Source organism: Mustela lutreola, chromosome 10 (genome assembly GCF_030435805.1).
Source record: "Mustela lutreola isolate mMusLut2 chromosome 10, mMusLut2.pri, whole genome shotgun sequence".
Classification (NCBI taxonomy): domain Eukaryota; kingdom Metazoa; phylum Chordata; class Mammalia; order Carnivora; family Mustelidae; genus Mustela; species Mustela lutreola.
In genome coordinates, this window is record NC_081299.1 from 50,164,086 (window position 1) to 50,740,801 (window position 576,716).

The 576,716-nt window shown below is 41.5% G+C and overlaps 3 protein-coding genes, 1 long non-coding RNA gene and 1 pseudogene across 16 annotated transcripts; 3 read left to right on the forward strand and 2 right to left on the reverse strand.

Annotated features, from left to right (window-relative positions):
* Nucleotides 1-1,160: 1,160 nt before the first annotated feature.
* PATJ (PATJ crumbs cell polarity complex component) lies at nucleotides 1,161-378,606 on the forward strand. 10 transcript variants are annotated; one of them, XM_059135619.1, is made up of 46 exons: nucleotides 1,161-1,312; nucleotides 14,688-14,744; nucleotides 14,847-15,013; nucleotides 16,033-16,227; nucleotides 17,529-17,668; nucleotides 23,342-23,531; nucleotides 26,432-26,560; nucleotides 38,027-38,245; nucleotides 41,154-41,253; nucleotides 44,472-44,563; nucleotides 45,846-45,996; nucleotides 50,438-50,584; nucleotides 55,414-55,490; nucleotides 57,953-58,009; nucleotides 65,486-65,542; nucleotides 68,961-69,095; nucleotides 75,241-75,402; nucleotides 79,232-79,363; nucleotides 101,365-101,574; nucleotides 107,753-107,872; nucleotides 109,796-110,191; nucleotides 122,145-122,268; nucleotides 127,592-127,766; nucleotides 147,848-147,919; nucleotides 149,678-149,855; nucleotides 155,524-155,634; nucleotides 159,638-159,715; nucleotides 171,782-171,881; nucleotides 223,594-223,790; nucleotides 246,360-246,451; nucleotides 266,121-266,193; nucleotides 280,528-280,620; nucleotides 298,415-298,471; nucleotides 303,404-303,518; nucleotides 307,238-307,371; nucleotides 328,363-328,446; nucleotides 334,686-334,879; nucleotides 337,297-337,444; nucleotides 338,563-338,649; nucleotides 342,487-342,601; nucleotides 343,332-343,369; nucleotides 347,515-347,637; nucleotides 348,372-348,476; nucleotides 362,559-362,665; nucleotides 365,923-366,046; nucleotides 369,414-371,864. In XM_059135619.1, exons 2-46 carry the CDS (start codon nucleotides 14,723-14,725, stop codon nucleotides 369,558-369,560), a joined length of 5,769 nt encoding a protein of 1,922 aa, XP_058991602.1. In that variant the 5' UTR covers nucleotides 1,161-1,312; nucleotides 14,688-14,722; the 3' UTR covers nucleotides 369,561-371,864. The 10 variants fall into 10 exon arrangements, with proteins under 10 accessions (XP_058991602.1, XP_058991607.1, XP_058991610.1 ...); XM_059135624.1 differs by lacking the exons at nucleotides 365,923-366,046; nucleotides 369,414-371,864 and adding an exon at nucleotides 377,605-378,606; XM_059135627.1 differs by lacking the exon at nucleotides 365,923-366,046.
* LOC131809079 (uncharacterized) lies at nucleotides 100,257-125,517 on the reverse strand. Its single transcript, XR_009345050.1, has 4 exons — nucleotides 125,386-125,517; nucleotides 109,569-109,757; nucleotides 104,182-104,271; nucleotides 100,257-100,537 (listed from the first exon to the last, which is right to left on the reverse strand). It is a non-coding gene; the product is annotated as an uncharacterized LOC131809079 (long non-coding RNA).
* A 15,324-nt stretch (nucleotides 378,607-393,930) lies between the features above and the next one.
* On the forward strand, nucleotides 393,931-409,081 carry L1TD1 (LINE1 type transposase domain containing 1). The gene is made up of 3 exons (XM_059135629.1): nucleotides 393,931-394,105; nucleotides 403,511-404,571; nucleotides 407,025-409,081. Exons 2-3 carry the CDS (start codon nucleotides 403,612-403,614, stop codon nucleotides 408,642-408,644), a joined length of 2,580 nt encoding a protein of 859 aa, XP_058991612.1. The 5' UTR covers nucleotides 393,931-394,105; nucleotides 403,511-403,611; the 3' UTR covers nucleotides 408,645-409,081.
* Nucleotides 409,082-427,645: 18,564 nt separating this feature from the next.
* LOC131810178 (serine/threonine-protein phosphatase 2A catalytic subunit beta isoform-like) lies at nucleotides 427,646-429,374 on the forward strand (annotated as a pseudogene).
* Nucleotides 429,375-442,117: 12,743 nt separating this feature from the next.
* Nucleotides 442,118-509,985, reverse strand: KANK4 (KN motif and ankyrin repeat domains 4). 4 transcript variants are annotated; one of them, XM_059136479.1, is made up of 11 exons: nucleotides 509,701-509,985; nucleotides 476,176-476,233; nucleotides 474,058-474,145; nucleotides 466,044-467,981; nucleotides 464,704-464,815; nucleotides 461,712-461,930; nucleotides 460,112-460,199; nucleotides 457,316-457,535; nucleotides 453,831-453,973; nucleotides 448,976-449,176; nucleotides 442,118-444,011 (listed from the first exon to the last, which is right to left on the reverse strand). In XM_059136479.1, the coding sequence occupies exons 3-11, from the start codon at nucleotides 474,071-474,073 to the stop codon at nucleotides 443,907-443,909; spliced, it is 3,042 nt and encodes a 1,013-aa protein (XP_058992462.1). In that variant the 5' UTR covers nucleotides 474,074-474,145; nucleotides 476,176-476,233; nucleotides 509,701-509,985; the 3' UTR covers nucleotides 442,118-443,906. The 4 variants fall into 4 exon arrangements, with proteins under 4 accessions (XP_058992462.1, XP_058992460.1, XP_058992459.1 ...); XM_059136477.1 differs by lacking the exon at nucleotides 509,701-509,985 and adding an exon at nucleotides 479,476-479,585; XM_059136476.1 differs by lacking the exon at nucleotides 476,176-476,233.
* Between the last annotated feature and the right edge of the window lie 66,731 nt (nucleotides 509,986-576,716).

Here is a 576,716-nt window from a genome sequence, read left to right on the forward strand (position 1 = left end):
GGTACGGAAAATGAGGTAGGAAAGATGTTAGGGTTCCAAGCCCACGGTAAGAAAGATTTCTTGAGATGTATTTGGTGCAAAAAGGTGGTTTTATTAAAGCATGGTGACGGGACCTTTGAGCAAAAAAATCTTCCCTGGGGTTATGAGGAGTGGCTGGCCTCATTATACACATTCAAGTTGGGAGGGAGTGAGAGATAGCTTAAGCCTCCAGGGTCTGGAGGGAACTAGCTACTGTTAGGAAAGGTCATTTACTGTACTTTAGTAAACCCTCTGTCAGGGGTCATAGGCTTGGAGGATGATTGCCAATGTGTATCTTGCTGGGCAGACATAAAGGAAGATTCCAAAGGAAAAAAAATTTTAAAGATTATGTTTATTTATTTGACAGAGAGAGCTAGAGAGGGAACACAAGCAGGGGGAGTGGGAGAAGAAGCACACTTCCCCTGGAGCAGGGAGCCTGATGCGGGGCTGGATCCCAGGACCTTGGGATTATGACCTGAGCCACCCAGGCACCCCAGAAATTTTTCTGTTAAAGTAGACTTACAGGATTGTAGGGGCCAGCTAAGATTGCTGCTTGCCCTTAGGAGAGTATTAATATCCAGGCATCTGAGTTCCTAGAGGAAAGCCACTGCCTGTTTCAAGGACTTGTCAGTGGGCTATAGGTGGCAGGAAAATTTAATATTTCTCCTCTGCCCTTATTTCCCGCATCAGTGTATATAAGCGAATGCCCTGCATATTGCCGACAAATATTGCCAGATTCCTTTATTTCCCCCAACTAAATTTCCCCAGCTATACTTCTTACGAGTTTTATGTTGGGTTAGCAGAAAGGAAAGGCACAATGGGGACTAATTAGATCTGATCATGTTTTCATCAACATCCTTTCATTAGCTTGCCTTTGAGACTCCCTCTCTGCCCAGCCCTCTTAATAACACCTGTCCGGCAGGACCTCCCCACCCCTTTAGCACGGGCTGCCCCCACCACCAGGCGTTACAACCGCCACTGGGCCCCTAGACTCCACCTTTTCCAGGCTCTTTAACCCTCCCGCGCCCAGACGAATTTCACCTGCCGAAAAAAGGAAACTCCGCCGCCCCCGCACTCCTCCTCCCCAGAGTCGGCCTCCCGCGGCCCAGGCTCCCCCCGCCCCCTCACCCGCGCCACCCCGGCGCCCCGCCCCAGGCGGGGAGGGTCGGTGCTAGGGAAGGGCCTGCCAGGTGAGGCGCGGTTACCCTGCCCCGTTCACTTCCGCCCAGGTGAGGGAGGGCCGGCGTCGTGCCCGCCCGCCCGCTCGCTCGCTCCCGACCCTCCGTCGGACCAGGTAAAGCGGGGGGTCCCAGCTACGCGGGCGCTCGCAGGGCGGCGTGGTAGTCCCTGCGTCCCGAGATCGGCGGGGGGCAGCTCTCCTTCCTGCGTGGGAGCCCGCCTCCCCTGCCGCTGGCGCACTCTGCGCCCGCCCTCCGGGAGGAGGTGGACACGGGAGAGCCAGGGCGCTGCTGGGCGCCCCTCCAGGCCCACAGTGGGCACGGGGCGCAGTCCTTCTGCGTCCGGCCTGGGTGACTCCACCGTGCCCCTCCCCCAACCCCCGCCCCCCACCCAGCTGCGTGCTGAGCTCGCCGCGGGCCGCCCGCCGCGGAGCCGCCCAGCCTCGCCAGGCCCTGCCGGCCCTCAAATCTCGGCCCACTTCTGTTCTGGGGTTGGCAGGGATCAAATTTTGCACCCGGATCGGTGCCTGCGCTTGGCCCCAGAGCTGGGCAGAGTCTTTTCCTCCACTGGTGACGGTGAGAGGAGTGAACAGGTGGTGGCCTGCCGCGGGGGCCCGGAGGAGGAGGGGGTTCCCAGATCTTATCTGAGAGGACCGCCTAGCTCCGGCCCCACCCGGGTGGTCACGTAGCCCAGTTCCCAGGCCCGCGGTCAGGCTTGGGCTCTGCTAGCCTCACTTTTCAGACGGGGGAAGATCAGACGGAAAGTACTGTGGCCTCCGGGTTGTGGGGACATTGCTGGATTCCTGCTTTCAGTCAAGCTGAGGAAAACATTTTCAAATCCTCCCCCTCCCCTCACCCCGAGAGCCCCGACCCTCGTGGCCCACCTAGGAGGTGTGCCAAATTAATCTCCCCCAGGAGTGTTCATTTGGCACTTTGTCATATGTCCAGATGGCTCGTATCGTTTTGGATTCAAATTAGTTGTTTACTGGTTTTGACTCTGCGATTGAGAGCGTTCGCCTTTCAGGGCCCTATTTCTCTAAGTTGCTCAGGTGTGTTTAGAGTCTGGCCATTGATAGGTGCGCCACAAACAAGTGTTTCTTAATGAAGTAGCCTCTGGAGACCTAGAAGAAAAAGAAATCTCAGTATCAACTATGGTTGATACCGCATTCTAGAGTGTCTAAGCTCCTATAGACTGCCAATTCGTTTGTACACATCTTTTTTTAGAAAAAAAGCTAGTGGGTGTAAAAACTCAAATTGCTTCAGTGTGCAATATCAGGAAAAAGGGAGGATTGTGACTTTGAACTAAAATGAACTTGATGTTTCTAGGCCCCTACGGCGTATATAAGGATTATTAAAAATTTAAAATAATTAAAAAGGTAATAAATATCAGCGCTGGAAGGTACTTTATAAGACAGAATTTGTAAACTCTGGTCTGGAGAGATTTGCTAATCGAGATCCTGTTAACAGTCACATGAGATGTGCTTGGCATTAGAATAATAGTTGTGTGTAAATGGAAAAGAAATTATATTAAGCTCTTATCTGTGTTTAGAGGCCTTAGTATGTATATTTATTTTATTATTTTTAAAGTAAACTCTACCCCCAAGATAGGGACTCAAACTCCCCTCCCAGAGAAATCAGGTGTTACTGTGCTCTACCCGCTGAGCCAAACAAGGCACTTTTGAAGGCCTTAGTAAGTTTAAGTACTGTATTAATATTAAACTATAAAGCTAACCTATATTCACTGGAGAAAACTGGAGAAAGTAGACAAACCCACCTACCTCTGAAAGTAACCACTAATAAAATTCTGGTATATTGTCTTTCGGTTAGTATTCTTAAAAAGGGAAAGCTGTGTATTTTCCCATGGTGAATTCACTACTAGAACTTTGTGATTCGTAGAGATTCAACATTCAGTCATCCTTATAATTGCATTTTTACTTAAAAACATTTTGTAATGATCCTTAAGCTAAACAGCCAAGTAGTTTGAGTTTACGTGCTTTGTTTAACAAAAATACATTAGGTTGGGGAGACCAAAATGGGGTTTAATTTGTAAAGATTTTGCTCACCTGGGTAGAAAATTTTTGAGAGTACTAGTCCACCTTTATATTCGTGATTGCTTGACCATTGCTGTGGTTTTTTTCATACTCAGATGTTTTGCGCAGATTTGGATGCCTTTTTTAAAAACCCTCATTTGAAGTTCTGATGCAGGGACGCCTGGGTGGCTCAGTGGGTTAAGCCGCTGCCTTCGGCTCAGGTCATGATCTCAGGGTCCTGGGATCGAGTCCCGCATCGGGCTCTCTGCTCAGCAGGGAGCCTGCTTCCCTCTCTCTCTCTGCCTGCCTCTCCATCTACTTGTGATTTCTCTCTGTCAAATAAATAAATAAAACCTTTAAAAAAAAAAAAAAAAAATGAAGTTCTGATGCAAATAGAAATCTAGAGCCTGTCAATACCCTTATTTCAGTCATGGGCTAGATCTCTGCTGAAGATGAAGAGGCCACTTAACGTTTTGCGTTTGTACAACTGTGCGGCCTGTGGAGCCCGGAGACGGGTATTGGATCCACTTACCATAGGACTTGGCGAGTCACTTAACCCTGCTCCTCTGTTTTCCCATCTGTAAATGATCTACTTCTCTGAAATTCGGGGAGGTTGAAATTAAATCCTCGTTAAGAATGTGTCTTATAAACTGTGAGTCATGATTCTCCTGCTCTTTGCTCCTCCACTGTGATAACTTCTGTTAAAATTATGGAGTTGAGCTATTTTTATTGGGAAGAACCAAAGTTTTGTGAGTTATTTTGATAAGAGGCATTGAAACTATGTTAACTGGTAATCCAAAAGTCTTTGCTAAAAACACTGTACAGGGATCTTTCTGGCAAACCATGGGTTAATACTGTGCTGTCAGATTGGTTAACTCTTTGCACATGTGACTGTCCGACACTTCATGTAGGGCAGATTGGGCTGGACACATGCTGCAAATGTAAAAGACACATCAGATTTTGAAGATTTAGTGTAAAGCAAAAAGTAAAATACCTCATTTTTAAAAAATTATATACATCTTGAAATGATTGTATATATTGGGTGAAGTAAAATACATGACTAAAGTTAACTTTCCCTATTGCTATTAGCTTTTTTCATGCAGCTACTAGAAAAATTGGAGTTACTTCTGTGGCTCACATTTTTCTGTTGAACAGCACTGGGTTAGGATTCAGTATGAGAATTTTTATCCTTGAGAGGGCTTAGTGGACTGAAGCACTTAAATTCCTACTTAGAAACAGGTTTTTCGGGCGCCTGGGTGGCTCAGTGGGTTAAGCCGCTGCCTTCGGCTCAGGTCATGATCTCAGAGTCCTGGGATCGAGTCCCGCATCAGGCTCTCTGCTCAGCGGAGAGCCTGCTTCCCTCTCTCTCTCTCTGCCTGCCTCTCCATCTACTTGTGATTTCTCTCTGTCAAATAAATAAATAAAATCTTTAAAAAAAAAAAAAAAAAAAAAAAAAGAAACAGGTTTTTCAAATTCCCAGGTTATCAGCCTTCCTACTCTCCCTTCCCCCCCATATTTGTTGCATTACTGAACATTTTTGTTGTTCAGTCTTCTGAGAAATAATCATTATGGAGTACATACCAAAATCTCAGGTAAAAAAAAATTTTTTTTTTAAATTTATTTGACAGAGAACACAAGTAGGCAGAAAGGCTGGCAGAAAAAGAGGAAGGAAAGCAGGCTTCCCGCTGAGCAGAGAGCCGGCTGTGGGGCTCGATCCCAGGACCCTGGGATCATGACCTGAGCCGAAAGCAGAGTTTTAACCCACTGAGACACCCAGGAACCCCCCAAAAATTATTAGTTTTTTGAAGCTCCTGAAGTACCTTAAATACTTTTGATTGAAAGGAGAGGTGATGGTGGTTGTTTATTGACAGAGAGAGATACCAAGAGACAGGGAACACAAGCAGGGGGAGTGGGAGAGGGAGAAGCAGGCTTCCCACCAAGCACGCAGCCTGATGCGATTTGGAGCTCAACTCCAGGACCCTGGGATCCTGACCTAATGGAAGGGAGATCCCCAGTGGAGCCACCCAGGCACCCCAGAAGAGGTTGTTAACAATAGTAGCTACTCTGTATTGAAGGTACACTGTGTGCCAGAATACATGTTTTCCAATACCTTATTTCGTCCTTTCAATGGTAAATATGTAATAATTTTCATTTACTCTATTTTACAAATGAGAAATCTGAGGTAAAGGGAAATTTAAACAATTGGTGCAAGAACACAGAGCTGGTCCCAGCTGTAGATCCCAGGTCTCCAGGATTTCAAAGTTCCTAGGCTATAGAATCTTCCTTGTTTTATGAATTGCTGATTGAATCAACTGGAAAACAGTAGATTAATGAAGTAGGTATTACGTTCTAATCCTGTTTTTGTGTTTGTGACCAATAGGAAACAATCTAAATGCTTATTCGCAGGAGGTTGGGGGAGAAAATCATGGATTCCTACAGTGGAATGTAGTTGTTGCAGTGAATGAAGAGAAGCTGCATATATCCTATATTCTCATGACTAATCATAAAACTTTAAGGATAAGGTAAAACAAATTGCTGAAGGATAAATATACAGTATGATCACTTATAGTTTAAAAACATGTTGAACAACAATATTATAAACAAAGGTAGTGTGTATTTTAAAGATTTTCAGATTTGGATTATCTGTATATTGATAACATGGATTTATAGAGCTGCCTTCAGATTAAAAGAAGTTCCTAAGGGGCACCTGGTTGCCTCAGTTGGAGGAGCATGTGACTCTTGATCTTGGAGTTGTGAGTTCAAGCCTCATGTTAGGTGTAGAGATTGAGTAAATAAACTTACAAAGAAAAAAAAAGTAAACTCTCTGTGAGATGAGCATTCTCTCATGTTGGTCTTACTCTTAAAAACAGAACCAAAAGTCCTGCCCTTTGTTTTGGTGCTCTGCACATCTTGCCTGGTTAGTAGGTATCTGTCAGGGGCAGACCTGTTTTCATTTAGTTTTAACCCCTAATGGATGGGGGTGACTTTGACAATAGGGGTTGGGTAAGGCTCCTGCTTGAAACGGGCAGTCAGTCCTCTTGGAGTTACTTTCTGGAGTTCTAATGAAGCTCTAGGACAAGAGTGTGGTAGGAGAGGGAGGTGAATTAAGTGGATATTGAGGGTTAGGTTGACAAACACTCTCTCGCTGTTGAAAATGTGAAATAGCCGGCTCTCATTTTTAAAGTCATTAACAGTTGACTTTTCCTCCTTCCAAGGTGAAATTTCCTCCTTGTTTTTTTGAAATTGTAGCAAGTTCCCTGCATCTGCAAAATGGGGGTGATAATACTACCTTGTTGAGATAAATGAGATGTTTTACAGAATGTCCTTGCATTTGGTGCGTAGTGGACACCAAAAGGTGAATTATGTGATTTAGTAACAGATTAAATGGTCTGGGGGAGAAGGTCAGGAGGAAGGAGAGAAGGTGAACATTGATGGGAAGCCTAGTTTGGTGTATTTCACGATTTGCTAGGATTGTTTTTGAATACCAGAAGCATGGCAAAAATGCCATCACCATATTTCTGAAGAGAAGGGCATACAGCCTACCTTGTGGGGAGCATTGAACAGAATATTTGAGGTAGAAACTACTCATTTATGAATGCCTGGGCCCTTTCAGTGAGGGACTGGCTACACAGAGATCCCTAAGTGTGAAAATTGCCCAGATTTTTGTTTTTGTTTTTGTTTTTTTTCGTCCATAATTAGAGAAAACTGCCGCCAACAGAAATACAAAAGCATACCACGAAACAGTGTTCTCACTCAGTGGCCAAGGCACAGGCAGAATATTGATATGCATTGATTAACTTTGAATAGTTCAGTAAGGATTAGTATTTAGCCAACTGAATTATTCTGAAGAACTGACTCAATTTTCCGTTCTTTTTTAAAATTTTTTTAAAAAAGATTTTATTTATTTATTTGACAGAGATTACAAGTAGGCAGAGAGGCAGGCAGAATGAGAGGAGGAAGCCTGCCCCCTGCTAAGCTGGATCCCAGGGCTCTGAGATCATGACCTGAGCCGAAGACAGAGGCTTTAACCCACTGAGCCACCCAGGCACCCTAATTTTCAATTCTGATTCTGAGTTTAACACAGTATCTTTCATCTTCAATTTCAACATGTCCTGAATATCTAGCATTAAGTGCACTTAATTAAGCATTGGTTATGGCTTAAGCATATGGTTCCCAAAATGTCAGGGTTGTTCTGGAATTTATATATGTTCCCAGAATTCCAGGAATGTAGTGGTTTGGCAGCAGCCAAAAATATATTATCTTTTGTATCTAAGGGATTACAAAAGGCCTTGTCGTTTGATAAGGACACAAGACTGTGACAACTGTCTTGAATCTCTATTAGCATGGTGGCAGATGTGTTTACTTTGGCTAGGAGAGTTTGTTTCCCATTTAATTGCTACCTCACAAATGCTGAGCTTTGGGGACAAAGGCGTGATAATTAGATACTACCTGAGCTTTGCACTTCAAAGGAAGCAATAGAAACTGTAAGGTGTTGGGCATCTGTGTGGCTCAGTCTGTTAAGTGTCTGCCTTCAGCTCAGGTCATGATCCCAGAGTCCTGGGATTGAATCCCGCATTGGGCTTCCTGCTCTGCAGGGAGTCTGCTTCTCCCTCTTCCCTTACCTCTCCTTCTGCCCCCCACCCTCTTGCTGGAGCTAACTCTCTCTTGCAAAAATAAATAAAATCTCTTTTAATAAAAACAAAAACAAAAGCTTTTTAAGTTGTTTGTGGACTTATATTTTTGAATAACTTCTGAAATCCTGACTTCATTTATAGTTAATAGCTTTCATATTGTTCAAACTCCCTCATTCCCTCTGGATCTGGGGAATTCCCAGTGAGGAGTTTGTGATCTTCCAATTCATATCTGCAGTTAGAGGCTGAATACCTGTACTTTGCCAAACTGATTGCCAGTGATCTTTTTATCCCAAATTTTCAAGATAGGAGTATAAGGTGTCTTATAAGGTCTCTATTCTGTGAGCTATTGGGAATCTGAAAAGTATGTTTTTCAGGGTTTTAGTTCACTTAAATTCTTGAACAGAGGAGGTTAATAAATCTATTCAGTAAGTTTCCTCCACCTAGAAATTTAAATCAAATTAAATTTCTATCTCTGCATCAGCTTTTTTTTTTTTTCCGTATATTCCATTAATTGGTAATGGCTAAAGGCCTGGGTATAAAGAAAAGCCACAATATTATTATAATTTCCTTCAGTCAAATCCTACAGTGAACCAGGCATGAAAAATTCATAGCTCAGACTCTCCTGATCAATGATGGAGTAGAAGCCACTGAGCATAATAACTACGCCTTCTCTGGAGGCTGTAGCACTGGGAGGACAGCGGCACACGGTGGCATTTTAATATCACCTATGACCGATTCTAGGTGGCCCATCTCTGACAAGTTAGACTCCGCTTTACCATGTTTAAACAAACTTGAGATTCCTTGCTGTAAGCTCTGTTTGTCAGTCTAGACAAATAGTTCAAGGTGGTTTGATTGAAGATTTTTAGCCTGTGTGCTGCTTACTGGTTGTTGAGCTGTAGAATTACTATATTTCTCCCTTCTGTCCTCATATTTTTAAGGCTTTAGTCCTCTTCCCTAGATATTACCTAACACCATGGACTGCAGTAATTTTCCATGCCTGCATGGTGGACAGGGTTTAGCCTTTATTAAGTATGAGTCAGAAGGTTAAATTGCCACCCAGTTTCTTCTCTTAAACCTTACTGAGGGATACTGTACCACTGTGGTTTCCAAAATATACAGAAGGATCCATTGGGATGGTAGGAAGAGGACATAAAACCTTACTTTTTAGTGTTTCTATCTTATTGTCATGACATTTAAAATTTTATGTATAGTTTAAAACATATGACATGTAAATAGTTATATATATATATATAATTATATATATATATATAATATATATATATAATTATAAAAAATAAGGTGAATGGTCACCATATTCTCACTGATGGGAAGGTGTATTTAAAAATGTTTGAAGGCCGCTAATCTATCCTATTACCAGAATTACCTTTTTAAATAGAAATCTGGACTCAGTACCTCCCAACTTAAAAGCCTTTAATTACTTCCTATTGCTTACAGGATAAAGACCAGTCTACTTCGCATTATTTACAAGGACCCTCTCAAAGTCTGTTTAAGTCTGTGCTTCTTAAGCTGTCAGTGATAAGAGATCAGGGTTCCCCTGCACCCACAGTCTTCCAAGAACTGATACTTTTGTAATCAGTTATCAGAAAAAGGAATTGTTAGAAAAATGAAATTTAAAAAAGAAAAAGTAAGTCAAAGTTTTATTACTAAATTGGATAGATCAACATTACACTGCCACATTATGTGGTTTCTAAATGCTTATTCCCAATTTTGGGACTTCTCTCTTTGTGAGCCAAGCATCAATTTGCCGTCTACACTTGCAGAAAAACAAACGAACAAAACAAAAAAAAACCCCCACACAAACACAAAAACAACCCTGGGTGGTTTTTTTTTTTTTTTTTGGTCCTATTTTTAGATACCTAGGTCATTTAAAACTAATTAATAGTCTCATAGAAATTCATGAGCTTTTACACCTGTATATAGTAGTTCTCAGAATGTGGTCTCTGGGCTAGCAGTGTCAGGATCACATGGGAACTTGTTAGAAATGCAGATTCTCTGGTTCACTTCAGACCTGCAGAATCAAAAACTCCGGCGGGGGAGGGGGGTGGGTGGGCGGCGCCTGGGTGGCTCAGTGGGTTAGGGCCTCTGCCTTCTGCTCAGGTCATGGTCTCCGGGTCCTGGGATTGAGCCCCTTATCCCATCGGGCTCTCTTCTCAGCAGGGAGCCTGCTTCCCCCTTCTCTCTGTCTATCTCTCTGCCTGCTTGTGATCTCTCTCTGTCAAATAAAAAACAAAAACAAACAAAAAACTCCAGGGGTGGGCCCTGGCAACTTGTGTTTGCATAAGCCTTCCTGGTAATTCTTATGCATGCTAAAATTTGAGAACCACTTACCCAGGGTAGCCCTACATGTCATTCAAACTGTGACACTTAAAATTTTTTTTTAAATTTTGAAGACAAACAATTAAAGACTCTTAATCTCACAAAACAAACTGAGGTTGCTGAGGGGAGAGGGGTTGTGGAGAGGGTGGCTGGGTGATGGACACTGGGGAAGTTACCTGCTATGGTGAGTGCTGTAAGTGTGTAAGCCTGATGATTCACAGACCTGTACCCCTGGGGCAAATAATACATTCTATGTTAATAAAAATAATTAATAAAAAAATAAAAAAAATTTATAACTGGGAGTTTGTACCTGTTAATCAGCTTTATCTGTTTCAACCATCCCTCTACCCACCTCCTTTCTAGCAACCATCAGTTCTCTGTATTTAAGAGGGATTTTCTTTTGATTACTCATTGTTTTGTGTTTTAGATTCTACAAACGAGTGAAATCATATGGTATTTGTCTTTGTTTTGTTTCACTTAGCATGATACCCTGTAGGTCCATCCATGTTGTTGCAGATGGCAAGGTCTCATTCTTTTTTTATGGCTGAATAATACCTGTTACATATATATGCCACTTCTTTTCTGTCCATTCATAACTGCAGCAGTTTTGGGAGTGAAATGGAACAGCATCCATAATGGTGCTGGGTAATCTGAGGTGGTTGTAGGCAAATGAGGGCAAATGACCACTCCTTTTACACCACATTCTTTCTCTTTTGCGAGAGAAGTTTCTGATGTGTTCTCTTGCCAGTGTTCCAAACATCCCCACGCAAATTTAGTCCATCTCCCTTTGTGATTTCACTTAGCCCATGGCCCACACTACTGCAATTGATGGTTATGCCTTAGAATATAATTATCCTATTGTGTTGTTATTATCTTTGTATCTGCTTGCTCTCTCATTAGACCTTCTCAGCCATTATCTTTTTGCCTATTTTAGTTTTTAAGTTACGAAATAAGACATGCTTTTTTTTTTTTTTTAAAGATTTTATTTATTTATTTATTTGACAGTTGGCGATCATAAGTAGGCAGGGAAGCAGACAGAGAGAGAGAGAGAGGAAGGAGGAAGCAGGCTCCCTGCTGAGCAGAAAGCCACATGTGGGGCTCTATCCCAGGACCCTGGGATGGTGACCTGAGCCAAAGGCAGAGGCTTTAACCCGCTGAGCCACACAGGTGCCCCAAGACATGCTTTTAAAATAAAATTCAAACAGCACTGAAATCTGTAAAGTTAATTTTTTTAAATCTCCTATCTCCATTTCTACTTTCTAGAATTTTTTTAAATTAAAATTTTATTTATTTATTTTAGAGAGAGAGAGAGTGCACAACAGGGGGTAGAGTCAGAGTAAGAAGCAGACTCCTCACTGAGCAGGGAGCCCAATTCAAGACTCAATCCCAGGACCTCAGGATCATGACCTGAGCCGAAGGCAGTCGCTTAAACAACTGAGCCACCCAGGCGCCCTACTTTCCAGAAGTTAATTACTGTGAAATTATCTTTCTCAATCTAGAAACCTACACACATACATATCTTTTTCTTATAAAAAGCAAATAATGCTCATACCCTGAAACTTGCTCTTTTCCCTATTCAGTTGTGCCTGTTAGATAATGTCCTTGTGTTAACATAGAGGATTGAATTGTCAAAGCATTCTCATGTGAATGAGATCAAACCTCACCGAATGAGCACCAAACCATACTCCTGATTCAGTGGTTACAGGCAGGAGGTAGGGACAGACATTCCTTGCTAGAGGAGTACCCAGCCGAAAAATGGCACTTTTCTTCTTAGGACATTATCGACACACTTAAAATACCTAGTTATGTGTAGGTTGAATTAAATCATTTATAAATATATTTCTGATAGACTTTAACCACAATTTTTAATTTGCTTACAGGAGTAAAATTCAACCTTAGGACACATTTTTTTTTTTTTTAAGATTTTATTTATTTTGACAGAGAGAGATCACAAGTAGGCAGAGAGGCAGGCAGAGAGAGAGAGAGGAGGAAGCAGGCTCCCTGCTGAGCAGAGAGCCCGATGTGGGACTCGATCCCAGGAACCTGAGATCATGACCCGAGCCAAAGGCAGCGGCTTAACCCACTGAGCCACCCAGGCACCCCTTAGGACACATTTTTGTTTTGGGTTACTAGATAGGTTCTCAACAATATATACAGAAATGTTTTTCTCAAAGGAAACCTTTGGTGTTTGGGGAATCCTGAGTTTTATACTCCATTAGTTACACAAATAGAAAATGTCTATGTATCTTCTAGCCATGACCCTTAAATCCATTCATTCTCAGATTATTTACAAAAAGCAATTAAGACATTTCCTGACATTTAAAAATGAGGGGCTATCAAAAACCTTTAGGGTGTTTGCAAGGGGTTCTGATTATCAAGCTGGGAATCCTTCCCTAAAGGAGAGAGCCACAGGTTTACCGTTAGCTGATTCCCTCCCCTTCTCATTTCAGTGGATTCAGACCTACTTTATTAGAATGCCTGATTGCTTTTGCCAGATTAATTTTTCCTGGAGTTTTGTTCATAACAATAAAGTAAATATCCTTGTACAATACATCTGTATGCCCTTTTACAAGTATTTCTTTTAGGGAGACCCTCAGAAGTAGCTCTTCTGGGTAAAAGAGAATGCAAATTTAATGTATCGATAGCTATTGCTAAAGTTGCTCTCCTAAAAGAGATTGTGCAAATTTATATTCCCACTTGTTTTTTCATGGCCTCTAGAATACATGCTATTATTAATTTAAAAAAATTGCCAGTCTGAGAGTAAAAAAATTATATCTCCTATTTTTCGCTTGCATTCTTTCTTTCAGAGAGGTTGATCTATTAATGACCACAGACAGAGCTGCTCTTGTCAATCCTCTAGGACCTTAGGCTACTACTATAGAAAAGGATAGTGCCATTGTAACCATCTTTTGTTACTGTTACCTGTCAATGGGTAGTGGTAAAGTTTGCACAGTTGAGATGCTGAGCTCATCAGTAGCGGTTTTGTCTATTCAGCAGTTCAGTGAACATTTAGATGGAATACATGGACCTTTTATCAATGCAGATGGCATCCCTTACTGGATATATATATATTTTTTTAAGATTTTATTTATTTATTTGACAGACAGAGATCACAAGTAGGCAGAGAGGCAGGCAGAGAGAGAGGAAGGGAAGCAGGCTCCCCGCTAAGCAGAGAGCCCGACGCGGGGCTCGATCCCAGGACCCCGAGACCATGACCCGAGCCAAAGGCAGAGGCTTTAACCCACTGAGCCACCCAGGCGCCCCGTCCCTTACTGGATTTTAATACCCTTTCCTACTTAGTGACCTTGAACTAGAAGATGAAGACCTCATTCAGCAACTGTATGCAGAGTTGATGTAAGAGAATTTTCACCGTATAGTACTCCTGTTTCTTTGATGGTTCACTACAATCTGGAGTACCATTAGTATAAATGACTACTGTGAAAGTGCCGGTTTGGTCTTCGCAGAGGATTTGCTGGAATTTTGAGTTGTGATCACATTACATTTTAGGTTAGTTTGAACAAATTACTGGAATTAAAAATACAGATAATGGCAATATGTTGGGTGATTACCTTTTGGAGACTCAGATGACTACTAGGAATCTGGGACTGTGTGTGCTGCTTAGGGTTTTTTTTTCCCCCCCCTAATCTCTAAAATCTTCACCTCTTAATGTAGATGTTCTTTTCCAGCCCAGGATCCTTTTTTTTTTTTTTTTTTTTTTTAAACAAAATGAACTTTAAGTATAATTTGTAATTTGTATACAAAAAATACTGATTTAAAATATGTAAGTCAATGTATTTGGACAAATGTATACATCTGTGTAAACAAAAAGTACCCCATTTGAAACTTAGAACATTTCCATGACCCCAAAAAACTCCTTCAGATCCTTTCCCAGTCAGCTCCTTTCTACCCTGCTGAGGTAAACTAATCTATAACTATAGACTGAACTTCATGTGGATGGAATCATACAGTTTGTAACCGTTTTTTATTTAGTTTCTTTCCCTCAACATAGTATTTTTGAGATCGATCCATGTTGTGTATATTTGTAGTTGTTTTTTGCTTTCATTCCCAAGAATTCTGTTTACATTCTATAAATAAAAATGCTACCAATATTCATGTATAGGTTTTTTGTGAGTTTGTATTTTTATTTTTCCTTGTAAGGATTTAGGAGTGGAAGTGCTGAGTCATAAGGTAAGTGTATTTTTAACTTTGTAAGAAACTACCAGACAACTTTTTAAAGCGCATGTGCCATTTTGCGTTTCTGCTAGTGATGTCGAGAGTTCCAGTTGCTTCATGTTTTCGTCAACACTCAGCAAATCGTGTGTTTATCTTTCTAGTTTGAGGAAACCTAGTGGGTTACTCAAGTTTTAATTTGAATTTGAGTGAAGTCTTTTGATGAAGCATGTTCTTGAGATTTTCTATAATTTTTTTACAGAACTATAGATGAGTAGACACTAATGGAAAATCTTTTGTGTTTTAAAATTTTTCTTTAGGTTTCTTTAAAAGGGATTGAAGACAATCATTCAAAATGCCTGAAAATCCCGCTCCAGGTATACTAGATAATGTACTTCTATCAGTAAATTTATTACTGATTCAGAAGTGGAAGGTACAGTGGGATTAACTTGTGCTCTGATTATCCTTCTTCAAACAAGATAAATTGCAGGTCCTACAAGTTCTTGATCGCCTAAAAATGAAACTGCAGGAGAAGGGAGATACATCACAAAATGAGAAGCTCTCTCTGTTTTATGAGACACTAAAGAGCCCTCTCTTCAATCAGATACTCACACTTCAGCAGTCCATCAGGCAACTGAAAGGGCAAGTAAGTTACTCATCAGGGTTTTACATGTTAGTATATTCAAACCAGCAAAGAAACATGGAAGGAGACAGAGACAGACAAACTCTCTCTAAGTGCACTTAACTCAGCAAGAAGACTGTACTGGGATTTGTGAACTGTAGGTAGCACTGGCATGGATAGTTTAGGAATATTTATGGGGGTTTCCTGGCTGGCCCACTTTGTAGAGCATGTGACCGTTTATGTTAGGGTCTTGAGTTCAAGCCCCATGTTGGGCATAAAGCTTACTTAAAATGTTTATGATAAATGTTGTGTTTTGTTTTGGAATATAAGTTGTACTTATTTATTTATTTATTTATTTATTTTTAAAGATTTTATTTTATTATTTGACAGACAGAGATCACAAGTAGGCAGAGAGGAAGGCAGAGAGAGAGAGAGAGGGAAGCAGGCTTCCTGCGGAGCAGAGAGCCCGATGCGGGGCTCGATCCCAGGACCCTGAGATCATGACCCAAGCCGAAGGCAGCAGCCCAAACCACTGAGCCACCCAGGCGCCCCAAGTTGTACTTATTTAAATAGGCGGGGCTCAATCCCCTGACCTGGATCGTGACCTGAGTCGAAGGCAGACACTTAACACTGAGCCACTCAGACACCCCAAGATTTATTTATTTTAGAGAGAGAGAGCACATTAGCTGGGAGAGGTCAGAGGGAGAAGGAGAGGAGAGGGAGAGAGTCTCAAGCAGACTCTGTGATCTCACAACTCTGAGATTTTGACCTTAGCCAAAACCAAAAGTCAGACACTCCATGGCCTGAGCCCCAGGAAGCAATACATTTTAATCTAGTAAATATTTTGTGTAATACTAAATGAAAACTATTTGTAGCCTAACACACACATAGATTCACATATCTGTGTCTTATTTTTCTCATGTCTAAATATTTAATTTGCAAATTATACATGTAATGGGTACAACAGAATATTTATTAAGTAAAAATAATTTATTTTCTATAGGTTTCTGCTAATGATTCTCTTTTGTTTTTCTCTTCAACAGCTCAGCCACATACCCTCAGATTGTTCAGCCAACTTTGATTTTTCTAGGAAAGGTTTATTAGTGTTTACACATGGTGCCATTCCTAATGGGAATGCCCAAAGACCCTCTAATAACTCGACTGTCTCTGGGTTATTTCCTTGGACTCCTAAGTCGGCAAATGAAGACTTTAAGTCAGTCATTCAACAGATGGCTCAGGTAAAGTTTTATCTTGTCATGGGACTATTTAGCTGTATTTCTTCTGTTACAAATTAAGAAAGAAAACAGTACTCCCTCTTTAAAAAGAAGAATACTCTATTTTTGCCTTAAAATTTGCTACTCTGTGTGGTTTGCTCACATATTTATTTTGTTAGGAGAGATTGCTACTATTTCTAACTGTGTATTAGAAATTTATTGGCTTAAAATTACTCAAGGAAAATATCTGTATGTGGTAAGGAGTTTTTAGATAATTACTCCAATTTGACACATTTCTGGACTTGAAAAGAAAGATTATGATTACAGGAAAATTGATGTCTATAAGAAGTGATAGAATTTCCTTTGAAACTGTTTTTAATTTTTTATCAAAACAGAATTAATGGGAGTTAGAGTTAATATGATTTGGGAAATCTCAGGAAACGTTTGAGAGAGTAATCTAATCCAGTTTTATCCCTAATACCTATTAAAAATTAAATAGACAGTTGAATTTTTGGATGTGTTAGTTTTGTCTTTGTTCAGCTCATCTTCTAATAGGTGTCTTTAAAAAATGAAAGTTGAGTTTTAAGATCAAAAAGAATCTCTTTAAGGTATAATATTTAAATAATCTATACTAATTCCTTTTTTGACTTTATAAGTCTATCCTCTTAATTTGACTAATAATTATTTTTATGTGATGCTTTTGTTATGTGATTATATTTATGAAGCTCTCATGTCATAAATGCAGTTATTTTAAAGCAATCAAATATTTGTTCATTACACATACAGCCCATTTGAATGGAGGCCTTTCCGTAAACCTAATAAAATGGAATATTAATTCATCACAATAAAATTAAAAACAGGATCCTAACAAATGCAGCTGGTTCTAACTTAGGCTGAACACTAGCGTATTTTTGATATCTATTTTGCTTTCTTCATTTAAAAATGTTTTTTTCACGAAGAGAATTTAGAGAATGCAGTGTAAAAAGTAATTTAGAACTTACTTTGGAAAAAGTTGTTTTTCTCAGGAGTTTTCACCCAGTTTGGGCTTCATCTCATAATGTGAATGAAGTGTGAAAATTTCTCTCTGATTCTCTGAGGTTGCAGAACACTGCACACTCCCTCTTACGTCCTACTGAAAATAATCAAGTGAGAGGATTTCCAGAAATAATTTATTGCTGAAATGCTAAGTTTTTTGGACAGAGATGACTTAGGAGAAGCTGTTTTTTGTGTTGCTCACAAAAATAGCAATTTCAGTTCTTTGGAAAGGGTACGGTTAGGTAGATCTGCTTCATAGACTTTTTTTTTTTTTTTAAATCCCCCTTTAGGGCCGGCAAATTGAATATATCGATATAGAGCGGCCTTCATCTGGAGGCCTTGGATTCAGTGTGGTGGCCCTGAGAAGTCACAGTCTGGGACAAGTTGATGTCTTTGTGAAGGAAGTACAGCCGGGGAGTGTAGTAGACAGGTAAGGGGGATGTTTCCTTTTGCATTTTGCTAATCTTTTCTTTGACAGTTCTGAAAACACTATTCTGAAGAGAGTAAGAAACTAGTAATAAAAGCAGTTAACCGTAGCAGCTAACATGTTCCCTTTCCACATGCATTTGTCAGGCCTTGAGCAGATATTTCCACATGTACTTGTGGCGGCCATCTAGCTAGTAGTGCCATTACCCTGTTCTGAAGGTGAGAAGGCTAAGTTCAGAGAGGTCCAGTGCTTTTCCTGTAGTCACAGAGCTACTGATGATGGAACTGTGAGCCATGATACGATTCCAGGACAGTCTGACGGCCAAGCTAGTGTGCTTTCCGTTCTGCCATACCCTCCCACAGTCGGACGTGGTATCTTAGCTACGTCTGATCAGTAACATAGAAATACTGAAATTCACATTCTGCATACTGTGTGGCTTATTAAACTTAAAATTATAACAACTATTTCGGTGCTCATATCATACTGTTCTGTACTTCTCTTGTCAGTTAAAAGCCTCCTCAAATCTGTGTGATCCCCCCTATTGCACTGAGCCATTGTTTTTGCATTTTAAGGGGTATGTTCAAGCCTTATATTCTTTCTCTATCTGATTTCAGGTCTTTTGTTTATTATTCATTTAACAGGCACACTTCATTACGTGGCTGCTGTCTATTAAAATAATAGCAACAGTAGTGGTTCTATTATTAAAAAAAACCTCTCAGCCCATAATAGATACTTGAATTCACATTCTCCATTCATAGGGGATCAGTTCTAGGCTCTGCACCTGAAAATTCAGAAATAATGGGTTTCCATGACTTTTGCAACTTTTATTCTGCCATTTCATGCAGCATTTCTTCAAGTATGTTCTGAGGAATCTTAACAGTGGTCAGATGTATTTATGAAATTCTGTTCCTGGAGATTGGGTATACATAGTTAGGATAGCCATATGGTTTATTGTCCATGTTGGGACTGGGGGGTTTCTGTTAATGACCCTGAGATAGCAAGTATAGAGTAGGGCTATTCTGGCAAACGTAAACAACCTAGGTGAGTCCAAACTTAGGGTCACTTACCTTTAGTTTATTTGAGACTGTTCTGTCCCTTGACAAAAAGCCTATTTAACTTCTATTGGCCCAACTTTCCTTCCTCTTTTTTTTAACTTAAAAATTATTATTGGTATAGAGTTCACATACCATAAATGTCAGCATTTTGAAGTGTACAATTCAGTAGTTTTTAGTATATCTTCAATGTTGTGCAATCTTGTTGTGGTCAGTCCTTATGTCTGAGGTATTCTGTACTAAGTCTGTAGTTACAGATTGAGGTGAGCATTTTCCAAAAGAGAAGTTTGATATGTTAGTGTGTAAAGAGCCTTGGCCAAGGCTAAGCAGTCAGGTGGATTCCCAGAGACAGCAGTGCTTAGAGGGAAACTTGAGACAATGGAGTCTGCAAAGAGCAGAAGGTGTCAGGAATAAAGAGACTGTCTTAAGCAGTAGTCTTAATGGGAGAAGGAACACAGCTCCTATTCTTGGAGTGAGGCTGATACTTACCTGCTATGGGAGCTTAGTGCAAGAGAGTACGAGAAAGAACTGGAAACAGGTGGGTTCGGTCATACTTGACCTTCCAGATCATGTTAAATGGTTTTCTTGATCAGTTCTTCTTTTCTCCTGAGGACTTTCCACATAGAACTGTGTTATTTTAGGAGCTTACCTAAGACCCTTTGGCTCTCAGAGTAATAGAATCCATTATTTTCGAAAGTTGCAATAGACAAGTTGTCTCCCCTTAAATGAAAATTCAATATATATAAATTTTCAACATATATATATATATATATATATATATGAATTCAATATATATAAATAGCATGTGGGAGTTAAATTATAAAAGTAGCAGTAAAACTAATTCTGTTCAACTTAAGAATGCATCAAAATCATATTTTGCAGGAGATCTCTCTTCTCTACAATTTGTTTATCTGGGGTTGAGGTTATATTCCCTGAGCAGATACTAACTGGAAGGAAATGCAGTGTCCTGGTAGTCTATTGGGTAAAGCAGGGGAGGTAGATTAAAATAGATTGATTTTCAGAAAATAGAAGATTTGAACGTGAGTAAATTAAGAACTTACACAAAATGAGTTACATCAGGGTTGAAAAGAGCCAAGAACATCTCATTCATTTGGGATTAATTAAGAAGTTTTCCTTAATGAACAAGCTGTGAATAGGAATTTAGGTAAAGAAGTCAGAGAAAGAAGGACATTGGAGGTGGAAAAAGAAAGTAATTTCTAGTATCGTCTGTAGTGGTTACATTTAAAAAGAAATGTAGGACTCAGGAAAGGTTCACGAGCAACATTCTCAATTTACAAAATATATACCTCAAAATTATAAAAGTAATACATACATATAATAGAAAATTACAAAATATAGAAATATAATAAGCGAACTCTAGGACTTTGACTACCCTAAGATAACTAGGAAATACTTTAGAATGTTTTCTTTTTATAAAAACAAGGTCATGGAGCATATATAGTTTTCTATCCTTAGCTCAACATAATAAGTCTTTCCTAATATTAAAAAAAGGATGTATAAGCAAATTTTTATTTTTTATTTTTTCTAAAGAGAAAGCACAAGAGCAATTGAGGGGAGAAAGAAAATCCCAAACAGGCTTCATGCCCATTGCAAGCCCATTGTGGGACTCCAGTCCTACGACCCTGAGATCATGATTTGAGCTGAAATCAAGTGTCAGCCACTCAACTGACTGAGCCACCAGGTACCCCAGGATGTATAAGCAACATTTTTTTTTCAAGATTTTATTAATTTATTTGTCAGAGAGTGAACTTGCGTATGTGCACATGAGTAGGCGGAGAAGAGGGAGAAACAGGCTCCCTGCTGAGCTAGGAGCCAGATGTGGGACTCAATCCCAGGACCCTGGGATCATGATCTGAGTGGAAGGCAGATGCTACACCAACTGAGCTACCCAGGCGTCCCTAAGCAGCATTTTAATGATACCTGATTTAGTGGAGAGACACCAATGATTTTGACGTTAAAAAATAGATGTTTTCACATCTACATTGTTAGTTTCAAAAGAGAATCTAAAACATGAGTGTCTATCCTCAGAAAACTTCCAAGTTAGTAGGATTTAACTAGCTCTGTCCACGGCATACTTAGTATGAATGAATATTCAGTGAGTGGTAAATGAGTGGGTCAGATCCCCGTGATAATGAGGTAAGTGATAGGGAGGGTGGAAGAGAGATTGACACTCAGCTGGATCGCAGTAGGTAGATTGATTTGGCTAAGCAGAATCAAAGGGCATCAGAGATGGAGGAAACAGTCTACACAAGAGAGGGAAAAGGCAGACATGTTTGAGTGGGAAAGAGTAGATCAGAATAGTTGGAAAAAGGGTTTATGTGCAGAGGAAGCCCAGTTGGAAGGAGTCCTTGGGGACCACATGCACAGGCCTTTGAATACCAAACAAGTTTATCCTGTGTCCTTGAGCTCAGAAGTTAACCAAATTCTGGGGCCACCCGGCTGGCTCAGTCCGTAGAGCATGCAACTCTTGATCCGGGGCCTGTAAGTTTGAGCTCCATGTTGGGTGTAGATTACTTAGTAAATTTCAAAGATTTTTTATTTATTTGACAGACAGAAATCTCAAGTAGGCAGGGAGGCAGGCAGAAAGAGAGGGGGAGGCAGGCTCCCTGCCGAGCAGAGAGTCCGATGCGGGGCTCGATCCCAGGACCCTGGGATAGTGACCTGAGCCAAAGGCAGAGGCTTTAACCCACTGAGCCACCCGGGCGCCCCTACTTAGTAAATTTTAAAGTAAAGGCTTTAAAAATAATTTTAAAAAGTTGCCAGAGGCACCTGGGTGACTCAGTTGGTGAAGCATCAGCCTCTTGATTTTGGCTCAAGTCAGGATCTCAGGTTCATGGAATTGAGCCTCGCGTCAGCCTCCATGCTCAGCAGGGCATCTGCCAGAGATCTCCCTCTCCCTCTGTCTTTCCCCCAGTTCTTACTCTGTCTCTTAAATAAATAAATCTTAAAAAAAAAAAAGTTACCAAATTCTGATCTATAAAGTTTTGCTGAATCTGCTGTGACCTCAGAAAGATAGGGGCAATATAATGGAGTTTTCATGATTCCGAATTTATGAATTAGATTAATGAATTAGATAAACCCCTTCTCAGGGGGATTTTGTATTTTGAAGGTTAATAGTGTTCATTTATGAAACTGTAATGACAAGAATTTGTTCTCTTTCCTTTGGCTCTCTCCTTATTGGTCAGTAATCTCAGATAATCATTATATATATTCAAGTTGGGTGATACCAGCATAAAGCGAACCTAGCAAAATAAACCTTGAGAAGTTTTGAAAGTTTGGTTTTAAGCATTAGATAAGGATCTGCCTTAGATGGAGATAATGAAGTCAAATACATAAACCAGAGTAAATCCTAAAGTGAAAGAGTATGGTTCAGAGTCCGCTGACTAAGATAAGATGCTATACTTGTCCAGGCTTTAATTTCTTGCCTGTAAAATATAAGTGCTTTTTAAAAAGGATTTTACTTGAGAGAGAGAGGGAAAGAGTGTGGGCCGGAGCAGGGGGAGGGGCAAGCAGACTCCATGCTGAGTGCGGAGCCCGACATAGGGCTTAACATGCTGGGCTCCATCTCAGAACCCTGAAACCATGACCTGAGCAGAAATCAAGAGTTGGATGCTTAACTGACTGAGTCCCCCAGGTTCTCCTGTAACTAAGTAAGAGACGGTTGTGAGGATTAAATGAGATAATGCCTGTAAAGCATCTAGCACAGTTTGTGGCTCCTAACAAGTGCTCAGAAAATAGTAACTATAATAGTGTTTTTTCTCCCCTTAAGGTTTTACTAATTTCTTTTAAAAACAGTTATTATTGGGGTGCCTGGATGGCTCAGTTGGTTAAGCGACTGCCTTCGGCTCAGGTCATGATCCTGGAGTCCCGAGATTGAGTCCCGCCTCGGGCTTCCAGCTCCGTGGGGAGTCTGCTTCTCCCTCTGACCCTCTCCCATCTCATGCTCTCTCTCGCTCTTTCAAATAAATAAATAAAATCTGAAAAAAAAAAACCAGTTATTCTTATTATTTTTTTTTACTTTGGTTAGCAGTTGGGCATTTGGGGACTGGGTCAGAGAAAAGGGCTTAAATATAGATTTAGAAGTAACATCTGTTGATTTTCAAGGAGAGTTTGGCCTGACAGTTGACAAATGTCGGAGAAGCACAGGTTGATGGAGACAGGATGACTCTCCTGGAGAGACGGTTATCAGTGAATTTGAGGATACAGTTGTCCTGGTGTGGTATATGCTGAAGTCAGGTTGGAAGGGGTACAGTAGTATAGGGTTTATGCACTAATGGGGGCAGTGTTCTTATTCGCAAAACCTTAGCTGTGGGGCCCCACACATTGCTTTTGGTTATTTTTGTAGCCGAATAGTTTTGTGTGTATGTATACACACACATGGGCATATGTGCATGCACACATTTACGGGTGCACTACTTAATCGGTTAATTAGCTAATAAGTGCTTTGATGAGAAGCACTCTGAAGAGCTCTGTTATGTAATTATTTGAATAACTGTCCTAAGTGAAGTAGTGCCATAAGAAATAAACGGCTTCGCTTGAATAATAGATTTTTTTTAAAGATGCTATTATATCATTTATAACAGAATTTTCTTATTCTATCAAGGGATCAAAGATTAAGGGAAAATGACCAGATATTGGCTATTAATGACACACCACTGGATCAGAACATTTCCCATCAGCAAGCAATTGCGTTATTACAACAAACCACTGGATCTCTGCGTCTGGTTGTGGCCAGGGAACTGGCCCACACAAAAACGTCTGCCAGCCTAACTGATCCTACGCTGCCTGAAACAGTGAGTTGCAAATTTGGAAAAATAACTTAATTTTGAGTTAATGCTACTGATCTTAAGAAGTGTAAAGACATTTAGAAGGTGTTATTTTACTTGTCATACTTTAGGAAAGATGATCACATCTCTAAATACAACATTAGCATAATAAACAAGATATTTCACAGAAGATTCTGTTTTTTCAGTGTCCTGTGGTTTCCTTATTTATTATTTAATGTAGAAGGTGAATTGTAATTATGCATAACTTATTTGGTGATGGAAAGAGTCTTATGTTCCTTGGAGATGTAGGCAGTTCCTTAATTAAGCTGAGAGTTTTTATTGGAGATTTACTGTTGAGTATCTTCAGTAAGATTTAGTTATTTTATTTATTTCAAAAACATTATTTTTGTGAATGATACTGGGTGTTTATGACTAGGTTGTTGACACTGTAAAATTATAGAAGTTTTCCTTTTCATGTAAATGTGTATACTGAGCAATTTAAAAGAATAAAAGCTTATGTCTCTTTTGGGAATCTTTCAACTTGGTTTATAACGTTTTACAGATTTTGGCCTCCATCTTCAGAATGCAAGCTAATAAATCTTATTTTCTTATAACACTAAGTGCTGGCTGATTAATTTTCATTCATTGGGGTGAAAGAAACAATGGACCGTCTGGATATAGTACAAGGTCACAACACAAATTAACGTATAGACATTTTCCCTGTTGTAATCAGTGATATTTATACAGCACAATTTACATAATAAATACAATGAACAAAGTGGGAAAGTGCTTTGCATAGTGGTTAAGAACAGGGGCTCTGGAGCCAGGCTAAGGTGGGGTCAAGTCCAGTTCTTCCACTTCCTAGCTGTGTCCTATCAGGAAGTTTCCTTGACTGCTCCGCTCCTCACTTTCTTCTGCTTGTCCTTGAAACTCATAACCGCATGTGCGGTTTCAAATGCGGATTAAATGAGAATGCACGTGAAGAGCTAAGCACAGTCCCTGTACAGAATATACACTCTATGAATATTAGCTGTGATCCTTAATTCAGGCATATTTTAACAAAACTTGTTACTTCCCAGATACTAGATATTGTTTCAGACCTGGATTTATTACGTATTCTAATATCCCTGGTTATTTTAACCTTGCAACTTAGTATATTTTAACCTTCCAACTCAGTATAATAGTAAAACCGGTAAATATACCCTGTTGAGCTTGAGATGAGAATTTTATTCTCCAATTTAATGTACATTTCTTTTCTTTCTTTCTTTTTTATTTTTTTTTTATTTACTTTTTTTTTTTTTTTAAGATTTTATTTATTTATTTGACAGAGAGAGATCACAAGCAGACAGAGAGGCAGGCAGAGAGAGAGAGGAGGAAGCAGGCTCCCCGCTGAGCAGAGAGCCCGATGCGGGCCTTGATCCCAGGACCCTGAGATCATGACCTGAGCCGAAGGCAGCGGCTTAACCCACTGAGCCACCCAGGCGCCCCATTCTTTCTTTCTTTTTTAAAAAGATTTGTTTATTTTGGAGAGAGAGTGGGTGGGGAGGAGGGCCGGAGGGAGAGCGAGAGAATCTTAAGCAGAGTCCCTGCTAGGCACGGAGCCAGAAGCTTGATCTCACCATCCTGAGATTATGACCTGAGCTGAAACTAGAGTTGAATGCTTAACCAACTGAGCCATCCAGGTGCCCCTATTGCACATTCCTGATGGAAACCTACTAGTTAGAAGGAAAAGGCTTAACGTCTCTCAGTCTGATTGATGTAGTCCTATTGCTCATGTCTTCAGTGGGGCCTGCCTTTCCTCTCCCATATAAGAGCCTGCTTAATTAGTCTCTTTACCTCATGTCCTCAGCATTTCATCCTTCATATTGCTGCCACAATAATCTTCCTAAACCACTGCTTTGTTCCTGTCCTTCCTTCCTTTTTTCTTTTCCTTAAAGATTTTGTCAGAGAGAGAGCGTGAGCACAAGCAGGGGGGGGAGTGGCAGGCAGAGGGAGAAGCAGACTGTCTGCTGAGCAGGGATCCCGATGAGATCCTGATGAGGGGCTCGATCCAGGACCCTGGGATCATGACCTGAGCCGAAGGCAGACCCTTAACCGACTGAGCCACCCAGGCATCCCTATCCTTCCTTTTTAAAACCTTCAGTTATTCCTTTGCTTATCCAGTTAAGTAAATTCAATCTTTTTTTTTTTTTTTTAAGATTTTATTTATTTAACAGAGCCAGCAAGAGGGAACACAAGCAGGGGAGTGGGGGAGGGGGAAGCAGGCTTCCCACTGAGCAGGGAGCATGACATGGGGCTTGATCCCAGGATCCTGGCACCACAACCCAAGCCTAAGGCAGACACCCAATGACTGAGCCACCCAGGTGCCCCTAAATCCAATCTTTTGACCATGCCTTGACCCATTCTGTTCTTTGGTTTTCCCTTTTGCTTGGATATGTGTTTTTATTTTTTTCTCTCTATAGTGCAATTAACACGTGACTTTTTCCTCAAAGCTTTCCATAACTCTTCATTGGATTTGACTTCTTATTTCTACCCCCCACCCATCCTTTATAATATTTTGAGATTCTCTTTCAATTCAGGTAAACACATACTTATTTGTTCCTGGGAATTGTGCTAGATACTAGGTACAGACTGGAGAATGAGGCAGCAAGTCTCTATCCTCTTTGAGCTATATGTTTTATGATTCAGTATTCTTGTCTCATTTTAATTATTTGTGTTTTAGATTATCTTTCTACTGGGTTATATGATTCTCAAGGGTGGGGGCCATCTAATCATCTTTATATATATCCTAGCCTCTAGAAAGTTGCCCTGATTACTTGTAGGCATGTTCAATTTGTGGTATATCTTTTACTTTAGTAATTATTGTATTGGAAAGCTAAGTATCTGTTTCACTAACATTTTGGCTTTTATTTCCCATTGATTTGTAGGTACATTGGGGGCATATTGAAGATGTTGAGCTCATTAATGATGGCTCTGGATTAGGTTTTGGAATAGTCGGAGGAAAATCAAGTGGTGTGGTTGTGAGGACGATCGTTCCTGGAGGATTAGCAGACCGAGTAAGTTGACTTGTTTGTTCTCATTTTGGTGTCATACAGTTTAAATTGTGTGGGTTGAAATGTAATTTCATAACATGAATTATTAGGATATAGGATTCCATAACTAGAATTTATGTGTTGCTAAAAATATTTTTTATTCCCATGAATGTTAACATATACTCACTTGGCTTTATTAGAAACATTTCCTAAGTCAAGTTTTTTTTTCTTGGCTTGTGGTTGACAGTCTTCTTGATTCCATCAGAGGACAATATTTTTTGTTGAAGAGATGTTAATAGATACTGTATTTTGAATATCTGTATTCTCTCCCAGTGTATCTTTGAAGCACGTAAATGCTAAACTTACAAGGTACAGTGATTATAAACATTTGCCCCAATATTGTATGTGTTAAATTTCACTGGAATTACAGTTTTCTGGCATTATAAGTCAAATGACTACAGTTTAGTATTTAGCAGTGTTTAAACTGAAAGTGGGCCTTTTTTTTTTTTTTTTTTTTTTTTTTGTTAAACCAGGCTCTGTGCCTAACATGGGGCTTGAATTTGCAGTCCTGAGATCAAGAGTCACATGCTGCACATGAGCCAGCCAGATGCCCCTTAAAGCAGGCCATTTTAAAACTTATGAACTATTTCTGCTTAGTTTTACATTGAAGAAAATATTAAACTTTGAATTTAGTTTTTAGAAAAGTAGTCCAGAAATTTAGTTATGATGCCACTTAATAGTGAGGCCATAGTTTTGTGAACTGTCCTTGATAACCAGAATAGTATGTAAATTTCACTAATTGATGTTTAGTTACCTACAGATATATCCCTTCTGATAAGCATAAGGAAAAATGGACTTGCAAATGTAGCTTTGAGGTAAATTCCTCAGCTCCCCATTTCTATTTAAGGTTTCATCTTACACAAACTGTGGAGCTGCTAATATTTTTGTTTTCAGCCTCCACTTGTATTTAGAGAAGCTGCTTTCAGAGTTTGCTTTGTGGGGCTCCCTGAAATTCTTGCAGGGACCTGTGGGATTAAGACAAGGAAATGGCAGCAAACCAGGCTGGTGGTCATTGTGTTCTTCTCCACCACATGGTTGCAACAAAAGAGTAGTCTTTTTTTTTTTTTTTTTTTTTTGTCATAGGGAAGCGAGAGCAAGCACAGGCAGACAGAGAGGCAGGCAGAGGCAGAGGGAGAAGCAGGCTCCCTGCTGAGCAAGGAGCCCGATGTGGGACTTGATCCCAGGACGCTGGGATCATGACCTGAGCCGAAGGCAGCCGCCCAACCAACTGAGCCACCCAGGCGTCCCAACAAAAGAGTAGTCTTAAGAAAGTGCAGCAAAGGGACGCCTGGGTGGCTCAGTTGGTTAAGCAGCTGCCTTCGGCTCAGGTCATGATCCCAGCGTCCTGGGATCAAGTCCCACATCGGGCTCCTTGCTCAGCAGGGAGCCTGCCTCTCCCTCTGCCTCTGCCTGCCATTCTGTCTGCCTGTGCTTGCTCTCTACCCCTCTCTCTCTCTGATAAATAAATAAAATCTTAAAAAAAAAAAGAAAGTGCAGCAAAAAAATGATTATTTCTGGCAAATTTTGACCTTTCAGTGCATGTCTTTTTTTTTTTTCTTTTTAAAGATTTTATTTATTTATTTGACAGAGAGAGATCACAAGTACACGGAGAGGCAGGCAGAGAGAGAGAGAGAGAGAGAGAGGGAGAGAAGCAGGCTCCCTGCTGAGCAGAGAGCCCAATGCAGGACTCGATCCCAGGACCCCGAGATCATGACCTGAGCCGAAGGCAGCGGCTTAACCCGCTGAGCCACCCAGGTGCCCCAGTGCATGTCTTTTTAATATTGAGTGACAGAATGGGACATATACTGTGTAGCACTTCTGCCACATCCTGAGTTACGACGGTTGGTTTGAGAAATATAACTGTGAGAGGAACTAGCCACTTTTTTATATGGAAAACATGAAAAAAAATTTAAAATATTTAGCTCTCATTCAAAAAAGTTTTTTTGAAATATGACATATAATGTTACATGAGTTTTAGCTGTACAACACGATTTGATGTTTTATCCTGTGAAATGACCACCACAGTAGTCTGGTTAACATCCACCACCACACATAGTTACATTTTTTTTCTTGTGATGAGAACTTTTAAGATCTACTGCCTTAGCAACTTTCATATATACAATGGAGTATTGTTAACTATAGTCACCACACTGTACATTATATCCCAATGACTTATTTATTTTATGACTGGAAGTTTGTACCTTTTGACCATTTTCACACATTTTGCCTACCTGCTATCTCCCCGCCCCCAACTTCTGGCAACCACCAGTCTGGAATAGCATTTTTATTTTTGAAAGAGTAATTGACAGAAAAATTATGTTTATTCAGACTTGGATGCTTGGCAGACATTTCTTTGAAAATGAATGAAGCAAGCCTGCCACTTCAAGGAAAACAGCTGACAGCATTTGTGGGTGATGATAAAATTTGAACTTTCAAGCAAAAATTAGAATTCTGGAAAAGTTGTGTTTTATCATGAGTTTGACATTTTCCAATATTTAAAGACTTTTCTGATTAGATTATTGCTGATATTAGTAATGATTTTTATAATATTATATAATGAAATATGTCAATATTTGGAAGATCTGCGTGAGTCTGTGGATCAATATTTCCTGAAGATCAGTGTGTGGTATGACATTATATAGGTAAACGGTCCATTCAGGATTCAAGATTGATCAATAGATGTTAATGAGATAGTATTTGAAAGTTTGTTGATGAAGTTACAGATTCCACATTGCAACGGATCTTTAAGAAACCACAAATTGTCAAGTTTTGATGTGTTATCAGAGAAGAATAGACTTGAAGGGCTGTTAAAATACTCCTCCATTTTCCAACTATGTATCTAATTGAGGCCAGATTTTCTTTATATACTTCAGCCAAAACAACATATTACAGCGTACTGAATGCTAAAGCAGATGTGCAAAGCCAGTTGTCTTCTTTTAAGCCAGCTAGTGAAGGGATTTCCAAAAATATTTTAAAATACCACTCTTCTCACCATTTTGTTTTAGAAAATATAGCTTTTATTTTCAAAATAAAAAGTGTATGTATCAACATATAGAAATATATATTAGTATAGTATATGTATTGAATATTTTAAAAATTTCCCCCCCCCTTTTTTTTTTAAGATTTTATTTATTGATTTGAGAGGGAGAGAGACAGAGCACAAGCAGGGGGAGAGGCAGAGGGAGATGGAGAAGCAGCCTCCCCACTGAGCAGGGAGCCTGATGTGGGGCTCGATCCCAGGACCAAGAGATCATGACCTGAGCTGGAGGCAGATGCCCAACCGTCTGAGCCACCCAGGGGCCCCTGTGCTATTTTCTAATTTAGTAGATAACAACAGAGAGAACCACATAAGCAAAAGCTCTTTGAGATTCCCAGTAATTTTTGAGATAAAATTGATATACAATATACTGCACATAGGTAAAGTATACAGTTTAATAAATTTGACATATGTTCACTGGCAAGTTGAAATATAGAGGGCAGGCTAGCAGGGTAGAAACTCAGGCAAGAGTTAATACTGCAGTCTGGACTTCACAATTTGTAGGGCTGGTTGGCACGATTTCTTGGGAAACTCAGGTGGGATTTCTGTTACCGTCTTAAGACAGAATTCCTTTCTCTCAAGGAAATCTCAGTTTTTGCTCTTCAAGCCTACAATTGATTTGATGGAGCCCCTCCCACTTCACCCCTGTTATCAAGGGTAATGTTCTTAAAATCAAGCAGTTGTAGATGTTAATCATATATACCTCCAAAATACCTTCACAGTAACAGCTAGACTAGTGTTTGACCAAAAAACTGGGTACCATTGCCTAGCCAAGGTAGTACATAAGCTTTCACCCTTACACCATCTGTCTCCTCAGTGAAGAAAATGAACATATCCAACACCCACGAAAGCCCATTTCTCTGTCCTCAATAATTAAGAATGTGAAGTGTTTCTGAGACCAAAAAGGCTGAGAATTGTCATTTTATGGATCTTTAAAACACAACTTGTGACAGAAAATATATTCTTAAGGGTTTTTGGAAATTTTTTGTAACCTGAAAAAGAATGAGATATTCTGGAGTATTTTGATCTTTTTTCTTTTTTCTTTCTTTTTTTTTTTTTTTAAAGATTTTATTTATTTATTTGACAGAGAGAGATCACAAGCAGGCAGAGAGGCAGGCAGAGAGAGAGGAGGAAGCAGGCTCCCTGCTGAGCAGAGAGCCCGATGCGGGGCTCGATCCCAGGACCCTGGGATCATGACCTGAGCCGAAGGCAGAGGCTTTAACCCACTGAGCCACCCAGGCGCCCCTTGATCTTTTTTCTCATATTCCCTCCCCTCCCCCTTAGCAATTTTTATCGGCTTGTTTGCTGGAGTAGCATTTTTCAAGATGCAAAGTGGAGTAGTTACTGTGAAAAACAAAGGGTCAGATAAATTTAGAAAACAGCAAGTTAAACAAAATCAAATAGACTTTTTTTACTGTAAGAATTTTCTGAGCTTTTAATATCCTAATGTGCATTAAGAATTGTCACAAGGAGAATACGATGTGCAGTTTCCCAATTAATCCCTTTGAGACACTGTTGGGAAAGGCCCAGGTCTGATTTTCAGCCCTTACTGGAAGGGCTTGTCACTATTTCAGGTCATCAAGGAGGGGGTTAGAGTATGCCCATCAGTCATGATGCAGAAGCAAATGTTTATACCAGACATTGTTATCTGCCTAATATACATTATTCTTATGTAATCCTGAAGACAGTCGTAAATTTTATTTTCAAATTATAGATATGGAAACTGTAAAGAAATTGCCCAAGGCTACTCAACTAGGAAATGACAAAGTCAAGATTGAGTCCACATCTGTTTAACTCTTAAGTGTGTCTTTTATGGCTTAAATCTATTTATCTGAAGTTCATCTTAATGATTTTCTTTTCCAGATGTAATTTTTGTCCAGGATTGGTCTAAGCTTATCTAAATAGCCAGCTCTAGAAACAACAGAATTATTGACATTTTCCTGTAAGGGACTATAGTGAGGCCTAAACATAGGAGAGGGAGCCATCCCCTCTCTCTTCTCATCTCAGCTAATGGAATTTAAGATCTCTTGAACTGACTCTGTGCATTGTTTCTAAGCCTTTGTAAGTTGTTGCTCATGTAGACTGGTCATAGCTTTAAAAGAATGAAAGGGAATTATTGCTTTTAATTAAAATGTACTCATGTTTTGAATATTAATGCTCACTGTTGACTGTGGCAATCTTTATGGTAAGGGACTATAGATAAGTCTTAAGTCATTAGTGTAGATGTGATCAAGATTGATCATTAAGTGATACCTATGTTCAGCTAATGGGGTTAATCAATCTTACTTTCTTCAAAGAATATAAAATGAGATAGTAGAAAGTTGGAGAAGGGAGTCAGTATTTCTTACTTAGAGGAGTTTCATGAAATAACCCATTATATTTCCTTTTGTGTTTACAGCATATATATATATATATATATAGATAGATAGATAGATATAGTTATAAGATGGGTACAGTTGAGTGAGTGAGCCCAGGAACACCTAACTGAGGTCATTACAGCCTAAATGGGTGTCAAATGGATATATTTGATGATTTGCTATAAGCAAAGCATTAGGCTTAAGACTTTGTAATAGTTTTGAGTTTAATGCTCACAAATCAGTGAGAGAGGGATTTACTCTCATTTTGTTTAAGCGGGATTGGAGATTCAGGGAGAATAAATAACTGATGTTTGACTATAACAGTTTGATCAAAGTAGCCAGGATTTGAACTTGGGTGTGTCTGACCCCAAAGCCCGTACTTGTCCTTCTGCTGTCTACTGCCTTTAATGTTATAAAGTAAATGAAATTGAAAAATATTGATTCATAGGAGCTTTTTAAGGAACACTTGTTGAGATTTAGTTACAATGACCAATGAGTAAACGCAATCAGGGCCAATTCCATGGATAGAAAAATTACATGGTATCATGAAAGGGGAGCTGAAGGACTTAGAGTCTATCTTTTAAGTCTTTTTTTTTTTTTTTTTTTAAGATTTTATTTATTTATTTGACAGAGAAATTGAGAGCACAAGCAGGGAAGCAGCTGAGGGAAAGCTCCCTCAGCAGGGAGCCCAATGTGGGACTCAACCCCAGGACCCTGGGATCATGACCTGAGCCAAAGGCTGATGCCTAACCATCTGAGCCACCCAGGTGCCCCTATATTTTAAATCTATAACCTGTTATATATAATCATCAGTCTTAAAATCTGTAAGCCTATGTATACCTGTAAGCTCAGTCTCCAAAATTCATAGTACCTGAAACATACATCTTTTGAGAATTCTGTTCAGCTATGGCAAAAATTTCAAAAATGTGTCCCCCGCCAGGGAGGAGGCTCCCTCCAGCCCTGTACCTGACCTGTCCCATCGCCTGATGCCCGAGCTGACCGTGGCCATTGCCAGGGGGGCCTGTGGGTGTCCATGTGGCTGGGCCGGGTCAGGCCGGACCTGGAAAACTTTTCAATAGAAGTTTTTCGTTTTGTTTTGTTTTTAATTGAAAATGGATAGTGTAAGGGACACCTGTGTGGCTCAGTCGTTAAGCATCTGCCTTGGGCTCAGGTCATGATCCCGGGGTCCTGGGATCGAGCCCCGCATTGGGCTCTCTGCTCAGCAAGAAGCCTGCTTCTCCCTCTCCTACTACCCCCACTAGTGTTAGCTCTCCCTGTGTCTCTCTGTCAAATAAATAAATAAAATCTTTTAAAAAAGCTAAAAAAAAATGGGTAGTGTAAAACTTCATTTGACAGAAGTATCTTTCTTGTGGTCTGGAGAAATTCTAGGGGAATCAGGTACATGGAGTGAACCCTTTTTTCCCTGTAAGGTAGCCATAACAACGCAATCTATTCAAAAGTTGTCATGAATTATGACTTTTTGGTATTAGGCAATTATATTATGAGTCATGATAACAATCTAGTAGTCTTTCATACTGAGAAGGAATGTAACCAAGCAGACTGGAGGGGCGTGTGTACTATGAGGAATTTTCAGTCTAGAATAGGCAAGGCCCAGCTTGAGGCCACCGAATAGTTGATTATTCCCAAGAAATTTTGCTTTGAGTGAGTCTATAAACGTCTTTTCCTTATCCTTAAAAACCAGTTGATGAGGGCTTTGGAAATTTGAGGAGGGTGGGATAGATGTTTTTAGATGTAGTATCTTTAATTCTTTGAGGGAGTGTTTATTTTATAAATTTGCTGTTTTCTGCCTATGTTATGTTGCCTTTTGATTAAAGACCAATGATAGCACTGGCCTGGAGTCAAAACTAATTAATGATTTTATTTTCTGTGTTTTAGTTTTCCAAGAGACACATTTGATTTATTTTATAGCTCAAACGTAAGTTTCTTTAGGTTTTCTAATAGTTTAGTATGTATGTATGTATTTATTTATTTATTTATTTTAAGATTTTATTTATTTGTCAGAGCGAGCGAGAGCGAGCACAGGCAGACAGAGTGGAAGGCAGAGTCAGAGGGAGAAGCAGGCTCCCTGCGGAGCAAGTAGCCCGATGTGGGACTCGATCCCAGGACGCTGGGATCATGACCTGAGCCGAAGGCAGCTGCTTAACCAACTGAGCCACCCAGGCGTCCCTAGTATTTATTTATTTATTAAAATGTCTTAAAAAATTTTTTTTGTTTCTTGTTTTTTTTTAAGTAGACTCCATGCCCGAAGGGGTGGAAGTCATGACCGTTACATCAAGAGTCTCATGCTCTGCTCACTGAGCCAGCTAGGTGCCCCTCAAATATTTTTTTTTTTAAGATTTTATTTATTTATTTGACAGAGATCACAAGTAGGCAGAGAGGCAGGCAGAGAGAGAGAGGGGGAGGCAGGCTCCCCGCTGAGCAGAGAGCCCGATGTGGGGCTCGATTCCAGGACCCTGGGATCATGACCTGAGCTGAAGGCAGAGGCTTGAACCCACTGAGCCACCCAGGTGCCCATCAAATATTTTTTTGATCTGAAATTATCATCCAACTGCCTATCAGAGAATTTAAAATGCAAACTAATATATTTTTTAGCCTGTACCTGCTAACTTGGATTAAAGTATTTTATCTTTTTTTTTTAAAGGTGTCTAAATGATACTTTTAGTCTTTTGAGTATAATGAGGCGTACCCTATTACATCAGCTGTTTTAATTTATGTGCCTTCCGTACTATCTTAGGCTATATGCATAATTTTTCTCTTTTGAAAAAAACCTTTGGGTTGATAAACTTTATATTTGAATGTTTGATTAGCACACTATGTCTTTGAATCTTAGCCTAGCTATTTATTGGCTATCATTGATTTATGATTTCCCTTAAGAATAAAAAGAACTCTATGCCTTTTAAATTCCTTGCACGGTAGACAGGTTATGGAAGGAGAATGTTGATCAAAAAATATTCAGTAAAATGCAGTGTTTGGGGCTGCTGGACTTAAGGTAGCTGTCATTTTGGTGTCTTCCCTATCAATCTGACTAATGACTGTGTTTGTACTTATGAATTCCTTAGAACACCTGTTTTTCTGGAAGAAGAAAATGTTTGACTTTCAGTGACAGATGCAAATTATCTACATCATTTTAAATTAAATTGAGGTAAAAGAGGAAAAAAATAGTGCCTAGGAAGTGACTAAATATGTACTTACAGTGACAGGCCTTTCTTTGGCCAAGCCAAATTCACTTATTTGACATATTCTTTATTCTTTGGTCAGGCCAAGGACGGTTTGATTTACAGAGACAGCTTTACCCCTGTTTTTCATCATGCCCCCTGACTTTCTTTTTCTTCTTCTACTACTACTACTACTTCTTCTTCTTCTTTTTTAAAGATTTTATTTATTTATTTGACAGAGACACTGCAAGAGAGGGTACATAAGCATGGAGAGTGGGAAAGGGAGAAGCAGTCTTCCCGCTCAGCGGGAAGCCCGATGCAGGACTCGATCCCAGGACCCTGGCGTCATGACCTGAGCGGAAGGCAGCTGCTTAACCAGCTGAGCCACCCAGGCACCCCAATCCCCGACTTTCTCTTGAGTAGTTACTTGTTTTATTTCAGGTTGTTGCATTGATACAGTATCGGATTACCAGTGCTTAAAAGTAGAAACCACCAATTCTTACTTCCTCTTTGTATCTGTCTTTTTTCTGAGTCTTTGCAGATGTTTCTGAATTGAATTGCATTTTCTGGTTTCCTCCTCTTCTCTTCCAGTTGCTTCTAGGGCCTTCTGCAGACTTCACAAGAAAGCCCATGGCTTTTTACTCAGTATTTGGATCTTGTACCTTACTTCATGCCTAGTCCTGCAAAATTGGAGAAAAGGAAAGACGGAAAATAGACTTTTTAGTCTTTCTTTTTTTAAGATTTTATTTATTTATTTGACAGAGATCACAAGTAGGCAGAGAGGCAGGCAGAGAGAGGAAGGAAGCAGGCTCCCTGCTGAGCAGAGAGCCCCGATGTGGATGTGGGGCTTAATCCCAGGACCCTGGAATCATGACCTGAGCTGAAGGCAGAGGCTTTAACCTGTTGAGTCACCGAAGCACCCCTAGACTTTTTAAAAAGTCTTAAGGCTTTTTATTTATTTTTATTTTTTGTTTTTTACTGGGTTGAACTTTGGTTCGCTTCTTAGCTTTGTGACCTTGGTCAGGTCAGTCAACCTTTCTGAATCCCATTTACTCATTTTAAAGTTGTCCCTCTCTAAGTGAGATGATTTGTGAAAAGTGACTTTTGACCTGTAGAGTGCTAGGCAGGTGTAATCTTTTGTAGCCAGCTATGTTTACATCTTGGTAACTCTAATATAGTAAAGGTAAGTAAAGAGAATTCAGAATTTCTGATGAAACAAAATGCTGATGGATCTGCTATTTCAAGAATTTGACAAATGGATGTAGAACGGAAATGTTAAAACATTTTGACCTGATGTACTTTTTGATAAATTGCTTTAAAATTTTTTTGGGTATGAAATATATACCTTTAAAAGTGCATATAAAAGAGTATGTGTAATGGCTGTGCAGATTTTTAAATAATGACAGTAACCACCACTGTGTGTATCACTTAGTTTAAGAAATAAAACATTTTAAATAATAATAATAATAGCCAGGTACATATCCTTAGCTTAAGAAATGGAACATGATGTATCGTTTCTCTGAATTCTCCCAGAATCCTGACTTCAAATATGTTATATATGCTAATGACTCCTAAATTTAAATACGTGGTCTGGACCTCCCTCCTGAACTCCAGATCTGTATATCCAGCTGCGTAGTTGACTTCTCCACTTGCATGTCTAATAGGATCTCCGACTGGATATCTCTAAAACTAGATTCCTGATTTCTACTCCACCCATCCATTCCTCAGCAGTGCTCTTTCTCTCAATCAATAAGCAGCTCTGTCTCTCCAGTTGCTTGGGGTAAAAATTTGGGAGTTTTTTCCTGTCACACCTCGTGTAGAAGCTGTTAGTGGAGCCTGTTGAGAGGTCACTGAGATGTATTCTCTAGAGTCTCCTTCTCAGCACACCAACTGCTAACCCAGTTCAAGGGTTATTGCTATCTCTTTCTGGATTGTTGGTTTAGCCTCCTTACTGGTATCTCTGCTTCTGTTGCTTCCCGTCTTGTAGACTGTTTTCAGCACAGAAGCTTGAGGGATCTTGGTAAAAGCATGTCAGATAATGTCCCTTCTCTGTTCAGAACGCTTCATGACTTCCCTTTCCCCCAGCTCAGAGCAAATGCTCTGTACTGCTGAGCTCCAGCTAATGCTCCCATCTCCTCCTGATTACTCTCTTTGCTCATCCTTTCCAGCCACACTGACATCTTGCTGATCCTTAAAAGAGCCACTGAGTTTGTTGGCCTTGAGAGTTCCTAGCTTGATGCCAGAGGCCTCGGATCCAACCTCCTTCCCTTCGTGAGGCCCAGGGTTTTCTGATCTCTTCCTTACCTTTGTGGTCATGAATACCCTGGGTCTAGGCCATTAGGCATGAAATGATGCCCTCAAGCCAGTGGCCATATTAGAATTCTGGTTACTCTTCTTCTTCTTCTTCTTTTTTTTTTTTTTTTTTAAAGATTTTATTTATTTATTTGTAAGAGAGAGAGAGAGTGAGAGCGAGCACAGGCAGACAGAGTGGAAGGCAGAGTCAGAGGGAGAAGCAGGCTCCCTGCGGAGCAAGTAGCCCAATGTGGGACTCGATCCCAGGACGCTGGGATCATGACCTGAGCCGAAGGCAGCTGCTTAACCAACTGAGCCACCCAGGCGTCCCACTCTTCTTCTTTTGAACACATCCTCCACCCCATCTTTTTTTTTTGTTCCCAAAGATTTCTTTTTCCCTGTTGCCAGTTCATCATTCATTAAAACTGTTATATTGTTTGTAGCATATTATAGATGGCTTCTCTATCAGCCGTTCTATCAGAACTGAAAGTCCGAGGAATTGGTTATTAGCCAGTGAAGTTAGATCATTGATTTCTTGGAATAATTTTGTTTTGTTCTTCAACTAAAGGATGGAAGACTCCAGACAGGGGACCACATCTTGAAGATCGGTGGCACAGATGTGCAGGGAATGACCAGCGAGCAAGTTGCGCAAGTGCTAAGGAACTGTGGAAACTCAGTCCGCATGCTTGTTGCAAGAGCACCTGTGGGTGCAGTTTCCGAAACCCCTCCTACCCCTGCAGCCTTACCTGTTGCCCTGCCTGCTGTAGCTCACAAGAGCCCTAGGGCTGTGAGTATGCGAACCATTCTTTCTCCTTTCGAGCTGGGTATGAGACTCTGCAAGATTAGAAGTGCCTTCGACTCAGTGTCATGTGGGTGGGAGTAGTGCCTCAGTGCTCACCGGGGAAGCAGAGGAGAACCCAGTTGAGAGACATCACACAAGTTTGATTTTGTTTTTTGCTGTTTCTCAGCGTTAAGTCATCCAAACTCCCTGAAATTCAGCTACTCATTTGTAAATTAGAAAATATTAATATTTGCCATTCCTTTTTTTTTAAGAAAGCCTTTTAAAAAAATTTATTTACTTAAAAGATTTTATTTATTTATTTGACACAGAGAGATCACAAGTAGGCAAAGAGGCAGGCAGAGAGAGGAGGAAGCAGGCTCCCCGCCTAGCAGATAGCCCCATGTGGGGCTCCATCTCAGGACCCTGAGGTCATGACCTGAGCAGAAGGCAGAGGCTTAACCCACTAAGCCACCCAGGTGCCCCTTATTTATTTATTTTAAAGTAAGCTCTACTCCCAATGTGGGGCTTCAACTCATGACCCCAAGATCAAGAGTTGCATGCTCTACCGACCAAGCCATCTAGGCACCCCAATACTTGCCATTTCTATTTCATGAGAGTGGTGAGGAGACATCCACATATTGGAGGGAAACTCAATACTGGTCAGTGTATGAACTAGATACGAACAGAATGAACAAAGGGAATATTTATTATCATCATTATCATCATAATATAATAATAATAATAATATAACAATAATCAAAATTGTTGAAAAATCAAAAAAATCAAAAAATTTTTTGAAAAATAAAAAATCAAAATCAAAACAAAAATAAAATATTAGTATTATCAAACACCTAGAATTGTCTAGGTCATCTGAAATCCTCATAGGAATTCTGCAAGATAGGCCTATCCTTTCATCAAGATAAGATCATATTAAATGAAGGAACTCAAGTCCACATTATTCGTTTAAAAGTCCTAGAATGAGGGGCACCTGGTGGTTCAGTCAGTTAGGCATCTGACTCTTGATCTCAGTCAGCTCAGGTGCTGATCTCAAAAAATAAAAGAAGTCAGTTGCTAAGCTGGGATTTGAATTCAGATATTTTTGGTTCATTCCAAGATCTTTCCAGTAATTTCACAGGCTCTGAATCAAGGGTTAATAAAGTAAAAGGAAATAAATAGTTTTTAAAAGGAGAGACCGGGGGAAGAAGAAAGGAGAAGGGACTTTGGTGGGAAGAGATGGGAGACCATTGTTCATGTGGATTTGAGGGGCTCATCTAAAAGGTTGTTTGTGTCTCCCTTTTTGGAACCTTGTGAATGGAAATTTTCTGTCAGAGGTCTTAACATCATTTCTGCTTTCCTCTCCAAACTGGTTACAGCCACTTTCTTCCCCTCCATTACTCTAGCTCTCCAGAGTCTTCAGTTCAGTAGTGTGGACCAGTGTAACTGTATGATAAATAAGAATTTGATGCAATCAGATACTTCCTTTCTAATGTTAGTGTTTTTTTTTTTTTAAAGATTTTATTTATTTATTTGACAGAGAGAAATCACAAGTAGATGGAGAGGCAGGCAGAGAGAGAGAGAGGGAAGCAGGCTCCCTGCTGAGCAGAGAGCCTGATGCGGGACTTGATCCCAGGACCCTGAGATCATGACCTGAGCCGAAGGCAGCGGCTTAACCCACTGAGCCACCCAGGCGCCCCAAATGTTAGTGTTTTGAATGGAATCATGTTTTTAGACACTTTATTCTTTTAAAGAAGTATTTTAAATTAGAAGGCAAGTAATGAAATTAAATTTTAGTTTGGTATTTTTTGTTCCCAGTAATTATTATTCATAGTAATTCTTACCATCTGTTTCTAAATTTTCCTTACTTTTTTTTTTTTTTAAAGTAAAAATTTATCCTGAGTTTTTTCTAAGTGGCTGTATTAGTTTTCTTTTTTCTTTTTTTTTTTTTTTTTTAAAGATTTTATTTATTTATTTGACAGACAGAGATCACAAGCAGGCAGAGAGGCAGGCAGAGAGAGAGGAGGAAGCAGGCTCCCTGCTGAGCAGAGAGCCCGATGCGGGACTCGATCCCAGGACCCTGAGATCATGACCTGAGCCGAAGGCAGTGGCTTAACCCACTGAGCCACCCAGGCGCCCCAATTTTCTATTGTTGTCTAACAAATAATCACAAGAGGCACCTGGGTGGCTCAGTTGGTTAAACGTTTGACTCTTGATTTTGGCTCAGGTCATGGTCTCAGGGTCATGGATCAAGCCCTATGTCTCATGCATTCTCTCTCTCTGTCTCTGTCTCTCTCTCAAAAAAAAAAAAAAAAAAAAAAATCACAAACTTCGTGGCTTAAAAGAGCAGGCTTTGTTAGTTTGCACTTGTGTAGGTGGAAAGTCTGGGTGGGCTTGGGTGGGCTCTTTGCTTAGATTCCTGTATGGCCAAAATTAAGGGCTGGCTGGACTCTTACCTGGATGCTCTGGGGACAGTCCATTTCTAAGCTTATTTGAGTTGTTGGCCTAATACTGTTCCTTGTAGTTGTAGGACTGAAGTCTCTTTCCTTTGCTGACTGTCAGCTAAGGCTCTCTCTCAGTTCCTCCAGGTCCCCAGTCCCCCAGGTCTCATGAGACTCCCTCATCTTCAACCCACAGGTCCAGCCTTTATGTTTCATTTTCATTCCTTTCTCTGCTATCAGCCAGAAAACTCTGCTTTTGAAAGGCCCCCGATCAGATTAGATGCACCTGGATAATCTCCCTTTTGCCATATCCTGGGCCATAATCACAAAAATAGCACTCGGAATCAAAAGTCCTGGGGACTATCTTAAGATTCTGCCACAAGTTCTAAAAAAAATACTTGACAAACCACGCACAAATTGACTACACACAATTATAGAACTAAATATTATATACACTTACAATTGTTTTTTCCTTTTAGGACAGTTCTCTTTTTGAAACATATGATGTTGAACTCATGAAAAAAGATGGACAGAGTCTTGGGATTAGAATTGTTGGCTATATTGGAGCTGCTCATACAGGTAAATGAATCATTTCTATTTTATATTTGGAAATAATTGTAAAGGATGTTAAGGTTTCTAGGTAGTAAAATTAAATACCTGCAAATTTTAATTTCAATACTGAACAATAAAACCATGTATCTATAGTGGCACCCAGTTACTTTTCCGTGATTAAAGAATTAGTGTTTTTTTTTTTTTTTTTTAAAGATTTTATTTATTTATTTGACAGTAGATGGAGAGGTAGGCAGAGAGAGAGAGAGAGAGAGGGAAGCAGGCTCCTTTCTGAGCAGAGAGCCCGATGCGGGACTCGATCCCAGGACCCTGAGATCATGACCTGAGCCGAAGGCAGCAGCTTAACCCACTGAGCCACCCAGGCGCCCCTAAAGAATTAGTTTTATCTCAGGAGTTTTATAGCTGACTTGATTGTCATTAACAAAAGGATTTAATTAGCCAACTCAATGTGTAATATTTGAATTGTGTCTTCTCTTTATCTAAGATAGATATACTTTAAATATTGTGACTGTTACATATTATGCCATTTTAGATGTGATAATATAAAAGGATTACTGTATATATATATTTTTTTAAGATTTTATTATTTGACAGAGAGAGAGACAGCGAGAGAGGGAACACAAGCAGGGGGAGGGGGAGAAGGAGAAGCAGGTTTCCCACTGAGCAGGGAGCCCGATGCAGGGCTCGATCCCAGGACCCTGGGATCATGACCTGAGCCGAAGGCCGACACTTGACCACTGAGCCACCCAGGCGCCCGTGCTGTATATATTTCTTATCATGAATGTTAAAAAGTATTATTATAATTATTAAAAAAAAATAAATTCTTTAATTAGAATTATTTTCCTGTCGTATAAAGGGATTCTACTGTGAGAATACATACATGGCCCAAGTATCTCTGAATAACACTCTCTTAACTACTACATGCAAAGCTTTGGTAACTTCTATTGTTAAGAGTTACTCTATTATGGGGCGCCTGGGTGGCTCAGTGGGTTAAGCCTCTGCCTTCGGCTCAGGTCATGATGCCAGGGTCCTGGGATCGAGCCCCACATTGGGCTCTCTGCTAGGCAGGGAGCCTGCTTCCTCCTCTCTGCCTGCCTCTCTGCGTACTTGTGATCTCTCTCCCTCTGTCAAATAAATAAATAAAATCTTTAAAAAAAAAAAAAAGTTACTCTATTATTTTAAGACAATAATTAGAGTAAGGAAAAATAAACCTTTTGGATAAATACTTGCTAGTAACATGAATTCAGAGTTATGAAATGTTCTGGTTTTTAAAAATAATAAGATTAGGGGCGCCTGGGTGGCTCAGTGGCTTAAGCCTCTGCCTTCAGCTCAAGTCATGATCTCAGGGTCCTGTGATCGAGCCCCACATCAGGCTTTCTGCTCTGCAGGGAGCCTGCTTCCCCTTCTCTCTCTGCCTGCCTCTCTGCCTACTTGTGATCTCTCTGTCAAATAAATAAATAAAATCTTAAAAAAAAAAAGTAGCAAGATTAGAAAGTTAATTTTTTTTAAAAAATTATTATTTTGCATACTTACAGCAGGTGGAAAGATTAAGAGTGCTAATGTATTCAAAGTCCTGAATGAAATTCATGTCAGACCACCTTGTGCTATTTTAGCCTAATGAAATAACTGTTTTCAGACCTTTAGATTTTTCTAAGTGCCACCTTTATTAGGTTCAGAATTTAAATGAATTCCAAAAGAGCTAAGTATGGATTGTAAAATAATGTTGAGAAAAAAAGCTGTATTGAATAGCTCTTAATATGCTGTCAGGTTAGAGAAATGATGGCTTAGTCCCTAAACTTATGGCTTATGAACCTTTATTATAGTAAGTTTTTTGAGTGTCCTTATAAACCTAACAATATAATATATATACCAAGTAAAATGAAGGTAAATAACTGATAGAAAATTGAGAAAATCTGATATTTATGTTATTGAATAAGTCATCTTACTTATTTACTCTCAAAAGAAGTTTGGGGGACTTTGGGAGAGGGAGGCAATGGTAAATCCAAAAACTAGAACAGTTAAAAATTCAGTTTGCTATTTGACATGCAGACTTTCAGAGTAATTTTTGCCTTGTTCTATTTATTGGATTTTTGAGGGGGTTACTTTGCTTGATTCAGAAAGGGATAGAAAAACAAATATAAGAAAAGACTAGTCAGAGGAAGAAATATGTAAATAACATAATGGTTTAAGGATAAGTGAAATATGTGTCTTATCAGAGCTATACGCAAACTATCATCATATGGCAGGTGAAAGATTAAATTTGACAGAAAGAAATAAAGAATTCACAAAGAAGCATTTGCTAGGCATGAAAAAGGATTTTGGTAGAAAGGATGAGTTTCATAGGAAGAAAAAATGAATTAAGAAAAGGGATAACATCACGACAATACTTAATGTTTTGGTGAAATATTGAGAGTCTTGTGTCTGTGAACTTTTGCCTTGGAGGGATGGCAATTGGAAGATAAGTAAAGTTTTCTGCAGATTATGGAGGTCCTTGAATATGACTGTGAAATTCACATTTTATTATGTAGGCAATAGGAATTCATTGATGTTTAGTTTTCTTCTGTGGACAGTATTTTAAGTTCATTTGAAATAAAAGAATAAAACAATAAAATCATCCAGAGTTACGGTTTTTCATTTTCCAGTTTCTCTTCTAGTCTTTGCCCATAGGCCTATATACTTTTTATGTAGTTTTAATTTTTATTTATCCATTTGTTTGTATTTAAATATTTTATAATGTGAAGATTATTTAATGTTGCTGAAATTCTTTCTTTTCTTTTTTAAACACTGTGTGTACTTTTCTGGGAAAGTCTGGGAAGCTAACATGAGCAGCAAACTAAATGTAGGCAGGGAATACCAGGTAAGAGACTCTTTTCTTAGTGCTGGTGAAAAGTGGTAAGTCTCCAAGGCAGCAGGAAGAAAGGGGACAGCCCAAGAGGATGAGACCGCCTGGGCTCTCTGAATTCCAGCTTACAGTAGAGTGCATTTCATCAAGCTTCCATTACTGATTATTTTTCCAGAAATAGTGATCAGTCACATCATTTCAAATTCGGGTCATTTGTGATGGTGACAGTTTGAAATAATCCATCAATTTCTCTGCTTGTGTTCAAAATAGTGTTTATCAAGCCTCACATCAGCCCTTGTAGCTAATTAACCTCTTGATATGAATTTGGCAATCAAGGTCTAATTAGAGCTTTCTTCCTTTTTCCATATGTTTTTGTGCATCTCAGGGGAGGCTTCCGGGATTTATGTGAAAAGTATAATACCTGGCAGTGCTGCTTACCACAACGGCCAAATTCAAGTGAATGACAAAATAGTTGCTGTAAGTACCTGCCCTTTGTTTTAGCATTGAATCAAGTTGGGGGGAAAGAAGTTATCTTTTTTTTTTTTTTTTTTAAGATTTTATTTATTTATTTATCAGAGAGAGAGAGCGAGCGAGCGCGCGCACAAGCAGACAGAATGGCAGGCAGAGGCAGAGAGAAAAGCAGGCTCCCCACTGAGCAGGGAGCCTGATGAAGGACTCTGATCCCAGGACCCTGGGATCATGACCCAGGCCAAAGGCAGCGGCCCAACCGACTGAGCCATCCAGGCATCCCAAAAAGAAGTTATCTTGATAGTAGTGTGTATGAGAGGAGAATGGCTTCATATAATCTCATAATTTTTTTTTTCAAATGGTGCAGCCATCTTTTAAAAAAAATTATTTATTTATTTTTAGGTTTTCATTTATTTATTTGACAGAGAGATCACAAGTAGGCAGTAAGGCAGGGAGAGGAAGAGGGGGAAGCAGGCTCCCTGCTGAGCAGAGAGCCCAATGTAGGGCTCAATCCTGGGACCCTGAGATCGTGGCTTGAGCCGAAGGCAGAGACTTAACCTACTCAGCCACCCAGGTATCCCTGATCTCATAATGTTTTAAAAAATTAAGTTCAGTGAAATCTCATTGATTTGGTTCGTAAGGTCCTAAATTTGTTTTTTTGTTTGCTTTTGTTTTTTACCGTGGGTGAAGAAAGGAGTCACTAATCATATTGGTGTGTGTGTGTGTGGGGGGAGACAAACAAACACACACACACACACACACACACACACACACCCCAAGGTGTTCTAGCAGTCTCCTAAAAAAGACTTTCAGGCACCTCTGTATACTCAGTCATTTTATATACATTTTAGTAGGCTATTAACCAGTTCTTTTAATCTCTTCATGAAAGTAATTTTTCTACTAACAGTAAGTAATTTTAAGTACATACAGATTTGAGGTATTTTATATATTGGAGAATTTTGTAATTTCCTTTTGTCCATTCAGGCTGGTCTTTCTCCATTTAGTAGAAATTGGTTAAATTTTAAAGTTTATTTGAATAATATTTTTGAAACATAAACACACAACTACATAGACACATTTAATTTTGTGGTTTACATGGAAACAAATGTTTGTTGCTGTCATTTGATCTTTGTCCTTCAGATCCATCTAAGGAGGCTTCTTTCATCACTCTTGGCTTAGGAAATATCTTGGGGTTTGCAGGGGATAGAGGCCCAGTTTTATTCTGCCTCACCAGAATTGAAAACAGCGGCTAACTTGAAACCTCTGTGTAATGTGTCTCTTAATGTTTTAGGTGGATGGTGTGGATATTCAGGGTTTTGCCAACCAGGATGTTGTTGAAGTATTACGGAATGCAGGCCAAGTGGTACATCTAACCCTAGTTCGAAGGGTTCAAAGGGAGGCGTCTTCATCTGCTTCTCCTCTTGAATGGCCTTCAGACCCAGGTAGCTTATGCCACTGTCCCTCTTCCCACCACCAAGTCTGGACTTGGAGGAATAGTTTACTTATGGAAGTTGTTCTGTGAGTCTGGGAAGGAATAACTGCCCATCTTTTGTAATGCAGTGATGGAGAAATGAATCAGCTCATTTGTGCACTGAAGAAGAGTTTTCCTTTGCTTATTATGAGGTGCCTGTCCAAATGTTAGAACACGAACCCTGACATGCATTAAGCTCTGTGAGCTGTTCTAAATGGAGATGGAAATCATTTTTCCAAAAAGCTTCTAAATTTCATTTATTATATTTGAATAATAAAGCTTTGGCACCTTTTGTTCTAGGGACTCTCATTTGTCTAATGCTTTGACATTTTGCACACTTCAGATTTCAAATGACTTCTAACAATATATTTGATTCTAATGTCTCCTGATTTACTCTTTGAAATACAGAGGGGGAAAATAAAACCTGGGTTTCTGTTAAGGACATTTTTATTTGTGAAATATTTGTTATTTTGATTAAGGAATAGCAAGTTTCCAGTATAGAACAAATATATAATTGTATGCATGCCAGTTTTTTAAATTACCAAGTTATTAATAATGTATAGATCAAAAAAATTTGGCAATCCTAAAACAAATTCAGTTTAAAATGAATGACTAGTTACAGAACTAGTGAATAAGAAATCATTCCATTAGAATTTGTCAGAAGAGGAATACATCCCCCCCCCTGTCTCTTTTGAAGATATAATAAGCCTGGAAGCCTTGCTTTCAACCTGTATTGATTTATTTAAATTGGAACTTTTTAAGTTTTATGTGATAGTGGAAATTTTGCTGCTGAAAGACAAATGCCCTGTCAATTGCGTCGTATATATGAAATTAAAAATTGCCTAAATAGTACAAATTGTACAAATGCTATATTGACCTTAAAAGGTTTACATAAATATTTATATCAACGTAATGGTTTTTAATAGCTCTGATAGAGCCCTTGGCTTCAGTCTACTGTATCAAATAAAGTATGTCATCTATGAGTTAGCAATTCTTTCCTGTGCATGCCTCCATTTTAAATTTATGTTGGGATAATTTTTGACTCTAAATTTGCACGTCTTCCTTCCGTGGTTGAGAGGTCCTTCCGTGGACTTTACTAGCACCCTTGGAAGAGTGTTCTACTGTAGCATTTATCACACCTTGTAGCAATCACCTGCTTTAGGTGCAGCCACTGTACTGTAGGCGAATGGTGGTGCCTGGGTTCCCTGCCCCACATAACAACATTTTTGCCCGTCTTCCAGAGCCAGCATTTGTCTGTTTTACGGAAGCAAACCGCACTTCTAGCTCTTGCACAATACCTTCCTCTACCATTCTAAAGTCTTTTTCTCCTCTACACTCCTACTGTTCTTATGTCTTGTATATCTTATTTGTGTACCAGTTTGTATACTACTTGTGGCATACAGTTATATCCTGTACTGCTCTGTTCTGTAAACTCTGGTATGTCACTATTTTTCCCAGGGACACTAGCAGCTTCTGGGCACATTACTTTGGCTAGAGCTAGACTGTGCTTTTTCTGTGTGTCAATGGATTAATGATCTAAGAAATTTTAGGTTTGGTTAAAAATGTCATGTTAAGATCATAGGAACTTAAAAAGGTTTTTTTTTTTTTTTTTTTACAGTATTTATTTATTTTTAAAGATTTATGTATTTGAGAGAAATTGTGTGGCGGAGCCCAAGCACCTAGTTGGGGGGAAGGGGAGGAGCAGAGAGAGAGAGAGAGGGAGAGAGGCAGATGCCCTGTTGAATGGGGAACTTGATCCCAGGACTCCAAGATCACAACTCCAGTGGAAATCAAAAGTTGGTCACTTACCTGGCTGGGCCACCCAAGTGTCCCAAGATCATAACTTTTAACTGGTTATATTTTTCAGCCTTTTATAGTTGACCCTTGAATAGCACAGGTTTGAACTGTGTAGGTCCACTCATACGTGGATTTTTGTCAAATACAGTACTGCACTGTATTTTCTGTAAATGTATTTTCTTTTCTTTTTTTAAAGATTTTATTTATTTATTTGACAGAGAGAGATCACAATTAGGCAGAGGCAGGCAGAGAGAGAGAGAGGAGGAAGCAGGCTCCCTGCTGAGCAGAGAGCCCCATGTGGGACTCGATCCCAGGACCCTGAGGTCATGACCTGAGCCGAAGGCAGCGGCTTAACCCACTGAGCCACCCAGGCGCCCCTGTAAATGTATTTTCTTATGATTTTCTTAATAACATTTTCTTTTCTCTAGCTTTATTGTAAAAATACAGTATATAATACACATAATATAGAAATTATGTTAATTTACTACATAATCAGTAAGGCTTCTAGTCCACAGTACCCGATTAGTAGTTATATTTGGGGGGATTCAGAAGTTCTATGTGGGTTTTCAGTTGCATGGGGAGGGGAAGTACCCCTAGTCCCCCGATTGTTCATGGGTCAACGGTATTGTAAAAATTTTTAAGCATACAGAAAAATCGAAAAATAATAGATACAAACCCACCATTTATTTATTTATTTATTAGATTTTATTTATTTATTTGAGAGAGAGACAGTGAGAGAAAGTATGAATGAGGAGAAGGTCAGAGGGAGAAGCAGACTCCCCCATGGAACTGGGAGCCTGATGCGAAACTTGATCCCAGGACTCCGGGATCATGACCTGAGCCGAAGGCAGTCAGTCGTCCAACCAGCTGAGCCACCCAGGCGTCCCAAACCCACCATTTAGATTCAGCTGTTAATGTTTTGCCATATTTGTTTCATCTATTTCTCTTTTTCCTTAATCATTTAAGAGTGAGTAGTGGACATCATGGCACTTTAGTCCTACATACTTAAATCTGTAGTTTCTAACAATGAAAATATTATAATAATAATATCATTATCATACCAAAACAATTAATAGTAATTCCCTAATGTCAGATACTTAACACATTGCCCCCAAATGTCTTTTGCAGCTTCTTTTCCTACTTCCCCTCTCTGAAGGAATAACCTCACAAAAACCAAGATTCAGTCACACATTGGACTTGTTACCTGCATTAATCTAGAAGAATTCCCCACCCCTGCCTCTGTGGCACAGACTTTTGTAAAGGGATTTGTTCATTAGTCACTAGAATACTATATACTGAATTTAATTGTCCTTGTGGTGTAATTCAGCTTGTTCCTCTACCCACTACATGTCCTGTGAGAAGCTAGACATAAAGCCTTAGATTCAGTTTAAATATTTTTGGTAGGAATAATTTGTACATCATGGGTGGTCATTTAAAAATGACCTAAGGGATGCCTGGGTGGCTCAGTTGGTTAAGCAGCTGCCTTCGGCTCAGGTCATGATCCCAGCGTCCTGGGATCGAGTCCCACATCGGGCTCCTTGCTCAGCAGGGAGCCTGCTTCTCCCTATGCCTCTGCCTGCCATTCTGTCTGCCTGTGCTCGCTCTCTCCCCCCCCCTCTCTCTCTGATAAATAAATAAAATCTTTTTTTTTTTTTAAAGATTTTATTTATTTATTTGAGAGAGAGACAGTGAGAGAGAACATGAGCGAGGAGAAGGTCAGAGGGAGAAGCAGACTCCCCATGGAGCTGGGAGCCCGATGCGGGACTCGATCCCAGGACTCCGGGATCATGACCTGAGCCGAAGGCAGTCGTCCAACCAACTGAGCCACCCAGGTGTCCCAATAAATAAAATCTTAAAAAAAAAAATGACCTAAAATGGGGAGCCTGGGTGGCTCAGTTGGTTAAGTGTCTACCTTCAGCTCAGGTCGTGATCCTGGGGTCGTGGGATCAAGTCCTGCATCCGGCTCCCAACTCAGCAGAGAGCCTGTTTCTCCCTCTCTCGCTTTCCCTGCTTGTGTTCCCTCTCTTGCTGTCACCCTCTCTCTCTGTCAAATAAATAAATAAAAATCTTTTTTAAAAAATTGGAAAAAATAAAAATGACCTAAAATGACTCTTGTTCAACCTTTCTTGTGTTTAAGAGATATGTAATGACTTGCATGCTTGAGATTGAAAGCTTTACTTAGCTCAATTTAGCTAAGGGAGGAACTGCAAACAGGAGAATTCTCTCCAGTTCCCTTCCAATTCATAAAGTAACCTATGTAGAGTTACTATTATTTTTTTTAACTGATCATGATGTTGTGCCAAAGCCTAGGAGAGCCCAGAGCATGGAATGGGCTTATTTTGCCTCTCTTGCTCCTTACCAACCACAACCACAAGAGTGTAAGACCTCAGTGTTCTTTTTCTTTTCCAAGGCTTTGTGGAAAAGTATTTACTTTTGCTTTGTCAACAACTAGATCTTACCTTCCCATTGCCTGGTTCTTTATCCTTTTCAATAAAGGAATCATATATGTAATTTACCTAAGATGTTTGTAATGAGGTTGTGAACAGGACTGGAATAACCTCACTTAAATACACTCTTCAGCTGCTAGTAATTCAAGTTAGCAATTCTTATTTTAGGAACTGCTGTAGAGCCATCGGAAACACCAGCCCGCTACCTAACTGGAGCAGTGGAAACGGAAACTGATCTGGATGGTGGGGATGAGGAAACTGAAGAAAGAATGGATAATCTGAAAAATGACAACAAGCAAGGCGTAGAAAAATTAGGTAGGCACAGAGCATTCAATTCCAAACAAAGTGACTTGACTTTCTCATCTGTTAACCGTTTTCTCTCTTTATAGTTAATTTAATGTGAGAAATTTTAGAAGCATTTTAAAATATGAAATAGGATATTCTTTTTTTTTTTTTTTTTTAAGATTTATTTATTTGAATAAGAGAGCGCATGGGCAGGGGTAGGGGCAGGGGGAAAGGAAGAAGCAGATTCCCCACTGAGCAGGGAGCAGACATGGGGCTCATCCCAGGATCAGGCAGATGCTTAACTGACTGAGCCACCTGAGTGTCCCCAAAATAAGATATTCTTTTTTTTTTTTTTTTTTTTTTTAAAGATATTACTTATTTGACACAAGCACAGGGAGCATGAGGCAGAGGGAAAAGGAGGTTCCCCCACTGAGCAAGTGGAACTTGGAACTTGATCCCAGAACCCTGAGATCATGACCCAAACCGAAGGCAGAGGCTTTAACCCACTAAGCCACCCAGGCACCCCAAAATAGGATATATATTGTTTAAATATATATTTTTAAAGATTTTATTTATTTGACAAACAGAGATCACAAGGAGGCAGAGAGGCAGGCAGAGAGTGAGAGAAGGAAGCAGGCTCCCCACTGAGCAGAGAGGCCGATGTGGGGCTTGATCCAAGGACTCTGGGACCGTGACCTGAGCCGAGGGCAGAGGATTTAATCTACTGAGCCACCCAGGTGCCCCAATATAGGATATTCTTTTTTTTTTTTTTTTTTGTAAAGATTTTATTTATTTATTTGACAGAGACAGATCACAAGTAGGCAGAGAGGTAGGCAGAGAGAGAGAGAGGAGGAAGCAGGCTCCCTGCTGAGCAGAGAGCCCCATGCGGGACTCGATCCCAGGACCCTGAGATCATGACCTGAGCCGAAGGCAGCGGCTTAACCCACTGAGCCACTTAGGTGCCCCCCAATATAGGATATTCTTAATATCAACATCTTAACACTTGTGGCGGTTGGGGACTAAGCATGTTATTGCTTAATCTTTGTTTAATTAATTTTGCATGCATTTTTATTATTATGTTTAACTATTTTTTAAATCTTGTCACCACTTTTAATTAGTGCATATGTGAACATGTATTATCATTGACATAGCTATAGATAGCTAGCTATCTGTATACATATAGCAGTATTTCCTTTTACAATAATAATTTATAACATATACATATTTACATGTTTTATCAAATTGTCAGGTTCCTGTATACTTATATTTTAATCTTCTTTTTAATTTATGTGCAGCTTTGTTCACTTTGTACTTTGATACTTGGCTACATAGTTGACTCTGTTCTGGAAACATTTGGAATAGCAGTCTCACCCAATTCTCTGCAAGAGGTGCTCTGGAAAGCCTTGACAGTTAAATGAAATGGGATACTTAACATCATCCTCTTCCAGGGAAGTTTTGGCTTTGATTGTCTTGTCTCAAGAAAGGATGACCTGAAGGGAGGAGTAACCCCTCACTCAAGTTAAAAAATTTCCTATAATTTGGAAATTTACCTTATTCTTTTTGACCCAAGTGGATTGTGGTTAGATCCTTGCTTTTTAAATTCAAGTGACCCCAGATACATTTTTATGGAACTGTTGTGTGAAAATAAAGTAGATTCTGAAGTTAGAAATATTTTCAGACACTTTATCTGCTCTTTTTGGATCAATCTCATTGCATTTTTTTCTTCATGAATATGTATAATTTCATCTTGACAGTAAGACCAAGGTCGTTGAACTGCTAAGAAATTAGCTGTCTTTTTTGCTATAGGGGCAGAAAAACTTTCCCTTCTTCCCCTCTAGGTTCTTTGGTCTAATAATTAAATTGATATAAAACCGATTAATGGGAGAAAACAAATTTCCTAAGTATGGAAGCCCCATAAAAATAGGAGATCCAAGGGGTGTCTGGGTGGCTCAGTGGGTTAATCCTCTGCCTTTGGCTCAGTCATGATCTCAGGGTCCTGGGATTGAGCCCCGCATGGGGCTCTCTGCTCAGTGGGGAGCCTGCTTCCTCTCTCTCTCCCTGCCTCTCTGCCTACTTGTGATCTTTCTCTGTCAAATAAATAAAAATTAAAAAAAAAATAGGAGATCCAAGAGTAAGTTGGGCAGTTGAGCCTCATATGCCATTCTAAATTAAGGAATGGCATGGAGGCCTGGGGCTTCAAAGATGAGGAGGGTAATTCACAGCATGGTAAGAAAAGCAAATGTTTGGTAATTAAAAGTTTGCTCTGCCATGCCAATAGGTCTTTCAGTTTAAAAAGTTCTCTCTGGTAATAGTTCTTTCTGGTATAGGCCTCCTATCTAAATTCTTCTGGATAGTTAGGGGAGGTCTCGATTGCCTTTAGTTCAAAATATTCTACATGCTAATATGGCATATTTTGGGGTGGCATATTCTGCTCCCCTTCATTGCCATTTGAATAATTGTTTCAGATCATCATACTATTCATTTTAAGTCACTTTGCGTAGCTCAGGATTTATTAGACTGTGAAAACAGTCTTTTCCTCTGGTACTTAACTTTGTGCTATGCTTTAAAACTCATGACTATCTGTCACGAGTATCCATTGTACAAATGAAAGATGAAGTAGTTAAGTGAACTGTAGGTGAGATACTATTGTTTTATACACGTGTATGAAATGTCATCTTTAAATATCATGTTTTTAAGCTTACAATTCAACCAAATTAGCTTACCAGATTGCTAATTGCAAATTAGCTTACCAGATAAGAAACTGCTGCATGGGAGAAATTTAACAAAGATGGTAGAACTCATAACGTAATTTTTCTCTTTTTTTAAATTAACATTTAATGTATTATTTGCTTTGGGAGTACAGGTCTGTGAATCATCAGTCTTACACAATTCACAGCACTTACCATAACACATACCCTCCCCAGTGTCCATCACCTAGCCACCCTACCCCCCCCACACTCCCCCAGCAATCCTTAGTTTGTTTCCTGAGATTAAGAGAATCTTATGAAGGCACCTGGGTGGCTCAGTGGGTTAAGCCTCTGCCTTTGGCTCAGGTCATGACCTCAGGGTCCTGGAATCGAGCCCTGAAATCGGGCTCTTTGCTCAGTGGGGAGCCTGCTTTCCCTTCTCCCTCTGCCTGCCTCTCTGCCTACTTGTGACCTCTCTCTCTGTCAAATAAATAAATGAAATCTTAAAAAAAAAATAGTCTTTTATGATTTGTCCCCTTCCCTGGTCCCATCTTGTTTCATTTTTTTCCCCTTCCTGCCCCCCACAACCCCCTGCCCTGCCTCTCAAATTCATCATATCAGAGAGATCATATGATAATTGTCTTTCTCTGACAATACCCTCCAGTTCCATCCACGTTCTCATAATGTAATTTCTTCCGGAAATTGTGCCTATCGTTGACAATAATAGGTAGGCACAAAGTTACAGAGTCCACATAAGTGATATTTTGCTTTTAATAAGATCTTTGATTAGTTATCCCCTACATGTAAACTAGCATATCCGTTGATATAGTTATTTCATGGATATTCTTTTACGAATATCCTTGTTTTTGCATGGATAATATCTAGTGAGTTAAGCTCTTTGGTGTTTATTAGTCTTAGTCTCTGAATTCTGAGGTTAGCCTTTACTTGATGATTTGCATTATGTAATTAAGCATTATATGCATCCAAGATGAGCTGTCCATGCTGCGGACTGAAAGAGCTGATGTTGCAATTTATGTTTGATTTTAGACAGATGGTTATGTCAGCTGGAGTAAGTGTTCTGTGACTTGTTTAATCTTGTGACAAAATTAAAAGAGTTTTTCTTTAACTTACAGAAAAAAAGGTGAAGGTTTGTTTATTTTCTGCTACTGCTATGGATATAAGTTGAAATTGTATTTTAGTACTTCATCTTTTGCCCATTACGCGTTATTCAGACTAGCAACTGTATCCTGAGCTTCTGGCTAAGACCATGAAGGAGGATAGGCAGAGCACTTAAAATCTGTCTTAGTTCTGCAATGTTATCTTACGTATGCAAAAGCAATATTATACTCAAGAGTCACGAAGGAATAGCCAAGTAACTACATGAGACCAAAGTACACAGAGTTTCTAGTATGTTAAAGCTCTTGTATCTCCCTGGTTGAATTAAACCAGACATGGTTTTGTATCCACCCAGATAAGAAGTCTGATTGGATTGTGTTCAGATGCCTAGTTGATGGTAAAGATGTCTTGATAAGTTTTTACTTTTTCTGGGGGTGAGTGGAAGGTATTACTTTGAAGTGATTAACATTTAAATTAAATCCTTGTTTGTCTTAACATATTGTAAAGCAAAGCCAGATGTATTTTACTTGTAAACTTCAGGATGTTTACATATAAAGTGGGTATATTTCAAATTTCATTTCTTTCTTTTTTTTTTTTTTTTAAAGATTTTATTTATTTATTTGAGAGAGAAACAGTGAGAGAGAGCATGAGCGAGGAGAAGGTCAGAGGGAGAAGCAGACTCCCCATGGAGCTGGGAGCCTGATGCGGGACTCGACCCCGGGACTCTGGGATCATGACCTGAGCCGAAGGCAGTCGTCCAACCAACTGAGCCACCCAGGCGTCCCTCAAATTTCATTTCTAACTCATCAGTTCGTCTTCCATTTGAAATCGTCCTTAACGAAAACCCCTTCATAATTTGGTCACAACTAGCCTTAACATTTTACATTAGTCTTATAAGTCACCTCTGATTTACTTTACCTGGTAGACCCAAGTTAATGCATTTTCCTTTATATTCATTTCCTTTTTACTTACTGGAACTGTGCTGTTATTGAGGAATTTAGTAGTTAAGTTTGGCTCATAGTAGCTTCATTTTTTTTTTTTTTCTTTAAACTCCAGAAAAGGTTCCTGACTCTCCAGAAAATGAGCTGAAATCTAGATGGGAAAACCTGTTGGGCCCGGATTATGAAGTAATGGTATGTTAAAATATTGTAATAAAAAGCATTCATGTTTCATTGCATGTCAAGCTCCTAACATTGCAGTTTAAAGAAGTGGGAGAGCCCAAGGTTAGCCAGTTTGCCTTTATTTTAATTCCTGCCTTTCTTCCCTTAGGGGATCAATTGATTTTTTTCCCCCCTCTTTAAACATTTTAAGCTGTAAGAACAATTAAGGACTGCACACAAGTTTTAGTTATAATTAGCAGACACTCGGTTCATGTTGAAAACATTTAAGTCAACAGTAGGCAGAAGAATTTTAGAAGACTTGCCTTTAAATTTATAACCTATATCAGCTGCTTAAAATTGCTGGCATTTTTATGATTGCTTTTATGATCTGTTTGTTTTATTGTACACTGAAAGGGCTGTGGATATTAGTCCTATGTTTCACGAAGAATCTTACAGTTTTATGAGAAAAATGAAAGAATGATTATCAAATGTATTAGGGAGAACAGGAAGTAATTTAGGTTAGGTATAAGTTTATAGCACCAGTGGTCCATTAGACTTCCTTTCACCTGTTACTAGATTCATCGAGTAAGGGATTGATTACACTCCCCACATGAATCCATGTGAAAGCAGAAAGCTGTGCTTGGAAAAGCATCTACAGTGTTCACTAAATGCATTAGTAATAAAAATTCTATTAAATTTCTATTGTCATTCATGTTGTCTCCCATATGTTTATCATTAGTGCTTGTTGGCTGGTTGGAGATTTTTTTTTCCCCCTTTTCTTGGTTCAGAACATGCAACCACTATGTATTGTCAGGAAATTTCCAGCATCATTAAGATGCGTTAAAACATTCCATACTCTATTCTTGCTAATTTCATACTTGCTTTTGGTCCTCATGAACTGCTGCTTCTTTACCTCATAGATTTTATTTATTTATTTATTTTTAAAAGATTTTTTATTTATTTATGTGACAGAGATCACAAGTAGGCAGAGAGGCAGGCAGAGAGAGTGCGAGGAGGAAGCAGGCTCCCCGCTGAGCAGAGAGCCCGATGTGGGACTCGATCCCAGGACTCTGAGATCATGACCTGAGCTGAAGGCTGCGGCTTAACCCACTGAGCCACCCAGGCGCCCTACCTCATAGATTTTAAATGCTGTTTTGTCATTAGGCTGTCACCTTAGCAAATAACTTTTTCTACTATTCGTAGTGGTTTGATATATAAAGCAGTTTGGTGTCCCAGTATATATATCCATGGGACAGTTTTGTGATGGGCTCTTTTTAGTTAAAATTTTATCCTCATAACTACTCCAAATTTCATTTATCACACGTGAGGGCATAACATAATGGCGAGAAAGGAGAGACAGAATTTGAAGTTGGGAATTTTTTTTTTTTTTAAGATTTTATTTCTTTGTCAGAGAGCGAGCACAGGCAGACAGAGTGGCAGAGGGAGCTATAGAACAAGGAGCCTCTGCAGATTGTAGCAGGCTCCCTACAGAACAAGGAGCCCGATGTGGGACTCGATCCCAGGACGCTGGGATCATGACCTGAGCTGAAGGCAGCTGCTTAATGAACTGAGCCACCCAGGCGTCCCTGAGGTTGGGAATTTAAAGTGACAACTTATTCATTAAGGGTTCTTCCTGTCTTGAGGGATGAGGAACACAAAGGAGAAACCAGGCAAGATAAATAAATGCATGCACGCCCTCGTGTACTCTGATGTTTCTGATTCCATTTTTCTTCTAGAATCTATTTATATGAAATGCAGTACTTCTAGAAGCTTTAGTTGGATCATTGTTTAACTTATCCCCTCCTTCCAGATACACCCTACTTTATTAATAACTTACAGATGCACATCATCAGTAAAGTATTTTGCTTGCTAGGAATTCACTTCTGTGGATCTCTACCACTGAGGCTTAGAACAATAGTTTTAGGCCAGGATTAAGAGCTTTAAGTATATTCTGTGAGCTGCTCACCAGGCCAGGTCTTTCTGTTTGTGTCCTTGCCAGCTATGTCTCCCAGGGAAATGATGGAGTTTGCTGTGGAAAGTCAGATGCTTCAGTTTTTCCAAACTCATCTCACTTTACTGACCTTGCAAACTTCATTTTAAGGCCTGAATTTAAAAGTGAAAATGATTATGCTTTTGGCTTTGCTAAAAGAATAAAATTTTTATGGACTCCTTACAACAGAGGATTATATTAAAACTTTAAGGGTCATGGATTTTTAAAAATAGCGTATGTGTTTTGCCCATTCCCTTCTGGTTCAACCAAGTAATTTAGGGGGAAAAGATTGCTCTAGAAAACGGTAACAACAAAAAAATTTTCTTTGACATTTTGCATTATGTGTTATACTTCCTGATTTCAGAAATATCAGAAAAAGATGAGAATGCAGATCAGATGGTGTTATCAATATATAGGGTTTACAGATCTTTTTTCAGAAAACCTAAGAAATGAGGTTATGCTTTTACAAATATTAGAGTTTTTTTTTTTTTCCTTGTAAATTTAGGTTGCTACTTTGGATACACAGATTGCAGATGATGCTGAATTACAGAAATATTCAAAGGTAAGTGTTATTTTTTAAAAAATGTTACCAGTTTTCTGTTGTTTGAAGAACTTTCTCTAAGTTCTCATCAAAGAAACCAAGTTTGTGCTGTGACCAGAAGTTTCCAGAATTTAGTCTTAGATGTTTCCTGAAATGTGGCAGGTTCTCACTGTTATGAAAGGTGATGGTTAGATATGCCTGGAAAGAACATGGGGTGCCACATTCAGAAGCCAAAACCCCAGTTTTGATGGCTTTGCCCACCTTGCAGGTGGTACACAGAGTAACATTTTCCAGAATGTGTTAGCCCTGCAGACATTATCAGTAGGACTTTTAAAATGTTTCCTAAAAATCAAGACCACAAACACAGACCTTACAAAATCTTGGTCCAGATGTCTAAAGACAGAAAAGTGCATTTTAAGTGGTATTTTTTCTTGAACTTAGAAACTTTTTTTTTTTTTTTTTTTTTTTTTAAGATTTTATTTATTTATTTGACAGAGAGAGATCACAAGTAGGCAGAGAGGCAGGCAGAGAGAAAGGAGGAAGCAGGCTCCCTGCCGAGCAGAGAGCCCGACGCGGGACTCGATCTCAGGACCCTGAGATCATGACCCGAGCTGAAGGCAGCGGCCTAACCCACTGAGCCACCCAGGCGCCCTTGAACTTAGAAACTTTTGTAGAGAGAGCTTTATTTCTAATGGCAGAATGCCAGGAGGTGGCGGTAACAGTTTCCCCCAGCATTTTTAGGTTTTTTCTCACTATAAATTAATTTTATAGTTCCTCCTCTGGATAATCAAAAAGCAGGGCAGTTGAAGGTCAGAGAAGGCTTCTTGTTGGCTTACTCAACCAATGATGAGAAAGTAAAGGTGTTCTCATTAGAATAGTTTCAGGATTTATACTGTAATCCCAAATGGGTTGATGAGCTAAGTCCAGCTTAAACTCTCCTGTCACATGCACTCTTCGAGAGGAGTTCTCTGTGTCCCATGTAGGTTTTGTAAGAAGTTATGTCTTGAGGTATTTCTGCCATTTCTTTATTTGTGTTGAATATTTCTCTTCCATAATTTTATATTATATGGGCAGTCATTTTATAGGTTTGAATTTTTAAGGCTGAGACTGTAGTGTTTCTTTCCACCTGTGCTACCCTGCATTTGGAGTCACTACCTGGCTGTACCTATGGGACCAGCCGACCAAGCTTTTCTCCGAATGGGCCATATAAAAGCATCATGGCATAATTTATGGTTAATTTTAAATTATTTACAAGTCATAACTTACAATTAATTTTAAGTTATTTACAAGTCATTAGAGCAGTCACTGATTACTAATTCCATCTAACTATGCTGGGAGGGATTTAAGAGGATAGTAACAAATATGAAAACGTCACCAAAGTTCAGTTGTTATTAACCACTGTAGTGCAGTTTACTGATTAAATGGACTTCGGGGTCAAACTGCCTGAGTTCAGATTCTGCCTTATCCATTCACTCGCTTGCAGAATTATCTAAACTGTTTCGGTTTTGTTGTCTGTTAAAGGGAGATATTAATAGGATACTACCTAGCTTATTGGTTTTATAGGGATTAAATACACTGAGCCTAGAAGAATTGCAGGTGCCTACTAGTATGTCCTATTATTTTTATCATTCATAAAAATCAGTGATGCTGTCCCCTAAAACTGTTCTTTCATATACACTAAACTCTTAGATAATAGATGTTTTGTATTTATCTGTCTTGCAGTTTAGTAAATTTACTGTGCCTAATCTGCTGCTAAAGCCCATCTATTGAGTTCTTAATTTTAATTTTTGTTGTAGTGTTCTGTTCTAGAATTTCTGTTTTATTCCTTTTTAGGTTATGTTCTTTGGTGGAATTTATAATTTAAAAAATTTGTATTTGCCATCTTTTCCTGTATTTCTTGAACATATTAGTCATAGCTTAGAAGGACGTTAAGCAGTTAATTTCAGTATCTGGATCAACTTTATATGTGTTTCTATTATTCGGTACTTTCTTTTGTTATTTGGTTGTCTCTTTCTTCATACCATAATGTAATTGACTGCCCGACCTTATGTAGGGCAACTTACAAAGGCTTCAGGTGATGTTATCTTTGTCCTCCAGGGACTCATTCTTTTTTCTGATAAGGAGATTGTGTGTGTGTGTGTGTGAGAGAGAGAGAGAGAGAGAGAGAGAGAGAAAGGGAGAGAGAGATGGGGGTGGAGGGGTGGGAATGGGTGATTATCTCTGAGATGAGACAGAGGTACAGTTCTGGTAAGGTTTAGACTCTTTCTGGTTTGCCTTTGCTCCTAACACCTAGCCTCTCAGGTGTTCCACATGAGTCAGGAATGTATACTGGTCCCCTCTTCTTGGTGGGATCTGAACGCCAGTTCTGTTTCCTCAGTACTTTTGGGGCTGCTGAAGTCTTTGCTTTTCAGAGTTTTTCTGATTGGCTTTTAGCCTCCTTGCCCAAATAGCTTTAGAACTCAAGAGACCTTCTTGGGGGCGCCTGGGTGGCTCAGTGGGTTAGGCCGCTGCCTTCGGCTCGGGTCATGATCTCAGGGTCCTGGGATCGAGTCCCGCATGGGGCTCTCTGCTCAGCAGGGAGCCTGCTTCCTCCTCTCTCTCTCTCTGCCTGCCTCTCCAACTACTTGTGATTTCTCTCTGTCAAATAAATAAATAAAATCTTTAAAAAAAAAAAAAAAAAAAAAAAGACCTTCTTGGGGGGAACATACCAGACTCAGCTTGTCATGCATTTCAGCTTTAGTTGTCTGTCCTCCCACGTTCCAACCCAGTGAGACCCTGTATCATCATATTCTGTAATAAGTAAAAAAAATAATAATCACACTTTGTGCATCTTAAGGAATGGCATTGTCTTTTTCTAGACAGATGTTCTGTCTCACCTTCATTTCCTAGTTCCTTATCACCAGTCTTACTAATTTCATTTCTTTACTGATCAACTTTTATGCAATATATTATATATATGTATACATACATATATATGTATATATACATACATATATAATATACATATATACATACATATATAATATGTATATTATGTACATATGTATATATGTATACACACATATATATAATATATACAAACATAAACGTGTATGTACTTAGTAACTCTGGTAACAACACATGGAAAGGCTTTGAACTGTACAGACTTTCAGAACTACCTCATAGAAACTCATCTGTGCACTCAACTGTACATTCATGCATTCATTACTCATTTTTTAAATACTTTTACATACTTTGTCTCAGGTCCTTTACTGGGTGCTGGGGTTTCAGAGGAGAGCAGAGGAAAAAAAGAAAAATCTCTGTCTTGTAGAACTTGTATTTTCATAAGGGGAGATAAAAAAAAAAATAAGTGGGATACATTGTCATGCAGAATTTAAGGCAGGGCAGATAAAGAATTCAGGAAAGAGAGTGGATTTGTAATTTTAGATAGGTTGACCATGGAAAACCTTATTAAAAAAGTGACAACTGAGGAAGCATTTTAAGGAGTGAAATAAGCAACCTAAATTTTCTTCTACAGAATATGAACAATAATACTTATGTTTGAAGATTAAGTACAAATATATATAATGTATGCTTTAATTAATATAGCTCCATGCTAATACGTAAGAATTGTTCAGTAAATGGTGATTTTGTTGCCCAGTTGTGTGCTTCATTTTTAGTCTCTAAACTTTTAAAGTCTCCTTTAAGAAAAAACTATTTTTTTCAAATTTTTGTTTAAATTCTAGGTAACATATAGTGTAATATTGGTCTCAGGCATAGAATTTAGTGACTCATCACTTGCCTGTAATGCCCTGTGCTCATCATAAGTGCCCACCGTAATATCGATCACCCAGCTAGCATAATCCCCCACCCACCCTTCTTCCATCAACCTTCAGTTTGTTCTCTGTAGTTAAGGGTCTCTTATGGTTTCTTCCTTCCTTCTCTTTTCCCCCCTTTACCATATGTTCATCTGTTTTGTTTCTTAAATTCCACATATGAGTGAAATCATATGGTTTGTCTTTTCTGACTTACTTTGCTTAGGATAAGCTGCTTCCACATTGTTGCAAATGGCAACATTTTATTCTTTTCAGTGGCTGAATAATCCAGAGTGTGTGTGTGTGTGTGTGTGTGCACGCGCGCGCGCGCACGCACGCACGCACTCACGTGCTGTGATGGATATTCAAGCTTTTCCCGTACTTTGGCTATTGTTGATAATGTTGCTTTAAACATCAGGGTGCATGTGCCCCTTTGAATCAGTATTTTTGCATGGATACATTACTAGTAGTTCAATTGCTGGATTGTAGGGTAAGCTCTATTCACTTTTTGAGGAAACTCAAAAACTCAGTATGTAAATGAGCCTGTATCCTAGCAGAACTTCACAGACGACAATACTGAAGTTTGTGCAGGTGCAGTGGCTCACCTCAAATTATACAGCTAGATAGCCGCAGGGGCAGGTTGCAGAACATGTTTACTCATCTCTGAAGTATTTATTGAAGTCCTGCTCTGTGCCAGACTCTGCTGCCAGTGGTGGGCAGCAACATGGAAGAGGTCTTTGCTCTCACAGAGCCTACACTCTGGGCTTGGGTAAGGGCATGATAGTAAACAAGTGAAAAATAATTTGATAAAATAGTTATAGATTCTTAGTTGTAGATCATTAGTGATGCAAAAGTTTTAACAGGATGGTGACAGCAGAACGGGAGGAGGGAGCATTTTGGAGAGAGCCAGAGAAAACCTTTCTGAGCTCAGGCTTGAAAGATAAGGAAATGGAGAGCTGGGAGACTGGTGAGTGGCAGGCATAAAAGCTCTGTGAGAAGACAGGGCCAGCTTGTAGGGAGAGTGGAGGTTGTTTGATATAGTGTTAGGGTCCAACTAAGTGAAGACTAGAATGTTAAATAGGCTGGCGAGGAAGACCTGGAGCTGTAGGGCTTCCAGATCTGTGGTGGTAAGCCTGGGCTTCACTTGCCATGCCAGTAACACCAGTGGTAGGTTTAAGCAGAGCAGTGGCAAGATCTGAGGTCATGCTGTAGGTTTTTCTTTGGTCTCAGCAGGTTTCTGATGAGGAAAGCCATGTTTCATGGCCAGAGCTGCTGTTCCTAAGGGTCTAGCTGTCTTTGGAAGGTCCCTCCAGTTTACTACCCCATTGCCACTACTCTGGAATGGATGATGATACAAGAAGCACCTTCATATATTACTGGCCAGTGTTCATAGATGAGGCTTTCTTGTGAGGTGGACAGAGTTGTGGGGAAGGAGGGAGGCGAAAGCAATTTGCAGTGGCTTGAGCATTAGCTGCAGTGCTTCTAGGAAGCCGTTAATCATGACAGCAGAACGGTTTTCCCGCATCTGGGGAGACTTGCACATTTAGGGATGGCTTTCTTGGCAACTGTTTACTATTAAGATAATCACAGCACTGCGAGGGAGAAACATTAGGCTCATTCCAGTGACCTTTCTGCTGGCCATCAGTTGTGATTCGGAGTGAGTGTTAGGAAGGTCCCCGCCGTGGGAAACGAAATATTACACATCCTGTTCTCTGGTTTTGACAAGACAGGCTGACAAATTTCATTTTATTTCCTTCCTGAATTATATTCTCTGAACCAAAGGACTTTCAAACGTGTGTTTCCCCCTCACTCAATGAGAGCAAATCTAACTTTTAAGGCAGTGGAATGTACCCGACCCTAGAGTGGCTGCAGGTGTTACACTCGGTTACTAGGATGGGTTCTTGGTCTCAAATACAGTGTCTCCTTTAATTGTCTCAGTGAGCCTATTGGTCAGCAGCTGTTTTCTTCTTTCCAGTCGTGGTATGTGGAAACTGAGCATCAGGCAGGTAAAGTGTCTTGTTCAAGATCAGATGCAGCAAGTAAAGTGGCAAAATGAGGAAACCCATCAAAGTTGTCTGGCTTCTACACCTATGCCATTCTTTTTTCTTCTGAATAAGTAACATGGACAAGATCTAAAATTAAAAAGTTATGGAAGTACATCCTGTAAAAAATAAGTTTCTCTTCCATCCCAGTTCCCTTATTCTCCTCCCCAGAGACAACTACTGCTGATAAATTCTTGGGTGTGTGATTTTACACTTTGCTGGTCTCTTGTTGAGTGGAGAGCAAAAGGCACAGAATCAAGTCACTGTAGTAACTGAGGAGCGTAGTTAGGGTACATGGCCTGTCAGAAACAGGAGCTTTTTCAAAATACACAGGTCTTTGGGTGCCTGAGTGGCTCAGTCAGCTAAGTGGCTGCCCTTACCTCGGGTCATGATCCCATGGTCCTGGGATGGGGCTCATCAGGCTTTCCTGCTCAGCGGGGAGTCTGCTCCTCCCCCTCCCTCTAGCCCTCACTCCTGCCCTTTTTCTTATTTGCTTACTCTCTAATGAATACATAATTTTTCTTCCCTAATGAATACATTAATTTTTTTTTAAATACACGTCTTATTTCGTTCTTCCGGGCAATATTCTAATTCTGTACTTTGTGGTGAGGTTCCTATAGGAAATTGTGATTCTTCCTTTGCCTCACTCCACTGAGAACTCTACTGTTCAAATATAACCAAAAGGCCTTATATTTGCTCAAGGAAGGAGGTGGTACTTCCTCAAGGAAGGTAAAGGAGGTTTCTTGGGAGGATGGCATTTGAAGTGTACCCTGAAGAATGGGTTCAGGGAAATAACTGGATATTCCAGGTGGAGGAAGTACCAAGAACAAAGGTAGAACAAGAGTCGTAAGTGCAGAGTGTTAGATCAAGTGTCAAAAGTTCAAATACCATGTGGACTAGGCAGGTAACATCAATGATATTTAAAATGATAATGCTAAACAACAACAAAAAAAAGATAAATGCCAGTTGACTCTTGACCTTGGTTTTAGGCCACTAAAAAGAACTTTCATTGTATTTCTGTACAAAAGGGCATACAATGTGTGTTTTTTGAATATTCAGAATTAAAATTTTATATGGGCAAGAAGCTTTTGCTGTTTCACTTTGGTTTGTTTTTTAAAGATTTTATTTATTTGACAGAGATCACAAGTAGGTAGAGAGGCAGGCAGAGAGAGAGGAGGGGAAGCAGGCTCCCTGCTGAGTAGAGAGCCCGATGTGGGGCTTGATCCCAGGACCCTGGGATCATGACCTGAGCCACAGGCAGAGGCTTTAACCCACTGAGCCACCCAGGCGCCCCTGTGTTCACTTTTTAAAAGTTGTAGCTAAATTCTTGGAAAGTTTGTAGTAATTCTTTCCCTCTAACTTTTACACAGAAATGGCATTTAACATCTTCAGTCTCTGTGTGTGTGTGTGTTTGTGTGTGTGTTATAAGAACTAATCATGGGGTTCTTTCTGTCCTATTTTGAGGTTAGCTTTTTTGGAAGCATCCTCCCCCATCCTACTGACATATCTATTCCTCTCCAGAAGGGTTTTTTCCCCGGAAGCAACATCATTTATATTCTCACTTGCACATTCTGGTATCTTGTTTTAGGATCCTAAAAGTAGAGCTTTTAGCAAAATGAATGAACTGCGGTTTGCTTCGTGACAGGTCTCTCCACTTGCAGGTTGAAGGGCTCTGGCTTGCTTGGTCTCATTTGATCTTCATCATTTTAGCACTGACAGTAAGTCGCACAATGGTCATACTTCTCCTTAGATATATTTCCTTGTATCTTTTACTTGTCACATCGGGATCATGAAAACCCTGCTGCTCATTAACTTTGTCAATTTAAATAGGACCCCTTGCAAAGCACATTGAATAAGCATCAGTAAAGCATAACATGGAATGTGTGTGAAGGCATCAATCACCTGTCTGTTGCACCCACTCCTGTCATTTTAGTACTTTCTGCTCTCTAAGAACTCAGAAAACGGAAGGGGTGGACAACTGAAAGAGACAGATGAAACGGTTGATTTGTTGAGTTGCTAAATGCAGCTGGGACAGGTAATTAAACAGTCCTGCTCCCGCAGAGGAGCCTGCAGCAATGTAACATGAAGTCTCGAAAACCAGCTGTACTCCGATTTGGATACAGAACTAATATTAGGTAGGCTTCTCGCAGATTGACAGATTTCGTAAACATCGTTTCTGGCTTATTTGTTCAGAGTGATTAAAGATGGAGCATGTGTGTCTTGTTCATGGTTTAAGTTTCTGGGGAACATGTGCTGTTTATAGATATCTGGGAGCATCGCCTACGAGGATACAGGCCTGTATCTGGAAGGCAAAGGATTCCATGGGTGATCTTCTCCTGCTCCTCTCTGCTCCTCTTCTCTGCTCCAGCCCATTCCTCCTGTTGCTTGGATATGGTGGAGAATGGAGTCAGCTACATAAATAGGTCAGGATTAGGAAGAGGGGGCTGAATGGGGAAATCGAATCAGTTCCCTCCTTAATCCTTTTATTTTTTATGGGGGCATATTTCTATGTAAGTAGCAATAGTCTGTATGTACAGCAGTGTCCTTGTTTTAATTTTGGCACCTCTATGCAGAAATTGCTACCGCCATATTATTGGTTGCTCGAATAAAAATTTAGCAATTACCTTTCTCATTGACATTCTACAAGCAGCCCCCTCGCAGGCTTTTTGTAGGGCTGATATGGTCTTACTTTCAGTTTTACCACAAATGTCCCCATCTCTGGAAAATCTACCCTGCCCAACTTTTCAAAATGACCTTCACCAGTCATGTGTGGTATCTTGGCCCAGATTCATTCCTGCATAGCAGCTAGTAATAATTACAACTAATAATTGTTTGGTTTTCACTTGTTTGTTGGTGAATTTTTTTGGTTGTTCTTAAAGATTGATTGATTGATTTGAGACAAAGATTGAAAGAGTGTGAGCTGGGGAAGAGGCAGAGGGAGAGAATCTCAGACTCCCTGCAGAGCAGAGAGTCATCTCAAACATGACCCTGAGATCTTGACTCGAGCTGAAATCAAGAGTCAGATGCTGGTGGCTCAGTGACAGATTTTGAATACTTTTGACATTTACTTTTAATATCATTTAATTGTAGTTGTACAGCATTTAATTTTTAGTGATGGCTACATTTAACAGCAAACTTGCAGAATTCCTGAAGATTGAGCAGTCTGTTCTTGCAAGCAGTCTTCATACCACTGGAGATGACCTACGGGTGGACTCCCTGACCACTGACCACTGCCCCAGTGTTTGCCTCATAAACAGAGGAAGGGAGAGAGTCGGCAAACATGGGTGGGTTAGTCCTTATTACAGAAACATTTCTCTGAGAGTTGTTATTTAACCTTTTACTACTGAAGAAAGACTAAAAAAGAAAAAAACAAAAACCCCCCCACCACCAACATTAATAATAAGGGAACTGATATCTTCTGGTTTGATATGCATGGTTGGGTACAGTGACTCAGAAAGAGGATAGGGGACCGCAGTGATAAAGAAATCACAGAGAGGGAACAAGAGTAAAAACAATGTTAACCTTCCATTTAGAGCGCTAGAACATCTTATTGCCAGACGTGGTGGTGGAATCTGAAGAGGTTGGTGGTCAAGAGCACTTAACTTTCAGAAAGTTAGCCCAGAGCCAGAAATCCCTCATGCCTGTTTTAAGTCATTGAGGTCTTGGTGTGCTAGACTGCTTATCCTTCCCATTTGTCTGTATGTATACGGTGGGAAGGAAATGAGCCCTAGATGGTGCCTAAAGCCTGTAGAACTCTGGGGACTCAGAGCAGATGACTAAGGGGAGGTGACAAGCTCAGAGATAAAGGGTCACAGGGAATAGGAAATATGAAGGAAAGAACTATATTGTGCATACATTGCCATGCTGTATAGGGTTTTCTCTTTATTTAATATATAGTTAGAGGTGGACCTGGTATTTTATTTTATTTATTTTTTTGAAGATTTTATTTATTTGACACAGAGAGAGATCACAAGTAGACAGAGAGGCAGGCAGGGGGGGGGGGAGGCAGGCTCCCTGCTGAGCAGAGAGCTTGATGCAGGGCTCGATCCCCGGACCCTGAGATCATGACCTGAGCCGAAGGCAGAGACTTAACCCACTGAGCCACCCAGGCGCCCCAAGGGTCTGGTATTTTAGATAAATAAATTATAGATATAGGACATATAAATCATAATTAGTAAGTACCATTTACCATATTTGAGTTTATATAGCCACAATGATAAATCATGAGCTCCATCTTTAAAAGTCAAGGGAGTAGAGTTTGGTGAGTGCATTTGTCCTTTACAGCCAACAACACCAAGTCTCATCTCTTTATTTTGATATGGGCTAGAGTTTCTTAACCCTTGACTTATAGCTGAGCCCATAGGAATCCTTCTAAGCCACCAACATCAATCCTAGGATGGAATAATGATTGCCTTCCTTATTACATAGCCACCCTCCCCCACCTGGAAATTGTTCTCACTTAAGTTGGTGAGATAGAAAAGGAGTTCTTGAGTGAGGGATCATTCTCACAGCTTAGTTAAAAAAAACTGTTTAGTGAGTCCATGTTTAGTGCCTGGTACTATTGTAGGGTCTGAAGTTACAGAGAGAAGATAGAGACTTTGCATTTAAGCAGGGGGAACAATCAAGAAAATAGAAATTCTAGGCACAGTAGGTTATGAGCTGTGATGGAGATCTATACATGGTGGCCTTGGACCCCAAACAGAGGGACATTAACTCAGATATCAGGAAGGACTTCCTGGAAGTAACATTGCCTCGGTATTAAGTGAGTGGAAATTAGGTAATAAAGAGGAACTCGAATGTTCTGGGAGATGGATAGCCCTGCAGAAAAATAAAACCCGGAATCCATACTGGGAACTATAAGAAGTTTGGAATACTTGATGCTTAGAATCGAGGCAGGACTTTGTACATCTGTGTGTCCATCCCTAAGGAATCTGAAAGGAAAAGAGGAGTGAGAGCAAGAAGACAAATTATTCATATTTTATTGGTGGCTAGTTTCCCCATTTTTGCCCTCTATTGGGATCTTGATGATCTGACTTAAGAGGTGGGGTTTTCATGTCAAAATAATACTTGATGGAGGATTAACAGTTGGATATGTCCTTGTCAGATTTGATATTGTTGCTTTGTGTTTTGCTATAGCTGCTGCCCATTCACACTCTGAGGCTTGGCATGGAAGTAGATTCCTTTGATGGGCACCATTACATCTCTTCAGTTGCTCCAGGTGGTCCTGTTGATACACTGAACCTCCTGCAGCCAGAGGATGAACTTCTTGAGGTAAAATTTGTGAGAGATAAAAAAAAAAAAAAAACACAGGACAGGAATTTCTGAGTTGTAGGAAAATGTATTTTTACCAGAAATTCACTGAATTACATTACCGCCAATGTAATGTGAACTACTTATATTGAAAAATACTTAGCGACTATCTTTTCAAGTGTATAACATAGTATTGTTAATGATAGTCCCCTACCCCTTGTTTGCAACATGTAGTCACATGGATCTACTTTAAGAGTAGATCTTAAATGTTCTTACCATACACATACACACACACACACACACACACATACACACCACACAAAATGGTAACCATGTAGGGCAATGCCTGTGTTAACTAACTTCATTGTGAGAATATTTCACAGTATAGATGTAGTTCAAATCATCACATTATATACCTTAAACTTACACAATGTTGTGTGTCAATTTTATCTCAATAAAACTGGAGAAAATGAAATAAAATGAAGGTAGAGAAGAATACAGCCTATGTAATGATAAAAGAAAATAGATAATGGGTTTGAGTTCATTTTTCCTATCTTTTGGGACTCCTGAGGCTTTATTTTGCTTGCTTATTTAAGTGATTGAGAAAGGAGCTAATGTCCTGTTATAGTTTGATAACATAATTAGGATTTTTTTAAGCAAAATTCTTTTTTAAGAGATGAATCCCTACCCCTTGTTTGCAACATGTAGTCACATTCACCTACAGGTTTTATGGTTATTTCTAATAAGAATTAGGCTAGCTGGGTGACCTCAGGCTTATGTATTATTGACTGGTATTCAGATTGTCTCCTTGGGACTCACATCCCAACATGGCAGCCTCTGTGGGCTCACTCAAGCTCCCCAGCCTGTCTTCAGCTAGAACAATTCTAGAGCACTTCTGCTTTGACATGACCTTCTTGAGATATTTTGTTAGAATGGACAGTCCCAGAGCTAACATAAACAAACACACAAACAACAATGAAGCTGCTAATTTTACAGACAGGAAAATAAGGTGCTGATTTTTCCCCAACGTTATATACTCCTAGCATGATGACTTTAGTTCATGTTTTCTACTTCCCGCTTTACTGTTTTTCCCAAATACACTACTTCCGAAGCCCCTCAAAAAAATAAATGTGGAGAATGGTCATACTTAAAGAAGGCTATGTAAAAGAGGGTTCTGCTACGAGTTAGGAACCACAAGAAGCTCTAACTTGGGTTTAATAGACTCAACCTCATAGCCTTAGCCAAGGTTTGACTCCCATGGGCCTTGACTGTAGAGATGTCTTTCTAAAATTGATGTTTACTCAAAGTGAAATGACGAGGATAGCAAATAGGGTTGTTGTTGGGTGCAGCTGCATTTTTGAGCAGTGTCTGGCCACCTAGAGAACTATGTTGAAAATTCTAGGCTGACTTTTGAGGTCAGAGGGAAAGCTGCTATGACTGGTTGTTAAATTTTATCATAAGCATAAGAGGGCAAAATGTGGGAGTCCCGTTTTAATCTCTAGTAAGTGGCTTATTTTTAGAAGTGCTCAAGGAATCCTACTGGGATTCTTATTGTGGAATAATACCTTTAGGTTTTACTACATGACTTAGGCTTTTCTTTTGTTTTGGTTTTTGTTTATTATTTTGGTTTTGGTACTGAGATCATATCTTTCTCTTTCGATTGTCAGGGCATATTTGTAGCTTTATGGATATTACAGATAATAATCTGTAGATTGGAGACCATTTCTATAATGTGTAGTTTTTAGGTATTGAGAAAGGAGATATTTTTGTTTGGAGAGAAGTGGAATTAGTAAAAACCAGTTTGATTCTCTCTTTTTTGTGTGTGAAAAATATACATAGATGGTACTGTGTACCTGAAACTGACATGGTCTATCCACTACCATTTTTTGTTGTTGTTAACTTTAGATATTTTTTTTTTTTTTTTTTTTTTGGACAAGACAGAGATCCCAAGTAGGCTGAGAGGCAGGCAGAGAGAGAGGGAAGGAAGCAGGCTTCCCGCTGAGCAGAGAGCCCAATTTGGGGCTCGATCCCAGGACCCTGGGATCATGACCTAAGCCAAAGGCAGAGGTTTTAACCCACTGAGCCACTCAAGGGCCCCTATCCACTACAATTTTTAAAAATTTTAATTTCAGCATAGTTAACATATGGTGTTCTGTTAACTACAATTAAAAAATAATAAAATACTTTTTCTCCAAGAAAAAATAAGCATACATAACATAGAATTACCATCTTAACCGTTTTTATTGTACGATCAGTGGCATGAAGGATGATTCAGCGACTAGTATGTGGCAAATATAGAGGAAGTGTGCATGACCCTGGCTATCAGCTGAGTCCTCTGTTCTTCAGCCAAGACTAGGATCCTGTGGGCCTTCTATCTTGTAAGAGAACGTGGTATAATAAGTAGTGTACTCTAATTCTTAAGTATAGATTTCTGGTGGAAACACTGGAGATAGGGAGCGAAGCAAAGGCTTGAAGTCAGAAGAGCTGCCTCTGTCTTTGAATTTGCCACAGCTTCACAGTGTGTCCTCTGACACGTCACTCAGCTGTTGTGAGAGTTGTTTTTTCATCAGTAGAGGCCTGCCTCACTATGTTTTTGTGACCATCTAGTAGAATATCATCAACGTAAACTTTATTTTATCTTTAAGATTTTATTTATCTATTTGAGAGAGCGAGTGTGTAAGCTGAGGGGTGAGAGTGTGTAAGCAGAGAGAAGCAGAGGGGGGAGGGGGAAAGACTCTCCTGCAGATTCCATGCTGAGCATGGGGCCTGACCTAGGGCCCGATTTCACGACCCTGAGATCACGACCCGAGCCGATACCGAGAGTGCTTAATGACTGAGTCATCCAGGTGTCCCTTAAACTTTATTTTAACAGAGTGTTTTATTAGTTTCAGACATACAATAATAGTGATTCAGCAATTCATACATCACCCTGTGCTCATCACAAGTGCCCTCCGTAATCCCCTTTACCTATTTCACCCATCCTCCCACCCACCTCCCCTCCAGTAACCCTCAGTCCTCTGTAATTAAGGGTCTCTTTCTTGATTTATCTCTTTTTTCCCCTTTCCTTGTTCATTTTGTTTCTTTAATTCCACAAGCAAAAATTGTATGGTATTGTCTTTCTCTGACTTATTTTGCTTGACATTATACTCGCTAGCTGCATCCATGTCATTGCAAATGGTTTGGTTCCATTCTTTTTTATGGCTGAATAATACTCCTGTGTGTGTGTGTGTGTGCGCGCGCGCGTGCATGTGTACCGCATCTTCTTTATGCATTCCATTCATCAGTCGATGGACCCTTGGGCTGCTTCCATAATTTGACTGTTGAAAATAATGCTGCTATAAACACTGAGATACATCTATCTCTTTAAATTAGTGTTTTTGTATTTTTTGGGTAAATACCCAGGACTGTGATTATTGGATTGTAGGGTAGTTCTATTTTTAACTTTTTTTTTTTTTTAAGATTTTATTTATTTATTTGACAGACAGCGATCACAAGTAGGCAGAGAGGCAGGCAGAGAGAGAGGGAGAGGCAGGTTCCCTGCTGAGCAGAGAGTCCGATGCGGGGCTTGATCCCAGGACCCTGGGATCATGACCTGAGCCAAAGGCAGAGGCTTTAACCCACTGAGCCACCCAGGTGCCCCTATTTTTAAGTTTTTGATGAACCTCCATACTGTTTTCCAGAGTGGCTGCACTCCTCCATGTAAACTTTAAAGCGTTATTTCACTGTGCGATCTTGGCAGTATTATTACTGTAAAAAGGCATAAACAGTCTAAGGAGGATTGAATGAGGTAATGTGGTGGGACAGTACTTGTACAGTGTTATGTACTCTGCAAATGTGTATGTGTGTGTGCTTTCTAATCACAAAGTCTGAATAATTGAGACTTGATAGCTCTTAAGAGGGTCTCCAGTTGGAGGGCCTAAGAAATACTGTGAACTCTAAAATAAAAATTGGCTTATTCTGAATAGTCAAATATAGAAATAGAAAAATCTCTCTAAAGTTAGCCAAATAAACTCCTGAACCTAAAGAGTGTGTGTGTGTGTGTGTGTGTGTGTGTGTGTGTATACTCCTTAGAACTTAAAACCAGAAGCACAAATACGCTCTGGCGTTAGAACATTGTGCCAAGTCTCAGCCCAGAGCAGCTATTTACAGCAGCCATAAATCCTCTTAGATAGGAGTTGGTAATGGGAAACATGACCAATCCCTTTAACAGTAGAGAGCAGTGAGGAGGACTACCAGGCACTGCTATAATAATTGGAGACAATTCAAATGAATAAATAATGAGCTAAATAAATATTTAAATGTACTCCAAGATAAAAACCTGAAAAGTGATTTTCTAATTTGTTGAAGTACTGTGAAACACAAACTAAGACTTGCATATGGGGTAGAATTCTTGGCTTTGGTTATATCTGCTTGCTTGCTTCTCGGTATGGGGTACTGTGCATGTGGGTGATTTGAGAACTTGCTCTGTCTGTGGCACCCATTGGCACTGGGGACATGATGTGGCCAGTGAAGGTTGACTTTCAGTTCTTCCAAAGGAAAAACATTTATCAGCTGCTAAACTTGCAGTCCCCCAGATCCCTTTCATCCGTCAGAAAGTCTTGGGAGACGATCCTGACTTTTCCACTAGGACCAGCTCTCTGAAGCACATATGGATCTCTTTACTCGGTGGTGATACCTCTGTAAATAATTCAGAGGCAGAGAGATGGTGTCTGGCCTAACGGCTAAGTGCTTGGATTTGTGGGCCCAAGAGTGGCTCCCAGGGATCATTGACTTTGGGCTCAGGTTGCTGCCTCTGAGATGCTTGCAAAACCCACAATGCTGTATTCTCTGAGGACATATTTTGTGCACAGGTTTCTCCCAGGAAAGTCAGCCCCACCAATGATCTGGATATTAGCATGACACCTGTCAGAAATTGATGCCAGCCCAGAAATACCTTTACAACTAATAATGCCACTGAACGCTCCCAGGAAGGTAGGAGTCGGGTGGGAAAAGACTGGTTCATGCCTGGATTATGTTCATGCCTCAGCTTTTGGGGAGTTGCAGGCAGATCAGTTTTTAGTGGTGTTGAGTCAGAACTGAGAGAGCTTCTGGAGCTTAAGTCACATAGATAAAAAATTAGAATAGGTTAATCTTTCTAAATCATCTTTGGTGCAAAAATACTATTCCTGTGCACTAAAACATAAAACTTAGATAATTTCACGGTGATAAGCACTAAGCATTAGGAGTAGTTAGTTAGTTATCATTAGTAGTTAGTTATCATTTGGAACACACGTCTAACGGTTTGAAAACTGACACACCTCCGATAGTTGACCTATAGTTGACGGCTGTGTGAGCAGAACATGTAAGAATAGAATGGATTTACATATATTTATTTTCGATAGATACTTTTTCTAGGATGGTCTTAAGCATCAGAGAGGGAGAAAAACCATGAGAGACTCTCAACTCTAGGAAACAAACTGAGGGATGCTGGAGGGGAGGTGGGTGGGGGGATGGGATAGCTAGGTGCCTGGCATTAAGGAGGGCATGTGATGTGATGAGCACTGGGTGTTACATGTGACTGATGAGTTATTGAACACTATATCTGAAACCAATGATGTGCTCTATGTTGGCTAATTGAATGTAGATTTAAAAAAAAGTTTATAGCATATGAAAGAAAATTGTGAAAAGTGATGCTAAATTTTGACAGTTGAGTATCCTAGATTTTGTTACCTACACATTGTAAATTGAGTGGTTTTTAATTACAGCCTTAAAATTAGTGTTGATATTTATAGTGATATTTTTATAAAATGAAAAAGTAAAAGGAGGTGGTCCTAGGAAGGCTAGCAATGATATTTAGTGTATTTAAGGAGAGATGTGTAGAAGTAGATGAGAGAATTCAAGAGTTGGAGGGTAGAAAAGAGAAATCATGGAGGTGTGAGAAATTAGATCACTTGTAATCTGCACACATCTTAAACTTTCTTCACTAAATTCAATAAAGGTTTAGCCTAAATTTTTATACATTTGATTTCTAGTCTTTTTAGTTACTACTAAAATAATGTGGTTATGTTTGGACCCTTTGTTTGTGGGGAAAATAAAATGTTTTTATTTGGGTAGATACATGTGAGCATGGGACTTTGGTTTTTTCCTCCAGGGCTGCTCAATTCTGACTTCTCCCTTGTCTTTCTAGGTCAATGGTGTGCAACTGTATGGGAAGTCTCGCCGAGAAGCAGTGTCTTTTCTCAAAGAGGTGCCTCCTCCCTTTACCTTGGTTTGCTGTCGACGACTGTTTGATGATGAAGCTTCTGTGGATGAACCAAGGACCACTGAAGCCCCTCTTCCCAAGATGGAGGTACTAACGGAATATTCTGTGGTTCCCACAGGAACGAGATTCTTCAAGAATGCCCTGATGAGTGTGTTTGGATATGAAAGGAGGGGAGAATTTTCTATCTTTTGACTATAATAGCACTCAAAGGCAATAATACCTAGCTTTACAAACCATTTTCATTTCACATCATAAAACTTTCATTCTTCTTCTTCTTCTACTTGAAATGTTGGTGACATTAATGTGCATGCATTAGTATTTTAGAAAACCTTTTTTTAGTAATTTCCTGGGCTCATTACTTTAGGCTCCCAGTTCAGCTCAGTTCATCTTAAGTTTAAGATGTTGGTGAGTGTTGAATATCTAATGGACTTCCCTTTTTCAGAGCCTTAGAAATATGAAGATCTATGACCAATTTCGAAGTGAGTAAAAATTGCTGTAAAAGCCTTCAGAAGGTCAGAGAATAAAATAACATTTTCTGTGCTCTTGGTACACTTCTTTTTTTTTTTTAAAGAATATTGTGATTATGTAAACAGTTTTAACCACGTGCTTTGCCATCTTATGCCAATTGAACCTCATCTTTTATGCCGCTTCCCTACCCTACCCTATGCCACCTTTCCAGCCCCTTACGGATTATAATTCCTTAATACCAGTTCAGTTTATTTATTTATTTATTTTTAAGATTTTATTTATTTGACAGAGTACAAGCAGGGGAAGCAGCAGAAGAAAAAGGGAGAAGCAGACTCCCCACTAAGCAAGGATTCCCAATCTGGGGCTCAATCCCAGGACTCTGGGATCATGACCTGAGTTGAAGGCAGACCCATAACCAACTGAGCCACCCAGGCACCCCATTAACACCAGTTTAGATGCACAGAGCCTTCCGTTTCCTTGCCTGTAGTCTGAGTTTCAAGATAATTGTGCCTCTACCACTTAATGATTGCGAACTTGACTTCCTGTTCATAGTCTTTCTTTCTTTTTTTTTTTTTTTTTAAGATTTTATTTATTTGACAGAGAGAGATCACAAGTAGGCAGGGAGGCAGGCACAGAGAAGGGGAAGAAGGCTCCCCACTGAGCAGGGAGCCCAATGCAGGGCTCGATCCCAGGATCCTGAGATCATGACCTGAGCTGAAGGCAGAGGCTTAACCCAATGAGCCACCCAGACTCCATATTCTTTCTTTGAAAATTGGGGATACTTTTAGTCCTTCCTGCCCTCCTCAGTTTGTACAAGAAGGATATGAAGTAATACGTGCCCAACTGTTAGTGCAGTGCCTTGCCCATGAGAAATACTCAGGAGAGGTCTCCTATAGCTCTTGACTTTCCAGTCCAGCTGTCTTTGTTTCTTGATCTCCTGAAGTATATAAGAGACTAGCCCTGACTCAGGGTCACAGATACTTTATGTGTATTAAGCTTGCTTTTGCAAGAAAACTCACCCCTGTGAGCAGAGTCATATCTTAAAATTATTTTGTCTCTCAGAGTGTTTCTATTCTATACTGGGTGTATAGGAATTGTTTAGTCCTTTATTATTGAGAATCTTTTTTTTTTTTCTTAATGTTTATCTTTGGTAAAACATTTCAAGGAAGGATCTTGAAAATCACTTGTGTGATTCTTAGTACCTTTACTAAAATTCAGTGTGGATGAGGGCTTACCTCTAAAGATTGATAAAAATACCTTTAATCTAATCTTACAGGGTGTGTAAATCACCCAGCTTGCTGACTCAATGCTCCCATCAGTCATCCTTTACTACAATGGGTAAACAACAGCTTTGAATTATTCTAAATGTCAACCTTGCTGTCCATTAGTTGATTGCTTTCCATTTTGTAAATACAGGAGTTATGCACAATTGATTGTATCAAAGTGATATATCTTAGGTTGGAGTATAATATATATATATCTTGTATGCCTTGAAATTTCTATAAACTTAGGTTTTATAAGTATGTGTAGTTTCTCAAAATCCTGGCTTTCTTTTGTGTCTTTCTCCCCACCCCCCCCGATTTATCCCCGTTTCATCTTAGGTTCTTAAACCTTATCTGGTTAGGCAGCTCAGCCAAAATTCTAATGCTTATTACTCAGTGAGGGTATTAAATGCCCCAGTAAAACATCAATCATATTGTATTAGCTATAGGAACTTTACTTTTTATTGGAAGGTATAGTGTTTTCTTTATGAATATCATTTCCTCACATCAGGCTGATATATACAAAGGTTATTGATCCAGAACATCCCCCTAATTTCAAGTTTTGTAATTCAAAAACCCAGAAATTGTTACCATCTTTAGACTCAATCCACCCTGGATTGAGTATTGACATTCCATGTCCTGTGGGGACAGTTTTGAGATCTGGACCAACCCTAATTTTAAAAATGTTTTTGTACTTGCTGTGGTGCTTTACTCTTCCATATTAGAAGGGTCCCTCCTTTTGATTTCATTAAATGGATTTTCTTATGCAAGTCACTCAAAATTAAGTTCCTAGGAATGATGCACTTTGATTTTATTTACTGAGAGCACCCAGACTTTTAAGAAGGCTACTTGTAAAAATTATTATTTAGCCTGTAATTTTATTTTAAAAGTTCTAAGTGGTGCGCCTGGGTGGCTCTGTCGGGTAAACATCTGCCTTTGGCTCAGGTCATGATCTCAGGGTCCTGTGATCGGGTCCCATGTTTGGCTCCCTGCTTGGTGGTATGTCTGCTTCTCCCTCTGCCTCTGCACCTCCCCCTGCTTGTGTTTTCTCTCTCGTTCCTGCTCTCTCTCAAACAAATAAGATCTTTACAGAAAAAAAATTCCCAAGGGATATGCAGTCAAAGGTGGATGATTTGTTAATGTTTTGGAAAAATATGTATCAAGCGCTGACTCTGAGCCAGGATCTATTGTGGACTGAGTGGATAGCTATTGGTAAACCCCATGGTAGCCCACACAGGGTTTCCATTCTAGCCTGTCATTTTGTTAGTTGCTAGGGTTGCAAAGAAAATGAAGATAATTTTTGTGCTTCAAACAGAAGTTCACAGTATTTTGAGGACAATAAATCATATGAGCACACAATATAGTGCTGTAAGTAGTGCTAAAAACTGAAGGTTGAAGCAGCTCTTCTGTGTAGGCGACTCATTGACTCACTGTCATTTAGCTTCCTAGAATTCCCCATAGCAGTGACTCTCCCTGAAAGGAGCGTGGAGCCTAGAATGGGAGTTTGGACGTATGAAGTCAAGGAAAATAACCAAGGACTATTGAATAGTTTTGCTGACTTACCTCCTCCAAGATGAGATTTTCATTATTTCAACTTGGTGATTTTTTTTTTTTTAAACCAGTTTTTAGACTTAGACGATTCCCAAGGACTTAGATTTTTTCCACTTTATTTTTCTAGTGAAGTTTTTCTTGAAAACCTCTAGGAGCCAACAGAAGTGGTTTCTTTTGTGTCTTGTCCTATCCTCTCTCTGTTGCCACCTTTCTGTCTTTCACTGTAATTATAAATTCAGGTGTTGCTACTTAAATATCTTATAAGCTTTGACTTTGTATGATTTTTTTTCATTTTTTTTTCTTAAATTGCGTATTTTTCCTTTTATGCTTCTAATGGGACTTATTGAAGTATAAGAGGTCAGTGTTAATATTTTGAACGGAACAAGTACTTTACATTTTAAAAAATCCAACATTGTATGAACAGACTGCATTTTGAAGTACTTGAATTTTCATGAAGGTCTTATACTAGAGTGTGTGTGCCCCAGTGCATGCCCTTATGAAAAGATTAATAAGATAAAGTATGCATGCCAACGAATTCCCAGTTGGAGAAGAAGCTGTGAGATTCCTGAGATGTTAATTCTTTCCAGAATTGAAAGGATAATGTTTTAAAGCATTTATCTTCTTTGGTGTTTCAGGCTGACCACAGTGTAGAAGTCGGTACTGAAGAAGATGATGATGGGGAATTAGCACTATGGTCTCCTGAAGTCAAGATTGTTGAACTAGTAAAAGATCATAAAGGCTTGGGATTCAGCATCCTGGATTACCAGGTATAAGAGTCTATATTGAGTTTTTGGAGAGATTTGTTTTAAAGGTATGTGAAGTAGTAATTATTTAAGGCACCCACTAGGGAAAATAAAATGATTTGATATCTAATTCTACCACCCAGAGACAGGTGTTATAACTACATTGTTACCTTTGCATTTGGTAGCTTTCCTAGTGAATAAAGTGGGGGGTGCTACAGTAATTGAACAGGGAGGGAAGCAATAGTTTTATGACCATGGACGCTTTTAGGGACTGAAGTTTGAAGAGTTTTTTTCTTTTATATGGAGGGATTGTTTCTCCCGTTTTTATTGAGATATATTTCGCATATCATAAAATTCGTAAAATTCATGCATGTCAAACATGCTTTTTGGTTGTTTTTAGTATATTTGGAGTTGTGCAACCATCACCAAAGTCTAATTTTAGAACCCTTTCGTTACCCCAGAAAGAAACCCATCCACATTAGAGTTGTTCCCAACTCTTACTCTTCTCTCTCCCCTTCACACGAAGGTTTTTATTGTTTTGCTCATTGGTTGATCTCAATGAGCTTGATGAAGTAGAAATGTTCTTTATGAAATTATATATTTATATTTAACACAGACCATATACTATTTATGTATTTATGTGTACACCAATTACAGCTAATGTCACTAATGCATTTGGGGGGTTGTGTGTGAAAGATCACAATAGGACATCTGTATGTTGTATCAGTTTACTGGTTTACAGTATTTTTAGACCTTCTGATTATCATGGGGAATTTAAAACTGTTGGCAAAAAACCTCTTCACTTTGAAGATGCATATTTTAATACTTAGTGCTGCCTAAACACATTGTGGTTTAATAAAGCAAAATGTACTCTATCAAAGCACATAAAATGCCAAGTATTATAAAAATCAATTTTTTAATATAATAAGGCATTCGGGAACAGATTAAAAGAAAAATACTTTGAGCATTATGTAAGAACATTAAATTCCATATTTAGGTAGTATGATTTAAGATTACTGAAATAGATTGTTCATTTTTGCTGGCATATTTCTGTGCCAGATAACTCTGTGTTATTAGAACTTTTCTTTGGAAATATTACTGAATTATGATTTGCTGATTGTAAATATTGCATATTTGGGGATATACTTTTATCAAGAAGTACCAATCCTGTAAGATTCTAGAAGTTTCCGTATTGATTAATACAAGGGCATATAGGGGGATGGGGTAACTGGGTGATGGACATTAAGGAGGTCATATGATGTAATGAGCACTGGGTATTATATAAGACTAATGAATCACTGAGATCTACTACTGAAACTATTTTAAAAAATTAAAAATTAATAAAAAACTATTAAAAAATATAAGGGGATATAAAACAATTTTTAGGTACAATCTCAATTTTTCTTCCCCAATGTACCCGTATTATCTACCACATGATAAATGATAAATAAGTATTTGCAGAATGATTGAATAAAGTTTAGGTCAGCTAAAATTAACTGGAAGTGAATGAACGCATTCAATGAGGTTTTTTGTTTTTTTTTTTAACTATTTTGATTATAGGATTTAGTTTAGAAAACGCTTTTCATATGAAGTATTAGATATTCAGCTGCATTTTCATTATGGTTGGAATCTATCTATATATGCATTCTTATATAATATAATGGTTGCTCTTACCCTCTTAAATGACATTATGTGCAAGTTTTATATTTTGAATATTTCCCATGTTAAAGCAGTGAAGTGCTTTAGAAATAAAAACAAAAACAAACTTCAGTAAAGGAGAGAAAGAAAAAGTTGAGAGTTCTTAAGAGTTTAAATTAACCTCTAGTTAACAGAAGAATTCTTTTGTCAGTTCTGAGCTTTATACTTAAAAAATAAAACACAACAACATAGTTCCAAATATAGAAAAATTTTTTCTTCATTATACTCCTATAGGTATGCCTTGAGGCATACTTTGGTTTTTTAAAATTTTATTTTTTTATAAAATTCTAGGTTCTCCCCCCTACTCTTTATCTTCCTCATAATGATCATTACATAGACTGTTTCTGCACAAATTATATAAAGTAATTTTGCTGTAAAAGAAGTAATTTTGCCTTTGTGCTTCTCAGAGGACTGATAGAAAAATATTTCATTTCTGAATTGCTACTTTGATTCATATTAAAGCATTCAATTTATTTACTTCTGTAGCTAAACCTTGGAAGAAGAAACATTCAATCTTAAACTGAATTTTTTTCTTTAGTCGGTCTTAAATACATTTACTTATAATTGTATTCACATTTTCGCCATTCGTCAGTGGCATATAGAACTGTTGAACACTGTGACATTTAGATGACACATAAACATAATTTAAAATTTGGTTTTGGGCAAGTTAATTAATTGGTTATATTGTCCCTTGTTGTAATTAGGTAATAAATTCTAAAGTTCAAAATTTTTTCTTTTGCAAGGGCAGGTGAAGGTTTAGCAAAAGTCGTGAAAGGCCATGTTCCTGGCTATTACTGTATTTGATGCATCCTGTATGAATTTATTAGGTAGCTGAAGAGGGCCAATGCAGATCCACCCACATCCCCTATCTCCCCCTTAGCATATTTAGAGTAAGAATACTCTAGAAACATTTTGGCCACCGGGAGAAAGTTTTAGGAGAGTGGGAGAGCTTCCAGGTTGTAAAGGGCTGCATTAGCAGTATTGAAGAGACTGAAAATTTACTTAGCTATATTAATTTCTCACTAACTCATTTTTCTCTAGATTAGTAAGAACTTTCTCAAGAACCTGACAAAATTACATACAGCATCTGTTTCATTGGTGCTTATGCAATTTCTTCATCTATAAAATGGGGATAATGTCTAGCTCAAAGGATTGTTGTGGATTAACTCAATTAATGTGTAAAGAAATGGGAAATTTTAACATTACTATGGGTGTGTGAATATTGATAATCATCCAGTTTAGAAAATAAACTACAGAAGTCTGGATATTGTCCTTGAAGGTATAGCCATACTGCAATATATTTGAACCCTATGAATTCTCAGCTATCTGGTTAGATTTGGAAAATTAGTAAGCAGATACTTTTGTTTAGTGAAATCTAAATTTAATTATAAAATTACATTCTAAAATGGAGCCAACTCCTGATAAACCATAGGTGAATTTTGCAGTTTTGGATTATGGGCCGGCAGTTTGCTTTTCACATAAATTGAACTGAACCTTAGGGAAAGATAAGTGAGCAGATAAAGGATCTTGAATTGGCCATGGAACTGTGGAGTGACTGGACAGGCAAAAGTCTGAAAATTCAAAGAGCAAAGAGCAAACTGAAAATTCATTTTCATGAAAGGAATTTAAAATAGATTGGGGCAAAGGAAAAGGAGAAAGCAGCAGGGAATCATATTTACTATAACCTAGTAAACTATGGTTTGTGCAGTTTTTGTGTTACAATAAATATGATTCAGGTTGTAAGCTACCTCATTAGATTTTAGGATAAGGTGATCATAACATTATTGGCTCTCATTTGAATGAAGATAGAATATTTTTTAATCACAAATATTTCTAGCTACTGCTCCATGTAGTGGCTCGTTAATATCCTGCCCTATATGTGTGCTGTATTGGAAGGCTCGTTGGGGGCACCTGGGTAGCTCAGTGGGTTAAAACCTCTGCCTTCAGCTCAGGTCATGATCCTAGGGTCCTGTGATTGAGCACCACATCGGGCTCTCTGCTCAGGGTGGAGCCTGCTTCCCCCAACCCTTCTCTGGCCTGCCTCTCTGTCTACTTATGATCTCTGTCTGTCAAATAAATAAATAAATCTTTAAAAAAAAAAATAGAAGGCTCGTTGGTCACTATAATGTCATACCTTACAGGACAGTGTCATGGAAAACAGCGATGTACATAATTTATCAAGAACATGATTATTATGGCTTAACTATGTAATCTGTTTCTAAGCAATACAAGACTTCAGAAATTTGGTTATGACTTTTTATAGTATAATTTCTTGCCAATTTCTAAATGTGGTTTTCATATTGTGCTTTAGTTCTTGTTGTCTTGATTATGTGTAATGTCTTTATTCCATGGAATATTACTAATACTAATCCTAATATTAACACTAAAACTTACAAATTCAATACTAATAGCATAATAACATTTATTGAGTGTTTACAGTTTGCTGGCCACTGTTCTGATTGTTTTATGTATCCTTCACAAGAAGCCTGTGGAGCAGGTACTATTATTATTATCCTCATTTTTGAGGTGAGGAACATGAAGCACAGAGATGTTATGTAACTAGTCCTAGTTCACACAGCTAGTATCTGGCAGAACTACAATTTGAACTCAAGCAGTCAGCTCCCAGAATCTGTGCTTTTAACTACCACATTATGTTGCTCCTTTCCTCATGAGTGCATTTTATTACAGAAGATTTTTGTACTAAATTTATTACAGCAGATCTTCCTGTTTTTCCAGCTTGTAAAAAAAATTCCGTATCTTAAGCACAAGCTGCTAGTTTTCTCATTTTTAATGCATATGTGAAAGTTTAGTAAATATTAAAAATTAACATAGTGTGTTCAGATGCATTGTGTAAGAGCTAGTGTTTATTTATTGCTTCAAATGAAAATAATTACAAATTTAAGAATCCTAAATTAATGCAACTAATTTGTTGTGGGCTAGTGTTCAATAATGAAGCAATTATTAGGTAGTGTGAGTCTTTGATTTTTAATTTCAACCAAAAAGCTTGAAATAAATTTAGAGTTGTCTGGATTTCACCTTGGGTTGACCTTATATATTAAACATGGCGAGTGGATATTTCCTGGTGTTTTGATTTATGTTGAACTTTGAATAACCCCTCGTGATTATAATTCACTGGAAATGTTTGACATTAGCCAATTTTTGAACATTAGCCATGATATTGCCATTCTTAATACTTTTGAATTTTAGTGATTTAGAAGGTAAAATTTATTAACCAATAATTCTCTTCCCTCCAACATCCACATTCTCATTTCTCCCCTCCTGATATAGACAGACTCAATTTTTGCCGAAGCAGATATTTTTAAAAGACTTTGAGTTTATCTCTGACACCAAGATAGATAAAAATTAGAAAGCATTATAGTGTAGCCATTGAGACGTGATTCATACATAAATACTGTTAGTAATATTTTTAAAAAATTGTTTGAAAGACCAAAGACGAACGATGATTCACTAAGAACAATAGTGAAAATATTCCTCCCCATTAAAAAAAACAAAACAAAACAGCAATTTATTTTTCTTGTAGCTTTTCAGAATGGTTTGATAACTATCCAGCTGAACTCCTGGGACCTGATGATATTTAGGTCTCCTACTCCTCTGCCATCTTGCTCCACAATTTATTTTTCTTAACAGAAGAAATGGGTTATAAAGCCCAAATAGTATGATATAAAAGATTGTAGTATTGCTAATTCTTGGATATGGTATGCCTTACTATTTCTGAGAAAAACTTAGTGTGCGGTTTTTGCTGGACTCCTTCCTAATTCCATTAGATAAATTCTTTAAAAACATCTAAAAAGTTGTATGAATAGATTGTATAGATTTTATATATGTGGATTTTTTTTTTTAAGATTTTATTTTTTATTTGACAGACAGAGGTCACAAGTAGGCAGAGAGGCAGACAGAGAGAGAGGGGGAGTCAGGCTCCCTGCCAAGCAGAGAACCCGATGCAGGGCTCGATCCCAGGACCTGGGATCATGACCCGATCCAAAGGCAGAGGCTTTAACCCACTGAGCCACCCAGGCGCCCCTGTATATGTGGATTTAAATTGACTTTTTTCTTATCATATGTGCAGAAGAATGACTTTCTCTGCTCATTAGAAATTTATGTATATATGTCTTTTCTTTTCCTAAGGTTTTATTTTTAAGTGATCTCTACTTCCAGCGTGGAGCTAGAACTCACTAACCCTGAGCACAACATGTTCCACTGACTGAGCCATAGAAGCACTCCTACAAATAAATGTTTGTAAAATACGTAATAAAGGGGCACCTGGGTGGTTCAGTTGGTTAAGTGTCCAACTCTTGATTTTGCCTCAAGTCATGATCTTGAGATTGAGCCCACGTTGGGTTCTGCACTGGGTGTGGAGCCTGCTTGAGATTCTCTCCCTCTTTCCTTCTCTAAAAAAGAGAAAAAAATAAAAATAAATCTAAAATAAGTAATACATACATATGCATAAAAATTCAAAGGTACATAAATTTATCCTGTGAAAAGTAAATCTACCTCTAACATAGTCCTTCACTAATCCTAGAAAAAAACTCCTGTTTTTTCTTTTTGTATGTCCTTTCAGGTATTATTCATGCACAGTTACAAAAGTAATATGTTTTGTTGCTTCATGGTTTTTAAAAAATTTTTTACACATAAATGGATTATCATTATCATACATACTTAAACACCTTACTTTTATCTCAATTATATGTTCTTTAATTTTGGTATTTATAGACCTATTCTATTCTTTTTAATAGTAATTCTTTTTAATAACTGCATAGTATATTATTGTTGATGTATGATAATTTATTTGACCAATCTCCTGTACCCAGTTAGTGGGTATTTCAAATGAAGCTATATTGGAGATCTTTGTCCTACTCTTTTTTAAAAAGGTGGAAATAATCCTTGTGATGAGTTCCTAGAATTGCTTACCACGTGTCTTTTAAATTTTGGTACATTTTTACCAGTTTGCTTAAGTATAACATTTGTGAGACTCGTGTATTTAAAATTGATGCCTTCTCACGTAGTGTCATTTCTTTAATTAGATAATTCTCTTGGAAAACATTGTGTAAGCAGGTACCTAATTCATGAACTTGCTAATGGTTTTCCATAATATGGACAGATTAAGTGATAGCAGTATATAACTATCCCTTTGTTTCAGCTTTATATTGGCAGTGATTAATTTATGGATCTTTGTAACTAAGAGGGCATAAATGGTTTATATTCAGATAATGCTATTAGTCCCCAAAACTCTATTCCTATTTCTTCTGCCAGTTTTAATCTTGGTTATCAGAAAATTGAGTTTATAAATGGAAGAAGTTGAGGGTTTTAATTTTTGCTAGTTTTGAGGGATGCTACTGCCAGTACACAGTGTTTACTAACTTGTGGAAGCCCAATATCGTTATGCTCCTGTTAGCTGATTCATTCATAGAATCTAAGATAGAGAGATAGATAGATATTGACATAATTTTAGCATATAGTAGTAATATTAGAATGTCAAATACAAACCTATACTACTTCCAGAATCTAAGACACGGAGGACAGTCCCGTGTTGTGGGTTCTATATGTACATTTTCATGCTCATTAACATGGACACCAGTATCTGGGCTGGTTTTTCATTTTGTTGTTGTTTTTGTCTTCCCGACCCCAGAAGATTTTACTTATTTATTTGTTAGAGAGAGAGAGAGAGCACAAGCAGGGGGAGCAGTAGAGGGAGAGGGAGAACAGGCTCCCCACTGAGCAGGCATCCCGATGCAGGGCTCTATCCTAGGACCATGGAATCATGACCTGAGCTGAAGGCAGACGATTAACCCACTGAGCCACCCAGGCATCTTCCCCTTTTTTAAAAGGAGTCCTTTGGGTTCATTTCACCCATGTAGGATTAATACAGTAAGAGTAAGAAAAATGGTGTCAATCTCTACTAATGGCAGTGTCCATTTTCTTGCAAATATATAGCTTGCTGTTGAACAAACCACACATCTGCAATTAAAGGTCACCTTAGCTTAGTGGAACTTGGGACTGGTAAAGGCTATTCAGTACCAATCTCTGATTCCTATCTACATTTATTTTTATTAACATCAAAGTACTGTAAGCTTCAGTGCCAACTGGGGTGAAGATTTCTTTTCACAGAGGATTTGCTTCCTTTACCTCTATGGGAAAGTTCTGTATCCTTTAAATCATTTTAAGCTGCTTCATTTGAAAAATAATTCTTAGTAGTATGTTCGTAGAGTGGATTGATTGTGGCTTGTGGGGGAATTCTCTTATGGCTTAAAGATTGCTTTTCAAGCCTACGAAGTGGGTGGATGAAGGGAGCCCACTCCTGGTGTGTGGAGTTTGTAGTGTGCTCAGGATGATGACTGACTTCCAAAAACCACAGTTCAGCAAGACTAAAGGCATCAGGAGACCAGAAGCCACTTAATAAGAGATCAAAGAGGCTGTGTGTATATCAGCTTGAAATCCAGATAGTACAGATCAAAAGCTTGCCTTAGCGAGGCAGCTGTAGGGGGATGAAGTTAGCAGGAGGCCCCAAAGATCTTAAGTCAGGCCTGATGTTGAACTTTGCGGGAATTTCATGGCTCTTCTGGAATACGAATTTGGCGGGAAAACAAAACAAAACAAAACAAAAAAACCCACAAAAAAATTAAAAACAAACCCCATTGTTTCTAATGGAGAGAGAGAGAATAGAAAGCAGGCAGCAAATGCTTATCAGCGGGTTGGTGCTTTCTCATAAGGTGACTCCCCTTTTAACAAATATTTCTTAAGGACTGTTTCTGCTCAGGAGGGGTAGATCCTGAAAATGGTGTGTCTGTTTTATTACCTTTCATGAGTATTTCACTGCAAATATTAGTGTTTATGAAACAGCCACAGAGAACTGAAATAGAGGCTTAAAGACGCTCAGATTTACTGCAAAACCTGGCAATTACATCTCTCTTGTGAAATGCTGAACATATTCCAGGAAGTTAGCGGATATCAGTCTAGCTCTGTATCTGTCTCCCATGTAATAAAAAACAGAAAAATAACTGTAAAAAAAAAAACGTTGGTCTAAAGAAGAAACTCATTCTCTAGAGCTGTTTCATCACCAGGCTTCCCCTACCTCTCTGGGTGTGAGTTTGTTTTGGAAGTCCTCCCTTGATTCTGGTGTCACCATCGAAAACCATGCTGGTGGATGACAGTCACAGCTCTCCCTGCAGTAGGGCAGAAAGACTGAATCAGAAACGCCAGCAGGTCCTGAGAACCTGTTTTCCCAAGGCTGTTATTTGTACTGCTCTGCCCTGTTTGTGGGTGTCATTTGGAGCCAGGCAGTGATCCAAAGAGGCCGTGTGCTCTTCCCAGCGAGGGCCAGAAAGTGGTGCTGCCTCCTTCTGGTACCGGAGGCCCAATTTGTTAATGACGCATGAAAGGGGATTTATTGTCTGATTTTTATATACCATTTTCTAGGGCTCCGGTTTCCCTTTCAGCTGTTCTTTTGTATATTTTTTTCAGTCAGATAGGACATTCACCCATACAGCACTGTGAGCATATAGGACGGTTAACAGCACTAACTTACGAGTCAGAGAGGAGTAGGATTTTCATTCTGGCTGTGCCTCCCTACTAGGACTTTTGAAAGGCTTGCTAGTCTTTCTTCTTCTCCATTTACTAAAATAATCATGTCTGAGATAGAAATAATAATTGCCTTATAAAGTTATAAAGACTAAATAAAAGATATATATAAATGCCCACACTTTCTTAGGCATAAAACAATGTTAACTGTTACTGAAAAATGATGATTCATTGATTCTAAAAAATAGAATCTGAGTGCACAGTGGCTATACCTGTACTTATTCTCTCCTTCCAAAAAAGCTACTGGTCCTTTAATATGAACTAATATGGTCTATATACAGATGAAAAGAGACATTAAAGATCTTTGACAAATGTATATTGAGCATTGTCTATGTCAGGCACTGTTCTAGTCATGGAGACTATGATAGTGAAGAAAATAAATCATAGACTCCATGTCCTCGTGGAGTTTAAATACATTTGGGAGTAGGGAGTCAGTGGATGAATAAACATATGTTAAACACACTAAAGGAAACAGACTTGAGAACAACTCTGTATGATACATTATGGTTTTAGCAGTGCTGGAGGTGAGACTAAACCTCTGTGATGGTTGCTTTTTAGGATTCAAAGGGGTCTCACAGGGAACTGAGGTATGCCTTGTAGAAAAACAGGTAGTGGACATGCCAGGCACAGGAATGTCCTGAAATTGATTACTTGGTCCTTATTTCAAGTCGTAATCGTCGTCATCTTTTTTTTCCATTGGCTGTTAATTGTATCTCTATCTAAGCTTTTGAGTTTTACTCCTTTTAATGAAAAATCCTTTGATAAACTTTGTGTTCTCCTATTTTATTTGGAAAACAGGGCTACCATTTCACATGATAATAACAGCCCATAATTATGGGTTATGTACTGCTTATTCGAGTCAGGAATTACTTACAGCTTTGATATATACATAAGCTGATTTGATCATCCCACAACCCCATGAGGTAGCTCCTATAATCATCTTCATTTTATGGCTGAGGAAACTTGATGACAGGAGGTTAAGAATTTCCTCAAGATCACCCAATTAGTCAGGAGTGGAGCTGGGCTTCTAAGTCTATGCTCCAGTGGTGTGAAAATACAGTCTTCAGACCAGAAATTTTCTCTGATTCTTCATAACTGTGGCTTAACACAATGATAAATGATAAAAAATTTCCCATTGTCTTTCCAGAGAAGAATACTTATTACAATTCAAGAAGATTTACTGGAGATCATTTCTGAATCTTGTGGTTCCTTGAGTTTAGTCCTCCAAAGCTCTTTAGAGACCTGTCCACTTTCTTCACTGCCAGAGTGTACAAATGACACGTTCTGTCCTAGATTTCCCGGCAGGATTCCATGGCCTTTCTCCTGTACAGTTTCAGAGTTGGTAAAGTTTTATTCTGCATGTTATATGCTATATTCTATAGAGTATTGGTTGTCCATTCAAGGAGAAATCACAGAATTTTTCTACAGAGTGCAGGGCATGCCATGTCCTTGATACAGCTGTGTATGTCAGAAAACCTCCCAGCCCAGAGAGGGCTCCTGTCTTTCAGTGTCTGCTCCAAGGGAGAAAGAGGGCTGAGGATGCCATGCTGCTCTGAACTTCTCTTCCGATGCAGAAGTCTTTGTATCTGGAGAGTTACAGGGTCAGCTCTTCATTTTCACATGTTACCACGTAAGCATAAGCTCACCAATGGTTTAATAGTTGATAGCACTGTTGTGTGTGTGTGTCTTTTTAAAGATTTTATTTATTTGTTTATTTATTATTTATTTGACAGAGAGAGAGATCACAAGTAAGCGGAGAGGCCGGCAGAGAGGGAGGGGGGAGGCAGGCTCCCCGCTGAGCAGAGAGCCCGATGTGGGGCTCAATCTCAGGACCCTGAGATCATGACTCAAGCTGAAGGCAGTGGCTTAACCCACTGAGCCACCCAAGTGCCCCGATAGCACTGTTGGTTTAAATCACATACACTCAGCTGAGTTTAAAACACAGTAAACTCAGTGGTAACTGTTAACTCCTCAGTCCCATATTTCCTGCTGATTTCTTCTCCCTCATCATATTCAGAGTGAGAACCATAGAACAGTAAGAATACTTACGAAGTAACCATTTCGGACTTAGAAAGCACTTTTCATGACCTGTGTCATTTAATGCTTCGTATGATTCTGTGAAACCTATACTATTGTTCTTACTTCACCAATGAGAAACCCAAGTCTCAGTATTTTATAAGTGCTTAGGCTGAGAATGATTTGTTTGGAAAATGAAAATAAATTCCAAAACTAACATTAGATAAGTTTTTTCAAGTTTTATGTGTCTGTACTTTCCTACATCATAATAACTTTCTCTACATCATAACTTTCAACTAAAATAGTTTTCTTCTCCCCCCAGAAGATATTATGATATTTATTATTTATAAATTCATTTTTCTACTTAAAATTTTTTTTGTGTAAAATACATATAAAATTGACCATCTTAACCATTTTTTAAGTGTGAAGTTCCATAGTGTGAAGTATATCCGTATTTCACGTAATGTAGTTTTGATAGAGGGTGTGACTGGAGTACTGTTGTCTGCTTAGTAGACATTTCAGCCAGATGTTGGGACCTGTAGGTAAAGAATTGTGTGGTATGTTTGTATTATTTCCATTAAAACCAGAAAACGTCTTGGGCTAAGAGTGAATGGGAAACAATTACAGCATGACAAAATAATTTTCAAGAGATAAAACATTCAAGCAACAGATCTAATATCCAAGGAAAATCTCTAGTGAGACTAGAAAGGAATAAAACAAAAAATTAGTCTTTAAGAAGTGATTTCCACGGGACTCCTGTTTGAACCATTTAAATTACTGTGATGCTTAAAATAGACTTTTAAAGTACCAAGCTATGCAGAGTAAAATTATGTGTGGCTGATGTATTTTTTTTTCCCTTTTACAATATATTTTGATTTTTTAGCAAGTTTCTCTGTCCACTTCTCTTCCATTGCACTTTTAATTGCCTTATGTGTTGTGCTTACTGTGCTGCTCAGGGACTGTTTAGTTCTATGCATGATGCATGGAAAAATCTATTCTTAATGCCTAATAGTATTTAGGAAGTAATAAGACACAAGGAGCCAGGAACCATATCAGTTTAATCTATCTTGAGTGCACTGAATGTATTTTGTAGGTACTTTGAACATGATGGTGTTGCGGTAATTGGTATGATTAGTATAATACTTGGCTGTATTATAAAATAGTTAAAAATGGGATTGGATTCTGATAAGGTAGTTTGCTCATTATTCATGAAATCATTTATTTATTGCCTTGCATTCACTATAAATACATTTATTTCTCTTTCCTAAAAGTAAATACTTAGCTTGTTGGTCAAATCAGAAGCTCTTTTAGTATAATTAATTACATTCCACTATCTTAAACCAGAACTATTCTAGTGATTTTAATTCAACTAATAGTCCCTGACATGTCTTTTGATGCAATCTAAAAATGGCAAAGGAAGAAAAAGTTGTTTTAAGATTCATTGTATTAAAAAAAAAATGTTATAAATACTTTATGTTCTGTTTCGATGGTAGAATACCCAGGAAGTTAGATCTTATGTAGTCATTGCCTTTTTATGAGTTCTTAAAAGACATCACTAACTAAAATTATACCATATTTGTGACCATAGTGTGCATCTTTTTTCATTACCAGTGCTGTGTTTTGAATTAACTTCCATCATTCCCTACTTTTTATAGTGGTTTTCTGAATGTTTTGGTAGAAATTAATGACAAATTTGACTCAACATACTCTGTCAAATTTAGTTACAGGATTTTGGAGCTGGGGAAGCAGATTCTAACTGTCATGTATCCAGTGTTCTCCTTTTACAAGTGAAGAAACTGACTTAGAGAAGTGAACTTGTGAAATTATACACTGCCAGGCTGGCACCAAGCTAGGACTCAGAACTTGTCCCCTGACATCTAATCCACACCCATCCTACCAGTAGTGGTTTGAATAGCAGTCTTCCTTGTCTTTCTCTCCTATGTATATTTTCTCCTTAAAAAAAAAAAACCTTTGGATTCTGTTTCCTCATTGATGTTGTTCACTATGGAATTTTTAATTCATGCCAACTGTACATCAGAGCTTCTACAGATCACTGTTTTTTCTTTTAAGTTTTGTATGTGTTTGTGTTTGTGTGTGTGTGTGTGTGCATGAACTTCACCTTTGTACCAGTTCTTTCCTCTCCCTACCTCCAGGATGAAAGAGTTGGTCGTCTCCCCTTTAAGGAGATTTTTTTTTTCCAGTATTCTCCATCTTAGTAATTTCCTTGAGATCTTATCTTGAAATTTCCACTTAGTTAATTTATTTAGATTTTAACATAATACTTTTCAGTTCAAATAATAATGGTCACATGTAAGAGTATACTCCTGAAGAAACAAAGATTTGCCACTTTTTGCTTTCTCTTAGTTAGCAATTGTTGAGTTGGAATAATTCTCTTATCAAATATTCCATAGATATCTACCTCATGTTATCCAGAAATTAATGTAGATCCTTTAAAATTATCTTTAAAATACTTCCTCACACCTATGAATATGTATTTGTGGAGTTAGGCTCAGTACCTCCTTTTGTGATAATGTACACCACAACATTGAATTCATTGGTTAGGAGATCTCTTCATTTGTAGAGCACTTTTTATTTCATAATTGTTTGAAGTTGTTTTCCCAGACATTTTTGGGAATCATTTCATTTTGGTGAAGGAATCCAGTCATAGAAAAGAGCAATTATTTTGGTGTGATGACCTAAACAGCAGCACAGAACTTTCAGAACTAATTTGAGTAATTAAACATAGAATGAAGACTGTGTGATTTAATTGTATTTCCTCTCATGAGTTTACTATACCAACTTTATGTTTTAATATACTCAATTGACAGTAAATGTCAAAATTATCAAAGGTAAAGTAATTTATATATATTTCTTAAATTATTGATATGTTGTTGGCATATGTTATGTTTCAGATGTGCAACATAGTGATTGGATGATTCTAAATGTTCTCAGTGCTCACCATGATGTGTAGTTACCATCTGTCTCCATACAACATTATTACAGTATTATTATTATTATTATTATTATTATTATGCCCTGCTTTTCATTTCCTTGACTTATTTATTTTGTAACTGGAAGTTTGTACCTCTTAATCCCCTTCACCTGTTTCACTGATTTTTCTTACTTCCCCTCTGACAACCACCAATTCTCTGTACTTGAGAGACTGTTTAATTTGTTTTTTGTATTATACATATGTCAGTGAAATCATATGGTATTTGTCTTTCTGTGTCTCATTTATTTCAGTCAGTTGTAATACCCTGTAGGTTCATTCATGTTGTTGCAAAATGGCAAGATTTCATTCCTTTTTTGTGGCTGAGTAATATTCCTGTGTTTGTGCGTGCGTGTGTATGTGTGTGACATTTCTTTATCCATTTATCTCTTGATGGACAGGAGATGCGTTGCTTTTGTGTCTTGGCCATTGTAAATCCCAGCAGTAGGATTACTGGGTCATAGGGTTTGTTTGTTTGTTTGTTTGTTTGTTTGTTTGTTTCAGTTTTCTTTAGGATACTTTTATTTTTCATTTTTTGAGGAACCTCCATACTATTTTCCATAGTAGTTGTACCAATTTACATTTGCACCAATAGTGTCTGAGGATTCCCTTTTCTCTACATCCTTGCCAACACTTGTCATTTCTTGTCTTTTTGATACTGGCCATTCTTTCTAGTGTATGATACGTCATTGTGGTTTTGATTTGCATTGCCCTGATGATGAGCAATGTTGAGCATCTTTTCCTATGTCTCTTGGCCACCTGTATATGTTCTTTGGGAGAATATCTGTTCAGGTCCTCTATCCATTTTTAAAAATTTAATTAGGGTGGAAAGGGCAGAGGGAGAGGAAGAGAGGAAATTTTAAGCAGGCTCCACACCCAGCATGGAGCCCCATGGGAGGCTTGATCTCATGACCCTGAGATCATGACCTGAACTAAAATCTAGTTGGGCATTTAACCAACTGAGCCACTCACGCAGCTTTTAATCAGATTGTTAAAACTTTATCCAGTTTTTAATCAGATTGTTTTTTGGTGTTGAGTTGTAGAAGTTCTTTATATATTCTGGCTATTAACCCTTTATCAGATATATCATTTGCAAACACCTCCCATTCACTAGGTTGCCTTTTTGTTTTGTCGATGGTTTTCTTTGCTGTGCTAAAGTTTTCATTCTGGTATAGTCCCAGTAGTTTATTTTTGCATTTGTTTCCCTTGCCTGAGGAGACATATCCATAAATATGTTGGTTAGGCTGATGTCTAAGAGATTACTGCCTGTGTTTTAGGAGTTTTATGGTTTCAGTTCTCACATTTAGGCCTTTAATCCCTTTTGAATTAATTTTGTGTGTGGTGTAAGGAAACGGTCCAGATTCACACAGCATGTAGCTGTCCAGTTTCCCCAACACCATTTATTGAAAAGACTGTCTTTTCCCTATTGTATATTCGTGCTTCTTTTGTCAATTGGCCATGTAGGCATGGGTTTATTTCTGGATTCTCTATCCTGTTCCATCGATCTGTTAGACACAAGTTTTTATCTGAAATAAAATATGGTCTATCTTTTTCCCATTCTGCCATAAAGACTCCTATTTCCTTAATGCTTTTAAAAGTTAGGATTTTATAGTACAGAATTTAAAACAAAACCCAGACATTGTTCTTTGAGTGCATGGAGTTAAGTCATTGTTTATATCTTGACTTCTGTTTTTCTGCATTGGAATAATACTGCATAGCATATAAATGTTGAATGTCAGAACAGTCCTTGGTATATGTCTCACGTTCCTCTTTTAAAAATAGCTCTTACAGATGTCCTGCCAATTTTATTAAATGTGACCACTATTCTTGTTCATTTCTTCTGTCTCCTCTTTATGTAACATTGCATTTCCACTGAGCTTGCTATATTTGCTTCCATGGATTTGTGGTTTTACCTATGGAGCAGCTTCATGACCAGAGCTCCCCATGCCTTTAGGTTGATATATCTTTCACAGAGCTCACATTTCAGCTGAACCACCATTCTGCCCCCAGTGATGTCCCTGCATCTTGCCTTAGTTTATGTGAACTCTGAGCTCTTTGACCTGTGGGAATGTACACAGATATTCATGTACTACATTTTATAGACACTACAGAGACTTTGGAAATTATGCACATCTGTTTAGGCATAATTACTGTCACGAGTTTTTAACTGTTCATGTAAAGGTGTTACAGGTTAGACTAGCTCACCAAATGAATGGATTCTCAAGAACACATATATAGATTAAAATTTGGCAAACAAAGGGATGTTTGATTTGTACATACAGCATGCTACACATTCTGTGCTAACTTCATCAGCTAGTAACCAGTGTGATAAGTAAGGGATAAGTAAGGGACTCAGTTTGCATACTTTGGCAAGGCAATAAATATATCTTCTGTCAGTTTGCCTGCTTTCGATATTAATTCATTTGGCAAATACCTGAAGATAGAGAAACTGCATCACTTAAAGGCTAAGAACATAAACTCTGGAACTTAACCAACTGGTTTAAATTCTGGCTCTGCCATTTATCAGCTGTGTGCCTTGGTTAATTTTCCTCATCTTAAAAGTGGGGATAATAACAGTACCTTCATGGTGGTTTGAAGGTTAAATGAATTCTAATAAGTAAGATTTCTAGAACATTCCTGGCACGGCAAGAACTCAGTAAGTCATGTTGTTCTTATTCATCTATGATGGGATTTGTCCTTTGCCTTTGATGTACTTAACAGTCTAGTGAAGAGAGAGAAACCAAATAGTTTCAGTCATTCAATATTTCAACTACTATTGAGTACCTTCCATATGGCTGTCACTACAGTTAGGTCCTGGAAGTAAAGCAGCAAATAAGCAAACATACCATTGCTCTCGTGAAGCTTATTTTTAGTAGGAAAGACAGTTGAAGTAATTTCTGTAAAATGTCAAAAGTGTTATAGTAGAGAAAATGCAAGGTGCGGTGGATACATGTAGGAGGAGGACCTAACTTATTCTGGAGGTACAGGACAGTAAGGAAAACTATATTAGGACAAAGGCTCTGTGGAAGTCCTCTTTTGGATTTAGGGGTATCACAGAGTAGAAAGTTACTGAGTCAGCTTTGGGGAGTCAGGGAAGGCTTCTAGGGACGGCTTCTCCATCCAATGGGAACACATTGGATCTGACTCTGGTGGCAGAGATGGAGAGAAGTGGCATTGGGACAGGGAAAAAGTATTCCTGGTAGGTGGAATGGTTTGTAGGATGTCAGGAAGCACATCAAAGCATTTCACAGTCCTTGGATTTCAGTAGTTCTGCATTGTTGGGGCAATGTGTGGGGCAAACAGGGGTGGGCAGTGGTACATAAGGGGAGAGCAAGAGGAGTTTAGACTCAGATCTGAGGGAATTGCTCTACCAAGCAGTTAAGACTTGATCCTGAAGGCAGTTGGGTGTTGCTGAAGTGTTAAAAAGAGAAAAAAGTTGTAATTGCATTTTTATTTTTTAAAATTTTTATTAATTTTGTTATTTTTATTTTTTTAAAGATTAATTTATTTGAGAGAGTGAGAAAGGGAGAGTGTGAGAGGGGGAGGGGCAGAGGGAGAAGGAGAAAGAATCCCAAGTAGACTTTTTGCTGAGCATGGAGTGTCAGGATCCTGGGACCCAGAGATCATGACCTGAGCCGAAATCAAGAGTCATCCATTTAACTGACTGAGCGACCCAGGTGCCCAATTTTTATTTTTATTTTTTTAGAGAGAGAGCAGTGTGTGAGTAGAGGTTGTGTGGGAGTGGGCATTGGGAGAGGAAGAGAGAGAGAATCTTAAGAAGGCTCCACACCCAGTGCAGAGCCTCATGCAAGGCTCGATCTCACGACCCCGAGATCATGACCCGAGCCAAAATCAAGAGTAGACGCTTAACTGACTGAGCCACTCAGGAGCCCCACATTTTTATTTTTGAAGATTATTCCTTTATCTCTGTGGAAAATAGACTGAAGAGGGCAAGAGCAGAGATGGGGAGATTAGCAGTTGCCTAGGCAAGAAATAATGAGAAGCTAAACCAAGGTAGTGGCAGTGGAAATGGAGAGAAAGGGTCAGTTGGAAAAGATGGAAGACCAAACTGACATGCTTCAGCTAGCAGCTCAGTGGAGGGGTGAGGGGAGAGGAATTAACTGAATGCTTTACCATATACCACTCGCTTATGGGAGGAGAGGACTCTGTCAACTTGGATTTTCCCTACATGGAAACATCTTATGTTTATAATATCAAACATGAATGCAAACCTCATAAATTCTTACATGCACTTTTCTTCAAGCAGGTACAGTGATTGTATTCACTTGTGAGACAGAGCAGTTAATTGGGTTTTCAGGATTTCATAGCTGAGTAGTGAGAAGAATTCAAGTCAGACCTCCTGTCTTCTGGTCTGGTGTCTGAGGGAGGTTAGCAGTTCTTAATTGATTGTTCAGTAATATTTTTAAGAGCTGTAGGGAGCAACTTTCATAAACGGTTGAGTTGAGGCAAACATAGGGCATGCTGTTATAATGTGAATAATAATATAAGCCTTTTGAATAAGCAAGAAAAAATCTTTAAGAAGAGAATGGCTAGCATAGTGAAAGATGCTGTTTCTTGTGTTCTGTGATTAGTCTTTAGTGCCCTCTGTTGACTGCTTAGTCTAAAACAATGTTGAATCTGGAATACAATGTTCCTTGCAGTGTTATTTACCAAAATAGTAAGAATTAGAGGTATTAAAATTGTGATAAAAGGTGATAAAAACTAATGGGGACTTAAAAAAAATCTGCATGGGGTCTCGCAGTTGGGTAGAGGTCTTAAGAAATATCGTCATAACATTTTGTTTGCTACAACATGTATATGCTATTGTGGGTTACATTTTCAGAAAACAGACCTTCCTGATGATGAAGAGCCTAAATCAGGCTGGGTTTTCAGCATTTTTTAATGCAGCAAAGCCTCAAGAATAGCAGTCAGATGGGTGGCTAGGTGATGGACGTTGGGGAGGATATGTGCTATGGTGAGCGCTGTGAATTGTATAAGACTGATGAATCACAGACCTGTACCCCTAAAACAAATAATACATTTTATGATAATAAAAAAATAAAAAGGCAAATAAGCAAAAATAATAATAATTTTAAAAAACTAAAAAAATAAAGTAGGGTTGTGCCTTAAAAAAAAAATAAAAAGAATAGCTGTCATCCCAGTAGGCAGTAGCTGTTCTTTTTCCATAGGGCAGCTACTAAATATGATGAAGATGAAAGGAAATGACTGTTCCTCATTAAAGCAACTTCATTCAGCTACCTAAGAAATCACACCATCAGAAAAGTCATCACAGAAAATGAAATAGTGATTATACATAATGGAGCATCTTCAGAAGTGGATGGTTTGTCCTTTTTTTTTTTTTTTTTTTTTTTTTTTTGGACAAAGGAGCGACCCTTGAGTTCTCTCCTCTAGGAAAAGGAAAAAGGGTGGTAGATTAGACTTAGTGTTGAGAATAACTAGAGGTCTAAGCCTGAATAAATTTTAGTAAGCAAGCACACCTGGTATAGTTTAAGGTCCAAAAGAAGACTGTACTTTGTATAAATGAATGCTTACCGTGACTTTTTTGTAATAAGGGAAATCTATTAATCGTTCCATTTCTGTTATTGCCCGGTTAATCTTTCTTTGAAGTGTTTCTAATTATCATTTCAGCTGGTTGCATTTTGAAAACCTATTCATCTAGTTGGGGTAAAAGTAGTGCTTTTTGATTTGGTGTTCCATGAAACTGCAGAGATTGCTTGTACCAAGCTGGTGAAATCATTTATTTGCTTTTGGTATATTTTACTGTTGCAATTTTCTCTGGGAAAGTTTAGTAATTATTAATATGAAGTAATGCTGGTTGCTTTCTGTGCATTTCATGAGGGGAATATGCTATTATGTAGTTTCTCTTCCCCCCTAATAAAAAAGCCTTTCATCACAAACTGACATCCTAAATGAAGGACATAATTGTACAGCTTATTTATTAGTGTGTCAAACTTAAAATGTAATGGTTTCATATTTCAGAATGAAAAGTGTGTTGTGATTCATGGTTGCCGGTGACAAAATAGACAGCTCTTTTATATCTGCGCTGATTGCCTGCTGATATACCACTGTACTTTTTTTTGTTGTTGTTCTTTTCTTTTCTCTTCCTATGCAATAGCTCCCTCTACTTGAAAGTATTGGTGTAATTATAGTTCAACACTGTATACTTTGTTACTGAGTACTCCTGACTATTTTTACTTTCCATCCTCTTCCTGAATATGAGGTGTTATACATCAGAGCATGTTAGAGATATACCAAGAATCTCTTGACCTTGGAGCAGAGAAGCAAGGTTAAGGAGAGTAAGATAAATTATGTTTGAAGGCATTTTTCAAGGAATTAGCTGTGTCGCTTTTTTTGATTTATATATATTTGGTTAAAATTCCATATAGTACTTGAAAATGAACCTTGATATCTAAAACACAGAGGTCTATGAAAAGTGGATCAGAAAACTTCAAAAGAACCATCAGCCACTTCAAACTGACAGCCTGGAACTTGGCAGATTCTCACTTTGTTAATTACAAAGTCTTCTGATTCTAACATAAAACATGGCCGTTAGTCTCTCATTTGTCAGGAAGAGTTCAACAGTAGTAGAATCTTGTGTTACTACACCTTGCCTTTATGGAACAGTATGTATGTAATGAAACAGTAGGAACAAAATAAAAACAAGTATTTCACCTGAGGTCTGATTATTTTTTTTTCTCTCATTAAGTTTGAGATTTAGTAGTTGTACCATTATTTTAATGTGGAACAAGTAGCAGAGCATGGTAGTTAAGAGAAGGTCTTGGGAACCAGCCTGGTTGGATCTGAATCCTAACTCTGCCACTTACCAGATGGGTAATCTTGGCAAGTTTCCTTAGCTTTCTGAGCCTCAGTTCCCTCATCTGTAGAAACATAGACAAGTGTTAGAGTAAAGCACTTAAAATAGAGCCTGACACATAGTACTATATATCAGTGTCCAACAAAATAAAAAATAATGGACTATAAATTCTTATTAATCAAATGCATTTATTGAATGTCAACATTATCTTTCAGGCTGCTAAATAAAAAGAAAAATGGGGCCTTTCCAGTGGATCAGAATTATTTTCACATTGGTTTTGTTCATAAAGTGATGCTTATTTTCTTGTATCAGAATAGTTCTCACCAAGGGGTCCCTATACCATGTTACAACTTATATGTTATAAATTGTAGCTGTGTTATTTTTAAGCTCCTTTTTTCATACAGTGGAATATTCCATGGATTCCATATCTTTTTTGAACTTCATTGATTTAGCATGAGGGTTTTATACTGGTGGAATACATAAAACTTGAAGTTTCATTTACCATAGTTCCTTCTCTTAGAGCCTACTTACTACCCAAGAGCAGACTTGTCTTTGGCCTATAATATGACTATGCGTGAGGATGTCAGAGTCTTGTTCAACTGTCATCAGGCTTCTTGTGGCTCAATAAAATACCAGTCACCGAAAGTTCAAAAAAGAAATTTGTAGGTATTGATCCCTCAGACACATAGCTGAAATTATTAAGATGATGTTTCTACCTTAATATAAAATGATATTTGTGTGGATGTATAGAGTGATACTGTAATAGATTCTTGACCTCTTTGGAGGAATATCCCCAGAATACTGGGTACTTACTGTAAATAGTGAAATCAGATTCATGAGTCTATGCATTTTCAGAAACTGACTTCTCTTTCTTCTTGGCTTGATCCTCAGGACCCTTTAGATCCCACAAGATCAGTGATTGTGATCCGTTCCCTGGTGGCAGATGGTGTTGCAGAAAGAGGGGGAGAGCTATTACCTGGGGACCGCCTGGTCTCAGTTAATGAATGCTGTTTGGAAAACACCACACTTGCCGAAGCTGTGGATGTGTTGAAAGCTGTGCCGCCAGGCATTGTACGCCTCGGCATCTGTAAGCCCTTGGTGGTAAGTGTTCAATGTTGTTAATGTAGGACGTGATAATAGTGTAATACTTAAGAACATGGATTTTGGAGACAAATAAACCTGGTTTCGAATCCCTCTTCCACAGCTTATTCTCTCTGTGTCCTAAGAGAAGTTTCTTAGGTCCTTGACTTAAAAAGTTAGAAACGTAATATCTGTCTCATATGATTTTGGGGACTAAAGATTAAGTGCGTGCACGTTGTTATATAAATAGTAGCTACTAATGTTGCTAGTCCTTTAGCTTTTACTACTATCTTTATCTTCATAATATTAGCAAAGATCTGCACGTTCTCATCATATTCCTTATGATGTAAATTTCAAAAGTCTGTGCATTTTAACTTTCACTTGGAAATGATGTTGAGACGGCATGATACGTTAAAATGCAGTTAACTATATTGTTTTAACCGTAGCAATGGGATTTGAATATGCTCTTCTGCCCATCAAAGTGCTTTAATAATCCCTAGCAACTAGAACTCCATGTGGTCAGGTCATCTTGAAGTTCTCTTATTGCTTATCCTTATGTACCAGGTCAGATTTGTGTTTATGACTAAGGGCCATATTACAATTAGGGTGCTTCTGAGGTTCCCCAATGCAACAAAATACTTGATGATAATTTGCAAGCAGTATGAAGATGTTCTTGAGTGCTTACTGTATGTCAGTATTTTAAAACTTTTACATGTATAAACTAGTTTAATCCTCCTGGCAACTTGAAGAGATTATAGATGAGGCCATCAGGACATGGAGAGTTGACCAGTTTATCCTCAGTGATGTAGCTAGTAAGGGACAGAGTTGGGGTATAAACTCAGGGGGCTTCAGACCACAGTGCTGTATATTTAACTTGTGAGTTTAGTTTGTAGACAGCCCTTCTGAAAACAGAGAGATGGTCTTAGTAAAGTATTAAACTGGACTCTGTTTAAAGTGTGAAGCCTGGACTCTGTTTCTACCTTTCCTATGAGTCAGCCCAGTAGGTTTCAATGCAAAGATATGTAATATACATGAGGATCACCTGGGAGTTGGCTATAATGCAGTTTTGGAGGTCCTACCCTCAGAGATTCTCATCTAGTCATTGGGATGTGCTGTTGAGGGATCTGCCCCTATAATTCTGATGAAGAATTTCACACTTTGAGAAACGTTGTCCTAGTAAATTTTTTTTTTTTTTTAAGATTTTATTTATTTGATAGAGACACAGTGAGAGAGGGAACACAAGCAGGGGGAGTGGGAGAGGGAGAAGCAGGCTCCCCGCTGAGCAGGGCATCTGATGCGGTACTCAGTCCCAGGACCCTGGGATCATGACTGAGCCAAAGGCAGACGCTTAATGACTGAGCCACCCAGGTGCCCCTGTCCTAGTAATTTGATCATCATTATACTACCTTTCTTCTCTGAGCCCATTTTTTCATCTCTGAAGACTGACCAAGATTAGAGGACTCCTAAAATTTTTCTTAACTCTAAGATTCTTTTTTTCTATGAAATGTATTAATAAGCTATATGAATATGTTAACATACCACACATGTCCATATGTATAGGTAAATATAGATAAATATCTTCATTTACAGATATGTAGGTATAGATATATACATAGAGATAACTCCTGTATTACATGTAGTATTTATGTGTTGGGGATACTCAACATGGCCTTAATGAATTCCCCATAAAGATGCCGGTATGTTATACTATGAGACACTCTAAATATTTCAAAATGGAGTATAGCATATAGCTAATCAAAGTTCTTGACTCTGTCTTCTATATTTGGTGTATGGGTGTTGCCATAGCCAACATGAGACACCAGGAGTTGCCTAGTTTGATTTCTGGACAAATTAATTTGCAGGGAGGAACTTGATGTCTTTATGGAGATCTCATCTTCTTGGTTGTGGCAGGGGTAGGGGGTTGTTGTCTCGATTTTCCCTGATGAGTACTTGCCGGGTTACTTGGGCTGCCAGAGGAAATCCCAAATTATTTATGTCCTGGAGGCCTTAAACAGCATGACTTTACTCTGAAGCACTTGAGGGATGTGTCAGGTGATATAGAAATCAGAGCTTTGTTACTGTCTGGGTGCAGATTCCTGGGCTGTTTCTGGTGGAGGGAGAGCTGAAGAGACCTCAGGATATCAGAGCCGCATTCTGAGAGGGTTTTGGAACGTCGTAATTGTGAGGTGGACCTTTGCCTAGGCTCCCCTTTTTGAATAGGGGAGTGGGAAACCACAAAAGGGATAAAGACAAAGGTCACTTTCAGGACTCTAAAAAATTCTTAGTAGAGGGGTGCCTGAGTGGCTTAGTCAGTTAAGCTGTTGTCATCAGCTCAGGTTATGGTCCCAAGGTCCTGTGATTGAGTCCCGCTTCAGATCTCCTGCTCAGCGGAGAACTTGCTTCTTCCTTTCTCTCTGCCTGCTGCTCTGGCTATTTATGTACACACTCTCTTTCTGTCAAATAAATAAATAAAATCTTTTAAAAAAATTAATGGAATTACCATTTATTCCTTCTTTAATTTCCGGGAGCCTTTAGCCAAACTGTTTGCTCATGAGCTGTAAATAGTGATACATATAGATCTTCATTAAGGTCTCAGTCTCTCTGGTGGCCCGCTTGGTGGCCACTTACCTTATCACGTAATGAGCATTCACTTAGTCCTCTGCAGAAGGAGGGAAGAAACTGAAGAAGGTGGCCCAAAGTCATCTTGGGCCAGAAAGACTATGAATATATAAAAGTTAGGAGAACATGAATTTTTTATTAAGTCAGGTATTATATTGATATACATTGTCTATATAATGTGTTTCATATTATATAGTTTCATGTTAATCATGAATGGGGTTTATCTTCTCAGTTCTACAAATTCATCTTAAATATACCAGATCCAGAAAAATTAATGAACTGACTTTAAAAACTGCATTGTATCTTTGAAACTAATAGGTCAGAGGTGGCGATGGAGTTCTTAAGCCAGACAGCTGTGAGTTTCTGCTTAGTTCTGTGACTTGCAAGGCTGCGTGTCCATGGACCAGTTCTTTAACCTCATCAGCTCCCACTTCTTGTCTGTAATGTGGGGACTGCATGACATAGTTGAGATCCCAGACCGTAAAGCCAGATAGTTCCAATTCTGGGTGTGTAAATGATTAGTCATGTAATTTTTTACTCATCTGTAAACTAGGGTTAATAAGACTACCTACTTTTTAGAATGTATATTAATATGTTAATGAATATACTAAATTGAATATTTAAAATGTTTAAAACAATGTTTGGCACGTAGTGTCATAAGTATATATATATTTTGCCATTATTTTTATATAAATACAAAATATAAAGCCCTGACTTGGATTGCTGTGAAGATCAAGTTGAGACAAAGCATATGAAGTGTTTACCATGGATCATGATTTAGAGCTAGGACTTCATAAATGGTAGCTATGTTCTGACCTAGGACTGCTATTGAGCTGGTAGACACCAAGATGTCTGAAACTTTTCAGATGGCAAGTGTACTGTACCTTTGTTAAAAATTTTATTATCCTGTATATACTGATACATTTCTTTTATTCCTTTTTTTTTTTTTTTTGAAAAGATTTTATTTATTTATTAGTGAGAGAGAGTGTGAGAGTGTGAGTGGGAAGAGGGACAGACAGGGATGGAGAGAATCACAAGCATATGCCATACCAAGCACGGAGCCCTATATGGGGCTCAATCCCATGACCCTGAGATGATGACCTGAGCCAAAACCAAGAGTTGGATGTTCAACGAGCTGAGCCATAGAAGTGTCCCTATACTGATAAGTCTTCTTTTTTTTTTTTTTCTTTAAGATTTTATTTATTTGACAGAGAGGGAACAGAAGCGAGGGCACAGAAGAGAGAGAGAGGGAGACGCAGACTCCCCACTGAGCAGGGAGCCCAATGCAGGGCTCAATCCCAGGACCCTGGGATCATGACCTGAGCCAAAGGCAGATGTTTAACAACTGAGCCACCAAGGTGCCCCATATGATATTTTTTAATATTAAGTTCCTTTTTTGGTCTGTTTTTGAATTTAAGGAATACTTCCCCCCACATAGTATGTTTCTGTTTAGTCAAATCTTCTTTTACTCTATTCTCCTTAAATGTGCTGTACAGTCTTTTTTAGCGTAATTCTGAGATAATTTACTGCTTTTTCTCCCACTTTGTGAATAATGTCTTATTTTTTGTTACATTTTCAAACTAGCTATTGCTGAAGTAGAGGTAATGATACTGACTTGGTAATTTGATCTTATATCTGACAAACATGTGAAACTCTAATGTGTACTTCTGTTGAATTTTTTTTTTTAAAGTTTATTTATTTACTTATTCATTTATCTATTTCTCTATCTATCTATCTATTAATTTTTCATCACGGTAAGTGCCCTTCATCTGTTCCCTCCATCCACCCCCCCCATCCTGGTAACCATCAATTTGTTCTCTATAGTTAAGAGTTTGTTTTGGGGCACCTGGGTGGCTCAGTTGATTAAGCATCTGCCTTCGGATTGGTTCATGATCCCAGGATTCTGGGATCGAGCCCCCCCTATTGGGCTTATTACTCTGTGGGGAGCCTGCTTCTCCCCTGCCTGCTGCTCCCCATGCTTGTGCTTGCTCGCTCGCTTTCTCTGTCAGATAAATAAACAAAAATCGTTTAAAAAAAAAAGTATATTTCTTGGTTTGTCTTTCTTTTCCTTTGCTTGTTTGTTTTGTTTCTTAATTCCACGTATGAGTGATGAGATCATTTGGTATTTGCCTTTCTCTGACTGACTTAATACATTTAGCATTATATTCTCTAGCTCCATCCATGTTGCAAATGGCAAGATTTCATTTTTTTTTAATGGCTGAATAATAGTCTATTGTTTATTTATACAACACATCTTCCTTATCCAGTCATCTATTGATGGACATTTGAGCTGCTTGTTTCCAAATTTGGCTATTGTAAATATGTTCTAATAAACATAAAGGTGCATGTATCTTTTCAAATTAGTGTTTTCTTATTCTTTGAGTAAATACTCAATAGTGGAATTACTAGATCATATCGTATTTCTGGCCATCTGTATGTCTTCTGTCTGTTCATGTCTTCTGCCCATTTTTAAATTGGATTATTTAACTGGATTTTTTTGGGGGGTGTTGAGTTGTATCAGTTCTTTATATATTTTGGATATTAACCCTTTACTGGATATGTCATTTGTAATACCTTCTTGTATTCTGTAGCTGGCTTTTAATTTCATTGATTGTTTCTCTTGCTGTACACAAACTTTTTATTTTGATGTAGCCCTGATTGTTTATTTTTGCTTTTATTTCCTTGCCTGAGGAGACATATCTAGAAAAATGTTCCTACAACTGATGTCAGAGAGATCACTGCTTATGCTTTCTTCAAGGATTTTTTTGGTTTCAGGTTTCACATTTAAGTCTTTAATCCGTTTTGAGTTTATTTTTGTGTATGGTGAAAGAAAATGGTCCAGTTTTATTCTTTTGCATGTAGTTTTAGGAATACTTGAAAAGAATGAGAAGCTTTGACACAAATATGGAATTCTTTTTAATTATTAAAGAAAAGTTTGTTCTCATGAAACAATTTGTATAAGTTTTATTGTGTCCTTGCACTTAATGGAAGGATGAGAATTAATCTGAAGAGAGTTCAAGAGTATTTTCTTGATTATAAGAGTTCTTCCTATAGTAGCCAGAGGTGGGAAGGGGTGGGTAAGATGGGTGAAGGTCATCAAAAGGTGCAAACTTCCAGTCATAAGATAAATATGTCCTGGGGATGTAATGTACCTGGGGATGGTTAGCAAGACCATATTGTATTTCGAAAGTTTTAGATATAATTAAATTTATTACAACTTTGCAATATATACATACATCTAATTATTACATTGTATAATGTTATGTGTCAGTTATATCTTGGTAAAAGATAGCTTCATGTTGACAAAAGCATCTCTACAATTGTGCTAATAAATAAATAAATAAATAAATATTTTTTCCAGGGGTGCCTGGGTGGCTGTTAGTTCAGCCTCAGCCTTTGGCTCAGGTCATGATCCCAAGGTCCTGGAATTGAGTCCTGTAGACACCCTACTCAGCAGGGAGTCTGCTCCTCCCTCTTCCATTCCACCGCCCCCCCCCCACATTGCTCTCTAGTGCGCGCTCTCTCTCTCAAATAAATAAAATTTAAAAAAAAATAAAATTAAAATCGTTTCTGTTTTCAGGAAGATGATAAAGAGGAAGAAAGTCATTATATTTTACATTCAAACAACGATGAAGACAAGACTGAACTTTCGGAAACAATTCATGACATAAATTCATCTTTAATACTTGAAGCACCCAAGGTATTTAGTCAATCAATTTCGTATTTGAATGGTTTGCTGTGAGCTAACATTTCTATAAAGAAGACAACAGCTTGTTCTCACTCTTGGCTAAAGAGATATAAATTAAATGATCCTCTTTTTTATTTTATTTTATTTTAATTTTTTAAAAATATTTTACTTATTTGCCAGTGAGAGAGGGAACACAAATAGGGGGGTTGGCAGAGAGAGAGTAAGGCCTCTAGCTGAGTAGGGAGCCCAATACGGGGCTCCATCCCAGGACCTTGGGACCATAACCTGAGCCTTAGGCAGATACTTAAGGACTGAGCCACCTGGCGTCCCGCTTTTTTTTTTTTTTTTTTTTAAATGAACTGTTTTCCCTCTTGTATCTCAGTGGCTTCATAAATGACAAAGGCCAGATACAAGGCATTTTCAAAGCACAAACATACCTTATTTTATACTACAGATATACTCTTAAAATTTTGAGGCGAGAACACAATGTTTGAAAATAGGCATGCATTTAAAATGCTGTAGAAAACAGAGCTATACTAAAGGACTTCTTACCAAATACTTCCTACAGAAGAGTTATTTAGTCAAACCTTCCTTTCCACTTTAATTTTAGGAAGTGTATTTTGAAGCTTTTCCTCTTTTATTCTAAATATGAATTGTGGCTATTTTGCTCTTTGAAGGTAGAGTATGGTATTGCCTTAACTGATAACAACCGTCTGGTGATAGTCTTTGCATAATTTATTGACAGTGCCTCAAGCTGATATTTATTTCTATACTATACATTGTGGGTCTTTTTTTTTTTTATTTTAGACATTTTTTGTTAAAATTTCATAAGTGTATGACATCTTCAAATATAGAGTAAACACACCTGTAAAAAAATTAGCTGGCTTGCAATATTTGATAACACTATAATAATTTAAAGGTGGGAAGTAGTAGATTCATTCCATGAATTTGCATTTGGTAATATTTAGTGAATAGGGGTCTGTAGGAAATGTCATTGATCTCCCAAGAGGAATTGAGCCTCCTTGTGCTTAGCACTCTTCAGGATCCCCAGGGTTATGTTAGAGGCTCTGCAAATCCATACATTGCTCAGGCATTGCCTAGGAACTCAGCAAAATTTCTGCACATGTATGACTAGTTTTAGTTGTATGTACTTCTAAGTAGTGAAATATAAATTAATTAAAAAGCATACTATTTTCATTCCTTTTTGCCATATAATTTCAGTACAGTTGAAAAAACATATTTCTGGGGGTGCCTGGGTGGCTTGGTGGGTTAAGCCTCTGCCTTCGGCTCAGGTCATGGTCTCAGGGTCCTGGGATTAAGCCTCACATTGGGCTCTCTGCTTGGCGGGGAGCCTGCCTCTCTACCTACTTGTGATTTCTGTCAAATAAATAAATTAAATAAACATTTCAGGGCATATTATAAAATAGTCATACTTAAGGTAGTTGGGACATACGTCCCATATCTTTATAGATACTGCTTTTTGATAATTTCAGTAGCCATAATTCCATCTGAGTTTTACATAAGCTTGAAAGTCCTGACTTTTTAAATCTTTGCTTTCTTAGATATGATGCATTTCCGTATTTATGCACTACTTCTGTATAAGATGTATGAGCCAAATGTTCAGTGCAGCAGGTTAACAAAATTCTATTTCTGATTGAGAATTTTCAGGTGGTTAATGTGTAACAGACCTTTTGGAATAGTCACTCACCTTGCCGAGAGCCGATTGCTGCCTCTTACTGTTTGTTGCTTTCTTTGCGTTGAGGGTTGTGTGGGAGGGAGCACTTATTTCTCCTCCTTTGTAATGGAGAGCCATTCCAGGTAACTGTGCCTGGGCGAGGAATATAGTCACTGAGGTTCTGTCCGGGTTAACTTCCTAACGAATCCCCGTAGAGTGCCACTGCAAAAAAAAATAATTTTTGCCACTTTTATTTACAGGAATTTAGAGATGAACCCTATTATAAAGAAGAACTTGTAGATGAGCCATTCCTCAATTTGGGAAAGGCTTTTCAGTCCGAACAGAAAGAGATAGACCACAGCAAGGAGGCCTGGGAGATGCATGAATTTCTGATTCCTAGATTGCAGGAGATGGGGGAAGAAAGAGAGATGCTTGTTGATGACGAATATGAGCTATATCAAGATCACTTGCAGTCCGTGGACTTGTATCTCTCATCACACCTTCAAGAGGCTGCTCCTGTTCCCTCTGCGAAGGAACTTCACTTTGGCACTCAGTGGTTGCGTGACAGTGCACCACCTGAGCTTCAGGGAGCGAGATCCATGGTGAGTCTGTACTCCCCGGAGGCGCAGCAGTACGGCTACAGCACGGAAAACATGGTAAGGGATGAGAACGGCTCTTCTACTTCCCTCCTCCTTCCCCTGCCTCCCAACCCCTGTTCCAAAATTATGTAACTTTCAAAAGAACAAAATGCAATGGAAAATATAATTTTTGTAATTAATCATTTTTCCGAGGTGTACCACATAGTGTAATGCTGAACTAAGTATAAACTCATCTTTTCTGTATTACACAACTTCTGATAAGAGTCAGTAAGCTGCAATTGCCTTTTATGGTGGTTTATAGGGGGTTTTGCCTTTTTTTTTTTTTTTTTTTTAATGATGTGCTTCTCCAGATTATCCATTTCAAAGAAGAGTTCTTTTGCCATTTGTGATTTTTATTTTTATTCCCTCAGAGAGACAGGGCTCCATATTTCTCATATTGTGTATTATATTTATCAAGGAAAATCAAGGCAAAATTGACTCAAGATACGTTGTTTATGTCTTGTTTATCCACACTGTTTTCTGTGTTATGTATGATACTAAATAGAAGGTCTCTGAACTCTTAAAAATTATCTTTATGTTTGTGTTATTGTCTATTTTCAATTTGGCATGAAAGCATTATATTTCAGTAGGTTTGTCCTTGCTATGGATCACCAATAAACTTTATTTTTATAAAATTAAAAATTAGGGTTAACTGGTCATCAATTGGACATTTTTATTAGGGACATTTTTAATGTTTTAGGTTTGTTTGTTCATTTTATGTCCCAGATTAACTTCCAGGGAAATGAAAAGAAAATTATTAGATAGAAGTGTTTTGTTTTGTTTTGTTTTTTTGTTTTGTTGAAAGGAAGAGAGAGGGTATAGGGACAGAGGGAGAAGGAGAGAGAGAGTTAAGCAGGCTCCATGATCAGTGCAGAGCCCAACACGGGGCTTGATCTCACGACCTTGTGATTATGACCTGAACTGAAATCAAGAGTTAGACGCTTAACCAGCTGACTCACCTAGGAGCTCACTGACTCATGTAGGAGATCCTAGGGGTATATTTTTACAAGGTCATTTAGCAGTATGTTTAGATACAGTGCAGTACTCCCCACACTGAGATCAGCAACTTTTTTGCAGTGTTGTAGGGAGCATGCTTTACTTTGCTCTCTCAGAGGGCCCATAGAGCTAGTTTCTTTGCTCTCTCCTTCCTCAGACCTATCCTTCTTCCCCCCTTTTGCAAATGCTATGGGTTCTTCTATGCAAGGTGCTATACAAGCTGTGCTTAATGGAACGCAAGAGGATTAGTGGACTGTGGGTAATCTAACAGAGAACAGATGTTTTGTGATTATGTGAATAATGCCTGGATATGGACAGAGGTGACAGAGAATCACCTGGTGTGTTGGCCATTGACATTGGTGCTTTCTTTCCTTGCCAGTCCCGTTCCTGTATCTGTAAGTACTCGAACCCAAACAGAATATTCAGTTATACAGAGCAAATTCTAATCACAGATTAGTGAATATTCATAAATACTCTCTTGTTGTGCCTTTCATCTACAAAAAGAAAATTTTCTATTTACCCAAATATAAGACAAGCTGAAATAGAGGCCCATTTTAGTATATAAACTTTTAGGGTTCTAGACTAAATAGTCACAGGTCCATTCACAGTATTTACTTTATAAATTTAAGCATTAACATTTTTTAAACTCCCAAATGTTAAATTTTTGGCCTATTCTCACATTTAATGACCATTGTTTTCAGTGCATATTTATGTCCATAAATACATTATCACTAGAAGCACCTTCCCGTCATTTAATACAGTTTTCAGAATATATCATCTTAATTTTCATGTAGGTTGTTTGAGATACAGTAATTTTTTATTTATTTATTTATTTATTTATTTATTTTATTTTTTTATTTTTTATAAACATATATTTTTATCCCCAGGGGTACAGGTCTGTGAATCACCAGGTTTACACACTTCACAGCACTCACCAAATCACATGCCCTCCCCAATGTCCATAATCCCAACCCCTTCTCCCAAACCCCCTCCCCCCGGCAACCCTCAGTTTGTTTTGTGAGATTAAGAGTCACTTATGGTTTGTCTCCCTCCCAATCCCATCTTGTTTCATTTCTTCTTCTTCTACCCACTTAAGCCTCCATGTTGCATCACCACTTCCTCATATCAGGGAGATCATATGATAGTTGTCTTTCTCTGCTTGACTTATTTCGCTAAGCATGATACGCTCTAGTTCCATCCATGTTGTCGCAAATGGCAAGATTTCATTTCTTTTGATGGCTGCATAGTATTCCATTGTGTATATATACCACATCTTCTTGATCCATTCATCTGTTGATGGACATCTAGGTTCTTTCCATAGTTTGGCTATTGTGGACATTGCTGCTATAAACATTCGGGTGCATGTGCCCCTTTGGATCACTACGTTTGTATCTTTAGGGTAAATACCCAATAGTGCAATTGCTGGGTCATAGGGCAGTTCTATTTTCAACATTTTGAGGAACCTCCATGCTGTTTTCCAGAGTGGCTGCACCAGCTTGCATTCCCACCAACAGTGTAGGAGGGTTCCCCTTTCTCCGCATCCTCGCCAGCATCTGTCATTTCCTGACTTGTTGATTTTAGCCATTCTGACTGGTGTGAGGTGATATCTCATTGTGGTTTTGATTTGTATTTCCCTGATGCCGAGTGATATGGAGCACTTTTTCATGTGTCTGTTCGCCATCTGGATGTCTTCTTTGCAGAAATGTCTGTTCATGTCCTCTGCCCATTTCTTGATTGGATTATTTGTTCTTTGGGTGTTGAGTTTGCTAAGTTCTTTATAGATTCTGGACACTAGTCCTTTATCTGATATGTCGTTTGCAAATATCTTCTCCCATTCTGTCAGTTGTCTTTTGATTTTGTTAACTGTTTCCTTTGCTGTGCAAAAGCTTTTGATCTTGATGAAATCCCAGTAGTTCATTTTTTCCCTTGCTTCCCTTGCCTTTTGCGTTGTTCCTAGGAAGATGTTGCTGCGGCAGAGGTCGAAGAGGTTGCTGCCCGTGTTCTCCTCAAGGATTTTGATGGATTCCTTTCGTACATTGAGGTCCTTCATCCATTTTGAGTCTATTTTTGTGTGTGGTGTAAGGAAATGGTCCAATTTCATTTTTCTGCATGTGGCTGTCCAATTTTCCCAGCACCATTTATTGAAAAGGCTGTCTTTTTTCCATTGGACATTCTTTCCTGCTTTGTCGAAGATTAGTTGACCATAGATTTGAGGGTCTATTTCTGGGCTCTCTATTCTGTTCCATTGATCTATGTGTCTGTTTTTGTGCCAGTACCATGCTGTCTTGATGATGACAGCTTTGTAATAGAGCTTGAAGTCCGGAATTGTGATGCCACCAACGTTGGCTTTCTTTTTCAATATCCCTTTGGCTATTCGAGGTCTTTTCTGGTTCCATATAAATTTTAGCATTATTTGTTCCATTTCTTTGAAAAAGATGGATGGTACTTTGATAGGAATTGCATTAAATGTGTAGATTGCTTTAGGTAGCATAGACATTTTCACAATATTTATTCTTCCAATCCAGGAGCATGGAACATTTTTCCATTTCTTTGTGTCTTCCTCAATTTCTTTCATGAGTACTTTATAGTTTTCTGAGTATAGATTCTGTGTCTCTTTGGTTAGGTTTATTCCTAGGTATCTTATGGTTTTGGATGCAATTGTAAATGGGATTGACTCCTTAATATCTCTTTCTTCTGTCTTGCTGTTGGTGTAGAGAAATGCAACTGATTTCTGTGCATTGATTTTATATCCTGACACTTTACTGAATTCCTGTATAAGTTCTAGCAGTTTTGGAGTGGAGTCTTTTGGGTTTTCCACATATAGTATCATATCATCTGCGAAGAGTGATAATTTGACTTCTTCTTTGCCGATTTGGATGCCTTTAATTTCCTTTTGTTGTCTGATTGCTGAGGCTAGAACCTCTAGTACGATGTTGAATAGCAGTGGTGATAATGGACATCCCTGCCGTGTTCCTGACCTTAGCAGAATAGCTTTCAGTTTTTCTCCATTGAGAATGATATTTGCGGTGGGTTTTTCATAGATGGCTTTGATGATATTGAGGTATGTGCCCTCTATCCCTACACTTTGAAGAGTTTTGATCAGGAAGGGATGTTGTACTTTGTCAAATGCTTTTTCAGCATCTATTGAGAGTATCATATGGTTCTTGTTCTTTCTTTTATTGATGTGTTGTATCACATTGACTGATTTGCGGATGTTGAACCAACCTTGCAGCCCTGGAATAAATCCCACTTGGTCGTGGTGAATAATCTTTTTAATGTACTGTTGAATCCTATTGGCTAGTATTTTGTTGAGTATTTTCGCATCTGTGTTCATCAAGGATATCGGTCTATAGCTCTCTTTTTTGGTGGGATCCTTGTCTGGTTTTGGGATCAAGGTGATGCTGGCTTCATAAAATGAGTTTGGAAGTTTTCCTTCCATTTCTATTTTTTGGAACAGTTTCAGGAGAATAGGAATTAGTTCTTCTTTAAATGTTTGGTAGAATTCCCCCGGGAAGCCGTCTGGCCCTGGGCTTTTGTTTGTTTGGAGATTTTTAATGACTGTTTCAATCTCCTTACTGGTTATGGGTCTGTTCAGGCTTTCTATTTCTTCCTGGTTCAGTTGTGGTAGTTTATATGTTTCTAGGAATGCATCCATTTCTTCTAGATTGTCAAATTTATTGCCATAGAGTTGCTCATAGTATGTTCTTATAATAGTTTGTATTTCTTTGGTGTTAGTTGTGATCTCTCCTCTTTCATTCATGATTTTATTTATTTGGGTCCTTTCTCTTTTCTTTTTGATAAGTCGGGCCAGGGGTTTATCAATTTTATTAATTCTTTCAAAGAACCAGCTCCTAGTTTCGTTGATTTGTTCTATTGTTTTTTTGGTTTCTATTTCATTGATTTCTGCTCTGATCTTTATGATTTCTCTTCTCCTGCTGGGCTTAGGGTTTCTTTCTTGTTCTTTCTCCAGCTCCTTTAGGTGTAGGGTTAGGTTGTGTACCTGAGACCTTTCTTGTTTCTTGAGAAAGGCTTGTACCGCTATATATTTTCCTCTCAGGACTGCCTTTGTTGTGTCCCACAGATTTTGAACCGTTGTATTTTCATTATCATTTGTTTCCATGATTTTTTTCAATTCTTCTTTAATTTCCCGGTTGACCCATTCATTCTTTAGAAGGATACTGTTTAGTCTCCATGTATTTGGGTTCTTTCCAAACTTCCTTTTGTGGTTGAGTTCTAGCTTTAGAGCATTGTGGTCTGAAAATATGCAGGGAATGATCCCAATCTTTTGATACCGGTTGAGTCCTGATTTAGGACCGAGGATGTGATCTATTCTGGAGAATGTTCCATGTGCACTAGAGAAGAATGTGTATTCTGTTGCTTTGGGATGAAATGCTCTGAATATATCTGTGATGTCCATCTGGTCCAGTGTGTCGTTTAAGGCCTTTATTTCCTTGCTGATCTTTTGCTTGGATGACCTGTCTATTTCAGTGAGGGGAGTGTTAAAGTCCCCTACTATTATTGTATTATTGTTGATGTGTTTCTTTGATTTTGTTATTAATTGGTTTATATAGTTGGCTGCTCCCACATTGGGGGCATAGATATTTAAAATTGTTAAATCTTCTTGTTGGACAGACCCTTTGAGTATGATATAGCGTCCTTCCTCATCTCTTATTATAGTCTTTGGCTTAAAATCTAATTGATCTGATATAAGGATTGCCACTCCTGCTTTCTTCTGATGTCCATTAGCATGGTAAATTCTTTTCCACCCCCTCACTTTAAATCTGGAGGTGTCTTCGGGCTTAAAATGTGTTTCTTGGAGGCAACATATAGATGGGCTTTGTTTTTTAATCCATTCTGATACCCTGTGTCTTTTGACAGGGGCATTTAGCCCATTCACATTCAGGGTAAGTATTGAGAGATATGAATTTAGTGCCATTGTATTGCCTGTAAGGTGACTGTTACTGTATATGGTCTCTGTTCCTTTCTGATCTACCACTTGTAGGCTCTCTCTTTGCTTAGAGGACCCCTTTCAATATTTCCTGTAGAGCTGGTTTGGTATTTGCAAATTCTTTCAGTTGTTGTTTGTCCTGGAAGCTTTTAATCTCTCCTTCTATTTTCAATGATAGCCTAGCTGGATATAGTATTCTTGGCTGCATGTTTTTCTCGTTTAGTGCTCTGAAAATATCATGCCAGCTCTTTCTGGCCTGCCAGGTCTCTGTGGATAAGTCAGCTGCCAATCTAATATTTTTACCATTGTATGTTACAGACTTCTTTTCCCGGGCTGCTTTCAGGATTTTCTCTTTGTCACTGAGACTTGTAAATTTTACTATTAGGTGACGGGGTGTGGGCCTATTCTTATTGATTTTGAGGGGCGTTCTCTGAACCTCCTGAATTTTGATGCTCGTTCCCTTTGCCATATTGGGGAAATTCTCCCCAATAATTCTCTCCAGTATACCTTCTGCTCCCCTCTCTCTTTCTTCTTCTTCTGGAATCCCAATTATTCTAATGTTGTTTCGTCTTATGGTGTCACTTATCTCTCGAATTCTCCCCTCGTGGTCCAGTAGCTGTTTGTCCCTCTTTTGCTCAGCTTCTTTATTCTCTGTCATTTGGTCTTCTATATCACTAATTCTTTCTTCTGCCTCATTTATCCTAGCAGTTAGAGCCTCCATTTTTGATTGCACCTCATTAATAGCTTTTTTGATTTCACCTTGGTTAGATTTTAGTTCTTTTATTTCTCCAGAAAGGGCTCTTATATCTCTCGAGAGGGTTTCTCTAATATCTTCCATGCCTTTTTCGAGCCCGGCTAGAACCTTGAGAATTGTCATTCTGAACTCTAGATCTGACATATTACTGATGTCTGTATTGATTAGGTCCCTAGCCTTCGGTACTGCCTCTTGTTCTTTTTTTTGTGTTGAATTTTTACGTCTTGTCATTTTGTCCAGATAAGAGTAAATGAAGGGGCAAGTAAAATGCTAAAAGGGTGGCAACAACCCCAGGAAAATATGCTTTAACCAAATTAGAAGAGATCCAAAATCGTGAGTGGGGAGAAAGGGGATAAAAAGAGGTTCAAAAAGGAAGAAAGAAAGAAAAAAAAAAAACAAAAAGAAAAGAAAAAAAAAAAAAGAAAAGAAAAGAAAAGAATTTTTAAAAAAAGAAAACACCTTTCAGAAAGTGGTTGTTTTTCTGTTTCCAGAATTGCTGTTCTTCTTCTCTTCGATCTGCCGATGGATTTTCAGGTGTTTGCAATCTTTAGATAAGGTATCTAGCTGATCTCCGGCTAGCTGAAGCAGTCTCAGCTTGCTACTTCTCCGCCATCTTGACTCAGTACCGAGATACAGTAATTTTTGAATCCATACTATCAGTCAGAATTTTATCCTCTCAAGTACTCATTTGCATAACAATAGGCTTAAAATTCCCTTTGTAAGTGCATAGTGATGATCTTCACTGTATAACCATTTACTCTGTTGTTTGTTAAAGTGCTATTTAAAAAGCTTGTTTCTAACAACATTCATTGCTCACAATTTGAAAGACATGCATCCTAATTACTAAATCTGTGTTAAATTTCCTGGCTTCCTTTTTATTTTCTATTTCTGATTCTGTGAGGTGACCTATAAACTCTCTAAAATGGCACTGATTAAACTTGTTTCCACCACAGTGGTGTCTGGGTGGCTAAGTCGGTTAAATGTGCATCGCTTAGTTTTGGCTCAGGTCATGATCTCAGGGTTGTGAAATTGAGTTCCACCTGGGGCTCCATGCTTGGGATTCTTTCTCTCTCCCTCTTCCTCTGCTCCCCTCCTCTCCAACTTATACACTCTCTCTTTAAAAAAATCACTTTCAGCCCTAATATGTCTTGTCTGCACAATATTTTATTTTCTTTAAATAATTATATCTTCTTGTTTTGGGCATTCTTTTCCTCCTTTCCTGAACTCCACAATGATGGCAGTGTAAAGGAGGAAAGTTTTTCCTCTACCCTTATTGGTTTTTTGGCTGGGGCCTTGGAAATGAAGCTGATGAAAGAGTAACAAAAGAAAAACAATTTATTAACTAGTGTGGCATGCACTTACGCAGTAGAAACTCAGTAATGAGTAACTCAAAGTGGTGGTTAGAGCTTGGGCTTATATAGCTTCTTAACAAAGAATGATACATTTATTGAGAAGTGACAAGACAAAGGAAGAGGAGTTTAGGTTTTAGGGTTAGAGCTGCAGGAAGGTAATTATAAGGGGGAAATTGATGGAAGATAAGGGCTTTTTTTAGTTAGGTTTACTAGTATGTTCCTCTTGCTGCCATCTCTAGGCTGGAAAAAATCTAGATTCATCTTTGATGATTAACAGTCACGGGAATATAGCTTTTCTGTAGTGCTATTTCTCTTTTTTTTGCCCTCTCAGAAAATCTTTATGCCAGAGTAGCATATTTTTGATAGAGTGGTCTAATTCTCTATAACAGTTACACACATAAGATCAGGATGGACTTGAATCTTTATTTGCCCTCCTGTCAGAAGGGTACTCATAAGATGAACATTTATTATCTAATATTACAAGCCTTGGGTAGATTGTTAAAACATTTGAATACCTTACAAAATATGTAATTCTCAGTACTCCTTTAAAGAGTGCCTTCCAGAAGGGTTGAGTAACATTATCACTTCTGTCTTCATTATAATACCCATTTTCGGCTACAGATATATCTGTATTTGTAGAGTGCAAATACTACCCAACTACTTAGATTTACCTTTCTCTACTACTCTCTTATTCCATTTTAGTTGAAGGATAAAACCATCAAGACTTCTAGATCTGGTTCTTTACTTTTACTTGTAGTAAAATATACTTTGCAGTAGTCCCTTCTATCCCCGCACCCCACCCCCTATCTCTGGTTTCACTTCCACAATTTTAGTTACCTGCATTCAGCTGAGGTCTGGAAGCAGCCGTAGCCTAAATTTAATTTATAAATTAGCCGTAGCCTAATTTATAAATTAAACCACATGCCTGCATCATTCACCTCACTACATCTTACCACTTAGGCATTTTATAATCTCACTTCATCATCATAAAAAGAAGGGTGAGTACAGTATATTAAGATATTTTGAGAGCAAAAGAGACCACATTTATACCACTCTTACTACAATGTAATTGTTCTTATTATCAGTTATTGTGGTTAATCTCTTACTGTGCCTAATTTATAAATTAAATCTTATCATAGGTATGTCTATAGAGTTAAAAATAGTATATACAGGGTTTGGTTCTATCCTTGGTTTCAGGCATCCACTGGGAGTCTTGGGATATATCTCCCACAGATAAGGAGGGGCTACTGTACGTAAAATTTACCACTTTAACCATTTCTAGGCTTACAGTTCCAGTAGCATTAAATATGCTTGCATTATTATACAACCATTATCACCATCCATCTCCAGAACTTTTCCATTCTTCCCAGATTGAAAGTCTGTACCCATTAAACAGTAACTATCCATTCTCCCCTTCTCTCATCCCCTGGCAAACAACCATAGTCCTACTTTCTTTCTCTAAGAATTATGATGACTTTAGGTACCTCATTTAAGTGGAATCATAGAGTATTTGTCTTCTTGTGTGAGGCTTATTTCATTTAGCATGATGCCTTTCAGGTTCATCCACATTATAGCATGTTTTGCGATTTTCTCCCTTTATAAGGCTGAATAATATTCCACTGTATGTGTGTGTGTATGTATGTATGTATATTCCAGTCTGTTTAACCATTTATCAGTCGAACATCTGGATTATTTCTACCTCTGGCTACTGTGAATAATACTGCTGCAAGCACTGGTGTAAAGTATCTGTTCAAACGATTATTTTTAAAATTTTTTGGTGTATATACCCAAAAGTTAAATTGCTAGATCCATATGGCAAGTCTCTTTAATTTTGAGGGGGAACCACTGTCCTATTTCCACAGTAGTTGAACCATTTTATATTCCCACCCATAGTGCACAGATTGTCTAATTTTTCCACGTGCCTGCCGATACCTGTTTTCTTTCTTTCTTTTTTGAAATATTTTATTTATTTATTTGAGAAAGAGATCACAAGTAGGCAGAGAGGCAGGTGGGGGTGTGGGGGGAAGCAGGCTCCCCGCTGAGCAGCGAGCCCAGTGTGGGGCTTGATCCCAGGACTCCGAGATCATGACCTGAGCCTAAGGCAGAGGCTTTAACCCACTGAGCCACCCCGGTGCCCCAATACCTGTTTTCTGTTTTTTTTTTTTTTTTTTTTTTTTAAGGTGCAAAGTAGTATATCTTACTGTGGTTTTGATAAACATTTTTCTAATTACTATTATTAGGAAAAGTTGAGCAATTTTGCATATGCTCATTGGCTACCTTCATATATTCTCTGGAGGGGTGTCTAAATTTTTTGACACTTTTCAAAAGATCTGACTCTTGCCTAAGGGTTAGTTACCTAAGACTGATTATATGTTCTTATTTTCTTCTTTATTTAGAAAAACTCATTTTCCTAAGGGGTTAACTCTCTATATTGAATTTCAGATTCAGATATTAATTCTCTTATTCCTGTTACAAAATTGCCATTAACATTTTTTTTAAAGATTTTATTTATTTTATTTGACAGAGAGAGAGATCACAAGTAGGCAGAGAGTCAGGCAGAGAGAGAAGGGGAAGCAGCCTCCCTGCTGAGCAGAGAGCCCGATGCGGGGATTGATCCCAGGACACTGAGATCATGACCTGAGCCGAAGGCAGTGGCTTAATCCACCGAGCCACCCAGGCGCCCCATCCATTAACATTTTTTAAGTCCAAAATTTGCTGTAAAATGTCTTCTAAGTACTCAGTGCCTATCATCTCCTCCTTAATTGCCTCTCTAAGAAATTCTTCTTGCTTCTTTTATTCTATAGACAGCTAGGTTGTTGTAGCTACTTTCTCACCCCAATTTAATATTTGAGTAGAATTCTGTGTTCTGTAAGCTCCATTGGATATCTGATAGAGTTCTGTACTTAGCTATATTCATAATCTGAATGGAAAAAGTTAGCAGTATTTGGTACATCAATTTATGAGACATTCTTCTCTAACCATTGAAGTTTGACCAGTATAACCTTAATGTACACAATGGACCATGTAAAAGATGTCATTCACCTTTTTAGTTTTAAATGACTTAAATTTCCAACAATAGAGAATAAGTGTTACTCACCTTAATTGAGGTATGTCCCTCTGGTGGCCCTGATGGTATCATTTCATTTTATGCCTATAAAAGTTTGTAAGATACAATAATAGGGGTGCCTGGGTGGATCAGTTGGTTAAGTATCTCCCTTCAGCTCAGGTCATGATCCTAGGATCGTGGGATCGAGCCTCTGCTTCTCCCTCTCCTTGCTCCCTGCTCATGCTCTCTCTCTCAAATAAATAAGTAAGATATTTTAAAAATATATTATTAAAATATAAAATATAAAATATATAAAATATATTAGTGAAGATTGTATGTTCTGGAAGATTATAACTTTTGGAAACCAGAGAAGATATGTATCAAAGGAAAACAAGCAGAAAGCTCAAAAATCATGGACTGTGCTTTATTTTAGGTTTGGGTAATTTGGTTTTCGCCAGGCAGATAAAAGTGATAGAGAGGGCGAAGCAAGAGCTTAGAGTTATGAAAATCCCCCACCAAGTTGTTTTGAGATCATTGGTGAAGCTTTTGAGGTTGTGATCCAACATGACCCATGAGTTAGTTGTATGTTAGCCATTGACCATTCTTGGTTGGATAGATCTTTATTCTTATACCTTTCTGATCATTTACTTAAATCCACTCATTAATGTTTATGAAACATTAATAAGTATTTTTGTTGTTGTTGTTAAAGAAAAATCCAGGGTAAAAAAAAAAAGAAATATATTGTATTAACCTGTTACTTTGCAGATACATTTGTAGGGCCAGTTTTCTGCTATCATGGTTACATGGTTTGAACAACATTACAATGTTCCTTACTTTATCAAACAGTACTAATGCATTTCTTTCTTCCTCTCAAGATGAAAGAAAATTTTGGCATCAGTTCCCTACCCTCCATACCCTCATCTGAAGGAAACAGTCAACAAGGCAGATTTGATGATCTGGAAAATCTTAACTCATTAACAAAAAGCAGTCTGGATTTAGGTTTGTGGTTTTTGTTTCTCATAAACACAAATTGCATTATTCTGCAATCTCTCAGTTTTGTTTTTATGTACGATAACTCTTACTGTCATATTTTCACTCATTATGATGCAAATTTAAATCTGTTTATTAATCTACTGAAAGAAGATTTAGAAGTTTATTAATCTATCTGAAAGAATAAACATGGCTCTTACGTCAATGGAGAAGTTTCAGATTCTGTTTTCTGTGAGGGCTGTATTTTCAATAGTTGATTTTGCTTTTTATGAGCTGTATGGATTAAAACTAAAACTAGTACCTTATGTGCTAATCTGAAATAAGTCTCTACTAATATGTATTAAAAACCTCTGATGCTATTAAGTGATACTGTTAGCTCAATGAATGGGGTTGTTAAATATTAATAAAGAGAGGCATATTTTAAACATTTATGAAACATTTTTATAGCCATATAGCCATATATTATGGTCAGTTTTGGTGCATTAATAACTTAGTTTCCATTAAAGAATCCTAAAAGTATAGTGCCTCTCCTTGCCTACCCCCAATATTGATTCTTATGCAGTTTTGAAAACTTGACTTTGAAACATAATTTTTCTTCATCCAACACTAAAATATCAAAGGCTGTTATATTATTAAGATCCCTAGGTGAGACAGTTAAGTTCTTTCACAGCACTGGGATTTATAGAGCCATTGTTCAGGATTTATGCTGTCCTTCATGTGTTATGAGTCTGTTTATAGGAAGTCTTTCTCTTTGGGCAGTTCTTAGTTGTATAGTAATGCATTGTAGAGCCAGAGTGCACTATAGAAGGTGATAAAATGATTTCTGTGAATTCAGCATTCTGTTGAATTGTGAAAAATGGAATCCTTAGTGTTAAAGATTGAAACCATCAGTCGGTGGCTCAGTTGGTTAAGTGTCTGGCTCATGATTTCAGCTCAGGTCGTGATTTCAGGGTCGTGAGGTCAAGCCTAGTGTTGGGCTCCTTTCTGAGTGCGTAGCCTGCTTCAGATTCTCTCCCCCTGCCTGCCTCTCCTTACTCACTCTTGCTTGCTTTCTCAGAAAAAAAAAAAGACTGGAGTCATCTATGAGATGATAACAGTTGTCAATTCCCTGTGAGTCAAAACACAGCATAGGTAGTTAGTTTTGAATATATAAGATTAGATTTTATCCAGAGTTTATCCAGTTTTTTATGACACATAACTAATCGTGACTCAGATAAAAATGGGACTTTTTCTCCCACAAGTGTCCCATTTTACTGTTTTTAAAAATTTACCACATTTCTGTTGTCCTCTAAGTACATGGAGAAGATTCATGGCACAAATGAAGCAATAACTGAATTAATAGGCCATATCTGTTCATTGTCATTGATACTTGATAGCAATGTCATTACTATTTTGGACAAAGTAACTCTTTGCTGAGGAGAGCTTCCCTGGGCATGGTAGAATGTTCAGCAGCTTTCCTGCCTTCTAACCCTAATGCCAGTGGTAATCATTCTGAGTCATGATCAAAATCAAGTGTCTCCAGACATTGCCAAATGTCCCCTGGGGGCCACAATTGCTCCTGGTTGAAAATCATTCACTGCTTTGTGCTGTTAGGATTAAAAGGATAGACTGGCTAATAGGGGTGAGTATGTGTGGGGAGGAGCAGCAGAGCTGGGAAGAACACAGGAAAATAGTCCCTCTTGAACTCTGCTCTGTGTGTTATTTAAGTGACCTTAAAGTTCCTTCCTCTGACTTCTGCTGCCTAGATAAGTTTCTTAGGGCTGCTCTACTAGATTGGTACCAACTTGGTAGCTTAAAACAACAAATTAATTCTCTCACTGTTCTCAAGGCCTGAAGTCCTAAATCAAGATGCTGTGCTGTCTCTGAAGGCCTGAGGGAAATTTTGCTTTTTCCTGCTTCTGGTGGTTCTACCTTTTTCTTGGCTCATGGCTGCTTCACTGTGATGTCTGCCTCTGTCTTCACACTGTTGTCCTCTCTTATCCCTGTGTCTTCTCTTCTTTGCCTCTTATAAGGACATCTGTCATTGGATTTCGGGCCCACTTGGGTAGCCCAGGATGGTCTCATCTTACAATAATTAATTATACCCACAATGACATTTTTTTAATCAAAGGAAGGTCCCATTCATCAGTTTCGTGGTTGGGTCTGTCTTTTAGAGAGGTCCCCAGTCTGCCCACTACACTGCCTTAACCTAATACTTTGCAAGGCCCTGGGAGTTGATTTTTTTTGTTAGAGATTATAGTTTGGGGAGTGAAGTTAGACTTGTATGTGTTAGATCTGTCCTCACCAGAAAAGCATTCGTAACTACATGCTGTTAAGGAAATTTTTTGAAAGCCTCTAGGATGCTGTGCAGTAGGCATGACAGTTTGGATTAATGCTAACTGTAGGTAGGCTGAGAAATTATTAATACAGAGCTGACACGGATTTCAGTGGCATCCATACTGACTTCATTCTACTCAAGATTTGATTTTGCTTTTGAGATCCTGTCCGGCAAACGGCTGACTCTTTCAGTCCCGGGTCCCTCTGCGTCACCAGGCAATCCCGCAGGCTTCTCCAAGCCTCACCTATAAAATGAAAGATTTGGGCTAAGTGTTCTTTAAGCCCTCTGTCAAATCTGTGACTCTTTGACCACTTTATTAGTAACAGGCGATGTTCAATTTATCTTTGAACAATTAAATTTCTTTTTCTGAACAATTAATTAGAAAATTATTTCTGAGAACCTTATGTGTAAAGGGCTGTTGTTGAGCCTATACTTAAGCCAACATTTTGTAGCCTTGAAGAGCCTCTACCCTTCATGAGCTGTGAAACTGAACCTATAAATTAGCATAATTCATAAGGTGAAGCACATATGATAAATTCCCAATCAGTAATACACTTAGTGTTTTAAGTTTTAGATTTCAGACAGAAAATAGTTCTGTTTCCTGATGTTTGACTGCCCCTGCCTGGGTGGTACCTCCAGGGAAACCTGGGCGAGTCCGTCATTGCACCCAAGAGTCACACACACTTATGCATTTGCATCCCCAGCTCTTGCTATAAACTGGGCTTCTGGAAAGCAAGGCAATCTGATTGTGTTACTGTAGCAGGTGCTCAGGAAATATTTGTTGAATGAGAAAGTGAAATGCCACTTACCTGTGGTTATTCAGCAGCATTGCAACTCGCAGCCCTCCCTCCCTCCTGCAGTGGCCTCGGTACACATAACCCACCCTCCCCTCTGCTCGGATTCTTCTTGCCTTTATTTTGTTGACCATTCTGTTCTTGTACCTCACCAAGTGTAAACCTTTGGAAAATTTCCCCCATTCCTCTTCTATAAACATTAACCTCCATTTGTCCAGGAACTTTTTTTTTTTTTAAGCTCCTTTGTTTTTTTAACCTTTGTGCACCCATATGGCCCTTGCCCAAAACCTGCATAGGCCCTCGAGGACTCGATTTGTTCTATGGGCTCTGGGTACCATGGTGTACTGGGTGAGCAGCTCTGTAAAGAGTGAGTGTGTCAGACACCATGACAGATGAGAAATGTATGTCTGAGACCAAGCACCCAGGGTCCGTGGAGGAGGAGGGGGGCAAAGGGCACAAGCAGGCATTGTGCGGAACAGGTAATGAAAAGCTTTAAACAGACTGAGGCAACCTATGAAACCCAGAGGCATAATTGAACAGGCCACTTTTACCAACATAGGTGGATGGGAAAGCACTCTGCAGACAGAGCCTGTTCCCTCTTCCTAACACTGGTGTTGGCCTTCCAGCCAGAGTCTGGTCCCACCCCGGTTTCTCCTCAGTGGGGAGGAGGCAGGCTTAGGCAAAGCTAGAACTCTGAAGCCATGATATGAATTAGAGTGACTCGGAGGAATGTAGGCACCTGTGGACAAGAGGGAAGGGTACACAGGGATGAGGCACGGGCCCCTGAGACTTCCTATAGTCGTACCCCCTGAGCATTACAATTACTTACATCCTCTCTTCGGGTTCTGTTGCATTACCAACTGATTAGATCCAGATTCCAGATTTTCTAGACAAGATAAAAAGTGGTAGTACTGAGTTTACTGAAAGTTTGTTCCTGACTTAGAAATGGGAAGAGTTTAGGTCATACTTATAGGAAAAATTTTAGGATAATTTCTCTTTATTATTATTATTTTTAAGATTTTATTTATGTATTTGACAGAAACACAGTGAGAGAGGGAACACAGGCAGGGGGAGTAGGAGAGGGTGAGGCAGGCTTCCCACCGAGCAGGAGCCCGATGTAGGGCTCAATACCAGGAACCTGGGATCAGGACCTGAGCTGAAGGCAGACACCTAACGACTGAGCCACCCAGGCACCCCAATTTCTCTCTCTCTTAGAAATCATTTCTGATTTTCTAAAAAAGCCAGAACTCCAAAAAATCTTACAAATGTGTGGATTTAAGGAAGGCATTTGATCGCAGTTCATTATATTTGTCTACTATGCTGAAGAAAGATTGGCGGAGAATTTCTGATCAGTTACTGGGGTGTATTCTAAGGGTGATTAATGGACCTATGCCAGCGCAGGCACAGGTCTCTATTATATGTCATAGGACTCTGTGCACCACTCTGCCCTAGTCTTTTTTTCAGTAAATGGGGAAATGACATAGTAAATGGGGAAATGTCACATCAGGTAAATTTGCACATGCCACTTGGCAAAATTCCTTAGCCTGAGTTTCTTTGTGTATAAAATATGGTTGCTAGTATCTTTTCCCTCTAACTCATAGTTTGGTATGAGAATCAAATGAGGTAAACAAATGTAAATGAATTCTGAAATTTGTAAACACAGCCCCATTAAAAATGTGTTTTCTTAACATTATAAGCTCTGGGTGATGTATAGAATTGTCAGATCACTGTATTATACATCTGAACGTAATGTAACACTGTGTGTTAATATGCTGAAATTAAAATTTAAAAAAAATTAAGTGTTTTTATTTGGTTATTTGTTATTCTGTGGAATTATTTTTTTTAAATAAGTGAAATGTTGTAGGAGTGCCTGCAGTTAGGTTGATATGGAAAAATGTGTAGTGAGATTAGAGTATAGTCATTAAGGGGGTTCTTTTGATAAAATATTTTTATTGCTAAAATGTCAGTTTTTCCATGAGGCCATATGTAAAATTCTAACTCTCTTCCACTGAGCAGTCCCTCGCCCCCTTCCTTGCTTCATTTTTTACCATACTACTTGTCATCATCTGACATATTAAACATTTTATTTATCTAGTTTAATATAAATGAGAGTTCTGGCTGGAAGGTTCTGCCCGTAGTAGATGCGCGTAACTATTTCTTGAAGGAATGAAGGATGAAAAATAGCATCCTGTATTCACTACTGCCTGGGTTTGCTCTTTAGGCATGATGATTCCAAATGATGTCCCGGGTCCTGGCTTGCTTGTTGAACTCCCAGATGTGGCTCAAAGAAGGGAGCAAGAAGATTTGTCTTTATACCAACTCCCCAGGACCCAGGTTGTGTCCAAGGCCTCGGCATACACAGCACCATCGTCTTCCAAATATACCGCTGATGCATGGTATGTTATCATTTATCTTTGTTTTCACATGATAGTTTTCTTTTTGCTCTTATTTTAAAAAAAAAAAAGCATGATGAGGATGGAACATTTGAAAAATACAGAACATATGAATAAAATTGAACATTAGACAATTATTATGAAATATCATATACTTAACATCGAAGCATTTAAACAAGTTTGTATTCTTACAGTTGTGTGAAAAACGGATTACACAGAATATTTGCTTAGAAAATAAGAGTTTAATTAAGAGTTTATTTTAACAATGTAAGCAAGACATATAGACAAATTAAGGATGGAATGGATTCGAGAAAGAGAGAGTTTGGTGGAATTGGTGACTGATAACATGTCAGGGCAAGAGGACATAGTTGAGGATGACTTGTGTTTCTGGACCAGGACAATAAATGCATTGTGGCACCATTAATTCTTTCATAGGAGCAAAGGAGGCACCTTAAGTGTCCATTGATAAATGAATGGATAAAGAAGATGTTGGGACACCTTGGTGGTTAGTCAGTTAAACGTCTGCCTTCAGTTCAGATCGTGATCTCAGGGATCTGGGATTAAGCCCCATGTCAGACACTCTGCTCAGCAGGGAGTTTTGCTTCTTTTCATTCTGTGTTCTTTCTCGCTTGCTTGTTCTTAAATAAGCAAAATCGTAAAAAAAAAAAAAAAAAAAAAGTATATATGCAATGGAATCTTAGTGATAAAAAAGAATGAAATATTGCCATTCTCAACAGCATAGATAGACATAGAGAGTATTACGCTAAATGAGATAGTTCGGACAGTGAAAGACAAATACCATATGATTTCACTTACATGTGGAATCTAAAAAACAAAATACACGAATAGATGAACAAACAGAAATTGTCTCAAACAGAACAAACTGGTAGATGCCAGCAGGGAGGGGGAAGAAAGATGGGCAAAATGGGTGAAGGGGATTAAGAGGCAGAAACTTCCAGTTATAAAATAAGTTATAGGGATAAGTACAACCTAAGGAATATAGTTAATAATATGATAATTTTTAGGGTGACAGATGGTAGCTACATTTTTCTCAGTGAGCTTTTCGCAATGTATAGAACTGCAGAATCACTATGTTGTACACTTGAAACAAATGTAACATCATCTGTTGTACTCAGATTTTTAAAAAAGTTTATAGAAGCGTGAACAGGTTAGAAGGGAAAATGAATTTAGTTTGAGACATGTTGTGGGTTAAGTGGAATCAATTAGATGTGTGATTCTGGGGATTAATGTTGAGATCTATCCTGATGTGGATAATTGGGAGCAAGATCAAGTGTAGGTGAAACTGCCAGATTTGAGTAGTCATCCAGGGCAAGCTCAGATAATAAAAAGAGCCTAGGGCCACAACTGCGGTCCTGCAAAGCAGCGGTATGGCAGGTATGAAGAGAGGAAGAAAGTAGTGATGTGGAATGAACAAAACACTGGAAGCAATAGATGAACCTAGAGATAGGCATAGAAACTGAGGTGGAGGATATTTTGTTTTTTAAGATTTACTTATTTTAAAGAGAGAAAGTGTGTGCTGGCAAGAAGGGGGCAGAGGGAGAGAAAGAGAAAAAGTCCTCAAGCAGACTCCCTGATGAGTGCTGATCCCATTGTGGGGCTCCATCCCACAGCCCTGAGATCATGACCTAGGCTGAAATCAGGAGTCAGATGCTCTAACCAGCTGAGCCACCTGGGCTCCCCCGTGGAGGAGAACATTTTAACAGAAGGTCATCATAGACCCTCATGATGTGCTTCAGAGAGATCAGAGTGGATAAAACAGAAATGTTTGGTCGGGGTTTAGCCACATGGATGCCCTTGGTAAGCACAGAACAGTTTTAGTGAAGTAGAATTAGAGAATAGTGTGTTGAGAATTGAACAGATCTGAAGTTGGGCACGGTTATTCCAGGAAGACTAGCATTTTCATAATCCTGGCCATGAAAAGAGACAGATATAATGCATGTTACTACGTAGCTAGAGGGTATTACTAGACTGAGGTAAGGAGGAGTTATACATATAGAACTACATATGTATCGTGTGTGTGTGTGTGTGTGTGTGTATGTGTGTGTGTGTGTGTTTCTTTGTGTCTTTCTGGGAAAGATCCAGGAAGGAATATGTCAGTGCTAGAAAGGGGTGATTAAACATGGTCCCTAGTGAGGGTTAAGGGAGAGAAGGACATTGCACACCTAGAGAGATAGAGCTTTGGTGGTTTGATGGGAGGAAGTTTACCTCCTCCACAGAGAGAGGTGCCAGGAATGAAAAGGAAAGTACATATAGAAGTGCTATTTGTGTCCGTAGGCAGGAACCCCAAGAGATTTTTATTTATTTATTTATTTTTAAGATTTTATTTATTTATTTGACAGACAGAGATCACAAGAAGGCAGAGAGGCAGGCAGAGAGAGAGAGAGGAAGGGAAACAGGCTCCCTGCTGAGCAGAGAGCCTGATGCGGGGCTCCATCCCAGGACCCTGAGACCATGACCTGAGCCAAAGGCAGAGGCTTAACCCACTGAGCCACCCAGATGTTCCAAGAGATTTTTTATTTTATATTTTTTGTCATTTAGGTAAAGGTTATCTTAAAACAATGATGAGATAGAAGTAATGTGGGATTAAAAGGAGAGGTATCAGAGTAGGGATTCACTTTTGAAACAAGGGTAGGGCCTAATGGCTTAGTGTAGGGAAGGAAGTTTAGAAAAATCTTGCCCCTCCCTTTTTTCCAACTACCCAGAGCAAGACAATGAGCATCACTCACTGACTTGAGCAGCATTTGTGGCAGAGAATCAAAAGCTGTAGAGAGAACAGAAGAGGTTGGGAGAACATTTGGTGAAGAGGTCAGGGTATTGAGTTGTTTCTTGACCATTCAAGGAGATTCCATGGATTGTGATGGGTAGTTTGGCTGGAGGGTCTTGAGGGATGGGTATGGCAATACAAGGAGAAACTAAAGCAGCAGGGAAGGGAATTGGAGACATTGTCTAAGCATAACAGGGATGAGAGATAGGATAGATTTATTGACTTCATGTTTCTATTAAGACTTTAGTCCAAGAATGGTTTTATGTTGATACATGAAGCATCTTAGAATAATAGTGTTTCTCGGTTCAGCAACTTCGTGACCTTTGCCTATAGTTGTAGACAGAAACTTTCTATCACAAAAAGTTGGTCTCTGGGTTTCAGCATAGCTCCTCTCTGAGTGGAAGGGAATGACTCAGATCAGCTCAACTACTTGGAGGAATCCAGTGTCTTTTTATTCAGCAGAACTGGACCAGTGTGTCAAGGGGGAGGCGCTGACAGGTCCTGTGTCCTGGTGTAAGTGATGGCACCAGCTCCGGGGGACACGCATAGCCTTAAATAGGCAGTGGGTTTGTTCTTTAGGAGAAATGCCTGGAGATGGCAGTACTGGAAGGCTTACGAATATAATTTTATGACTTTTTAAAAATTAAAAAAATTTTAAAGTAATCTCCACACCTAGTGTGGGTCTTGAACTCATAGTCCCCAAACCAAGAGTCATATGCTCCACCAACTGAGCCAGTCAGGTAGGTGCCCCTACTTTTATGACTTTTTATCTGGTCAAATTACTTTCCAAATGAAACATCTTTATTTTTTAAAGTTCCCTTGGGCTTGGTGTTAATAATTGAATCTGGTCAAAGAATTCAGAAATGGGACTACTTCTTTAAATGTGTAGAACTGTGACTGCAGAATTGGACAATATCTAAACAAATTTCTAAGACCACCCCTCCTTTCTTATGCAGAAGACCAAATGGTACATCCATTGTGTCTTACTCAATTCTTCCAGCTTCCGAGAGGGAGGAGGTACTTGACTCCTATCCTATTGGTACTTTTTCTCTTAATGTAACTGTGGCAGGCTGATTTCTTACGCAGGCACAGGTATACAAGAGGTTTGAACTAACTTTTGAGAGGGATCCGTCTTGCAGTTGAATGTTGTTTTTTGGGCTTGTTGTCATAGATTCAGGGGATATTGAAATTTCAGCAGGTTCTAGAAGAGTTCCTGTGAGTCTTATTTCCCCTTTCCGTCTTTCAAGATGTGCCCCATGGAGTTAGGTTCATTGGAGAATATTTATTCTCTGGACTTTCCCGAGTAAGCATAGATTCTTTCAGAAGACAGTCTTTCAGATCAGGGTATCCTGAAGGGCTGAATGATATTTTAGACTTTCTGCTTTGCATTCATTTTTGTGTAGGACCCAGCAAAGTTGTTTATGCGCACTGTACTTCTGCATCACGCTAACACCAACTTCTTTGGAGGCCTGTTTTTTAGTTTGTTTTTAATCAGTTTAAAGGGACAATGCAGCGGATAATGTGTCTTACTATGGATCAGAATATTTATTCCATTTATTAACTAAAAACAAAACAAAAACAGTTCACCTATTTCTCGAATTTGACCCCCTGCCTCTTGCAACCACCAGTGTTTTCTCCATATCTATGAGCTTGGTTTTTTGGTTACTATTTGTCTTAGATTCCACATGTAAGAGAGATCATGTGGTATTTGTCTTTCTCTGTCTGATTTTTTTCACATAGCATAATACCCTCAAGTTCCATCTGTGTTGTCTCAAATGGCAAGATTTCATTGTTTTTATGGCTGTGTGTGATAATAATATCGCGTGTGTGTGTACACCATGATTTCTTTATTCATCTATCAATGGATTGTTTCATTATCTTGACTGTCATAAATAATGCTGCAGTGAACATGGGGGTGCAGATATCTTGTATATTAGTGTTTTCTTTTCTTTTTTTTTTTTTTTCAGTTAAATACCCAGAAGTGATATTGCTGAATCATACAGTAATTGTATTTTAAAATTTTTGAAGAACCTCTATACTTTTTTCCAGTTTTCCTTTCCATTAACATTGTACAAGAGTTCCCTTTTCTCCATACCTTCGCCAACCAATATTTGTTCTTTCTTGTTTTTTGTTTTGTTTTGTTTTTGATAGTAGCCATTGTAACCGTGGGAAGCGATACCTCATTATGATTTTGATTTGCTCTTATGCACTTCTCTGCTGATTCATGATATTAAGCATATTTTCATGTACCTGTTGGTCATCTGTATGTCTTCTTTGAAAAAAATGTCTATTCAGACAAACCATGAGAGACTCTGGACTCTGAGGATTACAGAAGGGAGGGGGGTGAGGGGATGTGGTGACTGGGTGGTGGGTATGAAGGAAGGCACGTGATGTGATGAGCACTGGGTGTTACACACAACTAATGAATCGTAGAACACTACATCAAAAACTACTGATGTACTGTATGTTGACTAACGGAACATAATAATAACTTAAAAAAAGAAAAAATGTCTACTCAGATCTTCTGCCCAGTTTTTAATTGGATTGTTTGTTTTTTGGTATTGAGTTTTATGAATTCTTTGTATATTGTGGATTTTAGTCCCTTATCAGATAGATGATTTGCAGTTATTTTATCCTATTCAGTAGGTTGGCATTTCATTTTGTATATGGCTTTCTTTACTGTGCAGAAGAAGCTGTTTAGTTGGTGTAGTCCCATTTGTTGACTTTTGCTTTTGTGGCCTTTGTTTCTGGTGTAGGATTAAAAAAATAATTACTAAGACCTATGTCAAGGAGTTCACCACCTATGCTTTCTTTTAGGAATTTTATGTTTTCAGGTTTTAGATTCAAGTCTTTCATCCATTTTGAATTAATTTTTGTGTATGCTGTAAGATAGTGGTGCAATTTCATTTTTTTGTATGTGGCTGTCCAGTTTTCCTTACACCGTTTATCAAAGATACCATCCTTTCCCCGCCTTTGTTGTAAACTAATGAGTGATCTATGTTTGGGTTTATTTCTGGGCTCTCTATTCCATTGATCTGTGTGTCTCTATTTTGCCAATGCCATACTGTCTTAATTACTATAGCTTTGTAATACAGTTTGAAATCTGGAAGTATGTTTCCTCCAGCTTTGTTCTTTCTCAAGATTGCTTTGGTTCTTCTGGATCTTTGTAGTTTCATACAAATATTTGTTCTGTTTATGTGAAAAATATCATTGAAAGAGTTGCATGAATCTGTATATTACTTAGGGTAATACAGATATTTTTATGGTAATAATTTTTCCAGTCCATGAGCATGGAATAGCTTTCCATTTGTTCTTTCATTAATATCCTGTCGTTTTCAACATGCAAATCTTTCATCTTCTTGGTTATTTTTAGTTATCTTATTCTTTTTGAAGGAATTGTAAATGGGATTGTTTTTTCTTAATTTCTCTTTTTGATACTTGGTATCGGCATAAAAACACAACAGATATTTGCATGTTGATTTTGTATACTACTTTGCTGAATTTGTTTATTCTAATAGTTTTTTCTGTGTAATAAATATCATGTCTTCTATATGTAATAAATATCATATATCTAATAAATATCTGCAAATAGTGAATTTTACTTCCTTTCCAATTTGGATGCCTTTAGTTTCTTTTTCTGGTTTAATTGCTCTGGCTAGGATTTCCAGTACTCTGTTGAATAAAAATATTAAGAGTGGACATCCTTGTCTTATTCTTGATCTTAAAGGAAAAGTGTTCACCTTTTCACTGTTGAGTCTGAGCTTAGCTATGGGCTTGTCATATATGGCATTTATTATGTTGCAGTACATTCCCTCTATACCTGCTTTGTTTAGAGTTTTTATTATAAATATATGTTGAATTTTGTCAAATGCTTTTTTCCACATCTACTGAGGTGATCTTTTGACTTTTATCCTTCATTTTGTTAACATGGTGTATCACATCGATTTGTGAAATGGTCAACCATACTTGTATCCCTGGAATCGGTCTCACTGGATCATGGTGTATGATCCTTTCAATGTATTATTGAATTTGGTTTGCTAATATTTTGTTGAGGATTTTTGCATCTGTGTTCATTGGGGTCTTGGTCTATAATTTTCTTTTTTTGTGGTGTTTTTGTCTGGTTTTGGTATCAAGGTGATGCTATTCTCATAAAATATGTTTTGAAGAATTCACCTCCTTCTATTTTTTGGATGATTTTGAGAAGAATTGGTATTAAATTGTCTTTGACTATTTGGCAGAATTCACCAGTAAAGCCATCTAGTTCTGGACTTTTATTTATTGGGAGGTTTTCAATTACTGATTCAGTCTCCTTGCTAGTAGTTGGTCTATTCAGATTTTCTAGTTTACCTGATTCAGTCTTGAAAGATTTTATGTTTCTAGTAATTTATCTGTTTCTTCTAAGCCGTCCAATTTGTTGGCATATAATTCTTCATAGTTGTCTTTTATAATTCTTTATATTTCTGTGGAATCAGTTGTAACATCTCTTTCATTTCTGATTTTATTTTGAGTCCTCTCTCTTTTTTCCTTGCTAAGTCTAGCTAAAGGTTTGCCAATATCGTTTATTTTTCAGAGAATCAGCTTATGATTTCATTGATCTTTTCTACTGTCATCTTATTATGTCATGTTATGTTATGTTACATTATGTTACGTTACATTAGGTTAGGTTAGGTTACATTACGTTACGTTACATTGCATTATGTTGTGTTTTCCAAAGTGAGAGAGCGCACAAGCAGGGGGAGCAGTAGGCAGATGTAGAAGGAGAGGGAAAAGCATGTTCCTCTCTGAGCAGAGAGTTTAATGTGGGGCTCGATCCCAGATCCTGGGATCATGACCTGAGCTGAAAGCAGAGGCTTAACCAGCTGAGCCACCCAGGCACCCCTCTACTGTCATGTTAGTCTCTATTTCATTTATTTCTGCTATACTCTTTATTATTTTCTTCCTTCTACAAGTTTTGGGCTTTATGGGTTTTTCTAGTTCCTTGCTGTGTAAAGTTGTGTTGTTTGAGACTTGTTTCTTAAGGTAGGCATTTATTACCATGAGCTTTCCTCTTAAATTGCTTTTGCTGCATCATATAAAGTTTGGTATATTTTATTTACATTTTTGCTTATCTCAAGATTTTTTAAAATTTCTATTTGCATTTCTTCTTTGACCCATTGGTTGTTCAGTAGCATTTTGTTTAAATGCCACATATTTGTGAACTTTTTAGTATTTTTCTTGTAATTATTTTCTTGTTTTATACCATTGCAGCTAGAAGAGATGCTTTGTTTAATTTCAGTCATCTTAAATTGATTAAGACTTATTTTGTGGCCTAATATATGATCTGTCTTAGAAAATATTCCATGTGCACCTGAAGAATAGATAATCTCTTACTTTTGGATGGTGTAGTCTATATGTCTGTTAAATCCATCTGGTCTAACATGTCATTTAAGGCTGATATTTCCTTACTAATTTTCTGTCTAGGTAATCTATCCATTGATATAAGTGGGGAATTAAAGTACCCTACTATTATTGTATTGTACTATTTCTCCCTTTAGGTCTGTTAATATTTCCTTATTAATATTTAAGTATTCCTATGGACTGATTCCTTTATCATGATCTAATACCCTTCTTTGTCTGTTATTCTTTGTTTTAAAGTTTATGTTGTTTGATATAAGTATGGCTGCTCCAGCTCTCTTTTGGTTTTCATTTGCATGGAATATCTTTTCCCATCCTTTCACTTTCAGTCTATGTGTGCCCTTTTATCTGAAGTGAGTCTCTTGTAGGCAGCATGTAGATGGATCTTGTTTTTTAATACATTCAACCGCTCTGTGTCTTTGGTTATAGATTTTAGTCCATTTATATTAAAAGTAATTATTGACATATGTTTTTATTGCCATTTTGCTAATTGTTCTCTGTTTTTGTAGTTGAGCTTTTCTCTGTTCCTTTCTTCTCTGACTTTCTTGCTGTGTTGTTTGATGACTTTCTTCAGTGGTGTGCTTATGTTCTTTTATCTTTTGTGTATTTGCTATTGGTTTTCGTTTGTGGTTACCATGAGACTTATGTATAACAACTTACATCTATAATAGTCTACTTTAAGTTGATGATACCTTACATTTGATCCCATTCTAAAGCTCAACAGTTTTACTCACCACCCCATACCATGTTTTGGTTTTGATGTCACATTTCACATCTTTTTATCTTGTGTATCCCTTAACTAATTATTGTAATCATGGTTATTTTCACTGTTTTTTTTTTTTTTTAACCCTTACACTAGCTTTTAAAATAATCCAAGACCTTTACTATGTATTTACTTCTCCAGTGACATTTCTTCTCTCACATGTGTTCTCTTTACTAATTAGCATCTTTCTTTTCAGCTTAAAGAACCTTTCTTGTAAGGCCATTTTAGTGGTGATGTACTAATTTAACTTTTGTTTGCCTGAAAAATTCTTTATCTCTCCTTCAATTCTGAATCATAATTTTGCCATTTAGCGTATTTTTGATTTGACATTTTTTTTCTTTTAGCACTTTGAATATATCTTGCCATTTCCTTGTGACCTATAATGTTTGTGCTCAGATATCTGCTGATATTTTTTTTTAAGATTTTTTTAAGGTTTATTTATTTATTCATTTATTCATCTTTCCTGTCTTTAAGATTTGGCATTTTTAAAAAGATTTTATTTATTTATTTGACACAGAGAGAGAAAGAACACAAGTAGGCAGAGAGGCAGGCAGAGAGAGAGGTGAAGCCAGCTCCCTGCCAAGCAGAGATCCCGATGCAGGGCTCGATCTTAGGACCCTGAGATCATGACCTTAGCCAAAGGCAGAGGCTTAACCGACTGAGCCACCCAGTTGCCCCTCACTTTTGGCATTTTAATTCTAATGTGTCTTGGTGTGAATCTCTTTGGCTTCATCTTGTTTGGAACGCTGGGTTTACTGGAGCAGAATGACTGTTTCATTCCCCAAGTTAGGGAAGTTTTAGCCATTATTTCCTAATAAGATTTCTGCTTTTTCTGTCTCTCTTCTTCTGGGAGCCCTATAAAAAGTCAGTGTTAACTTGTTTGATGTCTTATAAATCCCTTTAGCTATTTTCACTTTTTTAAATTCATTTTTCCTTTTGCTTCTTTGATTGGGTGAGATCTTTGTCTTTGAGTTGCCTGATTTGATTCATCTAGTCATCTATTGAAGTCCTCTAGTGTATTTTTCAGTTCAGTTATTGCATTTGTCAGCTCTGTGACTTCTGTTTGGTACTTTCTCATATTTTCCATGTCTTTGTTGAAGTTTTAACTGTTTTCATCCATTCTTTTTTTTTTTTTCAAATTCATTGATCATCTTTATATCCATAACTTTGGACTCTTTATCAGATAAATTGCTTATCTCCATTTCATTAAGGTATTCTTCTGAGGTTATTTCTTGTTCTTTCATTTGGAACATTCCTCTCTTTCTTCATGTTGCTTGACTTTCTGTGCTGGTTTTTACACAGTTGATGAAACTGCCACCTCTCCCATTCTCAAAGAATGGCCTCATGTAGATGAAAATTTTCATTCAGCCCTTGCCGCAGCTCTTGTGTCCCAAATCTCTGTGCTTGTCTGAGCAGCCTATTGTATTTTTCCTTTCTTTTTTTCTTTTTTCAAAAGATTTCATTTATTTATTGACAGAGAAAGAGAGAGGGGTAGTGAGAGAGGGAACACAAGCAGGGGGAGTGAGAGAGGCAAAAGCAGGCTTCCTGCTGAGGAGGGAGCCCATGTGATACAGGGCTTGATCCCCCTCGATCCCAGCATCCTGGGGTAATGACCTGAGCTGAAGGCAGATGCTTATGACTGAGCCAACCAGGCGCTCCAGTGTATTGTATTTTTAATGGCTCCTGGTAGTTGAGGAAGTACCAATACCTGTCAGTGTCCAGAAAGGGGAGATTCAGGTTGATTGAAAGCCAGACCCTCAGGCAGTAGCTTTAGAAGCATGCAAATATGTATAACCCTGAGGGGCCACATGTGTAAGCCCCACTGGCCACGAGACAGGAAATCTAGAGGTGTGCATTGGGTGGCAATCACAAAACTTGGGACTCCAGAGGAGGGTATAGTAAGTTCCTTGTGAGGAGATAGCAGTGAGCTAGAGCAAAGCAGGAGAATGCCAGGTGGTGTTCACAGCCCACGCTCCTTCTGAGCAGCACAGTAGGTTGCCAAATGTGTGCCACACCTAAAATCTGCCCCTCTGTCTGAAGCTCCAGAATAAGCAAAGTGACCTTTTTCACAGGAAGGCAGGGGTATGTGCCACAGTCTGCTGTCTTTGAATTGCCCTGGTGGTCACAGCCTGCCAAAAATCTTCAGATTGCCATAGTTCTGTGGGATCCAGGAATGCAAGACCCTTCATTCACCAGAGCCAGGCAGTCATGGGCTGTACCCTGGGTGTCAGCTGCAAAAACTGGGTACCAGACTCATGGAAAGCTCTCCTCCAGGAGCCAGTGGCACTCCTGGAGTGTGGCAGAGGGTGAGCCCAATGAGAGCACTTGCCCTTCCGAGGTCTCTGGAAAGGATCAGTGAGCCTCAAGATGCACGCTTATTTAGAACCCTATCTCTCAGGCCACAGCCCTAGTGATTAATAGGCTCTTTCATGAAAAGACCAAGCTCCTGGGTCTGTTGCCTCTTGCTCTGCTCCAGGGGTGGTAGCTGCTTGAAGAATTCTTTGTCCATTGGTTACACTTTAGTGGGACTCATGAGTGTAAGACTCATTGGCCCCAAGAATCAGGCAGTGGAGAGGTGTCCCCTCTACAGCAGTCACAAATATTGGGGCACCAGATTAGGGGTATGAGCTCCTTTTGGGTGAAACTGATTTTTACAATCCTGTGTGACCAGGAACATGAGCTCCTCTGGCTTCTAGAGTCAGGTGATCGAGAGAACTGGTAGTAAGAGGTCAGATGCTCCTTGGAAGTGGAGATCTCTGGGAAGGGGCCTCTGGGCAAGCGGGGTGTGGTAACTCTGGAGGAAATCCAAGTGATTTTTTTCCAGGTATCCTTCTTTCCTTTTTTTTTTTTTTTTTTGGTTAAGATTTTTATTTATTTATTTGTCAGAGAGAGAGCATACACAAGCAGAGGAAGAAGCAGACTCCCCACTGAGCGGGGAGCCTAATGCAGGACTAGATCCCAGGACCCTGGGGTCATGAGTTGAGCTAAAGGTAGCCACTTAACTGACTGAGTCACTCAGGTGTCTCTCCTTCTTCCTTATAAGTCAGCATGAGGTTCTGTCTTCAGAATCTACCTCTCTTCAGTCTTTTTTCTAACTTATCTCCATCATCAGCCTCTGCCAAAAGACATAAATGGGTGCCCATAATGGGGAATATGCACATTTCTCAGGATAATAGCAGATCTGTAGTATAGATATATGAGAGGTACTGTTCAAATATTTCATGTTATCTGTAGCTACATGACCCTGAGAAGGTTTCCCTGGTGTCTGTATTTCCTCACTTACAGAGTGGGTGTTATTTGAGTTAAGGAAGTGTGCATGTCAAGAACTTCATATAATGCCTTGAGCAGTGCTTAATGAAAGGTTGGCAATGATACTAGATGACAGGGATAGACTTATGGGCTCAGAGGTTTCTAGGACCGTGTTCTTTGTTGCTGAGTTTATTAAAACGTGGAAGGAGGTTGTAGTTCGTGTGTGTGTGTGTGTGTGTGTAATGAATAGGATCAACTCATAGTAAAGAAAATAAGGTGCCAGAGTGTAAAGCCTGGGAGGATGAATTTGAGATGAAAGACTTGTATTTAAAATAGAAAAAAATCATGATATAGGCATAGTAGTATGCAAATGAAAATAAATATATAGGTATACTAGTATGCAAATGAAAATAAACATTTTGTTATGAATAAGACAGGTGAACTAGGAGGTAGGTTGTCATAGTTGGGGAAAGGATTAAATGAGTTAATGTTAAATTTTGAGTCCGAATATAGTGCCTGGCATTTAATGCCTTTGAAGGCAGTGGTGGGTATTTAATAGATGCACCTTTGAGGTAAACTGCCAAATATTATGTGTAGATTCAGAACGTTAGTAGGAGACTGAGGATTAGGGGAGAATAAATATGTACATTTGAGCAAAGATTACCCTGGAATGTTTGAGTTGATTTCTAGTATAATGCTGTTGGAGCTGTTGCCTACTCTGCAGGCAAAGACAAATGTGAAAAATTAGGACAAGAGATACATAGAGCATTACATTAATGTGTTTGAAAATATAAGTAGGTCTTTATTTACTAATTCATGCTCTACAGAAGGCAAAATGAGAAGTAAATGTGATGTAAGAAAGCAACTTACCCATTATGGCTTGAGTTTTTTTTTCCTTTCCTTTTTCTTTAAAGATTTTATTTATTAATTTGACAGAGAGACATCAAGAGAAGGAATACAAGCAGGGGGAGTGGGAGAGGGAGAAGCAGGCTTCCCTCTGAGCTGGGAGCCTGGCACTGGGCTGGATCCCAGGACCTTGGGATCATGACCTGAGCTGAAGACAGACGCTAACAACTGAGCCACCCAGGTGCCCCTTGAGTTTTTGTTTCTTAACAAAACTCTTAAACACAATTTTACATATTTATATAAAATGCACACATTTTAAGGAACACATTTTTAAGTGTTTAATTTTTATAAACTCCTGTTATCCACAGCCTGATTAAGATATTATGTTCATCATTCCTTTGGCAGTATCCTGCTCCGGGCGTCTACTAATATGACTTCTAACACCATAAAGTATTTATCCTGTTCTAGAACTCATGCAAATGTTACCATATAGTAGGTACTTTTCTGTGTCTGACTTCTTTCCTTCAGCACAGTCTGTGTCCTTCTAAACTTTAATGTAAGGGAATGCCTAATTATGTATACTGGTGTTGGACAACACTAGTCCCTGTTGTCCCTATTCCCTGTGGTGTGTCCTGCAAAATTACTGTATAGGATCTGTATTTAAAAAGAAAAAAGATGGGGCACCTGGGTGGCTTAGTTGTTCAGCGTCTACCTTCAGCTCAGGTCATGATATTGGGGTCTGGGATAGAGCCCTGCATCGGGCTCCCCTGCTCAGTGGGAAGCCTGCCTTCCCTTCTACCAATCCCCCTGCTCATGTTACCTCTTGCTGTTTCTCTGTCAAATAAATAAATAAAATCTCTTTTAAAAATTAAAAATTTTTTTTTTAAATGAGGAAAAAGAAATCTAGAGATAGTTTAGTCACAACCAAAACTCATACTGCTTGCATCATTTAGAAAAATGCTGAGTTTACTTGAGTCTCATTTTGGCTCAGTACTTAGTATTTAGAAATTTTATATGAAAAAAGGTATATTGGAAAGAAGAGGTCTGATTCATCCCATTTTTTTTATGATGCTGAAAATTTGATGTGCAAAGATATGTATCATGATCAAATCTTACATTAATACCCATTTGTTCATTAATGGGGTGGTCCACCTTTCCTCCCAGTTATGTAAAAAATGGTAACTTCGGGGGCACCTGGGTGGCTTAGGTGGTTGGAGCCTCTGCCTTCTGCTCGGGTCATGATCACAGAGTCCTGGGATCGAGCCCCACGTCGAGCTCTCTGCTTAGTGGGGAGCTTGCTTCCCTGCCGCTCCCCACCCCTGCCTGCCTCTCTGCCTACTTGTGATTTCTGTCTGTCAAATAAATAAAATCATTTTTAAAAAATGGTAACTTTGGCACTGTTTCTATTGGGTGGTTAATTCTCTGGGGGAAAATTGGTTTTAACACTCTGGATAACAGGGGCGCCTGGGTGGCTCAGTGGGTTTAAGCCTCTGCCTTCCACTCAGGTCGTGATATCAGGGTCCTGGGATCCAACCCTGCATTGGGCTTGCTGCTCAGTGGGGAGCCTGCTTCCCCCTCTCTCTCTGCCTGCCTCTCTGCCTACTTGTGATCTCTCTCACTCTGTCAAATAAATAAATAAAATCTTTAAAAAAATATATGCATACCCAGCATTTCATCGAGGCATTTATTACGTTCTAGGAATTTAAAAAAAAAAAAAAAAAACCAAACCAAAACAATAAAAAACCCTCTGGATAACAGTGTGAGAAGTAAATTTATTTTAACATGAGATTCTAACTGATTGAACTATCGACCATATTTAATCAGTGTAAATTATAAAATTTAGGTCTGAAATCCTTTGCTAAAGTTTTAAATATGTTTGTGTAAATTTAGATCTTACTGTGTGCAGTAAAAATACTTTACTTTCTCAGTTAAATTTTGAGTTAAAATGTTGCATTCATACCCAACTTTTCTATCAACATGGACTGAACTGGAGGAAATTATGCTGAATGAAGTGAGTCAAGCAGAGAGAGTCCATTATCATATGGTTTCACTTACTTGTGGAGCATAAGGAATAACATGGAGGACATTAGGAGAAGGAAAGGAAAAGTGAATTGGGGGAAATTGGAGGAGGAGACGAACCATGAGAGACTGTGGACTCAGAGACAAACTGAGGGTTTTGGAGAATAGGGTGTGGGGGCTTGGGTGAGCCTTGTGGTGGGTATTAAGGAGGACACATGTTACATGGAGCACTGGATATGGTGCATAAACAATGAATGTTGGAACACTGAAAAAATAAAGTAAAATGTAAAAAATAAGTAATTTCAAAAAATCAAAAATAACTAAATAAATAAATAGTTGCATTCATGCATGTAAGGTGACCACATTAGTTTGTATAGTTGCTCATCTCCTAGGATGGTATTTCCCAAACAAATCACACTATCTGGATAAACTTTTGAAAGATATTTTTGTTTGTTTGTTTGTTTTTTATTTTTATTTTTATTTTCTTTGTTTGTTTTATTGTTGTTGTTTAAAGATTCTGTTTTTAAGTAATCTCCACAACCAACATGGGGCTTGAACTCGCAGCCCTGAGATCAAAATTCTCTTGCTACACTGTCTAAGCCAGCCAGGTACCCCTAAGCTTTTGCAAGTTTTCTCTCTCTCTAGGTATGAAATAATCTGAATAAAATACGGGTAAACTTCCTAAAGAAATATAGTATGCTTTGAAAAAATCAGGGAGTTTCTTCCAACAGAATAATCCTTTTGTTACAATATCAAAACTAAAATTTCGCATCTTCTAGACAGTATTTTCTTTCTCCCTTTAGTTGTATGTGAAAGCCAGCTGTTCTGAAAATTTTTGATTTTCCTTTTTAAAAAAAGATTTTATTTATTTATTTGACAGATAGAGATCACAGATAGACAGAGAGGCAGGCGGGGGTAGGGGGACCAGGCTCCCTGTTGAGCTGAGCACCTGATATGGGGCTCCATCCCAGGACCCGGAGATCATGACCTGAGCCGGAGGCAGAAGCTTAACTCACTGAGCCACCCAGGCGCCCTGATTTTCCTTTTTTTAAATGGAGAAACTAACAGTCCATACTAATGTTAAAACATGGTTTCCATTTTATTTTAGGTTTCTAAAAATTGAATAATAGTAGCATACATGTTCAGTAGTAAAAATAGCTATGTGGGTTTTTTTTTTTTTTTTCTTAATGCCTCTTCTGAACTATTTTACTCACACTTTTGATGCCAAATGTGTGATTTTTTTTCCCCCTCTGCCCAACTACTGATTCTCTGGACAGTAACTAGTATCTTAAAATTCGATTCCATTCTGACACTAGCTACTCAAGAGTTAGTGCTGATCGCACAGGCTAAGGGCTTAGTGCCACAAGACTGTCCTGACTTCAGATGCCCGTCATAAGTCCCATGTTGCCAGCAGTACTTCTGACCAATCAGCTACGAATTGGGAGTTCCCATGATCCCTTTCTCAGGTTTGATGATTTGCTAGATGGCTCACAGAACTTAGGAAAGTGCTTTACTTCCTCTTACTGGTTTATTATGAAAGATACAACTGAGAAATAGCCAAATGGAGGAGATGCATAGGGCAAGGTATGGAGGGGAGGGGGCTGTGGAGGAGGCACAGAGCTTCCATGCCTTTCCTGAGTGCAGCCCCCTCCCAGCCAGTACATCAATACCTTGATGTATATGACAACCTGAAAGTTGTCATCAACAACTTTGTTGTTGAGCCCTGTGATAGGGGTTTTTATGGAAGTTCCATTACATGAGCATGATTGATTTCGCCATTGGCCATTGGTGATTGAACTCCATCTCTAGCTCCTCTCTTCTTCCCAGGGGAGGGTGGGACTAACGGTGCTACCTAATCATACAGTTGTTTTTCTGGCCACCGGACCCCATCCTGAGGCTAAGTATGGTCTCACCAAATGTTACCTTATTAGCATAATAAACTCAAGTATGGTTGAAAAGGGTTTGTTAAAAATAACAAAAGATGATCCTATCACCCCTGTCACTTGAGAAATTTAAGGGTTTTAGAAGCTCAGTATCTGGAACCAGGGACAGAAACCCAATGTTTACTTCTTATTGTCACACCTACTATGATTTGAGATATAGGACAGTAGAAAATGGAAAGGAGGAGGGTTTCAGTGTTGGTTTGATTTTCAGGTTTTTAATTATAGACTTCAATTAATACTTATTTAAAGGGGAATTCTAAAATATAGCAGAGTGGGCTGCCTGGGTGGTTCAGTCGATTAAGCGGCTGCTTCTTGGTTTTGTGGGATTGAGCCCCACACGCTCAGTGTGGAGTATGCTTGAGGGTTCTCTCCCCCTCTCTTTCTACCCCACCTTGGACTCGTGTGTGCTCTCTTTCTCTTTAAAATTTAAAAAAAAAAAATCTAAAAATAAAAATAAAAAAATATAACAGTATGAAGATATTCCCTGCAGTAATGTCCATATTCCAAAAAACAGGATATAATGTCAGTGTATCATATTCGAGACAGCAGATAAATTACGTCAATAGCATGGGCTATTAAGATGCTCTTAATTAAAAAATGATTATAATACTTGGGGAAAATTTTGATACAAATTCAAATAAAATTATAAAGGAAATGAACATTAAGCCTCAGTTAAATGCCAGTCATATATCATTTAATCCTTACTATTACACAGGGTTAATCAAATACGAAAGTTTCTGCTATTAACAACCATCCAAGAAACACATATGCACATGTGCAAAGAATAACGTAATGTGATGAAATGAAAACTTTGCTTAAGTTGGTAGAACCATGGGTATCATTTAGGGATTGCATTCCGCTACTTATAAACAAACACCCACTTAATGTCACTTAACCAAACAGGGCCTTAATTTTTTTCTTGGAAAAACCCCTGAAGAAGGTGATCTGTCAGGGTCTTAAACACCTTCTTCCTTTCTGCTCTGCTGCTCTTAATGTATTGCTTTAGTCATTGTCTCTTCATGATTTTAAAATGGATCCTTCACCACCAGTGGCCTCTCTGCCTTCTTGGCAAGAAGAAAGAAAGGAAAGGTCCTACAAAAGGCTCCTCTCCATTTAATGAGTTTTTCTGGAAATCTCTAGGGACTTTTACTTTGATTTCAGAACGGTAGCTCCCAGTTACCATTAGCTGACAGGAAGTTCAGAAAATCTATTTCTTTAAAGCTGGGCATAGTGCCACCTACAATAAAAGAGAGATTATGTTGGTGAGGAGGGAAGGAGAGGACATCAGATAAGTAAATTGGCAAGTATCAGCCAAGCTCTTTTTCCTTGAATATTGTGATGTTCTTAATTATAAAAAATACCCTGGGGGCGCCTGGGTGGCTCAGTGGGTTAAGCCGCTGCCTTCAGCTCAGGTCATGATCCCAGGGTCCTAGGATGGAGCCCTGCATCGGGCTCTCTGCTCAGCCAGGAGCCTGCTTCCTCCTCTCTCTCTGCCTGCTTGTGATCTCTCTCTGTCAAACAAATAAATAAAATCTTAAAAAAAAAAAAAAAACCCTGGCTGAGGCAAGAAAACCATATGGTAGTGGGTGAGATGTTAATGACCCTAATGATCCCAACTCCTTTTTTTTTTTTTTTTTAAAGATTTTATTTATTTATTTGAGAGAGAAAAAGAGAGCAAGCACGAGGGGCAGAAGGAGAGAGGGAGAAACAGACTCTCTACACGGGTCTTGTCCAACACAGGGCTTGATCCTAGGACCCTGACTAACATCATGACCCGAGCCGAAGGCCGATGCTTAACTGACTGAGCCACCTAGGAGCCCCATGATCCCAGTTTCTTAACTGATTTTTAGATTGTCTAGATCGGTTCAGCCATAAACCATTGTATCCTAGAAAGTCTGTATGTAGAAGCAAGTAGGTGGAGTTTTGTTACTTTTTATGGAACTTGTTTGAGAGTTCAGAGAAAAATGCAGCATAGAAACTGAGTGTTGCAACAAAGATCGGATACTGTGAAGAGGTTGTATAGGAGCCTTCTGTGAGTCTCAGTTCCTCATGTGAAAAGTATAGTAGATGACCTGCAGTACTTCTAGGTCATGAAGTTTATTTAAGCATAAAACACATTAAAAGTTATTTGGTTGGTTTGTCAGAGAGAAGGGTCTGGGTCTGGGTCTGGGATGGGAGGTGGTGTTTCCCCAGTCTGCAAACAGTATCCCGAGTGGCCAAGCTGCTGTGGCAAGGTGGAGGGTGTTTGTGAAGTGAAATGGAATAGGTATTGCCTGCATTTTTGTGTGGAGTAATACAGTTTACACTATCAGACCTATCATGTCATGTGGTGGTCCAGAGTCACACACCCATTTCATGGTGCAGGTTAGACTGGTGCTTAGGACTCCTGACTCCTCCTCCAGATAAAGTATGATAATGTATTTATGCTGTGTGATAGCATTACCATTGTAGCTTTTCTGTAATTCAACATTTTATGTTGTGATTGCCACACTATAACTTGCTGCGTGAAAGTGTGGTGGTAGCTGGGAGGATCGAATGAGATCTAATGTACGTCAGTCTGTCTGCAAACTGCGGAGTGATGGATAATGACACAAAGCATTCATGATACAAAGGACAAGGGAATTATTTAGGGCCAAGGTGACATCTAGAAAGAGGGATTGTGCTTACCAGCTGTTGAGCCATTTCAGCTACTGATGTTGGTTTATGCTGGAGTGTTCTCTTTGCTCAACCAGTACCAAGTTTTAAGGAATATGTTTCCTAATATTTATATATTGATAGAGAAATAAATGTGAAATTGTTCAAAGCAAACACAGATTTTTAGAAAATAGCATCTGGAGTATCACCAATAAAAGTGTTGATAATAGTTATGATTTTCTGGTGGTAGGGGATATTTATTGAGTTGAACATTAAAGCAGTGTTCCAGTTGATGTATGTATTTTATTGATGTAAATATTTTAAAAGCTTAAAAATCGAGACCTATTTAACTACATATAGATTGTTTAATTTCAAAAACTTTGTAGAAACCTTTAATACAACACCGTGTTTTACAAGTTCTGTGTGTATTTTTTCCTTTCTCTCCCCTCAGTGAGTTACCTGAGAGAGAAGAAGGTGAAGGAGAAGAAACGCCAAACTTTAGCCACTGGGGTCCACCAAGGATGTATGTTGATGACGATACTGGTTTTCTCAGTAGGAGAACACAATCAAGTTGTTGCTCTGTAATTTTATAGTGTCATTGGGACATGCACTGATGGAGAAATTGCCATCATTCACATGGAGGCTGGCCTGAATTTTAGTTTCATTTTGTCTCATGTAAAGATTTTCAGCGGAGCAAAATGACTATAATCTACATTACATGGAAAGTTTTTTTTGTTGTTGTTGTTGTTGTTTTTTAAAGATTTTATTTACATATTTGACAGAGAGACTCTGATCACAAGTAGGCAGAGAGGCAGGCAGAGAAAGAAAGGAGGAAGCAGGCTCCCTGCTGTGCAGATAGCCCTTTGCAGGACTCGATCTGGAACCCTGAGATCATGACCTGAGCCGAAAGCAGAGGCTTAAATTAAACCACTGATCCACCCAGGGGCCCCTACATGGAGAGTTTTTATCATACTTTTTCAGAAAAAGTAATTGACAAATGTCCATGTATGATAGTAACCATCACTATTGCATCACTGCCTTAAAATGCAATAAAACGTCTTCCTTTTTTTTTTTTTTTTTTTTTTTTTTAAATACACAGCAACCGTAGTTGAGGCTTCTGGTGTGTACTCATTTATCTCTAGCCTCCTCCTCTTGTGTCCGCGCAAGTCTGTGCCTTGCTGGAGCTAACAGAATAGGAAAGTCTTCGTCTAGCTGTTCTTCCTATTCTTCATGTGTTACTAATCCCACAGGACCCACATGATCTTTTCTCCTCTTGCATTTCCAAGTTTTGTCTTAAAGACTCATAGGAGCTGTTTTCTGAACTACTTTTTTTTAAATTTCAGTTAATCATTGGCCACATCTGTGCCATTTGAGCAAAATTCATAACCATTTGAAGGGCAAGTTTTATTCCATACTTTATTTTTAAATTTTTTATTTTTTATAAACATATATTTTTTATATACATTTATTCTGGGTAGAAGAATAAATGAAACAAGATGGGATTGGGAGGGAGACAAACCATAAGTGACTCTTAATCTCACAAAACAAACTGAGGGTTGCCGAGGGGAGGGGGTTGGGGAGAAGGGGGTGGGATTATGGACATTGGGGAGGGTATGTGATTTGGTGAGTGCTGTGAAGTGTGTAAACCTGGTGATTCACAGACCTGGGGATAAAAATATATGTATATAAAACATACTTTATTTTTAAAAGTGATGTGGAGATAGGAGGAAAAAGAGAATCTGCCATCTTTCAGAGCAAAATCTGTCCCTAGCTTCAAGAACCACAGGTGAAACCTGCTGACTGGAAAAAGCCGCTTGGGCAGCAAGACTTTTGGTGATAAATTTATTTTATTGCGAAAGTTTGTGCTTTTTGCCAAAATGATACATGCGACTTTTTTTTTTTTTTTCTCCCCATCCATTTGTTATTTCCTTCATCCGTTCTTTGCTGATGTTATGGATATGGATTAAAAGAACTAATTACAGAAAATAGATAGATAGATAGATAGATAGATGGGAACATTAAGGCCTAGCCAAATCTCCGAATATTAAGAGGTGTATTTATTGTTTTAGAAATCTTTTTCCAAATTCATACTTTCATATGTGCCATGAATTATTGATAATATCCTATAATTTTGGAATTGGCTACAGTTTTGATAACATTTGTAAAAATATATTCATAGAAAATATGAGTCACAGGGATATGGTCCAAATCGAACACTTACAGTGATAGTCCAGCAAATTATATTAGATTACTCATAAGTGAATTTATTTTCTTTTTACAGTGTTGAGATATTTCGAGAACCCAATGTGTCTCTTGGTATTAGTATTGTTGGTGGACAAACTGTTATAAAACGCCTGAAGAATGGAGAGGAACTGAAAGGTATATTTATCAAACAAGTTTTAGAAGACAGTCCAGCGGGAAAAACAAATGCTCTTAAAACAGGAGATAAAATACTCGAGGTAAATGCTGTTAAAAATCTGTTTGTCTTTGAAACCTACTCTAAGACAGTGATCATTTAACCAGAGTCCTTCCTTCATTTTTCGGGGTCTATGTGGATATAATTGGTGTATTTGCTTCTGGTGCCCTAGTTTGTATGTTGTTCGTATAACTTTATGAGATTCTAAAGTTGGGGTGGCAGCATACATCATATACAAAGGATCAGCTGACCAAAAGTTTAATAGAATGAGGCTGCCTGTGAGCCTTGTGCTTCTCCCACAGCATTTAAGAAATGCTAATTTTTTTCCATCATTTAAAAAATATCTCATATTCTTCTTTTAAACTGAGGTATAGTTGACACGCGATGTTACATTAACTTGCAGTCATACTAGGTATACAGCATAGTGATTCGACAATTCAGTATGTTACCCAGTGCCCCAGGGCTCCCAGTGCTCGCTGCAAGTGTGGTTAGCGTCTGTTACCATCAACATTGTTAAAATATTACTAACTACATTCTCTATAACAAGCTGTACATTTACAACGATGTGTCAGTAGGATAGCCATGCTCATCCTCCCAGACTCCATTGGAGGAAGGGGTGAATCCATTGCTCACGTGTGGTAGGCCTTGCAGAGCAGAGTTTAGGGCACATCAAGGCACTGACAATGTTGAAGTCTGAGTCTCCTGCATTTCTTGGCACTGGCTTTATTGGATGACATCGTATTAAATATCTTCAGCCCCAGAATCTGTGGGTTCTTGATACGTGCTTTATGACACTAAGCTTCAGCTGTGGTGTTTTAGTTCTGGTAGAAAGAAAAGAGCTCTGGAGGTCACAGGTTGAAATCTTGATTGTCCTGTTTATTTTGTGTCTGTTCTTGGACATATTATTAGACCCACCTTATTCTCAGTTTCGAAATAGAATGGAAATGAGAATTTAAAAACCCAGAGCATCACTCTGAGAATTAAAGCAAAGAACTGTGTAAAAGTTCTCTATATACAGATACTAGGTTATATTCGTGTTTTTGAAATCAAAAAGATTTCAGACACACGGGGATATTGCAATGAAGAAAATGAACAAAATTCCTACTCTTAGGGGATTTCCGTGGTAGTGGGAAAGATAGATAATATGTAAGTAGTTTGTGGAGTGCTGGATTATAGCAGATAGCAGAAAGATGAGGAAGGAAGGGCGGTGGAGGTGGTGATGACAACTGATAGATTGGTTATGGAAGGGAGAGTGAGCAAGAGAGTGGGGAGAGAAAAAGTTTAAGAGCTAATGTGAAGCCACCTCTCAGAGGACTTGGAAGGTTGCCTTCTCTGAACACAGTGAGAGTCCATTAGAGAATTACAAGTGCATACATATTTTAAACGGATTACTCTGGCTTCTGGGGCAGGTGCGGTTTCCTTTATTTAGAATTTGCATGGCACATTGTTTTTTTCATCCCTTCACTTTCACCCTTATGATTTTGTTTTAGGTGTATGTTTTGTAAGCAGCCTATAACTGAATTTTGCTCTATTTAAATCTACCTTGATAATCTTCATCTAATAAATAAGTGAAACTGATTCTTTTTTTTATTACTGATATATTTGAACTTAATTTTTAAATATACATTTTGTGTTTTCTTTGGTCTTTTTCTTCTCCTTAACTTTCTATTGTGAAACAGAATCATAGGAAATTGTAAGGAAATGCGTAAGGAAGTCCCAGGTACACTTACCTCCCTCAGCCTCTACCAGTGTTAATGTGTGACACAGCTGTAGTACAATAACAAAACTGAAATACTGATATTGGCACAATTCACAGAACTTATTTCGATTTCACCAGTAATACATGAGCTCATGTATAACTGTGTATGTTTTTGTAGCTCTCCACCATTTCATCCCCTGTGTAGCCTTGCATAACCACCCCACAGTCAAAGAAACGCCACTAGATCACCACAAGATTCCCCTGTGTCCTCCCCTGCAGCCTCTTCCCATAACATACCCAACTTCTGGCAACCCCCATACCCAACTTCTGGCAACCACTAACCTGTTTCTCCATGGCTGTAATTATGTTATCACATAACACAGTTGTCACATAAGTAGAATTATATATTCTGCATCTTTTTGAGATTGGTCTTTTTAACTCAGCATAATCTCACTGAAGTTCATTTAATTTGTTGTATCCATCAATAGTTCATTCCCTTTTATTGTGACTGAATAATATTCCATGGTGTGGAAGAGGTACTAGAGTTTAACCTTTCGCTCACTGGAAGACAATAGGTTGGGGTACCTGGGTAATGGCTATTGGTTTGGCTCAGGTCATGATCTCAGGGTTTAAGGTCACCCTACATTGGGCTCCACACTCAGCAGGGAGTCTGCTTGGGACTTTCTCTTTCCTGTGCCTCTGTCCCTCCACTGTGTGCACCAGCTCTCTCTGTCTCAAATAAATCAATCTCTATCTATAAATAAATAATCCTGTGCCCCTGTCTCCCCACTGCATCCGCTTGCATGCGCTCTCTCTCTCTCATAAATAAATCTTAAATCTACATAAATAAGGTGTAATATTTAATATAACATATATTTAAGAAAGATACCTGGGTCGTTTCCAGCTCTTGGCTATTATGACTAAAACTTCTATAACTTCTGTGAACATTGGTATACAAGTTCTTAAGTGAAGATAAGCCTTCATTTGGTCTGAAGTAAATGCCGCAAAATGCAATTACTGGTTGTATGGTAAGTCCATTTTTAGTTTTGAAGGAAACTATTTTCCAGAGTGGCTGTATTATTTTACATTCCCACAGCAACATGTGAGTGATCCGGTTTCTCCACATTCTGACCAACATTTGGTGTCATTATTTTTCAGACATTCTCCTAGGTAGATAGTGATATCTTGTTTTGAGTTTCCCTAATGGCTAATGATAAAAGAACTTTCCATGCCATCTGTACATGTCCTCTTTAGTGAAATGTTGGTGCATGTCTTTTGCCTATTTTCTGATTGTAATGTTGATTGTTTTATCTTTTTAAATTACATGTTTTCCCCCCTCACTTTTCTGTGCTGTGAGTTGAGTACAAAGTATTCTCTTACTAATCCATCACTCTTATATACTAGTAAGAAGCCACTGCTTTGTCCCAGATTTAATAATTTCTTTAAACTCACAGCAGATTTGAAATGTTAACACTTTTTTATTTTGTCAACTGTGCTGAGTCATTTTGTTTACTTTTTTCCTGTGAAAAGCATCACTTAATTGTTTTGTTTTTTTTTTAAGATTTTTATTCATTTATTTGACAGAGAGAGATCACAAGTAGGCAGAGAGGCAGGCAGAGGGGGCGAGGGGGAGCAGACTCTCTGCTGAGCAGAGAGCCCAACTCGGGGCTTGATCCCCGGACCCTGAGACCATGACCCGAGCCGAAGGCAGAGGCCCAACCCACTGAGCCACCCAGGCGCCCCATAAGTAAAGCTTAATAGTCATTTCTCTCTGCCTTGAAATAGCTGCATAAAAGAGCTCTAGGTCTTTATAAAGAAGAATTTGTTGACCTGGGAGGTTAGCAATTAATTTAACTTTAAGAAATGGGTCTTAATTGTGTGAACGGACACACTTCTGGGTTATACATTTGAAGCTGAGAAAAATTTAAGATTATATTTCTGTGGTAGTATAGCAGAATTCTGTTTTTTCTCCTAACTTCCCAACTTCAATGATTCCCATTTAACCTTGTAGAAATCCAGAATATGAAATGGTTCTTCTGTAGCTTCTACTTCTCTTACTGTTGAATGTTTTGGGGATTAGGTCATTCAAAAGAAGCTTCACGATTGTAATGTTGATTGTTGTGATAGCTTTTAAGTTTCAGTTAAAATTTTTTTCTTTATTGGTTTATAGTTATTCATATCCTTCCTGGGTTTATATGGAAAAAGAGGTTTCACAGAGCCTATTAAAATCTTCCAGTGGATGTCTGCTAGAATAAAAGGCCAAAGTTCTTGCCACAGCTGCCTCCCTGAACTCACCTCTTTGCACCCTCTCTCTTACACTGGGCTTTACACTCCCCTGCTTTTAAACCCCTCTCCTGGGGCACCTGGGTGGCTCAGGGGGTTAAAGCCTCTGCCTTCTGCTCAGGTCATGGTCTCAGGGTCCTGGGATCCAGCCCTACATCGGGTTCTCTGCTCAGCGGGGAGCCTGCTTCCTCCTCTCTCTCTTTCTGTCTGCCTCTCTGCCTACTTGTGATCTCTGTCTGTCAAATAAATAAATAAACTCTTAAAAACAAAAACAAAAACAAAAAAACCCCTCTCCCACACCAGGCTCCTGTCTCCTACCTTCTGGCCCTTACCTCTGTGTCCCTCAGCTTGGGACATGCTTGCTTTTCTCCTCACCATGCTCTGATTCACTTACCGAACATTCCCATCACTTCCAGCTCCTTGGATCCCCTTTGCTTTTACTGAACTTGTCTACGGAAACCACATCCTAGTTAAATGCAACTTTTGGCTTATTTCCGGTCTCTAGCATGGCTGGAGAAAATAACCAGTGAGGCTATCTGGTCTCATTTTAAATTCATGAGCTCCTTCTCAAGAGAGTCTTTAGCTCTGCCTTTCAATCCTGTAAAATTTCCCTGGCTGTTTCACTCTCCTCCTTTCAGAGGTAACTCCTTCGCACCTTCTAAACTGTCTTTCTCCCTCTTAACTCCTTTTATGACGTTTGTTTCTTATTTCATGGAGAAAATAGAGGCAGTCAAAAAGGAACTTCACCTTGCTCTAAAAAAGGAACTTCACCTTGCTCTCACCGTGTGCCAAAACTTTTTTCCTATCTGTATCTGTAACAACATAGGAACATAGGAACTATTTGTGCTTCTAACCAATCTCCCTAACTTATGCCACGGAAGTCATTCCCTTTTCACTGTTCAAGGATTCATGCATTTTCCCTCCACCACACCATGGTTACTGTAATACCTCCCAGCTTAAACACGAAAGCCAACTTTGATCCCACAGCCCTATCCACCTGCATCCCTGCTTGGTCTCCTGATGGCAAAGAAGTATTCACAGATCATCACTATCCACTGACCATAAGCCACCCCAACATTTACCCAGGCTTTGATACATTATCAATTTGAAAGACTGGTTCTGTTAAATATGATAAATACAAAATGCTCTTGGAGACTGTGGACATGTTTGAAAGTTAGGGTCTCTGAAATTTGTATGATAAGGAGTTATGTAGACTTACTCCAATTTACTGAACAGAGAACACTTTCAGTAAAAAGAACCTATGGATATTTTCGTAGTTCTTTTTTAAACATAATTTGAGAGATGTTCAACTACTCAATTAAGATAATGGACAATTTGCTTTAAATATTGTACTTCTCAATTTGAGAGAAGAGTCCAGACCACGCTCCCCTGTCCCCATTCAGAATTCTGTGCTGTGTTTAGTGGCAGAGGTGACATCATCATAGCTCAGAAGCTACTTATGGTTCTATCACTGACCGAGCTCCCTATTTTGCATAATTATGTTTTACCAGGGCTATTGTTATTAAGATACTTGTCTTACTCAATTTTCTTGAAGGTAAAATGTTATTTTCCTTAAACATGTTTTTAAACAAGCTTTTTATGGGTGATTTTTTTTTCCCCCTTTGGTCTAATTCATTAGATCATTAGATTCTGGTTGTTCTCATCACTAGATAATACATATGAACTCTAGAGCCTTTCTAATTGAAATAAAATCACTTCTGTGTTTTAGGTGTCTGGAGTAGATTTGCAGAATGCCTCTCACAGAGAAGCAGTTGAGGCCATTAAGAATGCAGGAAATCCCGTGGTATTCGTTGTTCAGAGCTTGTCATCCACTCCAAGAGTAAGCATTAGTTGGGATTTTTAAAAACTTTAAAAATACTCTCTCTGTATCTGTGGACCAAGCTTTTGCCTCCATGTATTTTTCCACATATTTTCATTTCGATCCTGCTATTACCTACAAAAAGCATTACTTCATAAAATTTTAGTTATTAACTTCACCTTCTCCTTTTTCTTCTTTGATTTTGGTCTTTTGGTCAACTTTGAATCATTCCAGTCTGCCTTGGTATAAGTCACAGGCTATGGAGTTAGACCTGTTTTCCATTCCTTAATTCCCTGTTGACCAGCTTTGCTAACTTAGAGACAAGTTACTTGACTTTTCCGAGTCAGTTACTTTGTTTATAAAATACTTTGAACATAAAGGGGGTCAGATATGAAAACATCCTAGAGGTACCTCCATGCCCTGTGTAGTTATTAAAAGAGCATAAAAATGCAAATGCGGTGCATTGTTGTACATCCTGAATTCAAAACTAGCAGTAATTAATTGTAACACTTTTATCTGTAATAAATAATTCTTTCAGTATGGAATTAGAATTCTGTTACATAGATGTCAGTGGCAGGATTTGTACTTTATTTTGCAATATACAACAGAAACATCACCCCTAAGCCCTGTGACTGGAAGAAAGGCTTATTTCTCTTTCTTATAGTGGAAAACAGCTGTTCAAAACATAGGTACTTCTGAACAGTAGAAAAACTGGGTATTTTTTTAAAATGCTTTTCAGTAAATGAGGTGGTGCTTTTCAACCTTTTGTATGTCAAGGCATACAGAAAATATTTGTGTGGCAACCTGGGCAAACAGGTTTGGCTGCCCTGAGGGTGGGGGGGTGGTATCAATACATTTTGATGTAACTTAGAACCTGCCTACACTCAGGGGCCTACAAGGTCACCCTCCCCAGGAGGGGCAGCTCTGCTGGGGTACACTGTGATGCAGTATGAACTTTCCCAGTCTTAGTGCTGTGTTTACACCGTCAAGACTCCCTGAGAATGGGGAACTGAATAATGTCTTCCTATTTTCATACAGTTTGAAATTTGGGGGGAATCCACTTTTTAATTCACTTTTTTTGGAAACCACCTTTTTGGAATCCACCTTTTATTTCTTACAATATTGAGAAGGTAGTTGAGGCTGTCAATTTTTTTTCTGGAGACTGAGTTCCATAGGAAAATTGGCCAGGTTATTCCTTGCCAAATGGTACTTCCAAAGAAACAATTTTAAATGAGAATTAGCTGGTGACTTGATACCTTTATGTGACCACTTATGACTGCCCTGCCAAAAAAATATTCAAAGCAAAAAAAGGTTATAAAGTCAACCAAAAAGGCCAAGCAAGCATTTAATCCAGCCTTTGCTGGTGAGTTGAGGTGGAAATTTTCACTCAGATGACACAAACAGCACAATTTCTATCACTGCTCAAAAAAAGAAAATCTTCTTAGGCGTCATGCCATGCTCAAGTCACTTATTCCCCATGCAGCACAAGAGACTGCCACATTGTGCATTTGGTTCATCAAGCATTGAGCTATCTCTGGTTCTAGGCAAGGGAGCACATTCAGGTGATGGACATGACTTGTTCCATTTTTTAACACAAAGTAATTCCTGTTGAATGAGGCGTTAAAAGGAATCGAGTTTGCAAAATGGGGCTCTCGTGGGCTTATTTATTGTTGTGAGTAATAGTGGTCATCACAGAAATAGAAAGTAGAGCCAAATGCTTAATCATTTTTGACTACTTTACATTAACATTGAAATTTTCTGCAAAACCCCAAAAGAAGTCATTTTCTAACATTGGGACCATCAAGGAGGCCCTATGTCTAAAGTGCCCTGGTCACATGGAGATTGTCATTAACATCATCAATTGAGCAGTGGTGTTTATATTTGTACTTCTTAAAAAATTCTTTGTGTTATATTTTACTTTTTTTATATTTGCACTTTTAACAGATGCTTTTGGAGTTTCACCAACACATTACCTTTTTAAGCTTTTTCTCCTCAATTCCGCAGTAGTGTTTTTAGCATGCTAGAAAGAAACGCGTGTATCCACTTAGATTTATTTGGCAAGTGCTTGTTTGAGAGAAGAACTGATTTATACTATACTCCCCTATAGCAAGTTTTTATGCCAGGGCATTTATTTCCCACTTAATAACATAGGTACATTTCACATGCGTTTTTTCTACATTCCAAAACAAACCTGTTTGAAATTGGGATCATCCCTTCAGTTCATTAGATTTCTTATCCTGTGTTGCCTTCTTTTCCCATGTATTCCATTTGTCCTTCCCTAATACCATGGTTTTGTAATGGCACCTAAACTTCTTTTATGTGTACACTTCCATACTAAACGTATAAAAATAAAATTTTCACTGTCACAAGAAATATGGCATCTTCTGCTTTTATTAAAGATGCAGTTTTTTTTGGTAAGCCTTTGGCCTTCCAAATTTGGCTAATGGTACATTTACAGAGATATATTTCTGTGCCGTTCAAAGAACAGTGTAAGCTTAGGAGTGGCAGCTGATGTTGTATCCCATCCCAGAGCTTCTGCTCTTCAGCTCCAGCCAGATTTTCCCATGGGAGAAGGTAGGTCCAGTGTGGACAGGTATTCTGACTTACCAGGGAGACTTACCAGATTCTTCAGGACAAGAAATACATGCCTGTAGATCAACCAGGTTTTGAACTTGGGCCTTTCATGTTAGTGTTTGAAAATGACTTCTTTTGAAGTCTTGCAGAAAGTCTCAAATTTAAAGCACTTGGATTATTGTTTGTATTAAATGGAGGAATAAACACTAAGCCCTAACAATGTCTGTTCACATATAAAACATTAAATATATGTTATGTGTCGTTACTATTTCCTTTCTATCTATGTCTATCTATCTATGTATCTATCTATCTATCTTTAAGGAGGCTCCATGCCCAGTGTGGGGCTTGAACTCATGATCCTGAGATGACAATGTCCATGCTCTACCACCTGAGCCGGTCAGGTGCCTCTGTTGTTTCTTACTTAAATGAAACATTTCTGAGACTTTCTCATTTGTTCCAAAATTAGTTTATTTCTTTAGACTCCATATTAAAGGCAAAGAAAATTTAATCTTAAATTGCGTGTATAGAGAGAGGTATTTTTTGCTTTGCTTTGTTTTGTTTTTTAAATTACCCCTAGGCAGGCAGTTTCTTTACATTTCTGGGAAAGGAGATTTGTTTTTTCTTACAACCCTCATGTCTGTCATCAGATTCTTTGCCAAGATTATTTGTGTTAGCTATTTGAGGAGCCCTTAAAAAAAAAAATCACTAAAAATTTTATATTTTCCCAAGATGTTTCATAGATTGTTTGGTAGAAAGAAAAGAGTCAAAAAGTAATCTATGCTGTTGGCACCGTTGAGAATTAAAAGTATTTCTATGAAATGGAACTATTTTGCTCATGTATAAACATTTATTGAGTGCAACTATGTAATAGGTTTTTTCTGAGCACTATGTATAGTGATAAATCACTAAATTCCAGCTCTCATTGAGCTTTTATCCAGAGATGTAAATAGATCTGTGGTTTATCTTCATGCTAAAAGTACTAGTGTAATATTTATTGAGTGTGCACAGTGTGCTAGATAATATACTTGATTTGGGATAGTGATGAATAAGGTAAATCACATAAATGATGCCTCCTGTGTTCTAGGGAGGGGTTTATATATGTCACCCCTAAAACTGTTTTTGCAAAATGAGGTGTTTGGATGACAGTATTGAGACTTTCTTTTTCATCATCTTCACTTTCTGGATCTACACATATTGTGAGTTTGTGGTTCTTCGATGTTACACACACATACACACGCATGCATGCATACAATATTTTGGGTAATCCAGCCTGTAATATTTTTCAGATTGTATTGTTTGCCTTGAATTCTGCTTTTCATGTCTTTATTTTTTAGATGAAGTTAGTGACTTAGTTAAGTAAGATTTTAACTGTTTAAAAAATTAGGAAATTTAATGATTGTGACGTTTAAATGTTTTATTCCTTTTCCCTTCCTTTTGTGTGATATCATAGGTCCTTCCTAGTGTGCATAACAAGGCTAACAAAATCGCTAATAACCAGGACCAAAACACCGAAGAAAAAAAGGAAAAGGTAATGTGAACCTCTCAAGCCTTTTAAAAATGTTTTTTGGTTTAAAAAAAAAGATTTTGGTGTCTTTTTTCCTACCTGATCTGCAATTAATAAGAATGGTGTTTTGAGGGGCGCCTGGGTGGCTCAGTGGGTTAATAAGCCTCTGCCTTCGGCTCAGCTCATGATCTCAGGGTCCTGAGATCGAGCCCCACATCGGGCTCTCTGCTCAGCGGGGAGCCTCCTCCTCCCCCCCGCCCCCCCCGCCACCGCCCCTGCCTGCGTCTCTGCCTACTTGTGATCTCTCTGCGAAATAAATTTTAAAATCTTCAAAAAAAGAAAATGGTGTTTTGACTAGTATCAGCGTAGAAAGACTGTGTTAAAAATGTTTCCTTCCTATGAGTCTAACTAGTTCTGGCCAGGATAAAAGCCAGAAACATAGGTGCAAAAATGTGATAAAGCACCATTCATCCCTTGTCATCTTTGTCTGTCTTTCCTGTTCCGTCGAGCTGGTTGTCTGTCCATTCCCAGAAAATGCATCTTCCTCTAGGGAATTTAGGGGACTTTGATCTTGCAGTTCTCTCAGCCTGGAAATCCATTTCCCACATTGCTCTTCCTTTTATCCTCCAAGGAGCAGCCCAGAGGTCATCTCCCCCGAGAAAACATTCCTTACCATCAATCAGAATTCGTCATCCATCCTTGTTTTCCTACCTCTGTTCCAGTAAAGTCCATCTAAAATTTATTTTAGGATATAGTATTAGGTAAGGATAGGTTTTTATTTTTCCCCCATAAAGATAACTATCCTACTGTTTCAGAATAGGCCCTCCATTACCTACTGACTTGTATACAACCTGTCCTAGCTCAGGTTATCAGGGGGTCTGCTTCTGAGCTTTCTCTTTGTTCCCCATGTCTGTCCCAGCACAAATGCTACACTAACTCATTTATTAAAGCTTCGTACTAAATCTTGTTTTCTAGTAGAACAATTTCCTTTACATATTTCTTCTTCTTTAGAGGTGTGTTCCCTATTTGTACCCCTTTTCTTTTCTCTGAATTTTAGGACTAGCTTATCAAATTCCACAAAAAAAATCTGAGGATTTTGATGGGAGTCATATCATATCTATAGATTAATTTTTAAAGAAGTATATCTTTATGACATCTAACCCTTTTAATCATTGACATGGTATATCTTTCTATATATTAAATTCTTTTTTCTTTCAATTTTTACAATTTTCTTGAGAAAGATATTGTAAATCTTTGGTCTATTCGTAGATACTCTTTCATTTTGTATGGCTTTTAAGTATTTTAAACTGCGTTTTCTGTTGTTGCTAGTATGTAGACATAGAATTGATTTTTTTAATGTTTTTATTTGGTATTGTATAACATTATTGCCTTATTTTTTAATAAAAGAATCCAGTGCATAACACTGGGAAAACTGAAAGACTGAAACAAAATCACTCATAAACTCACCACCTAAATATAAACTTACTAAATATTTTAAATACTTTAGGTAGAGCTTTCTACTGTCTTTATGTCCTCCATAAATATATATAATTTTAATAAGAATATGAGTCCCAGATTCTAATACTATGTAGATTTTTGTTTCTGGATTTTCTGTATGGGTGATAATAATCATTCTGGATAAAGGCAGTTTTCATTTTCCCCTTTTTCCAATCTTATTGTATCTACTAAAACCTCCATTGTGTAATAAAGAAGTAATAATAGCTATCATTTTTGTTTTTCCTCCTGAAATTTAAGAGATTGCTTTTAATATTTCGCCATTGAATATAATGTGTGCTGTAATTTTTTGTAGCTAATCCTTTAGGTTAAGGAAGTAACCCCTTTCATTCTTATTTTGCTAAGTATTTTTATTATGAATGGCATTGGGATTGAATTTTATCAGATGTATTATCTGCATTAACTGAAATAATTGTGTATTATACATTTTTTTCTCCTTGAATCCCTTAATGTGGTAAGTTACATTAATAGATTTCATAATGTCAAACCACTCTTGAATTCTTGGATTAAACTTAATTTGATCGTGATTTTTTTTTTGCACATTGCTGGCACTATTTCCATTAGGATTTTTGCATCTGTGGTTAGGAATGAAATTGGCCTGGAATTTACTGTTGTATCTGCTTTTGAATATATGAGACTACTAAAATGAATAGTGGGTGTATTTCTTCTTTTTTAGTTCTCTGAGCATTTCTGTAAAATGGTTATTATTCATTCCTTAAATCTTTGGTCACACTAGCTTATGAAGCCATTTTGGGCCCGTGTTTTCTGTCAGAAAAAATCTAAAATACTGATTCAGTTCTTCAGTACTTATGGAACTATTCAGATTTTCTGTTCTAGAGTCAGTTTTTGTTATTGATTCTTTTCCAGGAATATGGATGTCACTTAATTTTTTGTATTTGTTGGAATAGAGTTATTTTTTTTTTTTTAAGATTTTATATATTTATTGGACAGAGAGAGCACAAGCAGAGGGAGTGGCAGGCAAAGGCAGAGGGAGAGGGAGATGCAGGCTCCCCACTGAGCAGAGAGCCAAATACGGGGCTCGACTCCAGGACCTTGGGATCATGACCTGAGCTGAAGGCGGACACTTAGCTGACTGAGCCACTCAGGCACCCCAAAGTTGTTTATTATCTTAGCTTGAATTATGCTTGCTCTGTTTATAGTTCTTTTTCATTGTGAATATAGTTTATAGTTTACTTTTTACTTCTTAATCTTGAAAGTAATTGTCGTTTAATTTCTCAAAAAAATTTTTTTTGTAGTTGACATAACATTACATTAGTTTCAAGTGTGTAGTTCCTTCATTTGAAGTTCTGATTTTTGATCTGTGTTAGTCATCTCTGTTGCATCTTTATTCTTTTAATTTATTTGTCAGAGAGCACAAGAAGGGGAACAGCAGACAAAAGAAGCAGGCTACCTGCTGAGCGAGGAGCCTGATGTGGGACTCAATCCCAGCACTCTGGGATCATGACCTGAAGGCAGATGCCTAACCCACTGAGCCACCCAGGCATCCCTATTCTGCTTGATTTTGTTCGCATCTTTATATTGCCTTATTTTGTTTGGTTTTCTTCTTCTACCACCCCCTACCATAATCTCTAAGTAGTTGTAGAATTTATTAATTTTTTAGCTATTTTTTAAATAAAATAATCATTTAATACCATATATTTCCTTTTTTTTTTTTTTTTTAAAGATTTTACTTATTTGACAGACAAATCACAAGCAGGCAGAGAGGGAGAGAGGAGGAAGCAGGCTCACCACCCAGCAGAGAGCCTGATGTGGGGGTCAGACCCAGGACCCTGAGATCATGACCTGAGCTGAAAGCAGAGGCTTTAAACCACTGAGCCACCCAGGCACCCCCATGTATTTCCTTTTAAGTCATTATTTACATCCCAAGATTTTAAGTTGAATGTTTATCATTCAGTACTGTTTTTTAAGCCCCCACATTTTCTTCTTACCCAAATATATTTAGAAATGTATCTTTAAACTTCCACATGAATATTTTTAAAAACCTATTATTTTCTAACATATTTCCATTATAATCAAAGATTGTGGTTTATGCAACATTCTTTTGCATTAGTTGAGACTTTTTATGTCCTATCACATTCTCAGTTGTAAATTTATTACTTATAAATTTACTATTTGTTATTATAAATGTATATCTCTGAATAGCATAGTAGGTTTTCGTTTGGAAGATTTTTTTTTTTAAAGATTTTATTTATTTACTTGACAGAGAGAGATCACAAGTAGGCAGAGAGGCAGGCAGAGAGAGAGAGGAGGAAGCAGGCTCCCCGCCGAGCAGAGAGCCCAATGTGGTACTCGATCCCAGGACCCTGAGATCATGACCTGAGCCGAAGGTAGCGGCTTAACCCACTGAGCCATAAGTAATCTTTATACCTAACATGGGTCAAACTCAACCCCAAGATCAGGAGTCACACATTCTACCAACTGAGCTAGCCAGGTACTCCTAGCATGATAGTTAATTGGGTGTAGACTTATATACAAAGTCAATGGAGCAAATTAATTAATTAAGTTATTCAGGTACTCTACATACTTGTTTTCTTGGGGGGGAGGGTCATGGTAATCTAGCAATCTCCCATTTTGATAGTAAAATTAGTCTGTTTTTCATGTAGTTTTTCAGTTTTTATTTTCTACTTTTTCAAGTTAATTTATTAGGTGTCTGCAAGTTTTAAACTATCTGTATTCATATGTGGCATTATTTAGTAACGTCCTAACATGTATGTCACCTAGTATCACTGAATCTCTGCCAACTTTATTTTCATGCTTTGCCTGGATTTTAGCTTGGAAATTTTTGAGCCACACACAGAATGAATTCAGGTCTCCAACCTGAGAGAGTCTGGGCTTGTAAAGAATTCTGAGGGAATACCTTTTTTCCTTTTTTCTACCTCAAGCTAAGTCCAAGACCAGGAAATATCCTCACTATCTTCTGTGGTCAAGATTTTGGTTTGTTTGATTTTTAAAAAAAAATATTTTTTCTATTTATTCATGAGAAACAGAGAGAGAGGCAGGTTCCCCACTGAGCAGGGAGCCTGATGTGGGACCCAATCCCAGGAGCCTGGGATCATGACCCAAACGAAGGCAGATGCTTAACCATCTGAGCCACCCAGGCGCCCATAATTTTTTTTTTTTTTTTAAACTTATTCCATTGTAGGTTTCACCCTGTTAAAGGAAAAACAAGCAAACAAACCAGTAACTGAATTGAACACTTGGGAAACCTGTATTTGCAGACATGTACACAGGGATCAGTCAAGGTTTCTGGAAGATTTGGGGCACAGCATTCTTAAAAGGGATAAGAAAAAGGAAAGTTAAATTATAGATTATATAGATTATATCAGTTTTAATTAGAGGGTTGTGTTTTAACCTGGTTGGCCACCTTGTTTGAATTCAGATTTTAATCACATTGATTTTAATCAGAATAGCAGTAGCGTATGTTACGTGTTCAGGATTGTGTAGTTTTTGGCAGTCACGAGTAGACACAGATAAATACTATAGGTTCTGGAAGACCATGGTTGTTGCTTGTAGAAGTATTAGTTAGCGGCATGATCCAGGTCATGACTTGCAGAAATCTTTCTCAGCCTTTGGGAGGTAACAACCTTTATTTACAGGACTTAAATGTCTAGAAATAAAAATCTATGCTGATTACTAACAGGAGATTAGTAGCTCAAGAGAATGGGGAACCAGGGAATGGGGCAGGAAGGAGGAGGGATTACAAAGAGGCATGGAGAAGCTTTTGGGACCGATGATTAAGTTTTTCATCTTGACTAGGATGATAAATTCAAATTGTACAAATTTAATTCAAATTGTATTTTAAAATGTGTATAGTTTTTCAGGATGCCTGGGTGGCTCAGTGGGTTAAGCCTCTGCCTTTGGCTCAGGTCATGATCTCAGGGTCCTGGGATCAAGCCCCACATCTGGCTCCCTGCTCCGTAGGGAGCCTGCTTCCTCTCTCTCTTTGCCTGTGTCTTTGCCTACTTGTGATCTCTCTCTCTCTGTCAAATAAATAAATATAAATCTTTAAAAAAAATGTGTATAGTTTTTCATGTCAGTATATCGCAATGAAGTTGGGTTTTTTTTTTTTTTTTGAAGATTTTATTTATTTATTTGACAGACAGAGATCACAAGTAGGCAGAGAGGCAGGCAGAGAGAGAGGGGAAGCAGGCTCCCTGCTGAGTGGAGAGCCCGATGCGGGACTCCTTCCCAGGACCCCGAGTCCATGACCTGAGCCGAAGGCAGAGGCTTTAACCCACTGAGCCACCCAGGTGTCCCGCAATGAAGTTTTTAAAGACAAAAATTCCCTGCCTTCCATTCTAGTGGGGCAAGGCAAACAAAGAGGAATTCACTGACTGCTTTCTTAAAGCAATCTGAGAACAAGACATGAAGACCCACAAAATGTGACATCTGAAAGGGCTGGAAAAGAAGCCCCATGGAGACAGGGAGCTCATCTGTCTCATCATTACTCTCTCTCCATTGCCCAAAACACTGCCTGGCACCTCATAGACACATAGTATGTACTTGTTGAATGAATAAAGGATCCTGAAAACAAAACATCTCTGGCTTTAGGTCCCCAGGAAGGGCACATGCGTTCTGGGCAAATGCCGCCTTCCTGTGCTCCATTTTACCTTATGACTTGAGATTTATGGTTGTTTCTGGCTTCGGTCATGTTACAAAAGCATGTTTTTGAAAGTTTATCTGTCATCGTTTTGTGGTTAATTAGTCTCAGAATATTTAGTCTATCCTGTTGCTGGAATTTTTGTCAGTTCATATCTTGATTCAAAGATCTGACCGTTCATCAATTGTTTTTTGGAATCCTATATATAGTGTGGCAGTTCGGAAGGTGCAGCCTTCTGGGGATATAACCTCATAAAGAAAGCAGACAGGGATTGGCCTGTGGGGACACAGATAATAACTGCACACAGATGAATAAACCGGCCACTAATTTAATTACTTTGGGGAACAAGGTAATTTAGTTGATGCAGGATAATTCCACATAAGATCCCAGGAAGGAAAAAGATAAATATATGGTTCTTACCAACTTTGGCCTGTTCCATTAAACCAAAATGAATCTCAATACAATGCAAAGATATTTGCATTCAAATTTTAAAAATACAGTAGTAGCTTGGTAATACCAAAAGTTACAAGTCAGTCCAGCTGAATTTTTTGGTGCAGAAAATAACCACTGAATTAACATTGCAGTGAGAGAGGTCCTACCAGTATCTGCATCTCTGTTACAGGATGATGTCTCTGTGGTTACAAGATTTTTTAACTGTTTTCAATGGTTACAGGATGTCCTTTACTGTGTGTCTTCTCTGAAATTAGGTTATGTGCCAAGCACTGTTCTAACTTCTGGAATGATGAAGCGTCTTTATTCCAAGAGGTGCACCGATGAACCTGACACGTAGTGAAGTAGAAGTACAATTATGGTGCTAGAAGCACACACAGGATGCTATAGGAGCACAGGCAGGGGACGTTCCCAAAGTTGGGACATCAGATGATTACAAATTATATTATCTCTTCAGAAATCTCTTCTAAAAGTATCATCATTAAAAGTTATTCCTTTTATGCATTATTTCCTCCTTAATACAAAAGCAGTGCATTTTCTCTAGAATTACTGAGTATCGAAAAAGAGACTTGGGCGCCTGGGTGTTTCCATTAAGTAAGTGTCTGCCTTCAGCTCAGGTCATGGTCCTAGGGTCCTGGGATCGAGCCCCATGTCGAGCTTCCTGCTCAGCTGGGAGCCTGCTTCTTCCTCTCCCTCTGCTGTGCCTCCTGCTTATGTCTCTTCCTCTCTCTCTCCGCCCTCCTCAGTCAAATAAATAAAATCTTAAAAAAAAAAAAAAAAAAAAGAGAGAGATGATAAAAAGCACCTGAAATGAGGTGCTTGGGTGGCACAGTCAGTTAAGTGCCTATCTCTTGTTTTCAGCTCAGGTCTTAATTGAGAGCGGGGGCGGAGGGGGGCCTCCATGCTCAGCTTCCAGTCTGCTAGCAGTTATCTCTCTCTTTCTCCTTCTGCTCTTCCCCACCCTCACTCCCCACCCCGAAAATAAAGAGGAGAAAAAAAAAAATAAAAGCACCTGAAACTAATTACTAGGACAGGTGTAGGCTAGAAATGGAAATTTTGGCTTGACATCATTTACATTAAAAAAAAGAAAAAAAAGGAGTGTGTGACTAAGAAACTAAGTTACCAAAAAAATACATAAATAGGTCTTGAATAATGGGGTGCCTGGGTAGCTCAGTGGATTAAAGCCTCTGCCTTCGGCTCAGGTCATGATCCCAGAGTCCTGGGATCAAACCCCACGTCAGGCTCTCTGCTCAGCGGGGAGCCCGCTTCCCTTCCTCTCTATCTGCCTGTGTCTCTGCCTACTTGTGATCTCTGTCTGTCAAATAAATAAATAAAATCTATAAAAAAATAAAAAATAAATAAATAAAAATAAAATCTTAAAAAAAAACGGGTCTTGAATAAATCCGTAGGATTTTGTTTTGTTTTCTTTTTCTTGTTTTGTCTCAGTTCACTATTGTCTGTGCTGTTTTTCCTCATGGAGTGTGAAATGACAGGTCACCAGGTGTCTTAAACATACTGATATTAACTAGATACCCGTAACTCTTTGGTATTTTCCTTCTAAAATTTTCTTCAGGGTTTCTTCATATATCCTTTGTCTTAAAGGAGTCACAGACAACGAAAACAAGTGGGAGATGTTCGTTCACAGAAGTAGTCTCCTGCTGTTAGCTCTCTTTTTATGTCTTACCCACATGAAAGTGTCGTCTCCCACCAAACATAATCGTCCCTAAAAATGCAGTCATGTTAAACTTAAAAAAATGTGTCTATCCCAAGTAAGTACTTAAAGGGAATACACTTTATGTATGTAAATTATTCCTCCATAAGGTTGATGTGAAGACACGCATCTGTTTCACGTGGGAAATCTGGACATGCTAGAGCCTGGAACTAAGTAACCTCATGAAGGTGTTTGCAAAGTTCAAAATGATTTCTTGTGATCCTACTGGTGGTGCTTAGAGTGATACAGGATGCGCTCTTTGATTATTCTTAACAGCAACAGATAATAGAGTGTCCCAGCATGATATCCCACATTGTACTAGGTCTTAGAATTGGCTGACAGTACTCTGCAGTGTGTAAGTATTTTGTGATATTCTTTTCTATGTATCTGTGTACATACATAGCATGTAGACATGTGGGGATCATACAGCATTGGTGTAAACGTTTTTTAGTCTTACATATCTTTGCTTTATACTCCACATCAGTAAGAGCAAGGATATCAGAACATGTAACGGTTTCTAAATTTAAATCACCAAATCGCTTTGATATGGTGAATCTGGATTGTTACATTGAAATGCTTCTGAGTTAGTTGTTTCTGTTAAAAGGGATTTGGGTTTTTAATTAAAAGGCTGTAACATCTAAGGTAGTGCGAGTGTAGTTTTTTTTTTTTCCTGGAAAACTCTGGGAATATTAGATTTAACTAATCCTCATTAGTCTCTACGAACTGATCAAAAAGAGTTTTTTTCCCCTAATTTATGAGCACCCTCTGAAGGTAGGAAAATATTTCTTGCAGTGAGAGGTAAGGGCTTCCCTGGCTTTCTGATACACAGAGTGCTTTCAGTTTCTATCCCTGCTGCTTCAGCCACATGATACATGTAGACCCAGAAACACACAAGCCCCTATGTCAAAAAGCTATTCTTTCCACTGAACTCAAGATCTGTTATACAAAAAACACCTATAGGCAAGCAGATTAAATGACCTTTGCCCTTGTCTCACTCTGTAGAGAATAGATCCCTGTAGAACCAATATACAGTAGATCCTCAAATACCACTACATTGTCAGACCATAAAACCAAACTCTACTTATTGCTACTACCCATGGGAAATAACTTAAGCCCCAGTGCAAATCAGAACCAAACTTGGCTTAGTATCAGAAACGGAATCATAGTGTTGGAAATAAGAGAAAGAGAATCAAAAATACAAAGTTCTGTTGCCACTGGGGATTTATTGTGGGTGCCAAGAAATCATGTATATGGGCTTAAGTAGCTCATGAATTGCCTATTTCAAGCATCCCTGTTTAACTGTTTCTGTAAGGTGAGTCTACTTGAACATCTCAGGGGGACTTCCATAACTGTCAAAGTATAATTTCAGGAAAAGAAAATGTGACCTATAAAATTATGCAAAATGTACAGTTATTTACTTAACTCATTAATGAGGGAGCCAACAAGACAGCCTGGTTCAGAGAGAATTGGAGAGAATGAAATATTTATTAATTGTTCAAGGAAAAACTGCATGAGTGCCTGGATGGCTCAGTTGGTTAAGCATCTGCCTTCAGCTTAGGTCATGATCTCAGAGTCCTGGAATGAGCCTCACACAGGGCTCCCTGCTCAGCAGAAAGCCTGCCTCCGCCTCTGTGCTTATGCTCTGTCTCTGTGTGTATCAAATAAATAAATAAAATCTTTAAAAAAAAAACAAAAAACAAAGAACAAGTTAGATTCAAATTAAGATACAATTTGAGGGACGCCTGGGTGGCTCAGTTGGTTAAGCAGCTGCCTTCGGCTCAGGTCATGATCCCAGCGTCCTGGGATCGAGTCCCACATCGGGCTCCTTGCTCCGCAGGGAGCCTGCTTCTCCCTCTGACTCTGCCTGCCACTCTGCCTGTGCTCGCTCTTGCTCTCTCTCTCTGACAAATAAATAAATAAAATCTTTAAAAAAAAAAAAAAAAAAAAAAAAAAAAAAAAGATACAATTTGAATTTACATCTTACTATAACCTTTGGAGTTACCCTTTCTACAGGAATAAAATAATTTGCATCTCCACCAAACAAAATGAATATGCACTGCTATTGGACAAGAATTTTTCCATCATTGTCATTTTTCTGGAACAGAACATTGTTAGAAGACCTAGTCAACATGACTGACAACCAGTTACTTACTCATTCCGCATGTAGTTAAGGGAGGCCTTCTTTGTACCAGGCACTGCTCTCAGAGCTGAGGATACGACATTATTGTTCTCTGCCCTCATGGAGATTGCATTCACCTGGCCTCCTTGTATGTCCCTTGCTCCAGCCTTCTTTGTCACAGAGAGAGCCAGGTCCTGCCCACAACCTTCCCTCGTGTGCAGTAGAAAGAGGCCCCAGGTATATGGCAACCCACATTCAAACTTCAGGGTGACCAAGACATGCTTATCCTATATTCTCGAGAGTGTTGGTAGAAGTTAATTTTAATAAATCAGTGGTGTAAACAGTTCCTTCTTAAACATGTTTTTAGAATACTGTTAAAGAGAATTCTGTCTCTTAATACTAAAAGCTGACTGTCCTTGTTCTAAGTACTGTTTGTGACCTAGAATGATCTGGTTCCGAGGGAAAGGTTTACTGAGAGGAATTCATTTACCTTCTTTACTCTTCATTTAACTCACTTCTGAGGTTTTCCAAGCAAGAATAAAGACAGAGCATGATCACATTGCTGTCTTCTTTTGTTGCTTAATAGACATTTTGTATTTGGCATCTTCTCTTTCTTCATCGCTCCTGCATTTTATTGATTTTTGGATTTTCTACAGATAGATGCAGTGCTCCTTTGGTTAGCATTATCTTAAATAAATTTGGGTGTGTGTTTTTGTTTATGGATTTCCAGATAGTGTTTTCTGCTTTGGAGGAATTTATTACATGCCTGCTTTCTGTAATGGACCAGTCATTCTCCATTTACTGGAGTGTATCCTGCCATTAGTGGTTTTGTCTTATAAAGCATAATTGAATGTACTCTATTGAAATCCTGGAGCAAAACAAATCTTAATCCAGTTATTTTGGTATTTGTGGAGTGCTTGGGTATATCAGCTCCTATTCTTTTTAGCAGCTTGGATCTCCGTAAACTTTAGCATGTTTTATTTTTCCCAGCGTTCAAGAAAATGTCTACGTTCTGTGAAGGTAATCTGATCATTGAGTTTTGTTCTGCTTTCATTAAGTCCGAACCAAATATTTATGGGATGTTTCATTTGGTTGTGTAAATTTAAAGAACACTTACCCAGAAATATAAAGAGTATTCATCATAAAGATATTTTTTCTTTTTGAAAACATTAAAATGTGTGTTGACTATAAATTGCAGATGAATATTTATTGAGTTAGAAAACCTTGGTATTTCATTTCAGCTGTTTTTTTCAAGAGTGAAATCTGTACCTTCTACAACTTAATACAGTTTAAATAAATGTAGAATTAATACAGTGGATAGTCTTTACATTTGTTTTCAAATATCTTTCATTTGCATTAGTTGGTTGGTAACAGTGTTAACAAAATATACGTAATTGACTTTCTGACTAGGGAAAGGAATGTGTTCTTCTGGGTAGGTCAACAGTCTTAAACGCTGTGTTTTTTTCAACTGTTTTCGGTAGTGGTGTGCTCTCAGCACAGTCACTTACATAATAAACATAAATATAAGAAAACAAATTGTTTTGCAGTGCCGGCTATATGACTGAAATTGGATACAGTCAAAATATTTCCAGATTATTTTTTTAGGCTGTTTGTCACTGAGGAAGAGAACTGTGCAAAGGCCATTAACCCTTCTCTCTACTTTCGCATTTTCAGAGACAAGGAACTGCTCCCCCTCCAATGAAATTGCCACCTCCTTATAAAGCTCCATCTGATGACAGTGACGAAAATGAGGAAGAATATGCATTTACCAACAGTGAGTCCCTTTTCATTATTGGAAGTGAATGCAGAGTTCATTAAATTGTGCTTTGGGGAGTATTGTCGATTATCAAATGTGGTGTTGTGGGTTCTTAGAAAATGGGTATAAGCATATCATGCTGAAAAGAAAATGTTGTATCTCCTTAACTTTAACATGCATAACATGCATTACTTTAATGCATAACATGCATTACTTTATTTCCCTAAACTTTACTCCTTAATACTAATATAATATTAGAGTGAATAACAAAGGCAATGCGTTATACACTATTTTCTCTACATTGCCTCCTAACCTTACTGTTTGGCTGTGAACACAGAAATGCTAAGAAGTCCTTTAATTCCAGTTTGACCTACAATAATCTGAGCTGGATATGTGTGTCAGGTCTTGATTACTTGCTCTATTCAAATGGATGGTGATGTTACTAAGGCAAAATTAGAAAAGACTCCAGTCGTATTTTCTCCTTTAGAGTTCCTTTCATGATTTTTCTTTGCATTAGATGTATCAAATATACATTCATACATATATTTAATGGAGCCTTTATTTAAAAGAATTTGCATTTCTTTTATGCATGTAAAGTATATGTACTTAGATCTGATTGCTGTTGTACATGGAATTTCTTTGGGGAGTATGAAAATACCCTAAAATTAGATTGTGGTGATGGTTGCACATTTTGCAAATGTAGTAAAACTCCCAGGATTATAAATTAAATGGGTGGATTTTATGGCTTGTGAAATATGTATATGTGTATATGTGTGTGTGTATGTATTCTTTTAAATATATATTCTTTTAAAAATGATCTTGTTCCTTCCACAATTTAGAAAAAGAGTTTGATACAGATACCGAAACAGTTAAAATTCTGGCCGCATCACTTCTAAGTGTATGACCTTCAGCATGCCCTCTTTTATAAAAATCATGGTTCTTCCTTTAGAGGGGTGTGATGAAGATTATAATAAAGTGATAAAGCCTTTTATCCTGCTGTGTAATGAAATTTCGACAAGTATTATAGCTCTTACTACTAATAATTATTATGTTGATTTTATAACTGACATTTTTCTAAATACGGTAGGAAGTCTATAAATTTGAATATAAATAGATATGTTTATAACCATTTGGTTGGTTTTATAAAAGAATTGATTTGCACTTTGGTTTTACAGAGCCCTTTCTCATGTGTTATTTTCTTCATTCAACAACTCCCTCTTGAAAGCCAACTGCTTTTTACTAACAGTATTAAGTAAGTCTGTCATGAAAGAAATAAAACATAGCTTCTTTTTTCTTGTTGGGGGTCACCAACCTGGAAGGGAGGATACAAAGGTGTCGGAACAAAAATTTTTTTTTTAAAGATTTTTATTTATTTATTTGACAGAGAGAGATCACAAGTAGGCAGAGAGGCAGGCAGAGAGAGAGAGGAAGGCAAGCAGGCTCCCTGCTGAGCAGAGAACCCGATGTGGGGCTCTATCCCAGGACCCTGAGATCATGACCTGAGCCGAAGGCAGTGGCTTAACCCACTGAGCCACCCAGGCGCTCCCAGAACAAAATTTAATCAATGTGCCTAGTGCCTTGGCTGACCACCTCTTCTGGAGAGTTACACGTGATGGAGGTGATTGATAGGTGTGTGCGCGTGTGGAACATAATCCCTTGTTCTGAGACGGGTATTAGGACAGCTACAGCAGAGTGGGAATAACTCGTTGGTTATTCATAATTTCTGGGATGCTAGAATTTGCATAGTTGTTAGTGCTGGGTTCGTAATCAAAGGAGTGAGACTGATACAAAGCGAAAGTCAAACAAAGCTTTATTTCGCGCCAAGCATCGAGAATCAAACTGACTGTCCAGGGCCGTCTCTTACAAAGAGGCGACCTCTCTCTGCCTTACAGACTAACTTTTAAGGGCAAAGGCCATGTGGTTGGACCTGGCCACGCACAGGTGGCCAATGAGATTGTAACACACAGAGAAAGCTGTGCTTTCTCTCATGCTAGGTCACACATAAGTGACCAATTGAATCAATTGAATTACAATTTACCCTATAGTAGATATTTGAACTAACCTATCACCTTGGTCAGAATTGGCGCCCAAAGGGCGGGTCCATACTCCTTGGTAGCTAGGGAGACAGTATGCGCCCCCACTGATTGGATACCTCTACCTGGCCTGACCCATCCTTGTATTTGGGCTTTGTTACTTGGGACTGGTTTCTGGGACTTGTTTTTAAGTAAGTCCCCTAGGGGGAAAAGGGGTAGGGACAGTTTTAAGTTTTACTGCATAAACAAAATCACTGTTTAACCAGATGGGATGGCTAAATAGGCCCTTACATTAGGAAATCTGATTTAGGCATGTGACCAAGACTGTGTTCTAATCCTAGTTCTGTTCTGTTTTGAATTCATGGACCAGTTAATTAACCCCTTTATGGCTCACACTTGCTCCTCTGTAAGAGGGGGAAGGGATGTCTTGCGATAACCTTCCTCAAAGAATTGTTAGAATCTGAGGAGAAAAGCATTTAAAGAGCTTGGTGTAAGGACTGTGATACCTAGTCAACACTCTGGTGTCGATGTGCCAGGCTTCTGTGTGCTGCTAACCCAGTCGACATACCAGCCTGTGAGGTCTCTAATTATACAAATAAGGAAACTGAGGCTCAGAGAAATTTAAGGAATATGTTCAAAGTTACTCAGCCGGTCAGCAGTTAGAAATGTAATTTAAACACAGACTCTCTGACTCCAGAGCCTGTTCTCTCCTGTGTACTTCCCATTAACTTAAATCTCATTTACTGTGGCAGAAGTAGGTACAAAGTGCTTGGGGTTATCTAGTGAGTATCACTATGAGGCGAGAAGGTGGGACAGCAGCACCCTCCCCAGAGCTCCGGTTAGGTACCTGTGTGTTCACACATGTGCGCAAACACATTGACAGCATTCGTGGGGTTTGGGAAGACACCGATATGCACTACATACAGAAAAAACTTCTGATTCCTAGATCATCTTCTAATTGTAACATTTCACAGGTTCTCCAGCAAATATATTTGGGCCATGAATATGACTTACCATTTGTTTTGCTCCCTAATTTTTTCCTTCTCAGCATACTTTCCCCTTCCCATTTAACTTCTGTTGAATTCACTGTTCATCTTTGTTCAGAAGAGTTTGAACTGTATGGGGTGTTAGATAGTACACATTTAAAATGTAGGTGAGCCCAAAGCCTCTGGCTTTCTTCTGTTTCTTTGTGAAATGGATCCCATGGCTTTTTCTATGTTCCTTAACTCTTACTGAATGCCTACTCTTTTCCTCCATCCAAAACTAAGAGTAGACTGGTTCACTGTTTTATCAGATTCTTATTGTCTCAAAACTAAGTATTTCTTTTTACTGTTGTGAAAATATGACTTTCTAATTTCCCCATGGTCCAGGACTGTGAAGTGGATGGCTGGAATCCAAGCCTTAGGCCCACCAGGACGTGGTAATTGCATTAGAGGGATCACAGACATGAGACACATAAGATTTTAAAGTATAGTTAAAATACTTTTAACTGAGCACCTGGGTGGCTCAGTCAGTTAAGCATTTGCCTTTGCCTCAGGTTGTGATCTCCGTGATCCCCGTGATCCTCGGGCTCCCTGGTCCATGAGGAGCCTTGTCCCTCTGCCTCTCTCACTCTGTCTCTCATGAATAAATGAATACAATCCTTAAAAAAATAATTTAACTTAGGTGAGCTTTGGTGAGTTGTTTAGTCATAAACTTCATCCTGCCTAGAAATGTTTCTTGAGTGGATATTATATGTGGGCAGACACTGTTCTCTTAGGGTCTGTGATCAAAGGAGCAAGACTGATACAAAGCGAAGGTCAAGCAAAGCTTTATTTTGCGCCAAGCATCGAGAATCAAACCTACCGGTCGGGGCCGCCTCTTATAGAGAGAGCGACCCTTCCTGGCCTCACAAACTAACTTTTAAAGGGCAGTGGCCATGTGGTTGAGCCTGGCCACACAGAGTGGCCAATGAGATTTTAACACACAGAGAAAGTTGCATAGTCATGCTAGGTCACACATGGGTGGCCCATTGAATTACAGTTTACCCTATAGTACCCTATAGTAGATATTTGAACTAGCTTATCACCTTAGTCAGAATTGGCGCCCAAAAGGCGTCCAAAAGGCGGGGCCCACATTCTTTAAGGAGATAGTGATTGGATGTCTCCACCTGGCCTGACCCACCCCTGTATTTGGGCTCTGTTTCTTAGGACTGGTCAACCATATTTTACTAGTTTCCCGGACTTGCTTTTAAGGAAGTCCCCTGGTGGGGCGGGGGAGGCAGGGTCAGTTTAAGTTTTACTGCATAAACAACAAAATGGCTGTTCAGCCGAGATGGAGCTGCTCTGGCTAAATAGGCCCTTATAGTTCTAGATATTGGGAACATAGCAAGGAAGAAGGTCTCTCTTCTTATTAGCTTATATTCTAGTGGGAGAGAAAGATTATAAACAATCTGATAGTTAAAATATTGATAAATAGTCTAAATAAGACAAAACAACATAGTGTGAGAATAAATGCTTTGGAGGAGTGACATTAAGTACAATGGGAAAAAAAGGCCAAGATAAGACTCAAGTGACAAGAAGGAACCAGACGTACAAAAGAGCTGGCCTCTAGAGTCCTATAGATCAGATTTTTTTTCAGATTGTGATCCACAGTAACTTATATTTTACTTAACAACCAAGTATAGATGTGTATACACAGACTTAGTGCATATATAATTGAAACAAAGGTTTCACAAAGTACTACTTTTATAACATAGGAAAAACTATAATTTTGCTATTGTTTCGTTTTTTAAAATGATGTTTGCAACTAACTTTCTTTCTTTCTTTCTTTCTTTCTTTCTTTCTTTCTTTCTTTCAAGATTTCATTTATTTGTGAGAGAGAGAGCACAAGAAGGACAGGTAGAGGGAGAAGTAGGCTCCCCACCGAGCAAGGAGCTCAAAGTGGGACTAGATCCCAGGACCCCAGGATCATGACCTGAACCAAAGGCAGACTCGTAACTGCCTGAGTCACCCAGGTGTCCCAGCTCAATTTATTTCTTGATTAATGAGTCACAGCCTGCAGTATGAACACTAATCTAGAACTCTGGTTTTCAAACTTCAGAGTGCATCAGAGGGACCTGCAGAGCTTGTTAAAGGATAAGTTGCTGGGCCCACTTCCAATTTCTGATTGTTTATATCTGGAAGGACCCAGTGATTTCTGTTTCTAGTAATTTCCCTGGATGCTGATACTTCTCATCCAGGGACCATATTCTGAAAACCACTGATCTAGCCGTTGTTTAAAGTCAGGGTAGCTGCCTAGGAGTGATGTGTAGACAGCAGCAGGAAGCAAACCCAGCCTGGGCCTTGTGAGGTGCCTCCTAGCATAAGAGCGTTTCCAGGAGGTGGTGGCGTTAGGCAGTTTAAGAAAAGAAGGTGTTGCAAGAAGGGTTTGTCCCTGAACTTCAGGGGCCAACTGTGGAATGATCCTGAGAGCTGGAGGAGGTTAGAATCATGGAAGCAACCATTGAACTTAGCAATGTAAAACTGCTAAGAGGAAAAAGAATGCTTGATAAATGAATGATTATAGAGATTGTTATGAGAATTAAATGTTGGGGCACCTGGGTACTCAGTCACTCAGGCCTCTGCCTTCAGCTTGGGTCATGGTCCGGGGATCCTGGGATCATGCCCCACATTGGGCTTCCTTTTCAGTGGGTTTTTTTGTTTCTCCCTCTGCCCCTCTCCATTCCTCTCTTCCCCCTGCTCATGCTCTCTCTCACATGTGCTCTTTCAAATAAATTAAAAAAAAAAAATCTTTAGAAAAAAGAATTAAATGTCAAAACTAATATAGAAAATGTGATACATGATGGTATTTACATCATAGATCCCTTATGTTGCATAGTTGGACATAATTCATGACACTCTGGTGTCTAATGATAGGGTCTGTATCCGTCAATTGAATGAAAAGTGCTTAAATTTTAATTAAGCAGAAACAATTAAGAGTTTATTTTATGAAACATTATGAAACAATTAAGAGTTAAAGAACAGCATCTACATAAGTGCTTACCTATCGAAAGACTGCCGTTATTAGTCCTGCAGGGTGTGTCAAAGAGAGGTTACCAACGGTACAGAACTTAACTTTGTGGTAACAGTCTTTATTTAATACCTAAATGTAAAAGGTCTTGCAAAGGTTCAGGATCACTGAGGGCATGAAGTGTCACTCAGTTCACTATCACATGGTGACTTTCAGATCTTCATTTTTAGGCATAACTTCTCTCTGATATCCTGACCTGTTTTTGGTTGACTGTTGGAAAGATACCATGTTGGGGAGCCTGGGTGGCGCGGTCGGTTAAGTGTCAGCTCTTGATTTGGGCTCGGGTCATGATCTCAGCGTGAGATGGAGCTCCATGTCCTGGCCCTGAGCTCAGTGGGGAGTCTGCTTCTCCTCACCCTCTGCCCCTCACCACACTTGCTGAAATAAATAAATCTTTAAAAAAAAAAAAAAAAGATACCATGTCTTTTTTTCTCTAGCACTTTAAATCTTTTGTGAAAAACAAACTGTGTTTTTTCCTGGAGGCTGACCTTTTCCTTATATTCTTAATTTTTCATAAGATCCTTATCCCAGACTAAAACTTCACCTATGTTTATTATCTCCCTTCCTAGATGAATCTTCACTCTCAATTTCTCCCACATTTGTAGCTTTCTTTGCATTTTTAATGCCACCATTTTAGTAACTATATAGTTGTGATTACAATTTATTGAGTACCTATTGTGTGTCCTACATTTTCCCCCAAGTCTTTAAATGGCTTTCTCATTTGATGTACAGAAGAGTCTCTGGAAGGAGATCTTCTTTTCTGCCGAATTCCACTTAATCTCACCTTCTTTGGAAAACCTTGCCCCACTCCTTATTCTAATCAGTATTCTTATATTGTTTTTATAGCACTTAACAAAATGTGATTATTTATGTGATTATCAGTTTGATATCTGTCTTTCCCTTCATGGTCCGAGAGTCCAGTAATCCTCTGTGTTCTGACCTGGCACGTTATAGAAACCCAGTATTTGGGGCAAATTACTGACGGAGGGTATGTGACTTGCACAGTGATGGCAGGAGTGTGATAAAAATCCATGTGTACTCATAGGGCTTTCAAAGTCTTTCGAGAGACCCTTTCTACTGAGCTGTACCATCCATCTAGTTTCAGAGCCTTCGGTCCAGAACAGCTTGCCTTCTCTCTTCCAATATGTCACCCCTCATCTCCCAAGGGGAGAAGCCACTGCCTCTAAGAAGTCCTGCTTTGTTCACTTTTGATCCTAGACATAAAATGCTTTTACTCTACCCAGCCTTTCTAACCTGTTGGTATTCATTCTTTCAACCACATTTTTAAACATCAGGGAGCAGAAGGTTTTGGAAAGACTTTTTGTAACCTCTAAGAGAGTGATCATAAAGAAGCAGTGAGAATCATACAATAGACATGTCTCTTGATGCATATTAGGCTCTAGAAACTCAGAATATCATTGACTTCTTTGACACTTGGCTTTTAAGTAATACAGCAGAGATGTGAATGGAACCACAGGCTGAAGAGGCCTCTTACAGGCTTTTTCTTTTCTTTTATTTATTTATTTTTAAAGGTTTTATTTACTTATTTGACAGAGAGAGAGATCACAAGCAGGCAGAGAGAGAGGAGGAAGCAGGCTCCCTGCTGAGCAGAGAGCCTGATGCGGGGCTTGATCCCAGGACCTGAGATCATGACCTGAGCTGAAGGCAAAGGCTTAACCCACTGAGCCACCCAGGTGTCCCCTACTTTACTTTTAAAATAGCATACGCACCTTAGGTGTTTTGTTTTACCCTCGCTCTCAGAAAGGACCCAGGTAATTATTGACCCTGATACATCTTTTGCTCAGATTCCTTCCCCACACCCCACCAAGTCTTATGTCATATGTAATATTTGGTAAAAAGTATATATCTAGGCTCTGGAGCATAATCAAATTATCCTGTGAATGGTCCCACACAAATAAAAATTAGATTACTAACACCTTGCATCTTTTTGTTTTACTCTGTTTTCTTTCACTTTTTTTTCAGAGACTGTATATTAGCTGAGACCCTCTGAAATGTGATATATTAGCAAATTATTCAGTCATAGTATTTATAAGTTTAGAGGGGGTTGCTTTTTTAGAAAATTACAGCTTCATGGAGCTAAAATCCACATTATTATCTAATTTGTCTACTTAAATATGAAGCTCAGTGGCTTTTTTTTTTTTTTTAAGATTTTTTGGTTTTTTTTTGGGACAGATACAGATCTCAAGTAGGCAGAGAGGCAGGCAGAGAGAGAGGAGGAAGCAGGTTCCCTGCAGAGCAGAGAGCCCGATATGGGGCTTAATCCCCGGACCCTGGGATCGTGACCTGAGCTGAAGGCAGAGGCTTTAACCCCCTGAGCCACCCAAGCACCCCTAAGTGGCTTTTATTTACAGAGTTGTTCAACCATCACTACCATCAGTTTTAGAACAGTTAGAACATTTTCGTCACATCCCCAAGAAGTCCTACACATTAACAGTCCACTTCACCATATTCATTCAGAAATTATTTATAGTCGTACATAAAATATACATATGTATATTCTAATTTTTAAAAAGACTTTATAGATAATCCACATGTATTCCCATGGAGTGGGTTGGAGAACCTTCCCCAAACCCCTCTTCCTTTTTCCAAAACTAGAATCTGCATCTAAATTTGAAAGAAGACAAGGATGCTTGCTAACTCTCCTCTCCTCTCCTCAAGAATCTAGCAGTGTTGGGGCACCAGGGTGGCTCAGTGGGTTAAGCCTCTGCCTTAGGCTCAGGTCATGATCTCAGGGTCCTGGGATCAAGCCCCGCATCGGGCTCTCTGCTCAGCAGGGAGCCTGCTTCCCCACTCCCCCCCACCCCTGCCTGCCTCGCTGCCTACTTGTGTTCCCTGTCAAATAAATAAATAATTTTAAAAAAGGAAAGAAAAGAATCTAGCTGTGCATTGAGCTCTTGCTGCCTCTTCCCCTTTCCAGAAAGAAAAACAAATAGAGAACAAATTATTACTCGCAAATGATGTCACAGTCAATCTCAAAAATTCAACCCCCCCCCAAATTTGTTGGCAATGTTAAGCAAGGCTCTGTATGAATTGCACATATGAAAATACTGTCTAATCAGTATTATCTACTGAAAAAAATATAAAACTTTTCTAATAATGATAATGGGCAAATCAGAAAACATCTAGGAATAATACAATTAGAAATGTAAAACTCATGGCAGTAATCCGTAATAACTTTTTGTCATTTATTTTTTATGACACTATGATGAAAGCTCTAAATCTACCCTCCCAGAAAAATGTATATTGATACACATTGTCATCCATGCATGACCCTCACACACATGTACACTCACACCCACTCACCTACACAGACACACCTCATTTTACCTTATTTTATTTTTTAAAGATTTAATTTATTTATTTGCCAGAGAGAGAGAGACAGTGAGAGAGGGAACACAAGCAGGGGGAGTGAGAGAGGGACAAGCAGGCTCCCTGCTGACAGGAAGCCTGATGTGGGGATCGATCCCAGGACCCTGGAATCATGACCAGAGCCAAAGGCAGACACTTAACCGACTGAGCCACCCGGGTGCCCCTTACCTCATTTTAAATAGGCATCATTTTTGCCTGTTTAGAAGTCTTGAAGTCCATTTAAGAATTCATGGACCATAGGTTGACAATCCCTATAGTTTCTTTTTTAAAGGAAACTGTGGAACTTTTTTAAAGAAGATTTGTGGGGAAAATAGAAACGTGTTCTTTTCCTGATTGGAAGAGTAAGTATATTAAAGGTTTCAATTATTTTTAAATTAGTCTGTAAGTTTAAGATCATTTGAATCCAAATCCTAAATATATATAGTCTGTGATTGAATATTGATTTGGAAGTGAAATGCTAGACAGTTTTGAAAAGTCTTTCCTCGTATCTGAATATATTCTAAACTGGTGGTTTTCAAACTGAACCTGGAGCTTTTAGAAAGGAGAGGGAGTGTTTTCATTGTCTCAGTCAGCTTTTTTCAACTTTGGCATTGTCGCCATTTTGACCAGATGATTGACCACATGATTCCTTTGTTGGGTCGGGCAAGGAGGCTGTTTGCATTGCAGAATGTTTGACAGCATCCCTGGTCTCTACCCACTAGATGCCAGTAGCACTCTCCCACCCCAGTTGTGATGACAACCAAAGATGTCTCCACACATTGCCAGTTACCCCTGGTCTAAACGGTTGGGGGATTCTACTGTCATTTACTAGTTGGGTGGCCAAGAACTTTGCATTTTAATAGTCCCATACAATGAAGAGTTACCCTGCCCAGAGTGCCAATAGCCCTTATGATTAGAAACAGTGTTTAAAACTGTAGTAGTTAGGGTCCCCCTGGGTGACTCAATCTCAAAGCAGCTGCCTTCGGCTCAGGTCATGATCCTGGGGTCTTAGGATTATACCCAACATCAGGTTCCCTGCTCAGTGGGGATCCTGCTTCTCCCTCTCTCTTTGTCCCTCCCCACTGTTTGTTCTCCTAATAAATAAGTAAAATCTTAAAAAAAAAAAAAAAAAAACCTGAGGGCGCCTGGGTGGCTCAGTGGTTAAGCCGCTGCCTTCGGCTCAGGTCATGATCTCAGGGTCCTGGGATCGAGTCCCACATCGTGCTCTCTGCTCAGCAGGGAGCCTGCTTCCTCCTCTCTCTCTCTCTGCCTGCCTCTCTGCCTACTTGTGATCTCTCTCTGTCGAATAAATAAATAAAATCTTAAAAAAAAAAACCTGAAATAATTAAATCCATTTAGTATTTGCAAATAAAAATGGTCTAGAAATAAACCCAGGTGTTAAGAACATAAAAAATAAGCTTTTTTGAAATGGCAAAAATAGGACTATCCAATAAATGATGGGATATATAATAATTAGGGGAAGAGAATGTAGAGATCTCCATTTCTCATCAAAATTAGAAATTAATTTTGAATATTGTTTGCTTCTAGAAACTGAAACTATACAAAGTCTGTATAGGATTTTCAGAAATGTAATCTTGGTACAAGGAAAGGCTTTTCATACTATTGTATCAACACTACAAAGGAAAATTAAGTTTGCTTATATAATAGCTGAAAACCATTATAACCATGAATATATCTTTAAATAGTATCATTACCAATAAATATTCAAAATGATCTTAGGTACTGTCCCACAAAATTTATATCCTGATGTAGAAATAGTTTATCCATGTGTAAAAAAGAGTATGAAGAGTAGGGGGATAATAAAAAGTATATATGTATACATAAATATATACACATATCAGAAGAAAAAGACATGAACATCAGTTGAAAAACAAGCAGAGATCAGACAAAAGAAATAGATTTGGGCAACAAATACAAAGTGTTTTCTGCCTTGCTAATAATAAGAGATATATAAATTAATCAGGTTTTTTTGGCGACCAGATAACTTAGGATTTTAAAAATTAATATTGCTCATTTTTGGAGAGGTTTTAGAAAAATAGGAGTACTTACATACTGTTGGCAGGAATATGAATTCCTGTACCTCTTTTTGGAGTTCATTTGGCAGCATGTATAAAAAATTTAAATGCGCATGTTCTTTGACTGGATAATTCAATTTTCAGTGAAATAGCCTAGGGAATTCATTGCCCATGAATTCCCTATGTGTATGTATAGATGTATATACCTATGAAAATGTGTTTTGTCGCATTTTTCACTAATAGCAATTATAGCAGTATGTATTATATGCAACTAATACGTAATAAAGCCTTGATTAAGTCACTTAGTCTCTAAACATTTGTAGCCATCTGACTTGGAACAGGTTGCATCCTTTTCATTTAGATTCCTCATTTGTAAGGTGGAGCTACTCACAGGACTCCTTTCACTGAGATGCTGTGAGACCCTAGAAGAGACAATGTATATAAAATCCTTATATAGGAAGGGACACATATGAAGTATTCCAGAAATGTTAGCTCCTTCTTTTTTATCATCATCAGTAGTCATACAGCGCTCTTCAGTGTTTACCAGATATTGCCACTACAGAATGAAATTTCTGCAGGCCCTCAGTGGCTTAGTCCGTTAAGTGTCTGACTCTTGTTGTCAGCTCAGGTACTCATGATCTCAGGCTCATGAGTTCAAGCCCCATGATGGGCTCCACAAGCCTGCTTTAAAGAAAGAAAGAAAGGAAGGAAGAAAGAAAAAAGAAAAGAAAGAAAGAAAGAAAGAAATTTCTGGTATATGTATATATTAAAATTTTGCTAAACCTTACTATAGCTTAATTTTTTAAAATGTTTACAAGGTTTTAAAGTTTAACATTATCATGTAGGAGCAGTACTTCATTAACAGCTCTGTACAAGTGGGCTGCTCCCTGATCATCATTGCATGTTGTGATATTACTCTTCCACGTTCAGTTGAGATCACTGGAAGAGAAAGGCATTTTGGAATACTTCCTTTTTCTTGAGTATTTTTCTCTTTCTTTTCATTATTTTCTTTGGACCAAAAGTAGAATTATCACAGAAGTATCTGTGTATGATGTTGTAATTTTTTTCTGTCAACGGAATTTTACTATTGCATGGTTGATGTTTTACTTCATTCCTCCCAATGTAGGGAAAATATACAGGAAAATTTTTTGACAAAAATTCATGGTCCAAATGGAATTTAAAAATTAAAAATATAGCTTTTAAATATTACTTTAATGTGACTGCTAGTTTGCTAAACAGTCCTACAAAGTTTATGACATGACTTAATCTCCCTTATTCTGCCTTGCAGTATTTAAATATTTAAGAATTTGTTGATTCACAAAGGTTCTTTATAGAGTTAATTCTCTTAATATTCACATTAACTGTTAATATATTTTCCTACTTAACCTTTTAAAAAATTTTAATTTTTCGTACAAAATGGTAACAACTTTCACCCTCATATTTAATTATTTGTAGTATGTTACTCTTATAGTTATGAACATTTGTCCTTCAGTCAGCTGAGATTTCAACATATGAGTCACATAAAGAAATTTTTCACTATAAGTTACATCAAGAATTCTTTTTTTTTTTTTAAAGATTTTATTTATTTGACATAGATCACAAGTAGGCAGAGAGGCAGGCAGAGAGAGAGGAGGAGGAAGCAGGCTCCCCGCTGAGCAGAGAGCCCAATATAAGCCTTGATCCCAGGACCCTGGGATCACGACCCAAGCCAAAAGCAGAGGCTTTAACCCACTGAGCCACCCGGGTGCCCCTACATCAAGAATTCTAACCTTGGAATTAACAGTAAATCAAAACATCAGCCTTGTTTGAGTTACTGCCATTTAATACACAGTTTATTTTCTATTATTAATCCATGCTGTCCCAGGATCACTAATCTTGCATGGGTGCAGAGGGACCTGAATGACATCTGTGTATCTCTCAGATCTTTAGCCTTCCAGAAGCCAATACTGAACAGCAGAGTGTAGTCAAATTTTACACCCAAAGCTGAAGTTTGCAGAATCCTTAATATTTTTTAATTGATAAAATTACAAAAGCATGTACACAACTACTTTGAGAGAGGAATTTTGAGGAAAATCTTCTAATTTCAAATTTATTTAATCCACTTTAACTTTGTATAACAAAATATGTTTGTTTGGAAGAAAAAAATCTTGTCTCCCTGTTGAGTAAGAAAACAACCCAGTTTTTAAAAATGGACAAAACTGGGGCACCTGGATGGCTCAGTGGGTTAGGCCTCTGCCTTTGGCTCAGGTCATGATCTCAGGATCCTGGGATTGAGCCCCACATGGGGCTCTCTGCTTGGCGGGGAGTCTGCTTCTCCCTCTCTCTCTGCCTTCCTTTCTGCCTATCTGTGATCTCTTTCTATCAAATAAATAAATAAAAGCTTTAAAAAAAAATAAAAATGGACAAAACTGAAATAACATTTCACTAAAGAAGATACATAAATGGCTAATAAGCACATAAAAATGCTCAACACTATTAATTATTAGGGAAGTGCAAATTAAAACCACTACTCATTCACAAGAATTATTTATTGTTAAGGTTTTATTTTTAAAGATTTTATTTATTTGTCAGAGAGAGAGAGTGTACATACAGGGGGAGCAGCAGACAGAGGGAGAAGCAGCCTCCCCACTGAGCAAGGACTCAATCCCAGGACCCTGGTAGGCAGACACTTAACTGACTGAGCCACCAGGTGTCCCTCACAAAAAAATTTTTAGTAAAAAAGATGGGCACTACAAGTAGAACTCTCATACGCTTCTGGTGGGAATATAAAATGGTACAACTATTTTGGAAAATAGTTTGGTTATTTCTTAAAAAGTTAAACATGGGGCGCCTGGGTGGTTTAGTGGATTAATCATCCAACTTTTGATTTCGGCTCAGGTCATGATCTTGACTCAGGTCATGATCTCAGGGTTGTAAGATTGAACCCCACATCTGGCTCCAAGCTGGCCATGGAACCTGCTTAAGATTCTCTCCCTCTTCCTCTCCCGCTCCTCCACTCCCCCGCAGCACACGGGTGTACCCATGCATGCTCAATCTCTCTCTCTCCAAAAAAAAAAAAAAAGTTAAATATAAGTTTACCACACAATCTAACAATTCTACTTCAAGGTATATATCCAAGAGAAATGAAAACCTATGTCCACATAAAGACTTCTACACGAATGTTCTTTGTAGCATTATTCTTAATAGTTCAAAGCAGGATTAGCCAAATGTCCATCAACTGGTAGATAAACATAATGTATATCCACACAGTGGAATACTACTTAGCAGTAAAAAAGCAAAATACTTATCTATGCCAGGATGCTAACTAAAGGAAGACCAGTACAAAAGACTACCTACTATATTATTTGATTTATGTAGTATGTCCATAAAAAAACAAATTTATAGCTCTAAAACAAAACACAGGTCATTTTTGCCTAGATTTGGAGTTGGGATTGGGCTTAATGGAATGTTTTGGGGTGATGGAAATGCTCTAAAGCTAGATTGTGGTGATAGTTGCTCGCGTCTTTGAGTCAGCTGAAAATCATGGAAATATATGCTTGCGACAAGTGAATTTAATATGTGAATTATATTAAATAAAGCCTGTTAAAACTGTTAAAATTATTTCAGAGTTAGACATAATTTTAAATTGAAGAATCGCATTTGTAGGTGAAGGAGGTTAAAATTTTTAAAGCATAGACTTCCAGCTATAAAATAAGTCTGGGGGATGTAATGTACAGCGTGGGGACATTGTTAATAGTACTGCACTGTATATTTGAAAGTTGCTAAGAGTAGATGTTAAATTTTTCATCACAATTTTGCAACAGTGTCTGGCGATAGTGTTAACTAAATCATTTTGCAGTATATACAAAAAGCAATCATCATGCTATACACCTAAAACTAATATAACTTTATATGTCAATTATGTCTAAATAAAATTTTTTTTTAAAGAATCACATTTGTATGGGGCACCTGAGTGGCTCAGTGGGCTAAAGCCTCTGCCTTTGGCTCAGGTCATGATCTCAGGGTCCTGGGATGGAGCCCCACATCAGGCTCCCTGGTTAGCAGGGAGTCTGCTTCCCCCTCCCCCTCTACCTGCCTTTCTGCCTACTTGTGATCCGTCTCTGTCAAATAAATAAATGAAATCTTTAAAAAAAAAATCACATCTGTAAAGGTTAGTTAAAACTTACTATAAGAAGATCTGTGTTAAAGGAGGAGGGCAATCCAATAGCAGACTACTTTGAAGAAGGCAGTAATAACTCAGAGGACATGGGGGGAGTTGGGGGAAATTGGAGTGGGAGACGAACCGTGAGAGACTGTGGACTGTGAAAAACAAACTGAGGGTTTTGTTGGGGATGGGAGTAGAAGGCTGGGTGAGCCTGGTAGTGGGTATTGTGGAGGGCACGCATTGCATGGAGCACTGGGTGTGATGCATAAACAATGAATTCTGGGACACTGAAAAGAAATTTTAAAAAATAAAAATTTTAAAAAGTGGTAGAAAAACAGACCAAAAAAAAAAAAAAAGGCAATAATAGAATCTTAATATCTTCCTTGATGGTCCTGGGATTTGAGAACCTTAAAACTCCTCTGGTCTGATTAATTCTGTAAGAATCCTAAGACACCCTCTGCTTCTGAAGTGATTAATTTGCCCAAAGTCACAAAATTAGTTACTGCAAGGTCAGGAATGGAATCTTGGTCTCCTTTGATGTTCAGGGCCATATTTAAGTTTTCCCTTCCCATGCCGTCCTATGTTCACCAAGCCAGTTTTTAACATGAAGTGGGGTCATAATCAATAAGATTTATTGAGCAACTAATAAATTTTTTGGTTTAAATTCTTGTTTTTTTTGTATCATTGTGGACTCTGTAGTTGATCTCTACCTTGCCAACAGATGTCACTACAGTCAACAGCAATTATTATCGAGGATTTAAGGAATGTTAAGAATGCTCACCTCAGATAAGCAGACAGCATTCATTAGTGGCTTCTAGCAATATTTCTATGTTTATTTTATCATATATATGGATTTATTTGCTCTCTCTTTTTTTCGCTTCTTGTTTTTGACAGTGCAAAATAGGAGGGGAAAGATTAAGAAATAAAGGCTAATTTTTAGTTTTATGTAAATTCTTTTTCTCATTTCCTATAATCATCCTTTTCTGAACCTTTTATCTTTATAATTAACTAAATTAAGTAAAAATTATTCTGGTCTTATAATTGGAGACTGGTGAATATTGCTTTCTATCTTAGTTGATTTTTTATGCTGGAAACTCCCCAAGCTTCAACCCTTGATAGAATTAGGATGCATTTATTGTAACTATAAATAAAAAATTGTATTGTTTAAGATCCTTTGAAAACACTTTAAATTATGTTCAGGTGTTCTTGGCTTTAATATTACTCATCCGTATGACAGGTGATCAGGTAGATGACTTTGTATTCTGCCTTTTACAAAGAAAGGATAGAGAACACTGTAGTAATTGGTAGGGAATGATGAAATAATTGCACTTGGTTATGATTCTGTTCTGGTGTCCTGGGAGTGGGTAGGAGGAAGGGATACAAAGAAGCATTTTCAAAAAGTTTAAGAAACAACAACCATTTTTCTAATGATTTCTCTGAAGCTTCAGGGTTTTTTTCATAATTTTTCCCCCCAAAAAGCTACCTTGTAGATCTGACTGCTTAACCCAGATCTTTACTGCACATTTAAAACACTGCTGAGATGCAAACGAATCTCGCTAGGGAGACTGCACGTTCAGTGCGGTTCACCAGTTTCTTTGTTATAAAAACGATTCAGTGATGTGAGCAGTAAGGAGACAGTAAGTTGATGACTGTTTCATTCACTTCAGAGAGGCTCACATCCACCCCTGTTTCCTTTTCATCTGCATTCGGAAGATGCAACTCATGCCCTGAACTATTTCTCAGCAGGGAAACTGGGTCATTAAAATGATATTAATTGAAGCTGGCCACAAAATAAATGGTTGTGTTGATCTTGCCTCCTGCTCTGGAATAGAGCAATCATCCCGATGTGAGCAGGGTAACGGAGTGCCACAGTCGGCAGTGTGAAGCATCCGAGGGTCAGATGTGGGAAACCAGGGATTTTTTTTTGCCTCTCCCGGCATACTTTTCCAGGCAGCTTTTACCTACTGACAGATGGGACTGTTAGCTTGAGTGGTAGCTTGAAATTAGCTTAATTGATTGCTTCTCATGATATAAATAGACTGACAACTTGCCCTTAAGGAGAATAAAATCCGAGGGGGAGAAAAAAAAAAAATAGGCCCAAGGTCGGCAGAAGAGAGAGGACAGTCTGGTGAGGATTTGAGCTGCTTCCAGCCCTGACTGTTTATCAGGAATGCAGACACCTTGAAGGGAACACGGGTACAGCAATGGTCCAAGGGGGTTTCCCAGGTAAGCTCTGTGTGCCTCTGTGATCTGTGGCTCTTTCGGAATGCAATCGGAAGCTGTTTTAGTGTTGGTGCAGAATGTTGTTGTAAAGGTTTGAACCATTGTAAGCTCAGGCATTTCTCTTTAGTGAAAGAGTGAGGGGACAGATGCATGTGCCAGGCAATTGTGTGTTAGAAACAAACCTCTCAGAATTTCCTTTCATGTGTATTGTAGCTGGAATTTTCCCTGTGATGTTTTTGAAAAGTAGAGCAGTTTATCAGACTGTCAGGAATATACTAGTGAGTTTCGGTGCCAAAATTCTTAACACTGTATTCCTGTGCTATCCTCTGCTTTCAGAATTGTAATCGAGAGGTAGATCTCCTGGACATTTATTACTATTTTTGTTATTTGTGACTTCACCATAATCAGAAGGGAAGATGATTTACATTAGAACAAGGTTATTCTGATTAATTTTTAAAAACTGACCATTCAGCATTTTGTTGTGCATGAAAGCAGAATATCATTAAGGAATCCTAGTAGTAAACAAAAGGCTGCTTTTTCTAAATTGTAAAATAGCACCTTAAATATTATTTGCTAATTGTGGTCGAAGTCTCATTCATCTAAACCTACAGATTCAAATTCATTAGAGGTGGGGCTCAGTGCTTGGACTTTTCCTTGTTAACACACGGTTTCTGAAATCATTGCTAGATTAGTGATATAAATTCATACAATAGATACGCTTTAGGGTATGTTTTTGCTTGACTTTTAGAAAATTAATTTATTAACAGAGCTTTTTATCCAAGTAAGATGTGGAATATTTAGGTATAATGGGGGGGGGGTCTTGTTACCTCCCGAGGGAGGCAACTATTAACTCAAGGAGTAGACGTAACTTTATAGCCTTTTTTTCCCCAGCAGTGCACACGTAAATTAGGTTGTTTCTACTGCAATAGCAGAATATATGCTGCATCCCTGAGATAAGCTAGCAAACCTTATTTTTGGCTATGCTGTCAAAATAATTGAGCAAGAACTTCTCTTTTGCCTAAAATACAGTTTCTGAAGATCTCCTTGTTGGCATTCTGAGGTATTTAGTACCCAGCTTTGTGATCTTGATTTGGAAGAAATGTTAGCCCTTAAATGGATGCGTCACGGATTCCCTGTAGTGACAACTGTCCTGATTGTGTTTCTTTTTCTTTTATAGTTGGAATTGGTTTCAGTTGTTGAAAGGCCATTTTTTCAATACTCCTTCCTCAAACTTGTATTGACAAGGCAACGATAGGCATGATCTTGATTTTGGTGGACCCTACCTGCTTCTGTTCAGACTTCCTGGGGCAGTTTGTTCAAGTGTTCCTATTATTTGGGGAAGTTCCATTTTAAACATCTATTTCTTCAGATTGAAAATACGTGTGTGCTTTAGTCTCCTCAGTGTGACCTGTCGTCCCTGATAATTTTATTAATCTCTATTTCACCAATTTAAAGTTGCCACTGTCCAGCTTCATAAACCACAGTAGAACCCTCATGAATCCCCACAGTGGGTTTTTCAGAAATTGCACAGAGTATGTCTAGTCAGTAGGAATTTATGTATCTTTTGCGTTTTATTCCAATAATATATGAAAGTATTTTTATGTTATTAGCAGTATTTATGTTAAGTGTAAGTTACTTTTTCCATATTCCTGCTCAGGACTAAATGTTCATGATTTTCAGAACAAACACATTCAAGATTTATTAAGGGTTTCTGTTTACCTTTAAATGTGAGAATATTTTAATGCTTTGTAATAGTCTTCATATTATATTCATTGCTCTGCATTTGCTTAATTTGAAAAACATCCTTCTATTTCATGTCTCTTTCTGGCATATTTTACAAATAGTTATACATAGAATGATAAATAAAAGATGAGGCCTCAGTCTGCAGAGAATTTACTTTTTTTGTACTTGCTTGGAATCATGTTATTTTAAATGAGTTTATGTTGCTTTGGTATAGGTGGTTTTAAAACAGGCCACTTTAAAATATTTCATGTTTGCATATAAGTATAGGTTGAACATTCACCATTTACATTGATCCAGTGTTCAACAAAGGGAGTATTATAATTCAAATTGGGGAAGTAGTGTATCAAAAATTAAGTATCATTTAAGATTTTTTTTTTTTGAGAAACTACCACTTTTTTGGTGAATACAATGGGGAGGAAAGGTAAGAAATATAATTTCTTTGTTTCTTTTATGTTTTCTTATTTAGATAGTTATGTGGTTTTTTGGGCACAAATATTCAGTTAATCTCTTTTCCTTTACATTTATGCTATGACAGGGCTCTAAGATACTTGCATAGTGTGAAGGATTCATCTTGTATACTCTGAATATATCTGTGCTAAGTCAGTCGTCTCATTCCCATTTTGTAGATAGTAAAACCCTTTTTCTAGACAGTGTGGAGTGCTTTATTCATGGCTTGGTAGAAGTATGATGTAACCTCAGTTATTATGATGATAAGAAAAATTGGGGGAGAAATAACACCAGTGGGACCTCTGCCTTCTGAAAGTTTATAATCTTCCTCAAAAGAGAAGATGCATATAAGTGGAGAGACAAAATGACTTGAAACCCCTCTGGAAGAGCTTGAGGTGGAGAAGTTGGTAGGATTGGCAGGAGTCTGGTAGCTCCAAATGTGGGAGTCCACTGACGCAAAGAAATATAAGCAGTAAAGCAGAAAGGACAAAGTAAGACCAGATTTTAGAGGAGCAAGAATTTTAAAACTGAAAGCTCAGAAATTTATTATTTCCTGAAACGGAAATTATAGTGATAGCTAACCCATGGAAGCCCCATTTCAGAATAGTTGAAATAAAATCTGTAGTTTCATTCCTTTAAATTTGCTAGGTACTGTTAAATTTGCTAGGTACTGTTCTGATCACTGGGCTAAACTGCTTCACATACCATATTTTCTAAAGTCCATATCATTTTGTGTTTCTTTTTAAAATCTCATCATTTGTGATGCCTGGGTGGCTCAGTGGGTTAAGCCTCTGCCTTCGGCTCATGTCATGATCTCAGAGTCCTGAGATCTTGAGCCCTCATTGGGCTCTCTGCTCAGTGGGGTGCCTGCCTCCCCCCCCCCCCCACTGCTTGCCTCTCTATCTGGTTGTGATCTCTCTCTCTGTCAAATAAATAAATAAAATCTTTTTTTTAAAATCTCATTATTTTATAGATGAAGTCTAGAGGACTCCAAAGGCTGTTCTTCTACTAAATTTTAGCTTTACATATTTTCAAAGATCCTATGAAGCAGTTCATTCCATTGGCAAAGACAAATTGATTTCTCTCCTCTTCTCCAATAATTGAGTAAATAGACGTGTAATTTGAATTCCCAAAAAAAAAAAGCATGCTGAAGTTCTGACTTCCAGAAAATACATATTCTTCATATTCTGCATATTCCTCAGCAAACGGCATTTTAATGTTGAAAGTTTCAATTCAAAAGAAAAAGTCACAAACCAAATGAAGCTGAATTGGGGAAAAATACAGTAATGGAGATGTGCCATTAGTCTTCAGGGTACACATCACTGTGGCATCACACACTGCACAGCATGAATCAGGCTTCTGAGCACAAACAAATTTCTCTTCCATTACTGAAAAATTTCTACAGTTGGAAAAGAAATAGCAAGCCTCCCGATGCTAACCAGAGGGGAATGGGTAAGTATCAAAGGTTAATCAGATACTTAGATGAAATTTTTAAAAAATTATATTGTGAATCCTTCAATATTTTCAGGTTCATCCTAGGTGATATGGAAATGTATTAGCACTTTGGTAAATGTTTGGAATTGCATTTGGGTTTTTGGCTCAGTGTTGCTTCTACCTGCTTCAGGTTTTCAGTATCTGCTCCCTCCAGTATTTCAAAAGCCAGTGCAGATATAAGAGCATGCTGGGAATGAGAAGACAGCACCTTTCAGCTTCATTAAGCAAAAGAACACAAGTTATAAAGAGCTTTTTAAAAAAATTTACATCTGATGGACGGTTTATTAGCTTCCCATCTAAGTATTTGCTTGAATATATCTGATGTTTCTTTTTTTTTTTTTTTTAAGATTTTATTTTTTTGAAAGAGAGGGATCAGTGAGAGAGAGCATGAGAGGGGAGAAGGTCAGAGGGAGAAGCAGACCTCCCCGTGGAGCTGGGAGCCCGATGCAGGACTCGATTCCTGTACTCAGGGATCATGACCTGAGCCCAAGGCAGTTGCTTAACGAACTGAGCCACCCAGGCACCCCACAGCTGATGTTTCTTGGAGATGTTTTGGTTATACCTGCAGGGATTAAAACATGTGCATACTGATAGTCTAATAGTAAAATTACATTGGTTATGACTATTCATCTGTGTCATACGAAATCTCTGGAAACAGCTCTCCGCTCCTGTGCAAAATTAAGTCAAAGGCTTTCGCTCCTCAAATGACAGACATTTGACTTGATTGATTGCCAAGGCACATTTATGTAATAATTCACAAGTAGCTTAGTCCTCCGTTTTGATTGTTCTTTAAGAAGAATCATTTTGGCAGGTAGATAATCTGTGTTTTCACAGATCACAGAACCTACAGACACTAGCTTCTCATTCTTCACTCCCTGTGGAATCTATGACTTTCATCGTGTGTCTGTGCCCTTATTTCTTTCAACTCAGGCCTAAATAGTCACTTCCCATGTGTGACTGTGGCTCTTAACTTGCCTTATGGTGCTGTGTTGAGGTTAGGTCGTTAGGCATCCGTTTCCCTTATAGCCAAAGCTTAGGTCATTGTAGATGTTCAATAAATGTTCTTTGAACTGATGTAGAAAAAGCCATTTTTGAATGTTACCAAATGAATATTTATGAGGAATTGGCCAAATCTATTCAATTTATAAAGGGAGCATTCTTGTGGAACAGTGGCTCACTAAAGAAGATGAAATTATTTTATTCATCCACATGTATTACTTAGAAGGTTCTTTCTATTGGCTACATAGTGTGTAGTGATAGTATATGAGGAAGGGACATTTGTCCCATTGTCCCAGTGGAACAATGGTTTTTCTTAGAAAAAATTTTTTTCAATAATCATAAGGAAGTTCTTAGTAAGAATTTATGTACTTGGGGAGTGTGGGCAGTAGAATAATGGGAAGATGAGTTTATTTTCCGGCTCTCCATAGTCTTCTTTTTTTTTAATCAAACATTTTGTATGCATCCTCAGCAGTTTCTGAACAAATCTGTAATATGATTTATGCATTGTTGGGGCACCTGGTGGCTCAGTGGGTTAAAGCCTCTGCCTTCAGCTCAGGTCATAGTCTCAGGGTCCTGGGATCGAGCTCCACATCGGGCTCTCTGCTCAGTAGGGAGCCTGCTTTCTCCTCCTCTCTCTGCCTGCTTCTCTGCCTACTTGTGATCTCTGTCTGTCAAATAAATAAATAAAGACTTAAAAAAAAAAAAGATTTATGCATTGTTAAAATGTTCAGGGCAAGTAACAGGACAGTTTCTTAGTCAAGTAGGTAAAGTAGCAGCTTTTTCATATTGTAATCAACAGACTTTTGGTGCAGGGTGAGTATATTTAAAATTAATCATTTATTCCAGGATTCGGCAAACTACAGCCTATGGAACACATTTAACCTGCTGCATGTTTCTGTAAATAAAGTTTTATTTATTTATCTATTGTCTCTCGTGCTTTTGACCTGTAAAAGCATAATTCATTTGTTGTAACAGAGACCATAGAGCCACAAAGCCTAAAATATGTACTATATCTTTCCAGAAAGTTTGGCAGTCCCTGAGTTATAAAGCTTACAACTTGCTTTACAGCCTTACAGCTTGCTACCTGTGTAGGCTTGGGCAAATTACTTACTACAGAATTACCTGGTGTTTGATTTCCTTTTCTCTTAATAGAGATAATACCACTATCCCATATATTTTTCCCCCCCTGGTGATCAAATAGCTTGAAATATATTAAGTATTTAATAGGTCACTTTTAAATGGTAAGCTTCTGAAAAGGATAGCTGTTATATAAAATGTGTACATATGGCATCGGGGTGGCTCAGTGGGTTAAAGCCTCTGCCTTTGGCTCAGGTCATGATCCCAGGGTCTGCCTTTATCTCAGGTCATGATCTCAGGGTCCTGGGATTGAGCCCCCACATTGGGCTCTCTGCTCAGCAGGGAGTCTGCTCCCCTTCCTCTTTCTCTGCCTGCCTCTCTGCCTGCTTGTGATCTCTGTCTGTCAAAAAAATAAATAAAATCTTTAAAAATAAAAAATAAAATGTGTACATATTAGTTGGTATATTATTTTTCATTCATGCATGATTAAAAATTATGAACTTAATTGTGGTATACTCTTACTCTGAAATAATTTGTTTATGTACTTTCTTACTTATTTCTCTTCTAGATAACAATTAGTGACATACTCACTATTTCTAACTCTCTCTACTTTGATGGCATAAATTATCTCAGCCGGGTTATTCAAGTTTTTTACATGCTATAAAAAAAATCAGCTGTACAAACCTTAAATTAACTTGTAATTAAAACATGGCCCTAGTTCTTTCTGGCAAATGGTGGTATAAATTTTGAATAAAATTAATCAGTTTTTTATGGATCAGAAAATTTTAATATAAAATGTAATTATATTATTCCCTATATAATTGTTTCATGTTTGGAAAGTATCTACAAGACCTAAAACCCTCAGTGTTTCAAGTACTTTATGATTTGAAAATCATAGGCGTGCCTGGGTATCTCCGTTGGTTAAGCATCTGACTCTTGATTTCGGCTCAGGTCATGATCTCAAGGTCATGAGATGAAGCCCTGCATTGGGCTCTGCACTGGGTGTGGAGCCTGCTTAAGATTCTCTCTCTCCCCCTCCCTGCCTTCAATTTGCTCTCTCTCTGTCTCTCAAGAAAAAGAAAAATGAAAAAGAAAATCATAGAGATTTACTTTGAGGATTTTCTCAAGATTTAAGCAGTGTTTTCTGGTTTGTTTGACAAATTATTCTGTCTTTGTATGAAATACCCATCATGGATCTGGCCTCAAAGAGGTGTGAGATTCTCATTTTCCTCAGGATCACAGAGAAGAAATGATCCAGAGGGATTCCCTGAAATTCTTGGTAGAGCAGAGGGAATGAGGCCTGGAAATCAACGTATCACCTCTTGTTGATTGTGGGAAGTCACCAACTCTGATGCTTCACTTTCTAAATCTCTAAAATGAGTGTGAGACTACATTGCCTACTAGATTCCTTCTAGTTCCATGACTTTTAGGGGGAGGGCATACTCTGGTAAGAGCAGACAAAACCTTGAAGATACAAGTCTAAGTTTACCATAAAAACTGTTTTACTTTTGAACAAAGTAGAATTTTTAATTTTTTTTTAAGATTTTATTTATTTGACAGAGAGAGATCACAAGTAGGCAGAGAGGCAGGCAGAGAGAGGGGGGGAAGCAGGCTCCTGCTGAGCAGAGAGCCTGATGGGGGCTCAATCTCATGACCCTGAGATCATGACCTGAGCTGAAAGCAGAGGCTTAACCCACTGAGCCACCCAGACACCCCAGAATGAAGTAGAATTTTTATGGAGAACATTCATATTCCTCTTGAGTCTTTTGGAAATTTCCTACAGTTTTGATGCAAATTAGTACCCCAGAAAAGATCATTTTATGAGCATTTTTCTCAATATTCTTGATTTCATTCATTTCCAGGTGGAGGAAACACTGATTTCTGATGATTTTAGTTTGAGCCAGATGCACTGGCTTTGACAGACAGAGATCACAAGCCAGATGCACGGGGTGGAGTTAAAGGTGCAATCCTTGATACCGCATAACAATAAACATTCACATAAAAATGAGACAAAAAACTTTATTTGAAAGAGAGACTTAAGGCAGGTCTGCTGACTGCAGGGTCAACAAAGGAAAAGTGTCAACCTGACCGCAAAAGGTGCAAAAGGCGAGGCAGAAAATCTGCATACAGCAGACCCACCAAGGAGTAGTACAACAGCCTCTGGCTGCTTGCACAGGCAAGCAACCCTTCCTGTCAGAGCTCAGACGGCTACCATCCTTTCTTCTTGCTAGAAGCCTTTCCTGATTGTCTTAGTGAGTTTTGTCTTCCAAAACTCTCCAGGCTCGTGTACTCTTTCAGCCTCTGTGATGCTATGGCTGTTTGTAGGTATCCATGAAGCTTACTCATCCTATTCATAGCTTCACGAAGAGAGTATGTCTGGATTTTTTTTTTTTCAAGGTTTTTATTTATTCATTTGACAGACAGAGATCACAAATAGGCAGAGAGGCAGGCAGAGAGAGGAAGAGAAGCAGGCTCCCTGCTGAGCAGAGAGCCCGATTTGGGGCTCGATCCCAGGACCCTGAGACCATGACCTGGGCCGAAGGCAGAGGCTTAACCCACTGGGCCACCCAGGTGCCCCAGTCTTGATTTATTTTTAATTCAGTATGTCTTGCTGATGCCTTGTCCAGAGGACCCACTCAATAAATATTAAATGAATGAGTAAATGGAGGAATATCAGGTTATATAAAATTATGCAGAAGGTACGTGAAAGGTTTGGCATTGACTCTATACTTCTGTTTCTTTATTTTTTTTCTTCTTAACAATATTCCTTTCAAATACCCTGTCTGGAATTTAGATTTAAGTTATTTGCACAGAACAGTTTTTTGTTTGTTTGTTTGTTTAAGGGTTAATTTTTTTATCTAATTGAGAGAGCATGAGCAGCAGGGAGAGGGAGAAGCAGGCTCTCTGCTGAGCATGGAGCCCGATGGAAGACTTGATCCCGGAGTCCTGGGATCATGACTTGAACTGAAGGCAGCTGCTGAACCAACTGAGCCACCCAGGCTCCCCAACACAAAGCAGTTTTCTAGTTGACAAAACAGATAAAAGTTACATCAACCTCGGTGTGTGGGTACAGTAGCTGGTAAAGTTTGTGGTGTGATGCTGCAGGGTTTTGAGCAAAGAGAAAGAGACTTGTTCTTATATTCTGTAGAGGACTACGAAAATTCTTGAGCCAGAGGAATAATCAGACTATAATCTTTTTTTTTTTTTTTTAAGATTTTATTTATTTATTTGTCAGAGAGAGATCACAAGTAGACAGAGAGGCAGGCAGAGAGAGAGAGAGAGAGGGAAGCAGGCTCCCCGCTGAGCAGAGAGCCCGACGCGGGCCTTGATCCCAGGACCCTGAGATCATGACCTGAGCTGAAGGCAGTGGCTTAACCCACTGAACCACCCAGGTGCCCAATCAGACTATAATCTTAAAGGAGAAGTAACTTCACAAAATACAAGGAGGGGATATAGAGAATCGTGTAGAAGATCATCAGGATTAAGTTCTAGCTGTGAGTGAAGAAACCGCCAAATACTAGTCATTCTCAGGAATGTATTTTTTTTGTAGGTATGAGTCCGGAAGCGGGCCCTGTACAGCGTCTAGAGCCAGGCTCCTTTCAGATCATGGTGCCGTCTCCAGTCCTTGCATCCCCTCATGGTCAGGAGGCCACTAGCTTTAATGACCAAGGCTGCATTCCAGCTGCCAGGAAGGGAAAAAAGAGAAGGGAAGGACCACATTCCTCCTTTAATGATATTTCTGAAAGTTTTGCCCGTAATTCCCTAACTTACATTCCACTGTCCAGAGTGTAGTCATATAACCAGCTATAAAGGAGGCTGAGAAATGTTCTTTTTCTTCCGGGCAGACACATGCCCTGCTAAAAATAGGTGTTTCTGTGGGCAGGAAAGGTAAAATAGGACGGATAGAGAGCAAATTAGCAGATTGTCCAATGGTGGGGTTTTTATCATTCTAGGAAATATGGAGAGAAGGCTGGAAGCTAACGTAAGTAGAACTTTTCTTAAAGAAGAGGGTATGCATTCATTCATTCCAGGCAGTTATCGAGAGCCGTCCTGGGAGCCTAGTGTGGTTCTGGTTGTGAAGGGAGTCATTGTTGCAGAGAATGGATTTGGCCTGGCCGACAACCCCCTGCAAACATCAGAAGGAATCTTTAAGAGCTAAAACAGAGTGGGATAGGTGGAGCTTTTTTAACCTTTGGCAAAATGGTTAGCACTTCTTTGAATTTCAGGAGAGGGATTAAAGACCTTTAGGCCTACATACACATTAGAAATCAACACCCTCACCCTTCTGCCACATTGGCCTATAACTGATTAGTTTATTTTCTCTTCACTTCTGGCCTTGACCATCATTTTATGTTTATCACATAGATTTAAAACTTTGGAAATAGGAGTAGGGAGGATGCTGTAGTATAATACTACATTTCCTCCATTCTAAAGTACACATTTTTCTATTTGTGGAATGAGACCAAAATATACTTTCTATACAGAACTTTAAGCACTTTAAGAAGGATAGTGCAAAAAGCAGCACACATCATCCCTTTTGTTTATTGGCTTGTTTGTATTATCTATCCAAACCAGAAGAGAGTGAAAATTTAGGCCCGTATAGCGTTTTTTGTTTTTTGTTTTTTTTCAGAGTTTTGATTTTGGTTTATGATTTTAGTTGGACCCAAGTTTATTCTAATGATATCTAGAAGGCAGTATGTATTTTTTTAAAGATTTTATTTATTTATTTGACACAGAGAGAAAGACCCCCAAGTAAGCAGAGAGGCAGACAGAGAGAGAGTGAGGAAGCAGGCTCCCTGCCGACTAGAGAGCCCCATGTGAGGCTCGACCCCAGGACCCCGAGATCATGACCTGAGCTGAAGGCAGAGGCCTAACCCACTGAGCCAACCCAGGCACCCCAAGCAATATGTATTTCATTATTATTTATTATTCTTTATATTAAAGTATATTAAAAAGCAATATGATTTCTTACAAGTTTTTGACTATTCTTAAAATAGCCAGTTAAATAAAAATGTTTGGCAGATTAAAGCTTTCAGAGAGATTTCTTTGACATACAGAAAAGATATTTAAGTTCTTCCTAAATTGGAATTTGGAAAGAAAATAAGGCAGCATTTACTCTTAATGAACTTTGTTAAGTTAGAGCTAAAATCAAATCATGTATAAATATCATACTTACATACTATGCTGCCTGGTCATTTGATTATATATATGCTTGAGGTAATATAAGAATGAGGGGCACCTGACTGACTGGCTCCATCGGTGGTACATGGGACTCTTGATTTCAGGGTTGTGAGTTTGAGCCCCACATTGAGTGCAGAGATTGCTTAAAAATGAAAAAATCTTTAAAAAAATGAAAAGGGGTATTGGACAGCTTAATTTTATTTTATTTATTTATTTGTTTATTAAACATTTTATTTATTTATTTGACAGAGATCACAAGTAGGCAGAGAGGCAGGCAGAGAGAGGAGGAAGCAGGCTCTCCATGGAGCAGAGAGCCTGATACGGGACTCGATCCCAGGACCTTCTAGACTTCTTAATTTTATAATTCAAAGTTTTAAAGCCTCTGATCTGTGGTTGTAATTATGTATAGGATTTTATATTGATGTCTTAACATATTAAAATCTGCTGAGTTGGTGGGGTGCCTGGGTGGCTCAATGGGTTAAAGCCTCAGCCTTTGGCTCAGATCCTGGGATTGGGCTCTCTGCTCAGCAGGGAGCCTGCTTCCTCCTCTCTCTCTGCCTGCCTCTCTGCCTACTTGTGATCTCTGTCAGTCAAATAAATAAATAAAATCTTTAAAAAAAAATCTGAGTTGGTGAACTTTTCAAAATTGATTGATTGATTGATTAATCTGCTACAAAATCTGTTCACCTGTTCTGGAGGTTAACATTGTAGTGGCTTTAAAATTTAACTGAGTTTTATACACATAATCTGTAAGCAAGCGTTAGGGGTCACTTACAACAGAGTTTAGATTTGCATACCTTTGTAGATAAACTGCCTTGCAGTTCAGTGGCTTTCCACTGGACTTGCCCAGGGGTCCTCAGGATCTGCCCCCAGGATCTCTCTCCACATCTTTCCAGTGTCTTCTTGCCTATTGCCTCCTGTTCTGCCCCAAGCGGCAGTCCCTCCAGCATCCTATCCTCCTCCTTGCATTACAGCCTTGGCCTGCGCTTTCCCCTTGCTCAGTTGGGATTACTCTTCCAACTCTCTGAACCCAAATCTCATGTCCTAAAGGAAGCCCGTCTTGATGTTTGTTTCAGATACCAGCCCTTCTTTTACACACTCCTTGTGGTGCTTTTTCTCTCTTACCATTTGCCTGTGTTAATTCTGATTATTAGATTAAACGCATCTCTTCCACAAGGTGTTAAACACCAGAGTCAGGCCTCCATTGCCCATCAATATCTAGCAAGCACCGTGCTTGCTACATAGTATCATTAAAAACTTTTGGGTGGCTTAGTAGTATCATTAAAAACTTTTGGGTGGCTTAGTCGGTTAAGCGGCTGCTTTTGGCTCAGATGGTGATCCCAGAGTCCTGGGATCGAGCCCTGAGTCAGGCTCCCTGCTTAGTACTAAGTAGAGAGCCTCCTTCTCCCTCACCCTCTGCCTGCTGCTCCCCGTGCTGTTCTCTCTCTCTCTCTGTCAAATAAATAAAATCTTTAAAAAATAAATAAAACATTTTTTGAGGGAGTGAATGAGTAAGTATAATTTTCAGCCTTTATACTTCATGCGGGGGTAGGGGAGCTAAGCCAAGTTCACTTTCATATTACTGACCCTGATCAAGAAAAATACATACATTAAACTCACTTTTTTCTCTGGAAGTACAAAACCAGATAGTACAGCCAGAGAGACTGTGTGTAGAATCAGAAGCTCTGTATTGAAATTTCACCTTAATCACTTTCTAGCTGTACAACTTCAATTAAGTCCTTTAAATTTTGGGGGCTTCAGTTCATTCATCTTCAGTATACATAGCTAATGCCTACCTTGAATGTTAGTTTGAGGATTAAGTGAGAAAAAATATACGAAAGCCTGGTACGGGCCTAATATAAAACTCATTCTCAGTAGATAGTATTTGCATTTGAATATAATTACTGTCTTTAATGTCTTCTTCACTCATCTCATAACTGTTTTTGATATCTCTAAGCTAAAAGTTATATAATCATGTAGTGAACACCATGGTTCTCAAAGTGCAGCACTGTTCCACCTTCCCCTTCATGTCCATCAACGGAGCCTTTTTTAAATCTCTGAACTCATGGGGTGGAAGTAGGGACCAGGGAGTTAAATAGCTCAGTTGACCAGGGACAGAGCAAACCAGTGATAGGGGCAAAAGGTTAGGAGTATAGGGAGGGCATAACAATCTGTGAGCTCTAGGGTGATTATCATGTTGAAAATTCTGCAGAGGTGAGGAATTACAGGGATTCTGCAAAGTAAAGAAAGTATAGAGTAAAGCTGGAAACAGGACCTGGGATTATGCTAGGCTTCAAATGCATTGCTTCACATAATCCACCAAACAACCCAAGCACATAGTTACTATTTTTTTTTAAGATTTTATTTATTTATTTGACCAAGAGAGACACGTACAGAGAGGGAACACAAGCAGAGGGAATGGGAGAGGGAGAAGCAGGTTTCCCACTGGGCAGGGAGCCCAACTCAGACGCTTAACAGTTGAGCCATCCAGGTGACCCCCAAAAGATAATTTAAGGTAAAATTAGTAAACAGAAGTATCACAAGCAAGTTTAGAGAAAGATAAAAATTTTAGGGAGATCATATGATAGTTGTCTTTCTCTGCTTGACTTATTTCGCTAAGCATGATACGCTCTAGTTCCATCCATGTTGTCGCAAATGGCAAGATTTCATTTCTTTTGATGGCTGCATAGTATTCCATTGTGTATATATACCACATCTTCTTGATCCATTCATCTGTTGATGGACATCTAGGTTCTTTCCATAGTTTGGCTATTGTGGACATTGCTGCTATAAACATTTGGGTGCACGTACCCCTTTGGATCACTACGTTTGTATCTTTAGGGTAAATACCCAGTAGTGCAATTGCTGGGTCATAGGGCAGTTCTATTTTCAACATTATGAGGAACCTCCATGCTGTTTTCCAGAGTGGCTGCACCAGCATGCGTTCCCACCAACAGTGTAGGAGGGTTCCCCTTTCTCCGCATCCTCGCCAGCATCTGTCATTTCCTGACTTGTTGATTTTAGCCATTCTGACTGGTGTGAGGTGGTATCTCATTGTGGTTTTGATTTGTATTTCCCTGATGCTGAGTGATATGGAGCACTTTTTCATGTGTCTGTTGGCCATCTGGATGTCTTCTTTGCAGAAATGTCTGTTCATGTCCTCTGCCCATTTCTTGATTGGATTATTTGTTCTTTGGGTGTTGAGTTTGCTAAGTTCTTTATAGATTTTGGACACTAGTCCTTTATCTGATATGTCGTTTGCAAATATCTTCTTCCATTCTGTCAGTTGTCATGCTTAGCGAAATAAGTCAAGCAGAGAAAGACAACTATCATATGATCTCCCTGATATGAGGAAGTGGTGATGCAACATGGGGGCTTAAGTGGGTAGGAGAAGAATCAATGAAACAAGATGGGATTGGGAGGGAGACAAACCATAAGTGACTCTTAATCTTACAAAACAAACTGAGGGTTGCTGGGAGAAGGGGGGGTGGGGTTATGGACATTGGGGAGGGTATGTGCTTTGGTGAGTGCTGATTCACAGACCTGTACCCCTGGGGATAAAAATACATGTTTATAAAAAATAAAAAATTTTAGGAGTAAAAGGAGAGTTCTTAACTTAGTACAGGCAAGTAAAAATAAAATGACCCCTGATATTTTTGATAGCCTAAGTCCCCAGCACTTCTAGCTCCACCCAAGATGCACAGAAGGGTGGAGGGAGTGTTTCTTTTGTACCTCCATTTTCTGCCATGTTCCCTTGCAGGCTGCACTGTAGCCACAGTGTAACATCACAGTTCCTCCATTTTCCCTGCGTTAGTAACTTTGTGCAGTGATCAAAGAAGCATTCCATGACCCCTGCAGTACAAGTTCTTTCTCTTACTCCTAAAATACTGGAATCTCTTCTGTCAAAGCTCTTCCACTGTGAAAACTGATTTACTTATCTCTCTTCCTCACAGACTAGGGTTCCTTGGCAACCAGACTCATTTTGTATCCCCAGCCCCTCCCATAGTATCTGGCACATGGTAAACACTCAGTTAAATGAGTAATATGTGAGGTGCAGCCACAAGAAGTTAAGGATGAGAGACGAAATACTTTTTTAGGTTTGCCTTTCCTGGCAATTCACTTCTGCTTCAATTCTGATGGAATTCTATGGCCCTAACAGATTACCATTTGAGGATAAAGAAAAGGGGGCGCTAGCAGGAGAAAATCCAAGATACCTGGTACAAAAGGCTCCAAAGTCCCATCTAAAGCCTATATAATAGCTTCCCAGATGAATTTCCAGGTATGTGGTGCTGGGGAGCCTGGGTCTTTCTGTCTCACCCTCTCAAACTCTCCTGGTATAAATCATGCTCTGACCATCCAAAGCAATGCTCCATCTGGTTAAATTGGACCATAAAACCTAGTGACTAGGAGCAGGGGCTCCGGAGTGAGACTGTGGGTTCAAATCCCACTTTTGTCACTTGTAGTTGGGAAAACTAGGGCTGTTTAACCTCTGTCTTTCCTCGGCTACCTCACGTGTAAAGTGAAAATCATAACAGTAACTATGTGCTGGGGCACCTGGGTGGCTCAGTCATTAAGCGTATGCCTTCGGCTCAGATCATGATCCCAGGGTCCTGGGATTGAGCCCCGCATGGGGCTCCCTCCTCAGCGGGGAGCCTGCTTCCCCCCGCCCCCAGCCTGCCTCTCTGCTTACTTGTGATCTCTGTCTGTCAAATAAGTAAAATCTTTAAAAAAAAAAATTGAGGTACAATTGATGTACAGCATTTAAATTACCTCTTAAGAGTTGAACTTTCTAGTCAAGGAAAGATACCTTTAATAAGCATTCAGTACCTTCTTTCCAAAGGATTAAGTTGACTGTGCATTAGGAAAAAAGATAAGCCGAATGCTAAATACAGTTTTATATTGCCTTTTAAAGAAATGTGTGGTTTATAATTTATAAAAGGGGCAGTGATTTATGTTAAAAGGTCAACTCCACCTTTTGCTAGCTAATGTTCTTGGGCAGTGCACTGAATCCCGCCCAGCCTCAGTGTTTCTTATTTCTAGAAAGGGACATTGATGTACTAAACGAGATCATTTATTTGAAGGTAACTGTCACTGGAAAGGCAGCATCTGTTATTATTATAAATCTGAGTTCAGAATTGCCCATAGGAGATTTTGGATTAGTCTTCAAAAGACATTTCCCTGCTTGCTTTCCTCCTCTGCTGTTACTTTTGCTTTTCTGTTTTTCTTGCTTCTTCCTCTCAGTCCCTTCCCCTCTCATTTATCTTTTCTTTTATCTTGGGGAAGGCAGTTGTTCACTGATGTTCAAGATCCTGTCCAGGTTCTGACTGTCGGCTTCTCTCAGTGTGTGATCAGCCTAAAGACGAGACATAAATAAGAACAGACTGGATGCGATGCTTGGAATCAGTCCTTTTTCATGTTATCCTAATGGCTGCCTGAAAAAAAGCCAAGAAGATGTTAAAACCCAAGGGACAACGAATTAAACGGTGCAAAATTTCCAACACCAGAGAAAAAACAAGTATCTGTTCCCCTGTGGGAAGGACATGAATAAGGAATTTTGGCACTTTATTTGGACAGTCTTTGGTGTCTTTCCTGTGTCTTTATTTTGATCATCTTAGCCGCCAGGTTTTTAGAACCTAATCTGTTGGCATATCTAGGTGTGTGGGATAGATGCTTCCTTTCATTGCTGCTTTTCCACAGAACGTATATGCAGTCTCCTTCCCCACTCGCACTTGTCATTTTGGCACATGCAGATCGAGATCACAACGTAATCTTAAATACATTGTCAAGGGTTCACTTCTTTTTTTTTTTTAAAGATTTTATTTATTTATTTGACAGAGAGAAATCACAAGCAGGCAGAAGGCAGGCAGAGAGAGGAGGAAGCAGGCTCCCTGCTGAGCAGAGAGCCCGATGCGGGGCTCAATACCAGGACCCTGAGATCATGACCTGAGCCAAAGGCAGCGGCTTAACCCACTGAGCCACCCAGGCACCCCAAGGGTTCACTTCTTTTAGTCGGTTTATTTATTCATTCACTTATTCACGTTCCTTGTGAGGAAGAACTACTATGAAGAGTGCTGCTATGAACATGGGTGCTCAAATATTTCTTCAAGACCCTACTTTCAGTTCTTCTGGATATATACCGGAAGTGGGATTACTGGATCATATGGTCTTCTTCTTTTTTTTTTTTTTGAGGAGACTTCGTACTGTTTTCCAGAGGGACGCCACCATTTTACAATCCTACCAACAGTGTAGGAGGATTCCAACTTCTCCCTATCCCTACCGAAACTTCTTCCTTTTGATAGTAACCATCCTCATGGGAAGGAGGTGCTATCTCACTGTGGTTTTGATTTTCATTTCCCTGAGGATTAGTGCTGCTGAGCAACTTGTCATTGGTTTGCTGGCCGCTCGTAGATCGCCTTTGGAAAAATGTCTATTCAAGTCCTTTGTCTATTTTTAAATTGAGTTATTTCATTTTTTGTTATTGTTAAGTTGTGGGATCTTTTTACATATTCTGGGTATTAACCCCTTATCAGTATGTGATTTGCAAATATTTTCTCCCATTCCATAAGTTGCCTTTTTATTTTGTTGATTGTGTTCTTTGATGAACAAAAGTTTGTAAATTTGAAGTCGTCTCAGTTGTCTGGTTTTGCTTTTGTTGCCTTTGGCGTCCTAGCAAGGTAATCATGGCCAAATAGGAAGTCGGGAAGTTTTTCCCCTTACCTTTCTTCTAGTAGGTGTATAGTTTTGGATAATATACTTTTTATTTCCTTATTTACCTTAGACTTCATTTTTTGGAATAGTTTTCATTCACAGCAAAATTGAGCAGAAAATATAATAAAGTTTCCATATATCTCCTGCCAACCCCACTCTCTCCCACTCCCTCCACCCTCATAGTTTCCACCACTATCAGCAAGTGGCAATTTTTGTAATCAGTGCGCCTACAGTGTCACATTATTATCACTCAAAGTCCAAAATTTACATTAGGGTTCACTCTTGGTGTTGTAGTCTGTGGGTTTTGGCAAATATATAATAATATGTATCCGCCATTACAGTACCCTACAGAATAACGTCCTGCCCTAAAAATTTTTTGTGTTCCACCTGCTCATTTCTCCTTCCCCCCAAGGAGTTAACTTTTAGCCAAGAACATTCTGAACTGTTCAGAAGATATCACCATCCAAGTAGTCAGTGTCCAAATTGCAGAACTATAAGATACCTCTGAAATTTTTCACTCCCCGGGTTTAGTTGTCAATTGAAGTAGAAATTTTACCAGGGGATGCTGCTGTCTTATTCTCAATAAATTGTTATTTAAAAAAGAAAAAAAAACCTCAAAACCAAAATCTTTATATAAGAAGATTGCCAGCTTCTTTACATCGTTTTAAAGCATGACTGTTTTTAAGACAGTTTCACAAGTACTCCTCATCTGATCACTTTAAAAATCTCCTATGAGATGCTAAAGGCAGGCAAGATTATTTTCTTCTTTCTTCTTTTTTTTTTTTTCAAAGACTTTATTTGCTTATTTGTCAGAAAGAGAGAGAGAACACAAGTAGGCAGAGGCAGAGAGAGAAGCAGGCTTCCCGCTGAGCAAGGAGCCGGATGCGGAGCTCAATTCCAGGACCCTGGGATCATGACCTGAGCCAAAGGCAGCCAACTGAGCCACCCAGGTGCCCTAGCAAGATTATTTTCATTTGACTCATGACCAGACAGAGGCTGGGGTAAAAGTAAATAATATGCCCAAGTTTTCATGGCTAGAACGTAGAGTCCAGCTTCTTCAACAAGTTGTGCTGCTTTTCTCCATTGCACCAAGTAGCCTCCCGCTAGAATGGAAACATGTGAATGTGCCATCGGCTTGCTGCAGAAGTAAAGGAGATCTTTCCAGTGACTGGTTTCTTTCCCTAAGCTCTGTTTAAAATATGGAAGGGGCGCCTGGGTGGCTCAGTTGGTGAAGCATCTGCCTTCAGCTCAGGTCATGATCTCAGGGTCTTGGGATCAAGCCCCCACATGGGTCTCCTTGTTCAGTGGGAAGCCTACTTCTCCCTCTGCCCCTCCGCCTGCTTGTGTTTGTGCTCTCTCTCTGTCAAATAAATAAAAAGAAAAGGAAAGAAAAAAGAAAAACAGAGATTCACTTAAAAAAATAAATAAATAAAATAAAATATCATGGAATCTCACATGCTGTAGATGAAATGTTAAACCAGTTTTCTTTTTTTTTTATAAATAGTAATTTAGTGCTTTTTTTTTTTTTAAGATTTTATTTATTTATTTGACAGACAGAGATCACAAGCAGGCAGAGAGGCAGGCAGAGAGAGAGAGAAGGAAACAGGCTCCCAGCTGAGCATAGAGCCCAATGCGGGGCTCAATCCCAGGACCCCGAGATCATGACCTGAGCTGAAGGCAGAGGCTTTCACCCACTGAGCCACCCAGGCACCCCTTAAACCAGTTTTCTATTGCTTAAAATCACTTGAACAAAATTAATTATGTTTAAATCATGACAAATTATGGAATTAGTATTGATCTGTCTTCCAAAATGATTTTAAAAGTCTTATGGGCTATGTCTGTGTTATTATTTAAAAATTAAATGTACTGTGCAACCTTATGCATGGTACTTAAATTCTCATAACCTGTTTCCTCATTTTTAAAATAAAAATGATAATTTTAATAAGCAGTGCATGTAATTAAAGCTGGTTTATATGGTACATTCAGATGCTCTCCAACTGCAAGACATAAACAAGGAAAGTTTTGGCTGGTTAGGGAATAAAGCTTTTGTGTGCTAGGTATTAAACTAAACATTTTAGTATGTTCTTTAATTCTGTCTTCTCAAATTCTTAGGACAGGAAAGGTTATCTTATTTTAAAGATAGCAATTTAAAGCTAAGTAGCTTGGGGGAAGTCAGAGATAATGTGGCATTGATGGGATTCGAACAGTAGCACTTTCTGACTTCATTATGGGCCTTTTGGTGAAGATCTTTATGACAATAAACCTCCTGTATTTTTGTTCTGACTGCATCTGGTTCCGTATACCTAACTGATAATGTTTCTAATGAAGATGAAGCTTGTTAATTACCCAGAAAAGATGTTCTTCTCAGTTTAATCTTGGAGTCTTTTATTATAATTCAGTTCTTTTTTTTTTTTTTTTTAGGATTTTATTTATTTATTTGAGAGAGAGCAGAGAGGGAGAATAAGAGGGTAAAGCAGACTCCCCTCTGAGCAGGGAGCCTGATGCGGGACTTGATCCCAAGACCTTGAGATCATGACCTGAGCCAAAGGCAGACACTTAGTTAAGCTAAGGTCAATTTATTGACCAATTCAGATAATGACAAATTTGTAAATTTTTGTTTCCATAATTTATTCATATATTTATGCTGCACCTGCTCTGGGCCAAGAACTCTGCCTACACAAACAGACGTTGTTTCTTCTTTCGTGGTAGTTGGGAAATGTAACCACTAAACCGCTAACGATGACTACATAAAATACTGTCAGATCTCAGCTAGATCTGCGTCTTCCCTAAACCTTGCTCTGATGGTTATTGGAACTAATATGTATGTACAGGGCCCTGGGCAGACAAAGCGAGATGGCTTCCTAAACAAGTATGCAGAGGGATGTTTGCTTCCAAAGAATCAGTCACTTAATGGGACCAGGTAACCTTGGAAAATACCGTGTTACATTCCTTTTTCTACATTCCACTGTGATTATCTTTAATTACTGCAAACTGCCACTTTTTTCCCTTCCAGAAAATGTAATTAAACACCTTAGTGCTGTCAGTGCCACTGTTGATTTCCTGATCTGTTGCCAGGGTGGAGCTTTGCTGAGCATCTCTGCAGGGAGCAAAATCGCATGACCGCAGTACATTTCTCCCACACGGTCACCATCATGAGCTTGCTGTTCGGTGCTTTTATAGTGATTAAAGAACCGTACTCTGTGTTCTCCTGATACCAAAAATGTGCAACAAATGATTGTAAAGAGTGTTTTTAAAATTGTATTTGGCTTTTTTCAGGGCTGTTTGCAAAATCAGAGTATTTTTCCTGGCTTCTCTCAAGACTTGGGAAAAACCTAAAGTCAGAGATAAACAAATCGTTTTGTATACCCTGTTTTCAGTCATCTTGAAGGTCCACAACAGCATTTGAAACTTGAAGGGGGATATGTCTTAAATTTTTAATTTTTTTTTTAAAGATTTTATTTATTTATTTGACAGAGAGAAATCACAAGTAGACAGAGAGGCAGGCAGAGAGAGAGAGAGAGGGAAGCAGGCTCCCCGCTGAGCAGAGAGCCCGATGCGATCCCAGGACCTCAAGATCATGACCCAAGCCGAAGGCAGCGGCTTAACCCACTGAGCCACCCAGGCGCCCCTTTAGTATTTTTTTTTTTAAATGTGAATTAGAGATCTTTATTTAAAAACAAAACAAAAAAAAGTGGTGATTCCTTGTCTGCATCCCCAAATTTAGATTTTGTAAGTAAGACATGGAGCCCAGACAGGTGATTTTTCTACAGAACTACTTTAGGTGATCTGTGGACTTTGGGAAACACTGCTTTGCGTGAGTTGGTGCTCTTGCAGAAAGCTTCCGTGAACATAGATAGCCATCAAGACTGGATTGTGTGAACCTTTGTGTTTGAGCATAGGTACAAATGTGAGCATCCTCCCTAATTAGGGTAGATAAACTTTTTCTCTGTACTAAACTAATTTCATTCCTTAGTTTAAACCTAAAGGTGGTCAAGGAGCCTGTTCTTTGTAGATAAACTGTTTTCTAATTGTGTGTTCCCCCATTGAATGTTTACCTTACCCCATATCCCTCATTATCAGAGGGATTTGGCAGAGTGGTCAGTTTTCTCACAACATGAAATAAGGGATTGAAGTGAGATTTATGAACATAAGAGGTGAAAGTAGCTCACCTCTAACTTCCGTTTATTGGGCCTAATTGCCCCAATAGCTGAGACTTAGAATACTTAAGCTAATCAATGAGCACGTGGGGATTCTGCTCCTGATTTCACCATTAGTTTGTGATTAACCTCAGTGATCCTTGGTATCTTGTTTGTGGATGCCCTGGCCTGGTTTCCTTCTCTCTCCAAACGAATTGTGTTTCTTATGCTTTTAGGTACTGAATATAGAAGTTGAATCTTTGCTGTTATGTGACTGAAAGATCCCAGTCATATTGGGGATTTCTTATGCTTTTGATAGTACCTGATTCAAGCCTTATTCTTGTTTGTGTGTTTCAATTGTTAATTTCTATTTATAGATTCATATAATATGATCATATTTATATACTAACAAAAGCACCTACATACAGCATGTTAGAGGGAAGTGTGTTTATTTGTTGTTATGTAAGATATAGTTTCTTTACACTGACTTATTTTCATTATTTGCTCTATTTGGTCTGGACTTTGACTTGAGATTTGCTTCTTACTATTGAAGTTCATATGCTGTTTTTTTATGATTAGTTATTTTTTTCATGTGTTTTTATTTTTTTATTTTTTTTTTTAAGATTTTATTTATTTATTTGACAGAGAGAAATCACAAGTAGATGGAGAGGGAGGCAGAGAGAGAGAGAGAGGGAAGCAGGCTCCCTGCTGAGCAAAGAGCCCGATGCGGGACCCGATCCCAGGACCCTGAGACCATGACCCGAGCCGAAGGCAGCGGCTTAAACCATTGAGCCACCCAGGCGCCCCTTTTCATGTGTTTTTACTTCTCAAATCCGCATGTGCTTGCCAACTCATAGAGAATTAAAAGTTGGTAACTGCATAAAATTAGATTGAAATGTTTATTATAACCTGATTATTTAAAACTGGGATCCTTCTACTTATTGTAAAGGAAATGTATTTATATATTTTCTCTGTATTATTTTTTGTTATTTAAAAACAGACCAGATAACTAAATGCTTCTGAAACTGTATCAGATCATTATTCTGGTTTGTTGAACATTTTCTATTAAAATACTGGGCAATGACTTGAATTAAGTTTCTTTCTAGGGAGAAAGGCTCTGTTACTTAGCAACACCTGCTATCCTGTGATGATAGGAAAACACCCTGAGATCACAGGAAAGAAATCTTACTGGCTTTTTTCGACAAGGAAAAGACATTGTTGCTTTGATACAGAATTACGAGCAACTTGACATTCCTTTCTTCAGTGAGCACTGCCACGAGGCTAGAAAATCCATGTTTAAAACAAGCATGACTGTTCAACTGAGAGAAAAGACTCCTCTCTCTCTCTAGTTATTCTAGGCTGATGTTCATTCAGGGGAACTTAAAGCCTGGTCCCAACAAAGTAGGTAGGTTCCTTATATCCTAATGTGATTTGTATTTAGAAATGGAAGGGTGTCTACATTATTTGAGATTACATTATTTGAGATAGGAACGACTGCCACTTGACTTATACATCGTGAAAGTCATTGAAAATCAGCACAAGGTTCACTATTTATCACAAACATTTCCAGAAAATGCTAGTGATGGGGATGGTAAGATCCTAGATCGTTGTAAACACGTGTACTATTTTGTTGCTGAAAGCTGATACTTAACATAATTCCTGCAGGTATGTACGTGTGCTTGTGTACTGGAAGCAAAGTATGGGTTCTGCCCTCTTAATTTCAGGGGAGAATGTCAATGGCTCCACCTCTTTAACTGTATTGTTTGTGAAACTGAAAAAAAGAAAACCATTCTTCATTCTTCAATGAAGAAAACCATTCCCTTCATCCGTTTTCTTCCCACTTACTGCCTTCCTCAGTTGAGGAAGTACCCCTTGCTTAGCTACTGGTTATCCTGGAAACCCCTCCCAGTTGCCCCCAAAGCAAATACCAGGCAGTATAGGGTTCCCCTGCAGCAGAGCCTCCCCCTCCCCACCGTCCCCCACTGACACTGCTGAACAGTTAGTGCTGACTCAGCCGGGGGAGCCCAGAGGAGCCCAACTACAGCTGCTCAGATTCTGAATTAACAAGCTGGCATGCAGTGTCTTGATTTTTCAAAGATGAGTGTTCACCTCTCCTTTTCCCCTGCAAAGACGAACTTTGTTTTCTTCCTCCCCTTTTGAAAATCTTGCTCACCTTTTATTACAGCTGCAGAGTAGAGACGAGTAGTCATGGAAAGGGCAGGAAATATCTGAGATAGGAGAGGGAGGGAGGCAACCTGAGTGGGTGGGAGCTAGAAGCAGAAAGGCGGAGACTGAGATCCTAAAGTCACCTATTATACAGTGGAAACGTTTCTTATTGTAATCCTGAGGCGTGATCATGGAAGCAGAGATACTCTCAATATTCGATTAGTCTTGTGAAGAATGTATTTAAAGACTGCCTTATAGGGTGTCTGCCTGGCTCAGTCGGTTAAGCATCTGCCTTCACTCAGGTTATGATCCTGGGGTCCTGGGATTGAGTTCTGCATGAGGCTCGTTCCTCAGCAGAAAGCTTATTTCTTGCTCTGCCTGCCATTCACCCAGCATGTGCTTTCTCCCTGCCAACTAAATAAAATCTTTAAAAATAAAAGCTGCCTTAAATTTTGGCATCTGTGAACTTTATGGTCAACTGTCATCACTGTAGAAACAATTTTTGTATTGCATGGAAGATTCATCTGATATTTACAGATCTAAGTGCCCATGAGAATTATCTCAGGACCTTGTTACAAAGAGAACTTTATGCGATTACTAAACTTCACTCCGTGTCATTGGTTCCAGATCTCAGTGGGCAGAGCCCAGTCATGATTCTGTTTTATAGGCTCTAAGGATGTTATTACCTTGCAATTCTAAGCAGACTAGGCCTGGGAATCACTGTCTGAGCTCTTTTGGGGGGATCCTCTTCTTATTTAAAATTCTCCCAGTCTAAGAGATAGTTGTGGTGTGATGAAGAAAGCACAGCACTTGGACTCAGCAGACATGGCCCAAACACTCACCAAATCACCTTTCCTCTCTGTCAGTCTGCTATCGTACAGATGGAGGTGTTTACCAAGGTATAGGGACATGGCAGGCTATGAGATGTTTCTTTCATGTAAGGAGGTACTGTGTGCATTCTAAAGATAGTTTCTTTAACTGAGGGGAGATCTGAATTCTCATTCTTCAGAAATGTTATTGGATGGGGTGCCTGGGTGGCTCAGCCGTTGGGTGTCTGCCTTCAGCTCAGGTCTTGATCTGGTGGTCCTGGGGTTGAGTCCCAGGGCAGGCTCCCTGCCTAGCGGGGAGTCTGTTTCTCCCTCTGCCTCTGGCCCTCCCCCTGCTCATGCTGTCTTTCGGGTCCTTGCTTTCTTGCTCATAAATAAAAAAAATTTTTTTAAATGTTATTGGAGAAATTGAACATGATTTGGTAGAGAAAGAATTTACCCATATGTTAGCAGACTGTAGTTTCTAGCTGTTAATTAGCTTCATAACCTTATACAGAATTTTCATTTCTTCAGTCTTTTATTTATAAAATAGAATCTGGGGGTGACAGCGGGGAGTTGAGATAAGAGAATGTAGGTTTATGTAGTTTCTTTGTTTTCTCTGAATTAAAGGTCTGATTCTGGGACATGCCACGCCTGTGGTGTTTGCTATAGTTTGTTCATCTCTGATTGCAATTCTCTATTCTTCCCAAATAAACCCATTTTTGCTGGTTAAAAAAAAAAAAAGTTTAATTTCACACTTTACTAGCACACAATTTTAAAACCACCTCAATGGTGGCTTGAATCCAGACAAACACTGGATTCAGTGGTGGTATTCCTCTGCACCTTGTCCCAGGGCTCCTCAGAACGAGTAACTCTGGGAAGAGAATGTTAGGGACAGTGAGGCTAGCCCCTTCCCCTAGTGATTCCCATTGAGGACTGTGTGCCTACTTCCTTCATGTCATTGTTGGGGTTGGAGGGATGAGCACTGTTTCCTTTCTCAAGGCTCAATTCTCCTCAAGACAGACAAATTTAAAGAAGAAACAGCTTTGGCACTAACTGAGGCTAACTTAAAACTTCAACAAAATTAAATCATGGAAACAAAGTCATGGCTGTATTTTTCACTTCACATTCTTGGGACCCTGTATCCTTAGGCATTTTTAGCTAACATCCACTTTCAGAGTAAGAACCCCATTTTACGAACAAACTGCTGTCTGTGGAGGTTCCATAGTTGGTCCGAGGAACCAGGGATGTTATAGGCGTGTCCTCTAGGGTTGACTGAATTCTTCTGGCCCTTCAGCGTCTGCTCTTCCTGTTCTGCCACAAGAACATACTGATTCACCATTTGTAGCAGTTAATTTGAGTTGTTCATAACTCAAACATGGAGCCATATTTTACTAATGGAAGGTCCCTCTTGCCATTAATCATTGAGACGTCTAAACATTTGCATATATGGTTATCGGCCATGAAGGTTAATTTTTTTCTCTGAAAGTTGAACAAGTCAGACAAGTTTTGAACCTGGAAGCCTTTTTATATTAATATTACACTGAAGCTTTTCTCAGCGTCTTTATTTTTTTAGGCTTCAGGGGCAGGGAATCACACTAAGTATAATCTTTCATATCATGTTACCATTGTTAGTCTGCTGGGATCCCTCACTAGTTGTTTTTGTTCTCTGTATTCCTGTTTTTTCCCACCCACCATCATTAACAATTCTAATGTGTTAAATATTTCTGACTTTGAGTATGTACTTCCAAAACATGTAATTTTTTTTGTGCAGTAATCTTAATTTGCATAATGGTATTGACCCACTGTTTTCCTCTCTGTTTGAAAATCTCTGTGTCACTACTTCCAGTTAATTATTTCTGCTTGTGATGTCCATCCGCCACATTTCCTCTATCCGCTCTCCCACTGACGCATACTCAAATTACTGCCAACTCCCCTGCTGTCTCCAATAACATCCCCTAAAGACCTGTGTAAGAATTTGTTAGGATATTCCCAAGAGCGGAATTGCTGGTTTGTAGAATATGTGTATGCTTCACTGGATTGAGTACTGTCAGATTGCTGTCCAAAAGGCTGTGCGATTCAACACTCCTAGGGCAGTGCCAAAGATTCCTGTTGCATCTTCCTCATAGCTTCACTAAGGCTTAGTGATGTAGCTTTCAGATATTTGCCAGCTAATAGTAAAAACTGGTATCTCACTGTAATTTGCATTTCAATAATTACTAACGGACTTGAGCATTTTTTCCTAAGTCTGTGAGCTTTTTTTTTTTTTGTTTTTTTTTTAAGATTTCATTTATTTATTTGACAGAGAGATCACAAGTAGGCAGAGAGGCAGGCAGGGAGAAGGAGAGGCATGCTTCCTGCTGAGCAGAGATCCCAATGTGGGGCTTGATCCCAGGACCCTGAGATTATGACCTGAGCCAAAAGCAGAGGCTTAACCACTGAGTCACCCAGGTGCCCCAAGTCTGTTAGCCTTTTGAGCTTTGTATCTTTTGACCAGATTTCTATTGAGGTTGCTAACCTATTTCTGCTTCTCTGTTTATTAATTCCCTGTTTGTTTTAAATATGCAAATATTTTTTTCCTGTTGTATTTTTATTTGTCAGTTTAAGTCCAGAAAAAATATCTTCTATTCTAGTTTGCCAACAGTTTGGAGTTTAAAAAAAATCTTAACTAGATAATGTACCTTCTCAAATGCTTTTCTCTATTAACATAATTGTCCAGCCTGCTTTAATTTATCAATGTGATAATTTCCTTGAAAAAATTCCTGATATTTAGCTATCCTTGCATTCCTGGAATATGCCCTTATTTATAATATATTTTTAAGTTGAATCATATAAAATTGCTGTTTCTTAGGTCAGAAAAGGGTCAAATACTAGCTATATCATAGAGATCAAATTAATATTCAATATGCTTTCAATTTAATTATTTTTAAAAATAATTTTACATCTATGACCCTAAGTTAAATAAGACTATAATTTTCTTTTCTTGATTTGTCTGTATTTTTGGAAGGGGAATCAGGATTATACCAGCCTCAAAATATGAAGTGGATAACCTTCCCCCCACGCTTGTTCTGGAACAGCTTATATAGATATAATTGATTAAAACTTGAAATCTGACAGAATTCCAGTATAAAACTATCTTGAACTGAGGGGGGAGGGTTGTTATTTTTCTTAGAGGGAATATCCTTGACTACCATTTCAGTTTCTTTAATAATTTCCAGTTTATTGCAGTTTCACATGTATTCTTACACTAAATATGGTACTTTAAATTTTGAGGAATTTATCTGTCTCCTAGATGTTCAGGTGTGCCAGCATTTCATGCCAATCCACTATTTACAATTTTCTTATTTTATAGATAGGTCTGTAGTTGTTTCCCCTTTCTAGTTCAAGAATTTCTCTCATCTAATTTTTTCCCCTGATCAGTTTTTGCAGTGTCTGTCTTGTTAATGTTTTCAAAGAACTAGGTCTTAGCTTCATTGATCCCTATTGTAGTGTTTTTGTTTTGTGGATTGTTCGGTTTTGATTGATGGTGATGGTTCTGTTTTCATTAATACTTACCCTTGTTTTACTCTTTTCTCTTTTTCCTTTGCATTTGCTAGGTAGCTCTTTTTCTAACTTCTTGGGCTTATTATTATTTAACTTATCTTGTTTTCTGAAAAAATTGCTCCGAACTGTAACTAGCCTTCTAAGTTCTGCTTTAGCTGAATCCTTCAATTTTGACATCTAAGTAACATTTTTATTCAACTGTTAATACTGTATTTTTAAATTTCCTTTATTGTTCCCTTTTAAGTCTTGAACTTTTCACTAACATTAATGTATTTCTAGACACCATGGAGTTTTAAAGTTATTTTTTGTCATTAACTTACAGTTTTTTCATAGTTTTATTGTACTGTCTGAAGACCTAGTCTATATGATACTGATTCTGTAAGAGTTATTGAAAATTCTTTTATGGCCCAACACACAGTCTATTTTTGTAATTTTTCTGTGTATGCCTCCTCAGATGTATGTATTTTCTGTCTGATGTAGCATTGTCTTATATCTGTTACATTGAACTTAAGGATGGTATTAAAGTCTTCAGTATCTTTTTAAAATAATCTTTCTGTTTTATTATTTTCTGAGGAGATATATTAAAATTTTTAGTCTATTTTTTTTCCTTAGCTGTAGTGGCATTTGCTTATTTATTTATTTTTAAGACTTTATTTATTTGACAGACAGCAAGAGAGGGAACATAGGCAGAGGAAGTGGGAGGAGGAAAAGCAGAATCCCCACTGAGCAGGGAGCCTGATGTGGGGCTCAGTCCCAGAACCCTGGGATCATGATGTGAGCTGAAGGCAGATGCTTAATGACTGAGCCACCCAGGCACCGCATGTAGTAGCATTTCTTAACTGTCTTACCCTGCACCTCCACCAAACAAAGCAGATGAAAGCATTTAGTGGTCTGGTTGAATCTGGAAAAAGAGATCTTACAATAAGTGTCCCCTCAAGGCCCATCCTTGGGGGGACCCCAGACCACTTCTGTAATTTCTTACCACCGACCCACCAAATCAAAGAATTTTCAGTTGATATCTGAGTGGATATCCTTCTCCTTGCTCCACCACCATATATGCTTCTCCACATGCATTCTGCCTACAGGATTTGTCTTTTCATAACAAACTTCTGTACCCTGTTCAAAACCCTTCACAAATTCTGCTGTTTCTGTCAGATCTCTTTTAGAAAACACCAGTTCTTAAAACTGTGAAAGAAGTTAAAGTTCATGCAGTTAATTTAGTAATTATTCCGTGACCAGCCCTTGTGGTGATTGGAACTTCTGTTTGAATAATTGTAATTGTCAAATATTTATGGTATTTGTTTGTTTACCTTATGTTGCTATTGTAAGCATCTTATATGCATGTCTTATAGGTCTCTATTCATTAAAATACCCACATAGTATCTTATTCTTGGTTGACCAACAAAAACACTTTGAACTTATTTATGTGTTAATATAATTAATAATAATTACTTGTTAATATAATAAGCTTGTTAATATGACATTATTTTTTCCTATCTAGAAGGCATTTTTGTTACATTTTTACTCTATTTTGCTAAATGTGTTCTTTATTATTAATAATAATATTTATCTGTGAAAGTTAAGATTCCTTTTTTAAAATTCTATTATCACATTATCTATCTCTCTCATTAACATATAATGTATTATTTGTTTCAGGGGTACTGGTCTGTGATTGATCAGTCTTATACAATTCACAGTGCTCAGCGTAGAACATACCCTCTCCAGTAGCCATCACCCAGCTACTCCATCCTCTCATTCCCCTCCATTCCACTAACCCACAGTTTGTTTCCTGAGATTAAGAGTCTTTTATGGTTTGTCTCCCTCTCTGGTTTTGTCTTGTTTCATTTTTTCCTGTCTTCACCTATGGTCCTCTGCCTTGTTTATCAAATTCCTCATCTCAGTGAGATCATATGATAATTGTCTTTTTCTGATTGACTTAATTCACTCAGCATAATATCCTCTAGTTCCATACATGTTGTTGCAAATGGCAAGATATCATTTTTAGATGGCTGCATAATACTCCATTGTATCTATATACTATATCTTTATTCATTCATCTGTGGAGTTGTGGACATTGCTGCTATAAGCAATGGGGTGCACGTGCCCTTTCGGATCACTACATTTGTATCTTTGGGGTAAATACCTAGCGGTGCAATTGCTGGATTGTAGGGCGGCTCTATTTTCAACTTTTTGAGGAACCTCCGTACTGTTTTCCAGAGTGGCTGCACCAGCTTGCATTCCCACCAACAGTGTATCCTCACCGGCATCTGTAGTTCCTTGACTTGTTAATTTTAGCCATTCTGACTGGTGTGAAGTCGTATCTCACTGCGGTTTTGATTTGTATTTCCTTTTTTTTTTTTTTTTTACGATTTTATTTTTTTACTTGACAGAGATCACAACAAGTAGGAGGAGGGGCAGGCAGAGAGAGAGGAGGGGAAGCAGGCTCCCCACCGAGCAGAGAGCCTGATGTGGGGCTCTATCCCAGGACCCTGGGATTATTACCTGAGCCTAAGGCAGAGGCTTTAACCCACTGAGCCACCCAGGTGCCCCCTTGATTTGTATTTCCTGATGCTGAGTGATGTTGAGCACTTTTTCTTGTGTCTGTTGGCCATTTGGATGTCTTCTCTGCAGAAACGTCTGTTCGTATCTTCTGCCCATTTCTTGACTGGATTTTTTCTTCTTTGGATGTTGAGTTTGATACGTTCTTTATAGATTTTGGATACTAGCCCTTTATCTGATATGACTTTTGCAAATATCTTTTCCCCATTCTGTCCATTGTCTTTTGGGTTTGTTGACTGTTTATTTGCTGTGCAAAAAACTTTTTCTCTTGATGAAGTCCCAATAGTCCATTTTTCCCTTGCTTCCCTTGCCTTTGGCTATGTGCCTAGGAAGAAGTTGCTGCTGCTGAGGTTGGAGAAGTTGCTGCCTATGTGTTGCTCTAGGATTTTGATGGTTTCCTATCTCACATTGAGGTCGTTCATCTATTTTGAGTCTATTTTTGTATGTGGTATAAGGAAATGGTCCAGTTTCATTCTTCTGCATGTGGCTGTCCCGTTTTCCCAACACCATTTGTTGAAGAGACTGTCTTTTTTCCATTGGACATTCTTTCCTGCTTTGTCGAAGATTAGTTGACCGTAGAGTTGAGGGTACATTTCTGGGCTCTCTATTCTGTTCCATTGCTCTATGTGTTTGTTTTTGTGCTAGTACCATACTTTCTTGAAGATTACAGCTTTGTAATAGAGCTTAAAGTCTGGAATTCTGATGCTACCAGCTTGGCTTTTATTTTCCAACATTCCTGTAGCTATTTGGGGTCTTTTCTGGTTCTGTATAAGTTTTAGGATTATTTGTTCTGACGCTGTAAAAAAAGTTGATGGCATTTGATAGGGATTGCATTTTGATAGGGATGGTATTTTGATAGGGATTGAATGTTCACAGTACTTATTCTTTCAGTCCCTGAGCATAGAACATTTTTCCATTTCCTTGTGTCTTCCTCAGTTTCTTTCATGAGTCTTCTATAGTTTTCTGAGTACAGATTCTTTGCCTCTTTGGCTAGATTTATTCCTAGTTATCTTATGGTTTTGAGTGCAATTGTAAACGGGATCGACTCCTAAATTTCTCTTTCTTCTGTCTTATTGGTGTATAGAAATGCAACTGATTTCTCTGCATTAATTTTATATCCTGCCACTTTACTGAATTCCTGTATGAGTTCTAGCAGTTTTGGGGTGGAGTCTTTGGGGTTTTCCACATAAAGAATCATATCATCTGCAGAGTAAAAGTTTGACTACTTCTTTGCCGATTCGGGTGGCTTTTATTTCTATTTGTTGTATGATTGCTGAGGCTAGGACTTCTAGTACTATGTTGAACAGTGTTGGTGATAGTGGACATCCCTGCTATGTTCTTCATCTTTGGGGAAAAGCTCTCAGTTTTTCTGCATTGAGAATGATATTTGCTGTGGGTTTTCGTAGATGGCTTTTATGATATTGAGGTGGGTACCCTCTATCCCTACACTTTGAAGAGTTTTGATCAAGAAAGGATGCTATACTTTGTCAAATGCTTTTTCTGCCTCTATTGAGAGTATCATATGGTTCTTGTTCTTTCTTTTATTAATGTGGTGTATCACATTGATTTACAGACATTGAACCGAACTTGCAGCCCAGGAATAGGTTGTAGTGAATAATTCTTTTAATGTACTGTTGGATCCTGTTGGCTAGTATTTTGGTGAGAATTTTTGCATCCATGTTCATCAGGGGTATTAGTAATTCTCCTTTTTGATGGGGTCTTTGTCCAGTTTTGGATCAAGGTAATACTGGCCTCATAAAATGAGTTTGGAAGTTTCCCTTCCATTTCTATTTTTAGAACAGTTTCAGAAGAATAGGTATTGATTCTCCTTTAAATGTTTGGTAGAATTCCCCCTGGGAAGCCGTCTGGCCCTGGGCTCTTGTTTGTTGGGAGATTTTTGTTATTGGTTCAATTTCCTTTCTGGTTCTGGGTCTGTTCAGGTTTTCTCTTTCTTCCTGGTTCACTTTTGGTAGTTCATACATCTTTAGGAATGCATCCATTTCTTCCAGATTATCTAATTTATTGGCATACAGTTGCTCATAATATGTTCTTATAATTGTCTGTCTTTCTTTGGTATTGGTAGTGATCTCTCCTCTTTCATTCACAATTTCATTTTTGGGGGTCCTTTCTCTTTTCTTTTTGATAAATCTGGCCAGGGGTTTATCAATCTTATTAATTCTTTCAAAGAACCAGCACCTAGTTTCATATGATCTCTTCTAAGTTTCATTGATCAGTTCTACTGTCCTTTTGGTTTCTGTTTCATTGATTTCTTCTCTGATCTTTATTATTTCTCTTCTCCTGTTGGGTTTAGTCTTTCTTTGTTGTTCTTTCTCCAACTCCTTTAAGTGCAGGGTTAGGTTGTGTATTTGAGACCTTTCTTGTTTCTTGAGAAAGGTTTGTATTGCTATATACTTTCCTCTTAGGAGTGCCTTTGCTGGATCCCAAGGTTTTGAACAGTTGTGTTTTTATTTTCATTTATTTCTATCATTTTTTAAAATTCTTCTTTAATTTCCTGGTTGACCCATTCATTCTTCAGTAGGATGCTCTTTAGCCTTCATGTATCTGAGTTCTTTCCAACTTTCTTCTTGTGATTGAGTTCGAGTTTCAAAGCATTATGGTCTTATATTATGCAGGACCAAACACTTTCTTGGCACAGAGCTGATGCTCTGTATATATTCTTTGTTTCCCACTCACCCCCTCTGTTTTTGGAGGGAGGTAGGGAGGCTAGGGTTTCTACAACATTGTGTTGACTGTTTTGGGTAAGAAAGGAATGCACAGCATCTCTGGGCTCATGTGAACCTGAACAATCAGAGAACATTTTATTGGTGAACTAAAACTTTTTAAATGGAGATGGAACAATTAACTGTAACCTATGTAAGGTGATGAATGACTCCAACTACTTCATTCTCAAAAGAGGACCATCATGGGTCAGGATGGGGACATGCTGATGCTTTTGTAATGTAGATTTAAGTGCTCTATTTAATTTTTTTATCCCCCCCTTTTTTTTTAACAATAGAAAAAATCAGGCAAAGATATGCAGACCTACCTGGAGAATTGCACATTATTGAGCTTGAAAAGGATAAGAATGGACTTGGACTCAGCCTTGCTGGTAATAAGGACCGGTCACGCATGAGCATATTCGTGGTGGGAATTAACCCCGAAGGGCCTGCTGCCCTGGACGGGCGAATGCGTATTGGAGATGAACTGTTGGAGGTAAGGGACACAGATTTGTAATTTCTCTTTTGGTAAGGTGCAGAGGTGAAGGGGACAGTCCGCAGGAAAATGAGGTGATGGTGAAGAATGTTAAAAATTATGTTTTCTTTAATTATTCAAAATCACTTTCCAAAGGAAAAACAGAAATCATACTGTCACTTGGAAATGTTATTTGCTGTTATTTGACTGTTGAGTTAAAATCTCATGAAGCCTATTAAAAAGAATAGAATTTGTTTTTAACATAAAACTCAAAATGTTCAAAACTAAATTGTGTAGTAACCTATTAGTATTTATCAAATTTTTCTTTAGCTTTAGAATAAACCGTAAATATGGCATTTGTTTTTGTTTTTGTTTAGTCTTTTGGGAAGGTGTTAGAACCAATAGAACTTTGTGAACTGGTTGTCAGGGCTTGGTTACTACCTGTGAAGTTGGTGATGTGGTTTAAGACCCATTGATTCCTTATTTAGGAACAGGATAGAGATTAAGAGAGGCTAAGGAGATGCTGGTCCTTTGCGAATTACTCTCTAGATGATTTCTTTCTTTTTTTTTTTTTTTTAAAGATTTTATTTATTTATTTGACAGAGAGAGATCACAGGTAGGCATAGAGGCAGGCAGAGAGAGAGAGAGGAGGAAGCAGGCTCCCTACTGAGCAGAGAGCCCGATGCGGGACTCGATCCCAGGACCTTGAGATCATGACCTGAGCCGAAGGCAGTGGCTTAACCCACTGAGCCCCCCAGGCACCCTCTCTAGATGATTTCATCAGTAATCTTATTTATTCTTATTTTCCTCAGCTTAAAGTCAGGGTTTCTGTTCCGAGTCGATCTCACTTTGATGTTCGTTTGCTGTTCCAGTCCATCATTCAGCCAACATCGTTAGAGTGTCTCTTGGGACTGTACATGGAAAGAAAGAAGAATACATCTAGTCCCTTCTTTCAGAGAGCTCACAGTCTAGAGGAAGGAAACAGAAAAGATTATTGCACTGCAAAATGAAAAATATAATAATCAGAAGGACAGCAGCAGCAACTAATACATACTCAATGTCTGCTACGGCAACCTCTTTTTCTGGTGGGGCCACAAAGGAAACAGTGGTGCTGGGACTTACTCTCAGGCAGTTCAGCTTCTTAGCTTTTGTTCACCAGTGCACTGTACTGCCTCTTGAATAAAATGCTCCAGCCCTTGGACATCTAAAGATCTAGAAATCACAGAGGCACTGAGTATCAGACTGTTGACTTAAAACAAGGGTTTCTGATTTTTCATTTTACAGTCACCCCTAATCTGATTTGCTTAATAATAAATACAGCCCAAACTGGTCAGACACCACTGTGAGACCATTAGTATCACACCTCTCTCCCAAGCCTCAATACTTTCTCCCCATCTTAAAGATCCACAAAGAAATCACTTCTGGAATCACCTTCCTTGTTCTTTTGTAATGCAGCATCATGAGAAGGACCCACCTTGGGTAGTAGCAGTGACCAGCATAATCATTAAATACGTAAAAATCAAAGGCAGCCCAATACATATTAAGCAATACAATTCATCACTTGAAGTTTGTTTCCTTTGGTTGATGCTTGGAGACTCCTTCGGTGATGAAATTAAAGTGATGGTCATCGAGCTGAAAGTGAAAAATAATTTTACTGAGTTATTACTGGGACTTCACCTAGGTGCTCCCACACTTGTATGTATACACACTGAAGTGTATCCCACACTTCAGTATTCTTAACTGACTGAGCCACCCGGGTGCCCCCCCCACACTTCAGTATTCTTAAGAGACCTGTCTGGTAAGTACTCATCATGTCCCCATTTTATGGATTAGAAAACTACGTAAGTCACTTGTCTAATACAGAACTATGTTACTAAGTTTGGTAAGAACCCAGGCTTGCCGGACTCTGAGATTCATGTTCCACTGAAGTATACTGTGTTCCCCGTGGTGTGTCCACCAAACCCCCTTCGTTTAGCTCCATGAGAATCCAGATTTATGATGCTCTGGTCTTTAGGAAATCATGTATCTGAAGTTACTGTGTTGTGTCATATGGATCTAGGCATGGGTTTCCTCTCTTGCATGGTATATGACAATGTTCCAGAGGCTGTAATTTAGAACATGAAGATTCTAGTTCTAGTTTCTCTATTTTACTAAGACTCAACATGGAATAATGGCCCATGGGATCTAGACCAACCGGAGCACCAATATTTTATTTCTCTGCCTGACATTTGTATTAGATGTGGGTAACGAATGAGCAGAGGCTGCAGAGCAATGAGTGTGTTACAGTCCATAGACAGAAGTCTGCCATGGGTACAGGGCAGCGAGTGCTGAACTTGGAAGAGCTACTTTAACTTAACCCATTAGTTGTATTTCAGAAGGGGCATACTGCACACAATGCACTACACATAGCTGACTGTTGATTAGATCACATTTCCTCCCTTACAGACAGAAAATTCAAGTCTCTGTTTTCTAGGCCAGAGGCTGGAAGAGCTCATTGTCTAAAAGCAGATATTAATATCTTGCCATAGTGGACCCCACCTAGTCTTTTTTTTTTTTTTTACTCTCTGAATTTGGCCCTTTTGTTGCTATTCAGCAACTTGATCTTCTTGTGGAAATGGAAAGGGCAAGAAGAGCAAACGTCAATAAATTGACCCTCATCTACTCCCCATCGATTCTCTTGTCTTTAAAAAAAAAAAAAAAATTGATAGATACATGTTGTAACTAACATACATCCTAGCCTCTCATATCTTTGGTTAGTTACTTATCTCCTCTAACCCTCAGTTGCCTCTTTTATCAAATGAAAATTACTTATTCAGCAAGTATCTTGCCATGCATCTGTCATGTAGGAAGCAGTATAGGAGCAAGGTGCTGATTTTACATTGGTGAACAAAATCCATAGTACCTGTTCTCATAGAGCTTTCAGTCTAGAGATTGTATAGCATAAACTTCAGAGGGCATTGTGAGAACTAATGAGAGAAGACAGGTCAGATTTTGCCATAGTATCTGGCACAAAGTAATACATTGCATCTGATACTGTTTGTAAAATAATATTTTCATATGGATTTGTGTATTGGGAGTATTTTTAGTTTGTGTGAGTACATGTGTCTCTGGAAGTGTGTCCCAAAAGGAAGCAATCATCTTCCTCAAGAGCTTCATGTAGCATCTTAAAAAACCGAAAGAACAGAAAAATGCACAGACGGGATTCTTAGGCAGTTATAATCCATCGTCTCATGTGACTTTTGGCTCTCGGTCAGGGGTGACGGGAAAAAATTTATGTGGGCAAAATTTCCCTTGTTTCTTTTTATAGCTGAGAAAAAATTTTAATCATTCCTCTATAATATGTGAGGAATTTGTATACCACATGATATCAAATCCAATGTCCATTCGAACTGAGAACAGGAAATTGACTTAATGAGTATTGGGAAAGATACAAGCCCATGTTAAAATGGCTGTTCTTTGGATATTGCGGTGTGTTGGGTTGTGGAAGGATACTGCATTGTGTGGGAGGCTTTTATAGGGGGCTTTTAGATTATACTTACTGGATTTCTGGGCTAGAGCAAATCTTGTATATTTTCTCACCTACCCACACTCCATTTATTTTTGCGGCTTCTCTAGGAGGTCAAGGTAACTGTGTCTTGATTGTTTCTAAAGCTCCACCGTTTGTTCTTACCATTTCTTAGGACTACTTTGTTGCTGTTGTTAATGTTCTTGCTCAGCTGTGAGCCTCCTTTTATTTAGAGTGGATCGGACTTATTTTCAGGCCTAAATATTTGGCTAATTTGTAGAACTTAGAAAAGAACTTGGTCGAACACGCTTCTTTGAAGTCAGAAGCTCTGCTTCTTTCCGAGAGCCTGGCCGTGACTGATTTTCTGCACGCCAGTGGCCAGCAGTTTTGTTGCTGTGGGACTGCATTGTTAACAGCAAAGGAGCAGCCAGCGAGTTCTGCCAATCGATGGCCCAGTTCATGTATAAAAGAAATCTCAAATTAAGCCCCCAGAAGACAATGTGATTAAATCTCAGCTTCTTTACTCTTTACTGCGATGCCAGTGTGGGGGGTTCTGAATTAATTTCAAAAGGCATTAGCATATAATTACCATGTAGACTGGAATGAGACTTGCACCAGAGTATTGGCTTTCCCTGAGCAATTAGTCCCAGAAAATACACAGGCCTGGGCATGGTGCTGTCCTATGAATATAGGATTTATTTATAATCTTCCCTATAGTGCAAGTGAGGGAAGAGCGAGTGGATAACATCGGGTGGGGGATTGGAGTGATCTGTCGGGTTACAAAAGCAGCCAGAAGCAGCAGTGTGGGGGACACAAGCCAGACCAGGGACAGGGCTAGCACAGAGAGCCGAGGCTCATCTGCTCCCACACCCTGTGAGACAGACCTCGTGCGTTCCCTTTGAAACATTCACCTGCAGCAGAGCCAAAGCTAAATGTTGTTATTTTCCCCATGTCTAATATGTTTACTTAAGACCCACTGCAAATAAAAAGCATGAAGCCTTCCCATATCTGCCAGGGATGAAGACATAGAACCACAGGTAAACTCAGATCTTATTGTCTCATTATATTTATTTTTTAAGAGGATAAAACCCTGACATAAAATGTTAGTGACTGGCCCTGATCCATGAAGCTGCGTCAGGAGAAATCTTCTACCTCAGGGCTCTGCACACCACCCTGGTCTCAGCACCCACTCCTCACGCTCTTCTTGCCAGGGCATTATTCTTGAAATCTTCCGGAAGAACTTCAATGTGATTTAGACATGCAGGAGAATAGTAAACAAATCACTAGCTTTTGTACATCCACAGATAAGGCTCTAATTCTCAGTCAAAAGCATCTGTCCTCTTAGGTTGGCTCTTTCACATTATTACCATACATGGATGTAATTTTATAAAGTGTGCTTCTTAATGCAATAATTATGCCCTAAAAGACCTCATTTAATAAAACATCCCATTATAGAAACACCAGTTTGAGGAGAAGAAAAAAGACTAAAAGATGGGCAAAATTGCAATAAAATGATTTTCCCTAGTTTTATTAAGAGGTGGGTATTTTGTAATAGCTAAAAGTGCAAAAATAAATGGATTGACCTGTGGCAATGGTTTTATAAGTGTTAAAACATACTTGACATTTTAAATAAGTAACGTATGATATGTTTGTTATGGCTCAAGGCACTTGTTAAAAAACGGTTGATGAAGCCTGACAAAAATAAATACTGTTAGCAGATCCTGAATATGACCTTCCCATATGCAAAGCTAAAGTGACCCCCTTTGGGGACTCTAAAAATAGTCTACAGCCTAATACACAACTCTGGAAGTCAACAGAAGAATGTGGTGCTGCCTATCGGGACAGCCTTACACATACAACAGTAGTGGGGTCTCTGCTGTGTGTGTGACATTTTCCTTGCTTCAAAGTACAGCCCTGGTTATTTCGGGATATAATCAGTAGCTGTCTGTGTCTCGTCCATTGTGTGATATCCAATATGAGTGACAAAAAGATGTCCTCATTAACAAAACTTTTGGGGGTTAGAGAAGCCATACGAGGAATTGAGCTCACACCAAATACTTAGTGTTTTCAAATCAGTGCTAAGTTCTTTCCGTGGATTCTCCTGACTTTTACAACAAACCTATGAAAGTGGTGCTATTTTAATCCCCATTTTACAGATAAGGAAGCTGAGGTGGGAAGGGGTAGAATCAGCCTGCAAACACTACCTTTTCTGACTCTGATTCATTCTGGACTAATAATGATTCTAAAAGGTAGTAGGTGGGGCTCCTGGCTGGCTCAGTCGTAGAACGTGGCCCTCTTGATCTCAGGGTCGTGAGCTCAAGCCCAACATTGGGCATAGAACTTACTTAAAAGTACTAGGTAAATCTCTCATCATTCATAGTTTCAGTAGATCTAGATTCATGCAGTTGGCCTGGTACTAGTTCAAACTAGCTGAGACAGTTTCTGAATACAATACCTTGTTGCTCTTACTGTCGTTTTAAAATTGAATGCCGCTCTGAATTCAATTAGGAAAGAATGCAGTTGGTGAAATTAGAGCCATCCCTCAAGAATCGAAGAAGAAAAATAATCCTTTTTTGAGGTTTTTCTTGCCCAATTTGAGAACTTCTCTGTACTTCAAATCTTAGGAGCTTTCCTCCTGAAGTTAAGGTTTTGTTTTCAAGCTGCAGGAAATAATGGAGAACGTATTCTCCTCTTTCTGGGTGGCCTCACTCTTTGTGTCCTGCTGTGTAGTCCTGGAGCTCAGTTGCTGCCATTTTGGGTTTCCGTCCCTGGCATCTTGGGGAAAGAGTTTTGAATTATTTAGTCACACTTCATTGTCTTTATACTGCTGAAATATTCAGATTGAAAGACAGTATTCTTACTGATCTTATGGAGAAATGACAATCATTTAATTTTTATTACTGCAGTGCTCATCACTCTACAAAAGCTTTATGTGGGATTGCTACCGTGAGCCACATTGTCTTAACATCAGAGATAAAGTACATGAGAGAAAGTGCGAGAGAAGACCGTGGAAAGAATATAAAAAGTAGGGATAGGAATATATGCTGGGGAAGAAAGTTGCCACTTGGAAAGAATAATTGGTTTTTAGCAAGACTCTCCTTCCTACAGTTTTCCGTCAGCTCATATGCAATATTGGGGGTAGTTCTCCGGGCCTCCGTTCCTGCTTTTTCCAGTTTCTTCCCTATTTTCTTCGAGTCCTACTCATCGCCATCATAATGACTGTACTGAAATGCAGTCAAGAAAGATGTGCTTTTGTTTTTTGTTTTTTGTTTTTAAGATTGTATTTACTTATTTGAGAGAGAGAGCATAACAATTCAACATATAACTTGTATCTGTATTTGACCCATTGGCACAGTGGAAATCTCTTACAGACACTATACAATCTTAAGGCATGAAGCCTGAAAGAAAAGTGTTAATGAAATTCCTATTCCAATTTTGACTCACTAACAATGTCAGACAGCTGCTTAAACTCATAAAAAATGTGGTTGTATCTATGTGTTTTAGTTAGAATTTTTAAGAGATAGGCCTAAAATCAGTAACCCAAAGTGAAAATCAGATGTTCCACCCCAGAGAGCCCCCATGAGCCTATTTCTCATTATTTTAAGTCAGGAGAATTTATAGATTACACATCAACCCCCATTCTCCCTCCCCTTGATTTTCTATACTACTAGCGAAATGAATAAAAATAATTGCTTATAAGTAACACATAAACCTATTAGGATGTGACATGTCTACTGTCGTTTCAGAATCACCAAATAGTATGATGGCTAACATGGTTGCATTTGTGTACAGTGAAATGGTCTCTGTTTGCTCCGCCTACATCCAGCCTGCACACCCTCCTTGTTACTACTGAGTCTGTGGTTCAGAACATCATCTTGCAATCCTGGTGCCTGGAAGATGCTTGGGACTCATCCCTCACACATTCTGTTTAAAGTGTTTTTCTTTCTATTGGGGATAAACATTACTGAAAAATACTTGATTGAGAGTATATGTAGATCCTTATAAAGTTTGAGGGTTAAAAATCAAAAGGTATTCTATTAGGAAAAGCTCAGGTAGGAAGTTATACCCATATGTGGTTTTCCTTCTTAAAAACAAACAAACAAAAAAAAAAAAACCCAGCTCTTACTAAGGATATTTTGGGGCATCTGCACAGTAAGCAGAATGATGTAATAAAATCCTGTGTAGCCCTCACATGGTTCAGCAGTGGTCAACACCGTCATTTCTGTGTCAACTACCCCTCCAGGTGTCTATCCCTACACAATTGTTACATTTGTATTCGGTGGGGTGGGGGGGCAAAATTTACAAAAAATGAAATGTACAGATCTTCTTTGTACAATTTTGACAGCTGTATACACCTGAATAATCCGAATATTGATCATTTCTCTTTCCCCAGAAACTTTTCTCTCATGTACTCTCCCATTGGAACTTCTCCCATCCCAGAAGGAAAATACTATATTGATGTATATTTTATTTTTTCCTTTCGTTAGTTTTTCCCGTTGTAGACCTTCATATATATGGGATGGTATAGTAGTACTCTTTTGTGTCTAACTTCTTTCACTTTGCATGGTGATTTATCTGTGCTGTTGCATGTATTAGTAGTTTGTCCCATTTTGTTTCTGAATAATAGTACATTGAATAACTACCACAATCTGCTTATCAGTTTACTTGTGGATGGGCTTTTGGATTTTTTGCAGAGTTTTTTTTTTTTTTTTTTAAAGATTTTATTTATTTATTTGACAGAGAGAAATCACAAGCAGATGGAGAGGCGGGCAGAGAGAGAGAGGGAAGCAGGCTCCCTGCTGAGCAGAGAGCCCGATGCGGGACTCGATCCCAGGACCCTGAGATCATGACCCGAGCCGAAGGCAGCGGCTTAATCCACTGAGCCACCCAGGCGCCCCGGATTTTTTGCAGAGTTTTGAATAAAGTTGCTAGGAACATTTGTGTGACAGGTCTTTTTGAGGACAAATATTTTCCTTTTTCTTGGATAAATATTAATAGTAAATTAATGGGTCGCAAGGTAGTTGTGTGTTTAGCTTAAAAAGAATGTGCCGGCCCTTTTCCCCAAAGAGTTGAGCTATTAAACATTCCCACCAGCAGTGTATGGGCATTCTGGTTGTTCCATAACCTTAGCTTCTCTGGTGGCTTTGTAATGGTTCCTCATTGTGACTTTAATTTACATTTTTTCCCTTTCTTTTAAGATTCTATTTATTTATTTGACAGAGAGATAGAGACCACAAGTAGGCAGAGCAACAGGCAGAGGGAGAGGGAGAAGCAGGCTCTCTGCTGAGTTGGGAGCCCGATGCGGGGTTCCATCCCAGGACCCTGGGACCATGATCTGAGCCCAAGGCAGACGCTTAACCTTACCGACTGAGCCACCCAGACACCCCTTTAGTTTACATTTTCTTGATGACTGATGAAATTAAGCATTTTTATTTTTCAACAGCCTTTCAGATTATTTTATAAAGTGTCTAAGTCTTTTTTCCATTTTTAATTAGGTTGTCTTTTTAAATTGAACTGAATGTAGAAGTTTATTATAGATATACGAATTCTTTGTCAGATACATGATTTATGGATCTTTCAATCTGTGGCTTGTCTATTTTTTTAATGTATCTTTTTATGTATAGAACTTCTTAGTTTTGTTTTTAAATTTTTTAAAGATTTTATTTATTTGACAGAGAGAGAGAAATCACAAGTAGGCAGAGAGAGAGAGGATGAGGAAGCAGGCTCTCCACGGAGCAGAGAGCCCGACGCAGGGCTCAATCCCAGGACCCCCGGATCATGACCTGAGCCAAAGGCAGAGGCTTTAACCCACTGAGCCACCCAGGCGCCCCAGAACTTCTTAGTTTTGATGAAATCATTATTTATTCATGTTTTCTTTTATAGTTACTGTCCTAGCTAAGAATCTTTGCTTCCCTCCAATAATTACAATAATATTATCCTATATTTTCTTTTAAAAACTTTATAGTTTTAGCTTTTGTGTTTAGTTCTATGTTCCATCTTGAATGAATTTTTGTGTGTGCTGTGAGATAAGGGTTGATGGGTTTTTTTCCATGTGAGTTCCTAGTTGATCAGCACCATTTGTTGAAAAGACTTTTTTCCCCTCATTGATTTCCTTTGCACCTTTGTCAAAAATGAAATTACCATATAGCTGTATGTCTATATAGAAGTCCTCTTCTATTAATCTCCCTATCTTTGATGCTGTTTCCACACTATCCTGATTACTGTGTCTTTATAGCAAGTCTCGAATTCAGGTAGCGCTATGTCCTTGTTTTGTTCTTACTTTGAAAACTATCTTGGCTATTCTAGGTCCTTTGAGTTTCTCTATGAATCTTTGAACCAACTTGTACATTTCTATTTTCTTTTTAGAGTCTCCTTGGATTTTGATAGGTAATTGTATTGAATCTATAGTTTAATTTAGGGAGGCTAGGCATCTTGACAATGCCGAATCTTCCAAATTATGAATGCAGTATCTCTCCATTTAATTATTTTCCTGAAATGTTTCATAATTTTCAGTACAGAACTTTTCCATTTTTAGTTAAATGTATTCTTATTTATTTCATATTCAGTGCTTTTATAAGTGGATTTTTTATTGTTTCATTTTTATTTGTTGCTAGTATATAGAAATACAATTGATTTTCATGTATTTGCATTTTGACCTTGTATTTTATAATCATGCTAAAGTAACCTACTAGTTCTAGTAGGTTTTTTTTGTTGATTCCTTAGCATTTTCTAGAGATAATTGATCATTTCCTCTGTGTAAGGAAGTTTTATTTCTTCCGCTTCAATCTTTATGACCTTTATCATTCTTCCTTCCTTTGTTTTTCTCTTTCTCCCTCTCTCTCTCTCTTTTTTTTTTTTGGTCACCAATCTCAGAAGCCATTTGGTGTTGGATGATTAAAGAAGACCTTACCTATATGTAGGTTTTTGATACATGCCTTTTATCAAGCCTAGGAGATTCCTTTCCATTTCTAATTTGGTACAAGGATTTTCCTTTTAAATCACAATTTGACATTGTATTTTGTCAATGCTTTTCCAGCACCTATTCAGGTTATCTATATGTTTTGTTTTGTTTTTTTAAGATTTTATTCATTTAGAGAGAGCATGGTGGGGCTGAGGGCTGCAGAGAGAGAGTCTCATGATCCTGAGATCATGACCTGAGCCAAAATCAAGAGTCAGACTTCTAACTGACTGCGCCACCCAGACACCCTGCCCCCTACTTTGTAAAAAGATTTTATTTATTTTGTTTTAAAATGAAATTTAAGTATAACACAGAAGAATACTCATTAATGGGGTAATCGAAACTCCTTATCATAATATCCAAAGCCCTTCAGAAGATATCTTTGACCTGCCTTTGCAGCTTCTGCAACTGCTTCACTATTAGAAGATCCAGCTGCATTGAACTGCTTAACTAAGTCCTTGATGCTGATGTGCATTTCCCTCCTTTCATTCTTTTGCCCATGTATTTTATTGAGGGTACTTCCACAGACATTTAAAAAACGTAGCCCACCGGGGCGCCTGGGTGGCTCAGTGGGTTAAAGCCTCTGCCTTCAGCTCAGGTCATGATCCCAGGGTCCTGGGATCGAGCCCCACATAGGGCTCTCTGCTCTGCAGGGAGCCTGCTTCCTCCTCTCTCTCTCTCTCTCTCTCTCTCTCTCTTTGCCTGCCTCTCTGCCTACTTGTGATCTCTCTCTGTCAAATAAATAAATAAAATTAAAAAAAAAAAAACCTAGCCCACCTATTTTGGCATAAGTTCATGACATTATTTGTGTTATTATCCTAAGTAAAAATCCTTCTTTAGATCAGATTTCTCCTCTTTGTATAGATTTTTTTTAAATGCTTAATAACTTTAGGTAATTGACTTGAAATTCAAAGGTAAAGATGACAGAATGGAAAAACAAGAATACTAGTTATTATTTGTTAAAAATGTACTATTTTTGGCTCCTGGGTAGCTCAGTGGGTTAAGCTGCTGCCTTTGGCCCAGGTCATGATCTCAGGGTCCTGGGCTGGAGTTCTGCATCGGGCTTTCTGCTCAGCAGGGAGGCTGCTTCCCTCTCTCTCTCTCTCTCTCTGCCTGCCTCTCTGCCTACTTGTGATCTCTGTCAAATAAATAAATAAAATCTTTTTTTTTAATGTACTATTTTTTTGTAAGAGAGATAGCTTGTGATACCAGATACATTTTTAATTAACTTTTTTTTTCAGTTAAATCCCTTAATCTCTCTTGGCATCTCTTAACTATAAAATACTTAATGTTCTGTGTTTCTGAGGTCTAAATTTTTGCTTTCAAGCTTCAGCTCATGACTTAGCCTAAGGAATTTCTGATTTCTATTCTGGGGAACATAAAAGCTGTACATCTTTTCTCAAAAATTTTACCAAACAAATCTCTTCATCTGTGTAGGTTGCTGTCAACCAGATTAGTGTATCAGAATCATAGGACAGGTTCACCTAGATAACCACACTCTATCCCATCCTACTAGATGAGAATCTCTGAAGATGGAACCTACGTGAGCTTTTAACTAGTCAGTATATAACAGATCTTATTAGAGGAGTCTAGATGCGAATTTTTGCTCCTGTCATAGAAGGACATTGACAAAAGTACCAGAAACCTTATTGTAGAAGATATGGCCATTTGCTATTCAGTTCATATTACACACCAATTGCATGAAATAAAGCAGTGTGCTCAGTGATGGAACTAGCCATTTCGTCAGACAAGTAACATTGAGAGTCTCCTAGAATCCACGAAAAGAAAGGAGAAGTGATCCTTATATGGTCTGTAATACTTCCTGCCCTTGAACTCAAAATTCAAATTCAAAATTCAAAATTATTGTTAGCAAATAGATTTTTTTAAAGATTTTATTTATTTAGTTGACAGAGAAATCACAAGTAGGCAGAGAAGCAGGCAGAGAGAGAGGGAGAAGCAGGCTCCCTACTGAGCAGAGAGCCCAATGGGGGGCTCGATTCCAGGACCCTGAGATCATGACCTGAGCCGAAGGCAGAGGCTTAACCCACTGAGCCACCCAGGTGCCCCAGCAAATAAATTTTAATTCTAAATGATTTCCTAGTATACCAAATTGTCATAAAGATGTTAATTCTTACTGCTATTTTTTCTCTTTTTTACCTCACAGATTATACTTTTTTACATGTTTTTAAAATAATCATGTAGGGCGCCTGGGTGGTTCAGTGGGTTAAGCCGCTGCCTTTGGCTTAGGTCATGATCTCAGGGTCCTGGGATCGAGTCCCGCATTGGGCTCTCTGCTCAGCAGGGAGCCTGCTTCCTCCTCTCTGCCTGACTCTCTGCCTGCTTGTGATCTCTGTCTGTCAAATAAATAAATAAAATCTTTAAAAAATAATAATCATGTAATCATAAAACATTCTAATGGTACAGGTAAGAGTAATACTCTTCCCTCTTTTACTTCTGTAATACTACTCCTCTCCAGGTAACCCCAGTCAACTTACCATCCTCCCTGTTGGTCTAATGCATTGTCTCATCATTGTGCAAAGGACAGATTTTTAAAATTAATGTAAGCAAGCAGAATCATACTGTACATACCTTTTCTACTGAATGATATGTCATTTATGATATATACCAGTTATACGCCAGTACAAATAATACTACAACATACTGGTACATATGTCTTGGTGTGTTTGTTTGAATATGTGGCATTAAAAAGTATCAAATCATCTTTCTTCTGTGTTTTACAAGCTGCGAGATGGAAAATTTGGATAAGAGGCCATTTCCCCCAAACCTAGCAAACGCTATGTGATCAGACCGTAGCCGACCTGCCAGATGTGGTTTTTATAAATGAAAAAAATTCTTTACGTATGTATTCCTACATTAACACATAAGGAAGTGACTGAGAAAGTAGGACTGTACTCAGGTGATGCAGTTTTTAAAGTTGCCACTTGGATTTTTATCTGCCTTCACTACTCCGAGTCTAGAATGAGAATTGGGAGCTGGGGAATTATTTTGGAGAGAGTGGGAGGTGGTTGGGCTCTGGGTGATTTGAACAAGTTTTACGCAAAGTAGCAGGAGTCCCCTTCCAACCCCATCCCTACTAGAAAGAGGCTTTGGGATCAGGAGATGGGAGTTGGAGTTCAGGCTCTGCCACTCCCTTCCCTAGAATCCTCAGACAGGTCCCCAAGTGTGAGTTTCAGTGTCTTCACCCATCTCACCCGCCTGCCATGCCATGCAACGAGGCAGTGCCAGACTCTGTGTGACACAGCCTTTAGAAGTTTCCACATGTGCATGATCTAACCCTGATTCTACAGGACTGATTGACTGACAAGACTTTAATCTTTTTTTTCTTTCTTTCTTTTTTTTTTTTTAAAGGGAAAGTGAAGTTTGGAGGAGGGGAGTTAGGCACTTTGAGCAAGTCCTTTGATGACTGATAGGGTGTCTGGCTGTCTTTGTGGGCATGTCAAGGAAAATACTTTGAAGAGAGGAAAACGTCTAGTAACAGAGGGATTTGGAGTAGAGATCTAATTAGATCATTGTATGAAAGAGGCAAACATGAAGCTGGGTCTCACTAGTTTGGGGGAAGTCTTGACTCACAGCATGTACCGATGTTCTTGGAAGAAGGAATTCCAGGTCAGTGGTCAGCTGAGTCCTAGTCACTTATGAGACTAACAAGACCACCAAGAGAGGTGGGCTGTATTGCCCCAACCTCCTAGGAAAACATGATTCCGTTGCAGTGTTAATGAGCTGTTAAGAGGTGGATTATACTTCTACCTCCATTCGCTCCTTGTAAAGGGAAATTATCCAAGGCACCTCCTTCATTTTGATCAAGTGAATCAACCTGTAGCAATTGGGACAACTTTCACAGAAACACTAACAATCAGAGCAAAACATAAATGTATGTCTCCTCTCACTTCTCTGAAGTCCATATTTTTCAGAATTGGCAGGATTTAGGATTCAAGAGAACATCCTGTTTTCTAAATATATCAAATTTAGAGAGATATGAGCCACATATTACTACTGCTTTGCCTTCAGAAGGTGTTTCAGTTTAATTAGATTTGTTTGAGCGAATATAAATCTCTCACGCTTAAGCCTTTTAAATGAATGTGTTCCTTTGGGAACATTGTACTTCACAAGAAATAAGATTACATTGAAGTTGCAGACCTCATTTCAGCACTGCCGTCATTAAACTCTCCTTAAAACCTGCTCCTTTGCCCAAAGTATTAAATTATTGGAGCTTGATGTGTATTATTTTGTCTTGCTGAGGAAAAGATTAATGTGACAATTTATTCAGAAGGTTTTTTTTCATTAGAATGAAATTGTTTCCACGTGAGTTTAAGTCATCTTCCCTGTTCAGTCCCCTAACCTTGCTGCCTCTCTCTTCTCCTTCTCCCCCGCCTGCAAAACTGAAATGGTGGTTTGGAAAGTGAGCATCATTCTTCATGGGGGCAAAGTGCCCAGGGTTCTTGGAAAGAGATAATCTTCTACAAGATCTTCTTTGAATAGGACCTGGTTACTCCTGTAACACACAGCATCCTCTCCCAAGAGCTATACCCCAGTCCCTGTGGTTCCTAGAAAGAGACCCGCAGTTTTCTACCTGCCCATCTTTTCATAGGCTTTCCTCTGGTCCTGGTGCTCTTCCTGCCGCTCAGCTCCGCCCACCCCCGTGTTTCTCTCTGTGCCGAGTTTCTCTCTGTGCCTCAAGACCAACCTACTCCTTTCAGAAGAGACAGTCCCTTCTTGCTTTATGCCAACATTCATCATATGACAGTGCAATTTTTTTGTTTCTAAAACTGTGGTCACTCACTAGAGTACAGGATGCTTGAGTGCAGGAGCCATATCTGACTGAATAAAGTAATTCCTATAAAGTGACCTTCAGAGAATCTGGCACCTGGAACATACCTGGTGCTCATTACATGGTGGCTTTGGTAATGATGGTAGTAAAAATCCCTGTGTCCTCATCCTCGTACGGTGACTGCTGACTGACTGAGTAAATGGTTGAAGAGAACATATATCTATTATACTTCTTTTGGAATATTTCTGAGTCTGAAGTTTCTATTTTGTGAGGCTGTTAATTGAATGTAAAATTTCACAGGATTAAGAATGAGTTACTTATCCTATGAGTTTTTTTTTTTTTTTAACCTTAGGTAAATACCTTTAGGAATGTTTCCTGGGATGCCTGTGTACCTCTGTTGGTTGACTATCTGTCTTCAGCTCAGGTCATGATTCTGGGGTCCTGGGATCGAGTCCTACATCAGGCTCCTTGCTCAGTGGGTAGCCTGCTTCTCTCTCTCCCTCTGCCGCTTTCCTACTTGTGCTCTCTCTGTCAATAAACAAAATCTTAAAAAAAAAAAAAAAAAAAGTTTCCTAATCGTTAACAGGACAGGCTTTTGGACTCAGATATGGCTATAAATACTGGCTCTAGATAACTTATATTGGTTAAATTCCTTAAATGTAGTACACCTCAGTTTTTCTGTCTATATAATCAGGTGATAATGCATTCCTCAACTGATGTGTGAGACTTAAGTGAATTAATATATTTAAGATGCATGTATATGCATGTGCCTTATGTGTTGTAAGCATTTGTTAAATGGTGTTATAACAAAATAGTAATAAAATATCAATAGAGAAAAACAAACTGGAAATCACCTCAAATCCCACCAGATTTGAGGTATCATCATTGTTGATATTTAGTAAATACTCATAGAGCTTTCTTTTTAAAAAAAAAAACATTTTTTTTTTTTTAAGATTTTATCTGTTTATTTGACAGAGACAGACACAGTGAGAGAGGGAGCACAAGCAAGGGGAGTGGGAAAGGGAGAAGCAGGCTCTCTGCTGAGCAGGGAGCCCAGTGTGGGGCTCAATCCCAGGACCCTGGGATCATGACCTGAGCCCAAGGCAGAGGCTTAAGGACTGAGCCACCAGGTGCCCCCTCATAGAGCTTTCTTTAGCCTAAGAACTTTTACATAAATGAAAATAATGTGATATATAACATGATATTTTATCATTTGCTTTTTTCACTCAATAATTTTATCTTTTTATGGCAGTGGATCTAGGTCTGTGTCATCCTTCACCTTCTTTTAATGCCACGGTTTTCCATTTATCAACATAACAATGGCAAATATAATGGCAAAACCTTTTGTTGATGACTATAGGGCTTTTCCATTTTTTCTCATAATGGAATATTATAAGTATAGCCACGACAGACATTTTTTTGATCCCAGATTTTTAATCCTTTTAGTACATATTTTTAGCAGTGAAATTGTTTGACTAAAAATTAACCTATAGCGGCATCTGGGTGGCTCAGTCAGTTAAGTGTCTGGCTCTTGATTTTGCCTCAGGTCATGATCTGAGTCATGAGATTGATCACATCAGCCTCCACACTCAGCAGGGAGTCCATGAGATTCTCCCTCTCCCTCAATCCCTCCCCCAACTCATGGTCTCTCTCAAAAAATAAGTAAAATTATTTTTTAAATTATCTATAAAAAGATTCATCAACTTATAAATACTTATTTGTGTTTTTTTTCTGGATGTATGCTATACTCATTAAAAGAGTTTATTAAAGAAAAAGTTAAGGTATAAATTCCAATATCATGAAATGTAAAATAGGGACTACATTTAAAACTAAGTAGGGAGAAGGACTCTCAGATTCATTATCAGAAGTTCCAGTTACCTGAATCCCATCTCAGTTTTTAAATAATAATTTCTCAACTCTAATAAATACTTCTACTTTAATAAAAGTATGGGCGGAGATGGTGTTGTTGAGTATCGTATTATAACATGATTTTCAAACCTCAGGCAAATCTGTTGCTTGAACTAAATTTTAGTTTTTGTATAATTAATTTCTCTAATCCCAGCTTAAGTTAATTAGCTTTGACTTCCAATTTTGTAAGTTTTTTGAATAGATTTAATTGAGTTGCTCTCCAGCATAAATTTATTATATTCATGTTCAGTTGAACTATGGAAAATGGAGATATATTTTTGAATAATTAATTTTATTGAAACAAATCTCATTAAAGACCTTTTAAGTGAAAGTTTATGTAGTTTAACAAAAGGATTTATATCCATTTATTTTTCCTGAATCTTACTGTATTAACCCTAATTCTACAGACTATAAAATAATGCAATTAAATGTCCTATTTGGGGTACCTAAATATAGAGGCTTTACCTCAAAATAGTGTTTTCTGAATTTTTTCCTCCCACTCCAGTAGCAGAAATCAACCCAGAAGGGAAATATGAATCCCATAGAAAGCCCATTATAATATGATTTCTGAGTTTTATAGAAACAGAGGTTTCTCATTTGAGGCTATCATCTTCAGTATCTAGACCTGCTGTTGTTTGTCCCGGAATGACACCCCATTGAACTGGAAATTCAGAATTTAGGAAAAGGTGAGCTAATTTTCCCATGATAAAATATTTGTGTCTTTCTGGGACCAGGATCACTGAGCTGAAATTGAAGTTACTGACCGTATGGAGGAGCTCAGGAAGCCCTTTTTGTCAGTATCAGGAGAAGAAGCCAAGCACAGATAAGAAAACCAGAATTGTACTCAAGAGTTTAGAATGCTCCTTTGGACAGAAAGCCTTTATCCTTTCTTTTTCTCTCTTTTTGCTCTGAATGCCAGGATAAATTATTAGGTATCGGAGAGAGTGTAAGATTTAGGAGATAGAAAAAGGGATGTCACTTGAATATATAAGTTAATACTTAGAAATACAGGCAGAAATAAATAAAAAATTTTTCAAAAATTAAGTAAATAGAAATACAGGCAGAGAAATTGGGTCGAGACTTTTTGCTGGCAAAGAACAGAAATTAGTTCAAAGTAATTTAACCAAAAAGGGGAGAATTTTTTGTGGTAGTATGGGTATCCCTCCTAGAACTTGGAGATCAGGTTGCCTGGGGGCCCTCAGGAAGATGGCTTTTCCTGGACCTTCACATCCACATTGCAGAATATGACCACCTCATAGAAACTCTCAGAAGATGTAGAGAATTGTTACAAGTATCTCTCAATATGCATAAACTAGACTGTCCCAGAAGAAGTAGGGATATATGTTTATCCTTGAATAGAAGAGTTATAGATCTCAGATTTTAAGATAATAGATAATTTAGGTGTAATGGGAACACCCAATCAGAACTGAGGATAGTTCTCCCCACCAATAAGAATAATGTCAAAATAAGGACATATCTAAGTAATTTTTTATTCTTTTTATATGTCATTGAATCACCATTGAAAGGAGAAACTTTAGGTAAGCCACTTCTCTGCTTCTCAGTTTCCTGGAAGTAAATAGAAAATGATAACGTTTTTCTAATTTCTAGATAACCTGAACAATCATTTTATATTCTATAAAGATGAGAGCAGTATTTGCCTGAAAATGAAATGTTTTAATTACCTTCCTTTGGCATGAGTTAGAAAAAATTTAAATGGTGATCAATCTATGCACAATATCTGTACAATGAAAAAATGTGTATTAACTATTATTCAGGTTGTAGTTTGTTTGCACAAAGAGAAAAATACAGTCTTAAGGGATTCCATGTTGCATTTAGTACTTGAAAAGCCTACCAGTCAACTAGGGGTGCTTTCCCTCTTTGCATTATGGTGAAATCTTTGATTCTGACTTCCTGTATCTCAGAGTTCTAGGACCCAAGATGGTGGGTTACCAGCATCCTCCTGTTCCCACTCAGAGAACAGACATCTTTATAAAGGTGACTTTCAAAATCATATGATTTTTATGTGCATCATACAAAGGGGACCTCTAGGTGTTTCTTAGGACTATGGGCTTCTAAACAAAAGCTGAATCACCTAGGGCAAATTGCTTCAACTTTTGGAATTCCATAATACCCCGGTTGCTCTGAGATTTAAATGAGATACTGTACCTGAAGAGCTTAACATAATGTTTGGCACAGAGTAAGCCCTGGATAAATAGTAGCTGTTATTAATTAGAAGTAACCTGAAAGACTTGGAGGAAGTGTAGAGTGCTTTCTTTTGTGCCTATGCTATACTTAGAGGATGTCCTACATCTGGTGTTTAAAGAAAAGTGCCCTCAGAGAACAGCGGCTTCTCAGAAATAGAAAAAGGGACATCATATTCTTTCTAATTACTTACTGATTTTCTCTGGAGTGTGTTAACTTTCGTGATGAAGAAATAGAAAAACTGCTTATGCAGTGGGAAGCTATATGTGCCTTTCATTTAAATGGTGAAACTATTTTATATTAAATAAGATCTACAAAAACGTCAAAGAGATCTCACTGTCTTGGAACTCAGCGGCTGTGAATGTGTTCTTCCTGAGCTCAGAAGAGTTGCTTTTTGGATTTTTTTTAATCCTGAGATCTGCATTTTCTTTTCTGATTTACTCCAGCTCCATCAGGCTTCCCTCTCTCATGAGTTTCTTGTTCTATTCCCAGTCTTGTGCTGCGTAGCAGCGTTTCTCCAGAGGCCTCCAAACACTGGCAGGAACAGCTGCCATCCTCGTAGATGGCACAGTTCTTGGCACCGGAAGAAACATCCCCAGCGAGCAAGCTGTTCTACCTTTCTGTACCCAGAGCCCCTGAATATTCACAAATAGCACCGAGAAGGCATAACTGTAGATTTTTACTCTTAGATAAGTTAAAATTAATGACCCACTTTCTTCATTCAGGCTGTAATTTTTCCCTCTTAGAATAATAAGACCATACATTTTATTTGATCCAAATGGAAGATCACAGCTAAAAAGCAGGCTTATCGACAAACATGGAACAGCTTAATTTTCTGTATATCCAAGCTTTTGCTAATAAAAAAGACTTTTAAAAAGAAAAACCCTCAATCCCTTTGAAGGCTAGAGCCCACCTCAAAGAAAGCAGACTAGCGGCTGATTAATGGAAAGATCACTTGGATTCCGGGCTCTGTGATCCTGTCCATCCTCTCCGAGAGCCACTGTGTGCAGGCTTCTAAGGACAGGCTGGCGAGTACCTGGTGGGGACATAGTTCCTGGCTGTAAGAAGTTGAGCTCAGTTCAGTAAATGCCCTGTGCTTGCACTGATGCTCACCACCTAACAGGGATTGAGTTTACCATGTAAGGTAAGCTGTAAGTGCAAGAGAACATTTTAAAATCTAATGCCCCGAAACCCAAAGACAGGAAGGTTTAATAGCTCTGCTTTCTGAAAGCACTGGTCAGACACAGTGGGGAAGACATTTGCAAGTAATTATCTGAGTGCCAGACATTGAATCAGGCATATTCCACGTGCCATCTCATTTTAAAATTGTGATATAAAGTTCCTTATTTATGGGGCGCCTGGGTGGCTCAGTCAGTTGGACATCTGTCTTCAGCTCAGGTCATGATCCTAAGGGTCCTGGGGTCATGTTGGGCTCCCCGCTCAGGGGAAGTCTGTCTCCTTTTCCCTCAGCCCTTCCCCACTGCTCATGCTCTCTTGCTTTCTCTCTCTCTATCTCAAATAAATGAAAATAAAGTCAAATATATAAAGTTCCTCATTTTTTTTTGTTCATTGTAAATGAAAGAAATCGAGAAATATGGTTTATTAAAAAAAAGTGATCATGGCAGACATACTATTTTATAACTAGGTTTTGCTGCTTAGTACATTTGGGCATTTTCTATGTCATTAAGTATTTTTTTTCACACTGATCTTAATAATTATATGACTTATTTAACCATTTTTGCCTTATAACTATGTTAGGTAAGAAGATGTAAATATGAGACAACTAAAACCATGAAAGTATTAGGAGAAAACATAATTTAAAGGGTGGGTGCTTCCAAAAAAAAAAATATATATATATATATATACACATATATATTTAGAGCAGTGAAATTGAGAGGAAGGTATAGAGATTTCCCATCTATCCCTTTTAGATTCCCAACATCCAGAGTGGTATGTTTGTTACAGTTGATGAACCTACACTGATATCATCACCAATCCAGAGCTTATACTGGGGTTTACTTTTGGTGGTATCCATTCTGTGGTATCAGAAAGATGTATAATGGCAGATAACCGTTGTTGTAGTATCATCCAGAGGGCAGGCACATCTTTAAATACATGATATTGCCGTGCCTGGGTGGCTCAGTCGGTTAGGCAGCTGCCTTCAGCTCAGGTCATGATCCTCGGGTCCTGGGGTCAAGCCACACATAGGGCTCCTTGCTCAGCAGGGACTTTTCTGCTCCCTCTGCTTGTCTCTTCCTCTGTCAAATAAATAAATCTTTAGAAAAATTTTTAAAAAATAAGTACATGATATTAAAAAGGTACAAGTCTTAACAAAAAAAGGATGAGAAATTTTGAACACCGCCAAATTAAAAATCATTTGTGTATTAAAGTCATTACAGATAAAATTTAAAAACACTTATCATGTAATTCTCAAAACAGTTTTATGAGGCAAATGCCTCGATTCCTTTTTAAGAAGTGAAAACTGAGGGGCGCCTGGGTGGCACAGTCTGCTGAGCGGTGACTCTTGGTTTTGGCTCAGGTCCTAATCTCAGGGTCATGGGACGGAACCCCATGGGAGGGATTCTCTCCCTCCCTCCTTCTGCCCCTCCCCACCATACTCTTGAGCACGTTAAAAAGAGCAAAGACTGGGGCACCTGGGTGGCTCAGTGGGTTAAGCTGCTGCCTTCGGCTCGGATCATGATCTCGGGGTCCTGGGATTGAGTCCCGTGTCGGGCTCTGCTCAGCAGGGAGCCTACCTCTCTCTCTCTCTCTCTCTGCCTGCCTCTCCATCTACTTGTGATTTCTCTCTGTCAAATAAATAAATAAAATCTTTAAAAAAAAAAAAAAAAGTTTAGCTAGAGTCAAGAACTCTATATTCTTTATTAACTGCTTTCAAAACTGAGTTTAAGAGATGTTAATAGCTGTTTAGAATTAGATTTTGAATCGTACTACAAAGACTATGAAGAGTTTTAGCATTGTAGAGTCCTACATGGAACCACTTAAAAATGAATAGACTTCATTGTTTAATTCCAAGTATATGCCCATCTCTTTGCATGAATGTACAAATAAATACATTTATTTTTATATTATTTATATTAGTAATATATATTATATATTATTTTTATACAAAGTATACATATTGCATATGTATACTTTTTTATAAGTTATATTTATATTATATATATACTTATATATATTTATAAGTACACTTTATTTTTTCCCAAATAGATAAATAATCAGATCCTGTATGGAAGAAGTCACCAAAATGCATCTGCCATTATTAAGACCGCCCCATCAAAGGTCAAGCTGGTTTTCATCAGGTAAGATAGATAAATGTGTGGTTTTCTAAAATCGAAGATCTATTCTGAAGTTGCTGTTATTTTGTAAGACTGTCTTGTCTTTGGTTTGTCTAACAAAATCACCATATCCTAAAAATACATTTTCCTTTTTTAACTGTCACTCTAAGGAAAGCATAAATTGTTTTAATTATGAGATTTTCTTGTTATTTACATTTCATATGATGTAATTAGTGGTTGAGGTTGGTATTTGTATTCAGTTTTTTAAATTACTTCCCTTCCTGGAGCTGATCATCCTCTCAGTAGAACCTTCTAGTTTCCTTCTGTCACCAACATGTGGTATATTTGCTGACTCATTGATGTCTCCATCAAGGAATAGGCAGGAAAACAGAACCCAGGACATTTTAGGAACTTCATAGTAAAAGTGCTGGTGAGAAATCCAGAGAGGATCAGATGTGAGGTTTAGCGTTGTGTGGTATGTTTGGGTTTCCATATTTTCCCTTACCATACCTGCTACCTGACTGCATCCTTCTGACATAAATAAGTCAGACTTTGGAATTCCCACTGGTGGTAGCTATTGTGGCCTCATCATCAATGGAATGTCTCATTCCTTTTATTGGACCAAAGTGGCTGATGAATCTGAATCTGATTAAATAATGTAACTAACCCTGTCCATTAACTGTTGCTCTGGGTTTTTTTCCTTCTGAGAATGAGAGTGAGAATAATAAAGCACCTACCTCATTCATTGTGATATGTAAAAAATTTGAAATGTTGATGTTGAACACACCCTCTCACATAGAGTAGAGGCTGAAAGGGTGTTGGCTGGTGTTTCAAGACAGATCATTCTTCTTCCTACTGTGACTGATTACCTGTCATTAAGACCTATCCATTCGTAAGGACCCCTGTGTTTCAGGGTTAGTCTCATTCCCAGATGTGGGCACTAATGTAGGTGACTGACGTACCCTTTCCCATGCCATCATTCCAGCTTGCAGGGTGGTGTTGCTGCTTCGCTCCTAAGGAAATCCTACATTAGTAACCTCCCTCCCACCCTGTGGTCCTTCCTGGATTTCCAGGTTTTTACTCTTGTTTCCATAAGGAGAATCCTTTCTCCTTCTCAGTCTTGTGTGTTAAGACAGCCTCCTCTTGCTCACTCACCTTGAAGTCCTCTGTTAGGCACCAATCTCCTTTTTGGGTTTCTCTGCCCTTCCTGTTGCCAGAAATTACAAAATTAGAGTTAGATGCTGAAAACATGAACAGACTTGAGGAAAGGTCAGCCACTCAAAGCAATGAAGGTGTCCCCCATGGACAGAAATGCCCGCTGGCTTGAACACCTTGCAGAGAGTCATGTGAGGGTTCCATGAGTGGGCACCCATAGCACCCACCAGCGTCTGTGCTTCACCCTCAGCACATGGGGGCAACTGCTGCAGGTGTGTCCTTGACGTTGCTCTCACCTCTTCACCCATATGAGGTCATCCCGTTTTAAAGAGCAAAAAGAAAATTGGATGGGATCCAAAGGAAACCATCCACGCAATTAAGTAGTTAAGAAATAGAACCCCCCTCCTTCAAGGAAGAAAGGCTACATGATTTGAAATTATTTAGAATACAGAAGAGAAAGCTGAGGAGAATTTTAATAATAGTAATGAAAAAGCCCTATTAATTTAGTGTCTGATGATTTCAATTTTGATCATCAGAAGAGATCAGAATCAAGGAAATCATTTGTTCAGTAAATTAATAGTGTAAGCATGATTGAGGATACCACAGAATACTTATTTACTGGAAGGGAGTTGAAGCAACTTAGAAGTATCAATGTACATTCCAAATATGTAATTTAATGATGAACCTTTCTTGCACGGTCGTTAAATCGTAGTGTCTAAACACATAGTCTGCATTAAGAAAGCTTATTGAATAAATTGCCTTTCAAGTCCTTCTAAACAGTTCCAGATAATTTATTCTCTAAAGGCAACAATCATAGTAAGTTAGTTTTATTTATTTTGTGGGCTTAAAGATACATAGAATACATATGGATAAAAAATAATTCATTATTTTACAAAATTTCTCATACTTAAGTCCCTCTCCTCAGTACTTTCCCAAATAATCTAAGCTAGGGAAAGTTTTTCTAACTTCCTTTGTAAGCATAAATAAGATGTAGGTGTGATTTTTGCAAAGTCTGTTATCATCCATTTTGAGACTGTGTAAAGAAAAACGAGTATAAATTAAATCAAGACAGATGTATGCACTGCTAACAACCTTTTGTTTGATTCAGTAGATACCTATCTGGTAATTTGTCTGCCAACGTTTTATTAATTAATGCTTCAGTTTCCATAAGGGAAGGAATATTCATCTGACTGAGAGCCTGAGAGCTCTTACCTAAGTGACAAATTCTTTTCTAAAGCAAGCTTGAACTCTGAGGCTTAGTGATTAAGAGAAGAAACCCTAGATTCACCCTATCTCCTGAAACCTGACTCTAGAATACCCCAAGTGTGTGAGCTTGTGCAGTTTCCTGAGAGGCAGTATGTAGATGATATAGTAACCTCAGGGTGCCTGGGCAGCTCAGTCAGCTAAACAGCCAGCTCTTGATTTCAGCTCAAGTCATGATCTCAGGGTCTTGGGGTCAATCCCCACGGTAGGCTCCGAGCTCGGCTCCTAGCTCAGTGGGGCATCTGCTTGAGCATTCTCTCACAATCTCGCTCTCTTTCTCTCAAATAAATAAATAAATCTTTTTTTTTTTTTTAAGTCAAGTGTTTAAATATATAGATAGATATTTATAGCTATTTCATAGATTGTCTAATGTGTTAATATGTATAAATTGCCTGATGGTATGGGCTCACCAATGTTTGCAGTGTGGTGATGAAGATGATGATGGTAGTGACCCGAAAAGGGAGGGAGAGAGAGCAGGAGGTTACAGAAGTTAGGGAGAAGGAAAGAGAGGGAAAAAAAGATAAACCACTCCTGTCCATATATTTGGTCTCATTCCAGAATCTTTTTTTTTTAAAGATTTTATTTATTTATTTGACAGAGATCACAAGTAGGCAGAGAGGCAGGCAGAGAGAAAGGGAGAGGCATGCTTCTTGCTGAGCAGAGACCCAGATGAGGGGTTCGATCCCATAACCCTGGGATCATGACCTGAGCTGAAGGCAGAGGCTTTAAGCCACTGAGCCACCCAGGCATTCCCATTCCAGAATCTTGAGTATTTTTTTAAGTGAAGCACATTCACAGTTTAAGAATTTTAGTTAACATCATAATGATCAAACACTAGAAAAGATAGAGCATTGGATATTGTAGATAAGTGATGAATCACTGAATTCTACTCCTGAAACCAGTATTGTACTGTATGTTAACTAACTAGAATTTAATTAAAAATTTTTAAAAATCACTAGAAGAGATAGCTACAGGTATTATAGAATATATTATAAAATAATTATAAATAATTATTTTAATCATTTCTAATAAATGTTAAAATAAGAGACATGGACATAGTCTACCTAAAACATCTCTGTTGCTCTGTGTCTGCTGCTGCTTCTCCTTCTCCCTTTTTTTTTTCTTCCCAGCTCTACTCCCACCTGGCGCTTAAACCCAGGGCCATGACAGCCCAAGAGTTGCATGCTCCACCAGCTAAGACAGCACCCCTCCTCCTCCTCCTTTTAAGTGATGGCCTGATATTCTAAGAAGGAGTAAAATATTGTTTAATGAAAGAATATATAAAGAAAAATCTAATTAACATGAATTAATCCCCATGTCAATAAACTATGTTTAATAGATTTTACTGGGATGAGTAGCATCAAATAGTGTCAGAATTCAAAATACTTAAGGAAATCAAAAAAAGAAAAACATTTTATGCACTATGTATATCACCAGTGGGGGTATAATGGCAGATTGGTGACCTATTTATGTGTGGTAACCTGTGCATTTTCAGTGCTGTCCAACACATCATTCTCTGTCCTTCAGGCTGATTATCTAGTTCATCACTCCTTTATATGCACCTCTGCCTGTAGGTTACCTCTTTCAAATTACTGGTATCAGAACCCTAGTTGTGCTTGTTTTGGAACCAAATCCTAAAGCAGGTAAGTACTGGTTTCCTATCAACTGTCAGGAGGTTAATACTTAAATCATCTCAGCACAACAGGTGCAATTACACTTCCTTTAAGCTGCATAACTTACGCTGTGTAATGTTACTTTAAACACTGATATTTAGAAATTGTATTCTTTATAGTTAGTGCTTCTGTTTGCTAATCCTTCCTTAGTTGAAATTAATTGATTCTCTGTGATTTCCATCATAGAGAAATTTTTGGCTTCTATACCTCAGCAGCTCTTTTCCAAATTTATTGACAATCGAAATAAAAATGGGAACTGGCCACAGATTTGGGAGTATGATTAGCAGTAATCAGAGAAAGCTGTTAAAATATGCTGCAGGCAACATTGTAATTAACAGGGGCCTTTAGTCTGTAGTGATGTACATTTGTGTGATCACGTCCTTGTCATATGCTCTTAACACTTGTATTTATTCATATACTAATTGATCTGTAGTTCACAAGAGGTCTATGAGTCATTAGTGAAAATTAGCAAGTTGCTGCTGTGTATACATGACTTACAGAACCACTCCCCCTCCCACATTGTCCCCACATTAGATCTTGGACAATCCCTTAATCACGTCCTTGTGTCTATAGCCCATATGGACTTTAGTATACTAGATTGTTCTACGGTGGATAATCCAGATGTATTTTACAATCATGAATTCTTACTATGTAGCACACATTCAATTCTGTGGATTTACCTATCCCCTCTACACAAGCGCTATAATTTTAAGTACAGGAGGAGAGCTATATTAATACAAGAAAGAATGAATTGCTGTATTTGGCAGTGCAGGGATCCAAGGAGATTAATGGTCTTGCCTGCAGCTCTTGTCATACCTTCCCCCACTATCGAAAATTAAATGTCACGTATAACAACTCACTCTCCATTACTTAATTACATGTGGAAAATGTGTACTATATAAAAACTCCTGGGGCTAGAGGAGGCCAAGTGAAACTGAACCCCATGGAAAGATTTAGTGCTGGCTGTCAAGCCCCACTGAGTCAAAGTGGACTCACCGTGGGAGCCACCATACAGTATCGATTGAACATATGTCTTGTTTTATAATTAAAAATATAGTGTGGCCTGATATCCTCTGGTCATATCCCTAAAAGATGACATTGACCTGAAATATTGTGAATGTCAGAGTCATCTGTGGGAGAAGTCCACCTGAAGAAGCAAACTGAATGCCTGTTTTAAAAATCCTTACTGTGCTCTCGAGTCTATCTAAATAAAGAGGGAAGAAGGATTGTGGGAATAAGCAAGAGTTTTACTTCCATAAAGAACTATGTATGCATTTAATCAACAAGTATTTGCTGAGTGCCTCCTTGTGCTGGGGCTGTGGAGTCAGTGATAGGAAGAACACAAGCTCTACCTTGAATGAGGAGGCGGAGAGTAAGCAATCTGAACCTTATCCAGGGATAAAGGTGCTATAGGGGAGAGGGGCGCCTGGGTGGCTCAGTGGGTTAAACCTCTGGCCTTCGGCTCAGGTCATGATCTCAGGATCCTTGAATTGAGCTCCTTATTGGCCTCTCTGCTCAGCAGGGAGCCTGCTTCCCTTCCTCTCTCTCTGCCTCTCTCTCTGGCTACTTGTGATCTCTGTCTGTCAAATAAATAAATAAAATCTTTAAAATTTAAAAAAAAAAGAACATAGGGGAGACACAAGTAACCTAATCTTTGGAGCCTTCAGGAAGGTATTACAGAGAAAGATGCTGGAGCTTAGACCTGAAGGATGAGGAAACAAAATTGTAGTATGCACAGAAACCAGAAGTTTCTGGAATTGGATAGTATACCCAAGGGATATCTGTATCTGAACATTTACTACCAGGAGAAAAGCAGTCCTGCTTTAGGAAAGTGTCACTGGATGAATACAGCTGTGTACATTGGCCACTTTGAAATCTGTGAGGAAGCATCCTTCTGACTCTTTGGGGTCATTAAAGAAATCTGAGTGCACAATAAAATATCATCTATGGGATATATACCACGTTTTGAGGAAGAGGCCTGTCGTTAACATAGAGTTCTTACTGAGAATTGTGGGAGAAAGAAAGGTAGAGACCCTCTTTAAATTCAGGGCTCTTCTGTTTCTTTGTTCAGTTGGAGCACGTGGTAGACCTGTGGGAGTGTCTCAAGTGCTCTGAAATGCTGACACTTGCTTCATTTTTCAGTACTTGTTTCCTGTACTCTCCATATTAAAGAGTAACCTCATTTATTAATCTTCTATTTATAAGTAGAATTTATAAGCCTTTTAGTTCAAGGACACTTTTATCTTTTGTCAAGACACTGGAATTTATGCATCCAAATAAGACGCATCTCTCCCTTGACCAACTGTGTTCGCCTGGGAAGGCTGTGCATTTTATCCAGTGACAATTCCATTGGGCCGTACATTTTTGGAATCATCTTGAAAGCCTATGGCATACTTTTTTGAATAGCCACGGGAGCCGTACATTTTCCCTTTTTTGCGGGCGGTTGTACCTAATCCATGTGAAGTGACCCCAAATTTTGCAGGATCATTCTTGAATCCAGTGCATCCGGTGTATTAGGTAAAGTGTTGCTACCAAACTTTCTTTCCTTTCTTTTTTTTTTTTTTTAAGGGTTTTATTTATTTATTTGACAGAGATCACAAGTAGGTGGAGAGGCAGGCAGAGAGAGAGAGGAGGAAGCAGGTTCCCTGCTGAGCAGAGAGCCCAATGTGGGGCTCGATCCCAGGACCCTGGGATCATGACCTGAGCTGAAGGCAGAGGCCTAACCCACTGAGCCACCCAGGACCCTGCTACCAAACTTTCTTGTATGACTTGTAAAATATCTTAGAAAATCATTTTTATTTCATGAACAGAGTTGGTCATTTTTTTTCTTTGTTACCGCCCCCCCTTCCTTAGCATAGTACCATCTTAGGGGAATGAAGACTCTATTTGTTTGATTTCTTTTAGCACTCAGAAACATCTAACAGTGTCTGGTTACAGAGATGAAGTGGGCAGTTTTCTCTTCATTTTTGTTTTGTTGGCTGGTTGATATTTTTACTCCTATCCTCATAGAATCTCTGTAGCCCTTCTTCTTGACACACACACACACACACACACACACACACACACAGTGTATGTACTGTGGTGGAATAGTAGAGCCAGAACATTTAGATGCCTCTCTCCCTTTGTGCAAGCTGAAGGAGCCATGTAGTTCACTGCTGAGGTGTAGCTAGGGGTTGGTCATGTGACCTATGCTTGAGCAATATGGTACTTAGCTTAAAATAGGAAGCAAGTAACATGAGTGAGTTTATATGAATGGTGTTTATTTATGGAAACACAAGGCCTTAATGGGAGGTTTCTTCTATGACATCATTCTATTTTCTTGCTTCCTTGTCCTCTGGAGGTCTCTTAGTTTCTGTATGTTCCAAGTCCAATCATGTAGCCTGCCTGTGTTCGATGAGATCCCAATATCCCTTTAATAAATTCCCTTTTGCTTTAGTTGGTCCAACTTCATTTCTCTTGCTTGCTGCCAAAGAATCCTAATGAATGGGAAGAGTGATAAAAGTGAGCTATCTGAACAAATCATGAACAACCAGAGTAAGATATTTGGTTCTTTCTGTACATTTTCCTGTCACCAGTAGGCCTTTAACCTTGATTTTGAGAATTTTTTAACCTTCAGACTTAATTAGAAAGCACAAGACCCCTGAGCAAGTCTTTGCTGAGGATCTCCAGGATGGTGCATTTCTACTGTCACACCATTCACTGGCTCTTGGCATGAGATTGCCGTGATTATCTCAGAGGAATCAGGCAGGATTTATTCTGGACTTACATACCTGGGGTGGGGGGAAGTCACCTTTCCCCACAACATGGCCTTTTGGTGAGGGCTGGATATCTGAACATTAGTCCTTTGCCAGCCAGGAGAAGGAGTAGGTGGCTGAGGGTATCTACTACATTATCTTTCAGAAAGAACCTCTTAGAGAAGTTTATTAGGCTAAGTCATTCCATCCATGCTATGCTCCCCACATCAACCCTTCCGCCAACCTGTACTGCCAGATATTTTATGAGCCACCTTTTCCTCTGCACAACTGGCAGTAATCATTCAGAACTTGACTGGGGCCACCTTTGTGAAATGTGGGTCTGGATGCTGAGTTACTCCCAACAGCCCTCATTAGTTGTTGGTATTGTTGGGAATGCCAAGTAAATAAATTTTGTGATTCTATCATTGGTCATTTATTTCAGATTCAGCATCTTGCTGTTTTGGTGGTTTCATCCAATTGGAAATTGAAAACTATTCAGTCTGTTCATAGAATTAGAAATACATCCTGGTATCTCTTCAGGAAGGAGTTTTCTCCCACTGAAATGTAATGATGTGCTTTGTTTTGTATGTGACTTCTGGTTCATTTATATCGAGCTTTCCCTGCCAAATGTTAATTCAGTGTCATGTCCCAATTAATATAACAAACATAGAGTTTATTTTTTCTATCCTCAAGTGTCTTACATCATTATATTTAGTATAATCAGAAAATAATATCTAGACCTATTTAGCTGTGTTCATGTGTTCCTCATTATTCATTGTGTGTGTGTGTGTGTGTGTTTAAACAATATGCTAGGAGCTAGATTGTAGTTGTAAGCATTTTAGAACAGGTTTCAGAACAGTGAAATCTACCTACTCAGCTATCCAAGCTGAATTCAGGCACATAACTTCTGTTTTTGATAACAGTGCTATTTTGTTCGCATAAAATAAGATCCTATGGGTTTAGTGAACATGAATTTCCAAGTGGCAGGACTGCAACAGTCTAGAAGACAATAATGATATTTAAGTTATAGTAAGTATATATTCTCATCATACTTACACAATTTTTTTTGGTCTCAGAAAATTTTTTTAAATCGTGAAATCTGTGTAACATGAAATCTACCATCTTAACCATTTTAAGTGTACCCTTCAGTGACATTAAGAATATTCATGTTGTTGGGGCGCCTGGGTGGCTCAGTGGGTTAAGCCACTGCCTTCGGCTCAGGTCATGATCCCAGGGTCCTGGGATGGAGGCCCGCATCGGGCTATCTGCTCTGCAGGGAGCCTGCTTCCTTTTCTCTCTCTCTCTGCCTGCCTCTCTGCCTACTTGTGATCTCTATCTGTCAAATAAATAAAATCTTAAAAAAAAAAAAAAGAATATTCATGTTGTTGTACAAGTACCACCACTGTCCATCTCCAAATGGATAAAAGTCTATACCTGGTAAAAATAAAAAATAAGAAGAAGAACTTCCCATTCTCCCTCTCCTGCCCACAGCTCCTGGCAACTATCATTCTACTTTCTGTCGCTAACTATACTAGGTATCTTATAAAAATGGAATTACACAGCATTTGTCCTTTTGTTACTGGCTTATTTCATTCACTTTAATGTTTTTGAGGTTCATGCATTTTATAGGCTGTTAAAATTCTTCTCCTTTTTAATGCTGAATAATGCTCCATTGTTTGTATATACATGTATTGATCCATTTGCCTGTCAGGGGACACTTGGATTGCTGCTGCCTTTGGATTTTTGTGAGTAGTGCTACTATGAACAGGAGAGTACAGATGATTTCAAGACTCTCTTTGGGCTATATACCTAGAAGTAGAATTGCTAACTCATATAGTTACTCCATTTTTAATTTTCTGAGGAGGCTTCATATTGTTTTCCATAGCAGCCTACCATGACATCCTCCCAGCAGTGGACAAGTGTTCCAGTTTCTTCACAGCCTCACCAACACTTGATATTTACAGGGTTTTCCATAGTAGCCATCATCTTGGGTGTGAGGTAGTATCTCACTGTGGTTTTGATTTGCATTTCTCTGCTCATTAGTGATGCTAAGTGTGTTTTTATGTGTATATTGGCCGTATGTATGTCATCTTTGCAGAAATTTATTTTCAACTTTTTTGCCTATTTTTTTTTAAAGATTTTATTTATTGATTTGGCAGAGAAAGATCACAAGTACGCAGAGAGGCAAGCAGAGGGAGAGGGCGAAGCAGGCTCCCTGCTGAACAGAGAGCCTGATGTGGGGCTCCATCCCAGGACCCTGAGACCATGACCTGAGCCGAAGGCAGAGGCTTAACCCACTGAGCCACCCAGGCGCCCCTTGCCTATTGTTTTTAATCAGTTTATTTTGTTGTTGAATTGTAGGAATTCTCTATATGTTCTGGATATTAAGCCCTTATCAGATCTATAATTTGCAAATGTGTTTTGTCATTTCATAGGTTGCTCCTTCACTGTTGATTGTGTCCTTTGATGCACAGAAATTTTTCATTTCGTTGTAGTCCAGTTTATCTATTTGTTGTTGATCCTTGTGCTTTTGGCCTCCTATTCAGGGTACCATTGCAAATTCAGTGACACAAAGCTTTTCCTCCATGTTTTCTTCTAAGAATGTTACAGTTTTAGGTCATATGTCTAGGGCTTTGATCCATTTTGAATTAATTTTGAAAGTGGTATAAGGGAAAGATCTAACTTTATTTTTTTGCATATGGATATCTAGTTTTCCCAGCACGTTTGTTGAAAAGATCAGCTTCCCCACCCACCCCCGTCACCCTCATTGAATGATTCTGGCATCCTTGTTGAAAATCATTTGGCCAAATATGTGAGAGTTCGTTTCATGGCTCTCTCTTCTGTCTCATTGGTCTATCTGTCTCTCATTATGCCAGTACCACACTGTTTTCATTCTCTAGCTTTGTAGTAAGTTTTGAAATCAGGAAGGGTGAGACCTCCAACTTTGTTTTTCTTTTTCAAGAGTGTTTTGGCTGTTCAGGTCCTTTGAGATTCCATATGGATTTTAGATGGAACACATTCACTTTGAAAGATGTAGAAATGCTCCTTAGATCCCTGACTGTGATAAATGAAAAGTTAAGGCATTCTGCATTCACATGCATATACCACCGATTACATCACATTTTCTTTTCCTCATTCATAAATTGTTGTCATGAGCTCATCGTGCTTTCCTGAAGAATAAGTGTGTTCTTCTCAGAGCCCACTAATCTTTCTTTTACCATAATTTGTCGTGTTCTGTTAGAGGTTATATTGGGGAGAGTATCTCATATTTATTCTAAGGAGGTAGTCAATAGTTGTTGGATAAATGCTTCAAGTAACATGTTAATGAAATCCTAAGAGATTTACAATATGAATTATGGTTATAACTTTGATGGATGAGCAATAAAGGTATAGGGTTTTATCAACAAATCCCTGTATATGACATGTATGTACTTCCAAGATTGCAGTAAAGTATTCCTGGAAGAATAGAATGACGTTACTGAGAAAAGCTATGTAAACAGTTTAGAAATGCAGAGGAGGGAGAGATTACAGTTGGAGAAGTGAGTTCAGCAAAAGCTAATTAATGATACCTGGGTAGATTTACATAGGAAAGAATTGAGTCCCAAACTGCATGAACAAACTTAATTCAAGCATTTTGAAGTACTTTCAGATGCTAATAAGACCATAGAGTTAAATAAGTTCTTGGGGTGCCTGGGCACCTGGTTGACTTGGTGGGTTAAGCCTCTGCCTTGGGCTCAGGTCATGACCTCAGGGTCCTGGGATGGAGCCCCAGTAGAGCTCTCTGCTCGGCGGGGAGCCTGCTTCCCCCCTACCCTCTGTCTGCCTGTTTGCCAACTTGTGATCTCTCTGTATCTCAAACAAATAAATAAAATCTTAAAAATAAATACATACATACGTAAGAAGTTCTTTAAGAACTTCTAAGACAGGGTGCCTGGTGGCTCAGTGGGTTAAGCCGCTGCCTTCAGCTCAGGTCATGATCTCAGGGTCCTGGGATCAGTCCCGCATCAGGCTCTCTGCTCAGCGGGGAACCTGCTTCCCTCCTCTCCCTCTGCCTGCGTCTCGGCTTACTTGTGATCTCTGTCAAATAAATAAATAAAATCTTAAAAAAAAAAAAGAACTTCTAAGACATATAAATAAATAATTGTATATCAGGCAAAACAAACACCTATAGGGGAAACTCTGTGATACTGAATTATTTCGATTGCATTTTCAAGCTTGTCGAAAAGGGGGTGTTTTTCATAATTGAGAAGTGATTTGGATTCACTGAGACATAGAGAAAGCAGAACAAGGAAGCCAGTAAGGTTACTCTTGCTATAGTACAGAAAAAGTGAAAAGTCCATGAATTAGGATGCAGGCTCTGGACTAGAGAAAAAGAGAGGGAAGAATGAAATTTAGAATGAAACCATCCATTTCTTCGGATATAAGGATTAATGGCTGAATGAGTTAATGGTAACGGAACACTCTTAGTCCCTGGAAACTTAAGCATCTGAGACTGGACGTCATGAAACCATAAAACAGTAAATGTTAACGATTGTTATTGTGCTGTAGTGTTTTGACATTGACCTTATCTTACAACAGTTCTGTTAAAAGATACTATCCCAATTTTCAAGAGTTTATTTATTTGTCAGAGAGACAGAGAGAGCACAAGCAGGGGGAGCAGCAGGCAGAAGGAGAACTAGGCTTCCCACTGAGCAGGGAGCCTGATCCTGGACTCAGTCTCAGGACAGTGGGATCATGACCTGAGCCAAAGGCAGGCACTTAACTGATGGAGCCACCCGGGCGCCACACTATCCCAGTTTTATAGGTTAAGAAACCAAGATTTTAAAAAGTTGCTTGGTATCTTGCTTATATCTTAGTGATAGAATCTATACCTTTGCCTAGGTCTTCCTCACTCTAGCTTTCTTTCCAGAACAGCATAGTTCTCTTACTTTGATATAACAATGAATTCATTTTTTAATTGGGGCATTATTTACACTCAGTGCAATAAACTTGATGTGTTCAGATTGTTGTTTTGAGAATACAAAACATACACTTGTGTAACCATCACCCAAAACAAATATATAGAACATTCATTCACCCCAGAAAGCTGGCTGGTGCTCCTTTCTAGTAGTCCCTCTGGGCCCCAGAGATAACATTTCCTGATTTCTGTCATCATAGATTGGTTTAAGCTGTTCTTACGCTTCATGAATAGAATCAAATAGGATTAATACTTTTGTGTCTGGTTTCTTTCATTTTACATAATTTTTTTCGAGACTTACGGTTGTTATGTGTATCTGTAGTTTGTCCCTTCAGTGACCGAGTAAGATTCCAATCTACGGACATACCATAATTTGTTGGTCCATTCTCCTGTATGTGGACATTTGGGTTGTTTCTAGTTTTTAGCTATTCTGACTACAGTAGAAGCATGTTTGAGTCAAGATAAACTCAGTTATGCTTCAGTGAACTTACAGCCAAATCTCAGTGGCTTAAAGCAGCAGAGGTTTATTGCTTCATCGTGTTACATGTCCATCAGGGTTCAGCAAGGGGGCCTCGCTGCTCTCCCTGGTCATTCAGATACCCAAGGCAAGATCTCAAAATGTATTTCCATGATTACCGAGTATTTGGTTCAAATAGCGACTCAACTTTAAAGGAGAAGAAAAGTATAAGCCAGAGGATTTATGAACAGCTCTAATTACTATCACAGAAGGATACTGAGGGACTTCTACTCTTCTCTGTTTTTTACCATGTTACCTGCACTGTCATGTTTGATGAGTATTTTAAAGCACTTTACAGTCCTTATATCTCTACAAGGACTCGACAACAAAAATCTGACACTTGGAACTTAAGTATGAAAAGTTGATAGAGGGAACCAACTCAGACCTTTCATGCTTTTTGCCCTAAAGAAAATTACAAAAGAGCTTTAAGAGTACATTGTGACCCAGTCAAACTTTTGGTTTGGGAATATTGGCTTGGGTATGTAAGAGAAGAAGATCTATGTGGTTCTGGGAGAGGCTGCTAAAATGGGAAACACTGTAGTGAGGTAGTCAGAAGAGTAGATCTTTTATTGTTGTTGTTTAAGGTTTTATGTACTTATTTGAGAGAGCACATGAGTAGGGGAAGGGTCAGAAGAAGAAGCAGACTCCCTGCTGAGCGGGGAGCAGGATGCAGTACTCCATCCCGGGACTCCAGGATCTTGACTTGAGCCAAAGGCAGTGGCTTAAACTGAGCCACCCAGGCACCTAGAAGAACAGATCCTAAAGCTAGACTGTCAGGTTTGAATCTCAGCTCTGCTATTCATTAGCTTTTTGAGTTTAGTCAGTGTACTTACCCTCTGTGTAAAATGAAGAAAGTAATTGTAATTACCACATAGAGTCGTTACAAAAGTTGAATGAGTTAATCTATGAAAAGCATTTAGAACAGCGGTACATGGTAAGAACTCAAATGTTATGTTTCTGGTGACCATATTTTCCAAATCAAAGAGTTTTATCATGTGTTCGTTTTCTTTTGCTGTTTAACAAGTTACCACCAATTTAATGGCTCAAAACAACACCCATTTATTAGCTCAAAGCTCTGTAGATCAAAAGTGTGGTACAGTGTAGCAGAGTTCTCTGCTTAGTGTATCACAAGGCAGAAATTGATGTCTTGGCCAAGCTGAGTTCTCATCTGGAGCCTTGGGGAAGAAATCAGTTTTCAGGTTCATCTTAGATGATGTCTCTTAGTTCCTTGCTAATTCTCAAGTGAGGACCGTTCTCTACTCCTAGAGGCTATTCACATTCATTGTTGTTGTTGTTTAAGATTTTATTTATTTATTTGACAGACAGAAGTCACAAGTAGGCAGAGAGATAGAGGAGGAAGCAAGTCCTCCTTGGAGCTGAGAGCCTGATGTGGGTCTAGATCCCAGGACCCTGGGATCATGACCTGAGCTGAAGGCAGAGGCTTTAACCCACTGAGCCACCCAGGTGCCCCATTCACATTCATTGTTACATGGCTTCCATAATCCTCAAACCAGCAGTGGTGCTTCTAATCTCTAACTTCCTGTCTCTGACCTCCACTCATTTCTTAGGGTTCATGTGAGACAGCCTACTAATTTAGAACATAGGGCACTGAAGCTCTGAGAAGTAAAATCTCCAGGTTTGAAGGACCGTGTGATTAGGTCAGGCCAAAATGATAATCTTTGTCGTAGAATCAGCCATGTATAATATAACCTAATCATGGAATTGAAATTGATCCTATTCAGTATGTAAACCAGGAGCAGGAATCTTGGGAACCTTCTCAGAATTCTGCCTAACACCAAGTACCAGTGGGTGTATTTTATAACAAAATAAAATTGAAATCAGGTCCTAGAATGTGTAGAATATATAAATATATTCCGCAAACAAGAAACTGAACTGGGAGTGTTTCTAGCATCCTTTTGGAGAAAAACTAAATTGACAGTCGCTGTATAGTAATTCCATTATTGTAATTGTTTGTTTATTTAGCTATAGTCCTCACTAATTGCTAATATCCTCACTAATTGCTAATATCAGCAGACATGCAGATATGCATTCCTCACTGTCTAGCTATAGTCCTCACTAATTGCTAATATCATCAACACCAGGAATGATGTTTTATTCATCTTTGTACCCATAGTATAAATATAAAATAAACTTATATATATATATATATAAAAATTCAAAACAAAATCAGACTTATATTACTGAGTTTCAGTGAATTAAAGTAAATCCTGGCCAGCTTAAATTAAAAGGAGAATGCATTGTAAGAATACAGGGATGTCTCAGGGACTCTGAAGGAGCCATACAGCTAAGGCTGAAGAAAAGGAGCCAGGATGACTACTGAGTCATCCTCAGAAGGGTGACTAAACCCCCTTTATCCTTGAGCATTTCCATTGGTATTATCTAGTATTACACTTCAGATCTTTGTGTCTGCACTACATTTTGAGTCCCTGGGAAAGAATCTGATTGGCCCAAACTAAGACAGGTGTTTGCCCCCTACATCCACTGAGGTTGAGGCAGACCATCATTGTTACACAATAGACATTGCTACTCTGGTCTCTTCAGGGAATCTCTGTGACCTGTGCAGACCCCCAGGAAATGTCCGTTAAGGTGGGAAATACTCATAGCTGCCTGGCTAGAGGCAGTATACCGTCATTAATTCATTGAAATAGCTTGAAAAACTCGGGGCATAGTTTTGATAGTTCTGCTTCCATATCTTTTTCTTACCTTGCTAAGATACTTTTATTCAGCAGTACTCTCTATCAGGTACTCTGTTGCAAGCTAGGGGGATCCCTGAGCTTGGAGAAGGAGAAAGAAGAGCACAGATGATTTTAACAGAGCATAGCAAATACAATGATACAGGCATATATACATGCAGGGTTCTGTACTCTGGAAAACTATTCCCTTACCCATGGTGGCATCCCATTACCTCTCTCAACAGCTGTTAAAGATAATTATAAAATACCAACAAGCAATTACAATTCCTGATTGTGTCCTGTACGGGGCACCTGGGCCTAAGAAACTTACATTAATTATCCTAGAAAGGAAAGGAAAGTTATGAAGCAAACAGATTTTATTCCTTATGAGAATCATAGGAGAGGAGGGTTGGGAGGGTCCCCAGAAGTCATTCAGGTTAACTGCTTGTTTGAAGTATAAATGCCTTCTCTCCTTTGGCTTCCCTCTTGCTACTCACTTCTCTTTAAAATTGTCAGATCTTTCCTTGCTTGATGTGGAGGTGTGTGAACACTCCCTAATAAGTGGATTATAAAGGATTATGAAATGTAACTTCTTAAAGCAAAAGCAGCTTCCTTCTCTCTATTGAGAGTAATTGTAGGTTTTCTATTTTGTGAGTTTTAAAAAAATTAATGTGGAATTTAAAGGCCATTAAAGTCATACTAATTGAGAGAAAACCATTAAATTATGAAGGGATAACTTGGCTGATGTGAAGTAACTTGGTCCAGGTAATCATGACTTCTCAATAAGAATTTATGTGCAGCCATATTTTTAATGCTAGTAACCTTTGAAAGAAGTATGAAAAGCCATCTGCTTAATTACTGCCAAATATACTCAGCCCCATGAGCTCTGAATCTGGAGCAGACAGGTCCCCTTGGCTTTCAGCTCTTAGCTAGAGCTGAGTTCTATTGTGTTACTCAATGAAGGAAAATGAATGCAAAAGGGAATTACCACTTTGAAAATGCTGTTACTTATCCAAAGGTAACTGATTACTTCTTCCTATATGAGCAAACTGCTAAGGAATGGATTGTACTCCCTGAAAAACAGTAGCCATCTCTTAATATAATTAGTGCATGCTCAAGGCATCTGTAATAGTGTCAGAAAAAAAACAGATACATTCTTCATGCACTGTCACTTTTCAGTTTTAGCTTTTCCCCCTTTTTGCTTTGGTTTGGCTCATTAACACTAGATAATCCAAGACTCTCAGAAGGTTAGAATAAGAAATGGTACCTAGACTTCATGCCTTTATTTATACTCTGCTTCATTCCACAAAGAATTTACATCAGCCTAGAATTCACACAGTTCAGTTGAATTCTTGCAGTCCAGTTCATTTAACAACTATGTTAGGATAGATCGTTTGCCAGGCACTGTTTGCCCTAGATAATTTGAGAGAGAATAGGAAAGACAAGTCTCCTGTCCTTGGAGTGTTTACCATCTAGGGGAAGGCAGATTGGAAGCACGTGTTCATACAGATCAGTTAGGTAAATTATGAAAGACACAGAACTGCAACCTTTGTATAGGGTGCTATGCACATACAATGGAGCTCCTGGAAGGCTTGTTTTCGGAAACGATGTTTGTGGTCAGCTACGAAGAAGAAATAAGAGCACAAATCAGACAAAGGATTTGAGCAACAGACATGCAGAACAGAAGAGGATAGGGCTAGAATATGCCCTGAGGTGGATGGAGTTTAGCTCAGCTGAGAAATGGAAAGAAATCTCAAGTAGCTGGACTGGAGCAAAGTGAGTCAGGAGAAGAGAGAACAAGAGGAAGCCAGAGATAGGGGCTGGGGCAGACTGCTCAAGGCCTTAGAGCCTCCCCCCAAATTGTGGACTTGATCCTAAGGGTGATAAGAAGCCATAGGAGGATTTTAAGCAGGGGATAGAAAGATAATCAGATTTATATAGAAATATAATCAGATTTAGAGCCATAATAACTCTGCTGGGTGAAGAATAGATTGGAGAAAGTAAAAACTATATAAGTAGGGAGACTAAATACAATGCTCTTATATTAACTCTGGTGAGAAATGGTCATAGCTAGGGGAACCAGGGTGAATCAGTTGGTTGGATGTCCAACTGTCAGTCTCAGCTCAGGTCTTGATCTCAGGGTCATGAGTTCAAGCCCCATGTTGGGCTTCACACTGGGCATGGAGCCTACTAAAATAAAAGGAAGAGAGAAAAGGAAGAAAGAAATAATAATAGCTTGCCCTAGGATAGGATGGAAATAAGTAGACAAACTCAAGATACATTTTGAAGGTAGAATCAACAAGACTTCTTGATTGGATATACAGTTGAGAGATTAGAGGTTTCAAGAGTGCCTCTTTGGTTCCTGGTTGAATAACTCTGTGAACACTGTTAACATTTACTCAAATGAGGAGGATTGATGGTGGAACATTCCGGTGACTGAGTGGTAATAAGAGATCTATTTTATTTGAGATACTTGTAAGAAGACATCCAGTGAAGATATAAAGTAGGCGTTAGAGATCAGATATTAAGCTCAGAAAAAGACCTGGGCTAACTACGTGAATTTGGAAGACATCAATATATAGATAGTCTTTTTACTTAAGGGAGTAATTCACCTGCTTGAGGCTGTTTAACTCAAACTGGAGGAGAAGGATGGGTGGATTATAATAAAGACAGACATTTCAGGTAAAGGCAGTGATAGGATTAAAGCAGCAAAGCAGGAATGACATAGACCAATGGATTTTTTTCCAGTGGGTGAGAAGTAAAAAATAAAATGGGGATGGATTTTGAGTGCCTTTCCAAACCAGGGAGCGGCTATCCTGAATATGAATATGGTCATATGGGGAGAGATCTGTGAAGAGTCTTAGTTAGGTCTTTGCATACCAGGAAGAAGCATTTTTGTCATCTCCCATGGTTTATACTGTGAAACCTAAAATCAAACGTCCCATAAATCTTAAGATAATTATTTTGGTTTTGCGTCATGAAAGAAGAGTAAAGGTTAGATCTCCCACAGAACCGCTGCTTATCATTTGCTGGTCATGTCATGGAAATAGGTCCAAATAATTAGAGCTGGTATTCTAGAAATTGTTCTGTGCCTCTGGCCCTGGTGATGAATGTTATCTCCCACCATCTCTGCTTCTATTATGATGAGGAGGCGTCGAATTAACCCACAAAGCATTATCTGTCTGGATCTTGGCTCTCCCCATCCATCACACTTCATAGTGTCCACCCATGGAGGGCCTGTCGTAGGCATCCCTTCATTTGGCATCATCCTTCACTTGGCAAAACAAAGTTAGAAGCCAAGTGAGGAGGCCGGCAACCTTTCCAGTTCAAAGAACAAAATGCTCTGGACATTAATGGGCCGAGAGGTTAAACACGGCCATTTGAAAAATTTATACTCCGCAGTGCTGAGAGAGTTGATGTCTTTCCCAAATGATCCCCAGCAGCACCCGACTTACTTAGCAGGATCTAGCTCACCCTTAGCATCATCATTCTCTGTCACTAGAAACCATTTCCTGGTGTTCCTGGGCCAGTATATCCCTTGGTGTGCTTAGTAGCTTTGCAAGCTTAAAACCAGTATATATTTGTGCATATTATTATTCTAAGGTGCTTTGTATACATTTTGAATAGAGGAAATGGTTGTTATTTGAACCAGAAACTTAGCATTTGCTGTGTACTGATTCTGCCTATTTTCACATCCACAGAAATGAAGATGCAGTCAGTCAGATGGCTGTTGCTCCCTTTCCAGTACCATCAAGCTCCCCGTCTTCTGTTGAGGTAAGATGGCTCCCAGTTACCATGTAGTGACTTTGATGGATTTGTCAGGATTATTTTTTTTTTTCAAATCTAGCAGTTTTGATTTTCAGTATCTGGTATTCCAAATTCATAGAATTTGTTAAATAGGGAATTACTCTAATTAGAAAGTATTTGAGGATTATAAAGTAATATAAAATAGGGGCATCTAGTAATATAAAATAGTGGCTCAGTTGGTTAAGCGGCTCTTTTTTTTTTTTTTTTAAAGTTCAGTTAGCCAACATACAGTACATCATTGGTTTTTGATGTAGTGTTCAGTGATCCATTAGTTACATAAAACACTCAGTGCTCATCACAACATGTGCCCTCCTTAATACCTATCACCCGGTTACCCCATTCCCCCACCCCCTTCTCTTCTGTAACCCCTCAGTTTTTTTCCCAGAGTCCAGAGTCTCTCATGGTTTATCTCCCTCTCTGATTTCTTCCCATTCAGTTTTCCCTCCCTTGTCCTAAGGTCCTCTATGCTATTCCTTATGTTCCACATATGAGTGAAACCATAGGATAATTGTCTTTCTCTGCTTGACTTACTTCACTTAGCAAAATCCCTTCTAGTACCATCTGTGTTGATGCAAATGGCAGGTATTCATTCTTTCTGATGGCTCAGTAATATTCCATTGTATATATGGACCACATCTTCTTGATCCATTCCTCTGTTGAAGGGCATCCCAGCTCCTTCTGTAGTCTGGCTGTGTTGTGGATATTGCTGCGATGAACATAGGGGTGTATGTGCCCCTTCTTTTCACTACCTCTGTATCTTTGAGATAAATACTCAGTAGTGTAATTGCTGGGTTGTAGGGTAGCTCCATTCTTAAGATCTTTTGAAACCTCCATATTCTTTTCCAGAGTGGCTACACCAGCTTACATTCCCACCAACAGTGTAAGAGGTCCCCCCTTCCCCACATCCTTGCCAGCGTTTGTTTCCTGTCTTGTTAATTTTTACCATTCTAACTGGTGTTAGGTGGTATCTCTTGATTTCAGCTCAAGTCATCTCAGGGTCATGAGATTGAGCCCAGCCTTGGGTTCCATGCTGAGCGTGGAGCCTGCCTAAGATTGTCTCTCTTGCTCTCCCCACCCCTTCCTCCAAAAAAAAAAGTAATATAAAATCATGTTAAACACATTATAATTTAACATAGGAATATTTCTTTCCTTGAAGTTCCTTAAAGTTGGGCATTTCAGAGTTTATTAGAAAAAACTTTCATTTTTTTTTTGAGCTTTTATTTAAATTTCAGTTAATTAACTTACAGTGTGATATTAGTTTCAAGTGTACAATATAGTGATTCAGTAAATGCATACATCACCTAGTGCTCATCAGGACAGGTGTACTCCTTAATCCCCATCACCTATTTAATCTATCTCCCCATCTCCCTCCCCTCTGGTAACCATCATTACCTCTTTCTCTATAGTTTCAAAACACTTTTTTTTTTTTTTCAAGATTATTTATTTATTTATTTGACAGACAGAGATCACAAGTAAGCAGAGAGGCAGGCAGAGATAGAGAGGGAAGCAGGCTCCCTGCTGAGCAGAGAGCCCGAGGCGGGGCTTGATCCCAGGACCCTGAGATCATGACCTGAAGCGAAGGCAGCGGCTTAACCCACTGAGCCACCTAGGAGCCCCTCAAAACACTTTAATACCTATTATCTATGATCACAGATATCTTTAAATAATTACTTTATTAATGGAGAAATTACTAGTGCAAGATTGTGATTACGATCAGCTTCTAGAGTTAGACAGACATACATCAGATAGCTACATAATCAAGTGTCTCCTCAACTGAGGGAATATTACACTCTCTTCACATTTTTATTTATTGAAGTATTTTTAATTCCAAAAAGAAATACATGCTTATTGTAAATAATCAAGCCATGCAGAATTATTAGGGGAAAAAGTTAATTTTCCTTTCCCCCCTCCCTAAGGAAGTTATTCTTTAGTATTTTTCCATACTTCTTCCATACTTCCATACTTCCTTTTCTTCTACCACAAGAATAAACAGCTATACATGAGAACAATATCTCTTCTAATAAAAACTCAATTGTATATAATACATCCTTTCCATTCAGCAAGCATGCAGGGGGAGTGTGTGTTACGCATAAGGCAGTCTTTGGGATGAGAGACACGGGTATGAATAAAAAAGAGTGCTCCTTGCTGTGGTTCAGCTTACATTCTAATGAGGAAATTAGTGAATAAATACACCAAGAGAATTATCAGTAAGTGGTCAGTGCCTTGCAGGGAATTAAAATAGAGAAGGTAGTTTGTGACCACTTCATCTGGTGTTAGGGAAGCACTCTTGGACAAGGTGAACTGTAAATAAGATGAAAATGGTAAGGAGCCAGACACAGAAATAAAGGAGAAGAGCTTTCTTTGCAGTGAGGACAGAAATAACTCTCAAGGGAGGATGTGCTGGGGCGTTGGACGGTTATGGCCAGAGGCATACTTGGAGCCTGGAGGGTGGTAGTGGGGTGGGAGCTTTGAGTCAGAGTGAGAAATTTGGGTTTTAGCCTATTTGTGCCAGGAAACCAGTAAAGGGGAATGAGGTGATTCAGTGTACAGTCTACTAGGTAGAGAATGGACTGCAAGAAGGTACAAGAAATAGGCTAAGAGGTAGAGACCCACATGAGACCTGTTTGCAGGTAGATGAAGATTGCGGTTTGTTGTTGGAGGCAAAGAAAAGTGAGTGGATTCTTGGTGTTCTGGGTATTGAATCAGACTTGATTGATTAAATATGGGAACTGAGAAGAAATAGAGCATGAATAAATCTAGATTTTTGGCTTGAGATGGATAGCGGTGCCATTTATTACAGTCTGTTGGAGAATAGCTGTTCTTCAGCAGGGAAGCAGAAATTAAGGGGTCTGTATTAGATAGGTTAAATTTGAGATGCGTGTTACACATCCTTCTGAAATAGATTCTACTCATTTTTTAAAAAAACTTGGGTTTTTTTGCTTAATGTAGTGGCCATATTTTAATGCTCTCTGATTATCCTTTTTTTTCCAGCTGACAAATATTTAGATAATGTTATGATGTCTTGCCAGTAAAAGAATACCAAAATCTTTAAAGATGATGGGTGTGTGGGAGAGAATTGTTACCAAATAATGCTTTTATTTCTATAGCAAAGATTTCCCCCAAAGTACAATTGCTGAGTCATAAGCTATACAAGTTCAGAATTTTCACTTAGATTGACCACTCGCTACCTGAAAAGACTGTGGTGATAGGTATTGACTCCCCACCAATAGCCATTTAACCAAAGCTTGCCAACACTGGGATATTCATTCTAGTTGAGACCTAGGGTAGGCAGTTAGGGTGGTAGAAAGGAGGGGCCCCAGACCCATACTGTTTCTGTTCAAATCCTAGCATAACCATATTCTAGACACTGGGCCTTGGACAATACCTCTTCTGTCATCGCTTTACTTATCTGTAGAAGAGTAACAATAGTTTCGCCTCATAGAGTTGATAAGATTAAATAAGACGTTTGTATCTTTGTGCCAGACACATGGTGTTTACTCAATAAACACTAGGACTTAATTCTTCATCTTTTTGTGTTTACAGAATGTCCTATAAATCATTGGAGGGAGTGGGGAGAATAAGAGGAATTGTTTTAGAATAATTTTTTTCTGTTGTATTGTTAGTTATGAATGTACCCATCAAAATATCTCCTTGGAACTGAATTTTAAGGGGATGATTGAATCTTCTATCTGCTATATCGAACACTGTCTTATAGGCCTTCAAATATGGTCTCCTGTCCCACTTACATCCAGGCCTTTGAGAGACAGTATTATTATTATTCCCACATTGCAGAAGAAGAGACTGGGGTCTAGAGAGGCTAAGTAGTATGCCCACGTGCCCAGAGGTGGGTACGTTATTAGGATCAGCTTCTTCATCTGCACCTAGAGGTGTCACCACCCAACAATCATAGACTTGTAAAGAGCAAAGGAAGTAATATATATAAAACATTTAGTACAGCTCACAGCGGAAAGTACATTTAATAACTGTGAGCTGTTAATTTCTTCAAGTATTTCAGTATATTTAACTCAATTTTTAAGTATATTATACAATATTAGCTACTGTTTTTAATATTTGGGTTTTTTTTTCATGTTTTTAATTGTGTTAACCACAGAAATGGGTTCTAATCATTCAGTCACCAGTAAAAAAATAAATATTTTTTATTACAATTGAATATGTGAATTGAATTATATTATAAAGAGGGCTTTTTAGTTTTCCTCTGAACTATCGGCCTCTAGCAGCTGCCAGCAAATGGTGAGTGATACCCCTCCTCGGGGTGCTGTGTGAAGTCTGAGATATGCCCTGGGCTCGCATCCACTTCCTTATCCCTTCACACTCGCCTGTGATGCTCTCACAAGGCCTTTTCCCTCCTCAGCCATTTCTAGTAAGTACTTAAGCATAACTCGTATCTGACATATTGCTGAAAGCACCAGCCCATTTAAATCATAACCAAAGAGATGAAATACAACCATAGCATTATTAAGTTGGGCCTGATAATGGTTCAGCACATCGAATAACCATATTATATACGAATGGGATCTCATATTCATTTTCTTATTGAGCAAATATTTATTGAGCCCTGACTATGTGTCAGGTAGTGTTTTGGACACCGGGGATATGGCAGAGAACAAAATCACGTCATGCAGGCATGGGCCAGCAGAGCAAACAAGAGTGGTGGCAGAACAATGAATAAGAAGTCTGAAGGTGTGGGTTCTTGTTTTAGCTCTACCAGTCACCTGTTGGGCATCTGACCTTGTTAAGGCAGTTACCCTCTCAAAAAAAAACACGTTCATAACCTCCCCTGGCTGCGTCAGCCAGCACACATGAGAATCCAGCACTAAATGTAGGTGAAAGTATTTTAGAATCCGTGTAGCTATATATGTATATACGGGATTATTAGCATTCCTGTTGCTGTATTCTTGGTGATTGTATTACTGCGGCAGCTGTATGGTACAGTGATGAAGAACTCAAGCTTGGAAGTTGAGCAGATCTGAGTCCTAAACTTTGTTCCGCCACTTACTGGCAGAGTGAACTCGAGCCAGTTAAGGTCTACAAGCTTACATGTCCTCACATTGAAAGGGAGGATTGATAGTAATAATTACTTCTATGGATTTGTGGAAGAATTGAATCATGTTTATAAAATGCTTAGCATTTTTCTTGGCACACAGTAAGAACTCATTTTCATTGTGATTATACTTATATTGTTACAGCCCTCTAGCAAAACTCCCAGCCTCCAGCATCTTCGTTTTCAACACGGGATTTATTTTCTTAACTGTATTAATATATGTGTGCTCTTGCTCCAAAACCTTTTATACCTCTTGCCTAGCAGATCTTTGTTTCAAGGTTAGAATTAAGGCTTTGTATTTACCTCCCCAACCTCTACTAATCAGCTTTCTTTTCTCATTAATGCGTAATAAAGCAGTAGACACTCTCCACGTATCTGTTGATTCCTTCCTCGCTACCCTGCCTCCCCTCCGACAACAGAGGCACACACATCTTGGTCTCTCCAATACTCATGTCTTTGTTCCTGTTGTTTCTAACACCTGGGTTGCCTTTCCACTTCCTCTTTATTAATTCACAACGAATAATTCCTTGAAGAATTGTTTTTGGAAGATTCCTCCAAGTTTTCTATGATTCAAAATGAATAAAATAGGGGTGCCTGAGTGCCTCAGTCACTTAAGCCTCTACCTTTGGCTCAGGTCATGACCCCAGAGCCCCTCCTCTGGCTTCCTGCTCAGCAAGGGATCTGATTCTCCCTCTCCCTTTGTCCTTCCCCCCTGTTCCTGCTCCCTCTCTCTCTCCCCCAAATAAATAAATAAAATCTTTTTAAAACAATAAAATAATGCCTAGCACTTAAAATATAATAAATGTGAAATATTACTATGATCAACTTCATCCCACATCATTCCCTTAAGTAATCTTTAACTCTCCTTCATAGTTCAATAATGTTCATGGTTCATTTAAAAAATAAAAATTGTCCTTTGTGTGATGCCACCTGGGCCTTGTAGAAAAGAGGGACCCATTTCTTTTTTTTTTTTTTAAAGATTTTATTTATTTATTTGACAGAGAGAGATCACAAGTAGGCAGAGAGGCAGGCAGAGAGAGAGAGGAGGAAGCAGGCTCCCTGCTGAGCAGAGAGCCCGACGCGGGACTCGATCCCAGGACCCTGAGATCACGACCTGAGCAGAAGGCAGCGGCTTAACCCACTGAGCCACCCAGGCGCCCCGAGGGACCCATTTCTAAAGGAGTTTCTCAACTAGGACTATATTGCTTATAATTCTCTCACTATCTGAATATTTAAAAAATGTATGACTATAAGAAAAACAATTATCATATGATCTCACTGACGTGTGGAATATAAGAAACAAGGCAGAGGTTCATATGGGAAGAGAGGGAAAAATGTGAAACAAGACAAAACCAGAGAGGGAGACAACCCATGAGAGACTCTTAATCATAGGAAACAAACTGAGGGTTGCTGGAGGGGAGGGTAGTGGGGGGATGGGGTGGCAGGGGGATGGACATTGGGCATGTGTTGCAATGAGCACTGGGTATTATTATAGAAGACTGATGAATCACAGACCTATACCCCTGAAAGAAATAATACATTATATATTAATTAAAAATAATAAATATTTGGCCAAGAATAAAAGGCTTCATTAAAAAAAAATCTACAACTATATGCACCGCACTAAATTGTAGGCTTCTTGCTGGGCTTACTGTCTTCTTGACCACTGCATTCCCAGGGTCTGGCCTATAGCACTTGCTTCATATTTGTTGAACCAGTGAATGGGGTGAACTATATTTAAGCTTCTCTTCTACAGCCTTGATGCTTCAATTCAATGTTGAATACTTCTCACTGATTTAATTTATTATGCTATTTATCAGATAGCCCCTTTGTAGATCATGTACAGTCTCTTACCTCAAAAAACTTCTCGTCTTATAAAGAAAATAAGATATGTATATTACTAAAAAAAAAAGATGTCCCAAGAGATAAAGCTTTACGAGGAGTTCAGAGAAGATAATCGTATTTCCTGGTAAGAGAACAGCTATTTCTGTTGGGTCGATTGGATTTTAAAATAGGAATATGATTAGATAAGAATGTGGGAATAGCACAAACAGAAACATGGAAATAAGAAAAACTGGGATGTAGAATGGGGAGAAGAATCTAAGGGTATAGTAATACAAGATGAGGTTTGAAAAACCATTTGAGGTCACATGAGAGAGACTTGAATTTAAATCTCAGAAGGTTTGAATTTCATGTATTCAGCCCTTAGAGTTGTTGAAGGCATTTTGAACAATGAAATAGTTTGATCAGAGCTCTATTTGAGGTAAGTTCTCTAATAGCAACATCAAGGATGTCTCTGAGAGGGAAACCCAATTAGAAAGCCACTGCTCTGGTCTTTTAAGAGGTGCTCAAAGCTCAAGTATACTTGGGTTGCAAGGTACTTAGTCCTTTCCTCGACAAGGCAGGATGAATCTTTTAGAATATCTTGTTAGAAGCAAACAACTTCATTTTTTCTTTTTCTCAGAAGTTGTTCTTTTTTGAATACTAAGTGAGACGATGCAGGCCTCCCAAAGAATGGACAGGTTGATTACCCAGGGAATGCTATTAGCATAATTCTCATTTTACCTTTAATTGTGCACTGCCTTCCCAGAATTCTGAATAGCCTAGGAAAATGTGCTTATGATGGGGGTAGAATAAAAAAATTTGTCACATCCAGTCAGCATGACTGCAAGAAGAAATATTTGTGAATTTAGACTGGCAGTGAGATGAATAAATCATCCTGTGGTTTTTTTGGAAGAAAGCACTGGGCTTGAGAAATAGGATGGTAAGACCAATATAAGTTTTTTTCGTTAAGTTTTTTTTTTTTTTTTTTTTTTAATTTGACAGACAGAGATCACAGGTAGGCAGAGAGGCAGGCAGAGAGGAGGGGGAAGCAGGCTCCCTGCTGAGCAGAGAGCCCAATGCAGGACTCGATCCCAGGACCCTGGGGACCCAAGCCAAAGGCAGAGGCCTCAACCCACTGAGCCACCCAGGCACCCCATAAGTTTTTTATTTATAAAAAACTTGCATTGTATCAAGGAGGTATAGTTGCTGTTTTGTTGTTGTTGTTTAATTTTGTTGTATCAAGGAGGAATAGTTGCTGTTTTGTTGTTGCTTAGGAAAAGCTTAAAAAGAAAACAGTTATATATACTAATATGCTGGTTCATCATGTTAAATGAGGAAAGAGGATAGGGAACAACATTGTAGAGCATTTAACTAATCAGAAGTGTGGCTTTTCCAGTCTGCAGGAACATCCTTAACTAATTTAACTTTTATTGATAACTTGCTTTCTTCGTTTTTTAAGATTTATTTATTTATTTTGAGAGAGAGCAGTGAGTGGGGGGGAGGAATGGAGGGAGAGGGACAAGCAGACTCCCCATTGAGCACAGAGACCGATGCCAGGCTCAGTCCCAGGACCCTGACATCATGACCTGAGCAGAAACCAAGAGTTGATGCTTAACTGACTGAGTCACCCAGGGGCGCCTGATAACCCACTTTCAGCTAAAAACATAAATTCCTGTTCTCATGGTTCTCACTGTGTAGTTGAGGAAAACTATAGGTAAATAGAGGGTATGAAAAAATTAAGTAGTATAAAAATAAAATCTATCATCACTATATGTAGATTTTGAGGAACCCAGGGAAGGGAATTTAGAACTTCCTGAAGGTTTGGAAGGGACTTCTCTGAGGATTGAACAACCTTTTTTATCATCTTTTTATTTTATTTTATTTTATTTATTTATTTTGGTGTAAAGGCTGTGTTAGGCATACATTCAGGTGTCTTTCTTTTTCTTTTTATTCATCTTGAAAACATAATTCACCACAGAAGCTACTATCGGTGGTCTTCACGGGGAAAGGTCATTGTCCTTGAGCCCTTGAGCAGCCTTGGCAGCACAGGCAGCTTTGGACAGGTGGTTCGAGGATCAGCAAGAAAGGAAGGGAACACCCAGCTACCCAAATTAGCTGAATCATCTTGGGTGTCACTGGGCCGCCATCCATCAGCCAGATGGTCTTCAAACCACCGTGATGCAATTGTGCTTTGGAAGTCGTGCTTGCTGACCTATTTTCCTCTTCCCATCCCTGACTGATTACTGATTTCTAAGCTCCTGGCCAGCGGGATATTTTAAAGGTTGCCTAACACATGTGAGCCTTTCTTTTCTCAAACAGAACCCACATTGTTTCATTCTGTGCCTCATTTAAGCATGAAAACTCTTCTCTAAGCGGTCACTCTCCTAGGAAAGCCCACACTTTTATTGCTAACCTCTCTCAATTCCAACTTCCTTTTTTGCCTGCCTCCTCTCCATCTAGATTTTGACTACAAACCCTCCTCTATGGAACCATCTCAAACTAACCCAGTAACTAAAAACAGAGGAAAAGCTTTAGATGGGGTTCATGGTAGAGTTATAAAGAGCATTGACTTTGAAATGAGAGAAACCTAGGATGAATACAAAGAAGGATCAGACAAAGGATATGAATGAGCCACAGATGTTGGATTCAAAGATCTCTCAGCCTCATCGGGAACATACATAATTAGGATACAAAGGAGATGATAAGTGATGTAGGAAGTTCAGGTAAAATGTTAAGTGAGGTTAGAGGAAGAAGAGATGTCTATAGCTAAGGAAAAGGAAAGGATTTATGGAGTAAGTGACATTTGAGATTTGGCTTTGTGTTATAATTCTGTAGGTATAGATATAAAAGGTATTCTTTTTTGTTTTTATCCAAATCTTAAAAGATCTACAGCCCACTTGTAATCTCGACTGTCTTGCCCACGTTTTCTTACATTTTCAGAGTTGAAGCATCAAACACCTGGTTTCTCTCTGACTTCAGTATTCATTTTATAAAGACCAAGAAAACCTCACTTCTGTACTCACATTGCCGAGAAATGTAAAAGAATCCTCTGACTTACTTACAAAGCGCTTTGCTTTCCCCCAAGAAGACATGTGCAGAATTAGATGAATGACATCAGCTGACCACCATCCTGGTGAAAATCTCCTCTCATTTGGGATCAGAGGAACCCCCTCTGTATTTGTTCTATAATTCAATGTGCTGCAGTTACAAACACTGAATGTCTCAAAGCCTTGGTGAGATAGCATAGCCCCTCCCCCCCCAACCACAAGCCGCCCCCTGTCCCAGCTTCTTCGGGGCTTACCACAGCTTAGAGAAGCAGACACATGAAATATTTGGGGGCATTAAAGGTTTCCCATAGAATTGAAAGGTCCCCCAGTAATGGGTCCGTGATCAAAGGAGCAAGACTGATGCAAAGCGAAGGTCAAGCAAAGCTTTATTTCACACCAAACATCGAGAATCAAACCGACCAGCCGTGGCCATCTCTTACAAAGAGGGCGACCCCTCCCTGCCTTACAGACTAAGTTTTATAGAGCAAAGGCCATGTGGCTGGGCCTGGCCACACACAGGTGGCCAATGAGATTGTAACACACAGAGAAAGCTGCACAGTCATGCTAGATCACACACAATTTAATTACAATTTACCCTAGTAGCTATTTGAACTAGCCTATCACCTTGGTCAGACCTGGCGCCCAAAAGGCAGGACCCATACTCCTTGGTGGCTAGGGAGACCGTATGTGCACCCCACTGATTGGATGTCTCTACCTGGCCTGACCCGCCCTTTTACCCGGGCTTTGTTACCTGGGACACTTGCTTGGGATTTGCTTTTAAGTAAGTTCCCGGGGTGGGAGGTGGGCAGGGGGCAGGGTCAGTTTAAGTTTCACTGCATAAACAACAAAATCACTGTTTAACCGGATGGAATCTCTCTGGCTAAATAGGCCCTTATAGAATAAGTCTTGTTTTTTTAAAGTGTAATTGAGGGGCGCCTGGGTGGCTCAGGTGGCTAAGCATCTGCCCTCTGTTCGGGTCATGATCCCAGAGTTCTTGGATCAAGCCCCACCTGTGTCTCCCTGCTCAGTGAGGAGTCTGCTTCTCCCTCTGCCTCTGCCAGCCACTCCCTCTGCTTGTGCTCTCTCTCTGTATCAAATAAATAAATAAATAAAATATTTTTAAAAAATAAAAGTGTAATTTTGTCTCTTCTGAAATTTTCTCTCTATAGAACTTTCTAAAATGCTGAAAATCAATATATTCTCAAGCATAGTTTCTTAACTTGAGCATATTTATTTCATATGGTGACTTCTTGATTACCCAAAATTCACTGAGAGGAGGCTGTTATACCTAATGAAATTTTCTGGTTAACCAGTGCTAAAAAGGTTTAAAAATTAGTGGTCTGATAATGATTTTTTTTTAAGATTGTGAATCCTGTTTTCTATAAGATTAGTTATCAACACTCAGTGCTGACAAGGAATAAAGAGAGAAGGAAAAAACAAGAGCATCATTTACTTAGGGCCTAGAGCATAGTTAACCAGAACAGCACCTTTGATGTCAGTCTTACCTAGCTTTGAATCCTGGGTTCACCTCTCGCGGGCTAGGCAAGTTCACGTGAAATGTACCCTCTTCCCATGAATGAACTGGAATGACTTGGTACATACTCGTATGAGGTTGTTCTGAAGACTCCACGGAACGAGGGAGGGATAGATAACCTGTCTAAACAAAAAGCTGGAAGCAAATTAATTCACCTGATGTTGCACTGATAGACATTTTGCATGTTAATTTATTAATCTTTAAGGCAATCTACGGGGTAGTATTCTTATTTTTATTTTTTAAAGATTTTATGTATTTATTTGACAGAGATCACAAGTAGGCAGAGAGGTAGTCAGAGAGAAAGAGAAGGAAGCAGGCTCCCCGCCAAGCAGAGAGCCCGACTCGGGGCTCGATCCCAGGACCCCAGGATCACGACCCGAGCCGAAGGCAGAGGCCTTAACCCACTGAGCCACCTAGGCACCCCTGGGGTAGTATTTTTAATCTGGTACTTTTATCTGTGCTTTTAAAAATAACTGCTCAGACTTAGAACCTTCCTGAAAGTCATATAGTTCTGATTTGCAAGTTGAGATTTGAACCTGATCTGAGCAATTTAACATTCATGCTCCCACCCCCCCTTAGTTTTGGGGGGGGGGGTTGTTTGTTTTTTCGGTTGGTTGGTTTGGGGGGGGGTTGTTTGTTTGTTTGTAGTAATCTTTACAACCAATGGGGAGTTCAAACTCATGACTCTGAGATCAAGAGTTGCATGCTGTTCCAACTGAGCCAGCAAGGTGCCCCTATGCTACTTTCTCGGTTAGATTTTTTTTCTTTTAGATATTTCTTATAGCTCTCCTTTATTTCTTAAACTTGGAATAATACATACAAATTCATCTGTAATCAAACAGTATAGAAATAACTAATGCAACAGTTCCCCATTCTTTAATACTATTCCCCAGAAGTAAGCAATTTAAAAAATTTGTCCTATATGCTGACAAGTATTTTCCTGCATGTGTATCTACATATGTATATATTTGTAATTTTTTCTTTTTTTAAAAAAGATGTTATTTATTTATTAGAGAGAGAGAGAGGGAGAGATCACAAGTAGGCAGAGAGACAGGCAGAGAGAGAGGAGGAAACAGGCTCTCTGCCAAGCAGAGGGCCCGATGCAGGGCTCAATCCCAGGACCCTGAGATCATGACCTGAGCTGGAGGCAGAGGCTTAACCCACTGAGCCACCCAGGCACCCCTTGTAATTTTTTTCTGAAAAATTTTTCAAACTTACATTCTTTCAATGGCATGTAAAAATTTCTCTTTCTCTACATTATCAATATTGAATGTTCTCTTTCTATTCTCTTGTCCATTCATTAGATGAAAGAACACTATATCTTTGCTTCAGTTTGCACTACTTAAATTATAAGGATGAGGTTGAATGTCCCAAGATCAAAACTATTTTCTCTCCAAACAGTTTCACAGTATCTTTAGTAATGCCAAAATGGTGGTGTTTTAACATAAAAATCCAAATAAATACAATGTAGATACTCTGTGTATCATCCTGTTCTCCCTTATGTGCCCTCAGAAAATAAACAAACTTCTGAATTAAGTGTAACATTTAATATGTTACAGTTCAATTGAGGAGATACTGAATGTGTTTTGGAATTTTATTTATTTATTTTAATTTATTCATTTATTTGAGAGAGAGAGAGAACATGCGTGCACACACAAGCTGGGGGAGGGACAGAGGGAAATGATCTCAAGCAGACTCCCCATTGAGCATGGAACCTGACACAAGGCTCACTCCCAGGACCTTGAGATTATGACCTGAGCCAAAATCAAGAGTCTGCCACTTAACCACCTGAGCCACCCAGGAGCCCCTGTTTTGGAATTTTAGTGGGGCTTATTCTTAAAGATGTCTTATTTATATTAAAGAAATATTTTTAGAATTTTGCAGAAAATAACTGTCAAGGAAACAACTGTCCATGCACTGGTTTACCCAGGATTTGTCCAGTGTTTTTCATGCACCAGAGGTAGTGTTAGGTACCTGACGTTTCAGAGATAAACAGGATAAATACAGTGTCTTATCTCAAGTAGTTTAATCTTCATGGAGATAAACAAGCATCTCAGAAAGTTTTGGCCAGAGGGAATTGAAACATTAAGTAAACGTTTGAGGTCTCAGGTGAAGGCTGCTAAGAATAAGACTGTACTCAGGTCGGTTGATGCAATGGCCCACGTTTTCCATCTCCAACTTTGTCATTCAGAGTATCCGCTTCATCTCAAGGCTGGTTTCCTCGGGACTGTGGGATTGCTGCACATGGCAATTTGAGCTTCATGCTTTCTTGCTAATGTGGGAGGTGGGAGGGGGCTTCTTGTGGTTCTTCTAAGACAAAGGAGGAAGTGGAGGACCTGCCTGCCTCAGTCTGTGGAGCATGCAACTCTTGAGGTAGGGATTGTGATTTCAGGCCCCACACTAGGTATAGAGATTACATAAAAAGTAAAAATCTTAAAAAAAAAAAAACAAAAAAAAAAAACCTTTTCTAGAAGTCTCTTTGTGTCTCATTGAGCGGAACTGGATCCCATACCCACTCCTGACAACAACATTTGGCAAAAAGAGTGGGATTAACCATAAGACAATCAGGCCCAACCTTGGAACAGAGAATAGGGAACAGCTTTGTCTAAGACATATCCATAAGCTGCAAGGACAGATCTGGGTGGGGGGGTGGGTAGGAGGAGATTGTGGGGATGGCCTTCTAATGGAAAGGAGGAAGCTAGGAACGGCCACTAGAGAGGAAACAGTATCTACAACAATAATAAAATAAGCTATTGTGGTTGAGTATCTATATAGTTCTGGGCAGTGTGAGTGAAGAAAAACATCTTCATCATTTTCTTCTTAATGTGCCATAGGATCAGAGTGGTACGGAACCTGTTAGCAGTGAGGAAGATGGCAGTCTCGAAGTTGGTATTAAACAATTGCCTGAAAACGAAAGCTCCAAACTGGTGAGAATCCTCCATGTTTTTCATCCAATGTTCTTTTTTAAAAGTGCATCATGTTTATTTTGTACCACCATGGAAAGCATCAACTTGCATTGTATTTACTTCTCTAGAAATCTTGATCTCAGAGCTAGGAGAAGCTTTTCCATGTGGAGTGACCCATTAATTCCAACAAATAGCATATTCTGCTATTTTCTTCATGCCTGAATTGTGCTGTTTGGGAAAAAGGAAGCAATTTCTCTTTTAATCTTCTCAGTTTGGCTTCTTTAAGGGTGTAGGTCTATCTTCAATTAGTCCATAAAGGCACAGAAAAAGATGTTAAACTTATTCCACTGATTCTTAGTAAAAAAACGGTTAAATTCACCAAGGGGCTCGAGCATTAGAAGAGAGTCAGGTTTGTTTGTTTTAAGTTGTTTATTATTATTATTATTATTATTATTATTTTAGTAATCTCTACATCCATCATGGGGCTCGAACTCCCAAGACAGAGATCAAGAGTCACATGTTCTTCCAACTGATCCAGCTAGCTGCAGCCATGAGAGTCGGTTTTAGAGAACCCTCTCTCCTTATATATTGTAATGCTTGATATTTTATTTCATATTTATTGAACTTTTACTGTGTATTGGGTGCTGTCCTGCATGCTACATTAATTTCCTCATCCTTACAGTGCAGGTAGCGATAACTTTCTTTTACACATGAAGAAACTGAGGGCTTATGATGTTCACTTACTTGCCAGAGGCCACTCACTAGAACATGGTAGACCTGGAGATTCACCCCCGTTCAGTCTGCCTCCCACGCTTTCATTCACAGTCCGTCTTTTTATTTTGCAGCCTTATACTTACAGGGTTAGACTGCACGTTCCAGAAAGAAATGCGGGCTTTTTTCTCTCTATTTCAAAATGTCTTACAAATCTCAAAGAATTATCACTTGGGAGGGTCACCCTGATTTTGTGGCAGCACAGAGTTGTTCATTTTACTTCAAGGAGTTTGAGAAATCATTTATCTTCTTTCAACTTTTAGAAAATATATATTGGGACCGTCTTAAATTCTGTGTCCTAGAAAAGAAACTGATTCTTTCAAGCTGAAGGGAAAGGACATTTCAGCAAAAATGGAAATGACAGTGGGCCACTCCTGGGCAAATTGTAAATGGGACACAAGAACTCTGGCGTCAAAACACTGGGACTAACAGATTATAACCATTGTTCTTAAACAAAATGTTCCAAGGTTACACTGTTCCTTTTCTAAAAGATAAACAGCATATTTGCCCTGGAAGGAGAGTGAGTAACATCAACAAAGTTTGAACTCAAAGCTCCTTCATTTAAAAACACTATTAATGTGGTTGTTTTGGGCACTGTGTCTCCAAGATAGGTTAGGGGAAAGTCTTATAAAACAACAGGGTTTTGTAAGTAGAGGCCTCCAATGCAGTCCACAGAAGAAATGGTAAAAAAAAAAAGGGTGAAAACACTTCCTTGATTGTCAAAAAAGTCTGGTAATCCAAAGAGATTCACCTGAAGGCTATAGGCAACCGCCATCCAATACCCACTTACTGTTCCCAAGAAAGCAATGCCAGTGATGGGGCTCCAAATGTCAAGACAATTGAAGGGCCCCACTCTCAGGCACAGGATTTGAAGGGCTGCGGGTCATTTATAGATACTGTTTTATACTGCACTTCACTAAGATGGAAGCCTTCCCTTACCCACTGACTGCTGTCTCTCTTTCTTTTTGCTTGCCCTCCCCTCCTCACCCCCCTCTCTGTTTAATATTACAGTTCTTACTGTTTCCAGTAGAATCTATATATGGTCTACTTGAGCGAGGAAAGATAGAAAAAATTTAATCAACTTCTATAGATAAATACAAATGGTCTACCATAAAACATTAGTCAAAAGTGTGGTCTTGGGTGAATTACTTGACCTCACCAACCCGCAGTTTTCTCACCTGAGGAAGAAGAGTAATCAGGATGTTAGGAGGAAACAAATGGACTAAATGGTATAAATCATGTTAGCAGAGTGTAGGGCAAATGGTGTTTAGCAAATTCATTCATTAATTCAACAAATATTTGCTGAATGCCATTATGTTCCAGGCACTAGAGATATAATAGTGAACAAGATGTAGAAAAATGCCTGCTCTCAGGGCGCAGAAGTGGCACAGTTCGTTAAGCATCTGACTCTTGATTTTGGCTCAGGTCATGATCTCAGGGTTGTGAGCTGGAGCCACACAGAGCCCAACGTCAGGCTCCACACTGAGACTTGCTCCTCCCTTTGCCCACCCCACCCGCCCCCATAAATAAATATATATATATATATATATATTTTTTTTTAAATGCCTGCTCTCATGGGGACTCTCTTCAGGATGAGTTGGGGGAGGAGCATAGATAATAAATTAGCAAAATATTAGATTGGATCATAAGAAATTGCCTTTTTTGTAGGTAAGAATTTCATATAGTAAACCTGATGTATTGTCTTGTTACAAAGAATGAATAACTGTTAACTGTCACTAGTTATCATGATTATTTCTCTTACAAGATTGGTGCCAGGGTTGCTACTCCATCCTAGGATTGTTGGCCAGTGCATCTTGTCAGAGGACAGCATGTCATCTGTGTGGGTCTTGACTCTTTTCTGTTTATGTCAAGACAGTTGGAAACACTAAGCCATTAACCCTCTAAAAGTTGCTTCCTTGCTGGGGTCATCTGTCTGTCTCATCAGGCACTATGCTGGCCCCTACAGGAGTGAGCAGGAGAAACACCAGCCTTGCTCTTCAGAAGTTGACCCTCTAGAACCACTGAGGATAACAGAATTTGTATCTGGAAAATCGTACATGCAGAAGTATAGTAGAAAGAGAAGAAAAACAACAACACTGTGATGTGTGTGTTCAAAAGTAGAAAGAAGACCATCTCAGTCAGGGATTAAGGAAGGTTTCCTAGAATTGTGGCCTTTAAGGTAAACCTCCAAAGATGAGAAGGCAACTGTCATAGAGATGAGGTTTACCAGCTGAGTCAGTGCGGATGATGGAGTAGCACATGAGTGTTGGGCATTTGTGGGACAACAATGAGCGATATAATTTGAACATTGGACTCACAGAGCTGAAGGTTCTATATGCTGTGAATTATTGATGAACTTATTCATCTTCATGTGGTCAGTGCTTAGTCCATGTCCCAGAAGCCACATGGATATGGGGAGACACAAGGTGCTATCTAGGAGAAACCACTTCAGAGAGCTATTAAGTTCTTCGAGACTTTCTGTTTCCAGAGCTAAGACTAAGTCATGGGTCAGCATATTCCAGGACTGTTTCCACTGTTCAGTCATGGTTGGCTTTGGTCCACATCTCAGTAGTCCCCAGATTTCACAGCTGAATGGTTTATAGTAACTTCAGAAGGTATTGGGTTTTTCTCAAATATTTTTAAAGGGTGAATAACTTGTTTTTAGACAACTGATCAGATGATGGTTTGTGAAACGTAGGTTTCAATTGTGAGAGACTGGAGGCAGGGGAGTGTCTGGAGTCTATTTCAGAAGTCTAGGTGAGAGCCTGTTAAAACTATTTTTTAAGCCTTTTGAAAGGAACTTTTAAAAAGCTATCTGCACAGAGCTTTGCGATTTGTAAAACAAAGTGTCATTATCTCATTAGCTTAATGTTTTAATATCTAAATTTTTTTCTAAAATGATACTTTGTGATCTTACTCAATTTTATCCCCAAATAACCCTGTGTAAAAAGTAGAGCGGGAATTATTTATCCCAGATTTACAGATGAGACCTTAATCTGCTTAGCGAAGGATCACAAAAAATGGGAAATTGGAAGAGCTGGGTCTCATCCTGAAGGGGCTTTGACTCCTCGGTATCTTGACATAGAAGGTCATGAATCCCTGAAGTATTATCTTAATCTTTTGGATATCAACCTACTTTTTAAAAAAGATTTTGCTTATTTGAGAGAAAGAGTGAGAGTGAGGGGGAGTATGAGGTGGGGAGTGGGGAGAGGTGGATGGAGAGGGAGAAGCAGACTCCCCACAAAGCAGGGAGCCTGACGTGGGGCTCGATCCCACGACCCTGAGACTGTGACTGAGCCGAAGTTAAGCACTTAACTGACTGAGCCATCCGGGCGCCTCTCAGCCTATGTTTTTATCATGTTGAGAGTATCTGCATTTATATAATATACTCTTTTGGAGCAGTATAACTAAATTATCAAGAGTACAGAATTGGAGCCATACTACTTGGATTCAAATCCTGATTCTGCCATTGACTACCGATAAAATCTTAGGCACGAGGGACGCATGAGTGGCTCAGTTTAAAAAAAATCTTAGGCACGGAACCTTTCTGTGCCTCAGTTTCTGCATTTGTGAAATCGCAGAAAGGAACCACAGCTATCCAGTACTATGCAGAACCATGCCAGAGAGCACTAGAGTCACTGTACAAGGGTGAGTCATTATTATTAACAATGATGCTGTTATTCCAATTAAAACATTTAGTGTTAGCCGCATAAGGATTAGCTGTTGTGAGCGAAGCATTAAGGTGTAACTTAGAAAACTGAAGTGAATTGTTCAGCCCGAAAAATCCAAATGCTGATCATAATAGGCAGTGTGTATTGAATGCCTACGTGCTAGACATTATTCTAAGCTCATTTACGTAACAGTCCTATGAGGTTAGTACTTGTATTATCCCCATTTAAGAGATGAGAAAACTGAGGCACTGAGACACTAAATAATCACCCAGTGTGGGGGAGGGGGCCGGTTGGCTTAGTTGGTTGAGCATGCAGACTCTTGGTTTCCGCTCACGTCGTGATCTCAGGGTCCTGGGATCGAGCTCTGCACCAGGGGCTCCACGCTCAGAGGGGAGTCTGCTCGAAGAGTCTCTCCCTCTGCCTCTCTCCTCCTCAAATAAATAAATCTTAAATAAAATATATTATGGGTCCTGCTTTACTGACAAGGTCCTAAGGCTATGAAGTGGCTAGTATGTTCCTAAGGTCTCGCAGCAGGTAGGTGGGATGGCTGGGACTCAAAGACAGTTATTTTTGCTTAGAAATCCTGTCTTCCCATTGTGTGGTTCACATAGACAACACTTCTAGAATATCAAAAATACCACCGTGTGGTCTGTTTGCTTGAACAACAAATACTAATCGAGTGTGGCTTGCAGTTTGCAGAAGATTCAGTGATGAGCAGAACTGTTAGAGCTTCTTAAAGAGCTTGAGGTGTCTGAGGACAAGTGTTCCCATCAGCTTGCCATCTCTAGAAGTTCAGCGGCTAATGGGAAGAAAGGAGCCAGGGAAGGAAAAGAGGAGATAGTACTGTTTTCTTCTAAGTAGCTAACCTCTGTTCTTGCTGCCTCCTTTGGATCTCTAACCCTGTTGGATATTAGGATTTTCTGCCTTGAAATAAAACCAGCTTACTTTTTCTTCTGTTCTTGTCTGACTTCGTCTCCATGCTGTTCTAGATATTAATAGCCAATAAAATCATTTTAAAGCAACTAGCTCACAACAAAATAATAAAAAGACAAATAACTCAGTTTTAAAAAATGGGTGAGGGGGTGCCTGAGTGGCTCAGTTGGTTAAGTGACTGTCTTTGGCTCAGGTCATGATCCTGGAATCCCAGGATCGAGTCCCACATTGGGCTCCCCGCTAAGCGGGAGTCTGCTTCTCCCTCTGACCTCTCCCCTCTTGTGCCCTCTCTCTCTCAAATAAATAAAATCTTTTTTTTTTTAAGTGGATAAGGGGGGGCACCTGGGTGGCTCAATGGGTTAAGCCTCTGCCTTTGGCTCAGGTCATGATCCCAGGGTCTTGGGATCGAGTCCCGAATCGGGCTCCTTGCTCGGCAGGGAGCCTGCTTCCCCCTCTCTCTCTGCCTGCCACTCTTCCTCCTTGTGTACTCGCTCTTGCTCTCTCTCTGACAAACAAATAAATAAAATCTTAAACACACACACACACACACACACATACACAATGAAATACATTTTACACCTACTAGGAGGACCGTACTCAGAAAGACAGATAATAGCAAGTGCTGGCAAGGATGGGGAGTGATTGGAACTCTCATACATCGCTAGTGAGAATATCAAGTAGCATTGCCAGTTGAGAAAACCGTTTGCAGTTCTTCACAATATGAAGCATATTTATATCATCATATCGTAATTTTGCTCCTAGGTGTACACCCAAGAGGAATGAAAGAAAACCAATCCACACAAAAACTTGTACACTAGTGTTCATAGCAGCATTTTTCATAAGAGCCCCAAAATGGAAACAGCCTAAATGTCTCCCAGCTGAGTAAATGAACTGTGTTACATTATGCAGTGGAATATGAGCAGTAGGAGATCATGAAGCTCTGATACATGATGCTGCGGCCACATGGTGCGTGTGTGAAATGTCAAGAGGAGACATGTGGACAGAGACAGACAATAGATCAGCGGTTGCCTGTGGCTGGGGGTGTGGGCAGGGAACGGGAGTGACCCTGATGGGTACAGGGTTTCTTTCTGAGGTTATGAAAAGGTTCTATACTTAGATTGTGATGATATTTGTACAATTCTGCGAAATCCATAGTATTGTATATTTGAGATGGGGGGCATTTTGTGGTATGTTAATTATATCTCAATAAAGATACTCTTAAAAAACAGGAGCAGTGGGGCACCTGGGTGGCTCAGTGGGTTAAGCCTCTACCTTCGGTTCAGGTCATGATCTCAGGGTCCTGGGATCAAGCCCTGCATCGGGCTCTCTGCTCAGCAGGGAGCCTGCTTCCCCCTCTCTCTCTGCCTGCCTCTCTGCCTACTTGTGATCTCTCTCTGTGTCAAATAAACAAATAAAATCTTTAAGAAAAAAAAAAGGGAGCAATATGAGAGAGAAGTAAAAATATAGATAATCCACAAAGTGAAATCAAATGAGCAATGCTGAGGTAACCTCTAGAAACAGATTCGGTTAAATAAGTATATAGTCTTTCCACCATTTGGCATATTTTACCAGTGTTCAATAATCCCTGGTAGAAAAGGCCCAGATTGTTTGTCCATTAGATTAGAGCCTGACTTTATTTTATAAATTCTCGCATTCTGCCTGTTAATTGCATTCTGTGCTAGATCCTAGAACGATGCTACAGAAGGTAAACAGACAAACTCTCTTCCTGTGTTGTTTACAGTCTTCATGGCAGATGGACGTCATTCAGATAATGTCACAAGTAGAATGAAGTCTCAGCTTTGATCAGAGCTAAGAACTAGAGGTGCTTGGTGCTAAGGGAGCGTAGAAGGGGATTGGACATTGCCAGGGAGGGCTTTCCCAGGGACACGAACTGAGATCGGAAGGAGAAGCTGACGCTACTGGGAATGTGGTGAAGAACAAAGAAGGAAGGGTGCTAGGTGATGGTAGTCTCGGGGAGACCAGTGAACTGAGCATATGAACGTGCACAGTCGCCAGCCCTGGTGAGATAGACCCCAGCTGGAGCCAGGCCATGTTAGCGAGGTGATCCCTGTGCTGAGAGCAGTGGGAGGCCCCGCAGGGCTCTAGAAGGTGACTGCACTGGAGCTGCCACGTGGTGACTAGCTTGGACCGGGGCCAGGCTGGACACCGCCTGACGAGCTGAAAGTTCATTGTAGCAATGGGCATCCACAAGAGATGCCAACAGCTGTCTGTCCTCATACTCTGTGTAAAGGTTTTAATAAACAGCAAGGAAATACAAGTTCCACAGAAGACTGCCAGTAAATTACCTTTCTTGCCCTCAGTATGCAAACCTTCTGCTATATGTATTTTTTAAAACTTCCTCTGAACGCAGATTTAGAGCTATTTAAATGGCAACAGTTGACTCTCCGGGTCTTGAGAACCAGCATTATCCCAGGACTTGGTCAGCAGCCCAAGAGAAACCTGCAAGGAAATGCCCCCAACAGATGTGCTCAGCGTTCTTTCCCCGGTTCTTTTATTTATTTATTTATTTATTTATTTATTTGACAGAGAGATCACAAGTAGGGAGAGAGGCAGGCAGAGAGGGGGGAAACAGGCTCCCCGCTGAGCAGAGAGCCTGATGCAGGGCTCGATCCCAGGACCCTGAAATCATGACCTGAGCTGAAGGCAGAGGCTCAACCCACTGAGCCACCCAGGCACCCCATCTTTCCCCAATTCTTGAAACTGCTTCGCATCAATATAGTCTTTGTGCCTGTGTGTCCAGTGGCCCTTGTCATCACAGATCTGATACAGCAGCCTTAATAACATTTTAGATTTCTCAAAAGTTTTCAAAATGTTTAGATTTCTTTTTCCAGCTGTCTGCGGTGTATTTTTACTATTGTCTTTCATTATGGAATATTTCCAATCCTTAGGGCAAGAGTAGAAAAATGAGAGTATTTCAGTGAGCTCAGGGTGGCATTCAACCTGTGGGTTCTTTGTGGAGATTTGGGAATGTACGGGGTAGCAAGATGCCTGAGGAAGCACGAGTCGCTTCTGAATTCACTATCACTAACTTCAATGAGCCATGACATGGAAATTCTCGCCGTAACTGGCCATGCATTGGACCATTTCAGTCTCCACCAGCTACAATAGCAACATTTGAGGAACACTTTTTCCTCTCCACTTGCTTTGCTTGATCCATACAAAATTTTCAAACATAGCTATTGAAAAATCAGTGTTGAGTGTTATAGATACTACCCATGTCTCCAAGTGGCATGATAGTACTTGCTCTCTCAGATGAAAAGGCTATCAGGTGCAAATCGTGGGCTCAGAAATCTGAACAGGCTTAACGCTCACCCCTGCTCTTCACTAGGAAAAGCGCCTTATCCTGTCTGCAGTCTTCATCCAGAAACAGAGGAGGAGAAGGTCTACCTCTCTGTTGTGAGGACGGAGTGTGATTTTATACATGAAATGCTTAGCATGGTGCTTGACGTGCAGTGAGGACTCAGTAAATGTAGGTGTTGCTAGCACCAGATTGTGCCTATAAAAAGTCTACGTGTGCCAGGACCCTCATTACTCAGTACACGTTTCCTGAGAACCTGGGATGGGTCAGGCTGTAGGAATGTGACGATAAATAAGACCTCTTTCATCCACGAGCACAGCACGTTCGGTCTGATGGGGAGGTCACAATCTGGCTGTTAGAGATGGATCCAGACCTTACTTCCCCTCCACAGTGCTTTCTTAAGATGTTTGATTTTATAAATCAGGAGATATTCACATAAAAATCCTGGTTTCGCTTTTCTCCTGAAAAAAGACCGGCATGCCAAGCCACCCCATAAATCATTTATGCACTTCCCGTTTTTTTCCGTCCCCTTTCCCAGCATTCCCCCACCCCAGCCTGCTTCCCGCATCCCCATCACCTGTAAACACCTGACTCCACATCCCGGGTCTGATACTGCAGATGGAGCTGTGGCCATTCAGGTCGAATGGCAGGAGGCAAAAGCCACAAAGTGGGCAGGGGCTGGATGGTGGAAAGCCTCGTGGACCAAGGGAAAACCTCTGGACTGGTTTTTAACCAGTGAGATGGTGAGGAATGAGATGATGAGGAAATGAGCCATGTGAAAAGACCCTTCTGAATGCCCTGTGAAAAATCCCTTAGAAAACATCAAAGCTTGAAGGCAGGGAGAGAGTTAAAAAGTTGTTAGAGTAACTGAGATGAAGGTTGATGGAGGAGGATAGGGACCAAGACTGACTTCTGTGCATCGTGGCAGCTGACTGGCTGGGTGGTGGGTGCTGCTACTGAGAGAAGAAAGCTAGGAGGAAGAGCATATTTGTGGGGAAGGGTGCATAAAGTGGACTGGGTCTAAGACAACAGGCTTGAGAGGGCTGTTCAGCCCAAAGGCAGTCAAATTCAGTGATTTTTTAAAGATGCCTTTCAGGGATGTCTGGGTGGCTCAGTTGGTTAAGCAGCTGCCTTCGGCTCAGGTCATGATCCCAGCATCCTCGGATCGAGTCCCACATCGGGCTCCTTGCTCGGCAGGGAGCCTGCTTCTCCCTCTGCCTCTGCGTGCCATTCTGTCTGTGCTCGCTCGCTCTCCCTCTCTCTCTCTCTGACAAATAAATAAAATCTTTAAAAAAAAATAAAAATAAAAAATAAAGATGCCTGTCAGACACAGATTGTCTCCTGCTGATCTGGGTCCTTGACCTCCCACTCTAGAGCATGCAGATACACTAGACAAGGACAGTCTTTCCCTGCATCAGCCCCACCCAACTCCTCCCCGACCTGAGGCCTACATTAGCTGAAATCCTATCAGCAAGAGCTCCCCAGCACCTTCCTGTGCCCCTCTGCAGTCTTGGCCACACTACGAATTACTTAGGTAAAGCTGGATGCCAGTCCTGCCTGTGACACTTATTGAGTCTCTGTGCCTCAGTTTCCTTCCCAATCAAATGAGGACAGTAATGGGCTCAATCTCCTATAAAATATAAATGAATACACTTAGAGTGATGCCTTTGGGAGCACACAGGAAATGCCGTGGAAGCATTAGCTGCCATTAATTTCACGAGATCCTTCTGGTGTATGGAATTTCAGATTTCCGTGTAAGAAGGAAACTATTATTTAATGGCTACTGATTATGTACTTGTCACTTAGTAGGCACTTTCAAAATAGTACCTCATTTATTCTGACAAAAACAGTAGTAATCATAATCATCCTCCCAGATGAACTTTTATAGAGCAACAGAGTGCTTGTCTCCATCCTCCCCATCATGAAAGCATTATTATTACCATCTCCATTTTGCAGATGAGTGGCCGGAGTATTCCAGAAGTTAATTCACTTGCCCAGGGGCTTAGGGGCAGTAAATGTCACAAGAAGGATTCAAAGACTTAGATGTTGGACTCATATGCCAGTCAGGCCACTCTGCCTCTCCAAGAGATCATTGACGTTAACCTATAAAGAAACAGGTTTGGAGAAGTCTAGTTTGTCATAACCTATAGGTAGAGAAATTTGGATGTAAGCCACTATGTGACCCCAAAGTCCAAGCTTTCTCCTCTCTTCAGGTAATACTAAAGAGTTAGACCCATGGAATCTGTGTGTTTCCATTGATGTGTGGGAAATACGAAAAATAACCACATGGAGAGTTATAGGTCCATAATCGAAGGAGCGAGACTGATACAAAGCGAAGGTCAAGGAAAGCTTTATTTCTCACCAAGCATAGAGAATCAAACTGACCGTTCGGGGCCGCCTCTTATAGAGAGAGCGACCCCTCCCAGCCTCACAGATGAACTTTTATAGAGCAAAGGCCATGTAGTTGAGCCTGGCCACACACAGGTGGCCAATGAAATTGCAACACACAGAGAAAGCTGCACAGTCATGCTAAGTCACACAGGGGTGGCCAATTGAATTACAGTTCACCCCATAGTAGCTATTTGAACGAACCTATCACCTTGGTCAGAACTGGTGCCCAAAAGGCGGGGGCCCACACTCCTTGGTACCTAGGGAGACAGTATGGGCGCCCCACTGATTGGATGTCTCCACCTGGCCAGACTCATCCCTGCATTTGGGCTCTGTTATTTCCACCTGACCTGACCCGCCCTTGTATTTGGGCTCTGTTACCAGGGACTGGTCGACCACATTTTACTGGTTTCCCGACTTGCTTTTTTTTTTTTAATTTATTTATTTGACAGAGAGAGATCACAGGTAGGCAAAGAGGCAGGCAGAGAGAGCAGGCTCCCCGCTGAGCAGAGAGCTGGATGTGGGGCTCCATCCCAGGACCCTGAGATCATGACCTGAGGAGAAGGCAGAGGCTTAACCCAGGCGCGCCCCCAACTTGCATGTTCGGGGTGGGGGGGCGGTTGGGGGAGGGCCCAGGGTCAGTTTAAGTTTTACTGCATAAATAACAAAATCATGGTTTAATCGGATAGAATCTCTCTGGCTAAATAGGCCCTTACAGAGAGTTCTTCATAAAGCAAATCTATTCAATCTCAAGGACTGCCCTTTAAAACTGTGCCGTACCTAAATTTTTAGTGTAAAAATGGCTCTTCCTGTGTGACATTATGGTAATGATACAGGATAGTAATTGGGAGGAGAGGACTTGAATAGGTTGCACCCTCTGAGATCACTGATACTTGACCCTTTCTTGACTTACAACATGGCAAATTCATATGCTCCAACCTATATTTCTTTGGTGTTCTTTAGTGGGGGTAGGGGTGGCTCTACAATCCTGACATTCTTTTTGAAAATTTTCTAGTTTGTGAAATCCCAAAGTCTGAAACCATCTGTTTTGCAAGTGATTCAATCAAAGCATGCAAGGAAAGAGATTATTAGAAAAAGCTGACTTTGGTTTTGAACCTGAATAAGTAGGAGGCTGATACTGTTTCTAATTTTTAAAACAATGACATGAAAAAAATGAGAAAAACCAGATTTGTAGAGGAAGATAATGAGTTCAGTGTAGAATTTTAATTTATTTTTTTAAGTTATATTTATTTATTTGAGAGAGAAAAGGAGAGCACACGTGGAGGGAGGGGCAGAGGAAGAAGCAGACTCCCCTCGCTGAGCAGAGAGCTTGATGTGGGGCTCAATCCCAGGACCCTGGGATCTTGACCTGATCTGAAGGCAGACACTCAACTGACTGAGCCATCCAGCCTCCCCTAGAATTTTAACTTTCTTTTTCCCTTCTTAAGATTTTATTTATTGCGAGAGTGAGCATGAGAAAGGGGGAGAGCCAGAGGAAGAGCAGATTCCCTACTGAGCAAGGAGCCCAATGTAGGGTTCAATACTGGGACTTCAGGACCTGACCTGAGCTGAAGACAATCGCTTAACCAACTGAGCCACCCAGGCACCCTAGAAGTTTAACTTTTTTTTTCTTTTTTTTTTAAGATTTTATTTATTTATTTGACAGAGATGACAAGTAGGCAGAGAGGCAGTCAGAGAGAGGAGGAAGCAGGCTCCCTGCTGAGCAGAGAGCCCGATGTGGGGCTCGATCCCAGGACCCTGAGATCATGACCTAAGCCAAAGGCAGAGGCTTTAACCCACTGAGCCACCCAGGTGCCCCTAGAAGTTTAACTTTTAAGGGAATAATATGCATGTGATTTCTGGTACAGGTTCATTTTATCAATTTTTATATTTTATTTTGCTTTAAAAAATCTTAAATGAAGTATAATTGACATCAGTTTGTCAATTTTGCTACTGGGCTTGATTAAAAATTATTTCTAAGTGTTTTTAAAGTGCTGGCATCCAAGTTTGGAAAAATAGGTTAAAATGTGTTTCTGATGATTTTAGGTCTTAATTCCAGGCTAGAATTCTCAGACGTATATCCTGCTCACTTTTAAACAGCTGGACCGTGTACTTAAAATCCATTTTTATCCCCAACGTGTAGTCCGTCAAGAACTGCAGGATTTCTGGTTCAGCTAGGGGAGCAGATATCACTGTGCGAACCTTATTCTCTGTTTCAGATCCTCTATGAAAACTGCATCTATAACAATAGCCTAGGAACTCCCTTGTAAGAAGCCAGAGACAATGTGTCTGAGTCAGCACCGGCCTCTCTTCTGTGACAGTATGTGACAGTATGCAAATTGCCAATGGCCAAGTTCAAGTGCGTTCATAGGAGGCATTTTTCACAGCTCATTGTACTTTATATCTTGTATTTCTGAAAAATCACTTGAGATTTGCCTACATGATAAATTCCCCTTTCCTGGTCATAAAAAAGACAGTAAATTTACAGCGAGGTCTGTTCCCTTCATGAGAGTCACAGGAGGAAAGCTCTTGGCTTTTTCCTCCATTCTCTCTGCCTGTGCACCATAAATGAAGAAGATAATATAGAGACGCGAGGGTAGCAGGTAAAGGTAACCTCATGAACTCAGAGACAGCAGAAATAGAGGTGCACATTTTTAACACAAATTTCCATCTTTGACGTCTGCTAGCTTGCTTTCACTCCCAACCCCTTTAACTGGTCTCCTGCAAAGACTTGTTACGTGAAATTCAACTTGCCTGGAAGGAAGCTATTGCTTATTAGATTTTTTAAACTGAGAAAATAATCTAACAGTCATAATTATTAGCCCTAAGGACCCCGCGAAGGAAAAGGATGCATTGGCAGAGCCCCGAACTCAGACCTTCTTACCTGTTGTGTGCAGCTCGCACATTGTTCTTTGAGCCTGTGAAGTTTTCACTTCTCTGGAGAAGTCTTGTCAACATGATTTTTAAGGTCCTGTAATCTAAAACCCATATTGTATATCTTACCTTTCTAAGGGAGCAGAAAGTAAGCAAGTTTAGTAGGGAAGGCCTCTTCTGTCCCAGACGCTACACCAGCCACAGGACGTTCCAATAAGTGTCACAGGCAGGACTGGCATCCAGCTTTACCTAAGTAATTCCTAGTGCAGCCAAGACTGCAGAGGGGCACAGAAAGGTGCTGGGGAGCTCTTGCTGATAGGATTTCAGCTAATTCAGGCCTCAGGTTGGGGAGGAGTTGGGTGGGGCTGATCCAGGCAAAGACTGTCCTTTTCTAGTGTATCCGCATGCTCCAGAGGGAAAGGCCTAGGACTCAGATCAGCAGGAGACAATCTGTGTCTGACAGGCATCTTTTAAAAATCACTGAGTCTATTTTATTTTTTATTATAATAAAAAAGGGGGGGGGACACAAAACCACAGGCTAAATATTAGAAATACTTTGAAGCTTCAATTTCGTTAATGACAAATTTAAATAACATTATATATTATAATAAACATCTATAATGGAATAGTAAAAAAAAAAAAAAAAAAAAAAAATCAGAGTCTGACTATCTTTAGGCTGAGCAGCCCTCCCAAGTTTGCTTTCTTTGCTCGGTTCACTTCCTTCATCTCCGCCTGACTTACCTTCTGGCTTGACCCCTGTGAGTTTGTTATCCTGATAGATCTTTTCTAGGCTCCACCTCATTTTAATCAGTAGTCTCTTGATCGCAGGTGATAAAACCTCATCTTGACCTTACAGACAAAGGGAGATTTACTGATAAGCTACAGGCCCTTTTTACAGTACAGCAGGAAAAGCAAAGTTGACAGCTTCAGGGATCGTTGGAACTTGAATCCTGGTGCCCCATAGGTGTCTGGATGTGTCTTTGACTCTCTATGTCTGTAGACTTGCTTCCTTAGTTTAGTGGGAATGTGGCCATCGAAAATTCCGAAGCTTCTGGGCCAGAAAGGGGCTGACTCTCTTTCCTTGGGTCCGTGTTGGGAAATGCACAGGATGTTCTTAGGTGGTTCAGATGTCTACCCTTGGACCAATTGCTGTGGCTGGACAGACAGGACATGTGGATTGCCCAAGTTTGGGATAGAAGTTCACCAGCTCTGATGATTATAAACTGGACATCCCTGTTATTATCTATTATATAGAATATTCCCAGTGTTGCTTTTTATATCCACTGCTTGAAAGCTCCTTCTCTTGATCAGAGGAACTTGCTTGGCTCTCAAAGCATTTTCTTTCAGGAGCTTATAGTACTGTGCTGATGATTACAATATAATGCACATAGAACATGTTCTGTTGGGTTTGTTCCACAAAATAATATGATCTTTTCACCCTCCTTCCTCAGCCTTCTTATTTAGGGGTCTCCTGTGCAAAGTTGGCACCTTAGACTGTCCCAGAACCTCAGCTTTGAAGGCACTAAGAACTCCCTCAGTGCAGTAGTTGGAAGAGGAGCAAGTTCTAAATTTATGTTTAAACAAAACACGGAAGAAAGTGACGTACCCTAGGTCACTGGGGTGGTTAGTGCCACGAATTTTTTTTTGGCTGCCCAAGCTCAAAATAAGCCGGCATGACTCGTTCTGATTTAATGTTGTATCTAAAAATGGAATCACCATGTTGAGGCTGGCTCCTAAGAATCTCATGTGTGTCCCTGGGAGGAGGTGGAACAGCACATTGCCTTTCCCTTGTGGTTCATCCTCGGTTAAGAGCAGGAGCTCTGCAGCGCAATGCATCTGGTTAAGTTCTGGTTCAGCATATGCTCCAGCGTTTGCAGTTTGGATAATAGCCCTTACCCCACGGTTCTGTTGTGCACATCGGCCTCCGAAATAGGGATGGTGTGTAGGTCAGTAATTGGCAGTTAGTGCTCAGTAAGTTTTAGCTGTCATCATCATCATCATGCACTGGCCCCATCTCTGGGCCCAGAGGCTTAAGGGTAATCAGTATAAGAAATGGGACAGGGGGCACCTGGGGGCTCAGTCGGGTAAGCATCTGCCTTTGACTCAGGTCATGAACTCAGGGTCCTAGGATCAAGCCCCACATCGGACTCTCTGCTCAGCGAGGAGCCTGCTTCCTCCCCTCTCTCTCTCTGCCTCCCTCTCTACTTGTGATCTCTCTCTGTCAAACAAATAAATAAAATCTTCAAAAAAAAAAGATAAAACACAGTGTTGCATAAATTGTGAGAAAATAACTTGGTGGTACTATGGAAGGGGCATTGCCCAGGGGCTCAGGGAAGAATTATGCATGAAGGAACTTGTAAACTCTGTTTTGGAGCACAGTTGGTGGGGGGGTTGTTAGGAGGAGTTCTCCAATGTTGGTCCCATATGGGAGAAATTGAGAGATAATCTGTATTTAAATGAGAAAGAGCTTTGGTCCTAAAAAAATAAGTGGGCAGATAAGGGAAATCACAATCCTCCCGGGGACCTAGGGGGCAGGCTCAGGATATTATGTGCTGGGGTTCTCAGGTGTTCTCAGATGTAAACCAATAGGGAATTGATGAGACAGGATGGGACTGTAACCTAATCGAGCGATAATGAATGGCTGGACAGGACCTGATCACTATCTATTGTATTGTTACAAATCTGATGGGAGCCCTTTGGATTAACTAGTTCGGTATGTTCGAAGAAGAAACCAGGGAGAGGGTAGGGGATATCAGATAGTACTCCAGCATCCCCCAAAGGAGAAAGTGTCTGTCCATGTAATTATTTTCACTAGCTCTATAGTAAAGAATGTGGGTGTATCAGAGCTGGATTCCATTTATTATCATCATTAACATCTTTATTACATATTTGTTGTTTGCCAGGTACCATGCTAAGTGCTGTCCATATATTGCCTTGTTTAATCCTCACAATATCCCTAGAGCATAACAACCTTTATTTTTTCCCATTTTATAAACGAGACTGAGTGAGGCTTGGAGATGTCGGGAAATCTGCTCAGGTTGCAGAACTCTTAAGTCGAGGAACTAGGATCACAAACAACTACCCCTTTGCTATACAAGTCACACCTCTCGTCATCTTCAGATAGCTTACCTACCTGCAGTCTGTATGTTAGACCTGCCAGCTGGTGTCTTTCAGACATTTACCATGGGCTACAGTAAGCCCATCCTTTCTCCTATCCCAGTCAGTCTGTCTCCATGTTCCCTGCCTAGTCCAAGTCCAAATGCAGGAGTTCATGCCTGAGAGTAAACCATCAGATGATAATTTCCCCTGTGACTTTGCCTGAAAAGAAGGATGGGATATGGTGGGAGGCAGACATAAGCATTCTGGTCGATGTTTTGGTCTCAGGAAACCACCCTTTAGGTATGCACTGGTTTCCTGTGTGTTTTGGCAGTTTACTTCTCTCTAAAACCTGGACTCTGCACATTTCTGTGGGATTCAGGACTAACTTAATTTAACTCTGTATCCTCCAGTGTCTTTGGTGACTTTCAGGGGAAAAAGTTCTAATATCAGAGTTCAAACCCTGAAAGAACTAATTTGTACAAATACAAATTTAGAGGTTACTAGAATGGCAAAAGAAGAAAAAACTCTAGCTGAAGTGACCATCAGTGGGTATCTGATAAGTTTAAACCCTGATAGCTCTGAAAGGGCTGAAAAGAAACATTTGGACATGGCAAGGCTGCATTCATTAACAAGACTTTGGTCAGATGGATGAACAAACTGGTGCTTTGGTCATTTTTGTAGCCCCGTGATGTTTGCTACAGTTGGAGAATGCATTTGAGCCCTGAAATGCCTGTAACTGGCTGTATCTTTTCTATTTCAGGAGGACATCTCCCAGGTGGCTGGTCAGCAGAAGGCACCGGAGTGTCCAACGGACAATGTACGTAATTTCCACCTTAGGTTTTGCTCTGCTGGGATGGTATACATTATAAATGGGTTCCAGAAGGAAAGGAAGTGATTGCAATGAAACTTGCTGGGAGGTTATGGTGTGTCTTAGAATTGGAGGTCAGCCCACAGCCATATCATTGATTCTAGGCAAGGTGTGTGGAAATAGTCTTTGTGCCTTTTCCTGGGCCAGTACTCTGAGCAGGTGTTTAAAAGTGAGCCATCCCTACAAACACATCTATACGTAAATTCTGAGAGTGCCATGTCTTACTTAATGTCATTAATAAAAATCTTAAGTGGGAGAATTTGTAGTTCTATAAAAATGCAAATACAGTAACTTTGGTGTTCCTTGCATTTTGAATTCACTTCTCTTAAAAAAAAAACTATAAATTTCTGTCTGTCAAATTTTTGTACTTTTGTTGGTATTGAGTTTTTTCTTTTTAAAATCTTGATTCTTGGGACGCCTGGTGGCTCAGTTGGTTAGGCAGCTGCCTTCGGCTCAGGTCATGATCCCAGTGTCCTGGGATCGAGTCCCACATCGGGCTCCTTGCTCCACAGGGAGCCTGCTTCTCCCTCTGACTCTGCCTTCCACTCTGTCTGCCTGTGCTCGCTTTCGCTCGTGCTCTATCTCTGACAAATAAATAAATAAAACCTTTAAAAAAAAAAAAAAAAAAAAATCTTGATTCTTATTTCTGTGTGCTAGGTGATACGTTCATACTACTAAAATTTACATTATGACTTTATTAGCTGTCATTATATTTAAGGAGCTAGAGCTTACATGGTATTTCAAACACTGCCAGAGAAAATAAATTTGTAAAGTCTCCAAACTTACATACTAAAAACCCAAGTAAAAATGAGTAGATGTAGGAGTGCCTGGGTGGCTCGGTCCATTGAGCATCCAACTCTTGATTTTGGCTCAGGTCATCATTTCAGGTTATGAAATCAAGCCTTGCATTGAGCTCCACGCTCAGTGGGGAGGCTGCTTGAGACTCTCCCTTGCCCCCCACTTGCTCACGTGCTCTCTCTCTAAAATAAAATTAAAAAAAAAAAAATGAGTAGGTGTGGGGATGCCTGGCTGGGTCAGTAGCTCTAGCAGAGAACCAGCCTGAGGTCAGTGGGCAACACCTGCTGTGAGCCTGGGTCAGCTCATTATGAAGAACTTCCAACCCCTTGAGCTGTTCCAAACCACCCACATGGTTTTTAATCAGCAGCTGGCTGGTCATTTATTATCAAAAGACATGAAGACATTGATAGCTATTATCAGTTGAAATCTTAAGCTTTTCTGGCATAGTGATAGGTATATTTATGTTCTTCTCTCTTTGATCTTTTCAACAAGCTCGTAAAGTTTAGAAATACCACTACCAGTTTACAGATGGGGAAGTTTACGCGTAAGGAGGCGATGTGACTCTCCTTTGGCCACACGACTAGTCAGCACTAGCAAGCTCAACAATTCATATATTCTTCGAATGGTGATTTTTGTTTTGCATCATAAATGAACTGTAGATTCCTTCCCCAGAAAAACACTGATAAACATAATTTTGGTACAACACAGGATTTTTTGTAATTCCCAAAATTTTGTAATTGCCTTTTGTGGGTCTCTTGGAAACCCTGGATAAAGAACCCATGGTTTAACTTTAAGCAGTAACTCTCAAAACAAAACTTGCCTGGGCTCCACCTAGGTCCTGATTTACTTAGTCCCTGACAATTTCTGTTATGAAGACAGCATTTGAGAACCACTGGTTTAGTTAGGTTGGATAATCTAGAACGTCCATTCCCACTCATGTTTGAATAGAAGCTATTAAACAGCCAATCCAACCTTTCCTATCTTTCATTCTTAGTAGTTTGGGTTTGTGCCAATTGAAGAGTCACAGGACCACACGTCCCATCCAACACCACACCCACCAACAAGAGGTCAGCCTCTAAAAATAGATGTTGGATGTTTCACTTGGTTTCTGTGGACTGTTTCCTTACTTTTTAATTGAGTTCAATTCTATCACTATCTGTTGGAAACATATCATGCACAATGCAGTGGGATGCTACCCAGATCTGGGATATAATGATTAGCACAAACATTACTGATTTAAAAATCACATGATTCTGGGGCCCCTGGGTAGCTCAGCCAATTAGTTGTCCTACTCTTGGTCCTGGCTCAGGTCATGATATCTTGGATAGGGCTCTAGGCTCAGCAAAGAGTCTGCTTGAAGATTTTCTTCCTCTTCCCCTCACCCCCCACTTAGGCACGGATTCTCTCTCTCAAATAAATGGGGATGCCAGGGTGGCTCAATCGGTTAAGAGCCCGACTCTTGATTTCAACTCAGGTCATGATCTCAGGGTTCTGGAATCAAGTTCTGTGTCGGGCCCCTTGCTCAGTGGGGAGTCCGCTTTTCCCTCCGCCAGCTGCACCCCCTGCTTGTGCCTTCTGTCTCTCTCTCTCTGACAAATCAACAAATAAAATCTTTAAAAAAAATTTTTTTAATTGGTTAAAAAAAAACAAAATAAGGGGCACCTGGGTGGCTCTGTCAGTTAAGCATCTGCCTTGGGCTCAAGTCATGATTCCAGGGTCCTGGGATTGAGCCCCCTCCCTCTGCATGCTGCTCCCCCTACTTGTGCTCTCTCTGCCAAATAAATAAAATTAAATTTTAAAAAAATACATTTTTTTAATCACATGATTTTTTTCACTAAGAACTCTAGCAGCTTTGTTAATGATGTGCTTTTTAAAGGTGATAGAAAACAAAAGTTGGACATAAGTGCTGTATGAATTAAGATCAGGTTCAATCTCTATAAGAAGTTTCTCTTCTGTATCAAGTATGGGTATATCAGTCTGAGAATGATGTGGTATCTCCCAGTGTCACACACTCAGGCATCTGATTACCATCCTCAAAAAAATGCATCCAGTTTTGATCTAAGACGGCTGCTCGGGCAGTTGTCATCTGCATTCCAGTTAGAACAGGAGGACAGGATCCTTACCCTGCAGAAAATGACCTGAAAATTGTACAGTTCACATCTGTTTACATCTACTGACCAACACCTAGTCCAAGGACACTGGAAAGTATGGTCCTCAGAGTCATTGGTATCTAGGTGGTTCCATTGTTCAGTTTTCTGGTAGTAAACCTGTATTTGTCATTTTTCCACTTCCCTCTTTTTAAATCACTGAAAATATGTCTTTGAATAAGTCTTCTAAAATAAGTATATGGTCTTTATTAAATGTTGGTGAGAAAAACTACAGAAAAGAAAATGAACGTCCATAGAACCAGTGCATAGCAGCGGTTTGATAAACATTTTTTTTTTAAAGATTTTATTTATTTATTTGACAGAAATCACAAGTAGATGGAGAGGCAGGCAGAGAGAGAGAGGGAAGCAGGCTCCCTGCTGAGCAGAGAGCCCGATGCGGGACTCGATCCCAGGACCCTGAGATCATGACCTGAGCTGAAGGCAGAGGCTTAACTCACTGAGCCACCCAGGCGCCCTGATAAACATTTTAAATCTGTATCATTCTGGGGCGCCTGGCTGACTCAGACAGTAGAACACACACGCGTATCCCAGGGTTATGAGCTCAAGCCCCCAGTGGGGATAGAGATGCTTAAAAATAAAATCCTTAAAAAATAAAAATAAAAAAAGAATTTGTAACATTCTTTTGCTACTACTGACTTTTAATCTGACCTCCTTCTCCAAATAGCTGTGTGACTGAGACATGTTACTTGACAGTGGTTTCTTTGTCTGGAAAAGAAAGTAATAATGTCTCACTCTCCAGGTTGTTCTTAGGATTTAAAGAGTTCATGGATGTAAGAGCGTTTTTAAAAAACGGGAAAGCACAACACAGATACACAAGGGCTGGTGTTGTTCTAGTTTTTATATGCTGCACCGTGCCTTGTACTAAGGCACAGCCTTCCACTGCCAGAATCTTGAGGTGTCATTGTTCTGGAGCAGTTACCTTGATCCTATTTCTAGACTCCAGGGACAGCCTGGTGCTTCACTGCCTCCACCAGAATCTTCCAGCTGGGGATGGGTTCCCTGGCTAACTACAGATCCAGAAGGCAGGTCAGGTCTCTACCTATGTTTCTTAACTGCCTGTTAAGCGAGCATGGAGTCCTTTTGGTTTTCCTCGGTTTTCCAATACTAATATTCATTGAAGGTATTATCCACAGAAATCCAGAATTATGAGTTAACTTTCCAGAGCTCACATAGCAAAGGTCTCTGTACCTCTATTGAAGTACAAATCCATTTTCCGCTGTGAGTTTCCATGTCTTTAATTTTGCTCTTCTCTATCCATTCATCGACTCATTCATTCATCGAACATTTATTGAGGGTCTACTATGTTCCAGGTACTGGGAATCAAGGGTGAATAAGGTATCGTTCTTTAGGGTGAATTAAAATGGCATTAGTGTACCTGGCACTTACTAGACTTTCAGTGGATGCTTATTTCCTCTTCCTGGCCCTCATGTTGCTCAATTAACCTGTCTAATGCATTTAACTATTGTGGATGTATCCAGAAGAGAAGGACATTGTCGTATGCTCAGAACATCTGCAGCATGGATTGCTTTTCAGTGGGCACAACATGGGTATGTGGACTTCACATTGATTTCATCAGAATCAATGGAAATTGAAAAAATTTTTCTTCTGTTTCCCAACCCCAGCAGACCACAATATACAGACCACAATGATAGAGTATCGTCAGCTGTTATCCTTCTTCCCTTCCTCCATCCACCCTTCACTGAAGCATCTTGGGTGTCAAGTTCGTTAGGGAAGCATGGGGGATGGGACAGAAACCATCCTAACTTCCTCCTGCCACCTATTCCACTCTAAATTCTCAGAAGACATTACTGGAGTGCCGCCATTGTTTGGGGAACAACACACCAGTTTTAAAGCCTCATCCTTTGGTTTTTCGTTCTCGTCTTTGACATTCGTCTAATTTTCCCTTCTTTTGTAGGCTGTCAGCCAGATGAAACAGCAGCAAAAAAATTCAACAAAAGTCTCCTTCAGTTCACAAGAGATCCCTTTAGCACCATCGTATCACTCAGTGGATGCGGATTTCACAAACTATGGTATGATTCTTTCCATGAGCCGAACTGAATTGACTCCTCCAACATGAGAAAAGGAGGGAATTGTGATATCCTGAGAAGCGCCCTGGACCGGGAGTCGGGAAGCCTGGCTCTGTACCCCTCCTCTGCTTCCTTAGCTCCAAGTCTTGGCCAGGCTGCCATTTTCCTCAACCTGCTACTGTGGTTGCCTGTTTATTGAGTATGAAGGTGCTAAAACAAAAAAGGCCCTCAGTAAATACTGTTTACATATGAGTACTGTTTACATATGAGGCTTACAAATTATTCTGTAATCTCTCCAAAAGATTGTGTTTGATATATGAGTATTATCTCCTAAAAATCATATTCAGTCAAATTGTTAGCCTTGCATATGTTGATGTAAGTTATTTGAAGACTGTTAATTTTCAGTGCTTAAAGACATGAGTATTCGCTTTCTCTCTTTGAATTCCTGGCATGAATTATGCTGACTGGCAGTTGAAATAGAATTTCAGAATGAATAATGAGTATTTCCACTTTGCTTTTACATAATATAAGTCTGTAAAATAACAAATAAAATAAAAATCAAACACGTGCTCACCAGTGGCAAAGCACACCCCTGCATGAATTTAACAGGCCTGACACCTTTATGTATTTGTCTTGTGCATATTTTTTCATAAATATTAACTCAAAAACTTTAGCAAGCAGGTATTATTCCAAAATACTAGATTTTTGCTAAAATACTTAATGAATGTGGTCAGCAGACTATGACCCATAGGTCAGATTTGGCCCACCATATGTTTTGTATGGTCTGCAAGCTAAAAATGGTTTTCATATTTTTAAGGGGTTGGAAAAAGTCAAAAGAACATTTCATGAAAATTCTCTGAAATCCAGACTTCCATGTCCACAAATAAAATTTTCTTGGAATACTCATTTGTTTACCTGTTGTCTAAGGTTCCCGTCACACAATAAGGATAGAATTGAGTATTTCAGCAGGGAATGTGTGGTCTGTAAAGCTCAAAATACTTATCACCTGGCCTTTTACTAAGACAGCAACTACCATGTAGACCCATTGAGTTTTGATAAGATGCATCACATATTTATATCTTGGTAACAGAAATTAATCTCCCATTACTTAATCTGTGGAAATTCTACTCATTCAGTCCTCTACTTACCAAACATTGGGGGTTCGATCTGTCAGGCTTCGGGCTGGGCTGTTTGGGAAAAATACATACCAGCCCTAACTCAGGACTGGCTAGGGTGAAACAGAAGTGGAGGAAGAGAAGCGCCGTCCCCAGCATCTCTGACTCTCTGTCCTCTCTTCTCACTCAGGAGGCTCTACTAGGGGTGCCTGGGTGGCTCAGCAGGTCAAAGCCTCTGCCTTCAGCTCAGGTCATGGTCTCAGGGTCCTGGGACCGAGCCCTACATCAGGCTCCCTGCTGAGCAGGGAGCCTGCTTCCCCCTTTCTCTCTGTCTGCCTCTCTGCCTACTTGTGATTTCTCTCTGTCAAATAAATAAAATCTTTAAAAACAAAAGAGGCTACACTAGTCATTTACAGAAGGATAAACTTTGTAAAGCATTCATGAAATTATGCACTATTGCACATTGTTTTTAGTGTAAGTGAATGGAAAATGGAGTGTGAAATGCATATGCTGCCAAAAGATCTAGAGTCAAATTAGGTTTCTAATTTAATATTCTCCTCCTAATAGGGCATTTTTTATTGTTACCAAGGTTGCATCACTAAATTTCTCACTCTTAACTGGGAGGCCATTAGATTAATAAATTCCATGTGGTCAGAAAGAGTAACTGTATGCCTGCCACATTACGCCAGCTGCTGGACTGGGCACCTCACACACATTGTTCATTTACTTCCTATTAGAACGCGGCTCGTTACATGCATTTTTTGGCTGAAGAATGAGCCTCCATTTCACCCACCTATTAATTCCCTTCTTGGGAGCTTAAATGCATGTCCCCACCACTCCAGAACCTGCTTTATTATTACTATTACTGAGTCAGAGCAGAACCCTCCACAGGCTTACCTAGAGCCTGTTTCCTTTTGTTTAATATCAGGGATTGGCAAACTTTTTCTGTAAAGAGCCAGATAGTAAATATTTAAGGCTTGCGGACCATATGGTCTCTGTTGCAACGACTCAGCTCCGCTGTCTCAGGGTGCTAACAGCCGTAGACTGGAAGTAAATGGATTAGCAGGGCTGTGTTCCAATACAACTTCATTTATGGACATTGAAATTTGAATTTCATGTAATTTTCACATGTCTTGAAATGTTATTTTTTTTTTCCAAACTTTTGAAAATGTGAAAATCATTTTTAGCCTGCAGGCCAGGATTTGGGGGCCTGCAATTGTGCAGCTGTTTAATGAGCTTTGTGAATCCCAGGCTGGGCCCTGTGCATTAGCTGCCGCTGACCAGCAGGTGGGGCCCTTTATTATCAGCCCTTAACTAAGCTGTTCCCTTGCGTAAGAATCGGTACTCCCCATAATCAAACTTAGTTGTCAAAGAAGATAATCATCTCTGGAGGCTGTTATTGTACAAGAAGCTCTTGAAGCTAACATTTTGAATATTTTGATTTTTCAATTGGTTAGGTTCAGTCACCTGGAAAATGCACACATGTAGAAGTTATGCTAGATAAAAGGGTTGTATTGAACATCTTTTCCTAGCCAGTAAATATTTTTTTTCCACTCATTTTTTTAGAGAAACCCAATCTAAAGCGATGATTTAGGGGCACTTGCGTAACTTAGTCCGTGGAGTGACCGACCCTTGTTTTCGGTTTACGTCTTGATCTCAGGGTCGTGAGTTCAAGCCCCATGCTGGGCTCCACATTGGCGGTGGAACCTACTTAAGAAAATTAAATAAATAAATAAAACAACGATTTTAAAAAGTAAACCTTGGGGCACCTAGCTGGCTCAGTCAGTAGAGCTAAAAAGTAAAAAGTAAATCTTTATAAAATAGCAGTAACAAGTTTTTCAGCTATGGACCTAGCAGTTACTTTTTGAATGTTGTGTTTATGACATTTTTTTTAACCATGTATATATTTTGGGATCGTTGTTAGATAATTCTTATTTTCAGCCACATCATACTTTATTGATGAAATCCTTTATATATCTTAATTCATGATATGCTCTAATTAAAAGTGTTTAAGCACTAATTCTTAGTATCTTCTAACTATAACTCAGAATCTTTTGTCATAGCAGTCTTTATTTTCATTATAACATACATCAGTATGTGCTTAATCATCTAATCATCTTACATTTTTTTAGATTTTATTTATTTATTTGAGAGAGAATAAGAGAGGGCATGAGAGGGGAGAAGGTCAGAGGGAGAAACAGACTCCCCATGGAGCTGGAAGCCCGATGTGGGACTCAATTCTGGGACTCTGGGATCCTGACCTGAGCCGAAGGCAGTTGCTTAACCAACTGAGCCACCCAGACAGCTCCTAATCATCTTACATCTTACTGTGCGAGTTTTCAGGGTATATTTTAAGACTAAAAAAATTTCAAGTATACTTAAAATAGTTGATTAAGTAAGGAGGGTAGTTACTGTTTTCATCCCAAAAATGTCGGGTTTCATCCCTTCCTGAATGAACGTGAAGGACCCAGGTCTTTTCTCAATGGTGCTCAGCAGGAAAAGAGTGAAATGACAGACACATGCAAACCGTGTACTCCCCAACTAATACAGTATGCACACTGGGCTGCCTCTCCTACCTGCCCATCATTCTGTTTTGTCCTTCTCCAGGTGGTTTCCAGGCCCCTCTGTCAGTGGACCCTGCCACATGTCCCATTGTTCCTGGCCAGGAGATGATTATAGAAATATCCAAGGGACGTTCAGGTCTTGGTCTCAGCATTGTGGGAGGAAAAGACACGCCTTTGGTAAGTTCCTAGAAGTGAAGTGTATCCACTGTCATAGTTTTTTGTTGAGCCTTATTCTGGCCTTTATCACTTCTGTGGAAGACTTGGCTTCTTCATGTTGTGGAGGAAAACTTAATTACAGACACGCATGTATGTTCTGGCCAGCTTTGAAGTTTTTCTCAGTGTTCCAGGATTTTCTCTGCATTGAGTATTTTTTTAAATAAATGCTTACTAGATCAACAACATTGTAGCCACATTTAGAAATATTATAATAGGATTTAGGACCACCTGGGTGGCCCAGTCAGTGGTGAAGTGTCCAACTCTCGATATGGGTTCAGGTCATGATCTCAAAGTTGTGAGAGCAAACCCCAACATGGAGTCTGCTTAAGATTCTCTCCTTCTTCCCCTCCCCCAGCGCACACACATACTCACCCTTTCTCTCTAAAATCTGCTGAATTATAAATTAAACAATAAAAAAAAAAAAAAAAACAGAATTTAGGCCAGTGTCTGCTACATGCTAAGAATAAAGTAAGTATGAACTGTCATTATTATGGTCATCATTATTATTTCATGGAATGCTAGATAAAAATATCTATCAGTTATTTTAGCATAACAGTTTAGGTTTTGCTTTATTCTAACGATGTTCATATCTACTCATAATTTTTTTAAAAATTAGTCTCGAATGTTAGTTTTTGCTTGGATGACAGATCTTTGAGTATTCAGTGTGAGTGTGTGTGTGTATGAGAGAGAGGAGGGGGCAGAGGGAAAGAATCTTAAGCAGCCTTCACGTCCACTCAGAGCTTGATCTCACAACCCTGAGATCATGACCTGTGCCAAAATCTAGAGTCAGACGCTTAACCCACTGAGCCACCGAGGTGCCCTATTTAGTATATTTTGATGTTACTGCTCATTATCATTTTTTTAACTTCCTGTGTTTTGATTTATAAAAATGTGATGAATCAATGCATATATATTTGAATAGGTCATGCATACATATTGTGCTCAGATAAATTGATATAAAGGATATAAGGTAGAAAGCAAATCCTCCTCCAACCCTTTTGCCCTAGCCCTGCCCTCCAAAACCCATCCTGCTCTCCCTAGAGATGAGACTTCCTCTTAATAAATATGTTTTTAAATGAATATTTTGGCATTTCTTTTGCCCATTTTTATTTAGTAAGGAGTAGATTACATATGCCAGACTTAGAGATAAAACGTGTAATATGATGAGTAAAAATAATTCTCATTTTTGTCCAGAGTATGATAATTCCACATTAGTATTGTCTGGAGGTAAGGAGATCCCGTTATATTTTTCTGTTGTACCAATGAGGCCCCCAAAGTGCTAGGCATCTCAAGAACCACACAGTGCAGTGGAAACCTGGGTCTCGGTGCCTTCTGCCCGCCCCCTGGTCTCAGCCCTTCCTCCCACCCTCCTGTCCCACCTGATCTAGTGAAGATGGCACCACACATCCCGCTGGTGCACGACCTAAACAGGACTGTGCTTGGATGCTGGGGTTTATTTATTAAAGGGTTTTATCTCCATCCACTTGATTAAAGTATTGCTTTAACTTCTCCCCTGAGCTCAGGATAATTTATTTCCTGAATTTTTCTCCCTTTGCCTGTGCAGGCAGGGCCTGCTGTGTACGGCTTCGTGCATACATGAGGATATTCGTTCGTGAGCTTGGATGAAACTGTGAACACCTGGAGCTAACTAGCTCAGTAGCCATTTGTAGCTCCCACCCTCTTGTGGGGTGAGATTTAAATACGATTTTAAAATATTGCCTAGACCAGACCACTTGAAGGGAAACTTCTGAAGAAAAGTTTGCCCCTTGCCTCAGCGACAGAAGCTGAACAGATAGCTTTCTAAGCCAGATAATGAGAAACCCAGAAAAGTTCGGGGGTCGTAAAGAAGTGGATATATATATGTACTAAATATTTTTAAAGCATATTATATATAAATTGTCATCCCAAGGTCTTTGGGGTAGTATGCAGAAACTATTGGCTGACCCTGGATATTGGCTTTTTCCTTCCTTCCAGAGCCTGTTTTCTGATTTTTCCAAAGAGATATTCCTGAATATTGAAAAAACTGAATTTATATAAATCTGCATTTGAAATGAACCAGGGGATTTACATTTTAAGAAAACTCTGTAGTGAATTCTTTCATGAAGATGTAACCCTCTGATTTATCTTTTGGAAATCTAAGTCTGTACCACTTAAAATAAGGCAGAACCAGATTCCCTGTAGGAATAGGAAATTTTCTTTCCAATATGAGATCCCGTAGCATGTTTTGCCCAACTGAATGAGTTCACTAGCTGATTTTTTTTTTTTTTGGCTTTGTTATTAATTTGATTTGGCTTTACATGGGTGGGTTAGAAAACCTGGGTGACTGCACCCGTGCTGCTCTGGGGTCTTCCCTGTTGCCCACACCGGTGCTCCCGGCTGCCGGCCTGGGAGCTTCCACTGCCCACATCACCTTCTGCTTCCTGTTGAGGCTGTTTGCTAGCTACCATGCTCTGCTTCTGCTTCTCTGGCCACCACGAGGCAGCCCCATCCACTCCCTACCCCCCCCCCCAAAATTCTTTAACAGCGTTCTGAAGTTCGTAATCTATAGTTCTGCCTTATGAGACTGTAAATCCCATTGTCCTTGGAAGGATAAGTACCACTTAAAAATGAGAAATGGGACACAGCTTTTATTTCTTAACCTCAGGTACCTCGTCAAAAGCTGTAAGTTCAACTCATGAGTTATATATAGCCGCGTCATTTTTGGTGAAGCTGAACAGCAGGGGTGGGCAGAAGGTGCTTCAACGAGTAAAAGCGTTGTTTACCACCATGGCGATCTGTTTGTCCTTCCAAATTTTGACATGGACTATGCAGCCTCGTTGACAGTCCAGGTCCCATTATCCAGTTGAGGGCACGGGACTGCAGCCAGCCAGCCGGAAGTTAGCAAATGAAGATGAGAGCATCTGAAGGGAAACTGTGGACAGCATTGACCCACTGACCGAAGTACCTTCGCACGTATCTTTGCACATTTGATTTTGTGACGCACCCTCTCTTCCGCTCCGATGGGGGCGAGGTGGAGAAGAGCACATTCTGAGTGCTGGTGAGCCTTCTCAGGCATCTGCTCCAAGCCGCCCAATTAGGGTTTCTGGGCCCTCTTTGTTGTGTATCCAACAGATATGTTTGCCATCTTTGGAGGAATTGAGCCTCTGGGACTTGGTCTTGACACCACATCAGTCCTATCTGCTATAAATAATTGCTCTGGAGCCAAGGCAGATGGTTTCTGAGATCAGAGAGGGAGATCTCACTTAGCATCCCATTGTGTTTGCAGCCAGTCTTCTGAATGGGCCTTTTAAAATACCACAATCATGGTGAGGGTGAACCTCTTGGGAAAGTTTACGAGTGCACCTGGACCCAGTCCTCAATGACAGACTTCTGCCTCTGTTGTTTTAATCTTCTCCTTTCCATGTACGTGGCTCTTCTATGATAGCTTACATATGTTGGGTTAAAGGCTGCCCTTAGTGCCGCGGACGTAAAATTGAGTGAAATAACCCTGTCCTTACACGCTCAGTCAAGTTCATTCTACAACCTTCAGTGTTTATGGTCTAATATAAGGGACCAACCAATGAAAAATCCTAATAAGGACTCCTACAATAGGGAATTTTCTCTGGAAAGTAGAAGAAAGTATAACTACGGGCATCTGGGTGGCTGAGTCAGTTAAGCGTCCAGCTCTTGATCTCAGCTCTGGTAGTGATCTCATGGTCTCAAGTTCAAGCCCCGCCTTCAGGAAGAAAGGAGGGAAGCAGAAAGGAAGGGACGGAGGGGCACTACAGCACACGTGTTCTAGATTGAATTAATGTGGATTAGTTTTTATATGTTTCTTATAAGCCAGCATCTTAGTCCATCCAGACTGCTGTAGCAAAATACCACAGACTGGGTGGCATATAAACAACGGAAATTTATTTCTCACAGTTCTGGAGGCTAGAAGTCCAAGGTCAGGGTGCTGTCATGGTCAGATGAGGGCCCTCGTCTGTGCTGTAGAGACTTCTCATATCTTCACATAGTAAAAGGAGCCTCTGTGAGGCCTTTTTTATAAGGGCATTAATTTCATTCATGAAGACTCAGCTCTCATGACCTAATTGCCTCCCAAAAAGCCCTACCTCCTAATACAATCACTTTGGGCATTAGAGTTTCTACATTTGAGTTTAGAGGGGCACACAGTAAGGAAACCACATAAGGTATAAAATTGGTAGTATATTTATTCCTATTATTTTTTTCTGTCCGTCCATCCACCCACCCATCATCCTACCTCTCCCCACCACCACCACCACTCTTTCTGGTCTTGGAGTGCTAGTTTGCATGAAACCTTGCAACTCCGAAGACTTGACATATTCTGCCAAATGAAAGACTGAGGACTCTTACCTTTTATGCTCACCGCGGATTTCCTAAGCCTCTCCCTGAATCCTTAAATCCCCCCTTCTCTGAAATGTTTGCTTGCTGATGAGAAGTTTTATCTCTAGTGTCCTCAGAAGTAAAACGTAGTTCTCCAGTGTCATTTTGTTGAGGTTATTTTATGATCAGCCTTGGGAATTCTAGAGAAGACAAAGAAGAACTTAAATCTTTTATCTCAGAGTATTGGCAGACTTGGACTGTTCTTGGGATCGAACAAGTGAAGTGCAGAAAGAGTGATGTAAGTTTCTCCAGGACCCTCACTCTGTGCATTTTCCTTTCTCTGGTTACCATTGCCAGAGGTCCCAGACTGTCATATCAGATCTAATAGGCTAAGTAATGACACTGATTCTATGGCATCCGAATCCCAGATCTCTAACTGTAGGGCCTTGGACAAGCATATTAACCCTTCTAGGTTAAATCTGCTTCTTCATTGGTGGCGGTGACAACAAAATCCACCTCTTAAGGTTGGTATATAGATTAATAAGGTAAAGAATATAAAAGACTTTTTCCAATATCTATATACTGAATTCAGTCTTTATTTTTTTTAAGATTTTATTTATTTATTTGAGAGAGAGGGGGAGAGAGCTCAAGCAGGAGTTGGGGGAGGGACAGACAGAGAAGCAGGGAGCCCAACATGGGGCTCAATCCCAGGACCCTGGGATCATGGCCAGAGTCAAAGGCAAATGCTTAACTAAGTGAGCCACCCAGACAGCCCATGAGTTCAGTTACTATTGATTATTGTTAAACATTTATATTAAAATATATCCTCAGCTCCCTTCATATGTCTGTCTAGGTTTTTTTTTTTTTTAAGATTTTATTTATTTATTTGACAGACAGAGATTACAAGTAGGCAGAGAGGCAGGCAGAGAGAGAGGAGGAATCAGGCTCCCCACTGAGCAGAGAGCCCAATGATGTGGGGCTCGATCCCAGGACCCTGGGATCATGACTCGAGCTGAAGGTAGAGGCTTTAACCCACTGAGCCACCCAGGTGCCCCCATATGTCTGTCTTTGATACATCAGCTGCACACTGAGAAACAAGACTTTGTTTCTGCATATTTAAATATTTGTCAGCATCACACTTTTAAAAAGTGATTTGATACTCTTAATATGTAATTAATATGTATCCTCTTACTTAATTCTCACAATAACCCTATGGAAGAGGGAGCAATATTACCCCCATTTAACAGATGAGGAAATGAAGACGCAGGTAAGTTAGGTAACTTCTCCAAGGGCCTAATGCTAGCAGTTGGTCCGATGATCCAACTCCAAAGCCAAACGACTGGGCTCCTTTTCTAGGGCTACCACTATATGCCATCGACCTTCACCTGTAGAAGGGAGTTACTCATCTTACCCACCAGACCTTGAGTACCTTGAGAACAGCCCTGTTTTATGTATTTTATACCTTTAGTGCCACCTTATAGTGCCTTGCCCACATAGAAATAGGACTGTCTAGCCTCTGTGAGCCACTCCGGGCTCCGGCCAGGCTGGCCTCCTTCCATTCCTTTCGAGGCATTTGCACGTGCTATTAGATGTGTCTGGAGTGCTTGCCTGATCAGTTTTAACTGGAGCTAGAGTATTCTGTTCATTTCTGGGTATGACAGCGTGGTCGACAGGACATTGTTGAAACCACATCATGGCAAGAAAGAATTGAGTCGAGTTGGGAAAAGATCAGAGGGGACAATGACAACTCTCTGCAAACATGTAAGGTTATCTTTTTGTGAATGAGGGATAACAGCAGGTTCTTCCAAGGGGCTTGGTGAAAAACAGATTTCACGTTTTCATAAGGAAGGATTTTCTAAACATCAGTTGGGCAAAGGTGGAATGAACTATGTAATGAGTGCCGAATCTCGAGAAATATTTTGACAGATGCAGGCATTTGCAAGGATATTATTATTCGGCTTTATTTTTTAATCAGGCAGGAACATTTACATTGATAATTCTCTTTCTCAAGGTTATGGCAGTCTAAGGAAATTCTCTCTCTTTTTTTATATTCCCATCTCACAAATTTCTTAAAATGTCTTTGAGTTTTTTGAACTAGAGAATAAGGCTTCATTATTGTTTAGTTTTGTTTTATGGAAGCTAGTTATTGTTACCACTTTTGGAAAGGTTAAATTTATTAATATAAGCCCTCTTTGTTACACTTGTGTGGTTCCTCTGGGCTGAAGATAAGCTTGTCTCTTTGTAAGAGGAAAACAATTAGCCTAAGGCATTTGTTTTGTCTTTATATTTTCGGTACCATCGTTTTGTAATTGAGGTCAGTGAATGCCGAGGGTAGATTGTAAAATTTAGATACCCAGAATATTTTTTTTAAAGATTTTGTTTATATATTTATTTGTCAAGAGAGAGAGAACACACACAAGCAGGCAGAATGGCAGGCAGAGGTAGAGAGAGAAGCAGGCTTCCTGCGGAGCAAGGAGCCCGAGGCAGGACTCAGTTCTAGGACCCTGGGATCATAGCCTGAGTTGAAGGCAGCAGCTTAACCGACAGCCACCCAGTCCGGATACATGGAATATTTAGAAGGCCTGGGAATGTCAGATTGCAAATCTGATTTCTCTCCATATTTCAAATCAGTATTTTATTCCCCACCTGATCTAGTACCAATTTAATTCAGTGTCATTAAACAAATGTTCTATAAATGGGAGAGGTACATTAGCAAGAAGCATCCAGTTAGAAGGACTATCACATTTGGATACTGTGTGGTCAAGTCATCCATCTAGAAACTGAAGTGAAAAATATCAGTCTTTTAGCTCTAACCATGTGTCCAGCTCTGCAGTGACCTCACATAATCCTGATTCTCTATGTTGCATGCTATTGTTTAGCTGTTACTGCTTTGGGCCATTTAAATGTGGAACTGTAACAATTTAAACTACTAGGTTTTTTTTAAAAGTAAGCAGAATAGAAAACTTTTTTACATTTGATTAAGTGTTTTATTTTGCTATTCCCCTTCAAATGAACTTTGCACGGTCTGTTTCATGAGGAGTGTGGTTTGCTTTGGCGTATAATCCCCCAAAGCCAGGCTCCTTTTATCATTATTGCTTAAGTCATATATTTTTACACAAAACATCTTATTACCTTAGTTTTATTTTAAAATCAAAGCAGAGTTTGCAAAAAGTCTATGAATCACACTGAAAGAATGTTAACGAATAGTACCTCTGAATTTCCAGATTTGGGCATTTCTGATCTTAAAGAATATGACTGTAAGCAAAAATATTATGCAAGCTGAGTAAAGTTTAGATAAATAAGGACCAGATGGAACTATAGGGACTTATAAAATATAATGCAAATATTATCCCATTTCCTTAAAATAAATCTATATTTCAGTATGAAAAATTATATTCATGTTGGTGAGTATCAACCTTTTGCTAAGTCAGTCTTGGCAAGGGAACTCCATTTTAAGTAAATATAAAACAGTTTCTTTTCTGAGTTTGAGAGGGGAATGCTTTTCAATGTCTTAAAATGTGAAACTTTTTATATATTCATTGCAATTCTTATATTAGATTTTCATTCTAATATTTTCATTCCGCATTTTAGTTACCTGTAGTGTGCAAAAGTTTGCAATCCCTGAGCTTGAGTTTTAGGATAGCTTATATACTCCATTGCTCTAACACACACACACACACACACACACAAACATTGCTGTTACGGTTTCCTGTGTAACTGATCATTTAATCCATACTTTTAGTCAAGAGCCACTAGTGTTGCTGGTTTAACAATCATTTATGTTGCCTAGGGTTTATTACCCAAGAAAATCTCAGCATTTCAAAATAGTGGGTGCTGAACATTGTGGTCCATTTTCTTTCTCTTGGAGGGTTTGGTAGGTATGAATTTTCATACTCTACCCAAAGCATATTAGAATAAATGAATAAATTGAGATTAAGATATAGAGACTCAGCCTTTGTTCCTTTTGTAGCAGAGTTTTATGGGGATTAGTTGAAGACCATGTTTTGAGATTCATAGAAAATCTGTGTAGTGAACACGAATTTATTAGAGTATCCAGATTTCACAAAGTATGATTCAAAGTATAAGTTCTTTTGACTCTTGTTGACTTCCCTTGTATAGTTGTGGCTTCTTCAGGTTTTCTGAACAGAAACATTTATTCAGCCCATGAAGTTGGCAAGCAAAACTGTATCAGTTTGACAAATATTGTACTTTTTCTAAATCAGTAATATTTTATTATGTCCATGGTAGAAAAGTGTATATTGAATGTACACTTGATTCTGAGATTCATCCAAATTATGAAATTAAAATAAAAGGAGAGGGGTGCCTGGTTGGCGCAGTCATTAACCTCTGCCTTCAGATCAGGTCATGGTCCCAGAGTCGTGGGAGTGAGTCCTATTGGGCTCCTTACTCAGTAGGGAGCCTATTTCTACCTCTCCCTCTGCCTGCTACTCCTGCTTGTGCTCACATTCTCACTTTCTCTTTCTCTCAAATAAATAAATAAAATCTTAACAAAATAAGATGAGAAAAAAGTCATCTTAGAATAAATATGGCATTTATTGGCGACATTCTGCCTCAAGTCCTGTATGTTCTTATGAGATATTGAAAGTAATCTATATCTATCTATCTGTATAATTTAATTTGTTATTTTTATATTGTTTTTCTACATATTATATATTATAATTTATAATTAATTTATATTTAATATATCATATTTATATTATTTGTATATAAATATATAGTATTTATATATAAATATTATATTTCTGTAACTCCTATATAAATATATATTTATATTTATAGATATAAAATTTTTTATATGTGTGTAACCATAACCACTGTGGGTTATTTAGTCAAAGGTATTTCAATGGCATTCATCCACAACATTTTTAAAAAGTATTTTATTTATTTACTTGACAGAAAGAGAGAGAGAGCACAAGCAGGGGAAGCAGCAGGCAGAGGGAGAGGGAGAAGCAGGCTCCACGTGGAGCAGGGATCCCAGTGTGGGGCTTGATCCCAGGACTCTGGGACCATGACGTGAGCCAAAGGCAGACACTTTTTTTTTTTAAAGATTTTATTTATTTATTTGACAGAGAGAGATCATAAGTAGGCAGAGAGGCAGGCAGAGAGAGAGAGAGAGGAGGAAGCAGGCTCCCCGCCGAGCAGAGAGCCTGATGCGGGACTTGATCCCAGGACCCTGAGATCATGACCTGAGCCGAAGGCAGCGGCCTAACCCACTGAGCCACGCAGGCGCCCCAAAGGCAGACACTTAACCGACTGAGCCACCCAGGGACCCCTGAAAGTAATCTCTTACCGTGTTGCTTCTCATGAATCAGCGAGGGTATGCCAGATACTTTTGCATCAAAGCAGAGGGCTTGAGGGGCGCCTGGGTGGCTCAGTGGGTTAAAGCCTCTGCCTTCGGCTCAGGTCATGATCCCAGGGTCCTGGGATCGAGCCCCGCATCGGGCTGTCCGCCCCGCGGATAGCCTGCTTCCTCCTCTCTCTCTTTCTACCTGCCTCTCTGCCTACTTGTGATCTGTCTTTCAAATAAATAAATAAATAAAATCTTAAAAAAGAAAAAAAAGCAGAGGGCTTGAAGGTAGGGAGGATTAGCATCTTTGCAACTTGTCTTGAATTTTATTTGCCCTTTACCTTTGTAACGAGTTCAAAAATACATAGATCTACAAAACCCATGGAATGTAAGCATGATAACACATGCTATAGCGAGAAAAATGCATTCAGTCTTCCATCCTTGGGTTAATCAACCTACTGGCCCATGATAGCAGGGAAAACTGAGACCTGCCTTTGTTGACAGGAGTCCTTCCGTCCCTATCATAGATAGACCATGTTTGCGTTTCTACCTGTATGACCTTTCACGCTAGACTTCCCTGCTGTGTTATAGGAAAGTATCACCAGGACAAAGCAGCGGTAGGAAGTATAGTCAAGTTTTTCTTACTCATGGCAATTGTGTTCTATAAAGTCATAGCAAACACTGAGTTAGTGAATACTGAACCATTACTTCCAGTGATGGATTCCTCTGGTCAGAACATTTTGACAGTCAATAAATACATAACCTTGTTTTACGTGTGTTACTTTTTTTTTTCTTTTTTTTTTTAAAAAGATTTTATTTATTTATTTGACAGACAGAGATTACAGGCAGGTAGAGAGGCAGGCAGAGAGAGAGGAGGAAGCAGGCTCCCTGCTGAGCATAGAGCCCGATGCGGGACTCGATCCCAGGCACCCCACGTGTGTTACTTTTTAAAGATAGGTTATTTTCATATCTTTTATTGATTCATTAACATTGAACTCATGGCCAGCAATACATTCATAAATTCATAATTGAACAAAAGTTATCTAACACATGTATTTTTTCCATATGGCAGATCACAGCCTTCTCCTGCTTAGAAACATAAGACAACACTTCAGTCTTGTACTTGGGAGATGTTTTAAACAGCAAAACACAAACAAAAAGCTCAAAAATTCAAAACATGCGCTAAAAAGACCACAAAAAAGATGCTTGTTCACAATATGAGAGCTGAAACACAAAGGCAAAATGTCACCTTGTTCTACTTATGCATTTTTCACCACTTTGCCCTTGTCCACAAATGACTGTGAATGCACCAGGGACATTGATTTGGGGGAATGAGGGAATTTGCAAATACAGAATCCATAAACAGTGAAGACCAACTCTACTTAACGAAAACAAAAAAATCAAAATACCTGGTAACAGAACTTTTGCGGTCTGGCTTAGATCTTGTTTGCATTCAAATGGTCCCTTGGCCTTAGCCCTGAGCAGCCCATGACTTCAGAAAGCATAACTTGAAGAGGCGCCTGGGTGGCTCAGTCAATTAAGTGTCCATTATGACTCTTGATTTCACCTCAGGTCATGATTTCAGGACTGTAAGATCAAGCCACAGGTTGGGCTCTGCATTGGGCTTGGAGCCTGCTTAAGATTCTCTCTCCCTATGCCTCTGCCCTGCCCCTCTTTTTCTCCCTCTGAGAAAGAAAGAGAGAGAGAGAGGAAAGAAAAAAAGAAAACAAAAGAAGAACCTATAGTATACTATAGTATAATCTTTCTTGAAAAGAAGCAGTCAGAGGACCCTGGCTGGCTCCGTAGGTAGAGCACGCGACTGTTGATCTCAGTGTTGTAAGTTCAAGTCCCACGTTGGGTGTAGACATTACTTAAAAATACAATCTTTTTTAAAAAAGAAAAAAAAGAAAGAAAAAGGAGCAATATGTTGTATTCTTGCTTTACCATAAATTATAGGAAAAATAGAAATTGAAAAATGGACTGAGACTGGTGTCATTCATCCTTAGAATGGTGAATTGGGACCACTCTGGCATACATTCTTTCCTTCATGTCCCATGTAGGCCCCTTTCAACCTTAGATAGGTATGTGTTGGGAGTCCTCATTAGCAATTATTCAACATCTTTTTGGCCGACACTTTGCTTGACATTGTATACATAATCTCATTTCATCCTCAGACCCTAAAAGGTAGGATTTATTCCATTTGCAGAGATGGGAACACTATTTTGGTGAGGTTAAATACCTTAATAGAGGTATCACAAAACCATGATAAGTGGCAGAACTCAACTCTGAACACAGGTTTATGTGGCCATAGCCAGTATTCCCACTGTACATTGCTGCCTTCCATTGTTTACAGGCTGGAAAATTCCTCTGGCAGACGTGATAGAGTCTGTAGGAAGTTAAAATTGATAATAAATTTTGTGCAGCTCTTTCCAGTTGACTTGCTCTGACCAGTAGTAGTGAAAGTAACATTGAATGACTCCAAGGCTTAGCCTCAAGGCCTTATGGTTTAGCTCTTGTCCTCCTGAAAGACTGCTGCCTTGTAGACAAGCCTGGCTTGGAGAGGCCTCCTGGAGGATAACACACCTTGGAAAGAGTGCTTTGGTAGAGAGAGGCCTAACTATCCCCGCAGAGCCCCCCAACAACCTGACTACAAACCCACGTGAACCCAGCTGAGACAGCAGACAGCAGACTTGCCCCTGAGCCCAGCCCAAATTGCCAGCCCACAGAATCTTAGACAGATAGTTAGTTTTTGTTTTAAGCCACTAAGTTTTGCCGCAAAAGATAACTAATAGAATAGCCAGCACCCCGCCCCCGCCCAGCCCAAGGCCCCAGACTCTGATCTCTCTAAGCCTGTAAGAGCTGGGATTCTTCTGGTCTGCCATTTAGAAGGAGGTCTTATAATTCTTAGGTAGGGTCTTCATGTCTGCATAAAACGGTGGCTTCCTCCACTTTGCGCTATGTATGAGTTCACAGAGGTCTAAAGTTTTAGAGGTGGAATGACTTTAGAAACCATGTATTTCATCTCTGTGCTGCACTGATAAATGTTATGAACCAAGCAGTTTATGTAGAACCACTTGCAAAATGGGCCAGTCAGAGCTATGAGAAAAATTACCTCCTTTCGCTCCCAGTCCTGTGTTCTTCTGTCCTTCTTCCACACCATACTGCCCCCCCCTTTTTCCAAATCTCATTCTCATGTGATTATATCTAGGTGATTAAAATATAATAGGGAAGCTTGGTTTTTTGGTTTGTTTGGGTTTCATTCTCCCCCGCTGCCCAAAGAATCTGTGCAGAGAATTTGAGACAGAAAAGCATCATGTTCTAAAGACACTCAACCCTTGACTTACATAAGTAGAGTCAACTTTGTTCAGAGTGAAATATTCTTTTGCAGTTTTAACCCACACTTTTCTTTTTAAACTCTCTAACAGCAGTAGACATCCCAAATCAGTAACTTAATACCTCTCCATGTGGTTTTCGGTGTAGAGGTGAACGTTGTTTTGATTAGCACAGCATTGTACCGAGCATTTTACTACCCCCACAATATTATCACCCCTCATTGGTTTGGCCTTCCTGCTGGGAAAGTCATCTACTGTATAGAAGACACGTCTGTATCATTTCTGAACAGCAACAGCCTCAGAGGGGAACTTATTAAATGATGTTTAAAAGAAGCATTACTCCTCTAAGACCACAGATCTGAACCATGGTTTCTTCCAGACGAAAAACAATGCCCATTTTATACACAATCTTTTTAATCCTTCTTTGGTCCTCCTGGGTCTTTCTTATTAGGAGGGAGTTTTCTCATAAAGCAGGGAAATAAGACATAACACTCTTTAGGGATCCCTGGTAATATGTTTTCCCAGTAAATGTGAAATTTAATGTGAATTTTTTCTGTAGTTAAAATGTCCCTTAGGATTTTTTTGAGGAGAATGTGGGCGGGGGCTTTATAAGTATGGCAAAGATTGGGTTTAATTCTAGAGTGATCAAATCAGGTAAAGCATGCCTACAAGCAGTAAAATTAAGCTGTATATATACGGTCTCTTATAGGAATATCTACAACATAGTTCTTTATCAAAGTTTTGCTCTGAAATGCTTACTGAAACAATCCACTGAATATCTAGAAATGTATAAAATCTTATTCTGGGCAAGAGTTCACGCACTCAGGAGTGCTTATGGATACCAACAGTTGCTTTTCCTAACACATAGCTTCTGCAAGGATCCTGGGCCTATGGTACAAAAATAAAATTGCCGTTTGCTGAGTATTGGTATGTTGATGAGTTGCTCTGCCTACTTGTTGGCAGTTTGAACAGTAAAGTGATGGCAGATGGGCTGAAGTGTCCGATGGCTTTGACTCTAAGGGTCCATTACTGCCTGTTGTGAAATTCTTTTTTTTTTTTTTTTAATTTTATTTATTTATTTGACAGAGAGAGACATAGCGAGAGAGGGAACGCAAGCAGGGAGCCTGATGTGGGGCTCGATGCCAGGACCCTGGGATCATGACCTGAGCTGAAGGCAGATGCTTAATGACTGAGCCATCCAGCCCCCCCCCCCCGTTGTGAAATTCTTGAATAGCAATGCAGAGTTTAAATCCCATTGGAGGAGTTTGTGATTTTCGTGGGGCTCAGTGATAATTAAGTCCCTCACCCTTGCCTCTTTAAATTGCTCTTTGAGGGGCACCTGTGTGGCTCAGTCAGCTGGTTAAGCATCTGACTTTTGATTTCAGCTCAGGTCGTGATCTCAGAGTGTGAGATTGAGCCCTGTGTCGGGCTCTGCACATAGTGCAGAGCCTGCTTGAGATTCTCTCTCTCCCACTGCCCCTCCCTCCCTCTTTAAAAAAAAAAAAACTCTTGGAGCTAAAGTAAATCCCCTGGAAATTCACATGAAGGGCATTTTAGTTGTATATCACAAATATTTTGGCATTAGAAGCTGGGTGGGGATTTAAAAAAAGAACGAGAGAGAGAAGCTTGGTTGGATTAGGATAAGATTATGACATACCTTGGTGGCTTCCTCTTTCTGGGTCATTTTGATCCTCTTTCTATTCCAACCAATTTCTTGATAATCATTTAGCAAACATTTACTCAGTGCCTACTCTGGTCTCAGCACCACGGTACAAAGAGGAGTTGGAAGGGTTCTACTGAGACTAGGACGTAGTTCAATAATACTAGGAAATACAGTGACCCACAGCGAGGTTGATCAGCCTTGCCAGGGGGAGAGAGTCAGAAAAAGTTTCATAGAAGATGTGGCACTTGGCTGTCTCAAGTAGAATTTCATGAAACAAAGGAGGTAGCAGGTAAGAGAGACCATGACCTTCAAGCCTTGGGAAGGCTTCCAGCTGAGTCCGGGGATCAAGCCCCTCTCTGCTGAGCAGAGAGCCTCTCTCTCTCTCTCTGCCTGCCTCTCTGTCTACTTGTGAATAAAAATAAAATCTTTTTAAAAAAAATCAGTTTTGAGTTGAGTACCATGTATGTATATTATCTATATTTGAAAAATACTTTTTCTTTTAAGAATGGAGATACCAAGAACACCTGGGTGGCTCAGCTGGTTAAACATCTGCCTTCTGCTCAGGTCACAATCTCAGGGTTGTGGGATCGAGCCCCACTTTGGACTCCCTGCTCAGAGTGGAGTCTACTTCTCTCTCTCTCTGCCTGCTCTCTCACTCACTCTCTCTTCCAAATAAATAATTAAAAATCTTAAAAAAATAAAAAATAAGAAAGAATGGAGACATTAAGACAGTAGCCCCCCCCCAAAAAAAAGACAGTAATCCCTTAAACAATATGTTAAATTTACTTGCCAGGCGCTTCTTTCTGGAGTGTCTATTTTTTTTTAATGTTATCCCTAATTAATGGAATAAAGGAATTTTCCTCAAGTTAAACATGTTTCAGACAGAAACTGATGAGAGGAAAGTTTTTACACAGAAGACTTTTCCTATGTCTCTAAAATCCTGCCTGACCCTTCTGATTAGGAAAAACCCAACATTTGAAAGATTCTCCAGCTCACTGATGAAATTCTTCCCTGGCTCCAGAGTTGGCCAGTCAAATGAGTAACATAGAGTGGCCAAAGTATAATTGTTGGTCTTGTTTCAGGCAGTAAATAAACAGACCATCTTATGTAAATTTCTCTTATAATAAAAATATTATTCTCTTTGGGACGCCTGGGTGGCTCAGCTGGTTGAGCAGCTGCCTTCGGCTCAGGTCATGATCCCAACGTCCTGGGATCGACTCCCACATCAGGCTCCTTGCTTGGCAGGGAGCCTGCTTCTCCCTCTGCCTCTGCTTGCCATTCTGTCTGCCTGTGCTCGCTCTCTCTCCCTCTCTCTCTCTGACAAATAAATAAAATCTTTTAAAAAAAATAAATAGGGGCGCCTGGGTGGCTCAGTGGGTTAAGCCGCTGCCTTCGGCTCAGGTCATGATCTCAGGGTCCTGGGATCGAGTCCCACATCGGGCTCTCTGCTCAGCAGGGAGCCTGCTTCCTCCTCTCTCTCTGCCTGCCTCTCTGCCTACTTGTGATCTCTGTCTGTCAAATAAATAAATAAAATCTCTATAAAAAAAATAAAAATATTATTCTCTCATAATAAAAAATTAATTTTTTATTATATGTCAGTCTTAGTCATCTGTAAATGATTCTTAAGTCTGCCATTAGGAGAAATTAATCTGGTTTTTTTGTACTCAAAAACTTTTTATTTCAAACATCAATGCATCACGTGTATATAATTTTCTTTTGTATCTGCTCCTATAGAAAGAATCGTTCAGTGAATAATCTGGGTAAGTAGAAAGAGGATGGGAACAAAATAAAGAAAGGAAGGAAGGAAAGAGACAAGAATAACAAACAGAATTAGGAGCGAGGTTCCGTGTTGAATTGGGGAGGGAGCTTACCCATCATGCTTTGTATGGTGCAAACCCCCTAACCAGGTACCAGCACTAGCAAGTGAGGTCCATAGATCATCACCCCACCTCATTAAGCCAAAGGCTTCAGTTTTCACTTCCACAGTTGTCTTTTGTTCACTCTCTATAAAATGATCAGCTCATGCCCTTAAGGTTTTTGCTGTGGAGTTGAGGAGACAATAATTCAACAGAATTGATGCCATATGGAAAATCCCAAGTTAGCTTTTATGCAAGTGCAAAATAAAATATTCAAAACAGATGAGACGCTTGCAGTAGTGGTAGGAACACAGGCTTTGGTGTTAAACAGTCCCAAGTTGGAATTTGATCTTTCCTACTTAGAAGCGGCAAAGACCTGGTCAAGTCTGAATCCTTCTGAGCCTCCACACCCGGAACTGTAAATGAGACCAATAATACTGCACTTGCTTCCTTGTTATGAGGATTGAATGGCACGAATGGAAAGCGTGCGCCAACTTTGGCACGGAGGCATTAAATATAATGAGATGTTCTCACTTCCTTACTATGTGCTGGCACTGTACATAAAGCTTTATGTGTAGATAATATTATTAAAACCATATAAACACAAGGAAGCTAAGGCCTGGAGGAGTTAACAGTTGTCCCAAGCCCGATGGCCAGAAGTAGCAGGGCCAGGATTTGAACCAAGAAATCTGACTTCAGAAACCTAGCTCATAATCATTTATCTCTACAGTCTCTCCTCCGTGTAAGCCAGCAACCCACCCACAGGGATATGATGAATACGCTGCTTTGGGACTAGAGGAGTTTTAGAAGTCATCATTGATATTGGTAGACAGAGTCACTGAGGTATTCTAAGGTGAAGGAATGTTATTTAAATATGTGGAGAGAGGAGTGGGAGAGGAGCCACTCAGAACTGTGCCAACAAGCAGTTTTGTGTGAATAGCTGAAGAGCGTTAACATTTAAGAGGATATAACTGAGGAGATAAGAATCACATGTATAATCAACTCCAGATTTTTTATTTTAAACAATAAAGGGCAGCCTTTCATTAATGACCCGTTATTTCATCCAATCACAATTGTTTCAAAGTAGAAGGAAAGAAAATTTTCATGTTGCCTTGTCACATAGCTGCCTAAAATACCTCAGTGCAGTATCTTTTTTTTTTTTTTTTTTAATATTATTCTGTCATTCATGAGGTTCATGAAGCATGTAAGTTTTGAAAAACAAATCCAGGGGCACCTGGGTGGCTCAGTGGGTTAAGCCTCTGCCTTCAGCTCGGGTCGTGATCTCAGGGTCCTGGGATCGAGTCCCACATCAGACTCTTTGCTCGGCGGGGAGCCTGCCTCCTTCTCTCTCTCTGCCTGCCTCTCTGCCTACTTGTGATCTCTCTCTCTCTCTGTGTCAAATAAAGAAATAAAATCTTTAAAAAAAAAAAAAAAAAAAAAAGAAAAGAAAAACAAATCCACTTTTCTCTTCAGTTCACCAGCCTGCATTTCTAGTTTAGCTGTTGGCCCCACTTCTCACCTCTAGCACCACCAGTTAATACAGCTGTCCAGAACCATAATGTCACACTTTCAGCACACAGGCATGTTGTAAGAAATGTGACTTTTTTCTATTGATAGTTCAGTGTGTCTCATGTGTTCTTGTATTTTCATTGATAACTTTAAGAGAAATCACAGCAGTAGTCAAAGGAAAGAATAAATGAGTAGTTTGTCCACACAGACTCAAGGACCAGACAGATCATTGGCCATGAGTTTGGTATTTGAGAAACAATATATTTCTTTTTTTATCGGGGCGCCTGGGTGGCTCAGTTGGCCGAGCAACTGCATTCATTTCAGCTCAGGTCGTGACCCTGGAGTCCCGGAATGGAATCCCTCATTGGGCTCCCTGCTCAGCAGGGGGTCTGCTCCTTCCTCTGACCTTGCCCCTCTCATGCTCACTTGCTCTGATTCTCTCACCTTCTCAAATAACTAAATCCAATCTTTCTTTTAAAGATTTTATTTAGGGGGCGCCTGGATGGCTCAGTGGGTTAAAACCTCTGCCTTTGGCTCAGGTCATGATCCCAGGGTCCTGGGATCGAGCCCTGCATTGGGCTCTCTGCTTTGCAGGGAGCCTGCTTCCAACCCCCACCACCTCTCTCTGCCTGCCTCTCTGCCTACTTGTGATCTGTCAAATAAATAAATAAAATCTAAAAAAATAAAAATAAAGATTTTATTTAGGGGTGCCTGGGTGGCTCAGTGGATGAAGCCTCTGCCTTCAGCTCAGGTCATGATCTCAGGGTCCTGGGATGGAGCCCCTCACCAGGCTCTCTGCTGAGCAGGGAGCCTGCTTCCCCCCCCCCACCCCTGCCTGCCTCTCTGCCTACTTGTGATCCCTCTCTCTCTCTGTCAAATAAATAAATAAAATCTTCAAAAAAAAAGAAGAAGAAGAAGAAGAAAGTAGATTTGGGGACTACCTGGGTCTGTTAAGCATCTGCCTTCAGCTCAGATCATGATCCCAAGGCCCTGGGATCAAGCCCAGCATCAGGCTCCCTGCTCAGTGGGGAGCCTGTTTTTCCCTCTGCCTCTGCCCCTCCCCGTTTGTGCACTTGCTCACTCTCTCAAGTAAATTTTTAAAAATTTAAAAAAAAAAAAAAAGATTTGGTTTGGGTCTTTTCTATCTTATTTGTTTTATTTTCGCAAGAAATATTTCTTTACATTGACTTCTTGTCGATTTAATTCTGATTTTGAGGCTCCATATTTCTGGACTAAGGCAGAATCAACCTCCGTCATTTTGGAGGCCTCTGAAACTCTTGAGTTCTAGTTTCTTTACAAAGCTCCCAGATGTCACTGGTAGGCCCCTGGTCATTATCATCAGTCCTCCCGGTGATCATCAAGCCCTCTCTTACCCAGACCTTTATGATCGCAAGTCAAGAAATCCTGCTGCTTCCAAGCCCCAGTGCTTGGGACACAGAACTTCTTCCAAGGTAGGATTCATTATGCCTAGAGTCTCCCGCCTTGACCACTGCTTGAAAGGTCTTGCAACCAGCGTGTGTGCTGGGGGTTGGTGGGGATGGGGGGGCACTGGGCAGTGCAGGGCTCAAATCCACACTCATGGGACCCACAGATCTGTTTCTAGTCTCCACTCAGAAGCTCTTTTCCTCTCCCAGCAGTGCTCCAAGACACCTGGCATGATCCTCTCAGCATCGTTTTTTCAGTGCCCCTCGGTTTGATAAACAACAGAAAGAACCAATGACTTCTGGTTCAGTTTTCGGCTTCATAAAAATCGCCTACGGGTGGGATGCCTGGGTAGAGCAGTCGGTTTAGCATTCAACCCTCCATTTCTGCACAGGTCAGGATCTCAGGGTCATGACGTCAGGGTTGTCAGATCAAGCCCTACGTCAGGTTCTGTGCGCAGCTTATTGTCTGCCTCAGATTCCCTCTCCCTCTGCCCTTCCCACTCCTGCTTTCTCTCTCTCTCTCCCTCCCCACAAAATAAATAAATAAATAATTTTTTAAAAGAAATCCCCTGTGCCCAACATCAGGGGGAAAAGTCATCTGAACATATTCCATTGACTAATTTTTAAATAGTCTCACCAAAACCTATATATATATATAATATCAGTATACGGTTGTACAGGTGTGAACTGTCTGCAGGGTCTTTAGGAAACTGCTGATGGGGATTGTCTCTGGGTCATGGGCCTGAGGGGCAGGGGAGGGAGGCGGTTTCTTCCATAGTTGACTACACCCTGTGGTTTTGCTTGAGTCCTTTACATGTGTTATTTTTATAATAAAAAATGTAAGGTTATTAATTTGAAAAGATAGGAATCTTTTAAATTCACTAACCATGATCTGTGTTCATCAGCTGACAGTTCCCTGCCTTCGACAGTGTCCTGATTCTATGGCTGAGAATGCTAAGTTTGGGAGTTAATTTGCCCAGAGTTAGACACAGGCAGGTCAGAATTTGAATGCACAGCTGTCTGACACTTAGGCTCATGAACGCCCTTTCCCTCCTCCATGCTTCGTCCTCCGGGGTCATTTCATTCCACTTCAGTTCTTTTCTTTCATTGCCTGAGTAATGAGGCCTGACAGACCCCCTGCATCAGGCCACACATTTATGCCAAATCCTTGAATACTAATAAATACCTGAAACCGTGTCTCAAAATATACCATAAAATGTAAATAAGAAGGACACATAGTTCACCTCAAGTTCATTCACAGCAGCAATGTACAGGTTAACAGTAAAACACATGGGGGAAGTTTAACTTGAAATATTAGGCAAAGCCAGTCCTGAAGGAATGAAATAATAAACCTAGGAAAAATTAATGATACCTCTGAATATATTGTAACTGCGTGTTTTGTTTACTTTTAGGTCAAATAAAATATGACGTTATTAGCGAGGAGCAAATTATGAGATGCTGGCCTATGGTTTGGTTGTTTGTGTAAGGAAGCATTTATGGTTGTTGAAAATTAATAAGAATTTGTTTTTTATAGGACGCTATAGTTATACACGAAGTCTACGAAGAAGGAGCAGCAGCCAGAGATGGAAGACTTTGGGCTGGTGACCAGATATTAGAGGTAGGGGAGTATGAATTTATTTAATACTAGCAAATAACAGGGGCACTGGGTGGCTCAGTCAGTTAAGTGTCTGACTCTTGATTTTGGCTCCAGTCATGATCTCAGGGTTGAGATCCAGCCCTACTTTAGGCTCCCCGAAGAGCAGGAAGCCAGCTCCTCCTTAAGATTTTTTCTCTGTCCCTCCCAGCCTGCTTAAAAAAATAAATAAAATTTTTTAAAAACTAAGGGGTGCCTGGGTGGCTCAGTCCTTAAGCCTCTGCGTTTGGCTCAGGTCATGATCCCAGCATCCTGGGATCTAGCCCCGCATCAGGCTCCCTGCCCAGCGGGAAGGGAAGCCTGCTTCCCCTCTCTCTCTGCCCCTGCTTGTGTTCCCTCTCTCGCTGTTGTCTCTCTCTGTCAAATAAATAAAAATCTTTAAAATTTTTTTAAACTAATATAAGTAAATAAAGTTTTTTTTAAAAATACTAGCAAATACAATTCCTTTACCGAACTTGATCTGCAAAGTCTGTTCACTCACTGCCTTGTACTTTATCCTCGTTTGTCTCCCATTTAGCAGAACGTGTACCTTTTTTTTTTTAATGTACGTTGAATAACTGTCATCAAAATCATGGCATATTATCTAAATCTCTGAAAACTTTTTTAAAATTAAAGTTCTGTAGTTCTAATAGTTCTATAATCATCGTATCAAATGAGAGTGTGCACTGTTGCAGTTTTACTTTTTTGTGCTCCTCCATCGTACCTGTCTAAATCCTCTCCTCAGAACACAGACACTTATGCATAAACATGCACACCTGATATTTTAAAGACTTGTATTGCCGTTTTAAGTATTGTTTTCTTACTCCTAATAAATCTTTCAGTAAAGTGGAGGCCCATGCCTTTCCTCTTTTGTCTTCTAGTTGATGAAAATGTAGAATATTCTCCTTTTAGGAGGTACATGGTACTTATTAATAAGTCAGAATGATTAGCTTGCCTCTTTTAAATGGACTCTTAATTAGCAAAGGCGTTAAAGCCTTTAAAAAAAAAAAAAAAATGCCAAGGCAGGCATTGTCTGAACTAGGGAACGGATGAATGGCAGGTCAATGCCAGGCATTCTGGTAGATGGAACGAAAGAGCTTTTTTGATGGTGTGAAACCTTTAGGCAACATTTATTTCTTTCATTGGATGAATTTAATTGAATAGTTAACATTTTATGGTGGGCATGTGCATTTTTGCTTTGCAACTTTAATATAGCACATTGTGAATGACATCATAGCATTTTATTTTCCCTTTGGTGGTTCAAGTCTGCCTCCCAAGATGAAACCACAGATACAATTAAGGGCAGAAAATATAGGCAAGAAGGAGTTAAAGGAGAAGCCAGGCTCATTGCAAATTAAATTCAGGGTTTCTCTGCAGACTTTTACTGTGCTTCATCATTGGATTAGGACATATTCCCAGTACATTCATTAAGGCACAAGTGTATGAGGTTAGAAAAATAAGCAAGACCTCTTTGGGAATTGGCTTGACTGCTTTAGCATACAGCACCGTTTTTTTAGTGGTCAGAAGTTTTGAGGTTTTTTTTTTTTTTTCCTCCTTAGGTTTTCTGATTAACTGGTGTTATCGTAATTGGCTTTGTAAAATAAATAGATTGAATATTCAAGAGTACAGATGCACACACGCCTAGATACTTGTGTGATCTGTAAGCCCATGAATGATTCTATAATGATCACTTGAAACTAAATCTAATATATGTATTTCCTTGATTACGGTGATGGTTGTATAGGTTTAAATGACATAAATTCACATATAAATTGTACACTTGAAATATACTTTATTTTGGGGCTCCTGGGTGGCTCAGTGGGTTAAAGCCTCTGCCTTTGGGTCAGGTCATGGTCTCAGGGTCCTGGGATCGAGCCCTGCGTCGGGCTCTCTGCTTGGCAGGGAGCCTGCTTCCCCCTTTCTCTTCCTCCCTCTCTGCCTACTTGTGATCTCTGTCTGTCAAATAAATAAAATAAAATCTTTAAAAATAAATATATAAATAAATAAATATATTTTATTTCTTAATGTTATACCTCAATAAAAAACTTTTAAAAACTCTATCTGTTTATATTGGATAGAGCGCAGCTGTAGCTGCTGTCTTCCATAAAGGATATTCATCTACAAGCAAACACTCAGGACAGGTTAACATGAAGAAAGCAATTAAGTGGAAGGAGAAATTGAAAACTCAAACCATTTCCTGGTACCCAACTGAATTATATTACCCAATATGGACTGATGGTCTACACTTCTCATTAAAGATGATCAGGACATAATGTAACATTGTGTGTCAACTGAAAAGTTATTATTATTATTATTATTTTTTATTGGTGAGGACAGGCTGTTCTTTTACCGCAGGCGGTACAAGAGTATATGGTGTGTTTAGTTAAGAAATAGCTGTTTGGTCAAGTAACACGTTTCCTTTTAAGCAGCTTAGGCCCCACATTTGGACTCGTTCTAGTTGTGGTTGATGTGTATAGATGCATAATGAAGCATAATCAGCCTGTGGCCTGCAGCTTTGCCTTAAGAAGACAGGCCAGCTTCAGTGGTATCTTTCAAGACCATGAAACCAGAGAATTCTGCACCAGTGCTTTCAAGACAGTAACTTTTCTGCTTAGGAGTACTCCACATTGGCAGCTGGCCTTTCCTGGCTTTAATTCTATCCTCATATTAAAATTAGGACAAGCCATGGGGCACCCGGCTGGCTCAGTCAGTAGAGCACACAACTCTTATCTTGGGTTCCAGCCCCATGTTGAGCATAAAGATTGCTTTAAAAAAAAAAAAAAAAAAAAAAAAAACAGTTGGGGGGCACCTAGGTGGCTCAGTTGTTAAGTGTCTACCTTCAGCTCCCGAGGTCCTGGGATCCCAGGGTCCTGGGATCACATCCCACATCAGGCTTCCTGCTCCACGGAGAAGCCTGCTTCTCCCTCTCCCACTCCCCGTGCCTGTCTTCCCTCTCACAGTGTCTCTGTCAAATAAATAAATAAATAAATCTTTTTTAAAAACAAACAAACAAAAAAAAAAACAACTGGGACAAACCAGTTTTTGCTTACAAAGATATAGTCCAGTAATGTTTTAGCATGGCAAGATTAATGATTCTATAATTAGCATAGACTGACTTCTTTCTGACTCTGCTTTTAAAGTCAGTCCCTCGGGGCACTAGGGTGAGGCTCAGTCTGTTCAGTTTCAGGCTTGATTTCAGCTCAAGTCATAATCTCAGGGTTGTGAGATCGAGCCCTGCATTGGGCTCCGCACTGAATGTGCTGCCGGCCTAAGATTCTCCCTTTCCCTTTCCCTCTGCCTTTCTCCACTGCCACAGGCACATGCACATTCAGTCTATCTTTCTAAAACAAACAAAGTCCCTCATCTAACCCTACCCCTACCTCCATTATTCTCTTCTATCTTTGTGCAAGTGGGAACAGAAAGAGTAGAAGGCTAATGCCTGGTTTTCCCTGTGAACTAAAATGGCAAGGAACTACTGCCTGGTTTGGTGATTCTTTCCTTCCAAAGCAGTGATTCATCCACTTCCTCGTCCTGCCCAAGCAACATGATACACTCCCATTGACAACTGGGGCCTCCTATGGCTCTTTGTCTCAAATAGGGAGCCCTGCTATTACCACTCCTACAATCAGTGCTCTAAATAATGCATATAGTGCTTCTGTAAGGCACTTAAGGCAATACTTCACTCCACAATATTGAAGCTACACAGCGATATTTTTCTTAACGATTACTGGTGCATTTAGTGGTGCCTCTTGATAAGCAGAGGAGGAAATGAAAGCTATGAACTTGGAGCAAATCACTTGGATTTGAGCAAGCATCTTAATGCTGGAATTTAATATAAATTGGTTTTATAATATTAGTTTCATGACAGTGCTTCTTATTGGATGTATAATTTGTTAGGGATTTTGAAAAGGTATTTTAGAGGCTGAAGAGACTTTACCTTCTACCCCTGGAAGTACTATGGTGCAGTGGATTAACAGAAGTGGTCTTGTGCGCCATCTATTGGAATATGGGAAAATAATCCGCTCAGGCCACATTTTCTAGAGGCGCTGTTTTCCCCCTTTATTCTATGGATTTACCTCTGGAACACTGAGAATGCAGCATGGGCCTGAAGTTAACAGTGGATGCTGGCGCTTGACAGAAAACAGTCCTGACTCGGGTTACTTCAATCCCTTGTAAATTCCCAACTTGTAACTTACACTGGGCTTAACTGTGGGCCAAGTCCTATGCCCAGGGCGTTAGAGGGTATACTTCAGGTAATTCTAACAACACTAAGTAGATACTGTCTCCAACTCATACAGGACACAGTTGAAGCTTAAGTAATTATCTGAGGTTTCACAGAGTAAGTTAAAATGAGCACTCAAACTGAAGCCCATCTGTATTCAAAACCCATGCTTAACCACTGTTCTTTGGTTTAAAAAAATTTTTTTTAAGTAAGGTCTACGCCCAGTGTGGGGCTTAAACTCACAACCCTCAGATCAAGAGTCATGTGCACTGCTGGCCAAGGCAGCCAGGCATCCCTTAACCACTGTCATGCTGGGTGTAGTTAATCTAAGTGAGAACACGGACCCAAGATATACCAGAAGGGTTGGGGGGGTGGGGGGATACAGCTTGAAAATTAGGCTTTTAAAACATTTTTCTGGTTCACCGAATCAGTTTCAAAGAATAGCTCAAAACTCACCTTCTCCAGGAAGGGCTCATTGCTCTCTTCTCCCTTGTCTGTAACCATTCCTCATGCCCCAAGTCATTCATCTTTGGAATGTTAGAATGGGGGAAGCCTGAGACCAACCCCTCACTGGACAGATGAAGGAATGGAGGAGCAGAGATAAGCCCGACCTGCCCAGCACACACAGGGATGGACTAGAACGTGGAGGAGAACCAGCATCATGAGAGTACTCTTCCATTCTGTTATACTCCCCTGGCCATGACCTGGGCCTGTTCTTCCCTTTGGCTCGTTTCCTAGCTGTGACCTTGATGGAGTGACCCATGACTCCCTCCCGTTGAGTCCTCAGCTGTTCTGCTCCTCAGTTTCTCCCTTGTGTTAAATCCACTCACCCACAGCACTGCCTGATTCTGTGACAGGGGCTCCAGGAACTCCTTCTGAGAGGAAGTTGAGGCAGAATAATATAGAGACTAAAGGTGGGAAGACAGTCTGGGTTCAAACTGTGACGCCTCCATCTGCTTGCTCTGTAACCTTGGCCAAGTCTCTTAGCCTCTCCATGCCTTACTTTCCTCGTCCGTAAAATAGTAATGGCACCTTTTCAGAGAGTTAGTGTAAGGATTAAATGACTAAATATTGATAAAGGGCTAATTCACAAGCACTACACAAACATTTGTTAAGTAAAAAATAAATAAGGGGCACCCGGGTGGCTCGGTTCAGCGTCTGCCTTCAGCAGACAGATCCCAGAGTCCTGGGATCGAGCCCCGCATCGGACTCCCTGCTCAGCAGGGAGTCTGCTTATCCTTCTCCCCCCACCCCTGCTTGTGTGCTCTCTCACTCACGCTCTCTCAAATAAATGAATAAAATCTTTAAATAAACAAAGTAAGTAGGTAAGTTGACTATGATCTCCGTGTAGCAGATGAGGAAACAGAGTCTTAGAGGTTACATGGGTTGTCCAGATTCACATGATTTGCCAGAAACAGAGCCATGGCTTTCCTCAGTGCTGTTTCCAGGATAGTTTGCCTCTAACTCATGTCCTGTTTGTTCTCACTCGGATCCAGGTTCAGAAGAGTGTACCTGAAGGGGATTTTGACACTGTGGAAAGTCTCTCATTTCATTCCTACTTATTCCAAAGTAGTTGTGATGTTTGCAATTAAGAGTGAGGATGTCAAATTCAATAAGCAAATGGAGTCTAAAAATGCTGACCAAACACTAATGTTTATTTCCCTTTTGACCTCAGTTAAATGAGCCAGTCAGCCCTTTCCACCCATCCTGCTCCCTCTCGCCCTCCCTCCCCAACCATGTTGATCCCATAGTAAAGTTCACAGCTATGCAAAATTGCATTATTGTGTGCACTAACCTTTTTGGGGGTGGGAAGAGTATAAGAGTTAACCTCCCTTATATGTGAAACAGCTACTACTACTAGTAGTAGCCACTGCCTTGGTGCTTTGGGAATGGCTGAAAATTTCTAGAGGTTTTTCACTGGTTAGATTAAGGAGTTCAGCAGACAGAGCAGGTATAGAGGGCTCTGCTGTCAGCAGCCCATCTCAGATGCCCGTTGTTCCAGGTTAATGGGGTTGACCTGAGGAGCGCCGGCCACGAAGAAGCCATCACAGCCCTGAGGCAGACCCCCCAGAAGGTACGACTGGTGGTGTATAGAGATGAAGCACACTACAGGGATGAGGAGAACTTGGAGATTTTCCCGGTGGATCTGCAGAAAAAGGCTGGCCGAGGACTGGGTCTGAGCATCGTTGGGAAACGGTAAGGAAATACAAGTTCTAGAACAGATTGGCCTGTCTCCCCGGAGGCCTAGGGAGCCTATGAACACCAGCTGAGAAAGTCTTATGTAAACTAATGATAAGGTTTCTAAAATTAACCTATTTATAAATATTAGAGTGACCTAAGTCATGTTTCAGAGCAAGATCTTAACCAAGAAAAGTGTGTCATATGAAGATAGAACTCAAAACCCAAACAACACAAACTGTATTTGTTCCCATATAGAATAAGAACAGAATCAAAAAGGTTTTTTCAGGGGCATCTGGGTGGATCAGTCATTAAGCATCTGCCTTCGACTCAGGTTGTGATTCCAGGGTCCTGGGAATGAGCCCCACATCGGGCTCCCTGGTCAGCAGGAAGACTGCTTTCTCCCTTTCCCCTCCTTGTGTTCCCTCTCTCTTTATGTCTATTAATTAATTAATTTTAAAAGTATTTTTTACCTTGGAGTCCCTTAGCCCTAAGACTTGCATGGGGTGAATTAAAGCCACCTAGCCAAGAAACCGTTAATATCAACAGATACTACCATGTGAATTTCATGCTATGTTACCTACAACTAGTTGGTGAGTTTCAAAAATTAGCTGAATAGATATATTTGAGAGACAAATGTAAATTATTCATTAATGTAGTGTTCATTAAGAAAGAGGCCCCTAAAACAATAACTTGCAACAAAAATGTATGTGGATCCTGTTGGCTGGGCCTTTCTTCTGAAGTCTGTGCTGCTTACCCATTTGATGGGCATTATCGAATAACAGTAGTAGGTAAGAGAAGTAAGTAATCTCTTGAAACTGCAATTCCAGCTCCTGTGGTTTACTGATTTTCGATATTTAGTGTCTATTCCAACAGGGCTGCAGGGTTTCCAGGTGACACCCCAATATGGCCTTAATGGTTATCAGCCATCTTCTTAGGAAGAACTGAAGTTGGTTTTTTATATTTATTTATTTGACAGACGGAGATCACAGAGAAGCAGGCAGAGAGAGAGGAGGAAGCAGGCTCCCTGCTGAGCAGAGAGCCTGATGCAGGGCTTGATCCCAGGACCCTGGGATCATGACCTGAGCCGAAGGCAGAGGCTTAACCTGCTGAGCCACCCAGGTGCCCCATCCAAGCCATTATTGAAATAAAAACATTGGAGACAATTTTTGAGAGTACTGACCTTGTGCCAAGTATCATGGTGTCGTGGTCTTATTCTTCAGCACCATTAAATCATCACTCTGAAAATGCATTTTAAACCAGAAAAGCGGAGACTCCTGTTTCTAAATAAACTCACTGCACACCTGACAAAACCTGTGTTGAAGTTTGCTTCCTGGTTGTGACATACACATGCCTGGGGAGATTCCGCGTAGAGGAATGGTTTTTTACTTTATTGTCTCCTTTTACTTTATTGTCTCCTACACTCTTCATACAGCACTAGTATTTCAGATTGAGTTTGTAAGGAACATTCATACTCCTGAGCCCAGAAATTTCCATTGCGAAGGTTCAGGTGCTTAAGTTCTCATGTTGGTGATTCTTTGACTTAGCCATTTCACAATGGTATCCGTTGCACATTGTTTGCTATAGCTAGTGAATGACAGTAACCTATGTCTTCTTTATTAATAGTTTACTTATCATGAAATTGAAGAACATCTGTAGAATAGTATACAGCCCTAAAAAAAAACAGTGAGGAACCCCCAAGTGCTCATAAAGCCCAATCCGAGGGAGTATCAGTTGAAAAAGATAAAACTGGAAGAAAAAACTCTGGAGAAGAGTATGTGTGTGTGTATCTGTTCACACACATATGCGCTGTACATACATGCATTTGCTAATGTATACACAGAATATCTCTAGGAGATACACAAGAAAAAGGTAACATACTGGTTACCTCTGGAAAAGGAACATGGGGGCTGGGGAACAGAGGTGAGAGGGAGACTTTTCGACCTCTTTCTCCACTTCCTACCCTCTTGAACTTTGAGACCTACATTTATTTACTCCTCAGACAAGTAAATATAATTAAAACCATCATAAGGGAAGGAATAGGGAGGGTGAGAAACTAGAAGCAGATTCTATGCTAATAATTAAGCTGATCGGTAAGGAAACAACTTGTATATTTTAAGAGTACTTAACTCTACTTTTTAAAGTGAATTTCCATTTCATTTCACTTAAGATTATCCTCTTGCAGAAATGATGCCCTTGGGCTGATAGAAATGAATATTACAGTAGGAAGCATAAATAGGTATAAACTATTTAAAGGGCAAGCACTCTGAGGTTTATCATGTGGGATGTTAGTAGATATTACTGGATGAGATGGTTTGGGGGGACCCTTATTCCAAGCTTGAGGATTTAGTGAAACAGTATAGAATGTCGGTAATCACAGACTGACTCAGGAATACTAAACCATGCCATTCCCCGCTGCTTGGTGGTATCTGCAGAAATGGAAATGGAGTGTTTATTTCTGACATCGTCAAAGGTGGAGCTGCAGACCTGGATAGGAGACTGATTCAGGGAGATCAGATCTTATCTGTGAACGGGGAGGACATGAGAAATGCCTCACAGGAGACGGTGGCCACTGTCCTCAAGGTGAGTCCTCGGGCTGCTGTCGGCCCGGCTGGTATAACTGAAGTCCAGAGGGAACCGTTCTAATCTAGCTTGGTGATAAAAATGGGTTGACTTTATACTAACTCTAGTTTTCACGAGAGAGCTAATCTCTGGTTATTTTACCCCATCATAAATAGCTTTACAAGAAAGCTATTATATTGACTAACAGGACTGACAAGAAACCTCTTGGAGAATTTCTGAGCTACTTTTTCTGCTTGTGAGAAACCAGGTACCCATGATTACCCTCTAAATGCTCTAAATGCATTAGATGTGGGTAAGTTCTCCCGGCATCAAAAAATTCATCCTTCTCTCTCTAAAGCTATATTGTCATGAATGTACCAAATTCAGCTTTTATTGCTGGAGGGACCATTAAAAGATTATCTAGACCAATTTCCGTTTCACAAATGAAGTTTGAAAAAGTAAAGCAGGGTGTCCAGGATGACAAGGATCTGCTTGAGTGGTTTTCCCACCACCGATGCTGTTTCTCACCGAAGTTGTAGAGGTTAGGTTCAGAGTTCCCTTCCAAGTGTCTCTGCCGCATGGACACAGCCTCCCTTGGAGGAAACTGATTAATAAAAATTCTTGTAAATTTCCATGCAGCTGTAACCAGCTGCATTTCACACTGTTTCACACATAGCTGTGGAAGCTTTTGCAAAGACAAATGAACCTTGTTTATTTTAAAATCCTGATTTCCTAGTATAGTCAGCTATGAGTTACGACTTACAAGGGAATTTGTTATCTGTAAATTATCTCTATGATTTTTCTGTCCTCCGTTCACCACTTTTTCTTCATTATTTCACTGCTTGTGAATACTTTCATCAGAAGGGAGAAGGAAGAGAATTGAAATGTAATCCTCTTACCATAGTTAAAAAAGTCATGAAGTTACGAAGTGAATACCACGGAGTTGATGAATTTTGTTATTTTGTGTGGGGTTTTTTTTGTTTTTTTGGTTTTGTTTTTTTTTTTTGATTACTGATTTACCTTTAACCCCTCTTGTTTTCCACCCATTTGCAGTTTTTGGTGCAGAGATGAATGGAAGCTCTGCCATGATAATTTAGCATGTGAATGCTGTTTCTTACCTCTCTTCTTGTCCTCCCAAGTGTGCACAGGGGCTGGTGCAGCTAGAGATTGGAAGACTCCGAGCTGGTTCCTGGACCTCCTCGAGGAAGACCTCACAGAATAGTCAGGTTGTTGATGGCCTCCCGTCAGACTGACTCACTCACCTATCCCCACTGGGAGAAAGCCCCCCATTTCATAAATGATTGGAAATAATGTGTACTAGACAGCATATTCACAACACCATGTTCAGTGCATTTTAATGTGTTTGAAATAAAAATGAAAGGTGGAATGGAAATTTATTAATATTCGTTAATCCCTAGATTTTTCTCTTCTTTATTGCTCACCAGTGTTTCCTTAGAACCACTTTTCTCGTCCACTAGTAGTTCTGTATTGCCTACGCATGCATGCATGTACACAGCTGTGTTTATTTAAAAAAAAAAAGAAAGAAAGAAGCAACATCTGGTGGCAATTTGACCCTCATTAGCACAACATTGTTCCATTCATTCAATTAAATATTGCTGTAAAGTTAACTTGTGAATAGCCACTCACACATGCTGAGGGCAATTAATGGCATATTCCTAAGAGAGCGAAGTGTAGGGGTTTCTCTGAGAGGGAGGCCTTAATGGGTGATATTTTGTAGGTTAGCAAACATCTTGCGTTTATTTGCAAGGCTGATGTAAGTGCCACTTTTTGTTTTTAACAAAGTATATTTCAAAGTTTGGGGTTTTAGTTTTGTCTTCATTATAATGGCTGACAAAATCAAGATGGTAGACTACATATTTGTCCCATTTGGTACATAATGAAGCTGTAGAAACTTAACTTGTGACCTCCATCTCCTTTGTGAGTTATGGATGAGCTTTTTTTTTTTTTTTTTTTTGAGGTGAAAAGCATGAGTTTTGGTCTTCTCCCTGGTTGCCTTAGACTTAAAGCCTCTCCAGAGCTTTTGTTCAAAAGTCCTTCTGAGTTAGTGATTAGCCCACAGGTGTTTCTGGAATGCTTCATTGGTGTTAGAAAATGGGTAAAAATACCATTGTTCAGCTAGGATCGCAGACAAGCTGTCTTGTCTTAGAGAATCTGCAAAACAGTGAAACCCAGTAAACATCATGTTAAGCTTAGAATATGTTTTCTCTTTCATTTCTGGCCAGTGCAATGAGCAGCAAATATCATGGGCACTAAGACTCAGAGCTGTGGTGGGACTCCAGGAACAAATGGTTGATGATGAGTCTGAGCAGACTTGTATTAACAGTGGAAACTTAAGATGCAAAAATAGTTGTCTCAGCTTCTTTCTTAGTGGGAGGTTCGCTTGTTGAGTGATTTCACTAAAGCCTTGTTGTACGCAGGTTAGAATTCAGACTGAACCATACTGGGGATAAAATTTTTCTTCCTTGGAGAATATAGGAGGGTACCAGAGAGGAGGCTCCATTGGATCTCATTCCACAAGGAGTTTGATAGGTTGAAAAGAGGGAGAAGGGATCCCAGACAGATGGAACAGCATATGCAAAATCCCAAAGGGATACAAAGAATTCCAACATTTTAAGAAAAGTTTGAACTGAAGGATGAGGTAGTAGATAGAACTAGATTTCTGTCCTTGAGGAACATGTGTAAGAACGTCTTAGTGATTAATAAAGTTCACACTCAGGTTAAATACAGAGCTAACAAATTTAGAAGCTCTATTATTAAATGTCAATAAAACCATCATCACCAATTAGCTGATCTATGAACATGAGCTGTCCTATTTTGGAAACCTAAGACAAAGTATCAAACACTTTTTTTTTTTTTAAAGATTTTATTTATTTATTTGACAGACAGAGATCACAAGTAGCCAGAGAGACAGGCAGAGAGAGAGGAAGGGAAGCAGTTTCCCTGCTGAGCAGAGAGCCCGATGCAGGGCTCAATCCCAGGATCCTGGGATCATGACCTGAGCCAAAGGCAGAGGCTTTAACCCACTGAGCCACCCAGGCGCTCCAGTATCAAACACTTTTATCTAACCTTCTTGCACAGAATTTTTACCTTTGGGGGTAGAAGTTTAATTCAGTTTTAAGAAAAATAGTAAATATGTTTTATCCTTACTTTGTCCTTAAAATTTTGGCTGAGGTGATCTGAGAGTCTACATTGATATTTGGCTCATTGAAAGAAGGCTCATAGCCAGCTGTGAAAAGGAAATGTCTTCCATTATCCAGAGCTGAAGACCAGCCCATGACCTAACCAGAGAAAAAGAGGATCCCATTCCCAAACATTTCTACCTTCAGACCCTGTAGGGGCGCATATTTCTTTCTAGGCAATTATTATTTTTTTTTTAAGATTTTTTATTTATTTATTTGACAGAGATCACAAGTAGGCAGAGAGGCAGGCAGAGAGAGAGAGAGGAGGAAGCAGGCTCCCTGCTGAGCAGAGAGCCCGACGCAGGACTCGATCCCAGGACCCTGAGATCATGACCCGAGCCGAAGGCAGCGGCTTAATCCACTGAGCCACCCAGGCGCCCCCTTTCTAGGCAATTATAAGATAGGGAGGTAAACGTCTTCTTCTGAGGGCCAAGGAGAATTATCATTTGTTAGACTTGGCCTAGAGAAAGTGGGTTCATTAAGGGGAATCTTCTGTTCTTGGGGCCACCGGGCCTCTTTTTTACAAAAGTCTTTCCCCACCAACCAGAAAAAAGTGCCTGTATTCTGCAGAGGAAGGTGTGTACGGAAAATCACTTGAGAAATCTTTTCCTCGGATAACTGAGGGAACCCCTCCAGGCACAGTTCATATTTATAAAGGCTGTGGTAAACACATTGTTCTAAGATTTTTTTTTAGCAAACATTATAATGTGCTGTACTCCCTCAATTCTGAATATTATAGCACTATTGATTTAAATCCTATCCTTTCAGGAAAATATAGAAAACACTCCTTTAAATATATATACCCATTGTGAAGTGTATGATGTCTGTAACTTACTTGAAATGAATTTTTAAAAATTGGTGAATAGATGAGTGGTTATGTGATAAAGAAAATCCAGCAAAATATTGATGGTGGGATCTAGGTGGCATGCATATGAATGTCTACTGTATAAGTCACCTTTTCTGTATGTTTGAATATTTTCATATTTAAGGAATCAAAATATTAACTTACATCATAGAACTAAGAAAATGGACCATATTATAATTTATCAGATTATAATTGTGATCTTAGGTTTAGCTTAAAATTTTGAGGCAATTAGGCATAACCTTGATAATTTGGTAGAAAACATTCTTTATTCATTATTGGTTACTTTTTTGGGTAAGGAGGTTTACATTACTTTCTGCATTGGAAAGGTCCTCCACTGTGTATATGATTCTTATTGACTAGCTACTAGCCTTACATGTCTATAAAATGTAGACCTCAAATATATATTTAAATGAATAAAAGGACAATAATGGAAGTGTAACAGATTGGGTTCAATTACCACTGACTCCAGGAAAATCTCTGAGAAAAAAAATTTAACCCATTCCTAAAACAATATATTCCCTTCATATTTGCTGCTTTCTCCTATAACTGAGGAGAAAGTTTCTTTTAGTCAAGATTTTATGATAGTTGTTTTAGCAAAATAGATCATGTAATTTGGGTAATAAGGTAATAAATGTTGACTATAGCCCCAAGTGACACGTAGTGCTATTAACTGATTATATATAAACACTAAAAATCTAGGAAAATGTTTTTTTTATTTCGTGGGGAGCAAGAAAGGCTTAAACTATTGCATGTTTTCTGTCCTGATGATTGAAACCATATATAAAAGCTCATATAAGAGAGAAGGCAATGGAAAAATGTCAAATGGGATTGGGTTAGAGAGGTAAGAATGTGAGTAGGGGTACTTCTGTTTTCTCTTTTAGGCTCTACAGAATTTTCTGTCACATGGTTATGGCTATTTAAGTAATTAAAATATTAAGTCTGAATTTTTAAGACCAAGTCAGTGTCTGAGCACAGCTGACGACAGGCTTTCTTTCCAGGGAAGCCAACACAGCACCCACAGCAGCTTCCATCCCTCCCTGGCTCCTGTCATCACCAGCCTGCAAAACCTGGTCGGCACAAAAAGAGCTCCAGATCCTTCCCCCAAAAGTTCAGGTATGACTTGGACACACCTCCAGCAAAACTCTCCTGTGACCCCAATTTTTTAAAATAATAATATTTTTAAAAAACAATTCTTCACCCTCAATTCAGATACGTTGAAATCTTCAAATATGTGCACCTAAGCCCCAAGCTTGATGAAAGCCTGTTCTAAAGGAAGGAAAGCCATAGAGACTCATTTTGGGAATATGCCTTTAACTGTACACAAATCACATGAAAAACAGGAAAGCGGAAATCGAAGCTACTTCATAAAGGAAAACTATTTCCCAAAGAGAAAAATTTCAAATGACAGGTCACTTGAGGAAAGTAAAACACATATATACCTTTGCAGTTGGGGCAAGGCAAGGGGTCTTTTCAAGCCTTTCCTTGAGGAGAGGCTTGTTTTCTATTAAGGCAGGAAAATGTACAGTGACACAAAAATAGCCCATCCCCCAAACCATTTAGGCTCATATCCTGGGCAGCTGCTGGTACCTCCCTCAGCTTCTGTCGGACCACGTGATTATGACCACATCTACCTCAGACAGAGGGCCTCTTAAAATAGCCCCTAACCAATAGTCACCAGTTTGGATTTTGAGAAAGTATATAAAACCTATTTGTATTCTCTCTTGAAAGACCTAGAAAATGATACTATTTTCTTAATAGTAATATTTTTATAGGAGAATATTAAATCCTAGCTGTGTTATCTCTTTATATTAAAAAGTTAATTGTGTTGCTTCATTATTTATAGGCACAGATATGGGACCAAGGACTGTTGAGATCGTCAGGGTAGGTCATTAATTTTGCTATTTTTCTGATTTGTGTTCTACTTCCCTTAAAATGTGTATTTTTTCCTCAGTACAATTTGTTGGATTGAAAGTGTGCTCTTTTAAGTTACTAAAGGCAATAAATGGTCTGTGTTAAGAAACAGACTTGGGATAATACAGTAAAGGCACAGAGAAAACCATTGTGAATTTTTTGGTATGTTCCATCCACTGTGTTTTGTGCATGTGTTTAAGTTCTATGAAACAAACCAAAGGAAAAAAAATGGTATTATATTAAACATACTTCGATAGCTTGTCTTTTTCACTTTTTTTTTTTTTTTAAGATTTTATTTATTTATTTGACAGAGAGAAATCACAAGTAGACGGAGAGGCAGGCAGAGAGAGAGACAGGGAAGCAGGCTCCCTGCTGAGCAGAGAGCCCGACGTGGGACTCGATCCCAGGACCCTGAGATCATGACCTGAGCTGAAGGCAGAGGCTTTAACCCACTGAGCCACCCAGGCGCCCCTTCACTTTTTTTTTTTAAAGACCTTATTTATTTATTAGAGAGAGAGTATATGTGAGCAGAAGTTGTGGGGGGTGGGAAGAAGAGTATCTCAAGCAGACTCCATGCCAAGCATGGAGCCTGATGGGGGACCTGATCCCAGGACCCTGAGATCACAGCCTAAGCTGAAATCAAGAATCAGACACTTAAACAATTGAGCCACCCAGGTGCCCCTGTCTTCTTCACTTTAAAGGATGAAATTTCAGCCATGCTAGTATTTTTTTTTTACAGCACACAGCCTGGTTTTTATGGATTGCATAGTATTCCATCATATAAATGTGCTATACTTAAATCAACTTCCTCCTACTAAACAGCACATTTCTCAACTTTTGCTCTTTTATTTTTTTTTAAGATTTTATTTACTTATTTGACAGAGATCACAAGTAGGCAGAGAGGCAGGCAGAGAGAAGAGGAAGCAGGCTCCCTGCTGAGCAGAGAGCCCAATGCCGGACTCGATCCCAGGACCTTGGGATCATGACCTGAGCCGAAGGCAGAGGCTTTAACCCACTGAGCCACCCAGGCACCCCTCAACTTTTGCTCTTTTATAGCAACATCTTTGTTTTTCTTTTTCTGTCTATATCATGGGTAATTTCCTGAGGACTCATTCCTAGAAATGCAGTTGTTGAGTCAAAAGCCACACTTATTAAAGGCTTTTACACATATTGCTAAATCGCCTTCTTGAAAAGATTGGGTGAGTTGTATTTAAATTCATAAAGTTGTCAATCCTGATTTTCAGACTCCTGTGTGATATCCAGAATATTGGAAAGTACTTTTGTTCTGATCACTTTCAACCATTAAATTTGGGATTCAAGAAGTACTTACAAAGAAATGATGACCTTGTTATAATCATGGTTCAACTGCAGTGAAGAGACAACCCAGCATAGCTTAGTTCTCTGGAATCAATCATCACTGTGTTTGAAGACTCTCTACCATTTATCAGCTCTATGACCTTCAGCAAGTTATGCAGGTTTTCTCATCTGTGGCCTGGGGATGACAACATTTACCTCACAAGGTCAATCTTAACTGTGGATTAAGTGAGATAATGCAAGTAGTGTACTTAGCATAGTACCTAGTGTGTCATAGATGTCCAAGAAGTGGCATCCGTTATTACTAACTACAATTTGAAGTAAATTTCCTTCATTTGTTCCTAGTATCTTTCCACCAAGGGGTAACTCAGATATTCCTATGATGGGAAAGTTAAATCTGCCAACGTGTACATAATTATGGATAAATTATGAAAGCATTATGATGGATTTGAACAAAGCCAAATTATTCCATAAATTGCTCCTCATTCCAGGGTTTATAAAATATCATTTTATAGGGGTGCCCGGGTGGTGCAGTTGGTTGAGCTTCTGACTCTTGGTTTCAGCTCAGATCATAATCTCACAGCAGTGGGGTTGAGCCCCATGTCAGGCTCCAAGCTCAGCAGCGAAGTCGGCTTCAGTCTCTCTCTCCCTTTCCTTCTCCCACTCAGGCTTATAAATGGGTAAATCTTTTTTTAAAAAATATAGATATATAGATAGATAGATAGATAGATAGATATAGATAGCTAGATATAATTTTGTTTCTTTAGTCATTTCAACCACTTTTTTTTAAAACAGGTTTTTATAAAAAGCCTGCTCCCAATAACCATATTCTTCCAAACACGTTCCAAGCAGAAACTTTTGTGATGAAACACATCTTGCCATTTTGCATGCATTGCTTTGCTATTGATACCTTCAAAAAATATGACCTGAGCCAAAGGCAGTTGCTAAACCAGCTGAACCACCCAGTAGCCCCTGTGGCATGAGTTTTTAAAGCTTTTCCATATATGGTTTTGGTTGTCATTTGTTCTTTTCCCATCTTCAAACTTTATGAGGTAAAATCTTTGAAGCACACTAAGCTGTATATATTTTTAAATAACCAATTAAAACGCTAGGAGTCTTGCTACTATATAAGCCCCTTTACCCCACCCACACCACTAATTTATGCCATAGTCTTCATATGTTTACATTTACATAAACTGAGAACCCCACCAAACAATAGTGTAATTTTTACTTTCAACCATCCTGCAATTTCATTATTTATTTATTTACTTATTTGAGAGAGAGAGAGGGCATGAGCAGAGGCAGAGGGAGAAGCACGCTCCCCGCAGATCAAGGAGCCCAACTCGGGCTTGATCCCAGGACCCTGATCATGACCGGAGCCAAAGGCAGACGCTAAACCGCCTGAGCCACCCAAGCACCCCATCCTGCATATTTTAAAGAACTGAAAAAAACTGGTCACTTTTTTTTTTTTGCCTACTGAGTAGTTTAGGATTTTATCCTGGACCCCAGGAATGTTATGCTGTGTAGACTCTGAAGAGTGTTGATGTATCTGGTTTAGCAGGCAGGCAGCCCATTCGGGTTCAGGCTACGAGTTCGGTCTCATTTTTCCAGGAGCCATGGTTCACCTCCCAGCTCAGGTCTGTGTGGGTCTGTCCCTCACATGAGTGGCTTAGAATGAAGCCAGAGACTTCTGTGGCTCCCCTTCTTCTCAGGCTGTCTGTCTACTCCAGCTTCTTCCTTTCTTCTCCAGCCACCAGGGGCTCCCTCACCGGGTTCCTCTGACCTGCGAGATGGGGCAAGGGAGGCGTCCGCAGCAGAGCCTTACACTGTCACCACCTTTCTAGCTCCTCTACGGGGGCAGTGGAGGGGGGGTGAGGGGGGTCTCACCCTCAGGACAGAGCAGCCTGGAAGACAAGGGGGAGATCCACCCACTCCTGCTTTCTCTCCAGGTTTCGGCTCCCACCCACAGTGTGTGTGTCTCTTTACTTTTCCAAAGCCTCAGGTAGTTGTTTTCTGTTCTTGACTGAGTTGTCCATTTTAATCAGCAAGAGAGAGATGCTCTAGTTGAGTGAATGCCACCAGGCTGGAGCCGGAACGCCTCCGTCATTCTTTCTGTGGTTTTTAAAACACTAACCCCGGGGTACGAATGTGAGGAAAACCTGGGCAAGAGCCAGGATTGCTTCGCCACGGTCCGAGTGAATCAAGCTGCCTCACTTCCTAACCTTCGCGAATGCTTTCCGCCGCGTGTCCCTTCTCTCTGTGGACTCCCTTACCACTCCAGCGGGCGTCCTCTCGGAGCCTTTGTTGTAAGGCAGCCGTGCAGCTCCTGAGAGCCAAGTGTGTTTGTTCACACCCATAAGAGCATGATATGTGTGGCAGTTTAATCATAAACACCATATGAGAACATACTTGCCAAGTCTGCATCAAAATTGGCCACTAAACTGAGCAGTAACATAGGGTTGTTTTGTATTTTTTTGTTGTTGTTTTTACTCCTACTGTTGCCTTTTATTGAGCCTCTTCTGTAGACTTCTAAGACTGCACTCTATCATCTCATTTAATCCTCAAACCAACATAAAGATGCAAACTCTATGAGGTTAAGGAACCGCCTTAAGACCCTCCCCACCCCCAGCTAATTCAGCACTCCAGCAGAAAACGCAGGTTTCTTTCTGATTCCAAAGGCGCTGCTCTGGTGTTGCCTTGGCCTCCTGCATCATGGAAGGATTTTGTTCAACAGCTCTCTGGGACCAGTCAGGTTGTGGTTTTTTTATTAAATATATGAGCGCCGTGTTTTCCTTTTTTAGGAGCTCAGCGATGCCCTTGGAATCAGTATTGCTGGAGGAAAAGGAAGTCCCTTAGGAGATATCCCGATATTTATAGCTATGATTCAGGCCAGTGGTGTGGCTGCTCGTACCCAGAAGCTTAAGGTAAACAGAAGGAAAATGGTGAAGTGCTCACAGCATGTGGTGGGAGACAAAGTTGCAGCCATGGGCGCTTTATTTTAAAGTTGAAATTCCAACAGAGACCCATGCTGAGGGCAAAATGCATTGGAGAAAGTTGACACCTAAAATTCATTAGGTCCCTGGGCATATAAAAATATTATTGTTTGTATCAAAGCTTCCCAATGAAGGAAGAAATTGCAGCTCATTTGCAAAGCCTTCCAAACCATTTTTTGTACTTCATTCCACCCAAAATTAATCTTCACCTGAGAGAGATTTGACCTGAGAATTGTCCTTCAGCCAGAAGAATTAATGTTCTTAATGATTTTTTTTCCCCAGTGCCCCTTATTCTTAACTTAGGTAGAAAAATAAAGGAGAAAATATTTGGCTTCCTCATTAGAGCTTTATTGAACAGTTAATTTGTGTGCCCCGCTATTACTGGTGAATGGATGTATGAATCACCGCCATTGCCAAAATACAAAAGTGGCCTGCCGTGCCTTCCCCTAATCACATCTGACCCCCTTCTTGTTTCTCTGATTGGTCTGTGTTTGGGGAAAGCCATAAAAATTCCTCATGCTTCTGGAACATGCATACCCAGGAGAAACACAGGCTCTTTACAATAGCCACAAATGGGAAATATGACTTATAAAGAATTTTAAGCATTCTCCTCAAATTTAATTTTTCTTAATGATAGTGATTTTCTACCACTTTTGTACTTCCAGGTTGGAGATCGGATTGTCAGCATTAATGGGCAACCTTTGGATGGGCTGTCTCACGCGGACGTGGTTAATCTGCTAAAGAACGCCTACGGGCGTATTATCCTACAGGTACTGCCATCAATGGGACGCGCAGCTGCGCGAGGCAGATAAGTGGCGTGCAAAAAAGATTGAGCGTCACTGGCAGTAGGCATCACCGCCCAGCGGGGTGCTTGCCGATGTGAATTATGAAGGTTGAAAGCAAGAAATTATTATTTTTATTCAGAAATTCTTTAATGCCACCCATACAGGCAGTGAGCATGATTATATGAAAGCATAACAAGGGGAGAAAAATTACTCCTTGCTTCACATGATGAATCAACAAGGCTTTTAGCTTCCAGCATTCTTTTGTAAATCAAAGTTTGTGAGGAATAGGAAATGATTTCTTTTCTTATGCCCAAGAACTGTTACCGAACTGCCCAAACACAGTTTCTTCCACCCCCTTTATAGGAAGGGAAAAATACAATGCTCTTTTTCCCCGTAGCATAAATGATGGCCAGCGCTGTTAAATTCTCACTGTGTGGTTGTCATCAAATAAGGCAGACAATTATTTATCAGCTGTGGTCCCCAAGAGTATTGTCCAGATGCACGGGGAAATATAACAGAAAGTAGAAAGGAGGTGTGCTGTTCATTACCCCTCCTTATAGTTCAGCCTTCCACATTGAGATTGATAGGGGTCAGTGAGAGGTATGATACTGCAGTGAGTTTTGCTAATGAGTTTCTTCCAAAATGTATGATTATAATCGCCACACTTCTGCAGGTAGTATTGAACAGTTTACCTGTGAAAAGAATAAAACCCACCATTTAGTACCTTAGAGAGGGCTCGCTAGCCCCTCAGATCCTTCTAGCCTTTAAATAATTTCTGGGGGGCGTCTGGTTGGCTCAGTCAGTAGAACATGAAGTTCTTGATCTCAGGGTTGCGAGTTCGAGCCCCACTTTGGGTTGGGTGTGGAGATTACTTAAAAATAAAATCTTGAATATAATAATAACTTCAAACTGAAAAGCCATTGCATTGGGGAAAACCAGCTTGTGGTGCTTAACTCTCACATCTCAGTGGTCTAAATTCGAAAGGCCAAAACAGACATTATGAAAGTTAAAGTGGGGCACCTGGGTGGCTCAGTCAGGTAAGCTCCGACTCCTGATTTCAACTCAGGTGACGATCTCAGGGTCATGGGTGGAACCCCATATGTTGGACTCCGCACTTAGCGGGAGTCTGCTTAGGATTCTCTCTCTCTCTCCCGCTGCCCCTCCCCCTTCCAAAATAAATAAATACTTAAAAAAAAAAAAGGTAAAATACAGCATGTATGAAGGGGATCGTAAAAATACTGTCAGTAGTTTCAAGGGAGTTTATGCGATAGGCTACATACTATTCAGTGATTTGGGTCCCTGGGTTTCTGTGGAGCACAAACCAGAATACTGTGTGGACTGGCGTAGAGTCAGCTTCCTTTCTGCTCCTAGTCCTCACTTTCAGTGGACTTTATGCTGCCGCCTCACATTCCTCCCTCCACCTCACATCAGTTCTTGGTCAGACCCTGCGCATAGCCTTGCTTTTTCTTGTTTGTGGGCTTGCTCTTCCTTCGAGTTATGCTGACCCCTAGAGGCCTGAAAGTGCAACTCCTCAGTCTCTGACTATGGACCATTAGTTACACGGAATTTTAAAAGGAAGTTACTTGAACCAATAAGTTAATGTCAAGACAAAAAAAAAAGTCTCCCTTAGCAAAATCAGGTATTACCAGTATTTTCATACACCAATATAATTTTTACAGCACCACCTTCTTCACAAAGAAATGAGAAGCCACAATGCAAAACTAACATTAACTGCAGAAGCACCTTAAATGACAATGCACTCAAACTCTCCCATGCGGAATTAACACTTCACTCAGTCAGATTGCTACTGTTCACATACCTTAGAAAGAGTTCCTTATTTTTCCTATTTCTGTATTTTAAGGAAATGACATTTGGTTTAAAAATGCTCTCTTGCCTTAATCACTTTAGTGGGTAGTGTTATTTTCTAACCTGTGTTATTAAAAGCTTAATGGACTTCGTTGGGATTATAATCTACACAGTTATGGGTGTGGAGTTTACATGCTGCCAAAGGCTTTAGACAGAAAACTCTCATGTCCTGTGTCAAACGCCTTTCAGTTACATAGTATATTTGCCTTAGTTGAAACAATGTGCAGGGCACCTGAGTGGCTCAGTGGGTTAAGCCTCTGCTTTTAGCTCAGATCATGATCTCAGGGTCCTGGGATCAAGTCCCGCATTGGGCTCTCTGCTCAGCAGGAAGCCTGCTCCCCCCCCTTCTCTCTCTCTCTCTGCCTGCTTCTCTGCCTTCTTGTGATCTCTCTGTGTCAAATAAGTAAATATAATCTTGAAAAAAAAAAAAACATGTGTATATAGTACCAGCAGTACAGTTATTACAGCTGACTTGGCACTGGGTAATTATTTTTATTGTCAGGTGAGCCAGCCCATTGGCTGAGCGGTAGAGAAGGTTAGGTAATTGTGTCTGTTGATTTGGAAAAGACTTACGAGGGTGCATCATGCAAAGCAGTCAGCAGCCGCTGGTTGCACAAGGAAGATTAAGGTCTGAATCAGCATACAGCAGGATGGTGCAGAGGGAAAGAGTGGACGAGACGACCAACACTTCCCAGAAGCTTCTCCCCACAGTATAATTGCTGTCTCTGGGTGTTAATAAGAGGGAGATATTACTGCCCTTAAAGTCGGATGGTTTCTTATTCTCAGTGATAAATTGGTCAGTGGAGATGGATGTAGCTACATGGTGTCATTTGAAATGTTCCTATTTATATTTGCTTTTCTGGTCTGATAGTTTTGTCTGGTTAAGCTTTTTTATCTGTAGAATGACCATGAAACCGTTTTTGGGCAAAATCAGGTAACCCAGACTCTCTGCTAGAATTTTTTTTTTGGTATATCTTTGAGAACACAGAACATAAAAAGAGCACATCAGAGATTTTTATCACTAAAGGAACTTGGGAGGCTTGTTTTGGGCCCATTAAGAAATTCTGCAAACATTCAAGAATGTAGCAGAATGGGTGGATTGAGGTAGCACTGACTAAACTAGGGGTATGGTAAAAGGATGTTGGGAGAGAACATTGTAGTTGGAAATGTCCAGTAGGCAGAGGAAATGTACTGCCAATACTCGGGGAGGAACAGTAAATAAAGCCATCTGAGACATTTCAATGTCAGCATCCCCACTACCTGGCACGTTATATATCATAGATACTGATTAAATAAATGAATGAAAACAGTGGTGACAAAGATAGGACAAAGGCTTGGAGTCAACTCCAAGTAGGGAAGGCAGGAGAAGAGAGTCTGAAATCAGGGAGATTCATTAAGCATCTGTCTACAAAGTATTTTGGGAGGCCCTTTGGGAAAATTCTTCAGACCACACACACACACACACAAAAGAACTGGGCACCTGGGTGGCTCAGTGGGTTAAAGCCTCTGCCTTCGGCTCAGGTCATAATCTCAGGGTCCTGGGATTGAGTCCTGCATCGGGCTCTCTGCTCAGCGGAGAGCCTGCTTCCCCCTCTCTCTCTGCCTGCCTCTGTGCCTGCTTGTGATCTCTGTCTGTCAAATAAATAAAATCTTTAAAAAAAAAAAAACTGATATAAGAGGGTCCAACTACTAGTTTGGAGAGAGAGATGTGTTATATTTATTAAGATATTATAGAGAGAACAGTGACTTCCTTTTGAACTGTCAGTTGAAAATAGAAGAGAAAAAAGACATGAAATTAATTCAAGGGATCCGATATCTAACAGATGGGAGTTGCAAAATGAGAAACAGAAAAATAAGAAATAAACCTTATCTAAAGGTCCATGAGCCAGTTAGCAGGATAAATACCGATAAATACCTATATACATTCTAAAACTTCCGAAGAGAAAAGTATAAGGTACTTACGAAAGAACAGGAGATTCAAATGGCACCTCTTTTTCAGCAGCATGTTTCTGAGAAAATTACTTTAGGAGGGTATTCCAGTAAAAGAGCAGGTAAGAAAGAGGGAAGCCAGTGGATTCAATGCTAAGAAACGTGGAAGTCCCAGGACAGCTACATACCGAGCATAGAGATACCTTGCCCAAATTGGAGCAGAGGGAGAAGACACTCTAAGAGAAATGCCTCTCCATCAAAAGGAAAGAAGAGGAACAGATTAATTGTCTATTAATTAGTTGGTTAATTAATTATCCAGTTAATTAGAAGTTTGAGATTACTGGGAAAATTTAGGGTTCATTGTGATAAGTCTATAACAATTAAAATGAGATCATTGTTACCTTGAAGAAAATAAACTTGTACCAAGAAAAGGAAATGTAATCATACTACAGTAGTTGACTCAGTATAAATAACATTTATATAAACATTGTAAGTCATGATAATAAAACCAACACAACCAAACATCATAATGCATAAAATACCAGCGTCATGGTTATTTGGGATATATTAGTAGAGAGGAAAATATGAGAAGTAAATCTTTAAAGTTGAAATAAAAGAGATTGTTGGAAATTGTTAGAACTACAGAGGTTTGGGGCGCCTGGGTGGCTCAGTGGGTTGGGCCTCTGCCTTCAGCTCAGGTCATGATCTCGAGTCCTGGGATTGAGCCCCGCATTGGGCTCTCTGCTCAGCGGGGAGCCTGCTTCCCCCTCTGCCTCTCTGCCTACCTGTGATCTCTGTCTGTCAAATAAATAAATAAAATCTTTAAAAAAAAAAAAAAAGAGCTACAGAGGCTTAAGTATATCTAAAGAAGCACAAGAAACAAGTAGAACTTTAAAATAATGTGAAATGAAAGAGGTTGGCAAGCTAAATTTTCATCCACTGGAATATTTCATCTGTTGAAATAGGGAGTTGATAGACATCAACAAGGTGATAAATTTTAAAATAGGATTATATGCATACTACTTAGTTTATACCTCTGGAATTGAAAAGGGAAGTGTTTAGTGTGCCTCTAGAGAGTGAAAGTGTTGAATTTTTTATCATGTGCTGTACTATTTATTTTTTATCTTGTGCACATAAAAAGAAATATCCTGGAAAAATAAATAGAAAAGAACCAGGAGTCAAGAATCCAGGTTCTAGACACTTAAGGAGAAAAGAATTTTAAAAATAGCACACTTAGCAGTGAAGCAGAAGTAAATAAAGCTGGAAAAGTCACTACAACTGGTAGATGAATCTTTGGAAATCTTTAAAGAAATTGATTTTCTTTCAGAGTTGGTGGCAAGTCAATAGAGAGCAAAGGGGTAGTTGGGAGCAAAGGAGATAGAAGACACCTCTGAAAAAGAATATTAAAAATTTTACAGTAAAGCGGTGCCTGGCTGGCTCAGTTGGTAGAACATGAGACTCTTGATCTTGGGCAAGCCCCACGTTGGGTGCAGAGATTACTTAAAATCTTTAAAAGGAAAAAAGCATTCAGTGAGGATCATTGCAGTGATGCCACTGATAGTTCCGAGGCCAACCTGAGACCCACTGGAGTGGCTCATTATTTAGAGAGAGTAAAGCATGTTATTCTCTATGCCTGGAATATCCATGTCACCCCACCTCTCCCCTCTGTGAAAATCCCTCCTGTGAAATCCTTTGTTTGGAAACTTTCCAACAAAAAAGTTGGGGAATAGGGAATGCCTGGGGGGTCATTTTCCCCTGAGACCACAAACTGATCCAAAGTAGTGTCTGTGCCCCTAGCACAAGGCCTGGCCTAAAAAGTGTTGGTCACGTTGAGTGGGTTGCTGAGCTGTCCCAATAGAGTTAAAAGATACGAACTTACAGAGAACGAACCAGCATGGTTACCAGTTCGGTCCAGAAAAATTCTGCTGGAGGAGAAGGATGGATGGGCTTGGGAACGGAGAAGGTGTGTTGATGGAGGGCGCAGGAAAGCATATAAAGGCACGTTTGAGTCTCAGTAAAGGAGTGGCTTGTGAGCTGTTCTTCACCTTGACTGTGCAAAAAAGCCACTCGTCCCAGTACTGGTTCCTGGGTCTACCCCAGGGATTTCATTGGTCTGGAATGTAGCATGGACTTTGAGAGAGGGAGAGTCTAAAGCTTCCCAGGTGTTTCTAATATGTAACCAGCTGACCTATGGAGGTCATGATGGATAGAAAGCCAAGGGATGTCAGGAAGGGAGTGGTGAGCTCCAGGAAAAAGACAAAGAGCTGAAGGTTTGAAAGTTGAAATGAAGACCAGGGGAGGTTCTGTAGAACAAGGAGTCCTTAATGTCAGAAAGCTGTGTGTTTTGAGTCCTCTCACTTAACTCTTCCGTTCTCTACAAATACAGACCTTAGCTCCTTTCTTCCGAGGTGGCTGTGAGGATTAAATGAGGTGTCATGTTTAATAAAACAGTGGATTGCCAGTGGTGAGCATTAAATAAGTGCATTGTGTTACTTTCATTATAATAATGTGGGCCTGAGGTCAGTAGATGCAAACATTTCTAAAACCCTGGAAGGAATGGTTTTCCAGGCGGCCTGTGAGGTGTATGCCACTAGGTTGTGATGTCACAAGCAGTCACCTCGCCCCTTATTTTACTCCAGACTTTAAAAAGTTGGCACTTCATGGGCACCTGGGTGGCTCAGTGGGTTTTAAGCCTACGCCTTCAGCTCAGGTCATGATCTCAATAGGGTCCTGGGACTGACCCTGCATTGGACGCTCTGCTCATCAGGGGGCCTGCTTCCCCCCACCCCCACTCCTCTGCCTGCCTCTCTGCCTACCTTGGGTCTCTCTCTCTGTCCAATAAATAAATAAAATCTTTTAAAAAAAAAAAAAAAAAAGACCTCACTTTAAAAAAAAAAGTTGATACTTCTAACCATTATATTTTTAAAAGATACAATGAAGTTCATATACTCTGATGTCCCTAGAATCAGTGTCTTCAGATCCTAAATAAAAACTTGAAGCAGGTGTGTGCTTTCTACTTCATTAAATTACACCAAATGTCAGTCCTGGGACAAGGCAAGCTTTTCTTGATTGTTCCTCTGTTCCGTGCCCCATCTTAGGATGCCAGCTTTTTCAGAGCACCTTAACTTGACAGCCTTCCTGTCAGTTTTCAGCATATCCACACTTTGGATCTAGGATCCAGGATGGGTGTGAGTGCTGAATTTGTATTTTGTACTGCAGGATTTGAGTCCTAACAAATATAAGGGCAAATCTTACTCTGGCTAATCTTACTCTTCTACGGGATCAGCAGCTCAGGAAAGTTGGAAGCAAGGAGCTCAAGCTTTTGTGCATTGTGATAATCCTACTTATCTAGAAAATATTTGAATTCTCAACTCTCCAAAACAATCCCCCAGACCTATTTTCTTTTTAAAGATTTTATTTATTTCAGAGAGAGAGAGAGAAAAGCACAAGCACAAAGGGAGTTAGGCCAAGGTACAGGGAGACGCAGACTCCCTGCTAAGCCTGGGCTCCATCCCAGAACCCTGGATCATGACCTGAGCTGAAGGCAGGCACTTAACCGACTGAGCCACCGCCCTCCCCAAAACCTATTTTTTTTAAATTATATTTATTTATTTGACAGAGAGAGATCACAAGTAGGCCGAGAGGCAGGCAGAGAGAGAGAGGAAGGGAAGCAGGCTCCCTGCTGAGCAGAGAGCCCGATGCGGGGCTCGATCCCAGGACCCCGGGATTGTGACCTGAGCCAAAGGCAGAGGCTTAACCCACTGAGCCACCCAGGTGCCGCCCCAAAACCTATTTTTAAGGAAAGGTACTCATCTTAGGGTCCATGCAATAAATAACGTTTGCTTTATGACTCCGAAAGTATCAAGCATACATCGTTTTAATATAGAACATACAGTTCTGATTGAATTTAGTTTTGCTTTTAACTTGAATTAGTAAATGCCACAAGAAGCTGAGGCATGAGAAAGCATATCAGAATAAATACCCTCCTGGAGGGGAAAATACAGTTTGTCCATTTGGAGGGGGAAACACGCTGTAAGGTGTAATGGCGGTTGGAGGGGGAAACACACTGTGAGGTGTAATGGCAGTTGGAGGGGGAAACATGGAGTGAGGTGTAATGGCGGTTGGAGGGGGAAACATCCTTATTGGTTCTTCCTCTTCCACTGATTCACAGGCCTCTGCTTTTTCATTAGATTCAGAGGATATGGCTTCTTCCCCATCCTTCATTTCACAAGTCTTCCTGTCGGATAGAGTGACTTTCTCCTTCTTGTCTTTCATTTCACGAGTCTCTCTCCCCTCATGTAGAGTGGCATCTTCCTCTTTCATGTCACATGTCTCCCTCTCCTCAGGTACAGAGATTTCCTCCACATCTTCTTTCAGACCAGTGGCGTCGCTCTCTTCTCGTAGGCACTTACTAAATATTTGATCCTAACAAGGTTGGGGAGAAGGTGAGGAAACAAAGTACTTTCATTAAAGCCCAGTGAGAGTTCAAACTGCTACAGCCACGTGGCAGCTTCAGACGGTCTGTTACGTTTCCTGTGTGCATCCCCATCACCCAGCAGTGCCACATCTAGTGATCAGTCTTAAAGAACCATTCAAGGTGTATGAAGCAGCACTATGTGCAACAATAAAGGATGACATAAACTTAAAGGACCCACAGGTTTTGAACCAGGCGAATGGTTCTGAAGGGTGAGTGGGAAGCGGGGAAGACATCCGCCATATCTCTGGTCCCCAGGGATGAGAAGAAAGGTTGCTGATCTCAGTATGGTGGAAATGGATCTGGCCCTAGCTGGGACCAAGAACTCTGGGCACCACAGCTCCCGAACCACATATTCAAGTTGCACAGACCTTAATACCCATTGTCTGAGGACCTCAAAGCCTTCTTTGCTTTACCCAGAAACCCTGTCCTTCCCCTCTTTTCTCTCCATTTTGAATCACATGTGTTCCTGTCTGTCCCCCCACACTACAACTGCCAGCCTTTCTGTTGAAGGATGGAACACATCTGCTTTCCTCTACTCCTGTCTCTATCCTCAGAAACTACCATAGAAGTTCTAGATTTACTTAAAAAAATAATAATAATAATAATAAGGAAACCTCCTATTAGTCTATTTGCCTTCCCCCATCTTCAAAACCCATAAATAGACCTTTTCCCAGCCTTACCTCCATGTTGTTCAGTCCCTGGTGTTGATGGGGGAAGAGTACTTCAGAAGCAGAGCTGAACTAAGACTCATAGGCCACGTCTCCTTGGACTTGTACCCAGCTGAACATATATACCCTTCTGAGATCAGATTATTATCTTCCACAAATCAGTCCCTGGGGAGACCAATCAACTCTGAGAGCAAGATGGTTAATGCAGATACCTTGGGGCTATAGAGTCATTCTGGGGGTGATGGGTTTATGTTCTCTGTGGCTTCTTACAAAAGACTAAGCCATCAGTGAAAATCCCTCACATATCCCATCTAGCTTCTTGGCTTCCACTCCTACAGAAGAGGAGCTTGAACCGCTCCAAGGATCCTCGGTAAGCCCCTGGGATTTAATATCATCCGTGGGTGGGAGACCCTTTTTATTTCAGGGTTGAGGGTAAGCAAGAGGCCTTTAGATTTTAGAGGGTTATGAGTTTTTCTGTAAGACGGTACTGTTATAGAGGTGCCTGGGTGGCTCAGTGCCACCCAGGGGTGGGTTAAAGCCTCTGCCTTCAGCTCAGGTCATGATCCCAGGGTCCTCGGATCAAGCCCCACATCGGGCTCTCTGCTCAGCGGCGAGCCTGCTTCTTCCTCTCTCTCTGCCTGCCTCTCTGACTACTTGTGATCTCTGTCTGTCAAATAAATAAATAAAATCTTAAGAAAAAAAAAGACGGTACTGTTAGAAGTTTTTATATTTTCTAGCTAGATTTTTATAAAAATTGATATTTACCCAAGTAGAACTGTGATTTTGTTTTCACAATGTATATGGCCGATTTCATGGACTCTTGAAAGTGTATTCTTTTTCTAAGAGTTAAAAAAAAAAAAAAATCCTTCAGGAACATCCATGGGCCTATCTTCCACACCCTGAGCCCTCTTCTTATAGTACCTTGTAAGAGCCAGGGAGTTTCCCAGCCTGTCGTCAACCACACACCATGGTGATCTGCTCTGTTTGTAACTGCCTGTTCAACTATCTCTCTGGTTCTCTCCCTCCCTGACACCATATCTAGACTGTACTTAATTATATGCGGAGTGAGTCAGATTGCCTGGTGTGAGGGTCCAAGACCAGGTCTATACCCTCACTCTGCATATGATGTAGAGCACAAGATTCTGGAGTGAAATGATGTGGGAATGAAACCAGCTCTCCCTCCTTAACTGACCTTGGAAAGTTCCTTAACCTCTCTGCTCCAGCTTCATCTGTCTAAAATGCAGATATAATAGTGGCACCTACCCCTACAGGGACTCAGGAGAGCGCTTAGTGTAAAGTAAGTGCTCAGCTGATCTCAGTAGTCCTGGCGCTGTTAGAGACTAAACAAACCAAAGAAAGGAGCAAGTTGCCATCAAATCCTGAGGTACCTTAAAGAAAACAATATTTTACTGACTTTCTTCCTCAGCCCCATAATGGATGGTCTGTTTTCATAGTCAGCTGACAGTGCAAGTCCAAATTCCTGCCAAGTACAGGAACATCCTTTACTGTATCCCAAATTAATAGATTTTGAGCCTCTGTTTGAGGGCTAGCTTCAGTGGGATGCTCATGCCCCAACGAGCTGTGCCATTCTGTTCTGGAAGGGCCTGACTAGAGTTTTTTCTCTGCTATAAAAACCCAAAACCAATCTCCTTGTAACCTCTTTGTCTCACTCTGTTCTGTGGAAATTCAGAAAATTGAGTCCCATAATCCCTATTCCTTAAGAAGGTTTTGGATTCATTCACTCCACAAATACTCATTAAGCAACTGTTAGGTGCCAGGCACGTTAACACTGAGAAGCAGTCCTTGTCCTCATGGATCCTGTGGTGGGGAGGTAAGGGAGACCCGTTAGCAGTCATGGGAATACGTCTCGTCACAATTTGTGAGAAATATTTTGCGAGTGCCATGGGAGGAAAACAGGAGAAATTAATTTAAGCACCAGTAGTAAAGAAGGCTAGTATAAGGAAAGTGACTTGGAAGCTGATACCAGGCCCACTGGTGGGTTTTGGGAGGGGTGGAGAAGATTGTGGGCAGAGAGAACTGGAGTGTGGTTGGAATGGAAGGAGATTGACGGGATTAGAGGAGCAGGCTAGGGGAGGATCTTTGTGTGTATAATTAGGGAGTCTGAATTTTATTCCAAGTACAAAGAGAGACTGCTGAAAGGTTTTAAGCAGGGGAGTGTCATTATCCATTTTATATTGGAAAAGATAACTGGCTGTTGTATAGAAGAGAGATTAGACGAAAATGAATGCGATGCTGGTTCAAGGCAGCTGATAATGATGAATTAATTAGAATGGTCACCATAGGGGCAAAAAGGAAGCAGATTTGAGAAGTACGTTAGAGGTAGACTCCAGAGGACTTGGTGGTGGATTACATATGGCAGGTGAGAGAGGGATGTCGCTGGTGGGTAGAGAGTAAGCATTCTGTGTGGTTAGCCTCCCGGCATCCGTTCTAGTTCGACAGTGGTCACCCGTCAGCAATCAAGTATTTCCAGTCTTAAACCTAGCACATTTTAGCCAGGTGGTCAGAGCGACCATCTACTAAGGGAAAACTAGAAGGAAAGTGAATTGTAAAATGGATGTTGGATCAAGGGTTTGAATTAGGGGGTGCCTGGGTGGCTCAGTGGGTTAAGCCTCTGCCTTCGGCTCAGGTCATGATCCCAGGGTCCTGAGATCGAGCCCCGCATCGGGCTCTCTGCTCAGCGGGGAGCCTGCTTGGGAATTGGACACAGGACTGAGCCATAGGGGTGAGTAGAATAACCAAGACATGGGAAAGTGGGCCCCAGCAGCAGGAGGAAGGCCAGAAAATGGGTCATAGATGTTTAGTTCTGGTGATGGGGAGGGCTGCCAGGGTGGAGTGGTTCATGAAGATGGTGTAGGTTGAGATTACAGAGGTCATAGGCAGAGACAACTTCTCTGATACACGTGCTGTGGGGAGAGTACAAAAAGGGCTGGTGGAAAGTGGAGGGGCTCTTGTGGTCAAGACGAATCCATCTTGTCCTCCTTCTCTCATCCTAAATACTTGCCCAGTTCATTCAGCCATTCTATATATGACGGTATTTCCAGAAGATTCCATAACTTGCACACAGCTGTGTTTTCCCCCAGAATAGGATACTTCACCAAAATGTGTTCTGATTCGCCAGGGTGGGACTGTTGCTTTCCTCGCTGTAAAAACTCTAATGACAGATGCAGCTAAACCTGGCAGTTTGGGCAGCCGTGCCCTCTATTGGCTCATTGTGAAACTGCAGTCAAATCCAGTTCTTTGCATTGGTGGAAAGTCCCCCACTCCATACCTACTTGTGCACAGATTATTATAATCTAGAAGAACCACTGATCAGAAGCAGGAGTAGCCCAGGAGCTCTGGAGAGAGAAGCTCTGAACTCATAGAGATGGAAGACATCTCCAGGCTAAGCATACAAGGCAGGCTTTTATGATTCCCATTCAACAGCTGAGAAAGCTGAAATTCAGGCACAGCACCTTTTTTTTTTTTAAAGATTTTATGTATTTATTTATTTGACAGGCAGAGATCACAAGTAGGCAGAGAGGCAGGGAGAGAGAAAGAGGAGGAAGCAGGCTCCCCGCTGAGCAGAGAGCCCGATGCGGGACTCGATCCCAGGACCCTGGGATCATGACCCAAGGCGAAGGCAGAGGCTTTAACCCACTGAGCCACCCATGTGCCCCACACAGCACCATTTTAATGTCAGAAACATAACTTGAGAACCTCATTCTGTGTCCTACTATGAGCTGTGAGAGGCATACTATATTTCTTCTGCGTGCTTTTGAATGTTTTTTGCAGATGAAAAATTTAAAGTGAATGTTTACGTGTCATATACTATTGTTTGGAAGCATCTAAAAAAAAACATAATAGAGAATCAGTCATTCTTTCTTTCATTCGCCAAATATTATTTGGACGTGTATGTGACTTAAGTTTGTGACCCTAGGGAGCTAGGTTCCCTTTGGACAGTTTTAAGCAGAGGAGTGTAATAACCTGCTGTTTTTGAACAGAACCATTCTAGCTGTTCTGTAGTGAGCCGGAGAGGGGCTGAAGCAAGGAGAACAGGAAGGGGACTTTTGTAGATCTCCAGGCAAGAGAGGATTCTGTAGACAGACCAATAGAGGGACACCCCGGTGGCTCAGTTGGTCAAGTGTCTGCCTTTGGCTCAAGTCATGATCCCATGGTCCTGGGATTGAGCCTCATGTCTGGCTTGCTGCTTAGTGGGGAGTCTGCTTCTCCCTCATTCTCTGCCCCTCTCCCTGTCTTTGTGTGCGCTGTCTCTCTCTCTCTCTCTCTCATAAATAAAATCCTTGAAAAGGAAGGAAGGTGGGGTGGGGGAGACCAATAGAGTTTTTGTGAGGACTGAATGCAGGTTGAGAGAGGAGTAGTCAAGGACAACACCAGGTCATTGGCTGAAACAAAGAATGAAGTTGTAGTTACCTGAGATGAGGAAGTCCACAAGAGCAGACAGAAGTCACAGGGGTGGGCTCAGTGCTGCACGCGTGAGCTCTGACACACCTGTTGGACATCCTACTAACTGGTGATTGGATAAAGAGAGCTGGAGTTAAGAGGTGGTGCTGAAGATGCAGACTCCGGGATTATCATCACATAGATGGTATTTAGACGATCCAGTTGGGGGAGATGAGATAAGATGAGCTAACTAAGGGGAGGGTTAGATGAGAAAGATAGAAATTAAAAGATGGAGCCCTATGGCACTCCCCTAGAGGTTTAGGAGATAAGAAGAAAAGGAAGCCCGCAGAGCAGAAACTAGTAAAGTATGGTATCATGGAAACCAAACGAAGAAAACAGCTTGAGGGGCGCCTAGGTGGCTCATTAAACGTCTGCCTTTGGCTCAGATCATGATCCCCGGGTGCTGGGATTGAGCCCCCCATCAGGGTCCCAGCTCAGCAGGACATCTGCTCATGCGCTTATGAGCTTGCTTACTCTACATCAGATAAATAAAATCTTAAAAAAAAAAAAAAAAAGTTTGAGAGAATAATCATTTGTTTCCAAATGCTGCAGATAGGTTGAATCAGATGAGTATGAGACCCAACCAACCCAACTATTGAGTATAGTATGGTTTCTCTAATTCTCCCCTGACTTACAGTGGATTTTCCTGTTCTGGTTTTCCCCCAGGTTGTAGCAGATACCAATATAAGCGCCATAGCAACTCAGCTTGAACACATGTCTCCAAGCTACCACCTTGGTTCTCCCACTGCTGAACACCACCCAGAAGACACAGAGTGAGTATTCTAGGCGCAGAGTGCCTATTCTATGTATGGGCAAGGCTCAGTGAGACCTTTTCCAGAAACTAGAGTGTGCTCTCTAAAGAAGAGGAGGGGGAGGTATGCATTACCTTTTCTAACTCCTGGAGAATCTCCAGGGATGCACCAAGGTTTCCTCATTTCTCACCAGGCTTGGTTCCTGGTAGAACTTCCTAAGAGAGGGCCGGTGCACACACTGATTTGGTCACTTTGACACCGTGCCTTCTTCCTCTACAAATCACAGATTGACCCCCCAGGGGTACCCTGCTTTATTAGGCAGGGAAATGTGTTTTCTAAGCTAAATGTGTTTCCCTTGTTCTGAGAGTAATCCTAGTGCTATACTTGCTGGCATTCTTCATTGGAAACAGTCATTGTCATTAACGAAAGCAGTGGTTCTCACCCTAGAATGTGCATATTAAATGTCTAAGGAGCATTTTTAAAATGGCTAATTTCTCTGGCTCCGTTCTCAGAGATTCTGATGAGGGGGTCTACAGCGGGTTCCCCAGGACAGCTTTGCTACAGGTGGGCAGAGGGTCTGTACCTTCAGAAATGCTGCCTAAACTTACGCCTCTCAGTACCGCCAGTGCCTGGTCACCAGTACGTGCTCCGTAAAGGCTTGTTGATGGATCTGAATGTTTCACTGGAAAGCTCTAATGATCACAGACATTTCGAATTTTCTCCTGGTACTTTCAGCTTAAATCATACCTTTGAGTTTGTTTTTCTTGAGGAAAGAATATTAAACTTAAGTTAATTTTACTTTTTTCTCATTATGAAAGGAATAAATGCATGCTGTTAAAACATGACAGATACACCCCTGGGGCTAATAATACATTATATGTTAATAAAAAATTTAGAAATTTTTTTAATATGACAAATGCATAAAATTAAGATATTTTAAGTTACAGTGGCCCTATTCTGGGAGAGGGGGGAGGATCAGGACCCTCTTATAGAAGAGTAGTTATGTACCTTTAGCATCCTTTGATGTCCCTATGGAAATGCAGAGCTGCCCTTGTGATCTTGGTTCCTTTGCTAGGAACCACAGCTCCTGGCAAGTTGGGAACCACTGTCGTAAAAGAATCTATAAATTATTTAGAATCCAACCACTGTTAACATTCAGAGATTTTTTTTTTAATCGGTCTTCTATATGAAAGTAAATTAAAACAAATTGAAAATGTGAGATAAAGGGAGGCAAGCTCCCATCTGATGTTGCCAACTGAGGAGTGGAGTTATATCCCCCCACCTCCTGAAAACAGGTCTCTAATTGTGAAACAGTACAATTATGACAGTCTCCAATGATTTGGTGGCTCCCAGGGCCCAGCTCTAAAACAATGACTTTGGACGTCTAGATTCCTGTTTCAGTATCCTTAGAAACAGGGGCTGTGTTTGGAGGAGGAACCATGAATCCAATTCACGTCTGGCTAGTGGGCCACTGCTGAGAGTACTTACAAGGCCATGAAGTCCCGAAATGGGGAGCCTTATTCATGACCTCATTACCATGTGGCCATAAGGGATAATTCATCATTATTTCAACATGTCTTCACTGAGCACTTTTCAAAGGCCAGATACTGTGCAAGTACTGGGTTCTGAGGATTCAAACTTAAAAACCACAGGTGAACGCATTGCCCCAGTCCTCAAGGAATTGGGGAGAATCGTGAAAACAGGCCCCTAAATTCACATTTGTAAGAGTTGATAAGTATAGGGGAGCCAGGTTCCCTGAGAAAGTTAAGTAAGCACGGGGTCCTGTGGAACCATGGAGGTGGGAGCACAACTCTATTAGGGTGTGTCCTTGGAGACACAGGTGCTTCTGCTTAGTTTTAAAAGAATTGGAATGAGCCAAGAGGGGCATTCAGAAGAGTTAAGGATTTCTAGGACATGAACGATCAGCAGTTACTGTGGATGGCCTGCTGTAAACAACCAGTAAGTACATCAACAAACAACCAGTATTGGTGTGGCAGCTGAAAATCCACCCGAACAGAAGCCGGGCAAAACTGAGGAGAGGGAAGAATATTCTAGTTGGACAGAACACCATATGCAAAGGTGGCTTATGTCCCAGTTTTGCAGATTCCTCTAAATCCATGACTGGCTGAGTTTGTATGACATGCCTCTGCCCCTCAGATGTGCACGTTGCCACAAACCAAGTGAGGCGACCAGCATGTAATACAAAAACTCCCGAGAGTCAGACGGCAGGCACTGGCATCCTGGGGTTCCTTGAGGTTTTTACCCTTTGGACAGGGCATCTGGGAATAAGAAATTGGCATTCGCTAAGCTGAAACTACTTGAGCCTGCATAGATCATTTAATTTTTAGCCATGTTATTTCTAAGAGAGAAGACTTCCACACTGGACAAAACTTGGAAAATCAAAATTGCCCGTTGGAAACAGACTGTCTTTATCCATTTTGCTTCTCCTTGGTTTCTCTCTTTTCTCCCGGATATCACTTCTCACGGACGCAGTCATGATCCTGAGTTTGTGACAAGCACAGTCCAGACAGCTGGGAACACTCAGATGACAGTGACTTAAGGAGTTCGTAGTCCCGTAGAGCAGAAAGATGACTTCAGTGGTCCCGCCCCAGTGTAGTGAGGGTGCCCTGGACATCTGGCCCTACTGCAGAGGGGGCACCAAGGAGGATCAGCTGACTCTCCCAAGGGAAAGCATCACCTTGGAGGGGGGCTTTGAAGACTGAGCTCCCACCCTGGGTCCCCTAGGGGGAAGTGGTGGGCGAGGAGTGTGAGGCTGCGGGGGCAGAAAAGGAACAGCAGCCTACTGAGCTCTTAGGCTGGGGTCCCCTGTCCTACATAGAAGCCCACCTCGGAGTGGCGGTCTGCCACTGAGCTAAGTGGTCCCCCACCTCTCTGTCCCCACACCGTCTTTAAGGATATAAAGACAGTCCCATTCAGCTTTAAACAGTGAGTGTCGAAGTTTAAAACGAAGCATATGGAAGGGTGTTGTGACAACCTCCGGATCGCGACTTTATTTTTCATTAAAAAACAGTGCGTTTTATGAAAGAGAAACCCCTAAAACCTCAAGTCATTAAAGACGTACTGCTCATTGGTCCCGCGTGACACGGGAAATGTAAAAAGTACGTTTCTAGATTGCTCTCTTGAGAGTTCCGATTTCATCAACTGGCCTTCATAGTTTCTCAGTGTGAAAGTCTCTCTCAAATCTGTGTTCTTCCATTAAAATGAAATTCCCTCTCAGTATCTATTCTCGAATTAAACAGCGTGCATTGTGTTTTCAGAACACCTCCACCTAAGATTATTACTTTGGAGAAAGGCTCTGAAGGATTGGGGTTTAGTATTGTAGGGGGTTATGGAAGTCCCCATGGAGACCTGCCAATTTATGTCAAGACTATATTTGCAAAGGTATTTTTTCCTTTTTACTGTACTTTTTTTTTTTTTAACCTAGGTGAGATTTTTTTTTTTTTAAGTGCTTTGTTTTGCTTACTTGTAGGTATAGCTGGGTGTGTGCTTATATGCTTTTCATTTTAAACTTGTGTAGGACATTCCCACCGCAGATTAGTGAAAGAAGAGTCCTCTTGTAAGAGTGGAGTTCCAAGAAATGTCATTTTCTTTGGACCCTATTACAAAAGTTGATCTCAAAGAGTGTCTTCTTTGAAGAACACAACATAAGGAGCCGTGCCGTACTGTGTGGAAGCTGGCCTTGGAAGTATTACTCTGGGCTAGTATAAAAGTTTGGCTTTCTCCTTCAAGAAAAGAGGACAGCAGAAGGCTGTGGTGGAAAGCTCTGTATGAGCCTTGGGTCAGTACGGCATTAATGGCCGTCCATCACCAGTAAGCTCAGGATGCATTAGCTGAAGTTGCTCTCTCTGTTCCAGTCCTCTGCTAAAGTACTTGCAGGATCAGGGCACTAAATTAGACTCCAGCTGGGTAATAGTGCCCTTCAGGAACTAAATATACTAATACATCCTTGACACATAGGTCACAGTGTACATTCCTACTGCTGCCTCTAGATGGCTCTTGGATAGGTTTTTATTAGTATTAGTATTACTATTAGTATTAGTATTTAAGTTTATTCATTTACGTTATCTCTACACTTATTGTGGGGCTTGAACTCACAACCCCAAGATCAAGAATCGCACGCTCTTCCAACTAAGCCATCCAGGCGCCCCTTAGATAAGTTATTTTTAACTTTATTGTGATTTTTTTTTAAAGTTGGAATCCAATTTTACTCTAAATTTTTAAGATTTCTGAAAAGGACTTAGTATTGACAGCACGACTTTATTCTTCATAGGTTTTATCACAGTCATTTGTTTATTAATTGACCCAGTGGCCTCCTACTGCTTTTTCCTAAGGAAATAAAGGTCTTCAAGAGAAGAAATAACATAGCTACTCCTTCTAGAAAGCTCCATTATACTAAATAATGAGTGCAGCTCTTATCACTGGTTAATTGAACCTAACCATGACCGGACATAATCCTTAAGTCACTTGGCGTTTGCTTTCGGAACACGTTAGGGAGCTTCCGATTTACCCACCTGTTTCCAATTTGTTAGGGTGCCTTTTAGAAAGATGTGTGGTTCCCAAACCACATATCTCTTGACCTGGTGATGGGCGAAAGGGGAGAAGGAGGGCAGATCAGAAACATTCCGGATGGCAGCACTGCCCCAGCCTGATGATTCCCAAGGTAGTAAGCTCCCTACAGACCCTCCTTTTCCTAAGACCACACTGAAAGTAGTTGTGATAATTATTCTTTGAGGGAACTATTATGCTTTGGTTTTAAAAGAGCCAGCTATGTAAATAAGAATAGTGAAAAACACATTCTCCTTCCCTGCACTGGCCTCTGTAAAGCCCTTCCAGAATGTCTGTAGTGCCCGGCTCACTACCTAACTGTATGTAGGTGGGTCTGCTACGTTCAAACAGAGGACTGGTTAGTTTCTCAGGCCTTTTGGCCTGCAGCCCAGACTTAGCAGCCACCCCAGCAGTACCCATCTAGACAACCCATAGGCTGTGGGACCAAAGCCAGGCACCTTCGGTCAGGTCAGCAGAACATACAACTGAGGATGAAATGGCCGTGCCTGGCTGGTGGGTTTTTTAAAAGAAACCACCATCAGATCATGGTGAGACAAAGTAGTGGGGCCAATGAATGCACAGAAGATCCCACAGAATCTCTTTTCAAAGGTCCTCCTTGACAGTGCTCATTTAGAAAGCACCTCTGCAGGTGGTAACCTGAGAGGAAATATTGGACATCCTTGATACGTTTTATTTTTTAAGGAACGGATCTTCGTTTGTAGAGTGAGGCACACTTAAAAAAAGTTCTATTAAAAAAAAAGTTCTAAAGCCCTAGCCAATGGCCTACTTGTTCAGTCTCAATTAAAAGAACATTCCACTGTAAACAATTACTATCATTATTTTTAGATAGTTCCATAGCATTTATTATAATATGTCCTTTGATGACTTTTTTTTTTCATTTGTTTGAGTGAACCAGTATATCCAAATTTGTAAGTTTTCTTTAAAGAATCAATAAACCAAAATCTGGCAAATGTTATTTGGGTTTTTTTTTTTTTTTTAATGGTGAGATCCTTTGACACTAAGCTAAACATTTCCCCATAAGAATTTAGAGGGGGTAGGAAATAAAGCTACATGTTTTTACATGCTTTTAAACAACAAACACTTTTTTTTTAACTTCATTTATTTAAGTAATCTCCACACCCCAATGTAGGGCTCAAATTCATGACCCCGAGATCCAGAGCCTCATGCTCCACAGGCTGAGCCAGCCAGGCACCCAACAATCATTTATTCTTAAAAATGTTTGTTTTCTCAAGTTTCTGGATCTCAGATGCCCACAGGGTGTGGGTTTTTATGGGACCTTTGTCCCTAAGCTTCTTTTAAAAATTCTGTTGCTCAACTAAGAAATTAATTTGGCCCATTGAGGTCTTTTTTCCCCTCCAGAAATAAGAAACATGACAGGCACTTTGAATGTGTAGGACTTTGGGGACTCAGTCTGATTAACGGGCTGCCAGAACCTTCCATTTTCTTCCAGGTATTTGGTTGGAAACTTCAAAGTCAAAGCCAAGTTCAGGTCTCAGTCTTTCCAGCAGCCAGCCAGATTTCACCATTAGCCAACAAGAAATTGGCCTAACAACTACAACAATCGCGAACATTTAGGGAACAGCTTTTCAGAGACTGTGAAATCTGAAAACTTGAGCTCAATCAACCACAAGAGTTCATTTTTTTTATGCTACCACCATTATTGAGTAAATACCATGTGCCATACATTCACTCCTTAGAAGAGGCCGAGAGCCAGGCCTGAGCCAGCTAGGCGCCCTGAGGCCACACTTACTTTTGACAGATCATGTCAGTGCTGCTATCTTAATAATGCAATGGGAACCCTATAGAATGATGGCATTGGGACTAAGACTAACACCAGATTCAGTTCTACCTTTGTCAGTATATTACATATTCGTGAATATGACATTCAAATTCCCTTCCGTTCTGAATATTGAAAGAAGGTCCTACCTGTATTAAAAGAAACATGAATGTTAGTCCATTTCTACTAGTATGTTACCTAAACAGTGCATAATTATGGTTACTATCCAACCATTCTTCAAATAACACATCCCACATTCTTAATTTTCCTGGTTTAAAAACATTACCTCGCAATAACTGTAACTGGTAGTTTGCAAAGTTGCTCTTTTCATAAGTACACCATGATGTTAATATTATTTGTGAACTGCTTGGTCCTTGATTAAACCGGAATGTCTCTTGTTTGTAGGGAGCAGCTGCAGACGACGGCCGGTTGAAGCGAGGCGATCAGATTTTAGCTGTTAATGGCGAGACGCTGGAATGTGTTACTCATGAGCAAGCCGTGGCCATTCTAAAACGCCAGAAAGGGACTGTAATCTTAACTGTGCTGTCCTGAGCCTCAGGTCCTAATCACAAGATAGATGCTGTAGAATAGCCATAGAAAGACGAAGCTTTGAGGATGAAAAGCAGCCTCCCCTAGAATTCACCTTCATTTATCACCTCACCCTTCTTGCTCGGGAGAGGTGGCTAGATTTCACGGGACTTGCCCAAACCAACCATCGACTCTGGGTGAGGTGAATTTCTAGAACTGAACGAGTCTTACCTGATTTGCATCTCACATCCACGTTTGGCCACTAGTAGGAACTGGTTCTGATTATCTCTGCTGAACCCGAAGTGAACCACCTCTCATTCCTGTGCCATTCTCTGCCCATCCCCACTCACTCAGAGGCTTAACAGCAAGCTCACATGTTTTCTGACAAACAGACACAAATGTTAACCAACTTGTCATCTCACTCGTGATTTACTCGTGCTAATTGTCTCTTCAAGTATGCCAGAAAACATTAGGAGTGTAATTAACTTACCACTGCTCCCCATGATGAAACACCCCGTTCTCCTATGGGAAATTATTGTGCTCTTTTCTGCACGACATAGAGTCAGATAAGTCTCAAATTTGTTTCTCTGGGTAGATCTTTATAAGCTAGTCATTGATGATTATGATGAGTCGATTTACAGACTATAATCTGAAAATTCTGGAAGACTTTCTGATTGTTTTCTTGGCTACATAAATGTGTGCCACTGAGCAAATGCACCTTATTCTCCACAGGAACAATTAGCATCAACGTTCTGAATTCTAACCATGCTAGATTATATTCAAGTCCAGGAAGTTCAGCTGAAGTTAATGGCATCTCAGCAGGCAGGCATCATTGCATCTCTTCAGTCTTCAGACTAGGAGATAGAAGCCCCAGAACCAGTCTGCAGAGAACAGTAAGTTTTCCCTCAGGTTAGACCTGGTGTGGGTGGCCTTGGACTTGTGCAAAAGCAGAGTGACAGATTTAAATATCCTTCCCCTTGGCTCCATACCAGTCAATCTAGCAGCACAAACTGTAGGAACAAAAGGATAGAACAACATACTTAGCCACAAAGTGAGTGGAAATGAACTCAGTTGAAGAATCAGTGAGGGCTACTTGGCTGATGTTTCCTGATCTTCAAGAAGCCCCCCGCCTACCCATTTGCCAAAGTTTTGCGCTAAGAAAGCAATTGCTGCAGAGAATACAAAAAATACCTTTAAAGTTGAATAGGGACATTTTTATTTGGGTATTAGCAGGAAAAGGGGGAAGATGCTTATCAGTGAATGTTATAGTTCTTCTGTTTAAAAAAAAAAAAAGGTACTGTGAGAGAGGAGTACCAGGATCAGTAATCGAAGTAGTTTAGCATCTTTGAACTAAAACACAATGCTGCAAATGGTTCATGGTTCACCGTCATTATCCAAATGGAATGGACTCTGATTTTAAAATGTTATTTAATAATTACAGATTTTAATTAAGAATTACCTTCAAGTAGACATCATCACAAAGTGCATTAACTCTCGTCGGAATATTTTGTGGCTATTCCAAAGTATAGAGTGCCTAAATGTTATGTTGAAAATGTCTTTCATGGCTGGTATTAAGTTTTCTGAAGTTACATACGGCTTTTTGGAATTTCTGATGTATCCACCATGTGCAGTCTTGTTAGGGTCTTATCTTTCAGTGCATGAGAAGCTTTCAGCCTCAGAAGTTCTAGGCTAATTGTACCTGCAAGAACACCTGAGGCAACCTAGAAGAAGTGAAGCCCAAATAAAACTTGAAAATGCACCTTAAAAAGAAAAAGCATGTGTGTGTCCATGTGCTCACACATGGGTTTATGCACACACATGCATAAGACTTCATATATGGCTTTTGAAATGTGATTCTGCTTGATTTTGATCCATTAAATATCGATTTCAAAATAGCACCCTGCTGTCATGTCTCATACACATTATCCTCTTAGGTAATGCCCCTGAACGTCTCCGGATAACTGTGCTTTATAGTCCTTGCTGCAGTAAATTGACCAATATTTTCATCCCTGGTTCTGTCTCTGCTGCACGACTACTAAATAATTGCCTTGCCAAAAATGCTTTTTTGCATCAGAACTTAAAAGCTAAGAGGACACCAAAGACGGGAATTTGAAAAGAGCTATTGTCTCATAGCCACATGTATGGTTTTGGCCTATGCATCATTTGGAAAATCTAAGTATTGTGATTGGAGTGAACATGAAAGGGAAGTCAGTCTGGAAAAACAGGACTGCCGAATGTATGTGTAAGATGTTTCCAAAGAGTCTAAGTAAGTGTAGTTGCCTGAAGGGCAAATGGAATCTTATAATACATGAAAAACTGTAATTTCTACATCTGGTTTGGTTTTTTTTTCTTTAGCCATTTTGTTCCCTAATTTGAGGGGTGTGGGTGTGAAATCCAACTTCTCACAAAGTTTTCCAGTCCTGTTAAAATCTGGGCTGCATTCATGGCTGTCTTGCAGTAAGTGTGTTGCCAAGCATTAGAACAGGTGCTTTATAAAAGAGCCAGTGTAGTAGTCTAGAGGGCAAGTCTTGGCAGCCCCCTGAGTTCGAATCCTGACTCACCAGCCTTGTGACCTTGGCCAAGTTATTTAAATTATCCCTTGCTTTAGTTTCTTCAGTTAGAAAAGGGTGGAGGTGGGTGGTTTCTCAGTACTAGCATTGAGTACAGTCCACATAGAATCCTTAGTACAGTGCCTGGCTCGTAGTACTTCAACAAACATGAGCAATAAACCCTTTTCCCCAGGCGCCTGGGTGGCTCAGTCAGTTAGGTGTCTGCCTTTGGCTCAGGTCACGATCCCAGAGTCCAGGGATCAAGTCCCACTTAAAGCTCCCTGCTTGACAGGGAGTCTGCTTCTCCCTCTCCCTCTGCTTCACCTCCTGCTTTTGTGCTCTCTCTCTCTCTCTCTCAAATTAAAAAAAAAAATAAAATAAAAATAAAAAGGCTTTTCCTACATATGGAAGTGGCTTGAAATTAGACATTCATGCTGATGATTTGTGGTTTCAAACAGTAATGACCTTGAAAAAACATATTTCTGAGGGGGCTCAGAACTCTTGCCCAGAATCCGCAGCCTGGGTCACTGATTATCCTGGCGTGAGCTTGTGGAGCTGGTACCTGTGCCATCAAGAAGCCAGAACTGAACTAGAACCAGGGCTCCTGGCATCAGCCATGCCACTGGGATAGGGAGTAACGCCCACTCCATAGGCCGGTGCTCCTACCTCTGGAAGCCAGCAAGATGCTTCAAGTACTATCAACCCTGTGGTGAGGAAGTTTAACCTCTACGCACCTTAATTCTACGAATTTGGAATTGCAAACTGCTGTTCTTTTAACCTGACCACACACTTTCTGCCCCTCTGTTATCTAAGAAGTCAGCCTATCCCACCAGATGAAAACAGATTAGGTCAGATTCATCTTAGATGTTAATTCCATCCCATATGCTTTCCAAATACTGCACGCGGGGCGCCTGGGTGGCTTAGTCGTTGAGTGTCTGCCTTCCTCTCAGGTCATGATCCCGGGGTCCTGGGATCCAGCCCCGCATCAGGTTCCCTGCTCAGCAGGAGGCCTGCTTCTCCCTCTCCCACTCCTGCTTGTGCTCCTCTCTCGATGTCTCTCTCTCTGTCAAATAAATAAATAAAATCTTTAAAAATAATACTGTATGTCCCATCCTTAGAAGTTTTATTTGGGGGACACACATGCACACACACATTTCATTTCCCTCATGTTCATGTTTTCCTTTACATCAGGGGTCAGCAAACATGTGGTGTAAAGACTCAGAAAATAACTATCTTGGGCTTTGCAGCCCTTTGCAATCTATCGCTATTCCGTTTTGCCATTGTAGCATGGAAGCTGCCATAGACAATACAGAAATGAATGAACTTGGCTGTGTTCCAGTAAAGCTTTATTTATAAACACAGGCAGCGGGCCAAATTTGGCTGATAGGGCGTGTGTACTTGGCCCCTTCTTCACGTATCTGACCATATTTTAAGACTCAAAGTAGTAGTTTAAGATCCTTGTCTGTTACAGTATCCCATCATCTTTGACATCCCTGGGGCTGTTTCTTTTCTACTTTTGGGTGGGTCTTATTTCTCTACTTTTTTGCATGTCTGATTTTTATCGGATGCCAAACATTGTAAAATTTACATTTTGGGGTGGCAGATTTTGTTGTCTTCCTTTAAATAGCGTGGACTGTTCTTACCCACAGTTCCAGTTGCTTGTGATCCATCGGATCCTTTCAGGTGTTGTTTATAAACTTTCCTAGGGTGGGTCTAACACACCTTTCATTTAGGGCTAAGCTTGCCCTGTTGATATTAAGGATTTATCTTGGAAATTCCACCCAATGCTGGTATATAATGAGGGTTTTTCATTCTGAACATTGGAAACTATTCACAGCCCTGCCTCAACTCCAGGTGTTTCTTTGCTGGCCTTGAGGAGTTCCCTCCCCTGCACGTGCAGGTTCGTATTCCAGCCAAGGCTAAGGGGGTCCCTCTGCAGGTCCCTGTAGCTCTGTCTCTGTGAAGCTCCTACTGTTCAGTCCTCTGCCTTACAAATTCTAGCCGTCGTGGCCTCCCTGAACTTTGATCTCTCCTGCACCAATGAAGTCTATCAGTTTCCCCTTCCCGAGCTGTGGCCGGGAAGGTGCCCCGTGGCAGGACACTGGGACAAGTTGTCGACCTTGTTTCCCTTCCTTCGGGGACAAAAATCCTGTGGTGCCTGTTACCTGATATCCGAAAACTGTTGTTTCATCTATGACGTCCACTTTTCCAGGTATTTACTACAGCAGGAAGGTAATTCCCGTAGCGCTTAATTCTTCATGGACAAAAGCAAAAGCCCTTCAGCCCTTTATCCTTGATCTAATCAAAGGGATATAAGATGCTGATGGCAATCAGGTTCTCATAACATGATGATTCTGTTTTCTGTAAGCATCTTGCACTTAAAAGAAGCACTAGACCAGTAAGCCCCTTGGTTTCTCCCAGCTTATGGAATCAATTCCAACCTTGGATTCCTTCCCACAGCCACACCTGTCCACATGACCTAGGGAGGCAATCTCTTTTCAGGAACACACTTTTTTTTATCAGGATCAGAACTACCCCAGCCTTGGGGCGCCTGGGTGGCTCAGTGGTTAAGCCGCTGCCTTCGGCTCAGGTCATAATCTCAGGGTCCTGGATCGAGTCCCGCGTTGGGCTCTCTCTCTCAGCAGGGAGCCTGCTTCCTCCTCTCTCTCTCTGCCTGCCTCTCTGCCTACTTGTGATTTCTCTCTGTCAAATAAATAAATAAAATCTTTAAAAAAAAAAAAAAAAAAAGAACTACCCCAGCCTCATCTTGGGAGCAACATTGCCTTTCTTTACAGCATTGCTTTTCATACTTTATAAGCAAGTAAACGTTTTTAGCTCCAGTTTCCTCCTCCATCTTATATTTTATTTATGCTTATATTTTTCTAGTAAAGTCCATCAGAATAGACTTTTTTGAGCACAAAATTTTTAATTTAGGTAATAGTTCCATGCGAAGGTTTTGACACCTTGACTTGCAATTGTCAGATTCTCCATATTTAAGACTAGAAAAGAAACATTTCACTGTCTGCACAATGGCAATATAAACTGAAATTTGGAAGAGTTATTTGTGTGTGTGTGTGTGTAAAAGACTTTAACCTCCACTCTTTCTGAGCAGCTTTTTTATTCCCAGTCTCTTTAAGGAACAAGAAAACAGCTTTGGCCTTGGATCCCTGAGATGTTGCTGTCAAGTATTAGGACCCAAGTGGGGCAAAGTTACATAGGAACAAAAATTTCTTTCTAGAATCAGATCTTAGAGATGGTGGCAGTCTCAGAACTGGAGTCTGTCCCGGCTGCCCACTGCCACTCCCATTTCACAGGTGGGAGAGACATGCCCGGGGAAGTAAGTAGCCCAGTTGCCCAGCTAATCTGCAGGCAGAGGAGTCCTCAGGCGGCCGCAGTGGGAATTCATCAAGTCAGCAAGCTATTGTAGAGCACCCACGCATGGCTTCTAAATTAGCCCAAATTTTTAAAGTTTATTTCAGTTCTACCTAACTTAGCTCTACAACACAAGGCACTTTCAAGACAAAAATAGAAACAAAGGCTAGAAAACAAAAATAGACCTATCTTTTAGCTGCTGACAAAAAAGACCTGGTCTGGGACACCTGGGTGGCTCAGTGGTTGAGCGTCTGCCTTTGGCTCAGGTTATGATCCCAGGGTCCGGGGATCGAGCCCTGCATCAGGCTCCCTGCTCAGAGAGGAGTCTGCTGCTCCCTCTGCCTTCTTCTCCTTCTGCCTACTGCTCCCCTGTTTGTGCATGCTCTCTCACCCTCTGACAAATAAATAAATAAATAAAACAAGATGCCCTTCAACAGACGAGTGTATAAGGAAGATGTGGTCCATATACACTACTCCATCAGAAAGGATGAATACCCAACTTTTGTATCAACATGGATGGGACTGGAAGAGATTATGCTGAGTGAAATAAGTCAAGCAGAGAGAGTCAATTATCATATGGTTTCACTTATTTGTGGAGCATAACAAATAGCATGGAGGACATGGAGAGTTAGAGAGGAGAAGGGAGTTGGGGGAAATTGGAAGGGGAGGTGAACCATGAGAGACTATGGACTCTGAAACAAACAACCTGAGGGTTTTGAAGGGGTGGGGGGTGGGAGGTTGGGGGAACCAGGTGGTGGGTATTGGAGAGGGCACGGATTGCATGGAGCACTGGGTGTGGTGCAAAAATAATTAATACTGTTACGCTGAAAAAATAAAAAAAAATTTTTCTTAATTAAAAAAAAAAAGAGGTCTTTCTCTTTAAAAAAACAAAAACAAAACCTTGTTTATCAACTCCCCATATACCTCTACATTCTGGAAAGAATTTCCAAGGTAGGATTTCCCATAACCCTCATGTGTTATGCATTCTTCTTCTCAAGCTAGCCACAGCTGGTGACAGGTGCAGTGTCGATTGCCTGATGTCTTGGCTGGTCATGTGTCTATCTTTCTTCTCCTGGGAGAGCAGAAGAAATGGTGGAGTAAAGGTTGACCTTGTCGTATTTCACTCCCCTCAAAGCTAGAGTCATGATTTATTTTCCTGGGAACTTCAGGGTCTATTTGAAATAGGTTCCAGGGCGCCCATACCCAAGGAAGAAGATTCATTGGTTTTTAAACATTGGGAACTGGATGCCTGGGTGGCTCAGTTGGTTAAGTGACAGCCTTCAGCTCAGGTCATGATCCTGGAATCTCAGGATCGAGTCCCACATCGGGCTCCGTGCTCAGGAGGGAGTCTACTTCTCCTGACCCTCCCCCCGCCACACACACACTCTCTCAAATAAATCTTCAAAAAACAAAATAAAAATTGGGAACTGGATCATAAAATTATGAAAACTGGCAGGCCCAAAATCTGCCATGAGGGTTGGCAGGCTCATCTCCCAGGACAGTCAACATAGAGATAAAGTCTAGGGAATTTCCTCTTGCTCAGGAATACCACCAGCTTTCTTGGTCTATTCAGGCCTTCAAGTGATTGGATGAGGCCCAACATGTTATCTGCTATATATATGTATCTGCTAACTAAGTCTATTGATTTATTTTTATTTTTTAAAAAAGATTTATTTGATGGAGAGAGACACAGCAAGAGAAGGAACACAAGCAGGGGGGCGGCAGAGGGAGAAGCAGGCTTCCTGCTGAGCGGGGAGCCCGGTGTAGAGCTCAGTCCCAGGACCCTGGGATCATGACCTGAGCTGAAGGCAGACACTTAATGACTGACCCACCCCAGGCGCCCCTAAATCTATTGATTCAAATGTTAAAAAGAGTCATCCAAAAGCACCCTCAAAGTTGACATATAACATTATCACGGACATCATGGGACTTTGAATTGCAACCTTTCTCTCTCTATATATATATATTTTTTTAATTAATTTATTTACACCCAGTGTGGGGCTTGAACTCACAACCCCAAGATCAAGAGTTACACATCCCTCCCACTGAGCCAGTTAGGTGCCCCAAACTGCAACCCCTTTAGGGATAGCCTTGCCTTAAGGTACACAAGGAAGTGGTCTCTGTCCTTGTTCTCACTTCTTTTCTAGCCTCCTGTCTGCTCTGGTGTCCTCAGCGCTGGAGCAGTCACTGTCATCGCTACCACAGCCCCAGGAACAGACACCTGAGCTACTACTACTGCCATCTGATCGCCCAGGGACCCCCAAGTAGTTATATGCCAAATTAGATGACTTCTCATTGCACTCAGAGTGAAGTCCAGACTCGGCAAGCTTCTGAAGCGCTGAAGGTTAGCTTGCATCCCGGTCTCCGGCAGTCATAGTAACACTCATACCACCAAATACTTCCCAGAATAAGCCAGGCTCCCTCACCCTGAGGACGTCCCACAGACTGTTCGTTAGTGTAGAAAGCAGTGCTGCTCAAGTTACAACCACAGACCCACTTCAGCAGCATTGCCTGGGAGAAATGCAAATGGTCCTCAGCCCTGGACCAACCCAATCTTTGGGATAGGTCCCAGAAATCGGTTTGTTTTGTTTTGTCTTTTGGGGGGGTGGGGAGGGGAGAGAATCTCAAGCGGGCTCCATGCTTAGCTGCAGCCTGACTCGGGGCTCCAGCTCACAACCCTGAGATTATGGCCTGAGCCGAAATCAAGAGTCAGACAACCGAATGAGCCACCCAAGCATCCCCAGAAATCTGTGTTTAACAGGCTCTCCAGTTGACTCAGATACACAGTGAAGTTAGAAACCCTGAGGCCAGAGCACTTTCTCTTTTTTCCCTCTGTGTGCGGTAATTTGCAATCGCATAGGTCAGAGGCAGACAGGAATGCAGGCCACCTCCCCCACTACCTTACCGTCTGAGGTGTGTTCCCTCAAGACCAAGTCTGACTGGTCTTGTCTGTCTAGCCACCTAGACAGACAAGAAGTAACAGGCCACACAACACGCGCTCCGTCACTTCGGCTCCTGGGATCCAGTTCCATATTGGGATCCCCGCTTAACGGGAAGACTGCTTCTCCCTCTCGCTCTGCTTGTGTTCCCTTTCTCGCTGTCTCTCTCTCTGTGTCAAATAAATAAATAAAATCTTTTTTAAAAAGTCACCTGGGGCCATTCTAAATGCCCAGTACCTGGGGTACACCCTGACAGATTAAATGGGGGGGAGGGGTGGAACGGAGGGGGAGATCGAAGGTGTTGGGTTGTTCTTTTTTTTTTTTTTAAGTTTCCCAGGGGATTCTAACATGCAGCCAGAGTTAAGAGCAGATGTTTTAGGTCCTTCCCACAAACACCTGGTTTAAAATTTTCCATTCCCAAGGCAATTGCAACAACATTGAGATTTTATGTCCCATCAGATAATAAACCCTTCCTGAGGCAGCAGGCTGGAGGTGGCAGGGGGAAAGCAGGACTGGGAGCGCCAAACCCAGCAGGATCCCCGAAGGTGTTGGTCTTTAGATCATTAGACACTGTTTAAGCTGTTTTCCTACCAACAACAGTTTTGAACACATTCTCTTCACGAATTTAAAAATTACCCTTAAGGGGAGCCTGGCTGGCCTAATGGGTAGAGCATAAGACTCTTCATCTCGGGGCTATGAGTTCAAGGCGCATGTTGGGCGTGGAGACTGCTTAAAAAGGCAAAGGAAAAGAAAAAGTTACCCTTAACGTAATTAACGCACCCTTTAGCATAGATGGTGTTTCAAGCCATCTCAGGAGTATGTGGTCTTTTGATTGCTAATTATCCATCTCAGCAAATAGATTCTTTTTTATTTTTTTTGAAGATTTTATTTATTTACTTGAGAGAGAGCACAAGCAGGGAGAGTGGAAGAAGAGAAGCAGGCTTCCCACTGAGCAGGACCCTGAGATCACACCCTAAGCCAAAGGTAAGCGACTGAGCCAGCCAGGCACCCCTGGCATATAGATTCTTGATGGGGTACATCTCCAGGGTTAGCTCACTACCCCTAGGGTGTAGAGTAAAGCGAGTTATGTGCACATTACACTGTGTATTTAACATTATTTATAGACTAAAGTCTTTTTTTTTTTAAGATTTTATTTATTTATTTGACAGACAGAGATCACAAGTAGGCAGACAGAGAGAGGGAGAAAGAGGAAGGGAAGCAGGCTCCCTGCTCAGCAGAGAGCCCGAGGTGAAGCTCGATCCCAGGACCCTAGGATCATGACCTGAGCCACCCAGGCACACCCTATAGACTGAACTCTTTTTAAAAGCCACTTCCTTGGGGAAGTTTTCCGATGCCACAGACCCAGATAAGCCCCTCTTCTGATCACCCTGAGCTTCCCTTATAACGTCAACTAGATGGTGGGAGAGTTAGGTGTCTGTTGTGGTGGGGTTTTTTAATATTTTATTTTTTAAGTAATAAAATAAAAGTTTGAGTTTGAGTTTAAGTTTGAGCCCCACACTGGAGAGATCTCCACCCAGTGTGGGGCTCAAACTTAAAACCCCAAGATCAAGAATCACATGATCTACCTGATCCAGCCAGGCGTTAACTTGCCTCTTGTTTGCACCAAATTCTAAATACTTTAAGGACAGAAACAATGTCTTTCTCCTTATTGTATTCCCAGCTCCTAACATAGTTCCTGGTACAAAATAATTTTTCAAATATTTATTAAATTGAAACATCCGGCCAGGCACTGTGCCAAATACAATTTTTTAATTACATTTTTTTTTTTTGTAATCTCTACACCCAATGTGGGGCTCAAACTCACAACCCCAAGATCAAGTCACCTGCTCTTCCAACTGAACCAGCCAGGTGCCCCAAATAACAATTTTTCTAAAAAAAAAAAAAAAAAAAAAAAAAAAGTCTGCAATTCACTTTGAAATGCATTTTTTAAAAGATCAATTCATGGATGGGTAGGAGGTGTTATAAAACAATCTTAGGTCTCCTGGGTGGCTCAGTTGGTTAAGTGCCTGCCTTCTCCCTCTGCTGCTCCCCCTGCCTGTGCCCCCATCAAATAAATAAAATACATTTTTTTAAAATGACACAATCTTGGTGGCTATTCTGTTAAATTCTCAACTTTACTGTATGTTTGAAATTTTGCATAATGAAATATGGTGGGGTAGGGAACTCAATGAATCTTCACAGCAACAGCTCAAGGTAGGTATTATTGTCCCCATTGTTTACAAAGGGAAAACTAAGAACCAGGTAAGTTAGAAACCTGCTCGAAATCACGCAGCCCATTGAAGCAAGCTTCTGCTATCTCTATAAAACCATCTCCCCATCTGCTCTCAAATAGGCTTCCTTCTCTGGCTGGCAAATAGAACACAGGCCAAATAAATAAAATCTTTTTTTAAAAGCGGAGGAACACCTGGGTAGCTCAGTCTTTAAGCATCTGCCTTCAGCTCCGGTCATGATCCCAGGGTCCCAGAATCGAGTCCTGAATCAGGCTCCCTGCTTGGCCAGAAGCCTGCTGCACCCTCTCCCGCTCCCCCTGCTTGTGTTCCCTCTCTCCTTGTGTCTCTCTCTGTCAAATAAATAAATAAAATCCTAAAAACCAAAAAAACGCGGGCCGGACAGCCCGGTTCTGACTCCGCAATTACACTGAAAATGGGTTGTTTTCAGGAACAGGGAGGCCACAACACACTTGTTTCATGACATTGCAGCAGGGTGGGAGAAAGGCTCCCTGTCGCCTTAGGGGGGGTCGAGGACCATCCTTCCCCACCTGTGCAGCCCACTCCCCGTAGTGTCCTGACTGCTGCGTAATATAATTTCCTTATCTGAAAGCCCCGCCCACGGCACAGGCTTCCTGGTGCCATTATTTGTGATCGTTAGAGCAGAGCGGGCTCAATAAATACGGCTTAAAGATCCGAGCGAGAGCTCAAGGGCTCGTTGGAAACACCACTGCGACTTCTCTCCCATAGTCTTTGCAGTTCTGTGTCCATGGCTGAAACATAATTACTCCTTCTTTAAGACCCTTCCCTTGGGGCATCTGGGTGGCTCAGTGGGTTAAAGCCTCTGCCTTCGGCTCAGGTCATGATCCCGGGGTCCTGAGATGAAGCCCCACATCGGGCTCTCTGCTCAGCAGGGAGACTGCTTCCCTCTCTCTCTGCCCGCCTCTCTGCCTACTTGTGATCTCTGTCAAATAAAGTCTTTAAACAAAATAAAAACAAAACCCTTAATCTGGCTGCTTTTCTACCAGCCACGTGAGGATTCTAACCAGGGAAGTTTGCCAGCGTCTGCTTTGCTGCACGCTGCTGAGGACAGGACACGTGTTTCAGTAGCGGGGTTGGTTCTCTTCCACCTGCAGAGGCTGAAAATGAAAACCCGGTCTCCTTGCACCCGAATTTGCTCCCTTCGGATGCGCGCCACAGCCTGCGGCAGCCCTGCGAACTCACAGACGGCCGCGCGGGGGCGCCCGAGAGACGCTGCGAGTCCCGGGATCTCCGCAATCCCAGGCTGCGCCGGCAGGAAAATAAATAATGCTCTTTTAGAGGAGTCTTCAGTGGGAAGTAGATGGAGAGGTGAGGCGATGGCAGCAGAGTCCAGGCTGGAGAGAAAGCTTGCATGACCTCCAAGGATCAAGGACATCAGAATGTTGGTGCTCCCACCCAGCCAGACTGTTAACAGTACAAGAAGGTAAACATCATCCTTACAGTCGGTGGTGGTTTGGTCCTGACTAGGACCGGGCCTTGAAATCTCCGTTTTTCCATTAACCAAATTGGACCCGTTTGCCTGGCCCTTGACACTGAGCAATAAGTTAGAAATATTTGGGTTTCGGGGCTTGGACATGGATTTCGGCCCTTAGGTGTCACCCCGTATCCCCTTTATCCTGCCCCTTTCAGGAGCCGTGCTCTGGAGGAGTTTTCCTGCTGGAGTTCATCATTTTATTGTGTATCTTAAATAAAATTGCTGTTGTAAGATTCGCTTACAAAGTGCTAGAAGATTGAGCAGTCATTAAAACTAACTTTTAAAAAAACATACACGAGGTATGATAAGACTTCCCCAGTTACTCATGTAAGTCTTATTAAAAGCTATGTTAGGCTCAGGGGATAATGAAGTGAGTAAGACCTACTTTCTGCCTTTGACTTGCTTAGTGGGGGTATGGAAGGGGGGGTGGGGGGCCATGTCACCTGTGAATGGAACATGCAGGAAGGGAAGTGCAAAGACATAACTGGACAGACCAAAGGGTCTAAGTCAGGAAGGACCCTGTCAGCCACTTGACAGAGCCTGGAACTTGTCCTTTCTGCATAGCAGAGTCAGTGAGATCATTTCATCTGGGGAGTTTTGTGATCAATGTGCCCTTGAAAGAAATTACTCTAATAATGGAGTCAAGAACCAGATTTCTGAGGTTTGAAAATCTCAGATAGCTGCACCAATGTTCAAATTATTCCAGCCCTCCCCTTTGAAACTAGTTTGCAAGTAACATGGAGGTACAGGGGGTGGTGGGGAGGACTGGCAGGGAGTTCACCAGGAAGAAGACAGAAAATATAACATGCCCCTCAGAAGAGGGACACGTGGGTGAACAACCAGAGAAGAATTTATATTCTGGAGTCACAGCCCAAGAGCCTGCAAGAGGAAGAAAAGAGAATGGGTGAGGGCCGGGGAGCCAGGTAGGAGAGCTCACCCCTCCCATTCTCAAGTCAACAGGTCACACTGCTTATTATTTGGAGGTGATTATGATTGTTTTTAGAGATGGAAGAGGAGGAATTGAAAGGGGAGTGTGAACTAGGCTGAAAAAAGGAACGGGATTTAAACTAGTTGAACTCCAGTGAAAGTTCATTTTGGGGAGCTGGATTTTTGAGAGATCTGTGATCCCTCCAAAATCTGTTCACCCCCAGGCTTCTCCACCTCAGTAGACAGCTTCACATCCTGGCTGGCCAAGTCAAACCCTTAAAAGTCACCCCCAACATCTAAGCTATCCTGCAGAATTGTTGGCTGTGTCGCTAAAGTATGTCTGCAGGATGCTCACTTTTCTCCGTGTCCAGAACCACCAGCCTGGTCATGGCCACCATCATTCCATGTCTGGACCAACTTCTAACTACTCTCCCAGTTCTTCCTCTCTCCCTCAATTCACACTCCACAGAATCCAGTAATCTTGAAATATTCATAGAGCCTTGTAACTTCCTCCCCACCCCTGCTTCAAATCCTTCATTGTCCTTGGAATAAGTCCTGTTTCTTTAATGTGGCCCAAAATGATTTGTTCTTACCAACACCTCCCTTGCTATCACAGCCTCCCTTATCTGTCCCTCTTCTTCCTAGATCCTGCCCCCCATACTCAAGCTCTTCCTCCCATTTTTGTGTCTGGCTAATTCCTCATACTTCAGTTCCAGACTTGAATGTCTCTTCCTCACCAAGGCCATGCATGCTGCCACTGTCATCTAATACCCGTTCCTTGGCCTGTTATTAATATTTTTGTATTAGTGCTTGGTTCTTTGCCTTCATTACACACACACACACACACACACTATATAAAGTATATAATTATGAATTCCTTTCTGGTTTCATTTGTTTACTGTACGGCTCCCCCACTAGATTGCAAGCTTTGTAAAAGTGTGGACTCTGACTATCTTTTTCACCACTGTATATCCAGCTCTTTGCACACTGCCTGCCATTTAATAGATGCTCAATTAACATTAGTTGAAAGTTATAATTTTTAAAATTTTTTTTTTTTTAAGATTTTATTTATTCCTTTGACAGAGACAGATCAGAAGTAGGCAGAGAGGAAGGCAGAGAGAGGAGGAAGCAGGCTCCCTGCCGAGCAGAGAGCCCAATGTGGGACTCGATCCCAGGACCCTGAGATCATGACCTGAGCCGAAGGCAGAGGCTTTAACCCACTGAGCCACCCAGGCGCCTGAAAGTTGTAATTTTTAAAAATCCTTTTTGCCTTCCAGATTTATAGTCGTTCTCTGCTTGGTATTACATAGAGACATTATTGTTTAATGGTTATGTGCATGGACTCTGAGCAGGAACACCTAGTTTCAAATTCTGGCTCTTGGGACTTTGGGCAAATTACTCTGTGCCTTAGTATTCTCATCTGTGAAATGGGAAATGGTGATGATAAGAGTAATAATACCTACTTCATGGGATAAGAAAACATAGGAAAGTTAAATGAATTAGGTATTAGTGTATCTATACCTTGAGCACTATATACCTCGAGTGCATTCATCGTTTCTTTATTGTAATTATTTTCATACCTGTGTTACTGTCTAGGTCATGAATTAGATCACCACTTACTTTCTACCCATGGGGCTCAACATAGTCCCTGACCAAGTTAGCACTCAATAAAGCAGGACTAAACTTGGTATATCATGTAAATTTCTTCATGAAAAAAAGGTATATTATTTTTTTCTCACCACACTGTCCTTTATTTCAACCTCTTCATTAAAATTAGGCTAACAGGCATGCCTGGGTGGCTCAGTCAGTTGGGTGTCTGCCTTAGGCTCAAGTCATGATTCCAGAGTCCTGAGATAGAGCCCCATGTTGGACTCCTGGTTCATCAGAGAACCTGCTTCTCCCTCTGCCCCTCCTCCTGCATGTGGTCTCTCTCTCTTCAAGCAGGGGTTCTGCTTGAAGTCCTAACAATAGTGGGAGCAAGAGCCAAAGTCCAACCCGCCCACCCGACTTTGGCACCTCCACTGAGGAAGAGGTAAGCAGTTATGGGAGCATAGCACTAGCAAGGTGTGGAAAATGCCTCGCCCTCAGGACACAGTCACCTATTACAACTTCCAACAAACCTTCCCCGGACCTCCCCTGAAGTTCGGCTGGCAGCCTTCTCTACCTTTCACAGAACCACAGCTTATCATTATTTTTTTCAAGTAACATGCTATGTTAAAATCAATCTCTTTGCAAAATCTGTCTTTCCCAAGAGATGCTAGACCATGAACTATTAGCAATAGGATGTCAGCTTCTACTTTCCCACATGGGTGTGTGTGTGGGGGGGGGGGGTTGACTATCCACAATAGCAATGAAAATAATTATTACCCAGAAATAATGTTAACCCCCAAAATGTGTAAGACCTGTTGGGGTTGTAGAATAAAACCCGCCAAGTATTTAAACAAATGATGACATCAACAATATTTTTTTTTTTAAAGATTTTATTTATTTATTCGACAGAGAGAGATCACAAGTAGGCAGAGAGGCAGGCAGAGAGAGAGAGAGAGGAGGAAGCAGGCTCCCTGCTGAGCAGAGAGCCCGATGCGGGACTCGATCCCAGGACCCTGAGATCATGACCTGAGCCGAAGGCAGTGGCTTAACCCACTGAGCCACCCAGGCGCCCGACATCAACAATATTAATAGCAAACTTCCTGAGGCTTACCATGCCTACCCCAGATACTATTCTAAAAACATGTGCATGTTTTACTCCATTTAATCCACAATCTATGAGGTAGGTACCATAGGATTTCTAATTTTACAGGAAACAGAACTGGAGAGCCTGAATTATTATGTATATATATATACATAGGTATATATTTCTCCCCCAATTGTTTTTTTAAATATTTTATTTATTTATCTGACAGAGATCACAAGTCGGCAGAGAGGCAGGCAGAGATAGAGAGGAGGAAGCAGGCTTTCGGCAGAGCAGAGAGCCCGATGCGGGGCTCGATCCCTCTTGGGATCATGACCTGAGCCAAAGGCAGAGGCTTTAACCCACCTAGCCACCCAGGCAACCCCCCCGCAATTGTTTTTTTATGTTTGACACAAATCTCTTCAAAATCCAAAAAGAAGGAAAGCTCGTTGATTTAAGAGGTTCATATTTTATGTAAGTACATGTGTGCATAGAAAAATCTGAAAGAACGTGCATCATCAACTTGTTTGAGCTATCTTCGCTTCTCTATACTTTCTTGTATTTTATTTTTCATGTAGTCTCTGTGCCCAATGTGGGACTCAAACTTGTGACTCTGAGATCAAGAGTTGCCTGCTGTACAGACTAAGCCAGCCAGGTGCGCTGTTCTTTCTTGTATTGAACAAACTTACCACAATATGCATGTAGTACTGACTTCTAAGCTCCGTGTGAAAGCTACTTTAACTGAACTATCTCCAATTCTCCCAACGCCATAAAGTAGGTCCTGTCTTGCCTACTTTGTAGATTTTCTCAAAAACACACACAAAGAGGGTAAGTAACTTACTCCGAGTCACGAAGCTGGTAGAGTGGTGATCTTAACCCGACAGTCTGAATCTGGAGCCAGCTTTATGACTGGGCATTGGTGCCTTTCAAGGAAACTATGCTGAACGATAAGCGCCTCAAGTCCCAGCACGCTGGCCCTCCAAAGCCTTCCTAACTGAGCCTACAGACTCCTACAAGGCTACTTCTTAGAGGAGGTGTCATCAAAGCCAAACTTAGAGAGAACAGGGCTTGCCACATAGTACATACGCAATAAATAGTTGACAAGTGACCCAGAATAGAGGGTAGAATTTGGGTGAGGAAGGGCATTCCAAGCAGAATGACTGTAAGGGCTGTGTCTCAGCTGGAACTCAGGTTGGTTTTCTTCTGCATTCTGCTACAAGTTCAGGACCACCTTCCCTTTCAGTCTTAAGGTTGTCCTGGCATGTGGAAGGGGTGTCAACTAGGTCATCCAACTGGAACCAGGCACCGTCTTCTTTCCTGAGAGGCCAGGCAAGTCTGAAGAGCTGGGCAGACTCAGTGATGAGCTAATGGTCTTCACTGGGAGCCCACTTGCTCACCCTGCTTGCCCAGACCTCCCGGGTAGTTTGTCTTAAAACTACTCAGGCGCCACAAAGTAGGACATGTGACCACGGCGCTATGGTCTTTTCCCTCATCTTCCCGCAGCTATCAGGTGGGGGCTTGGGTCGAGGACTCAGCCCTGAGACTGTCCAAAGCCACAGGGAAAATGGTGGAAATTTTACCATTGCCGTGCCAGAAAAATTGATTTATCCAGGTCCTGAGATTTTCTTACCCTCCCATTTGGGCTTCACACTATATCTGGTATGGGCTTTTATTTTTCTTTTCAAAGATTTTATTTATTTATTTGACAGACAGAGATCACAAGTAGACAGGCAGGCAGAGAGAGAGGAGGAAGTAGGCTCCCACTGAGCAGAGAGCCCCATGCAGGGCTCGATCCCAGGACCCTGAGATCATGACCTGAGCCGAAGGCAGAGGCTTCAATTCACTGAGTCACCCAGGCACCCCTCTGGTATGGGCTCTTATTCCTGAATCTTAGCTAAACGTCTTGGGCTTAGCTAACTTATGGCCTCAAAAACGCTGGACAATTGCATTACCTGCCTACCTCCATATAACTATAGCAATGGGCTGTGTACTTTTTTAGAAATTAACATAAGTACCTCTTCAGTCAACTCCATTCATACAATTATTGAAGGAATACCAAGAAGAAACCATCCGGGGACACCTGGAGGGCTCAGTCGGTTAAGCATCTGCCTTCCGCCCAGGACTCTGGGATCGAGCCCCATGTTGGGCTCCCTACTTAGAGGGAGTCTGCTTCTCCCTCGGCCTCAGTCCCTCCCGCTGCTGGTGCTCTCTCTCTTGCTTACTCTCCCTGTCTCTCTCAAATAAAGAAATAAAATCTTTTTTTTTTTTTTTTTTTAGATTTTATTTATTTATTTGACAGGCAGAGATCACAAGTAGGCAGAGAGGCAGGCAGAGGGAGAGGAGGAAGCAGGCTCCCCGCTGAGCAGAAAGCCTGATGCGGGGCTCGATCCCAGGACCCTGAGACCATGACCTGAGACCATGACCTGAGCCGAAGGCAGAGGCTTCAACCCGCTGAGCCACCCAGGCGCCCCTAAATAAAATCTTTAAAAAAAGAATAAAACAAACCTGAATGTAGGCATAGTAACACTAAGCATTTTTAAATTTTTTATATTCTAATGTGGACCATAATTATTTTGACTCTCCTACTGAAATGTATTGAGATGTAAAGCAAAATGTAAATTGAACTTCTCTTAGATTAAGTTCCATTAGTATTGTAAGTGTTCTCAAGTATTAATTATCAATGGACAGAATAAATAAGGTACTCTATTAGCATAGAAAGCCCCAACCATTCAGACCCACATGACCCCTAGAGGTTCTCTGTGGACCCCCAGAGGCAGCAGACTCCAACTGGCAACCCTGTGCTCCAGGGCAACCAAAGCCCACTTTACTTCTTAAAATACAATGGCTTTGATGGGCCCACTAAACCCAGGGCCCAGGGTACAAATATTTTCACCCCCAAAATTGCTGCATACAAGGCTAGGAGGACTCCCTCAAGCATGTAATAATGGTACCCTTATTACACTTAATGCAAATGAAATCTAATCTCTTCAAATCATCAAATATCCAGTCAGTGTTCAAATTTTCCTTTTTGTCTTCTATTGGATGTTCTCTTCTGTGTATTGAGTTAGTAACAACTGTGCATTGAGTTAGTAACAACTGATGTTGTGGGGCCAGGGGCAGCCCCACCCCTCCCCAGGGGGGCTACTTTGTTATACTGATCATTTTGAATAGAAGTCACTTAAGAGATAGCTGGTGCAAGGACCCTCAGACCCTCTTCTGTCCTCCTGAAAGCAGGAAACAAATCTCCCATATGAAAGGTACTCTCTCTGTGCTGAGTGGAAAGACACCCCCATCATCAGAGATAGGAACTTTAAAACTAAGAGAGCTGAGACACAAAACTTATTACTTTTTTCCTAATCTACTTATGCCAAAATTCCACTTAAAAATCTTTGCTGACTTGGGGGGCACCTGGGTGGCTCAGTTGGTAAAGTGTCTGCCTTTGGCTTAGGTCATGATCCCGGGACACCCAGGTCATGATCCCGTGGTCCTGGAATCCAGCCCCACGTCGGGCTCCCTGCTCAGCGGAGAGGCGGCTTCCCACTCTCCCTCTGCTGCTCCCCCTGCTTGTGCTCTTTCTCTCTCTCTCTCTCTCTCTCTCTCTCTGTGTGTCATATAAATAAATTATTAAAAAAAAATCTTTACTAACTTGGAGCTGCATGGCCAGCTTGGTGGGGAGAGCCCGCAATGCTGCATCGCAGGGTTGTGAGTTCAAGCCCTGTATTGGATGTGGAACCTGATGAAGACTATTTGGAAAGCAGGCAGGCTGGCCAGGATGAGGCCACCCTGCCCCCACCAAGAGGAAAACACGTTTAAAAAAAAAAAAAATTTAGGGATTCCTGGGTGGCTCAGTTGGTTGAGTGGCTGCCTTTGGTTCAGGTCATGATCCTGAGATCGAGTCCCACTTTGGGCTCCTTGCTCGGCGGGGAGCCTGCTTCTCCCTCTGCCTCTGCCTGTGCTCACTCTCTCTGATAAATAAATAACATCTTTTAAAAATATATATTTTATTTATTTATTTGACAGAGAGAGAGAGATAACAAGTAGGCGGGGTGGGGGGAAGTAGTCTCCCCGCTGAGCAGAGAACCTGCTGTGGGCCTTGATCCCAGGACTTGGAGACCCTGAAACCATGACCTGAGCCAAAGGCAGAGGCTTAACACACTCAGGAGCCACCCAGGCAAACCACCTTTATTTATTTATTTATTTACTTCTTATTTATTTAAAAGATAAACACTTTTTTTTCTTTTAAGATTTTATTTATTCATTTGACAGATAGAGATCAGAAGTGGGCAGGCGGGGTTGGGGGGATGGGAGGGTGGAAAGGGGTTGATGGGGAGGAAGCAGGCTCCCTGCTGAGCAGAGATTTTTTTTTTTTTTTTCCCCCCAGGACTCTTGAGATCCTGACCTGAGCCAAAGGCAGAGGCTTAACCCATTGAGCCAACCAGGCACCCTCCAATTTTTCTTTTTAATTTTTAAAATTTAAATTCAACGAATTAACATATAGTATTTTAGTCAAAGGTAGGACCCGGGGAATGTTTAAGTCTCTTTTAATGATTTAAAGATTGAGATTTAATATTTGCTCCACACGCCTTTCTTTTCCCTTTGATATTTGCTCAAGAAACGAGGCCCTTTGTCCTGCATGGTTTCCAGCACTCTGAATATCGCCGACCTCCTTGCTACCCTGTCACCTAGCCTACATCTCCAGCTCCTGGATTTGCCCTCAACTGCCATTAACATTCAATTTTTTTTTTTTCCTGGCATTTGATTGCCCTGTTTAATTTTACTGTTTTCCATTTGAGTGATTTTATTAATAATGCCGGAGAGGCAGAAGGAATTTTTTAAAAAGACTACGTACTGTGAAAAATTAACATGACTGGTGCCATTTAAAAATATGGTGACAGGGGCTCCTGGATGGCTCAGTTGTTAAGTGTCCGCCTTCCACTCAGGTCATGATCCCAGAGTCCTGGGATCCAGCCCCACATCAGACTCCCTGCTCAGTAGGTAGCCTGCTTCCTCCTCTCCCTCTCCCCCTGCTTGTGTTCCCCTCTCTTACCATCTGCCAAATAAATAAAGTCTTTAAAAAAAAAAAAAAAGTATTGGGAACGAAGCCACAGTAGAGAGACAGCTAGCCCCGGCTTCGTGTAACTGGGCCCAAACCCGTGGACTGGCCCAAACCTGTGGACTGGACAGGATAGCCATTGCTTCAAGCAATTGTCTGAGTAGTTAGCCAAACAGACATCCTGATCAGCAGTCTGCTGGTTGCGGACTCTCTGAAGATAAAATTGGTGGTCAAGGGCCCCTGGTGGTTTAGGGGATTAAGCCTCTGCCTTCAGCTCAGGTCATGATCTCAGGGTCCTGGGATTGAACCCCCCATTGGGCTCTCAGCTCAGCAGGGAGCCTGCTTCCTCCTCTCTCTGCCTTCCTCTCTGCCTACCTGTGATGTATCTCTCTGTCAAATAAATAAAATAAAAAAAGAAAAGAACTAGTGGCCAATCAATATATAACCCAGAGGCACTTAGCTGTTAAAATACCCAGACAAACCTATTTTTTTTTCTTTTCTTCAACTCAGGTCATTGCTCTCTCCCCTCTCGCTTGCTTTCACCCAACAAGCAGGACGCGATTTGCACATTTACCTAAATCTGTGCTCCTGGAATTGCAATTCTTGGATCCCAAATAAGCACTCCTTTGCCTCTCATGGAGGGGGAGGGTCTTTATTTTGAGGCTGACAGCACCTTCATGTATGCCACACATTGGTTGGGCAGTACCAGGTGTGGGGGCTTCACTGTTTATGGACTGTATATAACCTTGACCAAGTCAGTCTCCATCTGGACCCTGAAAGCCAGGCCTGGGGAGCCCAACCCCTCAAACCCCTGAATTTGCAGCTCAGGACACTTCCCTGAGCTGCGTGGCCCACCCTTCATAATTCTGGAGATAACCCACCCCAGAGCCTGATCTGGCAAGTCTGCTCGCTCACTCATTCCCTCTTTCCAAATGAGGGCCCAGTACATACTAGTCACAAGTCTGGGTACAGTAGATAAATCAGTGAACAAGAAAGGTAAGATTTTTGCCCTACTAGGGTTATATTCTATATTCTAGTGGGGAAGTGGAGAAGAGATATTCCCAACAAAACACAAAATAGAGTTGAATGGATATGTTCAGGTTCTAAAAACTGGGTAAAAAAGAGGCTGATAAGATAAGGTGTGGGACTCCCTTAGAAAGGGTTCTGGGAGGCCTCTTGGAGGAATTATCAGGTGACCTGAGGACCTGTGCAGGCAAAGAAGTAAAAAAAAAAAAAAAAAAAAAGTGGAAAAGAAGCAGGTTGTGAAAGAACTGGAAACCTAATTCACAAAGGCAAGAGGAGCTAGTGCAAAGGCCCTGAGGCAAGAATTTACAATGTTTTAAAAAGGAGATCATTTCTATGACAGAGAGAACTGAGACAAAGTTAAAGAGGGAATCAGAATGAGATGAACGGTAACAATTTTCCTCTGCCTGAAAAGGGAAATGACTCAAAGGGATTATGTGGGTAAGGGCTGCAGGCAGGCCAGAGTGGAGGCCAGGAGACCAGCAAGAAATGGTGGGCTCCGACTGCGCTGAAGCCACGCAGAGCGAGAGAAGTAGACAGCTACTGAGGTTTAGACATAACTGAATATGGGAATTGAAAAAAAGCAGAGGAATTGAGAACGGCCCCTGGGGTTACCGCCGGAATAAACTAGGCAGTTAGTGTTCACTTTATTGAGATGCGAGTCAGGATTCAGGGCTGGTGCGGGTAACACGGGGAAGGGGATTGGTTGAGGTAGGGTGGGGTGGGGTGGGGCATGTTCAGCCCGAGGGCAGGAGGAAACGGAGCTGGGGGCTGGGGCTCAGGGGGCGTCCAGCAACAGGAAGTCGGCAGGTGCTTCAGGACTGGTGGAGATTTCCAGGGGAGGGGGCGAGGGCGTGTAGGTTGCGAGGGGATTGGACCAGAAGCTTTGGAACTCCGCCAGGGGAGGGGAGGAGCCAGCAAAAACTTGCTGCGGCCATTCTTCCTTCTGTCTTGGAGCTGGGGTGCGTCCTCAGGTTGGCTCTCTTCTCCTGGTAAGGCTGGCGCAATTGTGGGGGTAGTGGGCACCGCGGGGGCCCTGTCGCTTGGCTGCCTGGTTGTTTCTGAGGAGCTGGTGAGAGAGCCACCTTCCTGAGTGTCCCCTCCGCGGGAAACAGGGACATCAAGTAGCAGTGCCAGGGGTGCCTGGCTGTTGTAGTTAGAAGAGCGTGAGACTCTTGCTATGAGGTTGCGAGTTCGAATCCCACATTGGGTGTAGAGATTATTTTAAAACTACTGATAAAGGAAAAAGTAAAATAGCAGTGCCAGGAGGAGAAAATGAAGTCAAGGAAATGAGGCAGTATTTAAGTGCTACTTTTTTTTAAAGATTTTATTTATTTATTTGACAGAGAGAAATCACAAGTAGATGGAGAGGCAGGCAGAGAGAGAGAGAGAGAGAGGGAAGCAGGCTCTCCGCTGAGCAGAGAGCCCGATGCGGGACTCGATCCCAGGACCCTGAGATCATGACCTGAGCCGAAGGCAGCGGCTTAACCCACTGAGCCACCCAGGCGCCCTAAGTGCTACTTTTAAAAGAAGGGTGGGGGAGGTGAGATTTTCCACGGTGTCTTTGAGGAGTAATGGAGTGAGCGCTTTGGAGCCAGGCAGACCTGGGGGTTCAGTCTGTCTCCATTTCCTAGATCCGAGGCCTTGAACCTCATTTCCAACCCGTCTTCACAGAATTTCCCATAAACTGGAAGGGAATTGATTTGAAGGTAGTGCCTTTGTCTGCATCACCTTCGTTGTTAGAAAGGACAGAACTATTTTCCAGGCGACAAATGGAATATGTTTACTGCCAAAAAGTAGACCCCAACTAGCACGAAGAAGAATTCTTGTCACCCTCTTTCCCAGTCCCTCTGCTTACCTCCTTAGTTGGGGCCCTAGTTGTTTTTCCTTCTCTGCAGCGCTCCCCTTACCTCTACTCCTAGACTCTGCACTAATAATTCCGTGTTTTAGCATAATTATTCCTATGATCCTATCAGTGTAAGCAAACACCAGCTAGAGTAGAGCCTTTACCACCCCCTATGTATATTAAACCTTATTTTTATTATTTATCTGAGAGCAAGACGGGAGAGGGAGAAGCGGGCTCCCTGCTGAGCGGGGAGTCGATCTAGAACTCCGAGATCATGACGTCAGCGGAAGTCAGGAGCTTAACCAGCGGAGCCACCCAGGTGCCCCTAAACCTTTTAAACTGCATCGTGGACTTTGCTTAAACTCTAGGCACTGAAAGACAGCTGTGGAGAAGACCAAGCTCTGTTCATCAGAGATCTTTTTTCCAGGTGAACCGCCTTCACTGGGTAAGCAGCTGAGACTTGGTCGTTGAGGGGCTGGGAGAAGCGGAATGCCAGGGTTCCAGCGTGTTGAGTTCAGTAAATTTGCAATTGATTGACCTTTGGACCCAGGAGCTGGGAGTCTAGCAGCAGGTGGTATGGGCAGGGACTCCTTTGCCTGGGCCTCTCGCGGAATCCCAGATTCTGTCACCTCTGGAAGTCGCGGGTATTTCACAAAACAGTTGTTGCAGGTGCGGTGAAATACTTTTACCCTCGTTATGTCAAATTAAAAGTAGTTTAGACCTCCCCCCTCGGTTTTGCTAAATAGGTTAAAAAGATTACATAGTGTGTATCTCAAATGTATTATTTTGATCTCTGTCAAATGCTGAACTCCTGTTGGAGATGAATGAGAATAAAACTGTGGTCTCTTTCCCACCCAATATCCCAGACATCCTGAAGTTCTATCCACTTTCGCTTCAGAATCCTTAATCAGGGAGGAAAAGGGGATTTGCCAGGACTGAGGCAGGGGCCGATTTGGACGGCCATCAAAAGGAGTTGAGCATTGGAAAAATCTGGGAGACTTTTTTAATCAGTGAGCCATGAGTTTGGCTTTATCTTTTAATGAACTTGAACTAATATACCACAGGAGGGCACACTTGGGGAGCTGGAACCTGTTAGGCAGGGGCAAGAAATCTTCAGCAATTCACACACCCTAGGCCAAGGGTAAGGGGAGGGAGAATAAATTTTCCCTAAAGCTCCCTGATGGACCAGCTTGTTTTGGTTTGCATTTCCTTGGCAGTCACTGCTTTTTCATATGTTTATTACCTACTTGCATTTCCTTTGTGGTTGAATTTTCAAAATGGGCAGCCAGTTCTTTGTGTGTGGGGGGTTGGGTCCGGCCACCCCCCCCCACCCCCCCACCCCCCCCCCCCCCCCGCCCTTGAATTTGCTGGCGGTATTGTGGAGTTCCTTTTAGCTAGAAAAAGAAGAGTTAATATTCCCCACGCCTTTCTCTGTGGCCACCCAAAGTTTGGTTTGACCTTTCTTGACCACGTATGGTGTCAGTTTTTTTCTGGGTGCAGAGAACAAATTTAAAAACAAATTTTAGAACTTTTTCTAAATGGCATTATACTTTTCCCAGTTTGTTTACTCAAGAGGTTCTGATAATTCCCAGTGCCTTCTACAGGGTGGAGAGGGCAGATAATTTGCTCCAGCAGTGGCTATAATCTGCTTTATAAAACACTAGAAGCAAAACAATAAAATCAGAAATCAGTTAAAAAAAATAAAACCCGGGGCGCCTGGGTGGCTCAGTGGGTTAAGCCGCTGCCTTCGGCTCAGGTCATGATCTCAGGGTCCTGGGATCGAGTCCCGCATCGGGCACTCTGCTCAGCGGGGAGCCTGCCTGCTTCCCTCTCTCTCTCTCTGCCTGCCTCTCTGTCTCCTGTGATCTCTCTCTGTCAAATAAATAAATAAAATCTTTAAAAAAAAAAAACCCACTAGAATCTGTTCTGATATGCATTTTCCTGATTTTTAAGATTGAGTCTACTTTCATGTTTAGTGTTCATTCTTTATGTTGGTTTTGTGCACATTTGCAAAAATGAGATTATACTACTCTGTGTTTTCCGCAGCTTGTTTTTTCTCGTTAATGGATCAAGGACACTCCAAAGCCTTGTGTTGTGGCTCTACACTCTAATGGCTGCTTAGAGTTGCACAGAGTGGTTTAGACCTTCCTTCGTTCAATCTTAACTAAACAGCATTGCTCTGGGCTCTCCTCACAAAAAACTGTGCTGGACCTTTTGCCTGTGTATTCTTAAGTACAAGTGGTTTTATTCTTCCTTTAGATTCTCAAGGGGAGAGTTCCTATGTAACATATCTGATTGTAATAGGTTTTCTAATTTCCTGGAAAGTTGTAACCACTCCCACTCCAGATTGGCAAAGTGATCCTTAAAAAAAAAAAAAATCCTGTATATAGGGTTGGGCAAATTTTCATGTTTGGCATTACCTTGCATTCCCTCTTTTTTTTCCCCCACCTTAAATTTTAGCTTACTATATAAGTCTCTACTTTAAGAAGTATTAATGATTTTTCTGTGGTGGTTTAGACTGTTATTCCCTCTTCTGAGGATTACTTGCCTTTCTTTAGCTTCTTTTTCTTCTGTTTTAGCTTTCTCGCAATTCAGAACTATTTAATGAAAATTTTTCTGTATAGTTCAATGGGAAACTCTGGATATGGAGCCGTTGAATATTGTATTGGTTTTTCTTCGTAATACTGATTTGAGGAGGGTTTTGTGTTTTTATTTGGTGGATCAATATTTGATTATTTGAAAGACTTTTTCCTTTTTTTTTTTTTTTTAAGTAATCCTGCACCCACCATGGGGCTCAAACTCATAACTGGGAGATGAAGAGGCATTTGCTCCACCAACTGAGCCAGACACATGCCCCTAATTATTTAAGAGTTTTGCTAGGATACTATTTATTTCCTTTAGCTTTTTAAATGCCATATGTTTGTAAACCAGCTTTTAAAAATCCTTGTACTGGATCATTTCTCATGCTTAATTTTGTACTTAGCAATTTTTTTCTCTTCAAAGGAAAAAATCTTACACGGCTTTTGATTTTATTTTTTACACTTTAAATTGTTACTGTTATCTCAACCTTTTGTCTTAACTTTTTTTGGTTTTGACTTAGCCACGTTGTTTGGGGTAAAGTACTCCTGTTTGCCTCATCTGCTCCTTTTCCCTTTTTTGCCGAAGTATTTTATTTAAAGATATTATTTGTCAGAGTACTAGCAGGGGGAGCGGCAGGCAGAGGGAGAAGCAGGCTCCCTGCTGAGCAGGGAGGCGGTACTCTTCCCAGGGTCTTGGGACCACAACCCCAGCAGAAAGGCAGACACTTGCCTGACTGAGCCACCGAGGCATCCCTGATGAAGTATTTTAAACTAAATTCTAGACGTGTTATTTTACCTTTAAATACTTGAGTATTGTTGTGACTGTACTACTAACTCATGGTGAACATATCTGTAAGGTAGATTAATAGTCGAATTGCTGTTTGTACACCTGAACTATCATAATACTGTCAACTGTGCTTCAGTTTAAAAACTTAAGTATTATAAGAAAACACAAAATTCAGACCAGTTCATTATAAGTTCATGAAGTGGGCTGCATCCTGTCTAGTAAATAGAGGGGAGCGCCAAAGGTCTGCAGAGAGGGAAAGGTTTTTAAAGGCAGGACGGGGCGGGGGGGCCGTGGGTGGCTCAGTGGGTTAGAGCCTCTGCCTCCCAGCTCAGGTAATGATCCAGGGTTTTGGGATCGAGCCCCACATCGGGCTCTCTGCCTGCCTCTCTGCCTCCTTGCGATCTCTAACTGTCAAATAAAATAAATAAAATCTTTTTTTAAAGGGGGGAAGGGCAGGACAAGGAAGTCCTAAACAGAAGAAGGGTTAGGGGCATCTGGGTGGCTCAAGCCCCATGTGGGCTCCCTGCTCAGCAGAAAGCCTGCTTCTCCTTCCACCTGCTTAAGTTCCCTTTCGCTCTGTCAAATAAATAAATAAAATGCTTTTTAAAAAAAGAAAAGGGATTAGTTCAGGTGAGGTTCCCTTCATCTGGGGACAAAAGGGTTTTTTTTTTTTTTTAAGATTTTATTTATTTATTTGACAGAGATCACAAGTAGGCAGACTGCAGGCAGAGAGAGGAAGGGAAGCAGCTCCCTGCTGAGCAGAGAGCCCGATGGCAGGGCTCAATCCCAGGACCCTGAGATCATGACCTGAGCCAAAGGCAGAGGCTTTAACCCACTGAGCCACCCAGGTGCCCCAACAAAAGGGTTTTATTAGCTGGATTATCTCCTTTTTTGGGAGAAGGAGAGGTCCCACGACAGATTATTGGTGCTGATGAGAAAATTCCTGATTGTCCTAGATTGAAACTGCAGTTAGGTTAAGTCTCAATCTTGGTTTACTGACTTGGGTTCATAACCCTAAGTGACGTCATTTGGGGCCTTTTGAACCGTATCTGTCTCTTAAAAAGTAAGAACATTTCTTAAATAACCACAGTATTCTCACAGCTAGTAAAAATCCTATTCCTGAGGATCGTTTCATACTTGTCCACACACAGAATTTCCTGCTCTCCTGTATGATGTGTTTAGCTGGGATCCAGATAAGGGGCTCCCGTTTCCCTCCGTCTCCTAAACTGGAATAGTTAGTTCCCTCATCCCCCAAGTCGCTGAAGTGTTGAAGTCGGCTTACCCAGTGGGCTCTCTACTCCTTGTTTTCTCATAGTCACCTTGATGAAGCTTCAGGTATAAATCCTGGTTGTTGGGTTTTCTAGTTTATTTCATTAAGGATGACATGTGTACTGTTGATCACTTTTTGTATTAGTAGTCAAGTTGGTATTTTCTCTTTTGACCCTTTCTCTGACTTAATCAAGATTTTTCATATACATTTTTCCTTTGACTTCCTGTTCATAATTTGAGTTTTATCATGAATGAATGCTAGGTTTACGATTTTTTGCAACTATTAATGTTTTCTTTTTTGAGTAATGTGTTTTTTTACATGTAGAAATTACTTGATTTTAAACTTCTGGCATTCTCTTAAAAAAAGTTTTTTTTTTTTTTTTTTTTTTTTTTTAATTTATTTGAGTACTTGAGAGAGCACAGGACGAAGGGGGAGAGGGAGAAGCAGACTCCCTGCTGAGCAAAGCGCCTGACGCAGGACTGGATCCCAGGACCCCTGGGATCATCATGACCAGAGCCAAAAGCAGATGGTAACGGACTGAGCCACCCAGGTGCCCCGTGACTGAGTTATTTTAAAATTTAAATATCTATATCCCTTACTCATTTAAATGGCATACCTAGAAATCTTTATTTTTCAGATTAATGCTATCATATGTTTTTGCGCTTTTTTTCTTCTTTTTTTTTTTTTAAAGATTTTATTTGTTTGAAAGACTGAGTGAGAGAAGGAGCCACATGCACGCACGGCGAGAGGGAGAAGTAGGCTCCCTGCAATGCCTTGGCTCCATCCCAGGACCCTGGGATCATGCTGAACAACTGAGCCACCCAGGAGCCCCTATTGTAATTTTTCTTATTTTGGCTTTTCTATAATGAGAAATTTCTGAACTGTGTGATTGTATGAATATATACTTTCTGTTCTGACATTAATGATCTATTAGCTGCTCCTATGATTCTTAAATCTTAGCCTTTTTGTAGCGGTCCCTAAAGTTGTATTTTTTAGGCTTTATAATTATAGATGGGATGTTTCATGCTGATTTTTTTTTTTTTTTTTTTTTTAAGTAGTCGGCTTAATTTTTGGAGCAGTTTTAGGTTTACAGCATATTGAGTACAAAGTCCAGAGAAGTCCCATATGCGTTCCTCATCAGCATCCCATGTCCGAGTGCTACGTATGTGACCACTAGTGAATTTACCTTGATACGTCATTATGACCGTAAGTCCGTAGTTTGCAATAGGGTTCACTCCTGGCGAACGAATTTTCTGAGTGGCTGTGTCTTTTGACAGCTGTGTGCCTTGCATCTGCCACTACTCTACAAAATGTCACTGTCCTAAAAATCCTCTCCTCTGCCTGTTCATCCTCCTCCCCTTAATCCTGATAACAACTGATCTTTTCTGTCTCTGTCGTTCTGACTTTCCCAGAATGTACTGTATTTGGAATCATGCAGTATGTAGCCTTTTTCAGTTTGGCTGCTTTGACTTAGTCATAGGCATTTTGGGTTCCTCCTTCTCCTAGGGCTTAGCAACTCATTTCTTTTTAGTACTGAAGAACATTGCATTGTTTGTGGGGGTACCACAGCTTATCAACTTACTGAAAAATATATTCATTGCTTCTAAGTTTTGGTAGTTCCGAATGAAGCTGCTCTCTACCTTCTGGTATGCAGGTTCCTGTACAGATACGTTTCCCACTTCTTTGGATAAACAGCCAAGGAGCACAATTGCAGGATCATATGGTAGGAGTTTGTTGAGTTTTGCAAGAAATCGGCAAATTGTCTTCCAAAGTAGCTGTAATATTTATTTGCGTAAGCAGTGAATGAGTGTTCCTGTTGCTCTGCATTCTTAACAGCATCTGATGTCGACATCATATTTTGGATTTTGGCCATTCCAATAGGCGTGTCATGGTATCTTAGTATTTTAATTTGCATTTACCTGGAGACCCAGTGTAGAGCATCTTTTCATATGATGAATTGCTCTTTGCAGTTCTTCCTTGGTGAGGGGTCTCTGGGTCTTCTGCCCATTTTTTAATCAGGTGGTTCCTGGTTAAATACTAATTGAATACTAAATATTTACTGGGTAAATATTTTCTCCCAGTATTCGGTTTATCATCTCATCTTCTTGAGTCTCCGGCTGATTTGATTTTCTTTCTGGAATGTTTGTTAGTTACAGAATTAACTGCCAATGGGCATAGGAATCACAAAACATTTATGTGCAGAGCAGGAACTAGGTTGGGTTCTAGACCCACTTATATCGTCCTCCAGTTATTTCAAGAGTACCTCAAACTTGATAGGTTAAACCAAGTAAATTTGTACTCCTCCTTTAGAACCTTGGCTCTTTCTTGGCCCTTTCTGTTTTGGTGCGTAGCAGGCATGCGTCTAGTAGGGAAGCTGGAGACACCAAAGCTGTCCCCTTTGCTCTCTCCCTCTGTAGGTTACCTTTCCACAGGTGCTCCCTCCAGCCCTGTGGGTAGTTAGTTACTCCTCTGAGTGGAATGCACCTGCTTCCATTCTTCGCTGTGTGGCTGCTGCTTATTTCTCAGATTCAGTGTGAGCTACTTCTGCTGGGAAGCCTTCCTGGGCCTTCCTGAGCCTCCCTGAATACATCAGATGACACCTGGGATAGACACCCCTGATCCTTGACCCTTAATTTGTAAGTTGGCACAGTTGCCATTTGATACACTTGTTTCTCCCTAGATGTTCATGGAGGGGAGGGTCTGTGTCAGGGTTTTTTGGTTTTTGTTTTGAGAGATCCCCTGCAGGGTAGGCAACAGAAAGGGAGAAGGAATGTTAAACAGGCTCTGCACCCAACACAAGCCTCATGTAGGGCTCCATCTCTGCTCTCAGGACCTTGAGATCATGACCTAAGCTGAAATTAAGAGTTGGACGCTTAACTAAGTCACTCATCTGTGTCAGTTTCTACTCAACATTTTTTTCCTTTACTCTCCAGCATAGTAACTAGCATGTAGTCTGTGCTCACTAAATGTGTGGGATTGATTGATGATATGGGAACTTGGCTCATATCTGCGTTCAGAAGTTTTACTGGGATTATGTATAGATGTATATGCATCTTTATTAACCTTAAACCAGATCAGACTTTTTTTTCCCTTTTCTTTTCTTTTTCCAGTCAGTTGACTTAATTCCGGGGCATTTTCTGTTCCCGTGATGGGTGTTTTGTACCCTTCCATTAGGTGCTTGGAAGGTTTTCTGGTTCTGTTACTCAGAGCTGGTGTCAGTACTGATGCGTCCTATTTCCCCTTTCTCATCTGTTCATCAGCTTCAATATTAGCTAGCAGTTTGTTTGTTTGTTTGTTTGTTTTTTAAGATTTTATTTATTTATTTGACAGAGATCACAAGTAGGCAGGGAGGCAGGAGGTGGGGGGGGGGTTGGGGCAGGCTCCCTGCTGAGCAGAGAGCCCGATGAGGGGCTTGATCCCAGAACCCTGAGATCATGACCTGAGCTGAAGGCAGAGGCTTAACCACTGAGCCACCCAGGCGCCCTGCAGTTATTTACCCTAGTCTCCTTCCATCAAGTTCCTGAATTCTATTAAAGAGGATGTAATTTTTCTTTTCATACCTGCATGTTAAAGCAGCAGTGATGAATCCATAGGATGTACAGTTGTTAGTGTTAGTTAGCTGTAAACTCACCTGGTTAAAACTTGAAGACATGCTGGATGATGCAGAGGAAAAGGTTCAGGAACAAGTATCCCAGCTGTTGTCCAAAGTGGGTGTGTTGTGCATACCCACTTCCCATTCCTGTTAACTAAGGGAAGAGGAAAAGAGGTGGTCTCTCCCTCTCCACCATGCAGGGTCACGACCGAAGTAGGAAGAATCTAAGTGAGTCTCCTCAAGCAAAGATAAAGGGGCTTTTGTGAGGTGGAAGTAAGCATGGGTTTTAGTCATTCTGTTCTCTGCAGCATGTGCCTTAATATTTTCATTCTGGAAAGTAATAATTCTGATCTGAATTGACTTGAGAGCTGGATAGGTTTTTGTTTTTTAAGATTTATTTTAATTTAGGGGCACCTGTGTGGCTCGGTTCTTGGGCATCTGCTTTTGGCTCAGGTCGTGATCCTGGGGTCCTGGGATGGAGCCCCGCATCGGGCTCCCTGCTCAGCAGAGAGCCTGCTTCTCACCTCTCCACTCCCCTTGCTTGTGTTTCCTCTTGCTGTCTCTCTCAGTCAAATAAATAAAATCTTCAAAAAGAAAAACTTACTATTCAAGAGGGAGAGAGCCTAAGCCTGCGTTAAGGTGGGGGAAGGAGGAGCAGAGGAAGAGTCCTAAGCAGACACCCCACTGAGAGCAGAGCTCCACACCCCCCAGATCATGACCTGAGCCAAAATCAAGTCAGACATTGAACCAACTGAGCCACCCAGGCACCCCGAGAGCTGGTTTTAAGAGATTAAAGTCTTAATGTTAAAGTCTGCAATTAAAAAAAGGGTGGGGGACACCTGGGTGGCTCGGTTGGACGACTGCCTTCGACTGCCTTCGACTGCCTTCGACTGCCTTCGACTGCCTTCGACTGCCTTCGACTGCCTTCGACTGCCTTCGACTGCCTTCGACTGCCTTCGACTGCCTTCGACTGCCTTCGACTGCCTTCGACTGCCTTCGACTGCCTTCGACTGCCTTCGACTGCCTTCGACTGCCTTCGGCTCAGGTCATGAACCTGGAGTCCCAGGACTCATTGGGCTCCCAGCTCCATGGGGAGTCTGCTTCTCCCTCTGACCTTCTTGCTCCTCGCTCATGCTCTCTCTCACTTTGTCTCTCTCAAATAAATAAATAAAATCTTTTAAAAAGGTGGGGGGGGGTGGTTGGGGGACTTCCCTTTCCAGTTTGTGTAAGATTCCATCCAAATCACCTTTAACTTAAAAAATTTGGTATGGTACACTTAAACTTTTTTTTTTAAAATAATGTCTATTTTCTTGTAATCTGTTTAATCCTCACAGAAAACATAGAAAGCAAAGTTAATAGTATAGGATTACTGGCCAATTTCCATCAGTGTTTTAATCTCCTGTTTGGGTGACTTATGGCATTCAAAGCTTTACTTGAATCGGGTTTTAATGTATGAATTTTGAATTCTGTTTTCTTTTTTTTGGTATGCATGTACCCATCTGGTTATCTTTAAATTGTGGAGTACGTCTGCTGTAGTTTACTTCATAACCACATTGATATTCTTGATCACTGTGCTTCCCAAAAGAATTCTTCAGTAAATGATTTTTCTTTTTTTATTTCAGATGATAAATACATTTTAAAGATTATTGAGTTTCGGAGGAGTCTAGCAGACCTCCAAGAACAAAAATTACTCTTCAGGATAATAAAATAAAACGTTTCCACAATGTCCATTGTAGAGTCAGAAATTGCTAGACTTGCAAAGAAACAGGAAAATAGCACGCATAGGGAAAGAATTCACTTGATAGAAACTGACCAGGAGATGGCTCAGGTATTAGACGTAAAATGCAAAGACTTGTCAGCAGTTATGCTGATGAAGTTTAAAGGCTTGATGGAAGATCTGGACTTAATGGTTGATGAGATAAGGGAATCCCTTAAAAAGGACCTAAAGGAAATGTTAGGAGTAGAAAGTAAAATGCCTGAAGTGAAGAATATAAATAACTGCAATACTAAAAAGGAGTTGCAACAAATAAAAGGTTTAGCCATGCAAAAAACAGGGTTACTAGAGAAGATAGTAGGAGCAAACTCTGAAATAGTTGAACCTACTGAAAAGTTGACTTCTAAAAGAAAAGAAGTGAGCAAGCCGAGTAACCAGTTAGACAGAGTTGAAGAGTATAGTACAGACCAAGGTAAGGAATTGCCCCAAGATAAATTACAAAATGACAAAGTCATGGGAAGTGTGGAAGAAGCCATAAGCAATCTAGACAACAATTGCAAAGAACATAGTATCCATATGGAAGTGACACGAGAGATTGGAGAGGATGAACTGGTCAAAGAAAAAGTTCCTCAGAACTCTAAGAATACAGAGAAAATAATAAAAACCTCCAGAGAAGATGAAGGAGCGATACTTACTTTGGCAGCAGACTTTTCATCAGCAACACTGGACATTAGTAAGCAGTGGAGTAACGTCTTCAGCATTCTGAGGGAAAATGATTTTGAACCTAAAGTTCTGTGCCAAGTTAAATTAATACTTAAGTGTGATGGTGAACTAAGGACCTTTGCAGATATGCAAAGTCTCAGCAATTTTACTAGCCAAAAACCATTTCTGAAGGAATTACTGAAAGATGTACTCCCACAAAAGGAAAAAATAAAGAAAGGAAGAAGGTACGGGATTCAAGAGAAAGTGGTAAGTATACAGATCTATGGAGCTTATGTACAGAGAATAAGTAATGGTAAAGTTAATCCTAAGGTTAAACCAATTTTTAAGAAATACTTAAAAGCACGACATTAAAAGTAATAACTAAAAGGCTTTTTTCTTTTAATGGGTGGTATTGGCAGCTTGGAAGAGGTTAGATTTGAGTTGAGAAGGGATTGTACATATTCATTACAGACATTGAAAGAAAAATGTATAGGTTATGTATTTAAGGGTAATTACTGGAGTAGTAGCTTCTTTATTTTTTATTTTTGTTTTTTTAAGATTTTACTTACTTAACAGATCACAAGTAAGCAGAGAGGCACACAGAGAGGGAAGCAGGCTCCCTGCTGAGCAGAGAGCCCCATGTGGGACTTGATTCCAGGACCCAGAGATCATGACCTGAGCAGAAGGCAGAGGCTTAACCCATTGAGTCACCCAGGCAGCCTGGATAGTAGCTTTTAAATCATTAAAAGGGAAAAATAGAAACAAGTGAGTAAATTCAAAGCCCTCATGCAATAGGATTATTAAAAAAATTAACAAGTATGTTGAACTTTCAGTCTGTAAAGTAGTCCTGGTAAATCTTCATTAGCAATCAGAAATGCAAATAAATCTGTCTTACTGATGCCTATTCAGGTGTTCATTAATGTTAATATCTAGCTGTTACCCATTTCATGTAAGGATTTTTATTTTTACATCATATTAGATGATAATTTTGTTTCCTTCATATTAAATTATGTTCCCATGTATTTGATTTCATTGAAAACACTTCAGGTTAATTTCTGAATACTCTATGTGATTCCAATATTAAAAGGTGATTCCTGTGTTATATTGTAGAGATTCTCTGTCTCTCATCTTGGATATGTGTCTATTTCTTCTTTCTTGTTGTGGTATAAGGTAGTAGTCTAGTTTCTTTTGCATGTGGCTGTCCAGTTTTCCTAGCACCATTTATTGAGGAGACTATGCCTATTCCATATTCTGGGCTCCTTTTTCCATAAATTGTTTACCACATATGCTTGAGTTTTTTCCTGGGCTCTTTATTCTGTTTACGTTTTTTTTATGTGTCTGTTTTTGTGACTTTCATATAATACCATGCTGTTTTGATTATTATAGCTTTGTAATACGGTGTGAAATCAGGTTGTGATGCCTTCTGCCTTACTCCGATTCAGGGCAGCATTGGGTATTTGGGGACTTTGTGGTTCCATACAAGTTTTAGGATTGTTCTTTTCCTGTGTAAAATGCCATTGGAATTTTGGTAGAGATTGCGCTGAATCTGCAGGTTGCCTTGGGTAGTATAGACATTTTAACAGTATTACTTCTGCCAATTCATGTGTAGAATATCTCCCATTTATTTGTATCCTCAGAGGCCTGTATTGTAACCCAGTATTTTTGATGGCTTCTCAAAAGAACACCTAATACCCCCGCCCTTCCAGCATTTGGAAGTGTAGCATCTTTGCAAAATGACAGTATAGAATTAGGAAATATATTTGGATCAACAATTTCTTTGAGAATCACCATTGGTGATGTACACAGCCCAGCCTGTTCTGGATGGTCTGGGGAGGTGGAAGGATAAATAGTGACCAGCCATCCCTAAATAGGGAAGATCCTGTAATAGAGGGAGCATTAAGTGAAAAGCTAGAAGCAAGGATAGGGCTTAAAGGAATATTATGAGCCAGCTTTTCTATTACAGGTACTGTCTTGAGCTCCATAACTAGGTTGTCTTAATATAACCCTCACAGTGATCTGAAGTAGTTGCTTTTCTAGAGAGCAAGTTTATGTACTGGTAGCAGATGTAACAGCTGGGTTTGAACAAGCAGTCTTTTTTTTTTTTTTTTTTTAAAGTAGGCTCCATACCCAAAGTGGGGCTTGAACTCAAGACCCTGAGATTGAGAGTCATGTGCTTGGCCACCTGTGCCAGCCAGGCATCCCTGAACAAAGTAATCTTAAATTGAGCCTGTACTTCTAACCAAAACATTGATTTCCTTTTGAGTAATACGGCTGTAGCTTGAACTACCAGTGGAATCTTTAAGAAGTATTAGATTTACTTTTTGTTTCCTTATGGGAGTTGGGGTGGGGGAGTAAACGGGAGTTTTCAGGTAGTGTCTCTGAAGTTAGAGGAGTCTCTCTACTGCAGGGTCCTGCATGTAACCAGACATTTACTAACACAAGTTCTTAAGAGTCAGTGTTCGGAATATAGAAGGAACACACTAAACATTAGGACATGGAAGTTTGCAGGTGCTGTATAGATAGCAGGTGTGATGGGGGTAATCACAGGGGAAACTTGACTTGTTTGGGCTTCTAGGCATTCAAGAACAAGTAATACTTAAATAATTTCCTAGATATTTGGTAATTGTTAAAATATGTAGTCAGATTACACTGAGAGTGAAAGGTTTAATTCCTTTAAAGACACATGATACAAAGTTATTTTATTTTTTTTTTTCTTTTAGGAGAAAACACTACTAGATTCAAAGCATGGAGCTGAGAGGGAAGCCAGTGATGGTTTGAGCTTTCTATTTGTTAAAGAGGTAAAGGTTGCAGAGCCAGAGGAGGTGAACAACTTAGAGACTCAGGAAGAAGAGGCTTCAGAGCTAGAAGAAGAGGGAGAAGAGGCTTCAGAGTTGGATGAGGAAGAAGAGGCTTCAGGCCTGGAAGAGGAGGATGAAGAGACTTCAGAGCTGGAGGAAGAGGACGAAGAGGAGACTTCAGGGCTGGAGGAGGAGGGAGAAGAAAAAGCTTCAGTATTATGTGAGAAACAGGATTCAGCCTTTCAGCGTCATTCTGTGGTAAATACAAAGTGTGAAGCTGAAATAAAAAGCAGTAATGGCTTGGAGGTTGTTTCAGTTAAAGAGGTAGAAGATTCTGAGCTGGAGGAAGAAGAAGGTTCAGAGTGGGAAATGGAAGTAGTCTTATCGTGGGAGGAAGGAGAGGACTCAGAGGTAGAAAGTGTAAAGACCGCCTCCCAAATAGAGAAAAAGGGGGCTTTAGATGAACTTAATGAAATTGCCTATGATTATTTGGCTCAGGACTTTGAGAAGAAAAAATTGGTAAAACACCAGATGGTACAAAAAACCCAGAATAAAGAGGAAATGGCTGTACCGAAAAACCAAGGAGTTGGGACAGTCTGTCCCACCTTGACTTTGGCCTCTCCCTCAAAATCACTAGAGATAAGTTCTGTTAAGCAGAAAAGGCAAGTAAGTACAAATTTGAGTACTCCGTCAGGAATCAACAAGTTTTTAAGGAAAACTGAAAAAGAGCGACACAAAACTCTGCTGACAGATAAGCGAACATCTAAAGAAACAGACTTAATACAAGAAACAGAAGAAGACTTCAGAAGAAATGTAATTAACAGCTTCAGAGAGCTACAGGAGGAAGTTGAAAATATTAAAAATTACCTTCCAGAGGTCTTGGGAATAAAAAACACAGTAGTTGTTCTGAATAGCAGAATAGACACACTTGAAGAGAGAATGGATAATCTAGAGGATCGTATTGAAGAATTCTCTAAGGATACAGTGCAAATGGCCAAACAGATAATAAATAAAGAAAGGTCAAGAGACATAGAGGATAGATCCAGAAGTTCCAACATCCGTTTGATAGGAATTCCAGAAAAAAGTAATAAAGAGAATGGAGCAGAGGAAATAATTAAGGAAATCATAGAAGAAAACTTTCCAGAGCTAAAGGATTCAAGTCTTGAGGTTGTTAGTGCTTACCGAATACCTAGTAAGATTGATGAGAAGAGACTCACTCCTAGACATATCTTGGTGAAATTTGGGAATTCCACTGATAAAGAAAAGATCCTAAAGGCTTCCAGAAAAAGAGAAATAACCTATAGAGGAACAAGAATCAGATTGACTGCAGATTTATCATTAGATACTCTAGATGCTAGAAGTCAGTGGAGCAATGTCATAAAAGTTCTGCAGGCAAAAGGCTTTACACCTAGAATCCTATACCCAGCCAAACTTGCATTTGATTTTGAAGGAAAAACAAAGACCTTTTTTGATACCGAAGAATTCACAAAGTTTGTTTCTTCCATACCCTCTTTGAAAGAGTTACTGGATGATATACTTTAACAATCTAGGAGGTCTATAAGTGCTTACACACTATATATATATATATATATATATATATTACCTTCTTCCCACAGCAAGAATCAAAAAGGAAAACAATTACGTCACATAACTACCCAGGAGGATGGACTGTGAACAATATACTTGGGGAGTAGGTGAAAGGAATGTTACAGATACTACTAAAATGTTCTACAAGTTAAAGGATGTTTTAAAATTAGTGTTAATCACTGTAGCTTTTGCAGGAGTAGGCTTTATACACCACTGGGGAAAGGGAGGGAATCTGTCATTGTAACCATAGAGAGGTGGGGTGAAATAATAGAAAAACGGAAAAAGATGGCAAGATAAGTTAATGCAAAAGTTGAACTTTAAACATAAGTATTCAGTTTTAGATTATCATGATGTGAATCTTGAATCTTTATATTAAACATTTTTCCTCTGAATATGCTTCATTTGTTTACTTTTCTACCTCACATTTTCTTAATGCATTTTGTCATTACATAGTTTGTGTTTACATTTTATTGCATAAACCCAAGGAGAGAACAAATCTAATGCTGGACATTAATGTATTCTCAGTTGTTAGTCTAGAATAAAAGAATTTGATTTGAAATTATGGTTTTTGCTCCAAGGGCTTATTTAGCATATTTAATTTACAAAAACAAAAAATGTCCACTGCCCAACATTTTGAAATCAGCTTTTCTCAGTTGAGTCTTTCCATCTCTGACTTTCATGGACCTTACTGCAAACTGATAGTTACTTCAAATGCCCTTGGCCTCAGTATCCCTAGCATTGAGCTTTAACTCTGTATAACCCCAGGGAAGTCACTAACGCCTCTTGAATCTCCAGTCCTTTCATCTGTAACTGTGTTCATTCTTTCCTTACAGATTTCTTAGAAAAATCTGAGATCTAGTGACCAGATTGAGAGACATTCTAGTGACCAGATTGAGAGACCCCCTGTTTTCCAACACGGATGCTTAAATGGACCTACTCCTACACAGTCAAAACCCCTTTCCTTGTGGCGTTTATTTAGGGTTAGTGTTTAAGCTGCTTTGTCCTAGGGTGGGGAGAAAAGGTAAAGAATTTCTAGTGCCAGGTGTAGATGGCAATATCCTCCAATTCTTGCTATTCTAGTAAATCTACAAAATACGTTTTCCCATTGCTCTTCCACTCATTTCTGCGTTCTGTCTTCTAGTATTCACCCACTAATATGAGTCATTTAAGTTCCCTGGGTATTTTTCTTCTAAAATGTCCTTTTGTGAGTGTTGTGTTTTTCTTTTTAAATTTTAATTTACGTGATAGAGAAGAGAGCACAAGTAGGCAGAGCAGCAGGCAGGAAGAGGAGAGAACCAGGCTCCTCACTGAGCAGAGAACCTGGTGCAGAACTCAATCCCAGAACCATGGGATAATGTCCTGAGCTGAAGACCGAGACCGATGCTTAACCAACTGAGGCATCCCAATGATTGTTTCTAACTTACGTGAGTGGAATCACGCTTTTGACCTCTATTACTATTAATGCTTTTTAAAAAAGATAATCTATTATGCATATCTAATTCACTGTTTCTAATGAACTTTATGTATCCCCAATATTTTATCATTTTGTCTAATGATGAAGACCTGAACTGCTCCAACATCCTGCCGCCCCCCCCGCACTACCATCCCAACATCCTCCCCACTAATAAACAGTTTGATCCCTGCTCCCTTATGGACCTGAGCAAGAGTACCTCTTCAATCCTTATGTAAGCTTATGCTTAATTCCACTCAGCATTAACCAGTTCTTTTTTTTTTTTAAAGATTTTATTTATTTGACAGATCACAAGCAGAGAGGCAGGCAGAGAGGAGGAAGCAGGCTCCCTGCTGAGCAGAGAGCCCGATGTGGGACTCAATCCCAGGACCCTGAGATCATGACCTGAGCCGAAGGCAGCGGCTTAACCCACTGAGCCACCCAGGCGCCCGCATTACCAGTTCTTAAGAGTGGTTCTAGTTTGTGAAAAATGACCACCCAGATGAGAACAAGCCCACAGTATTCACTGAAACCTTTGTGTTGAAGGAGCCAGCCACCATGGCCAGTATAAAACTCAAAGGCAGGAGTTTTTTTTTTTATTTCCACAATAAAGGAAAGCTTTATTGTGGAACAAAAGGATAGTTTCTAGGTATGCTAGTATTGGAGGTAATTGGCATGAGAAACTTAACTAGAAGCAGGACAATTTACATGATGACCTTCAGGAACATCCTTGTCTATGGTTGGTCTTGAGTTGGAAATCGTAGTGAAAACAATTTGGTAATCATTGGCAAGGTCTGACTATTCTAGACCAACTTATGCAAAGGTGGTTTGGCTTCCCAGGTTAACAGCACAAGTTTCTGGTTAAGAGTTCTGTTGTCCTATATGCTTTGGCTATCTTTGTATAATTCACTAGAGTTCCTACTTTCTTACATCCCCACTCAACTTTCTAACTTTTCCTGACATAATGGCTGTAAAGTGGTATCCCATTTTAATTTGTATTTCTCTGATTAGTGAAGTTGAAAAGCCGTCTGTATTTTTGTAGTCAGAGTTTACCCTTTGAATTTGCAGATTCATAGCTTGCTCTTTTATAAATGACCCCTCAATTTTTTTTTTATTTTTTTAAATTTCTTTTTTATGTTTTGCCCAGTAATCTCTACACCCAGTGTGCAGCTTGAACTGAGCAGTTCTCAGGTCAAGAGTCACATGCTCTACTGAGCTAGCCAGGCACCCCAAAGCCTCTTGACACTTTACAAGAGTTCTTTATATACCAAGTGGTAATCCCATATTGTTTTTAGATGGTAGAATTATTTTCTCCCAGTTCATTAATCATTTGTTAATTTTGTCTGTTCTTACCCTCTTTCAACAGAAGTCTTAAGTATTTATGTAATCAAACCCGTAATTGTTTTTGCCTTACAATTGGTGCTTTTAAAGTCTTAAGAATTCCTTTCCCCCCTATACTCAACTATTCTACATGGTTTTTGGCTTTACGTTTTTCCGTTTAAAAGGATTAATGTATAATTTACATGTAGTAACTTGTTTTATTGTATATAGTGTTGCAAGTCTTGATAAGTGAATACAGATAAATAATCACAAGCAAGATGTGGGTGTCTGGCTGGCTCAGAAGAGCTTGTGACTCGATAAGGGGTTGTGAGTTCTAGCCTCATGTTGGGTATAGAGATTACTTCAGTAAAAATCTTAAAAAAACAAAACAAAACAGAGTTGTTCCGGCAGGCTCTAAAATTAACCCCATTGAGTCCAGCTGCTTTCACTCGGCGTAATGTCTTTGAGTTTCATCCACACTGCCTTTTTTTTTTTTTTTTTTAAGAGTTTATTTATTTGACAGAGATCACAAGTAAGCAGAGAGGCAGGCAGAGAGGGGAGGAAGCAGGTTCCCTGCCGAACAGAGAGCCTGGTGCGGAACTCGATCCCAGGACCTGAGCCGAAGGCAGAGGCTTAACCCACTGAGCCACCCAGGCACCCTCCACACTGCTTTTTTATCAATCGTTCTTTTCCATTTTATCACTGGGTAGTGTTCTCTGTGGATGTATCATAGTCTGCTGATCCATTTCCAAGCTGAACAGTTTTTGACTCTTTCCAAAAATGCTGCCATAGCACTTAGGTATGTATGTACTTTTTGTGTGAATATAAGTTTTCATTTCACTTGGATATATGCCCATAGTGGATTGCTGGATTGTATGGTAAACATATATACACCAAACTATTTTCCCAAGTAGCTGAACCATTTTGCATTCCCACCAGAAAGGTATGTTGTTTCTGGTTGCTCCGTACTCTTATCAGCACTGGGTGTGGCTTTACATTTTAATCTTTTATATTTCATTCTCTTGTCTACCCAAAATCTATTTTCATATTTGGTTTAAGTCAGGAGTACGGTTTTATTTATTGCCAAATAGAAGGGCAGTTTTCTGACTCGGCTCTGTTTCATCGATCTGTTTTTTCTGAAATTTACAATTTCTACTTTTTCCAAGAATGTAATAAAATATTTCAAAGCAGTATGAGTGTTAAGGGGATTTCAGGTTATAAAAAGGGGGATTGACTGTCTATCCTAGAATTATGGTATAGGGGCTGCAGAGGAGACATTAGTTCCAGGTTTTTGTTTTTCTGTTTTTGTTTTTTTTAAGATTTTACTTATTTGAGAACTTGAGCACACAAGGGGAGAAGCAGACTCCGTGCCAAGCAGAGAGCCCAATGTGGGCCTCCATCCCAGGACCCTGAGATCATGACCTGAGCCAAAGGCAGGTGCCCCAGGAGCTCCACTTTTGAAATTTTTTGCCATAAGGCCAAACAACAAAATTTTCTACTGTGTCTAGGAAATAATCTCTAGTGTGCCATCTTGGGGAGAAGCTTGCCACTGCCAGGTCCAGGTTGCCCACAGCCCAGCTCCACCCGGTCTCCCCAGGCTTGAGCTATTCTGGTAAATCAGTTTGGGTTTGAAGGTGAAGTATGTGGAAACTCAGTGATTGTTCCGTGGATGACCTAGAGGCTGTTGATGTAATTACAGCAGTGCCCATAAAATACATATATATATACGTACATACACACACAGAGAGGCACACACAAACATACGTGCAATGGATAGTTCTGATGTTGGAGATTTGATAAAATGTTCATTTCCTCATCCATTTTGTTTATTGGACTTGTGGAAATAACAGACATGACTTTATTCTTTTTTTTTTTTTTTTTAAAGATTTTATTTATTTATTTGACAGAGAGAGATCACAAGTAGGCAGAGAGGCAGGCAGAGAGAGAGAGAGGAGGAAGCAGGCTCCCTGCCGAGCAGAGAGCCCGATGCGGGACTCGATCCCGGGACGAGAGATCATGACCTGAGCCGAAGGCAGCGGCTTAACCCACTGAGCCACCCAGGTGCCCCCAGACATGACTTTAAATGCCATTGTATGTCCTGTGATTTGTGGAGCCAGTCCGCCATTAATTGGGCCTGCGTTTCTTCGTGGGAGTCAGCCGAGTGCGTTGGAAGGCTGGAGAGCAGTGACTGCCAAGCTTCTGTACGTTACACACCAGCTGCTTTTCTTGCACACACATTCTCCGCTCTCATGGCTAAAATACTCTGTGCAATTACCCCCCATTTTGTAGATGAGAAAATGAAAAACCATACATACAAACCATACATACAAAAACCAACCAGAAACAGCAAGAAGAATGATGAGAAATTCCAAGCAGCCATCAGTATCAAACTGATATTACTGGTATTTTAGCATATTGCCTCCCCGGCTTAATTATTTTATGTTTTTTGTTTTATTTTTTAAAGATTATTTATTTATTTGTCCCCGCTGGAGCACAGAGAGCTGCAGGAAGAACAGGCAGAGCGGAAAGCAGGCTCCCTGCTGAGCAAGGAGACTTATGTGGGACTCGATCCCAGGACCCTGGGATCATGACCTGAGCCAAAGGCAGGTGCTTAACCAACTGAGCCACCCAGGCATCCTGGTTTATTTTATATTTGTGGTTACAATCATGTAACATTAACTTCACCATCTTAAGGCATTCTTAAGTGTACAGTTCGTGTTAAGTATATTTACGCTGTCATGATACACCTCTAGAATTTCCATCTTGCAAAACTAAAACTGCCCATTAATCCTCCACCCCTTTCCCCTGAGCCGTCACCTTTCTATTCTCTGTTTAGGATTTTGACTACTTTAGATCCCTCAGGAGTGACATCATCAGTATTTGTCCTTTGGGGACTGGCTTATTTCACTTAGTATGATGCCCTTGAAATTCATCCACATTGTAACATGTGACAGGATCTCCTTTTTAAAAGGCTGCATGACATTCCATTCCGTGGATATCCCACATTTTCTTTATCCATCTGTCAGGAGACATTTGGGTTGTTTGTACCTCTTGGCTATCGTGAATAATACTGTAATTGCAGTGTGTGTGTGTGTGTGTGTGTGTGTGTGTGTGTGTGTAAATAGTTCTTAAGATTCTGCTTTGAATTCCTTTGGTAAATACCCAGAAGGGGAATTGCTGGATCATGTGGTAATTTTTAATTTTTTCAGGAGGTTTGATATTGTGTTACATAGTGGCTATACTATTTACATTCCCAATTGCCTCCAGATTTTTAAAGAAATATGAACACTCTGGGGACTAAATTCCTTCTCGCATGGTGTCCTTGTCTCCACAAGAACATATGAAGAAAGTTAGAAGGTATCAGTGGATCAATAAATTCTTTGCAGCAAACCTTGAATGGTTTCTAGCCATTCTCAGAAACTAATTGTTCCCTGCAAATCTGCATAGACTGGGAAAGCAAACCAGACTTAAAGGAGGTGATCCCCATAGCAAGCCCTAAAGGGTCCTAGAAGTTAGATGGGCAAAGATAGGGGCTTCCAGGTAGATAGAACAGCCTGGAAAACCCAGGGCTGAAAAGGCTTGATTCCTGCTGTGAATTTCCATTGCTTTCCTAAAGCTCCAGCCTAAAAATCCATGTTTTTTTTTGTTTTTGCCTTTTTTTTAAGATTTTATTTATTTATTTGACAGAGATCCCAAGAAGGCAGAGAAGCAGGCAGAGAGAGATGGGGAAGCAGGCTCCCTGCTTAGCAGAGAGCCTGATGCGGTGCTCAATCCCAGGGGCCCTGGGATCGTGACCTGAGCCAAAGGCGGAGGCTTTAACCCACTGAGCCACCGAAGCACCCCTAAAAATCCATGTTTTTGACATTCTGGTTCATTGTTTTTCTCTGGGAGTATGTGGTAATCTCCCCCGGAGCAGGTAGCATATGCCAGGCCGTTAGAGACAGATGTCCTGTTCTCACTGCGACAAGGTAAGGTGGGAACTCATTACCAAGGGTCCGAACACCTTGATGCTGAGAGAGACATTCTCTGTATAGCGTTTATGGTCTTAGTGGAAAAGCAAGCATTAAAGAAGGAATTGGGAGTTATACAGAAGGGGAAGTACTGTGTTCTCTGGGAACCTGTAGAAAGGGGATTGAGGAGACTTGGAAGGTTTATCAGAGGACATATGCTTGAGATGTGAAAGGGGCCCCTGGTGGCTCAGTCTGTTAAGCATCTGACTCTTGATCTCAGCTCAGGTCTTAATCTCAGGGTTGTAAGTTCAAGCCCTGCACAGGGCTCCATGCCAGGCATGGAACCTACTTAAAAAAGATGTGGAAGACAATTTCAATATATAACAGCCACACGCAATTTTGGAGTCAAATAGAGGAGATGTTTTTATATCTTGCTAAATTTGCATAAGAATAAGGAAAATGATGTTTTACTTTGATCAGTTTTTAGAGTCAGATCAGTGCAGATACCCCACTCCAGACAAGAATAAGCAATTCAAGCTTCTAAAAGTGAATATTTTGATGTTTGTTGCCTTAGTATAGGCGTCCTCCGAGCCAGATGGGGATGATGGGTTCCTAAGCCTAAGGACAGTGACTGGGAAGCAGACTTGGGGGATGACTATTTAGAGGCCTTGGGGTTCTGTGATAAGCTGAGTGTGCCTGCATCTTGTGAGAGGGGAGGAAAGGGGAAATTACCCAAAACTTGTCACTGAAACATCACAGCTATTAGAACATCGATTTCTAAAGATTTTCTTTTTTTTTTTTTTTTTGAGAGAAAGCACGAGTGGTAGGGGGTAGGGTCAGAGGGAGAAGGAGAAGCAAGCCAGATGCGGGGCTCGATCCCAGGACCTGAGCTGAAGGCAGCTGCTTAACCAACAGAGCCACACGCAGGTGCCCCAGAACATTGATTTTTAAATAATGATTTGTATGCCTTGTACAATTTTGGAGCACAGTGAATTTTATTTTCTGCCTGTGTCCCTTAATAAACAGTATATATTTTTTAAGATTTTATTTGACAGAGCACAAGAAGGGGGGCGACAGGCCAGGGAGGGGGAGAAGCAGGCTCCCTGCAGAGCAGGGAGCCCATGTGGGGCTCCACCCCAGCACCCCAGGATCATGACCCAAACCAAAGTTAGACACTTAACTGACTGAGTCACCAAGGTGCCCCAGTAAATGATATCTTTTCATTAAAAGGCTTTGTAACCATCATTTTAATTGCTGCATAATTCCTCAGATAAATATATACTGTAATTTGTTTAATCTTCCTCCCGCCTTTGGACATTGTGGTTTTACGTTTGGAATCAGCACAAACAGAAAATTGGAAATTTTTAAAGATTGGAATGTTTCCTTTGTTGAGCTCTATAGGACTCCTGTCAGAGGACAGTCTAGCAGGACTGGAATGAATGGATCAAAGAGCAAGGTCGTTTTAGGCCTTTTTTGCTAAATATTACTCATATTTCTTTCAAAAACGGTGTTAGGGGTTTCAGCTGTCTCAGCTGAAAGGGCCAGCTTCTCACCCCTGGCTGCTGACAAGGATGTAATTGAAAACACATTTCAGGAGGCAAAAAGGGGTACCTCGTAACTTTCAGAGCTGACTCTTAGTGAGATGATGACCCCGGGTTGCGTTCTGTCCCTGGGGATTACGCAGAGGCTCTGTGCCTGTTTATCGACAGGGAGATGTGTGCTTTTCAGATTGTCTTCCCGTGCGCGTTCTCTCCCTTCTCCCTATGTTGCCATAGAACTGGGCATCTTTCTCCCCGATTTTATCTCTTCAAATGTTTTTCACTTCCTGCATTAGTTTTAACCTTTGGCTCATTTACATTAAATCTCCTCCATGGAGGGGCACGTGGGTGGCTCAGTCGGTTGAGTGTCTGGCCTCGGTTTGGGCGGTGATCTCTAGGTCCTGGGATTGGGCTTTCTGCTTGGGGTGGGGGTTGCTTCTCTCTCTCCCTCTCCCTCTGTGATCTCACTCATTCTCTCAAACTCTTTAAATAAATAAATAAATAAATGTCCTTCATCACATCTCCTTTGGGATTTCTTTTTTTTTTTTTTTTTAAGATTTTATTATTTATTTATTTATTTGACAGAGAGAGATCACAAGTAGGCAGAGAGGCAGGCAGAGAGAGAGGAGGAAGCAGGCTCCCCGGTGAGCAGAGAGCCCAATGTGGGACTCGATCCCAGGATCCTGAGATCATGACCTGAGCCGAAGGCAGCGGCTTAACCCACTGAGCCACCCAGGCGCCCCTCCTTTGGGATTTCTAATATTTTAAAATTTTGTTTCATTTCTTTTACCATGATTTACCTTTTTCTTATTTTTTAAAAAATTTTCTTTGTACCTTTTGTTATTAATGTAGTCACTCTTTCACTCTTCATTTCCTACCTCGCTTTAGGGTTGTCTTTGTGTCTCCTTGCCCTTCTATGTTTCATTTTCCTTTGTGTTCAGAGCAGGGCTGGAGAAAACTGTTCTCTTAGGAAGAAGTGTGGAGAGGCCCCAGTGTGTTTACAGGCAAACGTTGAGGCCACCACTGGCCCTGTGCAATGCAGGTCTCCAAACCCCCTCACCTCTTGGAGCCTCCCCTGACCCCAGTCCACACGAGGAGTCCAAGAGGGAAGAGCCTGCCCTTCCCTCTGCCTTCTAGCCAAGCTCTCAAAATTTCTGGCTGAACAGCTGAGGAAGTCACCTACCTAACTTAGACAGTTGGTATACTTATCCTTGGGCCCTAGCCAAGGACTAATTTAGTGTCTTTTCTTGGGGAGAGGTGTGGATGAGTCTGGGTGTCCACTTGCGTATTACGGGAACCCTCCAAACTTAACAATGAGCGGGGGTAGGAAGAGGAGTTTGACCGTGGGCCATATATGACTTTCTGGTCTCCATATTCTGGTATGGAACTCACAGAGAATTCTGAACTGGAATGTGGCATTCTATGGCCTCTTGAAGGCATATTTGTAGTAGTTTGCTAGGTTTTTTAATTTTTATTTATTTTTAGGGAGAGCAAGGGGTAGAGCAAGCAGAGGGAGAGGGACAAGCAGACTACAGAGCACAGAGCCTGACCCAGGGCTTGATCCCAGGATCTGGAGATCATGAACTGAATTGAAAGCAAAAATCAATTGGTTAAATATCTGCCTTTGGCTGGGGTCATGATCCCAGAGTCCTGGGATCAAGCCCCACCATGGTCTTTCTGCTCAGTGGGGAGTCTGCTGCTTCTTCTCCCTCTGCCCTTCTCCCTGCCTCCCCATCCTGCTCTCTCTCTCAAATAAATAAGTAAAATCTTAAAAAAAATAATAAATGTTAAGGTAGGATGTGTGGGCCTCCATTTATACTCTTGCTGTAGAGATGAGGTGAGCCATTTTGATTTACTGCAAACTGGGAGTTTTGAAAGGTTATATTTAGGGGGATGTCATGATCAAAACTATGCTAAAAGACTTCGGTGGTGAACTTTATTTTTTTTTTAAGATTTTATTTCTGTGAAAGAGTGAGTATGTGCTTGTGCATATGGGGACAAATAGACTCCACCCAATGTGGGGCTTGACCCCATGACCCCTGACCCCGAGACCACAACTAAGCCAAAATCAAGAGTTGGACATTCAACTGACTGGGCCACCCAGGCACCCCGGTGGTGAATTTTTAAAAGATGGAATTAAATGAGAAAGTATTAGGTAAAGGAGGAATTAGTTAAAACTTAACAGGGAGAAGATGACACCATAAAAAAAAGACACAATTTAAATACAGGAAAATCACTTTTACCTTTAGTTAGAAGTAACACACACCTGATATACACCTTAAACTTATACACAACATGATGTACCAATTATGTCTCAATTAAGAAAGTTGTTTTGATGTAAAATGGTTTAAAAAAAAAAAAAAAAGGACAGAAAGTTCACCAACACAGAGTTAGAAACAACAGAATGCCTCAAGGTGATATACTAGGGAGCATTCTCATTTGGTGGGGTTCTATCACCCCGCAGGCTGGATTCTTCATACAGTCTTGTCTTTTAAGGTTTCCACTTTGAAGCCAAAGGCCAAACTTCTTAGTTTAAGCTGATGGTTTCCAGATTGAGGAAAGTTTTCTGAGGAGCCATGCAGATTTGCTGCCCCTCCCACCCCAAGGTAAATATTTTGGTCCATGTGTCAAAGCCACAGATTTTACTAGCTTAAGTTCTTCAAAGGAAGTACAAAACCTTGGGCCCTTGTACTGGTAAATAGATGTCCTACCCTAGTGTTTCCCAGTATTAAGATAGTGCATGACTTTTCCTTTTCTATCTCTCACTCATTTTGGTTTTATGCAGAATTGGTTTTTAATCATCAAAACTAAGACTTAGCAAAAAAATGATGACATCGTCCCTTGACACTTACCTTCTTGTGCTAAGTTCGCCACCCAGTCATGATGACACCCTAATTCTAGCAGAAAGTCTAAAGAATTATTCAGCCTCCTAACCACACGGGGCAATTGCTAATATGCTGGACAGTTAGAACAGTAGTGGTAGATCATCTTATTTCAACTTTTGAGATAATATGACAATTGAGAAGTGGAAACCCTTGTGAATTTTTTTTTTTTCTTATTTGGTACCAAGATCATTAGCCCTTTCTGGTGGTTACATATTGTAAGGTTTAAAGAGTCAAATAAGCAAGAGTACTCTATAATATATTTGAAACATGAAAGACTGTGCTGTAATCTTTATAGGCACAAAGTTGAAGTTTCAGGCAAGTCTAGATGACCCCCAGTATTCATCAGAACTCCTTTAAATGGACCTAAGCAAGCAGCACTCCTTTAAATAGATCATTTTGGTTAGCAGTCCTTTAAATAGATCTAAGCAAGCAGCACTCTGGGGGCCCCTGGCTTGCTCAGTCAGAAGAGCATGTGACTCTTGATCTCAGGGTCACCAATTTGAGCCCCACGTTGGGTGTAGAAATTACTAAACAAGCAGCATTCCTGTCTACTCCAGAGCTTTTAGAATAAACCTGATGCTCAAATAAACTTAGAGCATCCAGGTGGGTACTATAGAGATGATGAGTGCTCATCACTTCTCTGAAAATTTCTTGGCTGCCTTCGTTTTTTCAGTCTTTTTTCAATGGGTGAATCATTTCTTAAAATTCTGAATCTTCTGAGTACAGTTCATTCGGCAAAAGCTGGCTGGTCCCATCTGCAGTTAATAATGAGATGGGGGGGGGCGCCTGGGTGGCTCTGTGGGTTAGAGCCTCTGCCTTCGGCTCAGGTCATGATCCCAGGGTCATGGGATGGAGCCCCGCATCAGGCTGTCTGCTCGGGGGTGAGCCTGCTTCCCCCTCTCTCTCTGCCAGCCTCTCTGCCTACTTTTGATCTCTGTCAAATAAATAAATAAAATCTTAAAAAAAAAAATAATAACGAGATGAGCAGCATCTTTTTGTTCATGCTAACAGGCTATCCAAACAAAATTTGGACTTGCAAATTGGGAGAGGCCAAGTTTTCCAGTCCTCCTGTTTTGTAGAAGGGGGGGGCTGCTAACCAAAACGAGCTGTAACATTAACAATAGCCTGGAATGGAGAAAACGCTTGGCATTCCGCCACTGCAGCCCAGTAGGGACAGGCCACAGAGAAGAAAGAAGCTGTGGTCTCCGCGATGCAGAGTTGGCGGGCCCGATGCCCCAGTCTAGGGGGTTTGCAGCTGAGGTCCATGCAGAGATGTGGGGAATGGAATGGTCAAGGTGACATGATGCGTGGGCAGCCAGGCCAGGTGGCTGCCCCGGCTCAGGCCCAGAAACCAGCCAGTTATGCAAAGTCCCAGCAGCAGCACTATCCTCTCCTTGAAGCCCTCACAGATTTCCTTGACTTTGAAAGAAAAAAAAAATTACAAAATTTTCTGTTATAAAGTGACTTATGTAAGCTTTGAGCTTATTTAAACTCCTTGGGCTTAGAGCTCTTCCGCAACTAGGAAATGGAAACAGACTTACATCTGAATTACAAAGAAAGCTGTGGAACCAGGGAAATTAAAAACATTTAATAGAGCCATAGCCACAGTGGTGGTGTTCTTCTGGAACTTAATAGTTGCTCACAGCATGATTATGAACAGGCTTTCTAGAACTTCCTGCCTGTCTTTGGGAGAGACCTAATTCTCACGGGGCATTTCTGTCTTCAAACCGACCAGGAAACCTTCCTTCCCTCAGAGTGCCAAGACAGAAGCATCTCTATCACTGAGACAGAGATCCTAGAAGATGCTTGTAGGAGTCTTTTTATTCCCCCTCATCCTCTCTGAATTGAAACACAAAATTAAATTGTTCTCAAGAACACGTGGGATCCTCCCCAGATCCACTCTTTGAAAAATTACGAACTCTGCAAGCAACCTGTCAAGAAATGAACAGAGCAACAACTGGATGCAAGGAGTGAGCTCAAAAGCAAGAATCTTGCTGTTTCACGCAGAGCGACGGGGGTGTGGTCCTACCCCCTCAAGCCCCAGAGCCCCTCTCGCCTTGGTCAGGGCCCTTGGACCAGAAGCATCTGTGTTCCAAGCAGAGCCCAGGTGCACCAGGGCCAGGAAGCTTACAGTCTTCAGCGACCTTAATCATCATCATCTGTTCCTGCTTTCAGTGATGCCAGCTTTGAGCCTGGATGCCTGGCAGTTGGTCTCTCCAGACACGGCCGGGTCTCTGCTGGGAAGAAAGATACTATGTCCAACTCTGCCGTCCAAGAATTTATCGTCTAATTAGGGAAATTTTAATTTAAAAAAATAATATGTGCTGAAGAGACAGCCAGAACAAGTCTAAAAATTAATTTAAGGTAACGGAGATATTTGAGAGACTGTAATTGGTTTCTCCCTTCTCGCATTACACTTCCCCATCCAGTCTCTCTTGACTGGCAGTTCTCTGTATTATTTTCCTTCTGCTCTGCCCACTGGCTGCTCCCACAACCTTTAAAGCTCTTTTCCCCATTATCACCTAGAAATGCCTTCCACTTAAGCAGTTGATGTTGCCTCCTCCAGGAAGCGGTCTCTGGTCTCTGATGCGTAAGACATACTGCAGCCCTTTTTACTCTCCTCAACCCCAGGCTGGAGGCAGGCACTCACTGATTGAAGGGCCACATTGGCGAGACCTAGAAAATTGATGGTCCCTTATTGACAGCAGGGTACTTGGCTGGAACTGCTGCTACTTCTTTTTTTTTTTTAGAGTGACTTCTTACCCCCAACATGGGGCTCAAACTCACAACCCCCAAGATCAAGAGTCACATGTTCTGCTGACAGAGCCAGCCAGGGAGAAGCAGACCCTGCCGAGCTGGGAGCCTGAGGCGGGACTCGATCCCAGGACTCCAGGATCATGACCTGAGCTGAAGGCAGACAGTCACTTAACCAGCTGAGCCATCCAGGCACCCCATCTTGACTGGAGCTTTTTAAGTGCTGTCGGAGTTCAGGATTGGCTCCAGCCTGGCAAGTTGCAGACATGGAAGACAATAGCCCTTTGGTGCACCAGAAGCCTAGCCAAGTGGGATCTAATAATGATAAGCTCTCAGTTTCCTAGACAAGCATTTAAAAAAAAGTAGATCCTGAAAACAGAATGTCCATACTCTTAACCTGTGCTACCAGCACAAAAAAAATGAGTGTCTGAAGTGTTGGGGGAAGTGCTCAACTTTCTTGGGTAATGACTTTGTCTCTGCCCCCATGTGATCATACACTTCTCTCTCCACAGCTTCCCTGTGTCTTTTTCTCTCCTTCCTGCTCAGCCTTGATTCCATCTCATGGAGCCAGAGCTAGAAATGAAGACAAGGGAAGTGTCACAGCAGAGTCCATCGTCCCATTTGTGTTCCAGAGAGATGGTTATAGAGAACAGACTCTGGCCGAGCAAGCTAGGCTGGAAACCTTATTGGCTTGAGTCCTGCTGATAGGAGAGTCACCTTTTTCCTGTTTACATTTAATGGTGCTACTCTTTCTTCAAATATCCTGAGTGTATTTGTTTTGTTTTTTAATTTTTTTCCTTTTTTTTTTTTCCAAATTTCTTTTTAGTGTTCCAGAGTTCATTGTTTATGTGTATTTGTTTTAACCTCCTTTAGATTGTTCTAAGAGCTTTACTTTAGGAGTGAGTTCTCCTACTTAAGTATGTGGATTCCACTTCAATGGCCTTGGACTTGCTTCCCATGCATTAGGATTTTTGCTCAAGAGATGTTGTCCTTACCTGACTTGGTTTGTGGAGGTTTCCATTTGGTGGCTTCTGCTCAGGTTCTGTTTTGGTTCCCTGATTCTAGATCATTTTTTGTGTTAGTGGATTGGCTTGGGGTTTGCCACCCTGAGAATGCGGGCCCCGCATACTCATTCTGAGTATGGACTCAGAATTCCAGTTGTATGGTTCTAATGTGGGAAGGCTAACTCTATCTTCTAGCTAAGAACTTGGGCTAATGGAAGGACGTTCAGACATCCCTTTGTGGATCAGCAGCAGATGCAGCTTCTCATTAAATGCCAGGCTTGTGGACATGTTTAACTCCAGTCCCTACGGCCTGTATTCCTCTCAGGTCCGTTCATGGGCTATACAACCTCAAATACTACTCTATATATCTGAACCCCCTTTTAGACACCTGTATTAAAGTATTTTAATACTCAAATGGTTTAAATATTCTAGCTAACATTTTTATGTATTAAGCATATAAAATATTTTAGAATATGCTCAATCTCCAATCATGACCTAAATTTTTTTCCATAGGTTGTTTTTTTTTTTTTTTTTTAAGCATATAATGTATTATTTGCCCTGGGGTATATAGGTCTTTGATTCATCAGTCTTACATAATTCACAGCACTCACCATAGCACAAACCCTCCCCAATGTCCATCCCTCCCTGCCCACCCCCTACCCCTCAACAACCCCCAGTTTGTTTCCTGAGATTAAGTGTCTCTTCTGGTTTATCTCCCTCCCTGGTCCCATCTTGTTTCATTTTTTTCCCCTCCTACTCCCCACGACCACCCACCCTGCTTCTCAAATTCCTCATATCAGAGAGATCATATAATTATGACCTAAATTTTTAACTAGAAGTTATTTTTAATAAAATACTGCTTTTTATATTAATTTTTTTAAGAGTGGGAGAAAGTGGAAGGAGGGGCAGAGGGAGAGAGAATCTTAAGCATGCTCTACACCTAGCACAGAGCCAAAAATGGTGCTCGATCTTACAACCCTGAAATCATGATCTGAGCCAAAACCAAGACTTGGATGTTTAATCAACAGAGCCATCTAGGTGCCCCTAATGTCAGTTTTTAAATAATCTCTTTATTCACCTATCTTTCTAGTAGGTTTAAGTTGGGTGTTTTTTTTTTTCCCCCAGATGTGTAATCATATGCTCTGTAAATAATGACAGTATTGCAACCTCCTTTCTATTAATTATACATTTTAATTCAGTCCTTGTCTAATTGCCTTGGCAGGAACTTCTAGAACAATAGTCAGTAACAGTGGTACTGTTAGGTCCTCTCTTGGACCCGATCTGATCAGAAATGCTTTTAGTGTTTTACTAAAAGCATGTTTTACTAAAAACATGAAACATGTTTGGGTTTTGGTTCTGAGAACTATCTTCATTAAAATAAAGGAATACTTTTTATTTTCATTTTTTTAAGGATTTTCTTTTTAAGTAATGTCTACAGCCAGTGTGGGGTTCAAACCCACAACCTCCATTTTCATTTTATTAAGAGGTTTATAAGGAGGAGTGGGTATACAAATTTTAGTAAGTGCATTTAAAAAAAAAAAAGATTTTATTTATTTATTTGACAGACAGATCACAAGTAGGCAGAGAGGCAGGCAGGAAGAGAGAGGAGGAAGCAGGCTCTCCGCGGAGCAGAGAGCCCGATGTGGGGCTCGATCCCAGGACCCTGGGATTATGACACTGGGATCATAGCCAAAGGCAGAGGCTTTAACTCACTGAGCCACCCAGGCACCCCAGTAAGTGCATTTTTAATAGTAAAGGCAATTGTAATTTCTTTCTTGACTTACTTAAAATTAACTTATATTACTAAATTTCCTAATATGGAATCATCCTTGGATTCCTTGATTCCTGAAATGAACTTTACTTGGTCTTGGTGTGTTATTCTTTTAATGTACTGCTGGTTTGATTTGATATATACAATTTATATGTGGTTGGTGTATGTGTGTGTGTGTGTGTGTGTGTATATATATATATATATTTATTTAAAATTTCTTTTAACTCTTTACAAGTAAAACCAGTCTGCAGTTTTGTGTTTATTAGGTTCTCAGATCAGTCATTTGCCAGTTGTGTAAATTAAGGTATTTATTTCCTTTATTTCTCTGTGCTCTTGAGTAGTTTAAACAGCGTCAACAAATCTGTTTATTCAATTTTTAAAGAGTCACATATGGAGTGATCTGGGACTAGAGTATTGGAGGAGAATTGTCTTTATTTCTACATGTTATTTATCTGTTTACTTCCATGTGTTTCCAACCCAATTTGGGGAAAGGTATTTTCATTGAAGATCATCAGTTTTTATTAGGATTTTCAAATGTTTTAGATTATAGTGGTATATAATGGTCTCATACTTATCTCTATTTCCTCTGTATATGGGCACGTTTCCCTTTCCTAAATTTGTGTTTTTGTGCTCTCTTCCTTGTTTCTTCTGTAAGGCTAGCTAGTGACACCTATATTATTCAGTGATCTAGCTGATTTACAAGATTTATAGATTTATAAGTTCTTTTTTTTATTTTCTTAATCATCAATTTATTTTTTTAAAGATTTTGAGAGAGAGAGAAATTTTTAAAAAACCTTTTTAAAAAGGGTTTCATCCTCAACTCTTCCTTTCCCTTCTCTCTTAGGAACCCTCAGGACTTCTGTAGTTACTTTCATCGGGATCACTTCCACTCTTAACACCCTTTCCCAGGCGCCCCTTCATCATTAATTTCTAATTTTAACTTTATTGTGTCTTTATTTCCCTTTCCAAGTGCTAGGGTAGGATGTCCAACTGACCCTTCCGCATGGTCAGTGCTCAAAGTCGGGTGGGATGAACAGCGCTCTGGAGGGTGGGGAAAGAATTTTAGGAGTGGAAGTGACTTGGATGAAAGTAATCACGGAAGCCCTGAGGGTTCTGAGGGGGAAGGGAAAAGAAGAAGAGTTGAGGATGAAATCTTTTGTTTTCATCAACTTTTTAAATCTTGATTCCAGTGTAGCTAACATTCGGTGCTGTGTTAGTTTCAGGTGTACAGTATAGTGATTCTACAGTCCGTTCGACACCCGGTGCTCATCACATCAGTGCTTAATTCCCATGATGTGTTTCACCCATCCCCACACCCTCCCCTCTGGTAATCATCAGTTTGTTCTCTAAAGTGGAGAGTCTATTTCTTGTTTATCTCTTTCTCTCTCTCTCTCCCCCTCTTTTCCCCCTTTGCTCATTTGTTGTGTTTCTTACATTCCACATATGTGTGAAATCATGGCATTTGTCTTTCTTTGACTTAACTTCACTTAGCATTATACATTCTAGAGCCATCCATGTTGTTGCAAATGGCAAGATCTCGTTATTTTTTATGACTGAGTAATATTCCATTGTCTATATCCCATATCTCCTTTATCCATCTTTTGATGGATACTTGGGCTGCTTCCATAATTTGGCTATTGTAAATAATACCGCTGTAAACATAAGGGCATTTGTGTCTCTTTGAATTCATGTTTTTGTATTTTTTAGGTAAATATCCAGTAGTGCAGTTACTGGATCTTAAGGTAGTTCTCTTTTTAATCTTTTGAGGAACCTCCATACTGTTTACCATGGTGGCCACACCAGTTTGCACTCCCACCAACAGTGAGGGAGGGTTCCTCTTTCTCCACATCCTACCCAACGCTTATTTCTTAAGTTGATTTTAGCCATTCTGAGAGGTGTGAGATGATAACTTATTATAGTTTCGATTTGCATTTCCCCGATGGTACGTGATATTGAGCATCTTTTCATGTTTGTGTTGGCTAGAGGATGAAATGCTGGTCCTGGCATTTGCTCAAAAAACGGGGAGCCTGAGGGAGAGGCCGTGAGGGTAGCAGGTGGTTAGCACCCTACCGGTGATTTGCTGAAGATCCTTGCTTCACTCTGGAATGCCACCTAACCTGCCGCATTCTTCACCCACTCCCTCCCCCATCACGCAGCCTCCTCCCTCCAGGCTGACCTTGGGTGGTACAAGGGGTCCACTGCCAGGGAGCTGGCAGCAGCTGGAGAAGGGAATGGTACCCAGGGCTTGAAGGAGGAAGGAGGCGTTGGGGAAGGGAATCTAGCTGCCATGGACAACTAGGTGTTCCCCAAGGAGCTGCACCAAGGGGCTGAGCAGCTGAACGATGATAAATAGCTTAATGAGAACGATGTGCAGTGCTGTGCAGAAAGGCTAAGGAAATTTTAACAAAAGAATCAGAAGTGCAAGAGGTGGGCGCCTGGGTGGCTCAGTGGGTTAAGCCGCTGCCTTCGGCTCAGGTCATGATCTCGGGGTCCTGGGATCGAGGCCCGCATTGGGCACTCTGCTCAGCAGGGAGCCTGCTTCCCTCTCTCTCTCTCTCTGCCTGCCTCTCCATCTACTTGTGATTTCTCTCTGTCAAATAAATAAATAAAATCTTTAAAAAAAAAAAAAAAAGAAGTGCAAGAGGTTCATTGTCTCGTTCCCCTGCGTGGAGATGTGCATGGTCAATTCCATGATCTCATGGAACTCTTTAAAATTGGTAGAAAATCACCAGGTACAAACTATCTATCTATGGGAGACAGTGTAGACATAAGCTATCCTAATTGGAGACTGTGACTCTCCTTGTGGTCTTAAAGGTGTGTTACCTAGAATGCATTACAATATTGGGAGGAAACCATGAGAGTCGATGAGTTACCCAAGTATATGGCTTTTATGATGAATGTCTGTGAAAGCATGGAAATGCCAAAGTGTGGAAATATTTTACAGATCTATTTGATTATCCTCCACTTACGGCACTAGTAGATGGACAGATATTCAACCTTCATGGTGGCCTCTCTCCCTTCCTAGATACACTGGATCATAGAGGAGCCTCGAATCATTTACAAGAAGTTCCACAGGAAAGGTCCAGTGTGTGATCTGTAGTGGGCAGATCAGGTGATCGTGGTGGGTGAGATAGGATAGTTCACCACCTAGAACTGGCTCTATGTTTGGACAAGACATTTCTGAAACATTTGACCATGCCCATGGTCTCACACTGGTTTCTTGAGCTCACCAACTTGTCATCGAAGAATACAGCTGGTGTCATGATCAGAATGTGGTTACCTTTTTTTTTTGCTTTTTAAAGATTTTATTTATTTGACAGGAAGAGACACGGCAAGAGAGGGAACGTAAGCAGGGGGAGTGGGAGTGGGAGAAGCAGGCTTCCCGCTGAGCAGGGAGCCTGACATGGGTCTTGATCCCTGGGATCATGACCTGAGCTGAAGGCAGATGCTTAATGACTGAGCCACCCAGGCGCACAGGGGTTACCATTTTGGAAAGTGCACCCAGTTACTTACTGTTACTGTTGTGGGAACCAGGGTGCTATCATGGAATTAGATGACACTTTAAAATATTCCTTCCCTCAGTTTGACCCAGCACGTTGTGGTAGACAGCCTCATATTACCTGGTGCAAACTACTTCCTGTAAATTCTTCCTGGGAAAAAGCTGCCTTTTTGTGTGGAAATAGACCCAGCTTTTTTTTTTAACAGAAGAATATCAAATTTAATTTAATCTATGTATTTCTGTAACAAATGGGCATCTGTCTTGGCAATTAACCATATCATGGACCAAAGTGAGCCATACTAATGATAATAAGCATTTAGCACAATTTGAGACTGAAATTCAGTACAATACTATGTTCTAGATCGGTCAGTGTTAACAGTTTGCCTGCTATATTTGTAGTAACCACTTTCCTCTGGATTGTTAAGCAGAAAAGGCCACTAACTCCTTCCTCTTGTTTTGCCTTTATTTGGGAAATTATAGTATTTAACTGTCATGGATTGATAGAGTTGGAGTTTTTTTTTTTTTTTTTTTTTTTTTTTTTTTTTTTTTTTTTTAAAGATTTTATTTATTTATTTGACAGAGAGAGATTACAAGTAGGCAGAGAGAGAGAGAGAGAGAGAGAGAAGGAAGCAGGCTCCCTGCTGAGCAGAGAGCCCGATGCGGGACTCGATCCCAGGACCCTGAGATCATGACCTGAGCCGAAGGCAGCGGCTTAACCCACTGAGCCACCCAGGCGCCCAAGGAGTTTTGTTTTTAAAACACACAAGCTAACTTCCATTTAATCCTTTATCCTTCATTTTATTAAATGTATAGTTAAATTAGCTGAAGAAAAGATTCTGGGGAATATGTTGTCATAACATTTAAAAAGGTTGTCTTTCATTTAAACTAAATTACTGTTTTATGTCGGTTTGCATACTTCTGTGTATTTGTCACGACAGTGCTTACTTCCTATTTGGTGTACTGAGCAAATCAACTTTCCATTCTATTTATTTATATATATATATATATATATATTTTTAAAGATTTTATTTATTTATTTGACAGAGATCATAAGCAGGCAGAGAGGCAGGCAGAAAGAGGGGGAAGCAGGCTCCCTGCTGAGCAGAGAGCCCCATGTGGAGTTCGATCTCAGGACCCTGGGATTATGACCTGAGCCGAAGGCAGATGCTTAATGACTGGGCCACCCAGGTGCCCCTCAACTTTCCATTTTAAAGAAAAACAAAAATAAACAAAAAAAATCCTAGAAGCCAGAAACCAAATCTGTAGTGTGTAGAGGAATAAAAGAATACGTCCCTCATTCCCAAGTCTATGTTGTTTTTATTTTTTCTCTTCTCTCTTTTTTTTTAAGATTTTATTTATTTATTTGACAGAGAGATCACAAGTAGGCAGAGAGGCAGACAGAGAGAGGAGGAAGCAGGCTCCCTGTTCCTGCTGAGCGAGAGCCTGATGGGGGGCTCGATCCCAGGACCCTGGGATCATGATCTCAGCTGAAGGCAGAGGCTTTAACCACTGAGCCACCCAGGTGCCCCTCTATGTTGTTTTTAAAAGAGACTTTTTAACATAATCTTTATATGTTTAATTTTTTTTTAAAGATTTTATTTATTTATTTGACAGACAGAGATCACAAGTAGGCAGAGAGGCAGGCTGAAAGAGAGGAAGAAGCAGGCTCCCTGCCGAGCAGAGAGCCCGATGTGGGACTTGATCCCAGGACCCTGGGATCATGACCTGAGCCGAAGGCAGCGGCTTAACCCACTGAGCCACCCAGGTGCCCCAATATGTTTAATTTTTTAAAGAGTTTATTTATATATTTGTCAGAGATAGAGAGGCAGGGGGAGCAGGAAAGGGAGAAACAGACTTCCCACTGAGCAGGGAGCTGGATGTGGATTGGGGGGAGGGGCTTGATCCCAGGACTCTTGGATCATGACCTGAGCTGAAGGCAGACGCTTAACCAACTGTGCCACCCAGGCATCCCAAGTCTACATTTTTTTTTTAAAGTAAACTCTGCCCAACGTGAGATTTGAACTCTCAACCCTGAGGTCAAGAGTTGCATACTCTACTCACTAAGCCAGCCAGGTGCCCCAAATAATTTTTTTTTTTAAGTAACCCCTCATTCCCAATTCTAAATGAATGAGTGAGTGTTACAGAGCAGCACTTGATGGGATGTAGGTTCCAGAAAGAATGGGCTCTTTGCTCTTTCACATCTTTTTCTTTTATTCACATTTAACAAATGAGGTGAGAGGATGTTGATGTGGCTGAGACCAGGAGGTCAGATCTCACCTCACCTCATTGGGTAGCATGCCTCTGGTGGAAAATACTGACTGTTACCTTCTTTTGGGTGATAGACTGTCAAGGAGCGGTCAGCTGGATCAAAATAAAACAAAAACAGGGAATGCTTCCTTCATTTCAGAAAGTTTGCTACAAATTTCCTTTAAACAGAAGAGACTGCCTCTGTTTTGGTCCTTCTCCACCTCAGTTAGTGAAAATATGACCAGTTTTCAAAGATTCTGGATATGCTAAGCTTCTCCATAAAATACTGTGTTTAAAAAAATGCTCTACAGGTCCTCAGTAAATGTTAGCCACCCCCAACTTCCTACTGCCCTTGAGTTTCTAGGCAAATCAGGCCTGTTCCATCCCAGGGAGTTATGTTCTTCCTGTTTAGAAATTAGATTAGGTCTTCTTGTCTGGGCCAGATGCGGCCGTGTCTCCCAAGCAGAAGCTGGATGCTCCCCGCATTTCTTGACCTTTCTAATGTGCATCAGCATTCACCCCCGCTGGCTGGCTCATTTGGCCTGATGTCTGCTGCAGAGTAATCACTTTGGAAGCTGCAGGCAGGCCTCTTACTTCCGGACTGCCCCTGGACCAGGAGGGCGTTGAGAAGGTCACGGGTGCGGTCATATGTGAGTAGCCCCCTGGAAATGCTCATACAAACCATGGTAGGCTCTGGATGAAAAGATTTTAAGCACTTCTTCTAGCCTAGTAATTGAGTTAAGGGTAAACCAGTGTCAGAGGAAGAGGGGAAGTAGAGAAGAAAGACCAAATAGCTTCCCATAAGACCACTGACTAGAAATCAGTATCTGCTGAGCAGATGGCGTTATTGTGTTAGGAGGGACGGCAGTTTCCTGTTGCTGGATTATTTGATAGTGTCTTGAGGAGAAATTTGTAGGTGTCTGGGCCCATCAGCTCTGAACGTCGCCAGCTCTCTCCCCGCTCAGTTGGGCCTCCTGAGTTCTGAGAGCTGACACCATCTCCGCACACACAGCCACTCTCGGCATTCACACGACTCTCCTGTTCCATCTTCAGCAATGGAAATTGACTATTTCAGAAAACTGACCCAGAAGATAAAAGTTGAAATACCTTGAAATAGCAGAAAACACCAAGTGACAAATTTAATTCCCAAGACCTTTTGATCCCCTTGCTGTGGGCACCAAACTTAAGCTATTATATTATGATCCTTAACCAAATCCTCATCAAATCCTTGACTAAAAAAGTGCTGAAGTGCCTTCACCCAAACTCCAGAACCTCCTAGGATTCCCTACTTTGCTCTCCCCTCTTTCCGATGCTAGGAAGACTGAGTCTTCTCGAGAGAAGGAACTCAGCCATGTCTTATCAACCTGTTGTTCTGGTGGTACTTTGGGGGAAGGCGGCATGTAACAATCTCATCTCTCATCTTAGCCTCTCCCCACGTTCTAGAACTCATTCTGACTTTGGACAAGGGGGATTTGTCCTTGGTCTTAACATTCAACATACATGGTCCCAGGTCCTAGGTGACCCAGCCAGGGCCTGCGCATTAATTCAATTTATTGTTGTCTACTCATTGTCAAGTCAGAAGCTAGGCAAGGAGAATTAAAAGCTGAAGAAATACAAAGTCTCCCTGCTTGCCCTTAGTCCATAGCTTAATTGGGAAGAGAGATTTAAAAAGATAAAATGCATTGTGATGTGTGCGATGACATTAGGTACAACAGTGCTTCTTAAACAATTTGTGTTTAGGAACCACTCCCCCCTCTCCCATCAACAGTTAAACAAAAGATGAACCATGCTTTAAAGAAAGCCCTGGCTGACCCGTGCCAAGAGACTGGCCTGACTTTGGAAATGGCACTTCTGTGGCCTCCTCTGTGGAAGGTTGGCCCCTAGAAGAAGGGCTCTATTGAAGCCCTTATGAAATTATATATGGAAACCATTTCAGACTTGAGAAGCGGGTATTTGCCCCTACTTAAAACATGACAATGGAATTAAATAATATGTTTAGCAACTGAGTTAAATTTTGACATCTGTCCATGAGTTTGCCTTTTCTAAGACTAAACCATTTCCTGAGGAGCCACTGCACACTTTCCAGCCAGAAGACTGGGTCCTAAAGGCTTGGAATAACCAAGGACCAGGAGTTGAGTTAATTGAAAAATGGACAGGTTCTTACCATATGCTTCTCACTACTCCTACTCTTCTAAAACGTGCAGGTGTTCAACTGTGGACTCATCACATCTGCATTAGGAAGGCAACTCTAGACAATGACTCTTGGCAGGACTCAAAACCGTTTGAGTGGATGACAACTCCCATAGGAGGTCTTTTTTTTTTTTTTTTTTAAACTTAAATTCAGTTAGGGGCGCCTGGGTGGCTCAGTGGGTTAAAGCCTCTGCCTTCGGCTCAGGTCATGATCTCAGGGTCCTGGGATCGAGTCCCGCATCGGGCTCTCTGCTCAGCAGGGAGCTTGCTTCCTCCTCTCTCTGCCTACTTGTGATCTGTCTCTGTCAAAGAAATAAATAAAATTTAAAAAAACAAAAAACAAAAAAAACCCCTTAAATTCAGTTAATTAACATACATTATTAGTTTCAGAGGTAGAGTTCAGTGATTCATTAGTTGTATATAACACCCCATGCTCATTATATCACATGCCCTTCTTAATGCCTGTCATTCAGTGACCCCGTCCCCCCCCATACGACATTTTAAGTATCTCTTTGCTGTCCATCTCAGGAGGATCTCAAGAAACAAAGTTCTCTTACCTGTCAAAGTCTGTCATTCCATTATTTCTGCGTCATCCCCAGTCAGCAGGAAGTAGTTTGCAGAAGAAATGACCATCCTCCCTTCTCCTTCCTTTGAAATGGAATGGTGACTTGACAGTGACTTGACAGTGGGGATTTGGAGGAGGACCCACCCGGTCATTGCCCTGACTGGCTCCATTTGCCTTCAACCTGTTCTTCTTCATCACTTTGTTTTTCCCTCCAGTTTATCTGTTCACTCCAGCAAGGGACCCAACAGGCAAAATGTCCTGTGATGGGCACTGAAACTACTCCCCAGGCAATAATGACAGCTTTGATGCCAGCAAGACCCTCTGTGATTGACCTCTTGCCAGTGATCAACCTGACCTTTGCTGCTTAGGTGCATGTACTCACCAGTCTTTGTTCCACGTTTTTCCTATATGAACTTAGAAGTATTCTTAGCACCTTGACGACAGTTCTTGGGACATTAGTCCACTCTCTTTCCAGTGTTGGCCTCACTGAAATAAACTCCTTTCCTGTTGCACCACCACTTGTCTCTTTGCCTTTGGATTGTGGCCAGACTCTGTCCTTTGGGGCAGGGTCAAGGGCGCTTGTGTCTTGGTCACTGGCAACAATACAATAAGTAAGATGTTTCTCCGAGTTCTGAGAGCTGCCCTAGCAAATTTACTGCATCCAAAGAGGGGGCCATTGGAACCTCTAGTCTATAGGGAGTGCGTAGGAAGCACAGATGACAACTTGGGTTTGTGACTGGCATGTGAAGTGGGGAGGGGGCAGTCTTGGAGGACTGAGCCCTTACCTGTGGAATCTCATGCTCTCTTTGGGGACATGGTGTCAGAGTTGAACTGAATGGGAGGACACCAGCTGGGTGTCCAAGAATTGCTTGGATGTGGGGGACCCCCCCCATACACACACATGAGAATTGGTGTTCCGAACTTCAGTCCCCGCCGGAGCCAGGCTTGCCTCTCTGAGCCACTAAAGGGTGGGAGTCAAGAGCGTGAGCCCTCTCTATAGGCGGCCAGAACAGAGACAGAGTCTGAGCTTTGTCCCAGTCTTGCTCTGGATCTAACTACTGGGATAATGGAAGAGAGGATGTAGTTTCTACCTGTCATTTTCCTTTCTGGAGAAGAATGGAAATTTCCTCACTTCTAAGGCAACGAAAGATTGGAGAAGTCTCTCCTGTCCTCCACTGAACAGTGGAATGCTTCTGTATGTTTTAAAACAAAGGCCCCGAGTTGCTACCAGGACTTCACTGAACATGGAAGCAGGATGGGGTATAGGAAGTGGAGCTGGGGTAGAGAGGAGAGCAGGTGGGACCCCCTCGGACACTGGCCAGGCTCCCTCTGGTCCAGACCCATCTCTCTCTAGGATGAGGGCAGGTAAAGGAATAGATCTGGAACTGTAAGGAATTACCTACTAAAGGACAGTTCAGTCAATGTGGGGTTCAGTCCCTCTGCACCCTGGACAGAAGGCAGGTCTGAGTGCTTCTGAGTACACGGGAATGCTGAGTACACGGGACGCCAGCCCTCCCCCCTCCCTGCCCCCCTGAGCTGTTCTAGTCCCAGGCACTCTGCCAATTTGTCTCCTTTGTCCTGGGGCGACCCAGGAAGACCTGCAGGTCAGCCACTGACTAAACACTGGCTCTCCGAAGCAGCTTTGTTTCCTCTGCAGTGTCCACCTCCTGCTGCTTGGCACCCCTCCCCAGCCTGGGTCACTGGCAAGGAAGCAAAAAGAGTTCCAGAGCCAGAACTCCTGGCTTGAAATCCCAGATCTCCTGTTTACTAGCTGTGCAGCCTTGGATGGAGTGGGTTATTTTTTTGTTTGTTTGTTTGTTTGTTTTTAAGATTTTATTTATTTATTTGACAGAGAGAGAGAGATCACAAGTAGGCAGAGAGGCAGGTGGAGGTGGGGGGAGCAGGCTCCCTGCTGAGCAGAGAGCCCGATGCGGGGCTCAATCACAGGACCCTGGGACCATGACCTGAGCTGAAAGCAGAGGCTTAACCCACTAAGCCACTCAGGCGCCCCATGGAGTATTTCTTTTTTCTTTTTTCTTTTTTTAAAATATTTATTTATTTATTTATTTGAAAGAGAGAAAGTGCGACAGAGCATGAGTGAGGAGAAGGTCAGAGAGAGAAGCAGACTCCCCGTGGAGCTGAGAGTCCGATGCGGGACTCGATCCTGAGAGTCCAGGATCATGACCTGAGCCGAAGGTAGTCGTCCAACCAACTGAGCCACCCAGGCGTCCCTGGAGTATTTCTTTTTAAGGATTTATTTATTTATTTATTTATTTGAGAGAGAGAGAGAGAGAGCGCATAAGTGTTAGCAGGGGAAGGGGCAGAGGGAAAAAGAGAGAATCTCCAGCAGACTCTCCACTAAGCAGGGAGCCCGACATAGGGTTTGATGCCAGGACCCTGAGATCATGACCTGAGCTGAAATCGAGTCAGACACAAATGGCTGAGCCACGCAGGCACTCCTGGATGAGTGATTTAACCTCTCTGTGCTTTAGTTTCTTCATATGAGCAAAAGAAATAATATTAATACCTACATAGGATTATTTTGAAGAATAAATGATTCATGTAACACTCCTCAAACTGATGCCTGGGTAGTTCTAAGTAATTTCTGAAGGCAAGCTGCCATTTTTATGAGGCCAGGTCTAGGAGAAAAGGATCAAGTGGCCAGGGGAAGGGGATGTACTCTACCCTATGCTGAGTTCTGCCATAGGGGCCAAGCACTGTGCAGATACTTTATCTAATAACCACTTACAAGAACAGAGGAGGAACAGTGTTACCCAGTTTACAGATTAAGAGCCTGAGTGGCCAAGTGGTCCAGCTGGGATTCGACACCCAAGAGAGCTCAGACACCATGCTACAGAGGCTGGAGCGGAGATGGGGTCAAGAAAACCAGTCGGGTCGTCATGGCATTGAAGTGGGGGTGTGTGGGTATCTACTGGGGTCTTCGGGAAGGGGCAGCAGTTGCTGCTTCCAGCAGGAAGTCTGCTTCAGTCTTTCTAGCTGAATCTGGTCCTCAACCCACTGGGCTGAATCTGGGCACTAGTAGCTTCTGAGATCTATGAGTTATAACCCAGACACCCAGAAGACTGAGTCTCCCAAATCCTAGCTCCATAATTCCTTAAAGTCCTGATTGGCCCAGGTAGTATCCCATGTCCATCCTTCGGTGGCCAGGAGCCAGTTTTTCTTGTAGGAATTCAGTAGCTCCTGCTTACAGTTCTGTGGATGCAGGATGGGGTGGGGAAGGGGAGGGTCTTAGGAAACGAGGGCCTGGCAGGCAGTCTGTAGGTATGTGTCCGATCGGCTTCCCTTGTCTTCATGCTCCATCTTTCCTCAGCGCATAGCTCTTGGTGGCTCATGCTTTGAACCTGCCTTGACTTCTGTGCATGCAGATGGTCTCTCCTTATGCCTCATTCCACCTCATGGCTTCTCTCTCTCACTCTCTAACCATGACCCACTGCTCTTGCCTGAAACTGCATGTTTCTTTATTCAGATTTCTTAGAAAATTCACTAGTTCATGCCAGGCCACTTCATAAGCACGTCTTGCTTAAGGACTAGCCACCTTGTGATACAGAGTTTGTGTTCAAGAATCTGCTGCCGTCCCCCAAGACCTCACCTTCTGCAAGGCTGTGTGGGCCGGATGATTTCACTGTCGGTATGGAACCGGGACCTGTACTGTGAAGAGATACACATTATATCTAGCCATTGAAAGGATGCTCCTTCCAAAAGCCTTCCCAGGTCTTCCTCCTTGAAATCCACTACCCATAGCATTCGACCTTTGAGCCTATCATGGGATACTGAGTGCATCTGTCCAGTCCCTACTGCAACAGAGACCCAAATGTACAATGACTTAAACAAGTAAAAGGATTATTTCACGGTCACAAACAAAGGGGGAAAAATAGTCCAGAGCAGATCTGATGGCTTTTCCGTGTTGGGGACTGAGCTTTTCATGACTTTCTATTCTATGACCCCTAGGGCATTGACCTCTTCTTTATGGATCCAGATGAATTACTACCACCGTCCTGCCAGTGGGAAGAGGGAAATGCATTTCCCTTCCCTGTAAATGCAGGGGCCAGAGTGTGTGCACATCACTTTGCTCACCTCTCAGTAGCCGGAACTTAGATACATGACCACATCAAGCTGCAAGGGAGGCTGGGAGATAGCGTATTCTGGGTGACAACTTGTCCAGCTCCAAGTTGAGGATTTATTGCTAAGGAGAAAGGAAAGAGTGCATATTGGGGACAATGGCACCATTTTCCTGTCACTCATTTTTTACTCCTGTCCACCATCCAGTTGGTCACGACATCCTGGCATATCCTCACTCCTGATGCCTTTCCCATAGGGCCTGATTCTTTCTCCCCATGATGCCATCATGGCCTGGGCCTTCACAGCTTCAGACCCAGTGTCTACCCAGAACCATCTAACTGATCTTTTTGCCTCCAGTCTCTCCAGCCCCACCCCAGGATCATTCACCAGTGCAGATCTGATCACCGGGCTCCCCACTGCTTGTAGCAGAGGGATTTTAACTGCCGATTTCTGAATCCCTGAACTGACATGCGCATTTTTCACACATGTGCATTTTTCTGAAGAGAGCTTCAGATTCTCAAAGGAGTCTGGGATTCCCCCTCAAGCTATAGTCTCAAGTCAAAATATCTAATCTCAAAGACACAATGAGATGTGTCTACAGACCTTCTCAAATCTCCTATTTGGGCACCTCCACAATGTGACCAAGTGATTCTAGAGTTCTCTCCAGTGTCCAGACAGGCCATGCTCTTTCTACACCACATCTTTAGAGCCGCTGTTCTGTCTAGCACGCCCGGGCGCACTCCTACACACTCTTACAGCTTAGCAGGAAGCCTCTGTGAGGCTTCCCTGACTCACGCTGGCAGAGGCGGTCTCCATAGCATGATTCAGACGCCCATTACTCATCCTGTGGCACAGTCTTCAGCCTGTGTCAGTCTTTTCTACAATAGCACCTATAATAGGTAGGCCATGGATGTCTGCTGAACAGTTGTCACCCATGACCTCCAAAACCGAAGTGCCGTTTCTAAAATGGAGATCTGAGCGTCATGTCCCACTTTCCTAGTTCCTCCTTCCTTCAAGGTCAAACTTGTTACAGTGGCTTTTTCTCTGGCCTCATCTTGCAATTCTTTGTTTTTTTTATACTCCAAGAACACTGAAAGTTCTTTTAATGCTCCAGATCTGTCTTCTCTCTTGAGGCTTTATGCATGCTTCTTCCTCTGCTCTTCTTGGCATGGCTATACCTCCCCATCCTTCAGATGGCTTCACTACTCCAAAGGCCTTCTTAGACCTCCTTCCCACCCTCAGACTAGGCTGAGGGTCCCACCCACGTGTCCCTATGGCATCTCGTACTTTCCCAGTTGCCAGACGTATCATCTTGCATCAGAACGATGGGTTTGTCTCTCTTTCCTGAGAAACTGAGTTCTGTGTCTAACTTGCCCATCAGTATGGGCAAGTATGGGCAGTATTTGCCCAGCCCCAAACACAGTACTTGGATGAAAGTAGGTCCCTAAAAAATATGTGCTCAATGAGGGTTGACAATTTCTTGGTTGTCAGTCTGTTTTTCAGTCGTTTGGCCATTGCCTTTGGAACAAAGCTTCTTTAGGTTCCTCATCATCTGTCCTCATGTACTGTGGTCTTATCTCTTCTGAATCCACTCTTTGATCGCAGCATCTTACTCAGACTCTACATGGAAGTCCTACTGAACTGAGTGAAGGTCCCCAAATGCCTGCTGTCCCAACGTTCAGCCTTGGCAATCCTGCTTTCTACCAGCACACTCTTGCCTCTCCTTACCTCTCCTTTCTCATCCTTTTTTTGGCAAACATCCACTAGTCTTTAAATTTTCAGTTCAGATACCTTTTCCTTTAGGAAGCCTTCCTTAAATTCTCAAGGCCAGCTCTGGTACCCCTTATTGGTACCCCTGTATCATTCTGTGCTTCCTTCTCACCATTCCATTTTCCTAAGTAGATGGCCAAGTGGAAGCCTCCACTGTGATATCTCTAATGTGAGCCCAGTGCCTGCACACAGTGGGCATTCTAGAAATATTTGTGGAAGGAGCGCCTGGGTAGCTGAGTTGGTTAAGTGTCTGACTCTTGATTTTGGCTCAGGTTGTGATCTCAGTGTTTTGAGATCAAGCCCCGAGTCAGGCTCTGTGCTGGGCATGGAGCCTGCTTAAGATTCTCTCTCTCTTTGTCCCTCTGCCCTTCCCACACTAAAACAAACAAAAAAAAAAACAAAGCAAAACAAAAAACACCCAGAAAAATAAAACAGAAAAAAAGAGAAATATTTGTGGAATGAACTATATTGTCTGTTCTTATCCCTTACTTTTGGTATAAGTGCCCTGTCTTCCAAAAACTGTTTGTACATCCCATGAAGGCAATGACGGAAGCTAAGATATCTGTGAACCTCTTTACTTTTTTTTTTTTTTTTTTTAAAGATTTTATTTATTTATCAGAGAGAGAGGGGGGCAGAGAGCAAGTACAGGCAGACAGAATGGCAGGCAGAGGCAGAGGGAGAAGCAGGCTCCCTGCCGAGCAAGGAGCCCGATGTGGGACTCGATCCCAGGACGCTAGGATCATGACCTGAGCCGAAGGCAGCTGCTTAACCAACTGAGCCACCCAGGCGTCCCTGTGAACCTCTTTCCAAGCCTGAGCTTAATATCTGTCCCTAGTAAGCCTGATTTATGTTGCTTGGCGGCTGTGCTGTCAGGTACTTGACAAATATATTAATCATTGGAGCGTCGTCTTAACATTTTGGTAAGTTCGGGTTTGGGATCATGGTAACCTTAGACATGGTGTTTCTAAGGGTGACTAAAGCCACTGCCAGTGTATCTATCTTTTTAAAGCAATGTTTCACTTTCTTTGGGCAGATACCCAGTAGTGGAATTACTGGATCATATAGTATTTCTATTTTTAATTTTTGAAGAATCTCCATACTGTTTTCCACAGTGGCTGCACTGATTTACATGCCTACCAACAGAGCCTGAGGGTTCCCTCTTCTCCACATCCTTGTCAACACTTGTCTTCTTGGTACTAGCCATGCTGGCTGGTGTGAGTTGATATCTCATTGTGGCTTTGACTTAGATTTCCCTGATAATGAGTCATGTTAAGGAAGGATGGGCAAGATAGATGAAGGGGATTAAGAGGTATAACTTTATAGTGATAAATAAGTCACAGAGATGGAAAGTACAACATAGGGAGTATAGTCAGTAATACTGTAATAATGTCATATGGTAACAAATGGTGACTACACTTACTATGGTGAATGTCAAGTAATACATAATTAATATATTATATACCTGAAACTAATATAACATTGTATCTCAGTCATACTTCAGTAACAAAATAATAATAAAGTTGAGAGGTGTCTGGGTGGCTCAGTCCGTTAGGTATCTGATTCTTGGTTTCAGCTCAGTCATGATGTTGGTATCATGGGATCAAGCCCCATGTTGGGGTCTACACTCAATATGAAGTCTGCTTGTCCCTCTCCCTCAGCTCCCTCTCCCCATCCACCCCTCTCAAATAAATAAAATCTTAAAAGAATAGTAAAGATGAAATGACTAAAATAAGTTAATACATAAACAAAAGCCAGCAACAGGGTGGCTCAGTGGTTAAAGTCTCTGCCTTCTGCTAGGGTCATGATCTCAGGGTCCTGGGATTGAGCCCGGCATCAGGCTCTCTGCTCAGCAGTGAGCCTGCCCTTGTGATCTTTGTCTGTCAAATAAATAAATGAAATATTAAAAAAAAAAAAAAAAAAAGGCCAGCACCAGAAACAGTGTCAGGCACCCGGCTGGTTTCGGTAGATGTTTGTTGAATGAATACTGAGAGACAATGACATGACAGTAGGCTATGCTTATTCAGTCTCACCATGTTCTGGGCTCCGACCTTCCAGTGGAATGGAATGGTTATAAGAGGGAGAGCTTGTGTTCACATTCCAATGTCAAAATGAAAAGCATACTAAAAATCTGAGAAAGGATGGACAAAGCCTTTTGATAGTGACTCAGTGGCCTCAAACCATAGGCAAACTAGTTTGTCTTCTCTGGTAAATAAGCTGTTTTTGATAGCTGGCCTCAAATGAGATCATTAAAAGATAATGTGACCCAATGAAAGTGGCCATCCTAACATGAGATACGACAATAGACTCTAAATTGGCAACATAAGAAACAGATCCCTTACTGCTGCCTGCAGAGCTATGATAGCAAATAAGACCCAAATAAGCAAATAAGACTTCGAGACAAAGACTGAGAGGCAGCATTTTAATATATAAACAGTCAGGCCAGGCTAGAGCCTCTACTCCAAGTGGGGTGTGGTCCAGGAGCATCAGCATCTCCTGAGAACTGGTTAGAAATGTAGAATCTCGGGTCCCTTCCCCTCAAACCTACTGCATTCTAGCAGAATCTACAGGTGATTGTATGCATATCAAAGTTTGAGAAGCACTGGGCTAGAACATTTTTTTTTAAGGTGGTTTTTGCTCTTCAAGTGTGCTTTGAGGTCAAAATAAACCCACTTAAGATTATTTTTAGCTCCATATTCGCTCCGTTCTCTCTACCGCTGAGCAACACTGTCACATGTCAGTGTGCTGCTCTGGGACTTTGAGACTTTCATGAATCCCAGCAACAGTTTGCTGTGCCGTTTTTTGTAGACAGTTCTTCTGGATTACAAATTGGATTCCAAAACTTCCATCAGCTGTTCCTTGTACAACACCCCCAGGAGGTAGGTTGTATAATTATTTCCTTTCTTAGAGATGATGAAACCAGGACCCAAGGAGATTTCGTGACTCACCCAAGGGCACCAAGCAAATTGGCATATAAGTCAAAATAAGAACTCAAGCTTTTGAGTTTCCAGAGCAAAGGCTCACCAAACTTTGATGTCTTTTCTTTCTATATAAGAAGGATTTTTTTGCATAAGAGATTTTACAAATAAATTCATGGATAACCTTGTGTGAGTTACTGAATAGAAGCCATGCACATGTGGGCCCCTGGGATTATGGACGTTAAAGAACTGTCCAGCAGAGAGAGCAGTCAGTTCAGGGAGGACCCTGCCCTGCCCAGATCCCACACTCCTGCTGCAGTTCACGTTGGCAGCTTCTGCAACCAGGAGCCCCAGAAACCTCAGAGCCTCTTGGGGGTTCAAAGGGGTAAAGAACCAGGATTCCCATGAAGCCATGGATATGGCTACCGAGGAAATGTGGTGGCTTCTGGATGACAACAACCTATCCCCAGGAGGATGCTTGCTCCCGCAATCTTTCCAGACTCAGAAAAGGGGATGTAACTGGACTCTCTCTAAATACACGTGATGTGCTTTACTGGATTTGGATTTCCTAATTAATTCCAATTTCCCTGGCACAACTTGGAGCCACTTAATAACTCAGAAATGGTCAAGACTGTTTAACTGGCATTGATCCCCGTAGGCTCTTCCTGCTTTGCCTGAATTTAAGATTTCTCTGTCAACCTCAGCTAACCAAAGGCCCCAGATGTGGTTTGTTCAGTTTCAGCTGACTGCGTGGTGATTCTCTGAGGGTCCTCTAGAGAATGATGGCCAGGGTGGCTGCTTCAATCCACCTCCCCTTACCCCATCCCACCCCCCACCCAGTCCTCTCCCGACATGCATGTTCAGTGGGACATATTCATGTAACTGATTACAAAACAGAAAGGTGGTGCACTTTAAGATTCCATGTAAAAAGTATTGCTTGGCTAATGTGCTCCTGCCTGTGTGCTTGCTACACGGTGCTACAAAGGGTAGAATCATGAGGAATTCAAGGCTGAAGATGTTTGGGCTTTTTTTGACAACACGGATGCACCCTGCACCTTATACCCTGCTCTGCAGCCTGCGTAGTTTTGGGGCTTGGCCTAAGGCAAAAACTACAAAGCGTTCTAATGAGCAGAATTGTATAACTGGAATGTATGTGCATATTTGACATAGTTTCTTCTCTTGAAGGGTGGCCCTCTGGCTGTGACCCATGCCCTCTCCAAGGGCTAAGGAGTCCAGAGAAGGAGCTTTTTGTTCCCAGCTGCCGGTTCTTCCTCAGCCCCTATGGCCCCAGGGACCTGCCCTGCTCTGCGTGGGCCTGCAGAAGTCCTGCAATTTCCACATGGGCGGGTGATTTCAGAACGATGGACAGAGCTGTTCGGCCAGCCTACAGGAAGAAAGGAAAAGAGAAATTTTATCCTGTCTGCCTCCTGCCCCAGAGAAGGGTGGGTTGGAAGTACAGGGTAGGCATGGGGCATCCAAGTCTGTTCTCAGCATCCAGAGACCCTAGGAGAGGGGGAGATAGGAATGGCATGAGAATCATGAAAAATGGGTCACTTTCCATGGAAACAGCAATCACTTCTGGGAAATCCGTGCAGATGGAAATAAGTGTCACATGGTTGGTTGGTTGGTTGGTTGCTTTTTCCCACACAGTTTAAAATTTTTTTTAAAATGTAAAACGGGAAAAAAATAACTCTTCCATTTTTCCATTACCCAGACCTTAATGAAAGTTAGCATTTTGGTATGTTTCCCTCTAGTCTTTTCTCTTGTGCAAATTTGTTGTTGGCTTTTAAAAAGAGGAAAGATAGTACATATCGATTTTGAATCTGCCTTTATTTTGAACGTACCATGGCACACTAGGAGATTTCTGCTGTCCTCGCACAGCCATTGTCACATATAATTTTTCTTACTGGCTTTGTAGTATTCTACCACATTCTTAGCTCCTTCTCTTCTGTTGGAGACTTAGGTTGTTTCCAGGTCTTCACGGTCATAGACTTAGTGCAGAAAGCATTTCCCCATTTCTAGTTATGCCCTAAGGACCAACTCTGGGCAGTGGTTCTAGAGCATAGAAGGGCATGTGTGTTTTTACACCCGATAAAGGATGCCATGGTACTTATCTGCTGCTGCCGTGCAGGGAGCTGCCAGGCCCACCGTCTACAGAAGCAGTGTTCAGAAGGGTCTCGGCCAACAGCACAGGCCATTCTCTACAGAGTGAGGGGGAGGGGCGCCTGGGTGGCTCAGTCGGTTAAGCGTCTGCCTTCGCCTGGGTGGCTCAGTCGGTTAAGCGTCTGCCTTCGTCTCACGTCATGATCCCAGAGTCCTGGGATCGAATCCCACGACGGGCTCCCTGCACAGCAGGGGAGTCTTCTCCCTCTCCCTCTGCTGCTCCCTTCCTTGTGCTCTCCCTTTCCCTCTCTCTCTCTGTGTCAAATAAATAAACAATAAAATCTTAAAAAAAAAAAAAAAAGAGTGAGGGGGAAGGCCAACTTGATGCGGCAGACGGTGAGCTGTCACCATCTGTTATGATAGCAGTTGTGGTCTCTTCGGTCCTGTTCTAGAATTCTGAAATCCCGCAGCTCCAAAACCACTTCTTTGGTCACTCATTTAGAGGCAAAACCCTGATATGAGGCTCTCTGTGACCCTTATGTAGCTTGGTGAATGTGACTGCTTTTATATTCTGCTTCATAAATATTCATGGATTTACTATGTTAGCGGGGGGGTGGGGCACCCAAGACCCTTTTGGATGGTTCTCTGCCCTACTGTATATGAGAGGAATTACTTCTGAAAATGTGAAAATCCACGAAAGCGGGTGGGGGGTGTTCACCCTCAGCTTACAGCTCTTCCGTCTCACGAGGATGGAGTCCGGCTGCCCCTGGGACTCTACACAGTAGTAAATCACTATAATGTGTGGCACAGAGCCAGACACGCCAGAAGAGAAAGAGTGAGCTCAGGGGAGAGGATGGTGCTGTGTGTGTGTGTGTGTGTGTGTGTGTGTGCACGCGCGCGCGCTGCGTGCAGGGAGCAGAGGAAGGAAGTGGTGTTTTGGCAAGACCCCGAAGGATGTGCACAGGCTTCATCAAACAGAAGAGCTTCTCTCCCTGCAAACGCCTCATGACCGTCTGCACCTTCCTTTCACCACCATTAATAAGTTGGTTTCTGTGGAGACGTTTGATCAATCTCGGTCTCCGTGAGATCTGGCCCGTGGCTGCCGGCCCAGCAAGAACATCCCACACCTGGCCGGGTGCCTGCCCTTTGGTCGGCACCCAGGGAGCACTGCTGACAGAGGGAGTGCTGGATGAGAACTAAGAGGTATTCATTTCAAGCTAATGAAGACCCGCACAGGGCTGCTAAGAAGTGTGCAATTAACTTGGGCAAGTGTGGATGGGGCGCCTGGGTGGCTCAGTGGGTTAAAGTTGGGCAAGTGTGGAATCAAGCAAAGACCTTAAGCAGAAGAGGCTTCTAAAAGCAGCCTCCTTCGATCGAAGAGAAGGACCTGGGTTTTACAGGCCTTTCCCCTGTACTCTGGTTTCCATCACTGCACTTTGTCAATCCCAAGGCTCTAGGTAAATGCAGAGATGGGGTGATGACTATGAGTACGAGTAAGAGCCACAGGCTAGTCCCAGGGGACATGTGCACCTTGGAACAGGGCCCATCTGGCAGTGCTGGCCTGCACCTGAATGGGGACCCCACTCATCTCACAGTGTGGCCAGAGAGACCACCTGAGGAGGGCGTATCCCTCAAATGCCCTTGCCGAAGTCCTGGGAACAAGGCGACGGTGCATGGCTCCAGTGGGAACCCCACCTGGCCAGTCCCAGCTGGGGGACACTGCAGACTGAAGAGATGGGAGGGGCTCAGGCAGCCAGCACGTGTGTGTGTGTGTGTGTGTGTGTGTGTGTGTGTGTGAGAGAGAGAGAGAGAGAGAGAGAGAGAGGCTATCTTTCAATATAACAAGAACTGCAAAAAGGAGTGTGGCGTCGTCTCTGCCTTAGGAAGCTTTCAGTGTGATGGGTACTTTGGAGGCATTGCCAAAACAAGCCCTTCAAAGTGTGAGCCCCAGAGCCCAGTCCCCGCCGCCCCCTCTTCTTTGTCTGGCAGGCAGCCCCCAAGAGGCTGGGTGACCGACTTCTCAAATTGCCTTCTAAACCTAGAGAAAATGCCTTGCTGGCTGTTCTGGGGTTCCCTGTTTACATCAACGTTTAAATACTGGTAGGACGAGAGAAACCCAGTTCAGGATATGAATTTTCGCTCAGTTTTCCAAGGAAATTATCAAGTCATCCAAACCTGCATCGAAGTCTCCTCAGGAAAGGTGCACATTGAGACGACAGGGTGGCTGTAGTAAGGGTTGGACCCCACCCTTCAGGGCAAAGCTGGAGGAACAGGGCTTGGTGCTTGGGAAAGCCTCAGTCCGCAGTTCCCTGGTCCCTCTGAAATGTCTCACGCAAGTTACCACTGGGAAACTGGGGTGAGAATCCTGAGTCAGCCCTGACCCAAGCAGGCAGCAGGTGCATGGGCCATACGTAGGGTCTAGAACCTTCTGTGGGCCTGCTGCCAGCAGTTCCTGAGCACCCCTGTGCTCACCGAGCATCCCCTAACCCTCTCACCTTCTGCTACAGTGGGCTTCTGTCACTGTCCAGGTAGCTGTCCATTTCCTCCCTCCTAGGATTCCAGCCCTGCCCTGTTCCTCAACCGGACTGGCTCTTCCTGATCCACTCCTGCCTGGACTTCAGCCGTCGCCCATGACAGAATTCCTCAGCTATTGCTGTATTAGGCCCGATGATCTATAGTTCTTTGAGGACGTTTAGCAGCAGCCCCCCCACCCGTCGAAACACTTATGGCAAATAAAAATGTCTCCACTGTTGACGCTCCCCTGGAGGGCAGAATCACCCCCGAGTGAGAGCCATTTCTCCCTTCGGTGGCGATTCTCATCTGACCGGCTCCTCCAACCTCGGACCTTCATCCCCCCCAGTCCCCCCAGCCACGGCCTGCAAATGCTATGCCCCTACTCATTCTTGTGCTGGTTTCTTCTGATTAGCTGTCTCTGCTCAGCTAGTCACGACAGTGACTGCGACTGTCAGCTGAGCATCTGCCTGACGTCAAATACGTGTTTTATAAATATCACCATATTTAGGTACAGTCTACGACGCTCCCCGTTTACAGAGGTTAAGAGGGGTTAGATGACCTGCCTGAAGTTACACAGTTACTAAACCCAGTTTCACGCTCGGAGTGTCTAAAGCCCATGCTTCCGGCAATCACTCGATTTGTCCGGCTTACAAGAGAGCCCTCTCACTGTGCCTTTCCTCCACTAGCAGTCACTGACCTGTCTCTCACCTGTGACAGACCTGGACAGAGAGGTCCAGGAGAGTCTGGCACACTCATGCCTGAGTATCCCAGCTAGCCAGGGACAGGTAAAGCTCGTGCCCCACGGTCCCACAGGCCTGCCCTTTCAGGCTTCCCCATGGCAACAGTGACTCCTAGGAGGACCCTGGGCCTGTTCCAGAAAAGAGGGGGCTGCCTCCTTCTGCCCCAGGGGAGGGGAGCTCATGAACACAAGTCCTTTGTCTGACTGCATAGTGTTTGGAACAGGAGGCCCTTATTTCCAGCAGCCCACCGCCATTCCCACATGCATTTACAGAGGGTCTGTGCTTTCTCCGAAAGGGCTTTGGATGGAATTGGGGTTCGTGGAAACAAGACACTGGACCGGGGTGCGTGCTGCCCGGTTGTGGCGTGAGGGACCCAGCAGCTTGAATCACTGATGGAACAATCGGATGGAGCCAGTGAGAGGGTCTGTCCTTGGGCGGGGAGGGGACTCGTCCCCTCTCCAGGCCTTTCTCCTCTTCAAACTGTGGCCGTTAAGTAAGTACAGGGACGTGTTTAAAGCCATTCCATTTTAGCGCCCCTGAGGTCAGACCTGGGCTTGCATCCTTGCTCGAGAACCAGCAGCTGTGACCTTAGGACAGTTACAGAAACTGTCTAGGCCTGTGTTTCCTTATCAGTAAAAATGCAGATGAAGTGTCTGAGTCACTAGATGGTCAGGAGGATTAGTGCGCTAATGCGTGGGAAGGGTCTGGCTCCTGAGGAGACTCTGAGAAGTTGGATGGAGCGGCCTCCTACCGGCTGTGTGACTGGGGGTGTGTTACACAACCCCTCTGTGTTGGTGATCACGGTGGTCACCATCAACTGACAAAGATGCTTATTTAAGAAGCACGCGTCCGGGGTGCCTCAGGTCAAGATCTCAGGGTCACGTGGTTCCTGGAATTCTGTGGGCTGGCCTGGTGTTTTTTTGTTTTTTGTTTTTTGTTTTCTCAGGAAGGGAAGGGAAACACCTACTTGTTAATGTCCCGGAAGCCTCACCTTGTCAGTCAGGGTGCTGTCGCAGGCCGGGTGTGCCAGGAGCAGGCGCACCATGTCGGCATTGCCGTGGTGACAGGCTAGCATGAGGGCCGAGGATCCCTCGTGGTCCTGCAGGTTCACGTCTGCCTGGCAGCTCAGCAGCGCCTGGACCATGTCCTGGCGGTCGTGGCTGACTCCCAGCATCAGCGCCGTCTGGCCTCCCTGCCATGCAGAGCACAGGAGTGTGGTGAGGACCCCCTCTCCAGCCCAGGGATGCTCGGGCAAGGCTTTGCCAGAAGATGACTGTTGATCTGAATCTCCTTTTGCTGCTGGGATTGGACCCATCCTTTTCCACCCGGCAGACTTCTGCTTTCCCCCAGAATACCATGCAGATGCCACATCTCTTTAAAGCCCTCTACTAACCCCTCGGGCACAGGATCATAACATTGAACTTACCACTTGGTATTGCAGCCCATCAATCTCTCTCTTTCTCATGGATTGTGAATCAGTTTCTGATGGCAGGGACTCTGTCCCCCCAGTGCCTGGCACTGAGCATATGCTGATGAATGTGGAATGACATAAAGGAAGGGCTGACTGCTTCCCCACCATGGCTTCCTATGGCCTGCCCCAGCCTGACTTCCTCCAGGAAGCCTCGGTCTGCTCAGAACACCCCTGGTATTTTCAGTTCATTGATACCCAGAACCCTCTCGGTCTTGACGAGATCTCTGCTTGCATGGTTGTATGGTCATTTCTAATCCATAGTCTCGGACAGTTTTAAGTTTTTTATTTAGTTAAGTAATATCAACAGCCCACTTGGGGTCTGAACTCACAAACCCGAGATCAAGAGTCACGTTCTTTTCCGATGGAGCCAGCCAGGTGCCCTGCCACAGACCCTTTGTAGCACCCCTGTAATCAGCGCTCATGGCGGTGCCTCAGAGTCAGAAGGTGAGCCCAAGCCCTGGTTCTCCTGTTTCCTGCTGCGTGACCCTGGCACCATTCCTTACAGTCCCTGAATCTTGTTTCTTTTTCTTTTATTAAAAATTAATATACTAATGACCTATCCCATGTACCTCACTTTTGTGGGAATCAAGTTGAAATAAAGGATATAAATGTAACAATGTATGGTAGTGATTTTTCTGATTACAAACTGGCCGTTATTCCTCATCGATTTTCCTTTATATCCATGGCTCTCTTACACAGCTCGACTGTATTTTGCCCTCATGGTCCTCCTGGGTCCTAGGCAGGTCCGGCTTGTCTCTCTCACCCGACATCAGGCTTTTTTAAGGTGGTGAGAATGAGGCAACCTTTCTGTTTTCTGTCCTTTCAGATCCCCTGTGGCTCTGAGCGCCGTGTCTTACACGTAAAAAGTGCTGAGGACATGCTTGCTGGCGTGTTTGTTCACTGATACAGGCCAGTGGGTGGTAACTGATGGATTATGCTTCCCTGCCCAGAATGCTGGGGCTTAGGGAAAAGAAAGGGGGTTTGCAATCAGGAAAATCCTGGCTGTGCTGCTTATTATCTTTGTGAATCTGGACAAATTAACCTCTCAGTGACTTTTCCTGATTTGGTAAAGTGGGAGTGCTTAACGAAGTTATCTGCCTCGCGGGGCTGTTGTGAGACCCGAATGCTTCACAGGTGCTCGGCATGTGTTAGCGCTTAGTGTTGTTAGGAGCATGGGAGGTAACGTAGTATGAATGCTCAGTATGTGAGAATGTATTCTTCGGGGTCCTAGTTCTCCATTTCTCTGGAACACAGGCACATCTGTCCAGAAAAGCCTTTTTGCCTTTTGGGTTGCTTATACTCAGCCCTGAAGTAATGGTCCGTCCGTCCGTCCTTCCTTCCCTCTTTTTTCCCCCTCCCTCCCTCTGTTTCTTTCATTTTGTTTATTCATTTGAGAGAGCGAGAGCATAAGCAGGGCAGAGGGAGAAGGAGAAGCAAACTCCCTGCTGAGCCGGGGCCCCAATGCGGGACTCCATCGCAGGACCCTAGGATCATGACCTGAGCCGAAAGCAGATGCCTAACCAACTGAGCCACCCAGGTGCCCCATAATGGTTCCTTCGTTACTGGACTAACCAGACCATGAGATTTCCACTGAGACCCTTCTCTCCCAGTCGTATTAAAGCCAGATGACATATGTAGGTTATCTTTTTGTCCCTCTGCCTGACTTCCCCTGTCTTCCTCACCTCCCTCCTGGTCCAATTCAATACAGTTTAATTCAGTGATATTTACAGAGTGCTGCTATATTGTCAGACGCTGTGCTGATCCTGGAGATACAGAAAGAAATCAACCGCTTAGCCTAGGAGACTCCCAGCCTCCCAACTCATTCTTATTTACCCGATCCCTGTGGCTCGCCTCTCTGGAGAAGCCCTGGAGGAAGGGAAGGGAGCAGTGGCAGCTATGAATTCCCGCCCCTCCTTGAGCAACCAGGGATGAGCAGCTTACCTTCTAGAGCATCATTTTCTCCCCCATAAAATAAAGGGCACTGGGGGGACCTGGGTGCTCCAGTCTATTAAGTATCTAACTGATTTCATTTTTTTTTTTTAAGATTTTATTTATTTATCAGAGAGAGAGAGGGGGAGAGAGCGAGCACAGGCAGACAGAATGGCAGGCAGAGGCAGAGGGAGAAGCAGGCTCCCTGCTGAGCAAGGAGCCCGATGTGGGACTCCATCCCAGGGCGCTGGGATCATGACCTGAGCCAAAGGCAGCTGCTTAACCAACTGAGCCACCCAGGCGTCCCTCTAACTGATTTCTGCCCAGGTCATGATCTCAGGGTTGTGAGATCATGCCCCCTCAGGTTCTGCACTGGGTGTGGAGCCTGCTTGAGATTCCTTCCCTCTCCCTCTGCTGTACCCTACTCCCCCCTCTCTAAAAAAGGCGGCGACGGGACACTGATTTTGATTTTGGTGCACATCCCTTCTTGCAAGAGGATCAGTTTAGAGGGGCGCCTGGGCGGCTCCATCAGTTATGCGTCTGCCTTCAGCTCAGGTCATGATCCCAGGGTCCTGGTATCCAGCCCCTCACCAGACTCCCTGCTCCGTGGGGAGCCTGCTTCTCCCCCTCCCGTCTGCCACTCCCCCTGCTTGTGCTTGCTCTCTCTGTGTCAAATAAATAAATAAAATCTTAAATTTTTTTTAAAAAGAGGGCCAATTTAGAAAAAAATTAATGTTAATGGGAAGCATTTAAAATAAAAACAACTTGGGGTGCCTGGGTGGCTCAGTGGGTTAAAGCCTCTGCCTTTGGCTCAGGTCATGATCTCTGCTCAGTGGGAGAGCCTGCTCCCCCCCGCCCCACCGCCTGCTGCTTTGCCTACTTGTTATCTGTCAAATAAATAAAAAATCTTAAAAAAAATAAATGAAATAAAAACTTTATTAAATCTGAGGATGTAGGAGCCCTAGGTGGAAATACTTTGAAAAACAGAAAGTGATCTGCAGATGTCTGTTTCTTGCCACCAGTAGGACTGCTGTTCGATGGAGTGTGCAAAGTGACCCAGTCTGGGTAGGCTACCATCTGCACTTTGTGGGGGGTAGACAGGGGAGTTAAATATATTGTTGGGAGGTACTTTTTATGGGTCTCCTTGTGAGTGGTATTATCTGTCTTATTATTCTAGGGTCTTTTTAATTTTTATTTTTTAATTTATTTAAATTCAATTAATTAATATACAGTGTATTATTAGTCTCAGAAGTAGAAGTCAGTGATTCATCAGTCTTTTCTAGCACCCAGTGCTCCTTCTAGCACACGCCCTCCTTACTGCCTATTACCCCATCCCCCTTCCCCCCTCTCCTCTGACGACCCTCACTTTCCTATGATTAAGAGTCTCTTACGACTTGTCTCCTTCTCTGATTTCATCTTGTTTTAGCTTCCCTCCCTTCCTTTATGCTCCTCTGTTTTGTTTCTTAAGTTCCACGTATGAGCGAAACTGTGATAATTGAGACAGTCTTTTCAAAGATGCTGGTACAGTGAATAGCCTTGGAAGAGAGAGAGAGGATCTTCTCCAAAACAGAGGGCAGACATACTCACTATCCCATATAAAAGATGCGGGTTCCCTATGCTCACAGTTCCCTTCTGGTAATATAACCCACTCTGCACAGGGAGCTAGTGTAAATACTGACTCTATGACTACTCTTCTTGCTGTGAATGATATACTATCCTTTGTCTCTGGCACAGGAGTTTCATGTCTTCTACCAGCATCCAGGACATTGTAGCATGCTAACCGATTAGCTCTAAGGTAAGAGTACAATCTCAGATCCTTCACAGTTCTTGATAGTTAGGCTTACATCTCTGATCACTCTAGCGGTGGGAAGGAGAGTTGCACGCCCTCCATTGTTCACATATTACTCAAAGATGGGTACGTGGTCTTTTGAGGAGTTCCCATTGTTCCCTGTGGACCCTTGTCTAACGCAAAGCTCTAACTGGCTAAGGACCAGACCCCTACTCTGTGCTGTCAAGTAGAGGGGCCGGAAGTTGAACAGAGATGTTCAACCTTCTGAACTGTTTTCTAATTCATGATTGAGATCGGTCACCTGCAGTGGCTTCCCACACATCAATGAGCAAATGTTTTCCAGCCTTTTTATACCTTCTCCTGCTGGTGCTAACTGTGGGATCACTTTGTTTAAGAAGTCAGATCTAGATGGACTTTGCCCAGGTATGGACCAGGACATAGACGACAAGCTCACTGACCTCCATCCTGGCCTGTCTGGATCTCTGAAGCTTCTGAAGACACCAAATGTGTAGGCTTTGGACAAATGCCATTTGCAGGGTCCAGCCTTCTTGGGTTAAAAACTACATAGATCTATGTGGAATTTCTTCCCCTACTGGCAGAATAAAACTGAGAGGTACCCATATTTATTCAAGAGGGGATCATGTGCACACCTCCTACCTGAGTAGCTTGGATGTTCACATTTCCTTCCCTTAAGAGTTTCCAGACGACAGCCATGTCTTCATCCGTCTCTGCAGAAGCCAAGGGAGTGATCATCACGGCAGTATAGCCAGCTTTGTTCTGATGGTCCACATTGCAGACACCTGCAAGAGGAGCGGTGAGCATTGGACTAGCTCCCAGGGGAGCAGAACTGAGTTTCTGCTTTAGCTGCCTGCTAGTTAAAAGGCCATGGTACAGAAGAGTCCTCTCCCAGTGGTGGAGTCAGTGTTTACATCTGTAGCAGCCTTTAAAAGTGGCTAGTTTCCTTTACAAGTTTTCTAGGCTACCCAGCAAGAAAGGTCCATGGTGGTAGAGTCACAGATGGCCAAGGGGTACAGTGATCATGACTATTTCCTAACGCAGTGTTCTAGATGCTGAAGGTCAGTGAAGCTTCATAAAGGGCCCAAGTGAAGGTGAAATGAGACCAGGACATGACTCATGCGGCCACATACCACCCACTGTGCGTTTTAGGTTTTACTCTATGTTGTGTGTAACTCAACCTACCAGCTGAGTTTTCAGGTCTTTCCCAAAGGCCTAGTGGTATGTTGGGCAGTGTACCAGGATGCCTGAAAAATGCCACAGGATAAATATAGGACATCTTCCAGGAATAACCATCTTATTTGAAAAATGGAAGGGGAAAAAATGTCTCCATGCATTTTTGTATTAATAATACATTTCACAGTAGAGCAGAAAATAGCGTATCTTTAAGATGAAGTATTAGTTGAGAACTCAGAAGAAATGTCTGCTTTGTAACCCTGGGGATGTGTGTACATTCACATCCCTCTCCATCAAAGGCAACATAGGAGATCATCAGCCTGTTGTCTGTTGTAGAAATGATCCCATCTCTTACCGGCGGTATCATGTGGTAAACAAAATCTTTCCCATACTGTTGCTGAAAAACCGATGTATCGCTTTTGCACACTAAAAGAAACTATCTCAGTGGATCAAGTCATTTAGCCTTTCTTAGCATTTCCTCTGTAAAATGGGGATAATAACAGAACCTGTGGGGTTACTGTGAAACTTAATGAGTTAATATCTAAAGCACTTAGAACTGTACCTCAGAAACACTCAATAAGCATTAACTGTTTCGCTATTATTGTCCAGAATAGTATTCTGTTGTTTTTTTTTTTTTATAGCCTTGCTACTTGCTCATGAAGATTTAGGTACTCATTGTAACAAACCTGGACTTTTATGAAAAAAATGTCTGGGCTACTTATAAGTTCTGTCCTTGGGTAAAAAACCAATATTGGTTTGACATTCCCTCCACCCCACCTCAAACAGTTTTCCAGAAATGTGCCATTGCGATGCCAGGATGCCAATGGATATATTAAAAAAAAAATTAATTCTGACCACTGTCGTGACCGGTGGGGCTATGAAAGCGGATTACAGCCCCATGCACAGCCTCACAGCTCAGCCCTGAAGAAGAGAGGAATATCTGCATTGCCTTCCTATTGATTTTTTTATTTTTACTTCAGGACTATTTTACATTTGCTTTTAGGAGACGTAAACAATCCTCAGGTTACAATTCTCTTTACTCTCTTCAGAAGCATGACTTATGACTCAGTAGGGTAAGGACTGACTTCTCCTCAGGGACTCAGAAAAGGGGCTGAGGACCCCGGGCTTCCGAAGCAGATTCTCCTGAGGGCACACCAGGGAGGGAGCCAACCCTTGGTTGGGGGGTGGGGGATACACTCTTGACTGAGCCCGTCCAGCTCTGCAAGCATTCTCCTCTGCAGCGGTGTTCTGGCAAAATAAAGGACAGATCACAAAGGACTAAGGTGGTAGAGGTGCACCCGCTGGGCTGTGTACTCAGTCATGATGAGTCACCTCTGTGCAGCCCCTTACAGTGTGTAAAGTGCTTTCTGGATGCCTCACAGCTGCAAGCCTGGGTTTCAGAGGGTGACCGATATGCCCTCCTCAACAAGCCGCCTACAGTGAGGGAAAAGAATGGAACGTTCCGCCCATTCTTTGCTCCCCTTCATATTCTGTGCTTATGGCTATTTCAGCTCTATCAGTATGATAAACAGAAAGCTTCCAGATCACTTTAGGGTTGAGGAGAACCGAATGGATTCTCCGTTGACACCAGCAGAAATGTGTAACAGCCCAAGGTTAGGTCGTCTGCTCTCTGGCCTGGCCTGGGCCACCTGGAGAACTTCTAACAGGCTTCAGTGTGAGCTACTTCAAGGTGAGGCTCTGCATTTCCAATCTTTGGATTCTTTATGCACAGAACACAGGTATGCTCCATTTAATAATGTGCCTTTCTCAATGGAGCTACCCCTTTTATGATGTCCCTGATTCCATGAAGAACTCAGATCTAGCACAATTGGCTCAATGTCAGAGTTGTGACTTTATCTTCCTCTGATACTGTGAAAAGCAGAAAGAATTTTAGGCTGTCATTAGGTATATCATCTTTCCATTCAGGTAAAAAGCCCTCAAGGCTGCTTAAGGGAATTTGGAAAAATGGTATGATCAGAAGGAACCCGGCCTGAGAAAGGCTTCAGCTGAAAGGGTTGGGATAGAAAGGGAATGCAGCAGCCCAAAGAAGGGAATGAGCTTGGTGAGCCAGAGGCCATGTGACTGGAGTGGGGGGAAGGAGGATGCACGGTGATGACCGAGGTAGCAAATGCAGGTGGGGGGCAGGCCGTCCGGGATTCCTGAAGGCCAGGCTGAGGAAGCTGCCTTTCATTCTTCCAGCAGTGGAAAGGCATTTAAGGCATTTAAGGCATGGAAGGCATTTAAGCCAAGGTGGGTAAGATCCAAGTTGGGGGAAAGCTGTTGGATCTGGAATGCGGACTTCCTGATGCCCATGTAAACTCCTCCTCCGGCCTCCTAAATAAAGGTTACAGATCTAGCATGTGCTCCAATTCCCGGATGCAGAGAACAGGAAGAACAAACCAGTGGTATCAACTTTAAACCCCAGCAACACACTGAGTCATTGCCGTGATCTCGGAATCACGCAAAATTCTGTTGACTTTTCTGAGCGTCACTTTCATCATCTTAGAATAGGGATAATCATCCCTATTAACAGGAGTTATGAGGATTAAATGAGATCTCATATGCCAAGTGCGTAGCAGAGGGCCTAATCTGAGGACATCATTTGGGTTTTATAAGTACCCTCCTAGGGTCTCCCTCATACAACCTTCCTAAACTCATAGATGCCATTGGGCCTGGACCCGCCTTCAGCCAGCCCATCGGCCACCTGTCCACACCATCACTCCTGGGCTGCGTGATGTTGTCCCACACAGCAACATGAGGATAATAATACCTCCATCACAAGAGTGTTGTGAAGAATGGGTGACATTACTAAAGGCACGGCGGTCTTAGTCCAGCTCCTGGAATACAGGAGGAACTCAGGACAGTGAAGAACCTTGGTGCAGGAAGGAAGTAGGTACCAAAATGGCCCTTCACGGAGGGACCCAGGCTTAGCAGACGCAACCATTTCTAACCTGTCTCCAGTAGCAGCTTCACGACAGAAAAGTTGGAGTGGGACACGCTGTAGTGAAGGGCCGTGTTCCCATTGCCATCAGCCAAGTTCACCAGCAGCTTCAGGAAGTGTGGGGAGAGGGGCTGGACCCCACGGAGGTAGGCAGCCACCACGGCAGGGCTGGACGACTTCCGGCTGGAGACGCGGAACCACTCTTGACGGATGGTGTTCAAGCTCAGCCTCTGAAATACCAACAGATGGCAATTCCAGGAGGTCGCCTGGCCTGGGGTGCTCGAGCTGGGCCGCTAGTTTCCATGGGAGAAGGCAGCTTTGGATGCTTCACCTCTGTTCCCTCAGCTCCCTCTAACTCCGTGTGACCTACTCCTGGAAGATCAGAGCTAGGGCAGATGGGGCGTGGTTTGAACCTGTGCAGTCAGCCCCCATGTGACGTAGAAGGAGGTCTGGGAGAGCAAACAGTAACCAGTGACAAAGTGCAGGGGACAGTTTGAATCTTCTGTGAGTTTAGATCACACCCATGTATGCACAGGATAACCAAGCCCCTGTCTTTCACACACACACAGCCAGCCTACACTGACCTTAGCCTGGATCCTACCAGGACTTTTGTGTGTTTTTAATAGGCATAGCTAGCAAGCCACAACATTTTACTAATGGGGAAGATGCATGCGAAAGCTAAGATAAACAACAAGCCCAATTTATGCTAGAATTAAAAGCCAAACAGCTGGGTTTGAATTATTTTTGGCTTTTAAGCTTTGCTAGGACCTTCAGAGAAAACGGTTTAACAACCCATGGCAGGACCTCACTATCTGTAGTGTACAGCTCCTTTGGAACCATGGAGGAGGAGAGTTCCAGAGCGAATGACATCAATTCTGTGTGTTACATGACCTATGTGTTTAAAATAGAACATGCTTAAGTTACTTATCTGAAGGGGAGGAGAAACCATGGGGATGTGATTTCATAGTTATTCTGGAAATGAACTGGGTTTGGGGTCCAGACTAAGCTGTGTGACCTTGGAACTCACAGAGTCTTTATGAACCTTACTTGTCTCATCTGCAAAATGGGGATGAAATAGGACTGGGTCCCTAACCTCCCGTGGCTCGACAGAATGAGGTCCTTGTACAGCCTGCTTTGTCTCTCAGGTGGGGTGAGGGTAGGGGGTACTTTAATCCTAATACAGGTGTGGTGTCAGGTTTGCACATCCTCTATCGCTTTTCTTTTCTTTTTAATTTTAAGATTTTTTAAAAAAGATTTTATTTATTTATTTGACAGACAGAGATCACAAGTAGGCAGAGAGAGGAGGAAGAGGAAGAAGAGGAGGAAGCAGCTCCCTGCTGAGCAGAGAGCCCGATGCGGGACTTGATCCCAGGACCCTGGGCTTTAACCCACTGAGCCAACCAGGCGCCCCTAAGGTTATTGTTAAGTAAACTCTACACCCAACTTGGGACTTGAACTCATGACCATGAGATCGAGTCGCATGCTCTACCAACTGAGCCAGCCAGACACCCCTCCCCTATCACTTTTCTAGGCAGAAACAGTGGAACCTTTCATGGCTGAAACACTTTTTATATACCAGAATATCTCCCTCTCCTGTGGAATTGTCAGGAGACTCTGGAGAAAGATCCTAATATTAAGAAACATACAGCTTAGTTCTGTAATTCATTTAAAATTAAGTAACAGGAGTTTCAATCAACATTCACATCACATACTGTGTTTTTGTTGTTGTTGTTTGTTTTTTAAACAATCTGGCAACGGTTGTTTGCAAAATCAGCTAAGATAAAATAATGAAAATAGGTTGGGCTGAATCAATCATTTTTTTACCCCTAAGGCTCTTCTGTGAAGGAAAACAAAGGGGCTTTAAAAATGCTCACAGGCTGTTACATGTCAGGGCCTACCAGTTGGCTCTCCTGACTTGGGAATATGTGTCTGTGCCAGGATTTCTTGAATAAAAGTAAAACCTAATGGCTACATGTTTAATTCCCTGTGGGCCATGAAGGTGTTAAGAAGCAAGCAAATTTTTTTTTCTTTTTTTGCTTTTGGTCACTTGACCCATAGGTTCATGTCAAGAAACACAATAAAGGGATGCGTGGGTGGCTCAGTCAGTTAAGCATCTGCCTTCGGCTCAGGTCACGATCTCAGGGTCCTGGGATGGAGTCCTGCACTGGGCTGCTTGCTCAGTGGGGAGCCTGCTGCCCCCTCTGCCTGTTGCTCCCCCTGCTTGTGCTCTCTCTTTGTTTCTCTCTCTCTGACAAATAAATGAATAAATCAGTAAAGACTACAGAATTAAATACCAGGGCTTGAGGGTAACGAAGACATGCTGCCCACCACCCACCTTCATTTTATTAATGAGGACACAAGCTCTGAGCCACGAAATGACTTGCTCAGTATCTCACCGACAGCTGTCCTGGGACTAGAACCCCCGGTTCCCGCGCCACGCGCTCCTCACTCTGACCACAGTTCTCCCCAATCATGAGGCAATTTTGAGCCCAAGCCACACAAGGGCTGGGTTGGTTTTGAAGCCACACACAGTTTTATGCTGGATGTTCAAGGGCGATGCCTGGGAACGTTCCGCGGTGCCTCAGAGCACGGGCTGCTCCCTGGTGCATCAGCATCCGGTCCCATCTCCTGGCATCATTATCCTCACACCGGCAGCGGAGTTTGGGCAAAGGAGAGCACCCTGGGGGAAAGGGATTCCGTGCACACGCACACAGCTGCCTCAGGCAAGGGACCAAAGTCACCTAGTTGGAACTAAGAGCTTAAACGGTAGGGACATTCCTTCCATGACAATGAAAAATCACAGTACCAAGAGTTGGTCGTTGGTGGCCCCAGTTTCTGGCAGATGTTGGCTCAATGCCCGGCATGCGTTGAGGAATTCTTCTGAAGGTTTATATCTAAGGGAAAAACATATATATGTATGTATAATCAGTCTCCATATTAATATAAAAGAAAGTAATCCCCTAGCTTGACTTTGCTTCTCAGCAGCTGAAACACCTTCACTGGGCCACCTCCCAGGCAAGGTGCATCCCGCTGAATTCAGCCTCCTGTCAGTGAGGCTTGGCCTCTGAACCCTGCTGAGGAGTGAGTCAAGCACATTGCCCTTTTTATCCTGCTGTTTTCAGGAGGCAGGAGCAGATCACCAAAGCATTCTGGGGGCCGTGAGACTAACGGCAATTCCTGACATGCTGGGAAAAGGGAGGGCTGTCTTCCTGACTTTGGGTAAACTATTTTCTGCCTAAGTGACTTGAAAAATCCAGAGAACCCCATCCCTACCAGCAATTTTTTTCAGGTTGTTCTTCCATGAAGGATACCATCAACGTGAACAGAGTCAGTACAATGAAACTCAGTTAAGCTGGGATGTTCTCAGTGCTGAGCACTCTTCCTGGGTTAGTGGAAGGGCAGACGGACCATCCCAGGGTGGACTTCATGGCACTGGTCACCAGGAAGCTCTGCCTCAGCTTGTCTCTATAGTGCCGCCATGTTGAACAGCCCTGTGGACCTGCTTACCAGTCAGCCCCCCTGCTTGTCACTGCCCTAGCTGCTCCGCTGAGGGGGGTGATGTTGGTAATGGGGCTTACTATCCTTATTCCTAACACTTCTCTTTCTTTTTTTCTTTTTAAAGTAGGCTTCATGCCCAACATGGCACCCAGTGTGGTGCTTGAACTCATGACCCTGAGATCAAGACCTAAGCTGAGGTCAAGAGGCAGATGCTTAACTGACTGAGCCAGCCAGGCACCCCTCTACTATTTCTCTCAAGAGCCTGCTCTGTGGCAGGCACTGTGCTAGGCATTTTACATACTTTTTCTCATCCAGTCCCCAGATCAAACCTATCAGGTGGCTGTTACCCACGTATTACAGAAGAGGAAGCTGAGGCAAGTACACTGGCAGACATGGGATTTGAACCCAAGTGTGTCCAGCCTCAAAGACAGTGCTGCTTTTTATCACGTGACATGACCTCACATCCCTTTAAAAGATGGGGTTATGTCAGCATGGCCAATGGGAGAGGTGAATAAGCATGTAGGTCAGAGTCAGACCAGACCTGGGTCAGAAGCCCCACTTGGCTGTGTCCCTTAACTTCTCTAAGCCTCTTTTCCACATCTGTAAAGTGGGGATTATAGTAATTTCTACTGTGCAGGATCATTAAAAGGATTATAGTGTATGTAACGTCCTTCACATTTCCAGGGCTGGGACGATGTTAGCTTTACGTGTGCAGCCCCGTCTGTGACGTAATATCCCACGAAGGCGGGACTTAGGTCTATGCCTGGCATCAATTAGAAACTCAGGGAAGACGGGTGAATGGATAGAAAGATGAATGAACAAATGAACAAACAGAATAAAAGGATGAAGAAGTGCCCTTGCTCTTTCCCAGAGGAGCAGGTATCCGCATCTATACCCCTCTGACTCACCTCTCAGCCTTGGGATCGGGGGGCTCTTCCCCAGGCCCACTCTCCTGGCCTGTGGTGCTGCTGCCCTCGGGGAGGCCCTGCCCAGGCTTGCAGGCAGGGTGGGCCTGCTGGCCCCGCCTATGTTCTGGGACATCACATTTCTTCTCGGCCTCACTGTCAGACAAGTCTTCTGGGGAGCTGTCCTCGCCGCTGGTCTCCTCGCTTGAGGTGGTCTCGTAGCTGGAGAAGGAGACGAAGGTCACTCAATCCTGTGTTTCCTGCCCGGTGCAGGTCAACACAGGTAAGAACCAGGTGGGGTTCAGGTAATAATTCCCACTTGCTAACCACATCCTCCATTCTTTGTATCTGCAGGCCTGGGCGAGGGGACTCCCAGGAACCTTACATTAGAGAAGGATGCAGTGGAGAGCCGTGGCTCTGACACTGGAGGCCATTTGGGGAGAAAAGATAATTAAGCTCCTGGAGGCAAATACACAAATAGCCCATGTCCTAATTGGCTGATGCCTTTGGATGACCCAGACAAGCCATCCAAGATTCTCCCAAGAGCATTTGCTTCTGGAATCCTAAGATGTTGTCTAGACAGGGGCCCAGACGTAGGCAAACATCCCCCACCCCTACCCTGAATTCTTGGAGCTGACGTACAGTTCTTCACATCTCTGGGTGATTGTGAAGTTCCCTTTTGCCTCCCCTGTTCTAGCCAGGCTCACACCTGACATGGGAGGACCCGTCTGTGACTCCTCCCAGCAGTGTTGCATAGGAAACATGAACAGTAGGGTGCCTGAACCCAGCATCTTGAGCTTCCTGGCTGTGGCCCGTTTCCGCTACTGCTTGCAACGGCAAAAGTGAGGGCATCAGCCCCCTTGTCTTGTGGCCCGCCCTCCCCAGCAGCGATGCTTAGGTTCAATTATGTGTGATTCCACTGAAGTGGCCGACCACAGACCATGGAGTAGATTTATTGATCCTTCTGCTGATGGTCAGTAGGAGACCCCTGATAGAGAATCCTGCAGTTAAGATAAGGATTTCAGACTCTGGGCCCATTGAACACTGCCACAGAGACCAGGGGAGACCAGTGGTCACAGCTTCCGCTGAACCCCTTTAGGCTGCTTCTCTGGATGCTGGCCCCAATGTAAGGCCCCCATGCTCACTGGACTTGCAAAGCCAGCCTGCTCCTTGGCATGCTCACATTCTGTCTTATTTAAACCACAGAGGATTCTTCTCTGTTGTGCTTGGAGCCACCTTTGGCTTTGGTGACTAAGAGAAGGGGGGCGCATATAACATTTACCAAGCAGTTCTTGTCTTACAGTTGCTTCCATGAAAACTTCACCTGGAAGACTATCCAGTCAACAGAAATTTATTGAGGACCTATTGTGTGCCACACACTGTTCTAAAGTCCCTGTCCTAATTGAGCTAATATTCTTGTAGAGAAAAACAGAAAACAAACATGTACACAATTAGACAGTGATAAGAACAATGAATCAAATAATAAAGGACCATGGAACAGAGTGATGGGAGGAGGGGCTCCATTAATTAGAGCAGAAGTTTTTCACTTTGGCTGCACATTGTAATCACTTGAGGGTATATAAATTCCCAATATCCACACAGCACCCCAGACTAATTAAGCCAGAGTTTTCAGAGAGGAGACTCGGGCATTGGTATTTTTAAGGTTCCCTCAGGGTTTCCAAGGTGCAGCCAAGGTTGAGAACCACTGCACTAAAGTGACAAATCCTGAAGAGTATCTGGGACAGGAGACTTTCAGGGTGGCAGCGAGACAGATGGAGGGACAGATAACGAATGCAAAGGCCCCACGATGGGCCCCACTTGGCACACTTTAGGGAAGAAAGGTGGGAGTTGTTGGTAGACAGTGGGGCCAGCAATAGCTATGAGCTGGACTTCCAGGTTTGGGCATAGTAAGGCACTGCTGAGGGCGGGTAAGCAGGGGAGAGAGAGGACGTGTTTCTGCCGGGTTCACAGAGTCTGACGTTAGTGGGAATGAGGACAGCAGTTCTCCTAGAACATCCCATGCCCTTACTTCTGATGTTCTCCTCACAGAGCCTGCAAGAGTGACGTCACTCTTGTTTAACTGGTGTCTCCCTTCTGGTCTGACCCAAACTAGCAGGTGTTTCAACCTCTTGGGCCCACCACTGGCTGGGCCTGGTGCCCCTCCTTTGGGCCCACACTCCCTTTTTGACTAGACTTCATCTCAGCATATCGCTCTTTTCCCTTTATTTCTTGTCTTATCTCTACCCTGTCCAAACTATGAGCTAAAGGCAGGGACCATGATTTTTTTTTTAAATTTTTTTATTTTATTAACATATAATGTATTATTTGTTTCAGGGGTACAGGTCTATGAATTGACAGTCTTGCACAATTCACAGCCCTCACCAGAGCACATACCCTCCCCAGTGGGCAGGGATGATGATTTATTGGACTTTTAAATCCCTGACACCTAAAATATTTGTTGGCATTTAATAGATGTTGAATGACTGATTTAGGAAATATTCTAAATCCAATGGTTTACTCTCTAGAATATATAAGGTTTGGTTCATGTTCTGAGTCAACAGACACTGGTTGTTTTTCTTCATTCTAAAAAATGCTGGTTTGGTTTGCAGTAAGTTAGTAAACGGAAGAAAAAAAATTAAATGGATGAAATTTGAAGTTCAACAAATTAAGAGTTTGTCCTGCTTTCAGCGTTGTGGTTCAGATTAAATGTCTTCCATAAAGGGCCCATGTGCTCCCCAAACTCCCAGAAGCCACCTGGAACCCTGGCCTCAGGGACACCAAAGCCAAGACATTCAAAGCACAGGATCCAACAGACCACCACAGCTGGCAAGGAGCCAAACACATGCAAACCCAAGATGGAGGTTTAAAGGGCCGTTAATTCCCTTGAAGAAAAATGAAAACCAGATGCTTCCCCCTAGGAAAAGAGAGCGCTAAGGACAGGAGTGGGATAGGTAGTGTGGAGGGGGGCAGTCTGGGCTTCGCGAGCGATGCTTACCCACCGTTAACCCCAACAAACTGAAGGTTCTTTTTGGTCCCATTACCTCCTGCACGGAAGCCATAGTCTTTCTTTTTCATTATGGATTTAAGGCTGGTCGACGGGGAGATCTCTAGGTAGACACAACATCACAGGTTAGAATGACCGTAGGGATGCCCCAGAAGGCAGCAAACCCAAGACTCTTACTTTGAGGGGAGACAGGCTGAAGGCATGGGAGGGCGTAGAAAGGGATGGAGACTAGATAACGTAAATCAAAGGTGCTGAAGGTCTTTGAGGAGGCCCGGCCTTCTGGTCAACACCAGCCCAACGGTCCCCGTTCACAAGCCCCTCTGTGTGTGGATGACGGAGTGGAGTTCCAGGAGCACGCTTCCAGAAGAGCCGTGATCTGAGGCTCAGACTTGCTCAGTGAATGGCAGGACAGGCACAGAACCCGCTTCACGGGACTCCTGTTCCCACGCCCACCTCTGCCCGAGGGCAGCTCTGCAGACTTTCCTGGCGTATGTGCCACTTGTGCCCTGGGACGTGGGGTAGGCATGGCAGACGCGTGAGCAACAGCACGTCTCTTTTGCTGTGCTCAAAGGTACGGGAGGCATTTTCCAGCGGGCAAGACTGGAACTAGCACCGAAATAAAAAACCAGCCCATTCGTGATCTGCAGCAGGAAGCAGACTTGCACAGTGCTTGTTGAGCAAAGCAGAATATGGTTCCACTTTACTCAACAGAAAAGAGTGTGCAATCTGTTACAAGAGAAGTGCTGCTCAGCCCAAGGGTCGACTTCCACATGTAGCATTCAGTCTCTCTTACACACACACACACACACACACACAGAAAATATTCAGTAAATTGTTTCTGAGCTCAAAGTAATGTTCCTCCAAAACCAGGCTAGAGCAAACGTCTAATGTGCAAGAACCAGAGAGGACCATGGGAAGGAGCCCAGGAAAGAATGAAGGGAGGCTAAGGTCTGGAGCCCACACAGCCAGGGCTGTTCTTGCCCTAGACATTGCCTTTGCACATCGCAAGTCAGAGACGGGTCCACCCCACCCCAAGTGGACATGGGCTGCAGACATGGTAAGTGAGTGGGGACTGAATTTCAGCACCCATGTGCCTTCCTGGCTGGTTTCTTTGTGCCCTGTGCTATCTGTGCCCACTGTCTGTGGCAGCCCTCCCATCCCAGCCTTCCAGGACAAGGGTAGGGACACAGCCCCCTGCTGTGTTTTTCCCACTGGGTTCCTGGAGGTGTGTGAACCTTTTGAAAAATACACGCATGCAATTCAAATCTTTTTTCCCTTTGAGTCATCAGGTAAAAGAGAAGTGGCTCCCTGTCTTGGGCACCAGTATTTACCCATCGGCGGGGAGGTAGGGGGGTCGGGGGGCTCCCTCTGGGGCGGAGCGTGGGCCGAGTAGGCAGACAGCAGCAGGTTCAGGGAGCTCAGCAGCTGGCTCTGGATGCTGCTGAGCTTGGAGGCAGGCTGCTTGATGGCGCTGGCCAGCTCGGGGTACCCGTGTTCCAGGCAGCTCCACTGCTCCTGCAGGAGTTCCTGGATCTTCTTAACGTACTGGCCAATAGTGGCATCTGTGGGCGAGCTTGGTGGCCTCCCCGGGCGCTCCTTCCCTGGCAGCTCTGAACTGGCCTCCTCTCGCCCTGCTGGGGGCGACTTTTGGTCGCTGCTCCATGAAGAGCCTCCTGACACCCTGCCCAGACCCTCGGCTCCCACCTGTGGGCTTCCCTCCTGCTCAGAGCCTGCTTCTTCAATCCTCAGCTCCATGGAGAGGCAGCTGGGTATAGAGGGGGTGAGGACCACCTTGGGTCCTTGCGGCAGTGACAGCTGTGGTGGTGGCACGAATTCTCCTGGGCTCCGATCCCCCCGTTTGTGGCTGGTCTGCCCCCCTGAGAAGCCATTCTCCTCTCCTCCAGCCCTCCAGCTTTCAGAGCCTGTGCTGCCCAGAAGGTTGACCCCGATGCTCTTGTCACACGACTCCCTGGTCAAGAGTCCATGGAGGGGGTCAGTGTTGACCATGGCGTCAGTCTGGCCCTGAGAGTCTCTGGTGTTCTCGTGGCTAAGCTCTTCTGCCAGTCGAGCTACAGTGCGCTCTAGCTCTTGAATCCTCTGTCCTCTGGCCTTGACTTCCTCCTCCTGCTGCTGGAGGGCAGCTCTGACCTGGACCAGTTCCTCAGTTCTTCCAGACAGCTCACCCTCGAGGGCAGAGAGCCGCTGCTTCAGGCTGGAGATGCTTCCGGGATCCAACGCGGGGAGGCCCAGGCTTTCCTCTGTGACCCGGACGCCAATGCTTCTCACATCGATCTCCACAGGTGGTGGGGGTGGGATCTCGCTGATGTTGAGCTCGATTTCTTCTAGGGGGAACTCATTCTCAGGGATGGGTGATGGCAGGGGTGGGGGACTGGGTGTCGGGGAGCCAGGGGTGGCCACCACCTCCACTTCTCTGGTTTTGTGTTCGTCGTCTTCATCCTCTAGAACGACAAGTGCATCCTGGGATGAGAAGGGAGGGCTCGGGAGAGAGAGGTGATTTGGAGCCTCCTCTTCATCTTCATCCTCTGGAGGCTCGGTGCCCTCCTGCACCAGCTCTGGAATCCCCGGCACCAGGTCCCCAAACTCTCTGACTCTGGGTTGGGTTGTTGCTCGTGGAGTAGAGCTCTGAAAACCTGTAAATGCCTCTGCAGGGCCAAAGGCACCATCACAGACACTGCCTTCACCCTGAAGTGGAGGGAGGGCTGGAGGTGTGGGGGGCCCTGAGTTTAGGCTCGAGTCCTCTGATGCCCTGTTCTGGAGCAGTGTGGCTGGCATGCTGGATGCTCTCAGGAGCTGGGGCCGTCCGCCCCCGGGGGCCAGCTCCGCCTCCCTGGCACAGGCAGCCTCCAAATGTCTGGCCGTCTCCGCCAGCAGGGCCTTCCGGTGGTAGCTCACCTCACTGCCGCTGGCGGAGGCTTGCGGGTGTTCACCCAGTGGCAGCGACTGGGCTCGCTCCTCTGTCCCCAGCGACACCTTCCTTGGCACCGCCGGGGACCAGTTTTGGTGGGGAAGAGCGGTATGGGGGCGAGCCCTGCTGTCGGGAAGGCTGAAGTTTCGAGGCAAAGTGCTGAACTTGGCCTGCTTGGCCCTTCTGTGGATAGGAATCCTTCTGATGGTGTTTCCCTTCTCAATGTCATCCACGTACTTGAGGAAGTCCAAGTCCAGATGAAAGCCATACGGGGTCTCCACAGAGTAGGGGTGGCTCTTTGGAGGGCCCTTCTCTTCATCCCCCTGAGAGGACGGGTCTTTGGCTGGCAGACATGTAAAAAAGAAGCACAATGTTAATACGAATTATGGGTGGTGAGGCCTAATGTGTGTCATGTAGACTTAACGCTCTCACGCGAGACTTCTCTTCTATGTCCCAGCATCTAAATTAAGCTGAGATGCTCACAGTGTTCCGGCCATGCTGAGAATCCAGGTTATTAAATCAATGTGTACTTAGCCAATGTCTGCAAGGAAACAGGTAGAGGAAATAGTTTCCAATTTGCAGTATTCATCTCAGTTATTGCTGTGGAATCTGCCGGCAGGCCAGCAAGATAAAATAGTCTCGTACTGTTTTTCTGGTTTTGAGTCATGTAATTGCTGAACTGAAGCAGCCAGGCACCTGTCAGATCGGGGTACTAATTGGCAATTATGAACATTGAGGGTTTGGAAGGATAAGGTACACAACTGCCTCAACATTAAGACCCAACCTCGCATTATTCAGATGGATACTAGGAAATCTTGCTGAAGCCAGACATAACAAGGAGTTCTGCCTTCTGCATTATGTAAGTGTCCTCATCCAGGTGAGCTTTCAGGCACGTGAAGATCAGAGACATGCGCAGCCCATGCTCTTTTTTCCACGCTGCGGAGTGCTTACCACGAACTTCACTTTCAAAAACTCGTGTCAAGTGAGGAAATACGACATTCTTCAAAGACTGGATAAAAGGTGGTAAAGGACATGGGCCATGTAAAAGGGACACTGGCCTACATCTTCCAAGAGAGGTGGGACTCATGACTTCTCAGGGCAGCCCAGACTGTCAGGGGACATTGCGGTGAGAAAGTTCCCCATCACCCCTAAGGCACCATTGGTTCTCTTGACTGCCGTAGAGAACACTGAGGACAAGTCAGTCCTTCAACTGAATCCATAAGGACTTTTCTCCACGTAGCCTCTTCTTCAGGTTAAACAGTCTGTTCTCATGTAGTCATCCTACATGAGGACTCTGTGTGACATTCTGCTAACTGTGCCCCAAAAATGCTTAGCTCAGGAGAGCACATTCGTGGGCAGCACAGAGATCGAGAATGCACATTCAAAAGCCTGGTCTGTATTTTGGTTGTTGGGGAAATAACTTAGCTTCCCTGTGTCTCATCATCTATAGAATGGCAATACTAACAGCAAGGTGAGATCCTTGTGAGAGCTGATTAATTTATACATAGAGAGTGCTTTGAACAATGATGAAAATCCAATGTAGACTCAATATTGTAATTATTATCTTTGTGGAAACACAAAATATAGAGAACCGAAGCCCCACTGTGGAAACACAAAATACAGAAAACCGAAGCCCCACAATGGAAGCTGGTTTGCCCAGGCACACAGTAGGGGCTCCACAAATTCTCTGTGACTTGACTGATTGCTTGGTTCTAAGGGTCATGAGCCCTGGGGGCAAAATTACAAAATAGTAGTAATTCAATGTGCTTACTTCAACCACTGTTTTTTGTGCACCTATGTGTTGGTTGCTAAGCTAGATCCTGAGGACACAAAGATAAATCAGGTACAGCCCTGCCCTCAAAAAATGTACAGTCAAGTAGGAGAAACACCAGTAGGTACAACATGGTGTGCCAAGGATCCTAACAGATACATGCCCAAAAGACAGCCTTCCTGACTTACTTTCCCAATTTCTTTAGGAGGTTAATTGTGCCTTGGGTGGAGAGGGATGACTTCACAAAGCGACTTAAGATTGGGCATAAGATGAATGAAGAAGAATTTGCCCAAACAAGAGGGCGAATGACATTGTACTGTTTGTGCCCAAGATGGCCACCATCACTTCCCACCCTCTCTGTACAGGCAAGGGAATCCCACACTCAGAGGTGGAGTCTATTTCTCCACCCCTTTGAATCTGAGCTGGCCTGTGACTTCTTTGACCACTAATAAGGTAGAAATGATGCTGAGAGAATTCCAAGGCTAGATCCTAAGCCAGTAAGTTAGAAGCCACTCAGTAGAAGGTCAGATGCCATGTATGAAGCTCACCTTCCTGAGACTGCACTGTGAGGAAGCCCAACAGTCCCATAGAGAGGTGATATGGAAAGAGGTAGAGAGCTGCTTTGCCAGCCCAAGCTGCTCCAGCCATCCTAGCCCAGCTGCCAGGCATGAGCTTTCAGATGGCTCTGGCCTCAGCCCTCATCTGATTTTAGTGACAGGAGGGACTCAAGCGAGAGTCACGCAGCTAAGCTGTGTTAGTCATACATTTTTGTTTTCAGCCACTGAGTTTTGGGGTGTTTGTAATGCAGCAGTAAATAGCCAGGATAGATTCTAGCTACACATCAGAGAATGTGCAAAGGCACGGGGGTATGAAATCCCACAGTATCCTGGGGTTCCGTAAGTCCGGGTGATGTGGCCAGGGACAAATGAGGCTCCGAGTGTGGTAGAGAAGGGTAAACAGGAGGAGATAGTTGGAAAGGTCAGCAAGAACCAGGTCATGGGCCGCTTGCATGCACACCAACAAAGCCTTGACTCTACTTTCCAGGTAATCAGTGGTGGTGTCACCAAGAGTATCCTCACAGAGGACTGGAAGGAGAACAAACCCAAGGCCCTGAGACCAGCTGAGAGCTTGCTGACATGCTCCAGGTAGGAAAAGCTAAAGGCAATGAAGGGAAAGGGACAAGTTAAAGAAAAGCTGCAAATGATGGTGCTCCCTGGGCGGTAGCTTCTTGGGGCTGCTTTTCCCCTAAAGGTGCTGGCGCACTAGGCCTGAGCCCTTCTTCTCTCTCGCCTGTTAGATCCCTCCTTTCAGTCAGTGCCATGCGCTGTCAGGTGGCCCTCTGTGCTTAGAGAAGTACAGTTATCTCCAAAGAACTAAACAAAGCCAACCAGACTCTTGCAGTCTGACATTGTGTCCACTGACACAGTCAAGCCTACTGGGCTCGATGCTCAATAAAGCCATGGGGCCTGTGGGCAGTTATGTCACCACCACAGCAGGGGACAACCCATGGGACTGTCCTCACTGGGTTCCACTGGTACTGTGCCAGGGACCTGAACTTCAGGCAGTAATGAGTGACGATTTCTCAAGCCCCCCAAAAAGACCAAATAAGTTCCCATTCACCCACACCAATTTTTTTTCCACCAACCTGCTTTCCCCCAAAGAGGCACACTGGTCATTTCCATAAATGAGAGCTATTGCTCTCTGTTAAATTTCCAGGCTACGCCCAGCTGTCCTCTTAGGCCTCCTGGTCGACTCAGCAGCCTCCTGGATTACAGGAACAGGCCAAATCAGAGAGCAGATATTTGTTTAAAGTTAAGTAGAGAGCAGATTTATGACCCGAAGGCAAAGAACTCTCCTGAAGGAGAAGCTGCATTATTTATCTGCTTATTGCCTCAAATCAGTTGAGGCTGATTTACCCAGTGGCCTCTGGGAGCAGGTCCAGAGCACAAATACAAGAATAGCATCAAATAAGAAAGAACAGATTCAAAGGCAAAATCTTCCACAAGGGAGACTGAAGGAAACCAAAGGAGTCTGTGAGACGGAGCGCTATCCAGGATGATGGTTTTCATAGGTGCTTTTTCCTAAGCTAGTACTATGGGGTCTCTCTCTCTCTCTCTCTCTCTCTCTCACACACACACACACACAGAGCTGCTCTACCTACTATCCACCACTGTGTTCCTTCTCTTCCTCCCAGTTAGAAGGAATGTTGGACCTTGAACGAGGGAGATGATCTGATATGCCAGCAGACCTGTGCTCCCATCTGGCTCCGCTCCTCTCAATTCTACCTGGTGACAGGTATGAAGGAGCTCAGAATTCCGGGCGTTGGGCCAGGGCAAGAATTAATTAAAAGGGCTGTTTCTGCTCAAAATGAGCTGCTGATCGGATAAACAGACACATGGCCACACTGGCTGGATTTGAATCTTGGCTTTCTCATTTCCCTATGCCTCAGTTTCTCCATCTGTAGCATGCTGATGATAATACCTAACTGACAGGATTGCTGTGGTTGTTAGCATGAATGTGATAGGGAGGACATGGCACAGGCACTCAAGAAAGGTAAGATGGGCTTGTTCTAAGTGGGGCCGGTGGGGGAACTCGCTGAGGATGAGCTCGTTCCCTGGAATATTTAGCTCTCATGTTAGAATGACAGCCTCGGGGCGCCTGGATGGCTTAGTCATTAAGCGTGTGCCTTCGGTTCAGGTCATGATCCCAGGGTCCTGGGATTGAGCCCCGCATTGGATCCCCACTCTGCTGGAAGCCTGCTTCATCCTCTCCCACTCCCCGTGCTTGTGTTCCCTCTTGCTGTCTCTCTCTCTCCATCAAATAAATAAATAAATAAAATCTTAAAAAAAAAATGATAGCCTCAGGAATCCGAGAAGATAATTCTGGAGGAACTGGGAAAATGAGTCAGGGGAGAAGAAGAAAGTAAGATAACACAGGCTCAGAGCTACCTAGGATTCCCTACAGCATCTTGGTCCGCAAGGATGCCAGGTAATTAGACCCTTGGAAATGACCTGCAAAGGCAGTCATGAGCCTAAGACTCACACACAGATGCAAGAAAGGGAAGTAGAAGGGGCCAGTGGAAGGAAGGAGATGCCACGGTGATTACCTTGAGGAAAACTGTGAAATTCAGCAGGTGAGCTAATGAATCAGAGGTATTTAATGTGAGAAAGAAAGTCCAAAAGCCTACATTTGGTTTCTGAAGGAACAGAAAAAAACAGGAACTATAGAGAAAGTGGCCACAAACACAGTCGGAAGGAAGGGGAATTTAATGAGCCTCTTCAGAGGCCAAGGCAGTCATGGAAGCTTTTCTCTCTCCTGCCTTTATTTCATGAGGCGGTGCTGCCCGAAGGGAGGGGTACCTATCTTGAGCTAGTTGTGGGTAATCACGTGGAGGAGCACAGCAATGCTGAGGTTGCTGAGCAGGGACAAATGAGGCTGGCAGGAATGACAGGCCCCTGGGGCATGAAAGGAATTAGCTGGTGTTCGGTGGGACACTTCCATGAAAAGGCAGCTCTCTGGGGAGAAAGGCAGACTCTCAAAATATACAGAACTACATTTGGAAAGAGGGAAGGGGCAGGGCTGGGCTGCTGTCTGGTCCCTGAGTGCTGGGCTTGGTGAAGGGCCATGTGGTTCAGGGGAATTACAGGCACTCCTGTTTCCCTGACATAAGTCAGAAGATTGGGGGCGGGGTGGGTGTGGGGGGCTCCCTGTCTGCCTCAGTCAGTGAAGCATGCAACACTTGATGTCAAGGTTATGGGTTTGAGCCCTATCTTGGGTGTAGAGATTACTTAAAAATAAAACTTTAAAATAGAAGAAGAAGAGGAAATCAGGAGATCAGGGTCTAGTCTATGACCTTCAGCAAGTTTCCTGGGCAGGGAATGAGGGGAATATTTGTGAAAACAGTTGTTGTTGTGTTACATAGTTATTACTCAACAACTTTGAACCCTCTGCTACCGTGGGAATAGACTCCAGCTAACCTGCTGGGTGATGAGAAACACATGGCCAATCACCACCTGTGCCTGGGTGACATGGAGTCGGCCAACAGACATGTAAGTGTGGCCGTTCTACACCATCCACCCAGGTCGCCCAGAAGACCACAAACTCATGAAGAGGCCCAGCAAATATCAGCCAGGCTGGCCCAGACCAGAAAAATGGCCCAGACAACCCACAGAATCTTTCCAGAAATGGTAAATGTCTTGAAGTCTATCAATTTTTGAGTGGTCTGTTGCACAGCAAAGCTAACTGATACATGGGGAGACCGAGGCTCAGAGGAGTAAATAACAGGGAGAGTCACCCAGATATACATGGAGGCTCTTTCACCATATTGTGTCTCTCTCAGACCTCAAGCTCCTCATCCTTAAAATTAGAGTAGTGAGTGAGAGCATCCTGCTCCCTTCTTGATGCTTGGAAGAGACGAGAAAACTGTCTAGTGATTACAGCAGTCTGACATAACCACAAGGCTTCATTCGTATCCTATACTACTACTCTTGTTCATACCCAAAATACGCAGTTTGGGTCTCCTGGCACTATCTGTACAGGGAATGTCTTTTGTGAGCCTCCCTTAGGCTGTTTCTAGGATCTGTAGTAGCAATCCCTTTGCAACCCAAGGGCTCCCTTTAGACCAGGTTATACAGAGCAGCCTGCCTACCATCTGTCTTCTCCATCTTAGGGAATGCAGACTGTCAGTCTCTCAGGCACTCTTCATCCGGTAAGTCTGTACAACCCACTGAAGAGCCCTGAAAGAAAGAAGGACAGTTAGCATAAATAGGGAGGCAGTATCATCGCAAAGAACTCCCGTCCCTGTCTTCCTCTCAGGGTTGCCCAGGAGCTCCACATTCCTCCTAGAGTATGTCCAATCCTGGGCATGTCTTCAAAGGATGTTAGCGATGGTCAACACCAAAGGGAGGATTTGGCCCAGTCCCCTCACCTGGCAGATGGAAGAAACTGAGGCTAGAGGTTAACTGGTCTGTGCAGGGCCTCTCAGCATTCTAGTGAAGGGGGTAGAGCCGGCTCCAGAGCTCTGCCAACTAGCAGAGTACTCCTTCCACAACATCAAAAGCTGTAATCTACTCCCCTCCATCACGGTGAAAGAATTCTAATCCATTTTGGGGGAAGAAACTGGAATCAGAATACCTCTAAATGATCTGTGACATCCCAGTCAGATGCAAAACAGGCGTGAGATCATTCCAAGTACCGAGGAGGCACTGATACTTAGAGGTGATGTCTAACCTTGGGTAGGGCAGGGCAAGTTCAAGCTCGGTGCTCCAAAGATATCAGGAACTATTCAAGCAGAAGACTGTCCTGACTGAATTAGGATACCTTGAGGTCTGATCATAAATTCTCCCCAAAGTTCTAATCCCAGGACTCTTTCTTCGAATGGTAAACAACCTGGCACCTGCCCCCATTATAATAAATCACCCAGGAAATTGTCTTTTTATGATTGTAACTCCACACACATCATAACAGTGAGTTATCTGACACCTCAGCAGTGGACGCAGGGTTGTTTCAGGAATTCTAGTGTGCTTGACAATGAATTTCGGACCAGAGAAGTGTACTGGGGAGAAGGGAAGGATTGGGGGAAACTGAGAGTAAGAGATAGATGAGGGGTGGCCTCAACAGCTGGGGATGGAAAAAACAAATAGGTAAACTGGGAAAGACGGCTAAGAAGTATGTGGCCCACCAAACGAGGGGAGGTCTAAAGTTTGCTTGGCAAAAGTTCACGTGGCCTCTCTCTGTGAGCGCTCCAAACCACATTGCGTGCAGCTGCCAAAGGGGCCTTTCCCTCTGCAGGTGTGACAGAGCCTGGAAGGGCAGCCTGGTTTCCAGGTGCAGAGACACTCCTTGCAGAGGGAATGCCAGCACGAAGTACCTCACTTACTTTGGGGGCAACAAGTACTTGAGTTTGGAAACAGCATAGAGCTGGAGTAGAAAGATGGGGGGGGGGGGCAAGTGTGGCTGCTAAAGAGGCAGCAAGTAGATCTGGAAGGTTCTAACCTGAGGCGAGGTAGGTTCGCCCTTGCTAGAAAGAAAAGGTTCTGAAACCACCTAAGTGTCCTGCGGTGGATGAAAGGGTGAAGAAAGTGTGGTAAATAGATACAATGCAAAACTGTTCAGCCATGACAAAGAAGGAAATCTTGGCTGTTTGTGACAACATGCATGGATCCTGAGAGCTCTATGCTAAGTGAAATAAGTCAGACAGAGAGAGACTAATACCATATGATCTTACTTGTTGGTAGAATCTAAAAACACCCAATTTCATAGATACAGAGAACAGACTGGTGGCTGTCAGAGGCAGAGTGTTGTGGGGTGGGTGAAACGGAGGATGGCGGCCAAAAGGTACAAACTTCCAGTCACAGGGATGTAATGAACAGCATGGCGACTGTAGTCAATAATACCATATTGGATGTTTAAAAGTTGTTAATAGAGTAGATCTTAAAAGTCTTCATCATAAGCGTGTATATATATATACACAGAGAGAGAGAGAGAGAATATCACTCAGCCATCAAAAAGAATGACATCTTGCCATTTACAACATGGATGGATCCAGAAGGTATAATGTTAAGTGAAATAAGTCAGTCAGAGAAAGACAAATACCATATGATTTCCCTCATATGTGGAATTTAAGAAACCAAACAAACAAAGGAAAAAAAAAGAGAGACAAACAAAAAACAGACTCTGAACTATAGAGAACAAACAGATGGTTGCCAGAGGGGAGATGGGTGGGGGGATGGGCAAAATAGATAAAGAGGGGTAAGAGCACACTTACCAGGATGAGTGCTTGGTAATGTTTAGAATTGTTGAATCACTATACCGTACACCTGAAACTAATATAATACTGTGTGTTAATTAGATGGGAATTTTTAAAAAGTTCTCATCGTAAAAACAGTTTGTAACTAAAAAAAAAAAAAGGATAGTTTGTATAGTTTGTAACTATGTAACTGTGGTGTCATGTAGTTCATAACTATGGGGACAGATATTAACCAGACTTATCGTGGAAGACATTTCACAATATATACAAATACCAAGTCATTATTTTGCACACCTAAAACCAATTCAATATTGTATGTCAATTATGTCTCTATTATCTCCATTAAAAAATAAGGATAATTAAAAAAAAAAAAAAAAAAAAGAAGAAGAAAGAAAAGCAAGAGAGGGTTCCCAGGCAGAGGACACTGTGCCTGATAATGCCGCAGGTCAGTAGTCTGCAGTCGGTGGGGGAGCCTCCCAGATGCTGGTGGAAGAAGAAGAGTGAGGACCTGAAGCCTAAGCTCGGCCCCTCAGCCTGTCTCCATCATCATGGTTTCTCCTCTCCCTTCTCCTCCCTTCCTCCTCCTACCCTGTATCATTACTGAGCAACAGGCAGCATTCAGAGCAATTGACATGCTCGAATTCTCCCATGCAATCTTCACCATAACCCCAAGGGGATTATTACGATTGTCCCCAGTTTTCAGATAGGGAGACTGAGGCGGAGAGAGTTTCCAGGCCTGCCAAAGTTACATCACAAGCAGGTGATCGGACCAGGATTTGCCCTCAAGTCTAGCCTACTCCAGTCATGTCCTGGGAAGTGATCTGTAAACATTTGCCCAGCCTGGATGCTGTGACTGATCGGGGTGGGAGAGGGAGGGGGAGCAGGAAGTGTTCTTGACTTTGATGCTTCTCTGCTTCTGCCACAAGTATGTGTAAAACGCCTTCTCGGACAGATAAGGAGAACTACTCTCTTGTAAGGCCTCTTGGCCAAAGATGTGTGTGACCTGCTTCTTCAAGATGGTACATTAAGCCACAGGCTCCTTCTAAGGAAGAGGGGACCACCTAGGTGCAAGAGGGATCTTTGACACAAACTCACCATCACCTCAGAGAGTTCAGTCACACTTACTGCCTTTGGTTTGAGTTAGGATTCAATCCTTAATGTTGGATCCTAGGGTCAGATAATTATGCCACACATGTTAGGTCAAATTTCACTGAAAAGAACTCTACAGAGGGGCACCTGGATGGTTCAGTCGGTTAAGCGTTGGACTCTTAGTTTCAGCTTGGGTCATGATCTCAGGGTTGTGGGTTCGAGTCCTGCATCAGGCTCTGCATTCAGTGGGGAGTCTGCTTGAAGTCTCTCCCTCGGCTGTCGCCCCAAACTCTCAAATACATAAATAAAATCTTTTTTTTTAAAAAAGATTTTATTTATTCATTTGACAGACAGAGATCACAAGTAGGCAGAGAGGCAGGCAGAGAGAGAGGATAGAGAGGAAAGGAAGCTGGCTCCCCACTAAGCAGAGAGCCTGACACAGGGCTTGATCCCAGGACCCTGAGATCATGACATGAGCCGAAGGCAGAGGCTTTAACCCACTGAACCACCCAGGCGCCCCATAAATAAAAAAATCTTTAAAAAAAAAAAAAAAAGAACTCTATGGGGATTTCTAATAGTTCTCTTAGACTTGCTTGAATATTACTAAAATCAGTCATTTCTGAGGTTACAGAAATTAAGTGGAGCTGACACCCAACGCTCTGAAGAAGAGAGCATAGCAAGCTTCTAAGGAAAGGTCTAGACACAGGAAGGGAAGGAGGGAACTGTCATGCCCATATCCCACCACTGCCAGCCTCACCCACCTCGGCCTCCTCCTGCACTTTGGCCACAATTATGGCCCTGGGGGTGGACATCTTAGAATTGAGCTAAGGGTGTATTTTTTTATGTGATTTGGTGAATGGAATTGAAGAAAAATCGCCACATCAACACATGCTACTTTGCAATGCAACAGAACATGAAAATGAGCTTGGTTGGGCAGAATTCCCCTTTCAAATGTAAATTTGCAACCTTCTGAAGCACTAAAAATTTTGACATAAAGCAATTCATTACTCAGTGCTGTTAAGTTGTATTTGGTATTCAGAACCTTACAATACCCGGTGTTCTGTAATTTTTAATTTGTCGATAACCTATCTAAGGATCAAGAATGCCCAGTTCAGGGTTGCCTGGGTGGCTCAGTGGGTTAAGCCTCTGCCTTCAGCTCAGGTCATGATCTCAGGGTCCTGGGATCAAACCCCACATTAGGCTCTCTGTTCAGCAGGGAGCCTGCTTCTTCCTCTCTCTCTCTCTGCCTGCCTCTCTGCCTACTTGTGATCTCTCTCTGTCAAATAAACAAATAAAATCTTTACAAAAAAAAAAAAAAATCCACCAAAGAGGCAGTTACTCTGAAAGCCCATGTATAACTATCAGGCTACATTAGGAACAGCTCGATTTCCCCCAGTCAGTCCAACTCCTGCAGTGTAGACACCTACACCCTCTCTCTCTCCGCAGTTACTCCTGTTATGATGCCATTTACAATCTCATTCCTAACCTCAAATACAAAGAAGCCTTCCTTTACTTAGTCCTGAAACTGAAACCTAGTTCTGTACTTTTCGTCTCTTCAAACCTCTCTTTATTCTGCAATAATAAAAACGCTGTATTTCATCCTAGAACAGGCCACATGCCAAAATAAATAGCACCTTGGACTTCCTTGAAAAGAAAGCTTGGCTCCAAGCACAGCCGTATTGCCACGATAATTCTTGGAGAATTCAACCTTACAAAGTCAAATATTTAGCAAGGTAATGCACGGAACAGCAGCCCGGCCAATCCCTGCACGATCGCTCGCAAAGACAAAGCACTCTTTCCAAAAGAACCTCCCCCCACAAAAAAATTACCCGTACCTCTTACGGATCCTGCCAAAATGATGGGTGCTTCCTGTTTCCCCATTCCAGAGCCCCTCGCCTCCCAGTGTAAATGTCCCCTGTGCCGAGAAGCAGGAGGCATCTGTGATGCCGCTTAGCATCTGGAGGGGCTGGAGCCCAGGCACCCAGGAAGGGGAGCTGCACTTCTAAAAAATATTCTGCCTATGGAGTTCTCCAGCCGACTCACTTTCCACCGACCCAGGAAACAAAGAGATAACTCCTTCGCAGTAAATGACACATGAACACAACCTCATTAACTCCGTTCTCACATTTTTCGCCAAGTGTCTGTCATTTTCGCCTGCAATGCAGCAGTGGAATCTGGAGCTTCGTGGAGAAGGGAAAACTGTCGGGAGGAAAACTGTAGCCACATTACCTTGCCTTGGCATCCTCCCCCTGCCATAGCCTGGAGTGAGAGGAGTCGACTCCCTGCGGAAAGCAAGGTGCTGGCTGCAGGACCAGAGCTGACTGCTCGGCTCAGGCTCCGGAGTTCAGCACAGCAGCACTGGCTTCCCAGCTGTTAAAGGATTTGGTCAGGTGATCCGTGACCTTGCTGGAGAAGCAAATACCGACTTCCTTTTCACTCCCGGGAAGAGGGGAGTAGGGTCAGGCAGGAATTCAGTGCTCAATAAGCTGATACCTGATCTTGCAGGAAGAGGAAGAAAGCTCAAATCCTTCATTGGAAAGTTAGTTCCCAGAGCTAATGCCACAGCTAAGACACCGAAACAGCACACACCATCTTCCCGCAACTGCCCCAACTCTGGGAGCTTCTCCGAGGGGTCATAATTAATTTCGCTTTTCCTTCTCTCTCCCTGCAGCCCAGGCGGCTCATTAATACAATTGTTCCTAATGAAGACATGGGAATTGTCCTTCGGATTTGAAACCCTGCAGGGGTGCATCTCTTTCTTCCAGACTCTATTTAGAAACTTCCCCCTCCACCCACCTCCTGGGGTCCCACAACCACGTAAAGCTTCTAAAGCTTCCACAAGCGGTCCCAGGGCTGGCGCCCTGGTCAGTCACTGGAAGTCTACTGGGGCAGAGCAGGAAGATGATACAATGCTCAGTGAGATCCAGACAAGACTGGCAGCTCCGGCTTCCCGCCACTCTAACCAGTCTGATGCCCCAGGACCAAAATGCACCCTATTTTAGCAGCAAGAGAAAAGCAAGGAGATACCTACTATAAGGATCCAGCCCTGGGCAGGTCTCTAACTGCAGCGCAGACCGGTGAGTTCAGAAGGGCAGGTACAGGAGCCAGCCAGAAGGCAGCTGTGGAGGACAGTCTCAGAGTGTCTCAGGCAAGCTCTGGGAAGAGTCGGGGCCAGCTCACTGCAGCCACCGCTCTCTCTGGAGCAGAGGCAGGTGGGAGGCTTGTGCTCAAAGGCTCCAAGCTCTCCAAATCCAGCACCACGGCTGGACCTGGGGTAGTTGTGGTCAAAAGGAGCCGGGAGAGCCTCTGGGTTCCTGTATGCAGGCTTAGCAAAAAGAGGATAGGGACCTCATTCCCTTTGCCCTCCCTGAGCCCTCGCCAAATGAGGCTGTCCTGGGAGGTGAAACTCCAACAGTGAGACATGTCAAAGCAGCTCTGACCTTCACAGGCACAGCCTGTCGAGATGTGCTTCAAAGACCAGGGCAGATTCCTGCCTACCCCACACTGCGGTTGATGCGAGAGCTCAGTGTCACCCTGAAATGCTGCCTGTCTCCAGTCCAATACACCTGGAAAGCACTTGACATCCTGCGTCCCCTGTATCCTCAAACAAGTCTGAGGCAGCCAGACGGGGACAAACCTCTCCATTGTACAGGTGAAGAAAATGAGACAGACACTGTGACTTCTCTTGGCTCACCCAAGAGGGGATATGGATGAAAATGAATATTCTTGGATTAGAATTCTGTGTTCTTCCTACTACACTGGATCACACTCCTTATTTTCCTGGAAAGATTCTAGGGCACCTTGTTCAAGAGGGAGGTCAAGAGACTTCCCAAAGGGCACAGGTAGATGGGAGGGACAGGACTATGGGACAGCAGAATACACTTTTCTCAACTGCTGAAAGTATTTTTCTGTGTTAACTGAGTTCACAGACCAGATCATTAGAATTTTAAAAAATATATCAGAAATATTCCTTGAACTCTGAGGTTATATGGAAAAATATACCAAAGAGCAAGCTGTTCCTCTGATGGATTAAAATGATCATTGACCATCCCCCCTCCAAACTGGCCAGCGAATGGCTCGAGGCATGTGCTACTTCCCCAGGACCCTGGGAGAAGAAAAGCTCTCCATGTCACCGGGTCCCATGACTTTTCAGCCACCCACTCTTCCCCTCTGGTTCATCTCTGTGTTGGAGACAAGCACTCTGTTTTCCTCTCCCAGGAATAAATTCTTTCTCATCCAATATGGAGATGAGAGGTTTATTTCCAGACCTAATGCTTTTCTTGCATGACCCAGCATTCTTCCCGGAGCACTGGCCCATTCCTGCCCCTCCTCCAAGCTCCACTCAGCATCTGCTCAAGAGCAGTGGCTAGTCTGCCTGTTTCCACGGCTGTCTGCCCTCGACTACAGCGGGTGTCTCTCGAATTCTAATTGCTGCTCTGTGTCTCTGTCCCCGACCGCATCACAGGCTAGATGCCATGTCAGGTGTGTGAAACTGAACTTATCCACAACACTGATGGCTCTAAACACAGGTGACCTTTCCAGATACTTCCTTAAGTACCAAGGGAGCACATCTGCTTCTCCGGTTGGCCCCAAGTCTCTCATCAGATTAAAAAAGAAAAAGAAGAAGAAGAAAAAAGACCAGCAGAATGAGGAAAGGAAATACTAGTCCCCCAGCAGTGCCACCAGTCAGGTTGGCTCAGATGCCGGGACAGAAGACCCACAAGGAAAAGAAGACACACACTCTGAACCTCCTAGTCTCCCCTCCTTTCAGACCTCTTTCTGGGGAGAAGGAGTCCCCCCTGAGATGTTGGGACAGACGCTGTGCTGACTGCTGTGTCTCTCAGAGGAGGACAAAGTCTTCTGTCTTTCATACCATTCTAATTTGCCTACCATGCTCATTTCCCTCCGGAGTCAGGCAGGGAGGTGAGCAGAACCAGGAATGTTGCTCTCCATCTTCCAGATGAGGAAACAAAGCTGGTTCCCCACAACAGCACAAAGCTAACAAAAGGCAAAGCCTCAACCCAAACTCAGATTTTCGGTCTCGAAGTTTAGTACCCTTTCCTCGCAGCCACTCAGGCTGGAGAGAACCTGCCGGTGAGTGCAGCAGACACACAAGATAATCCGGACGCAAGCTTCAGGGTTGGTGCTGTCCCCGCAGAAGGTGACTTCGCATTTAAGGAAGGTCTTCAGGGAAATCCCCAACCACTCTCAAGGGGGGTGTGCTTCTTGTGGGAGGACCCCCCCTTACCCTGTGTTGGAACTTGGCACGCCCCCACCCCTAGGCCTCACTCTGACAGAGGTCTTAAGATAGTAGCCGTCTTAGGTTACTATCCTAAGACTGGGTTACGCCACCCAGTTCTGCCACTGGCTGTGCAGATTCCCTTGGACCACACGCATTTATCCACAAGAACTTCTCTGGCAAGAAGCACTTGGCTGAGGAGACACTGATTCCTTTTGCAGTTTAGAAACTTCCAGCTTCTGGCCCAGATCCCGTTTGCCCCACGATGAGAAAAGAGTGGACTCTCCAAGGCAAGGGGAAGAAGAGATGAAACTATCTAAAGAATGTGCCTTTTATCTAAGCAGTCCCTTAGGCTTTGCACTTTGCTCAGGAAGGTCAGCTCTTCGGCAGCGGGTGTGATGACCCAGGGTCAAGGAAGAGCAGGCTATTAGGTACGCCTGAAACAGAGGCTCTCGGAGCAGACTGGTTCGGCCACGGCCACTCTGTCCCAACACTGTTTAAACGGACGGAGAAGCTGGAAGTATAGTAGTCCCAGGGGGATTGGACTGGCTATAGCAGTCCAGGGGGAATCAGCTGTTCTCAAGACCGACCCTTTAAAGCAGGTGAGAATTTCTCAGGGTGGAAATAGGGCCAGTTTCCGGGAGAAAGGAGGCTGCACTAACCAGTGAAAAGTGTTCCCCAGAGAAAATGGAAGGCATCGGGGAGCCCGGGAAAAAGACCCTCCCAGAATGCTCTCAGTGCTTGACCCAAACGCACTGTCAAATCCACACACCAAGAGACCCAGGAGGAAGGGGCATCAGCGGGCAACTCAAGAGAAGAGATACTGATGGTCAATTTTTGAAAGATTTCTAACCACCGGAATGAATCAAAAAGCAGCTAGATAACATCTAAATACAGTACTCTCTGTTGACACTACACTGTGCCAGGTATCCTAGGTCCATTCTAAACACCATCCAGTTTAATTCGCACAGTAACCCTATGAAGCGGTCCTATGATTCCCATTAGCTGAGGCTCAGTGCAGTGAGTTGCCCAGGTATCGGCACTATGAGCATTCAGATTTGAATTCAGTGTGCACACCGTGCTTAACTGTGGTATAACGCAGACTTACAAGTATGGGGGTGGGGTGGATGGTGGGAAAGTCTTTAAAGAAGGCTATTTAGTGTTGATATGGCTTTAATGAGAAGGGGACCACGCCCTCCCCGGAAGATTGCCGCGGAATCCGGGCAGCCGCAGCCAACGGGGCTGCTGCGGCACTGACACCTCACCCTATCTCCTGCAGTACTGCCCACGTCTTCACTGCACGGGCTTTGTCTGTGCCCGAGCGCGCAGGCAACTGCCAAATCAAACACAACTAAATAAAACGGTGAAGCAAGAAGATGAAAGCATCATAGAGACATGTGATGTCTTTTCTTGTTCTAAAAAAATCACTATCGTGATATATTCTTGGAAAATAAAAACATTAACAATTTGTGGATGGAAAAGGTGGGAAATCACCATAATCCCACAACCTCATATCCCACTACTTTGTATATCTTAACGTAATCAAAGAGCAAGTTCTGTGGTGGTTAAGAGTCTGGACTCCACACTGAGAAGCCACAGCTGGAATCCCAGTTCTGCCACTGGCTGTGCAACCTTGAAAAAATTGCTTGACCTCTCTGTGCCTCATTTGTAAAGTAGGAAGAGTCCTACACCCTACATGTCATGGAGGATGAAATATGATGATATATATAAACCACTCAGAACCCAGGCTGGTGTACAGGCTGTGTTCAACAAATAATAAATACATTAGCTATTAATATAATAATATAAATTCAATTATGAATTTGATTTTATATTTAGAATTCCATCACCTACCCATTTAAAAAATGTAATCCTACCTGCTTCATAATGATTACTGTAAAGGGCTATGCAAGAACCCCCTGACTTAGGCCTTATGATCCACACTCACTCCCTCCTGGAGGGCATCCCACCTCATCTTGAACTCTCCCTTCAATGCCACCAGATCAGGCAGCCTGACAGGTGGGCCTCCGGTCAGGTCTCCAGGAAAACCCCAATTTCAGGTGGCTGGAACCCAGCTGCCACATATGATGAATGGTTAAGAGCACACAGGCTGTGAGGTAAGACAGCCCAGGTTCAAATCCTGGCTCTGTGATCTTGAACAAATTTCTTATTCAGCTAAGTACATGGTTGTGAGGACCACGTGAGAGAAGTGTGTAAAGTGTTTGTGCCAATGCTCTGCACATAATACGTCAAGAAATGTTAGCTATGATTCCTTTGTAAACCCACACTGTTTTAAGTGAGGGAAGGGCAGATAGTGTGTTTGATTTATTTATCACCCTATTCTGAACAGTTGATATGATAGGGACTCAACAAAAATATGTTGACTCAGTGAATATATAAATACATGAATGAATGGATGGATCAGGGAAACTGTCAGAGCTGGAAAGGATTTTTTAAAATAGCTTTATTTGGATGTAGTCTACATGCCATACAATTTACTCAGTTAAATTGGACGATTCAATAGTTGTAGTATAGATTTGTGCAAACATTGCCATCACCTAATTTTTAAAATTGTGTTAAAATACATGTACAGGGGCGCATGGGTGGATCGGTCGGTTAAGCCTCTGCCTGGGATTGCATCGGACTCCTGTCCTTGCTCAGCGAGCCTGCTTCTCTCCCTCTGCCTGCTGCTCCCCATTTGTGCACACACTCTCTCTCTGACACATAAATAAGTAAACTCTTTAAAAAATAAAATAGGGGTGCCTGGGTGGCTCCGTCGTTAAGCGTCTGCCTTCAGCTCAGGTCCTGATCCCAGGACCCTAGGATCAAGCCCCGCATGGGGCTCCCTGCTCAGTGGGTGGGAAGCCTGTTTCTCCCTCTCCCACTCCCCCTGCTTGTGTTCCCTCTCTTGCTGCCTCTCTCTCTGTCAAATAAATAAAATCTTTTTAAAACAATAAAAAGAAATGATAAAATAAAATACATATACGTAAGCTAAAATTTATCATTTTCACCAATTGTAAGTACAGAATTCAATGACGTTAAATACGTTTGTAATGTTTTGTCACCATCACCCCTGTATATACCCGGAAAGTTTTCATCTCCAACATAAACTCTGTGACCCACTAAACAGTTACTCCCCATTCCCTCTTGCCCTGGTAACATCTATGCCACTTTCTGTCTCTATGAATTTGCCTTTTCTTGCTACCTCCTATAAATGGAATCATACAATATGTCCTTCCGTGTCGGGCTTATTTCATTTAGCAAGTCTTCAAGATCCATCCAAGGCTTAGCATATAGCAAAACTTCATTCCTTCTTATGGTTGAATATTATTCCATTGTATGTATGTAGCATACTTTGTTCATCCATTCATCCATCAATGAACACTTGGGTTACTTCCATCTTTTAGCTACTGTGAATAATGCTCCTGTGAACAATGGTATACAAATATTTATTCAAGTCCCTGCTTTCATTTAGGAGTAAAATTGCTGGGTCATATGGTAATTCTATTTTTAGCTTTTTGAAGAACCACCAAACTGTTTTCCAAGGCAGCAGCACCATTTCATGTTCCCATCAGCAATGCATAATGGTTCCAATTTCCCCATATCTTCACCAATATCTGGGTTTTTTTTTCCCATTAAAAAATAAAAAAGTTATTTAATCATCCTAGCAAGTGTGGTAGGTGTGAAGTGTCATCTTCTAGTGGTTTTTATTTTTACTGACCTAATGCCAATGACTGTTGAGCATCTTTTTTAATGTCCTTACTGGCCATTCGTATAGCTTCTTTGGAGAAATGTCTATTCAAGTCCTTTGCCCCTTTTTGAATTGGCAAAATTGTTTTTGTTGTAGTTGAGTTGTAAGAGATCTTTCTGGATATTAACCCCTTATGAAGTATATGACTGGCAAGTATTTTCTCCCATTGTGTAGGATGTCTTGTTGCTTTCTTGCTGGTATCCTCTGATGCACAAAGGTTACTCATTTTGATGAAGTTCGATTTATCTGAATTTTCTTTCGTTACCTGTGCTTTGGTCTCTGATCTATGAAATCGCTGTCAAATTCACTGTCGTGAAGATTTTCCTCAGTGCTTTCTTCCAGAAGTTTTATAGCTTTATCTTTAAGGTTGAGGAATTTGATATACTTCGAGGTCATTTGTGTATGCAGTTTAAGGTTAAGGTCCAGCTTTATTCTTTTGCATATGAATATTCAGTTTTCCTAGCACCAGTTATTGAAAAGACCACAACCTCATTTTAGAACATTTTCATCACTCCAAAAAGAAACTCCATATAGGAGATCTCCGTTTTCTAGGGAACTAGAGACATGAGTGAGTTATTGAGTGTTAATAAACCTTGGCGTTCACAAACAAAAATTAGTTCATTACAAGAGTTTACTGAGAACATTAATTCTCTGTTCTACAAAGAAGTGTGACCTCCATCCCTCTCCAAATAGCGCTGCAAAACTCCTGTGTGTGCACACCGGCCAAGAACTGGAATTCCCGCAATTCTCTGGAGGGTGCTTTGTTATTAATACAGAAGACATTTGTTGCTTTTCTGGGCTCACCAACACTTTGTGAACACCCTTCCTATGCCTGGGTTATTTCCTTCCTTAGCAGTCGCACCCCCGCAAGGCTGAAACCAGGATTTGCGGTGCCAGGCTCCTTCAGACTTAGGATTCAGGCATGGGACCTGTGCTCGACAGGGTAGAGGCACACAGGCCAGACCTCAAATTGGAAGAAAGTGCCCTGGAGAAGGAAGGTCTGCAAGCAGGCAATCGTGGAGAGGGTGGACTTGATGTCCTTCACTGAATTCCCCTTCCACCGAAGCTTGCTGGAGTGGTTCTGCTCTTTGCAACTCCGCAGCCCCAGTGTTGGCTTCGTTTTCAATTGCTTTTATTCTGTTCATTTATGTCGCTTGTAGATTACTTTCCAGAGTTTCTGTTTTGTCCTGAGTCTTTGCTGCCCAACCACTCTGCTTCTTTTTCGCTTTGCCTTTCATCCTCTGTTATTTTGAATTCTTTCCCACTGCAGAGTGGGAGCCCGTGGGCTCTGTGGGCCACATGATTTTGCCCTTGGCCAAACTGGGCCATCGTCAAGAGAGCTTGGGAACCACAGCTCGGAGTAAACCAAGAAATTCAGCCTCACCTCCTCCCTCCTGGGTCACCTCAGTGAAAGCATCTCGAGGGTAGGAGCAGCCACACCCTCCACGGTGCACCCAGCCTCTCGGGGCAGCCTCCGCTCTGAGCATCACTGTCCCTGGTCAGAATCTAGGGGAGGCCTTCACAGACAGCTGCCGGGCTTGGGAACTGAGGCTGCAGGTGCAGACACTTTAGGGCTTGCGTGGGCTGTGGCATCTGCCTCCTGGGTTGGGAGAAAGATTTATCTTGGCACAGCCTGCACATTCAGGAAAGTCAGTTAAACCAAATTGAGCCTGATAAATAATCTCCAGACACCTGGGTGGAACCAGGGCTGTTTCCAGACTTTTCAAGCAAGTTGAAAGGCTTTTCATTTTTGCCCAAGGTCCCCGCCTGCCCCTCCAGCAGGCTTTGTCTAAAGAAGAGCAGTAGGCCTCTGTGTTGTGGGCCAGGCAGGGATGAGGGGAACCCAGCCTTGGCTGCATGCAGCTGGATAAACGCTGGGCATCCTCAGAGATGAGCCAGAGAGAGGCAGTGAGAGAGGAAGGACTCTAGAAACTTCTATCCACTTCAACGTTTCCTTGAAGATGGACTCTGTGTAAGTCCTGTGCAGCATCGGCAGTATGTAGAAAGGTCACATCCTGTTCTGGTTGGGTTTTGCATTATTTTAATGTGGGGAAAGTCACTAAGAAATGGTGCTTCCCAAATTCACATCCCACGTTTGTATTGCCCATAGCAGCTCAAAGATGTCACAAAATGGTCGGACATTTGGAGCACAGCACAGGCAGACTTTTATTAACTCTAACAACAAATAAAATAAAGATGCTCACATCTTTTCTTCTAGCCTAACTATGGGTGATTTATTTTTTTTCTTTAAGGCAAGGCCTCTCTTTCCTGCTTCTGAGTCTGTAGGTAGCAAGTGTTCCATCACTCCTGCTGGTTGTCTGTTGCTGGGAGCAGAAAAACCAGACATGACCTGGGACATCATCTTCATTTACTAATGGGGAAACTAAGCCTCAGCGACTTGTCCATACCATACAGCAGGGCAAAGGTCAGATTCTCTTGTCTAGACTTTTGATGGAATGCTTTTCTTTATAAACCTCCTGCAGATGGCCGTGGTTTGCCGTGTGGTACTGGAGGATATCAAACTGATTTGACTGGTTCTTTAAAAAACAGTGTGGCGGGGTGCCTGGGTGGCTCAGTGGGTTAAAGGCCCTGCCTTCGGCTCAGGTCATGATCCCAGGGTCCTGGAATCGAGCCCTGCATCGGGCTCTCTGCTCCACGGGGAGCCTGCTTCCTCCTCCTCTCTCTGCCTGCCTCTCTGCCTGCTTCTCTGCCTGCCTGTGATTTCCATCTGTCAAATAAATAAATAATATATTTTTAAAAAATAAAAAATAAATAAAAAACACTGTGGCTGGCGTCCCCAGGTGAAATGTGGGATAATGGCATTATTATGGTGAAGTCGGTGAAGACAGCCACCTTTGCTGGCAGCCACTAGCCACAGGGAAAGTACGATGCGTAGAGTAGGAATAATCACCAACACCTGTTAACCACCTATCTGTACGTGTCCTTACTCCTCCCCGCTCAGCCCTGGAAGAGCCCCGTCAGGACTCCCCTGTAGATGAGGCAAAGATAGCCACCTCATGGCCCAGCCTCCGCTCAATGGTTGTGTTCAAAGGAACGGCAGTTAAGTAGGAAAAAATGAATTGGAGGCAACCCAAACCTTCACTGCAGTCTCTGGAGAAAACACCAAAGGGGAAGTGCATTCTTAGCATGAGACAAAGTCTGAAAATTGTCCTTCTCTCTCTCTGCTCTTCTCGGCATCTATTTCCAGCAAAACAACTGTTTCGGAAGCACAGTGCTCTGTTCTCCATCAACTCTCACGGAAACCCTTCCACCTGGCTCTTCACTCATTCACCTCCCTCATGCCTGGCATCTGCTCACCCACCGTCTGCCAGTCTCTCTCTCTCCCTCCGTCACCAGGAATCTCAGGACTGGCTCCATTTGTCCAGGGCTTTCCTATCCCTGGGCAACCCCAATCTGCCTCCCTGAGGGCAAGAGCCAAGAAAAACTCTGCTAGACATTTTCTTAGAAGGGAACGACTTGAAGTTTTCACAGGCAGAGAAGTTTTGAATAGTCAGGTGTTGACATTTGTAATTCCCTGACACACCCATTGTACAGATCACCAAACTGAGGCATCATCAGAATAATTATTTTAGTATTATAAATAGTAATTATTACTAGCCAGATGTTATCTGATATTGTGTGAATGATAACTTATTTAATTTCACATGGAGTACAGTAGGTAGGTGCTCCTATATCCTTTTCACAGATGACAGGTTTAGGGCACAAAGCTAGGAAGCGGCAGCACCGGAGTTCAAATCGAGGTGTGTCTAACTCTAGAGAGCAAGCTCTTGACCCCAGTGTTCTCTGCCTTTAAGATTCTAGTTCTGTAGCTGTCTATGAAGCAAGTTGCCAATGGAGCTTAAATAGAAAAGGAAGGAACCAGATAGGAGGATTTAGCAAATGAAAGACTCTTCATATTAAACTGCATCACCAGCCATGCTCCTTAAATATCAGATGACTGTTGAAAATATAAACCACATTGTTTGGTCACGCAGTAGGTCTAGACATAAAATAAATTTATTTTCAAAGGAATAAGCTAAGAAATGCTGTGAGTTTCTAATTAACTTAAAATTATTGAATCAATATGACACAATTACTTTTCAGATAATCTTTGAAAGTTCTAAGGAGTCTTGAGGTGTTTAATTGCTTTTTAACTCGATAGCAGTGGTCAAGTTACACAGATACCAGTTTTAGAGAAAATGCTCTTTGCAGATCTAGCACTCTCAAAATCTACATTAGAAAGACATTTTCAGGCTAGATACAAGGGTTTGCTTTTTTTTTTTTTTTTTAAGATTTTATTTATTTGACAGAGACACAGAGAGGGGGAGCACAAGCAGGGGGAGTAGGAGAGGGAGAAGCAGGCTTCCTGCTGAGCAGGGAGCCCGATGCAATGCGGGGCTCCATCCAGGACCCTGGGATCATGACCTGAGCTGAAGGCAGCCACTTAACAACTGAGCCACCCACCCAGGCACCCAGATACAAGGGTCTTTTATTACAAATTAAACTTCTCTGCTGTTCACCTGGGCATGGTGAAGGGGAGTGGGTGCACATTGTGGGCATGCAGTGGCTGATGGAGGAATGTATGGGTCTTGCCTCATACAACTTGAGAGATGTACATCCCTGTTGATGGGCCAGTTTCCCCCAAAGCAGGGAGATGGCTGCTGCCAAGGACTCTGTGAGGACTCAATCCAGCCCAGATTTCCTCTAATGGCTCCAACAGCTACACACCACGAGCCACCTTGGGCTAAGACCTGAGCCAGGAGTTTATCTGGGTCCCACTCAGATCTGCTCTCCCTACTCCGAGGAAGCCCTGAACTGAAAATCATAAATGCGCAGGGAACAAACGATAGATACAAAGTCAGAATCTCTGGGGGGCAGGGTTCTGCATTTTAACCAGCCCTCGAGGTGATTTTGATGTGCACTAGAGTTGACAAGTCCTGCTCTCACCTAGTCTGAAAAACATTTTGTGAACCGAAATTCAGAGCATCTCAAGCTGTATTGTACATGTGTTTCTCCAGATCTTGTTAAATGCAGATGCTGATTCAGTAGGTGTGGGAAGGGGCCTGAGGACCTGCATTTCCACCTCCCTCTCGGGAGACGCTGGTGCTGCTGGTCCCAGGAACAAGGAGCTGGGCATGTGATGGGGGCGGGGGGGGGGCGTGGTCTGTGTGGCTGGGAAGGACGGCGGGGGAGCCCAACAGACTTTGGCATGATTCCCAGCTCCCAGGCTTATAAGCTTGGTGACCTTAACCATGTCACTGTACCTCTTTGAGCCAGTTTCCTTCAGCTCTGTAAGGGTATAAAATAGTACTCTCTACTCTTTCAGGCTGTCCAGGTGGCAACATGCCTAACAGAGCACTTAGCATGTAGAAAACACTCCAACAGAAACTGTGGTTGCTTTTGTTTTTGAGGGAAGGAAGCAACTAGTAAGTGCTTAATAATTGCTCATTGATATTATTTATTGAGGGGCCTGTGGTATGGTAGGCACTGGATAAGGCAGTGCACCACTATCTCTTCCTTCTCCCAAATACTCCGTGTGCAAGATCAGGTGTTATTTGCTCTGGTTTGCAGATCAGGAAGCCAAAGCCCAGAAGAGTTTTCATCACTGGGTCCAAGTCACAAAAAAAGCGAATGGTAGAGCTCGGGTTGAACTTAGGTCTAACTGCCTAAGTTTTTAACCACCCAGGCTGCGGCATGCTTCTGGCCATGCTGGTCTGCAAGGGTTGAGTCAAGGGAAGGGTGATGGGCCATAACTCAGGGCTCCAAAAGGAGGTACAGTGCCGGACTGGGCTGCAGAGGCGGAGAACAGGCAGGGGTGAACGGAGCCCTCGAAGCGGGGTGCTGACCCACAGAGGGACGTCTGGCTTGGGAGGATGTGGACATGCAGCGAGCGATCAGGAACAGGGTCTCACAGGGACGAGCCATAGCAGTGCTCCTCCAAGTTCTAGTCCTCGAATGAATGAATCGATGGATTAATAAATTCATGGAGATTTTCAAGGCGGCGACTGATTTGAAATTGGTGGGCAGGATGTGTTGGGGTGGGAGAGAGCTTTTCACTTCTGGACTTTCCTTCTTTAAAAAGGGAGCAGTTTAAAATAGAAGAACAACAGGAATATTTCCCTTGGAGCACAGCCAGAGCACACAATGCCTCCTTTTCTTCCCAGGGCAGAAGGCGTTTGGGGCCCAGCCCTGCGGCGGGTGTGTGCAGCACAGAGCCTGCCCGCCTGACACCCTTACCCACTTGTGCTCTGGAGCGCAGAAACCCCTGCCAGCCAAGCCCAACACGCATGCCTCCTTCCCTGCAGCCTGCGGCCACGCGTGGTTTCCACCGTCGCGGCCGCTAACCCCCCCTCCCCCAGGGCCAAAGTGAGGCCCTTCTGGCCAAGTCTCCCCACTACTGTCTGGAGACAAGAGACAGTAGAGACAGATGCCTCCTCAATCATCCTGTCACCTTTGTGGAGGGCGGGGTGGGGGGCAAGGCATAAAGTGAAGGAGTCTAGCAGCTCGAGGGGAGCCCTGCTGTTCAGGCCTCTACAGATGCTGTTCGGTTGGCCATGCATCAGAAATCCTTGTTCAGGCACAGGGTTAGATTCTGGGGACCCACGGATGAATAAGACAGGGCATAAAGATCCCTTAAGAAACTTACAATCCGGGCGCCTGGGTGGCTCAGTGGGTTAAGCCACTGCCTTCAGCTCAGGTCATGGTCTCAGGGTCCTGGGATCGAGTCCTGCATCGGGCTCTCTGCTCAGCAGGGAGCCTGCTTCCCTCTCTCTCTCTGCCTGCCTGTCTACTTGTGATCTCTCTCTGTCAAATAAATAAATAAAATCTTAAAAAAAAAAAAAAAAAGAAAGAAAGAAACTCACAATCCAAAATGGGAGGCAGAGACCTAAACAAGGCCATTAGGTGTCCCAGAGGTGGGCAAAGGCATTCCGGGGGACCGCAAGACTGCTGCCATCGTGGCATTCGAGCTGGGCTTTGAAGGAGGAATAAAAGCCTGCCAGGCTGACCGAGAAAGCAGCCCTCTAGCTCAGACATGAAAATATGTATGGGGGGCTTGGGGAATGGCCAGCAGACCAGGTCCAGGTTGCAGGGCAGGGGGAGGGTAAGAGGAGGGGAAGGCAGGGCTGGAGGTCAGCTCACTGATTCTGCAGAGAGCAGGAAAGCCGAGAAGGTTCTTCGGCAGGGCAGGAACCAGATGAAAGCTGGGTGTCAGAGACAACTCCTGCAGCAGTGAGAGGGTTGGGGAGGTGTTGTGTCTGGGGCAATGTCCCCAGAGCCCGGTCCGTTAGCGGACAGTAAGTATTTACGGAATGAACGAATGACTTTGAGAGGGAAGAGCGTAGCAGATCTGACAAGAAGTCTGGCCAGACCGAATGCTTTTCACTAACTGCTCCTTTTATGTGTTTTTTTCTTCTTTTTTTCTTTTAAGAGAGCAGCAGCTTTTCTTCTCCTTTATTGAACCATCACAAATGTATATAATCTGAGATCACAGGCATAATTACATAATGCCTTACATTGTTGGCAGTTTCCTGAATGTTTGCTCTGTCTCCCAGAGTAACTCTGTCATCTCCCTGACAGCCAAGGTGCTGCTTCTTCTGCTGTCCATGTATTGCGTAGCCGTACCTACTGTGTGCTCACCGTACCTACTGTGTGCTCAAAAGTAGAACCGTGAAACAGAATCACAGAGCATAAGAGCTAGACAGGCTCTTGTAATTAACTGGTCCAACTCTCTCGTACAGGGAAAAGAAACAGAGGCCCTATCTGAAGAGATGGTCACATTCCTGCTTCTAGGCCCCAAAGCTTTCAAGTGCTAACACTAAGGGTTAAGGCACGGACCCTAAAATAAGCCAGCGATGAGCTGGGGTGACAGCAGGGTAAATAGAACAGTAGCACACAAACAATCCAGCCACAGAAGAGAGAGTCTCTGTAGATGGTATTCAGCTCGCAGCACCTACTAAGCATAGCCCGCTGTTGGAACTGCTAGAGGCAGGAGAGTTTAGGATTAAGAATGTGGACTGGGAAGGGGGGCGCCCAGGTGGGTCAGTTGGTTAGGTGTCTGCTTTCAGCTCAGGTCATGATCCCAGGGTCCTGGGATGGACTCCCGCATCCAGCTCCCCTGCTCAGTGGGAAGCCTGCTTCTCCCTTTCCTCTGCCCCTCCCACTTGGGCTCTTTCTTCAATCAGTCAATCTATCAATCTTTTAAAATATAAAGAAGAAGAATGTGGATTTGGAGGAAGGTGGATGCAAGTTCCAATCCCAGCTCTGCCACTTACCAGCTGTGTGTTTAGCAAGTTCCCTAACCGCCCCCCACCCCAGCCATGGGGGCCACATATCTGTAAAATAGGAAAAACACAATTTCCTCCTTACCGGGTGGTACAGATTCATTGGGATAAGTATATAAAATGTCTGTCACCATGGCTGCTGTGGGAATTGAACAGGGATGAATGAGAAAGAAAGAAAGAAAGAAAGAAAGAAAGAAAGAAAGAAAGAAAGAAAGAAAGAAAGAAAGAAAATGGCAGGAGTTGGCATCCTGTGGGATTCATTGGTTTCCACCCTTTGTTTGCCGAACACTCACTCTGTCCAGGCATGGGATCAGGGAGGAGAGGGAGGTACCAGCAGCCCCTGCATCTCAACCCCCGAGTCAGGAAGATCAGGAGGGAAAAGAGATTTGGTAGTAGGGGGATGGGTGTTCATCCTTGGGCATGCCGCATGCCTAACTGGGGGCTCATACACAGAGGGGGGGGTTCACCCGGAGAGCGCGGCCCAGCAGACAGTGGAAAAGGTGGGCGCAAGATGGGAGAGAGTCCTGAAGACTGGAGGGGCAGGCTCACATGTGGGGAGCAAGAGCATGCAGAGGCGGCATGTGAGCAAAACTCCTGAAGAAAGTCACATGTGGGGAGCTGACGGGGAAGAAAAACCAGGGTGGCTTGTGGCCCAGAGATCCAAAGTGGGTACATCTGGAGGAAACCAGGGAGCCTGGGCTCAGTTTCAGAGGATAAGGGAAGATGCCAGGGGTTGACAAGATGGTAGAAGCAGCAGGTGGGGCTACTCTTTGCTGCTTTGGTGGAATCCAGGAGAGAAATGGGCAGCAGCTCCAAGAAGGGGCAAGGTGGGCTCCGAGGAAGGGGAGCACGTCTGCAGGCCCCGGGGGTGTTGGGGGGAGGCAGCCAGGCGGAGGAATGGACCGAGATGCAAGAAGGGGAGGGCGCGTAAGCACCGACATGTACTCCAGGTACAGCTAACACAGGCAGCAGAGCTGAGTTCCATCTGCCCCACAACCAGAGCTGCAAGGCGATTTTATTAGTCATGTTCTGCAACGAAGAAGGGAGGCCCAGAGAGGCTAAGTAACCCGCCCAAGTTAGCGCTGGTGGTGCTGAGCCTACAGCCAGGAGACTGTTTCTGGAGGTGGAGGGGAAGGTTTTCCAAGCTGGGCTCTGGCAAGGAAGAGAGAGCCAAGATGGGGAGAAAGGATGAGGTGGGGGTGAGAGTTCAGAGTTCAAGCCACATGACCTCCACCTTCCCAGTAAGGCAGGAAACAGGACCACGGACTAAGAGGGAGGACCGACGAATGGATCCGGAGCCAGAGGACAGCAGACCGAGCAAGTTACAACAGTCGCGGAGACCGGATGAGAGACAAGGCAGAGAAACATGAGGGAGGCCAAGCAGCAGCAGAGGTCAAAGGGCATGGGTTTAAAAATGAATTCCTCAGTCCCAAAGCAGTATCAGAGGAGTGGGACCGTAAAGTTTAATCTAGGGTTGGGGTTTACACGAGTAAAAGGTGGTAGGGGAGAGACTATAGAGAGGAAGGGGAACAGAGTGTGGCTGTAGTTTAGTGCCAGAAGGGCAATGAGGGAAGTGAAAAAGTTAAAGTAGGTATCAGAAGGGAATGCCTCCAAAGACAGGATCGGTAGCCACCCTCCGCACCCCCTTCCGTACTGAGAAGGGCTGACATCCCCCCCTGGCAAGAGGGTGCCCCCACAAAGGGCAGGCACAGGTCACAGATTCCCTATCAGACATACCTTCCAATCCATATACCTGGCTTCAGGAATTCTCTTGCAGCTGAATAAATAAAACTGAGTCCAGAGAAAATGTCCTACGTAAAACTTGAATGCATCTGTTAAGGGACTGCTTGGCATTTTAATGTTACTCAGCACTGAAAAAATAATTTTAAATTCTACTGTGAAAAATTGTAATTGACGCCCCCCCCCCCTCCAATTCCAGCCTAAGAATGAAAGATAGAAGCAGGTGTGCTTTTTCTCAGTGGTTCCGGGGGTCTCTCTTGGCTGGTATCCAAGAAGCTATGGGGAGCACAGTCTGTAGTGTATTTCACCCTCATCTTAACCTTTGAAGGAATCCTTGTCCCCATTTTATAGAGGAGTAAACTAAGGCTCAGAGGGGCACAGTGGAGGTTCAAAGCAAGCTCTTCCTATTTGGCAGTGTTTTCCATCACAGACTCTCTTTACACAGGCATAGAGGTGGTATAATGACCTTCAATACTCAAGACAGAGCATTAGGAAAAAAACAACAGAACAAAATGTAAACGCTCATTTTTACGAAAAAAAAATGTCTATCCAAATAGACAGATAGACAGATACCTAGATCTGGTTACATCTCATAAACACACAGTGCCACGTCTAGAATAATACTCTCTAAATGATCTCACATACCCTAACCACCAATTCTTTTTATTCTTTTTTAAGGTTTTATTCATTGACTTGAGAGAGAGAGAGAGAGAGAGCACAAGCAGGGGGAGCAGCAGCAGACAGAGGGAGAAGGAGAAGCAGGCTCCCCACTGAGCAGGGAGCTGGATGTGGGGCTTGATCCCAGCACCTTGGGTCGTAACTTGAACCGAAGATAGATGCTTAACCAACTGAGCCACCCAGGCACCTCATCCTTTTTTTTCTTTTTTAAATGGGCTCCATTCCCAAAGCGTGGCTTGAACTCACAACCCTGAGATCAAGAGTCAGATACTCTACTGACTGACCCAGCCAGGCACCCCCTTAATCACCAATTCTTAACAGTTCAGTTTTCTCTTTCATATATTTCTATATTATTTTAAACATTTGCACTCACTGGCATGATTTTTAAAATAATTTTTAATAAAAAATTTCCCAGTAGGGTTTATTGAACCTTTCAAATTGCAAAGACTCCCCCCTCCCCACATACACACAGTATAAATTATTTTAAAAATGGGAAAAGTGGGGCACCTGTTTGGCTCAGTGGGTTAAGCCTCTGTCTTCGGCTCAGGTCCTGATCCCAGAGTCCGGAGATCGAGTCCTACATTGGGGGACTCAGCGGGGAGCCTACTTCTACCCCTCACCTCTCTCTCTCTGCCTCTCTGCCTACTTGTGATCTCTGTCAAATAAATAAATAAAATCTCTTTTAAAAATGAGAAAAGAAAAAGTTCTCTTTCCCATGAGTTTCTTTATCAATTAAAAAACACACACACCTTTCACCTTGTCCTTCAAGAGTCCAATTTTTTAAGCTTAAGAGGTTAATAAAGTAAGGTGGTAGCATCTACAGTGCAATAAATATTTGGGGCGCCTGGGTGGCTCAGTGGGTTGGGCCGCTGCCTTCGGCTCAGGTCATGATCTCAGAGTCCTGGGATTGAGCCCCGCATCGGGCTCTCTGCTCAGCGGGGGGCCTGCTTCCTCCTCTCTCTCTGCCTGCCTCTCTGCCTGCTTGTGATCTCTGTCAAATAAATAAATAAAATCTTTAAAAAAATATATATTTGCCAAGGACAGGTGTATTGGTCCTTCCAGCAAAGACTCCAGATGCCGTGGTTGAATCAAGTGGTCAGAATGACTCACTGCAGGGCCCCAACATCTCTCTCTTTTCGGGTGTCTGCTCCCATGCTTCACTTATTTTTTTTTTTTAAGATTTTGTTTATTTATTTGACAGACAGAGATCACAAGTAGACAGAGAGGCAGGCAGAGAGAGAGGAGGAAGCAAGCTCCCTGCTGAGCAGAGAGCCCAAGGCGGGACCTCAATCCCTGGACTCTGAGATTATGACCTGAGCCGAAGGCAGAGGCTTTATCCACTGAGCCACCCAGGCGCCCCCCCAGCCCATGCTTCATTTCTGAGGGTTTTCCCTCCCCAGCCATCACACATCAAGCATCTCGTTGCCCCCATCTAACCGCTACCCCATAAATTAAAATGTTTCCGGGTAGTAAAATTCATTCCCTCATCTGATGAAGGAATTACAACGTTAATGGTGTAGAATTTTCTTTCCTTTCCCTTGTCATGAATTAGTGCTTCAGCAGGAGCTTTCTGAACACACCGTATGAGTTTGAGAGTGAGCTGTGTGGTGGCGAGACTGGGCAAGCTGGTTGGCCAGTGGGTGTCAGCCCGCAGCTCTGCACAGCCGTGATCTCCTCAATGTCACCGCTCACTCAAGGCGGGGCTGGTGTTGCCAGACCGGACTTTTTCCAAAGAAACAGGAATGTGGATTTATGTAAAATATGATTTTAAAAATGTTGACTTAAATCTTCTTTCTTTTTTTAAATACTGTGGATAAATAAAACCCACATGCAAACCCGGTGCTGCCCGCCAGCCCACCAGTTAAGCACTGATGTGACCTCAGCCCACCCTTCCAGGCTGGTCCCCAGCTCCTCTGCCCCTCACAACCTCACCCTGTGCCTAAGCACCTCTGTGTCTGGGCTCAACCTTTTAGATGCCCTTTTCTGTCTCTTCTGCCAGAGTCTGTCCTGTCCTTCAAGGATCTGCTTAAATTGTACCAACTCTTCCTAATCCTAAATACTAATCTCAGCTAATACTGCTCATCCTTCAAGGCTTTCTTCCAAACGCTACTTTGCCTCCATTGCATTCCCACTGATTCTGGCATTCCTCACATTCTGCCTCTCATTTCCTCTATTTCCGCATGTTTAAGTCTGGCTGCGAGGTCATAAATTGGTAAAAAGGAAGGGTGTGTGTGTGTGTGTGTGTGTGTGTGTGAGAGAGAGAGAGAGAGAGAGAGTGTGTGTGTGGGTTAGGACTGTGGTACTGTTATCCTCATTTTACAGGAGGGAAAACCAAAACACAGTGAGTGACTGATCACCCTGAACTTTCCGTATACACTCGCTCTGCCCATCTCCGACACCACCTTCTACACCTCCCTCTGCTCCTGCTGTGTAGCACCCTCCTCCTTTCTTCTCCTTCTGGTAACTTCTACTCAATCCGTAAGACAGTGTTACCCGCAGGCATCGTCTCTTCTCACACACCAGTCAGGACTGGTCTCTCTCCCCACACTTCTGCGCTCCCAGAGCGCCCCGAAAGACCATCCATCAGATGTGCGCATCAGACTGTGTAACGGGCTCTCTGATTCGTTGTTTCCTCTCTTGTGCTGTAAGCTCCCTGCCTAGCAGAGTCCCTGGCCCAGGGTAAGTGGGCAGTCGGTATCTACTGGATAGCAGGAAGGAATTACGACGGAGCGGGGGGCGGGGGAGGGAAGGAGGACAGAAGGGACAGTAACAGCCCACAGGCCATCAACAAATGTGAGGTATGATGAAATCCATGGTTCCAGGCCCCACTTCTGGGCTGAAATGGATGCGGGCTCCTTTGTAGGCCAAAAGCAGATGCACAGGAAGGCTCCAGCTGTATCCCCTTTCCCCTCCCTCCCCACCACAGTGGCAGGTTGCTGCTTGGTTTCAAGGTCCCAGGAACCAGTATTCACCTCTGCTCTTTACTCCTGGTCTCCGGCCCTAAGGAGAGTGATTTTCGGCATCAGTTAGACCCCGCTTTGGAAGGATAACTTCAGTTATGGTGGATGGTGGTGAAGATGAGCCTTCCCCAGAGGACGGCAGGAAGGCACACTGGAGAAGCTCACAGGAGGCTGGTGTGAGGAGAAAGGCCGACCCCAGCTCTCACTGCCCAGGGCAGACAATGAAGAAGGGAGGACTCTCTTGCAGAGAACTCTGGAAGCGAGGCTCTCTGTTGGGGATTGCTAGAAAACTCCTCTGACACTGCCCCTCCACGGGACCCTTCCGCATTCACAGACCAGGACGCTGGGCCAGGATGCTCCTGCTCCTAGACCCTCTCCCAGACCCAGGCTACAGAGAACCATCTTTGTCTCAGAGGAAACTGCAGAGAATCTGGCCTGGGTTGATGTTCTCAAAAGCCCAACTGCCCTCTCAAAGGAGCATCCACTGACACCCACTGGGAGATTGGTGGGGTAGGGAAAACCGGTCTCTTCACCACCACTCCAACAAAGTCAAGCCAGGGTGGGAAGCCAGGGTGGAAGCCAAGGATGACATCCCTCCAGGGGATTCAGAACCTCTGAGAACAGACCTGGAAGGCCAGAGATCTGGGGAAAGATGGCAGGATCCATCCTCCTCCAGAGCAGGCACAATATTCCCAGGTCCCCTCTGACCCAGACTCCACGTTCAAAGAGCTGGGATGGAGGAGCAAGGTTCCCCCTGCTTCCCCCTCCTCCTCCCTCTTTGTCTTCCGTCTCCTCCCCAGTGACCCACCCCGAACCTTGTCCCAACCCCCAGGTGCTTGCAGTCCCCACCTCCGGGATAACTCAGAATTCCAGGCTCTCACTGACCCCCTGGCGGGCCCGGCTTCCCCAGGTACTTCACCTCAGTAAGTTCTCCATGAACTAGTAAGACAGGATCTTTTGCCCTAGTTTACAGACAAGAAAATAAAGTTCAAAACCATTTTATAATTAGAAAGGAGAAAAAAAAAATCTTCAAAGGAGACCGCAGTACTTAAATAAACAAAATACTTAAAAAAAAAAAAAGAAAGAAAGAAACACACAAAAACTAATAAGAACCAGGACTTCAGCGAGAGAACTGACTAAATAATCTACTGCCTTAGAAAGAAAGAAAAAAGCTAATTTCATTGAATATTTATTATGAGCCCAGCGCTGTATGTGTACTATGTCCTTTCCTCCTTGGGGGAATCCTATAATGCAATCTCTCATTATCCCCATTTCACAGATGAGAAATGGAGGGACAAGCAGGTGGTGTGACTTCCCCAAAGCCCTGGGCATTGCCCTCTTCCACACTGGGCCACCGTGGTAAGCTACCAGGCTCCCCTTTGGGCAACGTGTTAGCGTTTTAACGACAGCTCTTTAGAGAAGACAAAGTCATCCAAAGGAATGACTCCAATGCCAGGAATTTCGGGCCTCAGTCCTGCCCGTGGGCAGGTTTCTCAGGAAAGGAGTCTTTTGGCACCAGCAGGCATCCCCCGAAGGCGGCCACCCACAGCCCTGGCTGACACAGGGCTCCATTCAGCAGCTGGGAAAGCCGAGGACTTGGGGGGGTAGAACGTGAGAGAAGACTAGTCAGAGAAGGCCAGCCCTGAGGCAGGCTACAGGAGTGGGGCAAGTAAGCAACTGCACGAGAATGTAATACCAGCTGCTCCATGGACGGCCTCCACACATGTCCCCTCACCCCAAAATATCAGCCTGCTTAACAGTGGGGCAGAGAAACACATTCCGTGTTAGTGTCAGAGCTGGGAGGTAAGCGAGTGCAAGAGGCCTAGATTCCCACCCCAGCTCACTCCCTGGGCCACCAGAGCTTAACACCTGCTCTCACTGGTCCGTGTCTGTAAGACAAGAGGGGTGGTCTGGGCAACCAGTGAGGTTTCGTAGAGATAAGCTCTAGGTGATGGGACCTAGAACAGGGGCCAAGCAGGGTCCTGCAAAGGGAATCAAAGGGCACCGTTCATTTGCTTTGAACAAGGGTCTCCTGAACCGGACTCCAGGCCAGATACTGCACTGAGCCCTGGGACAGAGAGCTTAAAGCCAGAGGGGACAGCCTCACAAGTAATGCTCATGAATTCTCCCCAGAGGCCAGAGGTGACCCTACAAGGAGTGATGCCTGCTGCCCATAGGCCAGGTTTGAGGGGTTCAGGGAAGCCCTTCTAGAAAAGCCTAGGACATAGGCGCCATCACCCAGTGTAAACAGAGGCTGGAGACACCCAACTGGAAAGAACTATCCAAAACAGCACTGAAGCACTAGAAAGAATGCATGCAAATTTAAGAAGGAGGCATCATTACCTCCACTTCACAGATAGAAACAGACTCAGCATGGTCTTAGCCAGGTGGCAGAGCTGGTGTGAGAACCCGGTTCCACTTGCCTTACAGCTTTCACTCTCTGTTTTTATCCCCCCCTCACTAGTGCAGCGTGTGTGCCTGGGAGAGGAATAGGGGTGGATGGAGAGGGGGAAGGGAGGATGTGTGAGAACAGGAAAAGGACTGGCGGGAAGGATGGGGAAGATAGAGATGGGTAGTAAGCACTTTCTTACTGAAACAAAATGGCAGCCAAGGTTTTTTTCCCAAACAGACTCCTCTGTGGTCGTGTGTGATGATTTTTAAGAGCACCGGGTTCTGGAATTAGCCAAATCGGGGCTGAGCTCCTGGCTCAACCATTTAATCCCCCTGTGCCCTACAGCAAGTATTTAACGTCTTTGAGCCTAATTTTACTCACCCAATACAACGGGAATAATAATAGTCGCGCCACATTGGGCAGTTGGCAAAGACTGAGTCAGTGCTGTATTGAAGGGCTTGGCATGGATCTGGCACCTGTTAAACATTCAGTAAACCATAGCAAATCACCAACCACTAGTCTAACGTGCTCCAGCGGGCTCCCCTCTCTCCAGGTTTCCTCCTCAAAATCGACCTCTGGCCAGTCCCCCCCACATCCTCACTGACTCCCTCCTTCCTCCTGTCTGCTTCCTGGGCATTCCCTCCATTTCAGGGCCCACTTCAAAGCCTCTTCTCCTAGTGCTCCTCCTCCTTCCTAGGATTCAAGCTTGCATTTGCTCGAGTGGCTCATCAGTTAGTCTTAGCTACTACACAAGCTCCTGAACCTCTCAAGAACACAATTGTCCATTGCGTGCTGTTTCAGCAGACTGGTCTGCACGGATGGACCAAGCAATCGACCAATGGGCTGGTGGGTTTGTGGGCTGATAGGAATCACCTAACCAGTTGCCCGTGTGCGCCTATAATTTGTAAATTAATCTCTGGATATACGTCAAAACCTTCTACCCAAACTACAAATTATGCGCTCTTGCAAATTTGCCAAACTATTAAATGAAATTTACTACTGCTCAAGAATGTCTTGCACTAATTAGACAGAGACAGATGAGTATATGAAAGATTAGGGTGAGGGGAGGGTGGGAAAGTGGAAACTATAGCTTCCTGACTTCCTGTCAGAGGGTCTTAACCCTTTTTATGCCACAGACCCCGTGAGTGGACCAATGAAGCCAATGGATCCTTTCTTGGAACATTTTCAAATACATAAAATGTGTAGCTTGACTACAAAGAAAGCCAATTACATTGAAATATAATTATCAAAAATTTTTAAAAAATGAATAGTAATATAGTAATATACCTTCTTTATTAATGCATTAAATAACAAGCGTTAGCACCAGTATAATAACGGCTGTAATTTCAAAGCTGCAATGGGAATAAATCATAGTTCAAGTTATCTGCAGTGGCTAAAATGTGATATGAAAAGATTCGTGATTTCTACTGGTGACAACCTCCCAGATACTGCAAATACACTATGGTTTGTTGCCTACATTCATAGTCAATGAAAATGCTAAACAAAGATGTTATTTTATTCTCCTAACCATGTTCACACACTGAATTCTACAGGGGGGGTTGCTTGGGGCCGTTAACCCCAAGTTAAGAATCGCTGTTAGGTCCTTACAATTCAGTCAGTGTTGTACTGGGCATATCCTGGAGGTCCAGCTCATGTCCTCCTCGAGGTATCTCCACCCACACAGCCCTTCCTGCCACAAAAGGTCTCGTTCTGTACACTTGACCCTCCTCTGCGCTCCTCTCCCATCTGACCGGTCTGGGGAGGACGCCTGCCCTGGCAGCAACCCATGGCCAAGATGGCCAGAGACCAGCCACAACATAGCCTAGAGAGCAAGCTTCTGCATCCAGAGAACTGAGCTCACATGACCAGGATCCTCTCCAGCACCAGTACTGAGTGACAAAGGAGGGGTTCCTGGGATAGTAGGCTGAGTGGGGTGGCTCAGGCAGGTGCAGAGTTTGAGCCCATAGCACCTGCTGCGCTGGTGGGATGGTCTCAAACCCAGAACCTCCTCCACCCTGCCTTGAGGCCTGCCTCCACCCTTTCAGGCCTGTTGATAACTGTCATGGCTGCATTTTACCACTCCTCCCCGTCTTCATTCGAATCAGCTTTAGGGAGTCTCTGTTTCCTGTATCAGAAGAGCCTTAAGTCGGCACTAACAGTAGCATTTCACAGATGAGAGAGCTGAATGAAGTTCTGTAAACCCCGGGCATTTGCTCAGGCTCACGGGGCTGGCACATGGTGAAGCCACGGCCCCTGTCTTCCCCTCCTCCCCCTTCCCTTGAGGAGCAGAGAGGGGATGGCCTTTATTATTTATTTATTTAAAATCATGCGAATCATACCTGAAAACAGTCTCTTACAAAACTTCAACACGCCTGTTAAAATGTCCCTCCTTCCCCATACGCTCGGTATCGTGCCTAATAGATGCAGACCCCGACCACACTAGGCTGTACTCAGCCACCACCCAAGTTGATTTCCCTGGTCTTTGAAGCCCGTGGACGGGAGGGCCGCGCCAGGCTAGGCAGAAGGGAGTGGGACGGTGAGAACGGCCAGGAGCGCAGCACCTGGAAACGCTCAGCGCTGCCGCCTGGTACCCCGCTAGGAAAATCAAAGTCGATTTCCCAGAGAGCCGGCATCTCCGGCTTCTGGGCAAAAACCACGTCATGGAGGGAAAACGGCACCAAAGGCTGCCTTTTATCTTCGTATGGAGCCAACTCTCCCCACTGCCATGTTTGTGTGCCCCCTCATCACGTGACGTCAGAACCACAGACTATTCTTACATACCAAAGGAGACCACAAAGGATGCTTCCACACAGAGTGGGGGAAGCCACAGCCATCTTAAAAGTATAAATAAGTCCAGCCAATAAGTTTTACTTACTTTGGGGGGAAAAATAATGGAGGGAGGGGAGATGGGACACAGTACCTGTGTCCCCAGAAAGCTGCGTGTGGGGCAGGGCCCAGGCCCCAGGGCCCAGACGAGACAGGGAGACATTCCTTTTGAAAATATGCTTCTTTTCCTTGGAGAAGGAACGTTCAGCCAGCTTCTCAGACACCACCAATCTATAACTGCCTGCATATCACATTAACCATCTCCTTGAAATCCTGGGGCAGCATTTATTTTATCCAGGAAACTGCGACAGGCCTATTGTTAGCAGGAGGGCCCCTCGTCTTTCCTTTACTCCTACTCTGAAATATTACCCGTGTAGACTGGAAACTGCTCACAGAAGGCGTGTCTTAGTCTAAACTCTGGGTCTGGGAGATTAGCGTGCTGAGGCACAGAGAGGTTAGGGATCTAGCTGTAAATCACACAGCAGGTGGGTAGCACATCTAGGCTCCTAGCGGGGTGTGCCCTAGCCCCCAAGCCCACGCCTCCTCCCACCAACTACTAAAGAGCAGCACAAAGTGGTTGGCCGGGTGAGTTGGTTGGTTGGCCAAGACAGTTGGTTGGCCGAGACAGTTCTGCCGATCTCAGTTTCTCATGGACGCCTTGGGCAAGTCACTTAACCGCTCTGCGTCCCATCTTCCTCATGTGTACATGTGGGGTTATGACTGCCACTATCTTGAGGATTACTGACAGGACTACCTCAGCCGGGGCTCGACACCCATGCACCCTATTATTATAATGTACCGGTCCCGTTTCCCACGCGGAAGTGAGCAGATCTGCCGTCTGAGATGCGATCACTGTATCTGCACAGCTGCCACAGATAGGCAGGACAAGATGGCTATCAAACCCATTTTACAGTTAAGAACATTCGTTCCTCCTCAGAGATGACAGAGATCTTCCGTAAGATCTGAGTTTTAAAAAGTGAGCACATTGTCAGCATGAAGAAGTCAGTCCTAACTGTCCTCCCTCTCCGGGCTCCGAAGGCTTGTTTGGGTTGAGTTAGAATGAGTTCCTTCTGCCTTGCCCCCCGCAGAGCGGCATCCTGTATCCCTGCCTCCCATGCTGGGATCCGTCCTTACAAGCTGGCATCCGCACAGTGCCTGGTACAGAGCAGAGACTCTGCGTGGTGTGGAATGAGTGAGTGAATTACTGAATGAAGAGCCTGATCCATGGATAAGAACCTACTGGTTGGCCCCAAAAACCTGGAGTAGGTGTTTGGGTGCAGAAAGCAAGAGGCACGCAGGCCAGAGTTCCAAAGGCGGGAACCAAGAAGCCCATTCACTCCATCCATTCCCAGAGCTTGCCCTATAGGGAAGAAGACTATAACAAGACCAAGAGCCCCCCGGATCCAAGTGTTACCAAGCCTGGCCCCCACGACTCAATGCAGGGCCCAGAAGTTAACTGTGAAGTGCACGTGACCCTCCTGCAGCTAAAACAGATGTAATAACATCGCCAGCGAGGGGCAGCAAACAGGCCAGGGAGACGGCCCATTTGTCTTCCTAATTGTCAACTTTGCCCATAATAAGATTTTTCTCCCTGTCACACCTTAGGCTGCTACTGAACTGAAGCAAAACCAAAATAACCATCTTCCAGCCATGAGCAGTGGCCTTCACAAGGTGCCGGGGACGAAAGGAGGCTACTTGGCTTGGAGAGGCAGTGAGAGCTGGAAGGAGCCCCAGAGTCAGGAGCTGGGGGTTGGGAGGTGTTGGGGGGAGTTTTGGGGGGCGGTGCGGCATGCTGTTAACCAGCTGGAGGTGCTTACACAGTTACCGCACCTCCCTGGGCCTCTGCTTCCTGTAAACTTAAAGTCCAAAGTTCTGGAAATGGGGCCAGTGGGTGACGAGAGGGCTGTAAATCATGTGGTATTATATACAAGATATTTTAGATTATATGCACTTGGAAGAATGTATGGTATCCACAGGGCTTTTTTTTTTTTTTTTTAAGATTTTATTTATTATTTGACAGAGAGAGACACAGTGAGAGAGGGAACACAAACCGGGGGAGTGGGAAAGGGAGAAGCAGTCTTCCTTCCCCCTGAGCAGGGAGCCAGACGCAGGGCTAGATCTGAATACCCTGGGATCAGGACCTGAGCTAAAGGCAGACGCTTGATGACTGAGCCACCCAGGTGCCCCGGTATCCACAGTTTTATCAATCTCCAAGATAGATGTAATGCTTCCCCCTCCCTAAAAATAAAGTTAAGAAACACCCGCCTAGACCATTTTCATCCAATAAGCATTTATCAAGCACCTTCAATGTCTCCTTCTCTGTGCTGGGTACTTGAGACACACATAGGACAAGAGGACAAAGAAATATGTTTCTGCGATGCTCAGTGCAGTTGAGGCTCCCTGGACAGATACACGTCCAGGGAGCTTTGGAAACAGAGAAGAGGCAACACTGGACTCTGGTCAGGAAAGGCCTTCCAACATGGCACTGATGGTGGTGGTGGTGATGGTGGTGGAAACTTTAACTGACATGTTGATGTTGAAAGCTGGTTGTACATTTACTGGGTGCCTAAGGAAGAAGAGTATCTTAGACAAAGGAAAGCGTGTGCAAAGACAGCCTGTGTTCCAGGAACTGCCTGAAGTGCAGCCCTGAGTAAAACACAGAGGGTGCTCATGGAGAGGGGACTGCGGTGGCTGGGAGATGGGGGAGTGGGAGAACCAGAAACAGGGCTGGAAAGTCAGTGGGGCCCAGATAACCAAATGCCACGTAAGCCATCCTAAAGAATTTTTACACTATAGGGTGTGGAGTTCATTCTAGCTTTAAAGACTTAAGATGAGCCACCCCACCCAGGGAGGGGAGACTCCAACTGCCCGTTATCATGGCTGAGAAAGGAAACTACAGATCTACTGATTGGCCCAGGCAATGGGATGCCATTTGGGCCCTTGGTCATCACGTGATACAGTCTTTCAGTCCTTCTAATGGTCTCTGCTGCTTGCTTCAGAGTCCTTTCTTGTCCTGTTCTTTCTGACCAGAAGGCTCGTTCCACCCTCTTCAACTGGTTAGCTCCTACCAGCCTTTCAACAGAGCGACTACGATGCCTAACACAGACTTTCATAGTAGCTTATCCCTCCCTTTGGAAAGAAGTCAGCACTACCTGTAATTCTTTCTCTATTTGAGTGATTTGATGCATGTGCGTCTTGGCCACTGGACTGCACACACATTCCATGAGGCCAGACAGTGCGTGTTTTCATTTTTCTACCCCGCTATCTTGTCTGGTGCCTGCAGAGAGCAAGTGTTTGTTCCCTGAGCCACCCCTGAGCTGAGCCATCCTTGGACCCTGAGCCATCCCTCATCTCCTTTCACATTTCCCAGAACACTATGGTCCAGCGAGTTGGGAGTTTGAGACATGGGCAGGAGGACTGGATTTGAAAAGGGACATGAGAGTGCACTCTGCTGCCATTCTAAGTGTAGCTCTGTGTTCTTCTGTGCCATGTCTTGAAAGTTTCTAAAGAACCCACATTAGGTTTTACCCAGGCAGGTTTTGTGTTTAATTCAAGATGCTTTCTCCCCAGTCCTCAAGCTGGTCACTGGCTGCCTCTGACCATCCCCTGATGCTACTTGTTCCATAGCACTGCCCAGGCTTCAGGCGGTCATCCTCAGGAAGGGGGCAATCTCCTCCTCTTTCTCCTGGAAAACGCCTCTTCCTGGCCCTCCCACCTGCACTGTAGGTCTCTAGAGAACTGAAACCGCCAGTTCTCACAGCCCTGGCAGAGCCTCAGGACAAGCGCTTATTAGACCTCGTGTAGGGGCCACGAGACTCAACTTTCCAACTCCCAGGCTATGTCACTGGCCACTCTGCAGGGACAAAGTACTTGGGGTCAAAGGTTTGACCTTAAGGGAGAGATGAGAAAGTGGGAATCTCACCAAGTGGCACGCAGGCTCAAGAAAAGTGCCCTAGGCTGCCAGCGCACGCGGCTCCCCAGGGCAGCCGTGCCTCCACCCAAGGTCGTGGCCCAACGCGAGTTCTGGAAAGTTCAGCCAGAAGCCGAGGGATATCAGGGTAGACACGGGGTAGGGGGGCAGCTTTTACTAAAGATCGGAGACCAAGAGCTCGCTTCCAGCTGGTCCTGGGAGCCGGTGCAGGGCGCCCAGTCCCGCCATCTGCATCCCGGACCGCAGCGCCCCGCTGGGAAGCGCTGGGCGGGGGCTGCACCACGGGAGCCGCAAGGACAACGCGGCCTCCCCCTCCCCACCAGTCTCCTCCCTCCCCAGCACCCGGGCTCGGGGAGCGGGTCCGGGCGGAAGGGGAGCGGCGCCCGCCCCTGGGTAGCCCGCGCAGCCCCCGCAACCCCCGCAACCCCCTCCTCGCGCTGTCGCCGACCCCAGGCAGGGGCGCCTGGTCGGCCCAGGCTGCCGCAGCCTCTGTCTTAAGGCCAGACGGGGACGCGGCGCGGGGAGGGGGCGAGGCGGGCGGCGGGAGCGGAGAAGAGTGGCGGAGCGCCGGGACCCAGACTCGGGTCGCCTGGGGCAGGGTGCTGGCACGCCCCACTCCATGCGCCGTGAGGACTGGGGTCGCAGAGCGCCTTACCTTGGCGCGCCGCAGAAGTCGGGAGGGAGGCGGCTGGCTGTGCCTGGGGCCGGCACACACCCCGGCTTCGGGGCGCACGCAGCCTCCGGGTGCACGGTCCCTGTCCGGGGCGCGCACCCCCGGGCTGGCGCACTCCGGTCGCCCGGGGCGCGCACAGCCTCGGGCGCCCTCTCGCCGGCGGCCTGGGCCTGGGCCCGGGGCGCACACCCTGCGGGGCACACCCACCGCGGCCGATGCGGGACTGGCCAGGCGCGGCTCGCGTCGCTTGCTGCCAACACCATCCGAGTCCCCGCCTTCGCTAGGGGGAAAAAAAAAAAAAAAAGACTCCTGACGCGGCGCGGGCTTTGGTGTGTAGGAAGGGGCAGCATTGCGAAACCGAGGGGGAGGGTCTTAGCCTTGATAAGCTCAAAAGGCCTTGGACAGAGTTGGGGAGAAAAAGTTTTTGTAAAGAGACTGGGAAACGCCGGATCTGTATAGCGCTCTGCAGATTTCCAGAGTGCTCTCCCGTACATTTCTCACTTCGTCCTCACACGCACAGTAACTAACTGTTGGGCCATTTCTAGCCCCATCTTATAGATGGGGAGACAAGCTCACACAAGGTAATGCTTGCCCGAGCCACCATCAGAACCGTGTCTTGGTAACAGCATCCTGGGTACAGTGAGGTCTTGCACATCTCTAGCGGGATTTTCTCATTGCAGAGGTGGGAGAGCGAGGGTGGGGATGGATGTAACTGAACTCATACCATCCTTAAGTCATTACTTTTCCCCTTTGCTTTCTTCCTCCACAGCCATTGCTTTAGCCCCACTCGGGAGTACGGTCTTTCACGTCACACGCCCATCACCCACAGTGCTTTTTATCAGTTCAAACCATTTACATTTCAGTCATCAATCGTGAATGACCGGCGCACGAACTGCTGGGTGTCGTACACGGTCAACCTAGGGGGAAAGAGCTGATCCTATTCCATTTTACAGATGATAACAAACGGGTATGGGCAGGGTTGAATGTAAAGCCTGTGGGACACCAGGCCCCAGCTCTCACTCACTTTGAACTGCTTTCAAAGGGCCAGTTGGCACAAGGGAAAACTTAACCAAAGGGCTTGGGTTTTTTGACATGGAGACCCCGAAGGGGGAGATAATTTGGGGCAAGGGACAGTTCTGGGACTTTCATTTCCCCATTTTAATAGAAATATGATTATTAAAAAGATATGCTTCTACTAGGGCTCCACTAGGAGCAAATTAATAGCCCTAGAGCAACAAGAAGTGGCAACAGAGACTTGGCCTCCATACTGGCAGGTAGCAGGGAGTAGTGGTGAGCTTGAAGGCAGCTCCAGGCTCCTCCCAAGTGAAGAGGCTTTTGCTACTCAGCTCTAGTGGGTTGTTGCCAGTCAGGGTATTACCCTTAGAGATAAAAGTGCCCATGACCTATCAGCCAAAGTGGGTGTATTTGGGAGTAGCAGAGAATTTCAACCCAGGGCAAGCAAGCCAGAGCAAAACCATAGGCAAATCCAACAAAGGAGAGAAACATTATTTTACAGAGAAGAAGGAAGTTCGGATGGGTTGTTGTGAGAATGGTCTGGTAGAGAGAAGGAAGAGTTCAGCATGATAATGGGGTTTCAGTGGCTGAGTTGCAGAGGCAGTCTGTCCCTTGTAGGAGATGCAGTGTACATCTTTCCCTTTGGGGGACTGTAACTGATGCTTTTTTCCTGCTGAGATTCTTCTGTTAGGGGTCAGTCATTGACAGTTTTCCTATAATTGACACTGAGTGGTAGCGTTCCTCCTAGCAGGCTCCCGCCACAGCCTTCCCCTTCTAGCATCCTGAATCCACTTTAGTGAGGTTTCTCTTTATTTTCACAAGGGTGAGGAGTTCATATGGTCAGTTCATCTCATTTTAAAGAGAAGCTGTCCCGGGCGCCTGGGTGGCTCAGTGGGTTAAGCCGCTGCCTTCAGCTCAGGTCATGATCTCAGGGTCCTGGGATCGAGTCCCGCATCAGGCTCTCTGCTCAGCGGGGAGCCTGCTTCCTCCTCTCTCTCTCTGCCTGCCTCTCTGCCTACTTGTGATCTCTCTCTGTCAAATAAATAAATAAAATCTTAAAAAAAAAAAAAAAAAAAAAGAGAAGCTGTCCCTCAGATATGTAAGTGAAGTCTCCCATTTTGGTGATAACTCATTTTAAAAATGCTAAACACTTGAAGTTTAGGTCAGTGTTGTTCAAGCCAAATGAAATGAGTTTGTGAACCTGATATAGCCCATGGAACAGGGGATGTGCCTTTTGAGTTTGGGGGCACTTCACACTTTCATTTAGGCCTCCTGTTGTCCCTATGGGATGGACCCAGCATGGATTACTACTTATGTTTAATGGAAGAGAACCCTCCAGTTCAGGCGGCTTCCACAACTAGCTCAAAGTTGCACGAGCTAATTGGTAAAGTTGGAACTGAACCCAGCCTTCTGACTCCTGGTCCTGGAGCCTTTTTCCTCTGCATCCTCCAGACTCATTAAAAATCTGTTTCTTGGTTTCTGGGCATTGTGAGCCAAGTTAGGCATAGGACTGGCACTGAGGTGTGGAGACATAGCACCTTTCCTGGGAAGATGAAGCGGGAGTGCCAGACTGCTGTCCTCGAAAGCTCAGCCTGATGACTCAGAAACGAAGCTGTATCTTGAGGGTAAAGCTGAGTCAGAGGAAGCGAGGTCTGACCTCGGGCAGCCAGGGCTTCTGAATTCCCAGATTAGTGTATCAAGAAACAGGATGAAAAGTGGCCTAACCAAATAGATGCAACAGTTAGCCCCCCACCCCACCCCACCCCAAAAACCAGGAGCCACAGACACATAGATACTGGCTAGGAAACTGCCTATTTTTCCATAATAGGGGAGCAACAAGAGTTAGACTGAAAAATTGACCCTTTGTGTGGTCCTGGAAAGAGAGGACCCCTTGTGGGCAGCAGATCTTCTAGAATCTACAGTTGGGGCGTCTCCAGTGCAAGACCCAGCCTGGGCCTTTCAGACAGAGTGAGTGTGAAAAGCTGATTGAGAATGACTGGGCACAGCACTGCTGCATCCTGAACCTCTGTAATCAAAGGACTGAGTAGCAGGCAGAGAATGGAAGGCCTCCTTCCCCCAACCCCCCGCATTTGCTGGATTAACAATTATTCACCATCTATGCGTGTGCCAGGCGCTGAGTCAAGCCATTTGCACTCACGGTCTCATTAGGTCTCACAATAAAACTGTCCAATGGCCATTATTCTCCCATCAAGGATAACAGTGGTTCTTGCCGGAGGACGCACACAAGTTGATTGGGGAGGTGGGGTTCGAACTTGGGTCTTAGTGGCTCCAAAGACTGAGCCCCCTGTAACTGAGAGTTTAGAGGTCACTGCTAACATGGAGATGTGTTGTTCCGATCCTGCTTTAAGCAAACACTGCCCAGCTGTGAGAGTGTGGTTCACTAACACTTCCACAGTGTGGTGAGCTCCTGCAGGCTCTGCCGCAGTCAGTGGTGTATTGATACTATTTGATAACCAGCTTTCGGGGTGGGGTGGGGGGAATAGGTACGTGGATACAGTCAATTCTCATTATTCCCAGTAGTCCTATAAAGCAGCCACAAATGCTGAAATTGCTAATACAGAACCATTGCTCCCAGAGGGAAGTATAGCGTTAGGTTCTCATAAGCCACTGGGCCCATTTTCACGAACTGGCCAATATACAACTTTGTTTCGTGTTTTTGATTAAAAACTATATATATACATTATATTTTTTAAAATTTATTTTTAAAGTTCTTACTTAAAGTCCAGTTTGTTAACATACAGTGTAATATTTGTTTCAGGTGTTCAGTATAGTGTGACCCATGACCCAGTGCTCATCACAACAAGTGCACTCCTGAATCCCCATTGTGTACATTGTTGATTCGTTAACATTGAACTGATGGCCAACAGCACTATAATTCACACCTGAACGAGAGTTTTGGTTTTTTTTTTAAAGATTTTATTTATTTGACAGAGAAAGATCACAAGTAGGCAGAGAGAGAGAGAGGGAAGCAGGCTCCCCGCTGAGCGGAGAGCCCGATGTGGGACTCGATTCCAGGACCCTGAGATCATGACCTGAGCCGAAGGCAGCAGCTTAACCCACTGAGCCATCCAGGTGCCCTTGAACGAGGGTTATTTAACACATATATTTTCTACATAAGGAATATCGCAGCCTCCTGGCGCTTAGAACACTAGGTAGGTAGCACTTCCATGCTATGGGGCTATTTTAAATAGTGAAATCACCTGCAAAAAAGCACAAAAATGTAAAAAAAGCACTGCTTAATAGGCTACAAAAAGGAAAATTATTTAGAGCATGAGAGCTGACACAAGAAGGCAGAGGGTGACCTTGCTCAACCTCAGCTGCGAACACACACACGGTGACTCAAAATTTTCACCACTCTGCACATGTCCACAAAGACTACGAAAGTGCTACAGGAATTGACTTTGGGATCACAAGAAAATGTTAGCAAGTTAGAGACTTTGCCAACACAGATCAGCTCATGATGAGAATGGGCTGTATGCATATGTGTTCATGTATACTTTCTGGGCCTTTATGTCCACAACCTAACCTTCCAGCTTTATTTCCCATTATCCTCCAGCCTGACTGGACAGTTCACCATTCCCCAAACATGGCCCATACATATCTAGCTTTGTGGCTGAGTGAGTGCAGTCTACTCCCTACACCTAGATACACACACACACACACACACACTCCCTGTCTTCCCATGTCGAGTGATTCTTCTGTGACCACCTCCATGAAGACCTTCCTCCATGAAGACCTTCCGCCATGAAGTCCTTCCTGATAACTCAGACAATGGGATTTCTCCATGCTTGGAATTACCATGGCATTTTTAAGTCTTTGTCAGACATTGTTCATGTTCTATCTCATATTATAAGGCAGCCTTAGTGATCTTCAAAAACACATGTACCTGGCCATGCCTCTCCCCTGCTTACAACCCATTAAAGGCATCCACTGCTCTCAGAATAAAATCTGAATTCCTCTTTTTTTAAAAAATTTTTATTAGCATAGAATGTACTATTTGTTTCAGGGGTTCAGGTCTGTGATTTATCAGTCTTAAACAATTCACAGCACTCACTGTAGCACATACCCTCCCCAATGTCCATTACCCAGCTACACCATCACTCTCACCCCCCTCCCCTCCAGCTACCCTCAGTTTGTTTCCTGAGATTAAGAGTCTGTTATGGTTTGTCTCCCTCTCTGGTTTCATCTTGTTTCGTTTTTCCCTCCCTTTCCCTATGATCCTCTATCTTGTTTCTCAAATTCCTTATATCAGAAAGATCATGTGAAAATTGTCTTTCTCTGATTGACTTATTTCACTTAGCATAATACCCTCTAGTTCCACCCACGTTGTTGCAAATAGCAAGAGTACTTTTTTGATAGCTGCATCGAATTCCATTGTACCACATCCTCTTTATCCATTCATCTGTTGATGGGACATCTAGGTTCTTTCCATAGTTTGGCTATTGTGGACGTTGCTGCTTCAAACATGGTGGTGCACGTGCCTCTTTGGGTCACTACATTTGTATCTTAGGGTAAATACCCAGTAGTGCAATTGCTGGGTCATAACCCTATTTTCAACTTTTTGAGGAAACTCCATGCTGTCTTCCAGAGTGGCTGCACCAGCTTGCATTCCCAACCAACAGTGAAGGAAGGTTCCCCTTTCTCTGCATCCTCGCCAACACCTGCTGTTTCCTGACTGGTTAATTTTAGCCATTCTGACTGCTGTGAGGTGGTATCTCCCTAAGTCTGGATTCCTTTAAGAAGGTTTATAGGTCTAGGCCCTTCCTACCTCTCCAGTCTCAACTTGTGTCCCCCTTATCTTCTCTCCCTAGCAATGAAACTCCTCTTAGTTCTTATAACAGTGGGCTCTTTCCTGCCTAGAGTTCTCTGTACATGCTGTGGCCTCTTCTGCCTAGAATTTCCCTTCCTCCAGTTCTTTCTTTAGATAATTAATATTCATCCCACGAATCTCTGCTTAAATATCACATCCACAAGGAATCTCTCTGATACACCTCCAATCCCAGGACTAACTTAGCAGTTCCTGGGCTCCACTCCTATATCATCTCTGCTTTTCTTTCATACACTCAGCACAATTTAAATTATTTGCTATCGGGGCGCCTGGGTGGCTCAGTGGATTAAGCCGCTGCCTTCGGCTCAGGTCATGATCTCAGGTCCTGGGATCGAGCCCCGCATCGGGCTCTTTGCTCAGCGGGAGCCTGCTTCTCTCTCTCTCTCTCTGCCTGACTCTCCGCCAACTTGTGATCTCTCTCTCTGTCAAATAAATAAATAAAATCTTTAAATTATTTGCTATTAAAAAATAAAAATAAATAGATGATGTGTTATTGCCAATTTCCCCCACAAGATGTAATTATACGAAAAGAGGCCTGTATCTCATTGGATGATTTTTAGCACCTAGTTCAGAATCCAGCACAAAGAAATGGAAATCCTGGGTCACAGTACATGTTTTATGAGTGATTAAATAACTAAATCTTCATTGTCTTGAGACCTATTGAGGAGTGATAGGAGTGCAGATAGGTAAAACAGGTAAACTAGTTATGGAGGTTACCTTACTTATGATGTTAAATTACTATTCTGTTGGTGTTCTGTACTGCACACTTAATTCTAAATTCCAAAAGTTATCATTATTACTGAATTCAAGAGGAATATGCCCTCACTACTTTATGCCATACATAAAAAATCATTTAGGTAATACAGATTAAAATGAAAAGATCAGAAGCTTCTAGAATATAACATAGGTAAATACTCATGTCCTAAAAGGAAGCAAATATTTCTTAAACAAGACACCAGAAGCACTAACCCTAAAAACAAAAAGAAACACAATGACACATTAAGTATTTTATTCTGTTCATTAAAACTTATTGACATGAAAAACAAACAAAAAAACTTATTGACATAAACAACCATTTTATTCCCTCTTCTGATTCTGTGGGTTGACTGAGCTCAGCTAGGCTTTTCTGCAGCTCCATGTTACGCTGTTTGGGGTTGAGTCATTTGGGCTCGAACAGCCAAGATGTCTCTTTCGAGTGACTGACTAGTTAATGCTGGTTATTGATTGAGAGTTCAGCCAGTGCCGCTAACTCAAGAGTACCTACACATGGCCTCTCCATTTGGCTCAGGTTTCTCATGGGCTGGTGTCTCAAAAGCAAGTCTTCCAATAAAAAAGAAGTAGATATTGCCCAGTCTCTCAAAGGGTAGGCCTAGAACTGTTACGGCATCACTTTCAACATGTTTTATTGGTTAAGAGGTCACAGGGCAAGCCTAGATTCAGAAGGAGAGAGTAATAATAAACACCAGCTCTCAATGGAGAGAGTGAAAAAGAATTTATGGTCTTCTTTAATCTACCACAAATAATTAAGAAATAATTAAGAAAATGTAACAGCAAACCGCAGTCTGGAAGAAGATGTTCTTAAAACATATATGTCATGGGTTGAATTGTATCCCTCCTCAAAATTCATATGTTGAAGTCCTAACCCCTAGTACCTTAGAATGTGACCTTATTTGGAAATAGAGTCATCACAGATATAATTAGTTGACATGAAGTCATACTGGAGTAGGGTGGACCCATAATCCAATGTGACCAGTAGCCTTATAAAAGGGCAGATGTGGATACAAGAGATACATACACAGGGAGAGTGGCATATGAAGACAAAGGCAGAGATCTACAAGCCAAGGAACACCAAAGATTACCAGCAAACCACCCAGAAGCTAGGAGAGAAGTATAGAACACAGGTTTCCCATAGCCCTCAGAAAGAAACAACTCTACAACCACTTGATCTCAGACTTCTAGCCTCCAGAACTGTGAGAAAATATATCTCTGTTGATACCCAGTTTGTGGTACTTTATTATGGCTTTCTTAAGAAACTAATATAATATATAAAGAATATCCGCAAAGGAATAAGAAAAAAAAATCCAATAGGGAAATGAACAAATGTTTAAACAAACATTCACAAAAGAAGGTATTTGAAAGGCAATGATATGAAAAAGTGCTCAATATCATGAGTTAGGGAAATGCAGATTAAACCTCGATAAGGTATCACTGCACATTGTTTAGAATAGCTTATAGTAAAAATGTTAATAATACAAAATGTTGGCAGAGATGTAGAGCAAATGGAACTCATAAATCTTGTTCCTGGAGTGTAAATTGGTACAACCACCTTGGAAAATTGTCAATAGCTACTAAAGCTGACTATATGTGCACTCATGATTCAGCAATTCTACTCATAGACATAGACCCAATAAAGATGTGTGCATATACATCATATATATAAAGCATATACATGCTTCACATCATAAAGCACAAGCATGAATGATAATAGCAGTACTATTCATAATTTCCCTAAACTGGAAAATATTTAAGTTTCTGTCTGGTGTAGAATGGATAAACTATGGTTAAGTCCTTCAAGGGAATACTACACAGCAGTGAAAATGGAACTACTGCTATTTAAAACAATATGGAAGGTGTGTCTGGCTAGCTCAGTTGGTAAAGCATACAACTCTTGATCTCACAGTTGTGAGTTTGAGCCCCACACTGGGCATGGAGCCTACTTTTTTTTAAATTGTGAAAAAAAATTCGGAAGAATTTCACAAAAATGAATGATGACTACCAAGTACAAAAAGTATGGACTATATGACTCCATTTGATAAAGTTTAAATACTAGAAGAACTACTCCATGATGATAGAAATCAGGATTGTGGATATCTTTGGAGATGGCACTAGGGAAATTTGGGAGGTGACAGTGTTCTGTTTTTCAAATCTGGATATATTTACGAGACTATGTTACTTTGTGAAAATCCACTGCATTATGCTTTATTTGGGTGCTTTTCTGTGTTATAGTTCAATGTAAAACTTTATTTAAAAATTAAATAAAAATTAAATAAATACATTCCAAAGTGTCAGGTCATCTCCACCCACTGATAACTGGAAATACTGCCCTTTCACATTGGTAATGATTTATAAATGTGCTGTCCTGGAAAAGCATTCTGAACATTTTTGAGGTTTTGTAAAAAGGAAAGAGACTCTCAGTTCAATTTCTTTATCTTTTTATATAATGAAGCTTTGTTGTGTATGTGAGATAGCCGATGTTGATTAACTATTTAAAACTTGGGTTAAATCATAGCGTGGACAATAATGTATTAAGCAAGATCTCTGATATGAAGTTGGGAAGCACAGGTAAAACCCATTGGATGACAGAATTAGTTATCAAACAGATCTCGGCAACATCATTTGCATTCTAAACTCCATGTGAATGGCAGCCTATACTCTAACCTTCCTAAGCATGCAATTCTTCCAACCTCAGTTCTCTCTCTGTGTCACTTCCAGGTAGTTTTACACAGAGCATTCTCTGTCAAGGACAGTCTTGCATAGCTATTCATCTAGCTAGCTCTTTCTGAATCTAGTTCATATGTCACCTGACCAATGAGACAGAGTGTCTCTGAGATGACCCCCAAGGATCCCCTCCTTTTATTCATGTCTTGTGCAACCCCATCCCCTTGAGTATGGGCTGGACCTACTGATTCACTTCTAAAAAATAGAATATGGCAAAAGTGATAAGCAATCACTTACAAGATTGGGTTGCAAAAACACTGGGTTGCATCTTGGGCTCCCTCTCTTCTTCCCTTATTCTCACTCTCTTTCTCTCAGAACCCTTATTCTGAAAGAAGCAAGGGATGTCCTGAGTAGCCCCATGGAGAGGCAAGAAACTGATGTGTCTAGCCAACATCCAGTGAAAATGTGAGGCCTGCCAACAGCCAAGTGAGTTTGCTTCAGGGTGAAACCCTCCTCCCCAAGGCAAATATTGAGATGACTGCTGTACCACATGGTTTGGCCGCAGCCTTGTGAGGCCTTGAGCCAGAGGAGCCAACTAAACTGTATCCAGATTTCTGACCCACAGAAGCTATGAACTAATACATCTGCTGTGTTAAGCAGCCAAAGTTTGGAGTATTTGTTACACAGCATTAGCCAAATAATAAAGCCCCCGCCTATACCCCTCCCACCTCAGGATAGACTCACCACCCCTGTTGTATCCAGGGCCTCCCACAATCACGGCATTATCATACCTTATGGTAATCTACTGCTTCCTTGCCTATCTCCGCCATGAAAGGAACTAGGAACCATGTTTTACAAGCTTTTTCATCCCAGTTCCCACAACTCAGGTGTACTCAGTAAGTGTTTGATTGACATGTGAAAGAATAAATACATGATAGCTATTTACTCTTGGGAAGTAACAACTCTCTTAAGCTTCTTAAGAATCTTAAGATTCTTAAGCTTTTTATTTGTAGAGTGATCAAATTTGTAGAAACATTTCAGAGACAGAATGAATATGACTTGGTAAATAATCCAAAGTAAAGAGTGAGGAAAAAGGAAGAGTCAAAGTTGGGACAAGTAGGTATCCCTAAGAGAGAGAAAGAATGCCAGGAGAAGAGCCAGTTAAGAATGGTCGTTGGTGAGCTCAACTTAGTCCGTGATGAAACTGATGTGTCTTTGGACACATCCATCAGGCTGATGGGTCTCCAGTCTGATGCTTAGGAGAGAGGACTGTGGTGGGACAGTCTGGGAGCTGATGGCACATAGGTGGCAACTGAAACCCTGGGAGAGAAGCCAGAGAGCATGTCATCTAAGAAACCAGACTACCATGCATCTGCCATGCTTTGAAGAACCCAGACAGGGAGGCCATGTTTAGTTCTCCGGTTAGAAGACACCATGGTGCAGAGAAAAGCTATATTGTGTGACCAATCTGACTTACTTTCAGAATGCATGAGCTAATAAAATGGTTGTTTTATGCCACTAAGTTTGGGGGTAATTTGTAATTTATTACACATTAATATTACCTAGGATAATTACTTTAGGGAAAGCGATTTCCATGGAATGGCCAGGACATATGCCAGAGTGCATTAGGTGGGGAATGTGTAGGAGGTGAGGAAGGGGTTCACACATGAGTAGACTATAGTGAGGGGCAGTCAAATTGGAGAGTGATAGAAAGGGTCTTAGGTGGGCTCTTGTCAGAGGGAGTAACCTAGACAGGTTTATAGAACAAGAGGAAAATGTCAGAGGAGTGGGGGAGTTGAAGCAGAGAAGAGTCAGCGGGGGGGCGGTGGGCAGGGCACAGGTTGAAGAGCTGGACTTGAATGGTCCCCACTGAGACTAGAAGAAAATAACGCATAGCAGGATAGCCACGCAAGGGAAATGATGGTACTGCTGTGAATGCAATTCAGGATCCCCTGTAGGGTCTGGACTCCCACCAGGAGGACAGACGGGCTGAAAAAAGTAGAAAGGAGGAAGGAACTAGAAGGACCGAAGAGCTGGGGTCTCTTGGAGATCAAAGAGCCAGTGTCATGGGTATGATATCATGCGATAGTTAAAAGGATGTGAAAACGGAACCATAACAAGCTCCGGGGTTGGGTCTGGGAGTGGTGGCTCAAGTCCAGAGAAGGTGAAGTCCCTTGGAGTTAGGAAGACCTAAGAAGTAGCAGTCTAGTCACTAGTTTGAGCATTGAAATCTCCTAGGGTGATGCAGAACTGGAGCTGGAGAGGAAGACTGAGAGCCAGACCACGAGTGATTCAGGGAGTGAGCTTGGGATGGTTTTCAGTGCTTAGGAGGAGAGTGGTTGGATGTCATGAGGCTTAAAGAAAGATAGGAGTGTGGACGAGGATTGGTACAGAGTGACAACAAAGATCCAAGATAGGCCAGCTGCTGTTTTACTGAAGGGGAAGTGGGTCAGAGAGGGTAAGCCACTCTCCCCTGAAAAACCACGAGGAAGTGATGACTTCTGTTAACAAAAAAGTGATGTGAGTCTTCAGAATGGACGGAGGGTTCAAGAGAGTGTAATGGCTAAATAGGGTTTGGGAGAAGAGTGAGTAAGAAACACGTGGAGGGTAAGAAATGGTGGTGGCAGGGGGTCTGTGGATTTGAGGTTAGGAAAGGGCTTTTTGCCTTCAGTCAGGGACCCTCCAAGCCTTAAAGGACTAGAATAGAGGCAAAAGCCTGCGTTAGTTCCTCCCCCATTCAAGGGCAGTGCTCCTCCGGCAAGGAGTCCATCCTAGTCGGAGTGTTCCTCTCCCCCCATGAAGCCCCTCCCCCGTGAGGCCCGTCCTGTTGGAGCCAGGAGGCCCAATGTGCCTGGCAGAGAGGTGACTGTCTGCCAGGGACACCGCAAAGAGGGGTGTGAGGGGTGGTGCCTGACTGTGGGACCCCCTCAGACAGTCTGAACATCCTCGACTCAGGAAGTTACACAGAGCAGTGGATCTTCCTGTTATGACTGTTTTGCTATAAATGAAAGAGAAAAATATGAGAGTTCTTGAACTCTCCGAAGAGGAAGACAATAAAAAGGGAAAAGAGAAAAAGCTATCTGACCACCCACCTGGAAGCTCATTTTAAATAACTTTGTGTGGCTATTTTAAGACAGAAATGGACACGCTCCTATTAATAAGCCTGGTTAAGTCCGGCCTGTCTGCAGGCAGGGTGACCCTGAAAGCCTCTTTCCCTACAGAATCCCTGAGAGTAATAAAGAGAGGAGGTGTGCACCTGTCAGTGGACAGCCCCACACTGGTCATCGCAAGTAGAAAATTCCACAGGGAGATTCCGCAACCTCTAATTTCACCTTTTGCCCTTCCGAGAGGAGTTTAAACACAGCAGCTAAAGGAAGGGCTTACCCAAGGCAAGGCATACCCCCGTAACACCCCCAACAACTTGAGGGAGGAGGCTCTTTTCTATCCCCATTTTAGAGATGTGGAAACCGAGACTTAGAAAAGGACCTTTGCCCCCAGTTCCCACGGTTAGAAGGAGAAGCTGGGAATTGAAGCTTTTAGCTCCCCACCAAGGTTATGTAACCACTCCACAGCACTGCCTTCCTTCCTGAGGCGTGATTTAGATGTAGGAAGGCCTTCAAAGTCAAAGTCTTGCATCGCCTCGGATGTGGTTAGGAGGCAGCTCTCCGCATGCCAGGACTCTCCACTTCCCTCACATCGTTCTTCTGGGTCTTTGTCATAACCTGCAAAGCCATAGTGGACCAAAGATCCGGTCTCCTTTAACCCAGAGTCTTCCCACCATCCCGCAGGGAGCTCACCTCCTGTTCTGCCAGACCCTGGTTTCCAGGAACAGAGAGCCACTCCCATCGCTGAGGAGAAAGGGAGGAAGGTGGAGTCAGGACTGGAGTGAGTGTCCAGGTGCCTGGGTGCTTCTGTGCTTCATGGACCACATGGCTTCCTTCTCTGCTTCTGCTTTCCCCCCTGTCTTTCCCAGAATCTCACTGCTCTCTGCTCACCTTCTAAGAACCAGTTCTGTGGTTAGTAGACTCCAAGGCTCTGACTCCACTGAATAGAACCTTCCAGTGCATTCCTGTGGCCTCCGGCCTGGCTGCTGACTGCCTGCGTGTCTCAGCATTTCTTGGTTCAAATTCCTGAGGTGGGAATCTGATTGGCCCAGTTCCCTTTTTGTGCTCCCTTTTTGTGCTGGGCCATAGGTCAGAGGTCACGGGCAGGCCTGAGTTGACTCAGAGGACTTCCCGAGCTGTACTGGACTGCCCCGGGTGGGACACAACCCAGCAGAGGAATGTACCTCCCCCCTTTCAGCCAGGGCTGTTCGTTGAATTGTTCCTTTATGAAGGACAATAGCCAACATTTGTAATGTACTTCTGAAACCTCCCCTGGCCCTGGGGCAGGAACACAGCCTTCTGGAGCCTTTAGAAATCAGGGTTTTAACCGCTGGAAATGGTAACTGGCAATCAGCCCGCTGTCACTCCACTACTGGACTCCCTGTTGCATCATCCCGCTCTCCTTCAAACTGTGCCCCCCACCAAAATGTCTGTCTCTGGCAGCTCCCCAGTACTGCCTCCTGTGCTAGCAACGACACCCATCGTCTGCCCAGCGACCTCTCTGTGCTGTCCCGTTCCCACCGCACACACCGCTGGCCCCACCACCTCCGGCCCTGGCATTCTGGCAGACGTCACTGTGTCCCCCCGGCCGCAGTGTTGTCTCTGCAGATGCTGTCAGCTCCCCCGAGCCCTGACTGCAGGAACAACCACAGGAGGAGGGTTCTTCTCTCTCCTTTCCTTACGTGCTATCAAAGGGGGTCTCCTTGCTCCAGGCTCTGATGGCCTGGCGGGGTTGGGGGGGCTTGTATGAACCTGCTCTTTCACTTGTTCTTATGGGTCACTCTCCGTCGGACCCCCCACAAGAGCGTGGGGGGGTTGCTGATAGGCTGGGGCAGAGTTAAGGGAAAATGGCCGGTCTTCCTCCGTGCTGCCTCCACTTGGTTATGCCGAGGGGATTCCCTGGACTCTGAGTCTGGTAGACTTGACCTACTACCCCAGAGTCTGTCCCTCCGTCATGGAGGTAGCTTACAGTCCAGTGCCACCCAGCCCGTCTCCCCTGTCTGGCACTGGAGAGTCAGGACCAGCTTTTCGCTCCACTTAGAACCTGGCAAGAGGCATGGTGGCGTGGCCTGGAGCCTGGGCTCTAAGGTGTAGACAAGCCTGTTCTGGGACCACTGCTTGATCTGACTGTTTGGACTCTCTGAGCCTTAGTTTTCTTATCTGTAAAGGGCGGTTGCGGGGGGCGCATTAATAATCCTAGTCTCACTGGGGCTGCTGTGGGACTTACACAAAAGGAGGTAATGGACCTAAAGCACCAGAGCCTGTTTCACCCACTGGCAAGAGCTCCGTGGGTGGAGATGTTGTTATGACCCCAAGGACTAGAGTCAGATCCCTCCAAGGGTCCAAGGCCCGGTGACCCCATTGCAGCTGCTGTCCTGGGCATTGCCTTCCAGGATCAGAGGAGGGAGGCCTTTGGGGTAAAGAATAGCACAGGACCATTACCCCCACCTCACATCTGGTGGAGAAACTGGCCTGCAGGGAAGGAGATGAGCCCTTGAGTTTACCCTGGTCTCCTCTCCGTCCCGCTGTCTGCCTAGTCTTGGGGTCACATGAGAAGTAAAAACGTAGGAGATGTAGGGAGAGGAATGGGTGGAGACACTGGGCCAGCTATGGATTTAGGGCAGTGGGTTAGGCATTCACAGGTGCTAGAGCACCAGGCATGTTGCTGGGTGGCTGCTCCCTGGCAGCCCGTCCTTTATAAGGGACGGAAGCCTAGCTCTTATAGGTCAGCAGGGAGCGCATGGTGTAGACTTAAGCTAATACTGAAGAGCACATTTTCAGGAGCCAAGCTGCAGGCGTTGGAATCAGAGCCTCACCCACAAGCCATGTGACCTTGGGCCAGTTACTCCAAGCCTCAGTTTCCTCATTTGCTAAATGAGAGTCAACAGTAGTACCTATTACGTAAGGTGGTTCTGAGCAGTTCATTAGATAATACACACAGAGAATGCCAGAACAGCATCTGCTATGCAGCAAACATGTTCATTATTGTTATGAAACCCATCCGTGTCTTATCTTCTCTCAAGATTGTAAGATCCTCAGGAATATTAGCCTCTTGTTTTTCTCACTGTAGGTCAGTGTTGGTGATAGGAAAATGAATGAGTGAATGGAAAGTAAACTTCTTTATAAATCTCCAGAGGACACTGAAACGAAGCTGCAGTTCAGAGGTCACCGAGAGTCACAGTCACCTTTAATTTCCTCATTACAAGGGAAAACTCATTCTCTCTGGCTACCTGACTGAAACTATTCTCAACCCCAGAGGGGTACAGCAAGGCCTGCTCCAGAGCAACTCAGCTGCCCCCGGATTTTTTTCCCCTTCAGGAGATAGTCTCACTAGTCTTAGCTCATCTCTGCAATGGTTTTCACATTGCCTACGAGACAGAGAGAAGAAAACTAACTTATATTTAACACACATATTTGTTATAAATATTTATATTTATAAATATATATCATTATATATTTATATATAATTCTATATATAAATTTATAAAAATTATATTAATATAAATATTTAACAGTTGTTTATATTTGAGTGACATTATTTAAACCTCATAGCACTATGAGGTCCGGTAGTTCTTCATTTTACAAATAAGGAAACTGAGCACAGAGGTGTTCAGTGACTTGTCTAAAGTCACACAGTAAGTACATGGTGGAGTCAAGATTCTTCTGACTCCAGACCCACAATTAAAAGTTGAAAGAGCCTCTCTAGAATCTTAGGCCCAGGGAACACCTTAGGCCCAGAGCACAGCCTTGTCTCACAACAACCTAATGATACACATGCCCTTTCCTCTGAGGGGCTTCAGGATGAAGCCACATGTGACAGCTAGCTCTGCCTTTTTTTGGGGAGAAGCAAGCACTTCCTCTTGACTTGGACGAGAAGCTTTTCGCACTCTCCCATCCACTTATCCAGCCATGCTCTCACCTGCCTCCCACCGGTCCATTCACCTACATACCCATGTACTCCTCCACCCACCCACCCCTCCCCATCCATCTAAATTAAACTTTTCTTTTTCTTCTTTCCCCATTTTACTTTTTTAATTTAAATTCAGTTCATTAACGTACAACGTCTTATTTGTTTTAGAGATGGAGGCCAGTGATTCATCAGTCTTCTCGAACTCCCCGTGCCCTCCTCAATGTCCATCATCCGGTTACTCCATCTCCCTCCCTTCCACTCCTCCAGCAGCCCTGAGTTTGTTTCTCATGATTGAGAGTCTCTTATGGTTTGTCTCCATCTCTGATTTCTTCTTATTTTATTTTTCCCTCCCTTCCCCAATCATCCTCTGTTTTGTTAAGTTCCACCTGTGATTGAGATCATACAATAATTGTCTTTCTCCGACGGTCTTATTTCACTTGGCATAATACCGTTATTGACATAAGCCCCTATTTAATCATCCATAAAAGGGGGATGGTTGACATAAGGTTTAAGTAATGCAAAACATGTTTATTACCCGACATATAGTAGGTGCAAAAATGTTTACTCCGTGGATGTCTTTTGCTTTGTTAAGGAGTCGATTTCAGGAGGACTTTAATTCTTTGAAATGTCTCATTCCTGTGGCTGAATCATGTTTAATGAGCTTTGTCCTTTGATTTATTGCTCTGGGGGCCTGGGATGATAGGACAGCTCTGGGTCTTTTTTATTAGATGTGTCTCTCTGGCTTCCACAGAGAACAGTAGAGAAGTCCCGTGGAGAAGCAAGGGGAACAAAAGTCAGGAGCCGCCTACAGGCTGGGTCTTCAAGAAGCCAGCTCTGGGCGGGTGGGGGCTGAGGAGCAGGAAGTTTAGATTAGCTTCCTCACCTTTCCTCCAGACCCTATATCTCAAGAAGGAAGTTTGTCTAACACTGAACTATAAAAATCTGCAGTTGGAGCTTTGATGTGTCTTCTTTGCAACAAGTCCCTGCCTGGCCCTGGGGGAGAAGGAGCTAGAGAGCTTGAGGCCTGCGTTTGGACTGCTGTGACAAAAACTGGCCAGGCCACAGCCTCCCTGGTCTCCTGGAGATGATCATTGTGGAAATGGATATGCCTAACATTCCAACGGCACTTTCTAGTTTGCACAGAATTCCCACACATCCCATCCCAACACTACGTGGCAGGGAGGACAAGCAATTTTAGACTATAAGGGATCAGAATGTGCCACCCCAAAGCATGTCATTCTGTCTTAAGGATTATCTTGGGCTGAAGACAACTGAGAAACAGCAGACACCAAAAAAGCACTCTGCCTTTACCCCCGTTTTCCTAAAAGCAGAACATAAAATTCCATTTGTAACAGTATCTCCCTCTCCTGCACCAGGCAGGGAAGGCCCCAGGAGGACAACTCTTAAACTCTTCACTGTAAGAGATAACTCTAGACTCTGAGCAGCTCACACATGGCCCCAAGAGGCAACTGCTTCACACACCTGCAGACATAGCCCTTATCTTCTAGTCGTTTCCTCGTTTACCGATCCACAATACACACCCCCTGAAGGTTTAGACCTCGCTTTGTCTTATCACTGCTCGACAAATTTATTGTCCTTCATTAAGATGCTATATCATATATGTCCCAAACTCGAACCACCCTTTTGAGCTGCTCATCACTTAAGTTTTTCCCACATGTGTGCACGCTGCATGCACACATAAACCCTGTATGCTTTTTCTCCCACTGATCTGTCATTTGTCAGTTTAATTTCCTGGGTGAACTGTAGTACCCAGTAGGGTGGAGGAAAACACTGCCTATCATAGAGAAGAAGAAAATAACATAGCGTCCAGCTGGTGGCCCTGTAATCACTGAGGCTCCAGCCCTGCTCTTCGGCCTCCAGATCCAGACCCCTTCCCAGCATCCCAGAGGTCCTCTTTTCACCGGGCGCCTGGACACTGGGGATTTTCTCACCACCTTCAAGGCAGCCGGTGACTTCTAAACTCCCTTGGAGAGACCTCTCTTCATTTTTTGTTGTTCGCAGTTTTTAATTCATTCAGATCTATTCTACAAAGCATCTGCCTTGCACCAGGAAGCTCAGTGTTCTGAGCAAATGCAGGCCCTCACAATTCAGAGGATAAGAGGCGTGATCAGGAGCGGTGTGCTCCAGGAGCATCAGGTTACCCTGCCAATAGCCTCCCAGAGGAAGTGAGTCAGCAGCTGAGACCTACGAGATACACCAGAGTGATTCAGGCAAAGGGAACAAGAAGAGAGGGTTCTGGGTAGAGGGAACCCCACCAGCAAAGAACCAAGATGCAAAGAGCTTGGTGAGTTGGGGAAACTGAAGAGGTTCTGTAGCTGGCTGGTGGAGTCAAAGGAGGTGGAAGGGGGATGGGGGGTGATGGGATGCAAGGCCGAAGACGGGCAGGGGACTAGCGGTCCTAGGCAAAAAAGTTGAGGAGTTAGTCTTTATCCTAAGAGCAGGAAGCCTTTGGAGGGTTTTAGCAGGAGCTTCCGATGGTGACATTTCCATCTGACTGAGTGAGAAGAATGTTTTAGAAAGGTAGGAGGTGAAGGGCTCAACCAGAGGGTTTGTTTTTCAGTGTTTTTTCAACATATCTTCAGCAGTAGACCAAGAACTCCCAGAAAGCAGAGAATAAGTAAAAAAAAAATCAGGTCCTCAAGTAGCTTGTGCTCCCATGGAAGTATGCTTCTGGAAGAAACAAGACTTTATAATTATCAGTAGACATTGGGTACCACCATGTGTCATGTCAGGCAGAGCCCAGACAGACTCAGGCCTGTCCTCAAGTCTAGCGTGGCCTATAGTCAAGTAAACCCCACCCAGGGATCTGCATCAAGTCCCACGGGGACACCGTGTGGGTGCATGGCTGGCTCTATAGAGGCTGGAAAGGCTTCTCAGCAGAGATGGCATTTGAGCTGGGTCTTGAAGGATGGGGAGGAGTTTGTTGAGTGGCTAATTTTTGATCAAGTAATAAAGATCTCAAAGGACAGACAAATGAGGGATTAAAGTGCCACACGGGAGATATTTGTCATGACTTCCCCATGCCTGCTTTCCCTGCTCTTATAGGTGACACCTGAACCCCCCATCCCATTCTCATCCCCAGCTGCCAACCCAACAGCACTGGGACTTCAAATCTGTTCTGTCCCCTGACACCTTCTTAACATAAAAACCTGAAGGAAGCTTGGTAGGGTATGGCCATTAAGAGCTCATGGACCTGGCTTCAAATCAGGCTGCTGCCACATCAACTTATTAGGCAAATCACCTTGACTCACTTAGACCCTCGGTTTCCTCATCTATATGATGGGGATAGTAGCAGTATCTGTATCGCAACATTGATGGGAAGATTCCTGTATAGTTAGGACACCGTGGCGTCTCAGCTCCAAAACCCTTCTGTACTCTGCTTTGTGATGACAGGGCTGGTCTCAGCGAATCCCATTTCTGCTGCAAGCTGGCTCCCTCTTAAATTCTGCCAGTGGGGGTGCTGGAGGGGGAAGATAAGACTTCTGCCTTCCTGTCTGCTTCCTGTGGGCTTCCTATCTGAAGGAAGAGATCAAGAAGGCTTCTCAGGGGAGATGACATCGAAACTGGGTCTTGAAGCAGGGAGGAGTGGCTATGAGCACCATCCCAGCAATGCTCCCCCACCCCAGTTTGTAGTTTCCAAGCATTAAGTTCATCACATCCAATCAGAGACACCAACTCCAGTCTGGCTGTGCCCCCTGTTCACGTGTCTGAGTTCCAATTGCGAGGTCTCTCTCCCAGGCCTCTAACTTAATAATGACAACTTTTCCCCTTGTGGTCCCTTATCCCTATGGTAATAGCTGCTTTCTGAGGTTGCTAGCTTGGCTATACTTTATAGTGCTCATCTTACCCTTTCAGTTACCCGGTTAACGACCTTATACCCAGTCAACAATCTTCTGTTAATTGTCTCTGTTCAAGCCGCTCATGTGGTTTCTGTCTCTTGACTGCACCCTGATTCTTTTTTTTTTTTTTCCAGATTTTATTTATTTATTTGACAGACAGAGATCACAAGTAGGCAGGGAGGCAGGCAGAGAGAGGAGGAAGCAGGTTCCTCTCTGAGCAGAGAGCCCGATACGGGGCTCTATCCCAGGACCCTGAAACCATGACCTGAACCCCGAAGGCAGAGGCTTAACCCACTGAGCCACCCAGGCACCCTGCACCCTGTTCTTATAATTAACTACATATATTAAATGTTTGATGCATACTAAACTCTCATTGAATACTGCTTCTTTTCTAGTCCCTTGTGGATTCCTAACATTCATTCATTTATTCCTCCATTCATTCAGCATATGTTGCTTCCTGCTATGTGTCAGACCCCATGTGAGGTACTGGAGTGCAGAGCTGAATAAGGCACAGTCCAGCCCTCAGAGAGCCTACACTCTGCGTGAAGGAGACGACCAAGGTCATGAGCCCCCCTCAGCTGTGGTTCTTGGCACCTCTTCCACGAAGCTCCCATTGCTGATCTCACTGCCTAGTTACTCCATGTCCCAGAGTGCCCAGAATCCCGATGTCCAACCATACAAGTATTCTTCATCTGGTATATTTTCAAACACCTGTTGAGAGACCTCCAGAATTAAGACTTGCGGTAAGGTTGACTTGATACTATTTTCTGTTGTTATTATTTAACTGCACATCTTACCACCCTTCTTAGATGGTAAATTACTTGAGATTTCCCCCAAATGCCTGGTATATGATAGGAGAACCCATAAAAGACAATGAATGAATGAATTCATCTATTTGATAAATATCCCTTGAGCTCTTCCTATGAAGCAGGCACTGGGATAGGTATTGGGAAGACAAGGACAAAGAAGATCGACAGGGTCTCTGCCCCCAGTGAATGGATGTCTCTCTGGTTCAGCAACTGCTCAGCCTCTGAGGACCCAGACATTCGTGGGGCAGGAAGTGCTTCCATTAGTCTGGTCTAAAGCAGACTTTTAGGCACATCCTCGGCTTCCTTCCTAGTGAGCTGGCCAAAGTCTTCAGTGGGAGATGGCTGCCCACTGTGGTTTAGGTGATGTCCTGAGTGCTGGTGGCCAAAGGCTATATTTAAATACTAAACATTTGCATTTTTAATGTTGACTGGAATTGGCAAGGCTGTGATAACCTTTCCAAACTGATATTGGTTTTTACATGATTGAAACAGGCCTGGCCTCGGGCTTTTCTTAAATGGAAAATTTAAAGTATTTTCAATATCAGCGAGATTGCAGAACCATCTCAGAACACTGTGCCCTGTTTGTATTCTCAGAAAATACCACCTCCCTCTCTTATGCACACTCAGTACGTCCGCCTTGTCAACCTGTCAGAGCCTTCCCAACTTTCACTAGGTCCTCTTCACCCTTCTGGAGGGTACGGCATGAGGACTGCCTGTCTTGCCTCACTGAGTGCAGAAAGGAAGGAAATAAATGCTCAGAAGAATTTAGGGAAGCCCAGAGGTGCAGTGGAAGGAGTTTTGGCCTTCGAACTAGCTTCAGATACCTTTTTTTTTTTTTTTAAAGATTTTATTTATTTATTTGACAGACAAAGAGCACAAGTAGGCAGAGAGAGAGGAGGAAGCAGGCTCCGGGCTGAGCAGAGAGCCCAATGTGGGGCTTGATCCCAGGACTCTGACATCATGACCTGAGCCAAAGGCAGAGGCTTTAACCCACTGAGCCTCCCAGGCACCCTATCTCCAAATATCTTAATACCTGCTCTATACTCTCGAGCTGGGTGGCCTGGACACATTGCTTACCTCTGTGCTCCTCCTTTTCCTCATCTATCACGTTGTAATACAAATGCTATTTCATGGGTTTGTGTGACATTCAAGTGTAATCTGTAAACACACTTAACACCCCATCCCCGGTATTTTGTTAATGCTCAGGGGACATTAGTTCTTGCCCTTCACTGGGCAGTGACCTGATATCAAAATCAGGCCCCTAAGCTCCTGGCTCCCAGGTCTCTTTCCAAGAGGCTCATGGGTCACAAAAAGGCCCAAACATACATATTTGGGTTAAAAGCAGGATTTATTGCCATCTGAAGACTTCCTGGCATCTCTATTTTTCCTTGCCTGTTTTCATTGTAGTATAAGTCTCCACACCATCCAATATGGCAGCCAATGCGTACATGTGGCTGTTTAAAATTTTTTGTGCAGCTGTTTATATTTAAATTAATATATTTTTTAAAAGATTTAATTTACTTATATGAGAGAGAGAGAGTGAGGGAGAGAGAGAGAGAGAGAGAGCATGAGAAGGGGAGGGTCAGAGAGAGAAGCAGACTCCCTGCTGAGCAGGGAGCCCGATGCGGGACTCGATCCCAAGACACCAGGATCATGACCTGAGCTCAAGGCAGTCGCTCAGCCAACTGAGCCACCCAGGTGTCCCTTAAATTTAAATTAAATAAAATTTACAGTTCAGTTCCTCAGCCACAGAAGCCCTATAGCAAGGGCTCAGGGACCCCATGGGGCTGGTAGCAACAAGTGCAATACAGGATACATACAGGCCTTGTCCCTCATCACAGGAAGTACTGTTGGAAAGTGTAAGACACAAAGAGTAAGAGAGGAAAGAGAGGAAATAATAAGAGAGGGGAGGGGAGAGGAGAGGACAGGAGAAAAGAGGCAAATTGGTTTCCCAGAGCAGTCCTCATTCATGCACATCTTTGCACGTGTTCATCCAAGCGTGGAAATCGATCTCTGTGTATTTTGTACATTCTGAGGAAGGAGGCAAATTCTCTTCTCTGAAAGAGCCAGAGCCTGAGAATTTTTTTAAATTTCGTTTCACTCAACAAATACTATCATTTAAAACTCAGATATGAGGGGCGCCTGGGTGGCTCAGTGGGTTGGGCCGCTGCCTTCGGTTCAGGTCATGATCTCAGGGTCCTGGGATCGAGCCCCACATCGGGCTTTCTGCTCAGCAGGTAGCCTGCTTCCCTTCCTCTCTCTCTCCCTGCCTCTCTGCCTACTTGTGATCTCTCACTGTCAAATAAATAAATAAAATATTAAAAAAAAAAAAAAAGAAAAACTCAGATATGAACCTTTCATTTCCTGCATAAAATAGGTCTGTGGCTTTTTACAGCCTACTGAAAAGCCCTAGATCCCCACCATATTTCCAAGGTCATCATGATTGACTCCCACTACCCTTCCGGGCTGCTTTCTCACTGTATTCTGTCCCCACTCACCGCAGACACACACGGGCCCTTGCCCCATCTTGCCTGATGACCGCCTTTCCTGATGTACCTCATGTTCAATACTCCTGCCTTAGCTCCTGCTGAGCCCATTGCCAGGAATATCCAGGAAAGTATCAACTCCACCTACAGACACTGGTGAAAACACAGCTTAGGTGCTTCCTCATCCCTCCCTCTTCCTTCCTCAGTTCTGCTTGTCCGATGTACTTCTAGGTCCATCATTTTTTTCAGAGCATTTGCTCATTTGTATCCATATCTCTTCCCCATCTCTATCCACTGTATCCCCCAGCAACAGTGATTCTCAAACTATGCGTGGAGAAAATACCAGATTTATTTCTTTGTTTGCTTAGTCTTTGTAAATTTCCAATTTCCAATCCACTGCAGACTGATGATTTTGTAAAATAAAAGGAAAGTTTTTAAAAACACAAAGACACAAAATACAAGCCCTAGCTAATTTATTGTTAGACTCAAATTCTTAAAAAGTTTTCTAAACTCTTACTCTCAATTTCTGTTCTTTTCTTGTCTTTGATCAATAACAGTTTTCAGACCATCCTTGGAAGAGGGATGCCCTCCAGGCTCTGTGAGAAACTACACATGGACATGCTTTATGGAATCCTTTGGAAACTTTTTGCCAATGTTCTTCCAAATGTCTGAGGGGATGCACAGAGGAGTGTCTTTGTAGAGGGGCCTGGTCTGTGGCGATGCAGGCAGATTTGGGGGGTAGATCCCAGTTCTCTGTAAGGGGCATCATGATCCTTGCAGCCTGACTTGAATGTGGACTTGACCTGAAGTTAGTCTGAGGTTCTTAAACTTCTTTGTGCCATGGATCTCATTAATAGTCTAGTGAGGCCTATGGATCTCTTCTCAGAATGTCTTAATATTTAATGTCTTAGATGCAGAAAATAAATCTACAAGATTATAAAGGAAATCAATTATGCTCCATACAATTATTAAATGTGTGGTACAGGAATGTCCCTTTATTAACACATTAAAATAATATCTGGTAGTGAGCAAAATATGTACTATAATTCAAAGTATTGATGAGTGTAAAACTGTACTTCAAGTTTTCTACAACTGTACTGTGATTTGAAAATACCCATGGTTTCTGCTGTGATCACCATAGATCTGGCTAATACTATTGTCATTTGTCACTTATGTTCGTTCAGGAACTGCTTAATTTCAGCAATTTTTTCCATCACTTGAGGTCCAGACAAAATGTCTCCTAACTCATTCATTGATTCAATCAGTATTTATTAAATACTTTCTATGTACCAGGCATCATTCCAGGAAAAGCAAAGTTTCTGCCCTCACTGAGTTTTCAGTCTGGCTGTGAGTCAGATAACAAATAAATTAATATGGGGTGCCCAGGTGTTGTAGTCCGTTGAGCTTCTGACTCTTGGTTTTGGTTCAAGTCATCTGCTCAGGGTTGCAGAATGGAGCCTCGCGCTTAGCACTGAATCTGCTTGTTCCTTTCCCCACTCTGCTCTCTTGTACGCTCTCCCTAAAATATATAAATCTTAAAAAAAAAATCAATATCGTTGATTCTCCTTATTTGCAGCAGTTACATTGTACAAAGTCACCGTGAACCAGGCTCATACAGGAAATATAGGGTTACGTTCTTTGAGTCTCTGGTCATATTTTCATCAACTGATCAATATATAACCTTCTTTTATGTGTGTTTTTCTGTTTAAAGACCCCTCATGTAATATATATTGTTAATTTGCTAACATTGCCCTCATAGCAAGGTAACTATAACTACCTGTAACTATAACTTCATGTAACAGTCCCTCAGAATAATACACTGCTTAAACTATAACTAATGAGGAGTTGTACTGGTCACGCAAGCATGCTTAAAGATGACCTTGAGGAAAAACATGTACTAGCAGCAGGCCTGTGGTGGAGAGGATGAGACACGTCCTTGAAGCCAAACGGCTGGGAACGCCCAGGAGGCTCAGGGTGGAAGACAGCCCTGCTTCACTTTTTGTCTCCACTATCTCAGAGAAAGCTTCCTACAAAGGTAATCCATTTAAGTGCTTTTGCACAACTAGGAATCCTGGGCTGCTGGACCAGACACACCCCACTCCTTCTCTTGTTTACTTTGTTTACCTCTAAAACTTGTGACCAACATATGACTCACATTCCTTCTCGTTTACCTACTAGACATATGGCAAATGTATAACCTTTCCTTCTCCTTTGTTGTCTTGTATCTAATAAATACAGGATTGAGGAGTTGTTTGGTGTGACAGTTCTTCCTTTACAGCTGACTTGTTTGTGCCTCGTTCTTCTCCTGTGCACATTAGGAAAGTGGCAACTACAGGCCTGAATGAAGCTTATCCAGCCCGTGTATTTTCTCCATCAGGCCCACAACAGCTTACTTACTTCAGAGCACTCCGCGGCATTTTAGCACTATGCTCAGGGGCCATTTTAACCAGTAAAACATCAAAAAAAGAAAAAAAAAGGCACAAACATGTGAAAACATGGCACTAAATAGACCGTAAAAAAGACTCACTTCTGGGATAAGAGCTGAAACAAGAAGGCAGAGGGTTGCCTTGCTTGACCTCAGCTGGGAACGCACTCATCGGGTGACTCAAATTTTTTCTCTCTTTGGGTGTCCATGAAAGACCATGAGAACACCAGAAGAATCAATTTTAGGATCACAAATGAATTTTAACAAGTAATTGGATTCACACAAACAGAATCCACAAATAATGAGGATCACCTATAGATGTACAGTATCATGGTAGGTAGTAAGGGAAATAAAGAGAAATTATCACAGGGTAAAGCTGGCAGTTCATTGAAATGGTCAAACTTAGAATGTGTTCTGAAGATAGAGAAACAAGATTGACCCTAGAATTGGATGTGGTGTATAGGGGCGGGCAGGGGGCTGAGTCCAAGATTTTTGTCCTAAGCCACTGGGTAACTGGTGATACCATTTGAGGTTGACGTAGATTGAGAACAGTCAATAAGTGAGCACCGACTACATGTTCTTTAGTGCACATGATGCTTGTGCTGCAACAGTGAACACACAGAAGCATGTTTTGCCTGGAGTAACATTGGGAACAGCCCCTAGGAGGTATCATTGTTCTTTTATTAAACAGACTGTCCCCCAGTGCAGAAAAGGAACTGAATTGTGCTCTGCACAGTAATGGGGCTCATTGACTCCAGAGGTAGGGAAGACATTCTGGCAGTTCCAGAATTCTGTCCTGTAATAAGGCTTTACAATGGTTATACTGTGTCCAAAAAATATTATCTGTCATCAGAAAACACGTATTTCCTTACTTTAGCCAGACCACTAATGAAATAGCTGAGGAGGACTAAAACTCATGCTGGTAAAATGTGGAAAAGGAAGTCTAACCTGTAGGATCCTCATTCGTCTTTTTTTTTTTTTTTTTTAAGATTTTATTTATTTATTTGAGAGAGGGAGATGGCAAGGGAGAGCAGGAGCAGGGGGTGGGGAGAGGAAGAAGCAGGCTCCCCACTGAGCAGGGAGACCAATGTGGGACTTGATCCCAGGACCTCCAGACCCTGGGACCATGACCTCGGGACCCTGGGGCCATGACCTGAGGTGAAGTCAGACGCTCAACCAACTGAGCCACCCAGACACCCCCCTCCCTCATCTTTAACCATGGGACCTGGAAACCCCTTCCCCCAGATGGTTCTTACGTCTTGGTGACCATTGGTTGGAGCCTTGTGGCCTTACCTAGAAGCAAATAACTCAGATTAGGTATTACTTGAGGGGGAATGAATGAGCTCAGTGATTGATATCCTTCCTTGAAGGTGGGAAGATAGCTCTTTTTAGAAAAGTGTATGTTGGGGACCTGGGTGGCTCAGTCAATTAAGCATCTGCCTTTGGCTCAGGTCATGATCCCAGGGTCCTGGGATCGAGCCCCATGTCCACACCCCACTCAACAAGGAGTCTGCTTCTCCCTCTTCCTCTGGCCCTCTCCCCTACTAATTCTCTCTCTCTCTCTCTTCTATCAAATAAATAAATAAAATCTTTAAAAAAAAAAAAGAAGAAGAAAAAAGTGGATGCTGAGTCAGATGGTTAGTACTTAGGAGAGAAGATACAAACAGAACCTGGTTAGAAGCAGGAAGTGCTCACCAGGAGATCTACTCTGTGAAGGGTGCAAGTCTAAGGGTGCCCAAGTCTAAATGTTTCCAGTCTTCCTCTGGTGGAAGTCAAGTATACCTGCATAGCGTGGAAGGGTAGCCTCAGGAAGACCTAAAAGGCCTGGTGGTCAGGGAAGGGAGACTGTGCCTCTCAATCTTCTGGTGCCAGTGGGGAAGGTCTCATTCTATCAAGTTACTATGAGTTTCAAATAGTGACCAGCAATAAAGAGGGGGAGCCCACAGAGGAAATGGGAATACCTGGGAAATATACGTGATACTAGCCATAGTGGACAACCCAGAGAGATACAATGGGACCAGACCTGTGGGCCTGTAAGTTAAAGAAAGCTGTCCTCTGAAAGGGGAAGTGAGTGTCTGACATCTGAATTACACATTCCTACCCTTCCCCCTACCATTAAGCTGTGAGTTCCTTTAAAATTTTAAAAAAATTATTATTATTTTTATTGAACCGTAGTTGACACACAGTGTTACGTTAGTTTCAAGGGTACAGCATAGTGATTTGACAACTCTATGCATTCTGTTGGGCTCACCACAAGGGTAGCTACCATCTGTTACCATACAGTGCTATTACAATACCATTGACTATATTCCCTATGTTATACCTTTCAGCCTGTGGCTTACTCATTCCCTAACTGAAGCCTGTATCTCCCACTCCCCTTCACCTATTTTGGCCCCCCTCCTCCAACCTCCTCCCCTCTGGCAACCATCATTTTGTTCTCTGTACCTATGAGTCTGTTTGTTCTTTTCTGTTCTTTGCTTACTCATTTGTTTTGTTTTTTAGAGTCTACATATGAGTAAAATCATATGGTATTTGTCTTTCTCTGACTTCTTTCATTTAGCATAATATCCTCACTTGTTGTTGCAAATCTTTTTTATGTCTGAGAAATATTCCATTGTATATATACCACATCTCCTTCATCCAGTCATCTATCAGTGGACGCTTAGGTTGCTTCCATATCTCGGCCATTATAAATAATGCTGCAGTAAACATTGGAGTACACATATATTTTTGAATTGGTGTTTCATTTTCTTTGGGTAAATACCCAATAGTGGAGTTATGGGATCATAGGCTAACTCTATTTTTATGTTTCTGAGGAACCTCCATACTATTTCCACAGCAGCTCCACCAATTTTCCCACCAACAGGACACAAGTGTTCCTTTTTCTCCATATCCTCACCAACATTTGTTATTTCTTGTCTTTTTGATTCTAGCCATTTTGCCAGATGTAAGGTGACATCTCACTGTGGTTTGATTTGCATTTTGCTGATGATGAGTGATGTCGAACATCTTTTCGTGTATCTGTTGGTCATCTATATGTCTTCTTTGGAAAAATGTATATTCAGGACCTCTTTTTTTTTAATTGGATTATTTGGGGTTTTTTGGTGTTGAGTTGTATTTGTTATATATATATATATATATATATATATATATATATATATATATGAAGACAACCTACTGAATGGGAGAAGATATTTGCAAATGATATAGCTGATAAGGGATAAGTATCATATATATAAAATACATCTATTTATATAAAATATAAATATATATCGATATATATCACATATATATCGATATATATGATATATATATATATATGATATATTTTGTTTTGTTGATGGTTTCCTTCACGGTGCAAAAGCTTTTTATTTTGATGTAGTCCCATTGGGTTATTTTTGCTTTTGTTTCCATTACCTGAGGAGATGTTACTAAAGCCAATGTCAAAGAAATAGAAAAATGTTACTAAAGCCAATGTCAAAGAAATTACTGCCTGTATTTTTTTTCCCTAGGAGTTTTATGGTTTCAAGTGTCATGTTTAGGTCTTTAATCTATTGTGAGTTTATTTTTGTGCATGGTACAAGAAAGTGGTCCGCTTTCATTCTTTTGCCTGCAGCTGTCCAGTTTTCCTGGCACCATTTGTCGAAGAGACTGTCTGTGTTCCTTATTGTATATTCTTGCCTCCTTTGTCATAGATTAATTAACCATATAAGCTTGGGTTTCTGGGCTCTCCATTCTGTTCTCTTGGTCTGTGTGTCTATTTTTGGGCTAGTACCATACTGTTTTGGTTACTACAGCTTTGTAAATTATCTTGAAATCTGGGTTTGTGATACCGAGGTGTGAGCTATTTGAAAGCAGACAAGATTCCTTATTATACTTAGTCTCCCCAGTGTCCAGCCTGGGACCTGGCACACAGGGAACTCTCAGTAGCTATTTAAATGAAAGGTGGAGGAAGAAAGGAAAGATGGAAGGGAGGAGGGAAAGAGAGGGGCTGTTAGAGACACTGAAGAGCTCCAAATAATAGAATTTTACAGCATCATGGTCCTTTAAAAATTATACCTTGTTTATAGATTTAGAAGTTATAGAATATCGAATTCATGCATTCTCTCATTTGTTCATGTATGAGGTTGACTCTCTGTCTCCTTAGCAACCAGGCACCAAGTTTCGCACTGGGAACGCGAAATGAATGGATGGTGTCTCCTCACTCTCAGGCAGATATAAACGTCGATGTGACGCATATGCGGCAAGAACACAAATATGAGGGGGAGGGAAAGGTTTCACGAAGAATGTGGTAATTGTGCTGGACCATGGAGTCGGCTAGGGCTGGACAGAGTAGAACAGGAGAGAGGAAAGTCAAGGGAAGAGAAGGAACAAAGGCACAAAAGTGAAGCCTCTGTCTGGAGAATGGCAAGTGGTCCCCTTGCTGGAAATTTAGGGGCATACGGGATAGTGGCTGTGGGGCTGGTGGGAAGTTTCAAGTTCAGATGACTAAACAGCTATTGTTGCCATTCACTGAGAGAGGAAATTTAAGATGTAGGGTAAGTTAAGGGCAAGAAGCAAGAATTCAGTTTAGCACGTTCCCATAGGACAACTTGGAAGATGCTTGCTTCAACTGGAAATATGTCTGAAACTTAGGAGAGTGGATTTGGGAGTCATCAGGGTGTAGGTGGTATTGAAAGCTATAGGGATGGATAATCGACTTTCAGGCTGCTTGGGGAAGTAAGGATGGCCTCCACCAAGCATTAGAAGCCACCACCTGACCAAATGGATATGACAAAATGTCCAGATACGGGGCTGTTGTCAGGAAGAAGAGAGATGAGTAACAGCTGGAGTTGCTAAAAACTTCTTCCTAGAGAAGGTGGCTTGAATAGACACGCAGGATGTGCAGGATTAGGAGACCAGGAGGAGGGCGTTGCTGGGGAGAGAAAGCCGTGGGTGTGGCTACCAGGCTGGAGATAGAGCCCCCAAAGTGCATTCCCCGCAATGGTATAGCCAGAGAGAGAAACAAGGAACTGATTAAAAAACCCACCCTGGTTGCCTTTGGGGAGCAGGGTGGAAGAGACACCTCTCTATACCCTTTTGCATCTTTGGGGTATTTTTACCTTGTGCACCAACTATTTCTTTTTAAAAATTGTTTAAATAAATCATTTGGTTTTGGCAGACTAAGAGGTGAGTCTGGTGCAGAAGGAAATCTCATGGATTCCATATCTAAGGGTCTGATTCCTGGGCAGCCTTTTAGGCAGAAGAGCAGGACAGCCTCTGACTGAGGGACCAGGACTGGTAGCTGTCACTCTGAGGGTCTGCCCCAGGAGGATCTTTTGCATGGATGTGGTCACTGGTGAAGCTGAGTAAGTGAATGAACCCTCTAGAGAGCGGCTGAAGACAGACGAGAAATGGCTGCACACTGAGCTGGACAGCTTCCGGGCACACAAAAGTTTGCCTGAAAGATGGGCTTATGGGTCCAGTGCTGGATTCTAATCCCAAAAGCATGTCTCATTACTTGCATGCCTAGGGTCTAATTATGCTGCAGTAATAGTACCAATGGCTCGGCAATCAACAAATCTTCCATAGAGTTGTTGTGAAAATTAAGTAAGATCATCATCACCCATTTTTTGAAAACTTACTCTGTGCTGGGCTATGGAGCTCACCTAGTTTCATCCTTATTCAATCCCTATGAGGTGGTTTCCATTATTTCTCCCCCCACCCCACCCTTCTAAGTGTGGGATATAGGCACAGAGAAGTTCACTGATTGGTCCAAGGTCACACAATGAGAAAGTAGCTCACCCAAATGGACACTCAGGCTCCCTCGTTCTGGAATCTAGTCTCTATGTTAAAATACTCACTGAGCCCACGGCAAGACGCATAGTCAGGTTAGGCTAAGTAATGCTGCAGTAAGAAACAATGCCAAAGTCTCTGTGACATAACACACAAAAGCTTTTTCCTCTGTTGTACAGTGGGTTTTGTGCAGGGTGGCAAGTATGGCCCTTTGTAGCCACTGCTAGACACGGGTGACAGAGGCTCCCTCTTATTGTGTGCTTCTGTACTCACTGAGGCAGGAAAACGGAAGGAGGATGCTTTCACCCAGCACGACACACATTACTTCTGCTCTTTCATTTGTCAAATCTAAGGCAGTAGGGAAATGAAATTTGACCTTATGTCCTGAGGCAAGAACCACAATATTTATTAATAGCCTAATGAGTGCACATAGGTGCTCGTTAAATGTTAATTGAATTAAAGCTGAATGACAGTCTGGACCAGATGGAGTGAACTCTGCCTCACCTAGCTTTATGATAAAGTCTTTGGGAGTTTGCAAACATAAGCACTATCAGTTCTGCACAGAAGGCCGCCAGAGAAAACTGCATCACGAATTCTGCACGTCAGGCATTTCTCTGTACGGTCTGCATGTTGCCAAGAGACTGCAGAAGGTTCTGATTACAAGACTCAAACATTCCTGGAAAATGTAATTACTGTCCTCCAACCCCTGCCATTCATCCCCTCACCCCACCCCAGACCACCCTTTTAGGATTGTTTTTTCCTTTTGCCTTTCTAAATTTTCCCCTGTCATGTTCTTCCATAAACTCACACGAGGCACACCCAGAAGAAATATGGCATGCTTGTGAGGTGGAGTTCTCAAGGGTGCATTTCAGTGGCAGGAATTCCATTCACCATGTTGTGCAATCATCACCACGAACTACTTCCCAAACTTTTTATCACCTCAAACAAATATTCTGTACCTGTGAAGAATGAACTCCCCATGAAGGCTGAAATTTTTCTTCTCACTTTAAAGACAAGGATATATAAGGGTAGGCCGTTTGCCCAGTGTCACCCAGGAAATAAGTGACAGAGACAAGATTTCTGACTTTAAGGCTTATGGTCTTCTAAGTACCTTCTGAGATCTCTCTGATAAGATCTAGGAAAGTCACTCATCATAGGATGATGTCAGCTATCTGCTGGAGATGGGGTGCAGTTCCTAAAGCGGTGAGTGCCCCTTCAGGGATCTGAGGAATAAACTCTCCATTCCCTCTGGAACATTCCACAGACCTTATTGAATAGCCGTAGGGTGCTGTGGTTTGAAAAGCGAGTGCAAGCCTGGGCTGCAGGAGTTCACAGCAGAGAGAAGTGAGGCAGCAGCTGCTCATTTCCTCGCAGATTCTGTTTCCCTTCTTCTTAAGAACCAAACCAAACCAAAATGAACAATTCAGATTTTTAGCTGGGCTGATGGCTCCTAGAAATAAGGTGACATTTCCTAACCTCTCTTGTTAGAAAACCATGCCAAGACGATAGTCACGTGACTAAGTTCTGGTCAATGAGATGTAAGCATAAGTGATATGTGAAACTTCTCGGGGAGTGTTTATAAAGGGAAAGAACCTATTTTTCTTCCATCACTCCCCCTACCCTGCTTCCTGCTGGTTAGAAATGGAACTGCACCAGCTGGAGCTCTTGGCAACCATTCTGGGTCATGAAGTATAAGCCATTGACTGCAGGTAGGGGAATGACAAGACAGCATAAGTCCATGACAAAGTGGAAAACTGTACCATCCCTGGGATCCATATTTGTCATTTATAAGAGAGGAAAAAAGAAGTTTCTACATTATATGCATTTGTTAACTTTGGCTGCCTCACAGACTACTTTAAACTTAGTGGCTTAGAACAATTGCCTTATTTAGCTCCTGATTTGACAGGACAGCTGTGTGGCTGGAGGATTAGCCAGAGCTTGTTGGTCCAACATTGGCTTCATGTGTCTGATTGGTCCAGGGGGCCCCAGTGGGAATGGCTCATCTGTGTTCCATCTGGTCTTATCTATGATAGGTTAGCCTAAGTTGCTTCACGTGGCAGTCTCGGGGTCCAAAAAAAGGGAAGGCAAATGCCGATATACTAGTGCTTTTCATGCGCTAGTATATGAAGTCCATATACTAGTCCATGCAAGTCACCCAAAGGCATAAGCCGAGAAGTGACTTGTTGAAGGCCACTATTCCAAGGATCTCCGTTGTCTGAACCACTGATATTTTGGGATTTTTCTTTCGCAAACATCTGAATCCAGTGGTGGGTGACAAGCAGTCAAGGACTGCTCTGTTCTCAATTGCCAGAATGTGAGCATAAAGAGCCTCCATAGTATTTTTCAATGTTCAAATCACAATGGCTTGATCTCTTATCATCTTACTTGTCCTTATCTCCTTATCAGGATCATTTTATTATTATTGAGACTTAGCTATTGGATGGGAAACACAGATTTATAGTTTTGCTTTAAGGCAATACTACGAAAACATGAAAAGATCACTGACTATTACAGTGGCTTTTGTTTAATGATGATCAAAAACAAAGGATTTTTTTTTTAAAGAGCCTCATGAATATTCACACTCCCTTTTAAGCAATACCACAGAGTCCTAAAAAGGTGTCTGCACTGGGGACATCTGTTCTGTCTCTCCTGGGCTGGTGCCCACTGCTCTGAAAGCAGCCTGAGGAGGGAGAAGTTCCTGGTCACTACTGAAGACTCCTTGTGAAATTGCCACCTATCCAAGTAAGGCTGAATCTGTCTATTTTTGTAAATGATGGCTGACATCCAAGATTCAGGCTCTGCACCTTCCCAGTAGGACATCTGTTGCCTCTGGTCTATACATGGTGGGGATAGCCATGGTAGGGGTAGGTGGAGATAAACCAAAGACCCCACACAGCTTCTCCCTTTTGGTTTAATCTAATCCCATTTTCCTGCTTGCAAAGGTAGGGCAAGTTTCCTGGTAGAATCTGGCTCCGGACACGTGGTATACAGTTGGATTAAACTAAAAATATATAAATAAAGCATCAACAGATACACCGGTTAGGCAGAGCAGAAGACAGACAGACAAGGTAGGGTGGGGAGGAGAGATAGACCTTTGGTTTGTCAACACACACCAAGATAACCAGCTGATTAGGCCCACAAGAATTTCCCATGGACTTCTTTGCTTCAAACATTTATTTCACACTACTCTAGGAGGCAGTGTGGTATAGCCATTAAATATGAGCCAGAAGGGGCACCTGGGTGACTCAGTGGGTTAAAGCCTCTGCCTTCAGCTCAGGTTGTGATCCCAGGGTCCTGGGATCAAGCCCCGAATCTAATCGGGATCTCTGCTCAGCAGGGAGCCTACTTCCCTTCCTCTCTCTCTGCCTGCCTCTCTGCCTACCTGTGATTTCTGTCTGTCAAAAAAAAAAAAAAAAAAAAAAAAAAAAAAATATATATATATATATATATATATATATATATATGCCAGAATATGGATTGGTTTAGAACCCAGGCCCTGTTAGTTACAAGTTATGGGACATAGGCAAATGACTGAACAATGGTGTGGCTGCTCCTTTATCTGTAAAATGACCACCTCCCAACATTGGGCTGTTGCAAGGATTACATGAAAGACACAAGGAAAGCCTTTAGAATTATGCTGGGTTCACAGTAAGCACTCAGAAATATTCACTGCTCCCGTTTTATTGTTATGTTCTGGACCCTGAGCCAGTCAGGGTTTTCAGTGACATAATTCCAGCTCAGAGTGGTAGCTCAAGATGGTGAGAAGGTCATGGTCTCACTAGAAAGGAAGTTCCATGAGGGTAGGGTTGTTTGTTTTTCTGTTTTATTTCATCTTGTATTTCCAGGGTCTTGAATAGTATCTGGACCATAGGAGGGGCTCAACAGATTTTAGGTGAATTAATTTAAACAATTCAGGAGCTGCGCTTCGTAAATGAATATAAAAATTAGATCAGCGAGACAAGTAAGAAATAAAATACGTGAAGAGCATGGAGTCTTACCAGCCAGTAAAGAGGCAGGAAAGAAGTTACAGGAAAGATTGTAAAATTGGACTACATGGAATAACTTCTTGTAACTCATGATCCAAATCATAAGAAAATTTGGGGATTTAAATTTCTGTGACCTAGGGGCACTTAGGTGGCTCAGTCGTTAAGTGTCTGCCTTCGGCTTAGGTCATGATCCCAGGGTCCTGGGATCCAGCCCTGCATCAGGCTCCCTGCTCAGCAGGAAGCCTCCTTCTCCCTCTCCCACTCCCCCTGCTTGTGTTCCCTCTCTCGCTGTGTCTCTCTTTGTCAAATAAATAAATAAAATCTTTAAAAAAAATAATAAATAGGTAAATAAATAAATGCATAAATTTCCATGACCTAAAGACAAGGTAGGGGAGGTGAACCTGAGTCTTCAGTAGCATCAGCCCAGGAGTACCACCCAACTTGCAGACCAGAGCCTCTGACTTTGAAACCTAAATCCTTAACCATACTCTAGCCAAGGCTCCCACTTGGCTTGAGATGGTGCATCTGCTCCATGCAGCTGGGGCAGTGACTGCTACTCAGGGAACTTTATGACCAAGTACAGAGACAATAAAGTAAATTAAGCCCATGGGATTAATAATTTCATGTGAGGTTTAGGAATAAGGGTTTGTTTGTTTGTTTGTTTGTTTAAGATTTTATTTATTTGAGAGAGAGAGAGCAAGAGAGAGCACATACAGGCAGGGGGAGGAGCAGAGGCAGAGGGAGAAGCAAATACCCCCCTGAGCAGGGAACCCGACCTGGGGCTCAATCTCAGGACCCTGAGATCATGACCCGAGCCCAAGCCAGTTGCTTAACCAACTGAGCCACCCAGATGCCCTAGGAATAAGCTTTATAACCATCATGAAAAATTGTATATAATAGTTATTTATGGTGTTTGAACCATTTAAGAAGATTTGACATGTTAATTGTATTATTTTAATTGGATATGTTACTTTTATTTTTTTTAAGATTTTATTTATTTATTTGACAGACAGAGATCACAAGTAGGCAGAGAAGCAGGCAGAGAGAGAGGAGGAAGCAGGCTCCCTGCTGAGCACAGAGCCCGATGCTGGGCTCCATCCCAGGACCCTGGGATCATGACCTGAGCTGAAAGCGGAGGCTTTAACCCACTGAGCCAACCAGACATCCCCACTTTGCACTTCTTTAAGCCCTGGATATGTTACTTTTAAAATGCATGAAGATTTGGCTAATTTTATGAACAGTATTTGTCTAAAAGATTGAAATGTTTTGAGGTCTTTTTAGATACCTTAGCTTTATAACTAGAATTTTCATGCTACAGAGGTTTTCTTTGTCTTATCAGTGAATCAGCCTTGTTGAGCATCTTGCTTGAAAGAATCAAGTATATTAAATTTAGGATTATAATTTAAAACATTTAAGGGGATTTAATTAACCATGATAGCTAAATGGGATAATTGTTTAAAGAAATATTATCGGTTAAACTTAACTGAATGTTAATTAAGGGGCAAATGAAATTGAGCTTAAAGGCTTAAGAAAAGCTGTGTTTTAACTTTACAACTTTATTAAATGGACTCTCCATGAAAACCAAGCCACTGCAAGTAACTCTTTCCATACAGAAAAGCCTCTGTCACATATTTTAAAAACTGAATTGACAAGAAAATGCTTCTAAAATCCACCAGATTGATTTTTTTCTTAAAAGTGTTTCTATTGTGAGTCTTCCTGTCTTTCCTTGTACTATTAAAAGTAAAACAAAACCTTACCTTTATATAACTATTATTTTTGATGCTCTTAGACTCCTCTAAGTCTCACCTGCTCACCAGATTGCCAGCCCCTCCCGGACAGAGACCATACACCACAGACACGCAACTCTGTAGTGTTCCTCCCCAGCTAACCCCAAAAGCTAACCCCTTCTCAAGGTCAAACGTTGTGCCCCTTGCCCCGCATAATGGCCATTCAAAAAATCCCCTGTATGGGGAAAGTCAGCAGGAAGGGTGCTGATTCTTAGGGACAGTTCTGGAAATTCATGGGAATCTTTTAATTTGTTAGAGTGGTTGCAAAGCCCTACTGGCACTGGATGGATAGGGATCAGGGATGCTGCATTTTCCACAATTGCAATGATGATGTCGATTAAGAGAAGACTGTACTTTATTATATTTGAAACTTTATCAGGGGCTCTTTATCATTTTGGGAAAAAAATCACAGTACCAATGGCAAAGCAGTTCAAGGTGTTTGAGTTGTGAATCAATACAATACTGTCCGTTTGCATCTGTGGGTGTCCATCATCCATGGTGATTCGGTATACGACTGCAAGCGTATTACTTTATCTTAACCTGATTGCGGGCATTCCCAAGCTCTTACATATTGAAATACATGTTATTTGATTAAAAGATACCCTACTTTTATTCCTCCTTTGTATATCATGCAGGCATTAGATTCACTTGTAAAAAGCATGTTTATGCACAGGTTATATTGTCTCTGAACTCCATTTCAGAATAGTAGAGGGGCATTGCATAATATTGGTTGGGTCTCATGGGATTGGCAGCTACTATTCACACCTCAATCTCTTTTCTGAAAGTTCCCTTCACCTTCTTGAAACCTGGCTCTCTCCTGAGGACCCTGCTTCTTCTGTAGCCCTCACAAGTGGCAGTTGCTTTCTTCCCCTCCTCCTCTTCCCATTGGGCCCAGAAGCCAACTGTGTGTTTGCTTCTTCCTTGTTTCCAGTTCCAGATCTTTGTTCCTCCCTCCTCTATGAAAATCTCCAGCATTAAAGCTCATAGCATCAGACAATAGCACTCACTTCTTACTGTAGCCTGATGTCTTTAGATCCCTGGGTCTTTGGTCTTTGCTCTTGGATGATTTTAGCCCATGTTCATTGCCACTCCGTCCAACAGTATGCCTATGTCACACTTTGGTGATTTCAATATTCATGGAAACAGAGGCGACTTTCAGGTAAAGCATAGGCAGAGACCAATCAGCCGCAAAGTTGTTCCCCTCAGAGGGCGTCAGGCTGCACAAGGTATTACACTTTAATTGCTATGGGAAGGTCCTGGGTCCTGGGGCAGGAGACCAGTGTGGCCGAGGCAATGGAGGAGCATCAGGGGATTCAGATGGACTCATTAACCAATGGGTATGAAACAATGTCAACATTTTAACAACTGAAATGGATGTACAGATCAGATCCCCTAGCTGATTCCTTGCCCTCTTCTCTCCATATGACCTTGTCCTCCACTGTACCTCAGCCACCCACCCCCATTGTCTTATGCTAGACCCATAAATAGTAAGTGTACCCCCTCTATGATCTACATTGTAAGCATCCCACTCTTGGACCCCCATCTTTCAAGCTTACTCCACATACAGCTCCATTTCCAACGATTCAGTCACCTTATCAGAACCTGCTATTCATTATTTCTCCCATTTTTCTACTATGTTTTACCTTTCTCATGCCTTCTCTTCTTTTGCCCAGATTAGATTCCACAGTATATCACCATAATCATTCCTTTGTGCACAAAACTTCTTTACCCTAGTCTTCCTTTTTTTCACCAGCCTGGCACAGCCAAACTAAAGTAAATCCAAGTCTTCACCTGCACCAAGCCTGCACTATGAGCTTGAATGTAACCGGAGAAAAACTACACCACCAGGCCAACTGGTCTCACTTTAAATTTGTGATTAGTAACTGTGAGTGGGCCATTAGTGGATACTCCTGCCACATTATCCAGGCCAGTTACTTTCCCACTCTGCTAAATAACCAGAATTATCTTAAACATCTCTTCCTTTCTCTTCAAACCTCCAAAACTCCTCTGCCCTTCTTAACCAAATCTAATTGTTTTCAAGGTTTTTTGGTCTTAAGACTCCTTTAAGTGCTCGAAAACTGAAGACACTAAAGAGATATTGTTTACACATAGGTTATATCTACTTGTATTTATTATATTAAAATTAACTGGGAAATTTTAAACATATTTACAGTGTATTAATTATTTAAATGATAATAATATTATTAAATTAACATATTATTTAAATGAATTACTCAAACAGTGAACTCTGACCTTACACAGATACAGATAAGTAGTTGGAAAAGGTAGTATTTTAATAGCTTTTTCAGATAATTGAGGCTGTTTTTCTTTGATAGCACACAAGAATTTGACAAGTGAGAATTTCTTCAAGGTTGGTTGCAGTGTGGCTTTTAAACCATATTACAAATATTAATAAAAGGAAACCTCCTTTCAGATGGAGTCAGAGGTAGCGGGGTGGGCAGTTTGGGTGCACTACTACTTGATGTCAGTTGCAGACCCAACAGGAAGGGAGGACCTTGCCTCTGCATACTACCTTATCAGCCCTGCAGGAGACAAAAAGGTTTTCCTTTTCCTAGCAACAGACTAGCCAATGAGAGCCTATCACAGTTCAGCCAATGAAAAGCCATTATACTTCAACTCCCAGTTTCTTCTAATGGACTTTTTTTTTTTTTTTTTTTTTTTTTTTTTAATAGTAAGCTCTGCACCCAATGTGGGGCTTGGATTCACTACCCTGAGGTCATTAGTCGCATGCTCTACCAGGTCCCCCTCTAATGGAGTTTTGTTTATAACAGACTTCCCAATGCCCCCCTTTTCCTCAATGACAGAGCGATCCCTCCTATGCTTTTGCCTCTGGTTCTCCTGCAGCTTGCTTGTTCTAGGTTACAATTCTCTGCTATTCTAAATAAACCTATTTTGCTGGTGAAATAACTGGCAGTTTTGTTTTTTCAGGTTAACATAACTTGATGATGAGACGTGCAATCCAGAGAGGGCCCTCAACAGCTCCAAGCTTGGCAAGTAAACAGGTGCCGGTTCCCAAGGGCCAACTGGACTCACTGCTTTCTCACTGACCCTGGAATTGAAAGGTAGGTTTTCTCTTGGATTTCAAGCTCCACCTATGTGTCTGAGCTCTCCAGGCTCTATTCAGGATCTGGGTTTTTTGCTTTTTAAGATTTTATGTATTTATTAGAGAGAGAGTACACACGTGTGCACTCGCAGGAACATTGGGGGAGGGACAGGCAGATTTCCCATTGAGTAGAGAGCCCGTGGGGGGGCTCCTCTCAGGGCTCTGCCTGGGGCTCCATCCCAGGACCCTGAGATCATGACCTGAGCATAAGTCAGATGCTTAACTCACTGAGCCACCCAGACATCCCCTATTCAGGATCTGTTTTAAGGCCTTTTTTGTTTTTCCCTCTGAGAAGACCTGTTTGACCTTCAGTCTGGTTCATTTTCAGAGTGGAGCTGCTCCTCTTGGAACTGTACCAGTTGGCTGTGTGCTGGTCTTCAGTCTGACTCCTTTTGGGGATTGAACTGAGAGTGAGTGAGTGAACTGAGAGTGTGCTGGCTGGCCTTTGGTCTGATTCCTTCTGGAACTAGGCTGTTCCTGTTAGAACTGCTATTGAGGAATTTTTCCCTTTGCTTTAGAGAAAATCCTTGAGGAAATGGAATCCCAGTCGTCAAAATGCTTTAAGGGTGCCCCTCTTCCTCTTACTGGGACTCTGTCCAGTTTTATGTCTAAAAACTATGCTGACCTCTCCTGCACATGTAAAACTAAATGGACTAACTTAACAAACAGTAACTTAGCACATCAGTCTCCATTATGGGGAATTTTCCATCTCCCCAAACTTGTTTTATTCAAAATTAAATTAGAACGCCAGTGTTCATAGAAGAAAAGAAAAGGAAAAAAGCTGAATGGGATGCCTATTTTTTTATTAATTATTTTTATTAACATGTAATGTGTTACATGGGGTACAGGTCTGTGAATCTTCAGGCTTATACACTTCACAGCACTCACCGTATCATATACTCTCCCCAATGTCCATCACCCAACCACCCTCTCCACACCCTCCCTACCCCCAGCAACCCTCAGTTTGTTTTGTGAGATTAAGAGTCTCTTGGTTTGTCTCCCTCCCAATCCCATCTTGTTTCATTTTTTCCTTCCCTACCCCCCAGGCCCCCCACTCTGCCTCTCAAATTCCTCATATCAGGGAGATCATATGATAATTGTCTTTCTCTGATTGACTTCTTTTTTTTTTTTAAAGATTTTATTTATTTATTTGACAGAGAGAGATCACAAGTAGGCAAAGAGGCAGGCAGAGAGAGAGGAGGAAGCAGGCTCCCCGCTGAGCAGAGAGCCCGATGTGGAGCTCGATCCCAGGACCCTGAGATCATGACCTGAGCACAGAGGCCTCAACCCACTGAGCCACCCAGGTGCCCCTGATTGACTTATTTCGCTCAGCATAATACACTCTTAATTCCATCCACATTGTTGCAAATGGCAAGATTTCATTTCTTTTGATGGCTGCATAGTATTCCATTGTATATATATATTTCACATCTTCTTTTTCCATTCTTCTGTTGATGGACATCTAGGTTCTTTCCATAGTTTGGCTATCGTGGACATTGCTATTATAAACATTAGGGTGCACATGCCCCTTCACACCACTACATTTGTATCTTTAGGGTAAATACCCAGTAATGCGATTGCTGGGTCATAAGGTAGCTCTATTTTCAACTTTTTGAGGAACCTCCATACTGTTTTCGAGAGTCACTCTACCAGCTTGCATTCCCACCAACAGTGTAGGAGGGCTCCCCTTTCTCCATGTCCTCTCCAACATTTGTCGTTTCCTGACTTGTTAATTTTAGCCGTTCTGACTGGTGTGAGGTGGTATCTCATTGTGGTTTTGATTTGTATTTTCCTGATGCTGAGTGATGTTGAGCACTTTTTCATGTGTCTGTTGGCTGTCTGGATGTCTTCTTTGCAGAAATACCTGTTAATGTCCTCTGCCCATTTCTTGATTGGATTATTTGTTCTTTGGGTGTTGAGTTTGATAAGTTCTTTATAGATTTTGGAAACTAGCCCTTTATCTGATATGTCATTTGTGAATATGGGATGCCTATTTTAAATGGTACCTCCAGACTTTCATAGGTTTACAGGATTCTAAGTTTGCCTCTTTGCAAAATACTATTTATATTTTTTTAAAAGATTTTTTAATTTATTCACTTGGGAGAGAGAGAGCATGAGCAGGGGGGAGAGGCAGAGGGAGAGGGAGAAGGAGATTCCCCACTGAGCAGGGAGCCCCGATGCTGGGCTGAGCCTAGGACCCCAGGATTATGACCTGAGCTGAAGGCAGACACCTAACCGACACCCAGGGGCCCCTGCAAAATACCATTTCTAAATTAACTGAGGCAAACAAATAGTTGAAAGGAGTTAAAATGGCTTCTGAGATCTCTTTCCCCTCCCTCATCTTCATCCACAGACACATAGCATCGCCCTGTGCTCGGGCCCTGCCTCCAAAGCCATTTTCCTCTTTCTCTCTGCTGAACTTAGCTTTTCTTCAAAATCAAACCCCAGCCCTCCCCTCCTAAACCTACTAAAACCTGCCTCTTTAAAGTTAAGTCTTCCAAAGATATAAATAAACCTCAGGTTTCTTGTGTTCTCTGGACTAAGACTGAATTACAAACCATAGTTAAAAGAGTGTCCTAAAGTGACTTGTAAGTTTGCTGAAGAATTTAATACACTTATTCAAACTTAGCAATCTGGTTTCTTATGTTTATATCTGTTAGTCCACATGCTTGTTGGTGAGAACCAGACCAAATTTTGGTTGGAACTAGCCAGAAGGGAAAATGCTGAGTGGGATTGAGAGGAACAAACCCCTAACTTTTGACAAGATGCTAGAACATTCGCTAGAAATCTCCACTGAGCAATTACGAAAGGATACACCATCAATACAAACCATACTTTGAATTTTTATCTTTTTCCAGGGTAGCAACAAAGTACATACTCTCTGGTAATGTGGGCAGGAGCAGTGAATGCTTCTCCCTCAGCCAGGCAGTCATAAAAGTAAGCAATCAATGCTCTTACAGCCATTCTGTGCCTCTATGACCATTCTGCTTTTCACTCTCAATACAGTAGTTAATAAATTACTTGAGATATTTAGTACCTTATTATAGAATATGCTTTGTGTAAGATGATTTTGTCCAAGTGTAGGCTATTGTAAGTGTTCTGAGCACATTTAAGGTGGGCTAGGCTAAGCTGTGATGTTTGGGAGGTTAGATGTATTAAATGCATTTTGACCTGTGAGATTTTCAACTTTCAATGACTTTATCAGGACATAACCCCACTGTAAATTGAGGAAGATCTGTATACAAGATTTTTAAAAATCACATTTGTTAGTATCACCACTAATCTCATCAGAGGTCTTTAAGAATTGGGAAACTGTCAAGCTCATGGGGGCAAATACAAATTTCCCCAAATTTTAAGTTCTGCTGCAAAGCTTGATTTTTATTTTCTCAAAATAGCTCACAAATATCTCCGGTCTAATAGGCTCACTTTGTCCATTCTTTATAAAATATCTGCCGGGGCGCCTGGGTGGCTCAGTGGGTTAAGCCGCTGCCTTCGGCTCAGGTCATGATCTCAGGATCCTGGGATCGAGTCCCGCATCGGGCTCTCTGCTCGGCGGGGGGCCTGCTTCCCTTCCTCTCTATCTGCCTGCCTTTGTCTACTTGTGTTCTCTGTCTGTCAAATAAATAAAATCTTTAAAAAAAAAAAAAAAAAAAAAAAAAAAAATATCTGCCAAATATTCAAGTCTGAATAACCAATGCTGGTCTGTCTGTCCTTCTTTCAAATGGTGTTCCATATGTGAAGAAGCTAGGTCTGCTCTCATTTCAAACAATTGCCAACAGTGCTTTTCCTCGAGACGGCTGTCGTACTTGGTATGCCCCAGAAGTGTTGAATGTGTACTTCCCATTCAATACAGAATATTAAATATATGTGTACGCAAGGAATGAGAGTTCATAAAATTAATAATTTTTACTGCTTCTTCAAGGATGTTCTTCAGTAAAAAAATTTTTTTCCTCCAAGTATGTTGTGGCAAGAATCGAGTGACTAGTAGTATAGGGTGGCATCATGGCTTAGATTCATGCTAAAGCACCAGCAGTTATGTCTACCGTTACTTTTACACCATCCAGACAAAAGTCAACAGTTTTTACTAGATAAACCGAGCCATTCAAAAATGTTACTTAATGCTTTTTTTTTTTTTAAGATTTTATTTATTTATTTGACAGAGAGAGAGAGAGAGAGATCACAAGTAGGCAAAGAGGCAGGTGGGGCGGGGGGCAGGAAGCAGGTTCCCACTGAGCAGAGAGCCCAATGTGGGCCTCCATCCCAGGACTCTGAGATCATGACCTGAGCCGAAGGCAGAGGCTTAACCCACTGAGCCACCCAGGCGCCCCAGATGTTACTTAACACTTTGAAAATTTCAGTACCACTTGTGTTTATCATCTTCACATAATGGAAGATCTCTGATGGTTAGCTGGTGCTGAACCTGAATACAGGCAAGACTGCAAGTCTAGGCATATACTTAGGTTTGTTTTCAGGCAAACGTTCAGCTTTATAGAGGAGATACTAACTCAGTCTTTTTGTTCGCAGCTAAGTCTTTACTTTGTTAATGAATCATTGAAAGATGGAAGTTCTGTGATTTCTGTTACTGACTTCCATCCAGCAATCATTCAGCAATGTGAACTATACAAGGTTTCAGTAGTCCCTCTACTATTGTGTGTACTTTTCCAGCCAATGAAAGTACAATAATTTCCCTTGTAAGGCACGTCTGTAGTTTTTTCATTTCTAGTTTGAAAGTCATAACAAACAATTACTGGATTTTAAAGAGCTCATCATATCTACAGTTAAAATATTCATTTCAGGGTGTCTGACTCTTGATCTCAGCTCAGGTCTTAATCTCAGGGTCATGAGTTCAAAACTCACATTGGGCTCCAAAAAATACTCAATTTTTCTTTGTAGTCTATGACTGACCCCAATATGATGCTCCAACTTGGGGGACTCCATATACTGTCAGAAGATGCTCTCCTGCGTAAAAATACTAAGATAATTATTAACATTTATAAAGTACAGGAAAAGACAGCTTTTTGCCATATTTTTACTTCCTATTTACAGTTTTGCCAGTGTCTTTAGAGTAGCTAATGGTGGCAGGCTCTGTGCGAACAGGAGAGAGCCCACGACTTTGCTAGTTTAAGATTGTTGTTCCAGCAAATGTGAACAGTGGACAAGACATATTGAGGAAGGAGATTCTGAAAGTGAGAGAACCATCAGAGTACTGAGATGAACTCTCCACACACACAGACCTACCTGACTAAAAGAGACTTAAGAGAGCCTGGTAAAAAGTGAAAGCCAGGGGAGACTTGGAACTGGTTGCAAAGTTGAAAGCATTCTCAACCTACATATAGATCGATGGGCAGAGAATGGAAGCTTTATAGGTTGGATGTGTTAGAGAATAACTTGAACTGTGCAAATCATCAGCTAACCAGTGAGCTACACGGGCACAAGATGACCCCAAGGAGGTTAGGCTTAAAAATAATTATAATTAGAGTAAGAAGCCAGCATACATATCAGTGACTGCGCACTGTGGAGCGATTCCATAGTACAAGTACAGGCTAGTTACAAAAAAAGAGAAAAACTCAGAAAAATAGTATCAAATCACTGGAAAATATTATCTAAAAAGCCCAATTTTAAAAAAAGCCCAATTTTTAACCAATAATAACTAAACCTATAAAATATAGGACAGTGTGGTCCATGCTCAGGGAATAAAGCAACCAATGCAAACTGTCTCTAAATGGGCCAAGACATTGAATTTAGCAGAGGGACTTCAAAGCGGCAATGATAAATATATTCAGAGAATTAAGAGAAAATGTACTGACACTGAGTCAATGAAGAAGAAATCTCAAAAGAGATATTAAACTCTAAAAAAAAAAGAATCAAATGGAAACCCTAGAATTGAAAAATACAAAAATTAAAATAAAAAATTCACTAGATGGGTTCAATGCCAGATTTAAGAGGAAAGAAAAAAGAATCAGTAAACATGAAGATAGATCACATAAAATGATCTGTTCTAAAGAAGAGAGAAAAGAAAGATCGAAGAGCAATAAATGGAGTCTCAGACATTTGTGGGACAATGTTAATTGTTCCAACATACATATAAATATATAATGGGAGTCCAAGAGGGAGGAAAGAAAAAGTAACAAATAATCTGAAGAAATAATAACCAGAAATTTCCCTCCCAAATCTGTCAAAAAGTATTCACCTAAAAATATAAGAATTTCAATCGACTCTAAGCAGAATAACTACCAAAAGGGCTACATCTAGGTCACCTGGATGGCTCAGTTGGTTAAGTGACTGCCTTTGGCTCAGGTCATGATCCTGGAGTCCTGGGATGGAGTCTCACATCAGGCTCCCTGCTCAGCAGGGAGTCTGCTTCTCCTGCTGACCTCTCTCATGCTCTCCCTCTCTGTCATTCTCTCTCTCTGTCAAATAAAATAAGTAAAAATCTTTTTTTTAAAAAGGACCATATTTGGACATTTAATAGTCAAATTGAGGAAAGAAAAGGGCAGAGATATTTTTTTTTACCTTTTTTTTTTTTTTAAAAGTAAACTCTACACCCAACATGTAGCTTGAACTCATGATTTCGAGATCCCGAGTTGCATGCTCTATCGATTGAGCCAGCCAGGTGCCCCAAGGGATAGATTTTTGACAGCAGCAAAACCACTCATTATGTACCGACGGAAACAAAATTCCCTCTAATGGCTGACCTCTCATGAGAAACAACAGAGGCCAGAAAGCAGTGGAATGACGTTTAAGATGCAAACAAAAAACTATCAGTGAAGAATTAAATTTCCAGGAAAACTGTCCTTAACACTTCTACGTCCAGCAAAACTGTCTTTCTGAAATGAAGGTGAAATCAAAAACATGTCCACATAAGTGAATGCTGAAATGATTCATTACTAGAAGATCTGCCTAAAGAAATACCCAAGGAAATCCTCCATGCCAAAAGAGAATGACATCAGACAGTAACTCAAATCCAACTATATGTGTGTTTAAAGCAATATTTGTAGCCGGGTATTGCTGAGTTTATATAGATATCGTATAGATGTGTTAACAAAGGCGCAAAGAAAGGGAGAGGAAATAGAGCTTTACTGGAGCAAAGTTGCTATTTTTTTTTGCCAGAAGTAAGTTGGTATTAACATAAAACAGATTGTGAGAAGGTAAAGATGCAGGTATATGTTGCTTACAGGAGTCAGGGCTCAGCGAACTGATGGAACATAAAGGGACAGAAGAAGACATACTGCAAATACAGCAGTCAGAAGCAAGCTGGTGTACGAAAATGAACACCAGACAAGGTGGACTTTGAGATGAAGAATTTGATAGTGATTTATGCACAGTAATGAAGAGTCTACCGAAAAGATGTGACGACTATGAGCTTGTATGTCCTCATTGCCTATTTAGGAATCTTGCAGTAGCTCTGTTCTAAAGCTATTTTTCTAAATTTTTTTCTAATAATTCTCTTTTGTTTTCATAAGTAAGACATTAATAAATGGAGAGCTTATTTTTTTAATTGTGAGAGGAACTAAGTTGATTACTTTTAATATTTAAAAAACCATTAACATCATTAATTGAATAGTCCAATGTAATGATCCTTTGTCATTACACACTATAATGGACCACACTGTCTTAATGAATCTAACTTTGTGTCTCTTTGGTTTAACTGGCAATGGCATTGATCAGACTATGTTTAAAATATTTATTACATTTATTGAGTAGTTGTGTTTTCTCTGTTTTGCTTTTGTTTTATTTTAAGTGAATCTGAGACCATTCTCCAATTAAAGGAACCTGAGATCCTGAGAAAATGAATGATTTCAGGTTGAGCCTGGAACATACTATTATCTTACAGAGAAGGGTAATGCTCAGAAATAATGGGTCATATCAAAAGATCATTGAAGCCAGCTTAATCTGGGAGAATATGCATATCAAATAAATAATGATATTAACAGATTATAACCCCAATGCCGAAAACAATAATTAAAGCCCATGTTAATATAAATAAATACATAAATTAAACAAACAGAGGAGTAAAAGAACAGTTTTCTGTAGTAGAATGCCAACCAACAAATGTAGAGTGAATGATAGAGTTAGACAATCACTATTTAGCAAGTATCATAGTAATAATTAATTCAAGCAAAATTTATTAATGGATACTATAGCAAGCAGTTAAAACTTTGATGAGGAACAGAATATTTACATGGGCTCATAGTGTCTCCCCACAAAATACTTATTAACTACAAAGGGGAATTACAAAGGGGAAAATAATAACTTAATAGTGGAGAAGACTGGCAAACACCACCTTATTCAAGGGATCAAGTTTATCATCATTAGGAATGGAACAAACTTCCATCTGTGCCTCTTGATATGATGCACTGTAAAGAACACAACATCACTTATCTGCTGATCCTGCCAAAGGTACAAAATCTGAATTTAATCATGAAGGAACATCAGATAAACCTGAGTTGAATGACCTCCTACAGATAATTGGCCTATGCTCTTCAAAAATGTCAAGGTCATAAAAGACTAAGAAAGACTCAGGAGCTGTTTTAGACTGAAGGAAATTAAAGAGATTTTATAATGCAATGTGTACTCCTGGATTGGATCCTTAAAAATTATTTTCCTCTAGCTATATGGGATATATTAAGTTAATGAACAAATGTTTAATACTGTCTGTAGATTAGATAATATTGTCTCATTGTTAATCTTCTGATTTTGATAATCATGTGATAGTTACATAAGAGAATGTCCTTATTCTTAGGAATTACACACTGAAGTATTCAGAGGTAAAAGAGCAGCATGTCTGCAACTTACTCTCCAATATATGTATTAGTACGAATGTAGCAAATGTTAAAATTTGGAGAATTTGAATGAAGAACACCTAGGAGTTCTTTGTATAACTTTTTTAACTTTTCTGTAAGTTTGATACTATTGCAAAATGAAAGGTTATCAAAGTTACATTTTCTCCCCTAAAAATCATTGGACTTCTTTTTTTTAATGTGAGCCTTAGTTATGTTTTTAAAAAATTTTCTTTTAATTCTTGGGGTACCTGGGTGGCTCAGTGGTTAAGCATCTGCCATCGGCTCAGGTCATGATCCCAGGGTCCTGGGATCCAGCCCCACATCAGGCTCTCTAATCAGCAGGGGGCCTGCTTCCTCCTCTCTCTCTGCCTGCCTCTGCCTACTTGTGATCTGTCAAATAAATAAATAAAATCTTTTTTTAAAAAAGTCCTTTAATTCTTAAAAATTTTTTAAAAGATTTTATTTATTTATTTGACAGCGACAGAGAGTACAAGAAAGGGGAGTGGCAGACAGAGGGAGAGGGAGAAGCAGGCTCTCATGGAGCAGGGAGCCTGATGTGGGGCTCTATCCCAGGATCCTGGGATCATGACCTGAGCCGAAGGCAGATGATTAACTGGCTGAGCCACCCAGGTGCCCTGTTATTATTATTTTTTTTAATCACTCTTTGGAACCTTGATAGTGCTTGTTCAATATGTATTTTTGGCATCCATCTTGTGTTAGAGTCTAAGGACATAGAGGTAAGCTTGCCCACGTGAAATTGAGCTTTGCCTCGTGAAATTTTCAGTCTAATAGAGAAAACAGCTATTGTACAAATAATTTCATTAGTGGAGTTATTTTGTGGCCCATTCCTGCAACAACAGATACACCTTACAAGGTTATGTGCAGACTGCATCACATTCCTCCCTTATGAAAGTACAGATGAAATCTCACTTTTTCTTCTTGAATATCCTTTCTGTCCCACAGTACAGCTGCTACCACAGGAAGCCATTAAGAGACCCCCCAGCTGATTGTTCTGTCACTGTGTGCTTCTGTCGGAGGGATAGGAATCGAAGAGGGAAATGAGGGTGCTTGTTTTTCTGTAAGCTAAAAATCTTTCCATCTTGAAAAGCAATAAAGTCTGCTGTTGAAGCAGAGCACATTTTCAAACCTCCTGTTCATTACAGAGATACTCATCTAAGGAACTTTGAGCCATGTTCTGGGTGACTTTCTTGAAATCTGAACAAAAAGGAGTTTGTTACAGGGCTCACGAGGGCAATTCCAAAAGCTTCATTAATTCTAATAATAATTTCCAATTAATTCATTCGTCACTTCCTGATATTCTGAAATCATAAGTTTTTGAAAGCTGCTACCTTTAACCTTAGGCGAAACTTAAAATGTTATGATTCTAACTGATCCTACCAAAGCTAACCTTTTAGCCATTTATAAAAATGTGAAACAGAAGTCTGGACTCAGGTCTGAGATGAGTAATTTGCAATAATACTCTTCTTTCATGCAGTCTTTGGAATGAAGCATCCTGACGCTCCCAAAGGATATTAAGGATCTAGTGATAAATAAAATTAGACCAGGTGCTTCTCCTGGCCAGGGGCCCAAGTCATGATAACAGGGGATATCAATAAGGCCATAATGGGAATGCATCCAAAATTCTCCAGCTAAACCCGGCCAGTGTAATTATAGCTATCTGGCAAGGGGGTGGTGTGAGGTGAGATGGAGTGGCGGTGGGGGGATGGGGGCATGTGGTGGGGGTGTTGAGAGGCAGAGGTTGTTCCAGAAACTTCCCATCTGCCATCGTTGTTTTCGTTAACCGCCGCGGTGCACACTGATTCCACCAACCTGTGTCTGGGTGCATCTGCTCCCGAGAGTGCTACCTCCTTGCTCAGACCTGGCCTCTGCCAGGCCGCGGCACCCTCAAAACTATTCTGGAAGCAGCTGGTGCCAGCAACCCTTCGCCCCCATGAGCCACCTCACAGAGCTTTTAGCTCTTAAATGCAGGCATCACTCCATTTTTAGAAAACCGGACACGGAAATACCTCATCCCACAGACTAATACATTGAGAAATGAGGTGCAGTTCTATAAAAAGGACTTCCCAGAAAATCCTTTTAAAAACAGCTTCCTGATAAGCAGAGGCAGATTTGCTATGAACCTGACAAAGCGTAAGCCACAAGGTCCCTCATTTACAGACGCCCTTTCAAGGCCCTGGGAGGATCCCCAATAAATATGGTCATATGGTTTTATAAATTCACAAAAACATAGTATTTTAACTGAAATTGGTTGAGGCTATTGTCTTCACTGCAGTTCCTACCACCTTCTTCCCCTATACTATTTTCCCCTGCCTTGAAAGGAACTTTATGATCCAGGTAAAGCAAGAATGAGTTGCGTTGTATAGGTGGCTCAGCCGGTTAAGCATCTGCCTTGGGCTCAGGACCCTGGGATGGAGTCCCACACTGGGATCCTTGCTCAGCAGGGAGCCTGCTTCTCCCTCTGCCTGTCATGCCCCCTGCTTGCCCTCTCTCTCTGACAAATAAATAAGTAAAATCTTTAAACAAAACAAAACAGAAAAAGAATGAGTTGGGTCAAACCCATTTACTCTGGGTTTAATGGGACATTTTATGTGGCTCAAATTCACTTTGGTTTGTGGTTATTTCAAGACATAAGCTAGGTTAGGAATGGCTATCAGGAACATCCCTGCCAACCGTATGCTGACCCTCTCAGACTGATGATGCGAAGAGCCAATGTTCATGAGTACATGAGTTATGGAGCAGAAACATGTCAGAAGAAAGACTGGCTCAAAGGCTTTCCTCTCACTAAGTGCCTTGGCCTAGTCCAGTCTCACTTTCCCCAAAAGCCCTGCTCTCTTTTGTGTGTGGAGTTCTAGAAGCTTTCCTCTGCTCAAAGAGGCAGGAAGTTCCTTAGTGTGCAGTGAACACTGCCTCTCCTTCACTGGAGTACGGGGAAGTCAATGCCACCTCCGAGGTTCAGTTCTCAGCAGATTCTCTGTGCTTGGCTGGTAAAGACTGCCACTTGCTTCTCAAGATTGTAATAGCCTCATTTCTGGAAAACTACATTTTTATAAATGAAATATTTAAGTATCTTGGAGGATCTTCATATTGAGAAGGATCTTCGGGAGTATCTTTATGTAAAATGGATACTTGATTCCAGATTATTCTGCTCCTAGGTTTAGGATTACAAATAATAGCTAATATACTTTGGATACTTGTCTTGTGCCAGGCACTATGCTAGATATATTTAATATGCATGATTTAATTTTCATATTAACTCAGTGATGGAGTTGCTAAAATTATTCCAGTTTTAGAGATGAATCAATTGAGGCTTAGTAAATAACTTGCTGAGGGCTTCCCAGCCATGAACTGGCAAAAGCAACTTTCAGAAGTTGTATCCTTGAGGTGCCTGGGTGACTTAGTCAGTTAAGCATCTGCCTTCAACTCAGATCATGATCATGATCCCAGTATCCTGGGACTGAGACCCACCTCAGGCTCCCTGACAGGAGCCTGCTGTTCCCCCTGTGTATGCTTTCTTGCTCTCTCTCAAATAAATAAATAAAATCTTTTATAATTTTTTTAAAAAGTTATTTTTTGGAGTTTTGGAGTTTAGTTTTGGAGTTTTGCTTTTTATGTAATTTTATGTATTAATTATGTAACATGTATGCATAGTTCTAAAGTCAGATCTATCTATAAAAACATAGACTGTATCATTTTCTCTTTCATGCTGTTTTGTCCTTCCCCCTTTTTGTGGTTTATTCTTCCAAGAATTTATATAAATGTGTACACACACACACACACACACACACACAAAACATTCTTGGGTAAATGGTAGCATTCCCTACATATTTTTCTCTGCTTTGCTAAATTTGAAGAAAATAAAACCAAATGATGCACTTGAACCTAAGAGGGAAGAGTTAAGGCATAATCATATGAAAATTTCTAAAGTGACTTTATTTTTATTATTTTTTAAAGATTTTATTTATTTATTTGACAGAGATCACAAGCAGGCAGAGAGAGAGGAGGAAGCAGGCTCCCTGCTGAGCAGAGAGCCCGATATGGGGCTTGATGTGGGGCTTGATCCCAGGATCTCGGGATCATGACCTGAGCCGAAGGCAGAGGCTTTAACCCACTGAGCCACCCAGGCGCCCCTCTAAAGTGACTTTAAAACGCAGTTACTTGATGGTACTTTGATTATGAAAATGCACCAGAGAAACATCTGAGTATTCTGAAAGCTGGTAAATTGAAGAAAAAATGTATCCTGCCATTTCTAAAAGAAATTTGCCTCAAATATTCAAATACATGTATTAATTGTACAAACTATTGATGAGAAGTTTCTCTTTACCCAAGTATTTCAGCTGCTATTAAAAGGAATGATAGAGTCAGAGAATCACCACTTCATAATCACTAATGAATTACTCTCTGTTGCCAATGACCGTCAACACCCACTAACATCACAAAAAGAAGACCATTAGATACAACAAAGCTCACAGTCGGAGTTCATACCACCACCTATGGAGTAGTTTTGCCAAAAAAAAAAAAAGAGAGAGAGAGAGAGAGAGAAAGAGAGTTAAACGTGATTCTGATCAAGACTCTGTGTCTAACTGTTAGAGAGACAAGGGGAAAGGGCGGTGTATAGAGTCAGAGAATCACCACTTCATAATCACTAATGAATTACTCTCTGTTGCCAATGACCGTCAACACCCACTAACATCACAAAAAGAAGACCATTAGATACAACAAAGCTCACAGTCGGAGTTCATACCACCACCTATGGAGTAGTTTTGCCAAAAAAAAAAAAAAAAAAAAAAGAGAGAGAGAGAGAGAAAGAGAGTTAAACGTGATTCTGATCAAGACTCTGTGTCTAACTGTTAGAGAGACAAGGGGAAAGGGCGGTGTGAAAGGACACAGTGGGAATCCAGTTAGCAAAGAAATTGTCAAAAAATACTTTCAGGGCTATACGGAGCACATAGTGATTCCTGATGGATAGTTGATAAAATTAAGAAGCTATTGTTCATTTTTTAGATGTGCTAATGATGTTGTGGGGTTTTTGGTTCTTTATGTTTTAGACATACATTCTGAAATGTTTACAGATGAAATAGCCTGTCTGGGCCACACTCCAAAATAATTCAGTGGAATTTCATCTCCATCATTGCAAATGGCAGGACTTCCTTCTTTTTTTTTTTTTTTTTTAAGATTTTATTTATTTATTTGACAGATGGAGATCACGAGTAGACAGAAAGGCAGGCGGGGGGAGCGGGGGAGCAGGCTCCCCACAGAGCAGAGAGCCCGATGCGGGGCTTGATTCCAGGACCCTGGGGTCATGACCTGAGCCGAAGGCAGAGGCTTTAACCCACTGAGCCACCCAAGCACCCCCTTCTTTTTTTTTTTTTTTATGACAGAATAATATTCATTTTTCTTATCCATTCATTGATGGGCCCTTAGGTTGTTTCCATGTCTTGGCTATTGTAAATATACTTGAACATAGCGGTGCAGATATCTCTTTGAGATGCTCATTTCATTCCCTCCGGATATATACCCAGAAATGAGATTGCTCGAGCATATGGTATATATCTATTTTTAATTTTTTGAGAAAACTCCATACCGTTTTCCATAGTGACTATAACAATTTATCTTCCTACCAGTGGTGTCCAAGGGTTCTCTTTTCTTCAAATAATTGCTGGAGCTTGTTATCTCTTGTTTTTTTGATAATAGCTATTCTAATATCTGTGAGGTGATATCTTGTGCTTTTGTTTTCCATTTCCCTGATGATTAGTGATGTTGAGCAGCCTTTCATATACCTGCCTATTGGCCATTTGCATGTCTTTTTTAGAAAAATGTCTGTTCGGATCCTTTGCTCATTAAAAAAAATTTTTTTTTATTATGTTCAGTTAGCCAACATATAGTGCATCATAAGTTTTTGATGTAGTGTTCAGTGATTCATTAGTTGCATGTAACACCCAGTGCTCATCACATCCCATGTCCTCCTCAATTGATTATTGTTGTTGTTGTTGTTGTTGTTACTGGGGGGGGTGCTATTGAGTTGTATGAGTTCCTTGTATTTTTGGATATTAACCCATTTTCAAATACATGATTTGCAAATATTTTCTCCCATTTTGTAGGTCGTCTTACATTTTGTTGATTGTTTCTTGTGCTGTGAAGGGCTCTTTCATGTAATCCAACTTATTTATTGTTGCTTTTGTTGCTTGTGTGTATATTTGAAATTGTAATGACTTTCAGGTGCCTTTTAGATACCCAAGTGGGGATGTCTAAATAGATACACAGAATCTGGAGTTCAAGGAGAGGATAGGGTTGGAGATAGAACTTTGGAATTGTATCTGAATGGCATTTAAGTTATGGGCCAACAGGAGATAACCTTGAGAATGAGGATGGGTAAAAGGGATGCTGGAATACTGAGCTTTCTGCATTCCTGCATTTAGAGGTTAAGGAGAAGAAGAAGGAGCTAGCATTTGGCCAAACCCATTTCCCAAAATGATCTATCCCCAGGAGGAGTACTCTGGGAGAAGTTCCTTTCTGGGTATGATACTCGTACACTGTGCATTCATAACCTCTGTAATAGCCACTGGGGTAGCAGTCATCTTAGCAGTATTGCCTGTTCTGTGTTTATTGGCAACCCCAGTTTGCTTGTGATGAAGTTGAAGCTTAGAGAAGTAAAGCCACTCATTGACCCAAGCTCAAAGGCCATGGAAGCTTGTCTGAACATCAAAGCCCATTCCCATTTATGGCATGTAGCCATGGAAATAGTGCCCAGCACAACTTCAAGGGCACCATTCCCATAGACTATAACATGAATGACGTACCCTGGAGGTGTGTAGAACAAAATATGCCCAAGCATATGTTGCTGCCTGTGCATTTTCTTACTGTCTTGCTGCCTTGGCATCTTCCCTACAAAGTTCTGCTACTTTTAACATAAATATCTAAGTCCTTCCAAAGCTTCCTGATAAAAGAGGTTTGTCACAGTGATTAGAAGCTTGAGCATTGGAGCAAAACAGAAATTTGTTCAAGTCCTAGCTCTACCTCTTTCTAGTTGTTACCCCTTGAAGCTTTAGTTTCTTCATCTGTGAAATGAAGAAAATAAGAGCAGCCAGCAGCCTCCTCCAAGGGATATGTAGGCATTAAAAGAAAGAAGGCATGAAGAAAGTTTAGCCTGATTTACTCAATACTTTTTGTCTGGTATTAACTTATTTTTGCTTTTAACTGCTGCTTCCTCAGCCTACATGTTGGTTCTCAGGAGAGACTGAAGGTTTTATGGAAAGGACAGGAATCAGATTTGGTTCAAATCCACCAGCAAATTAATGAAAAGGGCACCAGGGACCAGGAACTAGTGTGCAGAATAAAGATATGCACCTCAGCAAGTGAGCAAAACAACTTGGGTGACTTTGTTTGGATCTGTTACTCTTCCTGTACAGAAAAAAAAAATACTTATTTTATTTCAAGTATTTAAAAATGCATTTGTCTCAAGTTCAGTTTTGTTTCTGTTTTGTTTGTGCACATAAGGAATTCCAGGGCTGTGTGAAGAGAATTTTGAAAACCTTTGAGATTCAGGCTGTTGGTGCAGTCATTCCATTATGGGGCAGGGCATTAGGAATTAAAGGCAGAGTGGCCCAAGGGATTGAAATCTATTTACAATCTAGTTACAGTATATCCTGTTTCCCCCCTGCTGTGCTGGGGTAGCATCTCACAAAAGATTCTTCCACATATCTGAAAATAAAATGAGGTCCTGGTGACAGTGTCTATGAGAAATTGACATATTATGTTTGGATTTTATTTTTGTTGAAGGTGCATAATGTTTTCCAGGTTTTTCTGCTCTTCTCCATTCTTTAAAGAAATGAGAGGAAAGAGGCCAGTCTTTAAAAGGGGGAGAGGTTCTGGCCATGAGCCCAGGATCATACTTCTGGTCTCAGAAGGAAATGTTAAGATGGGCTAAGTTTTAAATGAAGACAGGGGAAAAAAATTTTGTGTTGTGGAGTCTGACATCATCATCCTCTGTGGCCTCCACCCCAACCTCAAACAGCTATGCAAGAGTTTTCTTTTAAAGATTTTATTTTTAAGTAATCTCTACACCCAGCGTGGTATAGATCAACCCTAAGATAGAGAGTCGCACGTTCTGGGACCCAGCCAGTCAGGTGCTCCACAACTATGCAATAATTCAATGTTGGAAAAAGTTACTTGTAAATGTTTATTTGGTTGATTTATTTTTATTTATTTTTTTAAAGATTTTATTTATTTGACAGATAGAGATCACAAGTAGGCAGAGAGGCAGGCAGAGAGAGAGAGAAGAGGAAGCAGGCTCCCTGCTGAGCAGAGAGCCCAATGTAGGGCTCGATCCCAGGACCCTGAGATCATGACCTAAGCTGAAGGCAGAGGCTTTAACCCACTGAACCACCCAGGCACCCCTGACTTATTTTTAAAGACCTTGATATGGTGTGAGAGATACAGCAGGATCATCCCACTTCTGCCACCTCTATACATACTTAGATCCACAGGAACAAGAGTAACGGGGGACCTCCTCTGCCACCTTTAAGAATGTGTAAGGTGAATCCTTCCAAGAGAGGGAGTATTAAACAAATGAATAAAAGAGCACACAAGCCAGCAAGCCAATAAACAAACAAACAAACAAACAAACAACTTAGATCTGTTTAATCATACTCTCAGGAGAGGGTTTAGTAATCTCAATATTTAACTGCTACCCCCAGGGATTCTTACCTTTAGGGAAGTTTTGGAAGCATTGTAATTCAATACCCTCATTTTTCAGAGGGTAGATTGAGATGCTTGCAGGGGAAGTGATTTGTCAAAGTCACCCAGCTGAAGGAGAGCAGTTAATATTCCTGAAGGACACATACCCTTCGATTACTACCCACCCACATATGGATAACCAGATGTATTTCTTTAACATTTGGTTATGTTCTGGCCCAGTGGGTTCAAAGACAAAGAAGATTATATACATAAGTATTTATGGGTCTCCTGTGGCTAGTTCCATGGTAAGGAAGAACTTTTTAGTTCATCATACTTCTGTTTAGCTTTATGATTTCAGGAAGGTCTTTATTACAGCAAAATGTGTTTTCAGAACTTGGCTTTATTGAGAGACATAATGTTTTAAATGCAAACATACCTTCTTGTACAAAGAGCCCTAATGAGTCAGAAGGCCTGTTTACAGAGAAACTAACATTTACAATTGAAAGCAAGATGAAAGCATGATATAAGGATTATTTCCCTTACCTTGGACATTGGCCAGAGTTTATTCACCTCCGTATACTCTTACATTAGATCAGTGTGTTGGGAGAAACATTGTTCTGGAGATATTAATAGATGTGCTGCCAACAAAGATTTTTTTTCTGATCAAAGTTTGGGAAATGCTGCATTAAGCTCTCCTGTCTTTGAAATACAGAAAACACATTAGCCTGTTGCCATTGGGCTCGATGGCAGAGTAAGAAATAGAATACAAACCATGGCACATATTGATGAGAAAATGAGTAGGAGTACATCAGGTTCAGAGTGAAGTAAGGGAGAACATGGCTTGTTTTTTTAAAATCAGATACCATATGACACATTGTGTTTTCTGTTTTGTCGTGCTTGCTGGAAAGCTTAACTCCAAATTAATGCTTGATGCAATTACTATTTTATCCCAGGTTCTAGTCTCAATTATGGGCTCCCTTCTCAGAGACCTTATTTATATTCAGCATCCTATTGTACTTGTGTTTTTATTAGCAATAGCTCTTATTAGCAATTATAAGAGATATAATAGCCTGGTATATGAGTTCTGGACACACTGTGATCTATGTCACTGACTTGGGGCAATCATTCATTTGCTCTGTGTCCTTAGTTTCCTCATCTGTTTAGGGAATGTTGAGAGGATTAAGTAAAGCAGTGCTTAGAAAGTACTTGGCAGGGGCGGCACCTGGGTGGCACAGTGCTTTGAGTGTCAGACTCTCTGTTTCTGCTTGAGTCATGGCCATGGGGTCATGCAATCAAGCTCCGTGTTGGGCTCTGTGCTCAGAGCAGAGTCTGCTTGGGTTTCTTCCTCCCTCTCCCCCTTCCTTCTGCTCTCTCTCTCTTTCTCTCTCAAATGAATAAATAAAATTTTTTAAAAGTGCTTGGCAGAGTGCCTAGGACATAGTAAGCATAGGTGTTAACTATACATACCAGCAAAAATTAGGCAGTATGATACAAATTATGAATACCTTGACTAAATACTTTGTATGCATATTTGTGATAAAGCCATTTTATCATTTCAGTCCGTTATTCCAGAATTGCTCCTAATATTTAAATAATGCTTACAGTGTACCAGGTACTTATGGGGAGTATTTTACATGTTAACTTACGCAAACATATTTTTCTGATGTTCAGTGATGGAAACGTTGTGACCCGTACACCGACCCTGTGAGGCAGGACTGTCATTTTCTCTACTTTACAGATGAGACAGACAATTGAGGGACAGAGGTCAGCTTATTTGCTTAAGTTCATAAAGACAGTGAGTGACAGAGCTGGGGTTCACCCGCAAGCACTCCAGCTCCAGAGTGCTTTAACCATGGTGCATTCTGCTTCCAGCCATTATGTATTGAGCACTCACTATGTGCCAGGCTCTGTGACGAGAACATTACCTCCAGCATCTCATTAGGTCCTTCCAACAACCAGGTGACATTGGAAGGTGCCATTTGAAGAAACAAAACCAGAAACATTGGCTCTAATATAAAGATCAGCTATGAAACCAGCTGCAAATGAAAACTATAGCCATGATTTATGCATTATTTCCTCTGTGACCATAGAAATTATTTATTAATAGAATTCATGGTTGAGGAATAGAAGATCTTATGTGAAAAGGGACCAAAATAATGAACAAAGTCAAAAAGCCCTTATACATATTCATCTTTGCTAAAATTAAACCAGTAAAGACACTACAGTCAATGGACCAGCCATTGCATTTCTCATTCTTGGTTACTAATGACCCAGATGCCTGTATTTCTCACAACCCAGTTGTAGGAAAACCATGGCAGCCGCAACAAGACTTGGAATGTTTTGCCCTTCAAGCTCATTCAGTGTGAAATGGTGCATGATGTGGAATAATATACAATTATATGTGAGAGGCTAGAATTTCTCTTCAGGGCAAACTGGTATCCGTTAAAAGATTGCTACAATGATGGAGTTGCGGGGTCCACATCCGCGAGCTGATAAGTGAAGCACTTGGCAACAGTAATATGTCTCCTGAAAGTGAAAATACTTCCAAGGGAGAGAAACAGGAAACGTTAAACGTTCATTCTTCTCTGGGGTCACTTTTCAGGTTCGGGATGCTATGACATGAATCCAGCTAAACCTAAGTACCCAGGATAAACTGTTTTGCTAGTATTACCCACAGGCCATAAAAAAAGAAGAGTCCATTTCTTTGAAGTATAGGCCACTTGAAAGTTTTCCAAGACAGCCTCAGTGTTTTGATTTACTAATCGGGGACATGAATGATTAATGCCTTAGTGAAGCAGCTCAGTTGCTGCTAAAGCTAGGCATTTTAATCTGTCATTCCTGTTGAATTATTAAATCACACATTAAATTACGTATTTATATATTTATATGTATGTATATATGTAAGTGTTTATATGTATATGTACATGTGTATATGCAAATGTGCATATATATATATATATAGGTACAATTGACATATAATATTGTATAACTTTAAAGTATACAATGTGATGATCTGATATACATATATATTGCAAAGTGATTACCATTATATATGTATCTCCAGAATAGAACTCTTGCTTTCCACCCCTTCTTTTTTTTTTTTTTAATTTATTTATTTTTTCAGAGATAACAAGTATGCAGAGAGGCAGGAAGTGAGAGAGAGGAAGAAGCAGGCTCCCCGCTGAGCAGAGAGCCCGATGTGGGGCTCGATCCCAGGACCCTGAGATCATGACCTGAGCCGAAGGCAGAGGCTTTAACCCACTGAGCCACCCAGGCGCCCCATCCACCCCTTATTTTCTTACCCCAGTCTTCCCCAACTCTGTAAAAGCCATCATTCCCCCAGCTGCTCAAATCAAAAGCAAATCCCCTTGACTGTGATCTTTAACAGTTATCCTTATTGTGACCTATTCTCCCTACTTTCACTTGCTACTTTTGCATGGGTGTGTGTGTTGGTGGGTTTCATGAGTTATATTTGTTATTCACCCAGAGAATTTATTTTTAGTATGTGGGATTCATTTTTCCTTTTATAACAGCATCTTCAGGGGTGGGCCCTGCATACCAAACTACTTTTATTGCTCTCATTCTCAGACTAATTGAAACACTAAATCTTTTTTTCTTTTAAGATTTTATTTATTAAAAAAATATATATTTTATTTATTTATTTGACAGAGATCACAAGTAGGCAGAGAGGCAGGCAGGCAGAGAAAGGAGGCAGGCTCCCCACTGAACAGAGAGCCCAGCCATGGGGGGATTGATCCCAGGACCCTGGGATCATAACCTGAGTCGAAGGCAGAGGCTTTAACCCACTGAGCCACCCAGGCACCCCAGAAACACCAAATCTTAGTCTTATCTTGGCCTCAGGCATCTTAAAGGAGTTTGTCTTTTCTCATGCCTTCTACTTCCTCCCAAGCCACTCACTATTCCACACTCTGTATTCTCACCCACCCAGCACCTTATTGACACTGCTATTGACAAGGCCTCCAATGACCTCCTAATTGTTGAATCAAAGGGATTATCTCTAGACCTAACTGTGCTGGACTGCCCATTGTTAATGGCTTAACTTTCCTTCCACTCTGGATTCCATGGCCATGCACCCAGCTTTCCTCCATCGTGGGGCCGATGGGTGTCAGACTTGTTTGCCGTCTCTCCTTGCAGACTCCACTTCTCTCTTTCCATTCTACAACAATGGTTGTAGAAGTTTAAGAAAAACTTCTTTTTTTCAAGGATACCTTTAGAAAGGGGCTAAAAGTTATGGGACACTATTCCCCGAAAAAAAAAAAAAAAAGCCTATATTCATGGACACACAATATTTTAAGTAATTTCAAGAGCTTCTCTCATACCCTGAAGCCAAATTGGATCCCTTACTCTGCTTTCTCAGTGTGGGGGATGCCAGCCACTCCCAGGCTTTACGTGTCACTCATGTGTTGGTGGCTTTCATATCTGTACCTTGAGCAGCCATTTTCCAAAACCCTTATCTTACATTCCCAATTTCCAATGAAAACCTATCTGTTTATCCCAAAGCACCTTATGCTCATTGTGTCCAAAACTGGCCTGCAGTCCCTGTCTGATTCTCTTCCAGGTGAATAACATTGCTGTTCACCCCAGTCACCATAAAGAAACCTGGTCCTTGCGATCCTTACAGGCCACCAAAGGACGAAAAGAAGGAAGAGAGGGAGGGGGTGGGGAGGGACACCCTCTCTTCCTCTCATGTCTCACTTGGATTACTGGAATCGTCTTCTATTTGGTCTGCCTGTCTCCCGTGTGGACCTCTTCAAATTCATCTTTTCCACTGCAGCTTCTTTTACCTTCACCAACACCTGACATTGCTTAAGGCAGTACCTCCCCGTATGTGTTTTTTAAGAATACAAGTCTGTGTGATGTAATTGGTATTACATGAACCAAAAAGATTTTATGGTCAATTGAGTTAGGGAAAAGAACAAAAATTAGTTAGGTTTAATTACTTCTCAGAGTCTTCAATATGCTAAAACACATGTTGGAGTTCAAACTGGAGGTACGAAATCAAGCATTTGTCAAAAGTTTTGGCAAACAAAGTCTAGAGTTCTTTGGGATATACTTCGGATGTGGCTATTCTCTGAGCTGAAATTTAATTTCTTTGTCTATCTTTCCTTCCAATTTCTAGCTGCTATTCTTGTAGATAATGAGAGGACAGCAGTATGGTAGTCTAAATTTAGGAAGACCAAGGTATGCATTTCAGTACAAGACTTAAGTTAAATTACTTAATCTCTCAGAGCTTGTGCTGGCTGGTCTCCATTTGCCCCTCAGGAGGCTGACCTCTATCGACTGCATCATCCAAATATCCCTGCTCCCTGGCTTCCAGTTGGGCTTGGCCAGTAGAAAGTGGTGTTGGAGAAACCACTGGGTAGGAACAGTGGGAGAAGAGGGGGCAGGGTAATAATTCCACCCCCTACCATCCTGCCCTGTTGTACTGCACTGTTTTGACTCTCTTTCAGCTCCAGGTCTCATGTCCCAAATAACTCTCTCCCTCATCCCCTTTAGACCTAGGGGAGATAATGGCTTCTAGCTGTTGCTAACCCCTCTGAGACTTCATTATCTCTTATTACTTCCTTTACCTCTGTTCACACCTCTGTAAATAGTCCTTTCCTTAAACTCTCTTCAAACCGCCCTGAGTATGCCATCTGTTTCTTGCTGGATCTCTGACAAAATAGAACTTTGGTCTCCTTACAAAGTGGGGATAGTAACACCCACCCCATGGGGCTGTTGAGAAAATTCAGTGAAATTACACTAAGTATGCAGAGCACCCAGCACAGTGCCTTGCACCCAGCAATGCTCACTGAGAGATGACTTCCCTGGTTCTGTTCCTTTCTGCCTGTCCTCCAAATACAACCCAGGCTGAGATGGGTAGCAGGAAACAATGCTGGGTTCCAGTCTGAAGATACAAAGCTGCCACAGGGAGTCAGACTCCACTCTGCAGACATTGAACGGGGTTGACCTGCAGGTTCCATTACAGGACCCTGGAACAGAGAATCCTAACAAGGACTGGATACAGCAAGGGTCAGGATGTCTATGTTTTCAGCATTCCTCTTGGAAGAAAGCTGCCTCTGTACTAGGCCAAATGGTCTGTGCCCCCACACTGGCTAATTGTTTCCCAAGGAGGAAATCTTTCCAGTTCCAAATCTACTCCTTGTACCCATTAAGTGATCAAGTGGCCTGAAACAGGGAGGGGGGGAGTGCTATTTGGAAGGGGAAGTCACGTGAACTAGGTTTCTAATACATTTCCCAACAGGCATAAATTGGAAAAATTTAAAAGAATGTTGATAAAATAATGAAGAATATTTAGTGAGTCTGCAGGTGGGTGAACTGTTTGTTGATAATCAGTTGAAATTTATTCACACTGAGATCTTATAAAGGAAATTCATGTATTAGGTATGCTGAACAAGACAAACCTAACTTGTGGCATGTACAAAATGTTAGTTCATTTGGTTTTCTATCATCCCTTTAAATGGATTCAGTGGGAGAAATTCTTTTCATATCTCTTGAAAACTCAGGGAGTTTGCTGATCACTCTTAATGCCAGTCAGACACAGTCTAATTCAGAAATAAAGCTACCCAGTTCATTATGCCACACTTCTAACTTCACTCAACAGCAAGTGTTCCCTCCACCCCAAGAGCTCTCTAGTAAAGAAGTTCTCTATCAAGACTACAATGCATCCTGTGGCAGAGCTGCCAGCTTCAAGAACTTTGAGCTCTCCCAACATCTTGAGGCCATAGAAATTTGAAATATAAAATTTCCCCTAGCATCAGGGAGCATCCACATTGGTCTATCACCAGACAGTATTACTAGGAGGAATGACCCCAGTGCCAGAATGAGGACACAAAAACAAAAGCTGAGCAAGGACAGGAGATAGGACTCTGTATAAAGGATGAGCAAAGAAGGTGGTTTGGCTCTCTTCTCCTGTGGCTCTCTTTGCTTTCCCAAGGTGGAACCATGGGCCCTGGGGACTCTGAAGCTCTCCAGGGGATGAGGATTATCTAGCTTGGATAGCACAGGATGCCCTGATTTCAAGCAGTCCACCAGTAGGGGAATGAGGTTTTTAACTCTGAACAACCCAAAGTAAATACAAGCTTAAGGGGTAAAGTTTGCAAAGATGAGGGTGTCACAAGGTAGCTGCCAAATTAAATGCCTCTGTCCTCCAGGCCACTCTTCAGGACTCTCCATGGTATTCTGCACAGGCTGAGGCAAAGCTCCAGAAGTTTATTTGGAGAACTGCAGATCTCCAGAGATGGTGAAATTGCTAGTCTAAGCAAATCTCCCCGGGTCAAGTGAAGACACAGGTAGGTCATGAATGATATCCAAATTCCTGGGTCGGAGCTCTTTGGGAGGACATACTATGAAGGCAACCCTGGGCCAATGTTGACCTGAGTACTTTTTTCTAGAACTCGGTTGCAGTTCCTCCCTTCACCCTCTTCAACTCCCCCCACCAGAATCTCCATGGAGCCTCTGGTGTGGCAGGCAGATGTCCATGTCTTAATCCACTAGACCTGTGAATGTGTTACTTCATATAAGAAAAGGCAGTTTGCAGATGCGATTAAATTAAGGATCTCGAGTTGGGGAGATTATCCTGGATTATCCAGGTAGGTGGACCCACTGTGATCACTTGGGTCCCTGTAAGAGGAAGGCAGGAGTGTCAGAGTTGGAGAAGGAAATGTGACAATGGAAGCAGGGATCAAAATGATACAATTGCTGGCTTTGAAGTTGAAAGGAGGCCACAAACCAAGAAACATGAGCAGACTCTAGAAGCTGGAAAAGATAAGGACTCTCACCTACAGCCTCCAGAAGGAATGAAGCCCTGATGACACCTTGACTTTAGCCCTGTGAAAGTAATTTCAGACATTTGACCTCCAGAACTGTAAGATAATCAATATGAGTTGTTTTAAGCCACTACATTTTTAGTAAATCGTTACGGCGGCAATATCAGAAACTAATACATGTGGTAAGAGAATATTGAAATGATTCTTTCAAGCTCCTAAAACCCAAATTTTAAAAAATCCTGATGAGACAGCAGCACCCCAATCCATGTTCAATGATACCATTTTACTATGGGAGATTTCACTCTCAAATCTGGAAGTTCCAGGGCTGTTCATTCACATCCAGACTTTTGTTACTATCAGGGACACCATAGGGTGTCTCAGTGATAGGCATAGCTATCTTTCTTTATGGCCTGATACCCAGCTCTGGAGCAGATATGTTTCTGGTATGAGGAAGGGTTCCTTTTTTGGAGAGAAATCCCCAGGCTTCTCCCTCACCAATGATGGCATTGGTTAAAAGATCGTGGTGACTCATAGGGTAGTAGTAGGAATAAATGGCCAGTCTACATAATTTCTATATAAGAAACATTAACAAGTGCTAAATTACATATTCAAGTATTCCTGGAGAAAGAGATTAAGAAATGGAAATACTAAAAGAAAAAATATATATCCCAGTCTAACATTAATACTCAGTGTTAACATTATTAGAACTATATTTTATTCCAAGTTGAACAATGCAGTGTGTTATGATTACTTTATTATACAGCTATATAGCTTTTTGTTTTCTGTTAAGTTAGTAATTGCCTTGGTTTTTAAAAGATTTTATTTATTTTTTAATATTTATTTACTTGAGAGAGAGAGAGACAGATATAATGGCAGAGGAAGGGAGCATGAGTGGGGAGGAAAGGAGAAGCAGGCTCCCTACTGAGCAGGGAGCCGGACACAGGGCTCAATCCCAGGATTCTGGGATCATGACTTGAACCAAAAGCAGACGCTTAACCGACTGAGCCACACAGGCACCCCAATAATTGCCTTGGTTTTGTTTTTTGAGTTTTCTAGATAACCATCACTATGTCACATTCAAACTTTGGGACTAAAGTATAAATCTCTTCTCAAGATGGTCAAACACATGAGGCAATTTATGTGCTTTATTTTTTCTTTGTTACG

What these genes read in the sequence shown, in the direction of transcription:
- L1TD1 (XM_059135629.1), top strand. Translation starts at nt 403,612, where the DNA reads ATGTCCATTGTAGAGTCAGAAATTGCTAGACTTGCAAAGAAACAGGAA. An exon ending in ACGGGATTCAAGAGAAAGTG is followed by an intron (nt 404,572 to 407,024) that starts GTAAGTATACAG and finishes TTTTTCTTTTAG; the next exon opens with GAGAAAACACTACTAGATTC.
- KANK4 (XM_059136476.1), bottom strand. An exon ending in CCCTACCTCCCCGCCGATGG is followed by an intron (nt 464,816 to 466,043) that starts GTAAATACTGGT and finishes GTGTCTACCTAG; the next exon opens with AGATCTCCCCGTCGACCAGC. An exon ending in CCCGATCCCAAGGCTGAGAG is followed by an intron (nt 460,200 to 461,711) that starts GTGAGTCAGAGG and finishes TTTTTCCCTTAG; the next exon opens with ATATAAACCTTCAGAAGAAT.
- PATJ (XM_059135619.1), top strand. Translation starts at nt 14,723, where the DNA reads ATGCCTGAAAATCCCGCTCCAG. An exon ending in CCGAAGAAAAAAAGGAAAAG is followed by an intron (nt 159,716 to 171,781) that starts GTAATGTGAACC and finishes TCGCATTTTCAG; the next exon opens with AGACAAGGAACTGCTCCCCC. An exon ending in TCCTTCCCCCAAAAGTTCAG is followed by an intron (nt 342,602 to 343,331) that starts GTATGACTTGGA and finishes CATTATTTATAG; the next exon opens with GCACAGATATGGGACCAAGG.